We start from the raw sequence: 497,138 nt of genomic DNA on the forward strand, positions 1-497,138 counted from the left end.
AGCGGCTCAGTGGCTAGCACTGTTGCCTCACAGCAAAAGCATCACTGGTTCAAGTCCTTAATTGGCCAGTCAACGTTTTTGTGTGGAGTTTACATGTTCTCCCCATGCTCACTGGGTTTCCCTCGAGTTCTCTGGTTTCCTCCTACAGTCCAAGAAACATGCGCCATAGGTTAATCGACCAATACAAATTGAAACTAAGCTCTTAACCAACAGTTTGTCTCTCTATAGAGCAATAAGGGGAAGTTCTCGAGATCTACCTGAGCTCAAACTCCCTTCTCACCCTGCAAACGATCTAATGAGCTCAGGGCTCTCTCCCAGGACAGCATGCCAAACATGATTTATCATCAATCATCAGCTAAGTGTGAACTCTTAAAATAAATAAATTAATAAAAGAAAGTTGTCATATTGTATTTTGTCTTATTTTAAACATGTAAATGTAGCAGCTTGTAGTAACACTTAATGTATTGACGACAAATAGGTAAAACAGTGATTTAAATCATAATTTAAGTATAAAAATTATAAATGACAATTCATTTTAAAAGACAACTAATAAAATGTGATCCTTGAATACAGTATTTTAATGTTATCAGATGCTGTATAATTGTATATATAAACTTTTGTTACATTCAGTAATCTTTTTATGCTGTTTAGTCAATGTTAAAAAATTTATATGGGGGTAAAAACATATAGATATATTAAACTTATATTTTGATAATTAAAAAGCCTTTCTGTCATTGACCAGTAAAAATAACAATAATAATAATAATAATACAAAAAATAAATCTGTCAAAGCTAATATTTTCAGCAAAGCATGGGAATTTAACATATTGAGCAATTGCACTTAACTAGTATGCCACATATATGACAAACTGTGCTATATTTTACTATAACAATCAGTCTGCAATGTACTTACAAAAACAATCCATTGAGACGAAAAACAAACAACCTCCTCCTTTCCTGACAGAAGATTTCAACTCTCCAAATGATCAATTTTGACTCTCAAAGAGGGAACGGAAACTCAGCCTGGAGGTGCCACATATAAATATACATAAGAAATTAATCAAGCACCTGGGATTACTTTGATACAGTGGCCAAAGACCCTGATGAGAAGAAGCACTTAGTCACATTGAGGTCAGTGGCGGTAGCAAATGCTCAGGTTAGCAGACTCAAAGTCAGGCTTACATAATCTGAGCTCCGAAACTTCGATCACACTCTGATGATCCAATTAAAGGGAGGAGACTATGCAATCAGGCTGGCCGCGGGCTAGCTAACACACGCAGAGGCGCTAACATCAATTTCTTAAGTGCTTCTAAAGGATTACGAATGCCGGGCTCTGGCTTGGGGTGGAAACATCTAACCCGTTCCTCCACGCCACATTACTGTAATTGGGTAGTGAAATTACTGCAGGAGGAGCCTCAAAGGGAGATTTCTGCTGAGGGCAGATTGCGTGTGGTTTAGGGTTTGTCTCTAGGAAAACCTGGATGGTTTTGAGCACATGCCAGAAATTATGTTGGTGAGGATCCTAAATTGAGCATGTTGAACAGGAATTATGAGTCTATGATTAAGGGTAGAGGTTAAAATTGAATGACTGTGGCAAAAAATTATATTAAAATTAATGGAGAGAAATTGCAATGTCATTTTTAAACGCTAGTAAACTCAACATTTTGACATGATTCAAAAAAAAGTTTTTACAAATCAAAAATACACAAGTTTTCTCACCATTACCTTGGAATCAAAATGTTTTATCGTTTTGTTAATCAGACAATAACACTACAGGTTTCTGCAGGTTTAACCAAGTTAAAATTTAAGACTTTAAGACCCTTTTAAGACAATTATGAATTAAATTTTAGACTTATACAAGGCTAAATGCTAAGGATTTTTTCGAATATAGGAATATCTTTTCCAGGTTGGAAAAGATTTTCACTTGCCCTATAAAAAATTATTAGAATTCCCTACATTTAATAATACAATAACAATAATTTAACAATAAAAATATAGGTCAGGTCAGTATCCTCTGGAGTAAATAAATGGAGAACTTTTAAACAAATGTTACTGTAAAGAAAGTAATTAAAAAATTACGGTAAATAGAGTAAAAAATGCTATTTTTAAATACAGTTTTTATTTTTTATTTATTTTTTATTGAAATTGGGATTGTTGGTGATTGTATGAGCATACATTGTTTTTTGATTGTATGATAATGGCCCGATTGGGCAGCTATACATGAACTAAGAAAAATTCAACACACCATATTGGTAGATTTAAGACTTTTTAACGTCTAAAATTTTGCTTTTGAGATTTAAGACTTTAAAACCTTGCGGACACCCTGCTGTAAATTACAAATCCTGAATACGTCTTGAACAATAATTTTATTTAACCAAAATAAAATGGGTCCAAGAAAAATAATCCAAAAGGCATTATGTAAATGTCCTCTTCAGACTGCTGAGCAGTGGGGATTCTTCCCTTAACCAGGTTATGTACTCTTTCGTATTCGCTTAGAATAATATTGAGCCATTTCAACTGAGTGGTACGGTGCGGTTCAGTAAGCTTTTATGGCCGTTTGCACTGTCAAAGAGTACCAGAAAGTGAACCATACCGTACCACTTTTTGGGTACTCTTTCAAAAGGGTACCTAGCACAACAAAAGGGTACCAAAAGTAAAACAATGCATGCAGCCGAACGCTAATGCTCTACAGAGATACATCACTAGCTCGAGCTAGCTAGGTGAATGAAAACAAAGGAATCGCCATTTATAAATACACAGCCTAGACTTTACAGCGTAAAAATGTATACATATAATAACAAGCCATGGTCGACCCAAGCTTAAATAAACCTTGTTGTCTTCTTTATGAACAGCCACCAAGCCAAGAAAAAGAGCAGAATCTACCCTGCGCATTGTAGTTGTTTTCAAGACTGTATAAAGCGCGAACAGTTTTGCTTTCTCACGTGCACTTGCCGCGCATCTATATTTGAAATATGAACTTTTTGAGTTGATAAATATAACATGTGTGTGATTATTGAAGTGGTTCTGACATTCTTTCAGAAACACACAAACACAAGAGTGACGCGCGAAAAAATAAACAAAGGAGAAGCCACAAAAAAAAACTAAGGAGCAAATAATTCTTTCAGCAACTGATTAGAACTTTTGGACTATTATGAACTCGGAATGATGGAATAACAAGTCTAAAAAGAGGTTACATGTGCTGGTGAAGATTAAAGATACAGATGAGAGGTTTGCACTGACTGTAGGCTATATGTTGCGTGTTGTTTTTGAACCCAAATAAGGACTAAATGTATACTGTGTGTAGTTTTTCTGTAATTGGTGTTTACGTATGTTACATTTATTTGTTTATTTTAGATAATTGCAGATGTTACAGTAGGCTATTTTGCACTGTCATTGATCTGCAGATTTATCAAATCCTGTTTGAATGGATCGTAATACCATTGGTACCCTTTTGGCAGTGGGAATGCAACCCTGACAAAGGTGACCAGTACTGACCTGTACCGTACTGTACTGTACTGTACCAGTCAGTGGAAACCGGCCATAAAAAGTGCCAGCTGGTGACGCATTCAAAAAGGCAAAAAAAAGCTGCATAATATGTACTTCATAATGCATATTCACAAGAAAGTATTAGCATAAACTCAGCATGAAAATACAGTTAAATTGTACTAACTTCTCAATAATACAATTGCTTGTTCAGGCTGTTATAGTGAATGCTGTTAGGTTTTATTCACCCGCTACAATAGCTCTCAAACAGAGCATAATTATAAAATTGTCAATTTGACATATTCTTCCAAAAAGCCAATAAAGCTTATCTAAACAGTGAAATTGCCACTTCAGATGTAGTCAATTTATGCAGCCAAAGAACAGCACTGGAGAGTCGTTCTCCATATTCAGACAAGCCAAATCTGCGCGTGTTATTCTACTATCTCACTCTAATCTGCCGAACTGATAAAGGCCAGACACCTGACTCCATCAAGTGTGTGTTATCTGGAGTGTGAAAGGGCACACAAACACTCTCACGCAACAAAAAAGCATATTTGAATATTACAAAGGGCAGAAAACCCCTTGCTCTATCTATGTGTATCTACATTAATACACTGATTAAGAAGTGCCTGAAAGGAAAGACCCCACATTCTGGCCGCAAGCGCTCTCTTTATTCAGTCTGCCAATACTGGAAGTGTTTGTTTAAAAAAGCATATTATCTTCAATAAAGCATTAGGAAGGAACTAATATTTATGCCTTATCAGGGAGAATTTCCAGGGCTTTTAGCTTTAATTATCGGCAGATCTCGTACGCACAAAGGGCCGATAACTAAGGCGTTCCTTTGCCACATTGTTGTGGAATGGCAATTAGACTGGAAAGCCTCAGGCCACTCTTACTGTGAGTGTGTGTGCACGTGTGTCTAGGTGGGACGTCAGACTCGCGCAGGCTAACCCATGACCGGTGGAGCTGTTTTATAATTGAGGTCCCGTTGCCTAGAGCAGAGCGTTTGTTAGGACCGTATCTGATACCGGGCTTTGAATTAGGCTGACGGTGGAGATGATGAGCTGCAGAAAAAGGATGGAGCGCAAAAAAACTGAGGACATTTAAAAAAAGCAGACTGACTGAACGGAACATTATATTCCAGCTTTAGCATTGTGCCACGTTCTTTGCATTTCTATATCCAGACTAGAAAGTGGTTCACAAAATGTCACATGGCTTTGAAAGCAGAACAAGCGTACGACTGGCCTTCAAGTCCAAAGGCACACTATTTTGACTACTTTCAAATTGTACGTTCTACTTTTAAAAGAAGTTTTAAAATGCATTTTTTTTAAATAAAATTATTTATTTATTATTTTTTGGGAAGATTATTAAATAACAAAAACTATTATTATTGTGGTTGTTGTTGTATGATTGTTATAACTTGTATTACTTTACTAATATCATTATTATATATCACCCTGCAGCCCAAGACTGGTTACTCACAGAAGCTAAGCAGGTTTAAGCCTGGACAGTACCTGGATAGGAGACTACATAGGAAAACTAGTTTGGTGTTGGAAGTGGTGTTAGTGAGGCCAGCAGGGGACACTCAACCTGTGGTCTATGTGGGTCGTAATGCCCCAGTATAGTGAATGGGATGCAATACTCTCAGTAATGTCTTTCAGATAAGACATTAAACCGAGGTCCTGACTCTCTGTGGTCATTAAAAATCCCATCTTTCTCTTTTACGAGAAGTGGCATGTAGCCTTGGTGTCCTGACCAAAGACCCTCCATTGGCTCTTATCCATCATGGACTCCCAACCATCCCCATTCACCAAATTGGCTGTATCGCTGTCTCTCCACTCCACCAATGGACGGTGTGTGGAGAGCGCACTGGCGCCATTATCCCGTGGCTGCAGTCTCATCATCCAAGTGGATGCTGCACACTGGTGGTGGTGTAGAGAAACCCCTCTCATGATTGTGAAGTGCTTTGAGCGTATGGCCTTACACAATAACTGTGCTATATAGACCATTTTGTAGGATGTAAACAAAAGCAATGCTCCCCACGTATTTCCTGCTTTACATTTTTAATTTCTAAAGCTTCCGAGAATCCAAGAAGAGCCACATATTGATAAATTATGTTATGATGGCTGTTTTAACATTAGGTTATGATTGAATTGCCTCTTGTTACTGTTGTGAAATAGTTTAAAAGCAAGCAGGAAATGTTCATGGGCCGGTGACATGACTTCACTGAAATGGTCTATACATGTTACACATTACATAAAACAAAACAAACAAAAATGTAGTAAATAATTTTAGATATAAAATAAAAATGTGTCAACTTTCATTGAACCAAAACACTATCTGCATTGCATACTGACTTTAGGAACTCAGGAAGTTTTTTTAAGAAGTTTTTTTTTTAATTACATGTAAATGGTTTAATTTCCTAAATAAAGGCCTTTAACACATGCATTTACTATATTATCACAGAGGAAGATATCAAACTCTACATCTTCCCTGAGTGAGAGGGAAGCAGTGAGCATCTTTATAGCACAGAAACCAATGACATCATACGTACCACCAATAAACCAAACACAGAAAGCTGCGGAGAGTATTTCGACAATAAAGTGTCTGCAAATATATGTGAAGAGTCCTATGGGCTTTAAAATCTACTAAAGCACCACTGGCTATAAATTGCTGAGGTAAGCGCTAACCTGGCCAACCACCTAGACGAACTTTAAGTGTCCATTATTTGCAACTATGGTAACTCCAAAATGACTAAACCAAGATAAATCACTTTGGTGAAAATAAACTCTTTTTCTCTGCTCCAGCCCTAAGGCATAAAAGTGAAACTAAATGAACCTTTGAAACTGCATCTCAGGGGATCGTCACTATGAGGGAGAAAAAAAATCCCTCTATAAGATTTTTAAGTGCTGCAATTATTGACAAGGACTATATCGCCTACACTTCTTTTTCGTTTTTTTTTTCTTCAGCCCTTTCCTCTGATCAGGACGGGGAGAAAAAAAAAGCACGAAACCCCAAGAGACATCAGCAGCTGTCAGGTCCTTTAACAGCTGCTATGAAGTAGTTTACAGCAGAGCATTTGCCACTATCCCCAGACCCAGTTAAGCGGCCTTTTTAAAATCAGCTCAACAAAAAAAATAAAAACAGCACACACACACACACACGGACACACACTCATACATTAATCAAGCAGGGCCGCACTCGCCGCAATACATCAATTACCACGCTTTTTAAACAAATTCCGCCTCTACGACAGACACCTTATTAGGACTCGAACTGGAAGTGCAGGGGTACGAGTAAAAGTCTATTAACGCGGACTTCTCCGTCGCTATTGTTGGCAAGTCTACAAACAAATTCAAAGCCTGCATTACAATTAACAAGGACGGATTGAAAGAGGGGGGAAATAAAAGAGAGAGAGATGGCGGGCGGCAGAAAATCCTTGTAACGACTTCCAGCTTGCTAATTTCACAAGCTAATAATAAAAAAGGACATTGCTATGCACGGGCCGCCCTCCCTCTACCCCGCTCGCCGCGTCTCACCAGAGAGCTGCTGCCATTGTTCACATGAAAGACAATTAGACCTAGGAACATCAAACCTAAAAATGACAATCTGCTAACCAGCCCTGGGTATTGAAGGCATTCTCCTCTCCATTTTCTGGACTGATAGACAACAATCCTCTGAAGGCCTCTTTTTAGAGAGGAGGAAGAAAAGCAAAAGCTGGAAGGAAAAAAAAGAAGAAGAAAAACGACGGGCCTTCTCACTGATTTATGCATCTCTATTCAGAATTTATTAACCTGACTGCTGCCAATTGAAGCTCTGCCACTCTTATAGCCCCAAGCCTCGAATTCCTGACACGTCTAAAGAAATACACCAATAATGGCAGGCACGTATTTCCATACAGGACAAAAAAAGGAAAAGAAGAAGAAAGGAAGAAGGTGGGCATGACAGAAGGAGTGTGTTGGTGTGTGCGGTTGGGAATAGGGTTGAGCGATTGCAACAAGTCCCCTGATCATCCCTCCTCCTGTTCCGGTTGGACGGTGAGGGTCGGGTTTCCAGAGCTCTCAGCGAAGAACCCAAACCACACCGTTGGCTTTTTCCTCCCCTTCCTCTGGAGCATCAGTCATAATAGCTCCTCTACTCATGTCACCAGGGATGCCATAATATTGAACCAGCCACTTCTGCAAAACAAAGAACGCTCTTAACAGACAGCACTGAGACTGATCAGGGAGTTTGGCGATGAAATTTGGTGTCATTGTAAAAAAAAATGGTGGGGGTACAACAAGAGTCCCTCGTTTGCCAATGGGGCGATCCTGAGGCCGTCAGAGTTTATGTTCACAGAGGAACCAAACTGGGGCTGGGACGGGCTCGCTGGAGGTCCAGGAATAGAGGCGATCGATAGGTTTGACTGAAAGAATGCACATTCTCCAGGGTAAAGATTGAGTGGGGCTGAGATCTGATCCCCGGCTGCCGTGAATGGGGCTAGAAACTGGATTCCATCGCAGGGAGATGCTCGGGCTAAGCTAAGATAGTGAGGTAATGTGGCAAGAATAGACACATGGTGGGAAAAAAGAAAAGAAAACATGGGACTGAAAATACACACTATTACCATTTCCAGCATGGCATCTGCCATCTTCCCATTCATCATACTTATATGTAATACTTATATGACCTAATATGTTAGAATGCAGACAAAGTGAAGGTATAAAAATGAAGATTTTTGTTTTTAAATCAGAGCGTGATCAATGTTAGTCTCTGATAATAGATGAATAATGAAACTGTCTGCAGATGATGATTATTGATATCATCAATAGTGTCAGTACTTCACAATTATTGTATTTTTTTTCAGTTCGAAAATTAATTAAGAATTATTAAGAACACTTAAACACACACATACACACACACACACACACACACACACACACAAACACAAACACACACACACACACACACACACACACACACACACACACACACACACACACACACACACAATGATATGTAAAAGTAAATAACAATGCATCAACATTTTTTGCAAAAAAACAAGAATTATTTAGAAATATTTAATGGTTAAACAATAAAGCAACTTTTTCCACCGTGAAGAAAATGTAAGTAATGATGGCTTTTGATAAATAACCAGAGTTTTCCACTCCAGTCATCTTCATCTTGAAGAATCCCCCCTTCTACCCCTACTCCTCCCCTCTTCCTGATTGGGAGGCCCAGTGGTTAGCACTTTTGCCTCACAGCAAGAACGCCACCAGTTCGGCCCCTCACTGGGACGGTCTGCGTTTCTGTGTGAGGTTTGAATGTTCTCCCCGTGCTCGCGTGGGTTTTCTCCGCGTTTCCTGGTTTCCTTCCACCGTCTAAGGACATTCACCATTAGTAAATTGACTACTCTAAAGTAGCATTTTAAGACAAACTCTTAGCCAGCTATAACTCAGCACAATCACGAGCAGAGGAGTTCTCAATACCTACCTGATTTTTTTTTCTGTGAACTACAAATTACATTTCATCCTTATTTAAAATGAAAATGTTTTCATTTAGAGCATAAAAAATGATAACACTTTATTTGATGGTCTATTTGAGTATTAGTAGATACTGCTCCTTCAGCAGATATTTAACTGACTATAAGAAACTTTGCAAGTACATGTCAACTTACATTAACCCTAACCCCAACCTAACAATCTACTTATAATTAATAAAAATGAGTTGGTATGTAGATGCAATGTAACTTAAATAAAAAAAAACAGAACATCAAAAAAAGTGTGACCAAAAAACTTATAAATAAAATAACAAAAACATACCATGTAATGTGCCATCATGAAATATACTAATAATTCAACTTCAGAAGAGTTAAGAAACAATAATTTGGTGGAAAACAAATTATTTATTATTATTCTGATCATTTGTCAAAACAAAAAACAAACATTAACATTCTACTCAAGGTGTCTCTTAAATGATGACAACTGAACTCCACATGAAGAGTGGAATCATACAATCATTAATTTATTCATTTTCTTTTCGGATTAGTCCCTTTATTAATCTGGGGTCGCCACAGCGGAATGAACCGCCAACTTATTCAGCATATGTTTTTGCAGGAGATGCCCTTCCAGCTGCAACCCATCTCTGGGAAACATCCATACACAGACAATTTAGCCTACCCAATGAACCTGTACCGCATGTCTTTGGACTGTGGGGAAAACGGGAGCACCCGGAGGAAACCCACGCCAGAACAGGCAAACTCTACACAGAAACGCCAACTGACCCAGCCGAGGCACAAACCAGCGACCTTTTTGCTGTGTGGCAACAGCACTACCTACTGTGCCACTGCGTCACCATCATGAAATATCAGCACAGTAAAATATGGTGTAATACAGTGCTACTTTCAACAAATATTCTGTAGTAAATTTATACAGGTGATGTGTATTTTGAGTTGTGCATTTTAATGCATTCCACTTTGTAAAATAACTAAACTTTTAAATTCAAATGTAATATTTTACTATAGCCTACAATGTTTTGCTGTTGAACTACAGTATCAACTTTAGTTGAGTGGTGCAAAATGTCATGACAAATGTCATTACTTAAGCTAATTCAGGAGGGAGGGAAAACCCAAAATTAAAAGCTTGCACCACTGTGACCATTACATTCCAGAGAAAAACACAAACACCCTGAATGCGACCACCACTTGATAACTAATTCATTCACTTCCGGGGTTCGCTCATGCCGTTCGGCCTGCTTATTGGTTTTTGAGCATCCCGCTCGGATTCTGGATGGAAACCCATATTGATCAGGCCTACAGTCGATGCCCATCAGGAGGAAACAGACTAGGCCATTAGAGTAGCAGTCAATGGCCAAGGCCTGCGAGGGGTAACTTTAGCACAGCCTCAGAGGCACATTGACGAGAATCTAATCCCCCTCTAAGTGCCGCTATGATACTGCCATGCACTTTCTCAAACGCTTCCCATAGCATCGCGTCAGGGATTTTTCTTTTTTTTTTTTTGGCCGGCCACTGAGAACAGGCATGAAGGGAGTCAAATAAAGCCATCACGCAGCACTATAGGGCCTTCAGGTTGCTATCACCATTAATCACTAGCGTAGAGGCTAACTACATCATGTCATTCCATGTAAGTGTGATACAATACTATACCGGTGTATTACATATGTCAAGCAGCTTGAATCAATCGTGGTGAATGCTAAAGGAAGACATTGTTTAGCGTAGATAAATATAGATTGGAGCTTTTAGTTTCTCAAAATCAGTTTGCAGGAAAACAAAATCTCTGACAATATCTGCTTAAAAAGACTCATTAAAAGGGTTTTAGCTGGCTTAAAACAAGATATAGCTTAACATTTTTTTTTCAGAGATATTTCTATGAAATAATCAACTCTTCTTGCTGTTGAACAGTCAGAAAATTTACATTTATTACTATTCAGAAGCGTATAGATATAATGTGTTGTTTGCTTTGTTTTACATTTGAATTAACAAATCATTTAAATTTACATTTCATTTATTTCTATAATAGTAAAGCGGAATTGTCCACATATTCCAGTCTACGTTGTCACATGATCCTTATAAAATAATACTTATAGCCTGATTTGAGATTTTACAGTTATTATTTTGGTGATTTTATTATTTGCTATAATCAATTTTAAAATCCATTGTGCTGCTAAATATTTTTATAGATTATCTGATTAGTAGAAAGTTCAAAAGAACAATTGAACTATTGATAAAATTTGAAACAGAAAAATTGTTAAAAATAATTGACATAAATACAAACAATAATTAAACAAACTCTACTAAACATTATTTTGTAAAACCATTCACAAAAACTGCCATTTATTGTCTGTTTTTGCCAGGTTATTATACTACATTTCAGACAATCCCAGCTCGAAATGACACAAACAAACAAACAAAGCAAACTTATCATTAGGTATGGCAAAATTCTCAATATAATATTGAATTGTTCAGTACGACATCCATGGTTCGATACGCGCTTTTGAATTGCGGTTTTTATTTTTTCAGTTTTATGTTTAAATAATTAATGTGCGTTTTATTTCTCTCTGAATTGACTGTTTGTGTGTACCTGTATGTCTACGAGCTGAGATGAGGAAACTCCTCCCTGCGAGTTAATATTCAATCACTGTGCTTGGGGGGCGCTTAACCATCATTCCACAATTTACGCCCGATTCACACGGGGCTTCAGCGTCAACGATTGACAGAGGCCATGTCTGAAGTTGGGGCTGAGCCAATAAAATTAGTCCGCCACAGCCAGTTCGTCACAGCAAATGAAATTAATCCGCAATCAACTATTGTCTGAGCTTGTGTATTTACTTAAAGCGATCTGATTGGCTGACGCCTTTGTTGACGCCTCTTCTGCATTGAACAATGCCACTGAAGCGATGCCAATGGATCCACAATGCAGTTTGGCAACGCCTGACGTCACCTATTCAAAACGAATGGGAAGTGTTGATGCTGACGCCCCTTGTGAATGGTGTTCATTGCTAAAGATTTGCAGCTGTTTTTGGTGATTGGAGATGCGGGTTTTTGTCATCCTATAAAAGCACTCGATCCATGTTATAGACTAGCGTCTGGCACTTTTATCAGCATTGAGATAATTTCTGACCTCTTAGAAAAGACACGCAACAATATTGTGTATAAATTGGCTGAAGCACAGAGCCTTGCTCTGACCACAGCTGGTTGGCCCTTACGGCTGCACGCGAGTATTGCAATGCCCACAGTATTGCAATAAATAGTTTTTTTTTCTCCTTAACCGCTTACTGTTCATATTGCCCAAGCATAGAATAACAAAAAACACTTATTTGTCAAACTATCAGAACCGAACTGAACAGAACTGAAAACTGTAGTAAAAAAAAACCTAGGTATGTATTGAACTGTAGGCTAACTGTATTGTTGCATCCCTACTTATCATGTAAGTCAGACAACCTCTCCCTGTCCAAGTAGGCAGTTCTTTGCTGCAAGTCAAAGCAAGTTACCTATGTGCTGGAATTATAACAGGTTCCAAAATTTCTAACTGCACTAAAGTTGAAGGGTTGCTTTATTCACAACACTATCAACACAATCATTAGCAATCTATGTTTAGCACAAAGCTAATGTTAGCGAATGAGCAAACAAAAAAGAACAAAAGCGCGTAGTCAAGCAAGAGCCTGCCTAAGAGAGGCTGGTGGTACTCGAGTCACAGTGGCGGCGGGAAGCCTGCGGAGAAGCTGCTGGTCAACTGGTCTGAAGCTGAGCTGAGCATGCTAATTAGTGCTGAGCTGAGGAATGAGCGTGCATTAGCTATGCGACTAATCAATGGGAAAAATCACTGAGCAAACTCCTATACAGCCATTTATTTTTAGTCCTTCGTAACCTCCATTCCCTGCGCTCATTAGCGATTTGGTCTTAGAGGAGTGTCTGTCCAGAAGAGAGAGGAAAAAAGAGAAAACAACATGCTAATCCTGAATTGCCAACTACACAGCGAATTAGATAAATAATAATGATGCAGCTCCATATAGGAATCAATTAGGTGATGAATGGTGAAAGGGCATGATCTTATAGTATGCTGATTCATTGACCTTTCACGGTGTAAAAAACGCTCCCAAAAGATTGTTGAATCAACTGTTATAGAGTCCAACCGGCTTTTTTAAATCTCCCAGATGTCCCAAAACTGTCCTGATGGTTCTTTTTCTTTCAGTTTAATGATGCAATTGTCAAATCCCCAACCGCGACCTTCTAGGTTAAACATAAGAAGCGCCTCTTTTTCTCAACAAGAAGGCCTTGTGGCATGTTTGCCATTACAGGGGCCTATTAAATTGGAATAAAATCAATGATCAGTGAAAAACCATGGTGGACTTTAACAGCAAGTAAACAAATTTTCCTTTGTGTGATTTGTTTGTGGACTCTCTCACACAAACACTCTCTCTTTCTCTCCCTTCCTCCCTTATCTGCTTCACTTTTGGGAATAGCAGAGATTAAGCAAAGTAAACTTGGCTTTACTTATCGTATTGTGCTCAGGAAGCTCTGTAAGGAATAGGGGATAAAATAATTCGAATGCAAATGCTGAACTTTGAGCCACGAACATTGTTTGGCACAGTCAAGCCGCTGTCAGCAAAGGGAATATGATATTTGTTGGGATTTTCACAGCACAAACAGGGCAACCCGTTTCTCTATCCAACTAGCAGCACCGTTTAACTAGCTCTGCCTGAAAGAGAGATCACATGCCACCCTGTGGGATTTTGTTTACAATGCAATTCTCCTATTCCTTCCCGATTTCACAGACTGCAGAAACGGAGCAGTGACTGTGGGAAACAGACGTAAGCCTACGGAGGCCACAACCAGGGCTAAATGCTGTAATACGCTATTAAATGTTTAATCTCAACTGGGGCCGAGGAGACGCTCTCTGCGGAAGATACAGTGAGACATCAATGGCTTCCCACACAAACACACACATACTCCAACTCCTACTGCAAGCGGCAAAGACTGAATTCCATAAAAGACATAGGACTGTCACTTCACAACAGTCCCTGTGACTGCAGTACATCGGCAGTAACCAAAATTAAGGGATTACGTAGAGTATCAGTATAAGCCTACAGTGCACTGAAAGAAGTTCAGGGTTGCCACACCTTTTGATCATCAAATATAGACTGTGTTGCTTCTTATTATGAGAATTGTTTATTAGATTATAATTTTTTGTTGTTGTTGTTGTTGTTTAAACTGTTTTAAAGTTTATTTAAATGCTTTACCTTGCATTAAAAAAACTCATTGGATAAGCTCAAATTAACTGAGAGCAGGATTTCCCTCCAATACATTTGTTTAGCACTAACAAAAAAAACTGCTTACACAATTACATGCAATTAAGTTGGTACAAAATGATTTTGTCAAACAAAAGTTTAAATACATTTGTATTTTTATTTAACTTACCTTGGAAAACTTAATTGTTTCATGTTCAATCAACTTAAATTTATAAAAACTAATACGCGGACTTAATTCCTTCATATTGTATAAAACATATAAAAACTTTATCACTTATTCCAAGCTAGTATTTGGCGGCGTCATTTTAGTAGTAAACTGTACATTTAAGAATGCGATGACATGCCATTAGTGGCTTGGCACTCATATATTTGACTGTAATTTATTGTTTTGTGTAAGATTTGTTTTCACGTTTGGTTGTAATGTGAAGTAAATCCATATTTTACTGATAAAGCACTATAGAAGCACTTGAGCAACATCACTACCACGTACTCTGCCATTGTTCCATGAATTTGTTTGCGCTTGCACTTAATCAACACTGTGACACGGACATGACACCATCATTTTCAAAAACTTCTACTTTGAAACCCATTTTCAAATCTGTGTTTTCAGTCCCAAAATCGATGTTTTTGTGTAAACGAAAAGGCAAAAGGAATAAAAAGTTTCCTGGATTTTGGTCCTGTAAATGGCTCCTTAAACAAGGAAAGATTGAGATTTAGAAATGAAGCAATAAATACCATGTAAGTTACTTAGAATGAAACACACCTACTGAAATACATAATTTAAAAGGAAACCCAGAACAACTGAAACCCTAAAAATAAATCACTATATTGAGCAACCTTATTACACCACAAAACCAAGATAAACGGCAGCATATTTTCAATGAACAACGGCGCCAGTGAGACATTGAGCAAGTCTAAAAATCACAGACATTGTTGATCGGCCACCACGATATCAATACAGAAACCTTGAAAATCTCTGCACTGAAGCGGAGGAGACAAAAGCGTTTGTGCGAGTAGCTGGGGGAGGCAGGAAAGGAGGGAGGAAGGTGGAAGGTAAAGTAACTCAGAAAGGAAAATAAAGCCCCCCCTCCAGCACACAGCCCCCTCACTGGTGATTAATCAACCGACACACAGCCTGATGCACATTAACCAGATAATTAATAATTTCTTAGGGGATGCCAGCTTGGCAAGTGTTTTATCAACCTGCTGAAGGAGGGAGGGGGGTGGAGGGAGGGGCCTACAGAACCCTGGGATCATCATTATCATCTGGCATGAATATTCATTAGGATTTGAACCCACAACCCACTGGTAATGAGTCCAGAGGCGCACGCGCTAATCCTCACTTATGGGTGCCGAGGCACCATCACCTGTGCAGAGATGTCAGAGGACAGGGAAAGAGCAGGTGACACACACAGACATACAGCACAGAACACTACCTCTCACAAACTAGTTACTTTCTTAGAATAAACTAGAGATGTGCTGAATTTGATGTCAATTATAATGATTACTGTTTTGCTTTTTACCAATATGCAAGCCGACTCACTCACTTTGCACAAAATAAACAAAAACATATCTTAACATGCAAAAGCAGGGCTAACATTTGACTAACATCTGAGAGAACTGGCACCTAAAAAAGTTCTTCAGAGATGGTGGTGCAATACCTGATTTGGAGTGTGTAAAATTACAAGTTGTGTCTCTTAGAAGTGCACATTTGAATGGATCAAGGTATAAATGTATTTTTAATAACAATATCTATAACAGCCTCATGTGTTCCTCAGTACCTCAATGCCATAGTAAAAAGTAGGCTTACTTTATGCTTTGTTTATTTGTTTTGAAAAACAAAAACCCCAAAAGACATTTAGTACAGATACAAATGTTAAACTATGACTAAGCAGAAATTCAGTAGTTGATTTACATTACATTTTAATATGGATGTAACAATTCACAGTGAGTCGGTTAAAAATCGATTAAATATGTGACGATTTAAACAAGTTAAAATGTTGAATGAATTGCGATACACGTTTTGAAAAGAGGTGGCGCTGTGTTTACAGGCACAATATCGCTTTATCTGCACATAAGCAGTAAACAAGAGGTGCGCCGGCAGAGTAAAATAACAGAGGTGAGGGGTACCAGACACACAAACTGTGTGCAAATACTACAAAAAGACGTTTACTTACACAGAACAACAAAAATGATGCACATAAACCATCAGTACAGTGAAAAACTAGTTACCAACGTCTATACGAAAAAAAAAAACATATATATATATATATATATATATATATATATATATATATATGATGAGACTCGATATATATATGAGCAATATCACAATTGTAGCAGTGTGCTATGGCTGTATATTAGCACTGGTGGTGCCTTAGTACCCCACTAGTGCTGATATACAGCCATGGCACACTGCTACGAGTGTGATAATTCGTTTATACAACAGTCTGGTGGCACAATCTTGTACATAAAAAAGAAAATCAAACACAGAGAGTCTAAAACCCTTTTGTAGTAGGAACTACTTTCTTCCGCCATTCATGTGCAGCTGATGTCAGAACAGCAGAAGCCGTTACTAATTCACCAAAGTCACTTTAGAGCTAGTATTTGAATGATTTTCTATATCGTAATGTGAATCGGCGCTTCTGGTGTGTGACCCACTTAAGGTGATGACAAAACAGCAAATTTTGCTCACATTTTAAGATTATAAGGCTGAACGTGACATGAAATGCCATCCGTCTACAGAGATTTTTCACCAGACTGCTGCTGTGTTTGCGATAACGAGGGACAAGGCCGAATCCAACTTCTTATTCGCAGCTTCTTATTGACTCAATCGGTTGAACCTTAAAAACCACGAGGCTTCCGTTTTTCAGCTTTTCATTTGCGCTTAAGAAAACACACTTAGTAATGGCTTATTATGCGGTTCTGGCGCCATCTTGTGGATAGACAACATCAACCGTCTTTGGCCGCCGACGAGGTCTCAGAAATTGTAAATATTTTATAATAGGCACTATTCTTAATAGACTGCATAGTTGCAATCTAAAGTACATATGTACATATGTACAATCTAGTACATTCTTGACTAAAAAAGCCTCAAAAGTACATTTTGTTGTCTAACAACAGTAATATTTGTCAAACTGTAGCATCTCTGCTTGTTGCTTGCTGTATGTGGGTGGAGTAATACACAGAGGTGAAGGGTGAAGAGGCCTTTGAGTGATGTTACTGGCAAAACATCGCACGGCTATCAGCCAATCAGATTCAAGAACCAGACAGAACTGTTGTATATATATATATATATATATATATATATATATATATATATATATATATATATATATTAATAAGCCAAACCACACAGACCAGATGATTTGCAGCTTGTTTGCTCTGAAGAGTGCTAAGGAGATCACACTGTGCATTAGTTTTTTCGTAGCGAAAGTGTAAAGATGTTTTTCCAGAGAGTGAATGATTTAATGAATCACTCGTTAAGATACAGATTTGCCTCCACTTACTGGCAGTTTGAGTATTGTATGACTTTATTATTACAGGCCTAAACCCACCAATGCACATGCACAAAAAAACAAAAAAAAACAAATATTAATTAACTACTGCTATCAAAAACATTCCTCAAATATAAAGTCAACATTGCACACCTCAACTATATTAATGTTTCATAAAATACTCCAAAGTAAAAATGAAACATGTACTCACAGAAAGCATTAGATCCAAACTCCTTCCAAAGCAAAAGTATTTGTGCTCATCCAGTTTCGTTGCACATTTGCTGCTAGATGTGTGAAATTTTTATGCAAACGTCACACGAATGAAACGCAACACTGCAAAATTCCCCACAATGCACCCACTCAGCTCCAGCTGAAGTTTAAGTGTGAGACCAAACATGTGCCCTGTCCGCCTCTATTCTGTCTGACGGTCGAGTCTCAGGCTTCACACCCTCTGCATCAAGTGGTACATGTGATGTCATTCCCCTGGTACTGCGGTCCAAATCTAACTTGCCCCGCTAAACACCCTTCCTACCATCCATAACATTGTTTTGTTTGAAAAAGTCCGTTTTTAACTTTCTTTACAAGTTTCATTTGGCTGGGGTGTAAGCTGATTACAGCTGAAGTTTAATTCTTAAACCTAGTTAAAAAAAAAACACACACAGCAGTAGCACACACAGAGCGAGAGCTTTAAACAAGGGAATAACCTCTGTGGAGCTGATTTTCATCTGAATATATTCCAAGCAATCCACAGGAGTGGAGCAGGCAGCCCCAGACACATTTGGGTACCTGTTTCCCCTCACAGCCATCCTTAGAAGAAAACATCAAAAGGCTTTCAGGAAAATTGAGAGTGACAGCTCCTTCATTTGTATTCTCCATGACATTACAGATCTAAACTGTAGTCTTAAGGCTTTTTTAACTGTTTGTCAGGGGAGGCCCATTGTTCTTTGCCTCTTAGATCTCGGCTTCTGAGGCTCCTGACTTTCTGCATACTTGCCGTTAACTTTGATGGATCGTTTTGCTTCATGTCGCAGTGCAAACACAGGCACGGCCTGCTGTCAAAATTTTTCCAAATCCGGGAAAACAGAAATACGGCTTGCTTTCCCATCGAAGCGATGCATATTTAGAGATACGTGGAGAACAGGCTGCGCTAGCACCGACTGAAAGTTGCACAAGGCACAAACATTTCACTGGATAAACAAAAACGAGCAGAGTGTAGGAAAATACAGTGTTTACAGTTTTCTTTCATAGATTAGAATGTTCAATTTAAGGTAATGGGAATATCACACACTTTCAAAAGGATTAACCACTTAAAAGTGTCACAATAAAATAATTCTGACTGGCTGGAATTCATTCATTCATTCATTTTCTTTTCGGCTTAGTCCCTTTCTTAATCAGGGGTCGACACAGCGAAATGAGCCGCCAACTTATCCAGCATTTTTTATACCCGGATGCCCTTCCAGCTGCAAACCATCACTGGAAAACATCTACACACACATTCACTACGAATAATTTAGCCTACACAATTCACATGTACCACATTTTTGGACCTGTAGGGCAAACCGGATCACCCAGCGAAAACCAACGCGAACACAAGGAGAACATGCAAACTCCACACAGAAATGCCAACTGACCCAGCCAAGGCTCGAACCAGCAACCTTCTTGCTGTGAGGCTATGGTGCTACCCACTGCACCACCGTGCTGCCTGGCTGGAATTCATGTGTTCTTAAATCATTCAATCAAACTTAAGCACAATCTCACATCGATTCGTAACTTTCCGATTGAACTCAGATGAATTTGTACAATCTCATTCGTACAGTTTAGTACAATTTGCTTATCCCCCAATGACCGTTGGATTTAGGGGTGGGGTTTTGTGCCAAGCCTCCTTTTTAAAATGCAGTGGTCCTTGTTATTTGCAGAAGTTGCATTCTAAAAATAACCCGTAATAGGCGAAATCTGCAAAATAGTCAGCTTTATTATTTATTATTAATAAAGATGTTTTAGGACTGCAAACCCCCTCACTACACACTTCATACACTTTTCTCGGAGAGACATTAACATTTTTAGACTTTTCTCTCTTGTTTAAACACTCTCAACCTTTCGTAGAAAAACAAGTCCAGTATTAAAGAATGAAACCAAAGATCAAAACCATATGATCTTCATTTATTTATTCCGTAATGGTGGCCTACAGCCATTTAACTTCTACCTTCCTTTAGCATGTCCAGAAGTTCCACTTTTTGTGCGATGGTTAGCATCTTTCTCTGCCTTTTGGGTGCTACTGCAGGTGCCTTTGACGGTGCAGAACATTTCCTTGACATTATGGGGAAAAAAACTTGTGAACATACAGTAAAGCACTTCAGTGTCACAAGCTGAACGCATTCTCTACTATAGACCATTTTGAGGGATGTAAACAATAACAATTGTCCTAATGTATTTTCTGTTTCGCATTTTTTATTTCAATAGCTTCCGAGAATTCAAGAAGGTCCACATATTATTGACAAATAATGTTATGAAAGCTGTTTTAATGTTAAGTCATAACTGAATTGCCTCTTGGTAAAGTTATGAAATAGTTGTATAACAAGCAGGAAATGTTCATGGGCCAAGACATCGTCACATTGAAATGGTCTATACAGGTGACACGGCATGGAGGATATTGATTGATAATAATCTACAGCCAGTCAGGACACAGAACACAATGTGCTAAGCAGGCCAACACAATGTGCTGTAGAAAAAAAACATTTCAAATTGCACTAAAAATTTGCAAGGCCACGAAAAGTAAAGTGCGTTATAACGAGGGAGCATTGTAGTACATTTTTGTATGACTAAACTCATAAACATTTCCTCATGAGATCAAGCTGGTTTAACAGCTAAAATTTAAATATTTAAATTTTAATATTAAAGTCTATCTTAAGTCTGTGCTTATGATACGAGTGATTAAAAAGAGCTCATCAATATAGGACGATGATATCTTTGTTGAGAACATCAAATAAAATTAAAATTGTCTCTGAAATCTGCATTTCCATTTCACTTACTGCAATCCCTTATATTACAGTGGCCATACCAATGTAATCAGCAAATAATAGCCAATATCAGTGCTCAGGATTTATTCTTACAAGCTTTGGCACCCATGACTCAGTTTTAAGGTGCTAAAAATCATTGGATCTGATTTACTATCCACCACGAAATGGCTTCGAACTGCCAAAAAAGCAGCAAACATATCTAATTACCTCACAATAATAAGATCCTCTGGCTATCTCAATCTCTAAAACACGACAGAGGAGAGCAGCTCCTCCTGCATGCAGCTCAGCTAACAGGGTTACGGCTGCCCTGCTTATAAACCCTGCTGCTTTGAAGTCCAACCCAACATTATATAGGGTGTCACTGTTTATTACAGATAACTAATGCTCTAAGTCTTTATTTGCTGCTATTTATTGGCATTTTATTGAGGGGGGTCACTGGAGAGATGTTGGCCGGCTTGTCTGCCCGCTTCTTTAATCACCGTCAGTAGGTAAAATCGTCTGTGACAACTAATCCAAAAAGCAGATTATATTTATTTTGGCTACAGTGGCTAGTAATTCGTTAAAATCAACAAAGCCTTTTCATTAGCCCCCCGCTGTTGTCCTCAAAACAGACATTCTGCTGGTCCCAAAAGCACAGAGCAACGCACACACACAAACACACCGCTCACACAGATGAGGAGGGAATAGGGGGAAAAGAGGGAGAAATAGTGGAGGAAAAAGGATGAGAGACAGAGAGAATTTGTGAGGGTAAAACAGCAGAAAGACATCTATACTAATGGAGACAGGAAGCTGAGATAGAGAGAGGATGGGCAAAAACCAAGGGAGAGGAAGAGAGTGTTGCAGCCCAGACATTGCCCTTTCTGTTTATTCCTCTGTGTATCACGCTAAGCTCCCAGGACAGCACACATACAACTCAAACTGTCTCAGTGTTTGGCTTCCCTCTTCTCTTTTCCACTTCTATCTCGGATGATAGGGACAATATACTTTAAAGACTCTAAATTAATTGTGAGATTTTGTGCTAAATGCACATCCTGAAACCTAGCAGATGAAAATGAACAAACCAGCTTTTCTGTTATTACCACAGTTGCTATTTTGTCCACATCACATAATTGAGGTGGACACAATCAGCGGTAGGTTTGGGCTTATCCAGCAGTTCATGTAGGGATTTAAAGATTTCCACACAAAACACGATTAACGCTAGCATGTGACGCGAGGATCTCATGTCATACTTTTAGTCAGTGATGGTAGTGTATCATTATTTATTAGTGAGAAAATGTAAGCAACTATAAAAATGAAGTATAATGCAGGTATAAAAATAAGTATAGTAAGTATATCTTTTATATTTTAGTCATGTAATTTGTTAACATTTTAGAGAAATGTAATTACATTTTCTTTCAGTAATACTGTACAATGAGAACTCCTTTGTTAACATTATTGAAAACATTATCATGAACTAACAATAAAGTAAAGCACATGTCTTTACAGTTATGAAACTTTGTTATTGTCAGTTGTTTCCAAACACTATTCATTTTGTCTATTAGCTTGTTTAGTCACATATGAACATTTCAATCAAGCCCATAGTCAGGGTGGGTTTGGGTGGTTCGAAAGACCCACCCCTCACTGATAAAAGTCTAGAATTTGTCCCATACATTATCCGATTTGTCCTATTTTGACTGCTATGCCTATTATAAATTTACTACAATGTCATAAATAGTGAAAATAACCCATCGAAAAAGGTTTTAAGTGGAATCCTCTGTTGGCTGTTGCTTTAGTGTGACTTCAGCTAATCAGTTTTTGGCCAGTGCAGACAATTATTTTTTTTTTACATGAGTCCAACATCTAGCTGTGCAAGAAAACATACAATCTGATGAAGTAAAGTCATCTTTCGCCATAGATATATACACAAGATATCTCATACGAACCCTGAGCATGCGTCAATAGCGCTGCCACATTTGTACTGTGCTCCCAGGATAAATGTCATTTAACCGCACTAGTCAAGACCAAAGCCAGTCTGAAGATGCTGGACTTTAGTGCTGCGTACTGGTGTAGTAACAAGCAAACAAAGAAAACAAAGCACAAAGGCATCACATTTAGTTTTTTACCTTTGTGTATGTATTGATGATAATACAGCCTCTTACTGCACTGACCACAAAACAAAGTAGCACCAACCTGCACTAAATTCGAGGCTTATGCTAGTTTAAGCAAATAATGTAAATGAAATATGTCTCCAAGATGCTGCGGTGCCAGAAACGTGCATTTTTATTGGTTAAGCGAACGAATCATTCATAACGGAGATTCGGAGAATGAGAAGTGAAAGAAGGAGAGGGTGTGTGTTTCAGGACACAGATTAAATCAATTTTAACAGGTAGGGAGGATAATACATTTACATGTCCACAAACACATGCTCTTTGTCAGCAATGCCCATGTGGTCACTTATCCACTGATGTAGAAAAGTAATGTAAAATTATAATTTTCGTAATTTAAAAAAAAAAATTGCATACTAAAAACCGGGAACTCTCCTGATCATAGATATCTGTGTAGATGTGTATTTATCTCTGACTCTGAATAGCTAGTCCTTTACTGCATTCATTTCAAAGGAGTGCTACCCTGTACTAAAATGGCGGCTCTATTAACGCATTCCTTCCAATAGACAACAACAGTGTAGGCGACATCTAATGTAAATATCTATGATCTTTTGCTACTGTAGTGTTTTTAAATAGAGAAAATATTTTACAAGTAACTTTTATTCTAAATCTTGGAACAAAATATGACCAATGAACCAGAGTGAAGCACCAAATGTGACCGATATTAAAATTAATCTGAATACTATTTAGGCTATTGACGTTATCCATGAATTTTCGAATGTCCTTTTTTTGGTTATGATGACCATCCAACAATCTATTTCAGCTAAAATAGTGCTTAAAATGACATGAAAATGCAATATTTACATATCATAATTAAATAGTAGCCTAAATGAGGCCTATAACCACAGAAAGGTCCACTTTTTGAGAAAAAAAGAACCACCCATCACCAGGCTGGCTACGGGTCTGTCAATCATGGCCAAAACTGCCCCAAAACAATCAGGCTGACAATTAAACAGAAAACAGTCTGTTTTTTAGAATGTTTTAAGTTTGATTTGGAACATAGCAAGCAATCTACTAGTAAATATTTTAATTTGCTAATATTAAAAAAAATAAGTTTGATCTGACAAATTGTTATATAAAGAGTTATATAAACAAGTATAGAAACAACTATCACAAACAAATATATTCACAATCATTCTGTCTAAAAAAATGTTAAAATAATGAAAGTATCTTATAAGAGCACTACACATAATCCTTTAATCCACACACAAACCAATGCTCTGTTTAAATATGCTGACTTCTGTGTTAGTAGACAACAAGCAACAAACAGTATGCGAGCTAAATAGTCTGTCTGAATTAATTTACACATGATTCAGATACACTCACCAGATACTTTATTAGTTACATCTGTCCAAGTGCTCGTTAACACAAATTTCTAATCAGCCAATCACATGGCAGCAATTCCGAAGGATGCAGACTTCAATGGTGAGTCTTTCGAAGTCCACATAGGCTGAACCAAGCGTTTCGAAAAGAGATGATCTAGCCTACAGAGAGCGGATCTCGTCACCAGGCAACGGTAACAGCTGCTGTAAATAAGCGCTGATAAAATTTGAAATGACTTTTTTTCCAAAGTAATTTTAAAAGTTATTTTAAGAGAACTTAAGGCAAAACAAGGTTTACAGAAGCTGGAAATATATTTCCTTTGATCCATACATGTACACATAAAAAAACTGTCTATGTAAACTGTTACTATGTAATCTGTCTATAAAATCAGTCTTTAGTAAGACATGTCATACTCTTTTTTTTTTTATGTGTTTAGACATCTAAGTAAAATAAACTTAATTCATACATTTAAACCAGAGTTTTCTTTAAAAAAAAAATGTCCTGCCGTTATCAGCGCGCAATAAATCTTGGGACGAGGCTGCGAAGGATCCACCAGTTGAGTCCTTCATTACCTGGGAAACGAAGGACAGAATTTAAGGCTGCATTTGAAGGAGCCTTCGAATTTTTTTAAATGAGACAGCCTTCGCCGCACCGCGATGACGAAGCAAATTTCAAATGCATCCTTCAGATGATGCAGCCTCTGAAATGACACACAGCCATGGTCAAAATGATCCGATGCACTTCAAACTGAGCATCAGAATGGGGAAGAAAGGTGATTTAAGTGACTTTAAATACAACTGCTGATCTACTGGGATTTTCATGCACAACCATCTCTAGGGTTTACAGAGAATGGTTCAAAAAAGAGAAAATATCCAGTGAGTGGCAGTTCTGTGGGCACAAATGTCTTGTTGATACCAGAGGTCAGAGGAGAAATGCCAGACTGGATCGAGCTCATAGAAAGGCAACAGTAACACAAATAACCACTCGTTAAAACCGTGGTATGCAGAAGAGCATCTCTGAACGCACAACATGTCCAACCTTGAGGCACATGGGCTACAGCAGCAGAAGACTACACCGGGTGCCACTACGGTCAGCTAAGAACAGGAAACTGAGGCTTTAATTCGCACAGGCTCACCAAAATTGGACAGTAAAAGATTGGAAAAATGCTGATCGTGATTTCTGCTGCAACATTCGAATGGTAGGGTCATACAACAACATAAAAAGCATGAATGGGACATATGTTCTTGACACACTTTGGGCCCATTAGTGCCAATTGAGCATGTTGTTAACACCACAGCCTACCTGAGTATTGCTGCTGACCATGTCCATTCCTTTATGACCACAGTGTACCTATCTTCTGATGGCTACTTCCAGCAGGATAACACGCCATGTCATAAAGCATGAATCATCTTAGACTAATATCTTGAACATGACAATGAGTTTACTGTACCCAAATGGCCTCCACAGGCACCAGATGTTAATCCAATAGAGCACCTTTGGGATGTGGTATAATGAGGGATTCGCATCATGGATGTGCAGCTGACAAATCTGCAGCAACTGCGTGATGCCATCATCTCAATATGAAGGAATATTTCCAGTACGCTGTTGAATCTATGCCATGAAGGATTAGGCCGTTCTGAAGGCAAAGGGGGGTCCAATTCGGTACTAGTAAGGTGTACCTAATAAAGTGGCCAGTAAGTGTACATATTCATGTTGTATGAATTAATTCTGAATTCATTTACTGTATACAACAAATGCATTTTGAAAAGTACCCAGATGACAACTGCCTCCAGGCAAAGTGTGCATCAACTGGACACTTTACTGTCCCATAAAGGGATACACATTAATGCAACATACATTTAAAACACACTCTATGTTGTTTAATACAGCCAAGTAAGGGTAATGCAAATCTACTACCTAACTATAAGCAGTTTTGTAAGCAGCGCAACTGAAGCTTTCAATATTCCAGACATTGAAACCACAAATTAGCTTTTTTTTTTTTTTTTAATCTGGTGTTTTGTTTATGTCCCACATATCTAGCATCCCCTTATTGCTATAAAAAAGCCATGAATGCTGGACATGACAGCTGAACATGTGAGTGTATGTGTGTGGGAGCACGACGATGCCCCGGGGCTTTTGGGGGTAGAGCAGGGCAAGTAGAAGAGCTGCTGAGGCGTGATCAAACAGGGCCACCGAGTTAATTCTCCACCATGACTGCTGCGGAGACGGAGCCTGTGTGTGCTGAAGCAGATCCTACGCTGAAAACACACACACGCAGAAAAATCAAGTGCAAGCGCCAGACACAAACTATAGTGTTAGTGTCAAAGACTCTGTCACGCTTTCTCTGAACCACATCCAAAGCGTTGGCTCTGCAGTCTGTCAATCAATATGTATATTTTCGGAGGCCCTGAAATGGATTATACGACTGCATTTGGTACAGTGGCATGGTGTGTACGTAGTCCCATCAGGCATAACAAAAAGTCTTTAGAATCTATTAGAATTAATGTCAAAAACTGAACTTAAAATATATGCTCAAGCACAACACTTTGATTTGGGACTGCCGGCGATCAGCCAATCAGCACAATGTCAGTCAGCCAAGCACTTCTAACTAACCAGCCATTTTACATTTCATACTAACACAGGTTGAGAACCAAAACTGGAAAGTCATCATTTACTCACCCTTCATTTGTCAAAAATCGGATTGATTTTCATTCATTCATTCATTCATTCATTCATTCATTCATTCATTCATTCATTCATTCATATTCCTCCGGCTTAGAAACTTTATTCATCAGGGGTCGCCACAGCAGAATAACCTGCCAACTTATCCAGCATATGTTTTATGTACCCTTCCAGCTGCAACCCAGTACTGGGAAACATCCATACACACATATTCACACACATACACTACAGCCAATTTAGTTTATTTAATTCACCTATAGCAAATAAACCGGGGCACTCTGAGTAGACCCACGCCAACAAGGGGAGAACATGCAAACTCCACACAGAAATGCCAACTGACCCAGCCAGGACTTAAACCAGCGAGGTTTGCTGTGAGGCGACAGTGCTAACTACTGAGCCACTGTGTTGCCCTCTGATTAATTTTATTTTAAAAATGATTTATTGAGAAACCTGTCAGTAACCTGTAATTATTGACCTCCATAGTATTTGTTTTCCCTACTATGGAAAACAATGGTTACAGGTTCCTAACATTCTTTAAAATATCTTCCTATGTCTTTAAAAGAAATAGTAAAGAGTTAAGGTGTGAAACCACTTGAGGTTGAGTAAACGGCGAGAAAATGTGTATTTTTGGGCAAACTATCCCTTTAAGGCTTCATTAATGAGTAGTTTGCAATTGCAATACAAAAGAATAGAAATGCTAATGATTAACATTCTCCAGGTACACTGCTGATCAGGGAATGGGGGGGAGGGGGATCTAATTAGTCTTATCCAGTGTCAACAATATGTTACACAATGGGCTCTATTTTAACGATCTAGGCGCAAAGTCTAAACTGCATGGGGAAAAAGCATTAAGGGCATGTCTGAATTTACTTTTGCTATTTTAAGAACAGAAAAATACACTATGTGTCGCGGTGCACAGTTTAACAAGGTTGTGCTTATTTTCTTAATAAGTTAAGAGTGTGTTTTGACCATAACATACAATAAACCAGAGTCTCATCTCCTATTCCCTTTAAGATTCAATGAGGCTTGCCATCGAGCATTTGCTATTTACATGGAAAACAAAATGCTTCACTAGCGAGAAAACTGTTAAACAGACCATCTGCAGTGCGATGATAAAGATTGAGCTTCCTCCATTCGGCCTCTTTAGTTTCTCTTTCTCTTTCATATTACTCTTTACTCCTTTACTTTCGTGGATAAGGAAGCATTGTATGCACTCCACTGAAGACATCCATTCGCCTACATAATTAATTTTGTTTAAGCGCAAAGATGTTTCAAAACTATTTCTAAATTCAGTTCCGTTCCGTTCCGTTATTAAAACAAACCTAAATATGCAATATAAATATAATAAATTATACTGCTAATAATAATAAAAACATTATACAAACGCAAACTGTCAATATGCCAATAAAAAGCCCCCAAAATGAAAAAGGCATGGAGGCAGCGGTTTCTATATGTAGAAAATGAAATATTTAAGAATTTTGTAACAATTTAATCCTTTTTTTTTTAAATGGGAAAGATATTTGTTTATTGCTGTATATTCTGTGTGTATTATGAAGCCACAGAGGCGCATAACTAACATGATCTGAACTGGACTTCAGGCCTGCTTTTAGATGGTGAAAAGTGAGGTCTATTTCATTTCTTCAAAATAGCATAAGCCAACAATGCGCCTTACACCTCTATTTTATACCAGCACGCCCATGAGTCCACAAAGTGCCGCAAATAGATTTGCTATTTAAACAACGTGGCGCAAAAAGTGAAAATTAGGGTTGCGCTGGTCTGAAAATAGCAACAAATTGTGCCCAAACACATCTTGTAACTTATTTTGCCGGGTGTATGATATGGCTTAATATGTTAAAATTTTAACATACAAATTATTCTTATGTATTGTATACATTTCAGCACTTTTTTAAAAATTAATTTCATTATTTTTAAAATTTTTTGCACTGAAATAGCAATATTTCACAATATCTTGCTTAAATTAGCACACAGGGACAATATTTTTGCAAAACCATTCCTATACAACCTTCTGCATTGATATGAAACTGTATATTTATTGGTAATATGCTTAAATGATTACATTGCATGACCAGCCTCAATGTAAACAACCCCTACAATCTGATGTCATGGGGTCTTAAAAGGCAGCTGTAACAGTCAACCCAGTTTCCACAGGCTGAAGAGGAGCAAATCTCTAGAAAGGTGGTCTAACCTTTTGGCAATCAGCAAGGGACTCACAATGACGACGTTACAGAAGATTCCCATCTAGCCGGTTAGCCAATCAAGCAGGCTACTGGAGGCAAGCTTGGTGTGGGTGAGACGGGTGCAAGAAGACGCTAATTGGTAGCCAGGGTCAAAAAGGTTGAGACCCAGAGAGAGAAAGAGAGACAACACTGGGGCTGACAGGTCTCTTTAAAAGCTAATCTAGTGGGATTGCTGGGTGGGCGTTCGGGATGAGTGTGCGTGCGGGTCCGCAAGAAGCCCTGAAATGGGCTTAGACCCTGAGGGAGGGAAAATAAATAAATAAAAAGTGTGAGGAGAAGCGAGGGACAGTCACCTAAGCCTGTGCTCTTTAACGCTGCTTGTCTCCCTCCTCCATTAGGCTGCAACCGAGGCCCCTGTGGTAAAAGTACTCCCACACCACAATACCTTTATCTTCTGAAACGTTATCCCTGCATGTTAATCATTTAATATTGCATTCTTCATGCAGCCATAAACTGCAGATGCTGTTCCTTTAGGAAGTTGTGAAGGAGCTCGGTTTTCCTGTCCAGAGCATTTAGTACAAGAGCCGAGGTGAGCAGGTCATATATATTACACAGTTCACAGAGAAGAAAAACAGTCCACAACAGGCCTCTCTATTTAGGACAGAACAGTGTTAAAGTGTCCCTATTATGCTGTTTTAAAGGCTGTTTAGGCTTTGTCTCCAGGGCATCATCATCATCATCATCATCATTATCCAGGGCAAAGTTATTTGTAAATTGATTTTCTCATATTTTTTACCCATTTAACATCATCTCCTTTCTCAAAGTATTTAAAAAATATATATAAATGAAAAATTTGCTCTTTTTACAGCCTCATTTCCACAAGTTCTCACTTCTCTGATTGGTCAGATGGCTCTTTCTGTTGTGATTTCAACATGTTCAAAAATGAAACGTCCATTACTATATCTAAATTCTCAGTAACTGTACAGACTGTAAAATAATGATGGCATTGATTTTTTCATATCAGTTTAAGCCAAACATGATGAACCCAAACTACCATGTTCATTCATTTATTTATTTTCATTCAGCTTAGTCCCCATTCATATTTAGGTAAAATGTGACAAACTGAAGTCTTGGGTTAAAAAATAAAATATGAACAAAAATATGAACACAGCAATTAGGCTTGCCCATAGTTTACCCAAATATATGGTTAAAAACACAATAAACATTTTATGTCAACAATAACTGCTGCTTCCGAACATGACAACATGAACCAGTGCTTAGGAGTATACATAGATTACGTAGGGCAAACTGTGACATCTTATAACTTTTTTCTGCGTTTTTTTTTTTTGTTAAATATTATATATATATATATATATATATATATATATATATATATATATATATATATATATATATATATATATATATATATAGTCACGTTAGCGTGATCAAAACAGGAACAAAAGGGTGTGGATCCAAGTGCAGATTTAATATTAACTAAGTGCAGTAACAGTGAACAAAAATCCAAAGTACAAAGTAACAAAATGGCAAACAAACAAACAAAACAAGAAACTAAGACAGATTAAACACGAACTAGACTTTAACAAGATACAAGAGCGAGATCAGGAACAACACACCAAGACGACAAGATAGACAAAGACACGGTGACAAACAGTGGTGGATTGACAGAATATATAGTCCAGGAAATCATCAGTAAACAGACACAGCTGTGAATGCGAATCAGTGTACGTGAATTCCGGTGTGTGTGCGATGTATGCATGGATTTGTAGTTCTTGGGCCACTGTAGTTCGCAGGGAGTTGCAGGCGAACTACAGTGGTATCTAGTGTTCTTACAGTCATGACATTTATATATATATTATTAACACTTTATGATATTATTATATATTAATTAATGTTTCCATTAGAGCACAATAATAACAATTTATTACACGGCTATCTCACGGCATGTTATTCCAAGATAACTGCTGAAACTAATAACACAGTCTACTTCAAAAGTATCTTGACCATCAGTGACTGTTCACATGAATATTTACATGCTTGGCGCCATCTTGTGACTGAATAATACATAGGATAGTGTATGCTCCATTCAGCTGTTTTTGTTGGTCAGCTTGGTTTTTAATTACATAACTAAATGTCTAATTCTTTCTAAGTAGCCATGTAATATCCCATGTAAAGTGGGACAATGTACATTCATGTGCTTGTTTCACAGAGTAAAACCTTTTAGTCGTATAAACTTGCCGGGCTTTTTTCTGCGATAACAACCACCTGGATGTACGTTATCCCTTACTTCTCACACACTTTGATTTCTTTAAAACGTCATCATTAATCACTCTTATATAAATTGCTCCAGTGAATTTTTCCCCATAAAACTGTTCTTATTTAAATAGCAGCATTCTGACAGTTGTTTTTTTCCCCTTAAAAGCATTGCATTGCACTGCTGTGACAATTTGTTTGCATAAACATTGTTACATCAGTTGTTGCTAAAACGGTAAAGTAGTTTGTCTTGGGTTTCTTTTCACAAGACATCAGACTTCTAAACGTGAAGAAACTGGACTGATACACACACACACACACACACACACACACACACACACACACAGACACACACACACACACACACACACACACACCTATACACACAAAGACAAAAATTTACAGAAAATGCCAGCAATATTTGCCAACTGCTATTTTTACACTGTACAACATTTCTACCTCTATGACAGATATTTACATGTACAATATTTATATCTGCTCTAATATTTTCACAACATCCAGTGCACTGATCTGCATTACTGTTTCTTGTCCTGTCTTGTCTGTCCTGTCTCATTTGCACAAAAAGTTGCACAAACCGCACTTATTCTTGCGCTCTTATTCTTATTTTATTTATTTATTTTTTATTTTTATATAAGTGTGTACTCCTATGTTATGTTGGCAATTTATATAGTTTGATGTAGCACCTTGGTCCTGGAAGAGCATTGTTTCGTTTCACTGTATACTGCGCTGATATGTTGAAATAACAATAAAGCCAACTTGACTTGACTCGACTTAAAACAATGCTCCCAAACCTCAAACACACACTAATAATTCTTCCAAAATCCAATATTTACATTTAAAATATAATGCAGCAGTTTGCAGTGCATTATAATATTTGATCAAATAAACACATCATTGACAGTACCACATAATTTGACTTTTTATATTTTACAAACAGGAGAACTTTGTATCAAAACATCTACATCTAATTTATATTGCATGCATGCACATATTGTACAGTAGATTTGTTTTCTACCATGTTCTAATGTTTCCTAGTGAATTCAGGGTAATATGTGCACAAGGTTATTCTTAAAACAAAGTCCATTTAAGTAATTGCTTTTTTTTTAAGAATTTAAACAAAAGTTTAATGATTTTGGTAGATTATGACTTGTCAGTGAAAATGTTTGTGTGCATATTTCACAAACCAGTATTTGTGATATGAGCAATTCCTTGGAAATGTCAACCTTTTCATGAAATAAAATAACATCTTTAACAAAATAGCAAAACTCTTTCTACATATATATATTTTGTGTAAGCAAGTATTTTGGAGTACTTTAAAATACTCAAAAAAGTCTGTCTATGAGCACTTTAAAAATACTCAAAAAAGTCTGTCTATGAGCACTTTAAAAATACTCAAAAAAGTCTGTCTATGAGCACTTTAAAAATACTCAAAAAAGTCTGTCTATGTTTTTGAACAATTATTTTTAATTAATCAAAGTCACACAAATGCTAATTTTACATCTATCACATCTATAATGGAGAGATGTCACAAACATAATGAAGCTTTTCCTCATAAATACAAAAATGTCAAATAAAATAAAATAATAATTTTTGTTCTATAGTAAGCCAGCTCTTGTCATTTCGATTAGCATCGTTTCTTTTGAATCGTGCAGTTTGATTCACAGAATTTCTACAAAGTATGTTGTATACTGTAAAATTGCTTACTTTTTGGTCACATCCATAATGCATATTTATTTTTCTCATTTAAAATATAAGAAATGTTTACAGATTTATATTTTTCTGCTCCCATAACTCTGTGGTTAGTTGTTTTTGAAAATATAAACAGAGGTTTCAAAATAATGTTAACATATACTTTTTCTGTGAATTTATGTTTTGAGTTTTTACTGCAAATGTCACATCCATAACGCTGGAATTGCTCATATGCATACTTGATAAAACATTCTTACCATCACCTGACTGCCTTTACTTCTGATTTCTGCACTTGTCCCACAAACAGAGACACAATAATGATAGTAATAATCAAAACAAGAGTGAATGATGGTGGAGATGAGCAATGCAGACTGTGAGCATCAACAATGGAACGCCACGACATTTTACGCCATTAAGGCAAAAAAACACAGAATTGAAGAGTGCTGAGTAATTAGGTTTGCTTGACCACAGACACCTCATCATTCACGCTTTCTTAGCATTTGAGCCTTTTTCCCGCCATTTTCGAAGCAGCTACACAGAGGGTTGTAAGCTGGAACAATAGGTGAGGTGTAACGCATGCCCGTCTCCCGTGGCGTGGCACGAGTGCATGTATGTGTGTGAGCGACATTAGCACCATAAAGATGCAAAGCACTTAACCTCTGAATGGCCTGCGTGCACCTCTAACGTGGCGGAGAAAAGCACCATCACTTACACACACAAATGACATCGGCGTGCTTTAAAAAAACGATGTCAAAACCAGAGCGCAAGCCAGCTCACCCTCCACACACACACTCACACACATATAGTACACTCTATCTCTCTCTCTGAGGCAATCTTCATATTTAGTCAAGCCAGTGAATATTTTGAGATTTCGGCCATGTCTGGGAGAGAAGCAAGAAGCATCAATTATTTAGAGGAGGTAACCCGATGCTTCCTCTGTTGAGGCAAATCTGCAGGCCGGTCCCCTGAGACAATAAAAAATGAATTAGGGAGAATTTATTAGTGTGCGTCTGAGTAAAACACTGGGCCTCAATGCTACAGTCTACTGCTTGCCTGCATCTGCTGATATCAGTCAACACAAGCCACGTAGCTTGAGCATGAAAAAGCACGCACAGGATCAGAGTCTTTGGGGGTGCCTTAAAAAAGGCTCATCAATAAAACAGGCCTTTTTATATGTGCATTCTTTGCAGGCTGTTTCATGGCATGTTTGTTCACACTCCGGCTTCGATTTGTAGGGAGCACAGCTGTGCATTCATCCTAAAAACAATATTCCTCCTCAAAAGAGTTTATGCAGCATGGAGGAAAGAATGGGGGAATATGAAAAAAAAAATGAAAGCAGGCTGGTAGTCTTGCCCAGCTGTAAGATGACCCAAACGGCTGAGGGAAATAGAGAGGCTCCTTTGAAAGCTGCAGATAGACAAACTATAGAGAACGGCATATTTAAAAATAAACCAAAGCCTTTTAGCTCTGAATCATCTGAAATCTGATGAGGAAACGAAATTATATAAACCTCATTTTGTGGCAGTCTAGCGAATATATAGGTGAGATTTAGGCCCAATCCCAATTCTATTTTTTTACCCCAACCTCTTCCCCTTGGCCCTTGAAACAGAGTTTACCCCTAAGGAATGTGTCATCGTGATCACTCTTCAGTTGCATTATTTTTAGGTATTTATCTTCAGGAAATCAAAGAAAGCAAGGATATTATGTTGTCATAACAATATAATGTGACAATAATCTCATAACTGTATTGAGGATTTACACCGTGGCCATATTCATCTATGTAAACACACAAAAACTATATTAATATTATACCAGACACTGTAAAAAGGTCATTCCCAGCTACTAGACTTTTCTGACATGGTTTTCAAGTGTCATTGAGTGATGTGAAAGATGTGAAAGTATGTTGTGGGACTACTATACTAGAGTTATGGATTATAGATAAAGAAATTTAGCGAATTTTATTTTAGTGCTTTAAAAAAAAAAACATGACAGTAAAACACGAACGTTTATGACTTTTACATTTATGACGAAGGAATGATTATGAATGTATTAAATCATATGCTTGTTTGTTGTAAAAATTGCAATAATGACAAAAATACAAATTTGAGCATCTTCTTCCGTGTGCAGCCATTTTGCCATTGTAAAATTTTCGTACCCCTTGGTTTCGATTGTGGTCAAGAAAAATCTCTTGCTGAGAGAATTGGGACACCCCTTCCCCTTCACATGAACACACAAACAAAACAAGGTTTATGGGTAAGAGAAAGGGTTAAGGCGTAGAATTAGGATTGGGCCTTAGAGTTCAAGGTATGGAAAAGTAGTTTAGGCTTAACAGTTTTTTTTTTCCTACTTTCCAAAAAGGTAAAACTGAATGTGTACAGTACATGGTAAACCTTATTAGAAATTTGTGAAAATGGTTTTTAAGAAACTTCCTTAAAGAAAACGTTTCACATGGCAAGTAACACATTGAATAAAATGTGATTTTTTTTAAAAATAAAAACTAAACAACAAAATTCTCCTATAAAACATACAATATTTTTTTGCTTACGGTGATAACGTTTACATGGACATCAGTAATTTAATTATTTATCTTAATCTCACTAAGAAAATAATATGATTAAGGTGTTTACATGAGTTGTTTTTCATTATCCTGTTTTAGTGAATAGGCTATCCACATTTCCATCAGAGATTTATGTAGTTTTGGGTGTTTTATTTTTAATTTGTCAACTTTACTGCAGTTTGGCACTTTCACTTTCATTCAGAAACATTCCATGCCAGGCCCTTTCTCAAACAAGATATTGGACGCAACTTTAAACTGTTAGAAGACTGTGGTATTAATGGTATTAATAATTTCATACAGCACACCATATGAAAGAAAAAAAAAAAACACACGTGTGTGTGTGTGTGTGTGTGTGTGTGTGTGTGTGTGGACTATCCTGTCGCACAATGCAGCAAAAAGTCCTACATGATGGTAATAGTTTGATTAAGATGTTTACATGTCTGAGTTGCACTTCAATAATGCAACTAAAATCAGCATACTCTGTCTTAATTAGATTTCTCTTTAGTTTTAGTATGACCTTAATTGGATTAAAATAATCCTAAATCACGAAAAATTGTAAAAAATCTTTTTTTCTTTGCGAAAAAAAAATCGAGATCTCAAAAAGCATATACAGAGGCCTCTGGTAGATTTGCAAATAAAAAACTGCAAAAAATCTCCTGGTATGTATTTGGTGCTCTCCAGAAATATATATAGAGGTATGTTTTCAGAATGAGCCTGGGTTGGGAGTTTCAATACACCTTCGGATTTGTAAAATTGTACAGATTCTTCTACTTATTGCTGGAAATACAAATGCTACAAACAAATTAGCAAACAAGCAAAGGAGTGCACAGATTGAGGCTACAAGTCTAAAATATTTCCGATCCCACTTCAATCTACGCTTGACGAATGCTAAAGAGTGCAGTGTTCAGAGCCCACAAGTCGCAAAAACACTTTTCACTCATCTAACAAGTAAAACTCATCCCATTCCGGAGATAAATGAATCAATATATAAATAAATAAAGGGGATATTAAAAATGGCTGCTTGCTGACCCTCCGCCTGGCAATTGTATTCCAACTGCTGTAATCTAGAATGGGAAACTGGAGACATGTCTGGGATTGCAGCAGATATGCATATTTAACAGGGCAAGGCTTGATAAATAACCCACTTAGAAAACTCCTGACAGCCCGACTGAGACATTAGCAATGACCAGAGGAGACATGGCGCACAGGGACAGCGCTCTCGCATGTATTTGTGCATGCGCGCGCTTTCGGCAAGGGGAGGGGGGGGTTCCCCTTTTAGCTCTGTGACGAGGAGGGCAAAGCATTCGATGCACGTACCAATTACTCTTCCATCTCACCCTCGCTAAAGGCAAGGCAATGCAATCTTCACATTATAATCAAAACCATATGACAAAGCCGGGGCCATTAGAGAACAATTTCAAGTGTTTCGCAGCAAGACAGTGATTTTAGAATTGCACTTACATATGCTGAGTGCTTACCTCTGCGTGAATGCACCTGCTAGACGGCTTCAGCTTCCCTTCCCTACCAAGCGAACAAGTGAGCGAGAACCAAAAAAAAAAGAGAGAGAGGGAAAGAGAAGGCTGCGACAAAGAAAACAACTTAACAGCCGGGGATAGAGGTGTAATTTGAGTTTATCTTTGTGGACATATAATGACAGTTTGAACTCCATTTAGAGGTAGCGACGCTCCAAACCTGTACTTTAGTCTGCTTCAAACACAGTTCCCTTCACACCTCTTCTGCTGACGGCGGGAAAGGGAACCGAACATGAAAGTCTAATGTTTACAGATTACATCTGACCACTGGTGCGTGTAGTGATTCTGACCAGCTCCTTGCTAAAAAAGCAGGAATTTTGCGACAGATTGTTGGTAAGTGGCTGTATTTTGCCCAAGTATGTTCCAACAGCAATTTGAATGCTTTTATTTCAACCAAAACCTAAAATAAGGATTACGATGTAAACTACTAGGTTAAACAAAGTCCCATCATTCACATCAAAAACAAACAAAAAAAACTTTACTTTCAATAATATCTGCACCATACATCATGATATGTGTTTTTTAACTTTAATTTAATAATGCTAGTATTTTGACTACTAAGCATAAGAAATGTGGTATGAAACTTCAGTTTAATGTATCTAAACCATCACTACACCTCTTTGGGGAACCATTATCACAAATAGTTTAGCACACATTTGACAACAATGTAAAAACAATACCATTTGCACAAAACACATATTTATTTATTATGCTTTTATGCTTAATTATGCATGTCAGGTCAGTAGGCGACTATCTGTTTGCACACAATCTCTGAGCTTTCCATTTATTTTTATTTTTATTTACTGGGGTCAAACATAGTATGGATGCTTAATTATTGATTTCACAAAATTTACTTTTAACAGTTTATACTGAAATTATGAATGATAATGTTACCATTAAAAAAAAAAACATGAGCTTTGCAACTCTTGTATAAATGTCTGTGAAATTAAGCCCCAAAATATTGAGTCAATTAAAAGGTAATAACACATTCAATTATTTCTGTTTTTAAAGCTGCCATAGAATGAAAATATGGACATACCCAAAGCTCAACCATACCCGTTCAGTACAAGGAAATTACATATCATGAGTCTCAAACACATTGTAGAAATAAATTCTAAGTTTACTTAGTGCCACCCTGAAGAGGAATTGGTTCTCTTTAACGGTATATTTTGTTAGTTTAATGTGTATATTGTCAAATTTACAGTGTATGTTTGTAATGATTAAATTAGTGTTTAATTCAAGTTTATGCTTTTTTTTTTGAGTAAAAAAATGACCTCACACAATCTCATACTGAATGTAACCCCAAATCATGATTTTTCCTTTACTAATTTTGAGTGATTTTTGTGAGAATTTTGGGTTCCAATAGGTCCTCTGCAGTATTTGAGATGATTGGGATGCAGTTCAACAATAGGAAAAATCTACTGTGACTTCTGCACTTTTCCAAATGATCAACTGAAATTCAAGTTACTTTTTGTTGTTCTTACAACTGGGATGGATTACAAGACTTTTGTCAGATAGTGTACGCATAAAATCCAGTACATCTTTCAAAACATCTCTTTCTGTCCCTTTTGCAAATCAAAGTTTAGCCAACAATTTATTCACAAAACAAAACTTAGGAGAAGTAATAAAGGCGCAGACTTACTTACCTACAGACAGCTCACTCACTGCTAACATGAAGCAGTTAAAACAACTAGTAAAATTATTCTAAGGCATCTGGGATGAGAATCAAAACCTCCAAGTCCGAGGCCATGGTGCTCCACCGGAAAAAGGTGGTAAGGAAAGTCCTTACCCAAGATGGAGGAGTTCAAGTATATTGGGGTTTTGTTCACAGGTGAGGGAAGGATGGAATGTGAGGGAAAGATGGAACGTGAGAATGGCAGATGCATTGGTGCAGCGGTAGCAGTAATGGGTCGACGTACCAGTCCGTTGTGGTAGAGAAAGGGCTAAGCCGAAAGGCAAAACTCTCTATTTACCGGTCAATCTATGTTCCTACTCTCACCTATGGTCATGAGCTTTGGATCCTTATGAGTTTCCTTTGAAGGTTATCAGGGCACACCCTTAGGAGCCCTTAGGAGCTCTGTCACCCGGGAAGAGCTCGAAGTAGAGCCACTTCTCCTCCACATCGAGAGAAGTCAGCTGAGGTGGTTCGGGCATCTGTTTGGATGCCTTCTGAATGCCTACCTAGGGAGGTCTTCCAAGTATGTCCCACCAGGAGAAGGTCTTGGGGAAGACCCAGAACATGCTGGAGGGATTATGTTTCTCGGCTGGCCTGGGAACGCCTCGGGATCTCCCCGGGAAGAGCTGAAAGAAGAGTCTGGGGCAAGGGAAGTCTGGGGTTCTTTCCTAAGATTGCTGCCCCTACAACCTGGCCCCAGAAAAGTGGTTGAAAATGAATGCATGAATGAATGAATGAATGAATGAATGAATGAATAAATTAATCTATTCAGTTTGTTTAAATATTTTTGACAAATGAAGAACATTTATTTTACATGTATGTATTTCAAAGCACATTATGAGTTTTGAGCATCAGAGTTATGAACCAAGAAATAGCATGAAAGCAGAGCTTGTTAATATTCATAACCCTTCCAAATAAGGTAAAAACTGGCCTTTCATTCTAGGGCCAATTTCTAGGTTCCAAATGGGCTTTTTTCTTGGGCTAGATTTTTGCACCTACCTGAGCCTTATAACTTTTACAGTAAGTAAATTATTTGTCCAGCATGGTTCTATTTACAAAGTAGGGCTTAACCAAAACATCAAAGTTCACAGGTTTTGAGTCCAATAATAGAATGCAATTCTCCCTCCTGTACAGTATATAACCAAGATATGTGTGAACATGTCTGTGTAAATGACTCAAATACAGGAATGACAGTCACATGCTGGTGCTGCGTAAACGTGGCCTTACAGTAGAATTTGGCATTGTTGACATATCTGCTGATGCATTGTTACTGTACAATGGTGACATCACCACACAGGCCACAAGATGTGTTTAGTGGAATTAATTTATATCTAACTGTGCAATGTGAACTGAACTTCTATACTTGTATTTGGTGACTGACAGAGCTTTATTTGTTTTCTTTCTTTTATTATTCTTTATCTTTCCCCATCTGTGGCAGTTTCGGCACTCCGAGTCATTTTTCCACTTGAATGAGCTGGCTCATGACATTGTTTTATAAAACATGTCAGATCACTCCTCCAGTGGCCTTTTCTCATCTCTGAGAGGGGCCTTCCTCTGTTAGTGATTTCAACAAGAAATTCTGACCCCTGCCCATAACACTTACCATTAAAATAAGAGCAAAGGAAACCCTGTAATATCTGTGCGCCTCTAGTGCAGCTCTCCACAAAGAGAGTGAGAGAGAGAGGTGAGTTGTGTGACCTCACTATCTGATCCAGAGAGTATTCGCTCTCTTTCTCTCAATCAGTCAGGGGTTACATCACAGTAAGAGGCTCTTTAACAGAAGAACATCAGCTGGGGCTGGTCTCTGTGCCTCTTTTCTGTAGCGAGCACCATATCACTTAACAGGATACACAATTTACTCTCTTTACAGGCACGTCATTTGCACCCTGATGAGTGCAAAAATATGACTGAGGATGAGGTCTTTGGCACACTGGTCATCTCTTCAGCCAAAACGTCAGATTGACAGCTGCTAGTTTTACTTATATATATATATATATATATATATATATATATATATATATATATATATATATATATATATATATATATATATATATAAATATATATATATAAATATAAATATATATATATAAATATATATATATATATATATATATATATATATATATATATATATATATATATATATAAATATATATATATATATATATATATATATATATAAATATATATATATATATATATATATATATATATATATATATATATATATATATATATATATATATATATATATGTATATATACACACATACAATTTTTTTTACAATATTTTGCATGAATTTAATTGTATTATCCTTCCATTTCTAAAGATGTTCTGTGACTAAAATATTATTTTATAATAATAAATATATATGTTTAATAAATCTGTTTAGTCTGTTAATGCATCAATATATATTACCCATATTCACTGAGAAATGGATAAAAATATTAATTTTCAAAATGGGGTGTACTCCTATTTGCTGAGCACTGTACCTCTGTAAAGCCATTCAATGACTATATCGTGTTAAATGGCATGCATGATGAAAATTAAATCTAAGACGCTCAAAAAAGCAAAAGCAAAATGCAATATATAACCCTTCGAGTCAAAAATGTGGATGAAAGTAGAGAGGGACAGTAACCTCCACTAGTGTCTCATTGGATCCCTGATGCCTTTCCTTTTTGAAAGCATTTCAATAATATGTTTAAAACGCTAACACCTCAGGCTAAGGTAAAAAAAAAAAAATCTAATTGTTTGGATGGTTATGTAAGTGTCTTGAATAACAATAGCTGTATTCCTGTAGGAGTTCTGCAGTCTCGTATTCTACTTTCTTTCCATATTATTGTGTAACTTTGCATTTTGTAAGCCTAAGTTTAGAAACGGGTCCAAAATGCTGACTCTGGCTTCTGCAAGAAAAGCACCTTATCAGGGAGCGCTCTGACGTGAAGGTGCTATCTAGAATAGGAATCTTACAGACTCTACACTGAAAGAGGAAGGAAAAAAAATTATGAACAAGGCCATTTCAATTGTAAAATATACATATGCGAGGCCTGTATAAGCAAATATTCTAGGGTGTAAAACGCAGCATGAAAAGCTCAATAAGGTTAGCATGGCCTTAACATGTCAAGCTATGGCTTGTTTAAAGGGATCCCAAATAATATTTGCGACTATCCAGGGTGTTTAGACATAAGCACTTGACCTCATTCTTCATTACAGTGGAGACAGCAGCTATGAGGTCTCTGTCAAACCTACAGAAGTAAATACCAATGAGATCTCAACTCCTTCTCATTCCACTGATTTTCTTCGCTCTCCCTCTCTCGACAGAGCTCCGCAAACGGACCCTCGTGACCCCGAATTAATCCCAAAGTAATTGAACTTACTCAAATTCCCACAGGCATGCAGCCGCCGTGTGAAAGCACTTGATGTTTCTTTGTGGAGAGGCTTAATTGGGTTTTCATGACTCCGTCAGAAATTGAAACCTTTCTTGTCTTCATTTTTTACTTTCGCTCTTCACACCCGGACACGGTTTCTTGTCTCCAATTTGCATTCAGAATAAAGAGCAAGTTTAAATAAGAAGACAAAGAGGCAACAAACAAAGGTAGGCAGGTATCTGACATATGAATAGAGACATTGAGCATGTTTCTTAGTGATCAATAGCCATGAACTTGTACAGCAGGAATGTTGTGATCTTGCCAAGTGAAATCTCTGTGGTGAACTTTTCCACCCTTGTGCAAAATTCCCACTGGAATGGTTGGATTTGCCCACAAAACTTTTACAGAGCAATGGTAAAAGTGACTGCACCTTAACCATTCCCAGTAAATACTCATCATCATTTACGGCGCCAATTATAGGTTGGTGAGATGTTGTCATTAGCCCCTTTCACACAGTGATACCAGTAAATATCCGGAAAATTTCCTGAACGCCTTTACTGGTATATTCAAAAAAAGTGCTGTTCACACAGACAATGACGCTCCGATATTTTTCCGCAAAAGACCAATTCACAAATCCATTCAAAATACTTGGAAATTCTGGCATCATTAATCAGAAATTACCTCTTTATGACTGGTTGTAGCATTACAAACTCTGTGGTTGGATAAGTATTGTGAACAACTTTGATGAAAACAAATGAAGGAGCATTTTCACATGTCGAGGTGTACATAATATGTGTGTGTGTTGGCGCTACAGGAGCACTCCACTTCATGTGCACACGTGTCAAGCAACTGAAGCAGAGCTTGAAAGTAAACAAACAGCGATTTATCATAAGCATTAATATCCATGACTTTTTACACAGTTGTCATTAAAAAGGAAGATAGAAATGTTATCTGACTAACACTCATTCATTAATTCATTTTCTTGTCGGCTAAGTCCCTTTATTAATCTGGGGTCGCCACAGCGGAATGAACCGGCAACTTATCCATCACGTTTTTACACAGCGTTTTTACACCTCATTTTACCGATCCCCCTCCTCACACGCCCGCGACACCTCTTCCTCCTCTGGTAACATGCTGTATCCATTACCCCGTTCTGTTCCGGGACCTCAAAATTTACAAATTAAGCACTGGTTACAACTTCTCTTTTTTAAAAAATTGCCTGAATAAATTTACCAATATTTTTAAAAATGGCAAGTTCACACATAATCCCTTTCCAGAAAATTGGCGGTAATTTTCCAGAAAGGTCTGTATGTGTTAAAGGGGCGAATGCCAAAACCCCAATCTTAAGAGTAACTCAAAATTTAACCCTAAAGCCTGATTTTATGCCTAATGATCACCAACTTCTGTTGTGCTTTGAATGCTGGTTTTCAGGTGTCCCAACCAGGCTTTTTAGCTTCACTAGAAACACCAGATTCCAAAAAAAGGTCATGCTGGTTGGCAAGTTTCACCAAGCAAGCAAAACCAGCACCAATCCAGCATCAACCAGGAAATTCATGCTGGCCTAGTTGGGCTGTTCCAGGATCAACAACAGATCACAAACAGGCAAACCTACTTAACCCTTTCGCATACACATTAGCACTGGACATCTCAGCAGGCTTAATGACAGACAGGGCTCCTCGTGCACTCCGTATGTGCTGTCTAGTCCAAGACGCCACCATGTGCTCTTGAATGAACCTCTACAGAAGGCGAAACAAGACTCTGTGTCTGTCAACGACGGTCCATCTCTGACTCTGAGACGGCCACCAGGTAGAATGTGCAGCAATATGGTACTGATCCCAAGTCAACCTTTCAATTCATTGCAGAGTTCAGTGGCTACAAGAGAAACAACAAAACCTGGTTTCAGATCAGTGATACGAGGAACCACCCAGTCCCAACAGGGAGTTCATTTCACACACCAGACGGCCTCTCAACAGGTGAAGCCTGCACTCTCCGTGGCTAATTTACAAGTGTGCAGCAGGGCTGAAAGTGATGCGCCTTCACAGAGGAGGAAAACTTTGTTCATTAACTCAGCGTATGCAAATATTCAAAGAGTTATGTAGAGTGCACATCGGCAAACTCTTGAGAAGGAATTTCCTCAGGCTTAATGCTCTCTCAACTGAGCACCCAACAAATTACATTGTCTTTCCTAATTTTGTAATTAGTATTCATATTTTCATGTTGCCTATGTTTAAGAAATCACTGCATTTCAGCGGGGAAAAAAAGCCTGTTGTTCTTTGTACTGTGCCCTGTAGAGATAAACAGGGTACAGAAACTGTTAAAGAGGGTTTTGTAACTACACAAGGATACTAAATTTCACATGCAGAAACTTTCTTGCCTACACAAGTGGAAAATTTACATTTCTATTCATTTGAATTTTAGTCCTTTATACTAAATAACAAATACACGGTTTCTGTAGGAGTTGGCTGTGTTTGAGTGTTCAGGCTATCCAAAAAGACCAGAAGCCATGGAGATTGGATGACAGAGAGGCAGACAGTGGAGTGTGGCCTGGTTCCCCATGCTGATCTGAGAGTCATGGTGAGGTGTGAATGGGGTGCTCCCCTGTCTGTGCTGCTCCACTGCTGCAGGCGGATCTCAGCGGCCCCATCTGTCCCCCATTGCAACACTGAATCAGGGACACAGCCAGACACGCTGCCATGGGCCTCCACGTGACCCACCAGACATACACAAACTATGTCTCTGGTGAACACAGAAATGTTTACACAGGATTTCAACACTCTTCACAAGTGATGTGGCACTCTCAACATAGTGTTAACCAAAGAGATAATTCATGGAAGAATGATTTACACACTGAGATGTCATTCCAAATCCGTATGACATACTTTTTCATGGATCATGAAAGAGAAACTTTAAATAGTGCAGGGTGCAGTTTTTATAAAAGCACAATAAAAGCAAACGGGTATCTTCAAGCTTCAAAAAAGACTGTACAAAAGTAATACAACAGTATGATGCACATATGTCCATTTCCACTGTCAGCAGTACCAAAATAGCAAACTTCTTTATCAAATGAGAATGAAATTGATTGTTTTTTTTGTTTTTTGTTTTTTAAATCTGGCATACACCACGCCTATCAAGTAAAAGTATTATTGGCAGTGAAAATGCATTGGAGAATGCAGTAATGTAACAAATTATAAATTTAAATTAGTGTAATTTGATTACAGTTACTAAAGTCAATGTAATTGTGTTACTTATATTACAAATATAGTTTTTAAAAGAAAAAAAGTGCTTCTTTTAAATATTGTTTTCCACTGCAACGTCAGTTAATAAGCATGTGCGTTTAAACTGCTGGAAAATGTGAGCTGAAATGGTTGCTGACCAGAGTGTTTGCTTCCTTAAGTAGAAATATAGACATTACTTTGATTGCATTGAGCGTAAAAACTAAACAATTGCTGTGAAATGCAGTCTCTAATGAACTTTCGACTGCTTTTAACTCAACCAGCAACTTGTTCAAGCACTTAAATAGAAAGTATTTTATGACAATAATTGCACCAAGGAGGACACCGGTGCTCCAAAACACGATGGTCCTACACAGCCTAAACAGGCTAAAATGGATTTTTGTGCAGGATCGGTACCAAAGGTATCTTCTGAATGTAAAAAGAAGAGTAGCTGCTTTAGGGGCATTTCACATACTGCATCTTTTGTATGCACAACTTTGTTTTTTCCAATGGAGGTGCATGACTTATGAGCGTGAAATATGGTGTTGAAATTTCTTTGTTCATTTTTTTTGCAAAAGAATAAAAGTCACTTTATGGATTATTCCTGTAAAATGTTAATAGCGAATAATGCAAAAAGACAAAATGCAAGCACTGCATGTTCAGAAAAGCCTCCTAAACTGCTGGTAACATTACTCAATCAACAGAGGGCATAAAACTTAAACTATCTGCATGAACTTATAGGTATTCTCTGTAGTTCTGGAAAGTGTAATCAAAGTACACTAATGAAGACTGCAGCTCTGCTGAAAACATACAATTATCCTCTACCCGACCAGCAGATCGGTATACATGATTAAAATGGTTCAAAATTAGTCAAATCAGAAATGTGGGTCAGCACTGTAATTTTGGAACATGTTATAAGGAAATAACTCAAATCAAAATAAAGAGGAGCAAAAAAAGAAAGGCATATAAAAATGAACTCATTCAGACTAGGAGCCAAGAAATGTGTGTATAAAAGCTGTGCGTCCTCATCAGCAGGATTTAAATTCACTGATTTTTATGCTAAAGTAGGTTTTGCTTTTCCCTCTTTGGGCGCTTAGATTTTCTTTTTCTGCTAACGCTGAATGAAAGCCAACTGCTTTCTTGAAACTTCAAACATGGCAGCTTCCCCAAAAGACCAAAACGATGCATTAGAATAAGAAGTGTGTGGTTCTCTCTCACTCTTTCCATCTCTGTCTCTTTCTTTCTCTCTGCTTTACGACGAAGGAGAGAACACTGAATATTCATGACTGCAACTCAAAACACAGGTGACATGCTTGACTTCTGTTATTCGGCTAACCTAAACAAAAGAGAGCCTGCTGCGTTTTCTTTTGGAAGAGGTGGGTTTGTACGTGTGTGAACACTCCCGAGAGACAGCTTTGCTTTTTGTAGGGAGCGTTAAACCAACATGCTAATGATCCGAGAGGTGGGGAAAAACAAGAACGACGGCCATTCCATCACTTTTCAAAACAAGAGCGTTTAGTTTTTCCTTTCAACTACAGTTACAGCCTGTTTTTTCTTGGATTTTCATATCGACAAAAGTAAAGACATGAACCAGTAGTATATCATTTAAATAAAGCAATAAAAAAAAAACTGTTCAACCAAAAATTTCAATTTACTGCATTTATGTATTTTGCATGGTTCTATTTTTGTAGTTCACAGGAATCTGTTTTAGCTCCAATTTTTTTCACTTATAAATGATTTAGGGGCGAGGCAGTGGCGCAGTAGGTAGTGCTGTCACCTCACAGCAAGAAGGTCGCTGGTTTGAACCTCAGCTCAAGCTCAGCTCGTTTCTGTGTGGAGTTTGCATGTTCTCCCTGCCTTCGCGTGGGTTTCCTCCGGGTGCTCCGGTCCAAAGTCCAAAGACATGCGGTACAGGTGAATTGGGTAGGCTAAATTGTCCGTAGTGTATGAGTGTGTGTGTGTGAATGTGTGTGTGGATGTTTCCCAGAGATGGGTTGCGGCTGGAAGGGCATCCGCTGCGTAAAAACTTGCTGGATAAGTTGGCGGTTCATTCTGCTGTGGCGACCCCGAATTAATAAAGGGACTAAGCCGACAGGAAAATGAATGAATGAAAATGATTTAGGTCAAGAGATAAACACAGCTAAAGTCCATTTATATGCCGAAGACACTATTATTAATACACAATCTATGAATCAAGCCATAGACATATTAAAATAATGCTTTCGTTATTGCAACTTTAAATGCTGAAATTAAAGTTGGTTTTAAATGCAAAAAATAAATAAATACATGGTTTTTAAATTGCAGTCAAACAAAAATGAAGGTTTCACCAATCTTAACCCTGGAGGGGACTGTATTGAAAGAGTAAACCATTTTAAATATTCAGGCATATGGCTTGATGAACAGTTGAGTTTTAATATTCATATTGAAAATCTCGTAAAGAAGCTCAGGCCTAAATTGGGTTTTCTTTTTCGTATTAAGAAGTGCCTTCCTTTCGAAGCAAGAAAAAGAAGTACCCAAAGCTGTTTCCTTTCAGATGTAGTTTAAATGCATGCAAACCTTTCGTTAATAAAAAAGTTGCACAGTTTATATCATGCTGCAATACGATTTGTGACGAATTAATCTTCACATACTTTGTACAAAATGCTTGGATGGTTTACCCTGCACCAAAGGAGAAAATTGCATATGCTTCTATTCACTATGCTATGCATTACTGGGTAAATTGGCATCTTATATTTGTAACTTTATCATATTATACTTGTAGTTATAATACACAAAATTCTTATACATTACATTTAACTGTTCCTAGAGTGTGTACAGAGCTTGGTAATACAGCGTTTTCCTCTTTTGTCCCTACATTATAAAATTAAATGCAGTGTTATCATGTTAGAAACAATTCCACCACTAAATATTTTTTAAATTGTTTGAAATCTTGCCTGGAAGAATCATGCAAATGTTTTATGTAAATTTTAACTTGTGATATTTTATTTATGTGTATTTTTGTATCTGACACTTTTTGTGCTGCCATTTTGACCAAGACCCCCTGGTAAAAGAGATGATATCTCAACGGGAAATTCCTGGTAAAATAAAGAATACATAAATAAAATAAAAAATGGCATGGCACGACTGATGCCAAGGCTGTGGGTTTGATAGCCAGGGGAAAAAAACTGATCAAATGCATTCAAATGTAATCACTTTGTATATAAAAAAGTCAGCAAAATGCATATGTAAACCATATTGTGTTATTTCTTTAGCCAAATATAAAAAGGTTTGATTGATCATAACTTATCTTCACGTAATGGAAGTGAATGGGGGAGCACTGAACATTTTTGATTGTCAAAAATTTAGGAGAAAAAGTTTCAGAGTAATCCACAATACACTATTAGACAAATAAGGGTCTCTAAGACAACAACAAGTCATTTTTAAGAATAAGACTGCTATTTAAGGAGGGTGAACTTGATCAGAGGAGCTATGGGATAAGTGCCTGACTGCAGTACGGTCCTGTTTGGTAAAAAGTAGTCACCACTACAACAAAACCAAATTACACAAAACCTTTTTCTCTATTTCACCTACGTGTGACAAGTGTAAAATTACAGAGGACACCACAACTCATGCGTTTTGGTTTTGCCCCTCTTCGTTCAGTTTTTGGGCAAACATCTTTGATTTATACTCTAAAGTCTGCAACATTTCCCTCCAACTGGACACAGAGCTTGCTACTGCTCACCCTTCCAAAACATATCCAACAAGTCTTCACTCTAGGCATGAGTGTCCAAGTGGCTAATACTGAAAAACTGGAAATCTCCTTTACCCCCTTCATTTCGTTTATTAGATATGGCCTCCATTATTCATTTGGAAAGACTTTGAGGTCCAATTTTAACTGAAAATTATTTGCTACCTGGGAACCCTTTCTCGGATACTAAGACCTGATACATGCTTAATCCAAGTCCAGCATCCCTCATGAAAACTGACTGGCACACTACCATATAGAACTCTTTGATGACTACATACTCTGTAACTACATTTTGTATCTCCAACAGCTGAACCCACATGTAAAGCATATCATATAATATTTACCTGCTAAGTGTGTATATTCTGAGATTTTTGTTTGTGTTTTTCTGTTGTACTTAAAAAACCTTAAAATAAAAGTATATCAAAAAGAATAAGACTGCTTATTTATTGAATACTCACATGGTGTCCACCAATGGTAAGGAAAAAATATTGTAAACAATGATAATAATAAAAGACGGCGATCCTTTCCAGTGACTAGATAGTGAAAACATTTATAGGCAGGATTTTGTTGCTGTGAGAAACAGAAAAGTGATTTCAAGACAAAAAAGCAATGGGGTCTTGTCTCTCGGGTTGCGGTGAATGGAAAAGTGCACCTTATGGTATTTATTTGCAGGTGAAGAGGAGCCCAGCGTTTACCAAAGGGCCAGTGGGTCAAGAAGCAGGTCATGGGGGTGTGCAATCCAGGGAATGCTACTGGAGACCTGGGTCAGGCACTAAGAAGATGAGGGGTGATTAATGCAGAGAGACCAGACCTGAGTGTGACCCCAAGAGTGGATCCCCGACCTTAAGACTGCAGCTTTGTTCCACATATAGAAGAGTCTAAAGATTTGCAGACATACTCAAACCTGACGCAAAACTATGCCTTTCATTGAAACACGTCTTTTAATATGTGTTTCCACAGCACCGGAGATAGGGTATCTGAAAAAAAAGCTAAACATCAATTTAATTTAACTTTATTTTTTAATATAGTATTTTTCTATACTTTATTTTTCACATAGTGAAAAAGTATTGTAAATTGAACCCTAACTACATTCTGATGTGCTTTCACAACACATTTTACTGTCGCCTCACAGCAAGAAGGTCACTGGTTCGATTCCAGGCTGGATCAGTTGGCATTTCTGTGTGAAGTTTGCATGTTCTACCCTTATTGGCATGGGTTATCTCGAGGTGCATTTTATGGATCATATTATTTGGGATGGACCTCAGTGTTTAGGTTTGGGTATCAAAACTCGGTGCTCAATGTAAATGGTATGCACCGGACCAAATCAGCACATGAATTTCTGTGCCTAATTTCAGTTCCACTGGTGCTGCGGCAAAGCATCCAAGCACCCACAAGTACGCGTTGTCAAAACATTCATTCATTCATTCATTCATTTTCTTTTCGGTTTAGTCCCTTTATTAATCTGTGGTCGCCACAGCAGAATAAACTGCCAACTTATCCAGCATATGTTTTACGCAGTGGATAACCTTCCAGCTGCAACCCATCACTGGGAAACATTAATAAACACTTATTCAACCTTCCCAATTCACCTATAACACATGTCTTTGGACATGTGGGGTAAACCGGAGCACCCGGAGGAAACCCACGCAAACACAAGGAGAACATGCAAACTACACACAGAAATGCCAACTGAGCCAGCCGAGGCTCAAACCAGTGACCTTCTTGCTGTGAGGCGATTGTGCTACCCACTGTGCCACCGTGCAGCCCCTGATCTTTAAACATTTAATTCTAAACAACTTTGAGGGATACGGACACCATCAGCGATGTTAGGCGTTTGTTCTTGTTGCTTAGATAAAAAAGACAAAGTGCGAAGTACAGCACACCCAGTGAGCTACTCACTTCATAACACGCACAATCACGTTCACCAAATTTGCCTAAACTAAGCGATCTAAAGTGTGGTTATATTTTACAAGCAAGAATTCTGACACACCAACGTGAACCAGATGCTTGACAACAATTGTGCTTAAGGGAGAAGCACGTCAAACTTAATGAAACATTTAAGGGCACAACTTAAAGGCAAAGGAATGCACAGCTTGCGACATCCACTGGTACTTTCATTAACTACGTTTACATGGACAACAATGCTCCGATTTTAGTATGATTAAGACAAAACTCTGATTAGGAGTCTACCATGTAGTCTACCAGCTATTTTTAATGACCTTAAAGGGCCACAGAATTCCGCATCACCAAATGCGGAGGTTTTTTCTTTCTGTTTGGGGTTCACCAACCCTGAGTGAAATGTTCCTGAATAAAAGTGAACCTGCCGACTGCAGTTAAAGTCGAAAGATTAAAAATAAAACCAAAATTACATGAGGCTTCAGTGGAAACGCGGATAGCATGGTGACCCAATGATGTTAGTTGATCTACTGTATGTGCTATAACATGTAAAATGGGCTCATGAAAGGAGCATTAAAAAAGCAACTCAAGTAAACACATGAATCATATTATTGTCTAATTCAGATAAGGCAAATAATAAGATTATCCTAGAAAAAAAATGCTTTCACTGATTTTGATAATAGCCTTTCCAGGGTGGTAATAAGCTAATGTAATGGTAATTGTATAATGCAAATCTTGCATTCATGCTAACAATCAAATGATCAAAAGAAACATATTAATGCAATTACATGTAAAATATGAATCAAAAGAACTTTGAGTTGTTCAATTAATTTTTTTTTTTTTTGTCAAATAATTTTGTTGCTCAAAAGTATCAGATCTGGCACCGTTTTGGCATGGGTTGTGTTTTAAACGTATCGATTTAGCAGTAGTATCGAAATAAAACCAAATAAAACCCAACCTTATCAGTGTTACTCAATTATTAGCATTATTATTACTTTTAATATATAAACAATTATAAGTAGCTTGATTCTTTCTAAAAAGTGCCAACAATTTGACTCCTGGCAATTTCAAAATACTGTTTTGATAGCTTGAACATCCAGACATAGCAAACAATGAGCATGGGCCAAAACCGTTTTGTCTGAGCAATGTCAGACAGGAAGACTGTTTAGAAAACCTTCCTGAAAACTTCTCATTATTGTCACTAGTTCAGCAGAAATTCTACACATCTCTCTTTACGTTGACACAAGTTTTGCTTACAAGTTAAAAAAATGTCTTCCCTATTGTATGCCAAGACTGCTGGTAGTATAAGCTTGCTTGCTCTGATGAGACTTCTGATGACATTTCCACCTTTCGGCTCGGTGAGGGGGAAAGATAGGTATGACTACACCTCTCAGATAGAGAGAGAGAGAGAGAGAGAGAGAGAGGAGGCCAGGGGAAGCTTGCTGACCCAGAGGAGAGATTTACGACAGTAATCCTGTAGATACAGACGTCCCTCTGGCTCTCGGACCTTAGCCTGGTGAATAACATCAGCTCTGTGGACAACTTCATCACTGAGTGCAGTGCAGGTTAAAATCCTGTTATACAGCACTGAGAAACAACATCACTAAAGAAGTGACTACTACAGAGAATTAAATACAGCATGTCTGCAAAAAACAAGCAAGAAGGTGAAAATTTAATCATTAAAGGAATACTACACTTTACAACTGTCCTAGACTTTATGTACGTTCACAGCTTCACCAGCGAGAGTCAAAATTTACTATATTGATCTCATATTTAAAGGGGCCATTGCAGCATATAGAAAAATCAGTTACATTCCCGCATTAAACATGCTTTCTAGTGTAAAAATGTTGCACCTTTTTATCAAATGAATTTAACTGTGGAAGATCAAGTTGTTGCTTGTGTGGCTTTGCTCCACTTATCCAATATGTGCCCATATGTCTGAAACATTCTGGAGAAGCAATACTGTTTTATACTGTCGTTAAAGTTAGCATTAGATTTCTGCTATTTTTAAGAAAAAAGAAAAAAATAATTATATATATATATATATATATATATATATATATATATATATATATATATATATATATATATATATAAAATGCACATCATCTCGCCAGTACTTGCCTTTTTTATGCATGTATACTGTAATAAAACATTGTAAAAAAAAAAGGCAACGGCAATATTAAAATCCTTGATTTTTATGCGCATATCCAAAATGTGAATAAAAAATAGGTGGGTAGAAACGTAGCTACTGTTACAAATGATGAAATATCACATTCATGAAAAGATTTCTCAGACAAAAAAAAAGAAATTCAAAGATAAAAATGTTGGTAACACTTACCAATTCTCAGTTTTAACTAGCAGCTAATTACAAAATATTGGATGTTTATTTGTGCTTATAATGCATTCTGCATGATCTTATTCTACATCCCCAAATCTTACCCAATACCAAAGTATGTAGCTAATTATGAGCTTATAGAGCAAAATCCAAAGTTAATGGTTTGGTTTTAGTAAGACTTGTGCAATAGTGACCAATAATTTATAGAAATTGTCTAATTTTATAAATTACATATCTATTATGGTCACAATTAACAATAAGTTCCATTGGCTAAAGCTAGTTAATATATTTACTAACATGAGCTAATTATGAACAACACTTCACACAGCATATTATAATCAAAGTTCAATATTTACTAACGCATCATTAAAATTCTAAGTTGTGTTTATTCATTAATTTTCCTTCAGCTTAGTTTCTTTATTAAACATGGGTCGCCAAAGCGGAATGAACTGCCAACTTATCCAGCACATGTTTTACACACAGGTGTCCTTCCATCTGCAACGCAGTTCTGGAAAACAATCATACACACTTATTCACACACATACACTACAGCCAATTTAATTTATTTAATTCAACTATACCGCATGTCTTTGGACTGTGGGGGAAACCGAAGCACCAGGAGGAAACCCATGTGGACATGAAGAGAACATGGAAACTCCACACAGAAATGCCAACTGACTCAGCCAGGACTCAAACCAGCCACCTTCTTGCTTTGAAGTGACAGTGCTAACCACTAAGCCAATGTGTTGCAATTGGTGCTTGTTAACATTAGTTAAATTTACAGTATATACTGATGGCACATCTCGGTTAGATTATTTAAGAAAATATTTCAATTCGGTTAGTACTTGTATAGCGATTACATTCAAAAAGTCAAATACAAGCCCTTAATTTAAGTGAAGTTAAAACAGAGAGGGAGAAAAAAAGCATTCATCTCTATTAATCTGTGTGAGATGTACATCTCGTCTCTGTGGAGATGTCAGGCATCGTCGATACAGCTGAAAAATGAAATGAGCGATCTTACACTGACTTGGTCTCGTGGGTGCTGTTTACACGTTCCACTGCACTCCAATATTCATATCTTTCTTTTTACAGTTTTAACAAGAAGGCATTAGCTAACACTTATCAAAATAGATCAGTAAATAGGGTTACATTAATGAAATGACGTTATTTGATGTCACTGCTGTTGTAATGTGCTTGTTTGGAGGGAACACTTTTTTTCTGTTTACCGTTTATCTGTTGTAGCAGCACGCTGAAGCACTAATTAATTTCCTGAGACAGATATAGAAACACACCTAGCAAAGTAAATACATGCAGATTGATTAAATAGAACATAAATGACAGGTGTGCACAAACATAACAGACATGAGATTCTTCAGCAGGTGGAGGCAGGGGCGGAAAAACGGTGAAAAAAATGTTTACAGAAGAACACTCCCAATGGATTTTTTTTTACTGTAACCGCAATTGATGTTACATAACGTAAATAGATGTAAATCTCTGCATGGTCCTAATTTTAACAAGACTATCTACGTCCAAGTTTAAAACACCAGATTGATTTTTGCTTAAAAATAAAAAAAGAAAGTGTATAACATTCATCAGAAACATTATTGTTATCAAACAATCCTGAAAATATAACTGTGAATATAGTGCAATTAAGACAAAGACAACACTCTAAAAAATGCTTGGTTATTTCAACCCAATTCTGGGTGAAATAGAAACAACATTTGGTATTATTTTCTTTTAAATTAAATGAATATGACCAAATTTAACCCAATATTTGGATTAGTCAATATTTTATCCAATTTGGGTAAATACAAATTTGTTTAAATAACCCAAGATTTTATACTATTTTATATTAAAATATTATTGTAGATGATAAATATCACACACCCCTAGCTTTTAGCACATTTTTATACTGTTTATTGAAATGTAGTGATTTAAAAAATTTCAAAAGATTTATATTAAATTGTAAGGATGCACTGAACATTAGTCTAAAAAATTATTAGCTATAAATTGGCTTTTCTGTTTTTGGCTGAATAAAAAGGCTTTGCTGTGCTGCACTGCCCAGCATTGTTCAGCATACATGTTTCTCTCTCCCTCCAGCCATAGTTAATGCATGGTGTAAATTGGCTTTCACACCGGATGTGGAAATCGCTGTGCTATGAAACCCATTCATTTCAATGGCTTGTGCTGCAAATAGGACTTTTTTTTCTGCACAAATCAAAGCTTAGCAAAATTGCATAGAACTGACTAAAGAAGTGAATACAAAGAAGCGCAAACTAATAGATTTTAGTTTGCTGCAGGCCAAGCGTGTTATTGCATTAAAATGGAAAGAGACTCAAAGGCCCTCTTCTAATCAATGGATCAAGGAAATGTCCTGTAATCTTGCTCTGGAAAAACTAACGTACATTATCAAAGGGAAGTTAAAAGACTTTTATTGCATTTGGAACCCCTTTCTACACTTTTGCAACCAAGTGGACCTGACAGCAGAATAGAACTTAAAGCATCAAGGTCAAACAGTGAACTACTTTTGATGTTGTAGGCAAAAAAATACTCCTTATTAATTTTAATTTTTTTATTTTTATTTATTTATAATTTTTCTATTTTATTTATTTATTCATTTGTATTTTTTACTTTTTTACTGTTGCTATTTATTTATTTATTTTATTTATTTTTTAAGTTTTGTATATTATTCTGGAGTTGTTTTGTTGTAATGTGTTGTTCAGATGTCTTGTTTTAATGTTGTGAAAAACCCAATAAAAAAAAAGAAAAAAAAAAAAAAGAACTGACTAAAGATTATACAGACATATCTAAAAATATTGACCTTTCTTGCTGGATAAACATGATTTCATTTCAAAATGTTGATCTAATAGGCAAATGATGGCTCTGAGCACAAGATAAAGTGTGTCATACTGTTTTTAACCACTTTGAACTGTATTATTTGGTATGTCTACCATTTGAAGTAGTTACAACAGCAGATCTACTGGCTTAGTGTCAATATTTCCTGAGAATTTCAACCCTAATGTTCTCCCATGCCTGACAATGATCACACAAGTAATTTGGTTTCTTCTGCGAAAATTGGATTGTTTTTAGCATGGAAACTGACAATGTTCGTTTGAGGACTCTATTCTAAGGTTTATATTTCATAATGACAACTGTAATGATGGGTATTGTGAAGTCCAATTCAACAAAACAACTGAAAGCTTTAAAATTTTAGAATCAAGCATACTTTTAATTTATTTCCAATTTTATGTTACTCTCAGTGGTTAAAAAAGCGGTTATTTTATTGACTTGCATATTTTTAAAAATCAGTATCATTTAATTTATTTAAAATGGCAAAATACGCTTTATTATTTAATAAAATAATACATAATTAAAACAATTATTTTTTCAGTACATCCCTGATAAATTGTAAAACATATTATAATTATATATTAAAAATATATTTTTAAATGAAATGAAACAAATTATTTTCATTTATGAATGATGGAGACATATTACTTTGTAAGTGGAACAAACAACAATAATACCCACTCAAAATGAAAATAAGTAGTTTGAATGATAAAAGTGCTACGGATATACCATAATAACATATTACGATATAACATAATGATCCCAAAGAACACCAATAAATTTGCCATGGTCTATTATTGCTGTGTGACATATTTTTGATGTCCACAGCCACCAAAGTTTTACCTTCAGACAGTTTGCAAAGTATGCCTATTTTTTTAATTGCTCATTTGAGACTCAAATGAACACTCAGTTTACCAAATTAGACATGAAATGGACAGAATCAGCAAAATGACGTACTATGCTAGAGTTCTTCCATCCCGCTTTACTATCTATCTCTCAGATCATCTCAGGTGCAGACAGTCACTGGCCCTATTGTGTAGGGAAATGGCAAAGGGAAAGCAGCCAGAGAAAGCTGGACGTAAGCACTTCTGCTGTCCCTGCACTACTGCTGATGTGAGAGAGATATCAGCGGCCCAGAGACAGAGAGAAAGAGCTGGAGCGTCTCTTTTCAGGACAGTGGTGGCAGAAAATGACAGCGTTCCTCTGGGGCTCTAGGGTAATCTTTGCCTTATGTATCATCATGTTCCATCGCAAGAGACATCTGCCAAATGACTCACCGTTTGCAAAACTTACAACGTGTGCAAAAATACCCAAATCGTCTGCATTAGAGCAGTGCGGTATAAAAAGTAACGTTCCCCCAAGAGATTCGGAGAGCTAAATCCCGTCAATGGCAGACTATCACACAGAAAAGCAAAGCAGAGCCATGAGAATCTCTCCAGCCTTTCACATGGAATCAACACAGTCATCATAACTACAAGATAAGCATCTTCACAAGTGCACATTACTGACACCCTCATGCTGGCGGCTCCATCATGGGAATGGACAGATAATTCACACACATTTGTAACAGCAATAACAATACAATAGTGAGTACTGTAGGTGCTTGTAGTGGCTGTGCTTACTGGTTACATTACATTTAAAGAGAAAATGCTTTTTGTTGTTGTTTTATTTTATTATTTTTTTATTATTGATATTTAATCCCATCTCTTTGCATATCTAGAATGTAAGATAAGACAAAGTAAAACAAGAATGGGAAATACTTTTTGTTTTTCTAATTATACAGTTTGTTTAATTAAGTGTGAACTTCTATGCAATTAATTCTTGTTTAATCAATAATGCCAAGCAGCTTTCCAAAATAGCTATATTTTTTCTGTGTTTCGTAGCTACCACTTTATCATTTAGTTTTATGTAATACTTTTTTCCGGCCCCTGAAAAACCAAAAGGGATTTCTGTGCCTTACTGCACTGCCCAGCATTGTTCAGCATACATGTTTCACTCTTAATTTTAACCATATTCATTGCATGGTGTGAAGAGACTTTCACACCGGATGTGAAAAGCGCTGTGCTATGAAACTTATTATTTCAGTAACCTATGCTATGCAATGGCCGTTTGATGCTGCACAAGTCAAAGTGCAGCAAAATTGCATCAACCTGACTTAAGAATATATAGACAGATCTGAAAATATTGACTTTCTTGTCTGATAAACATGATTTCATTTTAAAATGTTGATAACACTTACTGGTTACATACCATTTAAAGAGAGACAAAGACTAGAAAATACTGTTTGTCTTTCTAATTATACAATTTGTTCAATTTAGTCTTTACGTCTATGCAACTAATTCTTGTTTATTCAAAACTGCCAAGTAGTTTTTCAAAATAGCATTTTTTTTTGCGTTTTAAGCTACATCTTTATCATTTAGTTTTATGTAATTATTTTGTTCTGGTCCTTGAAAAAACAAACAAATGTGTCCTACAGAAATAATTAAGTCACAAGAACATTATTTTATATCTATTTAAGAAAAATGTAAATACTCAGTGATTTAAACTATGCATTTCGTTTACCAACATAAAAAACATTCTCAATACAATCTTGAGGGCTTAATACATATTTAGGGGACATTTGCAGAGTTCATGTGGAGAAGGGTTCTCTATGAACAAACCACTTCAAAACACTAAAACACAGACACAGTCCTGCATATGAAATTACAAATGTATTTAATTACAACATAGTCTTTGGGATATGATGATTGTGCTAAGCTACAGAATTAATGAGAAAAGTTACAAGTCAACTTGAAAAGTAGCACCATTTTACTCACACACATTTCTACTCTCAATAGGTGCTTGGCTAAAGTTCATTTGAAAGAATTGGCTGATATATAGAGTAGTAACTATATGAGTTAAGATTAGGTTTAGAGCTAGATTTAGGGTTAGCATCTAGTTTTTATCCGGTTATTATAATTATTGTTATTAAAGTGCTATAAAAATAACCTTACCTTTATGTGGCTTGAAACATGTTTGATCTAGTAGGTCAAACATGTTTCAAGTGACATGAAGGTGAGGTCATTTTTGAATTTTAATTTCTGAATGAACTCTGCTTTACCATACCATTTTAATTGTTTTTGTTGCTGTTCTTATTCGAATGGATAATTCATTCTGTGTTATTTATTTACTTGATGAAGCAGCATGAATGCCAGGAATACCTGCGAGAGAGAGAGAGAGAGAGAGAGAGATAGAGAGAGAAAGAGAGAGAGAGAAATAAAGAAATGAAAAGTCAAAGAGCAAGGGAAAAATGGAGAGTCATACATCTCAGTGAAACAACATGATTCATGAAAATGTCATGCTGACAGGGCTCAAACTGAGAGCCAACAGTTTGCACTCCCAAAATACCTCTTCTGACTAATGCCACTGCAGGATGCGCACACACACACACACACACACACACACACACACACACACACACACACACACACACACACACACACATAAATGCATATACTGTATATAACGCAGGTGTACTTCCAACACACATTTGCTGTGAGGATTAGAAAAGTGTGACCTTCAAACCTTTAAATAGTACATTCTCGTTCTGAGCACTGGACACCTCACGCTGGAAAAAGAAGACTGTCACAATGGTAAACATTAATAATAGTGGTGTAAGAATGGGTTTTAACCACAGTGGTTCGAACTGTAGTTCAGTAGAGTGACAAAAAAGTTATCAGCATGATGGTAAAAAAAACTGTACATTTCTAGTCAAACCATTCTTCTGCAATCTCATACCAAAAACCGAAATAAGGGCAGTCTTAATAGCTATAAATGTGGGAGAGCACTGATATTATGTGATTGTATTGTATTGCAATATGGAACAATTAAATGTTGATGTTAAATCAAAAGTAATTCACAAATACTTGAAAATGAGATGATTTAATGACAATAGTTCTCTATGGTTACAATTTAATTAATTACAAAATAACTGTATAAAATGATAAAATATGAAATAATAAAACAATTGAAATAAATTGTACCCAGCTTAAATGTAAAATTAAAGTTATTAGAGGTAGAAGGAGAGACAAAGGGAGGGAATGACAAAGAGAGCAAGTAGGCCTCAAAGAGGCAGAGAAGATGCAGGAGCAGAGCAGGAGAGAAGCAGACCAGGAAAAGACAGGCCAGGAAAAAGACAGGGCAGGCAAAGAGACAGAGCGGAGTTTTACATCTATTTTGTATCTTTCTTGACCATGTGACTAAAGCCCAAATGCTGAGACATTCAAACTGACCAATCAACATGCCACATCATAAAACCCCCAAAGTCCACATATCAGGCCTCGATCTTATCAGTATCTGCCTTTGGAGTCAGTATGGACCTTCTTGAGTCAAAAATACATGTCTTGTCATATAAACAAATGCATATGATAATTTAGCCTCTTACAGTGGGATGCACTGCTGTTGTGGTTTCAGACTGACTGGATAATGTAAAAAAACAGGAGGATTGTAAGATAAAAATAAGATGATGTATTTAAAGACTTACATGCATTATTTGCTTAGTGAGCATTTTTTTATTCTGATTATCAAAGAATATACAAAAATAGTTCAGTACTTTCAACACTATTTTGAATATAAAAGCACTTTTTAATAAATAAATGTGTAATAAAGTTAATAGATAATATCTAAGAAATGTATCATATTTATTTTAAATTATAATCATATCATTTGACCATAATTTATTTGACTAGACATGTGCTGATATTCAATAACGCATGATATTGTGATAATGAACATGAGTGATATTGATATTATGGGCACTGTAAATGATTGTTTTTGGAACCTTTTAAGAATATTCAGACTGGTGTATTTGAAGTGGCTGTTCAATCACAGCAGCAAATGTTTATTTTCAAACCATTTTTAGATGTTAAATTGGCCTGCAACATGCAGGAGATGATGACAAAATGTTCAAACCATTTATATGTCTACTGTCTTTATCACTATACAATAAGGCCTGATTGTTAACATTAGTTAGTTTAACTAAACCCATGATGAAAATACAGAAGCATTTATTAATCTAAGTGATGTCAATTGCTTAGTTAATGTCTTTTAAGTTGTAATTGTTTTATTAAATTGAGTTAATAATGGGCTATATGCAGAGCTAGTGTTTTTCAGCCAATAGTAACCTTCCGGTGAAAGGTTAAATGTGACTATTTTAAAGTTTATAATGTTCCTTTTACAGCATCTGCATCGTAATGTTATTAAAATACAATCAGTTAAATAAACTTAAGCATTCCTTTAGTTGTTCAAGCTTAAAATGAGATGAAAAGACCATGTAAACTCTAGCACCGTCAGGTGAGTGCATAAACTCCATTCAAAATACAGAGGTAAAACAAATTTTCATATTTTAACTAGATGGTGGTGGGAATGGAATTTAAAGCAGTGTTCCTTGTCCGGTCTGAGACGCACTTTATATCGTATATCTATCAGGCAGTGAAAATCACTAACCTTTCAAGAAATCAGACCTTAAAAGTAGAAAGACAGTTCACCTAAAGCTCTCAGGCTGGCTGTCAGAAATTTAAATGTCTGTGTGCATATAACCCATTAGTAAAACGCAGTTGCATTTTTTAACCAACATTAACATAGTAACCGTAATAAACATGATTATTTATCAATCCTGATTTTAATGCATTAATTACCATTTACTAATGAGATCTTACAGTAACTGGTTATCTATTTTAGTTTCAAATGTATTTGCGACTGATTTTTGTTTTTATACATTTAATTTAAACATTTATTTACAATAAAGCAATTGTTTTTCTTTTTTTCTTTTTTTTGTTCTTTGTTCTTTTATTATTACACCTGTTAAAAGAAAGAAATTTTGGTCAGCTAAAGTCAGTATCGTAATACGGGCTTCAGCCATTAATTGCAACAAGAAAATCAGATACCAATGTAAGCCTATATTTAAGTCATTTTTTATTTAATTCATTATTATTTATTTCTTGTTGTGTATATATATTAGTGCTTCCCACACATAAACTTTACTTGGGCAGCCATCTTTGTATACTAACGGCAAGTATACTTGGTGACATTTATTTTTTAATAATTATCATCCTTTTACACTTTTTTTGTATCCGCCCCATAGACAAACATCCACGATCGATTAAACAGTGGAAAATCTCCTCTAGCCCTACACATTTCCTACTTTTCGTTGTGCATGCGCGACCTGTCAACACTCCCACAGACAATCTCACGTGCTCTGCAGACCCACAAAGACATGCCTTTTTAAAACTTAAAAATGCGTCTGTCTGGTGTTTCTAAATCTCCTAAAATGTCCAGGATCCGGCTTTTGTTTTCGCTTTCTAAACTGTTCTCATTTTTATTTTAAGCCTGATTTACTTTCGCTTGGCTTCGCAACTGACAGCGCATTCACAGCCGCAAGACAGAGAGAAACAATATATAGTTAATTCTTTGATCTAAACCACTCAGATAACGTTTTCTATTTACTCAGAGAGGACGAAATTTCATCTGAACTGGCTGCAAAATATTTGTACACCATTAGAAATGGTTAATTAACTCATTTGCCTTTGAATATTGAGCTATTTTGAATATTTGATTTAAATTATCCACACTTTTATTTCTTGTAATTATTCTAATTTTTAGAGATTTTTATTCCATAGATGTTTTCATTCCTTTATGTCATTTACTTCTCATTTGCTGTATATTTTTTTTATTTGATGATGTTGATATATTACGCATGTTATACATATCTAACATGCTTTGGCAATACTGTACAAAATGTCAGCATCAGATTTGACCTGTCAGTGGGTGCACATGGTCTCTGAATAGAATAAAAGTAAAATAATTAATGGATTTCTTTTTTTATTTAAAAAAAAACCTAAACTTAAACCCATTCTTCAACCCATTGAAAAGAAATGGTTTAATAAATACAAATATTATTAAAAATAATGTAGGTCACATGTAGGTAGACACAAGTATATTTTAAACCTATGGGAAGCACACTATATATTATTTACTGATTAAATATATTATCTGTTTAATTGTTAATTATTTATGATGATTCATGAAGTATTATAAAGAAAGACTTCAGCATTTTTTTCCCACACTACTTTTGTCTTTGCTAAAAAATAAGATGTATTGTCTAAATAATAAAATTATATTCAACCCATTAAAACAAAAATGTTCGTGCAAATAAATTACTCTGACTGCATAAGTAATTAAGCAGCACAATTCTACAATAAAACAAAATGAAATGAAATAAATATAAATAACACCAAAAATTATATTCATGAACAAAACGCTGCTCTTAATTACCACATCTACGAAAAATAGTGTATGGGTGCATTTTAGAATATTATATGTTATTAATTCTGGTCCAAACGATACATTTAAATACCTTAACTACAATGCTCTATTAGGCTATTGTTTCATTAGAAAACAATGACATTCACATAGCCTTTGAATGTACAATGAATGCTGTATTAAAAAGTGCTTCTAATTTGCCTTTAAAACAGAGACCAGGTTCTCTAAAACAGCATCGGAGTATGAATGAAGCAAACAAGGCTCATATGCTCTGCGCCACACCACCTGTTTCTCCAGAGCACCTTTGCACTGAAAGAGTCAGTTGCCGAATCCAGTGTCTTAAGTCTAGTTTGCATAGAGCTTTGCTGTATTTGCACCACAGAGCTGAAATATCACGGCCAGAGCTCGTTGTGCATTTGTGAGGCGAGTGATTCAGTTTGCTATAAATATGTCTGCCCTTTCCACTCGGCCAGCACGACGGATTAGCGGCTTTCCGTCTCCAACGCCACGTGCGTACACAAAAAAGTTTGGTCCCCAGCTTTCCTCTCTACTTTCTTTTTTCCATGGTATACCCTTGCTGTGAACTGAGAGTTATGGTGCGCTGTATATGTGAAAGATGAATAGTGAGAACGAGAGATAGTGAGAGAGATGCAGTTTAGGGACAGCCTGAAGCATGCAGAGCTCCAGTATCACTCTGATTCACTCGTTTCCCTCACCCTCTTTCTGCCTGATGGAAAGAGGGAGCGAGCGAGCGAGCGCTGCCGGAGTTGGGGCGCACCAAGAGGCTTTTTAATCTGTTACCGAATGAAAGTGTGCCAGATCACAGAGCGGCTGATGTCACCCGGGAAGCTGTGGTGCTCGCGCTGCACTCTGCTGTCTTATCTGTGGCACCGGGGCCACAGAAGCCTGTTTGGAGACTCATGCACATGTGTTCTACTTCTGTGGCGATGGCTAAAATCATTGCCTTTCCCTGATGTACATTTCAGTTTGACGTATTTGCTAATTAGATATAATGTGGATTACTTTATGGAGTTGAAAGTGGAAAATACTTAAATAGTCAAATCTATACAACAGTTACCACTATCAATAAGCTCCACACAAAATAAATATATGGTAATTGTAGTTTTTACCTTAATTACCATTCAGTTCTAATACCAATTATACATAACATTTTTGGTTAAAAATGAACAGAAAAGAAAAATAATGAAACTTACACAAAAAAAAAAAAAATGTTACCATTATATTCCTGTCAATACAAAATTGAACTTTCAGCAGTTTTCTGGTTCACATGATCCCTCAGAAATCATATTACCTTGGAATGCGATACATTTCTTCTTTTTTTCAGAATTATCTGATAAATGGAAACTGCAAAAGAACAGCATTTATTTGAAATAAAATAATTTAGCTAAATTAAAAGCTGATGTTACATTGCAGATTAAATGTATTGCATTTTATATAAAAAATAATATGATTATTTAAATACTGTATAAACTGTACTTTCTATGCATGTACCCCAGCCCTACCCTAAACACAACTCTCTCAATTTAACTTTTTCAAAATATTTCTTTCTGAGTGATGTTTTCCTCATGGGAAGCATAAAAATGGTCATACAATTACTGAAATCACTCAACCTATGGGATATTAGGTCTTCATAATGTAGGGAATATTAGGTACACACGCACAAACACATACACACATTAAAAAGTGTTATAAGATATGTATGCACAAAATGAGAAAAGGCTGTTTCATTGCCACCATACTAAGATCACATGATGAACATCCAATTACTACAGGAGAGTGTATGAAGCACATATATGCCCAATCCCAATTCTATTTTTGTACCCCTAGCACTCAAAATGTACTCCTAAGAAATGGGACAGCACTACAACACCTCCACACATCATCATGTCATCGCAATCTCTTACTTCATATGAAATCGATGACGTTAACTGCTGTAATTACTACAGTTGTGTTATTTTTTGGTAATTATCTTCAGAAAATCACTGAAGGCAACAATATCCTGTTATCATAATAATATAATGTGGCAATAAGATTGTAAGTGTATTGTGTACAGTATTTACACCCTGGCCTTATTCATTTATATAAACACACAAAAACAATATTTAAATTATAGCAGATGCTGTAAAAAGGTCATTTTCAGCCACTAGACTTTTCTGACAGGGTATTATAGTGTCATCGAGTATCAGATGAGTATGTTATGGGACTACTATACAGGTTATAGTTATTAGTAAGGAATATAGAGAGCAAAATTTGGCGTTTTTATTGTAACACTTTTTTTTTTTTTAAAGCATGGTGGTAAAACACAAACACCGTTATGAATGTATTAAATCATTTACTTGTTTGCCATCAAATAAATAAATAAATAAATGAAATAATGACAAAAAAATACTAATTTGTACAACTCCTTCCTTCGTTGTGCAGTCATGCTGCCATTGTAGATGGCGTATACTGGGAAATTTTCTCACCTCTTGGTTTCGAGTGTGGTCCTGAAATCTCTGTTTCAATGGCTATCTAGCCCTTTCCCTTAGCCCTAAGCCTTCAAGCAAAAGAGAATTGGGACACCCCTACCCCATCACGTAAGCATGCAAAACAAGGGGTATGGGTTAGGTGAAGGGCTAAGGGGTAGAATTGGGATTGGGCCATTGTATCTTTTGCCACTGCAGCAAATATTACTTTGACATTTTGGAGTCTTAACTACTGAAACAATGACATTTTTTTATGGTATTGTACTGATGGAGAAAAATAAGAAGTCATTACCACCCCCCTCTGACACAAAATAAAAAACAGAATTGTCCTGACATAACAACAAAGGAAAATAATGTAGGAGTGCACTGAAAAGCAGCCAAGCGCCTTCTGTCATTCTGTACACAAGCAAACGTCCTGTCAGTCCACTTCATCAATCTACACACAACTCGTGGTGAAGTCACCGCCATCCCTTGGCTCCAAATTCACCCCTGTGCCTATAGCCTTATTCATATTTCAGCATGAATCATGCTGGGATGTTGTGCTAGCATGAAAGGGTCATCTGACCCAGGGCTGTTATGAGCAAAAGAATTCAGGTCAGCTAGATGCTAACCGTTCTGGCAGGAGCCATCTACAAAAAAAAAAAAAAAAAAAAAAGACAGAGACAGAGACAAAAAAAAAAAAGCAAGACTTCTGTTAATCATCTATTTACCTTTCTTGCAGTAGCACTAGCGGCTACTGTCATTCATACTGTATACAAAGACTGAATTACCTTCTCTAGTTTGGGTCAAGCTAATCTAAGTCTCTGGCACAAGTAAACTGAAACGTTGACTTTCCATTGCAAAGCCCGAAGAGCATCGCAGGCACGTCGCAGCTTCCAAATGCGATAAGATGAGCGTATTAGCTATTATTGGATGTAAACATTAGTAACCTCAGAACGGACTGGAAAAAAGCATGACTCCCCCACCCCAGCGACTGTTTTTAGCTATCTGTCCATGCACTGTAAGCGTATATTTATATGTAAATACACGTGATGCGGGTGCTCTTGTTTCAATGAAAATACTCAAGTTGTGATGTGATCCAAAGACTTGCGGCCAGGAACAAATCAACAGCATGGAGCCTGGAACTGTCCTCGGCTGTACATAGCGAGAGGGCCAAAGGAAAATATGACACAGCAGAGCACAGCTGGGTCATTTAATGAATTAATAGAGGAATGTCTTTGCACTGCACCCGAGATTTAAAATAGGCCTTCGAGATGAAATCGGATGCTGAAGGATCAGGGTAAGAAGGTGCATTGCTCATATTTTTAGGGGGACAGATGATGAGGAAAGCCAGATTGAGGGACCTCTTGAGAACATTTCCTAAGCAGCTGATGGGCTCTTCAGGCCAGACTTCTTAAAACTGCGGCGGGTCAGGAGCACAGTGCTGTGGTCCACTTCACTGATGAGGAGCAAGGGGGTTGCTCTAACCTCAATGCAATCTGCTTCTCTTTAGATGCTTGATGGTGCAGAATCAGACGTGCAAATATTGAGCCAAAAACTGTGTAGGGCAGGGGTGTGTGATAATGCTTATTAAGGGCTACCATTCTTCGCATTTTTCCTACATGCATCTGCCTAGTAACTTCTAATCGGTGTGCAAAATTCCAAGCAGCTACAACATTTCATTAGGGAAAAAATACTTTGCAAATGTGCTACACTGTAAAAATCCCTGGTTGGATTAAATTTTTAAGCTGAAGCAAATTAACCCTGTGATTCCATTGAACCTATATTATGTTAAACTAACTTAAAACAGCCTGCATAACTTATAAAAGTTAGTTAGAACTTAGAATTTTTCTAGAATTTTGTAGAATTTTTACAGTGTATGTATGAAGAATGAATGCAATCTAGACATTCTAGATTTACATACTGTATACTGTCATTGTCATCAAACCTAAATTGTCTTTAACTTAATATTTACTACACCGAAGTATTGCTCTTCACCAAATATAAAGCAGACAGGAAGATTTGCAACAATAATATATATCTTAAAGATTTACTACTAACAATAATCAAACCAAATTTTGTTTTGTGTTGGTACCTTGGCCTGTTTAGGCCTGTCATAGCTAAATATGACACTAAAGCAGCCATTTGCTGGCAGCAAGATCTTATTTTAATGAGTGAGTCATTGAATCAGTCATTTAAATGATTCATTTCAAAATTGTGATCCTAATAACAATCACATTGCATTTGTGAAAATAGCAATGTTGCTTGATATTAACTATATTGTATAGGGGTTAAACGGATTGTCGTTGATCTGTGACCCACATGGCCCATAGCGCACAGATAAGAATAAAAGTGACCTGTGTTTTTTTCTTTTTTTTACTTGCACGTGATTTGCACGGTTTAACAAGCATAGACTGACGCACAGTTTTGCTGGCAACATACACTTTTTCAAGCCACTTAGTTCAATTTAAGCCATAGTAATTTAGTTTGTTAATAAGTTAAAAGTTACACTAAAAGTAGCTAATAAAAGTAGAAGTTGTGATCACATGGACACAAAATGTTAATTATTTAACAACAGATGAGCTGAAAAACTTTAAAAGCCTTTTAGCTCCCACATCATCTAAGTCACGAGCATAGGAGGATAAGATCTCAATGCATTACTTGCCCTGAGTAACAAACACCTCTCAGACAGTGTTTGATGCCTCAATCGGTTCTGTTTAGTGGCATATTGTGCTTTAATGGTCAAAAGGATTTCATCTGTATTAAAAAAAACCTGCTTAGTTATGTCTTAAGTGAGCATAAGCAGATGGGAGAAAAAATGATCATTACACTAGATTCATGTAAATAATTATGTAATTTAAAAAATAAACATGTTCATAATCACAGAGTAAATACACTGTAGAGTAAGTAAATTGACATGCAAATCACTCTCCGACTTAGTGCAAATATCAAATACTGAAGTATGAAAATTGAAATTACATTCTGTAAAATTTTATTAAAGTGAAGGATGATACTGTGTTCTGTGTTTACACATGATCAGCATCTCATCTTAGTTTAAGATACTTATAACTTGTATTTGAAAACAACTTCTGAAAGTTGTAATGAAAAGAGATTGACATCCCTGCAATTTAACACGACTCATAACAAAATAAAGTAACATTAGTAAATTAAATTTAGGAACTAGCATAAAATGATTTTCTATTACTTCTTATAAGGCACAGAATAGAGCATAAAATAAAATAAAAATAAAATAACTGTTTCATCCAACTAAACATTTTGGAAAAACACAGAATATTGACTATAAAATAAAATAAATAATAAAAAATAAATAAATAAATAAATAAATAAAAAAAAATAATAATAATAATAATAAATAAAATAAAAATAATAAAATAATTAAATAAATAAATAAAATTAAAAATCATAAATTAAAAATCATAAATTAAATTAAATTAAATTAAATTAAATTAAATTAAATTAAATTAAATTAAATTGACAGCATTTTGGGAAAATACAGAATATTGACTAATAAACAAAACAACACAAAATAAAATAATATAATATAAAATAAAATAAAATAAAATAAAATAAAATAAAAATAAAATAAAATAAAATAAAATAAAATAAAATAAAATAAAATAAAATAAATTCAATTCAATTCAATTAAACTAAATAAAATAAAATAAAATGTCACAGTGGTGCAGTGGGTAGCAAGACCCCCTCATAGCAAGAAGGTTGCTGGTTCGAGCCTCGGCTGGGTCAGTTGGCATTTCTGTGTTGAGTTTGCATGTTCTCCCCGTGTTTGCGTGGATTTCCTCCGGGTGCTTCGGTTCCCCCACAAGTCCAAAGACATGTGGTACAGGTGAATTGGGTAGGCTAAGTTGTCCATAGTGTATGTGTGTGAATGAGAGTGTATAGGGGTTTCCAGTGATGGGTTGCAGCTGGAAGGGCATCCGCAGCGTAAAACATATGCTGGATAAATTGTCAGTTCATTCCACTGTGGTGACCCCTGATTAACAAAGGGGTTAAGCCGAAAAAAAATGAATGAATAAATGAATGAATGAACTGAAAAGAAAATGAATTAATAAAAATAAAATAAGTTTATTATTTTATTTTCAGCCAACAAAACATTTTGGGAAAATACAGAATATTGACTACAACACCAACTGTGATCATCATTTAACTAGGTCAACAAAACATTAAAAGATGCACACCTCAGTCCAGAACACCTGCGAAATGGATCTGTTTCACCTCATCCCAAATAAAGCTCATATGAAGCCTCCTGGACTCCAACTAGCTTCGTCATACAGATTGTGAGACACTGTCACTCTGGGATTACATGGAGATAAAACACTGCTCTCTCAAATCTCTGGGGCTCTCCTGCGATTTTCACAAGTACTCTTTGCAGGAACAGCGAAATAGTGAATCACTTCAATGGAGCAACAAGAAACCACAGAAAGAACATGGACAAAGGTGTGGAGGCAGATAGGACAGGCGCTGGGTAGGAAACAGGCTTCCAAGATTTGAGCTCGTGGCTTCAAAGGACACGCAGTGCAGCACAGAAAGAACACAGCAGGACCAATCTGAGGCTAGAACAAAAAGAGCCGCACTCCTACAGTGCCAATTCATTTCTCCTTATGAAACTGTTTAAGTTGGAGGGCTTTTCTTCTGGGAGGCTCTCAGCTCAGCCTGGCGCTATATTAATTTCATCCCTTTACCTTTTGCAACCCGGAGACCTCTGACCTGCCTTACCTGTATAAATAGAAAGAACTAATTTACTAGCGAGAAAGCGCTAAGGGGCAAACATGTCCTGGGTAATGAAGTGTTCAGCTTGTGCATGATTAACCAGCTGGTGGGGGTGGGGCAGAAACCACAGGCCATGAAATAAGGGGTAAAATTGATTAGCAATTTTCATTTACACAGCTAAACAAAAGCTGCTTTGCATATCAGCCTGGTTGGTTTATGCTGAAAATGCCATACGTGTAGCTAAGCTAATGGACCTAACTTTTTAGGGTGATACCTCAGATCGCAAAAAAAAAGAAAAAAAAAAGAAACAGAGCTATTTTAAAAGAGGTGGTCATGCAGGCACACTGTACCAGGTGCAATGCTTTCTGTTAGTGGTCCAGTTCTAAATGTAGACTGGTGAACAACATGCCCAGAATGTTAAAGACACAATATCATTTGATCCTCTATTGTTGCACTGCAATTGTGCACCACTGTTCAAGAGATCTCTTGCTGCTATTTTGGTAATCGTCAAAATGTTTTTCTTTAATTACACAAATCTATACGGATCTATGCATTTAACAGCTCTACCAGGCAATATATTTATGATCCTTTGTTTAAAATGTAAAATACTACTATCAAAACTTGAATGTATGGTTTCGTGCAACCAATTATAAATCTATAAGGTTTGCAAAAAGATCAAGTGCACAACAAATAATGAACAGTTGAAACAAGTCATCAGCAACTGATGATGTATACATGTACTGTAACATTTAAAGATTTCAGCCTGGTCACAAACAATACATACTTTGACCCACCCTCACAGGCTTTAGTTAGAGTATCAACATTGTGTCAAGTAGCATTTATTGTTTCCACATAACATTTTTTTGTACACCAAAACCCCATACTAATCAATGTTTAAATGGATCTCATACACTGTAACTGCACTTTGTTTTGGCTAATAACAGAATTTATAAAGAATTTGTATATACAGTTGATATTAGCCCCCCTTTGAATTTATTATTTTTTTACATTTTACAAATGATGTTTAACAAACCATGTTCACAGCATGTCTGATAATATATTTGTCTTCTGGAGAAACTCTTATCTGTTGTATTTCAGCTTAAATAAAATAAGTTTTTAATTTTTAAGAATCCTATTAAAGTCAAAATTATTAGCCCCTTTAAACTATATTTTATTCAATACAGAACAAACCATACAGTAACTTGCCTTTAAGCTGTATAGAAGTGTCTTGAAAAATATCTAGTAAAATATTATTTACTGTTATCATGGCAAAGATAAAATGAATCAGTTATTAGAGATGAGTTATTAAAATTACTAAGTTTAGAAATGTTTTGAAAAAAATCTTCAGGGGTGCTAATAATTCAGGGGAGGGGGGGTTAATAATTTTGACTTTAACTGTATATATCAGTCACTGACCATATACACTAAACATAATGCCATTTTTATATTTTCAGCTACTGAATGACCAATCTAAATTCCTCTCATTGGTCATAAACTGACATTCAAGCCTTTGAAGCTTCCTGTGTGAAAAAGCAATTAATTGAACATTGCAACTGGATTATGATTATTGAATGATTATTTTATTATTTTACTGTTTTGCCTTCATAGTTCACTGACAAGTTTTGTACAGTTAATATGCTCACATTTTACAAGTGAGAGATTTTTGAATGACTTAAACATAATTAAAAAAGAGGCACACACTATCTATGATTATATATTGAACATCAACATCGAACAATTAAAATTAAAACACACACATTACCTAAAACCAACAGTCACTTTTTTCTTATAAAAAAAAAAAAGTTAAAATAATTCATACGATCATATTACATGAATGCGCTCACGACATTTGTCATGGAAATAGCACCATAGAGATTTGATTTGGCTGCAAAGTGATGAACATTGTTCAGTTCAGCAGGAAAGTAATAACAAATATATTTTTAAAAATCACCTGAAAAAATTAGAACGATTATAGTTTCTGAATGTCGATTACGATTACTTTTCAATTAATCGCACAGCCATAATGCAAATTTTATATTTATTTATTTTATAAAATTAAAATGATTTTGGCCTCGATTAAATACAAACATACTGTAAGAGACCTTAAATAAAGTCAGGAACACTTATTTAACTTAAGTTCCAATAATAAGTTTATGTGTGCAGAATAATTTGCATCAGTGCTTTTATTTTATGTTTTTTTTTTATTAAATAACCTTTTTACTGTATGCTAGATGGCTTGAGAGTATTTTTATTTTAAATGCCTAAACACTTAAATTTTTGGCTAGAGCTTTATTAATGTCAAACATTTTCCTTTTTCATTTTCAGTCATTTTGCCATCTAGAAGTATTGCATACACAGATATTTGACAAGAAACCACATTGCAAAGAATTGTCAAGTAATTAAAGCTCCACAGAAAATACTCTTGAGTTGCAAGTTTATCTCCATTTTTACCAAGTGTGAGTGTGTTTGCCTGAGGCACTGTCGTCTTCCCATAGAGAATCCACAGCAACAGCTTCATATTCAGGCACTTTACTGCCTTTAACTCCCTAACAGACCTCAATATATAAATCTCATACTGAATATATTCATGCTATGATGAGCAATGCAACTGTGCTATGACATAAACGAGCATGATTTGACTACTAGACCTTTGGTTAAAGTCAGTAACATAAGAATAGTCTGTCATCCAGACTACTGCTACAATATTTATACATCTAACATGCATATAAAATGCATGCAGTAATATGTACACTAGTGTTGGATAAAGTAATTAATACTACTATACAGCAAGAGTGTAAAAGCTCATTTTATGTTTATGTCATCTTTACTTTCTTTTGAATTTTGTGTTTGTCCTTTTTGTTTATAAAGCATAGTCCAAAAACAGCTTCTTCTTATTCTTTTTTCCTTATAAATGCAGTATATTATGCTAGAAAACTAAAGTTGCCTCTGCACATGAAAAAGTAGTGCTGTGCAGCGCTTGACAGATAGTAAATGCAGCAGGAAAAAAAAAACTTCCCTCCAATACACTGTACACAACTCCAAATTTAATTTTCTGCAAGATTACACACAATAATTACTAGCTTTATAAACCCCATAACTAATGGCTTCCAATTAGAGGATCTATAGGTATCGATCTGTCGAGAATTTGAGAGTAGCTTTAACACAAAGCTCTTAGTCTTAAAGAAAACACTGGAACCATCCACCAAAGATGAGGAAGAGAAGATATGGAAATGGGAGGACCGGACTGATGGGTCTTTTTTTTTTCTTTCTTTTTTTTTTCTTTTCTTCAGGTAATGTTAAGACTGCAGATGCCAAAAGCAACAACGCAATTAATTCATCTCATCTCACAGTTGTTTAGATGGCTTGAGACTCTTTATGAATGCTGGACCAGGAGTTTTCCTCCACGGCCTTCAGATTTATGGCATCTATCTACCACATTGTTTAGCTTGCTTGTTAATTATTCAAAAGGTGAAGGATACTTCAGAGTGTGGCCTCCACTAATAAACCATAGAAGATTAATTTCCTACAGGAAGCCACATTTCAAACTGGCCTCTCACAAGGCTGAAAGTTACAAACACCATCACACCTTAGCTGCACAACAAAGTCTGAGCACAAAAGCCCCTTTTTTCTGATGCTCTAGAGGCAAATGAAAGCATCTAAGAAACATCACATTTAAAATATATTAGAAAGAGGAAAATATATAAATACATAATTTTATTATTGCTGATAAAAAGGTCACCACATTTTAGCTGCATCTGTCATAAATGCTCACAATTCACACCAACTACAAACCATTAACTAAGACTAGCAGCTCAATAAACTACTAATCAGCTGCTTATTAACAGTAAGATAGAAGATGGGTTTTGGGTAGGATTAAGGATGTAGAATAGGATCATACCTTACCATTGCTAATAATCTGTTAGTATCTTAATAATAAGAAGGTAATAAGCCAGTAGTTAGCATCTAACGTATGGAAGCCCATTTACTTGAAAACTTATGACATGGACAAAATTATCTGGGCCACAGCATGTATGGTAGTGAGAGTGAGGTAATACACATTTCTTAATTCAGAGTGTTTAATCCTCAGGATTAACAAACTAAATAGGCCTTTTGGAGATAATGAATTGACGCATATGCGAACAAGTAATCGTATGTTATGTGGATCGCCAGCTTCACAGGGAATCAAAAGATCTCAGCGTTCAGAAATTAATGCATAGGCTACTTCGGCAACTCCAGAGTCAAATCCTGCTGAACTAAAGCGACACGCTGTGTACCATGCCCCAGAATACATTGGGAAGAGGGTGAGCTTGTAAACTTGACGGATACATTATGACAGTGGAATACTAATCAGGAGATCATCTTTGCTCAAAGTCTACAGGATTTTGGAGGCCTTTTGCACTGTAAAGCAAACCAGGGATTAGCAGTAAATAGATCTTTTATGAGAAGCGAATGGGGATTTTAGTATATAAACTGCAGAATTTATATTAATTACTAATTAAAACCATATTACTAGATATTAAAACCACATTAACATATAAGTATCACACATAAATAAAAAAATACTGTATATATTAATGTGTTTTAACATGCGAATACGTGTATATCAATATCTGTTTCTACACATATATAGATAAAGATATAGATGCACGCAACCTGTTTTTAACACTTGATCAACAATACATAAAAATGTAAAACTGTGACAATTTTTTCCAGTAATTTTAAACATTTTCAGCATCATTACTCCAGTTTCTGTGTCACATGATCTTTCGCACATTATACTATGCTGATTTGCTGTTTTACTTCATTACTATAATCTATTTTTTTCCTACTCAACCACCAATGTGATTAATATAAATTTAACGTGTGGTTGCCTGTACAGTATATCAACATCTGTACCTATAGATATATAGATAAATATAAATATGGATACAGATGTTTTTTTTTTCGTTTTTTTTTAATTGTGACAATTTTTTGTGACTAAAACTAAAACATTCAAAGAATTTTCTGCATCATTACTCCAGTTCTCATGTCATATGATCTTTCACACATCACTATAATCGCTGATTTGCTGTTCTACTGCATTATACTGATACACTATTATTGGAACTCAATCAAAAGCAATGACTCCTATAATGCTAAAAAATGTTTTGCTGCTAGTTGAGTGAAAATACAATTTGATAAAAAGATTTTTAAAGTATTTATAAAAAATAAACACATTTTTATCCTTATAAATGTATTTGCTTTCACTCTTGAAAAGTTTCATATGTCCTTAATGAAAAAAAGGTAACATATATTTTTATGTATTAATTTGAATGGTAACATTCATGGAAACAGTTTCCACAAAACATGAAGCAGTCCAACAGTTTTGAACAGGTATATAGCAATTACTATATTAATAATAATAATGATAATAATAATAATAAATGTCTCATGAGCAGCAGATAATCCTAATAAAATTATTTCAGAGATTGTGTCAAAACTGAAGTACCTAAATACGTAGCTTTAAATCAGATACAGTTGAAACCAGAAGTTTACATACACTCTAAAAAAAGGAACATAATCATTTTTTTTAAATGTCTGGAGTTAAATCATCCTAAACGTTTACTATTTTAGGTTAGTTAGGATTACCTAAATGATTTACATCTGCTAAATTCAGAATAATGAGAAAAAAAATAAAATTTTTTATTCTAATTTCTAGATAGTCAAAAGTTTAAATTTTCTTGGTATTTTTTAGCTTTGTTTTTAAACTGTATAACAAAACGGTCACACTTTACAATAAGGTTCATTAGTTAATGTTAATTAATGCATTTACTAACATGAACAAACAATGAACAATACATCTACTACTGTATTTGTTCATGTTAGTTAATGTTAGTTGATGAAAATACAGTAGTTCATTGTTAGATCATGTTAACTCATGGTACATTAACTAATGTTAACAAGCATGGACTTGGATGTTAATAATGCATTAGTAAATGTTCAATTATGAATAATAAATGCTGTACAAGTGTTGTTCCTGATTAGTTCATGTTAGTAAATGCATTAACTAATGAACCTTATTGTAAAGTGTTACCAACAAAACAAATGTTTTGGATATCTTTCCACAAGCTTCTCACAATAGTTTGAAGAAATTTTGGCCCATTACTCCTTACAGAATTGGTGTAACTAAGTCAGATTTGTTGGCTGTCTTGCTTGCACAAGCTTTTTCAACTCTGCCAACACATTTTCTATAGGATTGAGTCAGGGCTTTGTGATGGCCACTCCAAAATATTCACTCTGTTTTCCTTAAAGCACATTTTAACTAATTTGGCAATATGCTTAGGGTCATTTTAGGAAGACTCATTTGTGGCCAAGTTTTAATTTCCTGGCTGATGTCCTGAGACGTTGCTTCAGTATTTCTACACTATGTTCTTTCTTCATGATGCCATGTATGCTGTGAAGTGGACTAGTCCCACCTGCAGCAAAACAGCCCCACAACATGATGCTGCCGCCCCATACTTCACAGTTGGTATGGTGTTCCTAGGCTTGTACGCTTTCCTCTTTGTCCTCCAAATGTAACACTGTTCAGTATGGCCAAACAGTTCAGTCTTAGTTCCATCAGACCCCTCGACATATCTCCAAAAATTTGTCTTTTCCCCAGTGTAAATTAGCAAATTGTAATCTGGATTTTTTGTTGATTCTGGGTTGTTGATTTCCCCATGTTGTCACACAAGGAAGCAGCGTGTTTGAGATTTTCCTTAAATTCTATTCTACAATCTAATATTCTATACGACAATCAGAAACTTCCAAAACCTTAACATCATCATCTGAGCTTTTCAGAGGCATAATAATCTTATTGTATGTAAACTTGACTTTCGACAAAAACTATTTCTCAAAAAATATCTCTCATTATTCTGCTATTAACCATGACAGAAACAAATTTGATAATTTTAACTTACCTGAAAGAGAAAAGGTTTAGTCACATTAACATCTGGCTTTTTTTTTTAAATGGGTTTGTGCCTTTTTATACAGTGTATGTAAACTTCTGGTTTTAATTGTAATTACATTTAAAAATATACAGTAGGATGCAGTTATTTCAAATTGAAACAAAATTTTACAATTTTACAGTTTTGTATTTTTTATCAAAAAAAAGAAAGAAAAATATTTATTCTAACAAACCACAATTGATGAATTTACTATTTAAAAAATAATAATAGCACTCAAATTCTGAAAGTATAACTGCTTATGTACAGATATATTGTGGGTCCCGATAAATACTTGTGGATCTGCACAGTATTGTATTTGTGGTTGTTGTTGTTGTTCAATTTAGAGAAATGACCAGTTTACCAAAAAAAAAAAAACAGATCTGTAGTTTTTACTGCAAACAAGCAGCAGAGCTGTGGCAGGCATCAGTGCTGTGGGTATTAATAGACGATCCACATTCTGAAAGCTCCGGGTATCAATTAGGGAGTGATGCATACACAGCAAACAGGGTGCGAGTTTATTCACACACACACACACACACACACACACACACACACATCCACATGTACACCCACAAAATGTAGACATATTTTTATAAAAGGATTGCATCCAATCCTGTCTAGTTGCACGCTGTAAGTACTAACATGATCAGTAAAGCTTCTTTAGCTGGAGTCATACTTTCAGTATTGGTAAAGCATGTGGGAATTATTGACTGGCTGACCTGGATTGGCTAGCAGAGCAGTCACAGAGCTACAACCAGATCCCTCGTGCTCTACATAAATACAGCAGGATTGAAGCAAGCGCTCATTTGCATGTCCTGTATTGTGTCTGCAAACTCACTGCCATGATGTGTGCAAGACACATTATCGCAAGCAATACCTCATGCGCAGACAAATGCACTGTGGCCTACAAGCAGGTGGTCCTTGTACGAATGTAACCCGGTACTATTATAACACCAAATGAAATAACAAAATCAGCCTACAATGTTGTGACAATATGCTTCAGTTCACAGTGAAACAGAGATTACCCGGCTTTGAACTACAACAGCGCGTAAGCTTCACAGAACAAAGTTTGGCAGGCTTTTTCAGAGACATAAGGCATTTTATGTTTCACCTAATCCCCTGTCAAAAGCATTAAGCATTTAAAGAACCAAGCAGCACATATCCAGAACCACCGTGGCTCAGTCCAGCCTGGCGGGTCAACACAGAGCAGCAGGTCTCCCATGCACCCCGCTGTCCCTCCCCGTCAGAGGTGTGCCTTACTTACTCTGGATCCTGGCTTCCCTCAAAGAGTTCTCTGGTGCAGTTTTTCAAGGACAAGGACGTCCGCCCGCCGGCTGCCTCTCGCTTTCCTCCCCTTTCCCAGTGCAGCGACCACAAACACACACAAAAAAAGCCTGCTTGCTTTCCCTCAGCTAGCCTGAATCAGGGGCTGTGTGTTTCTCTCAAAATCATTAAGCAGGACCCTAGCTTGGCAAGTGAGGGTTAGAAAGAGGAGGGAGGAAGAGAGAGCGAGAGAAGGAGGGAGAAACAGAGAGAGAGGGAGAGAGAGAGAGAAAAGAGGCTGCTGGGCAAGCTGACCGGCTCGTTCCCTCTTGCTTGTGTACTAGTACACAGCGCCGGTTGATCTCCTATTGCATGCCGGCAGAAAAGAGCTGCTTTACTGAAAAGCAGAAGCATCACGTTTCAAGGAAGTGGGAGCCTGGATCTCCGGGCTAGTGGGCTAACTGTCACCAACCAAGAGCCTCTGGGATCTGTGGTCCCTGATGTATGCCTGTCTCATGTGAAAAATGTTGATTGTTCAACCCCCCCTCCAAAACCAGACTTCTAAAAACAAACAAACAAACAGCTATTTCAAGAGGGTTCACGTTTCGGGAAATGCTCTCCAGCACTTCCTACTCACTTCACAATGGAGGTTTGAGTGGAGTCAGCATAAACCATGAACAGCTCTCTAATGAAACAACAGACACCTGACTATAGAGCTTTTCACACATGAATTAGTTAATCATGGGTCATTCTAAACCCCCGGTGAATGGAATCTTCCTGCTTCACATTTAGCATTGCTCATTATTTACTCAAGGTTAAAATTAATCCTAGGTATTCAAACACTGATATTTCACATTGTACATTCAAACCTCATTTGAAGTATTAATGGCTGTTTACATGCGAACAAACAGACCATCAGTAATTGGATTGATGGTTCAGTTACACAAAAAATTCTTTATCCAAACACCTTTATTGATCTGACTGAACTCAATCAGAATGAAATATATTAGCTTGTTAGGGCTAGTTTAAACCTTTTCTAATCTGATCAAGAGGACATATAAATAAATTAACCCAGGCTTATTCTGATTATGCATCCCTATATACATTTCTGGAGTGTGCCAAATACATCCCAGGAGATACGTTTTTTGCAGTTTTTGTTTTCGTGAATCCACCAGAGGCCGGTGTGTATGCTTTTTAAGATCTCAAATTTTCTCTCGCAAGTGCCTTTTACGCCTGTTCTTCTGGCGTAAATCCACCAAAAGCCACTGACGACTGACTTACTGACTGACTGACTGACTGACCAATACACCAACCCACCCCCTTCCCTAAACCCAACCAAAAGTGTTCTAAAAAGCACTGATTGTCCAGCCCCCACCAACTTCCCTAAACCCAACCGACAGTGATTTGAAAAACAATCCAGAAAAAGAAAAGCTCTTGCGGCTGCCTGAAGCTTCATTCATGCTATGAGCGACTCACAGAGGCAAAGCGAGAAGCGACTGTTTATTTCAATGGATAGTAAACAACTTTCGCCAACCTCTGTGAAAGAAAGCGACAGCAACTATTGGCGACTAGGTGGGCATGTCAAGGGATGCGACAAAGTTGAGAATCCTTTAACTTTATGCAAATGAAAAGCTACTTTCTTGAGTGACAGCCAATAGGAGCACAAGTAGAGCTCACGTGATCCTCTCTCAGCTCGCTCTGAGGCTCATTGTATTCTCTGTGCTGTAGACCTACAACAGTCGCTGCTAGGGTGAATGAGGCAAGATTTTTACGACGTTTTCAGATTTTAACACATTCTCACCCTATTATTTACTTGTTTGTTGTATTTTTTGTCTTTTGTTTTGTTTTACCTGCTTTCTGGAACCGTTCTGTGCCGGACTCAAACCAGTCACCATGGTCAACTTTACTCTTTATTTCAAATCCTCACCTACACGATGAGCCACTGAACAAACTGGTAACAGCGTAAAAGTCATTTATACACAAGTAAGCGGTCAGCTGGTAAGCGTGACAAGAAACAGTCATACCGCCCCGTAGCGTTCGTTTTAAAGATGAAATGCAGCCATACATTCCTCTAGCTACATAATTCGTATTCGCCATAAATGTATATAGGGCTACGTTTTCAGAATGAGCCTATGTTGAAAAATTTGAATGGATTATATTGAAAATATAGGAACTGGAAAACTGTGCATATATACAATTGTATGAAACAGGCTGTCTTCTTTTGTTTGGAGGAGCAGGGCATTTTCACAGCTTAATAATTAAATGCTGTGGCTTTAAACTTAATGCCTATTATATATTTAGTATTCACTTAAATGCTATATTAGGATTCAAGAATCAGAATGATTTTATTCAACTGCTGATGCCACTGTCCCATATTTTCTTAAATGCAATCAATTAATCAGAGATTTTATTTCTGAACAATAAAAGTAAAGACTAAAACATTTCATTAGTTCAATTGAATGTCTTTTGTTTTATTTGATCTTTTCACCTTTAACAGCTAAAAAAACTTTTTATACAATCTTTTTTTTCTGTAATTGTTGAAACCTGAGAATCCAAGGCACATAACTGGCTGTTAGCTAGTAAACACATAGTAGTCCTAACATGCTAAGGTATTGGCCCCTTTTTTTAGAACAAGTTTTCATAACCTTTGATTAAAAACTGCTAAGGTCACTTCTAAATTCCTCAAGGTTGAATGCAATGTGAAGTCTTTGAGCAATATAATGTACTTCTGTTGCTAATGTGATGCTTTTATAACTTGATTTGCTTTAAATTAGTTATAATTCTGTAAAAATGTACTTACCCTGATGTCACCGCAAAACTGTAGGAGACAAAAGTAGACCTTCTGAGGCATGTTCATGCTGTTCTTTTCCATACACTGACAGATAGTTGACAGGGGCTGAAAAGCCTTGAAAAGAATAAAAAATACAATGTTACACACTGAAAATATTTACCAAAATTTGATGTGTGCATGTTTTCAAAAATAAAAATTACAATATAAAAATCTGACACAATCTTACCACACCCAGTTATATTTGAAGGCTAATGCAAAATATCATGGTCGATATCATGGTACATGAGTTGTATTTACTACAATAAAAAATAAATAAAAACATTACTGAAAGTTTGTTAAGTTAAACATAAGTAAAACATGTCATGACTAAAGATACAGACTAGTAGCTGCAAGCTAAAAATGGCATGGTGTCTTCGGCAAAAGCAGCTACATATGCATATCACATCGACTTTTGTTAGACCTAGAATTAGTTTGTAATCTACAACTATAAACCTTTCAGTGCCATTTTTAAGACACTTATGCTCTAAAATGTCTTGATATACCAAAAAACCTTCATAATTTTTTCCAGATTTATGCATTTATAGATTTTACATAAAACTGAATTCCATGTAGGCACTAATTACTCCACCTTTGCTAATGTGAAGTATTTTCCAAATGCAGCTAAAACATAAAAGACAAAAAACTCAAGCATACATTTAGTTGTCAAAGTTCTACATCATGGGTTAAAAAAACAACAGTATTACAGTATAATGTGCGAAAATTACTTTTGTTTTAAAAATTCCATAGTTTGTATGCAACATTCATAAGATTGTTTGTCATCTTAGGTGCAATCTAACACAAAGCAAGCTTTTGATGTCAAACCATCTGATTCTCCCCAATAAATAAATAAATTACATTTAAAAACCTACTAATTGTACAATTTAGCTTGCTGATCGCTTGCTGATTGTACCAAATGTAAAAGTAGTTTTTGCATCTTTTTTTAAACGAATATATCATTTAAAAATTTTACAGTAAGATCCTGCCCTGGAAAATGTGGGCTAAAATACCATTCTGGTTAAGTTATTTTTTATTTTTTATTTTTTGGAAAGTGCAGGCTATACATTTGATGTTTAGGTATTTCCTGGTCTTTCTGTCAATGGTCTTTCTGTCAATATTTTATCAAAAAATATTAGTTTACATGATTCTAAACTAAGTACGTGGATGCCATTTATAAAAATGGCAAAAATGAGTGAACACTTGCAACCTCCTTCTGTGGAGAACAGTCAAAAATAACTTCATAAATATTTCTGACTCTATAGAGAGGCTCTGATAAAGTAAAATACCTTAAGGCGAACTGACATCGCATATTTCGAGCTAGTTTGTGAATTGGGATCAACACTGCTGTTTACTGTAAATAAAACAGAACAAGAGTATCCGAGACATCAGAAAATCTAACGTTATAGATGTGTTGCTGATTCATATTGTCTAAAACTGCAGCTCTCAGCTCACGTTATCCTGGTGGGTGTCCCATCAAATACGATAACACATCCAGCGTGTCGTTCGCTTGACACGCTGCCATGTGCTCGGCAGAAACGTCGCTTTCTAACAGAATTGAGCAATTTCTCAAGCTTACGGAATGAATCGATCTGATGGCGGCCGCGTCGCTGTCTGTCTCCATCTCAATGTTACTAAACATTTCAAGGACAAGCGCTCCACTCGCTAAACAATGCGCATTATTTCCATCGACAGCGGCTAAAGTTACGAATACAGTGACGGTGGGACAATCTTTAGTCGTGTATATCTGATACACGCGCACTTTGTCCTCAACATCCCTCTGACTTTCTCGAGTTGATGATGTTTGTGGATAAATTCATTTCGGAATGTCGGTCGACACTGATATGAAACAAAAAGAGGGTGAAATTTGTCAAATGAATGAGTAACCTTTTTGACAGCAGCCTAAGGTTATTTTGAAGCAAAAGTGGGTGATTAAAAGCTTTATGTACATGAATGTAGTCGTGCTGAAGATATAAAGCGTAGGTTACCTTCTGTGGCGGCTGTCCAGGTAAGAACTGCTTCTTAAAGTGACAGTGCCTGCTTTTTAAACTCCTGTCCAATCAGCTGCGGCGTCCACTGCCTCTAACGGGACGTTTTCATTCTGCAAATAGGGGTTTTTATGCAAGTATCCTAATGAATACTTAGCTTTATACAAACACACACAAAGATGTAGAGCTAAAGTGCAATAGAAAAGGAATTATTCCAAAAAGTCTCTAAAGTCTTTTTATACAAATGTCATTAAACGTTTTTAATTTGGCATTTGGCTGTGTAAATATTCCTCCAGGGTTTAAAAAATCAGTCGATAATTGCTAGTGCTGTCTGATTAATGGTTTTATTTTATTTTGTATTTTTTTATTTAGCAACTGTCCTCTTTTTGTTCTGTTTAAAACTGTTTGGTTCCACAATTCTCATGCAACAGCCTGTATATACTGTAGCAAAGCAGGATATTATTGATAAAGTATCATTAAAACTGCATATTTAGGCATCCTACTAATTTGAAATACAGCATTTTGCATCAGTGACAATGGTGCATAAGGGTCAGGGTGGATCACGGTGCATCCGATCACATAAGACCTTTCTCTCTTTGTGTTGCTGGCGGAGGTGCGCTGATCTTTCAGTTGTGTATATGTATTCTATGGCAAATTGTAAATGCAACTCAAGCATGCTCCTTCTGTAAAACAAACCACAACTGCTCTATACTCGTCTTTAATCATGGCAATTGGATCCCAGATGTCTGATAGCTTTAGTGAAACATCATGTAATCCCAATCTTTAAGAAATCCTACTCTGTAAGAGATGTACAGGACATGTTGTTTTGTGTTTAGACTTGTGAACATCTGCTCTAGATAAATGTACACTCACCGGCCACTTTATTAGGTACACCTTACTAGTACCGGGTTTGGACTCCCCTTTGCCTTCAAAACTGCCTTAATCCTTTGTGTCATGAATTCAAAAAGGTACTGGAAATATTCCTCAGACATTTTAGTTCATATTGAGATGATGGCATCATGCAGTTGCTGCAGATTTGTCAGCTGCACATCCATGATGCGAATTTCCCATTCTACTACATCCCAAAGGTGCTCTGTTAGAGTGAGATATGGTGACTGTGGTGGCCATTTGAGTACAGTGAACTCATTGTCATATTTAAGAAATCAGTCTAAGATGATTCGTGCTTTATGACATGGCGTGTTATCCTGCTGGAAGTAGCCATCAAAAGATGGGTACACTGTGGTCATTAAGGGATAGACATGGTCAGTAACAATACTCAGGTAGGCTGTGGCGTTGACACAATGCTCAATTGGTACTAATGGACCCAAAGTGTGCCAAGAACATATCTCCCACACTATTACACCACCAGCAGCAGCCTGAACCATTAATACAAGGCAGGATGGATCCATGCTTTCATGTTGTTGACACCAATTTCTGACCCTATCGTCCAAATGTCACAGCAGAAATCAAGACTCATCAGACCAGGCATTGTTTTTCCGATCTTCTTTAGTCCAATTATGGTAAGCCTGTGCGAATTGTAGCCTCAGTTTCCTGTTCTCAGATGACAGGAGTGGTCTTCTGTTGCTGTAGCCCATCTGCCTCAAGGTTGGCATGTTGTGCATTCAGAGATGCTCTTCTGCATACCTCGGTTGTAACGAATGGTTATTTGAGTTACTGATGCTTTCTATCAGCTCGAACCAGTCTGGCTATTCTCCTTTCACGTCTTTCATCAACAAGGCATTTGCATCCACAGAACTGACACTCGCAGGATATTACCTCTTTTTCAGATCGTTCTCTATAAACCCTAGAGATTGTTGTGCATGAAAATTCCAGTAGATTAGCAGTTTCTGAAATATTCAGACCAGCCCGTCTGGCACCAACAACCACGCCATGTTAAGTCACTTAAATCATCTTTCTTCCCCATTCTAATGCTCAGTTTAAACTGCAGCAAATCGTCTTGACCATGTCTACATGCCTAAAAGCATTGAGTTGCTGCCATGTAACTGACTCATTAGAAATTTGCATTAACGTGCAGTTGGACAGGTGTAGTATCACTTGGTCTTTAACTGAATCGATTGTGTTCTGCTACAGTAGTTAAGCCATTTTAGTAATATTCTGTATCAAAAGACAATCTGATCTGTTATAGAATATATCAGAACAGATCACATTTTTTAAGTAAACCCACATTGTTATTTTCACTAAATTAATATATGTAATCTCTTTTTATTTATTTATTCTCGCTGTTTCTTTCAATCTTAAAACGATAATACAATTTTGCTTCTCAACATTTTCCTGGAAAAAGTAAACTGTACTTCAAAAAGCAGAGACTAATGTCCACTCTATTTCACCATGTTCCGCATGCTTTGAAAGTTCTGGCCTTGCCACTGTTTAGCACATTATACTGTACAATGTACAGTAGTGAAACATTCAGAGGCTGAGAAATGCAGATAGAAAGTTATAGATATGCCCAAAATAAAAATGTACTTGTGGAAAATCTGTAGATTATGTTATATTGATTTAATATTTAGCATTACTTCCTTTTTCTTAATCATCTCTTTCTCTCTCTCTCTCTCTCTCTCTCTCTCTCTCTCACACACACAAGCACTCACGCATACACACGCAAACACACACACACACACACACACATCTCACACACACACACACACACACACACACACGCACGCACACACGCACACACACACACACACACACACACACACACACACACACACAAACACTCTCTCTCTGTTCTGTGCGAGGAGTATTGTTCTGTTTATAGAGCATGTCTGTCTTGTATTTAATTATTTTATTTATTTATTCGTTTACTTATACATTTTTAATGGTTGTGGAGCATATTCAAATTGATTATGTTTTAGTGGCGTTTACTAATTTCCGATTTTAAAAAATCTGAAAAATTACATATTTATTTAAAAACAGGAAGAATCTAGCTTTCATTTTCGTATTTATTAATGTGTGATTGTGTAATGCAGGGATTCCCAACCTTGTTTGTCAGGCCGAACACCTCTAACCTAAAATATTTATTTTACCCTTGACGTTTTTAAATTAATATTTCAATAATTTAACATCACATTTGCATGCGCATGGTTATCTGATGGTCACGTGGTCACTTCTTTTGTTAAATTTTCATTGTATAACAATAGATTGTTCTCTAGCCAATCAAAAATATATACATTTCTTAAGAGGGGTTATAATACTGACCTTAAAATGGTTTAAACATTTTTAAATTAAAGAATGGAATGTATTTTGTTTGTATTTGTATTTTAAGATAAGTATGGGACAAAATAATCAAATCTGTATGATCAAAGTTACTGATTTAAGTAATCAAAATAGTCAGATAATTAAAATGTGTTATTAGATTATGTTACTAATCACAATTCTATGTTTTATGTAACTATTAACTTTACACTTTCTTAGTAATTTACACAGTGCTGTATGAAATTTCAAGTAACGTTATTTAACGTGTAACGTCTCTATATTCAGGGACATTGATCATAAAAGATGTCAGTCTTTGGAGTACAAAGTTTATATTGCATTTTTTGGACATTTACATTGCTGTCTTTAACTACAATGTACTAACATGTCAACTAATTACAAGATATAATCTGGAAATTGTGAGAGGCATGCATTGATCATTCATTCATATTTAAAAATATGAATTTCTATTAGACTTCATCTAATGTATGAATTTATTTGCTCACACTGTACAGTATAATACAGTCCTTAATTAATGCGTAATGTAAGTAACTACTAGTAAATGTTACTTACAGTATAAATGTACCAAATAAAGCACTGGGACATATAAAGTAACTATAGCATATGTAACCTTGAATCACAAAACCAGGTTTATGTTGCATGGATATATTTTAACAAGAGCCAAAAATACACTGTAGGCCAAAATTTCTTTTATGCCAAAACATATTAGGTAAAGACTACGATCCATTAAAATATCTGGTACATTTCCTACTGTAACTATATCACAACTTTGATTGGTATCAAGTATGGCCAAGAGCTTCATTTAAACAACTTTAGAGACAATTTACTGAAGTTTATTTTAACCCTCATTTTTCAGATTTGCATATCTTGTATCTCGGCTGAATATTGTCCTCTCGTAGCAAACCATGCATTACTAAAGAGCTGAATCATTCAGCTTGTAGATGAAGGATCTCAGTTACAAAAGAAATCTCAGATCTTTGTTACAAAACTCTATTCATGACTGATTTTATGGTCCAGTCTCACATATACTGATGGGAATCATAACCGCTTTTAAAATATACCATGGTTTGGAAAACAGAACTGCCAGAGTGTTCTGTTATACCATTCCTACGGTATATGAACGATTTTTGTGAGACAACAGTATCTCCAGCAGAAAAAAATATCCAAAGATGCTATTTTAAATTATAAAGAAATCTGTGTTTTTAAAACTAATGTAGAGAGCAGGTCAACGATTCAATTGAGTTATTAAGCCTGACATGTTTACTGCTCCAAAAAATATTAATCGTTTATCCATTCATTGATTTTCTTTTTAGCTTAGTCCTTTTATTAATCTGGAGTTGCCACAGCGGAATGAACCGCCAACTTATCCAGTTATTTTTTACGCAACAGATACCCTTCCAGCTGCAACCCATCTCTGGGAAACATCCATTCACACTCATACACTATGGACAATTTAGCCTACCCAATTCAACTGTACTGCATGTATTTGGGCTGTGGGGGAAACCGGAGCACCCTGAGAAAACCCAGGGGAACGCAGTGAGAACATACAAACTCCACACAAACACCAACTGACCCAGCCGAGGCTCGAACCAGCGACCTTTTTGCTGTGAGGTGACAGCACTACCTCCTGCAGCATTGCATCGCCTATTTTAAATGTTCTCAAAATAATTGTGTTCAAAGGGTTTTTTACCCAGACATTTAGAAAGAACATTTGCAGAGCAGTAATCACAATACTGTGAAATCTTGATATTTTTATCCAATCTTATCAAACCATCAGGCTCATATACCAGCCCATGCCTACTGATAGTACTAAATTCTACTTGTTAAATACTTTTTACCTGGTTTATATAAATACAGACAATCATTTACCCATAGCACTAAACCTGTCACTAACCTTACCCCTTTCCACCTTAACAGCAAACGTGTTTTGCAATACCGTAAACACTACACAATAAGTACATTGTACTTAAAAAATAAACTTTTTTGACTATTAGTAGACAAATACACCCCAGATAAAGTGGGCCTTGCAAACTTGTAGCCACCCTGAAAAACTGAATGACAAAAATGACAGACACAAAAACAGGATGTGCGAAGAGTTGAAGGAGATCGCTCCCAATTAAAGAGAGCAATCAATCAGCTCTAAGACACAAACAGAGGACTAACATGCAACCAAATCCCCAAATCCTGCTGACGCAGAGGAAAAGTTTCATATCTCAGATGCAGCCTGTCCCGTAACTTCCACCGCACTCTTCAAAAGAGAACAAGATGCCAAAGGTCACACCCCAAGCTCAGTCTCCAGTGCTCATTGGGACACTTGGGTAATAATAAGCAAGAGACATCGTGTAACAACGCTTGACTGCTGCCATTCTGGCTGTGCTGTTATTTGGACAGAAGAGAGGCGGGCGACAGCAGACTGACGCCAGCATGAGATGACGGATATAGCTCGGGTGTATTGTTTTGGATTGTTTGCGGGGCTGGAGGTGAGAGTAGCCCAAGTGTTACCGACTGTCCATCCCTCAAGTGTCCCGGCATGTATTTCTTCCCTGGGGGGAAACGCAAACCTCCCCCCAGAACCTCCAGGATTAGCAGCCCTCCTATTTTTTACCCCCTTCCACCTTGTCCCTCCAGTCACGCGTCGTCCATGTAGTTTTTGTTTATGCAGCAATGATACGGCTTGCGATATCATTTGTGTTAGACCAGGTTATTTATGTCTACGCACTAATAATTCAGTTGCCTGGAAATAAATGTATTTCAATGACCTAAACCATGAATCTTAATCCAATAATATCCCTCTGATTGAATTTATGACGTATTTATTAAACTTAAGACTAATTAGTTCTGGGCCATAAATTCTGTAAATCACTCAAGTGACTAGTCTTTAATGCTGACAGAGTCAATGTCTCCAAGTATCGTCCTTCTCTGAATTTAGAAATAATGGTGTCCTCACGCGTGCAAGGGAAAGTCATTTTGCTGTGCTGTTTTGTTTAGTAATAAGGTGAAACTTTACATTAAGGTCCACTGATTAATATAATGTACTTACTTATATTACCTAATCATTAAGCAATTCATTGCAGTTACAGTATATTCACTTTTACTGGTGTAAATTAATGCAACACAGGCTCTCTGAAAATATGTGCACAGGGGTATATTAACATAATAAAACATTATTATTTTTTTTATTTATGATAATACCATATTAAAGTTACTTTTAAAACTTTCGATACTGTTGTTACACTGTCATATTTTAGTATGTCTCAGTTAAACGATTGTTTTAAACCAAGATTATTAAATGCAAAAAAATTCAATTTTCAATGTAAAGTAGTGTAATTAACTGCAAAATGGGTGAATTGTGTTATTTCCACAATCACATTTACCCCTTTGAACACAACAGGACCTTCTCTCCTCTCCCCCACTGCACCACATGTCAGCCTCAAAATATTATGCAATTCTGAATGCGCCTCACACAGGTGAGTGGGGTTGACAAACCACCTGTAGAAAACACACTCTTTTCATCTCTCTGGTGCTTTAGCCGACATTTGCACCAGTTTTGGCACATTTGCACCAGACACTTTCTTATCACTCAATATATCTAAAAAAATAAATATGAAAGTGAGTGGTCTTGACCTCCTGAAAAAACACTCTTCTTTTTATAAAAAAATAAATGAATAAAATTAAAATAAAAAAACACTCCACCTCCTTATTCTACCACTTAATTATCCGAGCACAAACAGCTCCTTTGTATAATCATCACTTCTTGTGTGTATTGCCTCTTCTTATTGAATCGCTGAATGCCTCCTCAATTGTAAGTAATTTTGGATAAAAGTGTCTGCTAATTGACTAAATGTAAATGTACATTAACATCATTGTAGAGTGTTACCAATAATATATATTACCTGAAAAAAGGTACAAACTCTTATTTTAAACATTTACATACAACTGAATAGTCATACAACTGAATAGTCAAATAAATGTGTTTTAACATGTTTTCTGCAATTTTTTATTTATGTTACAGTAGAAACCATTCTGATTGATTGACTGATATCAAATAATATTTTGCTTGAATCCAGTGAAATACATTATTTTGGTTTAAATTGGAAGTCAAACATGTTACCACATAAATTAATATTTATTTTTGTTGTTTGTTTGTTTGTTTGTTGTCTTATTTTTTAGACTTTGAAAGTTAAAAAACAATAACCATATATTAAATACAAAGAAAAATTACAGATGTCTGTTCTGTACTATTTCTTTCTCTTTTAGCCTTAACATGCATGTTTGATAGCTAAAACATCCCCTTTTCAAAAACAACACTTGCGTTCACATGGATTATTTTGCTGAAAATCAACAGGTAAAACTCTGTTAGTACTTTAAAATCAACGTGTTAAAGTTTACCGTTTAAATGTATTGATATCATCTTACAGTACTCTTCTAGTCATACATTACTTTGCATCTTCAACAGAAACCGAGCAGAAAATTAGGGAATTCAGTAACACTTCAGCACTATGGACAGCGCCACACACAAAACACACTCTACAATAAACTAATTTATAAACAACACCAAATAAAAATAAATAAATAAATAAATAAATAAATAAATAAATAAATAAATAAATAAATAAATAAATAAATAAATAAATAAACACATCCTCAGCATTATAAAAAAAACTGTCTCAGTAAGATACAGATCTAACAACAATAAATTATCAGGCACATGTAAATGGCTGTTGCCTGGATATATACATACTGTATCACAAGTAGTCTTGTTATAAACTGTCTATTTGTATGGCCTTGTATAATAATAATAATAATAATAATAATAATAATAATAATAATAATAATAATAATACTTTTTCCCAATCATACACAATCACTTATCTCTTTATTAATAAATGCATTAGCAAAAAAATAAATAAAAAATCACAATAAAATAGTCAATAATCAAACTGAAAGTTAATAGTAATTTCAGTTTTAAATAATATGATGGCAAAGTCTCGATTTAAATGCATGGCAACAACTATGATTAATAAAACAGTAATAGCATAAAATAAATATGCATGCATTTCAGCCACATCTGTGCTATCTTTTCAAGTAACATATTAGACTATATTAGATAATACAGCCATACATATAGTCATACACAATACATGTCTGGTCATGTCTCAGATAAATAAAATTGATTACATTTGCAATAATAATAATAATAATAATAATAATGTTCATATTAATAATAATAATAATAGTTTTACAGTACATAAAGCTAAGTTTTTAATTAAAAACAAAAAGATATATATCATCATGAAATCGTAGCAATGTAGTTTTCAATTTAAATAGAATGAAATCGTATTTTCACTGAAATAAATTTTAAACTCTTGCCTTGCATCTTTTATATTTACACTTGTTTTGATTAATATTGCTTACAGCCTATATTACCTAGAAAGTACTCATCAAATATGCAGATTCACGTACATCTGTGCATTAAAAAAATGACATCCCTTTCTCTTAATATCCACCGCATAAAGTCACACTTGCCCCAGTGTTATGTCCTGTCCTCAAAAATAGTCTCTTTGCTGCCACCTAATGTATATATCCGTCCCAAAGCTTCTCGTGCTCCGAGCTTGAAAGCACATGCGACAGGCTTTAAACGCGCACTGGATTGTGGAGATCTGCTCATTTAATCTGCTGTCTATCAGTCTAATCATTTCATCAGCGTCCTCTCGTGCACAAATACTACAGCGCCCTTTGATCCGACGTGTCCCCTTTCTCTGATGCTTCACTTTAATGTTAATTAAATCAAGATTAAAGGCGCCTCCGTGATAATTCAGCAACGCCAATGTAAATCTATAAATCTTTAGAAACACTTGTCATGCTCGCGCTCCTTCGATTAATGCCACATTGCACAAAACTATTATCTTTTTTTTCTTCTTCTTCCTCTTTTAGACAAACTCAGTGATTTCACAGTTCGAAAAAGTTATAGGATGGATAAATAAAGCAACACTGTTTTTTGTTTGGTTAAAAATTCAGTGTGTAGTAGGCCTTCTGATGGTGTGTGAAGGGGGAGAGTTGCTCGCTTATGCGCATGTGCGACGAGTTGGCAACGTTGTAACATTTTCCTTTAAAACGTTATATGAGAATAATATAATATCATGTATTTTCCGCTTCAAATTCAAGAAGTTTAAAAATTGGGTTCAATTGCTACAAGATTTTTGTATGAATTTTTGTTGCACTATAATCAGTTTACTTAGGCCACGTCTTCTCTCACCACCTAAATTCTTATGTTTTGTTTATTCATTGAAAATGATGTACTCTATGATGATGCCCTATTTCAAAACAAGTAATGCAAAAAAATTAAGAGGATTATATTCAGAAGGTATCATGTAAATGTGGCCTTATGACACCACAAGGTCCATCAGAAGTGGCTTGGTAACCTTAATGTTCAGGCATGAAATACTGAAATGATTGTGGGGGTATTTATAGGTTAAGAAATAAGAGAACCTGCATATTCAAATGAAACCAGCTCTGCCATTAAGTTAAGTTGATTATGAAGTTATAGACTACCATATTAAAATATCGTGTCAATCTCTATTTCGTACAACTTCTAATGTGACCCTAATAGGATGGTGCTCGTGAATAGTTTAGATTTAACCCTCTGATGACGTTACAACTCAATCCGAGACTCTCGGTTTCCTGAAACGCATGATGCTTTTTAGCTTTTAATAAACTTGTTTTATTGTGTCTTTACATATAGCTATTTATAGTTCATTCATTTTTCTTCAGCTTAGTCCTTTTATTCATCAGGGGTTGCCACAGCGGAATGAACCGCCAACTTACCCAGCATATATGTTTTACACAGCGGATGCTCTTCAATCTGCAACCCAGTACTGGGAAACATCCATACACACTCATTCACACACATACACTACGGCCAATTTAGTTTATTTAATTCACCTATACCTCATTTCTTTGGACTGTCGGGGACCGGAGCACCCGGAGGAAACCCACGCCAACACGGGAAGAACATGCCAACAGACCCAGCCGGGACTCGAACGAGCGACCTTCTTGCTGTGAGGCGACAGTGCTAACCACTGAGCCACCGTGTCACCCTTCATTATGTCATTTTTATTTATATTTTTTTAAATGTGCTAGAATTGTGAGTCATCTAAATTCTTTATTTAATTCGATCATTTTGTTTAAACAAGATTGTATAAATTACTTTAACACCAATAATCCTGACTATTGCAGTCCTCATGTGTCACAATCGCGTTCTTCATCAGGTCGAGCTGCGCAGAGGCGCGCGATGGGGGTGGCTGTTTAACCTGGCATTGATATGCAAATATAATTAAGAGAAGTTACACAAAAAGATAAAAGTAACATTTGACGCTCGGTATCCTTGCAATCTATAAAGGTAATTATGTCGGTACTCACATGGTCAGTGGGTGTCACTTCTGCTGGAGTATAATTGGCTGGTGCGCGCGGTGTCTCCTCTCTCTCTCCTATAGCGTGCAGTCAGTGCAGGTGTCGATCACTGCTCAGCTTCAAACGCCACGCGCGGTTTACGATGCCTTCGGGTTGTTGTGTATACTTGGCTATAAATAGGTAACTTTTTAGATGAAAACGGCTAACAAATGAGAAGGGAAGGCGTAATTTTGCGCAGGAGCTCCCTCTCTCAGCAAGATCTGCCCCGGGAATCTGTCATGGAAATTTCTACAAATCATTATAGATGAATTATTGAAGTAAGAGAATTAAAGTTCAAAAGATCGCCGATGGACTTCAAAATATCAAGGAATCCAAATAAATTATTAAAACAGAGCTGACTTTCTTTTACCTTTTCTTCCTGAAAGGGAATACTAACTACAAATATGTTTTCTTTTTAATTAACTAATATTAAGACGCGTATAAAGTTTAGGCTTTTTCAAAATGTTCACATTTTAAAGCTTCACGAAACATTCAAATACATTTAAGACATATGCATACATCATTAGTGCGTATAAGGACAGAGTAAATGTTTCCTGCTGTTTTTAAACTGAATCAATGCACTGAAAATGAACTATTTTAGACAGAGCACGTGCACTTTTCCACAAGAAGGGTGGAAAAAAGAAAGCTAAACAAAGTTTTGAGGAAAAAAAGTCGGCTGCCGAAAAAAATTTTCTAGATTCGTGTGCAATTTGATTAAGCAATACTCTTTAACACTAACTTGTTAAAAACCTGTAAGCATAACATCGAAATGGTCAGCTTTCATGCACCTCTTTTTAAGTATTAACTCTTTTATACTGCCTTTGATATATTGTCGCAGTGCAGGTTGACTGTTTCATATTCATATCTAATCTCATGGCCCATAAACTAATAACATAAAGACGATTCGAATTAATCTGCGCCGTGACAAGAGACAGACAAAAGGCAAGCGGAGGTTTGAGTCTTGATTTATAGAGTTCAATCCTGTGCGTGAGTGCACGCACACGCCCCTTTACATAGTTTACATTTATGTAATACTTCTCTCAGATTTTGGTGAAGCGGTTCTCGTTCTGTGTACGTGTACTAGCTCACTGAACCTCGTGTAAAAGACAATGTTAAATTAATGTTAAACTTAATTAGGCGTCATTTTGTACAGTGAGTCTCACGCGCAGATGAAGACTTGAGCACGCGCCTGTTAGAAAAAGGGGACGCGCTCGGGATAGCGAAGAAGTTAATTTTCAGTGTTTTGGTATGCAGAAACTGGTATATAGTTTTTTTCTCCCCAAAACTTCATTTATTACAGCTTTAGAGGTAGGAAATGCCTGATTAATTTTATTTTTGTGTAAAAGACAATTTATTTCGCCATCATCTCATCGCTTTTGCTGAATGAACATTCTGCAAATTGCAAAAGTTTTTTTTTTTTGTCAGAATTGTTTAACTTTTTATTAATAGTAATGAATGTTTTGTTTCTTTGGAGGCCACACTTATGACTTTCACAATTAAGACATTAATTCAAGCAGCCCTTTTGTAATATTTAGATATTCAGTATAGGCCTCCACTAGACATGGCTGCTGTCCATGGTCCTGATCTGCTGACCTCAATAGTTATTTATGTCTCTATAGAAGAATACTTTCATACTGTTTGTGTAAGTTTGGTGAATGTCTATTTATGCTATTTGAATAGATGCATCTGCTGAGATAGTTAAACATGCAGTGCACATTACTAATCTTCAGATTAGTATTCTCAAACTTTTAAGTTTTAACAGCTGAACTCCAAGAAAGCTCCATGTGGTTAAGTTGAACCAATACACAAGTACATTTTGCAGTAGTTAATACATTGTGGGTCAATAAACATAGATAATTTGGTCACACTTTACAATAAGGTTCATTAGTTAATGTTAATTAATGCATTTACTAACATGAACAAATAATGAATACATATAATGAAAATCTTGTAGTTCATTGTTAGTTCATGTTAACTCATGGTACATTAACTAATGTTAACAAACATGGACTTGGATGGCAATAATGCATTAGTAAATGTTCAATTATGATTAATAAACGCTGTACATGTGTTGTTCATGATTAGTTCATGTTAGTAAATGCATTAACCAATGAACCTTATTGTAAAGTGTAACCGATCATTTGAATGCAGGGGCATAGCAACCGGGGAGGACAGGGGATATGTCACCCTCACTTTTAGAGACACACCATTTATAAACAGGTGATTAAGAATGTAAACTTTTGGATTTCATACAGCTGGATGTATTTTCATGCTAAAATATTTAAATAACAACTATTTATTTATTTATATTAATATTTAATATATTTAAAAAATATATAGCTATAAATGTAGATACATTTGCAACCTTCAGCAAACATTTGAAACTAACAGTTTTTCTTTTTTAAAAAAAGACATAAAATGTATATCTGGCATGCAGACATTAAAGCTATATTTCTGTGAAGCTCTACATGGTCTCATGAAGGAATGCTATTTCTATTTAAATATTTTGTAGCAGCAGAAAATGAAATGAAAGGTGTTAGATATCTAGCTCATCGTTGCGTAATATAAGACACTGCTGAAGCTCACAGCTTGAAAATGGATCAGATTGCTCCGCATTTAGGCATTAATTGATGTGTAACCTCAACCCTGTGGAAACCTGATAGGTTTCCTATTATTACGTAAAGGGAATGCCATTTGCTCTACTTAACATTTACGCTTGCCTTAGCACACCTTTTGTCATATTTATTAACACACCTTAGTTTCATTAAACATCTTATGTTGTAAAAGTACTGTGCATCTATAGGACACTAAACAACTTTGATATATTAGTTTTAATATTAAATAGTGAAAAAGGTACATACAATTTTAAAGAGCACCTATGACGAAAGTCATGTTTTGTAAGCTGTTGTGTAGCTATAGTGTGTCCACAGTCATTTCAGAGTGATATACAGTAAACACAATAAGTCATTTGTTTAAAATATCCTGACATTAAAATATGATTAAAACCCTCTCTTTTTGAGGCTGACCGCAACATGGAGTAGGAGTGTGGTTTCCCCTCCAACCAAATTGATTGACAGACACGTATAAACATGTCTCCATAGTAACGTGTGTAATCATGTCAACAAGACAAGACCTGTGCAAAGCAACTAGGATTAAAAGATCTATTCAGCTCGCTGTGATCATCAATCATCATCAAATGTGATCAAGAATGAGGTTTTTAAATTTAAATTATTTTAATTTTAAAACAGTGCATGTTGGTAATAAAATAAAGAGTAAAATCGTTACGTAATTCATCACCACAGGTGCATAATATCAGTACAATTATAAAAGAAGACGCTTCAATCCTGGGTTGTGGGCTTATTCTGTGCATTAACATAACTGATGTGCATACAGCAGTGGACATTAACATGTATCCTGTCACATAAAGCACACTTTATAACAACATTGTGTTTTACTCATTGTTGCAGAAAGGCTTGAATTAACTACACAACAAATATAACAAATAACCGTTGGGAAAGTTCTTACTGTAGTAAGGGAGATGTGTTTTATTTTTGGCTGACACTGTGCTGTTTATCCACATGAAGCCTACTGCTCTGACACACACACGTGGGAACCAGCTTTAAAGGCACAGGCAACAAAAACAACTACAATGCCATAACAGCTCAAATTTCCCAGATTTAAAAAGGGATAATAAATAATCTGATAGGTATTTTGACCTGAATGTTTACAGACCCATTCTGGAGAATCAAAAGATTGATAATAAATCTTGAAAAAGGGTTAAAATAGGTGCCCTTTAAGTATGCCACAGGTACAGTATAAAACATTTGTTTTTGTGTCACACACACACACACACACACACACACACACACACACACACACACACACACACACACACACACACACGCATATATATAATCAATGTGTTGTCAGCCATTTTGTAACTGTTTGTGAAATTTAAAATAATAAATAGACACAAAAAAAATGCTTAAATATGTCCCTATAATTCAACAAACATAATCTACTAGAATGAACAATCAAAATAAAATGTAAGTACAGTACAAAACACTTACTTTAACAACTAATAATTCTATGCTAGAGTAAAACCAAGAAACATTTTTTTTAATTATAGCAAAATGTATATATTTAATGATTCAAAAATGCCAACATAAGATGTGAATCTGTACTTTCTTAAAGATTAATAATCTTAAACAGTTTTTTCACCAACATGAAAACACACTTTTATTCTCCTTTTTTTTTTTTTTTTTTGCTAAATTTGAGAAGTTGCATATTTAGCTTATTTAAGAGACTACAAAACAATGTAATGCAATGCAAATGGAAAAGGCTTTGTGTGTGTGTGTGATGAACACAAGAACAACACGTTCAACATGTCCCCCGTCTCCTGTGCTTCATCTGAATGAGAAGTGAAGTTTCCTATCCCAGCAAACATGGCAGTACATGTCCTTTGAGCCCGAGAGAGACGCTCAACATTATCTCACCATCCAGATTTAAACAAATGAGTTCTGCCATCAGCATAAAGCATACAGTGATAGTCCTTCTGACCTGCTTTGACAAAAGAAAAAAAAACGAGTGTACCACGTGCGATCCTACGTCATAGCTGGCCTTCATGACAGCGTCAGTGCATCATCCTTTGAGGTCAGATTTGAGGCGCACATATCCGACATCACATCAACACTCTCGGCTATAAGACAATTTGCAAACGTGAGTCCAGATGCCGAAGTGTGTCTCCTCCTTCCTCCAGAGCCAGAGCTCTTCTCTCAGGTAATTGCGCTCTTCTGACACTGTCAAGAGAGCAGCAAAACGCCTCATCACAGGAACTATTTGCATTTTGTGCCGTGATCGTTTATGGCACGCGTCCTGGTGAACTTCGTCTCTCTCTTTGTTAGAAGACTTAGATGTGACACCTTCAACCCTCCTTCACTGCCGTTAACAAACCCGGCGAGGTGTCAAACAAGCTCCGAGAAATTAAAGAGACTGCCCTCTTTTTTGCTTAATAACCCTTAAATCTCCGCAAATGCCCCCGGATGCCTGAACACACCTCCAGCGATGCGGGGCGGGTTGTGTTCTCTATTTATTTACCATCCCGCAACCCGGCGCACAAAGACTAATGGATAAAAAGTGACAAGCTATCAGGAGAATCTGAATGCATAATTGATTCAGGGCATAAATTAATATGATTATGCAGCGGCAAGGGGCATGTCTGCCAAGCGCAGGGGGAGGGATGAAACATGGCTCCCATCTTCAGGGCTGATAGGCATCAATATGTAACAAACATCGTCTTCTCAGTTTCTTGCTCTTTATACAGGACATGCCTGGGTGATGAGAGGCGACTTCTTGCTCATTGGAGATGCCATAACAAGGTGCTGCAGGTGGAGGCTAGATCTTGTCGATCGGGATAGATTTAATGGTGTATTGTTCAATTGTGTACTCTCAAAGTTTGAGCTGTGCAGGCGAACTGCAGATAAGATTAAAAATGAGTCACACAGAAAAAAAGCATAAGATAAAGTAGATATATAAACAAATACATAATAGGAAAAACAAAACAAACAAAAATCTAATAATAAATGCTGTAATCGATCAAAAACAAAATTCTACCCAGTGTAAATAGTTTTTAATAAACCTCAAGAACAGAATACAGCAACAAATTCATCTTTGTTTTTGGTTGCAAACAATTTATTATGGCTGAATTTAAACAAACAAATTAAGTTGAATTTTATTCAATTAAATTTGTTTGTTTAAATTCAACCCATATAAATTGTTTGCATTTTTTCGGCGTATCAGTAGATGTAAATCACTAGCACTAAATACATTGTTTGCTACTAGTAAAACAAATATAATCAAGCAAAGAAATATCGAGCATTTGCCACTTATGCCAAGTAATGCGTTAAAACATTTACTAGTATGAATAAACATCAGCTACCTATAGTGACAAAAACAAACAAAATAATTCAGCTTTACACTATCAATAAAACATCTAAAGAACAAAAACCAAGCAAGCAAACAAACAAGTAAAACACTATTGTCAACAAAATCTATGCATAAGTGTAAATAAACATCAAACACAATCTTACACAACAAACAATCAAGAAACACACAAATCAGTGCAGTAAGAAATTGCTAACAACAAAAAAAAAAATCATCAAATATTAAAATAAATATATAATATTCCATTGTTGTGAATTTTTTTATTTATTTTCATTGCTTTGGTCTTTTTCTTTTCATGAAACAATTGTATTTGTATTGCTTAAGGAGGTATATTAACCAAACTTCTTGTCTGAGTGTGATACGCCTTGCATACCAATGAAGCATTTTTGCAGAAGTAGATGAAGCTGATAAAAATGCAAGGGCCTGAATGTCTAAAATTAGTACTAGATTAATTAGTAGAGTTCTGCAGCTAAACGTCCTGTGAGCAAAGATGGGTTGAAACTGAAGACAGAATATTTTCAGTTGAGAAGTCTTTTGCATTTATGGTTGTGCAGAAAATTTGTAAAGAAGACGTATGTATGGGTGTGACCAACGGAGTTCTGGAGAATGATTGACAAGTGACAAATTTCACTCAACTCCACCTTTTAATATCAGCTATAAATAAAAGCTGAAGTCAGAAAATGTAAATGGTTGCGCACCTCCTGAATGTAATTCTTGCATTGCATTGAGGATACCAGAATTCTGCAAATTGAATTATTCATTTGTATTCAATAAATTGCTAATATTATTGATATTGAAGAAAACCCTCTCCCAACCTGTTTTATTGAACACGCATGGAATTGATAAATATTCCAACACCAGCAACAAGTATCAGTTCTTCTTTATTTATTGTCTATTTATAAACAAAAAGTTCATAAACAACCATGTCAGTAAATGTAGTAACAAATGTCAAATATGAAAAAAGAACACTTTTACAAGTAAAATAAATAAACAAGCAACCAACTAAAATACTGAGGGCCAAAAAAAAATTCTAACATTGAAAACTGTATCTACACTTAGAACATGCACAGATACATAAAGAGTCATAAATTCCTAGCATCAAACAAACAGGAATGCAGTTATAAATGTCTCAAAACAAATGATATACAATATATTTTCAAGCAAAACAAGAAATATACAAATACTCATAAATAACAATAAAATAGTAGTAGTTGTGCAGATCTCCTCATCAGAAGCCCAAGTCTAAAACACAATCCCAAACATCTAGAATCTTGCCTTTTAAGAGTTTACCTTGAAAGCGGCCATGTTTTGAAGTCTTATCTCTTGTTTGCCGTTTTATGGGTATGGAACATGAAGGCTTTTAAGTGAGAGCAAACGTATTAGATTTTGTAATTACTAGGGCACCAAGCTGTGACTCAAATTATGATTCACGGCAACAGATGCATGTTGCATAAATGTATTCACAACGCATCTCAGACAGCGATATTCTGTAGCTATCATGTCCCTAAAATCTGCACGTAAGTCTGCTCTGCTTTCAAACATCTGTACTTTTTGCAAATATTGGGCATTCTTTAAAAGCACCATGAACAGAGAAATTAAAATCTGATCGATATACTAGACAAAAAACATACATTTTAGAGTTCTAAACTTTGTGTCAGTTAAAACAGCACATATTTATCTAAGTTCAAAGACTTTTAAATGAATCTCTTTATCAGGCCAAGCTTCGCCTCCGCTGAAGATCAACCCCTGCTTCTAGATCACTGCCTGTTTAACTCCACCCACAGACTCACGCTGTCGTAGTATAATAACCAGAGAGTCAAATGCAGGTCAATGCATAAAATTAACAACAAAGCTGCCTCTGATTAATACAACATGCTCTGCAGTGCCAAGATGCAGATAACCATTTATTTCTTTAAAATAAAAATGCCTTCTTTATGATCTCAACATTACACTCACAAAAAATTATACGTTGGCTTTCATTAACTTTTTTATGTCAACAGGCTCCACATAACCAAGTTAATTTACCTCAAAGAAAGAATACTTATTTGAAGCTAAGTTAGTTACATAAAGGTAATGTAATGTTGTTTAGTTCAACCACCATAACATTCAGAGTTTTAGCTTTAATAAATTTAGTTATTGAACTTAAATAACTAAATAGATTGCTTACATTAAATAGCTAGATGTCATCTTATTTACAGTAAGTGTTACACATGCTTCTTGTCAAGTGTTTTTGGAGTTAACAGGCTTGAATAATAACATTAAATAAATAACAATGTGCCAACACTACCTTTTAATAATAATCATGTAAGTTATACAAACTGGCATTAAAACTTGATATAACTGCTTGACATGCACTGAACACTCAGTTACAATGGGGAAACTATTCCTTAATACCAACCTTTGCAACTTTATTTGAGGGATTTAATATATATCAAAGTATAAAATTTCACAGGAATGCCAAAAACTATTTAAAAAAAAGTGTAACTATAATGTGTAAAAGACAAGAGTAACACAGCAATTTTATAGCACTACTATAATGTTAAACACAACATGGTATTACAAGGGAGTATGTTACATTAATGATTCAAATGTTGTCACAGCCTCAATATCAATGCATTGAAAAATGAAAAGCTGTTTAAATTTAAATTTGGTTTTAATAGACAAACAAACATCATATATTAATATTGCACCACACAGTAATTGTTTTTATTACAAGATCTCTATCGCTTTGTCTGTTTTTACAGATGGTTTGACGTATGAACTGATTATATATGCATTTTTTGACCTAAATCACAGTAATGTCCATTTAAGAAGAAGGCTGCAGGCTGTTTATATTGCTGGGCACACTGCTGTCCTTTTGACCTTTCGAAATATGTTTAAATATGCAAAACTGTCAGCCAATCACACCAGTGGGCAAACAAAAACTAGTGAATATTCTGATCGGTGAAAAATACAATAGTTAATGTGGATGCTTTAGATTGACATTGCTCCGGAGGAGGGGCTCGGTAGTGACACGTTCTTTATGAAAGTTTCTGCAGCTTCATAAACCCTATTTACATTTCTGGGTTTCTCTGCAGCAGAAGTTGTTATGTTGAGTTAACTAATTTACTCAAATAATAATAAAGAAGAGGTAACAATGCCAAATTTACTATCCTGCTGCATTGGAAACACCTCACATAAGAATTCCCTTCTTCACTATTCAAACGCAAATCACATAATAGCAGCCCCTTAAACGGCCACAAAGTTGTCAACAAAGAGGTCTCTGTCATTTTGAGAGATTTTTTTAGGAATAAGTTGAAATGACCTCAGAAGACCAGCACGATCGGACACGGCATTATTCAAAGGATGATATTGTCTAACACATAATATATTGATTATTACGGTAGTTGATGTTGTGAACTCGTTCCCTTTGAGTGCACATGTACATTAGCTTGAACAACCTGACAGTTTGTTTTATTGATTTAAATGTTTAGAGACAAAATTTCATAGCAAGTTGTTGTAAAAAAATGATAAATGTTGTTAAATAAGCTTGTCAAACTAAAGAGAGCTACACTTGCAGAGAGGAAGTTCAGTGAATGCTACAAACTGAAATGACTTGCCTTTAAGGGACTTTAACAATATACCACAAATATTCAAACCATGTGTTCCGATGGGGAGGGTCAAAAAAATAAAAAATAAAAACTGCCAAAAAACAGCCAATTACTTCTAAATCATGATGTTTTTTATGCAGTGGAACTCAACAAACAGTACAAATCAAGCAAATAAAGACAGTTAGTGACCCCTTTAAAACCAGTGACTGGGAAGATCAAGAGCTGCTGCCCAATGGTTTTTGAAGAGAGGCTCAATGCTGACAGTGTGGCTTACGCACCATTATGAGCGGTCATGCGATACCAGGAACCTGTTCAGACGGGGCGTGCACTAAGGTCAGGTCACAGATCTTCCCAATCTGAGAGTGTCAATGTAGAGCCATTGGCAAAGTGGCTGTTTGTTCTCAAGACCCAATTCGAGACGAAAATCCAACAATCTGAATGAAGAAGTCCATGTGCCAAAAGAAGAAGATGGTTGCCAAAAAGCACAGATGCTGTGAATGGCTGGTACTTAAATCAGTGCTATTTCTATGAGAGTGACATACGCAAGACAGCTAGCGGAGTGTGTCTGTTAAGTAGATGCAGTGTTGAGTGCCAGTTCTCCATCGTGTCTGCATGTGTTCTCACATGTTGACACTTGAAAAAAAAACAAGTGTTACTATGGTACATCTTTACTGTGCCTTCAGAATTACATGTGAATTACACATGCAGAAGTAATGTTATGATATTACTGCTTTAACAACACAAAACCTTCAAAATGATGAATGAAAATGAAACCTGAATGAAATATTTGCTCATCAACATGCCATCAAAGTTTAAGGCTGCTCCCAAACTACATTTCATTTACATAGAAGAAAAGCAGCATCAGAACTCTCTTGAATATTTTGAAAGCATTGGGAATAAATTAATTGCAGAACTAAATAGTATAATAATAGGCTTAATGTTTAAGTATAACTTTTTAAATGTACAAGTCTATATTGTAAATGTAAATCTATTGCCTAATAATTGGTAAAACTTTACTTTAGGTCACAATTCATGCTGTTGACTACTGGTTTATTACATGATTATAAATTAAATATTAACTGTTTATTAGTGTTTATAAAGTATGAGCTTATTCAGCATCCCTTATCCTTCCCAAAACCTAAACCCAACTTTTACCATGCTAACTATTAATAAACAGCTAATAAGTAGTTTATTAAGCTAGTGGTGTTAGTTAATTGTTTGTTAATACCAGGAATTGTGACCTAAAGTGTTACCTTTTGATTTTATATTAATGGTTGTTACATCATATTTTTACATATTGTTTGAAGTACTGTTTTACTTAAAAAATTTATTAAAATATTGTTAGATTATATATAATGTACATATACTGTATATTTTATTTTTATCGAGTGAATGGGGTCTCCTTCAGCATGCTGTTAGCAAGTAAATTAACATGGATGCATCACAAAAAAGTGCATATAACATTTATTGCAGATCTATCTATCTATCTATCTATCTATCTATCTATCTATCTATCTATCTATCTATCTATCTATCTATCTATCTATCTATCTATCTATCTATCTATCTATCTATCTATCTATCTATCTATCTATCTATCTATCTATGGTTAATTTACATTTAATATCATTCAATGCCACTGAATTAACCTGAACTCATTATCTCACCTCAACAAATGAATTTCTCCAGCCCAGATCGAGCTGAACTAACTAACCCTTCACTCTAGTGTATTTCTCTGCGCCGGATCACAGGAGCACAGCGTGGACTTAAAAATGTCCAGTAAAGGCCTGCGTGAGATGGTGAGCTGCAGGCCTGTAATGAGAAGCTCTGTCCTCTCGCTCATTCATATCCCTGGAGTTGACATGGCACAGTGTGCAGAGAGGTCTGAAACGCGACACCGGCGTCCCGCGGGAGCCCCTCATACAGACTTACTCAAGCTTCAGAGATGAAAATCAATAAACAATCTGAAGTTCTCACAAAACATTTGTTTCTGGACTTTAATGAATATACAAGCTCCGAGGATCCGAGGGTCTGAAAGTCGAAGCGTTTGAGCTCTCTCGTCTCTTGTTTACCTTTAAAAATATGTCCAGTTGTGATATCGAAGTGTTTATAAAAATATTGTAATGTCTGAAGTACAGTATATGTTGCACAAAATCAAGACAAAGGGGTTAAACAAAACTATTGCAGAAAATTAAATGTAAGATGTCACTTTGCAGCTTTACATTCAGATCTGTATACGTTTTTGTTTGTTTGTTTGTTTGCGTTGCTCGTTTATAACCAATCAAAGTCGTTTCTGTTGAGTTTAAACATCACAAGCATTAGAATAGTCTTGAGTGCTCATACTGATACTGACTAAAATCTGAAATATTATTTTCTCATAAAAACAAAGTGCTGAAACAATGTAAGAGATTCATTCGTTTTTAATAATGTGTTGGACTAATTTCAGTTCTGAGTTGTTCAAATCTCAGTGTAGCCAGGATATCATGTGGTTCCTTCAAACACAAACGCAGCACAAAAATATGATGAAACCATATATAATGTATTGCTTTGACACAAATACTCATGTGCTTCTTTATAACTAGCTGTTAAAAGTTTACTTAAATGTGTTACATGACATTTGATTATGACAAACTGTTTAGCATATTTACAGTTTGAACAAGTTGATTTGCTAAAAGTTTTATTAAATTGTGTAATAGTGATTGATAAGGGATTATATTATCAGATGCTTGTGTAACCTGTCTGTGTGAGGGAGTAAACAAAAAACAGACACCACTGTGTGTATCAGTATTAGAAGTTGTTAATAATAAAGAGACTTACAATTTAGTTCCAAAGAAAGCCACAACAGAAGAGCTGTCTTCAGTTCCATGGCTGTATTTGTGGGAATAGCCAGTCTGATATCACAAGGTAACTATTAGCGCTTTGGGTCTTAGATTAGCTAAGTTAGAAATAAAATGTTTTATTATTATTATTATTATTGTTATGCAACATAGGCTCATTCTGAAAATGTAGCTCTATATACATTTCTAGAGATCGTGAATTATGTAGCCAGAAGTATGTATGGCTGCATTTCATCCTTAAAACAAACACTGCTGGGCTATATAATGCCATTTATTTTTGTGCTTACGAGCTGACCGATTACCTCCTTATGGATGGCTTTCCCACTGTTACCAGTTTGTCTAGTTAACTCGCCATGTACGTCTGCAGACTTGAGAGACAGAGAGGAGTTGACCACAACGACAGGGTTTGAGTCCGGTGAAGAACTATTTCAGAAAGCAGGTAAGACAAAAACAAAAGCCAAAAAAATAGAATAAACAAGTAAATAACAAAGTGAGAATATGGTCAAATCTAAAAACATGGTAAAAGTCCAGCTAGGGCTTCTCTTTTTCTGGATTGCTTTTCAAAACTGTCGAACTGTCTGTTCAGAATGAGCCTGGGTTGATTTTACGTATTGTCAGAAAAGTGATTATTTAGTATGATTTTTAGAAGAAAACATGCCCCAAAACCCCACCCCTAACCCTACCCCCCATTAGGGGTGAACAAATCATACTTAAATAGATAAATGAGATTGTAAAAATGAAAATTAATTGTCCACTAAATCAAAAAGCTATAAATTGCTGTGAGATCGCGTTGCCAAGAATACATTATATGAGTTAAAATTTATATTTTAAAATCATTAGACTATTACAATCTACCATGAATACATTTTTTACATTTCTAACCAAAATATTATTAAAATATTTTTTTATTAGTAATATTCATTGCTTTATTGACTTTAAAGGCATTTTCATTGCTTTATTGACTTTAAAGGCACAATTCTCAATATTTAAGGTTTATTAAACCCTTAGATTCCAGATTTTCAACATGGAAATAAATAGAAAAATAATTCTTTCAGTTTTTAGATAATATTTAAATCTCAATTTCAAAAACTGATCCTTATATGATTGGTTTTGTAGTCTAGGGTCACAAATCTTCTGTTTTTGAACAAATCCACAAATAACTTTAACTCACACTGTAGAAACCATACTGATTTACCCAAGACTGTATTCAAATACACTTTTCTTGCTTTGTGTCTTTTTTTACTCAGCACAGAGATCTACGACACTCATTTTCTTCACACAAGCTTCTTAGTTTTTCTCTCAAAAGCAAGGCTTGTGTTTCTGAACAAGATTGTTGTGTTATAATCTGAACTTGAAAACGTAGTAGTATATCATCATCCAATGCTGCCTAGAGTTTAAAAAAATCTGTTCAGATCTTTACTAGAAACTATGTTTCTGTTAAAAACACATTTGACAAAGTTTACATTTCAACACAACATAAGTGAGAACTACATCTCGGCAGCTACAGTATTAAACCTCATTTGATCCTCAATGAACACAGCTGGCAGAGGTGTGCATTTCAGTCATGCAGTTAATCTTAGTAGCAGGCAATCAAATAAAATGTAAAATGACAGCAATCATTCTGATGTGACGGAAAAGAACAATATCACAGGATGCTTCGAGCATGAATCCGGCATTAAGAGAAGGTCACGGCAAAAACATAACCTCTTCCTTGAAAAACATAAAGGATAGCGGTGCATAATTGGCGCAGAAGATTGACAGACGCGGCTAGAGCGTATAGCTAAGAGGAGCATCTCATCAATGATTTAGAATTTGTGGCTTGTGGTCCACGGGTCATGTTTCCACTTGTTCAAAGTGTCTCCCGGTATTAGGCAACCAGAATGAGACGGAGCCTTATTTTCTCCCTTTTACATCTCATTTGAAAAGCTCCAGGAGAGACGCAAGCAGAGGTTCATGATAGACTCTTTGATCACCAGCTATAATCAACAACAGAGTCCAAACACTCAACTATGCTTGCATGGACAATCGTAATCTAATTATTTAACTTATTCTGACGATATTGTGATTACGATGACGATATAATGACATTCCCTACTCCAGGGGTGTCTAAACTCGGTCCTGGATGGCCGGTGTCCTAGTTTAGCTCCAACTTCCTTCAACACACCTGCCTAGAAGTTTCAAGTATGCCTAGAAATAGCTTGATTAGCTGGATTAGGTGTGTTTAATTGGGGTTAAAACTTAAATATGCAGGACACCGGCCCTCCGGGATCGAGTTTGGACAACCCTGCCCTATTTAATGCCATCAGATGTTCCCCTTACATTTTTACATATAAATATATATTTTTCTTTTTTATGTACTATACACTGTTTTGAGTAGCTTTAAGTTGTGCCAACTGAACAGTATTTGTTTGTAGAACTGGAATGCCTTAAGTTGAGTGAACAAAAAAAGCATAATTGCTTTCTTTTTCTTTGTTTTCTCAATTTTTGAAAACATCAGTTGCACTGACCTAAATTGTCTGAAGTTGAGTGAAAAAAAACCTCATTTGGAAATTGGTACTAAGGAATAATACTTTTTTTAGAACAAACAAACCTAGATCAATTGAGAAAAAAAACTGAAATTAAAACGGAGACAAATGTTAACCAAACATTTATTGGACACAGATGAATTACAAATGAATAATTTCAAATTACATTAGCATCATTGCAGTAGTATTTTGTTGTTGTGTTGTTGGTAATATTAATGACATTAATGTTATTATTGGTGTTACTATTATTTTTGCTGCTGTTGTTAGGGTTACAAATACTGCAACTTTAATTTTTTCAAGTGGGGAGGTCTGAGATTAACTCAACTTAAAGTAACAAGTTGGCAGAAGCGTTTTTTTTGGGTGAACTTGCAAAGTTTTTTCACAAAACTGATCTTTTGAACTTAAAGAAGAAAATTTAGATTTAGGTTAACTAAATGTGTAAATAGTGCATATAAAAAGTGTTATTTTTTGTTATTAAAATGATGACCACTTCAGAACCTGATTTTAGCAAGTGCAACATGTTCCAGCATTGACAACATTTTAATCACTCAGATTTAAAAGACAAGTTAAATGTTTATGTTAAGTTTAGACTTGAATAACTTAAAAGTTAAAATTAGTTTTAATTGAAAGAATTAGATTAGGATTACACAGTTAGACAGCAACGATGTTCAACAAAAAGATCAACAAAATATGACTGGAATGTGTTTAATTCTGCAAAATCAGAGTATGTTGTTAATCACTGTTGTGTGTATTCTGGTTATTAACCCTCAATTGAAATTTTTATTCTTTTTTAAATATTATATTATTACATTACATTATAATATTTAGTTTCAACACATATTTTAACAATAGTTTTAATAACTACTACTTTTAATAATGGATCAAACATTGGATAACGTCTGTGAATTATACAATTTCAGGATATGTTCTGCCTCACTTAAAACAAAATTAGCATCACCTGACATTTTATTTGTTTATTTTTTATTTTTTGCTTGGCTTGTTTGCTGTAACAAATAAATTTTTAAAACAAAGTTCTTAAAAGGAACAGCCACAATAAATAAATAAATAAATATATAAAAAGTTAAGAGTTAAGAGCCCAACTAATGCTAACACTGTTCTTCATGACGATTACTTTAAATGTAAAGTTCTATCTCAAGAAGAACTTTTGTGGATGTTAGACAAAATTTACCAGGCTAGTAATAAGCATAGCTGGTAATGCTGTTTGTTGAGTGCTTTGACTATCTGCTTATTTTTAGTGATTTAATCATTTTTAATTGATTTTTTAGTGATTTAATAATTTGTTGTACTTCAGTTGATTTCATTACAAAGCTTTGACTGAAGTCAGTTGTAGTTTTTGTTTCTTTTTATAAACAGTATTTGTTAATCACCAATCCTCAATTATTATATAATTAACTCATTATCTTCAGTTGTGTTTCACTGTATCTTGAGCACTCCGTAGTGTGAAGACATGGAAGCTTTCATTAAATCTGGGGATTTTCTTGTGGGGGTTTAAGCGGTAAAACTGTGTATAATTGTATTTTAACAGTAATATACTTTAAATGTAAACTACAGTAGTAGACTGTAAAAACACAATACATGGCTGACAACCCAGCTGACATTATTATTCTGTAAAATCAAGGAAAAACTGTATTTTTTCAGTAAAACTTGCATCAAATTGCCTCTGTCCCTTTTATGCGTCACCCTTGTGGAGGAGAGTAGAGCCAAAGTTTGAGTCAATTTATGTTTTTCTGCATGTTTCTTTATTCAAATACAGTAATGTGTAGATACTAATATAGTGAGAGTCTCTATGTTAATTATTAGGTATCAAAATAAAAATCTGCCCAAGCAATCGGAATTTAAATTGTGTTAATTTGAATTATTGACAATTGAGCAACAAGAGATTTGGGTTAAATTGAATGGTTACAAATAACAAAAATAAGTTACTGTTATAAATATGCTTGCGTTAATCATACAACTCATTAGAAATATTTTTTCAGAAACTTTAACAGCAGTTGGTCAAATTGAGGTAGTCTACTCTGTGAATGAAATGAGTTTACTTGAGTTTTAATTCAGTGCATGTATTTTTACAGCAACAGACTTTAAAATATCAGAACATTTCTGGCAACTGGAACTTCCAGTGTTTTACTGTTAATTTACAGAACACATTTTTACAGTGTAGAGAATTTACAGAAGTGGTGCAGTAAAAATCCAGTATGTGGCTGGCAACCCAGCAACCAGTATTATTCTGTAAATTTACAACGAAAAGTTTGACAGTGTACACTATAGTGAACTAATGTAAATATTTACCTGACACAACTCAGTCTGTTAACTTTGAGTATGATTTTCGACAGATTGAGTTGATCACAAATCTCTGTTTACTTAATAGATTTGTAATCAAAACCTCATGTTAATCATGTTAAAAGAGGAATATTGCTGTCCATGTAAACGTACTGATGGTAGATGTTTAATCAGAGTATTATCTTAATCATGTGAAAATATTGTTGTCCATATAAACATATTGAGTGACAGGCAATAAGCAGGATCTCTCGCCTCACTCGGGGAAATAGAAAAAACGCAGGCGAGGGGACTCACATTTGCAGGCCTCCCTGAGGGGTGTCATCTGTCTGAACTTCTTAGCTTTAAATACGAGGGGCTCCAACTGTCTGTCCACATTGGTCTCAGCTGTGGGGATGGAGAGAGGCCAGTGACCGGCCACACTGCTGATGGATGAACACTGACAGACCTAACTGCACACGTCATCATACCTCTCTGTGACATCAGCGCAAACAGTCTGCAGGCTGTTCCTCACCGGCATTTCACAGCCTGGTCCTGAAAACACCATAATACACACAGCCACGCACACACACACAAACATACGGACCACCCCCTGCCCATAACGGTAATGAACAGAGGCCCTCCAACAGGTCTAACGCCAGGCCACCGGGCACTTTCTAGGCCAAAAACTTTGTAAACTTAGCTTGAAGTCACAATTAATGTCATTAGGTCTTTAGCCCATGTACAATGTCTAAAAATAAGATGCCCAGGGAGAAAGACTTCGCTCTTGACTCATAGTACACCCACATGAAGCTTGAAAAAGTTACAGATGAACTTTAGGAGGATACTATTGAGGGTAAAGTTAAATAAATAACTGGAGTTTAATGACATGAAATCAAAGTCACATTCAATATCAATTATAATGCAATTTCTTTTGGTAAAAACTTATTGAACTCATTTTAAATAATAATAATAATGATAATAATAATAATAATAATAATCATTATTATTATTATTATTATTGTTGTTGTTGTTGTTGTAATTATTATTATTATTATTATTACTACTACTACTACTACTACTATATTGTTATTTATTATCATTAATCTTGTGTCTATGTGTGGCAGACCAACATTAATAAATATATACATTATAGAATTATTTCATAAACACTGTTAAATTATATCAGATACAATTTCAGGATGATTCTGAACATGTATTATCATTTATCCTTGACAATATCTGGTAAGATACTTAAAAAAGTAATGTAAATTACTAATAACATCATGAAAGTTGTTTTTAAATTACTTTTCTAATTACTTTGTCTAAAAAGTAACTTAAAAGTACATTTTAATGAGTAATTTATTTAACTGACTCCACACCAACAATTAAAATATCAACAAACAGATAATAGAATTTAAACTCAAATCTTTAAATTTGAGTCAAACAGGGCCTCTTAGTTTTGTTTTGAGGGAAAATAATGTAAACAATTAAATTTAAAAAGTTTTGTATAAAGGTGTATCAAACTAGTGATACCATATTTCATACATATACATTTGAAAAAAAAAACATTACAATGTTTTGAAAGCATAAAAAAACCTTATTTAGTAGAAAAATTGTAGTATATATATAAGTTCAATATTAATACTTTGCTTGTACCTTACAGCTTATATCGTCGTGAGCTATCTTCTGTGTATTTATTAAGCATACCGTATGCAATTTTCTTGACATTTTCTTCTTTCATATGGTTGACTGTCCATTTGCTTCCAGTTTGTCCAGTTAGCTCGCCATGTACATCGGCGGACTTTAGATGCAGCGAGGAGTTGACCACGACAATGGGGTTTAAGTCAGACAAAGAACAGTTCTAGAAAGCGGGTAATACAAAACCAGAAAATAAACAAGTGAATAACAGGGTTAGAATGTGGTCAAATCTGAAAACGTGGTAAAAATCAGGCCTTTTCTTTTTCTGGACTGCTATTAAAACTGTCGGTTAGGTTTAAAGAAGTGGGAGGGCGGGTCAATCGGTGCTTTTGAAAACACTATTGTTTGGGTTTAGGAAAGGAGAAGGTGGGTCAGTCGATCGGTCAGTTAGTCAATCTACAGCGATCTCTAGTGGATTTGCGTGAGAACAGCAGACGCGAATGGCACCCGCAAGAGAAGGATTTGCAAAAACAAAAACTGCAAAAGGACGTAGCTCCTGGGATGTATTTGGCGCTCTCCAGAATTGCAAATAGCAGCAATTTTTCAAATTGAGCCTGGGTTATATAAAACTGTAAATGTAATTGAATTACCTAAAATAAAGTCATCCCTAACCCTATTTTTTAAGCTGAAAAGTAATTTAATTACAGTCACTAATTACACCCAACATTGATGCTAATATTCTAAAATAATTAAGCTACATATTAGCATTTGGAAACAAACTGAAATGGTGAGAAAATTTACAGTTGAAGTCAGAATTTTGAAACCCCCTGAATTATTAGCCCCCCTGTCTATTTTTCCCCAATTTCTGTTTAACAGAGAAAAGATTTGTTCAACACATTTCTAAACATGATAGTTTTATAACTCATTTCTAATCACTGATTTATTTTATCTTTGCCATGATGACAGTAAATAATATTTGACTATATTTTTTTCAAGATACTTCTATATAGCTTAAAGTTACATTTAAAGGCTTAACTAGGTTAATTAGGTAAACTAGGCAAGTTAGGGTTATTAGGCAAGTTATTGTAAAATGATGGTTATAATAATTTTGACCTTAAAATGGTTTACAAAAATTTAAAAAACTGCTTTTACTCTAACCTAAATTAAACAAATAAGACTTTTTCTGGAAGAAATAAATACAGACATCAGTGTGAAAAAAAATCAGACATACTGTGAAAATTTCCTAGCTCTGTTAAACATCATTTGGGAAATATTTAAAAAAAGAAAAAAAATCAAAGAGGGTTTATTAATTCTGATTTCAACTGTAGGTTCAAATCCAAAAAAATATATCTGCCATTATTAAGTGAATAGAAAATTTGAGAAAGAGCAAAAGCTTAAATAAATTTCAAATGTCTTTAAAAATGTATTTCAGAGAAACTCAAATTTTGCATTTACTATAAACACCATTTTTTAATCTTGATGAGGTATTAATTGTAGAACTTAAAGCCTATAATATTTATATAAAATAGTCTGAGAATGAACTGAAGTTTATTATATTGTAAAAAACAATAATAATTAAAACAAACATGTAAAAACATTATTTATAATTTCACAATATTAAAGAAGAAATGAAACATTTAACATTACATTTAAAATTCACTTTGTTGTTTGTCTACTATTATTTTCAAATTTTTCATCCATTAAAGTGCAGAAGTTAAAAGTGCAGTGGAGGCTTTTATATCTTCTCATGTTGCATTTGTGTACAGAAAAATGGCAACATGAGTTTCATCAGTAAAACATATCCATTCTATTCAATTACACATGTTATGTTAATAAAATGGAAAGTATAGTCAGATGACCACAATGCAACCCCTCTCTAATGTCTATTTAACCCCACATGTACTTTAGAAGAAAATAAATACAATGTGGAGCAGCAACACTCTTAACACAATGCAGATGAGATTAATTGCGAGGCTATCGAGCCACCGTGATTCTTCGTCCATTATCACGTAATGAGAAAAAAAAAACAGGTAAAGTGGATTTCGACAACTGCTAAGTGCTAAGAGCAAATCCTGTTACATGCTGTGTTAATGAGTGGTTTCCTCCGAACAGAGAAACACTTACTGCACTACAACTAAATAGCTCATGGATCTAGCATAGATTAACAGCTCAGTTAGAACAATTTACCTCGTGTTGACAGACAGCCACTTAGCGGATTTGTAGAAGAATAAAGAGCGCACAGAAAGAAAAAAAAACATAAACAAACAATTAAGCCCGTCACTGAGCGTGTTATACACAAACACGTGATACAAAACAATATGTGCAATGCTCTGGTTTTTTGACCTCATGTGAGAGCATGTATCTTCATATGTTAGTGCAGCTGTTGGCAGTAGTTCTTCTGGAGGAGAGACTATTGATTTTGCGTATTGGCTTCAGGCAAGTCCGTGAGGAACAAATTAAAGAGTCAGAGGTGCGGAGTCAGTAATTGCTGGAGCGGTCATGCCTCTTCACTGCCACTGTGTGTATTTCAGTAAAGCGGAGACCTCGCCGTACAGGACAAACTCTACTTTATGTACATCAAGGACTGGATTTTTTCGTTGTTTGTGTTGTTGTGAGATTGTCATTTGGTACTCTAGGATGTTTGAATTTAGAGCAGTATTCGCAAAAGCCTAACCTTTCTTTTAAATAAATCTGTTGAACAGAGGGAGGGAGGGGAGGGGGGGTGTGAAATGTGTTCAATTTAGCACATTTTTATCCAATACACAATTATTGGCACCCCTAAAGAATATTTTTCATTCACATTTACATGTTTTTAGCACACCAGAGAGAGTCCAAACAAAAAAAAGAGGCCTGTGGCTCTCAATTTCATTCATAAATACGAAACAAAAAGGCAAAGACAAATACCATCATTCATCCATCAAAATGAGTAAAAGCAAAGTTCTATATTGAAATTGTTGATTCTCAGAAAATAGAAAGTGACTGTAAGAAAAGTATGTAATGCATTGAATAATGCCATTAGGTAATTAACTAAGAAGTTACAATCAAACTGAGATATTCTAAATCTGCCTGAAAGAGGACTTTTGTATTGTCTTAATGCACTATGAGGAGAATAGTTTAAGTGATGTGGAATGCTGTCACAAACATTCAGCATTTACTTGAAAACAAACTCCAGCATATTCAGTACAGTTATCAGACACTACTGGACCTTCAAAATAGGGCGTTCTAGTCAGATGATCTATGACGGGTGTCAAACTCAATTCCTGGAGGGCCGAAGCCCTGCACAGTTTAGTTCCAACTCTGCTTCAACACACTTACCTGTAGGTTTCAAACAAGCCTGAAGGACTAAATTAGTTTGATCAGGTGTGTTTAATTAGGGTTGGAACTAAACTGTGCAGAGCTGCGGCCCTTTTGGAACTGAGTTTGACACCTGTGATCTATGATTAGCAAACAAACAGGACGGGTTTTGTTTACAAATCTTATAGATCTTTGATGCGCAGAGTTATTTTTTATTTATATTTTCCCAGACAGCCTGCATGTTGTTTACATAGCATCTCAAAATCTTGCAAATACAAACAGTTTTAAAAAATGAAAAACGAACTGCTTATGCTATCAGTATTATACTAGGACATGACTGGATCTTCCCAAATAAGATTGATCCTAAACAAACTTAGAAAATATAAATAGACAAAACAAAACAAAATATATAAATATAGATCACTAAGAACAAAAAGTTCTGCAGTGGCCATGCCAATCCCCTGATCTGAACCTTATATAGAAAATGACAGATTATCTGAAGAGGAACGAGCACCAATATGGACCAAAGAACCTGGGGAATCTGGAAAGATCATGTATGGAAAAATGCTCTCTAATCTAAACACTCACAGCTGTTATCTGGGCAAGTGGGGGTTAAAAAAATCCAAACATGTAGAAACCATGCATAACGTGTATTCAATTTCCAGTTGTTTTGCTTCAATTAAAGATTTGGTTATTATTATTATTATTATTATTATTATTATTATTATTATTATCATTTTAAATAAAAGGATAAACAATACTAAATTGTTTTCATTGCCTTCTTTTCTCAGTCCCTCATCTTTAACTAACAACACATTGTCTGCATGCCTTTCGGATGTGACTGCACACCGTCTGGCCCGTTCTTCTCTTCCTTTTCTCCTCGTCTCTCTGGACCCTATTAATACAGCATTTGTCAACAGATTAAATTTTGAACATGCACAGGCAAACTGAAGCTGCTCACTATCTAATGACAGGCAGGGTTGGAAGAGCGCCTTTCAAAAATCCATACCTGCCTCACCTCCATCCACAAACTATTGACAGTTGTCACTCTGGATGCAATATCACATAAACATTTTCCGATTTCTATCTCTGGTTTCCATAGCGGGATGAAATCCTGTTAACTTCTGACACGGTCATCTCCCAAACAGCTGTACGAGTCTGTCTGGACTGATTGCCACGCCACTAACAAACTATGTGCAGGGGACAAGAGGCAATGAGGGACGACTGGGATGTTTAAAAAAAAATAGTTTTTAGGTCAAATACAGTCTTGATATAGACAGGAAATGATAGTAAAGGGAACAAAATACCGGAATGAAAAACACAAATCTTAAACATATACAGTATACTCATTCATTTTCTTTTCGGCTTAGTCCCTTTATTCATCAGGGATTGCCATAGCGGAATGAACCACCAACATATCCATGCATATGTTTTACCTAGCAGATGCCCTTCCAGCTGCAACCCATCACTGGGAAACACCCATACACTCTTGCATTCACACACATAAACTACGGACAATTTTGCTAATTCAATTCACCTATAGCGCATGTCTTTAGACTGTTGGGATACCGCAGCACCCAGAGGAAACCCATGTGAACACGGGCTCGAACCACTGACCTTTTTGCTGTGAGGCAATCATGCTACCCACTGAGCCACCGTGACACCCAAATTATATCATATCAACAACGAAAAAACAAACTAAAAAAAGGGTTCCACTTAAGAAAAATAAAATGTCATATATTCAAAAACTTATTAACAAAATACAACAAAAATATAATATAATATAATATAATATAATATAATATAATATAATATAATATAATATAATATAATATAATATAATAGAATATAATATAATAGAATAGAATAGAATAGAAAGTGGACTCTTTTTATAACAGATTCAGATTTCCACAGATTTTTTTATTTGTTTACTAATGTAAATGTGTGTAAATGAAGTTTTATTCAGATTTTATATTAAATATTAAATAATATTATTGATTAATATACAAATGTTTATATGATTTATTTACAATAGAATTTGTATGTAAATAAACGTTGTTGTCTTGTAGTATGTATAATCTATGAGAGACTTGCTTTTTTTAACCAAACAAGTGGATGTAATTGGATTTGCATTGTAAACCTGAAATAAAAGTTAAAAACTTATGTATTTTTTATTTCATGTTTGAAATTTTTTAGTTACTATACTGCCACAATCATTCGACATAGAGTAAATCTGCCGATTTTTATTTGATTATTTATCTATTTTTTTAATAACATTCTGCACAGATTCTGTTTGTCCCCACATTGGATTAAAGTTACAAATATTTGTTAACTAATTAGCAAACGTTCATTTCATTCCATATCATAAAATAAATCAAACAAACAAATAAATGAAAAAGTGGTCAAACAATCTCTCAAATCACCATCAATTATCAATGGGTCAAATCCTCATTTGTTATAAATACTGTATACAGTCAACCCCAATATTATTCATACCTCTACCAAATTCTGACTTAAACTTTACTTTTGTTCAGCCAGCAAGTTTTTATTTATTTTTTATTTTTTTAATCGTAAATGACCTAGGCTTCTCCCAAAAGATAAAATACAAAATATACATAATGTATCATTGTAAAAAATATATACAGTGTTTCTAAGCTTTTTTTTCACATTTGAAAAAAACTTTACGTCATAATCTGACAGGGGTATGAATAATTTATAAGGTTTGACTGTATATTATGCTCACTATCTATTAAGCCACGACTTACTATTTATTTAGCCGATTCGAATGTTATCACTCGATTGAATGAGCATTATCAGTGGTTATCAGCTCATAGATATGGGCCAGTAAGAGCCTTCTGCGCCCTCTAATAGGCTTAGAAGTTACCAAGAATAAGTTATATTATTCATAAATTTCCCATTATTTCTATTTTATTAACGTCTACCCCTAACCCAACCATCACAGTATAACTTAAAAACACATCTGGATCTGGAGTCTTCTCTATTAGTATTGCTGATTAACCATGTGGATAGATGATTGCAGCCTTTTGAGCCTTATAGAAGGCACAGAAGGCCTCTACTGGCTCATATCTATCAGCTGATAACCACTGATAATGCCCATTTAATCAAGTGATACTTGATACCATTCGAAACGGGTGATTTAACACTGAAAACTGTGGTTGGTGTGGATAAACATGAGTGAGAAGGTGCCACAAATAAAACAGCAACAGTTTGTCTGATAAAAAAATAAGAAAAGTCAAGCATTTCATTCAAAAGAACTTTCACCTTTTGTTGCTATACTCTTGATTCCTGTGCACATAAAAAGTCACATGGAGATCAAGCAGTGTGGCACACAAACACATACACACACAGCACACACACACAGGCCTCCCTCGTAGCCATGCTGGAGTGAAGCCCTGACCTGGCAGTGTGTTGAGTTGGGGCTGAAACAAAGCAGCTCCCCAAAAGCCTGACCTCTAATTAATACTCTTGGCAAAGTGGCCCTTCACAAGACATTACAGTGATACATGTGTTCAGTGCAGAGCTCCTCCGGCCAGTGGCGCGCGAGAGGCTGTGGGGCGATGGGGGTGGCGCAGGTCTGGGATCAGGCACTGCCCACCGCCTGCTGTCACAGTCCATCTCTGTCTGCACTGGTGGCAGCAGAAGTGTGGAATGACGGAGTGAAAAGGCAGACGGGCAGCCAGAGGAGAGGCAGGCAGTAACAAGCTGCTTCCTAAGGCTTCGAATGGGTTAAAACACTCAGGGGGGATTTTATTTGAACCCATAAGTCAATGTGGAAGAAAACAGAATGTGAATGTGAATCTTTTCCAGAATGTGCTGAGGGTTTTTTATGTTCACCTTTATGTGATGTGGTCAGACTAGAAGTGTGAAAAACAGCCCAAGAAAGACTGTTTAGCCACTTTTACACTCATGAGTACGTTTATGATTTGGCATCTTGTGTGGAACACCAAAGGAGTATAGCATTATCATCTAATAGCAGTATCTAATGAGTAAGTAGTAATATATTTTATAAAGAAAAGAGAAAGTAATAGAATTGCTTTTAAATTAAAACATTTGAACCTGTATTTTTAAATAATATTTATTTCATATTAATTATTTTATATCTTTGCCAGCTTGGCATGAAATGAAAAAAATAAAACTAATAAAAACAAGACAAAACAAAACACAACAAAACAAAACAAAAAACAAAACAAAAGCAAAAAAAAAAAAAAAAAGAAAGCAAAAAAAAAAAAAAGCAAAGCAAAAAAATAAATAAATAAATAAATGTAAAAAAATTTAAATAAATAAATAAAAGACCCTCAGAGGTTTGGACGATGCCTGAATGTTAAATCGCTGCAAATGTATTTACAGATAAGCAGGAGGTGTGAGCATTAGACATGAGAGCAGAACGCAGGACTCTTGACGCTGTCTGAAGCCATTGCTGCTACAGACTCCTAATTGCTCATGATGGAGATCAGTTGCTCAGACAGGGAAAACTGAGGCTTTTCTGCCCCTCCATATCTTTGTCATCTTTAAGATTTTGGGATGATGGCAGCTTTTGAGAGAGAAAGTGTGTATGAGTGGGCTGTACATGAATGACAAATTATGAAAACAATACGTGGTACATTTTGGTTTTTGTTTTGTTTTACAGTATATATACTGTATAACTTGGTTTAAATGTGTTATATAGGTTAATATTACATACCTAGGGTTTTAAAATGATAGAGATACAGATGTTTTAGATATTATCAGGGCATTGCTAGAATTCTAACAGAAATTAAAATAACTAGAGTAACAAGAACAACTTAAAATTAAAATAAAATACATTACAAACCAGTTGAAATGCATAAAAATAAAACAAAACTACTAAAGCAAATAAAATGGCCATAAAATAACTGTTTGCTTTATTTGCTACATATTTAAAGTCTATAGATATTAACAAACTGCAGATTAATTATTAAAGATTAATCAAATTTAAACATGAAAATAGTCACAATAGCATAGCAGAAATTAGAAGAAAATACGCAAAAATTCATAAAATGAACAAATGTATTATTACACAATGAACAAATTCTCTTATTTTATTATTATTATTATTATTATTATTATTTATTGAATAATAAATGAACAGATGAATGAAATGTTACAGAGAAACAAACAATCCAAATAAATGAATGTACTTTTTATTTCTATTTTATTTTATCTTAATACAAGTAAATAGAATAATTAGAATTATCGTGTGGGTTTGTCTATTCTACTCGAAAAAAAAAAAAAAAAACCTTGATAAGTTAAAAGTGGGAAAATTGAAAAAAAAAAAAAAACAGATAATAGTGAAAACGAAACAGCGCTGCTTGTCTTTTGGAAGCAGAGGGGAACGGGTTCATTAGAAAAGCACAAATGTCTGCCTCTTGCCTCTTTTGGCTGTGCGGGCGCTGGGACAGAGCCATCAAGGGAGACGGGCCTCTTTCCGCTCACTTATTGATTGTTTCCTGGTGATGCTCCTATGGAATCCAATCTGGGGAAGATTTTTCACTGGCGCAGTCCTGTGTCAAGAGCTCCTTTCCCAAAATAGGCCGGCTGAACTAAACTTAGTAGCAAACACAGGCTTACCACAGGCAAATGATCAGATATCAACACTGATTTGTGGCTAAGCAAATAAAAGGAAGCGCCATTATGAATACCAAAACAGTTCCGTTCAGTTACGCTAATTAAATTACACCTGACGTCCAGTTTGTTTTACTCTACTATCACTGAGAAAAATGCTTTATCCATTTGGCTTTGTGACAGGATTCACTGTCCAGCATGAAGACAGCTGTTTGATTGGCTGACCAGTCACCAAACTATGACACCTCCAAGCTTTTACTGATTTTGGGTTCAGACTTTGGGTTTAGTCTTTCCCTTGTTTTTTTGAATGAAGATACAATTGAAGAGGTCAGATGCAAAAACTGCAGATGCAGAACTCTTTTCTTGTAAATGAGCAATTTCTATCAGGCTTCTCTGATAAGGTTCAGAAGTTTCATTTTAAAGGTAATAATAGGGTTATTAGCTAGTAAATGTATTACTTTTTTTTTTCAGAAATGTCACTTTAGACAATTCTTTGTTTTATAACAAGGTTAATTTTCTCCTGCGTCAAAACCAGCTAAATCCAGTTCTGCGTTTTATGCAAAACCCTCTAAATCCACCTATACTGTAGAAACAAGACATTGTAATTAGTTAAAAAATGAAGATGCCATTAGAAATTATTTTACCAAACATAAAACACATTACACAAACCACCGGAAATGTAAAATATATAAATCTGCCAAGTAAGTGACAGTTAACCAGATAAACCAGGGACAAAGCAGAAGAAAAATGAATGAATGAAATCTGTAAAGTAAGTGCATTAATCAATAACAGTAAAACTGACATTAATTCAATCTTAACAATCTGTTGCCATTTCTGATATTTAGAATTTAGATTTAATGTTAGTTGAGCGATGTAAACATTGCATACATTGTAAGCTAAGCTTGGTAGATTCCAATAATGTAGTGTAAAAACATTGTGAAACATCAATATCTGTGCATTGTCCAATTATATAGAAAAACTTATCAGATTTATAGGTATTATGAAATAATATAAAAAATGTATTGTTTTATATATAATATTTATATTTAAAACAAACTAGCTTAAATTAGCAAATAAAACAGAAGGTAGACCCATTCACTGACAATCGGGCAGTCTCATCCAGTTCATCAAACTAAACTTAAAATCCAAAATCGAAAGCGGAATACTGTAGGTCTCATGATAGCCAGCGTATCAGCGTGCTGCTACATTGAAAACATATGATTCGATTTGTGGCTTCTGATTGGTCTTTAGCGGCTTTTGCATCTGAACTCTTCAATTATAAATTGCTTTCATCACTAAAGTGAACTTGCAGAAGTTCTCTGTCCACACACAATTTAAAATGTACAGATAATTATCCTGATCACTGCTGAACTATTGATTCAATGGCACTGCTGAACTGATTGACTATTATTAACATAATTAACTACTATTTGCTTTTATTAATCAATTTTCAATAATATTTTGCTTGGCAAAAGTCTTGTCGCTTGTGTACAAATTGACCTGAAATTGCTGCTAAATCTCTAATCAAAATCTTACAAGAAATGGCTCATTTTATTTCCAACAGCTTTTGTGATAATGTTTCAGTGGAAAACGAAACTGTCAAGAAGTGTTCTGATATTCTCAGCTTTGAAAAGCCCACTGAGTCAGTTTTTGCAAAGACATAAGTGCTGTCGCCTTGTCTTATGAGCTTCAACTGTGACTAATAATGAATCAATTAGGTCTCAGGTGAGTAAAAAAAAAGTACACGAGACCTTCACATCAACTGCAACTAGACATCTGCAAACATGCCTAAGATTCACCCTGTGACTAAAGTGTTGATTATCAAGAGGCTGAAGACCAGATTGACTGCTGATGTGGCAGACACCTTCAAAGTGTCTCAGCCTCATATACAGAGGATAAAAAAAAAAAGATTGGAGACACTCAAGACGTATTTGACAAACCTAGGTCGCTCGCGTTTGGATTTGCTAATGATGAAATGAACATGAGAATGTGCGTTGGTCCACGCCTGGCGTACGTGCATTTCATGTATTTGTTTTATTTCCATTGGCGATTCCTAGAGGCAGTTGTGTTAAATTGTACACTACAAAGTATTTTTGAGCCGTGCAATGGCAGCTGTATGAGACGGGATCATCTGTATGTCTAGCAAGTATATAAGGTTTCCATACCATGCAGTTAACCAGCCAAACATAAAAGCGCAATTTGCAGCGATCGCCTGTTTTCCCAATGTAATCAGAGCGAGCGACTGCATGCACATTGCTATAAAGGCGCCATCTGAAGACAAATTTGCATACGTGAATCGGAAACATTTCCATTCAATAAATGTGCAAATAATATGTGATGCTTAAATGCGCTTAACATAATACACACACTTATTAATGATTCTTGTCTTCCTCGAGATGAAAAGTAGGCAAAAACTGATATGTTTTGGGGGAAAGAAGAATAAATCCATCAGACACTATATTTGAACCGAGTTTATGATTGAACGTGTCAAAACATGTTGCCATGCGCTTTACAAAGCTACGCCACTCATGCTGCTGTCTACCATTTTAGTTCCGTTGTCTCTGTCAAACGGTGATGGTGGAAATCACTCAACTAGCTCATTCCAAGGAGGTGTGCTATTTGCACTTACCCTAAATAGACACTACAAAATTTTACACCTTTACTTTAGAACATTTCTTTTTTTAATTCACTCACAGTGCGAGTGAGTAGTGCACACTGTATACCATTTCATTTATTCATTCATTCATTTATTCCTTCATTCATTCATTCAATCATTTTCTTTTCAGCTTAGTGCCTTTATTAATCCGGAGTCACCATGGCACCATGAACCGCCAACTTATCCAGCACATGTTTTACGCAGTGGATGCCCTTCCAGCTGCAATCCATCTATGGGAAACATTTATACACACTCGTTTACACACATAAACTACGAACAATTTAGCCAACCCAATTTACCTGTACCGCATGTCTTTGGACTGTGGGGGAAACCGTAGCACCGAAGGAAACCCACGCGAACGTGGGGAGAACATGCAAACTCCACACAAAAACACCAACTGACCCAGCTGAGGCTCGAACCAGTGACCTTCTTGCTGTAAGGCGACAGCACTACCTACTGCGGCACCGTGTTGCCCTGTACATCATTTCCTTATAAATAAAGAGCTAAATAAATTACCAGCATTCAGCTTACTTTTAAACAACTGTAGTGGCTCATGCCACTTTATTATATCCATTTATTTTAACAAAATCTAGTTTTGAACTGCTTTTTAATGTTGATTCATCAGTATTAATACAGTACTAATCTTTATATGAATGTGTATGTTAAGTAAACTGGGTTGTGCTTGTGTTCATATTTCAATATGTTTATGGATTGATGGATGGATTGCTTCTAAATAACACTGAGAAATAATCTGTAATATATCACATTTTGGCAGAAATTTGCATATCACTGGACTTTAATGAATGACAAGTCTTTGTGTTTGCCTTGAATGGGTTAGTGACATTGTAAAGGTGCAATTTTCCAAATTTGGAACAAGCAGCTTTTCTTTCTATGGTTAAAAAGCTCATCCCGTGGGCCTTCATCTGGACACCCTGCTGTCAGATCAACACTGTTTCATATCAACAGTGATCTGTGGGTAAGCAAATAAAATAAAGCAGCATCATGAATATGAAAACATCTGTTCAGTTACACTGTATGTTAATTGAATTGTGCCTCACATTCAATTTGATTTGCTCTACTGTCACTGAGAGGAATACTATAGGAGAAACGGCAGATCTGTGATTCTTGTCTATCTAAGAATTCGCAGAAACAAATTTCATCTGTCCTGGTCATGTGGAGATAAATAAAGATAAATAAAGACTCAATAATGCTCTCTGCATGAGATTCATTTTTCCTCTTGGATTAAGCTCAGAAAACCTGAACTACATGATATCTCAATGACCAAAACACACCAGGCTAGAAATGCATATGACGATTCCTGTGGTGATGAGATGCAACATCTGCTTGGTCAAAGAAATGCTTTCTCTGCCAACCATTTTCTAAGCCTGGCAATTTTCTTCTCCCAACAAGATGGTTTTGTGAATTGGAAGGAGCAATGCACATGTCATATACATCGCCTCTCATATCTCTCAAAGGCACATTATCAGTAAACAAGGCAGGTTAGCTGAGCCATGCTCTCCCGCAGGTGAGACTCCCGCTGCGTTTGCCCACAGTCATTTTTTTTTCTGGGAACGATGAGGGCAGAGGACATTATGGGGGCTGGATAATCCCATAAAGAGCAGTGATTGGCCAGGACGAGGACTGAGACACAGCTGGATGGGAAACAGACAAGCCAGGGTCTAAATTGCCACTGGAATAGCAGGATTAGGGAGCCGGGAAGATTTTCCTAAGTGAGAATCATGAGGATCATGAGTCCTGTTTGCTCCACTTTGCAGCTTTTATATATATATATATATATATATATATATATATATATATATATATATATATATATATATATATATATATATATATATACATACATACACACACAGACAGTTAGAATCATTAGCATCAGAAATAGTCAGAATCATTAGCCCCCTAAATTATTAGCCCCCCTGTTTATTTTTCCCCCAATTTCTGTTTAACGTTGAGAGGATTTTTTCAACACATTTCTAAACATAATAGTTTTAATAACTCATTTCTAATAAATTATTTACTTTATCTTTGCCATGATGACAGTAAATAATATTTTACTAGATATTTTTCAAGACACTTCTATACAGCTTAAAGTGACATTTAAAGGCTTAACTATGTTAATTAGGTTAACTGTAGGCAGGTTAGGGTAATTAGGCAAGTTATTGTATAACAATGGATTGTTCTGTAGTCTATCGAAAAAAATAGCTTTAATGGGCTAATAATTTTGTCCTTAAAATGGTGTTAAAAAAATTAAAAACTATTAAAAACTGCCAAAATAAAACAAATAAGACTTTCTCTAGAAGAAAAAATATTATCAGACATACTTGCTCTGTTAAACATCATTTGGGAAATATTTAAAAAAGAAAATGAAATTCAAATTGGGGCTAATAATTCTGACTTCAACTGTATATACATACAGGGGGATTCAAAAAGAATACCACAATTTTGACATGAAAGTATGGTTTTATATTTGTGTAGGCTAGAAAATAATAATTTTTGTAAGATTTTAATCTTTTAATTCTTTTTCATTTGTAAAGATATTTGCAAATTGCTGTACACCCTGTATGTATTAAGCAATTTGTCAGCGAGGCGCACAAATAGCGCACTCTGCACTGGACTATAGACCTGCTTTAAACTGGTCTATTGTGCAGTCTATTTTTGCTCCTTAAAATAGCCTCCTTTTTTCAGACCGAAACACCTATGGGCGCTCATATGAATGCAAATGCATTTGCTAGTTAAACTGGGGAAAAACATCAAAATGACTCTTGCGCCAAGCTGAAACTAGCAAACAATATGGCCCATGATGTTTAAAATGAAACTGCTGTAAATAAAATTGACTTAACAAAACTGTTAAATAAAGCTAAAAAAAAACATTAATAAAATGAACTAAAACTAAACTGAAATGTACAGCAAATATAAAAACATTATTAAAAATATAAAAATTAAAATGTAAAACTATAATAACCTTGGAAGAGAGGTCGTATTTTTGGTGTCTGCAAGCAGAAACACCTTTGAAAAGGTTTACAGTTTTGCCATCAATAAGCACAGATTTGAGCAAAAATACAATGAATAAAAATAAGTTGTAAAGTAAGTTGTAAACACATCATTTTCTAAAGTAACTTGTGACTATATCCCTGTACAAGTGGTCAAAACCTGTGGACTTGGTATAGCCACAGTAGTAATATACCTACTCTCAGGACACAAGAGGCTTTTATAATTACGGATGTCTGTGCCCCCCCTCAGCACTCGTGAGTTCAGTGGTGACAGCAGCAGTGTCTCAACACTCGGCTGGCATCAGTATTCCTGACATGAATGTGGCTGCAACCCCAGCAAGCCCAGGCCTCCTAATTAGTGCCAATTGGTGTTGATGTCTGCGGGCTCTCCCTCTCTTCTCTGTGCTCGGCCTGCAAGCAGAAGCGCCCCAGTCTCCTCAAATCTCATGTGAAAGACAGAGCTGGAGGAGTCAGCGAGACCCCGCAGCCACACCGAGGCCATGGAAGAGCACGATAGCCAGGCCACAGCCTATTTTTAATTCTGTGAAAGAGATTTTTTTTTTTTTTGCTTGCCTGGTCACCTCGACTTCAGGTCAAGGTGAAATACTGCCCTCTGCTCAGATCTTCATGCTTAAGGGAGACATTGTAAACTGACCACATGAAAATGAGACTGAAACAGATGACTAGGAGAGTTATGCCAGTCATAATAAATTCTCTTAAGCCAGTTAATTGATCATTGACTAACCTAAGTATACCATTAATGGGTTAATTAGCCCCAAAGGTGTAAATATTGAGCATCCTGGGGACCATCAAAATGTTTGAAGTGTAAAATCCATAAGTATCTGCCAAGCTAAACCTAAAGTTAGGGGTATGGCTACTGTAATTTCAACAAATATGCCATTAATACAAATGCTGAACCCTTTGCATCCAACATAACTTTTTCACTGGCATAACCTAAACTCTGCAAATTAGGGATTAAAGAAAGTTCAGATGTTCTTACTGACACTGTAAATACTACATAGTGGACGGATTCATGTGTATTCATCATATAATTAATGGAAATCTTTTCAGTGATGAAGATAAAGTACAGTCAAAAAATATATTTGCTGTTTGTTTAAACTACTCATTTTAAATGAGCTAAAACAAAACAATTCTTGAGTTTTTTTGGGGACAACTTAATTGGTTTATGTTCAATACACTTACATTTTAAAAACTATTAAGCTAACTTAATTCCTTCATGTTGCCCCAACACAAAACCAACTGTGTGGAATTCAAATTTTTTTTTACATGTTATTGCAGAATAAAGACTGACAAGCTCATGGTGAAGCTGATTGTAGCTGTTGTAAAAAATAAATAAATGAATGAATGATTGAATGAATGAATGATTGAATGAATGAATGAATGAATGAATAAATGAATAAATGAATAAATGAATAAATAAATAAATAAATAAATTACATAAAACATTTTTCTAAGACAAAATAGTTTATTAATTATTTAAATAAAGACAAAGCTGACAGACAAGAAAATGGCTAAATGGAGCATACACTAACCTACGTAATATTCAGTTATAAGATGGTCCCAAACAATCAAAATCAGTGCAGTGATATATATATATATATATATATATATATATATATATATATATATATATATATATATACATACATATATATATATATATATATATATATATATATATATATATATATATATATATATATATATATATATATATATATATATATATATATATATATATGAGCAATTTCATGCAAATGTCAACCTTGCCATGAAAAAAAAAAAGTTTTCACCAAAATATGTAAACCATATCTGGGTTTTTTGGTTAAAGAAAGTATTTAACTGTACTTTCGAAATACTCAAAAATGTATCTGTCAATATTTTCAAACTATTATATTTGATTTACCAAAGTCAATCAAGTGGCAATTTCACATCTGTCACATCCATAACGGAGAGATGTCACATCCATAACAACACTTTTTCCTCATAAATGTGAAAATATCAAATTAAATAAAACCAATCATTTTCTTTTTATAGAGAGACAACTCTTATCCTTTTGATTAGCATTGTTTCTTTTGGGTTCTGCAGTGTAACTCACAGAATTTCTACCAAGTATGCTGTATACTGTAAACTCGCAGACTTTTTTTGTCACATCCATAACGCATATTTATTTTCTGCATTTAAAGTACAAAACATGTTTACAGATTGATATTTTTCAGGTCCCTAACTCTTAGGCGAATTGTTCTGGAAAATATAAACAAAAGTTTCAATTTAACGTTAACATATACTTTCTATGTAAATTTATGTTTTGAGGTTTTACTGCAAATGTCACATCCATAACGCTGGAATTGCTCATATATATATATATATATATATATATATATATATATATATATATATATATATATATATATATATATATATATATATATATATATATATATATATATATATATATATGTGAACGTATTCACATGATGTGAACTTTTAACATGAAGAAGTACCCATTTAACATTTAAAATACGTAGGTGAGCCTACGTTATTAGGCTCAGTTGTTGTTATCTCTGGTTAACATGAAATGTGAATGACCAATCAGAATCAATTATTGCAGACAGCCATGTCATAATGCCATAAAACAAACTAGCACTACTGTAAGAGAGGGTTATGACTAAGTCATGGGATGTTAAGACAGTGTGTGTGACGTAAGACAACATATTTTTATAAGCCTACTCAGAATTACAAAACATTTTCTCAGAAACATGGAGTGTTTATATGAAGTGTTTAGTACATATGGAGATGAAACAAGTGTGTCTCCTACAGGTGGCTCAAGCCAAAAATCCACTCAGACTTGTTGAAATAGAGAATAGAAAGATAGACAACATGGGCTTTTGAACAGGGGATAATAGGAGTTCATTTATAGGAACCAGAAGGGCACCCAAATAACTGCATTTGTAATATATGCATTTAGCCAATCAATATTCACTAACATCACTGGTAGTTCCTATTATGCTGGGTTATACCCTACTCTAAAGTACAAGCAAGTTGCAAAGGAGTCCCTAGTTACTGTGGTGCAAACAAGCCAAAAAGCAGGTACTTCTGAAAATGGTTCTAGGAACTACAAAACACTGAGTGCCCGAATAGTGGAAGAAAATGCCAAACATTGGGTATTCTATTTCAAGATGATGAAATGTTTTGGAGTATTTGAGCTTCAACTGAGTCGTAACAAATCTGCAGAGTTTCTGACACATACAGTGCACATAATACAAATTTCAACCCCATTTTTTTAACCACATGTACAATGTATGCATGCAGTTTGGACTACTAAGGTGCCATTTACACTAGTTCATTTTTGCTTTAAAATGCATATGATTTATGCCTGGCATCCACACTACTCTGAAATCTTTAACTCTTGAGTACTTTGAAAAAACTAAAGACAACATTTTTGATTGGAAAGACTTGATCTGTTTCAGTGTAGATGAACTGAAACACAAACCTTTGAAAATAAAGTTGTGGCTGTCTACATTCGCTCTCTGACTGGTCTTCTGGACTATTTCATTTCATTCCCTGATTCATCAATCCCCTCTCATAATATGCAACCATTAGACTGTAATTATGGATGCTGAAAAAATAGACACATACCCAGAGAGTGTGAATGGTCATTTATTCTGTTTTTTAGGCTGTTTAGTATGAACAGAGATTGCTTTTTCTGAAACGCAATAAAAATGCCAGTCTAAACATTCTAAAATTTTGTTTTGTAATGAAAATGCACTAGTGTAAATGCACCTTAGTTTGCCCACATACTTTTGCAACACTGGATCAGGTCATTGTTTCACAGTCAGGAAAGAAACCAAGAATGAAACAACATACTGATGAGCCCATGCATGAATGGATTAAAAGATAACTGCATCTGTATTTTAATATCCCACAAAGCAAATGCCAAGTGACAGAGAATAGCTATCGTGATGGCCAGTGAAAACGGCAGGCAAAGTTTAATACTGTCCAGACAAGGACAACTCGTACAGGCTATTTGAACACAGAGCCGCCACCATAACTCAAGATCCCCAAACTCATAGCTTGAGTTATAGCTGTGTCAACTAGTGAGAGGAGGAAATGTCTGTTTTAAAGTCATGCATGCTGTGAGGTGTTTATTTATAAAACTTTCCTCCATTTAAATCAGTATTGTCCTGAATGATATGGATGTATAAATGACACAATGATTTATAGGGAATAGAGCGAAATATTGTAGAAATGTTGGCAGGTGTGTGAAGGCCTTGTCCAGGGGCACTCGCTTCAACTCGTGATTTACATGTACAGCAACATATCGCTTGGCGACAAAAAGTAACTAATATAAAACTGCACAGTTAACAAGGTCGACTTTAACAGTAACAAGATGTCAGTTAAAATGGATGAATTCATTGCGTGTGAATAAATAAATAAATAAAAAGAATATACACTGTATTCATTTATTAAATATGACAATTAAACAAATCATCAATTTAAATATATTATTGAACATGAGAAAAATAATAGCAATAATATAGCATATAGCATATTTTAATTTTCATTTACTCAATCAAGCAATGCAATAAATTGAAAATGCTACATTTATGTTACTATTTAGATAACATCAAATACATACATGTTAAACTATAAAATTGGATTTACTATATGCAGCAAATCATATGCTTTAACGTAAATATATACTGTATATTTTTCTAAAAAGGAAAATGAAGCAATTTCTATATTTTTATACAACAGTTCTGTCTTTGTTCTCGAATCTGATTGACTGACAGCTGTGGGATAATAAAGTAAAATCAGCACTTGTACAGCCTCTTCACCCTTGTGCATTACTCCACCCACATGAGTGGCAAGCAGAGGAATACAGTTTGACAAATATTGCAGCTGTTGGACAACATAATTTACTTTAGAGGCTTTTTTAGACGAGAATGCACTTGTTTAGACTGCAACTACAGAGTTAATTTATAAGGATAGTGCCTATTTTAAATATTTATAATTACAGAGATTCAGCGTGTTGGCGGCCAGCCTGCCATACTAAGCAGAGCAAAGACAGTAGGCGTTCCACCACAAGATGGCGACAAAGACTGCATAATAAGTCTTTAGGGGAGAAAAACAACATTTTATCATTGCATGTTTCAAACTACATCTGAACAGATCATTACAGAACGGGTAAGTGACGTTCTAAGTCCAGCTCTCTCTTTTGTATTTTGTAGTGTTCTATTTATTCTATAATAACCTAGCAGTGCTTGCTCACACTTTTTCGAGGTTAATTATTGCAATCCCCTGATTGCAACAGAGAAATACTGGAAATCTTCATAGACTGATGGCATTTCATGCCGTTCAGCCTTAATATATTCTAAAATCTAGAATATAAATGCTAAATAATATAATATTAATTTATATTTACAGCAGTAAGCCAACAATTAAGTAAGTAATGTGTATCTATATAGCGCATTTATTGTGTATTGTCATACACCCAAACACATTTACATTACATGATGCGACAAAAGCCACAAAACAACAGAACAAGCACAGAACAAGCCATGCTCACCCCACACCAGCTACTGGTTAAGTGGAGAGACAGTGAAACAGCCAATTCTATGGATGGGGATGATTGGGAGCCCATGATATTAAGGGTCGATGAAGGAAATTTGGCCAGGACACCGGGGCTACATCCCTACTCTTTACAAGAAGTGCCATGAGATTTTTAATGACCACAGAGAGTAAGAACTTTGGTTTAATGTCTAATCTGAAAGATGATAAAAGTTTGAAAAAAAAAAAAAATATATATATATATATATATATATATATATATATATATATATATATATATATATATATATATATATATATTAATATATATATATTAATATATATATATATATATATATATATATATATATATATATATATATATATATATATATATATATATATTAATATATATATATATATATATATATATATATATATATATATATATATATATATATATATATATATATATATATATATTGATATAAATTGATTATACAATATACTGCAAATTCCATATGCTTAACTATTTAAAAGATAAATAAAATAATAAAAGAGAAAATTAAATACAAACAAAAATACAGTATATACAGTAATATAGGTCTTATATCTTTGTACTCAATATACAGCACCTATTGAATTGACCATCACCTTTGCCAGGATGGGTACCTTAAAACAGAGCAACTCACTGTGCTTGTTCTCTTAACTGTATTTGGTTCTCTGGGTGTCCATCTCCAGCCCTAAATCACAGCTACGCTCATTGTCTCCTGTCAGACACAACAATCTAGTAGTGTGTGATTTGTGAGCTTGAATCCGCACAAGCAGGTCAGGAGTAATTAAAGGAGTCTGCAGGTTCAAGGAGGAGAGGCTACGGCCATCTACTCTCAAGCTTTCCTGCCTGCATTAATATTCAGCTGATAAAGGACAGTAAACAGATCTAAAGTCTGCTGATTTATGTCCAATAACACACACGTCTCAGTCAAGAGTAGACAATTAAGCCTGCCTGACAACAGACAGCACAAGGTTTGCATGAACTTTTTTTTCTGTCGTTGCATTTACTCTACAGCAAAATTGTACAAAAAATCTATTTGATTTTTATTTGTCATATGTTTTTTTTTTTTGCAAATGTGTTCTATATATTTTAATAATAAAAAATGGTAACACTATAGTTTAAGTACCAATACTAATACAGTAACTAGTGGTTTACTACCATACCTATTATTATTATATTGGCTGGTTATTAGTACTTATAAAGCACATATTCTGGATGGTCATGTTATACATCCACAACCTAAACTAATACCTAAATAACTATTAATAAGCAGACAATTAGGAGTAATAGTAGTAAATGGTTGATTCTTGCTGAGAAATGTACCTTTGAATAAAGTGACAAAAAAAAAAGTTCTATCATTATTCAGTACAACAGATATGTTATGCTGACATTTTACTTATTTTTTACCTTATTAAAAACATGAATGATCCTACAGGGGCACCATAGTGCTTCAGTGGTTAGCACTATCGCCTCACAGCAAAAAGGTTACTGGTTCGAGTCTCGGCTGGGTCAGTTGGCATTTCTGTGTGGAGTTTGCATTTTCTCCCCGTGTTCGCGTGGGTTTCCTCCGGGTGCTCTAGTTTCTCTCACAATCCAAAGACAAGCACTATAGGTGTATTGAATAAACTAAAATTGCCATAGTGTATGTGTGTGAATGAGACTATATGGATGTTTCCCAGTACTGGGTTGCAGCTGGAAAGGGATCCACTGTGTAAAACATATGCTGGATAAGTTGGCAAGTCATTCAGCTGTGGCGACCCCTGATAAATAAAGAGACTAAGCTGAAGGGAAATGAACGAATAAAGTGATCCAACAAAATGTCAAGCATATTGCAAGAAAAAAAATGAATAGTGATTTAAAGGATAGTGACAAACTTTAGACATTTTAAATAACAACTAATTCATCTTTGAGGTAGGGATGATCCATAAACATTTTTTTTTTAATATTTCACAAAATTATTATTTTCATAATTTAGTCAAATAAATACATAACAGAACTGCATGATTATATTTCATATATTATTATTTTTTAATTATATTTAAGATATTTTTATTTAATTATAATAATTATCATTATTTATAAGCATATAAAAATCTTGGGAAATAGATGCTGTATATAAAAAAAAATAAAGGTGATTAATAATTTAATCCAACCATGCCGATAGGTGTCAGTGTAATATCCAATTTCTTTAGGATGTATATCAGAGGTCTAGTCAAAATTATATAAAAAAAACAATATTACAAATTAGAGTGAAGCAGCAATTGTAAATTTGTGCTTACAATTTATGATTTACATGAAAAGTCAAATTAACCCATTCACTGTAAAAGCCAACAGTCAACTTTATCAAATGAAATGAGTGTAGTTAACTCAAAATTTACTGAAAGTTAATTCTACTCATTTAAAAAGAGTTTTGAATTCAGTGTTGAAGGGAATGACTTAACTAAATACCTCATTACTTCAACTTAAATGAAGTGAGTTCACAGTACTCAAATAATTTGTAGCAATCGGTTTCCTCAAACGGTTTGAGTTGCCTTAATTTATTGGGTTTTACAGTACTTGGTTGGTCTGAGTTCTCTTCATTTATTGGGGGTCACTGTGCTCCAATTGCTCTGTTAACTCAAATGGATTAAGTTCACAGTACTCAGTTGGATTAGTTTTTGAACTTAAATGATTTGTTGCAATTAGTTTCCTCAAACGGTTTGAGTTACATTAACTTTTGGGGTTTTACAAAATAGGTATCTAAATAGGTTTTATATGTTTAGATTACTAGATTAGTGATGTACGCTGGATTTTCTGCATTTAAAGGAGAACACACAAAGAAAAATAAAGTAGCAAAGGACTGGGATGCCACATCTCAAAAGTGATTAATAGCTCAATGCATTCATGCCAATTGCCATCAGTGTAATATCCAAGACTTCTGACATGTATAATTGATCCAGTCAAAATAATAAAATGAATATTGCAAATCAGAGTAAAGCACCAATCTTTGCGCTTATATTTTATGAATCACATGAAAAATGAAATTAACTTATATTGCAGTTATAAAACTGTTTTACATCTTTAGTTTACTGGATTAGTGATGTACGCTGCATTTTCTGCATTTATAGAAGAACAGTGCATTCATAAAATATATATAAAAAATAAAAAAAACATTGTCCTGGAATGCCACATCACCAAACCTAGCAATATTCTGACCTGTCCTGAGCCCTCTTTCTTCCTCTCCAGAGGGGCTGCATTCATGAATGACCACACAGCATGTCCCCGGACCCCTAACTCTCCCAGTGCTTCATGTTTTGCCCCCTTCACTGCGAGCTGCACTGCAACATAAAACCACTACATTAATATCGCTTCTCCCACCGCAGCTTTACTGCTTGTCTAAAACCTGCTAATCTTTAAATGTGCGCACTGTTAACATCTGCTGCTGCTTTATGAGTCCCAGCACGCCACACAAAAAGAGGAGAAACGCAGCATAGGAATTGGATTTAATAGCGTAGTTAACAGTAATGGTGGTATCTGGTGACAAACACAGCAGAAAAAAAGCTTGCACGTACCATGTGTGTGTGTGTGTGTGTGTGAGTGTGCTCTCATTTATATCCCATTGTACTCCATGCGACAAGCGTTCAGAATGATAACTAACGCTCGGTGGAGGGATGTTAACATCTCAAACACGCAGCAGACATCACAAATGAGCTTGTTTGAATATTCAGAGAGCATTTTGAAGTAAGTGGCTGCCATAAGCAATGCCGGAGAACAGCATAGTGCGTTTCTCTTTAATTTACAAGTGCATTACATTCGCATATTTGCATCTGGAATCTAATTGCATTTCATTCACTTCCGTGTACAATGTGTTATAATTATTCAGCCATTGTAATGGAGGAGGAGTGACGGAAACGAAGGCCGTGAACTGGGTGGAGGAAGATGGACGATGGGCAGATAAACCAGGAACATCGGCCCCAAAATCGAGCTGCAGGGGTGGGGAAAAAAATCTGGCAGCACATTAGTGGTCATGTCAGTGCCATCAGGGACACCTGGCACGGGCCGGACCAATGCCAGGAGGGAAAAGCGTGGTGACGTTGTGACTGATAGGACGGGCGTGTTGGAAACAGCTGAGATCCAAAGACAAAGTCAAAACCCTCCCTGAGCCGCCCCCACTCCTGTCTGTGGGGAAACTGAAACAAAGCAGCCATACAATGACAGACAGATGGGAGTCTCGTAAGGCATGCTTGTGTGTTTTGATTGAGACGGTGCAAATGCTTATAATGGGGTATTTATAGCACAGCACAGTATACAGTACAAGCACTCCAATGTCTGATACTTTCGACCTTTGATATCTCCATATGGTTTGCTTCCATTCCAGGTGGAGCTTAATTTCAGTAATGTAAGCTTTGTTTTTTATCATCTGAAATGTGCTGCAATGTATATTCCAAAGCAACTTATAGACTATAGAAGTTGCTTGGAAAGTAGCCTTTTTAGTAGGTACACCTTTGTACCTTATTTATCTCTAAAAAAAAGTGTGCATACTGTATTAGTGTCTTATAATTAAATATTAGTCTGTGCTGTACACCATTTACACTGGGTTCCAATTAAATGCTATATAAATTAAAAAAAAATTTTTACATCATCTCATCTATTAGATCTGCTTCATGTACACTACCTGACAGAAGTCTTGTCGCCTATCCAACGTTTAGGAACAACTAATAATAACTTGACTTCTAGTTGATCATTTGGTATTAGAAGTGGTGTATATGAAAGACAAAGGCCTCTAGATTACGCTTATTTTACCAAAATAAAATTTGATCATGCCTTGATTTTTAAATATTTAATTAGGACAGTAAGGTCCGACTTTGCTAAGACAAAAGTCTTGACACTTAACAGAAATAATGTACAGTATAGAATATAAAGTCATGGTGCAGTGGAGAAAGAATTAACACTGAGCTTGGACAACTGCATGCATACATTTCTGCAATGACTCAAATAACGTATTAATAAAGTCTTCTGGAATGGCAAAGAAAGCGTTCTTGAGACTCTGAGATACCAGCAAGATTATTTGGCTTCATCTTCAATGCCTCTTCCTTCATCTTACCCCAGACATGCTCAATAATGTTCATATCTGGTGACTAGGCTGGCCAATCTCGGAGCCCCATGACCTCCTTTGCTTTCAGGAACTTTAATGCGGAGGTTTAAGTATAGGGAGTGTCATCCTGCTGAAAAACTCTTATATGGTTTGTAATGTAATGGGCAGCACAAATGTTTTGATACCTCAGGCTATTGATGTTGCCATCTACTCTGCAGATCTCTTGCATGCCTCCATACTGAATGTAACCCCAAACCATGATTTTACTTGCTGTTTAGGTTGCTGTTGGAAGTGGTGTTAGTGAGGCCAGCAAGGGGGGCTCAACCTGTGGTCTGCGTGAGTCCTAATGCCCCAGTAAAAAGTGAAGGGGACACTACACTGTCAATGGGTGCCGTCTTTCGGATGAGACGTTAAACCGAGGTCTTGACTCTCTGTGGTCATTAAAAATACCATGGCACTTCTCGTAAAGAGTAGGGTGTAACTCCGGTGTCCTGGCCAAAGTCCCTCTATCGGCCCTTACGATCATGGCCTCCCAATCATCCCCATCCACCAAATTGGCTCTATTACTGTCTCTCCACTTTACCAATAGCTGGTGTGTAGTGAGCACACTTGTCCTGTGGCAGCCATCGCATTATCCAAGTGGATGCTGGATGCTGATACAAAAAATGTTTGCCGTTTTTTTCTGAGAGTAAACCATATAATGCAATTAACGGCAAGCTAAAAACAATTGGACAAGTCTCTGGGCTCAGACTACAAAATATCAGCCCAATTGTGGTGTAGGGTGTCAAAGTCATTTGTAAATGACAATGAGCATCAGGACTCAAAAAGACAATAGTTTTATCAGGTTTAGGATCTCATAGTGGATGACTCTGCAGAAAGATTGACTTTTTTTTAAACATATATACAGCTTTTAAACATGATAGAGGGGTGATGGTATTGTGATTGAATTATCTAATTAATGAATTTTTATTATTATTATTTGTTTGGTGGGAGGGCTTTTCTAAAAGCCAGTTTATTAATACTTATATTTAGATGGTGCTCATGTTTACCCGAGTTTGATAACCGCCTCGATGTCCTTTGCTGACATGCAAATACTCTCTACTAGTCTGTCTAATTAAAGGTGAAAACCACTTAAAGAAATAATTTTTTAAAAATACATTCAACAAAATTAAGAACAATTCCACATCTCATGTGACTCTTTGATGCCTCAAACTCTTCTTATTTGCTTACAAAGCTCAGAGCCTTAATAATCTTTATACTTGTACAATTTGTGAATCTTAGCACAAACTTTCATGATGTTTCTGCAAAGACAAGGTCACCAATTGGATTCCCAGGAAACGCATTAGCTGATAAAATATAAAATGAAAAAAACTTGAACACAAGTACGTCATTCAGAAAAAGAAGCACGAATGTGAAGACAAATTTGATTGCCAAATTCAAGATTCCGGAACTATGGACGTGCGAGCTTTGAGGCATAGAATACCCCTTTTATTGTCCTTCTAATAATCAAAATATCTTTGCACAACATCTCCCAGATAGAATCTGCAAGATGGATTTAAAATATAAAAAATGTTAAATGGAGCTGAGAACAGTCTCATTGGTACATTTATGCGTTTGCCTGGACACTTTTTTCTAAATTATGACACACTCATTCAAGATATGCATTTATCGAACCCAAAACCGAGATCTTCTGCACCAATTCAAATGACTATTGAATATTCTCATTTCATATCAATTAAATCCATCCCAGATTAATAAAAGTGTTATATTATAATACCTTTATTTAAAATTTGAGCTATTTATAAGAGTTTTAATAAGTGTTTTTAGCTTAATTTAAGAAAACATCACACATACAATTTTAAGTGTTTCCTATATTGCACTATATTAATTTGTGGCTGTAGATTTAAATTCAAATATCTATTTATATATCTGAATAATCTCAGTATCTGTATCTGAATAATCTCAGTATCTGAAGAATCTCAGTATCCCAGTTTTTTTCCTGCATGAGCAACAATCTCCACTTCAGCAGGTTATATGTGTTCTTTCGTGAATATATAAATTCAACAAGATTTTATTCTAGAAAAATCTGTTTTGTCCCAGGCAGGTGGAGGTATTATAAGAATTATTGAATGTTAAAAATATAAAACAAGAAGACTTGTGAACCCAACAATTATTGTGCTATAAATGTTCCTAAATCGGTGTACATTCCTCAAAATGATGCTTTAATTTTAATTTAAAATTAATATGTTAAATTATTAATGTTTTCGATTAACTAGGGAAATATAGTGGAACTATTTGCCTTTTTTTTACTCTGTTAACTTCATATTGACGTCAAACTTTTGGACATCCGTACATCTGTACCCCAAAACATTAAGAAAGTGAGTCACTGTTCTTTAAGAAGCTATTTGATGCAGAAAATGCTGTCGTAATCTATAAATAAGAGGTGGGTATGGTGGTAGTCAGGAAGGGAGAAAGAAATCTCAAAGTGGTCATAAGGAAAAAAGCTGAGAATAACTTGACTATGTGTGTGTCATAAGGAGAAGCTGTAGCATAAGTCTAATGTACGATTGTGTGTGTGTGTGTGTGTGTGTGTGTGTGTGTGTGTGTGTGTGTGTGTGTGTGTGTGTGTGTGTGTGTGTGTGTGTGTGTGTCACATCTGGGTCTGCGCTCCTTCACTTCTTCAACCTGTCCTACTTTCTCCGACTCTAAGGATGGAGGTCTGGCCTCACACGTATAGAAGTGTGTGTTTCTGTGGGTGTGAGAATAAAAGGGGGGTTTGTCTGGCCTGATTCCTCATGTAGTCCCTGTGGTCTTCACCATATGGCAGGACGTGGAGCTCAGTGGAGGTATGAGCTCCTCAGCCTCCAGCCTGTGACTCCTATATCTGTTATATACAATCAAAGACCCAGAAGAATGCATGACTCATATGTGCAGACTGGAGAACTAGACGTTTGCCACCTACATGAGGCGTGAAGTTGGTAAAAAATGTGCATTAAATTTGCTGAGTGTTCTTACTTGGATAAAAGGTTTCACTTAAAACTCGTCCCTTTAACTATTACAATCTATTCAAATTTGTATTTTTGTGATGGTTTCTAAGATTAAAGCACTTTTGTCTGATGTTATGTATGTGTTGTCTAGAGATACATACATACACATATACATAATTTTGAAGCAGCTCCTATATGTCCTCTAAGTTCTTTCCCCAGCCTTAATGATCTTAGTTTAGTTTAGTTAAATTTAGTTCACTTATTTAAAAGCGCAATAAAACAACAATGGTTGACCACTGTGCTGTACAAACCTCAAAAAAAATTATCAAAAATAGACAGCAACAGGTATAACAACATATACTGTAATACATCCAACATACCACACAGCATCAATGATAAATAAGGTAGGTAGGTAAGATAGGATCAATTTTCTCAAATTTAAAAGCTCTTACTAGGAGGTGTAGTTTAAGTTTCTCGAACAAAGATTCATTGGTAACACTTTAGTTTCATACCATTAATTACCGGCTTATTACCTGCCTGTTATTAAGATATTAACAGTTTATTAATGTTTATAAACTATTATCTTATTCTATAGTTCTAATTCTACCCAATACCTAAAACACTATTACCTAACTAACTATTAATAAGCAGCTCATTAGTAGTTAATTCAGCTATGATAAAATAAGAATAATAATATTTAAATTAATTAAAAGTAATAATAATAAAAAATACTAAAATAAAAAAAATTTAATCTTAGGAAACAGTGCATTTACAGTACACCACTCAGGTGGGCCATAAACCATAAACTGGTAAGAACTGAGGAATATGGTTGGGGAGTGCGGAGAGGAAGAAAAAAAAAGAAAAAAAAGATGAATTAATCCAACACCCTTCAGCTCTTCACTCCTCAGACCTCAGAGTCCAGACTGAGCAATCAAAGCAAGATCAGACTCTCTCAGAGGAGCGACACCCCACTTTGGCCTTGAGGAAAACCACATCCTCTAATCCATCCATCCATCCAGCTCATATAGATCATTCCATCTACCTATCCATCTATTCACACACGGGTCGCACCAGACCAGGCCTCAGCCCTTGTGATCTGGGTGTCATATGTTTGTGTGGCTGATGGCAGCAGCAGCTGTGGCATTGAGCGGCTGGCGTCTGGGGCTCGGCTGCCAGCGCGGCGGGGACACTCGCTTCTGCCAAGGCTCCGCGCCACTCGCTGCCACCACCGGCCGCCATGATTAATGAAGAAATGTCAGCACTGTAATTTTTTCTAATGTGCTCCAGAAGGAAAAAAAAAGGAAAGGAAATCTTCACGATACTTGAGAGGTCTTGGGTATGTTTATATAGGAGTATGTGTTCTGGTTAAGAAAGAGTAAAGAAACTATTAAATAATTTATACTGTGCTTTATAAAATGTATATTAAAATGCCTTATATAAATATGAAATTTAAATATAACATGTTAACATTTAGTGTACATGTGTAGTAATAGCTAAAGACACATTGAACACATCTACAGTACTTTATCAGCACTGGATCATCTAATGGCCCTTTTCCACTGAATGGTATGGTATAGTATGGTATGGGTCGGTACAGGTCACCTTTATCAGGCTTGTGTTTAAAATGCCGAAAGGATACCAAAGGCATGGTGTACGACATCAGTCGACGACGATCTCACTTAAGAAAATATCAAAGTAAAGCTGTACAGGTCGTTCACATATCATATGAGAAGCACTTCTCACAAAACAGACGCTTTAAACTCATAACTACCGAATAAATGTTCATTAACCTTTCTATGATTTGATTTGATTATAACTGCAGATCAATGATGCAAAATAGCCTACTGTAACGTCTGCTATTATATAAAATAAATAAATAAATGCAACATATATGAACACATACAGACCCTTGCAGTCTCTGATATGTTACCAATAACAGAAAAACTACACACAACAAACATTTAGTCCTTATTTGGGTTTAAAAACAACACGCAACATATAGCCCAGTCAGTGCAAACCTCTCATCTGTATCTTTAATCTTCACCAGCACAACTAACCTCTGGTTAGAAAGTAATTCCATCATTTTGAGTTCATAATAGTCCAAAAGGCGATGCCATTAGTTAAGCATGGCAGTTTGTTCATCTTTTAGGTTGCTGAAACGATCGCTCCTTTGTTTTGCTAGGCTTTTCCTTAGTTTTTTTGCGCATCACTCTCGCGTTTGTCTATTTCTGAATAGATTGAGTGTCAGAAGCACTTTAATAATGACGCACACGTTATTATCATCAGCTTATTATATGTATATATTATTACAGTGTAATGTCTTGGCTGTGTTTTTAAAATTGGTGGTTCTTTTGTTTTCATTCTGCTGCTTATCCATGACCTAGTGACATATCTCTGTAAACCAATAGCATTATGCTGTGTGTCTTGCGCTGCCCTTTGGTACCCTTTTGTTGTGCTAGGTATCCAAAAAGTGGTACGGTACAGTACAGTTCGCTTTAAGGTACCCTTTGACAGTGGAAACGGCCATAAAAGTGTACCGAACTGTACCGTACCTTACCACTCAGTGGAAATGGGCCATAACACTAGCCCTTCCTATTCTCCTATATTCTATTCTAAATCGATGTATTAGTTAAAAATTTGTTCTTTGTTTAAAAAAAAAACACAATGTTAAATTAACTGAGAATGTCACTGCATTAACATACTGTTGCTTTTCTGATTATTTAACTAGCTTCTATTGCCCTCATTTGTGAGGTTTTTTTTAGATTAAAGCATTTACTAAAAAAATTACAAATAAATAAATAAAATAAAACAAGAGTAAGTAAAAATTTATATCAAACTATGCATCTTAGCTGGGTTGAAAACCAGGAATATAAAAAAAAAATTATTAGCTTACACAACACTCTTCAGCTCTTCAATCCTCAGACCTCGAAGCTCTGTACATTATATAGGCTTATATATGTGTTTAGGTGCCCTTTTTTTTTGTCCAGAGTTTTGCACACAAAAGGAAAAAAAAAAGGGAAACCTTTGTCACTTGAGAGGTCCTGGTTGCGTTCATGCTTAAATGTGTGTCAAATAAGAAAGAGGAAAGAAAGGATAAAAGCATTTGTATGCACGCTCTTTTTGCGATAATGTTTGACACAGACACAACACAATCAGAGGCCTCAAAATACAACACAGATGTTGACTGCGAAACTGCGTCTTAATTACCATACAAACTGCTCTACTTGAGCGAGGCGTTTAAAACACCCTCGTGAGGAAGTTCACTCAAGCAATTCCACAGATTACGCCTAATGAACAATATTTCTCTGCTCCTATTTAGCGCTCATTAAAATGTAAAAGGCTTTCATTCCCAAACATCCCTGCCATAAATATTACCCTCCACTGAGTGAGTCTGGCAAAGTGGGCCAAATAATAGGTCTGAGATGGGGGAGCGGGTTTATTAAATCACAGACTGTTGGATGAATTACCTTTGTTTTATATATATGTAAATATATAAATAAGATCCTACAGGACTCATTCATTCATTCATTTTCCTGTCGGCTTAGTCCCTTTATTAATCTGGGGTCACCACAGCGGAATGAACCGCCAACTTATCCAGCACGTTTTTAAGCAACGGATGCCCTTCCAGCTGCAACCCATCTTTGCGAAAATCCTACAGGACTACAGTTTTAAATTTTTAAAAACATTTTAAGGTAAAAATTATTAGCCCCCTTTAAGCTATATTTGTTTTCGATAGTCTACAGAACAAACTGTTATACAGTAACTTGCCTAATTACCCTAACCTGCCTCGTTAACTTAATTAACCTAGTTAAGCCTTTTAATGTCACTTTAAGCTGTATAGAAGTGTCTAAAAAATATCTAGTCAAATCTTATTTACTGTCACGACAAAGATAAAATAAATTATTAAATTAAGTTATTAGAAATTAGAAATTAAAACTATTATGTTTAGAAATGTGTTGGGGAAAAAATTAAACATGGGGCTTATAATTCAGGGGGGGCAAATAATTCTGACGTCAACTGTTTGTGCAGTTATAAAAATCAACAATGCACCCATTGCAGATAAACTATCTAGACTAGAGTGTTTTCATTCATTCTTTTTCCTTCGACTTAGTCCCTTATTTATCAGGGGTCGCTACAGCAGAATGAACCGCCATATATTCCAGCATATGTTTTATGCAGCAAACGCCCTTCCATCAGTAACCCAGTACTGGGAAACATCCATACACTTTCGCTTACACACATACTCATTACTGAGCTGCACGATATTGGAAAAATCTGATATTGCGACGTTGTCTTTTTCCGCGATATATATAAACGTAAAATAAACAGTTTTAATGGTTTTCAAAAGAATCTAACCATATTCAGATACAGAAATTCAACAATAAAACATAAAAAAACATGGTCATCATTGCATAAATAATTTTTAAAAAAATTATATCTTTACTTTTAATCTTTAATAGACAATCTAATCCTGCGATGTGACAATTGCGGATACTCACATTGTGATATTGATGCCAAGCGATATATTGTGCAGCATTATATTCATACACTACAGCCAATTTTGTTCACCCAATTCACTTATACCTTTTGGGAAAACCCACAGGAAGAACATGCAAACTCCACACAGAAATGCCAACTGGCCCAGTCAGGACTCGAACCAGCAGCCTTCTTGCTGTGAGATGACAGTGCTAACCACTGAGCCCCTGTGCCATCCCCTAGATGTATTTATGAATGTATTTTTATAGTTTACTTTATTTTCCACTTAAATGTATTTTGGTCCTCTTTGTCTTGGTATGTACCCTGAGCTCCTGTAAACCACAAATAATATACATATGGAAAATATGATTTTTGTTTTCTGCAAACAACTGATGACCTTTTTTTAGAGTTGGGTGTAATTTATGCTGAGATCAGATGCATTATTTTACCCCCGATTTTGACTCGCCGACAGATTTTAAGAAATCACAGACAAATGCATGAAATCCCAGGAAAAACAATGCTCCTTCGCGTGAGGAACAATCCCAGTGTGAACTATCAAAGACGCAATCTAAGAGAATCGACAACGAGTCGCCAACACCCGTGAGATATTTGGCAGGCTAAATATCTGGAGCTGTCGGCGATTTAAATCATGCTGTGTAAAATGTTTTCTGATTGAAATTAACATTGGTGATTACCTACAGCTAGGCCCACACGGAATCTGCACGAGCAGAAATCTGCAAATCTAACTGGATTTGCATTGTAAACATTCAATAAAAGTTAAAAAGGTATTATGTCATATATTACGTTTTTAGATACGATACTCCCAAAATCATTCTGCATAAATACGCAGACTTTTACTAAATTCTCCACAGAAATAGCAAAGATGTCATCAGATTCTGTCTGGCCCTACCTACAGCCAATGAAAGAGCAACATCCACTATGGGTACCTGCAGGCCAGGAGGAGGTTGAGGGAGAAGTTAAAAGCACTTATTTTCGGTCTATTTGGACTCAAGAAATGAAGGAAAAACTAGTGTAAATTTGTCAGGAGCACCCGTGTCTGTTTTACATGTCAATATCACAACTGGGTCAAAAAAGAAAAAAGGCTCTTTTAAGGCCAGGTGAGCAAAATAAGTACATTTTCTACTGCACTAAAGGCTTCTTTCTCATTGTGTTGTTAGATAAAAAAAGATATACTACGTGACCTCACAGTGTTTCCATGTTAAATCTCACATGCGTCTGGTTGTGAGACATAACGAGACAAGCAACTATCCTATTGTAATGTCATACAGTGTGAAAACCCCTGTCGCCGATCCATCTTGCAGTGTAAACAGCACCCACAAGTAGACTAGTTGTGCAGTGTGAAAACATCCGTATCACGACTACGGCATTAGTTACATAACTAGTTACAGTAATTAAATTACCTTCGATTTTTCGTTTTTAGGAAATTTAGTTACAGTTGCTTGTAATGCAAAAGGATAGTTCACCCAAAAAATATGTTGTTGTTTACTTACCCTGTAAACACAAAGGGTGATTAAGGCCCAATACCAATTCTACCCCATAGCCCTTCCCCTTACCCCTACCCCTCGTTTTGTGCATTCACGTGAAGGGGTATGGGTGTCCCAATTATCTTTAAGGGCTAGATACCACTTTAAACTGAGATTTTTCAGGACCACACTTGACACCAAGGAGTAAGAAAATTTCAACAACAGCATAGCTGCACCCGGAGGTAAGGAGATCCACAAATTAGTATTTTTTGTCATTATTAAAATTTTTTACAACAAACAAGCAAATGTTTTAATACATTCATAACCGCGTTTTTGTTTTACTGTCATGCTTTAAAAAAAAAAAACTCTGAAATAAATGTTGCTATCTATAATCCCTAATAATAACTCCTGTATAGCAGTCCAACAACATTCTGTCACTCGATGACACTCCAATACCCGGTCAGAAAAGTTTAGTGGCTGGGAATTACCTTTTTACAGTGTCTGCTATAATGTTATCGCTGTTTTTTTTTGTGTTTACAGATAAATATTGCAACTGTGTAAATGCACCGTCCAGTTATGATCTTATTGCCACATTATATTATCATGATAACATGATATATGCCTTCAGTGATTTCCTGAAGATTAATACCAAAAAATAACACAACTAGAATAACTACAGCAGTCGCGATCGTCGATTGTGATGACATATGATGACGTGTGCAGTTGCTGAAGTGCTGTCCCATTTCTTAGGGGTCAATTTTGAAGCCCTTCCCCTTCACGCTCTGTTTTAAGGGCAAAGGGGAAGGGGTCCAAAAAAAGAATTGGGATTGGGCCAAAGTGACACCTTATCGAAAGATCTAGCTGGTTTATTATGCAAACCTATTGGATGAATCATCTTTGTTTACCTAAAAATCACACAACAACAGAAAAACAGAGCTCAAAGCAGCCCACAGTTCTCCGCAGCCCATGAAAACAGGAAAGGATGGAGGTGGAGAAGAATCCACAAAAAGGATTACCTAAAGATTTTCCAGCCAAACAGCGATCTATATACAACTAAAAGACAATCAATCGCTCCTCCTACCCAGGCTTAAGTTAAAGGATTATCAATCTACTAATTACGTAAACAAGTCATCTGTGCTCTAATTTATACATCATCAATATCCCGGTTCTACAAGTTTTTACCATTAATTAAGTTAATTAACAGTTTGCGAATACAGATTTCTTTTTAAGCTCGATTTTATTATGTTAGGTGATTTAATGCAAGTAGAATGCATTGATCAAATGTAAAAATGTTTGATGATAATTTGTTGTAGATAACAGGTTCTTTTTTTGCATGTATCAAACGATCAATGCTATATCATTTCACAAAACAATTATAAGAGGAAATCCTTGACATACAGCTGTCACAGACGAGCTCGATGGGAAATTGTGATTACGTTGTCTCACACACAGGAAATGTGAGTTTATTGGCATTTGTGTAAGAGATCTCTCACCCCATGCTGTGACTGCCAGGCCAGTGCCATCTGCTCATCCCAGCCAGCCTCACAGAGGAAGCCCAAGACTATGCCACCATAGGTAATCCCACTACCCACAATTCCCAGCACCTCAGGGTCAGTCCCTGACAGCTTGCTGGGCCTCGTCGTAGAGGAGACAGTGGGAGACCGACACAGGAGAGCATCTTTCAGACATGACAGAAACATGATCGCATTGACATGATGAGAAATGGCACATCTCGGATTTCTGCTTAAATGTGTTGTTTACACCACATACAGCTCATCGTGTGTGACTTGAATAACTAATTATTGCCATAATTAACGTTACCGAAATAATTAGTCTCTGGAAATGTGGCTTATTTTGAACCAACATGATAAAAATGTCTATACAATGTCATCATTTTAATGATGTTCATTTTTATCAGATTCAATGTGGTAAAAAATTTTAAAGGGTTGTTCACAGAAACATTTATACTCTGATATTATTTACTCCAAATCAACTCATTTATTCATTCATTCGCTTTTCCACTTCAGCCCATTATTAATCGGGGTCGCCACAGCGAAATGAACCGCCAACTTAGGCAGCACCTGTTTTACGCAGTGGATGCTCTTGCAGCCGTAACCCAACACTGGGAAACACCCATACGCTTTTTCATTCACTCACATACACTACAGCCAATTTAGCTTATGCAGTTCACCCAATGCACATGTCTTTGGACTTGTGGGGGAAATCGGAGCACCCGGAGGAAACCCACACAAACAAGGGGAGAACATGCAAACTTCACAAAGAAATGTCAACTGACCCAGTGACCTTCTTGCTGTGAGGCGATCGTGCTACCCACTGTGACACCATGACACACGGATATATAACATGCAAAAAAAAAACATTAAATAAATAATACTATTTTAAAAACCAGGATTTATTGACTTCCAAAATATTCTTTTTCCTGCAATTGATGTCAATGGCTACAAGTTTCCAACAATCTTCTAAATACAGAGGTCAGAAACCTATTTTCAGCAGAGAGCCATTTATGATTTTTTTTTGCAAATGCATTTTTTAAATATATATTATACATATATACAGTTGAAGTCAGAATTATTAGCTCCCCTGTTAATTCTTTTCTTGAATTTCTGGAGAGATTTTTCAACAGAGAGATTTTTCAACACATTTCTAAACATAATAGTTTTAATAACTGTTTTTTTTTTTATCTTTGCCATGATGACAGAGCATAATATTTGATTAGATATTTTTCAAGACACTTCTATACAGCTTAATGTGACATTTAAGGCTTAACTAGGTTAATTAGGTTAACTAGGCAGTTTAGAGAAAATAGGCAAGTTATTGTATAATCAGAATAAAAATAGACAATCGGAAATATATATATATATATATATATATATATATATATATATATATATATATATATATATATATATATATATATATATATATATATATATATATATATATATTTATTTTTAAGAACTGCTTTTATTCTAGCTGAAATAAAAAAAAATAAAACTTTGTCCAAATGAAAAAATATTATCAGACATTCTGTGACAATTTCCGTGCTCTATTGCTCTACAAAAAAAATAAAAAAATAATAATAATAAATCAAAAATCAAAAGGGGCTAATAATTCTGACTTCAACTGCACACTGATCGAACCGTCCTTTTATTGTTAACCGAGTTCTTATTAATTTTTCTGTACAAAAATTACAACACAAAGGGATTGTAATTGTATTTTCAGTAGGACACCTTTGGATTTCTAGTGGCGGTTAAAACTTTTTTAAACCGCAAAATTGAACGGAGACAGTTAGAGAGCCATATATTTTTGGTCAAAGAGAGCCATAGGTTTTCTACCACTGTTCTAAATATATTAAAAGAAAGAAACCCAAAAAGGATTTAAATTCATAAACACTACAGACAGGCAGAATCCTAATTTAATCCATGTTATAGACTGACAGGAGTCAAATTGGATACCAATAAATTAAAAAAGCAGAACTTGACAAAAGAACATGGAGAGTGCTTGTCTGTACGATCACCGAGCTATGCATATGGATATGTTTGTATATGAATCAATCAGTATGAGTCAAATTAACTTTTATGACACCTTTATAATGTAATTTCATCATTATTCAATTATCCACAAATACTGAAAGTCACACAAGGTGTTTGAAATTTTATGCAGGTCATATAATAATTTTCATTTTTGAGTCGAACTACTGCTTATGCTATTAAATTAAGTATTCTGATTCACAAGCTTTTAAAAACATTTACCTTTCTGATATCACTGGCAGGCACAGCACTTTGGCTCCAGCGGGGAAATAATAAGATGAGGAAATCTGTCAGAAAGGATGACCAGTGAGTGAAATCCCATCTTGGTTGTTTTCCGTGTGCTATTTTTGATTTGTTTGTTTCACGGCATTGAATCAATGGTCCTGTCAAGAGTGGTCAGGCCATATTGCTGTGGATAAACACATGAGAGCGAGTACAAGGCCTGTGCCCACACACACACACACACACACACACACACACACACACACACAAACACACACACACATACACACACAAAAATCACAAACAACTTGAAAGCAGAACGCTCTAAAAACACTTTGCTTCACACATTGGGCTCTGCAGCAGACAAGCTGTCAAAAGAATAATGATAATTTACGGACAGGAGAACAAAGCAAATAATCATCGTCTTAAATGGAGCATGAGGAGTGCGTATGGTTGAGAGTAGCCCCCTCTCTCCATCTACACACACTCCTTTACACAGAGCAACCTTGACATGCACACAATTAACAGATGTGAATACATGCATGCTGAAGAGAAGCACATGCAATCATGTACAAAAGTTGCACGCTGCAGTGCTCCAAAAAAGCCTCAAACATGAATCACTTTAGCTCAATAGTTTTGTAGGAAAGTAAGCTAATTGGTTGCATAGCAATTAAATATTCACAAAATCCTTCTCTACAGAAAAAAACATGTGTATCACATGAGCTTCACGTTTAAATTCCATGCTGAACTGAAGCAAAACATAAATCTTGCAGGTTTGGAAGATTTTCACGCGGAAAAAAAGATCACCTTTGTCAATTTGGAACCAATATGTCCATGCTTGTTTCACATATGTTCAGAATATTACCAAGACATTTTAGCAAAACCTGAAAACCTTGCCCCAGGTAGTTTCGGGTTTCAGATGACAAATCCATTAGGGGGTGCTGTCTACATTTTTGCAAATCTTATGGCTCGTTTCCACTGAGTGGCATGGTACGGTATGGTTCGGTACACTTTTATTTCCACTGTCAAAAGGTACCTAAAAGCTAACCGAACCAAAACACTTTTGGGGTACCTTTTTGAAAGGGTACCTATAGCATGACAAAAGGGTACAAAAAGGCAGAGCCAGACATACAGCTGAATGCTATTGGTTTACAGAGATACGTCACACAAGCCAGGAGAATGAAAACAAAGGATGCGCCATTTTTTAATACACAGCCCGGGACATTACATCGCAATACTTTATACATATAATAACAAGCCATGTTCAACCCAAGCTCAAACAAACCTTGTCGTCATCTTAATGAACAGCCACAAAGCCAAGAAGAACAAAATCTGAAATCTGCTGTGTTGTTGTTTTACAATGGCATCTAAAAGTTTTATTTTCTTCAGAGAACTTGCATGCACTTGCGTGTGTCTTACATTATATTTGCAATAATAAACTTCTTGAGCTAATGATAATAACATGCGTGTAATTATCAAAGTGCTTCTGACATCCTTTCAGAAACAGACATACGCGAGAGTGACACAAGAAAAAACAAAGGAAAAGCCAGAAAAAAACAAAGGAGCAAAAGATTCTGTGAGCAACCTAAAACATGAACAAACTGCCATGTGTAATTGTTCTCATGACCTTTTGGACTATTATGAACTCGGAATGATGGAATTACTTTCTAACAAGAGGTTGCATGTGCTGGTGAAGATTAAAGATACAGATGAGAGGTTTGCACTGACTGTGGGCTATATGTTGCATGTTGTTTTTGAAGCCAAATAAGGACTAAATGTAAGCTTTGTGTAGTTTTTCTGTAATTGATAACATATCGGATCAATATAATCAAATCTTGTTCATAGGAACCATATAACATTGCTATCCTTTTGGCAGTGGAAATGCAAGCCTGATAGAGGAGACCCATACTGTACCGTACTGTACCACTCAGTGGAAACGGGCCATTAAATACCCTACTTATGCTATGTTATGTTGTATGTTTCAGATACATGTACTTCTTTAACAAAAAAGTTGGGACTTGTCATACAGATACCCTAGCAAGCCTCTGACATAAATCTTTCCCTAAACCCAACCTATGGTTCTGTTTTCACAAGCGAATGTAAAATAAATGTGCACTGCAACCATGTAGTTTTACATTGATTTCACATTGCTGGAACAGTGATTCACCAGACCCAAACCCAAACGCTCCAGCTTAGTCCCATTATTTATCAGGTGTCACCACAGAGGAATGAACCACCAACTTATCCAGCATATGTTTTATGCAGTGGATGCCCTTCTAGCCGCAACCCAACACTGCGAAACAGCCATCCACACACATACACTGCGGCCAATTTATCTTATTCAATTTACCTGTGCTGCATGCCTTTGGACTGGGGGGGAAAACGGAGCACCCGAAGGAAATCTACGCGAACACGAAAAGAGAACATGCAAACTCCAAACAATCTATGTGCCAACTGACCCAGTTGGAGCTTGAACCAGTGACTTTCTTGCTGTGAGGCGATTGTGCTACCTAATGTGCCACCGTGACATCATCATTTTTAAGGTGTCCTGTGATATTTATTTGGTGTTGTGCAAAGAACTGCACAAATAATCATTTATTTGTTGACAATATGTCCTTATAAATATATTTAGTGTGAAAATGAACAAAAGTTGTTAATGTCACACTGTCCTGTAGCATTCATTCAAACTAGAAACTGTAGTCAAATACATGTTTAAGTACAATTTTGTGGTTTTGCAAAAAATGTATTTCCAATATTCCTCTGTTGGATTTTAACGTGATGCTCATGGTTATTTATTGGCATTAAGGGTTTTAAGAAGATCTTTTTTCATTTATGGAAACTTTTCATTCTACAATGATGTTCTGTTCTTTTCTGAGAAAAAAATACACTTTAGGTTTTTTAAATATTCATCACAATGAAAAAATAAGGTATTTTAAGAATTCTTTAGGTTTTGTTATCAACCCAGGCTTATTCTGAGAACTTACCCGTATATACATTTCTGGAGATTGTCAAATACATCCCCACCCCTTAGGAGAATCCATCAGAGGCTGCTGTGTATGCTTTTTGAGATCTCAAATTCCTCTCGCAAGTGTCCAACAAAAAAAAAAAAAATCCAACAGAGGCCGCTGTCAACTGACTGCTTGACTGACTGCCAGACTGATCGATTGATACACCCTCTTCCTTTCCTAAACCAAACCAATAGTAAAAATCACTGACTGACCCGCCCACCCACTTTCCTTAAACCAACCGACAAATTTAAAAAGCAATTCAGAAAAAGAAAAGCCCATGTCAGATTTTTTACCACATTTTACCACATTCTCACCTTTTTATTCTATTGCTTTTTTTTTTGGCTTCTGTTTTTTTTTTACCCTTTCTGGAATTGTGGTCATCTCCTCTCAGTGTCTTAAGTCCACCGACTTACATGGTGAACTAACTGGACAAACTGGTAGCAGCCAAAAAGCCATCCATACGGACGTAAGTGGTCAGCTGGTGAGCGCGAAAAGAAATGGCGTCTTACCACCCCATAGTGTTTATTTAAAAAATAAAAAATGCTGCCATACGTTCCTCTAGCTATACACAATTCACAATCTCAAGAAATGTATATAGGGCTACTGTGCGTTTTCAGAATGAGCCTATGTTGTTTGTTCTGAACTCAAAATGGTTCTATTGTATGACTGTGAAAATCTTTTGTAATTAATGAGGGAATATTTAGTTTCATATTTAATTAGATGCAAATATGGGTTATACAAAAAGTTTGTAGAAAATAAAAATCCCCTGTGAAATTGTGGGATTTTGTGGCAAATGTTTATTTGTGAATGCTGGAGTGCACATTTATTCATGAAATCACTTGAATTTCAGATGGAAATGCTCCTAAATTGTGTTTTACATGCATTCCTCATACATCACAAGTGATTTTAATGTGAATGCACATGTGAAGATCTGCTTTTTTAGGTAAAGAACAGCACCGTCAAAACCAACAAACAAAGAAAGTAATATTCTTCATAAAATCACTAATAACTCATCAATCTAACAATCAAACTTGTCGAGTGTCCACTGACTCTGATTCTAATCCTGTTCAATGTCAAACGTCATCTCCTCTGAAAAGCCTATAGCATCCGCTTACAACACGCCAGCAGATCTCATTAGCATGCCAGACAACGAGACAGAGCGACAATAGATCACTTCTTCATTACAATGACTCTAATTAATGATGTTAAAAGCCTAAATTAAAAAAAGGGAAAAGGAAAATATCTACCTTTTCACTGACTGAAGCATACCCACAATGCCTGCACAGAGGGAGTTTAACAGTTTAAACTTTGAGCTAATAGTTCAAATTAATTTCCAGTGTTCCTGTCTGAATAGCGCAGGCCATGGCCAATACGTGAGCGTGATGAGAGCACAAGTCTGCTAACAGGATTTGGAGACGCGCTTTACACAGGCTCCATTCGGCTAAACTTTGGCTAATCTAGGTTCTAACATAGACACATTGTTTCTCTTATTGTAACAGAAAACGCTGGCAGCGGATTGAATGTAACAAGACCGATCATGTTGAGCTACTTTGAAAGCTCTGCCTTTTTGAGCTCGGCAGAACACACGAGAAGGGTGAAATTGTCTTTGCCGTGGCTAAGATGAAATTCATCGCAAGGCCATCAGCACTTAATACTCGTCTGCAACTTTTGGAACGCAGGCTTTCTGGGGAAATGATGAATCGGGCTGTTGTGCGCTTGTAATAACCCCCGTCGAATGCAAATGAGAGCTGAAGGAGCCGTAAGACAAAAGACACATTAGCAAAGAACTCTATCCCAATCCGACAAAGAGTTCTGGCTGGCACAATTCACACAATTCAAGTAAGATAAATCCACAGCATTTTCTCTCTGCTCTTTGGGAAAAAGTCTTGAATTCTGAAACGCACATTACCGCGACCTTCAAGCACCCTTCTGAGCTCTTCATGGATCAGACTTCAATACCCTACAGAATGTAAAGTGAATCCTGTGTTTTAGCAGTCTTAAGAGATGGTTTAAGAAAACCTTAAGTAGTATAATGTAAAGATTGTACATATACCATTATGACACGGCCTGATCTCATTTGTATTTATATGTCGTGCTAGCAATTCTACTTTGTTTGGATATTTTCTGTGAAACATAAAATGCACTGTTAAAAATAAAGATTCCAGGAAGAACCAATAAAGGGGTTTTCACCGTGATGCTATAGATGGATCTTTTTTCTACTGCACAGAAACTTTTTAGGTTTGATTTTCACGGTGTTTCATGGAACCAATGATGACAATAAAGAACCTTAATTTTATAAGTGTATCGACATACTGACTGCATGCACAATGTGGACGCATTAACAGTTGAAGTTGAATTATTAGCCATCTTTGCATTATTTCCCCCCAATTTCTGTTTAACAGAAAGAAGACACATTTCTAAACATAATAGTTTAGAATAGTTAGTTAGTAATTTATGATTTTTTTTTGCATTGATGACAGACAGTACCTTAAATTTTACTATATATTTTTCAGCTTAAAGTGCAATTTAAAGGCTTAACTAAGTTAATTAGAGTGATTAGGCAAGTTAGGGCAATTAGGCAGGTCATTGTATAACAATAGTTTGTTCTGTAGACAATCGAAAAAAAATATAGCTTAAGAGGGCTTTTAATATTGACCCTAAAATGGTTTTAAGCAAATTAAAAACTGCTTTTATTCTAGTTTAAATAAAACAAAAATATTATAGGAAGTACTATGAAAAATTCCTTTTAATCGATGTTTGGGAAATAGAAAAATATATATATATTTTTTTTTTATATTTATATAATATTTTTTATATATATTTTATATATATATATATATATATATATATATATATATATATATATATATATATATATATATATATATATATGTGTGTGTTCAATTGTATGTGTACAGTTTATTACTTAGAATAAATATACAATTCTAATATTTCTACAAACATTGTAAAAATGACACATATATTTCTTAGATTACATTATAATACATGTTTGACTAAAAACAGACCTAAGATTCAAAAGGTCATTAAGGTTGTCCTTTCATTATATTAAAAAATCTAAAAGCAAAAGCTGCAATCGGACACAAGTCATACAAGAGTCAATGAGAGAACAGATTTGAATAAGTTTTATCCCATGAAACTTCATATTGTGGTTTTGTTCTTAACCATAAACCAGCTGTCACATGGTTTAGGAGTTCAGAAATAAAAAAGACAAAATTTAGGGACAATTAATTATTTTTTTTCAGCTATTTTTAAAAAGTGTAATATATCTGTAAAAAAAATTATTTATTATAAATGAACAAATGAATGAATGAATGTAAGAATTTAATAATAATTCAAAAAATAATAATAAATGTAATAAAACATGGACAAAACAATAAAACAATGGACATTAATTATACAGAGGCAATTACGGTAACACTTTATAATAACCACATACTATGAACCATTTATTAAGCATTAGCAAATAGTGAACTCATTATCTGTTAAGCATTAACTCTACATTAATAAACGTTAGTAAGCAGTTTATAACTCCAGCTACAAATGCTGTATTCTTGATTTAAAACCACATTTATAATGTGCCTAATATCTGTACTTTCATACTTTGTTAATGATTTATTTTTCATTAATAAATTAATTACTACAACATTTACAAACCAGATAGCAAAGTTTGTTCCTTTTTAAGATTGCCCAAAATGAGTTAGTAAATGTTTAATAAACTATTCAAATTTACATACTAATGGTTAATTTGTATGTTAATAAATGCTTTATTAACTCAACTTCATCCAATTTTGTGACCTAATGTAAAGTGAGGACTATTTATGCTTTATAAATCCCTTCTAAATGACAATTAAAGGCTCAGTTATTCGTTTGAAGATACACAAATAAACTTGTACTTCAAATGAAAAATAAATCTTTGCAACCTTTTCTAGAATAAAATTACTGTACAGTTTAAACATTGCATCTTTTTATATTGTTAAATTATTATATTGTTGTTGTTTTGTGCAATTTTATGGTATATTATGACAATGTTAATCGGCAATGTTTAAACCTTACAGTCATTTTACTTCTTAGATAAGATTGCAAAGATTATTGTTCACTTGATACTGAGCTTTTAATTGTCATAAATAGTCCTCACTTTTTATAAGGTCACAAACTGCATGAAGTTGAGTTAATAAAGCATTTATTAGCATACAGTACATAGTAACCATTACTATATGCTTGAATAATAAGATATATAAATGTTGACTTTAATAGTTTATTAATCATTTACTAACTCATTCAGAATTAACTTAAAAACCAGCTACGACTTTTAAATACAAATGGTTTGTAGATAATGCAATGCTTAGTAAAGAAAAATAAATCATTAACAAAGTATGAACGTACAATTATTAGGCACATTATAAATGTGGTTGTAAGTCAAGAATACAGCATTTGTAGCTGCAGTTATAAACTGCTTACTAACGCTTTTTAAAGTAGAGGTAATACTTAACAAATAATGAATTCACCAGATGCTAATGCTTAGTAAAGGATTCATAGTGTGTAGTTTTTATAAAGTGTTACTGAAAATACATACAATTAAACAAGTAAATAAATAGTTCATAGAATTAAAAAATAGAATCAACGTATAAATAAATACATAAATTGAAAAAACTACTCAAATAAACTAAAGAAATAAAAATGAATGAATAACCGAATGAATGAATGAATGAACAATCAAGCAAATACATGGATTAAAATGGGTAAAAAAATTAATGTACTGTACTTAAATGCCAATTGACAGTACAAATGACAATATATGGAGTATGCGTTAAAACCACCCTTTGCACACAGATACCTATGCTTACTAATGAGTCGACAATCAAAGATAAGCTCAAGTAACAGCTAATTCAGTCCATGCCTTCATCACGTCGGCAAAGCATTACATGGCTCAGCGAGGCTAACAACTGATGAGCTAAACATGTCTCAAGAGCGCGTCTTTGTCCTTTGTATCGCTTCATAATGTGACAGTGCAATTTGAAGCTATAACCTCATGTTAATGCACTGCCCTCAGCATTTGAGTTTTATCTATAACATGTTACAGCGCATTCAACCCCAAGACAAACTGGGACATCAATAAGAGCTTCTGCCAAGGGCACGAACTCATGTGCTGTCCAATCGATACACTGGGAGACTGTAAATACTATTAGAGACAGTTTGCTCTTTTAGTACAACTCATTAGCCAATACGAATATTAAACCTTTAGGAAAAAATTAAGGTAATTATGTTTTTAAGGCAAGGAGATTTGTGAATTCTTGTTTTTCAGCCATTAAAATGACCCTTTTGGTAAAATAAAATAAAATAAAATAAAATAAAATAAAATAAAATAAAATAAAATAAAATAAAATAAAATAAAATAAAATAAAAATAAAATAAAATAAAAATAAAATAAAATAAAAATAAAATAAAATAAAAAAATAAATTCTTGCTTTTAAACCACAAAATTGACCCATTTGGCTTCACAAAAATAAAATAAAATAAAATTATATAAAACAAAATTGAATTAAATTTTTATTTTAATAAAATTGTAATTTACTATTAAATGTAATTTACTATTAAACATAACTCAAACTGTAGTAGATTTTTAAACTAAAAATTTTAAACTAAAAATATAAACAAACTAAATTATCAGAATAAAACAATGAATGAATGAACAAACTAATGAATGAATTATATACAATAAAAAATTAATTTGAATAAAATATATTACCATAATGAAATAAAATGAAAAACTAACTTAAATAAAACAATAGATAAACAAAATTATTGAATAAACTAATTCATAAATATATTTTTAGACAAACCAACTATTAAAAAGCTGAATAGAATACATCAGAATAGAATAATAGAATTGATACACAATGATAAACTATATTAAAGACATTTAGCTCTTTCACTAAAACTCATTGCCCCAATAAGCCTTTGTAAAATGAAGGCAGTTTTATTGTGTTAAACATAAATGCAGCATCTACACATCTCAAGCACAAGCAGTGTTTGTAAATTCATGTTTTTCAGCCAATAAGAATGACCCTTTTGGCTTCACATAATCAGACAGAGGGCAATAAATAAGCAAATTGTGATTTGCTTTTAAGATAATCATAATCTCTGGAATCCAATTCTGGATCCTATTTACTCCGAGTGTGGCTACTCAAAATTAAAATGAGTCTATCAGCCGGGAGTATCATAAATGGGTATTTATCAGGATTAGAGGATTTTGAAGCCCATCTGAACTCTCTCTCTCTCTTTCTCTCTCTCTCTCTTTTACTATGCCGCACACCCCCTACTTTTCTCTTTGGACGCTGCGCAATTACCATGCCACAGTACCAAAAGTGACATGTTTGAAGAACAGATAAAAAGACATAAATTGGCTGGTAATGGCGATATTTCCTCAGCTTTAGAAAAACCCATTTATTCTCTCTCTCAACAAATCAAGGCACTGTCATTCCCCCACTCATCTCAGCGGCCAGAGGGGCCTGCCACAATTTCTCTGCTGTAAGTGAATGGCTGAATGCAGATGAGGCCGTGTGCTAACTAGCGCTCTCGGGGCTCAACCGTATCTGCTTCACGCGCTTTCTCCATTTTTAAATCAGCCATAATGGGGGCAGGACCTCTGGAGCACTAAAAAGAGGGAACTGACATACTGGACAAACTGTGATTTTTTTTTTTCCTGAAGAGGTGGCGATATTACACATCTGTCACTGCTGTGTAGACAATTACCAACGGCAGGACAAAAAAAAGAGAGAGGGAAGTGTGGGAGAGAGAGACAGTACATAGGATAACTGAACTAAACAAGAAGGGCTGGCTCTCAGAGCTGGAGGCCTTTGTCACCGAGTATTGACTCCTGCGTCCCTAATTGTTCATTCATTTATCCAGTGGTGTTTGTGTCGGCGCAGTAATTAAAGGCAATCATGCCGTTTACCCCATACCTTTACTAATGAATAATCATGCGGTTTACCCTGTGTACCTGTGCTAATGAATAAATGAAGCACTGGGAGATTCAAGAGAACAAATGAAAGGCTTCCTATATGTCACTAATATGAACTCTAATAGGAATAATATTTCATATTTAAACCTTGTGATATATAGTTGCTTTATAACTGCGGGTTAACTAAATTAACTTTAACTGTTAAAAGCTATTAATTCAATTTAATTCAAGTTTATTTGTATAGCGCTTTTTACAATAATTATTGTTTCAGAGCTGCTTTACAAGGTGCACATTATTACATTACAATTAAAGTTACAATCAAGTATAATTTACTTTATACAGAATACATTAATCTGCAATTTTATAGCATATTGGTGACCTTTATAGCATATTAGTTACTAGTTAATAAGCCAATTAGAAACTAATAATGATATGGTAACTACTGTAATAACCTTAACTTTCCGAATTGATTGCCTTAACTTTTCCAATTGATTGTAATGCAATAATGTGCACTGAATTTAATGTTGAATTGCGAGTCAAAAATGACCTATGACCGTTTTAACAGCAGAAAAAACCCTCTGAATGATGTTTCGTTCATCTTGAAGCTATAGATAACTTTTTCTAACATTCTAAAACCACAGCATTAGAAAGAATGAACCAGTTTCTATTTTCGAATAGTCTGTACACATACAGTATAGGGCACAACAACTGTCTTAGGGGTCAATTTTGACCCGGCAGCAATTAAAGCAGCACAAAAGCTACAGGCACACACATACACACTCCAACACTGATTAAACATTCATGAAATGCAGCACACTGATGAGGGAAAAACTATAGTTTTTTTATGAATGACAAGGTTGTTTCTTCATGCAAAACACACTCAATTTTTTGTTTTTGTTGTTTTTACTTGTTTAAACTACTCAATTAAAATGGGCTGAAACAACACAATTCTTGAGATTTCATTGGGACAACTTCATTTTTTATGTTCAATCCACATAAATCTGTTAAAAGTGTGAAGTTAACTTAATCAATTTGTGTTGGGACAACATGAATGAATTGTGTGGGACTCTGCATTTTTTACAGTGTAGATTTGAGATTTTAAAATTAAATTCTTTTGGTTTATTTTAGAATTTGGGGAAGGTGGGTCATTTTTGACCCTCAGGACAAACGAAATATGCAAAATTCTAAGATCACACAAGTGTTAATTGACAGAAAAGAATGTTTTTTTAGGACCTCTTCCCCAGAAGATATTCCCAAGAACTTAAAAATCAATAATTTTGCAGAACCTATCTAAAACAGACATTACTGTATACAAATAAATATTCTGTATTATTTCTTCATGAAAACTGTAAATAAAAATGAATAAAATATAAAATTTGAAAAATAAGTAGGTAAAATAGTAAGTTAGTGTGTTTTTACTGACAATAATGTTGGTAACAATTTACAATAAAATTGTATTAACTAATGTTAGTTAATGCATTTAATACCATGTATTTGTTCATGTAAATACAGTTTGTTTCTGTTAGTTCATAAACTCGCAGTGCATTAGCTAATGTTAACAAGCAGGAATTTAGATGTTAATAATGCAATTATTAATACTGCGGTTAATTCTGTTAGTTCATAAACTCGCAGTGCATTAGCTAATGTTAACAAGCATGAATTTAGATGTTAACAATGCAATTATTAATACTGCGGTTAATAAATGCTGTACAAGTATTGTTAATACTTAGTTTGCATTAGTATATACATTAACTAATGACTCCTTATTGTAAAGTTTGAACATAATGTTTAACTGATATTATAATTATACATGCTATTGACTTGCTACAGCACATACTATTCAAATATTCACAAACAAACATACTCTTGTTTTTCTAAACCAACCCCTAACAAAAATAAATAAATAAAATAATAATACCTAACAAAAAACCTAGAATAATACAAATAAAACTTTTCCCCGTTATGGGTTGCAGCTGGAAGGGCATCCGTTGCGTAAAACATGCTGGATAAGTTGGCGGTTCATTCCGCTGTGGTGACCCCAGATTAATAAAGGGACTAAGCGGAAAAGAAAATGAATGAATGAATACAAATAAAACTCTAATATTAAATAAATGGAAATGATAGATGGGATGCAGAATAGGCATGTTGTAAATATGCTATTACATTAATAGAAAGAAAAAGAAATCACATACTATAAACTGCATTAATCTTCATTTGACATCACACACACATCCATATGCATAAGATTGTAGTCAAAATCAGTCTGTGGCCTCACTAAAAGGCCTTATACTTTAAATAAGGTTTACAACCAATTGAGTTATTTTCAAATATGACTTGGATGTAAGCCACAATATGCTACATTCGCATGGATTATAATTAGCTCTAATACTACAGTACACTCGTGTGATGCCAGTGTTGATTAAGTGAAAGCACAGAAATGTGTGTTAAGGTAGCGCTGGAGTGAGGTGAGAGGCGAGGGAAATCTGCTATTCTATATGTCAGGTGTGTGGAGTCAATGAGGCTTGACTGTGCTGGGCACCAGCAGGACTTTTCATGGTCCAGTTGTTAGTTGCATATCAGTTACAGCAAATCAGTAAAATAAATGAGTTGTTAAAAGCTCAAGTTACGCCAGAATGCCAAACCTCCCCAGGCTAGTTCTTACAGTTGTCCTTCTAACACCCTACGCATGTGCTTTTGTTTCTGTATGAACATTTCTTTTTAAAATATCACATTGCTCTGTGTTGCTCTGTGTTTTAATTATACTACAGATTTTGTTGTTGATTGTTTCATGCCAGATATTACTGCTACCAAGACTTGACATTATCTTTTTTAATCACCAGCCACTATGGCTAGTAGTTTTCCAATATTACTAGCCACTCACCATTTTCACTAGCCATAATTTTGTTGTTGGGAAAATATATTTTAAATGCATAAATTTGACTTTAACATACTCAAATTACTTGATTTAAATGTTGTGCTATGTCCACATGCCTCCTCTTTCGTTTAACTTTTTTGTGTTGTGTATGAGCCTGCTCAATGAGCATGAGCAAATAGGTTATGGTTTTATAGTGTCGCATTGCAATTAGTTTTTATTTCACATGACCTTTCAGGGCTCAACACTAAGGATTTAACAAATTTATCACTGACTAAATCAAAAATAAATAAATTATGATTTCTTAGCCACCATTTTTTAATAATGCATCTAAACAAGCAAAATATAGCTGTATACATATATTTTTATAAAAAAAATTTTAAAAAAAATTGACATTTAAAAAAATAATTATTGCTATGTATCTAAAACTATGAGCAGTAATCTGCTCTGGCTAAAGGTCTCATATCACCAGTTAACTACTCATAAATAGGGAGTCATGCTTTTAAAGCAATGTTATTGTAAAAAGTTATAATTAAAACATTAAAAAACAAAGCAGGTGAAAAACATACTGTTTGGGATGAACATATGATCGCTTACATACGGTTAACTTTAGGCCAATGAATAATCTTTTTAAAGAATAGTAAAAGTGAAAGTGGCAACTGCTATTGCTTACAAAAAGACATTTTTTAAGCAGCAGAACTGTGGGTGTGCGAGCATCGCTTTTTGTCCAGTCTATTTCAAAAAGAAACGATCACAGCAGTTGCGTTTCCAGGCACAGTTTCTTCGCGGCCGTAAACTCGTGCGCATTACATCACCTGTGTGCTCGAGTTATCATCCTCTCATTCGGTATTCACCTGCTCTCTATTGCTCGCCTAAACACTGTTTTTGTCAGTTGTGCTGCTTCTTGATTCTAAGATCAAATTTGCATGCATATTGAGCCATTCTTATTGTTGAACCCTGCTTTTAAGAAAACTACAATTTAAAAATAATTTTCAAAGAGCCAAAGTGGCTAGTGAGTGAGGCTGTCTAATCTACCACAGCTGAAATCTACCCGCATTTGGCGGGTGTTAATGTCAAGCCCTGACTGCCCTGACAGGCATTCATTTTGTAGTTTTCATCTGTCTGAAGTTGTATAAAAGTTATGTGCATTGATCATCACAGTTTAATAAAAAGGATAGCACCAATTCCCTGTTTACAATTTAACTCGTGCAATTAAATGTGCTCAAATTGCAGTTTTTCAACACTAAAACTGGCTGCCTATGTATGAAAGTAAAAAAAAAATCATATTATCGTGCTTAAATCATGGCAGTTTTGAAGTGAAATGTCCAGTAAGTGCTGATAACTTCAAATGAAATGGCTGATGAGTGGGGCAAAAAGTTTAATGCTTTATCACATACAGTATCACATACACTAAATCCCACACTAAACCTAACTGAGATTGTTAAGGTAAATGTGTGGCAATTTTACTATATTAGATACCCATAATCATAATTTACATGAAAAAAATTAAGGTTGTTGGAATTCCTGATTATTTATAACAATATTCATTAATATTTTACATAATATATTTCATTGGATTTTTAAAAAAATATTTTTAGCATTTTAACATTTTTATTTCAGCTAAGGCAAAAATTTGAATTGATCATAAACATCTTTAATCTGTCATCTAATACAGAGGTTTTAAAACTGGGTCCACAAATGAATGTTTATTCATTCATTAATTTTCCTTCGGCTTAGTGCTTTATTCATCAGGGGTCGCCACAGTGTAATGAACCATCAACTTCAACTTATCCAGCATATGTTTAACACAGCAGATGCCTTTCCAGCTGCAACTCACTAGTGGAAAACATCCATACACACTAATTTACACACATACACTACGGACAATTTAGATTATCTAATTCACCTATAGCACATGTCTTTGGACTTGTGGGGGAAACTGGAGGACCCGGAGGAAACCTACACGAACACGGGAGAACATGCAAACCCCACACAGAAATGCCAACTTACCCAGCCGGGACTCCAACCAGTGACCTCCTTGCTGTGAGGCGACGGTGCTAACAACAGATCCACCATGTCGCCCACAAGAATGTAAATTAAAATAAGAAATTATGAATTAAATAAATAAATAAATGATTAATCAAAATAAACAGATTAAATAATCTTAATATCATTAACACTTACATAAAAATAAAACATTCAAATAAAAAAATGGATTAAAACAATCTAGAATATAACATTTTCCAAATAATATTAATATCAATAATGTTATATTCATAATATTAATATTGTATACTGTATGCTATCCGCACTTTAGGTTTTATATTTAAGAGATGGTGGCATCTGAAATATTCAAACCCAGATTTAAAAATGACACAATTTTATTGTATAAAAATTAATGTTATTTTATTTTATACAAATAATCTCATATGTTTTTAAATCTGCATTTGCCAATTGCACCTAGAGTAACATGCACTGTAAAGGGGGATGGTGGGACAAGATAATAAAACAGATGACACAAGTGGACATTGTCATGGTTTTGGCACAGCTAATTAAAGCCTGTTTTTCCTGATCGGGCTCAGTGAGTGACACTGTGATTAATAGCGGTAAATAATGGGAGATGAGGCTGTGATTCTCCCTCCGCACACCTGTGTGCTGCATGCCATATTGCAAGACTGACTTTAGAAGGCCGACATCTGGTGCCTGCTCCTCTCGCTCCCAATATTTAAAGATGAGGCGCTGAAGCCAAGTCACACTTCAGCATCAACCAAGAATGTGTGTGTGTGTGTGTGTGTGTGTGTGTGTGTGTGTGTGTGTGTGTGTGTATGTGTGTGTCCACATTAGCCCTACTTTTTCAGTCATTATCACAAAATGAACATTGATAGAAATACTCTGAAATCAACATGTATGAGAGATTTTTGCATGCCATTTAAGGTCACTGCTATGAAATAATAAATGTTAAAGCAGGTTGGCAGGAGAAATAGAGACAGAACAGATTTCTAATCTCAAATGAAGCATGTAAATCCTTTAATTCATCTAATGGTGTTCGGTACAGGCTGTGATCACGTTTCAAATTCAGATCAGATCAGGCCAGATTGCATAACACCATCCACTATGGCAAATGTGACAGGCTTATAGCATTAAAAAAGTTTTACGGACTGTTTTTTATGTACATTATGAAAATGATTCTTTCTTGTTAATTAATTCTGGCATCATGCAGGTTTGCCATAATTTATTTAAAAATGAATTTTAACAGCTAACAGTAGTGGCCACAAATAATGTTTTGTTTACAAGCTAATTACCTAATCTTTACATCTAAAACAAAACTGCTGAACCTAATCACAGGAGCCTAATAGACAATGCCCATTTACAAATCATTTATTTGCACCCTTAGCATTCTGGTCTAAAAAAGAAGGCGTGTTAAGGCGCATTGCTGGCGCGTTGTTATTTTGAGGAACTAAAATACACTGTTCAATAGACTAGCTTAGAGGAGGTCTAAAGTCCAGCGCAGAGCACATTAGTTGTGTGCCTTGCGTACACATTGCTTAATACACACAGGATCTACAGCAATACGCAATTATCTTTACAAATGAAAAAGAATTAAAGGATTAAAATAATATGAAAAACTATTATCATTTCTAGCCTACATAAAAATAAAAACCCCTGCCTTCATGCCTTCTTCATCTCGGGGGGGCTTTTTCAGTTTATTCATGACAATTTGCTTTTGTATAATGTAATTATTATTAGCTGTATTATTTATTATATGCATAATTATATTTGTTTTATTAAAAACAAGTTTAGATTTGCCCACCTGTCAGATTTTAGACCATATGGGGCATAGCATTTTTATTTGGAAATAAGTGTGTTAAAGTTTTTTAACACACTTTGTTATTATTGTTCATTTATTCATTTGCTGGAAATTAAAACTGACTTGAGAAATAGTTTTGAAACAAATATTTGCGCTTAAACTAAATCAATTGTGTATAGGCGAATGGATGTCTGTGTGTACAACACGTTGCCCTATCCACAAGTGTGAAAGTGAAAGTAAACAATTAGGAGGCTCATCTCTAATTATTGCTGTAGATGCTGGGTTTACCTGTTTGCTCTCTAGTGAAGCGTTCAGTTTTTTAACTAAAAAGTTTGCCATGTAAATAGCAAATGCGCCATGGCACGATGCAACTGACTTTTCAAGGGAATGGGAGATGAGACTCTGATTGGTTTATTCACAAAACAAACCTATAACTCATTAAGAGAAAAAGCTCAACCCTGTTAGACCATGCGCCACGGCGCAAAGCGGATTTTTCCGTACTTAAAATAGCAAAAGTGGATGCTTAATGCTTTTGCGCCCTGGCCTTTGGACTTTGCACCTGGATAGTCAAAATAGAGCCCTTCATATATACTCCGGGCACATATTTCCAATGAGCCCATGTTGATGTATGAACTGTATAGTGAAGGCCCACAGGTATTGAATTTATTTAGCTGGTAGATATTATTTTAACTCAAAATGCCAGTAACTTTTAACATTAATTTAGTAAATAACATAAAAACATGAATTTAAAAGAATCTGCTTTAAACTTCTGCTGAAGAAAAAAGTCACCTACTGTTCGTCTTGAGTAATTTAACAGTCAGTGTGTACTGTCCCTTTAAGTTATTTAGTGCTTTGAGCCTACCAGAGGATTTTGACTGGTGCCATCCAACACTGCCCTGACATAGAGGAGGTTTGCCAAAAGACTGATGGGTTAATCACCATAAGGACTTTCTCCAGTTCTGGAAAAGACAAAAAAGGAACATGTAATTAATTGATTGAGCTTCACTGTGAGGAAGAATGTGGCTCTTTTTGAGAAAGCACAAAGACTGAAGATTGAAATGAATCATGGCCAGTTTGAAGAGACAAAGAAGCTCACTTTTGGGGGAATGATTCATTTATGTAATGCTATTATGAAGTCCACAGTTACATTTGATATGATTCGAGGTGAATCCTGACAGAAGCATTAAAATGGAACATCAGCCATAACATTTCTTTTTTATTTATTAACATTACATTTCCAATTTGTCTAGGGGGGAAGAGTTTTTTTTTTTTTTTTTTTTGCAATCTGCTGGCATCTTAAATGCTTTTCTTCTCCTTGGATCCCTCCAGGGCAAAACTTTTCTCTGACTTCCTGTTGTGTCTTCGCCTTGTTTTGCAGGGCACTTCCTGCCTGCAGAGGAAGTTAATCAGCTCTTTAGCCTCTCAGCAGCCATCCTGTATCTGCCCCTGAGCTCTGGAGAAGGGTCAGGCCATCCAGTCAAGACCCCCTTTGATAAAGCTTTGTATTCAGGGCGATTGGTGAAGATAACACAGCGTGCTAGAATATACCCTGGTGCTGGTAGGCGAAGAATGTCCTTGTCTGGTCAATCTCTGAGGGCAATCGCCAGAACTCATGGGGTCCAATCTGATCTTGATCTTTAGGGCTCGCTGTATGTCTGAAGCTTTGGGTATAACATTTGCACCATGTCTAAAAATGCTCCTGTATCTGCACCAGCTGAGCAGCAATCAGACATGGCCAAAGGTCACAGGGCCACACATGTTTGTGGTAATATCTAACAGTCCACTATAATCATCTAGATTCCAGCACACCATGCTACAGTATCAATGGATAAAGGAATCTAGATTTCATCTAAGAATGCACTACTATGAGTTTCTTTCTTCTGTTGAACACAAACAAATATATTCTGAAAAATGCTGGTAGCTGGCACCCACTGAATTCCATAGTATTTTTTCTAACTATTGAAGTCGATGGGTACCAGAAACCATTCTTCAGAATATCTTCTTTTGTGTTCAGCAGAAAAGTTTTGAACTATCCCTATAAATGTGCACCATTTAAAGTTTAAAATGTTTACACATTTAGCTAATCAAAATTAAATAAAACCACTCTGCTAAAACAGCTTTGGATTTTAGTTTACATCCATTACTGTTCAAAAAAATATGTTTTTTTTAAGGAAATTATTACTTTTCTATTGAAAAATCTAATGGCAGCAAAGTCAACGCGTCACAGCAAGAAGGTCGCTGGTTTAAGCCCTGACTGGGTCAGTTGTTGTTTCTGTGTGGAGTTTGCATGTTCTCCTACATGCAGTACAGGTGAACTGAATAAGCTAAATTGGTCATAATTTGTGCAAGAGTGTGTGGGTGTTTCCCAATGTTGGGTTGTGGCTGGAAGGGCATTTGCTGCTTAAAACATGTGCTGGATAAGCTGGGACTAATAAAGGGACTAAGCCAGAAAGAAAATGAATGAATAAATAAAAAATCTTAACTTTATATTTATTAATATAAAAAATATAAAGATTTTATTAATTATATTTAATCATATTTTTAAATGTATTTTATTTATCATATTTTTTAATATTTAGAATAAATTAAAAATCAAAACTTTATACTATATGTATTAATATTACGCTTCTTGAGCACCAACTCAACATAGTAAAGCCCCTAGAGTAATAGCTGCTGAAAAGTAATCGTTGTGTATTGTAGAGACAGTGTACAAGTTATCATACAACTATTTTCTTGAATTGCATATGCATATTATTTATTCATAAAATATTTATTTACTTATAATCTGAAGTAAAAGTAAGGATTAGTCAAACAAGTTGGATCCAACATAGGCTCATTTTGATGATAACCCGCGGCAAGATGGGCACGGGGGGAAATTGCCGAAGACGTCTGCAAGATGTATGTCTTGGCCTCGGCTTGAGAGGACAAATAGAAACATAGCCCTATATATGTTTCTAGAGATCGCAAATTATGTAGCAAGAAGTACGTATGGCTGTATTTAATTTTTAAAATGAATGCTATGGGGTGGTATGATGCCGTTCTTTTACGTGCTTACCGGGCTGACCGCTTACATCCATATTGATGGCTTTTCTGATGTTACCAGTTCGTTAGCTCGCCATGTAGATCGGCGGACTTGAGACGCAGAGAGGAGTTGGCCACGGCAACGGGGTGTGAGTCCGCTGAAGAACGATTTCAAAAAGCAGGGAAGACATAAACAGTCTCCAAAAAATAAAATAAACAAGTAAACATCAGGGTGAGAATATGGTAAAATCTGAAAATGTGGTACAATCAGGCGAAGGCTTCTCTTTTTCTGCACTGCTTTTGAAAATTTGAAAATTTGAAAATTGTTGGTTGGGTTTAGAGAAGTGGGTGGGCGGATCAATCAATACAATTGGATGGGTATAGGGAAGGAAGAGGGTGGGTCAATCAATCAATCGGTCAGTCAGTCAGTCAGTCAGTCAGTCAGTCAGTCAGTCAGTCAAACAGTCAGTCCCAATGGCCTCCGGGGGATTTTCGCAAGAACAGCAGGCGCAAATGTCACTCAGGAGAGAAATTTAAGATCTCATAAAGTGTACACAGCGGCCTCTGGTGAATTTACGAAAACAAAAACTGCAAAGAAAAACGTAGCTCCTGGAGGTATTTGACAGTCTCCGGATATGTGTATAGGGGTACATTTTCAGAATGAGCCTGGGATGGTTGGATTATTTAAATACGACACTCAAACCCTGCAACAAAAAAGTTCAGTAGGTTACTGAGTAGTTCAATGTTTTTATGCATATTAAACTCTTTAAATTTAAATTCACTACTTACTCCCTACCGAGTGCTTTTAAGGCTGGAATATAAAGGTTAAATCCATTCATTTACAACCACCGTACATTTACAAAGAAACATCTATGCTCTCTTAAAATGACAGGTACAGAGGTTAAAAGAACAACCTCGTAGTTTAAAAGTGAGATTTCAGCTTCAATATTTTGTACAAAAAGAGGGCATGTTTATAAACAACGGCGACATTTATTTTGAATGGGAAAGATTGCTAATTTCGAGACTGCCAGTAATAACAAACAAGTCAACCAAGACTGGAGCTCTCGTCTCGTACGCTGAGCCGTTCAGATGAGAGGGCAGAAAGGAGCAGCGATAGGATTTGAAAGGCGTTACACTTGAGTGCCTCCATGATTTGCATTTAGCGACTGAGACACATAAATGGCGCCGGGCTGTACATCCAATTGTTTGTGGTCAAGCGGCGCAGAGTCGGTAATTAGGATGCTTTCCAACACCTCAGGGTCAGACCAGACTTTCTGTGAGCGATCACAAACAATTCTGATTTTCAACCCTCAAAATACTGATAATTACTACAGCGGCGATAAGAAAATGGTGTAATTTGGAAATACGACTTATTTTATTGCAATGTAGTGAGGAAGGGATGGGGAGGAGTGAAGAACTCATCAATGGGTGATTTTTCTTTCTATTTTTTTATTTTACAACATTATAAATTTGACGGGGGAGAATATGGAAGGGAAAATGCTTTTAGTGTGTGATTTTTACGAGTGTGATGGGAGAATCATAGATCACCACAGCAAGTCGACAGGCGCTGATGGGCCATATGAAGAGCGCTAATGCCGTCAGAACAAAATGTAACCAATCTTTGGACGCTCTCAACCATGCAATATGCCTAATAGAAACTCCAAAACTATCAGGCTGTCAGAGGCTTGCTGCAGTAAGGGGCCCGGGTCGGGGAGATGTTAGATGGGAGACAAGTGGTATAAATTTACCTGTTGTGGACCCTCCACCCTCCACACACATACAGGTTAAAAAAATCCGAAAGGCTTCTTTTAATTTTGCCCTGGCAGATGTAATAGCAGTAAAAGCTTGTCTTCCTTGACATTAATTCATAAAAGATGCACTTAGCCTCGAGTGAAAAAGAAAATAAAATAACAGGCCATAAACGAGCAACAAAATAACACATAAACAATGCATGTAACAGTGAAGCAATGGACAAATCAAAGACACCAGTCAATCATGCTACATTTCTACACTTATGTTTAAACATCTGAGGCCTGACATACTAAACAAATCAACACTTTTATTTAGAAGCAACTAAACTGATTAAAATTACAGTAAACTTTTACACACAAAAAAAGTAAATTTTGCATTAAAACAATACAATGCATTAAATGTATTGACTTGTAAAAAATAAAAAGTAAATAAAGAAATAATTGGCCAGTGCTGGGTTGCAACTGGAAGGGCATCCGCTGTGTAAAACATGATGGATAAGTTAGCGAGTCATTCTGCTGCGGCGACCCCTGTTGAACAAAGGGACTAAATAAATAAAATAAATGTTCTCTATCAGTCATTTGCCTGTAATGAACATTTACTAGGAATGTAGGACTGACTGCCAAGTTTAAACTAGCAAGTATCTACTTTTAAGGTGAAGCTAAGCAGATATACTTCTATATATTCAGTGTTATCTACTGAAATGAAAACCAAAGATTTATTGTCATGATATTTGTATGTTTTTCTAAAAAAAAAAAGAGCATGAATAATCCAGGGTAATCTTAAAGGGCACCTATTTTACCCTTTTTTTAAGATTTAAGATAAAACTTTAGTGTCTCCAGAATGTGTCTGTAAATTTTCATCTCAAAATACCAATCAGATTCAAACACATTGTACACATTGCAGCTGTTTTTGTTGCCTGTGCCTTTAATTCAAATGAGCTAGTTCTCTCTGCACACTGTTCCTACGTGCCTGTCAGAGTGTGCTTCAATCTCTGGCTGCGTCAGATAAACAGCACAGTGACAGACATGAAGGAAGCTGATCTCACGTAACCTTTGTGAGAAATACTACAGTCAGAACTTCCCCAACGATTATTTGATGTATTTGTTTTGAAGTTAATTCAAGCCTTTCTGCAATGATGAGTCACACACAATGTTGTTAAAAAGTTCACACACACACACACTGCACTATTTTTGCATGGCAAATGTGACAAGATACACATTATTATCTACTGCTGTATGGATATCTGTTATGTTAATGTACAAAATAAACATGATTTAACGTCCACAAACCGAGATTAAAGCGTCTTCTTTTATAATTGTACTGACATGCGGCTGTGTTGATAAAGACGATAAATTGCTGTAATTCATGCACTGTTTTAAAACATTTTAAACTGGTAAAACTCATTCTTGATCACATTTGATGATGATTGATAAATCACAGTGAGCTGAACAGATCTTTTAATCTCGGTTGCTTTGTGCATGTCTTGTCTTGTTGATATGATTATACGCGTTACTCTGAAGACATGTTAATAGGCAGCTGTCAATAAATTTGTGGGTGAGGAAACTCCTTGTGGTGGGCCTCAAAATGGTGGGGATTTGGATCCTATTTTAATGTCAAGAAATTTAAAAAAGAAACTTATTGTCTTTATATCACCCCAACAGGACTCACTATACGTACACACAGTCCTGTCCAAACAGCTTCCAAAAGATGATTTTCATTATAGGTGCCCTTTAATAGGTACAAACAGCAGGATCTGTTTCCCTTCTATTATTTCTCACTTGTCTTTTCGCTATAGCTCAAATTGACTCTGAACCTACGGATGTGGCATCATGACAAACTCACTAAACCACACCCACACCCCCACACACACAAGGTGAGGCCTTTAATCACCTCTGTGCGCTCTGACTCTAATGTCCTAATGGAGAGTCACAGCGCACCTCAATGTATTTATCATAAAAGCCAGTGCTAGTGTGAAAACCTAAACAGTCTGACCTCCCTCTCTCTACCTCCATTCCTACACTCCCCTGGTGAAAACATGTAATTCTACTTCCATTAACCAGAATATGCAGTCCTTCACGTTAGGGAGCTAGTGGGGCACGAGTTCAGCTCCTCTGCATAGGTGCCGCTCACACGATTCATTTTAAAGCAACCCTGGAGGTAAGCTGCCACACCTTAGATTTTAGAACCTTAGATTCTTTTTTTTTTTTTTTTTTTTTGAAGGAGGGGAGGGTACATTGGCTAAAATATTTTTGTTTAACATTGCATATACACCACATGTGTCGAACTCAAATCCAGCTTGTCATATATTTTTACTTGGCCCACATGAGCATTAGATTCACACCTATAGACTGAAGATATACACTGTATATAGTTTTTATTTAAATAGACGGTTAATACATTCATACAGTTAAAGCATGTTGTATTCCTTTCATTTAAAGTGTGTGTGCACTATATTTTATTATGTATCACTTTTATTGTAATATTGAGCTGCTGTTAGTTAAATTAAATTAAAATTTAATAAAAACTGCAGCATATGTCAGAAAATTCACAATTTGATTCAACAGAGTCACAGGCAAGAACAGTTTGCATTCCTCTACTCTATATATGGACCTCTGTGATTGAGCTACTACCAACAGTTTGATTTGCATTCTAAAGTCTAAAGGTAAATGAGATTCAGAGCCCAGGTTTTAACCACTTGTGAACCACAAAGGCAACCTATATGGGATTGATAATGTTGCCCATGTCCAACTTGTCTTTCCCATGTGGGAACCTTTTGTGTCCATCTAGGTAGCCCACATGAGCCCTGCATGGTAGAACCATGTAAGCTCCACATATGTTTACACACTATGAAGCCATATAGAGACCACCTACTTGTGACCTACAGAGGACCCAGATAGGCAACTTATATGGGATTTTTTGTGTTATATGAGTCTACATGGCAACATCTACATGGGTTTGGCCACATGTGACCTTCATGGGTTTGCCCATTTGGGACCTACATTGGTTTGCCCATGTGAGACCTGCCTTGGTTTGCCCATCTGGGACCTATGTGGAATCACCCATGTAGGACCAACCTTGGTTTGCCCATGTGGGACCTATGTGGGATTGCCCATGTAGGACTTGCTTTGGTTCACCCATGTGGGAGCTATGTAAGTTTGCCCATGCGGGACCTCTGTGGGATTGCTCATGTGGGACCTACGTGGGTTTGCCCATGTGGGACCTGCCTTGGTTTGCCCATGTGGGACCCACATGGGGCCAATGTGGGTTTGCTCATGTGGGACCTACTTCAAATTTCCCATGTGGGACCTACCTTGGTTAGCCCATGTAGGACCTACAGTATGTGTGATTGCCCATGCAGTGGGACCTATGTAGAACTGCCCATGTGGGGCCTATGTAGGTTTGCCCATGTGGGACTTATCTGGGTTTGCTCATGTGGGACCTACCTTGGTTTGCCCATGTGAGACCTGTGTGGGCATCCCCATAAGACCTTCCTGGGTTTGCCCATGTTGGACCTATGTGGATTTGCTTACCAAACTTACCAATGTAAGTTTGCCCATACGGGACCAATGTTAGTTAGCCCATGTGGGACCTACACAAGTTTGCTGACGTGGAACCTAGATGGGCTTCCGATGTAGGACCTACATGGGTTTGTGTGGGATCTATATGGGATTGATTGTGTTTGCCCATGTTTAATCTGTATTTAAGCCATGTGAACTCTTGTGTCTTGCCAATATTGAGCCAATACTGAGATAGTTTGCAAAGTTTTCTGTGTTTCTCACATGAGGCTGCTTTTTTGACAAAACTGACATGATCATATCTATTATATTTTGCAAATTAATTAATTAAATTAAACATTAAAAGCAACATAAATAATTAAATTACACAAAATTTTGTAAAAGAGCTGAAATTACATAGTTTGACAGAAATAGTCAAGGTTGATGTTAATTTTTATTAGCAAATACATTACTGTACATAAAATGTATATTCAACATATTCAGCATATATATTTTTAGTTTATTCAATATGATTGGTCATTTAAAAACAATGAAGCAGAACATAAATGTATATGTTTGCTTTAATAAATTAATATTGACCTAAGCAATTTTAACACAAAGATGTCCATATATATTCTGTCAGCAATTAACCACAATACAGTCTGATTTTGTGGCCAATCAGAGAACTGTGGGTTTATCAAATTCCAGAAATAAAGAAAAGACGTGCATTTGCACACCCGCAAACACATCTGGCTCCTGGTAGCCTTTTCTCTCTGCATTTATTCCAGTTTGTTAACCTTGTGCTTCAAGCTAAAACATCTGAACAAGGCAGAGACACCTCACATGAGATATCTGCTCTTAAAAAAAAAACCTACATAGCCTGAGAGCCTGGCATCTGATGCAGTGGTGACAGCAAGATGTGTCAACAGCGATCAAGACTGAAGAGGAGACAACAGGTACTCTGTTTCTCCATTTCTCTTGTCAGTCAGTGGATCAGAAGCTGTGGCTGGTAAGATCCTCGCGGCCCGCGCCGGCCCGAAGGCGACCAGCCGCCACCAGGCCTCCCGAAACGGGCAGATGTGACTATGGTTCCTGGCATTTGGCAAGACGACTCAGCATCAAGCAGACGGCAATGGGGCCGGACAGAGCATCAGCTGTAGTGCCAGCACAGGGGGCCCTGGCACTGTCACAACATAACGGAGGCCGAGAACACTATCTCTCTTTGCCTCCTTTCTCAAATCTCCCTCCACAATCACCAGCAGCGCCACTGTCACAAACCATCACCGGCCCACAGGGGAAACTGCAAGTGCACAGCACAGAGGAAGAAGAGGAGAGCAGAGGATCGGACGCCCGCTCTAGCAAGCTAAGTGGCCGCAAAAGGCGCCGTCACATGCGATATAACATGCATCCTCTTGAGGTGTTTTGCAATTGCCAAGTCGGGCACAGTAGAGCTTGCCAAAGCCAGATAAACAAACAAACTTGCAGGGGAAGACAAAACAGCATTTAGAAAAAAAAAGAAAAAGGTTAAGAAGATGATAACCCGCGACCAGATGGGCACGGGGGGAAATTGCCAAAGACGTCTGCAAGATGTATGTCTTGGCCTCGGCTTGAGAGGACAAATAGAAAATAAAGCTGCATTGAAGCGCTGGCAAAACAGAAAAGCCATGCTGTGTGCGTGATGACAGAAGGAAAAAAAAAAAGCCACAATGCCGGAGTGTGTAAAAAAGCTGTCATGTGACAGTGAGCAGTGTGTGTCAGGAGTGTGACGTGTGGCGGTGTGACAGTTGTCTAGTTTCATCGGTGCGGCTGGTGGGGAGGAGGCAGCCCTGCGGATAAGCTCACACTAACAGAGCAAAGTTTCTTTCTTTCTTTGGCCTGTTGTCTGAGCTTCAGTGCATTAATCTTCATTAGGCTGCGACTGGCACCACACTGAAAGCATCGAAGCCTCGATTGTGTTACTCAAGCCCTTGTTGTGCGTAACACAACAAATGTCATGACGAATGATCCATTAGCGCACAACAGCTGCCAGTCATCACCACAAAATCACAACAATCTCCAACACTACACGTTTAGATACTGATTGATTATAGCTTGACAGTCATTAGTCTATGGGGTATAATAATATTTCCAATATGGTGGAATGAACCACCAACTTATCCAGCATATGTTTTACACAGCGGATGCCCTTCCAGCTGCAACTCATCACTGGGAAACACCCATACACTCTCATTCACTTACATACACTACAGGCGATTTAGCTTACCCAATTCACCTACAGTATAGCGCCTGTCTTTGGACTGTGGGGGAAACCAGAGCACCTGGATGACCCATGCGAACATGGGTAGAACATGCAAACTCTACACAAAAATGCCAACTAACCTAGCTGAGGCTCAAACCAGCAGCCTTTTTGAGGCGATCGTGCTACCCACTGCGCCGCCGTGCCACCTAGTTATTATTAATTGTTGTATTTTGTAATTGCTATTGCTATATTAAATTAATATTATTAAACTAATTACTGGCCTATTTTTGTTTTGTTTTTTTACATACTTCTTATTTTACTTACTGTTTTTTTTTTTCAAATATTTTACATTTGTATTTTTGGACTTTCTTGGAAAAAAATTAATAAACAATCCATCAAACCAATCCCAAATAAACATTAAACAATTAAAATGACTTCAAGATTATGTGGCAGAGCAAAATCTAAAATCTTTTTTCAAAAATGTAAGATTTCATTCTATCTGCCAAATGATGGAATCCAATGAATGGTCAAAGGTTAAATGCATGTAAGCCTTTTAGTGCTTCTGAAAGCAGGAATTTTGTCATGTAGTATTAGAATTTATTTATATTTCTTTAAACTCCGAATTCAATCTGACTCCAATTTCAAGTAAACGTCAATTTCAGACTGTACTTTTAAAAAGGAATGGGTCAGATTTGTTGTTCATGAATCAATTTAGTTTTGATTTATATCTGATCCTATACTCTTCAGTTATATGTTCATTAGGGACCCAATTCTGCACAGAGTTTTCACGCCCCAGGGGTTTACGTGTTTCTCACGGACAGGTTCTTGAGATTCTGAAGTTAGTCAGAGGATGAAAGGTTAAGTAGTACAGAATTAGTCTGGTTGCCTCCTGCTCACTCTTACTAAAAGTGTAATTTAGTTATTTCCATACAACTTTCTAAATCAGCGATAACCAGAAACTGAATAGTCTCCGAGCTGCTGACGGCTCCAAGTGCTGACGGCTCCAAACAGCCTTGTGCAATTCTTTGGTATATCATGAACACAGATCAAAGTAGCACCAGCCTCCACATAATCTACATAAGATTTCAGGAGAAGTCAGAATGCATCAAAACTTCACACTTTATTTTCCAGATGAAAGTGTGTTATGTCAATTACAGAATCATACAATTAAATGGCAATTTAGATAAATCAAGTAAAAAAAAGTGTATAGATGGAAGTCCAAATGATACAAAGTGTTGAGCTTGAGAGCTCTGCACTACGGGCCGGTTCGGATACAGACTTGCGACCCTGAGACATTTCATCCGTCTCTTTAAAAACTCAATGAGAGTAATGGAAGTTAAAGTTAGCTGACTTAAAGATTTACTCATTTGTTGGGATTATCAAAAGTTACCAAACACACAGAACAAAACATGCCCACGTATTTACTGTATCAATACCAGAGGGAAAGGAAAGTTTAGGAAAGAGGGCAAGAATACGTCAAAGTCTATCCTGGGCCTTTTTCTTCAGATTCCAGAGTTTTTGTTTATTAAATGACAGTTTTAGATTTGAGTAAAATCTCTCTTTACGAAATTATTTTGACTAACAGACATTTCCTGTCACAATTATATCTCTATAATCACCTAAATGAGTGCCAAAGGCCACCAAATGAAATAGCCCTTCATTAACAGATGATAAAGCTGTGATTCTGAAGGGTGAGGTATATCAGGTTGTTCTTGAAGATAAATAACAGCTGAATAATTTGCTTTGTTGGGCCAGAGTGATAAAGGGCAGTGATTTGTATCCACTGATGAACATCAGGAAAGACCTCAGAGTTGTAAATGAAACAATCCCTCAATGACCAGCACTTGTCTTACCTTTATATGAGCATAAGTCATGGAGTCCAAGGAAGTCAACACAATAGACCAATTTAGGATCAGTGTAGTTTCCTTCTCCGAAGCAAGCACACTGGTCACAGCGGAGTTCCTATCAATGCAAAATAGAAAGCTGAATGTTAGATGAAAGTTTAAAAACTGATTTAGGGTACATGATACATGTGATATTTGAATTTATTTGAATTCAATAACATGGAATGTCATGAAATTGGCAAATTTTTAAATCAAAAGAAGGTCCATTGAATTATTTAAATCACAACACAAAAATACATTTTAATAAGGAATTATGCATGTATGTGCAAATTAATAGTCTTGTTTACTACACACAACCCAAGTACATGTGATGCACAAAGTGCTTTTAGCATCTTTTTAGCACTATATGAATATATTAACTTCTTCAGAGACTCCTAATGAAAATGTGCATTTCATTTTAGAAAAACTAAATATAGTACACACGAAGTGTAAGTGTTTTCACAACAACATATTCATTATTACTTAAATGTGACATACATATATTATTTATTACTATTGTAAACGCTTGAAATGCTAAAATTTCTGGCATGATATAGCAGACTCCTAGCATGTTTTAACAAATTTCTACTGTTGGATGCTTCTACCATGCTTTGAACAATAAGTCAAAGTCAAGTCGAGCATTATTGTCATTCCACTACATGTGTGCACATACAGAGGAACACAATGTCGTGTCTCACAGGACAACGGTGCTACATAAATTAATCATAAATACAAACACAACACTGGACAAAAGAGCTAATAAAAAATACAAATAAATCTATGCATAACTAGGGTTACGCAGTGGCGCAGTAGGTAGTGCTGTCACCTCACAGCAAGAAGGTCACTGGTTTAAGCCTCGGCTGGGTCAGTTGGCATTTCTGTGTAGAGTTTGCATGTTCTCCCTGCATTTGCGTGGGTTTCCTCCAGGTGCTCCGGGTTTCCCCCACAGTCCAAAGACATGCGCTAAAGGTGAATTGGGTAAGCTAAATTGTCCATAGTGTATAAGTGTGAATGAGTGCGTATTTATGTTTTCCAGAGATGGGTTGCAGCTGGAAGGGCATCCGCTGCGTAAAAACATTTGCTGGATAAGTTGGCGGCTCATTCAGCTGTGGCGACCCCAGATTTATAAAGGGACTAAGCCGAAAAGAAAATGAATGAATAAATATGCATAACTAACATATACTATAAGATACTTAACAATACACATAAGATAAATGAATCTTGAAATTAAATTCCCACATTTCAGAACGACATAGAATTAGGTGTCTAGTTAGACAGAAGAGTCAGCGACAAGTTTAAATTTATGTTGCTAGAATATTTCTAACTTTAATTAATCGCACTGCTAGTATGCTAGCATGTTTCTAGCATAGGTGGCTCAGTGATTAACACTGTTGCCTCACATTTCTGTGTGGAGTTTGCATAGTTCCCCTTCGGTTGGGGAACTTCAGTGCCATGAATGGGAGGATTCGGATCAGAAGCCGCTTATCTGGAGAGTATTGAACGGGCCAATGAATGAAATTAATTGGCAGCGTAAGCTTGCGCAGGTGTGCGACATCTGCAATTATCTCAGCATATAAGCACACCTGAAGCCAGCAGACGCCATCCTTTTCGCTTCAGATCCTTTCTGAGTGAGTCGATGAGGGTTCCTCTTGCTGATCAGCACTTCAGAGCGAACGAGTGTGTCTCCCGGTCCAGAGTGGGTCTTCGCGGTGGCAGACGGTCGAGCTGGGTTACTCCCTTGCCTGCGGTTCTTTGGGTCCGGTCCTCCAGAGCGGTGCGTATAGTTGCAACTTTCCTAAAAGAGCAACACAGTCGTGCAGCACGTCCTTTTCAGGATGGCGCTCCGACTGTGCGTTTCTGGATGCGGGGGTTTCCTGTCTCCGGATGATGGACACGATCACTGCATTGCATGTTTGGGGGTCCAGCATGTTAATGCGGTGCTCGCGGGCGGTTCATGTCGTCATTGCGATGCCATGACCGTTGCACAGCTAAGATCGCGGCTAACTTTCGCAAGAGAGCGAGCCACCCCAGTTGCCTCCTGCTCTAAAAAAGCAGCGGGCGCTCGGGCAGATCTGAGGGTTTCAGCGGGAGCTAATCCGCCGCCCACGGGCTCGCGGACCTCTCGCTCCTCACGGCGCTCCATCCAAGCTTCGGGTGGTGAGAGTGATCCGTCTAACCAGATGGTAGCTCTCACACTCGCTGACACCGGAGATCAGATGTCCTCCGCGGCATCGGAGGGTGGGCTTTCACTGTCCGACGAAGATCCGGACCCGCTCGCCCCCTCCGGGCAGGTGAGCGCTGTCAAATCGGATCCTGAAGCGGACATGTTAGCCGTACTTTCCCGGGCTGCTTCGGCCGTGGGGTTGGAGATGGTTTATCCCCCAGCTCCGCGGCCGGACCGACTAGATGGGTGCTACGTAGAGGACCAGAAGGCGAAGCCTTCGAAGCCTCTCGTCCCCTTCTTCCCGGAAGTGCACAGTAGGCTCACGCAGTCCTGGAGGGCACCTTTCTCTGCCCGTGCTGCGAGTGCCTCCGCCCTCACCGCCCTTGACGGCGGAGCTGCCAGGGGGTATGAGGCGATCCCGTCAGTGGAGCGCGCTATCGCGGTCAATCTTTGTCCGCGCGGCGCCTCTACGTGGCGGGGTTTGCCCCGCCTCCCGTCCAAAGCCTGTAGGTTGTCTGCCTCCCTCGGAGCCAGAGCTTATAAGGCTGCGGGCCAGGCTGCTTCTGCTTTGCACGCGATGGCCACCTACCAGCGCTACCAAGCGCAGGCGCTGGCCGAGCTGCACGAGGGCGGGTCCAACCCAAGCTTATTACATGAGCTGCGCACCGCGACCGACTATGCTCTTCGGACTACTAAGTCCGCCGCGTGTGCGCTGGGGAGGACGATGTCCACACTTGTGGTTCAGGAACGCCACCTCTGGCTAAACCTGGCCGATATGCGCGACGTTGACAAAGTTCGCTTTCTTGACTCGCCCATATCCCAGGCTGGCCTGTTCGGCGACACCGTCGGTGAATTCACCCAGGAATTCAAGGCGGTGAAAGAGCAGTCGGATGCGATGGGCAATGTCATCTATCGGCGTGGCCGTAAGCCCGCTCCGCCCGCCGAGCCATCCACCTCCGCTGTTCCTCGCCGAGGGCGCCCGCCAACGAGTGCTGCCCCGCCCCCGTCTGCGCCTCCGGCCAAGCGGGCGCGGCGTTCACCTCGAAAGCAGGCAGCCCCTCCTGCCCAGGGCGCCGTCAAGTCCGGTAAACGGACCGCGAAGCGTCCCTGAGACAGGCCATCCGGAGAAGAGGAAACTTGCTCTTTCCCCGCTGGAGGGCGGGGCCCCGATAACAACGGTACTTTTCAGTGCCACCAAAACATCAGTAAAAGAGCACTTTTTCCCTTCCCCGGATGTGACTGCACGAGTTCTGCCAGTCCGGGACGCGCTGCCTTCCGGCTCGCAGACTCTACGTGCTTCGCCAGTGGCTCACGAGCGCTGGGGGGACGGTCTCCCTTTCCTCAGCCCTCCAGCCCCCTCTCCGGAGTCAGGGTGCGGAGCCAGAGCGAATCGCTCTCCTCCAGCTCTTCCGCGGGACCCTCGTGCTTCCCGGATCAGCACACCCACTCCGCGCTGCCCCACCGCTGGTACGTCAGCGATTGTAGCGATGACTCCATTAGCGAGGGCTCTGCCTGCCTGGTTAGCGCGGGCCAGCCCCTCGCGGTGGCTCATACGCACAATCAGACTCGGTTACGCGATTCAGTTCGCGAAACGGCCCCCCAAGTTTACGGGCGTGTATTTCTCCAGGGTCAACCCCCTGTCCGCCCCTGTCTTGCGAGAGGAGATTGCTGCCCTCCTGGCGAAGGGTGCAATCGAGCCGGTTCCTCCAGCCGAGATGGAGAGTGGGTTTTACAGCCCATACTTCATCGTACCCAAAAAGAGCGGTGGGTCACGGCCAATCCTAGATCTGCGCGTTTTGAACCGCTGTCTGCACAAGCTGCCGTTCAGAATGCTCACGCAGAGGCGCATTCTCCAATGCGTTCGTCCTCGGGATTGGTTTGCAGCCATAGACCTGAAGGACGCGTATTTCCATGTCTCCATTCTTCCACGCCACCGCCAATTTCTGCGGTTTGCGTTCGAGGGTCGAGCGTGGCAGTACAAGGTCCTCCCCTTCGGGCTCTCTCTGTCTCCGCGGGTCTTCACCAAACTCGCGGAGGGTGCCCTAGCGCCCCTTCGGCTCGCGGGCATTCGCATACTCAATTATCTCGACGACTGGCTGATTTTTGCCCACTCGCGGGAGCAATTGATTATGCACAGGGACAAGGTGCTTCGGCATCTCCGCCTACTGGGGCTTCAGGTCAACCGAGAAAAGAGCAAACTCGCCCCCGTGCAGAGGATTTCTTTTCTCGGGATGGAGCTGGACTCGATCACCATGGTAGCGCACCTCTCCGAGGAACGCGCTCGCCTGTTGCTGAACTGTCTGAGGGAGCTCGACAGCAAACTAGTGGTCCCACTGAAGTTCTTTCAGAGGCTCCTGGGGCATATGGCATCCGCAGCCGCCGTCACGCCGCTCGGGTTGCTCCATATGAGACCACTTCAGCACTGGCTTCACGATCGGGTCCCCAGACGCGCATGGCACGCGGGCACACACCGGGTCTCGGTTACTGCGCTGTGTCGCCGCGCCCTCAGCCCTTGGAACGACCCCTCGTTCCTACAGGCCGGTGTGCCTCTAGGACAGGCGTCCAGCCATGTTGTTGTTTCAACAGACGCTTCCAACACGGGTTGGGGGGCCGTGTGTCGCGGGCATGCGGCTGCGGGCCTCTGGAAGGGTGCCCAGCTGCATTGGCATATCAATCGCCTAGAGCTGTTGGCAGTGTTCCTCGCTCTCCACCGCTTTTTACCGGTGCTGGAGCGGCAACACGTGCTGGTCAGGACGGACAGTATGGCGGCGGCGGCGTATATCAACCGCATGGGGGGTATGCGCTCTCGCCGCATGTCTCAGCTCGCCCGCCGTCTGCTCCTCTGGAGTCACCCGCGGCTGAAATCGCTGCGCGCCATTCACGTCCCAGGCACGCTCAATCGTGCAGCCGATGCGCTCTCACGACAGCTGTTACGCCCTGGAGAATGGAGACTCCACCCCGAGTCTGTTCAGCTGATATGGGCGCGATTCGGGGAGGCCCAGATCGATCTGTTTGCTTCCCCCGAGAACGCTCACTGCCAGTTGTTTTTTTCCCTGACCGAGGGCTCTCTCGGCACGGATGCACTGGCCCACAGCTGGCCTCGGGGCATGCGCAAGTATGCGTTTCCCCCAGTGAGCCTGCTCGCGCAGTTTCTGTGCAAGGTCAGGGAGGACGAGGAACAGGTTCTGCTAGTTGCGCCCCTTTGGCCCAACCGAACCTGGATATCAGAGCTCTCACTCCTCGCGACGGCCCTCCCCTGGCGGATCCCTTTGAGAGAGGACCTACTCTCTCAGGGACAGGGCACCATCTGGCACCCTCGCCCCGATCTTTGGAACCTCCACGTGTGGTCCCTAGACGCGAGGAAGACTTAGGTAACCTACCGACTGCGGTGGTTAATACCATCACTCAGGCTAGAGCCCCCTCCACGAGGCGCGCCTACGCCCTGAAGTGGAGTCTATTCACTGAATGGTGCGTCTCTCGCAGAGAAGACCCCCGAAATTGCCAGATTAGTGTTGTGCTCTCTTTCCTTCAAGAGAAGTTGGACAGCAGGCTGTCGCCCTCCACTCTCAAGGTTTACGTGGCCGCCATCTCCGCTTATCATAGCGCGGTAGCTGGCGGCACCGTGGGAAAGCATAACCTGGTCATCCAGTTCCTTAGGGGTGCTAGGCGAATTAATCCATCTCGCCCCCCTCTCATGCCCTCTTGGGATCTCGCCCTCGTTCTCACTAGTCTGCGATCCGATCCCTTTGAGCCACTCGAATCAGTATCTCTAAGATTTCTGTCCCTGAAGACAGCTCTGCTGGTTGCGTTGGCCTCCATCAAGAGGGTCGGGGACCTGGAGGCATTTTCGGTCAGTGACTCGTGCCTGGAATTCGGGCCGGATTACTCTCACGTCATCCTGAGACCCCGCCCCGGTTATGTGCCCAAGGTTCCTACCACCCCCTTTAGAGATCAGGTAGTGAACCTGCAAGCGCTGCCCCCGGAGGAGGCAGACCCAGCCCTTTCTTTAATTTGTCCAGTTCGCGCTCTGCGCATTTATGTGGACCGTACTCAGAATTTTAGATCATCTGAGCAGCTCTTTGTCTGTTATGGCGGTCGGCAGCAGGGAAGTGCCGTATCAAAACAAAGATTATCCCACTGGATTGTGGATGCCATTTCACTCGCTTATTCGAGTCGAGGTCAGCCGTGTCCCCCGGGAGTTCGTGCACACTCCACTCGGAGCGTTGCATCCTCTTGGGCGCGTGCACGCGGCGCCTCTCTAACAGACATCTGTAGAGCTGCGGGCTGGGCGACACCCAACACATTTGCAAGGTTTTACAATCTGCGAGTGGAGCCGGTTTCCTCAAGGGTATTAGGTAACCCTTTGGTGATTGAGGAGACAACTCGGTAGGGTGTTGAAACACGCTTGCGGCGCCATTCTCCCTAACACGGAGGTACGTGCGCCTTTTTTATCTGTCAGTAAAGTTCACCGTCAGGTGAGCCCTGCAGATTCCTCCGTGGCCCCCAGCACTGACTCAGCGGAGGAGTCACTTGCTGGCCCACTACGTTGTAGGTCTGCCCGCTGGTCAGCCCGCGTTTTGGGTATAGGTGCCTGCTATGCGTGATCCCCACTAGGCGATCCCATATGCTTATTCCGCCACGGTTAAGTCCCCCCCCTGGGTGGACCCGTGTCTTCCCTCTCCGCTAACCACTCTTTTGCTATGCGTACTCCCCCTTTTTAGGGCTAGTCCATAGGTAAATTCTGCCATCTATCCCCCCCCTTGGGTAACGGATGGCCTCCGCAGCGTCCTCCCTATCGGGATTGCACGCTTCCCAACGTACTGTCGTATTTCCTAGAATTATCTAGATGCTCACGACTTCCCAAAAAATATATCTAAATCCGTAAAACTTCTGTTGAAGTAGGATAAATTAGGGCCAGGGACACGTTGGAGGACCGCGCCCCCCATGATGTGGGTGCGTCACGCTTGCTTGACTATCTCCTCATCGGGGGTGTTGGTAAGGTGCAGTCATTATGGCGCTTTCCATATTCTCCCATTCATGGCACTGAAGTTCCCCAACCGAAGGGGAACGTTCGAGGTTACAGAAGTAACCCTTCGTTCCCCGAGGAGGGGAACGGAAGTGCCATATTCCGTCGCCATAATGACTGTCCCTTAGCTGTTTGAAAGTCTCTTCAGCTTAAAAGGATGGCGTCTGCTGGCTTCAGGTGTGCTTATATGCTGAGATAATTGCAGATGTCGCACACCTGCGCAAGCTTACGCTGCCAATTAATTTCATTCATTGGCCCGTTCAATACTCTCCAGATAAGCGGCTTCTGATCCGAATCCTCCCATTCATGGCACTTCCGTTCCCCTCCTCGGGGAACGAAGGGTTACTTCTGTAACCTCGAACGTTCTCCCCATGCTCGCATAGGTTTCCTCTGGGTGCTCCAGTTCCATTAAATGAATTAATGAACTAATGAACTAATGTTAGCACACTCCTAGCATTGTTTTCTAGAATGAATTACCATACTGCTAGAGATGTTTTAGCACACTGTCAACAATGCTTTGAGCAGTAATTACAACACATGTTTTAACACACTGCTAGCTTTATAACCCTAAGGGTTATGGTTAGATGGATAAACCTTGATTTATTTACCATCTTACCTAGAAAGTTACCTAAAACTACAATTTAAAAAATGCTATTTTTAACAACAATCACATATTTCATAGGTGTATTAAAAGTGCAGCTGTATAAATTGTAAAAATGTATAAAGTCGTTGTATTTATAGAATGTTTAATTGTATATATATCCTAATTTTAGTTGTACTTTTTGATTACACTGATCCAGAAAAAAAGTCCAAAAATATTCAGAGGGCACTAATGAATTAAGTAATTCAATACTTTTAACTGATCGCTTTACCTGATGTGAGATTCCTCAACTCTAATCGCACCCCAAAGCCACATTATTATTATTTGCCACATACGAGCACCAACAGCGTTTTGCCCCAGTGCTGCTTTCATTGAGGACAGAATTTTTCATGATTGACAGCCACACAATGCAGTTCAAACACTGCTGAGCCAGGACAGGATCAACAAGGGTGACCAACTCTATAAGAAAAACAGAACAGACTATGATGCTAAAAGATAAAGGGAGTGAGTAATGAGAGAAGAACGGGAAAGAGAGTATACCTGCTGGCAGTTTTTAATGAGCACTTCATTTATGATGACCAACACACTCACACTCACACACATAAGAACACATGCCTATTTTATGTAGCTAATTGTATATGATGCAAAAGGCAGAAAAGGTATATGATGTGCTATTCAAATGGATTTATAATGAAATAGTATAGATGACAAAAGACAGATCAGGCTAGATGAATGTTCCTAAAGATTTTTTTTTATGTGATGTTTACTAATTTTGCTCAAAGATCCAGATTTCTTTAGAGAAACATATATTGTGGAAAAAATAAGTATTATATCACCATTTTTCTCAGAAAGTATGTTTTTAAAGGTGCCATTGACTTGAAATTTTCCCTGGAAGTTGGTAACTACCAAAGAAATTCATATATGCAAAGAAAACAAATATAATTTGTTTACAAACTAAGTTATGTGAAATAAAATGAAATAACACAGGAAAAAGTATTGAACACATGAAGAAAGGAAGGTGTAGAAAGGTAGTGAAAGTCCAGACAGCAGCTGAAATCTCTCAGTAGTGATTCAGCAACCCTCAGCCCTTTGCCATTGTAAATGAATATCAGCTGCTTCAATCCAACATCTACATTATCAGAAAGATGAAGATGAAACCAGGGTGGACATTTCAGCAAGACAATGATCCAAGAAACAGCCAAGAAAACTCTTAAATGCTCCCAGAGAAAGAAATTCAAACTGTAGAACGGTCCCGCTAATCACCTGACTTGAATCCAATAGTACATACAAATTAAAGATCAGATTTGATAGACAAGACCCACTGAACCATTTCGACTTTTACACTATGTTGAAGAGTCAACGACACCTTTAAAAATATGTTTTGCAAGAAAAATGGTGACATGTTTAATACTTATTTCTACCCACTATATTTGTTTCTCTGAAGAAATCAGAATGTGTGAAAAACTCACACGAGCAATTCATATGACTTTATTCTCCATACGAGAGGCGTCTTTAAGCTACCATCACCCAAAAAGCCTTTTATATAACGTATTAAATAGTTTTCAATCGTTCAGTACTTTCTACTTGTGTCATTTCATTGTTATTACACATAACTCTTTTTCAGTTTGCTTTTTGTCTGTTTTTTTGTTTGTATTGTTTGGGTTTTTACTAAAATTTGGTTCAATTCCAGATCAACGGTTCCTTTAAAAATATTATTTCCAGGAAAAAATAGGACATGTTCAATACTTATTTTCCCCGCTGCAAATAAAGTCAGTAAAGTCAGTGTCTTTTGATCCTCAAAATTGTATTTGCAATCTCCAGTAATACTCTATGAAAATGAATAGTCAAGTCAGCAAATTTTATCTAAAGCTTTTACAACATTTCTGGGTTCTAACTGTTTGCCCAGCATTAACAGTATGGTCAAAACTGAGCTTCAGCAACTGATAATTCATGTGTGTTTAACATACTGTAGCAAAATTAGAACTATAAAAAGTAGAACTATATCTCTACTTTTTCCTAATTTCAGTGATATATTCAAGGAAATCATGTTATTAAAACTTGTGGCTGACTCTTCTGTCTAACACCTAATTCTATCTCCTCCTGAAATGTGGGAATCTATTTTCAAGATTCATTTGTCTTTCTTTTGCTCTATTAATGATGGTGCCAGTGCATATCAAAGTGGCATAATGAAGATTCACAGCATTTTCTCTCTTATACTAATACCTTATCAAAGTTGAATATCTTTCTGGAAAATCAATTCTCTTTCATATCATTAAGTTCTTCTCTGGCATGATTGCATGCCTGCTGCTTCTGCTAAGCAAGAGGCAGAAGGAAAAAAAACAAAGCATGGTAATCTATGCATTCAGTGGGATACTGCTTCATAGTCTGGGAAATATCTGATATCAATATTTGCCATGATGGTATTGATTGCCTTGATGGTGTAACACATTAAGCAAAAATGAAAAAAAAAAAACAGAGGATAAAATGAAAGCAGAGGCTCTGATTTAACTTTAGGTTTAAGTGCTTTGGGCTGTGTCCACCAAAAAATGAACTCATCTAAGAAAAAGAGAGAAAGCAAACCACTGAATTTGATTAAATGAAGTGTAGGCGGGTAAGAAATGAACACTCAGTGAGCAATGACTTCATGTAAAATGAGAATTTGGAAAATAAATTGTAATGATTTTACGGGAAGCCTATCATGCAACATTGAACATAAGGTTTGTTATCAATACTTTGTGTTTTACCCACTTGAACTTTGCTCATTTAAAACATTATCAAAACTTTGATCTATTTTCATGACCATAGTTAAAATATTGATGTTTGTGAAAAATATCAGAAAACTGTTATTGGCTGAAATAAATTTAAATAATGTGCCTACCACAATTGATCTTCCAAAACATTACACTCTGAATGCTGCTGGTTTGTCCATACCTGACCCAACATTGAGTAACAACAACGCAGCATTTTTTAGAGTATAGTGTTCATTTGGGCTGAGGCAGAAGACTTAATGATCAAAACAAGGAACAGGTGAACCAAATCAATCAAACAATAAGCAACTATTATGACAAAGAAAAACATGCTTAAAGACTAAGTTGTCAGAAGGATAAAAACCTATTTTTAAAAGATAATGCCTTAGACAGAAATAATTTTTTGCTGTGGTTACTAACTCATAATTGTGGTCAATCATCATCGGGTGGTATTTTGAACAAATACAGAACAACTTCAAAATAATTTCCCTTTAAACAATGATTGCACATTGTTACACTGTAAAACTCAAAAAGTTAGGGTAACTCAAACCATTTGAGGAAACCGATTGCAACAAACCAATTAAGTTCAAAAACTAATCCTAATGAATTCTGTGAACTGAAGCAATTTGAGCACATTAAAACCCAATAAATGAAGAGAACTCAAACCAACTAAGTACTGTAAAACCCAATAAGTTAAAGCAACTCAAACTGTTTGAGGAAACCGATTGCTACAAACCATGAGTAAAAAAAAAAATAATAATCTATATGAGTACTGTGAACATACTACATTTAAGATGAAGAAATTATGTATTTAAGTTATGTATTACTTTAAATTATGTATTACTTTCAACACTGAGTTCAAAACTCTTTTCAAATAAGTAGAATTACCTTTCAGTCAATTTTAAGTGAACTACACTCATTTCATTTGATAAAGTTGACTGTTGGCTTTACAGTATACTTTTGACCCCATCAGTAGGGGCAAAAGTAAAACACGGGTGGGTCAAAAGTAATACAACAATATTTGCTTTATTCACTGGCTCAATTTTGTTTGTTTCAAATATATTTGACTTTGACCTTGTTAAATTTAACTGCAAACATATTTTGTCCTTAATTTTTTTAAATATTAAACTGTATTTTCATTTAAAATTTTAGTTCCATCAAATGTTTCAAAAAGCAACCCAACACTGCAAAATGTAATTTTTTAAAATATATATTTTTAATTATTATTAGCAATATACATACATTTTTATAAGACATCAGAATCAAAACACTGAAAACTCTAATGTAAAAATAAAAAAAAAATAGATAGGGCTGTTAGCAGTTAGACAAATAACAATGCTACTGTACTTGTGTCCTCATAGGAACTCTTGCCATTTAAACCTGATTTACTTTTAAACTGAAAAACTCAGAGTTTGTAAACTTAAGGATGTGTTACTGCACTAAATAACCTGTAGATTGATCATTACTGTAATTCATGAAAAGAGAAACACAACTTGTAATAAGGAAAAAAAATGCTCTAATAATTTATTTTCTGCACTTAAATACTGAAATTCAGACCTAAACTTGGGACACTGCCCCGAAATCAGGTGATATTTGGCAGCTCCATCAAAGGTTGGATGCTGAATGTGATGTTATACCCTGGAAAACAAATGTTGTCAGGGCTCAGAGAAAATTGATTTCACCTCTTTAGAAGAATAAGAGATTATGGGGAAAAAAAACAATAAGCAGGTTTTGCAAAAAGTTATTTTGGACTCATTTTAGAGTAAAAAAAATTCTCAAGGGAAACTTTAGAAATGTTTATTAATGATTAGCAATAAAAACGCAAATCAAGTAAAAAAAAAATCAAAGGGCTGACAAAAAGGGGGTGGATAACAGAAGGAGAGAGAGTAAGGAGAGAAAAGCAAAAAACACAGAAAGAGCAAGGGGAATAAACGGATAATAAAGGGAGAGTGCGGAGGGAGAAGTGCATCTGACTGGAAGGAGGGTGGTGATGTATGCGGGCCTGTCAGCGGGGCGAAGATGCAGTGCGCTCTTCCTCAGGGAGGCGATCTCCCTCCCACCGCGAACCGACTCTACACACACCAGTAATGAAGTGCTCCACTGGCAGACAGCATAAACACACACGTGCACACAAATTCTTATCATGTTGGCCTCCCACAACCTCCTGCTAGGCCCAAATTACACACCAGCAACCAGATGCCATTCGTATTTAATCATGCTGTAACCTAATTGCACCCGAGACTGACTTCATATTCATTTATTATTGTTGTCATGTGCGACTCTGCTCTGAGTGAGCAGTTACAGTACATTGGTGTTTGTTACCATGGTAATGCATTGTGTCCTCCTGTTCTTTGGTAAAGTCCTCAGTTTAATGTTGTGTATTTTAACCAATTGCTGTGTTTCTATTCACACTAAATAGTATTTGAAAATAGAATCAGTATATCCTAAATTACAGCACGGTGGCTCAGTGGTAACCACTGTCGCCTCACAGCAAGAAGGTCACTGGTTCGAATCTCAGTTGGGCCAGTTGGCGTCTCTGTGTGGAGTTTGCATGATCTCCCCATGTTCATGTGGGTTTCTTCTGGCTACTCCAGTTTTGCCCCTAGTCCAAAGACATGCACTACAGGTAAATTTAATAAACTAAATTGCCCGTAGTGTGAATGTGAGAGTGTATGGGTGTTTCCCAGTACTGGGTTGCAGCTGGAAGAGCATCAGCTGCGTAAAACATATGCTGGAATAGTTGGTGGTTCATACCACTGTGGCGACCTTTGATAAATCAGAGACTAAGCCGAAGAAAAATAAATGAATCAAATAATGTCCCAATTCAATCATAGGATATTGAAATGAGTGTTCCAAATTGTCTAATATTTCAGGCAGATCTGCTCAATTCAGCTCAATTGACTAATGCCATAATACCTAATACTAATACCAAAGTCTACTCAAATGACTAATACTCACAATACATGCACACTGGACATGAATTTAATTAGTATAAACACAGGCAAAGAGTGTTAACAAACTACAAACATGGCTGATCTTTGAGACTGACAGTTAAGTGGAGAGGCATAAATAAAGATGTCAGAATGGTTCGTAAATAATAAACTGTAAATTCATTGATTTTGTTCCAGCACAAATAGATTAAAATTGGAACATTGTACAAGAACATTTTGAACAGGATTGAACTTAAAACAATTAAGTTGTAACAAAAAAAGCTCATGAATTGTGTTTATTTAGCTTATTTTAAACAAATGTTTTGAACAAGCAGCAAAAATTGTTTTATTTAAATAATTAAAAAATATATTTATTTCAAGTTTTACACATATTCATCAGCAAAAACAATGTGAACTTTTGTAAAGACATGTTTATAAAGACATGTCACTTAAGGTCACTTCTTTGCATTAAAGGTCTCTGTATGGTAAATGAAACTGTTGCTGAATCTTCAATATGAAAGGATATTAAAAATAAAAGAAATGTTATTGACATTTAAGTAGTATGTCTTCAGATAAATATAATCTTCAGTTAATTTCTTGGTTGGCAATCGTCTGCTGTGGTGCTCTAATTTTGTGTTCTTTTAGAACCTTTGCATTGTAATAACAAACTTAGTTAACAAAGAATAAATGCTGTTATAAATTTTCTAAGGCTTTGTACTCTTTATGCCAGCATACTGTCAGAGTCAGACTTAAATTTAATTACAGAGTTTTGATGAATTTAAAACCATTAGCTATCCAACAAAGTACAGCAACAAACAAACACATGCATGCACACAAACTCTTGTAAACTTGGACTCCCACAACCTCCTGTTAGGGCCAAATTACACACCAGCAACCAGACAGCATTCATATTTAATCATACTGTAACCTAACTGCACCAGAGACCAACTGTTTAGCAATTTGTTATTGTTTTTATGTGCCATTCTGCTCTCAGTGATTTAAAAAAGGGCTTTAAACTCACAACTTATTGAAATTGGTGCCAAGCACCGGGAGGCAACTCAAGGCGGAGATAAAGAGCGAGTGAGCCCTGTGAGAACGAGAGAGGAGGCCAATGTGTGTAATCCGTGAGGCGAGAGTGTGGAAAGGCAAATGATTCATGGAATAAGCATTAAAAAGTGAGAAAAAATGAGGGAGGAAGAGAAATCAATGTAAATGGGTCCCCTGGGACTATGGGTAATAAGGATTACTTCTGTGAATATACCAATCCATACAACAGGCCAATGAAAACTTGTCAGATGAAGTCTTTGGGATTGTGTGATTGTTTCTCACACTGTGGGCTGTGTGTATGCAGCCCGTGGCCTGAGGAGTATTGAAATGTACAGGCATGCAAGAGCGGAGGTTGGATTCATTGGGAAATTGCATTCTTATATGCAGTATGTGCATAGATATATGTCTTTTTGTTTGTTTGTTTGTTTGTTTGTTTGTTTGTTTGTTTGTTTGTTTGTTTGTTTGTTTGTTTGTTTGTTTGTTTGTTTGTTAAACAATGTTTGACAATGTTTGACCATCGATTAGCTTTGAGGGTCTCGAAACTACGATTCAAAAGAGATTTCTTAAATTAATTACAACTTTTTTTTCAGTAGACTATTACACACATATTTTGAGTCCTGATCTGAGACCCTCCTCTTCAGAAACTGTTTAAAGTTAAAACATTCTTTCTAGTACTCATCAGACTAACGGTTATAAATAAAAGAACAAGTTAGAATTTTTTATAAATTAATGTTTTTGTATTATTCATTTTAAATATGTATCGGGTCAATAGGAACCCCAGGTACGTAATAATGCAATTACATTTCTACTGTGCAACAATAAATAAAAATAATAATATTAATAATGTAGATCCAATAATGATAAAATATAAATTATATTTAAAATTTAATTTGAACTTTTAATGAAAAAAATATTTCCGGTCTGATACAAAATGATTTAGCTAAATTTTAAATAGCTTGAATGTTTTTGAGTAGTTATTGTTTGCAAACATATATAATTGTCATTGTCATTATAAGCTGATATAAGATGTCAGTAATAAAAATATGTTTTAATATTTTAAATTTTTCTACAATTTAAAAGTTTTATTTATATTTTCTTGAAGTTGTTGGAAATTATGTTTTTGAGAATAAGTTGAGAACATGAAATGAGCCAGAAAATGAATGTACTCGGGATGAGCGCTCTCGGGATGTAGATTGTTACAGTGATGGTAAAACCATGTGCTTAGACTGAACTTTCCAACTCCCAAAAGGTAATGAAATATACTTTGTGTTATTAAAACAACAGACAAGGCTAATGTTATAATGTTATTAGAACAACAGGAGAGTTTTATGGTATTGTAGCAGTTACAGATCTATTTGTGTTACATATGGTCTGGGTCCCAAAAAATGCATTTAAGAGCTACATTGATACAAAATGAGATACGAATTGTATATTATAAAATATCTGCATTTAGTATCACTTTATGTTGATGGTCTCGATTGCACATTTTGTGAACTACAAAAACCATTGCAATGAGCAAACTAATTCACATTAGAGTATCAGTAGACTGTCTGCTTAAAATCTGTTAACACTACCACACTAAAATAAACCAAACTGATTACACACAGGAGCTGTCACTGGGGCAATACCTTTTCAAAAGGTACGTATTTGTAACTGAAGGGTCCATAATGGTACCTCAGAGGTACTTTTTAGTTACATTTGGGCACTAATATGCACCTTTGAGGTACCACTGTGGACTATTTGGGTACAAATATGTATCTTTTGAAAAGGTACTGCCCCGGTGACAGCTCCTGTACCTTTATTTCTGAAAGTGTAAGAATCTTTGCAAGTACATTCCCACTCACACTAACCCTAATCCCCAGTTTACCTTAACTCTAAAGATAATTAGTTGGCATGTAACTTAAATTCATCAAAATTTGTTAAAGCAGGGGTGTCAAGCTCAATTCCTGGAGGGCCGAAGCCCTGCACAGTTTAGTTCCAACCCTGCTCCAACACACTTACCTGTAGGTTTCAAACAAGCCTGAAGGACTCAATTAGTTTGATCAGGTGTGTTTAATTAGGGTTGGAACTAAACTGTGCAGAGCTGCGGCCCTTTTGGAAGTGAGTTTGACACCTGTGTGTTAAAGGGACCATCAAAATGAGTTGATACCCAGATAAATAAATGTTTTTTTTTTCAAGTTTTAGCAATCAAATAATATATTAGGCTTTCTGCAAAAATTGCACGCAACATAAAACATTTCAACATTGATAACACTAAGAAATGATTCTTGAATTGATAATCCAAATGAAAGCATTGCACTCACTCACAGGTTTAGTTTGATAGGGATATCCAATCCGGATGGTGTTTCATATCTGTGATGTGGATGTAATAAGGACTTTTTATACAAAAAAAGACAAGTACTTTTTATGAGGGCCCACCCAAACTTTGTTTTGAAAGTTGCTAAGCACTTCATAATGTTTTAAACCGCCAGGTATGCTCACTTTATGCATGCTTTTTGCACTGAATGCACTGTGTTTTTCTGGAGCATATGGACACATGTCCACATTACTGTTGACGTCTGGTTCTGTTCTGGCTGGCCTCATATGTGTGTGTACGCGTGCGTGTGAGGACTTTAATCTGGCTGCTATCTCAGTGGCAGGTTGAAAATGGGTCTACAGCGTGCCACTGGAGCTCTGTAATCCATTCTCAACAGTGAAGCATGGAGGCAGAGAAGCCTGCGCCCATTGTCATGCTGAGTTACATGGACTCATGATCACATTATCTGGCACTGGACCCCACTGATTCATTCAGTTTACAGTATTCTCTGTTCACAGCCAACTTATTTCCTTTAGCCCGGCCCGCCGACAACCTCCTCTACGCCGTATTAATCTTATTTATGGACTTATCGTAGCGCAAATATCACAATACCACTCTGCGCTGGGCTCTCTCCCCTTGCACTGCTAGAAAATAAACATGAGGTTGATGGAAGCTGAGGCTATTCTTGAGAATAAAATTGGTTGTTTACTACCTGTGGGTTTAAGAAAGTAGTCTTTTGAGAAGTGGGAGTAACTGGGTGAGAAAGGTGTGTGTGCTGGCTAAAGCTGTGTGGGCCACACACCAGAAATGCACACAAATTAAGGCTTAATTCTAGCAAGTAGAGTTTTCCTGTTTGTTTCAAATTGATTTGAATTTTTGAATCGTAAAATACCTTCTAGGATCTCATGGGGATGTGCGAAGTTTGACATTTTCATGCATTTATTATTTTTTTTTCCCAGAAAGAGTAAGAAAGTTGGTCTTTGTTCTTTTTTTTTTTTTTTTAAGTTAAAGGACCAGTTTGTATGATTGACACCCAGTGGTTAAACAAGGTATAGCATTCCTGGATCAAAACAAACGCAAGTGCTGGTTGTCAGATTTAGGACCAAAAGGAGTGAGTCTAATGATCGAGCCTAAAAGCTGATTGAAACGTGTTCAAAATGAAAGCAAAGGCACACGATAGAAGAAATATTCTCCATAATAAAAGCAGTTTTTGTTCTAACCAACTCCTCGAATTGATATATTAGAAACGGCTTCTATTTCTTGTAACTGACCAACAGGATACACTGACAATGATCACCTCAGGTACACCTCATGTGCTTTATTCAGTGTTGAATGCTAACAGTGAGAGTTTGAATGCAATTTTACATGACATTTATTGCCATATACTGAAAGCAGCAGCAGATAGTTCACTCAGATCTTGAAAATAAAATAAACCGTTTAAAATTGAAATTTAGAGCTTTGAAATAATGCAAACCAACACATAGTGATTCAGCATGTATATTTAATAATGTTAAAGAGGTTTAATATGTATTAATTAGATTTTAAACTATACCCATGGTTTGCGCTACATTCATTCTTCCATGTCGGGGCACCACACCAAAAATCATCCCGCCACGGCTTCATTACAGCTTTTCATTAAAACATTCAGTCGTGAATTTTTTTTTTTTTTTTTAGCGGTTTAATTTCACACCAAAACATATTAAAATTATAACAGCGTAAACTTTTCTGTAATTGTAATAGTGCTGTGTGTTATTTCTTTAACCCTTTAAGGCGACATGCTGACTGACTGACAGACAGACAAGTGCGTGGTGCGTGAAGCTAGCAAACAGGCATAGCTTTCAGTTAAGATGAACGTTTCCATAATTATACTTTATAGATAAATGTCTGTGGTTCTGCATAAAATGAATTTATCTTGCTGGAGTTTATAGTCATTTCACCTTACTTCAGGACGCATTAATGCCTCTCTGTAGGTCTATTGGACATTCATAAATATTCCTAGCGAATCTTATAAATATTGGAGACATACATGTTACATAAACGCACTAAATCGCACTTCAGCAGCGTTTATTTCAGAACGCACAATAAAATCTGCACTTGATCAGCATTTATTTGAGGGCATGCAAGAAGTTTTGTGCACAAACAGAGGAGATTTGCATGCTCGTATTACATAAATGCGAACTCGACTTGTAATATTGCTCTTGCAACATTTGTCATTGAAATAACGCCATAGGTAGTTGGTAGGTCTGCCACCACAGCTGGAAAAAATCCTGGAGGAAACACTGCCTTACCATTTTGTGAGTGAGTGCATATTCTATGCTTCTAATTGGCTGTATTTATATTTCTATCATGTTTTATCTGATACAGAAGCCAAATTGCTTATGACTGCGTATCTCATCACGAAGCGTGTTGTTAGGACACGGGGCTACAATGTAACCTGCTCACCTAATGTTTACATTCGTAATATTTATATTATTTGCTAGCTGATAACCACCTCATGAGGAACTCTGAATCTGCGCATCATTTCAGAGTCTGCTACTGTCCATCAGAGGTCGCATTTCGGTCATGAGCGCATGCTTTGAGAGCCTTTCTGAATGAATGAATGAAATACGTGGTTTTCCATTAAGGTAACCTGAGGTGCTGAAATATAATTGGCTAAACTAGCATTGTCTGTCTGAATTGTTTTTCAGATAAACAAGAATGTTCACTTGGCATGTTTCTTAAATATCTACAAACATATTATGGTATTTTTATGCTTTAGAAGAGTCCAAAACTTACATGCAGCACCTTTAATAAAACATGTGTTAGGCACTATTTGCAAGTTTGGCTATCCAAAGCCACAGTGTTTGGATTACCTATTTAATTAATAAGGTACTTGCTTATTATTCTGATTTGTTTTTATATAATTCGTTAATATTAAATTGGAATTAAACGACCGTAAATACTCTGAAAACATTATTACAGTCTAATGAAACCAATATTTACGAAGAAAAACTGTATGTCCAATTTGCATTTATGTACACTGAGCAAGTATTTTGTGTTTGATTTTGAATTTGCTCAGTTTTTGTTTTTTGAATGAGATTATATATTAGTTCAACTTTACTATATTTATTTAATTTATTCTTTAATTTATTTTATTAGTACTAAATTACATGAAATGGTCTGAAAGCATTATTAAATTTGAACGAAACCCGTATTCGCTCTGGGATTATGGCCAATCACATCACTGTTACAATACAGGTCAGGCGCGTGACACCCAGCGTCTGATCGTTCTCACTCTGCGAACCCGAGAGCCTGGGTTTATGATGCGTATGATTATTGGAATGTCATTATCATGATACTGTATACAGAATTATGACACAGCCTCAGGGACCGATTACAGGAAAAGATTCATTCTGAAGGCTGGAATTTCCTCAACCTTCAGGGACAGCAGGAAAGAGAGAGGGAGAGAGCGAAGACGGAAAGAAAAAAGGCTGAAGACTGATTAGGTTTATTCCCTTATATGCCTTCATCAGCGAGATATTTCCTTCACTCACCGCCAATTGAATAAAGCATGCAGAATGAGACAGCGCAATGCACAAAACCAGCGCATATGTCTTCATTTCAGAGGCTTTATTTCCTGACGGTTTTTCAAAGCTGTAGACTATATTGATTCGGCTTCCCTTTCCCCTGGTAAAGATAGAATAGTGAATGAATGTGCATTAGGAGGGTGAGGGGAGGTGGAAGGATTAGGATGATTTCATTAGTCCTCCGTGGTGGATTGGGTCGTGAATCCTGGGCTTAGGCTGACAGAAACACTTCCCTTTTTTAATTTCTCAAGCGGATCACGGTGTGCCGCATGCTTCTGTATGACAGGATGAGCCGCTGAGTTGATCGGGGAGACGAGACCGGCACTGCGTTTTAAGCCACAGCTGTTTATAAAGCATAAATGCATACAGTTGGAAGTATAGTTTAAAGCGTAAAACAAAGGCTACAAATCATACTATTCTAAACGCAAGAGCATAAATAAATATAAAATGTTTGTCAACTTAGGACGTTTTAATTATTCAAACCATCATAGACTTTACACTCAAATTATTTTTGCTGCTGGTTCAAACTGCTTGTTTGAAATGAGCTGAATCAACACACATCTTGAGTTTTTTGGAGGACAAATTTTTAAAAACAATAAAGATAACTTCTTGATAACGATTTGTGTGGAACCCAGCATTTTTATAGTATATGTTTAGCATTCACAGGACCACAATTTTACAAAAAGACAAGGATAAAAAGCCATATGTGAGTTTGATGAATCTATGGATGACACTCTTGGTGATTTTAGAGCTCTGTGATGGCAGCGTAACATGGCGCTCTTCAGCAAAATGACATCTGTATTTACTGCCTTTCGGCTCTCCCCTGTAATCCACATGCCTCGCATTCATCATCAGCCAATCAATTGTCCAGACTCCAGTTAATATTTTTTCATGGATAAATCATTTATCAGCTTTTACGAGCATCTGGCTGATGATTTTTCTACATCAGATCAGCTCAGAAAGTAGCAAAAATAATAGCGAAATACTATATGCATACATAGCTAAATATATAACATCTTAGAGTTGAAAAGATATGTGTGCTGACTGAAGCTGTGTGAGCTACACAGTGTAAGTAAATAGAAATTAAGACTTATTAATGTGGTGATTGACATATTAAGATTTTTAAAAAATGTTTAAAACATTTGCACATTTATTTATTTTTTCCCATTAAACATAAGCAAGTTGCTTTTTGTAATTTATAATTTTATTATCAATTTTAATTTAAATTATTAAATATTTTCAGATTTTTGTATATTATATTATAATTTTATCAATTTTAAAAGATATTTCAATTGTTTTTATTTTCAATTTTAGTTTTAATTTAAATTTAAATTATTAAATAATTTTAGACTGCTTGAAAAATTGTATTATAATTTTATTATCAAATTTAGGTTTAAAGTAAATTTAAATTATTAAATAATTTAAGATTTTTAAATATATTTTTATGATAATCTTATTATAAATTTTAGTTGTAATTTAAATTTAAATTATAAAATTTATTTCGGATTGCGTAACATTTTTATTATAATTTTATTGTCAATTTTAGTTTTAATGTAAATTTTAATTATTAAATAATTACAGATTTGTTATATTTTATTATAATTTTATTAACAATTTTTGTTTTAATTTTCATTAAAATTATTAAATTATTTCAAGTTTTTAAATATATATTTTTATTATAATTCTATTATCAGTTTTAGTTTTAATTTAAATTATTAAATAATTTTAAAATCTTTTAATCTATATATTTTTTATTAATAGTGCAACAATGACTTAACCAATACGTCTTCAACATTAACAGACATTACCAGAAATGGTCTGAAATCACTATTAAAATGATACTAAATATAATTATAATTGCTAAATATAATATATACTAAATTGTATATAAATAAATGTATACGCTATTTACCAGCTATTAAAAAAACTAAGAAAAAATAATAAAACAATACATAAACTACACTTAAATGCTCAAATATATATCATAAAAAATGTGCAGATTTAAGAATAAATTAAATCAAGTGCAACTGAAATGACAGTGCAAGAGAGCTTGTTTAACAGAAATGCTTTATATCCACACAGTTTGAGTGTGGGAATGTGTGTGTGTTCTGGTGAAGGCAGGCAGATCTGTGCGTGCAGCGTCTGACTGTCAGCTGTATGATATGCTGTGAGTGGCCTCTGCTGGCTAACTGAGGGCAACATGAGTCACAGAGCATCAACCCTGCAATCACACACACACACACACGCACATGCACACACACGCACATGCACACACACACACGCTCAGCACTGCTGCACAACATCTAGGAAAGACTACTGTTGTATTCAACTTCACTGAAACAATAGACTGTGGTGGGGGGTTCAGGGGCCCACTATATAACATCTAACATTCACCTCCGAATGTTGCCCCAGGCCTTCAAATTCTATTACACTCACACCACCAATCCACATACATTCCTCTTAATATACTTAGCAAAAGGTAAAGTACCAATCTGACACAACTTATTAAACCCCCCGCTGCTAGATCTGAATGAGTGCTGCTGCTGTTTGAAGCGATCTGAAGTTCAGTTTCTGCAAGACTTACAGGAGTGGCTGTGATTCAGAAGATAGATGGATATATGCGATTCAAAGATAGATATATTGACGTGAACGAATGGTGGAATAAACTCAGAAAGGGGTCCTCGGGGGAGCTTTTTGGCAGAAATAATCAATATCAATGCGCGGTAGGGAGATTTATCAGAGGCTTGGGTTTTGACTCTTCCGCTTTTAGCGAGGCAGTACAAAAATGTACTGCTTTCAGTGTTTTAATGGGGACTGAGTTCATTCCGTAGAGGACTTTAAACAGTCGTAGTCATCTCAATGTCAAAGTGAGAAAATTGGTCCTCAGCAGCAAAAGGAAACGTAAACGGAATGTGTAGAAATTACAGTAACACTTTTTTGTCATTAATAGTCATAAATTTATATATTGACAGTCAGGTTCAATCAAATAAAAAGCTGAATTAAAAAAATATACATTTTTAGAAAGATGTTTTATTATTTAGGACTGAACATCAAAACTGTAAAAATGCAAGGTTGGGGGTACAATCAATTTGTGTTGGGGCAACATGAAGCCATGAAGTCATTTACATGTTTTTACAAATTTAAGTGGATTGAAAAAAAACTATTAAGTTGTTCCCCCTAAAAACTCAAATATTTTGCTTTCTCAGCTCGATTTAAATAAGTAGATTGAACAAACAGATACATCATTTTTTGAGTGTATAATAAACGTACATTTATACATCCAATATTTCTAATAAACATAAAGATTAATAAAACAACTATGAAACATACACATAACTAATTTGATTGTAATGTAACCATAATGTATTGTTAATACTGTAAATATTTGATGTATTTAAAATTGAAAGATAAAAAGCATCTCACTAAAACAAAGCAAAGAATCTCTTGGTTTTATTTATTCTCTTTATTGCAATTAAAATTAATTTAGCTACTACAACTAAAATTCTGTATTTTCCAAAATTCAAACTTACTAGGGACTAACACTTGATCTAAAAATGTTTGTTTTTAATTAATATATAGGGAAAAAAATGCAATAAATCTCACATTTTTTTTTAAATATTATTAATAGTCAGGAAATTAATGTTATGAAGTTAAAACAGAATCAGATAAAAAGCACAAAGACAACCAAGTGCTGAGGTGACAGTGTCGTGACCTTATATGAACGCAGTCACGTGATAGAAACAGACATCCACGTCAGTGTATGTCTATGGGGAGGGGATTTCCAGTTTCATTTAAAAAGCAAAGCTTTGATTCTGATGCTTATAAATGTGGGAAGGCTGAGTCGGAAACACACTGCTATGCTCTCTGTGAAGGTTACGAGAAAGGGAGACATCAGTAACACCTTTCATCCATTAACAAAACATAGCCAGACTGGTGCTAAACGCCACTGAATATCTCTCAAACACTCTTATGATAAATTGCAGGACTGACACATCGAATATGATAATTATAAAATAATTATTCTCCACTAATAGAATTCTATGTACAATAGTGTATTTTTCATAGCTTTAATTTTATATTAATCCAGCGATTTTTTTTCACAAGTATTTGAATTTTTCACAGTATTTCTTATAATTTTTTTTCTTATTATTTGTTTATCTTATTTGTTTTATTTTTGCTAGAATATTATTAGCCCACTTAAGCAATTTTTTTAGATTGTCTACAGAATAAACCACTGTTACAATGACTTGCCTAATTATCCTAACCTGCCTAGTTAAGATAATTAATTAAACCTTTAAATTGCACTTGAAGCTGACGACTAGTATCTTGAAAAATATTATGTATTGTGATCATGGCAAAGATAAAGAAAACAGCTATTAGAAATTAGCTATTAAATCTATTATGTTTAGAAATGTGTTGAAAAAAAGCATCTCCCTGTTAAACAGAAACTGGAGAGGAAATATAATAAATATAAAAGAATTAATGTGTGTGTATGTGTATGTATGTATGTATATATATATATATATATATATATATATATATATATATATATATATATATATATATATATATATATACATACAGCAATATTACCTATGATGCTAATTTATAGAGTTGTTATTTATATTTATTAAAACAATTTGTATGATACAATTATAACTAATAATAACAACTATATAAATGTGCAACACAGCTAATATTGCAAATTATATAAATACATAACTACACATTTTAAATTAAGATTCTTTTTTTTCTCTCATTTACTTTTTAATGTAGTTCCCAAATTTACAGATGTATTGTATATAGGGTTTTCCACAATGGGTAGAAAACAACCAAACATCGGACTTTAGAAATTGCAGTAATAACGTAAATTATAAAATACAAAATAAATATGGAAGTTACATTAATGATTTAAGGATATTATCAAAATATTACACACATAATTAATTTGTATAGCGTCAAAAAGAAAACAGATCAAATTGATTTGTTGTTTTTAATTTCAATTGTGTACTTTTTTAACCCATGTTGTGGCACCCAGTTTACCCTTTTCTTATTACCTATACATACATATGAAACAGTGAGGATTATACATTGAGGATCTTAAATGTTAGTTTCTATTTATTTGTTAAATTTGTTTAAATAGGTATTGTTCTTTTCACTATCTTTCTTTTATGTTTTCTCCCATTAATATATAATATAATATATATATATATATATATATATATATATATATATATATATATATATATATATATATATATATATATATATATATATAAAATATAAAACTTCGCATCTTTCTGACTATACATTCTATAATATTTCTACTCATTTTCTCCATGTCTCATTAAACTCCACTGTCTGTAAATGACGATTCATTGTTAGCCTCTCCATCTTATAGATTTTATAAATTATGTCAAATCAGTCACTAATTTGAGGTATTTTGAGCTGTAACCATATTTTGGTTATGGCTTTTTTACAGGCTATCAGCAACATTTTCAGCAGTTTTGTCAGATTTTTCTTCTAACATAGGATTTTTAGGCCATAAGTATTGAGTTGAGAAAGAAAGAAATGCTGTGAATATGGAATATATTTTCTAAACATTTATGAAATTCTTGTCAAAATGCCTGAGTTTTTAAACATTTCCAGAATATATGTGAATAATTCACTTCATTTGAGCCACACAGTCTCCAGCAGACTGCATTTTTGTTTAAGGACCTCTTCTGCTCAGGAAAAAAAAAACAAAAGATATTTATCCAACCAATTAAGTTAATTCTAATATAAATGCAGTTTTACTTTTAAATAAATGAAGTAAGAAAAGCAGGCTATCAAAACAACCATATAAGAGCTTCATTAAAATAAAATAAATACATCATTTACAAATAAATGTTTTGCTCAGATTCTTTTTAGTGATGACTGCAGTGACTAGCAATGAGCGATTATTTACGTTCAGTGTGTTGAGGCTTCAGTAATGGCAGGAAATGCTGTGATAACACATAAACATGTCAGAGACGTGAGTCAGTATGAAGCTAGTTTCTATTCAACATACACAGAACATGCAGTCCTTGAAACGGTTAGTGTCCAGTCACGCATCAATCACTCGTCTCTCAGACCATCGGCAGAGCTCTTAGACACATCAGCCATGTAAACGACGGCAAATTACCAGTCAGCCTTTCCGTCATAAATCTAAGGCTCAAGCTTAATTAGCACCGTGTGTTAACACATGCTATACTAGGTTTTTTACTGTTTCCTATTTTAATATATGTATGTAATTTAAAGCAACATTAAAATTATTTTAAAATGATTCAAAATGCACTTGCTAAATTAACATTGCATTCAAGTGAAAATACATCATTTTACAGACTCAACCTACACAGCAAAATATGGGGACCCAAAACAACTCTTTGGGTGTTAATTTCAACACTTTGAAAGTGTCTCATGGGGTCCACTCAAAACAGACTTAAATCAACACTTTCAAAAGGGTTGGCACATTGACACCGAAGTAAGGGTTAATTTTAACTCAGGGCAGAGTTAAAAAATGTAACTATATTTAACACCACCTGGTGTAATATATTGTTATTTTATTCAACTCTCTTGAGTGTAAATATGGTAAAAAGGTCAAATAGACTGTAAATTACAAAAGAAAAAACATTTTATTTGAAAACATTCACAACTTCAACAATTCATTCAATTTTTAAAATGCAACAATGTCAAATATGCTTTAAATGTTTTATTAGTACAGACAGTATCAACAAAATATGATGTCCAAACTTGATGTTTCATCAGAGCAATTTGAAAGTTCAAAATATCGTCACTCATAGTTTTCTTCTGAACGCATAGTTTTTTTTCTGAAATTACATTTTAAACAACTTGGCGTGCAAATCTTTCACTTCTGGTGTTTCCTTGGTCCTCCATATCAAACACAGCAGTTTAAATGAAGGTATAAATGCTGTAAACTTGTGTGAAAACAAACTGGAGCTAGGAAATCTCATCAAGCATGTCCTGTGAAAGATGTGCTTCCCAGCCACAGGATGACCTTTTTATCCATGACGATGTACAGTAGTAGCTGCTGATCGCTCGTCTGGTGGTTCCTGATGCACGGATATACTGTAGGGTGATGCTCATCTAAGAACTCTTCAAGACTCCAGCATGACTAAGAAAAATGTTTGAAAACAAATTGCAATCAAATTCTATGATATATTTAAAAGAACATTTAAAGTAAATAAAACATTCAAGAAATCTAAACTTACCTTTTGAAAATCTACATGATGATCCACAACTTGACTCTCCCAGCTGGTTGAGGTGACAGGATATGAAAAAGTAGAAAAACACATACATCACTGTTGGATCTCCAAAAACAATTAGGTTAACCACTATGACTAGAACTGGAAAAACAGGCAGCTGTCTGTCCAGAATCCAGAATTTAACACAACACTTGGAGCAAAATTTAGAGGAGCTTAAAATCTTTTATATCATTTAGTGATGCTGACTTCCCCAAAATATTGGCCACAGTGTAAAAATTATTCATAAACTTACAGTTTTCTGTAAGCGTGTGCGTGTGTGTGTGTGTGTTTGTGTGTGTGTGTGTGTGTGTGTGTTTCTTTACCAGATTCAACTTGTTGGGCCCTTTCAGGTCCAGTATTGACGCCACCTTTCCTGGAGTCTAGCAGATGTTTCAGGTCCAAATATAATCTAAAATATTAGGATAAGCAGAAGAGGAAAAGTGCAAAGCAAAGAGCAAAACATTATTTAAGTAACAGTTCACCCACAATACAAAACTTATCACCTTCGTGTCATTCGTTATTCTCTAATGCTCTAATACCCTCTCAGCTTATTGTGAAACAAATACAGAACTTTATCAAACATACCTTCATTATTATCACCACATATGACCAAGAAGGTGTGCTTGGTCATTTCACCAACTCTGGAAATACACCATCCGTCTCTAATCAGCCACCGTCACAGGGTCTTGTGTTATTGTACAGAGAACTGTGGCTGTTAAAAAACAACACACTAGTATCTAACACATAAGCATAACCTTCAGATAAAAAAAGAGAGATGAACATCACAAAGTATGCCTCACACATTTTCACATATCTTTTGATTCAGATGTTGATTATTGATAATAAATCTACAAATCAAACCTGTATCATCATTAGGCTGCTCAAATATGAATCAGTTGATTAATTTTACAGACAGGTGGCTGTTTACAACGCACTAATAAAACGGAAATGTTGTGTACAGTACATGCTAAGTTTAGCCTATAGTTTTAAGCACAATATCATGCGGGAGAAAAAGCTTGACTAAGATGTTCCTGACAACAGAAATAGCCTTACTTACTAACGTCAGACATCCCGAGTTGGGAAAAGTCATTTTCGGGGAATACAGAGTTGATTTGCGGGAGGTAGCGGGAGAGATGAGTACCTAAAGAGCAATGGGATGAGTTGTGCGCGACGTAACAGTTACCTAAAGAGCGGTGGGGGTGACTTGCGCGCGACGTACCTGAAGAGCTGGGAGGGATGCGGTGGAGAGGGGCGTGCAAAGTGTTTAATGACCGGGCGGGAGACGCGCGATTTCCGGGAGATTATCATTCATTTGCGGGCATCTACTTGGGCATCTGGGAGTCTTTGTGCATTTGCGGGATAACGTTAACGTTAGTCCCGCAACTTCCGGGAGACTTCTGTAACGTTAAATGTGATAAAGTGCAAACGCGGTCATTTAAAGACATTAATGTTAACATTCCGACTTTAATGGTTGTCAACACTTAACATAATTCAAGCGTACGTTATCACACGAGTCTAAGTTATGGACTAACTTAACGGTATATGGACGGCCACGAATGAACCAGTTTAAAAGGGCCGCGGTGTTTAAAATAACCAAATTAACGTACACGAATAACAAACAATCATTTGTTTTAGTCAGGAAGCGTTTTACAAGTAAGCATATGTTCATTTACTCACCAGATATGTTTTAAAAACTCTCCAGAGCTTATGGAAGCCGTCCTGTGTTGCCGTTAGCATCCGGGCAGAGTAGGCTAACGTTAGGCGGCTCCGGGGATTCCCTCGCTAGTTTGCTTGGAATTAAAGGAGAAGTGTCGATTTTATTTTACAGATGGGTAACAACGCACAAAATGGCATTAAGCGTGACAGAAATGTGTTGAACATGTACATTTGATGTTTTTATGCACTATGCGTGAGCATATATAAAAACATTCTTGAAAAGAAGTCAATAGTAATGCAGTTTACCTCAAGCTAGATACACAAACGACCATGAATGAACCGCAGAAGTTTAAAATTGTCACTCCATTCTAAAGTTATTAACTTAACAACATGTTTACAACTGTATTTCCTTAAAGAAAGTCAGTAAAATACAAACATTTAGGTAGTTTGACTCACCAGTTGCTGTTCTAAACCTCAGATGGAAAATGGCATCTGGAAAATTCTTCAGTGACTGGGGCTGCATGAATTCCCGGATGTTGGAAATAACACCTCCAAGTGTTGAAAAGATAACTCCTTGATTTCGTACTGAATAAAATCAATTCTAACTTTTATTATATTCATTTATCAAAATCTAACTCTTTAACGTCAACACTTTACTCTCAAATGCTTCAACACCGAGAATTTAACTCTGATGAATTTGCTGTGTAGCTAGCTTAAAGTCATAACTAAAGTTTAAATAGAATTTTATTAGGAAACCACTGCATAAATGTAGCGTTCCTCCAAAATAATCTTTACCTACTTTTTAATTATTTCTCCTTTTCTATCACTTTCTCTATATGTACTGTATATGCATGTTTCTCAGTCTTAGTCAATATATCATGATATGTTTTACATCACTTTTTGTTTCGAGCACAGAGGTGTTTATCTGTACTTTAAAAACCAATACATCACAACATTTTTAATTTGGCCAAAAATATTTCAACCAATGTTTTTTCTAATTATAGAGGGTACAAATTAATATTTAAGTCAGTTTTATAACACTCTATTCAAGGTTGACAGTGCAGCCCCTTCAATTGTTTACCATGTAACTCATTACTTTATGACTATTCTTTAAACCACTATAGGTTTTACAGATCTATCAACAGGAAGCTGTAATAAAGATCAACTTATTTTCATAGTGTAAGGGTGACTTGTTATTTTAGGTACTGTATTTAAATAAGTACAAAACAGATTAAGTAAGTATTTCACTTTAAATAAATATATCTGTTTTATGAGTTATTTAAATCAATAAAGTACACACTTTTACTCATCACCCCTGTAAATTTCATTTGATGCGGACAAAGGTTTTGGCTATTTTATGTAGGTTGTTACAATGGAAAAAACAATGATAATTACTGTATATTAAAAAAAAAAGAAAAATAATGCAGCAGAAATAATGTAAAAAGTAACTCACTAAAATGTCCTTACTTCAATTAATAAACTGTGATAAAAAAAAAAACTCTGCATTTTTTATTTACAGTGAAAACCATTCAATATTTTAGGCTAATATCTACCTTTACTTTATATTTAAGTCTGAATGTATGCCATGTTCATGTAATAAACAATTATATAAGACTAATTTAGCTTATAGAAAAAAAATATTTAAATTACAGAAATTACTAAAATAAGAGATCTCATTTTTGGAATCTAGGTTACTGAATTAAGCAACTTAATTGTTATATTTATGTCAAATCCACATAAATTTAAAAAAAAAATACAATACAGTTAACAACGTGAAGAGCTTGCAGAACCAAGCTTTTTTTTTTACAGTGTAAAAAACTACCACTGTATAAATGGCACATATTGTTGTATTGTGTAAAATTGTGAAATACTGACTACAATAGTACAGCCATGCTCATTGATTTTGTTTGCTATTCAAACTCTGTTGAAAAATGTGTAAATGACACTGAACTACATCTACCCATTTATAAAGAATAAAACAGAAAATACTGTAATATTTGAACAATAATAAAGATTAAGTAACTTTGAGAAGAAAAAGAAAAGAAAATTGTAAAGTTGAAACACTGATTCAGAAAGTGTGTGCACATGTGCTTAGGTTGGTGTGTGAGTGAGAGGGCGAGAAAGTGAGTGTGCGAGAGAAAGAGAGAGAGAGAGAAAGAGCGAGAGAGAGAGAGCAACAATACTGAGAACATAACATTCAAGGGGGATTTTGGGGCCGGACAGTGATGAAAAGTCCATATGTTACAGTGCCACCATAAATTATGTGGAAACGTATGGTAAGGCCACCAAAGGGGCCTCCAAAAATAGGCCACAGAACAGCCTTTGACTGGGTGGAAACAAATTGCCTAAATTTCACTTCGTGATATCAGCAGCTCCTGACACCCCTGTTTATACAGCAATCAGAGTCCAGAGAGAGAGAGAGAGAGAGAGAGAGAGAGAGAGAGAGAGAGAGAAGGGCCATGGTTCGGTCCTGCTTCATCACCCTTTTGCCCATCTGCATCAGTCCAGCACCTCTCAGGGAGCCAAAGATTTATCACCGCACACAATACAAAGAGGAGAGGGGCTCCGCGGGGTCTGGGGCCCGGACTCACAGGTCACTGATGAGCCTTGTACAGGAGCGGTACGGCAAGCTGCTCTGGCTCACAGTGACTTTATTACTCACAGGAAGTATTGACTCCAGGCATTTGTGATCGGTTAGTGGAAAGTGTATCAACGCTTAATTAAAAATATGTTTGCATAAACTGCTGGCTGGTCAAAAACAATTATTTAAGTGATAAAAATGAACTAAATAAATGATATTTCTTATTTTATGTTTTAATTCTTAATAAAGCATTACAATAAGGTTTCACTTGTTAATATTAGTTAACATGAACTGTATAAAAACACTTCCAAAGCATGCATTAATTGTCAGCTGATGTCAAAGGCACAATTTGCTTATACTAAAATCAAATGTAGCAACTTTAATTTAAATAAGTAAACTTTTAAAAGCAAATTAACAAATGAGGTTGTCAGTGCCATCACTGTAAAACCCAATAAGTTAAGGTAACTCAAACTGTTTGAGGAAACCGATTGCAACAAACCCTTTCAGTTCAAAAACTAATTCTTATGAGTACTGTGAACTTACTCCATTTAAGTTGAAGTAATGAGGTAATTACTTAACTCATTACCTTCAACACTGACTTCAGAACTCCTGTCAAATGAGTAGAATTACTACACTCATTTTATTTGATGAAGTTGACTGCTGGGTTTTACAGTGCATGAAATACAAGTTTCATACAAAGTAACAAATGCATCGCTCAATGTGAATTTTGGTCAATGCATTAAGAAACATTAACTTATAATAATAATAATTATAATAATAATAATAATAATAATAATTATTATTATTATTATTATTATATTAATAATAATAATAATATTAATAATAATACATTTTATTTAAAGCGCCTTTTAAGAAACCCAAGGTTACTGTACAACATATATATATATATATATATATATATACACACACACACACACACACACACACACACACAAATACACAATTCAGTACTAAAAAAATAAACCGACAGTATAAAAATAGAGAAGATGATAAAATACACAAAATGATACAAAACGTAGTATGCAGTTATAAAGAGTAAGTTATTTTGAATAGATACGTTTTAAATCTTTTAAAACAGAATAAAACATAATTTAAACAGAATAAAAACTAATGGAAAATAAATGTAAACTGTTGCCACCGTATTTTACATATTTAACTCATACATTAACATATATTTAATTAAAGTATTTAAAATAAATGCAAAAATTGTTGCTTATTAAAATATGTTTGGATAAAAAGTATATACTGAAATGTTAATATACTAATTTATGTTAAAAAAGAATTCAGCATCCGCAGCCCTTTAATAAATTACATAAGAAACATCTTAAAAGTTGAGTTACTATGTTGAAATATTACATTGCATTAAAAAAGAATTTTGCAGGAATTACATGCAACTTTGAGGTGCATAATATCATGAAACACACACACGGCCAGAGACAAAGAGCTACCAACCCCAAACATTTAAACTTTAAACATATTGTATTTTTCTAGTTTATAAAAACATTATAATGAGATCTAAATATCAAGACACGCTGTTTCAAAGGCATGTGTGCTCAGATCAGACTGGCTTGTTTCCTGCATTCTTGTCATCAGTTCCAGTCCTTCCCTTATTCATTAATCAAATATCCAAAAACACATAATCCTAAAATAAGCGATTAAAGAAAAGGAAAGCTCAATCCACTTAGGAGGACAAACCTCTCCTATGTTGCTCTCGAATGACATCACTGCACCAATATGCTAAAAATAACCAGCAAACACAACCTGCTTTTGCAGAGACTGTATGTCCGAAACCTACCTGAGGTGACAGACAGCTTCAGTCAGGCCAGTCTGAGAAGGGGGTAGAAAGAAAGCAAAAAAAAAAAAATCCCATTTGCAGCATGCCAGATGGGACTGGCTGGATGCTCCACTGCAAACAACACATCTTTCTTTTGGGCCTGCATGTCCGGCTCACCTTAGCGTGGGGCCTGGCAGGTAATGATGGATCTTGAAAGCCTGGCGTAAGTGGGTGACACTGGCTGCCTTGTTATAGCTGCCAGTCTTCTCCCTGCTCCTGTCATTATTACACGCTGAAGATTTATTTGAGTTTGGAGTTGTGCGCTGGGTGCCAGCCATTTGCAATTCATCACGGGCCCTGCAGAAGCAGCCGGACGCGGCCAGTAGTCGAGGCTGTAATTGCCAGCGTCACCTGCCGGCGGAAATGATGAGGGGTCGGGGGAAGGGTCAAGCCCCTGTCCCGACCGGCCCTGCTCACCGGGGGGAAACGGCTCTCGCCTCATGCATCCACGCACTTCTGAACACACACGCACACATACACGGACAAATGTGCACAACCAAGGTCTCAAAATATTTTTCAAAAAAGAGACACAAGCATTGCCACCTACATACAGTGGAAGTCAGAATTATTAGCCCCCCTGATAATTAGCCCCCCTGTTTATTTTTTTCACCAATTTCTGTTTGACGGCGAGATTTTTTCAACACATTTCTAAACATAATAGTTTTAATAACTCATCTCTAAAAACTAATTTATTATATCTTTGCCATGATGACAGTAAACAATATTTGACTAGATATTTTTCAAGACACTTCTATACAGCTTAAGGTGACATTTAAAGGCTTAACTAGGTTAATTAGGCAGGTTAGGGTAATTAGGCAAGTTATTGTATAACGATGGTTTGTTCTGTAGACTATCGAAAATAAAAATAGCTTAAAGGGGCTAATAATTTTGACCTTAAAATGGCTTTTTAAAAAAACTAAAAACTGCTTTTATTTTAGCCAAAATAAAGCAAATAAGACTTTCTCCAGAAGAAAAAAATATTATCAGACATACTGTGAACATTTCCTTGCTCTGTTAAACATCATTTGGGGAATATTTAAAAAAAAAACTAAACTCAAGGATGGGCTAATAATTCCAACTTCAACTGTACATTATCTACCATAAAGAGTGTCATATGTTCAGAAAAAAAAAGAGTTTAAGGGAACACTATGATTTAATCATTATTTTATAGTTGTCGTTTTTGAAGTTAAACAATGTTTTAATAAATATACTATTAGACTGTATTGAAAAAGATTTTTTTAACCCTCAGTTTAACCTGTTTAATGTTATCAATTTAAGAGAAAAAAGTAAAAATTTTAAAATAAAACATGGAAGAACCATGTCAACATGAATTCATTTTTCATTTGTGTGCTTCATGCCAAATTGTTATTTTCATTTAGTCTTCATTTGACTAAAAGTAAAAAATATGAAAACAAAAGAATGTAACACATTTATTTAGCACATATAGATTAAAGTGGCTGTAAAGGCATTTATATCTTAGGATTTCATTATATAGTTTATGAAGTTTATCTACAGGTGTAAACTAATATGCAATATTTATAGTCATTTTGATTTTGATTGGTCTTTTTCTATACAATTGTGACACCTAATAATTCAATTAAATTTTCAATTCAGCTTTATTTGTATAGCGCTTTTACAATGTAGATTGTGTCAAAGCAGCTTCACATAAATGGTCATAGTAACTGGATCAGGGTAGTTCAGTTTTTAGTGTTTAAGTTCAGTTCAGTTTAGCTCAGTTCAGTGTGGTTTGAAGTCATTATTGAGAGTTCAAACACAGAAGCAAAATTCATCGATGAGTAGCTATTCAGATCCTGAACCATGCAAGCAAGTGGCGACAGCGGAGAGGGAAAAAAAAAACTTCACCAATAGGAGAATGAAGAAAAAAAACCTTGAGAGAACGAGACTCAGTTCGGCACGACGATTTTAATTTCTCCGCTGGCCAAAAGTCTTGTGCTGATAATCTTCAATGACTTATTTTCTTTGTTCAACAAATCTTAAGGTGGTAGCTAAAAGTTGATAAATATTCAAAAAAGTTTATAAATAATAATTAGAATAATAATAATAATTATTATATATATATATATATATATATATATATATATATATATATATATATATATATATATATATATATATATATATATATATATATATATATAACTAATAACTAATAAATAAATAAATTCACTTAAAATATTGGCACAATCATTGGCATCAATCATTTAAACATCAAAGTTAATGTTAATATGCATATTTTCAGCTTGTTTTCATTTAGAGTTGAATTTATTTAGCTTAACTTTTAATAATTTAAAGTAAACATTTAATAATTTATATATATATATATATATATATATATATATAGATATAGATATATAGATAGATAGATAGATAGATAGATAGATAGATAGATAGATAGATAGATAGATAGATAGATAGATAGATAGATAGATAGATAGATAGATAGATAGATAGATAGATAGATAGATAGATAGATAGATACATTTTAATAACTTAAATAATTTTAATAACTTTTAATAACTTAAATAGCTTTCTTTTTTTTTCTAGCTTCAATCTAAATTATTACCCCAGTCAGTATTGCTTTTATTACTATTACCATTAATAATAATAATAATAATAATAATAATAATAATAATAATAATAATAATAATATTATTAACATCAGAGTGATTTCTGAAAGATCATGTGACTGCAGTATTGAAGCTGAAAATTCATCTTTAAAATCACTGGAATAAATATTAGATTAAATGATAAACAACTTTTGAACAGGCATTTTATAGTGCAGTAACATTTCACAATTTTACTATTTGTACTGTATTTTTGATTAAATAAATGTAGCCTTGGTGAGCAGGATAAGCTTATTTTAAAACATTTGAAAATTGTACTGACCCTAAACATTTGACTGGTACAATATATTTTTATATAATTAATTTAATTGTATATATGATAACGTTTTATTTAGAAATGTCATCCGCCCTCACTTCGCAACCTATAATTAGCACACTGTTTTATTTCCTTCATGTCCTATTTTCTGAGAAATAAACAAAGCAAAAACTATGACAACGGAAAATAAAGCGGCACCTTTTTATCCCGACAGACCAGATGCTGTCCTCGCAAATATATTTATTTACTCTATAAATCATCACAATTAAACATCATAAGTAGGCCATCATAATTAATTGGTCTAGTGAGAGTTGGCGTGACAGGCAGGCACCGGCGGTGGGGAAACTGAAGCGGCTTCACCCACACAGCTCCATCCATCTCCACACACAGCCGCAGCTATAGACAATGACACAGAACACAGCCTACAGACCGCCTGTCATCACAAACACCAAACCATCAGCTCTAAAACAGCGCAATCCATATTGTCATACTCAAACGTCTAGTTACATAACAGGACGATCTAAACAGAGAACAACTAATTCTGCTTTGATTAGTATAAACAATTATGCTCACTCACTGAACAGCTTTACGTTTTTTGCCAAAATATTCTGAAATTATAGAACGTTCACTGATGTTATCATATGTTTCATGTTTTTAAAATTTATTTTTAGTTTTAATATTTTTTTAAGTTTTAAAAAGAGCTAAGAACGACATTTTCTGTAGAATAATCCTGATGTTTTTTACAACTTTAAAATGTAATACATTTTTGTCATTTAAAAAAAAAATGACAAAACTTACATTTGAAATTTTATCAGACCTATTTTTTTAAATCAAACCCATAATAATTAATTATATAACTAATAAATTCAGGAAACCCAGTGATAGGTTGCGATAGGAAGGGTATCCGCTGCATAAAACATGCTGAAAAAGTTGTCGGTTCATTCTGCTGAGGTGACCCCTGATAAGTAAGAGGGCTAAGCCGAAAATAAAAGAAATGAATGAATAAATACAGGACAATCTAGAATTTTCAAACGCTGTCCTAACTATTTCCCCCATATATTTATATGTAAGATAAACTAAATATTGTCAAAGAAAAAAATAAAAAGAAGTATATGAATATAAAACAATGCGCTGTCTTAATCATATATTTAAATACAAAAGATATACAATTTGTCCTGTTCAAACACTTACTGTAGGTATATATACATATCATTCATTAATTTTCTTTTCGGCTTAATCGCTTTAATAATTTGGGGTCGTCACACCGGAATGAACCGCCAACTTATCAAGCATGTTTCATGCATGCCCTTCCTTCTGCAACCATTCACCGGGAAACACCCATACACACTCATTCACACACATACACTACAGACAATTTAGCTTATTCAATTCACCTATAGCCCATGTCTTTGGGTTTGTGTGGGGAATCCAAAGCACCCGGAGGAAACCAACACAAACACGGGGAGAACATGCAAACTACACATACAAATGCCAACTGACCCAGCTAAGGTTCGACCTTCTTGCTTAAGGCGACAGCGTAACACACTGCACCACCCAACCATATAAATCATTGTTTATTAAAAATAGATTTTGTCTCATCAATAATGTATTTACAGTATTATTTTTTAAGAAGTATTTTAATATAGCAATGAGGGATTAAGAGTAACAATAATGACATATGTCTATGATTCAAGACTACTATAAATAAATAAATAAATACACAAAACTATTGCAAAACCATTGAAAAGTTTCTTAAGCACCAGATCAACGTTATTGTTGATTGGTGCATCAGAATATTTTAATTTCTAATAATATTTCACAATGTCTCTGTTTTAACCTCCAATTTAAATAAAGGTGTAAATCTCACATTTCTGAATGTTAGTCTATGTATCAGTAACCACAGAATAACTATAGGAAAAACTGGAACCCAGAAACCAGGAACTCAACTACCACAAAAGACTAAACAGGCACTGACTTTAGAACTACATACTAAAAGCACGATGGTATTGAGCATACAATAATTATTTTTGTCTTATTCTTAATTCTTATTTTTTTATACTTTATTTTTTATTTCTCTTTTTTTAAGGAAGAAAAAGGGAAAAATACAAATAATAAATAATAAACTAAAAAAATAAATAATTAAAAATTCAATATAACACCAGAACTTAAATGAACAGTTCACAAATTTCCATACACGTCACATAACCAAATACATATAAAGATCAGTTTACACTGTGTAAAGGCATAAGTACAGTCCATTTCTCCCAATATTGCAGGTATTTGTCCAATTGAAGTTTTAAAGAAAAAGTCATCCTCTCCATATTTTGAAAGTTATATAAAATATCCAACCGTTAAAATTTTGTAGGGGTTTCGAGTTGTATCCACTTTCGATTAACAGTTTTCTTACTGGTTGCTAGAAGTTTTTTTAATAAATACTCGTCTTTTACCATTAAGTTGGCTGCAATATTTCTTATTCTTAATATTTTGCCTGAAAAAGCAGTCTGAAATAATACAGTCAACACAGGAGCCTTTCCCAACTTCATACACACAGACACAAACAGATCGCGGCTGTCCTTCAAAGCCTTCTATCTTGCCTTTCCCTGTTAATGAATTCTCTGTGCTCTGTCTCTGTGTCACACACACATACACACACACACATTGAAACACACACGCCGGAATACTCCATGCTACTTTCAATCTCTGGCATCTCATTGTGCCCTTATCCCTTAGATGTCCTCTCCTTCTTTCCGTCTCCTCATTGTGTCTCTGATTAAATCCTATACCTCGACACCACACACACACACACACACCTTCCACACACTCCTCCTTTTCTCTTTCTCCTAATGACATGGGCAGCACATTGTTTCCCCATGCTTAGAAGAAGTTGCGTTTCAAGCAATAAATCTCTCCCGCTCAGTTAGCAGAAGGTCACCAAGGGCCTCGATGCAAAACATAATGAGAGTGAGCACAAGGCAAAAGTTGTCTTCTCCTAAGAGCAAAGGTGCTTTCGGCAAAAACGCCAAAGTGAGACGGTCTTTTAAAAGGAGAAAGGAGAGGTCACCTTTATCTGGAAGAATGGATGACCTGCGATATCCATCTTTTGATCGGGGAGGGAAACAGGTGTGATTGTGTTGTGAATTATTTAAAAGACATTCCGGCAAGGATCTGTTTCTTAATGCAAACAAGACACGAGCTTTAGAAAGCCATTTTCATTCCGCTTCGATCTAAAAACTGTTTGTACTGCATGTGCAAAACACCGTTTGCCTGCACGCATGGACTATGCATGAACAATGTCCTCGAAAAATGACACCGCAGTACAGCCACTTGCGCTTTAAAGTTAGCGTAACAGTGCATGTGAGCGTTCAGGAAACTCCGGGCTGCATTTACATTTAGACAAGAGTCAAAATTTGCAAATGTCCCGTTTTAATGTAAGTGATGTCTACAGCTGAGGAGAGGCGGAGAGATTTATTGGCTTAATTTGCTGACCTCTAGCACGTGGATCTTGAGGGCAGCGCGAGTGTGAATCGGCAGCCGCCGGTGCAAGTGGGTCTGCGAGAAGCGCCGGAAAGGGGGAAGGGGGTTCAAGGTCAGCCTGTTTTAGCTAGGTCAAGTTCAGCCTGCCTCCCTTATGCATTCAATTACACAGTCACCTGACACTAAATTAGCATGACAACCTAATTTACCTTTTCACCCCGTTTGAGTGTATGTTCTTCCCTCGCTCTTCTTCAGACCACCGAAAAACACTGACTAACAGACGGAGAAAGCGATCGCTTGGTCAGCACAAGCCCACTGACTCAAGACCAATAATATTTTCAAAATGTCTGACTATATTAATTATTGAGGAATTGGAAAATGGCCTCAATCAGGTCCTTAAGTCCATACTCAATCCCATTAAGCTCCATCAGTGCAGGGGCGCTGGAGGTGCGGCGTTTGGTAATGAGTGGAACCTTCACGCCTGCAGGCTGACCTAATGAAGTGCTGCCTACTTAGACCAGCTCCGCACCGCCAGAGCACATGAAACAAAAGACAGGCAACCATAAAAAGCAACTGTAAAAAGGGAAATTAATCCCAGTCTGTGGAGCCTGTTCTCATTGCTGACCTTGTTACCGTACATGGTTAGATGTGGCCTTGTGTTGAGGTGGTGGGCCCGAGTGGGGAGTAGATGTATCATAATATGAGATGAAGGCAGTTGGACATGAAGCGCTGAGTTGCTAGGCGTGGAAAATCGGGGAAACATTGAAAGTATGGAAATCAGTGAATTGTAGTACTTTTCTGAGGAAAAAAAACACAAGGGAGATTATTTTAATCTTCGGTGCACCGCGATGCAGACACAGACAATTCGGTATCGGTTCAGTAATAATCATAACCAGTAATTGTGTACTGACCTCATTTATCTCATATGTGCTATGTTGTGGTAGCTTATTATGGCGAGAGAGGCGAGTGCGAGTATTCGAAACACTCCAACTACTTAAAAACGCAGAAAATGTGCACAATTTCACAGCTTGTGTTTGATGGACAGTCTTTTACTGACACAGCAGTAGCCCTTGTTTCACTGTTATGGAGAAACTCAAAGTAAACTCCATTTCTCTCTCTCTTGCTGTAAACCTTTGACCTGCTGTCGTGAGAAAAAGTTTCCTCTCTTCTCAGCTGCTATAACGATACTTGTGGATCCAGACACGAGTGTGTCTGAGTTTAATCCTCCGTGTCTGTCATGGATCAGCTGTGATCACCGCTGTCGTTTATCAGTTTCATTCATCGGTGAACAGCGCCAGCACGTCAGAGCCAGTTGCAGGCCTTTCTGTTGAGCGCATGACCAATCATAGGGGTGTAAGAAAGAACTCGCTAGACCAGGCTCAGAAAGCCAGCGGGATATTTACATTTGTTTATTAGGTATAAATGCTCATGTTGTTCTGTGCAGGTACTTGAGACAAAATTGTATTACAAATAATATCTAATTATATTTAAACATTTTAAAACAAGAAATGCTGTGCAGTGAGGAAAACATAAAACTGTGTATGAAAAGCATTGTCAATGCACAGTGATGAAGCGAAATATCGAATTGAACAAATCGATGGCATGATAATCGTAACCGAACCAAACGGTGAGACCAGTGTAGGTTGCCACCTCTGTTTAATTGTGTCTTCTAGTTCAAGTTTTCAAACTTTTTTGTTGCCAAATGCTCAAGTATTAATCTTCTATCCTAGAGTAAATAATAATAAAAAAACTTTTGCTGTGGTCTTTGCTTCACATATTAAATGTCTTTTCTAATAATATCAAGAGTGCCACAATCTACATTATCTGCAAAAATCCAACAACAACAACAACAAAAAATAAATCACCAAGTACCAGTTTACTGTAAATATGTAAACAGTGCTGAGTAAACAGATTACTTACAAATTGTGGTCTTTTAATAACAGAAAACCAGACACTGACGCTTTGCAGGTACAGTGAGACTATACCCACTGCTGCACGACCCAAAATGTGCAGAGCACCAAGTGCGCAGTACGATTTTAACGAATTAAAACTGAAAATAATCTGCTGCAATACTTTTTAAATATAGCTCATGTTAATATTACATTTTCTCATTTTCGTTGCTGCCATGTCTGCATATTTCACACGCACATGCCCAAAAAAAAAAAAAAAAAAAAAAAAAACGACACGACACGAAATGAAATTAAAACACAAGAAATACACTTAAACTGGGCAGTTAATGTTTAAACATGACTGAAATGAAATTGCATTACTGTATGAAGAATAAAGTTGCAGGAGTTAATTTGCGGCCGGTGAGATAATTTTTATTATATTATTATTTAGGCATTTATTTTTATGTTGCTGATGAAATAACATTCAAAACCCTAGCATCATTCAAGTTGGAGGCTAGTCAGAGCTATGTTTTTAGATCATGATCGTTAGCTGATCCACAACATTTAGAAAAAAAATTTTCAGAGAACAAACCATAAAAAAACTCATGATACTATTGATGAGACAATCATGATCAGCCTGTTTAATTTCCTTTGCTTCTCCGTCTGTGCGCTGCTACAGTACATGAGCTCAGTATGTTCACTATGTTACATAACTGCTCCCTGCTGGTCATGTCTTTCTTGTGTTAGATAATTTTGTGCTGTACCACGCAGTACTGCAGCACTCCATGTGGTCATGTTCATTCACTTGTGCATTCTCAATAGCCACATCTATGGTCAGTATCATAATCTAGATCAGGGGTGCCCACACTTTTTCAGCCTGTGAGCTACTTATAAAATTACCAAGCCAAAATGATTTACACTGTAAAAAATGCAGGGTTCCACACAATTCATTTATGTTGTCCCAACACAAATCGATTAAGTTAACCTAACAATTTTAACAAATGTATGTGGATTGAACATAAAAAATTGTTGTCTCAATGAAGTCTCAAGAATTGTGTTGCTTCAGCTCATTTTAATTAAGTACTGTAGTTTGAACAAGTAAAAAAAAATTTTTTTGAGTGTACCTAATATAGAAATTCAAAACATATATTTATGTATAAACATATTGAGTATTCTGTTTTTGTACAATATATATTGATGTACCTTCCAAAACTGCAGGAACCCATATTATGCAATAACATAACAACTCTGTACATATTTTTGTCATTGCCTTACTCTGATGACTAGCACTGAATGGAATCAGCCAGGGAAGCATAGTCCAGACAATAGCTGCTGATAGCCAGTACACTAGTAGTACACTACAAAATGATCATCAGTCATGGTGGAACAATATCTGAATGATAGTTTTGTAGCACTTTGCGAAGTTGGCATGGTTACCCATGTGTCAGAAAAGGTCAGATATCAGACTGGCTCCCTTCTATGTCAATCAAACAACAAATTTTAGCGAGGACGGATAATAGGCTAACATAGTGCTGTGCAAATAATTAAATTCGATTTTGATTTCTAATGATTATGGAAAAAACATTAATTGCGATAAAACAACTATTCCATCATATACCGCCACTTTTCCAGTTGTACACATTTGTTGCTCTGTAAAGCTCAGTTTCACGTAAAAATTACTAAAAATATGTACTGTAATGTAACTTTTGCAGCACAGGATGTGCACCATTCGTTGATGTACATTTGAATCATTAATTTTTTTCAAAGCATGAAAGAGATCGCATGCTGCTGTGTGTGTGAGTTCAGCGTCAGAGACGAGCAGAGCACACACTAAAGTCATCTTAATGTGATTGTTTTAATGGTCAAATACATGCAAATTTGTGTCAAAATGCGGTGTTTAGTGATTATTCATATTAACTCTCAGTTATGTAATAAACAAATGCGTTGAGAATCAAAAGACGTGTAAGTGAAACCATAAATCAAAACTATACTACTCTTAAAGTGACAGCGCGCAATATTCCTACTGCCAACAGTTTTTATCATTATTAATCAAACAACAAAAGGACAAAATTACTCACTGCTCTTGACTGAAGGAATTTTGTAGCTATAATTAAAGTTTTTTTCTTACAGTGAAAATGTTTAAAGCACAGTTTGTTTCATATTTTTATCTATTTCCCTTTATATTAAGGGAGAAAAATACTTGTATATATAAAGTTGATGTCAGAATTATTAGCGTCCCTTTATATTTTTCTGTTTAACAGAAAGAAGTTTTTTTCAACACATTATTTTACTACATATTTTCAAGACACTTCTATACAGCTTAAAGTGCAACTCAATGGCTTAATTAGGCAAGTATAACAGTAATTATTTCAACAGACAATCAAAAAAAATTATTGCTTAAACGGGCTAATAATATTGCTATAAAAATAGGTTTCCAAAAATTTAAACCTGCTTTTATTCTAGCCAAAATAAAACAAATAAGACTTTATCTAGAATAAATTTTTTTAAAGGAAATACTGTAAAAAAAATGTTTGCTCTGTTAAACATCATTCAGGAAATATTTATTTGAAAAAAAATTGCAGGAGGACGAATAACTTTGACTTCAACTGTATATCGTTTGGAATAATCGTAATTACAATTATGACTAAAATATTCGTGATTATGATTTATCCCATAATCAAGGAGCCATAGGCTGTGTCTATTTTTTTAATGCGATGCAATCTACCCACGCTTCCTTCAAGAAGGGGGTTCTAAGCTGGGGTTATCATCTGTGAATATAGCAGACTATTTATTCAAAAATACTACTGTTGAAGTGATAAACACAGAAGTAAAGGAGCTGAGCAAATACTTAGGGTTTAAGTGACTTGTTAAGTTAGACTTTATTCTGTTAAGAACTCTGGATTTTGCATCCCCTAGGACAGTGTTTCTGTACACAATGTGAATCATTTCCAGTTCCAAACAGACAAGCTCTTGCCCTTCACAAGGTACAGTAACTTCACTCTCATGAACCTATAGCCGTGGCTCTGCTATATCGGGACGGTACAGCGTACCTCATTCTCAGAAACCTAGCCTCACACCAAGACACAATCAATGCTGTGTTCCTCTGAGTTCTCTCCAGCGCTCTTTGTTTCAGTTGAAACTTAGTGTGCGAGCACAAACCGTCCTCCCTCATTGATCAGAAATTCAATTCAAAAGTCTATAAATAAAAATAAATGAGCAGTAGTCGCCCGGTCCCTCCCAGAAGGTGCCAGCTGTATGGAAATCAAATCTATAATCCTTCAACTGCCGACAGGAACGCATCCAATAATGGCCCAAGCCAAATAATTCACATGCAAGAATTGAATGTCGCAGAATTAAATGAATTCTGTAATAATGGAACGAGCGCCTTAGCTTGAAAGTGCAGCTCGCAATTTCTCATACATGACTAGTTTAAGAAGAAAGATGGAACGAGAGAGGGATCGTGGAGAGAGGGGGGAAAAGATGGCTAAATCTAAATTAAGATGTTAGATGTGTAGTTTCCAATAGGACCTTGACATAACTGTTGACCTACTCATGACACGATCACAGTGCCGAGGATTTGGAATTCTATTAGTATTACCAATGGAAAAAAAAAGTCAAGGAGTCATCAGGAAAGCAAATCTATAGCCTCTACTCTAGCAGACAATTACTGTTGTTAAAGTAGAATTAGATGGGTATTGACAATGAGAGGAGGAATGGGATTAGGCTGACAGGGCCACTGCACTGAGGTGAGAGAGAGCGAGAGAGAGAGAGAGGAAGAGGCATTTCATAAACTTCAACTTGCTTGTTCATGTTTTTATTTTGATTATGTCTGTTTAAATATATTGAACTTCTTGTTGATTATAATCATTAAATAATTCCTAAATAAGATTATATTGATTTTATTATATTATATTATATTATATTATATTATATTATATTATATTATATTATATTATATTATATTATATTATATTATATTATATTATTCATTCATTCATTCATTTTCTTTTTAGCTTAGTCTCTTTATTAATCCGGCGTCGCCACAGCAGAATGAACTGCCAATTTATCCAGCACGTTTTTACGCAGTGGATGCCCTTCCAGCCACAACCTATCTCCGGGAATATAGAATTTTACATTATATTATATTATATTATATTATATTATATTATATTATATTATATTATATTATATTATATTATATTATATTATTTTGAAAACAGCATCTGAAGTAGAAGTCAAACTTTCAGTTTCAAAAAAACTTTCAGAAATATGTAAATCAACCTCAGTCCTGATTAAAACTACTAAATTGTTTAGAAAATACAGTATCTTACCTCTTTACTTGCCAAATTCATAAATCATGTCACTGATTTGGTGAAAAAAAAAAACACAAAATTATGTATTTTCAATATAAAAGAAATTGTAGACTGAATTTTTTTAACCTATAATCACAGTCTTGGACATGTGAAACAACATTGCCTTTGATGGAATGTTTTTGATTGATTAATTTTGTCTCCTTAACTTCCATTAAAACCAAATTTGATTACAAAACCTCAACACCGTTTAATCATGCATTTTTGAGTGTTGGTTAAATAGGTTTTTAAAAAAAGGTTAAAAAATCCAGTCCACAATTACTTGTTATATTTAGTGTTTTTTCACTAAATCAGTGACATTATTTGTGAACTTGGCAATTAAAGAGTAAAAATCCTGTAATGTTTTTTTTTTTTTTTTTTTTAATATATGAAATAGTTTGATCAGGACAGCGGTTGATTAACAGATTTCTGCAAAAAATAATAATAATAATAATAAATAAAAAATACATCTGGTGCATTTTTACAACAGTTTAATTCAGTGGATGTTTTCATCCCTAACATAACAAAAGGACAGTAAACTTGAACAGTGTACAAGGGTTAATGTATCCCAATAAAACACCTTTTTTGAAGCTGTTAACTAACATAAATAAATATATGCTGTTAGTTCATGCAAAATCAAGTTGTTAACATGACATGTTAGTTAATAAATGAGACATTTTTGTAATGTGGGTATGAATTTAATAGTGACTGTAAAGATTTATAACAAATAAATTAATAAAAATAAATTATGAAAACAGTATAATTATTATTAAAATATAATCATATTTAGATAGAATAATTATGATTAATGTATAATAATAAGTATTTAAAAAGTATAATTATTATTAAAGTATATAATTATAATAACTGTTTCTAAAACAACAACAATGAATTAACAAATTAATGAAAACAAAAATAGTAAGATTTTTTACCACCAATATATAGACCTCACATGATGATATGCTATTGCATTTTAAAGTGTTGTAGAAAAACTTGTGACTTGTTAACTCGCATCTAATAGAGAGAATGAACAACAGTGAGAGTGAAAGAGAGAGAGGGAGTCACTCTGGCCGTCCCGCAGATCTTTACTTCTTATTGGAAAACTAGCTGCAGTTAATATTGACACAGCAAGGTGTGAATCAATACATTGAGAATGAGCAATACATTTTAATTTCAAACTGCTCAAACTTCAGCAGCAAATCCATGCAGTTAAGCTGTTGTGGGAGTGGGTGAGAGGGGGGGGCAAGCGAGGGCTGGATGAGATAGAAATTTGCTGTAGATCAGATCCTGGATCAGCCTCCTCCAGCGTGACATTTCCTGTCAGCTGATATAGACTGGCTGAAGTGACTTTTTAACCTGCGGTTCAACTCTGAGTCACACAAGCCAGTTTAGCGCATCGCTCTGTGCTGGCTCACTTCAAGGAGTTCATTAAATTCAATACATTTTCAGATGAAGATCTACGACCTCATTTTCTATTTTTTTTTTTTTTTGTATCAATAAATTTGAATGTAACGTATTGACACGACTGTATTCAAACACACACAAAAAAAGTTACAAATGTTACAATTTAATGATAACAATTTAATGATAACAGTTAAATGGGAACTATTATGCCCTTGTTGACAAGATCTAAAACAAGTCTCTGATGTCCCTAGTGTATGTGTGTGTGGGTGTTTTGGGGACATATCATGACACAAATGTGTATAATGACATAGGTGACACAGGTATTACATGAATGTGGTGAATAATAAAAACATTGCTGACGTCCTCATTTCTCAAAAAGCTTAGAAATCACACAGAATGATTTTTTTTTTTTTAAATAAAACTGTCAACAGTTTCCTGTGAGGGGTGGATTTAGGGGTAGGGTGGGGTTAGGCCAATACAAAATACAGTTTGTACAGTATAAAAACAATGGAAACCGATATAATGTCCCCACAATTCACAAAAAAAAAATTGTGTGTTTTAGCTCAAAATACCACACAAATAATGTTTTATAAAGTTATTTATACCCTTGCGTCCTTATACCCTTTGATGCAAATAGTGCTGTTTTGGTGACTGTCTCTTTAAATTTAAATAAGATTGTGCTCGTTTCAAAAGAGGGCGGGGCTACAGGGGCTATAAATACTTATGCATCTGCACAGTGGCAGATTCAAAACAAGAATAATGCTATCTCTTTGAAAAACTGAAAATGTGAAAAGAAGTGTGAAAAGAAAGTAGTCTATGGAGACTACAGTGTTCATTTGTGCATCCTAAAATCCTCTCAGTCACTAGCTATGTTTCCATTCAAAAATGTGAATTAAATGTATGCGCAAAACTGGAATATCACATAAAAGATATGCGAATAAAGTCATGTTTCTATGTAACGAGTCAAAGAGAACAAATTTGCCACTTTCTGATTAACTGGTGCCAAAAATCAAGAAAGAATTGTTGATTTGACTTGTTGATAAATGACTTGCACCTCAGAAGACAATGCGGACATTCAGTGACACTCTTGACACTCTTGGCAGGTCTGGAGGTCATTAATAATATAACACTAATACTGAAACTAATACTAATACTGAAAATTTTTTTAAAATGACCAAAACAACATTTTAGATATTTTACAATGTGCTCAGCCTGCTGGTTTGTCCATTCACACACACACTTTTATCATCACATGATCTCTTATAACAAAATCACATGACTTCTTTAATACTCATACTGGAATTTGTTTGGTAAAAGTGTTTCCATCGTAGTCTTATCGAATAAAAGCTTATTCTACTCAGTTATGCGCATACATTTTTTTAAGCGCACTTTCAAAATGTATGTGCATCTTGCCATTTTCATCAACTATTTTTATGCACATGTCCAAAATATGCATAAAAATAGGTAGGTGGAAATGTAGCTACTGACATTATCTCTAGCTGGTGAAAATTCTAAGAATGAATGGCTGCTTTTCACTCAGGGTGAAAAGCAGCCATTTATGCTAATTAGGGAGAGATTATCACTAATGGGCAGAGCTTTCCCCCTGTGATGACACATACGTAGTTTTTTTCAGACTGTTTTTATAAAGTATAATTATATAAAAAAATACTAATTTTTACCATTAGAGGGTGGCTATATTCACACATTGTTGCCACACAACTGTTTAAACCCTTATAAAAGTGATTTTTTCGTAATAGGTCCCCTTTAAGAGAAAATAATGATCTGACCACATGACAAACAACTAACATGTCACACACTCTCTGAGGACAAATCATGTAAAACATAATCGTATAAAGCCTATTTGCATACAATGTGTTTTTGCATTGAAAAATTAGACAAATAGGCAGTGTAATGAGAAAATTCCACTAAGCACTGTATTTTCAGAATTGTGTTTAATAGAAGACATACAGTACTGAAAGGCTAACGTCGAAATCTACAAAATGAATGTAGTAAAGTTTATACAGAAAATATTTTTATACACTCTAAAAACATAGCTTCGAATCATTAACCCAACTTTGGGTTAAATATGAACAAACACAAACTTTTTTTTTTTTTTACAGTAATGTTGGGTTTGTCCATCTTTGACCCAACATTTTTTAGAATGTATGTTCACAAGTTTACATAGGTCAAACAATAGAAAAGATCAGCACAATTTTATTTAAAAAAGAAGTGAAAGAAGTCTTGTTTGCATAATGATGAAGGGTATTTGAAGATGTTTCTTTTGTTTTGTATTTTACAAAGCGTATTACGTCTCAAGGTTCAAATTGTTACAGTTTAAATCTGGATTGCTTTTTGCTTTGATTATGCATTTTTATTATACTGTATTATTTCTAAATGTATAGGATATGTACAGTTGAAGTAAGAATTATTAGCCCCCTTTTTAATTTTTTTTTCTTTTTTAAATATTTCCCAAATTATGCTTTACAGAGCAAGGAAATTTTCACAGTATGTCTAATAATAATTTTTCTTCTGCAGAAAGTCTTATTTGTTTTATTTTTACCATTTTAGGGACAAAATTATTAGCCCATTTAAGCTAATTTTTTTCTGATAGTCTACAGAACAATTTATCATTATACAATAACTTGTCTAATTACCTTAACCTGCCTAGTTAACCTAATTAACATAGTTAAGCCTTTAAATGTCACTTTAAGCTGTATAGAAGTGTCTTGAAAATGATATAGCAAAATGTTATTTATTGTCATCATGGCAAAGATAAAATAAATCAGTTATTAGAAATGAATTAGTAAAACTGTTATTTTTAGAAATGTGCTGGAAAAAAATCTTCTCTCCGTTAAACAGAAATTGGGGAAAAATTTAAACGGGGTCAAATAATTCAAGGGGGCTAATAATTCTGACTTCAACTGTATGTGGAAGATATTGCAAATATCTGATGCGATATGCAAAGATATTTAACAAAGATTTTTTGTTTTACATTTGACCACTTTATGAGTAAAGTGTAAAAAATAAAATAAAATAAAAACATAAAATAAGGTAAAGAATAAATCATGTGGCAGTTCCAATTTCATTAAACTGAAAGCTAGGACCCTATACAATTGCAATAATTGTAAAATCAAATGAGTTTGTTCAACTTATTTTATTTGGTACTGTATATCTCTCAGTCACACTGGAAATCCTTGAGTTTAAATACACAGATATGCTCTGATCATCGCAGGTGTAAAGCATGAACATTAATACGGTAAACATCTTGAAGTTAGTGCCCGCAGTCACACCTCTACGCCACTGAAGCTAAATGACATTGAAGCTGAGCAATGTGAAGAATGGCCTCACGCTCACAAGTGTACACGGGCATGCGCAAAAATACACTCCAGAATGATCTATGCCTCCTCCTTGCTATCGATAACAGTTTAACTACATCACAGCGGACAGCTTGTGTCTCTTTATCAGCAGTTCCTCTCTCTCTCACGCGCTCCGCATGCACAACGTCACTGATTCTGAGTTTCAAATTCAACCTCTATATCATTATATTCCTGAAATGAGATGTTAAATGTAACATTAAAGTGCCTCTATGCCAATATTAATGATTAAAATGTAAAAAATTGCATTAAAGTAAATAGAATAAAATAAAATAAGTATACAAGTATTTTCTGTTACTATGTTTTGTATTTTTAAAACAGCCAAATGCAGACTGCCTTAAAGCACCCTCCTCTCATGTATTATACTAATAGCCATGCTAATATGCAGCTTTGGATAATGAAACGCAGTCATTATGTGCATTATTCACAAGCAATTAGCGATGTTTATGTATCATTTATGAGCATGTCATGAGCAACATGAAAGCAATTAAGACTTATTAGGATTGTGTATACTGTAATTTGTTTAAGGCTCTTCTGTATTATATATTAAAGGCAGCTGTGTATGCAAAGAAAGGGGCGCAGCCTGTACCGACAAATCAAGTATATTTTAAAAGTGCTCTGATTTTATTCACCTTTTACCCATGTCCCATTATAATTTGCATAAATAATGGATTATTTAATTATTATTATTACAAAGGGACCAAGCCAAAAAGAAAATGAATGAATTTATTATTACTACAAACATTATTATTTAATTATGACTTATTCACTTTTGATAAACAGTAAACAACAAATGATGTGGTTTTAAAATGTGCTATTAAAAAAGTAGAATTCACAAATGACTTTAAGCAAACAATGAATAACCCTAAAATAAAAAATAAAAAAAGTCGTTTCACAGCAATATGACAAATGTATTGTAAAAATTATGTGGAGAAATGTTTCCAGCCACATATTTTTAAGCCCATTTTCAAAAATGCTTTCAAAAACACTTGAATGGAAACGTCAACGTTAAAAAAACTGTGCATAAAAAACTAAGTAGAATAAACTTTTTATCTGAAAAGTGTGCATAAACTGCAATGCAAACATATTTACTGAATAAAATCCAGCATGCACGTCAAAAAAAACTATTAAAATTTGTTTTAACAGATCATGTGATAACAAAATGGGTGCATCTTTCCTTTTGTATAAAGGCTTGATGGCTTCTCCTATCAGCGTGACCCATGCTGCATACCTTACGTGTTGCCGTGCATTTACTTCTGCGCGCTACTTGTGTTGCTCTGCAATAGCACTTCAGAAACGCTAGCTGGCAGTGAGGTTTTTATGTTCCTCTGTGTTGAGTTTCTTCGCTGGTGTTTTGTTATTACTTAACCCTATCTTACTGTACAAGTATCTAAAACCTGCTCATTTTGAGGCAGGAACCGGCAGACGCGCAACAACTTTAATCATAAGGTAAACACAAAACAAAACTTTCCATCTGGAGCTCCTTCACAGGACTCGACACTTGTAAACACTCTCTCCAACAGGCTCTCGGCCCCGCCCACACTTGTCAGCTCTACCAAGCTGACCAATCACAGAGCTTGCTCTACGTGTTGTTGCAACGTGTAGTTACATCTTTTGAGAGGTGCACGACTGCGCAAAGGTTGCGCCGGAGAAGTATAAATCAGCCTTAATGCAGCAAATTCCATTTATTGTTTTGATATTTGGTACCAGCTTATTTGTGATGATTTTGTTCTCTTTAACTCACTGGACAGAAACTGTGCTTTTTTTCGCAAATTTTTAATGCAATGTTCCAGTTTTCCACATAAATCCAATTTGCATCTTTCCATGGAAACATAGTCAGTGAATACATAGCTAGAGTTATAAATCCTAGATATGCTTATGACATATATCTGATTAAAATATTGTACTAAGTATAGTGTTATTTTCATGATAGATAAATATAATACACAAAGCCAAATGTACCTTTAACTCAGTTTTTACTATGCATATGGATTATATTAAATGCAACGTCATTATTTAAAATTATTATTAATAATATTTATAATTATTAACTCATAATTTCCTATTACCCTTAGTCACACCCAGCACACTGTCTCTTTAACCTTCTGGTCGACGCTACAGAGCACTGTGCACCAGAACAGCCCAACACAGAAACAGTTTCTTCCCTCAGGCAATACATCTCATGAAGACATGAACACTTGACAAAAGAAGTTGTGAAACCAACATCAATACTCGCAACACACTTCTTAAACACATATGCACTTTTTTAACAAAATACTTAACATGTCAATTTGCACATAACAGCTGCGCATACAACGTTGTGTTTAGTAATATATCTGTACATTCACTTGTCAATTTGTACATTTGCATTCACTACTACTAAAATATATTTAATATCTGTTTTTTGTTCTGTCTCTGTAATTCTGTTGCACTGTAGAAGCTCTGTCACAAAATCAAATTCCTTGTATGTGTGAAAATACCTGGCAATAAAGGTCTTTAATTCTGATTCTGATTTTTAATTTGAAAAACAGTACTCAAATAAAGAAACCAATGTTTAAGTGCAATGTTGAAGTAGAGTGTGTTAATATTGAGGCCGAGACTGACAGTAGGGGCCTCCAGGCAGTCAAGCAGGGGTCAGTGTGTGGCTCTCTGTGGTTTAGCGGGGCCAGGCAGAAGAGCTATGCACTTAATCACACCCAGAAGACTGGTCATTATTGCAGTCAGTCAGGGTGAATTACCATATCAAAGGCTGACAGACAAGAGAACAGAATGATTGGCACGGTATGATGACAGCTCCTGTTGAAGGGACAGGACAGCCCTATCACACATATACGACACCAAAGGATTGGGGACAATCCAAAACCATGCAGTTTGTGTAGGTTGGCAGCACTACTGATCAAAGCAAGAATATTTTTTAAATTGTTGATTTCTTCTTAATATGTATGCAGAAGTGAGATTTACTAAATAATGTACAATTAATTGTTTTCATATTATAATCATAAAATCACCATATTAGGGCCATCTTCGAAGATAAAGTTTGCAATGATATAAATAAATACAACACTACAAATTAAGATCAACTGTTTTTAATCAACAAATTAATTTAATAGAATTACAAAGCGTTATACTTGTTTAATGTTTTTTTATATATATTTTAATTACAAAATAGGGAAAATGTGCATGCCAAAAAATATCAGGTGTTGAATAACAAAAAATAAATAAAGAAAAATAATAATAAATGTTTGCTCCTCAGCACCAACAGCCCAGTGGTTAAGTGCACCGGCATAGGGCTCATGGCGACCCGAGTTTGATTTCCGGCTTGGGGTCCTTTGCCGACCCTCCCCCCGTCTCTGCTCCGAATACTTTCCTGTCTGTAACCTCCACTATTTTATCCAAATTAAAACCCCTTAAAATAGTTATATAAAAATAAATACATTTTTGTTCAAACTAATCTAATACTATATTAATAAATATTTAAATTAGCATCCCTGTTTATACCAACGTCTACAAGCAACGCAAATTCATTCTTAAATAACAGGTTTACTCAGAGAACCCTTTAAGATTTTAAAACTGCTCTAAACTTTAAATGCTGTTTTCTAGGTAAAGCAAGAGCTTGTAATTAAAGTCTTAGAAGGGGAAACATCTGTTTTGGGCTCATATAATTAGCATAATTAATTAACGTTAATCAATCCAAACAAATTATTTTTTAACACCCGGAATAAATCACAAAGCCCTGCTTCTCTCGACTGACCCTGTCGGTGTAGAATGGGTAATTGATCAAGAGTAAATTGGACAATGTGCAGCAATGAGGCGTATTGTATCCTCATATTTGAAGCACACCCAAATCATTAGTCTGGGAGCACAGATGGATTGAGGACCATTTCTTTGCAATATAAAATCTTGGCATGCCAACTGCCGAAAATCTTAACTGAATGTTGACAGCATCTGATGATTTTAAATGGCATCGGTGCACAACTTACTCCTAACGTGCCCAATCAATTCATAGCCTCAGGTAAAGATCTGGCAACAAGGAATGGTGTAAATGATTTCTAAATATACTGTTATTAGGCCTGAAAAATAGTCTCTCTAGCCCACCCTTGTAGCAAAAAAAACCCTGTGCGCAAAAAAAACATGATCAGGCTCACATGTGCACACGCGCACACACACACACACACACAAAGGCCAATAAAAACTCTTTCAAACATGTCTAGAACGGTTATGAAAAGACAAAAAGAGGGCCTCGGGGAATACCTCCCAAGCACAGCGCCGGTATATTGCTGTCAGGTTCGCTGTCGGATGGGTTAATCAAAAACTCAAGGGGAAAGGTGCTATCTTCACCGCACACTGCCATCTTTATCGATTCTATTTACAGCACCTCACCGGGATCGTACTTCTTTAACTATTCAATTGGTCCGAAATAGATTTTTCCATTTTACGCAGGAGCGACAGGGAAAACATTAGACCAGAACAAACGTGATAGAAATGTATCACAAAAGCAGATGAACAAACATTGTGGAAGATTTATGGCTGGGATTTTAATAAATTCGAGGGAGATGAATTGATTTTGGTTAGGGGTGTAAGCAACAATTTATTGGGTGGGAAAAATGCATTATTTTCCAATTGTTATCAAGCTACAGTAAAACTGATTTGTGTCCTATTGCGTTTTATGGATAAAAGGAGGAGGAACCTTCACATGATTTAGATTAAATGTATTAATCAAAACCAGCCGGTGTGAACAATATATCTACAACTTGAGAAGATTTCTGACATTTAATTCTGTCGCAACATTTTGGCTCTGCACCTCTTCCTCCAAATTCAATGGCCGGCCACAGCTGAGGGAACGCTCCGTTTTAATTTTATGAGGCTTAAAGTAGCTTTTAACCAGCCAAGCGGCAAATAACATAGGATTAGAAATATTTAGTGTTTTCCGACTTCTTAACAAGGATAATCCTTTAGAAACAAGTCTGACCTTTGCAGCTTAATAACTTGCCAGTAGTTAACTCTTTAAATGATAGCCGGGTAATTTAAAGAATGATTTTGTAGCAATAATGATTGGGAAAGAGATCAAGTGAGACAGAGAGAGAGAAAGAGAGAGAGAGAGAGGAGAGAGAGAGAGAGAGAGAGAGAGAGAGAGAGAGAGAGAGAGAGAGAGAGAGAGAGAGAAATTTATCTGGTGCAGTTATCCATTAATAGCAAGGTAAATATAAACGTGCACTGCGCAACTTCAGAAAACATCAGTCTAGATTATACTAAACGGAAACAATTTACAATACAAGCTTATATTCAATTATCTATATACACAAATGTTTTTACTTTTTGTGCTTTGAACCAACCAATATGCTAAGAACTGACCACAACAACCCACTCTATTAGTTTGGTCCGTAATAATGATAAAATACCCACCAGGTCTCTTTGAACAGAAATCTATTTTGTTCCCAGACTGCCTGTGTCCAGCCACTGTGCTCCACTTACTCTCTTGATTTGATAGTGAAAGTAGAAAACTTTTTAGTGTCAAATAGTATTTTAAGCCAACAACTTACTAAAGTCCCATGTCATCAGACCCATGAAAACTAATCTTTCAGTAGTAATAGCCCCTATAAAAGTGGACAGAGCCATTGAAATAGAGGCGAGTAAATAGGCAACAAATCCTTTGCCTGGCTCAGGTGGGCAATGAAGCAAACTAAAAGCTAGAAATGGGATCGGGCCCTGGATGGAGCATGCTGGACCATGACTAAAATAGGCCAGGGTTCAGAGGTCAAGGTCTTTACGAGAGCTGCCTCCCTCCCATCCATAAGATGGATCACTTTGTATACTACTTTGGTGCTAGATTCAATTCATTTCCCAGCAATTACAAACTGTTTTACACTTGTCTGCAATCATTTTTTGATGTGTGTATATATATATATATATATATATATATATATATATATATATATATATATATATATATATATATATATATATATATATATATGTATATATATATATATATATATATATATATATATATGTATATATATATATATATATATATATATATATATATATATATATATATATATATTTATAAATCATACTTTAAAGAGACAAAAAGCTAACAATTTTAATTTTAAATCAATTAATATAATGTATAAAAATAAATAAATATCTCTCACTGTGAAGAGGATCAAATAAGTTTTTAAAAATTGTTCTAAGACAAGAATAGGTGTTCAATAATTATAGGACAACTTCAGAGTATATACAAGAATCAGAGAGTGAAATGTAATACCTTTTAAGTCATTTTTAGGACTCTTTCCATACATTTTAAAACCTTATATCCACTTTATCCACTTTTCAACCAGAAACATAGCAAGATTTTAACTTACAGTATATTTACTAAATATTAATGTAAGAAACTTATACAAAACTAAAACATTATTCATATACTGAATAAAAATATATTAAATCTAGTTTATTCGCAGGTTGATGCCTATAGACCTGCAGAATTAACAGTGCTGCCTTGGTTACTGTAATAAACAAAGCAGCATGATGTCGAATGTATCCAGGATTTTATTGACTGATGTTCACAAATTTAATTCAGGCAAGCTTTAGCATACAATTATACATTGCATAATCAAAAAGAATATACAATTTAATACCTTGCAAAATAGCATTTAAGACTTTTAATACTTTAAGGGTCTTCAATTTCTCTACATTGATTTATCAACTTTTAATACTTTTTAAGACCCCATGGACACCCTGAACTTTAATGAAAGGTTTTGAACAACTTCAAATGTTGACTACTAAATAAATATATTAACCTATGAATTAGACATTTTTAGAAGGAAAAGAAGACAATAAAAAAATAATTCATAACTTCAAAGTCATCACACTTCAATGATGCAGATCACACCACAAAAATGTTTGTATGACAGCGCTGTCTGTTTTTATCAACTGCAACAAACCAAAAATGTATGCTATTATTGTATAATCATAAAATGCCAAAACAAGACAACACAGCTAGTCTTGCTAGTCAGACTTTGAATAAATCACGGATTTAACTCAGACAGCAGATTGTTGCCTCAGACATCCTTTTAGCCCTGCAGAATAGGAAATAATCAAAACCAAAGTCACAACTAAAGTTATCACATTTGATTACCGATCACACTACGGAGCAATGTTTGAATAGATGCACTGTCATGTTTTTATCATCAAAAGATGCTCCCCGCAGGAAGGAAATGTCATTTTATGTTTCAGCGAGTGTAAATACAGTACACGGCAGACAAAAGAAAAGCGCATGCAAGAGGATTTGTATGACAATAAAATTCACAAACCCAAACAACACTGTGACAAGTACATCCCAGGAGACTTGTAGTCTTATTTACTCTCAAAACGCCATTATTAACAACAGCGTAATAATTCTGCCACCGGTGAGCTCCAGAAATCAAAGTCTCGCTTAATCTTGGCAATGCAGAGCTGTTCTACTTTTTGCAAATGTTTCAAGTGCTACGCTACGTTCCTCTCATACGAAACGAATTTTAGAGTGGAAGTAAACACCACAGAAATGCGACTACGGTGTAACATTGCCCAAGAGGATTTAAATTGGGTTTTTTCATGGCCTCTAGGCAATTCCTATATGACAACAACACAACAGCCGCAAAACAAAAACAGTCCAACTCAATAGAGAGATGAAGGGCTAACCGACAGATGAATGGTAAAGCGATAAAAAGAAGCAAGTTTGTGCTTACGGTGAATGTTCACAGCCAAAGCCAGATAACAGAAAGGAACATGGCTTGATTTATTTTCTCTTCAAAATTGGATGGCAAACACTCCCTATTCCATTAACTACAGTCCATATGATTTTTGGCAAATAAAACTGCGCCGCAGCATCTGTGCGCCTGATACAGTGGAGGAGAAACTGCAAACGCAAATGATACGTTTTATTATTTGCTGCCATCAAATAGGCCCTTGCATCTGCTTCTCTGGCACCGTATCCACAAACACGGCGCCTGTGTGAGATGGAAGAGACCTCAATCAAACGTGAGCTAAGCCTTTCTTCGGGACATGAAACAGTGCACTCCTCTAGCTGATATTACGTCTGCCAGAGAGAACGGTAGAAGATGAAGAGGGAAGAAAGGAAATGCAAAACAGAAGGAGGATGGAAAATAACATGAATTACCTGATGATGAATAATAAGCAGCAGGCATAGATGCTGTACTTATAGCTTGCACGATATAATTCCATCGTGCATGCTAGTGCACGCTTTTAATGAAGTCATATAGAGTGGAAACTTAATGAGTTTTTAGCTGTTCGCCATGCATAATAGAGTCTTCTTTATTGTGTTTTAAGACAAAAAGAAAAAAAGAGTTTGCCTTGCTATTGGTCACTCAGTCGGATACGCTAAGGATTGTTTGGTGAGCAGAGAAAGAGAGAGCGATGATGAAACAGTGAGTACGCAGGTGATATATCCCTGCACACTAGCTGTGGGGCCGGCAGCACTAAACGCCCTTCTGCATGGGGCAGAGGAGCCTCAACTTCATCAAACCCCTCGCAGGATCAGCCCCCTTCTTAATGGATTACCGCTGTCTCAGTGGAACCACACTGCAAATAATGATAGAACACCTGCAGATTAAACCATCTTACACAATACTCAATTCATTACCTTTTTCCCCAGATAAAGGCCAGCTAATAAAAATATGATTTTCTCTTGCACCGGAACAGTCACACCTTTATCCTTTAAGGGAAACAAAGGGAGAGGGGGGAAGGTGATATCATCCAGAAGCAGTAACGGCCATCATTGCAATTACATGGTCGCAGCATTGTGAGGATAAAGAAAAATGTGTGGTGGATTTTCAATCAAATTACAGTATTTGATTTTGAATGAGGCATTTCACTATTTTGCTTAGCAGAAGCATATTAATAGGATTTATGCTGAAAGTCACATGTAGAAAACTGGTATCATCCTACATGATTCATTAACTGCGATATGTTTGGACTTTTAATAAAAACTTTAGCCAAATGTGAGTGTGAGAAGAAGAAAAAACTATCTGCATACACTTTGCACATCTTATTTAAGTTATGCTTGTTCGGGTGCTTCTTTGAATGCATCTTAAGCAAGATGTCCTATAAGGTGCTATATAAATTTTGATGTACTAATCTCTTATTTGACAATGTTTAAACAGCTAGAAAGGACAATCAATATGGTCAATAATAATCAAAATATCATGACAGTAATTTGAATTATCCAGCATTATCCAGTGTTTACATGATGCTGGCGAATTGCTTGTATGCATGGGACGTTAACTGGTTTCAAGGATTATTGAAGATTGGAAAAGTCGAGGTTTAAAAAAACTTTAAAAAGGAATGTGTAAAAGTTTTCTGTTTTTTTTGTGTTGTAAAGAAATCAATGTTTTTGAAACTAATGAAGAGAGCAGAAGTCAATGATTTATGTTCATTATTTAGCCTGACATGTTTCCTGTTCCAAAATATTAGAAATGTTTCCTAAAATAAAATTTATTTTGTTCAATGGGGGAAAAAGTTTTTTGTTTTTTTTAACCCAGACCACTGGTGCCAAATCTAGTTCCTTGAGGGCCACAGCTCTGCACACTTTAGTTCCGACCCAGCATCAATACACTTACCAGTAGGTTTCAAACAAAACTGAAAAACTCAGTTAGTTTGATAAGGTGTGTTTAATTGTGGTTGGAACTAAACTGCACAGAGCTGCAGCCCTCTAGGAACTGGATTTGACACCTTTGACTTAGACTTTTAAAAAGAACATATTTTAGAGCAGTGATCACAATACCGTGAAACTGTGATATTTTATCTAAAAAAATTTATGCTGTCAGCTACTTGCTTGTGCAAATATATTCTCATCATTATGATCAAATGCTTTCTTTACTGCTATTTTTTCACCACTGTCATCTTGACATTGTCCAGAAAAGGCTCAGCACATACTAATCAAAACAATGCTTTCATCAGCATCTAGATTATACTAAATGAAATCGTGTTCGTTATTAGAATATCACTGCAAAGAAATGTCCTACTTTTTTCACTCTTTTTAAGCAATGAAGAGCAACTGCTATAAGAATATAAGGTTACACATGAGTGCAAACAAGAGCAATGAATCGCCGGCCGCAGTGCACTTCTTTGTCTTATTTATCGATTAAAAAAAGTGTTTCTGAATTATACATATTCTACCTTTAAAGTTAAGGTAGGTGATTTGGGAGAGGCTAGTAATAGCAAGCTAGCTTTAAAAAGCCAAACACCCTGCCCTCCCTGGACAATGACTGTCCACAACTCCTCTAAAAGATAAAATTGGGCACAAGTAGACCAAATACTCAAACAACAGGATGAGAAGAGTGGGATTTCCTCACGTCTCATTCACCATTCAGAAAACGTTACGATGCAAGGGGATAACCCCTAAACAGGGTGCGCAGAGGTATGCAAGTACAAATGTTTATAGCCAGGCAAGGCTTTCGGTCACAATGAATGGACTGAACTATTTAATTGATGAAGATTTTTTTAGGCATGCGACAGATGATATAAATACAATATATATAAATAACTTTAAACCACTGAACTTCAAGAGTGCTATCACTTTTATCCAACATAAAAAGTGACTTTTAACCGAATCAAAGCACATACAAAAACCTTACCTGAAATCACCTGTTTAACACAATACACAAGTCTGTGGCGTAAAATCCCTATTAGCACTCTGAATAGTTTGTTTGTTTGTTTTTTATCTTTGGGTAATCTTTCATGAGTCTCAAGATTAGGTATTAAAGCAAATCAAATTATAAAGAGCTTTATAGTATAGACTATGAATCTCCCCTAGAACCTGCCTTCAGCACTGACAAACAAAATCAGTAAAGTGTGATTCAGAGAATTGAAACCAAAGTGAAGAATGCAGTGGTGGTCTGATGCAGGGCAAAACTGGGTCACCTGGCTGCATGTAAACATGTGGGCTCTCAACAGCTCTCTCCAGGTGACACCTCATCACCGTGCTGCTAGAATGATGGCTTACACCCGTCTGGCTTGTCAAAACACTGTTTCGCAGGCAATTACCACGGTGGCCAGCCCACCACCAGGTTCGGATGGATGGGCGACACAGCCAAAGGGTCACTCCTCAGCCCATATTTCTAGTGCCTTGCTCTGGTGCGGCGGGACAGCAAATTGGCTGGCGTCTGTCAGCGGTTATCTGTATTGCCGGGAACTCGCAGGACGTCTTGTATCTTGCCTGTATCACATCCAGACAGAATATCTGAGAACAGAGAGAAGTAGTGAAAAGATGATATTGTCTTTATCTCAAAAGATCTGTTAGGAATCATGTTTCAAAGTAGTAAAGAAAAAAACAGGATCTCCTTCGCAGGACACATTTATGAAGTGGTTATTTATTTACAGAACTGAACACTATAATTTTCAAATATATTACGGACAAAAATAAATAATAATAAAAACATTAATAAACCAACAAACAAATGAAATAAACACAAATTAAAAGCCTGTACATTTTATGGAAAAGTTAAATACTATAAAACATAACCATAAGTAAAGCACTTAATTACAAAGTAAATGTATATTATAAGCTAAAACAATTTATTCGGATGTCTGACAGGAAATAAACAAAAACAGGAAGAACATGTAGCACAAGTTTGTTATTTAAGACCAAACGTATTAACATTTTGTATCTTTGGTTAAACTTAAAAACGCTGTTGAGGAAAAGTATGTTTACCAAACATCGAACAGAGCTGAGTTTCGCATGTGATCGCTGATTTGAACAGACGCGTGCACTACACTTCCTCAACTGCGCAAGCCGGTGCCTAGCTCTCCCCTCGCGCACACGAGAGTTTCTGTTGTCATGGACACCTTCAAACTTCCGGAATGATGGCGAGACTTGTGAAACTTTACCGTCAGGTTGATCTCATCAAAGAGCAACATTTCATCAGAAACAGGTAATGAAATAATGCGAAGTATTCTTAAGCTATAATGTTTTAACGTTATATAAGTAAAAATAACCCATATCTCAACGTTTATTCTCTACAAGTTCGTTCTTCACTATACTGTTTTCAACAAGAATAGCAAAACACATATACAATATATGTATATGATTATATGATGATAAGAATAACACTGTAATAACTCGGTAAACTCAGTGAAAGCATATCATGATACAGGATTGCGGAGGAAAACCGACAGAAAGAGAATGAGGCAGCGGTCAGGATTCAGAGCTGGTTCAGGGGCTGTCAGGTGAGAGCGTACCTCAGGTAAGACAAAACTTTTGAGATCTCTTTTTCCATCTGTCAATACATCTTAAGTTAAACTATCAATTTGGCAAGTTTCAGCATTAATATTTAAACTTTTTTTGTATTGAAATAAGTGACAGTCCTGTTTTAGAATTAGTCTTGGTAATAACCTCTGTAGTGTTGCATACTTTTCACATATAATCAAGGCCTCCTGTTTTAATTAATTATTTGAATGCATTTCATTTTGTTTTGATTATATTTTTTAAGTTGTTTCAATCATGTACTTAATTTTTGAAAATACTGTAACCTAACTGTTAAAAGACAGACTTGCTGTACCGGCAGCAACGTTTACCAGCAGCATTCAAAAAGAAACATTGCTCATTTCTGAAAAAAAAAAAAAAAAAAAAACTTTGTTGCCTTAGAATTACAAGGTTCTATCTTGTCATTTTTGTATTATTGACGCAGATAGAACCTTATAATTCCAAGGTAACGACTTGTCAAATACAAATAAATAAATAACTGCCATAAAAAGTAATGTGTGTGCATATTTGCAATAAATGCAATACTGCATCATTATAAATATTTATATCAATAATGTTATATTTATAAATATTTTTTATTTAAAAAAAATCTGTTATTAGACATTTAATGGGATAGTTCAGTCAAACATGTAAAATTGCTGTTAATGTATGACCATCCAGTCAAAAACTACTAGCACTGAGAGTCAAAAAAATTAAATAAACATACAGGGAGAACAGAATGAATTCCACTAGCTCCTAACAATGCATTTAAGTTAAAGAAAACATTCAATGTGTTAAGAAACTGAATTTTATAAAATAATGTACGTTATTTACTGTCTGTTTACAATGGAGTGATTGAGAGTCCACCTGCTGTATTATACATAAGAATGTACTTTATGTTGACGCCAATGGCCTAGTGGTTAGTGGGTCGACATACAATCCAGGTGCTTGCGGCAACCTGAGTTCGTTTCCTAGCTCAGGGTCCTTTGCTGATCCTTCCCCTATCTCTGCTCCCCATACTTTCCTGTCTGTCAATCTCCACTGTCCTGTCAATGAAGGGAAAAAAATAATGTACCTTATCCTGGATGCTACACTGTACATTAAGAAGTTGCAACCAAATGTTATCAGCCAATGATTCATACTTACCATCCTCTGGAACACTGGCAAAGGCAGTTTATAAAATTGTTTTAAATTATTTTGTTTATATCAGATGCCAGTAGAAAAAAAGTCAACTCTTGAATGGCCTGAACAATCTCTTTAAAGTAGTCTTTTACGTTATGTATTTTTGTCAAATTTAATAATGTTTAGATTGTTATAATTCACTTCTTAAAGCAATAAAAGCCCATCTACATGACTTTTTTTTAAAAAGCCTTTGGGAAAACAATGTCATGAACTAAAGCCACTGAAGCAATGAGTGACCACAGCTTCACTCCATACCACTTATATATTATATAGGGTAGACGGATGTGTTAATTCTATATTCTCAGCATTTACCTGTAAGTGGTCACTAAAGCCTAAATCAAATGCATTTGGTCTTTAAATGCAAGAAATAGCCAGTGCGCAGGGCGCTACAGTGTGTAACCTCAACATATTTCTGTGCAGTGAGCAGACAAACTCCCAGACAGTAGGTTAATTTAGATTACTTTAGTTAATTGATCAATGTGTTAAGTGGCTAATTAAGCTCAATCTAGGCTTCTTGAGTGCAGCTCCAGGGTTGCCACCGTCCCTATACGCATTGATTTTTTGGAGTTATAAATGGCCTTTTGGAAATTGATGGCCATGTTGAGTTCAGAGTTGCTATAGACATGCATTTAGAGGGTGGTTAATGATGAATGCAAATGTACAGTTGTCTGAGGAAAACTTACCACGGATTGGTAGGATAAAAAAAGCTTTTTTTTTGAGGAAGGATGTTAAACGTTTGAAAGTGTAGAGGTATAATCACAGAGTGTTCTTTTATTTTTTTCAGACATCTGCATAAAAACGCAATTTTAATACAAAAAACATGGCGTGGTTTCACTGCTCGGGCACTTTTCAGACAAAGGGTAAAGGTAAGTTGTGGATACATGTAATATTGATTATGTTATGATAACCCTCATTAACATGTAGCAGTTAACAAGCATGCCGTGTCTTACATGCATCTACGTAAAGTAGTAATTAAGTTGTAATTTAACAACTGTTATTGATTTCCAATGGAATGCTTTTATCTTGTCTACGATGCTGTTAATTTGACTTATTTTAATATTTATCGTATCTTAAATTTTATATTTACAATTAACCATAATAGATTTCATGGTGATAGATTTTACATTAGAAGTTTTGTTTGTTTGTTTTGTCGTATTTTCATTCATTTTAATAATGTTTTATCTCTTCCTCTTTCTATTTCTATAGCACTTAGATTGTAGATTGTGTCAAAGCCACTAAACATAGATGAAGTTCTAGTAAATTGGAACTGCTTCAGTGCAGCTTTCACAGTTAAAAGGTGCGCCCCACTATACACTACTTATGCACTTACACTAGGGGTGGCCAACCCTGTTCCTGGAGAGCCACCTTCCTGCAGATTTTAGTTGCAACCCATATCAAACACACCTGCCTGTAATTATGACGTGGTGTTCAGGTCCTAATTAATTGGTTCAGGTGTGTTTGATATGGGTTGCAACTGAAATCGGCTGGAAGGTGGCTCTCCAGGAACAGGGTTGGCCACCCCTGACTTACACACTCAACAGCATATATGTCTGCAGTGTTGTCCCAAATGGAACACTACAGTTTTTTTTACTAAGCGGAAATTCAAATGGTTTCCCTGATGATGTTTGACAGTTGCCAAATTAGTAAGATAAATGACCAAAGTACCAAATAATACAGGGGTGTCCAAACACTGGAGGGCCGGTGTCCTGCAAAGTTTAGCTACAACTTGCCTCAACACACCTGCTAGGAGGTTTCTAGTATATCTAGTAAGAGTTTGATTAGCTGGTTCAGGTGGGTTTGATTAGGGTTGGAGATAAACTCTTCAGGACACTGGCCCTCCAGGTCTGAGTTTGGACACCCCTGAAATAATACCTGCCATAAGTATAACCGCATTCACCATCGGGAGGTGGTATAATACCCAAAAGCTCTGCCCCTTCCGCTGCGTGAGCAAAGCTGCGGCCATTGAGTGTGTGAAGTGTCCATCATTCCACACTTCATTTTACCGGTTGAATAAGTGCATCATTCGGGTAATTAAAGTGCACTTATTATTTTAGACTTTTCAGTTTGAATACATTATTTACACTATTTATACTACAAAATGGCATAAAATAGTACATAAGTATGTAATTTGGGACACACCTAAAGTTTAGTTCAGTTCCTTTGGGAAATTCTTTCTTCCTAAAATGATTTATCATTCATTTTTTATATTTTTCAAGATTTCCAGTTAAGATTAATGTGGAAAGTCTGAGTAATTTAAATGATAATTGAATTTAAAAGAGAACTTAAATCCAGTACTAATATAAAATTTGTTCTCTACACTTCAAAAATACTTTTCGTACTCAGATTTTTTGTCTTTTTTTTAGTCCAAATATCTAAAATAATTCTTATATCAAGAAGCATTTTCTAGGCAAGCAAAACATATTGTCTTGTTTTAGTGGACGAGAAAAAAATTGGCTGGGTGAAAAAAAATGGGTGAAAGAAAAAAAAATGGGTGGGAGGAAAATATGTATTTCTAAGTTTTTGCGTTCTCTCGCAAAGTTTTGCGTTCCCTCGCAAAGATGTTTTGCGTTCCCTCGCAAAGTTTTGCGTTATCTCGCAAAGATGTTTTGCGTTCTCTCGCAAAACTGTTTCTCTACAAACACTTCCTGTTCACTTCACTCATGTAAACACGTTTTTGCTGAAATTCTCCCATATTTTACCATTCTACCCCACTTTCTTCTCATTACTGTGCGCTGATCGTCGCCTTTCACTTTGCAACCTCTGAACCAGTGAATGCATGTTTAAGCGCTGACTGACAGACGCGCTCGACAATAAACTGATCCCAGATCAGCGTCTGTACGCACCATTTTGGGACACTTCTGTTATCAAACAAGTGAGCAGCAAATGAATCTCATGTTTTGTTTTGTTTTGTTTGATAACAGAGGTGGCTCTGTAAAAATGCACAGATCTATAATGAAAGCATTCCATTACTTTAGAAAATGTTTGTGCTCATTTAAGAGAAAATAAGCTACTTAAAATAAAACATGCAGGACGGAGATGTTTCATATTATTAGTGTATTTGTCTGTTTAAACATACACCCGCTCCTCTGTAAATGGCGTGTACAGACGCTGATCTGGGATCAGTTTATTGTATGGACCGCGTCTGTCAGTCAGCGCTTACATGCATTCACTGGTTCAGAGGTAGCATATGAAAGTCGACGATCGACGCACAGTAATGTAAAGAAAGTGGGGGTAGAATGGTAAAATACGGGAGGATTTCGGCAACAACGAGAGGGTTTACGTGAGTGCAGTGAACAGGAAGTGTTTGTGGAGAAACAGTTTTGCAAGAGAACGCAAAACATCTTTGCGAGGGAACGCAAAACTTTGCGAGGGAACGCAAAACATCTTTGCGAGGGAACGCAAAACTTTGCGAGAGAACGCAAAAACTTAGAAATATATATTTTCCTCCCACCCATTTTTTTCTTTCACCCATTATTTTTTTTTCACCAAGCCAATTTTTTTCTCCTCCACTACGTCCCTTCCGGGGTTCCGTAGGTTTTTCACTAAAACAAGCTAAATAATTTGCCAGTGGGGTATAAGCAAAACAATCTTGTTTTTCCTTTTGACATAAGATTATTTTGCTTACCCCATTGGCAGATTATTTTACTTGTTTTAAGGAAAAACTTACTTTATTTTGTAATATTATTTCTTAAAACAAGACAATATGTTTTGCTTGTCTAGAAAATTCTTCTTGATTTAAGGGTTTTTAGATATTTGTACTAAAATCAAGACAACAAATCTAGGTAAGAAAAGCATTTTTTGAAGTGGATTAAACAAAGGAAGCTGTACATGGTCTTTATTTTAATTCTTGTTACTAACAATTGAAAATTGTGCATGTCTTTATTATCAAGTAGAGCAGCAATATCATGTTTTTTTTAACTTAAGCTCCCAGTGAGTGAATCAATTGTCTTGTGAATATTCCTCACCATGTTTAGTCGGCCCATCCTCAGCGGCGTTCCATTGATTATCAAACTCAGCGAAGAGCATTTTACCTTCATACATCTCCATTAGTTACCAGTGTGACTTCCATAGATTTTCCCTGCCACGTCTGCATTATGTATTAAGAACAGGCACTTCCCTTCGATACAAAGTATGACTTGCCACTCCACCCTCTTATCTGCTGCTGCGTCTCCATGACTTTTATGTATTATGTATAAAGAGGATTTTATTCCTCGCATGTTGGGAAAACATCAGAGGGCCCAGTCACAATGTAATGCTATCTCCCTCTCTTCACAGACAGCATATTTTATCATGAAGATGAATTTCTACAATAAGATGGCTGTCAAGGTAAATATTTCTCTTGCTGTTTGGAGAGGGAAAAGTCAGTGGGTCACACATTTGATTTGGATGAAATCTGTAAACAGATATTGCTGGTGTGTGAGATAACCATGCCGAAATGTGAAAGGGACCATGGTGCATAAACATTTAAATATGACTAAATTTAAATATATAGTTGAAGTCAGAATTATTAATAATTAGCTTCCTGAATTATTAGCCCCCCTGTTTATTTTTTCCCCTAATTTCCCCAAAAGGTTGTCAAAATGTGTTTCTCAACACATTTCTAAACATAATAGTTTTAATAACTCACTTTCTAATAACTGATTTCTTTTATCTTTGCCATGATGACAGTAAATAATATTTCACTTGATAATTTTTCAAAGCATTTTTATACAGCTTAAAGTGACATTTAATGGCTTAACTAGGTTAATTAGGTTAACTATCCAGGATATGGTAATGAGGTAGTTATTGTAAAACAGTGGTTTGTTCTGTAGACAAAAAATAAATTAATTAAAAAAATGCTTAAAGGAGCTAATAATGTTGACCTTAAAATGTTTTTTTTTTAATTAAAAACTGCTTTTATTCTAGCCAAAATAAAACAAATAAGACTTTCTCCATTAGAAAAAATACTACAAGACATGAAAATTTTCTTGCTCTGTTAAACATCATTTAGGAAATATTTTAAAAAGAAAAGAAAATTCTAAGGGTGGCTAATAATTCTGACTTTAACTATATACATATATAACTAATGTATTTATATGTTATTTAATATTTAAGGCATTTTGAAATTTATATAAAAATATTTTTTGACTTAATATAAAAATATATTATTTTTGAGGGCAAAATTATAAGCCCACTGTGAAATATTATAATAATGATTGTTTATTATAGAAAATATATTTAAAAAAAATTTTAAGCAAAATATTTTTAATAACAAATTTAGGTATCACTTTATTTTGATGGTCTCTTTAAACCATTTTGTTGAATTAAAATTGCAATGCATCTACATGCCAACTAATTCTCAATAGATTATACTGTAAGTAGACTGTAAGGTTGAGGTTAGGTTTAGTTTAAGTTGACATGTAGTTGCAAAGTTTTTTAAGTATCCGTAAAATGTTTAAGGAGCAGTATCAGCAGATATTAAGCAGAAATTCTACTAATACTTAAATGAGAAGTAATTGGCATGTAGATGCGAAGCAAATTTTAGTCAAACAAATGTGCAATAGGGACCATCAAAATAAAGTCTTTTGCAAATTTTTACTTTAATATTTGTCATTGCCATGTTGACAGTACATCATATTTTAGTAGTTTCAGAATACGAGTAGAGTATTAAATGAAAGAAGAAATAAGAGTTTCTCCAGAGGAAAAAAAATAATTATATATATATATATATATATATATATATATATATATATATATATATATATATATATATATATATATATATAAAGAAATTCTGTGAAAATGTGCTTGTTCTGTTAGTCATAACTTGGTCACTAATAAATTTGCTTTATTGTATGAAGATCTTTACTTGCATTGAAGTTGCATCGCATATGTAAAAAGTAAAGAATACTTCATTCTGTAAAATGCATGGTAACACTTGAGTATTAGTAGAGTTTCTGCTTAATATCTGTTGATACTGCTCCTTTAACAGATATTTAACTCACTATAAGAAACTTTGCATGAACATGTCAACTTACCCTAACCCCAACCTTACAGTCTACTTTTAATCTAATGAGAATTAGTTGGCATGTAGATGCAATGTAACTTAAATTCAACATACAGACCATTAAAATAAAGTGTGACCAAATGCATTAGAATTATTTGAATTAAAAATCGTTTCACAGTGCTTCTGTTTTTATTGTTAATAAATTAAAGACATCTCATAAAACATTGAAAAACACTTTTGAACCATGGTATATTTATTTATTTACTTTAAATATTATGTTTATTCATTCGTTCATTTATTCATTCATTCATTCATTCATTCATTCATTCATTCATTCATTCATTCATTTTTCTTCGGCGTAGTCCCTTTATTCATCTGGGGAATAAACTGCCAACTTATCCAGCATATGTTGTACACAGCGGATGCCTTCCAGTGGCAACCCAGCCCTGGCAAACACCCATAAACTCTTGCATTCACACACATACACTACAGCGAATTTAGTTCATTCAATTCACCTATAGCACATGTCTGGGAAAAATAACCAGAGCACCTGGAGGAAACCCACGTCAACATGGGGAGTACATGCAAACTCCACACAGAAATGACAACTGACCCAGCCAGGAACCAGCGACTTTCTTGCTGTGAGGTGACAGTGCTAACCACTAAGCCACCATGTCGCCCCTTTTTTATTTACAATGGCATATAAAATCAAGTTAAATATTTGGTCAAATATTAAAGAATTTACCATGATATTTTCTCATCTTTTATGAGGCATAACGTTGTAAACATAAAGCTAGCAATATCCATCCAGCCTGCTCTTTCACAGCCTATAAATCAAACACGTTTCTATTTGAGTGATACATTGGCACTTTTATAGAGCTATTGCTATGCATAGAAACTTTAGTTTTACAGATGTTTTTCCCTGAGGTGAAACTTTTAAAGAATTTTATAACTCGTACAAAATTTCATAGCATATTAAAGAATGCTGCATTTCTACGGAGGGTTGCATATTTGTACTGTGATGATTGGACATCACACGAAATGTGAACTGAGGAAGGGATTTATAAGCAAATCTTCTGTGTTAAATCTCAGGCCCACCCTGTATTCTTTGCTCCCACTTCTGTTATGAGAGTCTAATTTGAAACATGAAGCTTGACCTCTTCTCTAGGGTCACAAAATATGAGACTAAAGGTCCTGTCACCACTTAGAACCAAACAGAAGCTGCTCAACAGGACAGGCAGCTTTTATAGGTCTTGTAAAAAATAGAGTGCTATGTCCGGGAAGCACCGGTAATGTAAAAATCTGGCGAAGGGGGGAAAAAAGAAAGACAGACTGTGAAAACATTCTCTGAAGGATCTGTTTCAAGCACAGACTGGGTGTGTTGAATAAAGAAATGGACTAGCAATAGTTCTTTTTGAGTTTAGAAAGCTCTATGGGAAAGTATGCATGATGATTGTTTACTAATAAATGTCACTTGAGTTCTTATAAACTGTAAAAAAAAAAAATTTAGTCAGTACAAAAAAAAAAAACATTGATCTTATTTCCTTTCACTTTTTCTTGTTCACTCAACTTTTGAAAACATCAGTTGCACGGACCTAAAATTATTTGTCAGTAATACAAAAAACATTTAGTTGGGTTAACATAAGATTATTCGTTTTCTGGAGAGGTGAACTACTTGTAACAAAAAAAAGTGTAACAAAACTGGAATGCCTAAAGTTGAGTGAGCAAAAAAACTTATTTACTTTCGTTTCTCTCATGTACTCAACATTTTTTATTTGACCTTTAATGAATACGACTGTATGGTAGAGAATATAGATAATACATTATCAGAACAAACAAACATAGTTCCATTGAGTAAAAAAACTAAAACAGAGACAAATGATAACAAAACATTTATTAGACAGAATAAAAACAGGACAGGTGGTAAAACAACAATAACAGTAAACAAGACAAGGATCAAAACATGGCTGGACGAACAGGGAAAAATGCTTTTTATTGCTTCACATGTGAAGCAGCCTTCCTGTTTGTTTTTTTCAATCAAACTATATTTGTTTGTTCTAATAATGTATTATTTCTTAGTACCTATTTCCAAAAGAGTTTTTTGTTCACAAAACTTCAGATATTTTTGGTCAGTGTAACTGATGTTTTCAAATGTTGAGCATGTCAGCAGCAATGGTGTAATGGTTAGTGCGTTGACACTTGGCACTCTGGTGTTCATGGTGACCCGAGTTCAATTCCCGCCTCAAAGCCCTATGCCGATCCTTCCCCTCTCTTCACACTTCCCTGTCTATACTCTCTACTGTCCCTTTTTTTACTCAACTTCAGGCATTCCAGTTCTGCAGATAAAGGGCCCTATCATACACCCGGCGCAGTGTGGCGCAAGGTGCGGCGCAAGGTGCGGCGCAGTAGTCTTTTGGTAGTTTCAGTTTGGCGCAAGAGTCGTTTTGAGGCGTTGCGTTACGCTGTTTAAATTGCAAATGCATTAGCGCTCATTTGTGCGCCCATAGGCGTTCTGTTCTAAAAAGGAAGGCGTTCTGAGGCGGACCGCTGGCGCGTTGCTATTTTGAGAAACTATAATAGGTTTTTCATTAGACCAAAACTAACCCGGTCCAAACTCCGGCGCAGAGTTGCGCCTCGCTTACGCACTGCTTAATGTGCACAAGAGAGCAATAGGCAAATATCTTTACATATGAAAAAATGTAAATATTAAGGATATATAAAGGATATAATAAGAATAGATATAGGATATAAATATAAAGGATTTAAATATTACAAAACATATTGTTTTCTAGCCTACATAAATATGAAAAATCACTGCTTTTATGTTTTCTTCATCTCGGGAGGCTTTTTCAGTTCATTCATAACAATTTGCTTTTGTATAATGTTATTATTATTAGCAGTATTATTTATTATATCCATATTTATATTTGTTTTATTAAAAACAATCTTAGATTTTCCCACCTGTCAGGTTTTAGACCATATGGGGCACAGCATGTGTTTTAGGATTTAACTCAGGTTTTTGAGCACATTTTGTTATTATTATTTGTTTATTCGTTTGCTGGAAATTAGAACTGAATTTAGAAATAGTTTTGAAACGAATATTTGCGCTTAACAAACAAAAGTATTTATTTATAGACTAATTGATGTCTGTGCGTAAAGGTTTCCTTATCCTAGAGCGAATGTGAAAGTGATCCATTATCTCTCATTCTCACGCAGTAGATGCTCTGTTTAACAGTTTTCTGTTAAAAAACTGTTAACTGTTAACTGTTTGCTTGTGAAATGCTCATTTTTTTTCACTTAGACTTACTTTGCGTCCTGTAAATAGCGAGTGCGCTCTTGGCGCGACGCAGCTGACTCTTAAAGGGAATGGGAGATGAGACTCTAATTGGTTTATTCTCAAAACACACCTATAACTCATTAAGAAAATAAACTCAACCCTTTTAGACCATGCGCCGCAGCGCAAGGCAGATTTCCCGTCCTTAAATTATTCCCGTCAAAATAAAGAATGTTCAGTTGGCAAAACTTAAAAAGTTTTGTTACAAGTAGTTCACATATCTCCAGAAAACTAATAATCTTATGTTAACCCAACTAAATGTTTTTTGAATTACTGACAAATAATTTTAGGTCAGTGCAGCTGACTTTTTCAAAAACTAAGTGAACAAGAAAAAGCGAAAGGAAATAAGGATTGTTTTTTTTTGTTGTTGTTGTTGTTGTTGTACTGACTGGCTTTCTAAGATGAGGTGATTTTTGTCTTCAGTATACAAAATGGCCCCAGTTAATGTATGGTCCCCCGTAATTATTTTTAGTTAATAGCATTTGATTCTGCAAGTTGTATGTACTAAGACTGATAGATAAAGACAGGGATGTTCATTCTGCTGTGGTGACCCTTAATAAATAAGGGACTAAGCCAAAGGAAAATGAATAGATAGATAGACAGACAGACAGACAGACAGACAGACAGACAGACAGACAGACAGACAGACAGACAGACAGACAGACAGACAGACAGACAGACAGACAGACAGACAGACAGACAGATAGATAGATAGATAGATAGATAGATAGATAGATAGATAGATAGATAGATAGATAGATAGATAGATAGATAGATACCGCATTGAATAGTTTTCTGTACTAAATATGTTCTGCTGTTAAGTTTTGTACTTTTTTCTGAAATCCAATATTTATAAAAAATATTCAAAAATAGAGAGACTTCACACAGAGTATGATAAGAGAATAAAATAAGGTTTTTGTTCCTCATAACCCTTGTCCATTAACACTGAAAACAAACAGTATTGAAGCTTTAGTGTTGCACTTCTTTTTAGTCATTTCCTTTATCCTATAAATTGTTTATCACACTCTTTTACCAAAAGCCGATGTGTTCGCCATTTAATAGAAATCAGTGTTTACAAGGGAGGCCTGATTTGTATTAGACCTAATTGAGCAATATGCATCATTGATTTTACTAGTCTAGGAGGTCACAAAGAACTCAGAATCCAAGCTTGCAATTACTTTATTTAAAATTATCTATTGACTACTGATCAATGGCAATTCTTGTTTTGTTTAGTTTTTGGCGTATTATTTTTTTAAACCTGCTATTGTTTTAAGCACCTAATTAGCCTGAAGGACATCTGTCCTTTTTGTTTTGGGCCCTTAGTGGTGCTGTCATGGTGGCACTAGCTAACACTCTCATTCTTCATGGCCTGACAATGACTGCAAGCTCTACAGTGAAAGGGACATCTTTAATTTTCTCTGACTTTGAGTTGTCTTTTTGCAAATGTAACTTCTAAGTATTTTTTCCTAGTCTTTATTAGCCATAGAGTGTAATAATAAGGCAAAAACACAATAATAAAAATAATTATGCGGCAAAAAAGTGCACGAAAAAATAATAATAAAAAACAACAATAATAATAATCAGGTACATGTATGGCTAATCAAAAGCCCTCTTTCGTTTGCAGATCCAGCAGAGATGGCGGGGCTTTTATGTGAGGAAGTATGTACACAATTATTATGCACGCAAAAGGTATTTGGAGGGACTGACAAGGAAGAATGAGCACATCAGGTGAGAGTTAAAATTATTAATTTTTATAAATCAAATCTCTGCAAAATAAAGTAATCCTTTTTTAGATGATGTGCATTACATTATACTGTGTTCACAAATGACCACTGTCTAAAATTCTTGCAAAGACAAAGGAATGTCATGCCTTAAACGGCATGTTTGAGACATATATATTAGCAGCATGTCATGCATAAATTGCCTCTGGTAACCTGAAAATGAATAACTTTATGAAATTCAAAATTAGCCTCTGATTTGTGCGTGCCCCCACATTTATATTAAAAAAATCCTTCAGGGGCAGAAAGAAGATGCCATCTTTTACTTTTGATAAAACCGAAGTCACTTTTTTAATGTGACCAATACATTTTGTGGGAAAATATCTTAAGGGTCTTGCTAAAATTAAATGTAAATCTGTTAAGTGCTCCTTGGATCAGTGACTCCCAACACCCCGCACACTCCCTCAATCACCCTGCTCCAGCCTCTCTTTAAGTGGGAACGTTCTCTTTTAATGGGGTTTCTCACCTATGAATCACGTTAACACATTGCATTTCTCCATAAAACACTGGGCCATCATCTACAGTATTGCATTGATGGAAACTTTATTTTTTTTAATGTATTTATTTATTTTTCAGTTAAATCCAAAGATTTAATGCATGATAGAAGTGCTTAAGCAATGTAGATATAAGCAATGTAGGACATGCAAATGCTGTTATCTAACAGTGTGTAAAAATGTCAATACAATTTCTATATTGAAGAGTTTTAAAAGAATGCATATTTAGCTTAAAAACATGGTGCAAAAATGGGGATAACATCAGTTATTCAGCATATATAGGGCTGCACAATATATGGTTTCAGCATCGATATCACAATGTGCACATTCGCATTAGTCACATCACAAAGATATTCAATGTTAAGTCTGGATTATAATTGACCAGGAGCTACAGAATTGTATTTAATCACTGCATTTATATGGAATTTATTTTTTACTTTTGAAAAAATAAAGCAAGATTATTTCATTTAACAAACTGACAGATATTTTGGTTGTTTTAAGAAAAAAAAAAAACTAAACAATATTTTTACTTGAGTTAAGTTATTTGATATTTGGATATAAATACTTGGACTAGAAATGAGTTAAAGCAAACTAAGTAAAGCATTTTTTACTTTGTGATTTATTCAATTACTGTACCTGAATACTGTTAGACTCCTCAGAAAACCGTCAAATAGTGCTATCCAACTATCTTGTGACACTGTATTTATATTGCAGTATTTTAGTACTAATCTTGGCCAGGATGATCTTGTAAAAGAGTGTCTTTCCTGGTAAAATAAAGGGTATATTATTATTATTATCATAGAAAAATAAAATATCGCAATATCAGATTTTTCCAATATCGTGCAGCCCAAGCATATACCCTACTTAATGTGATTATTGATTGACAATCTTAATATAAAGAGAGTAACACAGTCTACCATTAACCCTATCCCTAAATTAAAAAATAAAACAAAAAAAGGAATTCTAGGTGATTTTAAGTGTTTTGAAAGTGGGGACATGGACACAAGTCATCTTTTAATAGTTGTGTCATCATACCCATGTCTGTGGGCAAATTTGTGTCCTGATATTTCAAAGACACACACATGTACTGTATGCGTGCACACACAGAGATTATGAAATAAGAAAAAAAAAAAAAGATTTTGCTGAATTACACTGTTAACATCTTACAAGATGAATTTACTGCTTTATTTATCATTCCAAGTTTAATTGTTAGAATGTTTTAAAGGATTAGGGCATAGTGGGGATAACTGGGAAAAGAACAAAGCCAGGAACTATGACTACAGCTCTAGAGGTGTAGTTGTAATCGTATAAGTTTGCAATGTAGTTTGCGAATGTTCATTGGAATGACAGATTTTGGAAATGCCAAATTAACAAACTATGTTTGTAACGATGCAACTTACGACCTTAGTTGACTAAAGATGGTTTTCGGAAACGTACCCCAGGTTAGTGTTGAACTGTCAAGTACGATTTGCTTAAAATTTTCAGTGATATCTGTCCAGCAGTGTTTTCCACTTTTTTTTTTTTTTGTTTGTCTGTCCTTTTCCTTTGACTCTCACTGTCTTTCCATCAGTAGATGCTGTGGGTTAGTGCATTAATTAGTTGTTTGTGTTACGCTTCTGAGGTCATGATGAATCAGTCAAAGATGTGAAGTGAAAGATCACCGCACTGATTCTGACAATCTGTTCCACGTTGGGCTCGGGATCACCCACTGACTGATTAGTCACCCCTCAAAGGTCTCAGTGCCAGGATTTTAATCCGAACAGCTTCAGCGCCTGAATAAATTATTCAAAATTTTCCTAATGGTTCCCATTTAGCACAAGCAGTCCAGCACGGCATGCCAATGATAGAAGGCCAGCGATACCGGTGTCAGAACAGCCCTCAAATCCCATTCTCTCTCCCTGCCAGCGGTGAAGGATCCCTCCCCTCCTCCCCATGCAAAACCATCCGTGTCGTTTCATTAGCTCTAGCTTGACGGCGAGGCACGGTATGTTCCGGTGTCCATCTTCATTCAGTTGTCCTTCTCTGCATACCTTAATGAAGTCAAGACCCGGGTTCAGCGCAGCAATTCCAAAGCAAGAGTTTGTGCAATGTAACAATTTATCACTTGTCAAGAAGACACTTAAAGTTCCAGCACTTAATAAGGGCTTCCTCTGGGCTTGAGTAATTAGAACTGAGCGGCTTGCATATTTACTAAATGTGGAGTGTCATTGCCACCATGGCCTATTGCCTGCATGAATTATTTCTCTATCTGTAATAAACAGCTGGGTAATTATTACTGCCATAATCAGATAAATTTCTCTCTGTAATGTTTGAGCATGGCAAATCTTTAACTCTTTGGAAGCGCAGGGGGAATTTATGGACTCCCATTGCTCAGGCTACTTTTTTCCCTGCTCTCGTGTCCCTTTCAAGGACATCTGTGAAACTCACTCCTTAACTGCAGGCCTTATTAATTTTTTTTTCTTTATAAACATTTCATATTATTTAGGGCAGGTCTTTTATCAAAGCAAAACTCCAAAAAACACAGCCCACGCTATGCATATGCTTAATCACACAAATTACTGCATTCATTACAGAGAAGTGTACCAAATCCCATTTAATGGGCAAATTGATCTTGATGTTTTCCACCTTAAAAGCATTTAACTTTTGCTAATTAATCATATGCTGTTTACTTTTTTGACAATTTTAGTAGGTGGCTTTTTGCTGGTCCGGCGGCTTTTTTTAAACTACAGTAATTTGAGAATGTATACATAAAACTACAAACCACAAAATTTAAATTCTGCCATCATTTATACTCACCTTTATGTTGTTGTAAACATACGCCCTTTTTTCATCTTGGGAACACAAGTCTAATTAAATGTGACCTTTTTTCATCCCTCTATTGAAAATCTATTCAGCCAAAATGTTCAAATCATTGTTAAAATCCATTTGAATCCATAAGAATCAAGTGGTTTAAGTCTTCTGACGAAAAAAAATGTCTAGATATACTATACTATTATACTAGATATAATTCTGTCTTGTATTTATTTTTATTTATATTGATCGGTTAACACATATTGAGCTCAACCATACCAGCTTGATTCATGTGGCGACTAAAACACATTGCAGCAAACATTTGTTTGTTTTAAAAAGAAGTCTAATAGACAAATAAAAATAGACAGCTTGGCTAAGACAAGGCTACATTTGGGCTGTCAGCTAAAATCTAATATGCCTAAAAATAGTCTAAAATTGGACTAGTCCACAAACACACAGTAATCAATTACTACACATGTGAGGTCTGTCCACACTGTAAAAAAAATATTATATAAAGTAGCAGTTTCCTGTATTTTGTGATTCATAATTTTACTATTTCTTAGAAAAAAATCCCATTTATTTATACATTTTAATTGCATTATGGGACCTTGATCATTCTTTCAACAATGTCTTAAACTCTGCATAGAGTTTGGGTGGGCAAAATTCAGGTGGGTACCCCAAAATAGCACTTGACTTTAAATGAAAAGTTTAAAAAAGTGACTTTTAATATATAGTTCAAAATGATATATTGTCTGGGTTGGTGTTGTATATTATGGTAAAAATAAAACCTTTTAATAAACTGCCAGTACTTTTTCTTTTATTTTACAGATATATTTCTCTAAATTATATTATTTCATTTGACTATAATGTCAATAAAAGTGACTTCATTAAACTGTAGATTTCAGAGCAGATATCAAGATCCATTGATGCAATTCACAACCGTTAATAAACTGAAAACACCTATGAATCATAAAATACAGAAATTGTTGTGTCTGCATATTTGAGCATTAGTTTAAGAGTTTTGAACTCAGTGTTGAAGGTATTGAGTTAATTAAATACCTCATTGCTTTAACTTAAATGGAATAAATTCACAGTACTCGAATAGATTAGTTTTTAACTCAAATGGTTCAATCGGTTTCCTCAAATGGTTTGAGTTGCCTTAACTTAATGGGTTTTACAGTACTCGATTGTTTTGAGTTCTCTTCATTTATTGGGTTTTACAGTGCTAAAATTGCTTTGTTTACTGAAATCTATTAAGTAGTGGTGGGCCGTTATCGGAGTTAACGTGCTGCGTTATCGTGCGATAATAAAAAATATTGCAGTTAATCTATTCTCAAAGTTGGTTGGGAAGCTGGGTCTGTTCTATTCAAGCTATGATAACTTTCACCTTGATATTTTAGCACGGATGTATACCTGACCGGTGAGCCGTCTGACAAAAAACCACCCTTCTGAATCAAATCAACAGTATGCCTGACTTTAACTGCAGTTCGGCAGTTTTACTTTAACTCATGAACATTTCATTCATGCCTTTGTGACAAACTAGGGTATTAGACGCAAATAAGGAGTAAGGACTGGTGAGAGTGTTAGCACACGCTAAATAGAAAGAAAAAAAAATTCTGCATTTTGCGATGTGTGTGTGTGTGTTTGTGTGTGTGTGTGTGTGTGTGTGTGCGGTTCTTTACTGACAGCTGTGTGTGTGGATCTTGTCAGAAAATATGGCAAAAAGTCCTACATGATGGTGTTCTGTCGATTTGTACTACCTTGTCAGATTGTACCTCCCATTTAAAAAGTATGTAGCACATTTTGATGATGCAATTTGCTACCCCTCAGAATTTGCTACAAGTGTAAATTTTAATGTGGGTTAGTGTGATAAGAAGCTGTAATAATGACCTAACCTACCTAATCCCTGACCAGAATCATTCAAATACAGTGTTGGTAGCATAATGATGGGTTGCATAAAATGTCTGGACAACGGTAATTGTTTGATCGCGTTGTTTACTTCAATAATGCCAATGTATGCATACTCCACATCTCTTAATTCTATCTCTGTTTAGTTCAGTTATAACTTTAGTCAGACTGAGGTGATCAAAAATCGCTGTTTTGTAAGCCTACTGTTCAAAATTCATGTTTAACTAAATAAAGTACATCTTTTTGAACATCATTTATTTTCATCCCTAATTATCATAGTAGATCAGTTTCTCAAGCAGTTTGTGATGCATTTTGGAAACAGGAGATGAGTCCCTGGTCTAATGCACCACCTATTCTGGATGTCTTCGGCAGAATGCAAATGAGCCATTTTAATCTTGATTAATCTAGATTAAATCCAAGAATAATAGTATTAAATTCACAGTATTCATTGGGATTAGTTTTTGAACTTAAATGGTTTGTTGCAATCAGTTTCCTCAAATTGTTTAAGTTACCGTAACTTTTGGGGTTTTACAGTGTATATGCATATTAGATATTCATTCAGATTCAATTTTTTTAGTCAAGCTGTCAAGTTTTAGTGTCTATTAGAAGTCTTTTAATTGCTATATTGCTTGGTGTGATAAAAGTAATATGTATTCCATTTAAGTTAAAGTAATGAGTCATTTAATTTACTCAATAGCTTCAAGTCTGAGTTCAAAACTTTTTTTAAATAAGTAGAATTAACTTTCAGCCAATTTTGAGTTAACTACACTCATGTTATTTGATAAAGTTGGCTACTGCGTTTTACAGTGTATATTAAATGTTTTACACTTTCAATGAGGGGAAATAAATGTCTTATATTAGATCAAAAAATATTTTCATTTGTTCAGAAGATAAATTCTATGTGTCTGGAATGACACAAGTAAATGATGAACTAGCCCTTTAATGTACTGTAACTAACAGGCTAGACTAAAGTCACCTGTAAATGACTTGTGTTTTTGAATGGATGCCTTGCTGTTGATAGGTAAGGGTGATTAGCACCTGGTGGATTCTACAATAAGAGGATGCAATTCAATGGGCGCAGGGTGCTGTGTGTTGTGTGAGGACACACAAAGGTCATCTGTGTTAGCTGCTCCCGTGTCTCCCCACTGGCCCATCAACACTAATGAGGTTTGTGTGTTACCCAAGCCTTCTCTTAGACACAGATCGAGATCCCCTTCCACGGTTACAAATCTATTTGGCTTTTGTCCACTACAGTGCAATTAATAATAAGCGAGAGATATAGGTTAGCAAAGGTCACACAGACAATGTGATGCCAAGCGAAAGAAAATGGTGTTTGGTCAGAAAGCGTTTGAACATTGCAAACTCGGGCCACAACAGAAAACACACTCACAACCAAGAGGACTCTGCATTTTTATTTATCTCTCAACGTTTGCAGTGAGAATGATGTGAGGTGTTTTTTAAAGTTCAGCATACAGAGCAAGATAACTATGCTCTAAGCCAGTGGTTCTCAAACTTTTTTCACCAAGTACCACCTTAGAAAAAAATTGTCTCTCCAAGTACCACCTTACGACGCTATTTTTTAACCAGTATTAAAAAATAGCGTCGTAGGCCTAATTAAGCAGCTACAGGTGTGCAGAGTTTAAAAATGATGCAAATTAATTCCTATTATTAAGAATATGTATTATTATCAATCACTTTAAACATTTTTAATAGTCTGAACATTAACTGTGCTTGCAGATAAAAAAAAAAGTTTTAGTTAAAATGTGCTTTTAAAAGTTCATTAAAAATTACCTGTTCTTAAAAAGTAAAAAGAAAACTGCTGTACTTAAATCTCAAGTATTCATAGTAGCCTATTCATCAAAAGCTGGAGTTGTTGCTTGGACCTTATGAATATAGGCTATATGTCATATTCCTACACTTTCAGACAAATCTTGAAATATATGTTAAATGTACATATGACAGGGTTCATACAGGCACAGCCTAATGAAAATCAAGGAATTTTAAGCACTTTTTCCAGCACCTATAAAAACCATTAATAATAGTATGTATTAATCATATATTATTAATATAATAAACCTGCACTAAATGCTTGTGATATCTTTTTTGTACTCAAGTAAAAATACTATTACACTGCTAAAATAACACAAATTTTAGTAAATAATACTAATATTAGGTAAAAGTACAAAGTACTCTTTTAAAAAGTAATAGTTGGTTACTTTTGAAAAAAAATCAGATTTTCATTTGGAAATCGCTTTTTTTAAGTTTAAACCTGATTGAATGGATTAATTGCTTAAATTGTAATAAATATTTACATTTGTTACACTATTTTTCTTTACAATATGGCAAATTTGTTTCTTAAATAGCTGTACATCACATGTAGATTTTATTTTACACTTGATCTTAATCTAAAATAGAAACTTAAAAAAATACAAGTACACTGTCAGTAAAAAAATAAAACAAATGACTTCATTTTACTTGAGGTATTTAAAATGTGACAACAATACATTTCCTAAGCAGTGCTTTAAGAGTCTTATTGTTAATTTTGATAAATAAACAAGTAACAATGGATTGCTTTGACCTGTAATGCTTTAAGACAGATCAGAATACAGCTAAATGTATAAATCACACAAATACCTCATCCCGAAACATTTCCAGCATAATTATTTTGTCGTAAAGAAACAAAAAAAATTCCACCTTTGCTAAAAGTAAGTTTAACTTCACAACACAGCCAAATAGGAAGACCATTAGCATTGTCATCGATCATGCATCAATCTAATTCTAAATACTTGATAACTGAATACTTTTGACTAAATTTAGTCAAGGAGCAAAGATAAATAATGTCTACTTTAATAGTGGAAAGATCGCGATTGTATTCAATCTGAGCACACAGGCGATCATGAGAGGTCTTGCAGTTCATTTGAAAAAAGCATATTTAAGAGCTCGCATATCTGTTTTAGCGATTTGCGTGCATGACTGCGCTGTCGTGTTAAAATAAAGCACTCGCAACATTTGTAGAAATGAGTAATTGCGCAATACCTCCATTCCCGCGCCGGCGCCGCCATTCAGAATGCATTTAGAGGAGTGACAGGTCAGAGGCGAGTCGACTGGCTGTCGGAGAGCGAAACCGAAACGTGTATGTAGATCATCAAAAACGCAGGAAATATGTCCGCGGTTTAATTACTCTGTTAGACATCTTTATAGTGAAAACATCCGTGAAGCATTATTCCAACAAAACATTTGTTTTTAAGTAGTTTTTTTCTGTCTCTGCAACACAGAAAGCATTTGTCCCGCCCTTACGTTTCACGCAACTAGACAAGGTCGACTGTGATTGGCTACTTTTCATGTCAGTCAAATCACGCTTCAGACTCAATTCTTAAACTTCGGAAAATGATTTTCAGCAGCTTATGACACAATGCTCTAAAATAAACATTCTAAGCACAGCGCTGTGATCGTACGCTTCACAAAACAGCCAATGCTGATCACATCGATGTTATATTACGCATTAAAGGATTAAAAATGTGTTAATTGTTTCTTTCATTATTCAGCGGTTCCTCCGCGTACCACTAGGAGGAAGCCCGCGTACCACTAGTGGTACGCGTACCACAGTTTGAGAACCACTGCTCTAAGCTAATGCTAAACTAAGCTCATGATAACTTTTGCCATTTACAAATAGTATGGAAGTCTGTGGTTTGCAGGTTTCTATTGTGTTCAACAGAAAACACTCAAACTCATTGGGAAGAAGTAAATCGCGATTAAATGATGACAGAATTTGGTCCCACTGCATATTAAGTAGCCTTAATATGTACTTTCACTGGAATTAATCACTTGTTACAATGTATTTATTGTGTAAATACATATTTTTACATTGTAGTAAGGGCTGCAAGATATTGGAAAATTTTCACATTGCGATATTATTTTATACTGCAATTCAAATTGTCTTATGGATACAATTTCACTAGATGTCCTGAATAACTGTCTGGGAAGAATTGATCATTTTAGATTTATTGGGAAGATTCTTTAGGGGAGTTCATAAAATATAACAAACAATCTACAAGCATAGATGGCTTCAATAAAGAAAAGTGTACAAATTAAATAAACAACATTTGATTGTTTTGATTTCAATTGAAAAATCAAATGGAAAATAATACTGCACAGTCTTTGTTTTATAAACAATTCAATAAAATTAATCATTATTCATTTTTCAAAGTTACTATTGGTATACTTTCTTAGGCCTGAATGCTTTTAGAATCCTCACACAGTCACAGGCCTCAAAAAACACTTGCAAAATAAAAATTATATGCCAACACATTCTGAAAACGTAGCCCTAAATAGGTTTCTGATCGCAAATTATGTAGCCAAAGCTATTTATGGCTGCATTTCGTCTTTAAAATGAATATTAGGGTTGACCAGCCCAGCTGACTGCTTACCTGCATGTGGTCGGCTTTTCTGCTGTTACCAGTTTATCTGGTAGCTTGACCTGCTGTCGGCATACTTGAGATGCAGAGCATAGTTGACAGTGACGATGAGGTTCAAGTCTGGTTAAGAGCGGTTCTAGAAAGCAGGTAAGACAACAACAGAAGGCAAAAAATAAAATAAACAAGTAAATAACAGGGTGAGAAAGTGGTAAATTCTGAAAATGTGGTAAAAAATCAGACGAGGATTTTTTATTTTTTTTTGGATTGCTTTTCAAAACACTGCAGTTGGGTTTAGGGAAGGGGGTAGACAGGTCAATCGGTGCTTTTTAAAAGACTATTAGTTGGGTTTTAGGGATGGGGGAGGTTGGGGGGATCATTCGGTTGGTCAGTCAGTCAGCCAGTCGACAGAAGAGCAGGCACGAATGGTACTCATGAGAGAAAACTGAGATAAAAAAAAAAGTGTACACAGCGGCATCTGGTGGATTCGCGAAAACAAAAACAAAAAAAAAAACGTTGCTCCTGGGATGTATTTTGCTTTCTTCACAAATGTATATAGGGGTACATAATCAGAATGAGCCTGGGTTGTATAATCCAGACTGAACATTGCTTATACCCCCGATGTGAATATTGCGAATGATCACATTGCTATATCAATGCTGAAATAATATACTTTGCAGCCCTAATTGTAGTTATGCTTGATTAAATACATCCGTGTTATTGTAATCAGGGCTTTACATTAACATCCGCCAACCCGCCAAATGCGGGTAGATTTCACCGGTGGCGGGTTAGACAGCTGCTCATACTAGCCACTTTGGCTGGCTGAAAATAATTTTGAAATCCTAGTTTTCTTAAAAGCAGGATTAGACATTAAAAGATGGCCCAACATGCATGCAAATACTATCTTAGAATCGAGAAGCAGCATGACTGACGAAAATAGTTGTGTTCGTGAGAGAAAGCATATGAATACCGAGTGAGAGAAATTATCATTCATGCCAACAGCTGATGTGATGCGCGGGTGTTTAAAGCACCTGCGCTCGACTGTTTAAAACGCGTGCGCGCTCCTGTTTCCCTGTGTGAAGTAACTGTGCCTGGAAAGGCAACTGGTGTGATCGGTTCTCTTTCAAATAGACAAGACTAAAGTTATGCTCATGCACCCAACAGTCTTGCTGCTTTCAAGAGCTCCAGCTCCGGTTGCTTTCGCTTTGACCCTTCTTTGAACAGATTATAAAATGGCCTAACGTGTGCGTGATGATCAACGGTATTTTTTTTTTGTTAATATGGTTTAATTATAATTTTTTTTACAATAACATCGCTTTAATATATTTACTTCCCATCTATGTGTAGGTAACTGGTGATCTGGGACCTTTAGCCAGGACAGATTTCTGTGAACTGTTTTTATTTTTTTTTTAAAGAAATGTTTTGTTAAATAAAAGGTATTAGTACAGAGCTATATTTGCTTGTTTTGACACATTAAAATGTGTGGCTAAGAAATAATTATGTATTTATTTTTAGAGTGGTTAGAGACAAATTTGGTAAATCCTTATTTTGAGCTCTGAAAAGTGATGTGAAATAAAAACTAATTGTAATGCGACACTATGAAACCATAATCCATTTGCTCATGCTCATTGAGTAAACTTATATAACACACAAAAAGTTAAATGAATGAGGAGGCATGTGGACAAAACACAAAATCTAAATCAAGTAAATTTTGCATGTCAAAGTCAAATTCACGCATATAAAATATATTTTTGCAACAACAAAACTGTGGCTAGTGAAAATAGCGAGTGGCAAGTAAAGTTGGATAACTACTAGTCACAGTGGCTGGTGATCAAATAAATTACCGTCAAGCCCTGATTGTAATTATTGATTATTTTAATTTCTGTAATTGCATTTACAATTACAACTTAACCCACACTTAAACTTATTCATACTACCAAACCTGTCCCTAACCCTACCCTCAATAACACTACAAGTGTTCTACAATACATTATGAACACAGTAAGCATTTTGTATTCATTTGAATGTAAGTACATGTAGTTAAGGCCACTTAATATAAAGTAAGACCCGGAATTTTTATTTTTCGGTTACTATCCTCTTAATAAATTTTTTTGTGTTTATTGTTTAACTTAAATAAGCATTTTACATTTAATTATTTGAAGTTGTTTATTTCAGATCAGTATAGATTATGGGCGGGCCGAAAAACGATTTACATCAAAACACAATAAAATTTATGTCAATAACAATGATAAGCTCTGGACTTTTTTTTACTCCATATTAATCTGAGCCAATCACACAGCAGAAATGTGTAATAATAGGAATCTAAAAGTGTGATGATACTAGAGATGTATAACATTTTCAGCCACTGAAAATCTATCGGCCGAAAATATGTTATGCTATTTATGGACGTTCTAATTTTGTGGCTTCAGTCATTGTTGGGATACTCTTTTAAATCTGGAAGCATCAGCAACTTATATCGAAATATATATCATTATCGTTCAAATTGGAAAATAATTATTGAGGGTGCATTTTTGCCATATCGCCCAGCCCTAGTATAAATATCTATATTTTTGGTTTTAATATTTGTATTATGTTTATAAAGACACTAAGCTACTTAATCTACTTGATTGTGAATATCTATTGTGCTACTGTTTATTTATTTTTGCCACATAGAATCATGAAATAAAATTAACTCAATGCCTATTAAAATATTTTAAACCATAGACATACCATAAAACAAGACCCCTTTGACTTCACATGCACATCACTCTGGCCTGTCATGCCTTATTCTTAGTATAAACACCTAAGTAAAGCATAAACTCAATAGCACTTAAGTACTATTGCATCACCATACACAAAACAGTTAGTAATGATCACAAGAATTCAGACTATATCATCCTTCAGTCATATTTTTATTCTGTCTGTAAAGCTGTTCTTTTGCACAATCCACAAGAGCACTGAAAGCTGTCTGATGTCTTGGGACTTGAGAAGAGTTTACAGAAGTGCGACTTGAAAAAAACTGTAGGGTTTATGTGTACTGTTCTCTCCATCCCAGGAGAGACCTGGAGGAATTTGCAGAGTTCCAGAGGAGAGAGAGAAAGCGAATCGCACTGGAAAAAGAGGAACAAGAGAAAAAAATCCAAGCTCAGAGACTCCACTTTCTCCTGAGTACTAAACAGGTGAGATGCATGTATATCTTCTACATATAAGCATGTTCATTTGAGGTCACAGAATCAATAGGAACGCTGGCGGTGTGGAATATGAAGACCTGCGTTTATTCCTACACCAGGGCTTCTAACCTGTGCAATCATCTGCTGATATATATATATATATATATATATATATATATATATATATATATATATATATATATATATATATATATATATATATATATATATATATATATATATATATATATATAAATCTTCTTTTGAGAAATCCCTCTGGCTATAATGTGTCTTGATAATTATGATGAAGTGCTCTGGCCGTTGTTGATTCAGCAGCAGGAGCAGGGTGAGCAGATATTTCTTTTTGTGGTCTCTCCTTTACCACCGCAACCTCATGTGACTGCAGCTCTCTTGCACAACTTACTGCTCTGATCGCTGGACGCTTAGTGCCAGCCTACACTGTGAACAGGGCAAGAGGACATTCTGGCCAGCTGCCTGCAGTCTGAAGAAGGAAATCAAGAAATAATACACATCAGCTAATGGCTAATGGACAACAGATGCGAGAGACCACATGCTAGTTAAAGGATGCTTTAGACTAGGGAGAAAGCTGTGTGTGGGATGGGGTTACTGTGGCTAGACTAGTTTACTAATCACTTTTTTGTCTACTGTGTACCTGACATTTTAGTTTGAGACTTTTTTCCTGCCATTTTCCCCATGTCCCATTGATTGCATTATATTTAGAGTCTACAATTCTGATTAATAACAACATGTATAAGTATTATATTTTAGTTTAAATGTTCAAGGTTGAAAAAGAAATAAGCATTCCCTCAGTCTTCAGCCTCACTTGATTCTTACTAAATTAATATTTCTGTGAATAGTAATTCTGTGAAACTATGAATAGTATGTTCAACAGCAATAGATTTGTTTATATAACAAATTTAATAGTTTTGAAAAAGTAACAAAAAATATTAATTAAAAAACAGACAATGTAAAAAAATATATGTTTCCAGTTTCCTTTATTTATGTCATTCAAATCATCACAATAGAATTGTAATGCAGAACGAAATTACGTTGCAACAGACCCAACAAGAACAGAAAAAACATCACTATAAAAACACTATAAAATCCTAACATGATAAATAAGCTTTTATAATTCCATAAAATATAAAAAATATAATTATATAAGATAACCCATTTTTTAAAAATCTCTGAAGAGAATAATTTAATACTTAAATACCTATTTCACCATTTGTTGTAATATTAACAATTTATGCTAGTTTAACAAATTTATTTATTATTTAACACTAGCTTTCAACAATGCTTAAGAAATGGTATTATTTAAAAGTCTTATAATGACAGGATAAAAACTATCTCGAAACCGCACTGATTTGCTCCTCAGACTTCTGTAACGCCTGCCTGATGGCATGAGTGAGAGCAGGCTATGACCAGGGTGGGTTGGATCCCCAAAAATGTTATTTGCCCTAGACAGACAACGGCGTTGGTAAAGTTCCTCGATAGATGTCATTTTGACTCCAACAGACCTTTCAGCTGACTTTATGATCCTCTTAATGGTGTTCTTATCAGACACACTGCTATTCTCATACCAAAGGGAGATGCCATTTGTAAGAACACTCTCAACAGCTCCTCTGTAAAAAGTTGTGAGGATTGATTGGCTGAGATGTGCTCTTTTCAACCTTCTCAGAAAGTGCAGTCGCTGGTGCGCTTTCTTCGCAAGACAAGTGGTATGGAGAGACCAAGTCAGGTTATTAGTAACATGGACCCCCAGGAATTGATATTGGAATTGATATGTTTTCGTATTTTGTGTTTATTTACGGTTGTGAATTGCATTATGGGAGTTTTATCTTTGCTCTGTCAACTTTTGATGTTGAAATTCAACTCTACAGTTTAACAAAGTGACTTTTATTGACGCTTATATCCAGGTTTTGTACCATAATAAACAACACCAACCCAGACAATATATCACTTTAAACTAATAAAAATGTCAACAAAAGTCACTTTTACAAACTTTTCAACTACGTAAACCTTTGGGGGAACAATCAAGGTTCCATAATGCAATTTAAAAGCATAATTAAGTGGAAAAAACAGTCCATTTACAGATATTTTTTTACAGTGGACTTTCAACTTACAATTTTGAATTGTATATAACATTACCAGATTGGATTCGAGTCTACTAGAAAAACAAATACTTGAAATTATATATTTATTTATATTATATATTTATCTTGTCAACCACAGTGCTTGTTAGAATGCAGTAAGCAATTTATTATATTTTATTATATTATATTATATTATATTATATTATATTATATTATATTATATTATATTATATTATATTATATTATATTATATTATATATATTATATTATATTATATTATATTATATTATATTATATTATATTATATTATATTCGCTGCATAAAGCCTGAATATATATTGAATATGACAAGAAAATCATTGATCGATTAAAGAAAACATCCAAAAAACAAACATCATTTAAAAGCTCAAACCCGGGCTTAAGTGCTTGTCAGTGCAGGAAGGGTTTAACTCTCCTCCGAGTTTTCTGACTCTCAGCTTTCCCCCTCCCTGTTTTTCTCATTCTCACTCTCTGTGTCTCTACGCTGGGCAACTTATGTTCCCACAGTCTGACCTTGTCTCAGTGAAATGGATGGGTCTCCCATGGTTCATCGTTAACCAGAGAAAATTTCGCTGGACAAAAGTGGCTGTGCTGACATAGATGTAGTTCCTCGGTACGAGGGTCAACATCATTGCTCTTTTCCTGTAAGTCCGAGGCAAGTTGAGAGTTTGCGCTGTACCTCCCACCATGTGACACCCAAAGCTATACTATACAAACCTACGCAGGAGCTTTACCAACATGTGTCTGCTAGTTCATATGTGACGTATGTAATACTGTTTCTGAGTGCGAGCTTCTATTCATTTCAGTTGAGAAATTCAATATACGTTTATGACCACTGTTTAGTCATATATTACACTAAATTGAATACTTCACAAACATTTTGGCTGTTGATAGAGCATTCTGACTTGGAAAGCTTTAAGTGTGAAGTTAGACTTTGCAAGCGAATTACCTCTGCAAGTTATTAACAAATACAATATAAAAACAAAGCTTCTAATTAAGGAAGCGTCTGATTAGAGACTAATTATTCTAGCTGATATACCGCAGGCCAAGCATCACCAAAGTGCTTTGGTAAGATGAGACGGCTCGTAGTTAGCTAGCAGACATTTACGCTAGCAGACATGACACATGCCAGAGTGATGGATTTGTGTCCATTCAGGGGAGGTGACAAGTATAATTGTTTTGCTGTGGTCGACCGATTAAAGTGGGTTTCTTTTTCTGAGAGCTAAATGTGTTTTGCTGTGAGTTTTGCATGGATACCTGTGATGAGAGGTACAATGGAAGCTGTTAGCAGTCAATTGCTAGCAAATGGGTTAGGTTTGAAGGTTTCTCTACAGGGTTTAAGGGCAGTCATTTACATAGACACACATTCTCTTCATTATGTTAATGGAAGCATAACATTGTTTGTTCTCCTTTTTTGTGTGTCTGTGTTTGTGTGCTCATCTTAGTGCCCAGGTGTTTTCAATTCACCATTCAGAGCAGAGCCCGATGAGATGGAGCTGAGATTGAGAACAGTGAAACCGCTTTTGGTGCGGTCGGCTCCTAAAGAGAGGAAAACCCCTAATATAACCCCTGATCTCTCCAGTGTTATGCCGAACAGAGAGCGATTGCCGCCTATTCATAAAAAGACACAGGTAAGACCTACCCCAATACTTCCTTAAAGGAGGAGTTTGTACAAAAACTTAAATTATGGTTTTATTCACTGACTTGTTGTTCCAATAATACCAACATGATTGATCTCCTTACTTCAGTGCAACGTAAAAAGACAGAAATCAGAAGGGATTCCAAAAATATTTCCACATGACTTGTGTGATTCTTAACTCATTTGAGAACTCCTAAACGGATAGAATTAGTTGTTATTTAATCAAAATCTTGATTTACAAACTTGCCATTCTTGTCGTTTTGAGTAGTGTTGTCTAATTAGCAAACGATTAGATCTTATGAGCAAGACCTTATCTAGATCTAATAATGTAATCCAGTGTTTCGTATTATGTTGCTAACTGTACATGTAAATGGTTTCGCACAAATATTTAGTCTAAATACGTGAAAAATTTATATGAATAATTTCTGCAAATATATGGTTTAAATGTTTATATTATTATTATTTGAAGTTTTGAAGACACATTGACAGTACTGAAACATTCTTATTTTAAATATACCAACTAAAGCTCAATTATTAAGCCGACTTTGCAGTGGTCTCTTAATTATATTATATTATATTATATTATATTATATTATATTATATTATATTATATTATATTATATTATATTATATTATATTATATTATATTACCAAGGCAGCATTTATTTTTGTACAAAAACATTACAATTACAAAAAATTTACAGAATATTTTAGCCATTTTTTTAGTCTTGATTGAAAACTGAAGCTCCTTTTAAGAATCATTTGCATAGAAAAGAGCAACCAGAAGATACTTCAATACCTTTATGCTGCATTCACACCAGATGCAGCACGCGCAAATAAATTGTGATATTCACAAATAAATAGACGCGTGAACATTTTGTGTTTACTTGTTCATTTGCGCATCAAATACGCTTCATTTGCACGTCAAATTCACTTTACATTAGTCACGGATTCACGTCATGGGCAAGGCTATTGTCTGCTCGGTGACTTTAGGTTTGTTGCTAAATGACCAACATGGATTTTATTGAGAGAGTAGCTGTTTTTTATTTGCTTAAGGAAGGCTGAAAAACAGTGTATATTCGTTTGACGCTGTGTCTGAGTCCACAAGATACTATCAGAGGTTCACCCAGCTCTGTGAGTTCATCAGATCCTCCAGAAACTATTCCTGGATGATGGAGGCTTTCGGTGGTGCTTCAGACTGAGCCGAGCCCAGTTTGATGAATTGTTGTCCAGTCGGCAAAAGGATTTTCCCTCATAATCATTCCCCTACAAGAGCAGCGCAAATGTCCACTGAAGTTCAGCTTTTCCAAGTCGAGTGATTCGCGCATTAAGCACAACAAACAAACATACAAAACGATCACTTGTGGCGCTTCATTCACCCCATAGGATGTCTATTCGCGTCTTTGCATTGGCTTCACATGTAAATAACTTGTGTTTGACGCTTCATCCGCATCTGGTGAGAACGCAGCATTACAAGATTGGAACAGCAATAGAGTAAATAATGACAGAACTATTACCCAATTGTTATGAAATGCAGCAAGCGGTAAATGAGATTAATGCAATACTGTTATACAGGTACATTTATTTGCCTTTAAACACTGAAAATCCTTTATATTAAATTTATATGTATGTTCATAACTAATATTGACATTCCTCTCAACCAAACCAATGAAATGTCCTCAAAACGAAGACACAGTGTGGTGACAATTAACAAAAGAGATCTTAAGATAACTATGATTAAAGCCAGGATTTATTGCCTCCGTAAGATCATTTCTGAATACTTGCTGTAAAACTGGAATAATATCATTAAACGTGTCTCCCTTCTCGCCTGGATACCGTCAAAGCATTTAGACAGCCAGATAACCGGTGATAAGCACGCCTGTCAACCCAAGCCTCTTTATTCCATGGATCCCATTACAGGACTCTCAGCAAGGGAATACTGCAACATGTAAAGGTGCCCCGATAAAGAATATCTTTAAGTACTTCCAAATCTAGCATGTCATCTTGTCCAGCTGTGAGAGAGATTTGATGATACGTATTTGCCATTTGTGTTATTTACGGTCCATGACTTTTATGGTAACTGGTTCTTATTATTGGTTTCTATTAATGTAAAACATAAGTGAGCAGAAATGAAGCGTGAGTCATTTCTTTTTATTAGAGCCCCAGTTCTTCTCCCTGGGCTGGCTTTTCACTCCAGCTGGGCCCAGTTAGTGGGAATTCATTAAAAGAAAAACTGCCACATCTTTCACAAAATGTGCAATAGATGAAGATGCATTATTTATCTACATTTTGCCCTTACAAAGACCCCAGAATAAGCACCCCTTCCCTCATGCCATCTCTCTCTCTCTCCCAATTATTAGTGGTCTGAGGTGGAGCCCCCTCCATAAGCATCTCTCCCTGTGTGATAAGCATCTGCGAGTGATAGATTGATTATGTGTATTGTTAGGGGAAGTAAGGGGATTGGTCAGTGCCAGGTGCTGATCTGGTCTTGATAGTATCAAGGGCAGAGAGTGTTGCGCCAGCATGAATTAAAAGCAGCAATGTCTGAAGGTCACATTTAAACTAAGAGCAACCAAAACATTAGGTTATGCGCAGAGCTGTGCCACAAGTGTGTCTGCAACAGTTAAAAAGGATAGTGCATGAAAACTTCTGTTTTGGCCTACTTGGAAGCTTTTGTGCTGCAATAGCTGTTTCCATCCATGTATTTCTATGTGCATTTTGGGATATCACATTAAACATTATTTCAGCAAGATAACATAAAAACACTTTATTTGGGTATTTTGGGAAGCTTACATTAAAATCTGTCATCCAAGTGATTTAGTTAAATTATCACACAGAACATCAGATGACATTTGTTATCGCATTTGTTATCGATGCAAACATAAATTTAAATGAAAAAAAGCTACAGTGGTTTCCCTGGTTGAAGCAACTTTTATTTTTCCATTACATTCTAGAACTAGATTAGTCTAAATTATGAGACTCTTATAAATTATTTAAAAATCTTAATTAACGGTACTTTAAACATTAACAAATACACATTTTTACTGTGTATTTACAAGTGTAATTTAATGGAACTGAGCTAACATGAGCTAATAATGCTTATTAAACAGCATGAAAACAGATTAATAAACAGTGATTCTGCTCATTGTTAGTTAATGGTAACTAACAAACCTTAGTGTAAAAATATTAACAATAAAAGATCATTTTCATCTGTCTCCCAGTTAGTCGGAAGTGCCGATTTATTACTCTTAAAGCACTTGAAAATGAAAAAATTTTTAGTTTAGATTTGTATGCACTAATCCAGTTTTTCATGTCAGAAATTTGTGTTAAAATTAACTGACGTGTGTAAGTAAAATTCAGCTCTAATTTTGTCAATAAAAATAAGGGTGAAAATGTTTGTTGCCTATATCTTGACGAACATAAACTTGACATGTCATACGCAACAGGCAATGTGACTGAAAACTATGAATGCCTACACTCTGATCTGCTCATCTAATGAATGAACAGTACATTATTGCTGACGAGAAAAGACAAGACTCAAATTAAGCCAAAGAGATAAAAACTAACCAACATTAATTTTTATTATAATCCACTTCATGATGAGCAGAACGGAGTGCACACATTCCGTCACATTACTGTCACAGACCTGTCCAGTTTCTGTTTGTGTCAAGCCTTTTTTGTAGACAAAATGAACACTGGTTTTATTGCTAAATTCATATGCCAATGTAGCATATTGCACTAGGTATAATGTACTTTTTATCAGCACTATTGCAGTTAAAACAGTTTAAAACAGTTTCTGTTATTAGCCAACAAAGACAAAATGCCTAAAAAGCTTGGGTAGTACCTTTACAAAAGGTAAGGTTATGTAATGTAATGTAATGTGGGTATTTATATAGCGCATTTATCATGTATGGCCATACACTCAAAGTGATCCATGAGGAGGGGTCTCTCCACACAACCACCAGTGTGCAACATCCACTTGGATGATGTGACGGCAGCCACAGGACAACAACGCCAGTGTGCTCACTACATCTATTGGTGGAGTGGAGAGACAGTCATAGAGCCAATTCAGTGGATAGGGATGATTGGTAGGTCATGATTGGTAAGGGCCAGTGGAGGGAATTTTGCCAGGACACCGGGGCTACATCACTATTCTTATGAGAAGTGCCATGGGATTTTTAATGACCACAAAGAATTAGGACCTCAGTTTAAAGTCGCATCCGAAAGATGGTACACTTTTGCACTTTTTAGTAATACTAAAATGAACTGATTTTACTATACTAATATGCACAGTATATCTAAGGTACCAATGTGGACCCTAAAAGTAAAAATGTGTATGTTTTTATATCATCCCAGTGACAGTTTGTGTAACTTTTTATCTTTCCGAGTATGAAATCTTGTTCTTTTACTTAAAGTTTCCACCACCTCGCCCTCTTCTGGGCCTTTACTATATGGTCATCCTATCATTATCAGCACTGGTCAGGGTTTGTTAATGTCTTGGATGAAAAGGCTGGGGCTTTGGAGGGTCCAGCTGGCCGTCCACAGGGGCCTCATCAATAACGAGGCAGGCGGGTCTGGGCAATAAAACATTTACCTTATCCCCCGTACCTGTCAGGGGCCCTTTCGCCCAGCTCTGGAGGTGCAGCAGCAGCGCTATCGGCCCCTGGAGCCAAGCCTGCGCGTGGCCACATCCATCACTGCCCTGGAGGAGGCCAGAGAGGAGCTCAAACTGCACGAGTGGAGGACTCGCGTCATCGACCAGACGTAAGTCACACACACAAGTGCTAGCATGCACACATGCCTGCGCTAGAGATTGTGCGAAACGCATGTATGTATTGATCTGGAGCTAGATACAGTCAATGGAATACATTCTGTAGCCGTACTTGATAATGGGGTGAAATTCCACTGTACAAGATCTTGAATGACCAATCTCTAATGACATAAATGTATAAAATTCACGCACCCTATTGTCAACTTATACAAAATATCCTTTCTTTTCTATATAAGAAAGTCTTAGAGATTTGAAACAATGAGAAGGCAGATAAAAATAATTGCATTTTCATTTTTGGTTATAGTTAGTATGGCTTCAAGTCGCATGCAAAAATGTTCAAATATTCTTTGAGGCCACCGTAAATGTTAATATGAACACATATTTCCAAGTATAGTAGTGTAAATTGAGTGCTGAGACCCCTACATGTGACATTGTGTAGATGCACATTAATCACACAACAAGAAAAGCCCTGAACTTTAAGTCCGGAGCAGATGGTTTAATCTCAAGTGGGGTTAGTTGCTAAATAAGTTAACAAACAACCGCAACGCTGGACAAAAATACAGCCTTATTTGACTATTATTAGCCCTATACTGCGTTTCATCCTTGCTGGGACATTATTAGTGGTCCTCTCTGCTGTCTAATTATTGCAGCGGATTACCATAATAACATTTTTTTCACAGCATTACTTCAGCAGTACCATCTCTGTTTTAAAACCCTTCTGTTTTATTTTAATTACAAGCTCAATGTGCACTGTTTTTTAATCACGTTTAATTTTTTTCTCCCCTTCTTGCTCTGACTTTAAACAGTAAATTAGCTAACCCCATTAACACAGAATACCCCAAACAGGCTGTAATAGGAGAGGTGGTTACTGTGTAAATCGTATTATACATGTGGTGTCTGCAGGGCATGGCGAAGCATGATTAGAGTCTTTTTGATCCAGTATGCCACTTTCGTTTCCTGCTAATTTCCTCCGGAATGTTTCAAAGAGCCACCAAAATGTTGCCTCTCTCTTTCTTTTTCATAGCCAGCTTAATTTCAGTCCTAGTGATGTGTCTCTTCAGCAGTGTAGATAATGCTGGGGTGGATTACCATGATTTAGAGAAACAAACAGCTCCATTGTGGACTAGTCGGCTTATAGTTTGACAGGGAAGTACTTGGACTGTGAAGTATTTGAGCACTGTTGTTCAACACTGTAAATATTTTGTGAGGCAATTTATTAATTTGATTATTAAATTATACAAATATGTCAAATATTAATTATACAAATATGTCAAATATTATTTAATATTGGTCAATAAAAAAATATTACATTAAGTAGCACAAACAAAAATGTTTATTATCTTTAAATGTGATTTAATTTGGACATTTTTAAATTTATTTTCAGATGAATTGGTTTATAGTCTAAACTATTATTTAAAATGTGCAAAATAATATGTAGAAATTAATAATAAAAATGAGAAAATAATAGAATTCCAGCAAAGACATGAGGATGAACAAACCAAAAATAATTTTTAAAATGTATTTATTTAATATTTCTTTCTTTTGTTCATTTATTTATTATTTATTTAGTGTTTTGTGATAAATTAATTTCTTTTTTGCTTGTATATTTTATCTTAATTTCCTTTTCCTTTTTAATGACTTATACATTTAATTTTAATTTTTTAAAGCCAGTGTCATCCTTTAAGTTGCTTTACAGGCGCACAAGAAGACTGAATAGATGCATCCATACATATTTCTCTCTTTTTTTTCTCCCTCTACATCCTCTTCCACTCCCCCTTTCTCTGTTTTGGTGGCCTCCTAGGGTGTTGTCACTGGGCATTGGTCTGCACTGCCAAAAGATCCCCTGCGAGAAGTCAAACTTTCCTTAATGGCTTTCAATGAATAAAAACTACCCTATTAAAATGCAATTCAGTGGCAATGAAAGCAGTAAGTGAAACAGCCGGCAAGCAGCAGAAGCGTTGTGTATTCTGGGACATTGGGGCCACATTAATTTTTGCTCTGTGATGTCCGTCCCATGTGCACATTAGCATGGGTTGCACTGTAATCTGTCTTGTAGGGAGGCTGGTGTCTCTAGTGGATAAGGATGTCTGTGGGAGATTGGGCCATTATTTAAAGGGCCAGCTTGGTGTTTGATGTCACCCCCTTTTTTTTTTTTTTTGCATTGCGCCAGCAAAGCTTTACCAGGCATTATTGCTTATGTGGTCCATACGCGTCAGGAGAAGACCTCTAATAAATAATGATCTTGTTCAGAATGGTTCTTTAAGAAAATGACTAAAGAGAGTGTCAAGCAAACTCCAGTTCTGCAAGAAAGTTACACTTTAATTGGTGCAGCAAGTACACTTTTAAAAAAATAAAAAAATGTAAAATTATTTCAATGTACATTACATTAAACTGACTTAAACAACAAGTTCAAACTTTTATAACTTTTTAAAATATATATTTTTATTGTTTTTAGCATAAGACAATAAACAACAACATAAACAGAACAAACAAACAATCAAAAAACGGGAACAACGTCCATTTCACAGTACACAAAGAGTCGGACACAACAAAATACAATATTCTCCAGAAAGCATAAGAGAAAAATATTGAATTAAATATAAAAAAAATAAACAATTTACAGAGAAATGTGGAGGCTCCACAACTCCACATTTGCCAAACCAAACTCAAAGTCAGCATTACTGATGTAAAACATAATTGGCTTTATGATTTTAAAAACAATGTTGTTTAGTTTGTTTGCCATCCCATATCGCATTTCTTCCATGGGCAACACATAACTTAAACTTCTAATCCAGGTTCCAAAGACAGGCATGTGATCTGACTTCCAATTTTTGTAAATTTATTTTCTTTGCTAATATTATACACAAAGATACTGCATGTGTGATATATTTGTCTCCTAAATCTGAGGTGTCTCCAAAAATAGCTAATTTTGGCTCTGGTGACCTTATTCTGCAATGTTCAAGTGTGCTCGTTTTTGCAATTGTTTTAGACCTTTCGATTCCCTTGCCTATGGGAGAAATGATAAGGAAAAAATAAATGGGAGAAAACAATCAAACTACTGGCTCTACAAACAAGTGTTTGCATGACTATATATAATAAGAAAATATCAGTTTGCAACATCAAGCAGCATTACAAGCTGTTTTTAACCTCCAAAAATGAATGGAAGTGAATGAGACCAGAAGTCTTGAGCCAAAAAGATTCAAATGGCTGCGCCCACTCGTATGCTGAGAACAAAGTAAATACTTTTTTTATGGCATGACCAGAATCAGTCTATATGCCTTTAAAGTTTTTACATTTATTGCACAATAAGCATACAATTGGGAAAATCTTATTTAATTGTACTTTTGAATAATGAAGACTGTAGATAATTTTAAACTGGATCAGTCTGTGTCTCGCATTGATAGAACAATCATGAATTTCGGAAAGATAATCTTCCCGTGACTCATCTGATATTTCTGTATTAAGCTCCTCCCACTCTTTCCTAATTTTGTCAGTGTAAACTTATATAACTTAAAAAAATATACATTAATTGTATAATAGCAATTAGCAATTTTTAAAGAGTAAAGGTAACACAGAAAAATGACTTAATTAAAATTAATTGCCTCATTTATACATGAAATATATGTAATGTGAATGAAATATAAATAAGTTAACGTGACTTGTAAAACTAATTTGATTCAACCTAAAAATTTAAACTAACAATTTCTTTGTGTATTACTTTAGACCCCCCCCCTCTCTCTCTCTCTGTTTCAGAAAGCAACCATGCAAAAATCTGAGACAAAATCTTTCAAATGTCTCTTTAGACGATCCCGTCTGTTTTGTTTTACCCTGAATGTGTGCCAGTATTTGTTATATTTTACCAGATGGAGTGATTACGGTTACATTTTCCATTATTTGCCTGTTTTGATTTCATTAAAGAGGACAGGGCTTCACCTGCACTTCTGGTTTCATCATCATAAAAGAGAAAGAACACAACCAAAGCACTGGGAATTAAAACCAATCTTTCTTTGCAGATTGTGTTCACAGAAAATGCCAAGGTTGTTTGGTTGTTTGTTTGTTTTGTGACAAGCCAAGCCAATGCCCAGCGGACGTTTACCCAGCCTCGTGCAGACACCTCTTGTACCGCACTGGATAAATCTTCCTCCAGGCAAAGTGTCTTGGGTACAATTTACAAAATCAACCTCGCTGTAATTAACATCTGGCATTTTTCCTAAGTAACTGCTATTTGCACTGAACGTGTGCCCAGCAAACACGCAGCATGTGCAGAAACGACCACAAGACATCACAACGATTAAGAAGCGATTTGGGTTTGGAAATGATCTGGACTAGAATGAGAAGTGCCTGTGAGGGAGGAATGAGGCGATGTGCTGATGTATAAGTAACATGTGCTTTGCTGTGAATAGAGCAGAGCTTTAGCTCATAGCAGGAGCGTCAGCCAAGACCAGAGGCCAGAAATGAGGCAGACACTGAGATTATACTTATTCATTTACTTTTCGGCTAAGTCCCTTTATTAATCAGGGTTCGCCACAGTGGAATGAACCGCCAACTTTCCAACATATGTTTTACGCAGCGGATGTCCTTGCAGCTGCAACCCATCACTGGCAAATCAACAACACATTCTCATTCGCAACAATTTAGCCTACCCAATTTACCTATACCACATGTCTTTGGACTTGTGGTGGAAACCGCAGCACCCGGAGGAAACCCATGCAAACACAGGGAGAACATGCAAACTCCACACAGAAATGCCAACTGGCCCATTCGAAGCTCTATTTTCACAATTTAATCTCAAAGTTTAAAACGCATGGCACAAAAGCATCAAGGGCATGTCTGAATCCACTTTTGCTATTTTAAAGGTGCAATAAGTGATTGTCTTCAGAAGCATTTGTTGTTGTGCTGGTTGAAAGTCTCTTCACAGTCTAATAGTAATGATTAAAGTAAATGATCTAAATGTATTTATATGTATTTTAATAGTTTGGGTAAGGCATAAAACAAAAAAAAATGTATATCCAATTTAATAGAGTCGGACCGACATATCTCATAATTCCGATGAGTAGCCCAATCTGTCTGTCAGCAAATGCAGATTTGAACAACTGCGCAGCCGTTTGTACGCATCTCCGCCGACCACCGCGCGTTCACGAGAGAGAGCACGTGCGCACGATCGGTAAAAACATGCTGAATCAAAACTTTTTAAAAACCTGAATCAATATTGGAGTTACCTTTACACGCTGGAGAAAGGATGACACCATGTCTGAAGGATTTCTCTGAGACAGGTAGTGTTGTGTTTTAAAACTGTTTTAGCTTTACGCAAAGCTGATGTTACGTTAGATGTTGTGGTTACAAATGGGTTATATCTAACAGAAGTATTGTTCAGCTACTAAAATCTTTCGATAAAAGATTGATAAGACTATTTTCAGTTTCATACGGGACCTTTTACAGCATTGATGATGTAGATTTTAATTAGTTTAAAAACAAAACACATGGAATCCCCGCTATTATGCCTAGTCTCTCCGTATATTGTTTACCATGCAACTCTAAATATTTGCTCAGAAATAGCATGTCAGTTTGGCTTGCACGCCGTCGGACAAGCACTAGTCACTTTTAACACATTAGAGAGGTTTCTTTTGCGGTGCTTGTGTTTTAGGAGGCGTGGCTCTAGACGGCAGGGGAGGGACTGTGATTCAGAGATTTATGCTAAGCTGTTAGCATTGTGGAAGATCACCTACTTCACTTTTAAGGCTGAAAAAAATATGATTTGCGCCCTGGCACATGGTCTAACAGGCTTATTCTCTTTATGAGTTATGGGTGTCTTTTGAGCATAACAAGCATCAAACCAATCAGAGTCTCATCTCCCATTCTCTTTAAGAGTCAGTTGCATCATGCTACGGCGCATTTGTATGGAGCTAATAATATGCCAAAACAATCTGAATTTGAATTGTGTTAATATGAATTATTGACTAAATTTGAATTTTTATATGCTGTTAAAAATTGTTTTCAACTTGAATTTCTTAATTTGAATTTCTTAATTTGAATATCCTTATTTGAATTTCATAACTTGAATATTGAACATCTAAAATTTAAGACAATCAAATTTTTCAACGCTGATTTTTTTAAAGACCTATTTTTAAACTTCAAATATTTTGTGTTCTGAATTTATAGACTGCAAAAATCCAGTTTTATAAATACAGTTTCAAATTTTCAAGATGTAGAAACTCAGAACATAAAATTCAGTATTTTAAAATTCAAAACCAGAAATTCATATTGCGAAATTTAGATTCAGAAAAAAATAGGTCAGAGGTGATAAAAGGGAAGAGCAGTCGAACACAAAAATCTGAAGTGTGAAAAAACTGCTTGAAAAATTCAGTTGTCTCACATTTCAGATGTTCAATATTTAAGGTATGAAATTCAAATGAAGAAATTCAAAATCAAAACAATCTTTAAGAAATTACAATTGTCAATAATTAAAAATGAACACAATTCGAATTCAGCTTGTTTTGGCATATTATTAGCTCCACAGATTTGGTATTTACACAGCGGACTTCGTAAGTGAAAAAACTGAATGCTTTACTAGGTAGAAAACAGTTAAACAAACCATCTGCTGCACGAGGATAAAGAATGAATGAGCCGTCTCTATTTAGCCTCTTTTTCTTTACTTTTTCTCTTTACTTTACTACTTAACTTTCGTGGATAAGGAAACAGTGTTGTGGTAATAAATTATATCCAAACACACGTGGCACACCAGACAGCTGGACAAATCTAAACTTGTTTTTATTAAAACAAATATAAATATGAATTTAATAAATAATACGATTAATAATAACATTACACAAATGCAAATTGTCACGAATGAAACTGAACAATGGAGTTTGTTCTATTATTAAAACCTAAAATGAAAAATGTTTAAAAACAGTTTTAAATAAAATGTTAATTGTTTGATAAAACGTTTTCCTCTGTAGCTAGTAATGCATAGCCATGATTTTACAGTTTAAAAGCTTGCTTTTAAATCACATGGACACCTTATCCATCTTATTAAAGTTGCTCAATCTAAAAGGGTATTTAACAGCTATCAACTATAAATGCTACACAAATGAGTAGTCTAAATTGATTTACCCTACACGTTTCTTATTACTCTTGTGTGCACCACTTACGTGCATCATTGCATATATTACCTAAGAGTTAAGAATGAAACCCTAATTCCCATTTCATTGTATTCCTTACCACACAGTTTCCTTCCATTCTCAAACCCAAGCCGAAATAAGCGGTACGAGGGCCTGATGCACACCTCCACACCCTTTGAGCAGGTGGCATATGGGACCAAGCACTTCCGAGACGAACACAAGGAGCTCCTCCAGGGGAAAAAGGTACACGTCTCGCTAGCATGCACATGTAGAACTGCCAAAACCCATTCAGTGTGCTGGCATGAATTGGGAAAGGGGTCTATGATGGTGGTGGGAGGGAGGGCTGGTGTTCTTTCTGAACCCATGCACCCCCTCCAAAACAACCTCCATGTTGAGCATCGCAAATTTGTCAAATTTGACAGCAATTTAATAAATACCCACAAGTAAATGAGGAGAAAAGGCTTTCTCCCCCCCTCAAAGTCCTCACATTAGGTAATTGACTGTGTCTCTGCTGAAGGCCGTTCATGGATGAGAGTTCTTTATTGGCTCTTACCAGCAGGCACTACCCTCTGCATCCAGCGCAATTGCCCGGAAATACCTCCTCCGGAATGAAATAAATAAGAGAGCCCTACTGCTGACACCGCTCATGTATGCTTGGCTGATACTAGATGTGGCGACTCCGTTCCGCTCTGCCTTTTAATTGTTCTCTCTATGGCATACAATTTTGGATCTCTCCCTCTGTCTCTTTTTTAAGTTAACATTTAAAGTCGGAATTTTCAATCAAAGTATTAAGTCATGAGTTTGACTTTTTGTCATAATTACGATAGGTATGTAGTCGTATTAGTACAGTATGTCATAATTTTGACTTTTAAATCAGATTTTTGATTTGTCATCGTTTCAATGTTTAGTAATAGTTTTTAGTTTTTCAATAGTTTTAAATGTTACATTAAAGTCATTTAATTAAAAACTGTACAGTAACTTAATATAAGTCATTGTTTTGACAGTCATACTTGATTTTGTTTGTCAATTTTAACATTACCTATATCTTGCATCACTTATCGAGTCACCATTTTGAATTATTGAGATTTTTGTCATTATGCATTGTGTCATACTTTAGTCAATATCAAATGCTTGTCCTGCAGTTTTGCCTTTTAAATGATAATTTCAGCATCATCATTTTGACAGAATGACGTTTTTTTCTCATAATGAGTTTTGATTGATGATTTAAGACTTTTTATGATTTTTTTTTTTTATGTACCAAATTCGGTTATACTATTATTTGGGGCTGTGCGATTAATCGAAATCGAATCGCAATTTGAAACACTGCGATTAGCTAATGAAATGTATTTCTATAATTTATTTCCTCTGCCCAGAGCAAATACGTGACCGCCGTCTGTGTGTGATAATCTTACTAGCAATTGAGAGAGCACAACTGAGTGATGAGTGTCTTGTTAAAAAGTCAAGCAACAGCAAACTACAATTTCAGCCAGTGGTTTCAGCCATGTTACTTTGCTGAGTGTTCTGTATATTAATATAATTATAATTTTTTTATATATAATAATAAGCTATTATTTCCCTCATTTGAGTTTAACTTGTTTACAGAAATGTAGAGTCATTTTATTTGTGTTTACTGTTTATAGGGGGTCTCATAGAGTGTCTCATTTCTGAATATTTAAAATGTTTAAGTAAGTTAATATCTTTAAGTTCTTTTGTTAACCAACACTCGCTGCATTTTTGCAGTAAGAAGGTATGATACAGATTATTGAGCTAAAGCTTGACTGCAAAATTAAATCGCAAATCAAGATCGCAATATTTAATATTTTCCCCCAATCGTACAGCCCTACTATTAGTAGTATTTTTAATAATAATAATAAAAATAATTCCTTACATATATTTAGTGCTTTTCTGGACACTCAAAGTGCATTACGCTAATGTAATGCGCTCCTCTTCCACCACCAGTGTGCATCCACCTGGATGATGCGACAGCCGCCATATTGCGCTAGACCGCACACCACACACCAGCTGATTGGTGGAGAGGAGACAAAGTGATGAAGCCGATTATGATATGGGGATGATTAGGAGGCCATGATGGACAGAGGCCAGTGGGCAAATTTGGATAGGATGCCAGGGTTTAACCCCTGCTCTTTTTCGAAGGACATCCTTGGATTTTTACCGACCACAGAGAGTCGGTTTAACAGACCTTGGTTTAACGTCTCATCCAAAAGATGGCACTCACTGAGCAGTCCCCTTGACTATACTGGGGCGTTAGGACTCACACAGACCACAGGTTGAGCGCCCCCTGCTGGTCTCATTAACACCACTGCCGGCAGCAACCTAGTTTTCCCATGTTGTCTCCCTTCCAGGTACTGACTGGGCACAGCCCTGCTTAGCGGGCGACCATGTGAGTGTTGCAGAGAGCTAGCTGCCTACATTTTTTTTATTTTCCATTTAAATGCAATTTTAATTTGAAAGATTTAGTAGATGTGGCAGGGACATCTGAAAGGGAACGGACCCTTTTCACATTTCTGGCTTTCTCAGAAGTGGAAGTCATCATAGTTGTGTAAACTTAGAGCACGGTGAATGGGAGAGTACAACAAATATTTTTATTTACAATTCTATTAACAAAAAAAATAAAAGAAAAACTCCACGATGGTGTTATCAAGACTTTCAGAAAAAGGAAAAAAACTGTGCGAGACTGATAACGATAACCAGAAGAGAGAAAAACATCAAATTTACTCTCAGCCCCACACACTCTGCAGTTCAAATGCCTCACTCAAGCGGGAATTTGTTTTTTGTAATTTGATTCAAAGATGATATAATAGATACAAATGGATATAAATAATCATACACTTTTTAAAAATCTAAATATTTAAAACAATTTATTTAACTACTTATTTTGTACTAAAAAAAGTATTTAAGATGATGATGACCATTAAACGAGTCATAACAGTCTTGTGAAAACCGTCTATAGAAATCATCAGGTCATGGCATGAAATAAAAAAATCAAGTTTCACACCTCGTTTCACCATTTATTCCATCTCTTAATACATCTCAGGTTAAAGATGTGTACTGTACGCTTCTGTTGGATTCTTTTGGAAAGTAGCCCAGCAGGTCTTGATTTATACATGATGGTTTGAGGCTGGTGCTCGTGGCGTCTGACAGTAATGAAGACTCAGCATAACGAGCGTGTCTATGATCAACATAATTGATGTGGCAGAGGACACCATATTAGGGATTATCACTGATCCATAGCTAAACAGGAGGCAAACCCTAAACCCCAGGGGTGATTCCCCTTCCACAAGAGCTTTACCATATACACTACTGTTTAAAAGTTTGTGGTCAGTAACATTTACTTTACTTGTCTATTGAAAAAAATGTAATAAGTAAAAGGTTGTACTGATATGTACATATAAGAGGATGTTCTGATGTTTTATCTTACTTAGCAACCTGTTTTAAATCACATAAAGAAGTTGGCACTTCAGTTATTTTAGAAAAGTAGAACCTTCCCTTTTTTCTTTCTTTTTTTAAAAATATCGCAATTAGATATTTTCCCCATATTGCGCAATCCTACTATTAGTATTTTTCTATTTTCCATTTAAATGCAATTTTGATTTGAAAGATGTAGTAGATGTGGCAGCGACATCTGAAAGAGAATGGACCTTTTCACATTTCTGGTTTTCTCAGTAGCGGAAGTCATCATAGTTGTGTAAAATTAGAGCGCAGTGAATGGGAGAGTACAACAAATATTTTTATTTACAATACTATTTGCTGAAATAATAAAAGAAAAACTCCAAGATGGTGTTATCAAGACTTTCAGTAAAAGGGAAAAAAAAAATGTGAGATTAATTACATTTATCCTATTTGTCTATTGAAAACAAAAATTAAATAAGTAAAAGGATGTACTGATATGTTTTATCTGTTTTAGATCACATAAAGATCAGTTATTTTGGAAGGGTAGAATTTTCTCTTATTTCTTTCTTTCCTTTTCTTAATTCCTTTATATTATTTAATATGAATATTTATATATTCTATTTTAATATTATACATGTAGTTTATAGAACCTAAATGTTTATACATGTGATGGGTTATGTTTGTTTGTTAATAAAAAAGAAAAGGTTCAAATCTATCTGTACAGCACACTCAAAAAAGGACTTTTGCTGCTTATTTAAGCTACTTATTTAATAGTTGAAATAACACAATTCAAGCTTTTTTGGGGACAACTTAATTGCTTTTTGTTCAGTCTACTTAAATTTGTAAAAACCATCAAAGTTGATTTAATTGATTTGTGTTGGGACGTAATGAAGAAACTTTGTGGAACCCAGCATTTTTATTTTATTTTTATTTTTTAGTGAATGTTTCATACACTGTAAAAAAATACAGGGTTTTACTCAACAATTCATTCATGTTGTCCCAACACAAATCGATTAAGTTAACTTAACAAATTGTCAAAAAGTGTTTTGAACATAAAACAATTAAGTTGTCTCAAAAAATCTCAAGAATTGTGTTGTTTCAGCTCATTTTAAATTAGTTTGAACAAACTGCAAAAAAAATGTGTGTGTGTGTGTGTATCTACAGTAACATGTTCAATAAAAACACTCTTGAGAAAAAAAAATAAAGAATCAAGCTGCTTTAGATTTGTTTTTGATCATTTGTAATGTTTACTGAATTGCTAGAATGATTAAAACACGATCATTTGACTAAAAATATATTAAAAAAGAAACAATTTTCTTTAAAAACAATATTTATGTTTAACTAGTATTCAGAAATATAAAAAAACACCTTTCACACTAATGTTATTACTGTCATATTACTTTGGTGAAATATAAGAACACATTGAGATTGATATATTCACATAAAATATGTACGTTTTAGTCATTTGAATGCTCTTTTCCTTTTGCCCTAATATTTATTTAATTTCAAATTACAAAAAATGATGTTAGTTCATTACAACAACCCTGGTTCCCATAATTTTTTTAAACTTAAGCTATCATATGAAAAGGCTTGAAGCTGCAACCAAATACAATTTTGTTCATGCCATTCTTTCATTTGATCTGTTGGCACACGGCAGGCTCATTAACCCTTAACAAAGCTGCCTCGGTGTCTGTAATTAATGCAAGCGGCTCATGTAACGTACGAGCAGCATTTTTGCTTTGAATGGATTATTTTGATGAGTTATCTGGAAGAACCCGCTCATTCTCTTCCACCTCATCATCAAGGAACTCGTCCGCTCCTCTATCGCTGGGTGCGTTTTGCTCATCTAATTTTTTTGTTTGCTTATTTATTAACATGCTTCTCTGAAGAGTACTGTTTGATTAATCAAAATGCATTAGACTTGTAAGAGAGTAATGTACTCCAAAAGATGCCCTCCATTTAACCCGGGTCAGCCAGAGACCCAGACGCCAGAGGCACTGATGTCCCCCTGAGAATTGCAGGCGTTTAAATGATGCCACTCTCCATGGGTTTGATTCAGGTGTTAGATTTATGCAAACTACAGTGAGAATATGAATCGTTGTCTTATACACTGAAAAAAAAAATTCTTTGGATTTACAACATTTTTTAAGGTAAGTGGTGGCAAACTTTTTATGCGCTGGTTTAAAACAAACTAATTAAATTTTGTAATGTTCAACTTAATTTTTTGTTTAAATTGAACCCATATGAATTGCTTGCAACCACTTACCTTAAAGAAAATCCAGTAGTAAATCCAATGAATTATTTTTTTCAGTGTTTAACAAAACACTAGTCATATTTATGTATATATAAATGTTATGTTATTATATTATTTATTATTTTATTTTGTTATGTAATTATTTATCATATTATGAAGTATTTTGAAATTTTCCACAAGTCAATATTGATATTGAAATATTGAAAAAAAAATCATATTAATTAATAATAGATTAATAAAAAGATTGTCACATGAACCTGTGTCTTAAAAAAATGTCTGCCATGGAGTATTTTTAAAATATTTTAATGTTTATTTTTTATGTAAATATGCATTCATTTTATGTAAATATAATTTGATGCAAATATAACAATATTAATAATTAATTTATTGTATTTATAAATAAAAAATGTCAATGAAATCGTTTAATAAGGTTGAAAATATAAATCGCAGTCTCATATAAAAAACACACTGTCTGCCAATGAGTACATTTTACATAGAGGAATTTTCGGATTCATTGTAAGTAAATATTATGAATTGTAGATTACAGATTATCAATAATAAAAATATTATTATGTTTAGGTTATTAAAATCTTCCTGTAAAAGAGAAAACATGCATTTCGTGCTAGATATGATACAGATATGTTATGTGGAGAAGATCTCTAATTTCTCTCCGGAAAAGCTTGGTCCCTTGATGACGGTCCTGCGCTTTGAAATATAAATTGATTCTAAAGAGGAAATTAGATGGCACTTATTACACTGTCTAACTAGTAACCCAGTGTCATTTGTCTGTGGTTTGATAAATGTTTCACATTTGCCTACCTCTGACGCTCACCGATGAGAAATACGTTGCATGCGACTCTTTTTTTTTTTTTTTCAAAAAAATAAATCTCCTAAGCTGCTCACTTTTTTCCCTTGCATTGACTCGCATGAAGATAATGATGGATATGGTAATTTCCAAGTGCATCTCTGATTTAATTATAGCCATTCTCTTTTTCCTTTCTTTTCTATTCATTTGTTCACCCCACACCTTGAGATGTGTTATTTCTCAGATTAACATGTCTTAACCTGAAAGCAGTGCTTGGTGATTTATCTCAATTGTGGAGATAAAAGGAAGTGATGCAGGAAGGATTACAGAGGCTTCAGACACGCTTAGATACATAACTAATGAACTTTGCCTCTGATATTTGAATCTAGGCTCTTCTTTTATAAAGGCCTTTTGAGGTCCTTTTTCTCCCCTTTAAGCACAGAAGCCAATTTAAAACTAAACTTTTGTCCCCTAACTAGGCAAACTTAAAAATTATGCCATGTGTCCACCAAAGCATTTTATCCTGAGGCAAGTTGTTTTGAACATACACTCACCGGCCACTTTAATAGGTATACAAAATTTCTAATAAGCCAATCACATGAATGCAACTCAATGCATTTTGGCATGTAGACATGATCAAGTCGATCATGAGGCGATCTTGAGGCGGATGGGCTACAGCAGCAGTAGACCACACCGGGTGCCACTCCTGTCAGCTAAGAACAGGAAACTGAGGCTACAATTTGCACAGGCTCACCAAAATTGGACAATAGAAGATTGAAAAAACGTTGCCTGGTCTGATGAGTTTCCATTTCTGCTGCGACATTCAGATGGTAGGATCAGAATTTTGCGTCAACAACTTGAAAGCATGGATCCATCCTGCCTTGCATCAATGGTTCAGGCTACTGGTGGTGGTGTAATGGTGAGGGGGGTATTATTTTGGCACACTTTGAGCCTGTTAGTACCAATTGAGCATTGTGTTAACACAGCCAACCTGAGTATTGTTGCTGCCCATGTCCATCCCTTTATGACCACATCTTCTGATGGGTACTTACAGCAGGATGACGCACCAAGTCATAAAGCGCGAATCCTTTCAGACTGGTTTCTTGAACATGACAATGAGTTCACTGTACTTAAATGGCCTCTACAGTCACCAGATCTCAATTCAATAGAGCACCTCTGGGATGTGGTGTAACGGGAAATTCACATCATGGAAATCATCTTGTCAATATAGACCAAAATCTCTGAGGACTATTTCCAGTGCCTTGTTAAATCTATACCACAAATGATTAAGGCAGTTCTGTAGGCAAAAGTGGTACCTGGTACTAGTAACGTGTACCTAATAAAGTGGCCGGTGAGTGTATATATAGTTAAAAAAATGTTCCAATTTACATTTGAATGTGATTTCATCACTGTCATGATTGAGCCTGCTGTCTAATCACAGTGGAGGAGGGATGTGACAAACGCTACTCTAAAAGACGTGATATTGAAATGATTTTGCTTTATACTGTGCTGGTGTTTTTTTAGTCGAAGATGAACTGGTATCTGCTCTGTGAACTGGTATGTTATTGCAGGTATTCTGTGTCATAAACTAAAGCTATATTCTAACAAGAAAATACACTCTAAAAACTGTAAAATTCAATCAATGTGTTCAAAAAAATGTTTTATATCAGGGGATTTCAAAGTCTCAATTCAAAGGTCCAAATCAGAATTTTCATCAATGTCAAAAGTGTGGAAAAATTTGTTTAAAACAAAATCTGTTTTTAATAAAGATGCAAATACATAAATGAGCTGTTTAAAAAATGATGTGTCTTTTGCATTTACAAAAACATTGAGAATAAATGCAAAACACAATGACAAGGAACACTTAACTTTCTTTTAAAAACTTGAATTTTTAAAAATAAAATTAATACAGTCGATTCATTCTGCTGTGGTGACTAAGCCGAAGGAAAATTAATGAATTATTAATGAATAAAAACATACATTTTTATGACAATAACACAACCACAGGAAGGCAAACGTAACATGGTGCAAAATACAGAATTTCACATTAATGTGAAAAATGGCACTGTCTGTATTCCATCAGTCTCATTACAAATCAAACAAAAAAGGTTTTTGCTGAATTGGAGAAAAAGTGAATGCATACATCTCTGTTCAATCATCTTTGAAAACTATTTTCTTCATCAACTTTTCTTTCCTGAAAACTGACATCCTTACCCATTCAAATGTTTACTGCGATGAGGAGTGTCACCTGGTCACTACAAACATAATACGCTGACTGTATGTGATGACAAATACGTCACACAAAAAAAGCCACACTTTATTTTGATGGTCCGTTTGTTGAATTTAAGTTTCACTGCATCTACATGCCAACTAATTCTCATTAGATTATAAGTAGACTGTTCGGTTGGGATTAGGGTTGGGGTTAGTGTAAGTTAACATGTACTTGCAAAGTTTCTTATAGTCAGTTAAATGCCAATTGATATAAAGCAGATACTCTACTAATAATCAAATGGACCATCAAAATAAAGTGTTACCAGATAAACTTTAAATATCGCCTTTAGTTTAATTTCAGACCATTGTCTCAAAAACATTAAAAACTAATACAAGGTGTTACTAAGATGACAATTTAAAATGCATTTATCAAAGCCAAACATGTGATCCCTAACACAATTACTGCATTTAGAAGTATTACATTTTAAAATCATAAATTTTTTTAAAATGTTACCATTTAAATTGAAGAAGTGGCATTTACTTTGAACATTTTAATTGGTATTGTTCTTTTATCCTTTTCACTGACCAAACTGAAATTCTCAGTTTAAAGTTTTAAATATAAATAGATTCATTACAAATACACAGGAGCAGAATATGTTTGGCATTTCCAAGCTATGCAGAATGTATGGAAGCACTATTTAATTCAGTACATATAAAATGCCTGCTATTTAAGGCAGTGAGCTCATTTGATTAAAGATATTCTTAAAATATAATGTGCATTTTAAAACAAATAAATAAATAAAAAAAGAACAAATTGAGGTTAAAATAACATTAGTCCATGATTCTCTGAAATAAATATCAGAATTTACACTGTTGGTCAGTTTTAGTTAACTGAAATCTACAAGTGAGTGTAAAAAATGTGCTTTAAATTTCTGATTCTAATTCTCGTAGCTGAAGCAGCTTCTTTAAATAGAATGAATAAAAACAAGCATTGCATTGATGTGAGATTTTTCAGATGTGAAGTGACGATTCTCAGCGGTGTGTTATCAGGCAAGTTGTGGATCAGAAGTGATGCGGACAGACAGAAAGGCACAGGGTCTGTGCTTTTCCCTCTCCTCTGTAATTAGTGAATTAGTTAATCGCCCCTTGACAAGGATGACCCTTCATCAGGCTGTTCGCCGGCCACTGACTAGCCGGCCCAGCCATCTGATTTTGCATCATCACCAGCGATTCGAACAAATTGAAGCACCCGGGCTAATTACAGCGGCTAATAAAGTGCAGGCAGTGCCATTGCCTCGGTGCAAAAGCCTCTCCTTCGCCTTGCATTAGACTTTCATCAATCATGTTTTCAAACTGATAGATCTTAGTGCCCGAATACCAGCACACAGCTTACATTTATTTTCTCTCTCTTCTATTTTAATGTTGGCTCAGTAATTGCTTTTCCAAAAGACCCCCATCTCTATTGTCCCCCCCAACCTAGAAATATTGCCTTTAAGCATAACTAGAGCAGAATTTTTTTTTTTTTTTAATTATTGTTGTAGGCAACTGGAATATTTAGCCTAAAATGATGCTTTGTTAGCGGCTGCTCTTGTTAATCACTGGCAGAATAATGCATCACCGTGATGTGTGTGATATATGAGGTGTGTTTAAATGCGAATGATATTCATAATGAGCAATAAATAAGTGATATAAAAGTAGGACAACCTGCTTTTGACTCCAGGATAGGAAATGGCATGTGAGTGTTTCTATTACACATGCACACACAAATACACGGACACACATACTCATATCCCAGACCGGACTACATTAGTGACCAGGAGCCTCTGGGTGATTCACTATATCCCATTTTATAGGGATATAAAATCCCTCGGCCCCTTCATTTGCTACGCAATAAACAATTCGTCTGACAAGGCTCTCACTTTCTTTCTTACATATGTATCAATTAACTTCACTTCTACTATTATGTCAGTATTTCCATTTTTATCATCATTCATGTTATAAGGTAAACAAATGTAATGTGTTGCAATTGATTTAATGGCCTTTGCTTTAAATGTTTAGAGAAAATCATTCAGCAGCAAATGAATTTGATTGAACATTTGAGTTATGGATGGTTCTCAAAGGATTGTGTGCTGTAATGAAAATATTATTTGATTAATATACATTTGATTTTAATTGATATTTCATTCATGTTTTAATTATTTTTCAAATTGTCTCAGCAATTTGTTTCTAAATGATTTGTTATAGTAGTTTTTGCACATACAGAATATACAGTACAGATATATATATATATATATAATTAAGCTCTCAGAAATTTCGTTTTTCGACTGAAGACAGAACCACTGTTGTCCAATGACTTGCCTTATTAACGGAAATTACCAAGTTAACCTAATTAACCAGAAAACCAGCATCTTGCTGAATAACTAGTAAAATATTATGTACTCTTATCATGTCAAAGACAAAATAAATGAGTTATTATAAAAATGCTGTTAAATATCACCTGGGAAATAGTTGTACAAGGGCCAATAATGTTGTCTTCGTAAATTTATATATATATATATATATATATATATATATATATATATATATATATATATATATATATATATATATATATATATATATATATATATATATATTATTTATTATATTATTTGTTTTTATTTATTTATTTATTTACTCAACAAAAACATAAAATCTGAAGAAGAAAAAACTACTTTTAATAATGAAAAATTAACTGCAGTATCTATTCAGTAGTTTGAAATGATATATATCAGGTTAACACTACTCCAAACATGGAAGCAAATAATGAGACTTTTGTTGAAGATTATCAAAACAAAACAAACAAAAAGATTGTGTGCAATAACTTGCACAGATTATTCACCTTAAGAAAAGCATTGTGTGCCAATAAAATAAAGACAAAATTTTGATTTCAAGTGGACTTCACTTGACACATAATTTCAAAACATTTAAATAGAATAATAATAATAACAATGATAACATTAATAATAATGGCAACCTATTTTTTTTTTAAAAAACAATCCCCACTATTATCAACTGGCTTATTACCTAGTTATTATTAAAATGTTGGCTGTTTGGCTAAGAGATCTTATTCTACATCCCAGTCCTACACTGTAAAAAAAAATCAGCTGGGATGCAGGAAAAAAAAAACAACTAAAATAACGGCCGTTAAATTACAGAAATTTGCCGTAAAATAACAGACGTTAAATTAGAGACATTTACAAATATTACAGAAATATCCGGTAAATTTCTGTCATTTAACATCTGTAATTTTTTTTTTTTTCGTAAAATAAGATTTTATTTAGTGTGCCAAATAACTAAATCCAACTACATTCCTAACCATCAATACGCAGAAAACTTTTACCAGCAAAAAGGTTTATTAAACTAAGTCTTATGGCTACTTGATAGCCAGAATTGTAACATATCTCTCAAAAAATATATATAAACCATAATAATGGAATGTATTATAAAACGAATAGAACGAAATATAAAAAAATAGTATATACTCAGTGCTGTTAAAATACTGAGTATAACATCACTTTTATGCAAATAAAGGAATACACGTCTCATCTGAAAAGAAATAATAATAACATACATTAGAAACTGAAATTGATATGATTTCCAAGCTCAGCTGTAATTTCCTCTATATGTTTATTCAGATAAGAGCCATATTCCTCTGACAATCTGAAAACAGACTCTTGTGAATTTGATCTGTGCTTTGGCTCATGCAGCTACTTGAAAGCTATTGGAGTTTTTGCATAGCATGAACCAAACTTATTTTTCCCTTCACAGTGTGATTGAATTAATGAAAGCAGAATTACTGTACGTTAGCTTCCAAGGACAGGGATTTGTGTTCACGTCCCAATTATATGAGACTGTTACAGGTAATAACGTGCTTCCGTCCACAGAAATCTCATTTAGATGACATGCTCTGAATCTCTTCAATAGAGACTGAAGGATTACTTTAGCCACACAACATTACATAATTACTAGAAACCTGCATGATTCTGGTATTGTCAGTTAATCTTGTTGAAATTGGCTGTGTGTGTTTGTGTGTGCTTGCCGATTAAGAGTCGTATTGGGGTCATGTAACTTGAAATAACTTGATTGTATCAAGTTTATGATTTGCAGTGACTTAATTGTCAGATTTACAGATTTCGGAACAGTGTGAAATCACATTAGGGGTTTAAATAATGCATTCTTTTGATAAAGTGTAGATCTTAAGGTTGTTTATTAAAGTGTGTTGATTTGATTAAATGCTTCATGGCTTAAAATAATAAGATAAAGCTTATATTCTCTCTGAAAGACTGGATTGAAATCCAAAAAAATATAAATATTAAAGATATACACGTAAATATGCTGTACATATAATACATGTATGTGTACGTGGTTATGGGGAAAATTAAGAAACTACTTAGAAGGCATCCCTTTTTCTGCATTTACGATTAATAGTTATGTGTTTGAATATAACATATTTTTTGGTATATTCTGTACAAAAGTGGTTCCTAAAAGTGGGGGTCGCAGGACAATGACAAGGGGTTGCTTAGTGATTTCCAAAAGTCAAATAAATTTTATTAAACTAATTACCATATTTTATCCATAACCCACAAGATAAAAATAGTAGTTAATAGTTACATAAAAACAACATGCACATGTACAGCTTTTTTTTCATAGAATTGGTAGATTAGCAACACAGCAAAAGCATCAGATCAGTTGATTTTATAGCACCAGATTAAACTTTCTGACAAATTTATGGCAATCAAATACATAAAAAAATAAAGAAATAAATACAGGCCACAACTAAATATTGAGAATGATTTCTGAGTGGCGGCCTCTAAAATTAAACCAACAATAGGCTTGTGCTGAAAACATTGTGCCCACCAGTATCTTTAGGTGAGGTTAATATTAAATTAAACAAATTAATAAATTACTATTAAAATGATATGGTTGTTAGACTGTTTTTTTTTTTGTGTTGTCAATATGTTTGTGTTTATATAGGCATATTGTTGTGTGCACTGCGTTTATATATTTATATTTTACACAGAAATTTAGTGGTCGAGATTCAATGACTGTTATTTTGGGGGTCGTGGGCTGAAAGTTTTGTAACACCTACTGTAAACAGCTGATGATAATTTTACAAATTTATTATGAAATGATTATGAGAAGTTTTGGCCTAAAAAAACTATATATATATAAAAACTATATATATATATATTTATTTGACATGTTTACATATAATTTTAGACCACACTATATCAATGTTTTAACTTAAGAAGACTCAAAAATGCATCATTCGGTGCAATAACACAGATTTTTGACCGAATATCATTTTCTGTGGACAAAAAAATAAATAATTAATAATAATAATAATAATAATAATAATAATAATAATAATAATAATAATGCACTCACAATTTTTAGTTGTTTACAAATTTGGAATATATGTTAACAAAGCTTCCTAGAATAAAACAAATATTACATTTTACACATACAGTGCTCAGTATATATAATTACACCCCTCACAAATGTGTCTATTAAATTCATATTTTTAATAGGAAGCTATGCAATATTAAATTTGTGCATATACATTAGATTAGTCAGTGCTGAAGCCAAATTTGAAGCTTATCTAACAAAATAACGTATGATATTGGTCCAAAAACTAGTATACTCAAATGTATATGTTATAGAAAAATATTAAATACAAATTTAAAGAGCACTGTACCTAATAAATATATTATATTTAATAACATGCATGTAGATTTTTTTTCCTTTTACGCAAGTTAGAAACCTTTTCCTTTTGGAAAAAAAGGAATTGCATGTTATTCAAGAAATAAAATTAAATATTTCAGTTTAATTAGGCTGATTCCAAAATAGCTGACTTAGATCCTGATCAATGTTGTTGTGAACAGTTTTTAGCATATAAATAAATCTGTTTTTGAGAAGAAAAGCTTTTTAATAGTATGCTAGCCTACCGCTACATTTTGTTTTCTGTTTGTACCACTCGTTAAAATCAAATAACATTACAAAGGTAAACTAAAATGTTGTCAGTCAACAAAAACTTCAAATAAATCAGTCAAAAGCACAAAAAAGGGTACGATTAATGCCCCTACGAATGAATCAGGCCTAACCACGTATGAAAAAGTCCTCTGCCATTTCCCTCCCGGCCTGTATAGAGCTGTGCAGTGGGAATTACGCCGTCAACTTCTCACTAGCTAAAATAATGTAAACTCATTCCGGCTGAGGCCCAGCTAAGATGTCAGCGTGTATGAATGCGAAAAGTGCATTGGACGCATTAGGACTTGACAGGGGCCCTTCTTGAAATAAGTGAAATTAATGGAGCTCTTTTCATGTACGACAAGGCCGCGGCACCCCTTTCAGCCTGCTTACAGTCAGAGAAAAGTCAATACTTTTTTATTACTCCACGCTGACCTACCTTCTGCACTACAAGAGCTAGCTGTGCTAATTGGTTTCAGTTGTGAGAGGATAAAAAAAAATAGAAAAGCTTCATTCCGAAGAACATTGGAGCAAATAAATCAATCTCATATTTTTTTTATTTTACTTTTTTTTTTATCCCTTGTCTGTTTTTATTGGGTAATGTTGGCGAGAGAGGCAACAAATGCTTGGTTAAAATATGGGTTCCATGGGCTAAAAAGTGTGTAAGTGGCCTGAGTGCTTATCTGAAGTCTGCTGCTGTTATGTACTGTAGCTGTTAAATGAAACACAGGCTGGGGTGAAAGATAAAGAACACGGACTACAGCTATTTTAAGAGAACAGGTTGACGTGACAAATAAGAGCATCTGGTAGAGGAGAGATTCATTTCATACATTCAAAAGGACTTGAGGGCACTTTAGAAATGCGTACAGATGACTGCAATTAAGGCCTTTTGTTCATGTTTGAACGTAAAGGTCGCTTTATGCAGAAATGTAAGAATTACAAATGCATGATCAATTAAAGCTAGAATAAATATTATAAATGCAATAAATAACAGCATTCAGATTAATAGCATTAAATAGCTTTTTTTGCAGAATGATTATAGTTACTTCACATTTGAATCTTTTAGTTACTTCACATTTGAATCTTTTAGTAATTACTTTGGTTTTTATCTTGGAATTTAGCTTTATTTCCTTTTTTGTTGTATGTGTTTTAAACTTAATATGAAATTTATGCTGTTTTGGCATATATAAAATAATTGTGTGTATAATTGTATTACATTTTAATGTTAGTTTTACATTAAATGAAAAACTAATCGAAATGAATAGGAGAAATATGTCATTATAGAAACCCACAGACTTTTTTTTCTCTTGCACTCCTCACTGTTTACAGTACTTCAATTGGCAACAATTAAATATGATTTATGGCTTTTGTTTTAGTTAACATGTCACTGATAACAATGGGGTATATCCACACACACACAGACTTTTAAATTCAGTCCGCCAGCCCCAGGGCTTCCGGTTAATTGTCATCCGGTACAAAATCGGCGTGTTTAAGATCTGATTTATTTTTTTTAAACCTGCGATCTTTACTGCCTGGCTAAGATACGATATAAAGTGGGTATCAGACCAAACAAGAAGAACTGCATTAAATTATATTTTTTTGCGTCAAGTGATTAAATTATGGAAATTAGTTTTACTCCAGTATTTTTAGTGGATTTTCTGCACTAGCCTGTCGCTAATGATGGCGCCTGCGTTTAAACTGTCGTGTATCTCTTTTTTACGTTTTTACAACTAAATGGATGCTTGAGTCTATTTAACTGATTATATTTGAATTACATTTCGAAATCGATTCTGTATAAGGAACCTCATGAAATAAAAAAATAGTCATATAAAGCTCTAACTGGGAGTTCATCATTGGCTGAAAAACACTAGCTGTGTGTATACCCTATTTACATTGTATTTCTGATTGCCTGAAACTATCTGCTATTAGTTATAGATCTAATTGATCTAATTTTTAATAATACTGTTTTTTTTTTTGTTTTTTGCTTTTTTATGATAATGCATGCAGACTGTAGTTTTTTCCATGAGGGACTAATTTGTTTGTTTAAAATATGGTTTAGTAATGTGTGCATTCACTATTTGTTTACTTTATTTACATTTTGTTTTGGCTGTTTTTTCTTTGGTCAGAATTTAATTGATTCTATTAATGTGTTTATTAACGTAAACTAAGATTGAGCATTAATTGTACAGCATCTGTTAATCATATTTGCCTTGCCTTGCCCTGCCTTCAACATTACTAATGCATTAATAATGTAACATTGTTAACATTAGTTCATGTACTGTGAAATAACAAGAACTTAGAAGAAGTCTTATTTGTTTTATTTTGGCCAGAATAAAAGCAGTTTCAATTATTATTATTATTATTTTCATTTTAGGTCAAAATTAATAGCCCCTTTAAGCTACTTTTTTCCCGATATCTACAGAACAAACCATCGTTATACAATGACTTGCCTAATTACCCTAACCTGCCTAGTTAACCTAATTAATCTAGTTAAGCCTTTAAACGTCACTCTAAGCTGTATAGAAGTGTCTTGAAAAATATCTAGTCAAATATTATTTACTGTCATCATGGAAAAGATAAAATAAATCAGTTATCAGAAATTACAGTAGTTTTATTACCATTATGTTTAGAAATCTGTTGAAAAAATCTCTCTGTTAAACAGAAATTGTGGAAAAAAATAAACAGGGGTGCTAATAATTCTGACTTCAACTGTATGTAGACAGACATTCTTTCATTTAAATAATATTGTCTTATTATACTGTGCTTAATAGTAATATCTGTTTATAAAAAAATGTATCACACAGTCAAACCAATTCACATCAATTCACATATTATTTTTCTTCTGTAACATGAACCCTATGAGAAATTCCAGCGTGATGGATGTGACATTTGGAGTAAAATCTCAAAAGATAAACTCACAAAGAAAGTATATTTTAACAATATATTGAAACATCTGCTTATATTTTCCAAAACAACTAAGCACAGAGTTATGGGAGCAAAAAAAATGACAATCTGTAAACATTTCTTTTATTTTAAATAAGGAAAATAAACATGCTTTATGGATGTGACCAAAAAAGTTTGCGAGTTTACAGGATACAACATATTTTGTAGAAATTCTGTGAGTTAAACTGCACAACCCAAAAGAAACAATGCTAATCAAAAAAATAAGAGTTGGCTTACTTAAGAACAAACATGATTAGTTTGAATTTGTTTAACATTTTTTTGCATTTATGAGGAAAAAAGCTCAGTAATGTTTGTGACATCTCTCCATTATGGATGTGACGTCTTTCCATTATGGAAAGACATGTGTAATGGGCACTTGGTATATAAAATTTAATAGTTTTAAAACATTAATTGAGATATTTTTGAGTATTTTTAAAGCACTGTAAAGTACTTGGTTACACAAAAAATGCAGAAACGGTTTCAATATTTTGGCAAAAACATACTTTTTCCATGGCAAGGTTGACATTTGCATGGAATTGCTCCTATAATTAAATCCAGTAATAATTGTATTTAAATTGTGGGTTTATGGACTGATTCTGCAACCCGGATTTCCTTTCCATGAGTTCCTTTCCATTCTATGAAATCTGTCGTTTAAACATCTCCTTCCTCATGTTCATGGTTTTGATTGACTCTTTCTTGCTAGCTCAACTAATCTCACCTCACCTTTTACTGCTAGTTTAACTAATCTCAAACAAGTTCCAGCTCTTCTCATTCTCAACCATCTCCACTCCAATAGTCACCTTATTTACTGTCCACGACTGAGCCTTATGGAAAAAACACGAATCAGAGTTTTAGCCAGAAATCAGAATTTCTGCCATCTACCCAGAATGTTGTGAATGAACATGTTTTCCACTTTGGAGACGGTGTCCTTTTTGCATTTCTTGCGTGGCTGTTGGAGTTAGTGCTGTTTACAAGGACAGCTCGCTGCAGCGTTTCCCCAGGCCAAGACACACAGATGATTGTCATGATGGCGGACGCTGACTGACAGAGAGATCACATGCATGCCTGCCGGAGGGAAACACTCAGCGCCCCAGTCTGTGACATTAGTTTGTCCTTGCTCAACTTCAGCTTTTTTTAGTCTTACAAAAATGAAATATATAATTAAATCGCCTTCCTTTCCCTCTCCCTATTCTTACTTCAGCCCGTTATTTCCATCTTGTATTAGACATTGGTGGCGTGTTTTGGACCAGGTCAGCCTCTAGGGGGGGTCACTGAGAGCCAGTGTGCTTTTAGAGTTGCTTCAAGACACCGTGTGGCTGCTGCAGCATCTAGGCCACTAGCAAAAGCTGAAACCAGTCCAACTAAAAATATCTGACGCAGATATTTTGTGCAGTGCTGCAAAAAAAGAGGGCAGGATTTGTTGTGGCTCGTGTATTCATCATTAACTGGCTGACTGGGAGAATGTATTATAGCAGTGATGAAAAGCCAATGCTAGTCACAGCAGGTACTGGGAGGTTAGCGTGGTCGGTCAGGTATTGTGGATGAGAGTTTTTGTGTGGCTGAGAGTGTGTGTGTGTAGTCATATTAATCACCTTTTAAACTTGAATTGAAGTGGAGAATGAATGATATTAGCTTGCAATAATGTTGGCAATATAATTGAAGTAAAACACTGTACATTTGGTAAACCGTATGACCGCTTAGTATATACTGTAAAACTTAACGGTACTTTTACGGTACTTGATAAATGTGTTTGGAAATAAAATGACTTTGTTATGTTACGTTATGGACTGGCCATCTGTCCACACTTTAGCATTCCTGTGACCCTGTGTTGGTTTTATTATTGTGTTTTAAATTGTGCTTAGCTTTGCAAAGATTCTACATATAAAGTATGATTTCAATATGACAACATCTAACTCTGATAAACCGATTTTCCCCTAATGCAATCTATTATTCTCTCTCTCTTTCTGTATATATATATATATATATATATATATATATATATATATATATATATATATATATATATATATATATATATATAAATAAATAATCGCACCAAAACGTATTAAAGGGTAAGTGAATTATAACAGAGTGAACTTTTCTGTAACCGTAGTAGTGATGTGCGCTGTTTATTTAACTCTTTAAGGTTACATGCTGACTGACTAACGTGATGCGTGAGGCCAGCAAACACGACGTATAGCCGTTTCACTTTACTTCAGGACACATTAACACTGTGTATGTCTATTGAAGACATTCATATATATTCCTAGCAAATCTAATAAATGTTGAAGACATAGTCATTACATAAACGCACTAAATCGCACTTCAGTAGTGTTTTTTTGAGAGCGCACAAGAAGATCTGCGCTTGAGTGGCGTATATTTGAGAGGGCGTTCAAAAATTTTTGTGCACGAGCAGAAAAATTGGTGCGTAAGCAGAGATTCGCATGCTGTGGGCTATTACATAAATGTGATCTCAAATTGTAATACTGCGCTCACGACATTAGTTAATATAAAATAACGCTGATCTGGTCAATCTGAGTAAAAAAGGCCTGCCGCCACAGCTGTAAAAAATCCTAGAAGAAACACTGTATATACAGTATATATATATATATATATATATATATATATATATATATATATATATATATATATATATATATATTAGTGCTGTCAAAATTAGTGCGTTAATGGATGCGATTAATTTGAAATAATTAACGTGTTAAAAAAATTAACGCAGTTGTAGTTTTTCTTTTGTTTTTTTGTTTTTACTTCCTGTTGTGGTCGACGTGTGTTTAACTTGCAAAGAAATATGGATAAGACCAAGGAAGCACTTTTTGAAGGCAAGATTCAGTATAAAACAATTAATGTTGCTTCACCAGGCTCTCCAGAGTTTCATGCAATTTCGGGTTTCATTTTTAACTTTCGACTTCTGTTTAAATGAAATTTGATACCGCATGGCGAACGGAAAGAAAAACCATCGCAATTCGTGACAAAAATCAAAAATCACTGCTTACATGGTAAACTCTTAATAAGAGTATTATCTTAATTATATTAAAATTGGAGTATTAGTGTCTTATGTACATGTACTCAGAAAGTGTAAGATGAAGTCGCGAGCTGTCAAAGACAGCCCATTCCAATGCCTTTCTGCATGCGCCCTCCAATCTGTCATTAAGTTTGACGTGTTTCCTCCTTAAACGCAACTTTTGCATGGTGTGTGCTTCGCGTTGTTGTGTCAGAATCCTTGTGAAATACAGCCATACTTCAGAACGCTTAGTTTAAGCAAATTTGATGAACGAGATCATGCGTGTTGAATATGATGGGAGTCGCACCGGCTGCCCTGTCTTACCTGCGTGCGTTTTATGTGTGTGTGTGTGTGTCTGTCTGTATGTGTGTCTGTCAGGCCCGTGCACATAGCACAGACCCTTAAAGAGCAGGTGCTCAACGCGATCGCAAAGTGAAAAGCAAGTGGCTCCTGAGAGGGGCACCTCAGTCAATGAGGGCAGAGGGGCAGTGGATCTAGCCACCGGGCCATCCCCCTATGCATGGCCCTGGTCTGTGTCTTAATTTACATTTGAATAGCCAAAATTACAAGTTTCAGTCTTTTAAAAATGATTAATCGCAATTAATCGTAATTAATTTTCCCCCAAAAAAGTGTAATTATTTAAGTAATATTTATACTATATATACTAAGGCCCCGTTTACACTAATGCGTTTTAGTTTGAAAACGCATAAGTTTTGCTACGGTTACGCCATCTGCCCACACACTTTGCTGGAGTTTTCAAATCCTGAAAATGGAGCGTTTTGGAAACGGTGGAGAGGCCGTTTTCAATCTAAAATGCTGCTGCTTCGTCTCAGTGTGGAAAACAGATAGATCTGAAAATGGAGGCAGGGCTGCAAACATTCACCTCTCTGATTGGCGCTTCTCCTCAATATTAAGTAGCCTACTACATACTCAGACATACATAAGTTCAGACTTCGCAAGTTTGATATGGAAAACAGACTCCAGAGGACGTGTCGGTAAATCTTCAAAGGGAACAGTGTACTTTATGACCTTATTCACATCCCCCTGGCTACATTGTTTCATTATCTTAAAAATAAAATAAAAACTTGATATAAGGAACTGCTATTTTCATTTCGATATTATAAAAAAAAACAGAGCCTATAACATATCTGCCTCCTTTCATTTTCAATGCAAAATACGAAAAACCCTTTCTTTTGCTGAATATCAGTTTTAATAATCAATAATGGCAATTCTAAAAGTATAACAAACAATAAGTTTATACATTATAGGAAATAAAGGCAAGCGATCAAGTAATAAGATTCAAAAGACCAAAGTCGGGGAATATGTCATTAGCAATAGACAACAAGATGAATTAAATATCACGTTTAGCAAATATAGTGAGATTAGGTCCAGCGGTAGATCCCTGATGAACACTCCGACGAGCACAGCTCTCATCTGACTAGATAGGCTGCAGCGCATGCCAGAGTGTGTGTATGTGTGTGTGGTCAGGTGATGTGCGTTTTCAGTGGTTTGGTGTAGATGGAGAGCTGTTCAGAAACGCTGAATGAAACAATAGTGTGGACGTGAATCTTTTTCATTCTAAAACGCTGTTTAGTGGCGAGGCAAACGGGCCCGCAGGGCATGCACCGCAGGGGGGCCCCGCGTGATTAGGGGGCCCCACGTCGTCACGATTTTCAATAATTGAAAATCCAAAAACCGCAATAATCAAACTCTTGGAAACAACTGTGGTTGGAAAGTTCACAGGTCTGTGTTCTCTGAACTCCTCTCAAGTGGTGGACTACTTCATTCTGATTGCTTGCCGCCGAACTGCGTCAAAGCCAATGAAGACGCGCCGCTGTTTCTCGCCGCCGGTTCTCGTTAAAAATATGAATGACTTCTGGCTACTTTGATGCTCTTGCCGCTTTCGGTTTGTGATTGCTCCTCAGTTTGTGAAGGATTCCCAGCGTTGTCGCTCCACCCCGCCTCCTTTCCCCGCTCCTCAATTTGTGATATAGATATAAACACTAGATATCGCATAGGGACCCTGAGCATGCGTCTATAGCGCCGACACATTGGCACAGTGCTCCCAGGACAAATGTCATTCAACCGCACTAGACAAGACAGTATTATTACGTGAAGATGCAGGACTTTAGCGCTGTCTACGGGTGTAGTAATGAGCAAACAAAGAAAACAAAGCACAAAGGCAGAACATTTCATAGGTAAGATTAAGTTTTTTACGTTTTTGTATGTTCTGAAATTTGTGCCAAACAGGTAACATTATTGATGATAATACAGTCACTTACTGCATTTACCATAAGGCAAAGTAGCTCCAATTCGCACTTAACACTCGGCTTATGCTAGTTTTGTTGAATAAAATCAGCAAACAATGCAAAAGAAATATGACAACGAGATGCTGCGATGCCAGAAACTTGTATTATTGTCGGCTAGTGAACGAGTCGTTCTGAGATTCATTCACAAACAAATTGCTCCCTCCGTCAGTATGAGAAGTGAAAGCAGGAGAGGAGGTGTGTTTCAGGACATGATTATATTAAATTTAACAGGGAGGGTGAATAGTACATTTCTGTACACACAAACACAAGCTTTTTGTCAGGAATGCCCATGCGGTCACTGATCCATCAATGTAGAAAAGTGATGTAAAATTATAATTTTCATAATTAAAAAAACTATTTGCATACTAACATCCAGGAAAACTCCCAATCATAGATATATGATTCTCCCACCAATGTGAGACATGCGTTGGCTTGAGTCCCTTAGTGTCCCACCAGTAAAACCAATTCACAAATGTCACTTTAGAGCTAGTATTTGAATTATTCTCTAGCATAATATCTAAATTAATAACAAAACAGGTGATTTTGATGACATTTTAAGATTATAAGACTTAACGGCATGAAATGCCAACAGTCTACCAATATTTTGAGGTATTTCTTAGTTGCAATAGGGAGATCACAATAATTAACCACAAAAAGCAAAAAGCAAAGCAAACACTACCAGATTACCATGGTATAAATACAGCACTAAAACATACAAAAGAGAGTCATCGATTTAGAATGTCACTTACTTGTCCTGTAATGATTTGATCAGTTGTAGTTTAAATTTAAGCCTAGTTATTCTCCCCTAAGGACTTATTATGTGGTCTCTGTCGCCATCTTGTGGCGGAACATCAATTGTCTTTGCTCTGCTCAGTATTACGGGCTGATGTATGCCAACAAGCAGCTAACAACTACAATCTTGTCTAAAAAGCCCCAACAGTACATTATGTTGTCCAACAGCTGCAATATTTGTCCAATTGTAGTGAGTCTATTGATCTGCTGTCACTCTATGTGGGCGGAGTAATACACTAAGGTTAAGAGGCTGTACGAGTGTCGTTATTGCAAAATATCGCACTGCTATCAGCCAATCAGATTCGAGAACTAATTTGTCATTTTTCATCAAATACTTAAGTTCTTAAATCAGGAAACATTGAATTAGCAAGCAACATCACTTTTAGGATATTAACTAAAGGATATTAACTCTTGTTTCATTACAGGAGGGAAAAAGACAATTAAGTTAGTAATCATTAAATAAAATAGTTTTGCTATATGCACAAAGAATTAATATTTTAATTCATTGTAAACAAGATTATTACCATCAAATCATAGATTTAAGAATATTTAGAGATGTATAGTGGAAAACAAGTACAACTCAACTAAAGAAAAAGTATTTAAAAAAAGGTTTTTGCAAGTGTAATATTTAAACCATTTTTGTTTGATTTTGTCTTTTTTGTTTCTAAAAATATATTTTGCTCTCTGCTGGTAAAATAAGAATACTATTTTGAACTTATTACCATTTACAATAACAGCAAAATATTATAATATATTTGAACATTCTTGAAAATGCAAAGTCACATTTACATTTGCATTTAGTCATTTAGCAGATGCTTTTATCCATAGCGACTTACAAATGAGGACAAGGAAGCAATTTACACAACTATAAGAGCAACAATGAATAAGTGCTGTAGGCAAGTTTCAGATGTGTAAAGACAGTGTAAGAAGCAAAACATTAGTCCAAGATTTTTTTTTTCTTTCTTTTTTTTTGTAGTTAGTGGAGGAGTCAGAGAGGGAATTGCATATTAGTAAGGAAAGTAAGGACATATTTTAGCAGTCATTGCTCCAGACTTATTTAAGAGCTCCCACTTAGATATGCTTAGCGTTTATACCAGGTTTGGCATGCTGTCCCGGGAGGGAACCCTGAGCTTAGAGATACTTGGGCCCAAGGCTCCCGCCCGGTCAATAAGCACATAAGGGGATCCGAGATCAGGAAGGTCTCGAGAGCTCCCCCTTAGAAAAGAGAGGAAAAGGAGGAGATGGGGTGGTAGGGGGGATTCTTCCAAAACGAAGATAAAGCAGTAGGTAAAAAACGATCCATTTATAGTAAGCTTGGATCACTCTGATTGGATTATTACTGATTACAGAGGAGAAGGCAGTCATGCTCAATCATTTTGTTTCATCAGTTTGTGAAGCTTCACTTCTAATATGCTGATCTGTTGATAAAGTTGGAAATGTTGATCTGTTCATAAATTTCTTTATAGAAACCATAATTTTTATATATATATATATATATATATATAAATATATATATAGAAAGCTCACAAAACAGCCTTTATTTGAAATATCAACAATATCATTTTGTAATGTTTTTACATATCCGGTTTTTTGGTTTTTAATTATTCCTTGTTGAAAAAAATTGTAATTTTTTACAAGAAAAACAAAATGTCACTGACCCCTAAAGTTTATCCTAAAGAGTGTGTGCTTAAACTGTATTACTTAAACTGACAACTCTATTTATTTTTCTGAGATGTAGAAGTGCAAGCACTGAATACTAATGTTTCCCTTTGAAAGCATGTGTATTTTTATTTGTGTGTGTGTGAGGAAAGTAAATGGGGGGGAAACCTGTAATAACTGCATCATCTCTGCTGAGTGTATAACTTTTTTTTAAATAGCTGACATCCAATCAATGTGCTTATCATTTCAGCCCTTCAAGACGGTCTTCACCACCTGCCACGTCTTTGACAAGTTTGGACGACTGTACTCCGATGCCGGCAATATTGTATGAGATAGCCGAACGGAAAACAGACAGAATCAATAAATAAATGAAATTAAAAATCCAATTATGCATCATTTGTTTGTCTGGTTCAGCAAAGTGCGAAGGTGAGATGAGGTGAAGAAAACATTCAGACTAAAAACATCTCGTCCTCTTAGCATAATTACATGCTATTTGTATAACGCACAATTGCTTTTTGCACTCAATATCCGCCACGCTGATGAAAGAATTCTTTAACAGCGGCGATTCTTGATCCTGGAAAAGAGACTAATGAAATTCCTCCATTAGTTTGCGCACTTACAGATGTCACACGCAGATTCTTACATCACTTCCATCAATCAACGCATACATAGCACAGCTCCCGGAATCAGTTGTTTTGAATCATTCCCCATGCATTGTTGCCACAGAAAATAAATGTGGTTTAATTCCAGTGAGTGGGAAAAGGTGAAGGCACTGATCCAGTCTCCTGCTACAGAGGTTTCATTTCCACAAATAATTTTGAGTGCTTCTTCTATTGTGTGTGTGTGTGTTTGTGTGTGTGTGTGGGCCTACAACCATACAAAGCCTCCTGGCCGGCATCGTCACTAGCACCCTGTTGATGAATCTGAGACATGGGCAGCAGTAATTTGGAGATGCAAGGGCTATCTCTTTGATTGCTCCTGGTCTGAGGTAGTCCATCACTTCACAATAACTCACCCTGCTGAAGAAAAAACGACACTTTTCCATCAGGCCGATTAGAAAAAGCCCTAGTTGGCTGATCTGATTGTGCTCTGTTTTAACACTAAAGTTGACCCCACAGTGGGAAAGCAACTTCCTGCTTATGGCTTCCAGACATGCAGCAATATCCCGGAGCTAACATGCTTTTGGAGACACACAAATATGGACTTTGTGATGGTTCATGGAAACGCTTTCTAAAAAAAAAGAGTTTCAAAGCCATTTGTTTTTCTTTCCACATTATTATGTAAATACAACCCCCAAAAAATTGAACATTTGGTAAAAGTCCAATAAGAAAGAAGAATATTTGATCTGTTTCATCTTTTTTAAATCCATGAACATTTAACTGCAGTATGGCACTTTCACTTTTATTCAGGAACATTTCATGCATGCCCCCGTGACAAATAAGATATTGGATGTGAGGTTCTGCTGGAAGAGTGTAGTTTCAATGGAATGTTTAATACCTGTTTGCCGTATGGGAGAAAAAAAACCTCTGCATTTCTTTGTAACTTTTATGCAATCGATAGGTGGCATCAGAAAGCTGTGTGTGTATAGACTATCCTAACACAAAATGCAGTGACAATCCTACACAAAGGTAATAGTTTGATTAAGGTGTTTACATGTTTACATTCGGAGAGCAGCATTTAAAGCGGATCGTTCAGTCCATAAAATTGTAGTGATATTAACGAACTGTAAACTTAATAACTAAATCATTTTGACTAAGGTATGTCTTTAAAAACTGAAAGAGGACTGCTGACGAATCGAACTGACTTTGCCTCTGAATAAACATAAACAAAGAATCTGTAGAGACAGGACAATCAACATGAACTGGAACTGCATCTTTTTTTAAAAGGAGGCGAGCGGCAAATCTGGATTTCACCATTTCCAGATGCGAAAAGCTCTCGGGTAAAAAAAGTTCCTTACCAACGTATTTTTGTTGCGTGTTAGCAGACCACTGTAATCCACAAGTGAGCCCAGCTGCGCAGGGAATTGAAAGCAAAACCTTCGTTGCTGCACATTTATAAACGCAGCACTGACGACTCATATCTGTAAACAATTCTTCTTCCACTTGTTTTAATTACAATTGGCAACACAACGTGGCGTCTCTTTGCCATCTGAACATTGTAAAGGGAAAAAAACAGTTTTCAAAGCTATATCATGCATAATAATGACGTTGCACCTCATTCACAACAGAGCGCGCTGATTGGTTTGAACCAAGTCTATCTCTTAAATTAATGATGAAAGCTCAAAGACGTAATGTTGCACCCACCGGTACAAACATCAGGTCTACATGCTGGAATTGACACAAAGATCTCAACGGCGTGACGTAGCTTCAAAAAATTTTTTCAAACCATAAGAACAAATTTGCCTGAAATAACACAAAAACAACAAATTTTCACTTTTTGTGAAATATACAGTTGAAGTCAGAAGTATTAGCCCCCTGAATTATTAGCCCCCCTGTTTATTTTTTCCCCAATTTCTGTTTAACGGAGAGCAGATTTTTTTCAACACATTTATAATCAAATGTTTTAATAACTCATTTCTAATAACTGATTTATTTTATCTTTGCTATGATGACAGTAAATAATATTTTACTAGATGTTTTTAAGACACTTCTATACAGCTTAAAGTGACATTTAAAGGCATAACCAAGTTAATTATGTTAACTAGGTAGGTTAGGGTAATTAGGGAAGTTATTGAATAACAGTGGTTCGTTCTGTAGATTATCGGGAAAAATATAGCTTAAAGGGGCTAATAATTTTGTCCCTAAAAGGGTGTTTAAAAATTAAAAACCTTATTTTCTAGCGGAAATAAAACAAATAAGACTTTCTCCAGAATAAAAAAATATCATCAGACATTAAGTGAAAATTTCCTTGCTCTGTTAAACATTATATGGAAAATATTTCAAAAAGAAAAAAAATTCGAAGGGGATTAATAATTCTGACTATAACTGTATGTGTCCTAATAGTGTTTTTAGCAACACTATATATATGATCTCAAAAAACTGTGTTTTGGTGTTTCCTGACCCTTTAACATTTAACCCTTTCACGCGTGAGTTTTAAATACTCTAGCTGACCATCCTGCATTAGTTTGTTTGTGACCATTACTTAGAATCCATCCTAAAGTTTGAAGCATTGAGTTTATCACATGACCCACCAGCCCCATTGATCTATACTGTATATAAGTCGCATTTAGTTTCTTTTTGCTCTTTTCTGTAAATATTGACAAATGTTCTAATTATATTGTGAAATTTCTGATACTCCGATTCTCAAATATGTCATTGAACATATATCTTGTCTTTTAAACAGCTTAATAATGATCGTTTAATTTGTTACATGATGGGTAATGGGCATCGTCGTTGTTCCTAGAAGGGATACAGCTGTGATCTGAAGTTCATTTATTCATTTATTTTTTTTGAAACGTGGTCTTTATATTAATCAGCGGTTGCCACAGCGGAATGAACCTCCAACTTATTCAGCATAAGTTTTATGCAGTGGATGCCCTTTCAGCTGCAACCCAACACTGGGAAACACCCATACTCTCTCTTGCATTCACACACATACATTATGGCCAATTTAGCTTATTTAATTCACCTATAACACGTCTTTGGACATGTGGGAGAAATCAGAGCCACGCCAACACAGGGAGAACATGCAAACTCCACACAGAAATGCCAACTAACCCAGCCAGGGTTTAAACCAGCAACCTTCTTGCTGTGAGGCAATCGTGCTACCCACTGCTAGATGGTATACAGCTGAGAATACTCACGTCGAAAAAGCATAATTTTTGTGGAACTGTACAACAAATAATATTTTTACATTACCACGAGGGTTGGATTTAGGGTTTAGGTTGGGGTAGACACTAATAAAATACAATTAATGCGTAATTTAATAAATAATATTATTACTTCCCAATCTCAGCTGTATCCCTTCTAGCAGTCAATCCCATCAACCACAGGAGAGATCCGAGCTGTTGGATTTACATCATAATGTTCTTCCGAAATACGTAAAGGTATAAGCAACTGTTTATCTTGGAGAGCAATAGAGAAAATATTCTAGTAACAAACAGTATGTATCTTTTGCATCCTTCAAGTCTCTATGGAAACCATTTGTCATAGAAACAGGTTGAAATGTGGACTCATCTAAAGACAGTACACATTTGCATTGTCTTTTGCTCTGACCCACACAGCAGACAAATAGTTTTATTTTGTGTTACAAACATTCAAGTCGCATTTCTTGATGCTGCGGCAGATTGTGTGCAGTGACAGCGAGTTTCTGAGGAAAATCTAAGTCCATCTGACATTTAACGTAACCTAACGTTGAATATAGATGTTCTATAAACTGTTCATTTTTTATTTTGCCTGTTTCAACTTTTGATTGTGTGAAATCAATACAATTCTAAATGTATTCATTTTTACAGAATACATTGAAGTGGTCGATTGAAAACACTGCAGATCTTTGTACTTTTGTCAATGAAATAAAAGTGGAAGAAAATAACAAAAAAAAGAATCTTGATTTCAATTAATTTGAGTAAAACATCCCATACTTTCAGAATTGTGGTTATATGAGCTATTCCTCTAATCTGTTGTTCTTTTTAATGCAATAATGAGACTTACAGTAATGAAGAACTCTAGAGAAGCAGCAGATCTCCGAGTGTGGCCTCTCAGAGAGTGCTTTTTGATGGGCTCTCTAGACAGGTCTTGGCTTCAGCTCTGCCGTGGATCTCAGCCAACACGAAGAGAAGAGAATGAGGCACGCTGACGGCGGGACGTCCTCTTCACAGAGTGAAGCCATATGCAGAAGAGAGGAGAAGTCACTGAGGAGGGAGAGAATGAAGAAGAGCCATGTAGTCTACTAATGAGTAGAGACAGCGAAAATATGAAAAAAAAGCCTTGTCTTCATTCTTCTGTCTCTGGGAAAACTTCTTCCCTGACCAAAAGTGTGTATATGGAATATCAGGGGGATATACAAATACCCAAATAGTATTTGACCATCAATAAACAGTTAACTCTCAAAGTAACTCTTAAAGTTGACATTAAATGAATACCTACTCAATGTAATCACCGTGTATTTTTATTCATGTATTTTCATTTTTTCAAATTACATTTATTTTCTGTTCCAACAATGTATGGGACATCTTTTTGTACTTTTTAATGCAATTTACACATACGATTACTAACATGACTAATCTATACTGAGTATACTGAGCAATGCATTAAATTTTCATTCTTTCATTCTCCTTAGGCTTAGTCCTTTTATTCATCAGAGGTCACCACAGCGGAATGAACCGCCAACTTATCCAGCATATGTTTTACACAGCGGATGCCCTTCCAGCTGCAACCCAGTACTGGGAAACACCCATACACTCTCATTCACACACATACACTAGGGCCAATTTAGCTTTTCCAATTCACTTATAGAGCATGTCTTTGGATTTGTGGAGGAAACCAACTGGTCCAGCCGGGACTCGAACAGGCGACCTTCCTGCTGTGAGGCGACAGTGCTAACCACTGAGCCACCATGTCACCATTAAAATTTTTAATATAAAATTCGTATATATTAAGTATAAAGTATAAAATTTGAAGCAGCAATTTAAAATAACATACTACATTCATAAATTGTACATACTAAAAACAAATAGCAACCAAAAACTGTCAATTACCTGCATTAGATGAAAATTCACCCTAAATATTATAACAATGCAAGTTTATTTTATTTACCTCATCATTTAATCTGGTGAATGATGTAAATTCTCCAAAACGTCACCCTCACAAGAACCCCTTTTCTTTTCCAAGACCTCTTTTCCGCTCAAATGTTAACCCTTGTAACCATGTACTGTTGAGGATGTTTTCATCCACTCTGGGGTAATTTTGAGTCTCAATTTGGCTATAACTTTTCAGGTAGAGGAATGATTTTGTTGCCAAATCTTATTTTGACACATAATTTGGGAAAATGCTTTGAAATTAAAAAAAAAAAAACTCAACAATACACTCTGAGCAAATGTACTACTCTTTTGTTGTGTTAGGGATGGAAACATCCACTAAATTAAACTGCTATTAAACTGCATCAGATAAATATTTTTTTGCGGAAATCTGTTAATCAAACTGATCAAAACAACTAAATGTTTTAAAAAAAACTACAGGATTTTAACTCTATTTTACAAATTCATAAATGATGTAACTGATTTGGTGAAAAAAACAAATCAACATATTTTCAATATAAAAAATAATTGTGGACTGGATTTTTTTTTTTTTTTTTTACTTTTTATCACAGTCTTGGACGTAAAAGATTAGTAAGAACATTGACTTTGATGCATTGTTTGATTAAGATTAAGATTGTTTGATTGAGAATTTTTTCTCCCTAATTTATTGTTGGTGGCAGTTTTTGCCACATTGACTTCTATTGTAACCACAATTTTTGATTGCAAAGCCATGACACCATGTAATAATCATGCATTTTTGATTGTTGATGGTTTTTCCTTTTGTAAAGATGTAAAATTTGTCATTTTTATTGTTGATCATCAGTTGGCACCATTAACTCTTTAGATAGGTCTGTGCAAAAAAACATTAGTTTCTGAATTTTATATGGAGTTAACATAAGTAAAAGGTAGTAAATTTGAACAGTGCACAAGGGTTAATGACGATATGGAAGATATTGCAGCATTAAAATATGATTTAAGTCAAGTTTAGTTTAAGTGTAAAATATTCATCTGATTGGTTTACCATCTACTGTATGATGTTGGGCGACAGGGTGACAGAGTAGGTAGTTCTGTCGCCTCACAGCAAGAAGGCCTCGGGGTCAGTTGGCATTTCTGTTTGCATGTTCTCCCCGGGTTCGAGTGGGTTTCCTCCGAGTGCTCTGGTTTCCCCTATAAGTCCAAAGACATGCAGTACAGTTGAATTGGGTAAACTAAAATTGTCCATAGTGTATGTGTGTGAACGAGAGTGTGTGGGTGTTTCCCAGTAATGGGTTGCAGCTGGAAGGGCATCCACTGTGTAAAACATGCACTCGATAAGTTCATTCCGCTTTGGCGAGCCCGGATTGATAAAGTGACTAAGCCGAAAAGAAAATAAATGAATGTATGATGTTGTGGTTTTAGCTTGAATTTGAATTCATGAAGAACTCTTGTCAGTAGAAATTTGTCAAGAATTTTGAATTTGATTTGTTCATCTAAATCAAACAAATAGTTCAGAGTGAACTGCTCCAACAGAAAATCATCCTGTTTGTGAAAGACTTGTGATATTCATCATAACTGTGAGCTGTAAACCTGGCTGAAGTTCTTGGTGAAGCAAACGAGCGATCATTCATTCATTGTTTCTGGCTGTGAGAGAATGACGGTGTGAGGCTGCTGAGGCTCCGGGTCGGTCTGGGGTTTGGGGTCAGACTCATCATTCAGGCCATCAGTCATAGACAAGAGAGGGGGTCCCGGCGTGGAGGGTGGGGTGTGTGTGAGGGGGTCAGAGTGCTGACAGTGAAGTGATGGGCTGTCTTAGTTCACTGCTGAGCCGCAGCAGGACGTGTCAGAGTTGTAGGCTCACTGCCCGCGCTGCTCGCCTCCTGCCTGCCTGTCCGACCAGCCAAAACAGGCTCACTTAACTCACTGCAACAAGCACATCTCTGATTAGCTTGGGGAGTGTGTAAAGATTTTTAAGTATAGTAAATATAATATGAAACTCAAAAGCAAAGTGCATGAGAGAAAGTTGCTTAGTAAGAAAGTCCATCTTAGTAAAAAAAATTCTAGAATAAAACACATTTTAAAAAGTGATAATCATTATATAAAACAATATAAGGTTGCGATTCAATATGAAAATGCAATAAAAAGCATATTTTCAATTGTTTTATAAATTTATTTATTTCAAGATATTTGTTTAAATGTTAGGTATAATTATAATTTAGATATGATAAATAATTTAAAAAGTAATAAATGAAACAATGAAACTATAATAATAAATACTGAGTAAAATGTATCAGAATAATAGTTTATTATTATTGTTATTATTATCATTATTATTATTATTATTATTAAGATGATTTACATTGATTCAGTGTGTATACACAATGATAATCCTGGATTCTTTTAATTATTATTTAAAACATAACATTCATTAATTTTAGTCCCTTTATTCATCAGAGGTCACCATAGCGAAAAGAACAGCCAACTTAACCAGCATATGTTTTACACAGTTAAAGACCTTCTAGCTGCAACTCAGTACTGGGAAACATCCATAAACACTTGCAATTACTCTCATACACTACGGACAATTAGTTTATTCAATACACCTATAGCGCATTTCTTTGGACTGTGGAGGAAACCGGAGAAACCAAATGCCAGCTGGCCCAGCCGAGACTCAAACTCAAAAAGACATTGAAACATAACTGTTACAAAAATATATTCAACAAGCTATTTATTAGATTTTGAGCTGAAATGGGATGTGGACATGTCTTTACACATTTGATTATACATAATATTTGTAATAAATAATAATAATAATAAATATAGCTGCAAGCAGCAATTATAGGGACCAAGCAGCCCAGCGGTCACATCATAAACAAGCACAGTAACAAGCTACAGAGCAAAGAGAAAATTCTATAACTTTTTGGCAGGATGGTCTGAGCCAAACTTGGTGGAAATGGGACTAACAATCTATGGGGAGTTTAAAACAACTGATTTTTAAACTAACTCAAGATGGTGGACAGAAAGTGTGTTTAAACTGGCCTACGCCAAAGTGACAAAGTTTGCACAAATTCTGCAAACGGTTCAAAGAGCTGCCATAGACTCCCTTAGCAGAAGAAGAAGAAGAAAAAGAAGAAGAACAAGAAGAAGAAGAAGATGAAAGAGAAGAAGATGATGAAAATGAAGAAGAAGAAGAAGAATATGTAGAAAGAGAAGAAGAAGATGAAGAAGAAGGAGAAAAGAAGGAATAATAATAATAATAACTATAATAATAACAATAATAATAATAATAATAAGACATGAACGTATACAATAGGTGCCTACACGGTGCTTAGCCCCTAATAAAATGTTGATAAGCGGCTTAAAAGAGGAAAAAGTTCACTGTAAAAAAAGATGACCAAGTCATTTCAACTAAAAAGAATTTCAGATTTCATTTATTTATTTTTTGTTACACAAAGTTTAACTCAATATGTTATTCAGTTTGACTGATGAAAGTTATATAGGTAGCTTTAATTTAACAACAACAAAAAAAGTCAGCAATAATTTTTACAGTGCTTTATCTCTACTAAAAAGCTAATGATCTCATTACCTTAAAAGCTTAAACTAATGATCAACAATCAACCAAATTTTTATTTAATTCAGATTCAGACAAAAGTTTGTCTGCTTCAATACACAGCTAAACACCAGCATCAGCTTTTGCCATCTACAGTTGCACATCAGCTTTCATCCATCTTTTAAACCTGGAATCTGTTTGCAGCCTTTCATGCAAATGCATCTCATTTGAGACTAACGCACGGCAATCTGCAAAATTAAAAGACACAAATCTCCTCTATCTTCCCCTGAGCGGAGAATGAACCTTAAGTAGAGACTGAGCGCTTTGTAATCTGCGTTAATGTGCTTGTAGGCATGGATTTGAATAGCGGCGAATGGAGCGGGCGACTGGAGATGAGATGCCCGCCAGATGCTGTGGCAGATGTGTGGCACAGCTCACTTGGGTGATTCCATAATTACATTTCGCATGCAGATACGAGCAGGCATTTCATGCTGCTTCAACGCAAGCCTCGGCCCCTCTGACTTCCCTCAGACTAATGCATAATATTGTGACAGAACCGAGTGTGATTTACTGATCATCCTATTGATTTATATTCCTCCAAACATCAGCTGCAGGCGGCAACAGATGTTTGTGGTCTGTTATCAATCCATGTTTTGATTGTGCGCTGTTTTTACTTGGATAAGATGTTTGGCTGGGTCAATCAGAGCTCGAGAGCGCGGTTAAGCTTGATTTGTGGTATGGAAATGTTGAATCTTAGGGTTAATGATGATTTGTGGTCGGATATGTGGCCTAGCAGATACAAACACTTTGAGTGATCAGTTTGAATTGGGCCTGCATCAATTTCTGATAACCTCATCCTTCTGTATATTTCCAAATATTTGTCCATCTTCCATAATAAAAGATTAAAGTTTTTGGTTATAATAATGATCAAAACCTGCGCCCCATTGAAAACAAAAGAAGTTGCTCTGTTCCATACAAGAAAGTGATGCCTGATTTTCATCATGATTTCCACAATGTAACAACACAAGTTTTGCAGATTTTAGAAATCTATTTTTATTCAACTAATAAAAATATAATTGAGAGTGTGTCACATCTGTGGTTCGGTTTATTTGGTCTGCACCAAGTGCAACACATGATACATTGTAGCATTTTTTCGCTGCTTTGGGGTCCTTTTTACACCACACTTATTGCATTAGTCCGAACCAAATGAAAAAAACCAAAATGCAATCATGCGACAAAATCCACATCACTTATTGGCCAAATGTTATTGAACATATTTCCTAAAATGCATTTCGATTGGTCAGAATTAACGCACGTAAACAAGTAAACAAACTGGCAGACACAAAATGTCGCTATTTACTATGGAAGGATGGCTGCGCTGGCTGATTGTATCCCTGGTCATATACTATATAGTTTGTATACATCACTTGAAGTGCGGCTGCTGCTGGTAAACAATGTTTTAATGCATTGCAAACGGTGAAGGCACATCGCAAGTCGCTTTAGGAGGCGGCGTGAATTAATTTATTTAATTAATTAATCATCCGGAAATATTATCAGGTAATGTTTTTCCCTCTCCCTCTCTGTTTAAAATGGTTGGTAAAGCACTGTCAACAAATATGTTTCCTCCACACCCCATAAGCATCGGACTACGGCAGCTGGATTAGTCCAAAAAGGTGCAGCACTTTTTGAGGTTGTGTCTCTTTTAGTTCAGATCGTGTTCTCACCACAAATGAACTGTTTTAAGGTTCGCTTTAAAGCATATCGAGACCACCTCTTTTTTGGTCTGCTTTTTGTGCGCACTCGAGTGCGATTGCTACATTCACACCTGCCTAAACGAACTGCACCAAAAGAAAAAACTAAATTTAGTGCAATTCAACCAAACTAAATAAGGCAGGTGTGAATACACCCAAATTGTAAATGTATCATAAATTAAATGCAAAAAGGTAAATATAAAAAAAAGTTAAAGGTAACTGGCTTATTTTTAAAAACTAACTAACTTATTATTTCATTGATTGAATTTGATTGACTTATTTGGATTGAACTGTAATCACCAAAAAACTTGCTGTTTGTAGCAAGTTAATTAGTGTTAACTAGTATTTACCATAATGTGCAGAACTTTTTTTCTGTCTTGGTCATGTATTGTCTTTCTAAACTCTATGGCACTAAAGTAATCTTAACACAAACCCAAACTGCTTAATGAAAAACAGTGGAGGAAAGAGTACAAAAAAGACAATACTCAGGTAAATGTACCATTATCTCTTGTAAACATTACTCAAAGTATGAGTAAAAAGTAGCACTTTTAGAAGACCCTTACTCAAGAGTATTGAGTAGTGAGTATTATGTTGTAAAAGGCTGAAGCATATACATGTATTTTGTACAGGGATGAGTAAACGTAACATTCTGTAGTGCAATTTGTTATTGTTTAAGGCCATTTGGCGATTTCAGTCATCCGGTAAATAATCTTCATCGTCTCTGGGTCAGTACGTGTAAAGATTTTGGATATCTTCTTATTTTGGAACACTTTTAATGATCCAGACAGTTTATAAAGTGCCCATGTCTTGAGGTTTTTAATTTCTTTGTGTGATTTAATTGGACAGGAATCACAGGAAACAGAATTTTTTATACTCAGCCAATCCCCATAGACAAGAAAAAATAAAGTAGTGACTGCCGGTTGAAGGAAAATAGTGAAGTAAAAGTACAGATACAGAACAAAAAAAGACTCCTGGGAAAGTAAAAGTACATTTTTAAAACTTCTTAATAAATTATAATTCCTGAGAAATCTGCTTTATTACAGTAATTGGAGTATTTGTGATTTGTTACTTTACACTACAGCTGCCATTTCTTGAAGCTGCATATCATGGTCTTCCAAAACACACAGACTAAGATAAACTACATAACATTGCAATCAGTGATGTTATCGTGCATAAATTAGCTGGCCCATTTCTGTTTCTGTAGGGCACTTACAAAAAGCCCTTTTGTTTTCACTTTGAAGTCCAAACACACAGGAATCTCCACAAACCAATCCAAATAGACTCCAGCAGCCGAGGCGATGATGAATACCGATCACAAGAGGTATTGACAAGCATTTGTTCTGCCTGCTACATCACAAAAAGACAGGTGTCTGTCTTAAACAGGCCTATTGACAGCTTTGTACCTCTGGCGATTGTCAGCCGTCTGAGTGACAAGGCATTATTGATAGATAGGATGTGCTGACGTGCCTTTAAGAAGCGGTTGAGAGATAAAACAAAGAAAGAATTTTAAACTAGAATGATCACCTGTATAGTATATGAGTAGCTTAGAACTATGGCACTTTCTTTTCTCTGGTATTTACTATAATAACAATATTGACAATATTCAAAAGTATCCACTGAGTGACAAAATAAATCCTGTATCTTTAGGAAAGCAACTTTTTTTTTTAATAAACACATTTAAAAAGGGCGTAATGTCTGTTTCATAGTTAGAGAGAGAGCCCTCACACATAAACTCCACATATGCATCACAGAAGTGAGTAGAAGTGAGTAGAAAGATGATAGAAACTCTTAAACTGACCAAATATGAAGGCAGTAAGCAGATTGTTGGTTCTTTAAGCCATCCTGGGTATTTTTATAAGAAAGTTACATAATGCAATGCTAATCAACATAGCATAATTTCAATGTTCATTCATTCATTCATTCATTCATTTTCTTTTCGGCTTAGTTCCTTTATCAATCTGGGGTCGCCACAGCGGAATGAACCACCAACTTATCCAGCACATGTTTTACGCAATGGATGCCCTTCCAACTGTAAGCAGGCAAAACTTTATCACATATGTGCTGCTATAACACATTTATTAATTGCACAGACCATATTTGTTATACAGCCCCCATAATACCACAGCTTGATTAAAGTGGCAGATTCCAGATTGTAGCCTTTATTTTTAATACTGCAGAATGACTAATTCATATTATGAAGAGAATTTTTATCAATATAGGGCTGCACGATTATTCGAATAAAGAGTATGATCCCTATCAGACCCCAATCTGAATGTCATTTCCGTCTAAATGTAATGATGTATTCGCAGCCGTGAAATGACACATAAGGTGACGCACTGTTTGTTTACTACTGAAAGGACACGTGTGCCCAGAAATGTCTACTTTAGTGATTAGAACCTGCATAGGCTGTAAATAACAGGTAATAAAGTTGCAATTAACGTTCAGTTTGTTGCACAGAGTGATTGTTTTAGAGCAGCGCGTGAACTATGATTTGCATCTATGTTTTTTTTTTTTTTTCTCAGAGTGACAGCAGCCATGACATGAACCGCACTCGGCAGTGAAAATAAAACCCGTGCACACATCATTCAATTGATCCTATCACATTTTACAGTTAAGATTATGACTAAACTTAGATTTGGTTTATTTTTAATAGTGAACGCAAAATGTTGTGCATGAAAATAAATGTTTAACAGTGTCAAAATAACTACTCTAACCTATATAATGTTGAACATAATGCAAGAGGGAATCTGATGACAAATGTCTGATTTTACCAGTAGAAAAAAAACGGTCTAATACTGTTGTCAATGACAGATTGCAAGAATATGTCTCAAACACAATAACTCAACTTTTGAATTGTGAATAGTTGTATTCTGGTGCATCACTTTACTGTACATTAACAACCAGGGGTCCGTTCTTCATGAGTGGATTACTCAGTTAGCTGGATTTGGTTATTGACGATTTGACACGATCCAGGATCGTTTCTTTCTTTAAAACTGATCCCAGAGTTGTTTTCATAGCAACAGTTCAGGTAGCTCAAACCTGCTAGGGAGCAGGTTCATTTCATATAAACAGGATTAGATCGGGTCAGTTCAAGCAATGATAATAATGAATGTATCAAATTCTTATAAGTAGTTATATACACTTGGGATAATAGTTAATATATTTTACACACACACACACATATATATAAATATATATATATATATATATATATATATATATATATATATATATATATATATATATATATATATGTGTGTGTGTGTGTGTGTGTGTGTGTGTGTGTGTGTGTGTGTGTGTGTGTGTGTGTGTGTGTGTGTGTAAAGTTAATAAAACTTATGCAATCTAAACTCCAGAATAAAAGTACAAAGACTGCCACCTGGTTGTTCAAAGAGAACATCTATTGATATGAACTTTTTAGATCGCTTTAGTACAATTTGTGTCTAATAGACATACACAATATGTGTCATGAACATGTTTTGACAGCTAATATGACGGTGATTTGATGCTTCACAAAAGTTGCATACACCTTTACCAATATCAAAGTGCTTTTGTAAACATCCAGTTAATCTTTACACTGATTAAGAAACTACTAAAAAACTACTAAAAAGCTACTAAAATACTACTATGGCTATATAGTAAAGAAAATCTGCTCTAACTGTAAAACTAAATAATTTGCCAAATACTCCTGACACATGAACGTGTAAAGCCTGCAGCCCACAACACAGGGTGAAAAGTTATTGAGTATTATATTTAACAAACCGTTACCTATGAACTTTATGTAATTTTGCTCACATGGAAAATTGAATATTAATCAGATGACGTCATTATGCTGCTGTGCCGACAGACAATTGTTGCATTGCTGATCATGATTTCAGGGATCGACAGATCTGTACTTCACAACACACGCAGCGATCTCAGATCAGTTCATTCAGACATTTTAATCTGATTCGCGAATTTGTTTGAAGAACCAAGTTAGCTAGAGATCAGTTATCAAGATTAAAAGATCCAGGATCTGCCAAATTATCCTAGAACATTTAAGCGAGGTACGAAGAACGAACTCCAGGACAAATTTAAAGTCTATTCAAGTCCATCATTCAAAGTCTGTACAAAACATAGCATTTTAACCAACAGTAGACCTACACATAGGCCTAATATTATTATTGTTGTTTTACCATGTTTGGAAAATAAAAATAACAATATCCTGCTCATATTAACATTTATTTTCTTTATTTTACATCTACAGAATCATGAGAAACCGTGATCTTGAGATTAAGCAAAAAATAAATAAAATATCGTGATTTTCATTTTAGCCAGAATCGTGCAGCCTTAATACATCACAAACTTTGGACCCATTCCTAACACAGAGTAGCAGACTTCAGAAAGTGACCATCTATTGACCTGTGTGTCTGCCTGGTCATGACACCAGTGGATTACTAATGGTCAGGATACATGAGTTGGCTGAGGTGTTTGCCCTGACATAACAAGAAATAAAGATGATGCTAATGGGTGGTGGAGGGATGTGTCAGCTGTGGCCCACACAGAGTGACCCCAGGGCCCAACGTTGACCCCGGGCTCTGGCAGGGTAGACAGGTACAGCTCACCGTGAGGCTGTGCCCCTGCCTGGCTCTGCTCAGAGAATCAATCAGGCCAGCTGTCAGAGACTAACCTAAGCAGACAGCACGGCTATGGAATGCTGGAGAGGGACGCTCCCATCGGGACACCACACGCATTACTACCAATACTGAGAACCAGCCTAACTTAAAAAAAAAAAAAAAACTATAATACATATCTCCATTTTCTGGGTAAAAATGCCATTTGAATGTCAAAGTAGTGAAAATGAATCTATATAAGTTTTTCTCTGCTGGTGAAAACAATAGATGCCCACTTCACATTACTAGTTATTGCTGTTTATACAAAAAGTTGAAGGTATGACTTTAGTACTTAAAAGCTGATTCTGTGCATTGTCATACTGGTGTGCATCTCTTGAACATTAAAATTTGCTGTTTAATTGATAACTAGTTAGCATAACTATGACCCACATCTTTCAATTGAACTACACTGGTTAAAACTTTCTTTAGTGGCATCATTTAAGCAGTGGTGTGAAAGCTTCTGATTATAAAGTTTGACATTTAAATTATGTCAGATTATTGTTGTCAAAAATTAGCACCTAATATACCTTTTGAGTAAAAGATTCAAGGACTCTTCAAAGAGTCACTTCTGGTGACACAGTGGCTCAGTAGTTAGCACTGCCACCTCACAGCAAGAAGATCGCTGGTTTTAGTCCCGACTGAGCCAGTTGGCATTTTTGTGTGGAGTTTACATGTTCTCCCAATGTTTGGTAGGTTTCCTCAGGGTGTTCCAGTTTCCACCACAGTCCAAAGACATGGTACAGGTAAATTGAAAAAACTAAATTGGCCGTAGTGTATGTGTGTGAATGAGTGTGTATAGATGTTTCTCAGTACTGGGTTGCAGCTGGAAGATCCTCTGCTGTGTAAAACATACACTGAAATAAATTATTCAGAGATGATTCCTTGGATTTTGCTTTTTTTTTTTTTTTTTGTTAAATGGTTGTAAACAATTTATTTGTGTTGAATTTCAAAAAACAAATTAAGTTGAACATTAATAAACTTTATTTGTTTGTTTAAATTCAACACAAACAAATTGTTTGCAACAGTTCTGCATGCAACACTTTTTTCAGTGAAGCTGGCAGTTCATTCGGCTGAGACGACCCCTGATGAATAAAGAGACTAAGCCATAGGAAAATTAATGGAAGAGTACCTTCTCATTGTATTATGTATAAATGTACTGTTTAACAAGCGATATTGCATCTTTGTGTTATCATACAATGTCATTAACAATCATCAAAGTTCAATTCCAATACTCAAGAACTCTAATATTAAGAATGCATGAAAGAACCTGAAGGTGCTTTTGATATTAAGGGTGCATCGAGTCAATTGTGGCTAATTAAAGAAGAGGGAAGCACAGCACTTTCACTATTTACAATTATTTATAGTTCAGATATATCGCAAGAGTTTCCCATTTCAACCACATAAAAATAAGACAATATTAAAGTTAGTTTTATTTGTATTGCGTAAAGTAACAATATTTTCATATGTATTATATAGATTGAAACAGGAAAAAATATGTTTTTAAATGTTGTAATGTAATTTTTTTTTTTGCAGTTGTTAAAATGTGTGAAGGTCATGTGACCAACAGAAAGATCGTAAAATCTAATTTCTCATATGATGCTTTCTGTGTTCTCGCATCGTCTAAAGTTCATTCTTCCAAAGTACCATGGCAAGGTAACCTCTATGAGAATGCAGCTTTTCTTGGAATTGAGTTACAACTGTTCACTTGAACAATGCCATTGTAAATCAGCCATTTTAAACAAATTATTTTAATCTCTGAAAGGCCCGTCCTCAAGAGGTTCTGATTGGTCAGCTAACATAATGTGCTGTGATTTATTGCTCCACGTCACCAGGAAAAGCGCCACGCCCCTACGAGCATGCGATTTTGTCAGAATAGCTGTTAGCCCTATCAGTGTGTGCCTGAATCAGAAAGAAAATGACACTGAGGATACAGCTGAACCTCATGCCTGCTCTCTAAAATTACATTTGACAAGTGTCTTTCACATATATTCGGAATGAGCATGTGTAAGTAATATAAAACGTTCACATACTGTATCTTTTGAGAGTTTGTTATTTGAGAACTGAGATACTGTAGCTCTGGTGAAGATTGAGGGTGTTTACAGCAGTTTGGAAGCCCAAATACAGAAAAAAGTAGAAGCTCTGTGGAAATAGCAGCGTTTGGAAGCCATTTAAGCAATCTGCTACATTACAACGCCTCTGGCCACACCTCTTTGCTGCGCAGGGTGTGTGCGTGTGGTGGATGCAAGTTACTTGAATCATTTGTGATCTCACTAAGCTGGATGAATTTTTTGTAGTGCCCAAAGTTCGTTCGCTGTAGGCTTTGCCAAGCTCACTCTGTAAAAGCCAATGTCTCCCTTTGCATTGAACTTTGAGTGTATTACATTCAGAAATGTTGTTCATGTTCACACAGCTACATTACACATCAACTATGATATGATATCGTAGTGGACCACCCCTTTAAATTATAAATTAAATACCAAAATATATTTTTGTCAATAAAGCACAGCCCTTTTTATAATTTTAATGTTTTTTTTGCAACATTTTTTTAGGTCAAACAAAATAAAAAACAAGTTAAAAGCTAAAAATCATTAGACATTATACATTTAACAGCCAAACAATACATACATATGCTTATCTGTCAGTCCGCTGTTCTTGACTGTTTGGTACTATTTTGTTATTAAGCAGTAACTAGGATATTATTGGCTGCATCCAGCCGTTTTTCTTTCTGCAAGTTTTACATATAAAGAGTCAGTTTCATCAATAATTATTAATAAAAAAAAATCAATGTTTTGTGTCTTACAGTATAATATGGTTTTGTCGCAAGCTGCCATGTAATAAGCGAGATAATGTACATTCAGCCAGTTGTTTTTCCACAAAAAAAACCTTCAGTTTTATACAACAGCCTTCTGCTTTGTGTCAGGTTGCTGATAAGCCTGTCTAAAAAGTTTGTGCATGAAGCTAATATAAAATAATTTTACATCTTTAAACCAGCTGTTCTAGCAATGTGATTGTTGATATAAATTTGGTTAAAATACAAATAATAAATGGTCTATACATTTCTTTACAGAGAATGTCAAAAAAGCACCTCGGCTAATCCATTGGACCACACTAGCATGTATGTTTTCCCTTCCTCTCTGTCTTTAGCATCGAAGGCTCTATGACCTTCTCTTCTCTGGCTCATGAAGCACACACACGCGCACATACACAAACACTGACACGTCCTGCCTAAGTCCGTGTCTTGCATCACCTCAGGAAACTTGTGGCTAATTTCATTATTTTTGGGGGGGGGGAAGCAAAGAGAGAATGCAAATGAATGCAGACAGCTGGTGCCTTCCTGGTGGCGAGGAGTGATGGAGGGCCCCAAGGCCTCGCTCATCAGCCCCTCGTCCTGCTTCCTCTTTTCAGACAGAAGCCCACCGGGGAGAAGGCGGGGAGGCCGCTCCGACAGCGGGACCAGATGGTCCGAGAGGTAAAATGCACGGCTCATTCAGTTAGCGCGACGCTATCGGTCACCTGGGCGACGGTGCTAATGCCTGCGCAGCCTACGGGCGTCCAATGAGCTTGAGGTGCGCTGTTTCTCTGCCGGAACCCCTTGTGAGGAGAGATGGGCCTTCCAGTCAATCACACACACTCTCTCACATACATGTACAGAGAGCACGAGTTTATCGTGGCTGCTGCCTTCTGGTCTTTGACCTGGCTCCATTTGTTTAGAAAGCTCAAGCAGCTGTGCAGGGTTACTGGGTATAAAGATAAATGTAGATCTTTATGCATATGCACATTTATGTATTAATGTCCAGTGCTTGCAAACTGCCCAACTCAGCTTTAGAGGTTTCACTTTGAAGTAAAAAAGGGAAATATTACAATTTAAATGTGTTTTAAATAAGACATTTTCCTAGAGATGGGTTGCAGCTGGAAGGGCATCCGCTGCATAAAACATATGCTGAATGAGTTGGCGGTTCATTCTGCTGTGACAACATCGGATTAATAAAGGGTCTAAGCCGAAAATAAAATGAATGAATGAATAAGACATATTTAAATATTTTTGAATTTATGTAAAAAATTTAAGTTATTTTATTTATGCTGCCAATTTACGCTTGATAAGAAAATTGTAAGAATACTTGAATAAAAAATAATATACAAATAAGCAATGAATAAACAAGTATTATTATATTATATCATATTATATTATGTTACTATATTTATTATATTAATATATTATATTTTCATTCATTCATTTTCTTTTCGGCTTAGTCCCATTATTAATCTGGGGTCATTATCAAGCATGATTTTACACAGTGGATGCCCTTCCAGCTGCATCCCATCTCTGGGAAAAATCCACACACACTCATTCACTACGGACAATTTCGCCTACTCAATTCACCTGTACCGCATGTTTTTGGACTGTGGGGTAAACCAAATCACCCGGAGGAAATCCCATGTGAACGCGGGGAGAACATGCAAACTCCACACAGAACTGACCCAGCCGAGGCTCGAACCAGCGACTTTCTTGCTGTGAGGCGACAGCACTACCTACTGCGTACCGCGTCGCCTATATTATATTATATTATATTATATTATATTATATTATATTATATTATATTATATTATATTATATTATTATATATATATATAGCCTCCCTTTGATTTTTTTTCTTCTTTTTTAAATATTTCCCAAATGATGTTTAACAGAGCAAAGAATTTTTCACAGTATGTCGGATAACATTTTTCACTGTCTAATAACACCACCGTTATACAATAGCTTGCCTAATTACCCTAATTAGCCTAGTTAAACCTTTAAATGTCACTTTAAGCTTTATAGAAGTGTCTTGAAAAATATCTTGCCAAATATTATTTACTGTCATCATGGCAAAGATAAAATAAATCAGTTATTAGAAATTTTGAAATGAGTTATTAAAATTATTATGTTTAGAAATATGTTTAGAAACATACATACATACTTGATCCTTGAACAATAGCTTTGCAATAACAAAAGCAAATGTACTTAATTAAAAATACATTAACAGAACAGTTGAATGTTTACATAAAAGATTACTAATAACTTAATTATCTCTGTATCGCTCACTGGTGACTGTATCTCTCACTGCTGACTACTAACAAAAAAACAACCCAAAATAATATAACCAGCCTGATCTCACAAGGAAACTTAACTATTTTATGTTTTGTCAGTTTATTGGCTAATTCGTACGAATTTGTACAAGTTCAGTTGTACAAAACTGTATGATTTTAGAAAGGAGACGTTGCACCCAACCCCTAAACCCCACTGTCATTAATGAGCAAATCATACTAAATAACATGAGTGAGATTGTTAGAAATCATATGAATTAGCCACTAAATCAAAAAGTTATGAATAGCCATGAGATCGTGTTGAATAACGCTTTAAAGAACTATGGTATTATCATGCTTTTTAGAAATACACCTTGGTAACAACATTGTATCTGTGAAGTACTGGAGCACTTGAGTACCAAATAAATATGACAAATATAGCAAACGATTAGAGTAATTTTGTTCCAAGCTATTACTGATTGATCACTGCATGTATCATGGTTCTTGGATACTTTCAGTGCTATTCTACAAACAAAAAACTAACTTTGTCAAATAAATGTACTGATCAGATTCCAGCTTGATGACCTTGTCTTAAAAAGCTTTGACCAGCAGTCTATATAATCATCCTGCTACCCCAGAGACATGAGCTGTGTCTTCATCTATTTGACCCTTGACCGCTGATTAATTAACATATTCCTATTCCCCACCTTATTTTAGACATGAGCATAAGTGATGTCTCCAGGCTGTCCGTGCAGCGATATGAGATGGGACTCGGCTGTCAGGTGTCACACAGCGAAGGGCTAAAAGGCCGCTTCCTCGGTGCCCGTCTACCGGCCTGCCACTGAGAGAGTTGTCAAGTCGTCTCCCTCTCGCTCCGCTGTTTGACATCTGCCAGCCAGAACCAAACTCCCCAGCCTCCCCATCCAAACAACACTCCATTTACAAACACATCTCTCATCAACATTTAGATATAGCCATCATGTACTGGTCCAGGTCTGTCAGGCAACATATGGGCATGAAAACATCGCCTATGTGAGCGAGATGGAGAGAAATGAAGAAAGGAGGGGTTGTCTGAGTCAGATGTAGGGGTCAGGTGGATTGGATAAAAAAAGTGGGGGTGGGTTGATGGGTTGTGCTAGAAGAAATCATGATATTTAAAGCTGAAAGTGAGGATGAAGTGAATTCAACTCTTTAAGAGCTGCTTCTCTGTTGTTGAAATCAATCAACATTTCTCTCATTTCACTTGAAGTAGTTTCTGAAATCAGTTTATTTTAACAATGAAAACATGCCTATGACATATAAGAGATAGTTATTTAAATTTTAGTTTAAGTTCAACTAAAATAAAAACTCAGTTCTGATCATACCTTCACTATATGAGACTTAGTGCTTAAATCATTTTCATGTGAAACTTAAAATAAGTAACCAATTGTAATTGAAAACACTGATCATTTGTGATTTATGACAACAGCGGTGTGTGTCGTTCTGACCACCGGTGTAGTGAACTCATCAAGTGTTAATAAACAGCCACAGACTGAACTGTGAAGGCGGAGTTGGTTTATCTCTGTTTTCAGAGTTATTTCATTTTACTTTGTTATAAACAACAGGTATGTGCAGGGGGGGGGGGGGGGGGGGGGGTTTGGGTGCTTGAGCACCTGCCCTTTATTTCTCTCAGAGAGAAAGTTCATCCTTAAAATGAAAGTGCCCTCTACTTTGTGCACCGATGCCCTATTGACAACACCCCCCGAGGTTCTTCAGCTTCGGATCAACCCGTGCCCCAATCATGAACCAGGTTGGTTAACTAGCACCAGTTTTGCCTTTAAAATTTGCCTTTCTGTGGTAAAGTATTTGCCCTGTATGCATTTCCACTATGCTGCTGAGGAGTAGTTGAGGTTTTGCAGCACAGAATGATGACGCATGTCACTCAAAGGTTATGTAAAAGACACATGAAATCCTACAACACCGTTTACACTGCGGTCGCATTGCAAAACATCAGATCTGTGTCCGATGGATGTATTACTACATATGACAGTGGCACAATACTGAATTAAAAGATCAGATCGTATGCGGTTTGGCATCTGAGTCACATGTGGGCAAAAAAATATCTCACCCTCATGTTGTTCCAAACTTTCAAGGCTTTTGTTCATCTTCTAAACACAATTGAAAATATTTTGTTAAAATGTAAGAGATTTCTGTCCTTCTATTTTGATGCTTTAAAATGTTCGTAAATTTTTTTTTTAAATGGATCAATTTAAATCAAGCTGTTTAATCCAGTTGGTTTGATTGCTTTATCAGAGTAAAATATTTTACAATGGAACTGCAATTTCATAGATGTTTTAAAAGATCTTCTTCTGTGTTTCAAAGAATGTTTATAAAAAAATTTGGTATAAGTTTGGGTGCAAGTGAGAAAATTATGACAGAATTTTCATTTTGGAACGTACCATGTATGAAATCAATATTTAATTCTGAACCAATTGTTGGTTATGCTTTTAATATAATGAATTTCAAAATTTAGAATAGGTTATCTATTCCAAATCTTCTCAAGTCATACAATAGAAATGTTTGTGAAACGTAATTAAATGTGACTAATATGACACTGTACTGTATAACTTGACAAATGTTTGTTTCGGTATGTTTTTGGGTATATATAAAAAAAGCAACTTCTGAATCAATACATCTTTGTTTATAATCAGGTTTTGGCAATTATCAATTTCATTCAGTTCACAAAACAGGTCTAAATAACGTTAGGGGTCAGAGGAATTTGGTTCACAATGCCACGTATATGTATAGGTTAAGGCATTTTATCTTTCCATCTAAAATTGTGAAATAAATTTGCACCATTTACATACAGCATGAAAGTAAAAGGAACAGGAGTAAATGATACAGCTTTATTTCTTTACTAACAGATGAAAACCAAGTAAATGCTGTGGTTTTATATTAGAATCAGGACTGTTCAAGAAAACACTGACCAAACGTGTCATTCCAAACACAAACGTTTACTTTCTGTCTGAATAGTGCGCTATAACGACACATCCCATTCAGTTCAAGAATTATGTGACAGTAGGCATGGAAAAGGCTGTCTGTTTACACCTGTATTTAGTTTTGACCCCCAGTTATCATTCATTCATTCATTTTCTTGTCAGCTTAGTCCCTTTATTAATCCGGAGTTGGCACAGCGGAATGAACCGCCAACATATCGAGCACATTTTATTACCATTCCAGCCGCAACCCATCTCTGGAAAAACATCCACACACACACTTATTCATACACACATTCATACACTATGGACAATTTAGCATACCCAATTCACCTGTACCACATGTCTTTGGACTGTGGGGGAAACCGGAGCACCCGGAGGAAACCCACGCAAGCACAGGGAGAACATGCAAACTCCACACAGAAACGCCAACTGAGCTGAGCGGAGGTTCAAACCAGTGACCCAGCGACCTTCTTGCTGTGTGGCGACAGCACTACCTACTGCGCCACTGCGTCGCCCCCCCATATCAGATTAAAAAAAATGTATCTTAACAGCAAGAGTAAACAGACCCAATAATTTTTTCATATGGTTGAACAGCTAAGTGAATTCAAACCGAATCTCAATTTCTTAGTTTTTTCTGAAACAAAGATACTATATGAACAATTCATTTGTTAAATTTTCTTTTATTAACTTTTGCATTGTTTTAGATGTTTGTAATCATCATTCTACATGGCTTCTTTTGATATTCACGGAAGAAAAAAGCTTTGTAACAACATGAAAATGGCTGAATTCATTTTTTAAAATGCAGTCTAGGTAGGGAGCTCACTAGGTGCAGAAAGAAAGTGCATGCATTCCTTGGGAGTTTTCAGGAGTGAGAGAGGGAGAATAGAGTGGATTAGCTCTGAGATTCACTCGAGTACTGCCGCAGGACCTCCGGCAGCCTTCTGATCTATCAAAAACTGATGGAAAGACACAGTTCAATTTGTCCCACTTTCATAAAAGATAATTAACCTGTCAGTCTTCGCACCATAACAGCTTCATTAGATTGGCAGTGGGGCACAGAGCAGTTCAGGTGGAGCTGAAAAGGATGTGTCCCAATCTGAGCCCCCTCTTCCCCTCGCTAAGTATGTGTCAAAATATCAATGTAACACAGACATGTGTTGGAAATAAACACAAGTGACACCGTACAGTAATGGCTTATGTAAAACAGCGAGCGTGTATTGAAGCAAGAGCTTGACGCAGGGTAATGCAACATGGAAATGCATGAATGGCATGAGGAGAAATCAATTTTGTACCGCTGGAGAGTGAAGTAGTTTTGAAAGGCCTTATGGTGCGAATAATGCAACGCTGTCTAAAATGAGGGTCAAGGGTTCAGTCTATTGTCGTTGCTCCATAATCATATAAATGATGAGACTTCAAATAGTGATGTTCCGGAAGGGCTGATCATAAAGAGTCAGTCATCCTTTCAGAAATCCTCACAGGACCGTGCCATTGAGCCTATTGGCCCACTCATATTCCTGACCACACTTTTGAACTACTAATCTGTAACACACAATTTCAGTATTCTTTGCATAGGTTAACCTCTTTTTAAAAGAGATATGGTTTACACAACACCACATCTATGCATAAATGTAACTACACTACAGTTTAAGTAGTCAGTTCTTTCCCAGGTTGAGCAGAAGGCTTTAGTTATTCTGATTTTGCAGTTGGCTAAAATGCTGAGTTATACAAATGCTAACTTACACAAAAATTGATAATGACTTCAATTGTTTTACTTTTAATTGTTTGAATTGAGTATACAGTAGCAGGCATTACCATGAAAGCTTTTGTGGTCATGATCATCTACTGCTTTCATTTGATTTCCACTCCTAGAAGTGTTCTCTAATCATTGTTTATATTGTCAACTAAATCTTAATTATCCCATCTCAGAAAAGTCAATTTTTCCATTCAAAATTTCAGTATCAAGATGACATACATTTGCACTCTTTAAGGCATAACTTAAACACACACAAAAAACACACATACAGTAGCTGCTTACGAATAAAGATTACAAGCCAAGACTCAAACAAACCCCTGTATGTAATTTAAAGATTTAATGACACAAATCTTTTATCACATAGCACGTTCAGTCAGTATTGAAGCAATACCTCCACAGCAAATTCATCAGTGTTAAACTCTCTGTGTTAAAGCGTTTCAGAGTAAAGTGCTGACATTATAGAGATATAATTTGAGAGTTATATTTTGATAACACAATCAGAGTTCGAAGCTACAACTAACCAACACTTAATGGTGTTATTTTCAACATCTGGGAATACATTTGATCAAAAATCTAAATGGAAAATGAAAGTCATGCCATTTTTAAAGTTCTTTTACGTCTTTAAAAGTGTTCATTTGTAAAAAGTGTAAATGTTCTAGTGCTGGCTGTCATGTGTTAACATGTTCCGATGATAAAAAAGATAAATAACAATCGTTTTTGTTTATTTTTTCTATCATTCTTCTGTAGGTTGTTTTAACATCAACCACGCGCATTGTAATTTTTGCGAGGTAGACAAGAGTTCAGAGTTAAATTGTCCCTGTTAAGATGTTGAACTTTCATTCTTTACACTACACTGCAAAACCTAAAAAGGTTAGGTAACTCAAACCGTTTGAGGAAACCGATTGCAACAAAACATTTAAGTTCAAAGACTAATCCTAATGAGTACTGTGAAATTACTCCATTTAAGTTCAAGTAATGAGGTATTTAAGTAATTCATTACCTTCAACACTGAGTTCAAAACTCCTTTCAAACAAGTAGAATTAAGAACTTTGAGCACAGTAAAAGCCAATAAATGAAGAGAACCTAAACCAACTGGGTATTGTAAAACTCAACAAATCAACTCCGTAAAAACCATTTGAGGAAACCGATTGCAACGAACAATTTAAGTTAAAAAACTAGTCTATATGAGTACTGTGAACTTACTCCATTTAAGTTCAAGTAATGAGGCATAGTGTAGATCAGAGTTATTTTTTAACTCGATACAGTGTAAATATATAACTTGTGTATAGTGTTGTACAGGTAACTCTCTTAAGAGTGTTGTTTTAACTCTGAAAATATTGGGACAATATGTTCACTCATTCTGGGTGGATTTTTTGCAGTGTATCTGCATTCATTAAATATAAAATATATCGCATATATTTACATTCTAACTTTCAAACAAGTGAAGAGTTAATGCGTTAAGCTGAGGCCACAAGTTAAGCAAAGTCTTTGTGTATGAAATATGCCCCCCTGGACCAGATACTTCTAATGAACTATTCAAAATAGCACACAATTAATGAGCACATTAAGCTGTGATGTTTTAACAGATGCAGCCTCCTTAATTACCAGGGGACCCGATGGTTCCTGCTCCTTTCTCTTTTTAATACACCCACGTCCACATGTTCATCTGTTCCCCCATAAACACAAACAGTGTTTATATGTGCAGCCAGAAGACCAGGTGCGAGACCCCTCACTCAGCGTCCAAAATGTAGTGACCCGAGGTGACCAAAAAAAAAGGACCACATCACTGACCCCAGTCCCAACAGGCAGCTCTTCTGATGGAATGAATATTCAAACATCTTCGGTTGAAGGTGAAGGGGGCTTGTTGAAGACATCTCTTCCAACAGATGGACCACAAGGACCCATCTGCTGGTGAGGCAAGTAAATGCTCAATGATGCATCGCAAAACGATTTAGCTTTCAAGGATCCGCGGCAAGTAGTTAGTAATGATGGCATCTGCACCAAGTGCAAACACTCTATTTTAGATATGATCTATCGCCTCGTCGAACTAGAAGCCTTGTCTTAAAGAGACAGCATCTCATTTGCAGGGCTTCATTTTCACGCCACAGCACGAGTCAAAAGCTCGGTTCTCCTTTATAAACGCCTTCAAAGTTATCAGCGCCGCCACATGAGTGTGCCTTCATCCCACAATGAGCAGAGCATGATGCATTTAACATTTGTCATATGATCACGCTCATTTGCTTCCATTGATTCTTATCTGCCAGTGGCTCAAAGAGCGCAATAATTGTATCTTTGAAAATTTCCCACTTTAGTTTCCTATTCCAGGGGCTAAAGATGTTTCCACCTAATATATTCAGATTGGCTCCCATCCAGGCGGTTTATTATCATGATAATTTGCTTATTAAGTGCAATCTTGTTTTGTTCAAATAAAGTGATAATTAGATATTCAGCATTAATTCCATGAAATATTATCTCTGATATGATGTTTGAGGGATTTATTTTTATCTCTTTCCCACTGAGTAGACTTAGATAAATGTATTAGTAAACTCTCCACTTCAGGCTGAGATTGTTTGATGCTTATGGGAGTTGTTAGAAAAGCTCAACACAAATTATGTCTTAAACACCTGTGACCATTATTACACAACAGATAAATAGGCAATAATTGATCACAGGCTACTGAATAAATAGAAAATATTTCACACACATGCTAGTGACGAGCATAATGTGATGTGGAGAATTATTTTCTAATAATTATTCATTATTCTAATGAGAGTAGTTTAATAGTTATTAATTATTCCAGTCATAGTATGATTACACAGGGCTGGGTGATTGGGCTTAAAATCAAAAATTAATTGCACATTTTAACTTGATTACAATTTATTGAACGATTATTTTATATATTTATTTTATGGTTTTGCAATAGTTCACTGACAAGTTTTGTACAATAAATATGCTCACATATTACAAGTGAGAGATTTGTGAATGTAAGGTGCAATACTTGATTTTAAAATAATTGAAGTAAACACATACTATCCACTATCTATCAATATTTACAGATCATCAAGACTGAACAACTGAAATTACACCATCATCACTGCTACCAAACCAACCAATCACAAATCTTGTGCTACACGTAGATGTCACATGTAAGTCATTTTTTAAGAGGTGTGTGGGTATGCGAAGGCTGCACCGAACTGTACACGTGCCCTTGGCAGAAGTATAATATTATAATAATAAGTATAAATCATAATATGTTAAGTATAATTCAGCCTTAATAAAAGCGGTGACCAAACACTGTGAGGAAAGTAATTGACTAGCAAATATTTGATTAATTATGGGTTCTGAAAGATAAGGATTACTTTTTCAATTAATCGCACATCCCTGATAACAACATCTAAAGATATAGCTGTTTCAATTCAAGACATTCACTAGTCTCACTTTTATAATACAATTTTTTTACGCATCTAATTTCTCTTACCATTACAGGTATGAAGAAAAACTGTTTTAAAAAATGAGAGCTAAGTCTCTTAACAAGAGTAACAACAATAAAATAAAATATTTGTCAGCTGTCAAAAAAATTCTATAAATAAACACAGACAACACTAAACATTCAGTCCTTTTAACTCTTACTGTTAAATTGACCAAAACATGGCCCTTAGCTTTGTTTGTATTTTTATGATACTTGAGCATTTAATAAACAACAGTAAACAAACAGAATTACACTGCGAAAAAGAGTAAAGATATGCATCATTATATATCAAAACATGAAACTTTTCAAAGTAGTGACAATGCATATAATATATTGTCATTGACTAATTTCTGAATTAATTCTTATGCAAGTGCAATTGTCTGGCAAATGTCACTTTTTTTCAGTGCCACAGCCATTGAGCACATGACATCCAGTTAATTTCCCCACACTATTAACATACTTAAATATTTTTAAGCAGATTTCACGATTAACTTTAAGAACAACTGATTTCTATAGCTGCATCCCAGTTGCATAACAACAGGGCGAGTCAGAAACAATATAATATAATATAATATAATATAATATAATATAATATAATATAAAAAATATATTATATAATATAATAAAATAAAATATTATATATATATATATATATATATATATATATATATATATATATATATATATATATATATATATATATATATATATATATATATATATATATATATATATATATATATATATAATCCTTACTGCTGAGCCCTGAATAGCACAGCAAGGTCCCCCTTGCACCATATCTAGGCTGGCTGCATATAGTCTAGTTATGTAAGCGTCAGAAGATTGAGATATGCTCCGTCCTCAAGTTGTGCTTTTCATATCCTGTCCGATGAGTGCGTCCCACCGGAGTGCATATCTCTGTCTCTGTGCCTGTGTGTGGGCTTACATTACATTACGCCGTCTCTGTAGAACAGCGCACTACAGCTTGTTTGCCCTTGTCTTTTTCGTCCTGCTTACCTATCCCTCCCAAAAGAAAGAGGTCTCAGTGTGTGTATGTATGTGTGTGTAAGGAAAGAGGCAGCGATGATCATTTGCTGCCAAAGTAAAGTGTTTGCAAACGAGCGTGGTGCAGAGGTGCGGCGCGCTCAAGGGCACATTTGTATAAAACTAATGATAGCATGTAAATGGACAAAATTTCTATCTGAGGAAAGAGGCATCCACCCCCTTGGCGCACCATCGTGTTGATGGAGTGCAGAATCTCATTACGGATCTAATACAATAACTGCCGTGTCGATCCGGAGAGGCGACAGAGAAACAAGATTAGCCTTATTACTTTATTATGTGCTGTGCGGCATGGCTCAGAGTGGACAATTGCATTAAAGCACAGATGAGATCACGTAGAGGGAATTGCTCCCCCTCCGCTCCGCCCCCTGAAACGATTTAATTGATTCCACATAAAATTAGCGGGGACAGATTTGGAATTCCTGCTGTTGCCACTTAGTAAACTCGCGACTTCTTTGGCCGTGTCTGGCCAAGTGTTGTTTTGCTGTTCTGGGCAGTGGTGAGGACAAAGGGGAGGGCGTTTGTCACTGTCTGAGAGGTCTCAGGGTGGAAGGGTTAATGACTCTAACCCCTGTTGTGCCGTTTATTTTGTGTCGTGCTACTTGGCGATCTACTCCAATACTCATTATGGTGTATCTAAGTTGGCATGAAATGAAAATTTGCCTTATCTAGTTTCTAAGTGCTTGTATAAAACTTATTGTGAACAAATAAGTTTTTTAACCTCATTTAGTTGTCATAACTTGATCTTGTGGGTGACGCAATGGTGCAGTGGATAGCGATGTCGCCTCACAGCAAGAAGGTCGCTGGTTCGAGTCTCGCCTGGGTCAGTTCTGTTCGCGTTCCCTCTGGGTGCTTCGGTTTCCCCCACAGACCAAAGACATGCAGTACAGGTGAATTGCGTAGGCTAAATTGTCCGTAGTGTATGAGAGGGTATGGGTATTTCCCAGTGATGGGTTGTGGCTGAAAGGGCATCTGCTGTGTAAAACATGAGCTGAATAAGTTGGCGATTTATTTCCCTATGGCGACCTCTGATTAGAGAATAAGTCAAAAAGAAAATAAATTAATGAACTTGATCTTTTAGTGTGAACTTTCCTCTAATGATATGGCAGTGTCGAATTCAACCACTAAATCATTCGAGTAGGCCTGAGCTGAACTCGACACATAATGTATAGCAATTGCACTTGAAGACACCTCAAGTGATCAGAGTACAGGTCCTGTCTCAGGCACCTATTACAATTCAGCATCCCTCTCTTTTCCAGTTTTTACGTGGATGCAAACATGATTTTCTACATCCATTTCATTGTGGCTTTAAAAACTCTAAGTAAAGTGTCACTGGCTCTTCGTCTTTTCATTCTGTATAATGACAAGTATATGTTTGGATGATGCTTAATGGTTTTCAAACCAATAGTTTTGTATGCATTCTAATTTACCCATTATCAAGTTGTCGACCTTGGTAGTTATTCTTTCCATTTCATTTACTAGCAAGTGTTAGAAAAATGACAATACACAAGTAATCTTTAAAAGATTAGTATTCCAAATGGAAATCCTTGAATTTCATAATCCTTAATAAAAATACAGCTGTTGATTGCAACATAGGTTCATTCAGAAAACATAGCCCTATATACGTTTCTGGCTGCATTTCATTTTTTTTAAACGAACGCTACAGGGCGGTATAACGTTGTTCCTTTTTCCTGCTTAACAGCTGACCCCTTACCTCGGTATGAAAGCAGGTGAGACAAAAACAGATTCCAAAAAAATAAATAAGTAAATAACAGGGTGAGGCATCACAGTGGCACAGCGGGTAGCTTGTTCGCCTCACAGCAAGAAGGTCGCTGGTTTGAGCCTCAGCTGGGTCAGTTGGTGTTTCTGTGTGAAGTTTGCATGTTCTCCCTGTGTTTACGTGGGTTTCCTTCGGGTGCTCCAGTTTCCCCCATAGTCCAAACACATGCAGTACAGGTGAATTGGGTAAGCTAAATTGTCCATAGTGTATGTGTGTGAATTAGTGTGTATGGATGTTTCCCAGAGATGGGTTGCAGCTGGAAGGGCATTTGCTTTGTAAAAAAATGCTGGATGAGTTGGCGGTTCATTCCACTGTGGCGACCCTGGATTAATAAGGGGACTAAGCCGAAAAGAAAAATAATGAATGAATGAATGAATAACAGGGTAAGAATGTGGTAAAATGTAAAAACGTGGTAAAAATCAGACAAGGGCTTTTCTTTTTCTGGATTGCTTTTGAAAATTGTTGGTTGGGTTTAGGGAAGTGGGTGGGTGGATCAATCAATAAAATTGGTTGGGTTTAGCAAATAAGGAGGGTGGTCATGCGATTGGTCAGTTAGTCAGTCAAACAGTCAGTCAACAGCGGCCTCTGGTGGGTCTATGCGAGAACAGCATGGCACTTGTGCAAAAAAAATTGAGATTTCAAAAAGCGTACACAGCACCCTCGCGTGAATTCGCAAAAACAAAAATTGCAACAAAAAAAAAAAAATGTACCCCCTGAGATGTATTTTGCAGTGTCCAGAAATGTATGTAGATGTACGTTTTCAGAATGAGCCTGGGTTGTGTTTTGTGTTTGTTGTTAGCTCATATCAGCTTAAATATATTTAATACTATTATAAGTATTAACTTTTCCAACTTTTATATACAACTTTTAATAAAGTATTAGTAAATGTAGACATTAACCATGACGTAACATTAACTGTGATGTTTATTGCTACCAAACTTTCTGTATATCAAAGAAACTTGGCAAAAATTAAACATTTTCACAAACATATTATTTTGTATAGTAACATACAAATGTTAAAAGTCAGCACATTAGATCATTGGAGGAGCCTGTTACATTGAATATCAAAGTAAAGATTTAGAAAATCCAGAATATTAAAAAAAACTGAATTTAAAAATGGTTTTAAATTGTAATGGTTTCACAGTGTTTTTTATAGTATTTTGATCAAATAAATGTCAGTATTGTGCACCATTCAGAACTGAACTGAAACTGACTTTTAAAACCCAATTCATTTCAGATAAAAAGTTGAAAAACAGGATTGCAGACAGCAGATAGAATTTTCTTTACATTACTTTGACCGAACAAAGCCTTAGTTGTATGAAAAAACTAGAAAAGTTTGACAAGTAATGAAGGTGTAATAAATGTTTGCCTCATGGACAGAGGAAGATCAAAAGAATGAAATAACCAATTTTACACTTACGAAAAGACGAAAAGAACCAAGTCATCAAATTGAAATGGTTTTGCCTGTAAACTCTGCCTTAAACCAATTAACAACTGCTCGCTGTGAGAAAGGATTTCCCCACACCAGCTCCTAATCAACACAGGCCTCAGCGATTTGAACTGAGGAAAATGGGACAGACACACACACACACACACAAACAAATAAGGCAAGAACTGGGGGTTTCTTTCATGGCTCATTTATCTGTCAGCGGTTCATCAGCTGTCAAGACCTGTGATGATATCATGTGTGACATCTCACCTTGACCGCTGCTACCTCAGTGTTCATTTCCAGCCCAGACTCAAACCTCCTCCCTCCCGGCACAACGGCATCCGAACTTATCACGACCTTCCTCCACAATCTCACCCTCTTCCAAAGTGTTCCTCGGGGAGGCCGGCTCGGGGTGCAGGAATGGCCATATGTGTCGGCCCAGTGGCCATGCACAAGCGCTGGCGGCTTCAGGATGCTGCCTGTCACGCTGACATCTCATGGCCACTCACAACGTTCTGACACTATCCAAAGAGCCAGACAAGACTACAGAAAATCAGTCATGTCACTTACTCCTTTGCATCAGGTTTCTATTACTAAATCCCACTTTATTAGGGTTAAAATTTTTCATTTCAAGTATTAGATGTATAGAAATTTTGTTAAATGCAAACTACAAGGTTTCTACAGGTCCAAAGTCAAATGTAAAAGTTTTTAAAGACTTTTAAGACCTTTAAAAATGGTATTGTTTGTAGTTGTAGCATAGCTAATTATATTTGGACAATTTTGTCACTCAGTCCAAGGCATTTTCTGTTAAATATGTTTATTTTTAATTAGAAACCAACTTTTGAGATAACCACCCAATTTGTTTGGCAATATAAAATGTAGCCTAAATTATTCATTTAAATTTTAAGATGAGCCTTCAACGGCAGAAACAAGCATGTTAAAATAAGGTCCCATATTAAGAAAATATTCATTTAATTAAAATTTATTCAAAAGAAATTATATTGTTATTCAGTTTCTTCATTATATCCAAATAGCTTGTTCTTATGTCACAATTATTCATTTTATTACTGGGTATTATGTGATATTTTGATTCCTGTGTAGTGTAGTGTTGTGAAAAAAGAATGTTTTTTTTTGTCTCTTTTTCTTTTCATAAAACAACTGTATTTGTATTGCTCAAGGGTGATAAATCAACTAAACTTCTCCTCTTGAGTGCAATATGCCTTGCACACTAATGAAGCAATTTTGCAGAAGTAGATGAAGCTCATAGAAATGCAACAGCCTGATTGTCTAAAATTAACTAGCTCTGCAGTGAAACGTCCTGTGAGCAGAGATGGGTTGAAAATTAACAGAATATTTGCAGTGAAGAAGTCTTATGGTTTTAATGTTGTGCATAGAATTCGTAGAAAAGGAGGATGTATGTATGGGTGCGGCCAATGAAGTACTTGAGAATGATTAACAAGTGACAAATTTCACTAAACTCCATCTGTTAATATCAGCTGCCTATAAAAGTTGGGGTCAGGACATTAAAATGGTTGCGCACCTCCTGAATGTAACTTTTGCATTGCATTCAGGGTTCCAGAATTCAGTGAATCAAATTATTCTTTTGTATCCAATAAATTACTAATATTTTTGACACTGAAGAAAACCCTCTCCCGACCTTTTTTACTGAACACGCATGGAATTGATTAATTATTCCAACAGTAAATAGTGTTCTAGAATCTGCAACCTTTTTAGTTTATACATATTAAATTGAACATTCAGTAATTTCACATGCAAGCTACTGCTGGACTGATATTTCTTCATGATAATTACTCAAGGTTGGACCTTGTTGTTTCAAATAATGGTACAATGATAAGTGCATCAAAAATAATAATAGTCAAGTCCATTTGTAAAGACAAAAGTATAAATCAAGTTTAAGAGGTACTGTTACATGAACATAGCAAAATTAAGACCTGTTCAAAATCATTTAAGACACAGAACAGTATATTTAAGACTTTCTGGAAACCCTGGCTGTAAAAGGTTTCATTTGTGATTTATTTTTGATAGTTTTACTGTTCTCCAGGTAAAAAAAATTACACACACACACACACACACACACACACACACACACACACACACACACACACACACACACACACACACAAGTCTGATCACTTAAAAACAAGTCATAGATCCTGAATTTCTATTCCTTTACCGTATTTGACAATCTCTCAGAGTAAGCTACTGAAATTCATGAGACTTTATGGGCAGAAGCTCCTTATTCCCATGCGAGGGTGGTCCATCATGGGAAAGGTCAGTGGTGTAATGCTGTTAGTCTCTGTGTTCTGTGCTCAAAGGCTTCTCTCAGCCCAAGACCTGTCACTTTTCAGTCCGCTGCTCAAAGCCATTTTCTTTAATTGAGCTCTTGTCAGTTGCTTCCTCTCAACACAAACTCCATCTCTGCATCTTCTTGCTACAAGACCCCAGTTCATCCACAGTCACTTATTTAATCATGATTATGCTGACTTGACATTTTTTCTGATATATAGATTTATTGGCCTGAACACAAGTCAAGATGTCAAGAAAGGGTCTATATTCCAAGAAATGTTGGAGCTGAAAATGACATTTGCTTTCCATCTCATAGAATCACTAAACAGAAATAAACTGATTTTTTTAAATTCTGCAAGACAGTGATAACATAAAATCTAAATAAAATCTATTTTGGCAAGGCATTTCCAGTTTGAAGTGAAAGTCCTTTATTTTGTGCATGCATATTATTATTTTGAATGTCCACTTTCAAGAGTTCACACTTAGGTAATGCTTGATACTCATTGCAGGTTTGACGTGCTGTCCTGGGTGAGAACCCTGAGCTCGGAGATACTTGAGCCCAGGGCTACCGCCTGGTCATTTAGCATAGAAGGGGGTCCAAGATCAGGAGGTATGAAAAGGGGAATGGGGGGATTCTTCAAAAATTAAGATATGAGAGCGGGCTTATTATGAATTTAAATTTGTCTGATTGGTTTATCAATGATTGTTGATGTGAGTGAGACCAACCGCATTCATTCATAGCACGTGACCCTCTCAAAATTAGTTGGTAAAACTTCACTTAAGGTAGTAGGTAGTGCTGTCGCCTCACAGCAAAAAGGTCACTGGTTCGAGCCTCTGCTCAGTTGGTGTTTCTGTGTGGAGTTTGCATGTTCTCCATGCGTTCGCGTGGGTTTGCTCCGGATGCTTTGGTTTCCCCCACAGTCCAAAGACATGCGGTAAAGGTGAATTGGGTAGGCTGAATTGTCTGTAGTGTATGAGTGTGTGTGAATGTGTGTGTGGATGTTTCCCAGAGATGGGTTGCGGCGTAAAAACTTGCTGGATAAGTTGGCGATTAATTCCGCTGTGGCGACTCTGGATAAATAAAGGGATTTACTGACAAGAAAATGAATGAATGAATTTTATATAATAGTAATTACTGTTATCATTATTATAATCTATTAATTACTAGTAATATGTAAACGAAAAATGTAACTATTTATTGTAAATTAATGTTGTATAATAATAATAATAATAATAAACAATTTATAATAAATCAATGTTATATAATAATAATAATAATAATAATACTTACTGTTATTATTATTATTATTATTATACTAATTAATTACTAGTAGTAAAATGGATAGTACATGAAATAATAATTCTATATAAACCATTGGTATATAAAAGTAATAATAATGATAATATTTATAATATTTACAAGTAATATTTACAAGTAATTTACTATTTATTACATTTAATAATAATTTGTTTAAAAAATTTTATACAACATTTTTATACAATAATAAAAATAATTACTGTAATCATTATTATAATCTATTAATTACTAATATCTTCATTACATTTTTTATTATAAATTAATGCTATACAATAATAATAATTTCTGTTGTTGTTATTATTATTTTTATCATTATTATATATTAATTACTAGTAATGTCTACATGAAATAATAATTAATTGTAAATCATTGTTATATAATAATAATGATAATAATAATAATAATAATAAAACAAATATTGACCTGCAAGACATGCTTTTAAACCTCTAAACTTATGCCTCCACTGCACAGAGAACAGTCTCTCAGCTTCTAAAAACAACACAAGAATACAACGACCGAGAGTGTGAAGCAAGAAGGATGATGGCTCTTTAAAAATAAAGTTGGAAGCAGTTTTGGACAAGGCAGAGGGAGGAAGAGTAATTTGAATGGTTGTGCTAATGACCTGAGGAGGAGCAGCACAGCAGTTGTTTCGCTGATTCGATGGCAGGTCATCGCGACAGATGTTCCCAACATATGTGGAGAATTAATTACCCACTAGTAAACAAAATCTGTGATGCAGAGAGTCGTTTTGTCCAAATTTCTTTCGTTTCGCTGTTATTAGGGGCATAATTTTTCTTGATCAGCCGGGCCCACTCCAACGCGAGAGCTCAGTAATGGGCCGCGCGCGAGGACCGCTTGCCGCACAGACGGCTCTTTAATTGGCAGAGTTGATTGTCAGCCTGCACAATGTGAAAGCCCTTGATTATCTAATTGGTTGATTGAAGCACAGCGCGCCTGCCAGGCCACTTCACCTACTTTTTCTCCCAGCGGCTGGAATGTCGACGTTGTTTTCATTGAGAAGAAACAACTTGGCAGGAGGAGAACACACACTGGTGAGCTTTGGGTTGCCAGTGCTGAAAGACAAGCACATCGTGGTGCCCAGAAAGGAGAGGAAACGCTGGATAAGTAACAGGAAGAGAAGCCGCACCGATGACTTAACGACCTGAATAAAGCAGCACTTAGAAGCGAGGACAATTAAGTCTTTCTTTATGCCATTATATTGGCTGGCGCGACACACACTCACACGCAAAAAGTTCCAGCCTAATTGAAAGATGGAGACGTGCATTAACCAGGCACACTGTCTCTCAGGAAGCTAAAATGAAAATCAATTCATAAATAAGGAATGACATTGTCCTCACAAACAAGGCGGAAAATTGCAGGAGGTAGTTAGAAGTCTCTCAACATCAGATAATATTGATTTTTCCACCTCCTTGTTCACACCTTCAGTTTAATATTAGATTACTTAAAGAGCCAACCCTTCAAGGTGAATTATGCATTTCTATATGAAGCGCAGTCGGGTTAAGGACAGCAGTCAATTCATATGACAGACGTCTCTGAATGCTACTGTAGCATCAAAATAAGGGATTATAATGTCTAATTAATATTAATTATCATCATAATTATCATAATTTAGAATCCATTCTTAATCATTATCTAGAAATGAAATAATTAATTACTAAAATAAGTAATGAATATTGATTGATTGATTTTTGTGTGGATAAATTGGATTAATAGTATCAGCATTACTTGATTGGTTGGTTATTTTTCTCATGTTATTCAGCTTAAACATTTCTATAGAGCGCTTCATCATTAACTGATGTGCAACAAAGTTTTGTAATTAAATTTAATGTAGCACAAATTTGACTGTTGACCATTTTTTTACAGTTTTAAATAATGGCTATTAAAGTAATTTAAAGAATGATTTAAATAACTGTTTACATACACAGCATTGTTGGTTTACAAAAAAAAAAATCAAACAAATATAATCCTATTGCTGTACTACACTTGATTTTCGTTTTATTAAAAAAAAGAAAACATACAAGAAAACATGTTAAATGAGAATCTGAAATAGTTATGGAATACTTCAAAAATAAAAATAAAAAAATTATATATATATATATATATATATATATATATATATATATATATATATATATATATATATATATATATATATATATATATATATTATTAGGTGATTTCATATTCAAAATTTTTTTATTTTGAATATTTTGGAAAATGAATAGGTCTAACACTTCATATTTTCAGATTTTTCATAGTATATATTTATATATTAAGTCCGATACTTTTACCATAAACCGGCAGATTAACCATTTGGTCGAAGTTGATATTTTAGAAATGATGGGGTGTGTCGAATAAAATGCATTGTGGGTGTTACCTCGAGACATTAGGAGTTAAGAAATGAAATCCAAACATGTTTTTTTACTCTTAGTGGGGTAGTTAAAGGGTTCAAACAAATGCCCCTCTATTGATGATTTTATCAGCAAAGTCCTCAATGATTTGTCATTTTAATTGAAGAACTCCACTCAAGACCTGGAAACTAGCAAAGTGACCAAAATGATCTATATATTGCTCTGGCACACCTAATTAATGCCTTACTCAATCATATGGAGTAGGAGATTGATGTATTTAATGCAGCATGGCAGTGTGATTAGTTAAGGTTTAGCTTTAGGATCCAGATAGAATGATCCCTGACGTGTGCCTGGTGTTCCTCACAGACACACATTCACTTATCAGATGGAGATACAGTCAAGCGCAACAATTGGTTGGCTTGAGTGACTAAAGTTATGTCTGAACCTAAATATCTGTCTTTGTTACAATCTAACTCCTGCCACAGTTCAAATAAATACCGTCTCGATATACAAGTTTTAACGAAAATTGTGATTAAAATAAAACAAATATATATCATTTTCGTGTTGTTTAAGGGTCTCGCCATGTGTATCTGCACTGATAACAATGACTATGTTTACATGGACATCATTAATCAAATTATTTGCCTTAATCTAAATAAGACAATAATATGATTAAGGTGTTTACATGAGTTGCTTTTTGAATGTTCCTTTCATAATCTAGTTTTACATGTTATAGCACATAGATCCATGAACATCATTGCGTCAAAGCTATCCACATTTCCTCCAGAGTTTCATGTTTTATTTCGAGTGTTTTCAGTTCGGCAGTTACACTTTCATTCATGCCTCCTGATAAACTGAGGCATTGGATGTGAGTATGAAGTACAGACTCATTTAAGAGTGTTGTTTTATTGAAATTTGATACTGCACACCAAACGTGGAAAAAATATCTGTGACTTGTGTGTGCCTGGTCCTACTGACGAGGTAGTTGCAGAGAATAGTGTCACAAAATGCGGTTAAAAATTCAACAGGATGGTAATAGTTTGAGTAAGGTGTTTACATGTTGGTACTGCACTACAATAATGCAACTTAAATACTGTAGGAATACTCCACATGTCTTTATCCGATTTCTGTTCAGTTCGATTATGACTTAAGTCAGATTAACGTAATCACTGTTTACATGGTAGACTCTTAATCAGAGTATTGTCTTAATTGGATTATTTGGATCAATGATATTTAAAAATAAACAGTAAAAAAAAAGAAATTCTGCACTAAAGTCCACATACAAGACAAAGAGTGTTAAAACTGAAAACATATCTCTTCATGTGATTTTTATAAGCATCTCTGTAACTGTGTGCTTACCATTATCCCTACAGGCACAGGACGTGAATATGACGTTATATTGACAATATACCCCAACATAATGGGGGTAATGAATTTTGCTTGGAAATGAAAATCGAGTTGACGTCAGAACGATGTCAAAGTCCAATGTCCAACCCTAAATCAACCAAATATCAACGTCTAATTATGTTACACCTTGACGTTGTTTGTACACTACCACTATGATATCTATCAGACGTTGGATTTTGGTCACTTTCCAACACAACATAAAATCAACCAAACATCAATGTAATTTGACGTTATTGGACGTCAAAATTACGTTGTCCTTAGACACTGGCTAGACGTTGAATTTTGGTCACCTGATGTCATGATCTAATATTACCATCTTATAATGTTGTGTGCCTGCTGGGCTGCTATAGCATGTATCAAAAAAATTGTATAATTTTTGATAACTAATAAAATTGTACATTGTCCAAGGTGTCAAGATTAAACCTGGTTATTGTTTTGGTTATTGTATGGTTATTGTATTACAGATTGTTTTGACAGAGAGAAAAAAAAATCAGGAGACAAGATCACAACAAACAACTTAAGATAGCAAAAACAATAGATGACCATGGTGAAAAGTGCTTGCGTGATAAGATTAAAAGATATCAGTGGATATTAGCTAATTAAAAGTGAAACTAAATTTAAACTAAACTAACTGAAAGATTGAATGAATGAATGAATGAAATATTAATACGTAAAAAATTAATAAAGAGATTACATAAGCAGTGCTTAGAAAAAATGAAAGTACTTGGAAAAATAGCCAATAATCTGATTTACTTGATGCTGAAATAACCCTTTATGTTTGCCTGGGAAAAAAAGGTGGACCAACTGTACTGTACAGTAATAAAAGAGAACATGCTTGCATTATGTTTGGGGCATCATGATAAATTTAAGCCTGTGTTTTCCCTCTTTTTTTCTTTCCTCTGGTCTCCAACGTCCTACACAATCAATCAACACCCCCCCTCCCTTATTTCCCTGTCTGCTGGATTTCGGATCACTGAATGTAAATCCTTGACAAGGGTATCTATATATAATATTAATGTGCGCTGCGGAGGGTTCCCTGTGAACAGAGAGCTGACTGCCAAATAAAGAGTGATCAGAGGCAGGTTACCCATCCTCCCTGGTCCCTCTCACCCCGAGGATGGATGGGGCATCATTAGGCAAAGGAGCTCGGCCATTCTCCACAGAAACGGCCAAGTCGGAGGTACACATCAATCTAAAGGCGCCCGCGTTCCCTCAGATACTGTCAGAGTGTTAGGTGCTGGTGTTTGGAGGACCCTCGGAGTCACCCGTAGCCCAGTTCATCTACAGGCGTCCGGGGTGGCCGGCGTTCGGCGCTCACTCCCCCTTCTAATTTATTTACTGTAGGAAATGGCCACCAAGGAGAAAATAGGCAGGGAAGGAGAAAACTAAAATGTTGCCATCTACCCACTAGCTCTATGGCCTACGGCACAGGCTTCGCTGTAGGGGGACAAATGAATCCCAAGGAGGGTTGAAGTAACCTTTGCTAAACCAGCAGAATAGTTGTTACTTAAGCCAAATTCTTATGGGCGTATAAATCCACATCACATTTTTGCACAGACTTACACAAATGCATGCTGGGAACGCTCAGAAGCTGACATTTAATGATGACAATTGTTTTTTATTATCATACTCTGATTTAAAATATCCTTCACAATTCATTATTTGTTCGGTTGTAAAAAGAAAACTTTAAACTGCTAAAGCAATTGCTATGTAAATTATTGATTCAATTTGAATTATTAAGAAATGCAACTTCATTTGTACATGAGCTTTTCTGTACATCATTGATGACATTTCTTACAAATGTAAAGTAAAAATGTTGATATTTACAACTTTTTTCATAAAAACAAAATATTGTTTTTATATTAAACATTTCATCCTAGGGTGGATGGGGCATCATTAGGCAAAGGAGCTCAGCCATTCTCCACAGAAACAGCCAAGTCCACTTAATTTAGATAAAACATAATAATAAAATTGGTGACAAAAATTTTAACAGTTGAAACTCTTAATAAACATTAATTTAAATAAAATTATTAAGGCGATGCAGTAGCGCAGTAGGTAGTGCTGTCGCCTCACAGCAAGAAGGTCGCTGGTTCGAGCCTTGGCTCAGTTGGTGTTTCTGTGTGGAGTTTGCATGTTCTCCCTGAGTTCGTGTGGGTTTCCTCCGGGTGCTCCGGTTTCCCCCACAGTCCAAAGTCATGCGGTACAGGTGAATTTTGTAGGCTAAATAGTCCGTAGTGTATGAGTGTGTGTGTGTAAATGTGTGTGTGGATGTTTCCCAGAGATGGGTTGTGGCTGGAAGGGCATCCGCTGCGTAAAAACTTGCTGGATAAGCTGGCTGTTCATTCCGCTGTGGCGACCCTGGACTAAAAAAGGGACTAAGCTGACAAGAAAATGAATGAATAAAATGATTAAGAAATGCAACTTAATTTATGTTCTATTGTGTACAATATTAATGACATTTCTTCCAAATGTAAAGTAAAAATGTTGATATTTACAATTTTTTGTCAATAATAACCAAAAATGCAATGCTTTTAAATGTTTTTATGTAAATTTTTCATCCTAGGATGGATGTTTATTTTTAAATTCAAGGAATTAATATCTGGTCCAAATTTCAATCACAACAAATACAAACATATCTTACACTATCTAATTGTCAGTTTAACAGATTAAATTAATTTGAAACAAAACAACATTGTTATCAATCAAACGTAAAAAGACAAAACGTCCTTCCAAAATATTTTGAATGCTCTCTAGCAGAAAGACAGATAATATCACATACAACAATGAAGACTATTAGGATTGTATCTAATTGATTTCACTGTTTGTTACGTTAATCAAATCCGAAAAACAGTGGGATATTTAAATCAAAAGGGAGAACTGTCAGGCCGAGTCCAAAGAGGAGACAGCAATGATACTGAATTCGGTGTCAGGCTATTGGTAATCAATCGGAATGGAGCGAGCATTGAAAAACTGTCTGCTTTGCAATTGTGCTCGGTTTGAGCAACAATTTGAAAATAACAGTGAGGAAAAAAAGAGATTGTGACAAAGTCAATATGGTGAGCCACTTGAAGGACAAATGAGAGAATTGCAAAGTACCCGGGTCTTTGTTACCTTGTCTGGCTGGATGTAGGTGGCAGCGGCATTGAGAAGGGCTGAATGGAGCTTTCAAACAGCAACACAATCAAAAGCCAATAATGCAACAGCTGAACGGAGACGCATGAATATTCTAATGCAACTGCTGTGTTGTACTGCAGTAAATCAAATGCCAGAGGGCACGAGCTAAGTGAATATTTCTCACACATTTTCAATATTGCTGAAATATTAATGAGAGGACTTAAATAAGAGAATCCCTCCCTGGACCTGCTTGACAATTGAATTTCAAAGAGGAGCCCTGTGTCAGCTGTAGTAACATCATTAATATTATGGATGTTTCGGTAATCATTCCATCACAGCACACAATCTCTGCATTTCTCCTCGCACCGCAACACTGCATCAAACCCAAAAATGACAAATGATTCATCACATTTTGTACATTTTGCAAATTCATCACACCGATATGGTGTCACATTGATGCGACTATGTTCTGCATTATTTAAAGCAAATGCATGGGTAACTTTCTCAGAGGAATGCAATAAAAGTGAACTAGATTAATTCTTAAACATTATCAAATTTTGTTTACAGCAAGTCACTGGAGATACAGGGTTCATATTGATGGAAAATAGGAGTATTTTTGTTCAACCAAAAATGTCAAATCTGCCATCATTTACTCCTGTTGCTCTAATAGGCATGGGCTAGTATGAGGTTCTGACGTTATGAAAACCTTGAATACAAATATCACAGTTTCACAGTATGATGGTATTGTAATTACTGCTCTAAAACATGTTCTTCTGAGTAAAAAAAAATAAATTAAACTATTTATTTTATTTTAGGAAACATATAATACATTTTGAAACAGTAAACATGTCTGGCTAAATAATTAAAATAAATCATTGACTTCTGCTATCTTCATTAGTTTACAAAACACAGATTTCTTAACCGCTTGAAAAGGCATCTTTGGACATTTACACTGCACTGTTCAAGTGCATAGTACATAGGATGCACATAGCAGCATGGGATGTTGGTTTATAAGCGATTTGTTTCTCAAATGTTTGGTCAATCATGTGCTGACCAGGAGCTTTTTATATGGAAGGTCCTTTTCTGCTGGAGATTCTGTTGGTCTAAAAAATAAATCAAATAATTGTAAAAAAAAAAAACAAAAAAAACAGTAATCGTCCCTTATGTTCTAAACAAGACGTTGTTACTTGTGATGTTCAGCAAGAAGTTCATAGGGTTCATATATAGTTTATGTAAGTTTTATTTTAAATGTTTTTGCAAAAAAAAATAAAAGCAATGATACAAAATTAATTTAAAATTTTTTTTAAATCTGAATAAGGTGAGTGCATTAAAACCATTCATTCACTTTATTTTTTATCTTATGTTGAAAATATTATTTCAAATTAGTACAAATGTTGTGATATTTTGTTGTGAACATTAATTTTACACAAATTAACTTATTTTAGTTATATCTTAATGCCTAAAAAATAAAAGAAGGTTAAACTAAATGAAAATAAAAATATCTTTCAGGCAACTAGCTGAAATAAAGATTAGTCAAAGACTATAATCAAATCGTAGTAGTCAAAGAACTTGTCAAAGACATTGTCAAAGAAATGAAATGTAGTAATGTTCAACTTTGTTTAAATCCAGCCCAAATAAATTGTTTACAACCACTTAATGTTAAAAAATGTGGTAAATCCATGGAATCATCTTTGAATATTTTTTTCATGGTAGAAACTATTTTTGCGTTAATATTTTATTTATTTTTAAGAAGCTATAATGATTTTAGCATTTTATTAGACCCCCTGGCAATATTAGTTCTAGTGATCTATCATAAACCATTCTAAAGTAAAATATTTTTTAAAAACTGATAACGTTTATAGTAGAGTGAATAAAAAAAGTAGGGGAAAAGCTACATTATTCATTAACTGGTACATGCTAGAAATAGTTAATTTAATTAATCTCAGTTAATTTATTAAACGTTCATTCAAGTAGAACGTTTAGTATATCAACATATACTCTTTTTGAATTCAGCACAAAATTACAATATGCATAATATTTTCAGTTCACACCAGAGGTCATATTAATTGCAGAAATTGATATTTTCTACTGTATTTTGGAACTAACGTAACAAAAAACCCATTCACCTTAAATATGTTTTAAAAAATTCCCAAAGTGTTTCAAAGATTTATTTTTTACAAATTGTTTAATATACTTAAATGTTAGACCTTTTAATAAAATAATAATAATAAGATCATTTAAAAAAATCTATTTGACCAATTATGCAAAGAAGAAAGACAATTAATAAAAAATTACAGAATGTTTATTTTTAATATGCCACCACAACGCCTTCAGTACGGTTAAGTCTTACAGTAATCCTCTTCCCCGTTCTCTTGCTGCCATCTTTTGTCTTGTTCTATAGCTTACTCATGTTTTCCCCTCTCTCATCGTCCTGCCTGCCAAAGGAGTTTTTCCAAGGAGAACTTTTAGGGAGGGGAAGAGCAGAAGCAGGAGTCTTAGTATCTGACTTGTTAGTCCACCACTGTCCAATTTGTTGAGGATGGTGGGTTTGATTAAAGTAGGGGTCCCTCCTGCTGCTCGCCCCTCCCATCAATCACATTGATAAGTCCCAGAAAGGCAACATATTGCCTGGGAAGAGGACGGGGAGGGATATCAATTTCACTGTCGTGCCGTTCGCTCCCCAACCTGAACATCTCGCGCCGTTTTGGTGGAAGTGCAGACTGCCGAGGAGGAGGTGAAGGGGAGAGAGGATGTAGCAGTTCTGCTGGGGTTTGAAGGGCCAGCCGGGGCTCGGGGGATTGGGAAGGGGGCAGCTTTGCTGTTAGAAAGGCTGGTCAGGGTCAGTCGAAGTTTGTTAATGTCTTTTTCCTTTTTTTCCCTTTTCAGGTTAAATATGGTAGGATCTAATAGTGGAGTATAGTTTGTGCTGACGCTGTTGAGCACCATGTGAGGCTGAATAGGTTACTTTTCCCCCCACTGTGGTACAATGCATATGAATTGCTTTGCTTGTCTTGTTAGCTACATATATGACATTAGCAGCTGCCAATCAATTGCTGTACAGAGGTGTGGATGGAAGGCCAAGGTGAAGGTCATGGTGACGGAATCAACTTTAAACAGAAAAACAAATGCATGGTCACAATGATCATAATAGTCTACTGAATGTAGGCCATATTGTCACAAAGAGATTTGTAGATTAGATTTGCATTTTTGTATTGTTGAGTAACTATTGTAGTTTTGATTAATGGTTGGATTTTTAACATTACTTTAGTTAAAGTTGCAGTTATTTAGTACTGTTGTCATTTAAACAACTTTAAATAAATATTATATTTAGTATATTGTTTTTAAAATAAGTTAATTCACAACAAGCAACAAGCTCTTTTTTTTCAGTTGACATTCATTAATTTATATTATATAATTTATATCAAGGTATAAAAGTCTATGCTTTAGTTTTGCTGAAGTCAAGTTTTACGTATACACGCTATACAAGGGGAGAATGGATCAATTTTGATTTCATACCTCATTAGTTAATATTACAAAGCAATATCTAACAAACAACAATAATAATTATCATCAAATCTCAGTCTCAATCTCAGTCTATATTATACTGACCATTTCAAATAATCATTACCATCATAATCCTAATTATAATCAAACAAAATAAATTCAAATTATAAATTAAAATAAATTGTTAATTAATTAAATATAATATTATATGCTTATTTAATATGGATGGATGGGTAGATGGATAGGTAGGTAGGTAGGTAGGTAGGTAGGTAGGTAGGTAGGTAGGTAGGTAGGTAGGTAGATAGATAGATAGATAGATAGATAGATAGATGATAGATAGATAGATAGATAGATAGATAGATAGATAGATAGATAGATAGATAGATAGATAGATAGATAGATAGATAGATAGATAGATAGATAGATAGATAGATAGATATACACGTTTAAATCTGCCAATTGTTTTTTTTTTTGTAAATAAACTTTTGTTTAAATTGTGTAAATAAACAGATTAGTTTTTGATAGAACATGGTGAGAGAGCTTATGCATGAATGTATTGTTCAGTCATTTATTCATTTACTTATTTATAATGACATTTCTTTTGATTTAATCCTGCGTAAGCTGCAAATGGCATTTTCTGTGAAGTGACAACATCTGTCTTTTTTTTCTCCACTAATCTTTTTATATCTCAATTAGACTTTGCTAAAAGTGCACTCGACTCTGCGTGGACCTCAATCAATTCTTTTTCATCTCCCCGAGCTGTCGTCAAACATAACAAGATCACAGCAGGAAGTTCATGTCACCAACTTCCCCTCCCGAACATGATAACTTCATCTGCCGCTAGATCTCCTCCGCCAAACCTCCCGTCCCGTCACATTCACACACTCAGTCACGTACAACCGCTACCAGCGTTTGCTTTCCACCTAATGGAATCAAATACTGCAAAAAGCCCAAACGTCAGCGCTTTTCATCACTTTGCATGGCCATTTTATTGTCCTTCTCTGTGCCTTTTGAATGATAATGATACAAATTACAGTTTTGCTATATTAATAGTCAAAGCCCGAATGGAGAGAAAGAGAGAAGAGAGGAAGGGGGAAAAAAGGTGTCTGGCTTTTCACCGTTGCTAAGTGCTAACGTGGGATTTCCTGGGCCCATTGTCATGTCAACTGGACCGGCAGCTATTCCATTGTGATGATAATGGATTCGGTGTTGTTGGCTCAGAGGTCACCAGGTCAACATAAGCTCCTTAATGGACTGTGAAATAACTCTAACTGCATTAACCTCCCCAGATCACATGGTGGGGAAAACGCTGTCTCTCCTCAAATCAGAGGCCTTTATAGGCGCCAACGCGATTGGATTGAATTTTAATTGGCGAGGCGTACACCTGGCAGCAGTGCGGAGAAGATTTTAATCTTTCAGAAAGGTGAGATAGGGAAAGATATGGTAAACAGACGGCTGACGGGGTCGTGAGGGTTACAGCTAGAATACGGAAGGGCAGTTTGACTCGCCTTTAACAGAAATTGCTTTTCTCTTGTGCATGTTTGCATTTTCATTGCTTCATTGTGTTTGCATGCTTGAACCATTGGGCATCTGTGCTCACATCCCAGAGCGGGCTTTCCCCGGAGACGCCGGTGAGGAGAGGCAGCACGGCCTTATGTTTGGCACTAGCAAATATTTAAATCACTGTGATTAGAACTGGAATTTGGTAGGTTGACATTAACATATTTGGGACTGTTAGTGAAAGAATAATGTGTCTGTAGCCTATATTAGAGGAAAAAGAACACATTTTAGACAGATAGACAGAGTTTATACAAGTTAAAGAGGCCAATAAAATTAAAATAATTACTAGCCATCTCACCCTGTCGCACTGTTCATGGTCATTTATCTTAGTGGTCCTCAAACTCACCGGTATAGATCCGTGGATCAATTGGTAACAGGCCGTACAAGAAATCATTAATTATTTCAGTTTTATTTATTATCATAGTCTAAACAATCTTTTATTTTGAAAAATAACTGTATTCTCTGGCTTACATCTTGGTCACTTCAGCACCAAAATTTAACCCATTTTAAAAAGAAGATGAGTTACTAGAGATCGCAAATGACGGCGGCCTTTTATCGGCCGTTCACATATGGTATCTTTTCTAGTGTTCCCACAAGTTTGTTGTTTCCAATAAAGGAGCATGGCTTGCGCGCACAAGCGGCGACATGCTCACGCCTTCCACGAGACTAATTATCTCATACAGACACAAAACACCCAAACACTGCAGTGCTTTGCAATATTTTCCATGAATAAAATTTGTATCAGAGTAATAGCAATGTCTTGTCAGCTTGATATCTTTTGAGAAAACAGTTGATGGTCACCTAGCAAGCTACAACCTATGAACACCCCCCTCCCCCCATATATGGCTTTAATTATCTAGCAGTTTCAAATTAAAACATGTTTGTCCAAAATATCTTTTCAAAAGATCCAATTTGCGAATAGTATTTGTGTATTTTTCATTAAAAACTTTTTCAGCAATAATCTGCTAAAATTTAATTTGTGCTCCAAATTATTTTCAAGTTTAAACTGTCATTAATGCTAACAATCTGATTTTAATGTGATTAAGACAGTACTCTGATAAAAGGTCTATCATGTAAACAGTGATTTTTAATTAATCTGATTAAGGTCATAATCAAACTGAACAGAAATCGAATTAAGACATGTGGAGTATGCCAATTTTAGTCGCCTTATTGAAGTGCAGTACAGACATGTAAACACCTTAATCAAACTTTTACCACCGTGTCAGATTTTCACAGCTTTTTGTGACAGGATAGTCTATACACACACGGCTAACACTATTATCTGCACCTACCAAGTCAGTGAAGGTCCACAGACACCTGCATAACAAATGGCGGAGGTTTGTTTTTCCATACGCATGTGGTATCAAATTCCATTAAAACAACACTCTTCCAACAGTTCAAACTCGCATATAATATTTCATGTCACGAGAGGCATGCATGGAATGTTCATAATTGAAAGTGAAAGAGCCAAACTGCAGTTTAAAGTCGACAAACTAAAAATGAAACGCCCGAAATTACATGAAACTCTGGAGGAAATGTGAATAGCGAGGTGACGCAATGACGTTAATCGATATATGTGCTATAACATGTAAAATGAGATCATGAAAGGAACATTCAAAAAAACTACTTATGTAAAAACCTTAATCATATTATTGTCTTATTCAAGGCAAATAATTTGATTATCAAAGTCCAATATAAACGCAGTAATTTTATGACAATTTTTACTGCAGCACAAACAGCACAAGAGGGTTAAACAAGCTTAAACAAACATGTTATTGATTAAGGTCATTTGATCTAACAGTACTGCTCTAAATTAACATGTATGCAACAATAGACTGCATCAGTTTTAAGACTGACTCAAGTGTGCGTTTCAAATATGTGGGCAGGAAAAACATTTTGGTAACACTTTACAATAAGGTTCATCAGTTAATGCATTTACTAACATGAACTAATCATACACAACACATGTACAGCATTTATTTATCATAATTGAATATTTACTAATGCATTATTATCATCCAAGTCCATGCTTGTTAACATTAGTTAATGCACCATGAGTTAACATGAACTAACAATGAACTACTGTTTCGTTAACTAACGTTATCTAGCATGAACAATTACAGTAGTAAATGTATTGTTCATTGTTTGTTCATGTTAGTAAATGCATTAACATTAACTAATGAACCTTATTATAAAGTGTGACCAAATTTTTTTGTTTCCTTTGTGTATTCATATGAGAAAAAAACCTTTTCATTACTGTATTTAGTTTTTATTCCATTTTACATTTATGTCAATGAACTAAAAATGACTTTATTAAATGACAATTGTTCTTTTTTTCTGTGATTTTTATGTGCGAATGTGAAAACTGCTTTAAGATTTTGTTTAAAAAAATAATAATTCACAGTGCCAAATAGCAATATAGCCTACTCGAAGAACCCAAACCAAATATAAAGTCTTAAGCAAAGACACAGCCTTGGAAAGACGCAAGAGACTCGGCACTTTACGGCACATCTTTACGGTCAGTATGAAGCTGCTTCAGCCAGGAAATGAGGATGCTTGAGGAGAAGTCGCCATGCCTCCACCCTTCTCCAAAGCAAATCGCAGGTAGAGAAATGAGGTGCTGAAGTTCATAACGCTGATGGAGCATGTTCCGTGTGAATACAGGATAAACATCAATTAATTTCAGTCAATAAATAACGCTTTGAGGTCTTGCGTCAAAAAAGCCGAACAATTACTTTTCCATTTTTCTTGCCAAATGGGCTGATGAGGGAAAACAGGGGATCCGGCCGCGTAAATCAGTCTTAATTTTGCCTTCCCCATTAAAAAGCCGCCATTAAGACCCTCCTCGCCTCATTTCATCTTCTTCTTGTTTCACTTTTTCAATTTGTGCGAAAGGGGGAGTTCACTCATCATAAAATTTCACTTTGGCTGGCCTATCATTTGCATCTGAGCCAATAAATAGCAATTAGCATTAACAATTAAACCAGAGAGTGGAACCAATGCCCGCTCCCTTGGAAAGCTGATGAATGGCTACGGGGAGGCTTTTTTCAAAGAGAGCTGGGGGACATTAGCAGCCGTGGCCTTGCCGTAAAAGCGCGCGCTCCAGGAAAGGAGTACATCCTGGGCTAAACGCTGATTTATTTGGCTCTACGAGAGCCCGACATGTCTCTCATGGGGGGGCGGGTGGCGTGTGTGTCTGCGGGTGGCATATTTGTGTGAAGGAAAGATTACGAGGAATTTCAATCCAATCTGCCGCCGTGACTTCTCGCTAAAGTACATAAGTGTTATGTGGCGCGTTTGGTTGTAGAGAAATCGCATTTTATCCTCACATCTGAGCGAGACCGCGTTTTGCCCTTGCACATCGCAAGAATAAGTTTCCTACCAATCCGGTCTCTTTTCTCAGTAATATCCGGAGCGTGGCGTATTATCTGCGGGTGGCATATGGGTCTGTTTAGCCTGCTGTAATACGAAAGCACATTTTTAATGTTTCATTTTAGTGACCCATTTTATTCCCCCTCAGCAGGATGTGAAGGTAAAGTGCAGGTTTGAGTGAGATTGAGAATAACCTCTAACAATAAGACTCAGACAGCTCTGAGACGACAAATCGCGGCGGTTAATGACGTGATGACTTACTGCACGAGACCCCTCCTCTCCAGTATCGTATGCCTGGATGCTCGGCTTTATGTACACAGTGGGTACGCTGTTCAACTCGGCTGAAAAGGAGATCATATTGTCCGTGCCTTATGATTGCTTTCGCTTGCATTAATCATCCAGTAAAGCACTGACACAGCAGTATGAGCGCCCTGCCTAACAAACCATAGACTAAGGACAGTGACACCCAAAAGAGAAAAAGGGGTTCTGGTGAAATTGGAGGAGAGTGGCAGTCATTCTTTTTTTTTTCTTTTTTATTAACATCACAGGCCCATTAGAAAGCTCCTTGTTCACCTTCATTGGAGCAGCAAATGAAGAGGCTCCAGAGCACAGGACTCCTACCGTCTCCACGCGGCCACGGCACAGGCCAGCGCCAGTCATGTTGTAACGCTTGTAAGAAACAGATGTTCCTTCCCTGACAAATCTCCCCCTTTGATTTATTATTCATTTGCTCAGATCACAATGGAGAAGTCTTTGGCTCATTAATTAAATCCCACGCAAAAATAAAAAAGGATAGAAGGAAAAAAAAACCTGACCCTCACAAACTTATTACTGACAAAATGACTTTGACACATCACACCTGAGATCAAACTTTCATCTATAAAGAGACGATGAAAAAACATTTGCGTAAACTCTTATTAACGGGATATATTGCAGAAAATTGCATCACATTTTATTTGTTTTTAAGGCTAACATGATAATGAGGCTTCATTTGTTAACATCAGTACATTAGTTAGCATGAAGTAGCATCGCATAATACATTAATAAATCCTAATTTCTATATTTACTTAAAATCTGCTAAAACAAAAGTTGCATGCATCGTGAACTAAGAACATGAACAAGCAATTTTTATTAACTAATGTGTTAGTAACAAATGGTGTGAAATATACTGTATATAGAGGTCAGAATATTGATCAAAATGTTTATGTCTGGCGTCACGGTGGCACAGTGGGCAGCACGTTCACCTCACAGCTTGAAGGTCGCTGGTTTAAGCCTCGAATTTATTAATTTTGTATCATTGCTTTTAGTTTTTTTTAAAAGGTCAGTTGGCATTTCTGTGTCGAGTTTGCATGTTCTCCCTGTGTTCGAGTGGGTTTCTGCAGGGTGCTCCAGTTTCCCCCACAGTCCAAATACATGCGGTATAGTTGAATTGGGTAAGCTAAATTGTCTGTAGTGTATGTGTGTGAATAAGAGTATGGGTGTTTCTCAGTGATGGGTTGCAGCTGGAAGGGCATCCGCTGCGTAAAACATATACTGGATAAGTTGCCGGTTCATTCTGCTTTGGCGACCCCAGATTAATAAAGGGATTAAGTCAATAAGAAACAGAATGAATGAATGAATGAATGAATGGTAATGGAAATGCCCAACATATAAATTAACAAATTGCTTAACAATTTAATCCTTAAGAAATCTAATTAAAATGTTTTTTCAATAAACCTTTTGTTGTTCTCTTATAAACACTGAATGTGGTGGTGTTGCTGGATGATTTAATAGAAACCTTGATTTTTTTTGCAGATATTTGACTGATTCCAGCATTATGGATGTGGCATTTGCAGTAAAAAAAAATTAAACGTATAAACTTAGAGAATGTACAGTTAAAGTCAAAATTATTTTTTTTTATTTTATTTTTATATTTCCCAAATGATGTTTAACAAAACAAAGATATTTTATGATTTCTGATAATATTTTTTTCTTCTGGAGAAAGTCTTATTCGTTTTATTTCGTCTAGAATAAAAGCAGCTTTTAATAAAAAAAAAATTTAAATAAAAAAAAAAAAACATTTTTTGGTCAAAATTATTAGCCCCTTTAAGCTATTTTTTTTTTTCGATAGTCAACAGAACAAACCATCATTATACAATAGCTTGCCTAATTACCCTAACCTGCCTAGTTAACCTAATTAACCTATTTAGGCCTTTACATATCACTTTAAGCTGTATAGAAGTGCCTTGAATAATATCTAGTCAAATATTATTTACTGTCATCATGGCAAAGATAAAATAAATCCGTTATTAGAAATGAGTTAATAAAACTATTATGTTTAGAAATGTGTTGAAAATATTGTATCTCCGTTAAACAGAAATTGGGGGAAAAATAAACAGGGGGGCTAATAATTCAGGGGGTTTAATAATTCTGACTTCAACTGAATATGTTAAAACCAATATATTAAAACATGTTTATATTTTTCTTACCCCTTAACCATGGAGTTCAGCCATTGAAAAATATCAGTCTATACATGTGTTTTAGATTTAAATTAACGGCAATATTAATGCGTTACAAACATTACAAAAAGACATCGGTTTTTGTAAGTTGACATATTTTGTGGAAATTCTGTGAATAAAAATGCAGAAGCCAAGAAATATATAACAGTCAAAGGATAAGGGTTGGCTCTGCATGGAACATACATAATGATTATTTTGTTGTTCTATAATAAACATTGAATATGGTTATTTTGCTTGATGATAATAGAAAGTGTGATTTTTCTCAAGACTCTAAAAGCGTTAATATGAAAATCATTTAAATGCGTTAATTACAAATGTCCTTCACTGTTACTTTTTATCCGTTTTTATCTCATTTTAACTCAGAGCTGTCTATAAAAATTATCATTTATTTTGTTTATTTTTTTTAATCTAACTGACCACAAACTTTTGAACTGTATACTGAACATTTATAAATAATACAACATTTCATTAAAGAAATCCAACTTATGCGACATGTCAGACAAAAAAAAAAATGTAAATAAAAAGCTCTTTAAATCTGCTTTGTATAAACTGTTATATAAAAAAAATTGGCAAAATGTGCATGGAGTGCCAACTAGTGCAAACATCTATATACAATAGCCATGATCAAATTACTTCTTTACTGCTGTTATCTCAGTGCTGTCTTTTTATTGTGCGTTTATCTTGTCACTGAAAGCAAAACATAGCACATATCTATATTCTAAACACCATAATAATCTAAACACCACTCTCAGATCAGATTCAAGTTTGCTAACTATTACAGAAATCCTAGCCTCAACCCCCATTAAAAAAAAAAACTTTGCTGTAGGAACACGGAAGTCTACTCCAACCAAATATCAGTCAGTCGTAACAGCCTGCTGTGCTTGTTATTAAAAATCACACAACTTGCGAAACACAAGTACATTGTGTGCAATAGCTGCCAATTCCAGTGTGTCAAACGATCTTTTAATTAGTCCTTTTGCATCACTTGTTGAGAGCAATTAAAAATGAGGAAGCCGTCCCACCGGTCAATCTCCAAACTCTCACCAAACACAGTGGCGCTCTGGGGGAAGTCATCGCACAGTTGGATAATGCAGATGTCTGTGTCACACCCCAATTAGAGAGCTCTCACACTCCTGAAGGGTGACAGTCTCATAGCGACTGCGTGCCAATCATATTTGATCATTTCTATGACATCATTTCGCAATCTACATTGTAACACATGCCAAGTCATCGGCTGAAGACTAATCTGCATCCCGCTCATAAACAAACCACGTCAAGCCAAATTTTATAGCAAGTTGAGATTGATTGTGTTGTTTGACTACAGAATATGATTTGAGCTGTAATCCCTATAAACTCCACTAGGACACAAATAAGCCCAGTGCTTTTTATACAGGCGTTTGCCCAGAGCTCTATACGAGTGCAGCACGAAATGAATCTGACGTACAGGAATTTTTAGGAGAACTTTAACAAGTGCGATCTCATATCCCAAGGACTGTCAGGCTAGATCCAGTAGGTGAAGGTCAAGACTTGCCCATGAGCAGGGTCACTTCACAGTGGACTTTTATTCATTACATGTTGTGAAGAAGATTAAATACTTATTGACTAGAATCTCAACGAACAAAGGTTTGATCTTAATGTTGTCCCCCATGCGACTGCTTTGTTTGATGAAACCATGTAAAAATACCCCTTAAGTCCCGACGTACGAGGCCGCTCCTGATGCAAAAGCGCTTTGGGAGCTGCTAAAATTAAGCGATGTCACTTCTCAATGACACTTTAATGATACTGGAGTTCAATGAAAGAGTTGGGATGCTTTGGAGCATCTGCTGGAGATAGTCAAACACACACACACGCTCATCCAAATGACAGAAACTTCCTTTGTCCCTGCTGCCACAAGGACCGTGGGGGACGAGGCCGGTCTAATTAAGTCAATCCGTGGGGAGAGCCGGTGTCATTTCTACTTGGCATCAGCACTCTGGCACTGGCAGCATGGTTGGCATTGAGCATCTCGGAGGAGAGATGGAGAGACAGATTTGAGGAGAGAGATAAGTAGGAGACATGTAACTGATTTGGCACGCGCAGAGTGCTTTGGCATGTCTGTGGTTCAACAGCTCCTGTCTCTCTCCGTCTCCCCGGGCTCCTCAGTGTGTTTGAGTAAGCACTCTGTGTTTCGACAGCAAATGCCAACAGAGCAGGTACAACATGTCTTAATAGAGTCAACAGAAACGACAACGGGAAGCCTGATGATCAGTCAACTATAGAGCATTAATTTCTAGTGTCAATAGACTCAAATAAAAATTCACAGACTTTTAAGTGTAGCAATGCAACTCAGTATGCAACAAATTTCACCGTTTTAGGGCAACTTCCATTTACTCACAAAGTTTGCGAATTTCCTTTCTATATCTCAGGTATAAAAAATGTATTGCCATGGCAAATATTTATTAAAAATGTAATACTATAGCATTGGCAAACGTAGCATACAACTATGAGAGAGAACTATTTGAGGCTATTTATTTTCAGCTGCAGGTGAGAAAGGTTTCTTTATTTAAAGTCATATAAAAAATAAAAAAGATCTACAGGGTAAAGAACCACTTTGACATTGTCTGTCTGGTTTAAAATGTTTTTATGAATATTTTTCATATAGCAGCTGTGGCCTAATGGTCAGAAAGATATTGGAAAAATCTGATATTGCGATATTTTATTTTCCTCCGATAGTTGATAGTTAACAAGATAGTTAAATAGTACTATTTGACTGTTTTCTGAGGAGTCTACAGAAATTGAGTAATCGCAAGGGGAAAAAAATTCTTACTTTGCTTTGTCTCATTTCTATAACAAATATCTAAAAGATTTCTTAGATCATGTAAAATATTGTTTGTTTTAAAATTTAGATAAAATAAGGCAAAATAATTTTTTTCCATAAAATAAGCTAATTATCTGCATTTTCTGGGGTAAGTAAAATAATTAAACTTTTATCAGATATGTGCACTAGAAACAAAAACAAAAATTCGAAGTAAGTTTTACATTTTTTTATTTTTTTTTAATAAATTGTATAAATTCCATTTAAATACAATTCTGTAGCTGCTGGTCAACTATAATCTAGACTTAAAATTGCATATCTATATGATGTGACTTGTGGATATGCACACTGCGATATCGTTGCTAAAACGATATATTGTGCAGCCTTACATCAAACACATCAATCATAAAAACTAGCAGTTCATTCCACTGTGGCAACACCTGATAAAGAAGGGAATAACCTGAAGGAAATTGGTTTAATCAATATAACTTAGTTTCTATGGAATAAGTAAATATTTAAAGTGCTTAAGGGTAATAAGTGATACGTTTGCTAAAATACAATATAGAAAATATTAAAACAGCACATTTTTGCCAGAAACATTATCATCGTCATCACTTTGAAGTTAATGAGAGATTGGAGACAGTTAACAAAAACAGCATGCATTATTTGATTACAAGGATCTCAGTAAATAGAAGTATACTTAAGAATTCACATTTTAAACTTCTTATAAGAATCCATCTGTTTGTTTGTTTTTTGGTGTTGTGTGGTAAACCAAGCAGTTTACCATGGGACAGAATTAAATTTGCATGATCTATCATATTTATTATACACCTACTGCCACAGTACACACGACATCCAATGCAAGAAGTCAGGATGATGCATATTCCCTCTGAAAGAGTATTAATAAGGGTGCAAGTAGGCTTGACCCCAGAGTCCACTCATATGGTCCGTAGCTGCTGCTGTATGAAGTGGTAAGCGGAGGGACAGCTCCTGCCAGCCTGATAACATGAGGGTGTCGGGCAGGGTGAGCGGGGCGAAGGGCTCAAGGGCTCCAGCAGGCCAGCAGCCTGGTGGATAGCACTAGCCCGGGGAAACAGGGTGGCACGGCCGAGGTGGCGTCCGGTGGGAGATGACAGGAGCGGACAGGATGTCACCACGCTCCTCCTCAGTCTGGCAGCTCGCTGCGCTCAGACACAATGTGAAGAGACAAGCCAGAGATGTTCTCTTTTTCTAAATGTCACATGAACTCTCACAAACACATCAAATAGAGAAAATCATGAATTCTGAGTCCTCATGTCACATTTTATGAGTTCACGCATTCACAAGTGCTTCTGTTTTCAGCGTTTTGTGGCCTGTCATCTTGTTTTTTTTTCTTCCATGTCTAGGCTATAGTCTCTACAGGTGGAATCTTGCCCACGAGCAGTTTTCAAGGTTTCCTCCACAGTGGGATTGGATGATGGCTTAAACTGTTGTAAAACTGAGGGTTCAGATGAGATAAAGGTGAGGTTGAACTAAGCTAAGTGGACAAGTAGGTCTTGAGCATCATTGCAGAATCCAAGATAACAGAAAAATGTAAAAGCTCTATTCTGTCACTGAAAATAAAGTCTACTTTTTTATCTCAATTCTGACTTATCTCTGCCAGTTCTTAGTTGTTGCAGAACTGAAAAATTTAGTTTTTACAATTTTCGAGTTTATATCTCAAACTTGAGAATTCTAGGCTTATATGCGGCAATTAAGTTTATATCTTACAATTTGAATCTTTTGATTCCTAGTTTGTGCCTCGTAATTCACAGTTTATATCTAACAATTCTGAATTGTCTCTTACAATTCCCAGTTTGTCTTGCAATTCCTATTTTTTTTCTCTCTCAATTCATTATCAATTTTCAGTTTATATCTCACAACTGTTTACACTGTATCTATTTTTTTTCCTCAAAATTTGCCCTTTGTTTACAGTGGGAAGAAAAGTATTTAACATGTCATGTTTTTTTCAAGGAAAAATATTCTAAAGAAGCTGTTGGCATAGAATTGAACCAGATTTTGGTAAAAAAAATAATAAAATACAAACATAAAAACATGATAACGTACTGAACTACTGAAACGTATTTAAAACTTTAAATAAAAGGCTTTTTTGGTGATGGTAGCTTATAGACACCTCTCATATGGAAAATGAATTCACATGAATGTGTGAGTTTTTTTTTTTCAGACTTCAGCAGTGCAAACATTTTGATGGTTCTGTTGATCTCGTCTATCAAATCTGATCTTTATTTTGTACTTTCTATTAAAGTCAAGTCAGGGGATTGGTTGGGCCATGCTACAGCTTAATTTTCTTTCTCTGAGAGCATTTAAGAGTTTTCTTGGCTGTGTTTTGCATTTTTGTCATGCTGAAGAGTCCACCTTGGTTTCATCTTCATCATCCTGCTAATGTAGATGTTGGACTGAAGCAGCTGATATTAATTTACAATAAGGCATGGCATAGTGTTGCTGAAGAAATACTCAGAGATTTCAGCTGCTGTCTGGGCTTTCACTGCCTTTCTACACCTCCCTTCATTTTTTTAATCATAACTTAATTTGTAAACTAATTAATAGTGGGTTTTTTGCATATATGAATTTCTTTGGTTGTTACCAACATCTGGTGAAAATCCTAAAGTCAACAGCACCTTTAGAAATATGTTTTCAGAGAAAATAGTGAGGTGTTGAATATTTATTTCCCTCACTGTATGTATAACATAAATGCAAATCAGTCTTGCAATTTGGGCTTCTGAAGTGAAAAAATACAACAAAAAAAGACCTTTTTCCTCTGAAACAAAATTCCATAAAAATCACAATAAAGTTAGAAAAATCATAGCCTGATGTTCAATGGGAATATGCATTAGGCTTGAAACTAAAGCTGTGCTCGCGCCGCCCGGCTGCTAACATGACAATGTCTGCAGGTTTATACGCTCTCATAAAGCATGTGAAATTTTCTCAGGATCCCTAAGGCTTTCCCTGCCAGTGGCATGAGGTTACACATTTTAATGGAAATGTTTTCCTTGGGTACCACTCTATCCTCATTTCTATTGCAAAGAAATTTGTCTTTGCATCCCAGCACGTATAAAGTAGTCAATCACTGAGGTAAGGAATGATTAATTTATGGCTCCTTCCTGCCTGCCTTATATAGCTTCCAGGGGAGCTATATGAGAGTTTCTGGCAGGACGTACCACTGACCTGGATCTGTTGCCTGCTAAAAGTGCTCAACAGGTCTATGGAAAACTGTAATATAAACTGAGTTAATATATTGCACTATATCACATAAATATGAACTATTTATTTAACTTTTAATTTTAATATTATTATTATAAGTATTATGATTTTTTGTGAATCATATTTAAAAAGCAAACAAATCTCGGATACATCTGGTATGTATACTGCATATTAAATGTTACTATTGCAAAGTGTCAACCTTTAAAAAATGTAATGACAAAATTCAGAAAATAAATGAATTACAGTACCATTGTAGTCAAAAATGTTTCCTGTTACTTTTTCTCCTGCTGGGTGATTCCTCCCTCTCCTTATCCCTTAAACTAAAACAGATTCTGTCAATTGTTCTGACTGCTGCGGGAAAAAAAACAATCCTGAAATTATGGCTGGATCCATACTCCTGTTTCTTGGAAACTCTACCTACTGGATTTGTTTTTAGTTTGGAATATACCCCAGTCAAAATAAATGGCGCCAGTAAGAAAACTGTACAATTCTGGTGAAATATAAGAGAGAGATTGTATCAGATGCAGTATGTTTCATTACTGATTTTATACCTGTCATTGCAGTATTACCGTTTTTATTACATTTTACTTTTGTGTTGGGTGGATCTCAAACTTTGTTGTATATAGTTCAAAATCTAAAATGATCAATAAAAAAATGTTTTAATTGCTCACAAATTTGACATTCAACTTTCAATCTAAGCCATTCAAAAAGAACTCAACAATATTAAAAGAATGTCATGACAATACCGTCTCACCTCACAGTTTTATCAACAGTTTAGTATCTTGATCAATAAAAGAGTGCAATGCCATAATTTTAATACAAATGTACTTGTGTTTGTTTGTATATATGCTCTAACATTAAAAAAAGTTTACAAATAGTCTAAAATGAAAGACAATCAACTTGTATAATAGTTTGTTCACCCGATCAACATATCCTGAAGTCCTTCCTTTCATAATAATATACTTAATAAAAAAATATAAAAAAAACACAAATCATTTAGATCCTCTCCTATTAATTAATGTATATCCACCACTACCTGTATTCAGCATATAATAAAGCCTCAGATCAGCAGTTTGAAACAGAATCATATTTCTGGGTTTGTGTATAATAACCTGTGATATGAGATTGCGGGGTATTTGTGGGTAAGTGCGTGACGCCTTTCTTTTTAGAGACTGCAGTTTGAGTGACAGTGTAAAGGACTGTTCATTAAACCATTGTGATCATTCTGCTTGCTACAACTCCCAGCGCTTCATCTTTACCTGGAGCCTTCAAGGACACAGCAGTGACACAGACGCTCCAACTACAAGTTACATGGCTTTAGGCCAGATATCTGCTGTGTTCTGTTTCTGTTTGTGTAGATTCAATTTGACGTCTCACTCCATTTTTCACGCATTTTCTGTCTCGCTCTCTCGCTGCTCTTTGCACTCTGCCATATTTTAAAGTTTCCACTTGTCAAAAAGTAGCCACAGAAAGAGTTCTTTTTTTCCTTTGATGTCTTTTAACGGAGAAACTTTTACTTGTATTGTTTATATATATAGACTGCTCTGTGCTTCTTGATAGAATACATGATAGACCATTGTTTTTAATTATGAAAATATTATTTATTTGATTGTGTTTTTGTGAGATGAACCATCTCATTTTCGAGGGGGTCCCAAATATAGAAGGTATATTAAAATAAGGCTTGTCACTTCTGGTCAGAATAACAACACACTTAAAAATGAGTGATGTATAGCAGTGAGTATATTGTAAATATAAAGGGATGTAAGGATATCACCAGAGTGGCTTTTTGGTTTCTTTTCTTGTGCATCCCAGCCACTAGCACCCCATCTGAATGATTTTTAGCATAGCGGGTAATATAGTTATTCAACGTCCCAATTTGTAATGTTGCAATATGTATTGAAATAATGATGTTTAGTTCCTTTACTTGAAAGTTTAGATTTGATTATCATAATGTTTTGTTTACAGAATTTGAGGTTTACTGTATCATTATTATTCACACCTTACAAATGTTCATCTACCTTAAAGTTTGCTTTGATTGTTCAGTATTTATGCTTTACCATTGCACACACTTTGTAACATTTTATTTACCAAGTTTAGGGGTATCTTCAACACTTGTTTAAGTTATTGTAAAGAGAGCAGATATATTGTTTTTTTAATTATTTTAGTTTTTGACTATTAAAACTATTTGTCTTAGCAATGTTGGTAAATTAAAATAAAGTGGTTTAAAAAATCCTAATATTCCTAAATGTTTTGTTATTATATTTAAAAATTGAATAAAATTTTTTTTATTATAAAATATTTAATAATTATTAGTATCGAATTATATGTAAAATGATATTGTGATCTTTTTTTTTTTGCAATACCGCCCAGCCCTATATTAAAATATTATTATTTGTATAAACATTTGAGAACTATTCTTCCTAATTTCATATGACGAGAATTTCTGCACTCAACAATTTATTAAAAGAACAGGGGAAAAGACGTTTTAGCCAATGTTCCTGTTTCTCCTGAAATTTGGCAACAGCAAACAACTATACAGCATTTGGTTGAGCGCAGTGATTTACATTTAACTCCAAACTTCCAATGTAAAAAAATAGGTAAAAATATATCAAATTAAAGGATTTTTTTAATATGACAATTTTTTGAAATAACAAATGTTTTCATTTGCTCCAAACGATCAGATATAAGGTATATTAATGTATATATGAATGTATATTCTAGTTACTTCCTCACTTTCCTTCAGCTTACTCCCTTCTTTTAACATTTTGGTCATTTTATGTACAGAAAATCCTTAAAATTTAGAAAAAATGTCATCACTAGCTCTGAGAATCAACATCCAACTTCATACATTATAATAAATCATAAATCCAGAGAAACTGACAATTATCAAGTGGTCTCTTCATTCTTCATTGAATGTAAACAATTCACTAATAATACTAAACAATACATTCTATAGCAAACTATAATTATATTTAAAAAAACAAATTTATTGTTGCAAATTTTTACTTTACGCATATGCAATTGTGTAAATGATAATTTGCATAAATAAAAAATCGCTGGAATTGAATTTCTTTCAAGCCTTTTTGCCCCTTACTCTTCAACAACAGTCCAAACTGAAACAGGCTCTATACTCCACACAAGGGCGGCTGAAAGTCAGCGAGAGTGCGCTGGAGTCGAGTGTCACATGAAGTCTACATTGTGGCAGCTACGTGCAGCGGCCTGTGGCTCTGGCTGGAAGAACAGGCAAAAATAGATTGAACATGCCGGTGCTGCGCTCGTTCCATTGCTGTGTTTGTTACTTTTTTCCTGCAGTGTTCGACTGAGCTGGGACAAAAGGAGACGCAGACTACAAAAAGGTGCGATTTTGACAGATGAATCGGGCTGGCCAAAAGGGAGCCCAAACGAGAGACTAAACCAGGACAGAGGGAAATGCAGAAGAGGGTGTTTTCGGCTCTCTTCATACCTGAACTCATCAGGGAGTCTATGTGTGCGATTATAGGAGGATCATTTTTATGGTTGCCATCAGGGGTGCCTTTTGAAATAAACTTATGCCCTTCAAGACTTCACTACTTTAATAATACAATTATAGCACAGCATAACTGTATTGTCTGGAATAATAATGGCATAAATTTGTTTAATGAATAAATGTCAAGTTCTACATTAATATTTTAAAGAGAATTTTATCAAAGCTGCACTAAATGCATTATGCAGTTATATATCAAAACGACTGATTTCATCAAGTCAAAAAATATTTTACTGCTAAAACAACTTTTATTATTATTTATTATTAATTTTTATATTAAAAACGTGCTAGCTTTAGATGGTTTTACCTTAAGCTTTTCATAGAGTGATAGTCATAATCTAAATATAGGTTTCATTTACAATAACAAAACCTAAAATTTGCCATTGATAACTTACTTTTCCTGCCATTAGTCAAGCACTCAAGCTCAGACACTGTCTGTTTGTTTGTTTTTCTCCTCATTCCACTACCAGTTATTTGTCAACTGGTGATTTCTTCAACAAAGATCCAATCATCTGAATCAGTCAATCCCATAAGTTGCTGTCTAAAAAACAAATGCCATAATTTCATTAGTGAATTGGTCCAATGAATTTGGGAACCAGTTAAACAGATTTATTAGATTTATTAGTTTGCAATGTCATTTTGGGAAAATCATGGCAACATGAAGATACAATACACTGCTGCCATTGAAAATTACTATTCTGTAAATGTCATAACAAGGGCTGACAACTATGACCTTAAGACTTGTTTTTCCACAAATGTTTAAATTAATATAAAATGTATCAATAAATGTATTTCTAACAAACTATCAAACTGCAAAAGTACCAAGTTTTCTAAAACAATTAGTCATAGCACCTTTTGACTGCTCAAGCAAGAGCTAAAGAGAGTTTAAATCATGTCCTAATTACTGCCCAGCTATAGAAAGTAGAGCGCTCTGATTTGAATTTGCCCTGTTTCTGAAATAGCTCCCTAGGTCCAATTCAACATTTCACCAGAACTGATGTACTGTTTGCAATATTTAAGGCCCAGGTCATGTAAGGCGGAGTTGGAGAGTAAAATGAAAAAGTTAGGGAAAAAAAGTGGAACACACAAAAGCAACTACATATACAAAAAATTTATATTAATATTATTATTAGAGACGTTCTGATACATCAGTGAAAATCGTTATCAGCCGATAATAGCATTTGGCTGATCTCACGAAACAATCACAAGTGTTTGTGTTAGTTGGAGATGAGCAAAATATTTTAATGACCTTGCATGTATTAAGGCTTTTTTAAATATAAGAACTTAATAAATTTCTGTTTCTCTGACAATATTGTTGACTAAAATCTGGCTGGAAAATAACAAATGAAACATGAAAATATATTTTTTTCATGAAGAGTTAATATTAAAATGTAACGTAATGTACTTATTGCAGTAAACAGTAGTTTATAGGTCTGCTTCCTTTTAGTAAAGTAACGGATTTATAGGTGTGCATTTTAACTTCCTTCATCAAATATGAGCTCTAAATTTTTTCTTTATTAAGACATGTTGAATTCTTCTGCCATCATTTGCAATGTTTCCAAATTACATTGTGATTTTTTTTACTACTTATTATATTTCTTTTTTTATATCTATTTTCTGTAATGCAGCTTCTGACCATGACATCTAAACAGCCACAAGAGACATACTTAAAGGATTAAATGCAGCATCCTTAATTTGTTGTCTTAGGTAAGGAGAGATCTCTACTTAAGTATCACACATAGAGGGAAAATATGCTTTGTGCATTATAGAGCTTGTAGCATCAGAATCGGTTCTCATAGTCAGTATTGGTCGATCACCATGACAAGGAATCGGTACTCTTTATCAGCTGCAAAAATCCTGATCAAAGCATCCCTAATTATTTTTATTAATTATTATTATTATTGTTATTATTATCATGGGCTAGGTAATTTTATACAAATTGTTAAAGAGTATTTCAATTTTTTATTTACCTTCATCCATTTGCCTAATTGCTTCACGGATCATCGGCTATGTTTTAATTGTGTAATGGGAAAACCTCCACAATGTAATATTAAAGACATTTCTGTGATTGAACAATATCTTTTCAGCTGTTTGCAATAAATAAAGCAACAGGAAAATGAACCTCAAGCCTGGCTGGTTTTCAAAACATGGGGGATCTGTACTTGGACTTTTTTATTAGTAGCAGCAGAAATAAAAATGACATTATTCTGTGAATGACTTTTTCAAATCCTCAACTTTATAAAGATGTTGGTCCATTAAACTACTGCAATTAAGTTGCTCAAAACTCCCCCCACATGCCATTAACTGCAATATCTAATTAAAACTAAAAAAGGGAGTCGTCTTTGATTGATAGGATCTCTTTTCACTAGTTTGCATTTTAATGTTCATTAATAAACTTTTATTGTTTGGCTAATTATAATACCCCCTTTAGATAATGACTTTTTGCCTTTTGTTGTAAAGTGCACTCAGCTACATATGGAGAGGCTGAAGATGATGATGCTTTATTTTCCATTCAAAATATTCAAAATAAACAGTTGTTTAGGGCTTCATAGTGGTTTCATTTGCATGAGAAGCCAGAGCTTTCCTTTGAAACTGATATAAATCCAATTTCACTTTTTAGTGGGCTTTCTTCAGTGTATTATTTTTTCTGATGCTTCATTCAGCCCAAAGAACAAAGAGAGCTATTCAAAGCCTGTATTAACTCAGTCAATGACTATAAACATTTATCAGTAAGAGTAAATTGTACAGATTAAGACTAAATGGTCTCTGAACAAACATGAGTCATTGTTTGGCATTTACAAAAAAAGTGTGAAAAATTGTCTTATTTGTATTATAAATGATTCAAATGAAATATCCACCTAATTCACACTCCGCGTTAATTTGTTTTACATCCTAATATGAACAAACTGTATATAAAATTTGTCCAAACTATGTCCATTTAAACTTTCTTTACAAATGACGCTCTGTGAAAATGTCATTGTTAAAACTAGTTCTAACACAATAAACACATTCATTACAGACAAATTTCAAAGCTCCCATTACCTGTACATACAATACAGCTACCTGTTCAAAAGTTTGAGGTCAGTGAGATTTTTAAATGTTTTAATATAAGCTTATCCTGCGAACCAATGCTGCATTTATTTGATCAAAAATACAGTATAAATTGTGAAATGTTGTTGCACTAATATGACCCATTCAAAAGTAGTTTATCATTTAATTCAATAATTTATTTCATTGCTTTTAAAGATGAATTTTCAGCTTCATTACTCCAGGCTTCAGTCACATGATCTTTCATAAATCACTCTAATATTAATTATTATTGTTATTATTAGTATTATTGTTATTAATGGTAATAGTAATAAAAGCAATAATAATAATAATAATAATAATAAAAAACATGAAAAAAAAAAAGATCCCAAACTTTTGTCTGGCTTTCTGCCTTGAACAAGAAAAAAAAAAAAACTCACAGCTCAATAACTGAGAACTAAACAAAATATTGTAATTTACTAGATGGAAAAATTTAAAGGTTTATGAATATCTGAAAGAGTGAGATTCATGTTGCATAATGTTGTATACACTGTAAAAAATTGCTGTTAAAATGATCCGATTCTACTGCAAAATAAAGTTTTTTTTCTTTAAAACAGAAATAGTTAAAACAGTGAATTCTGGGTAATATTTTGTTTTCGAGAAAGTGACCAACAGTAGAAAACTGTCGACATTTGAAGTCTGTGTTTGAAATCCCACTTTACGCCCTTGTTCACTATTATGTACACTAGTTCACTAATATAGTTCACTAGAGTTTGAGTGTGCAAAATTCTGTAGTACGGCGCTGCAAAAAGAGGCGGGATTAAACAAGATAATTAGACATATAAAAAGCGAGAAATTGGTCCATATTTTGAATTTGTGTCCAGAGAGGTCATGTTTTGATCCTCAATTGGTCTCACTCAGTCAAGTGATGTGATTTCGCCAGTTACAGCCTTAAAAATTAACTCAATTTTTAAAACCACCTTCAGTCTCAGCAGAGGATCTTTAAACAACTCCACAAACAGCATCAGCTGATTCACTTATTACTGACCGATATTGAGAATTAACAGTGTATGTGAGTGTGTGTGTGTGTCACCGTTATGGTCTCTTCACCCTTGAGTTCATAAGTTTAGTTTCTCCAGCTGCTGTAACACAGAGTTTATAAAACTTTTTTGTTATAGCAAACAGTCAAAGTTTAACAAATAAACTCAACAAAATAAACTGTTATTCTGCATGTTTCTTCATTTATAGACAGTTGCTGTTTAGTTGCCGATGCAATAAGCAATTAGAAATTTTTTAATTACCTAAAATAGTTATCATTATAAATATGCTTATAAGCATATACTGTATAGCACATCATAAATTCATACTGCAGTTGGCCAATTTGAGACAGTCGGTTTCAATGAACAAAATTCACTTGAGAGTTCACTTGAGTAGTGTTAATGTAGTTTGTGTTTTTTTATAGCAACATACAGTAAAACACTGTAAAATAAACACTGCAGAATTTAACAGTAACTTGCTGGCAACTGTGCTGCCAGTTACTTGCTGTTTTTAACACGACCATTTTTAACAGCAGCTTATCAAAAAGTGGAAAACCATTACACCTACACCTTAGTAGAGATAAGTAATAAATGCAATATTTATGAACAATACAAGATATGTGTTCTCTCTTTTGAATCTACTCAAACAGTGTCAGCTCACGTATGAGTATGATAATGCAACAAAACCCTCACACTTCAGACTTGAACATGCTCAGGACAGTTTGCAGAGAAAAATTCTTCAAAATTCCACAATTGTGTTGGTGTTTGAATTAGCGCTGCACGATATTGGAAAAGTTTTGCGATATTTTGTATTTCTGATATATACTGTATATTATAATGAATGCAATTTCACCAGATAAACAGCTTTAGATAGAATTCTTCATTTTAGATTGATTGGGGTGATGTTTTTGGAGTCTCGAATAATATAGAACAAACAAATTACAAGTATGGATAAATACAATAAAGCAAAAAAAAAGTGATGATAGTTTTCTGGAGAGTCAAACAGTATTCAGGTTACAGATATTGAATAATCAACACCGCATAGTCTTCACTGTATATAAAGTAATCTTTATTAAAGTTACAAACATTAGAATTATTACAAACATTTTTAAATTGTGGCCGAATGTTTTAAAATGTTCACACAGTCACAGGCCTTAAAGGGATAGTTGACCCAAAAATGAGAAGTACTCATTATTTAGTGACCCTTCACTTGTTTTAAAGTTTATGAGTTTATAAAATATCTTCTTCTTTTTGTTCAACATAAAAAAAATCCTCATAAATGTTTGAAACAAGTGAAAATTTAAATTAAAATAGTCAGTACATTTTTGGGTTTAAAAATGCATGAAATGTATATACTTTTACTCAATTATGACTAAACTCTGCACTGAGTATAATCAATTATATAATCAACTATGATACCAACATTGCATATCCTGGGATGTGACTATTGCAGATGCACACATTGTGATATCAATGCTGAAACATAAATTGTGCAGCCCTAGTTTGAATCAAGACTGTGATCTTTTAAGAAATGATCATGCAGCTTTTTCACCTAGGATATTATTTATGCATATGGTTCCAATTAGGGTTAAAGTCTTAAAGGTAAAATCTTGGTGAATAATGATTTACTGATGAAAATGTTTACAATCAGTTAAATTGTATGCATTCACACACTGTCAAGGTTTAAAAACTCAAGCCTATTGACCTTATTCTAAAATGCGGAAGTGCACCTGTTTTTACGATTGTCTTAGAACTTCCGATTCAGTCGCCTATGGGAGAAATGACTAGGAATAATAAACGGCAGAAAACGGTCAAACTACTTGCTCTACAAACAAATGTTTGCATGATTATACAGACCAAGTAGAATAATATAATAAGAAAATATCAAATTGCAACATCAAGCAGCGTAACGAGCAGTTTTTAACGTCAAAAAATGAATGGAAGTCAATGAGACCGGAAGTCTCAAGCCAAAAGAATTCAAATGGCAGCGCCCGCTCGTCAGCGGAGAATACGGTGAATAAAAAAAGCTTGCAAAATATTTCTCGTCTAGGATGGGTAGTGGCAAAGGCTAGGCAAGTAATAAACTCCTTACTTCATTTTCTAATATGAATGAAAAGGGGAGAAAACAAGAGAACAGAGGGCCCAGTGCAAGAGTAGATTGATCAGAGCTTGTAATGGGGCAGTGATAACCTTGTGTAATGATATGTTGCTGTGCTTGTGATTCCTGTGCTGGCCATGGTGGCCGTGCATGATGGATCACAACGGCAAGCTGATAGTGCCATTACTCACTGACACGCGCACCTGCCTGACACCCATCCCCTCTGGACACAGCAGCCCCCCAGAACCCGCTCCACCGAGACTCTCCACTGGAAATTCTGCAGTCCAGCAAATCCCACAAAGTTCCTCCCTGTGCCTCTTTTGTAGGACGTTTCCCTTTTTCACTCCCTCTACCTGACGCTTCCTCGAGTTATACTTGCTCTTTGTCTCTCTCTAGTGAGAGTTTGGGTATTTGACCTTTGGATTTTCAAAGTATATATTTATTGATTCATTTTCCTTCGGCTTAATCCCTTATTTGTCAGGGGTCGCCACAGCAGAATGAACCGCCAACTATTACAGAATATGTTTTACGCTGCAAATGCCCTTCCAGCTGCAACCCAATACTGGGAAACACCCCTACACATTTACATTCACACACACTCATACACTAGTGTCTATTTAGTTTATTCAATTCACTTATAGAGCATGTCTTTGGGCTGTAAGGAAAACCAGAGCACCCGGAGGAACCGGGAGAACATGCAAACTCGCGAATTAGCGACCTTCTTGCTGAGGTGACAGTGTTAACCACTGAGCCACCCAAACGAAACATTAATGTGTTTATTTTACAGCCTGTATTACAATAAATAAATAAATAAATACATCACAAATATTTGAATTTTCAGTGACTTGATGAATAAGCACTTTGCTGTTGTGAATTACTTTACAGTTCAGTAAAACAAGTAGCGTTAGGTAAACGCTCCGATCTGAACCTGGTGTCTCCAGAGAATGTCACTACATCTTCTTGAATTCGCTGATTAAATTTCACCATCATCTTACAAACATGTATGTGCAAAACCGCAAAAAAGGTCATCACTAACTACCACTTTAACTCACACCCTGCTTTAAACAGATATTTCAGGCATATTGTCTTGCTTTGCAGTTGCTTGCGCAAAATTAAAAAATATCCTTTTAGGTTAATATTGCCATCATTTGTTGTTCAACATCACTCAAAAAACCCATTTGGTTTAGTACACTGATGCTAGACTTGCTAACATCAAAGCAATCACCAGTGAATCTCATCCACATGTTGTGGGATTGCCCTAAATTATTTGATTATTGGACTAAAAGACATAAAACTCTAAAAGATGCCTTTGGCATAGATCTGAATACAAATCCACTTCAGGGCATTTTTGGGTCGGCAGTAGATGCTAACCTTTCAGTAAGGGTTCAAAAGGTAGTAGCTGTTACTACTTTACTAGCAAGACGTCTCATCCTGTTAAAGTGAAAACACCAAAACACCTTTTACTGCATGGATGAAAGAAGTGTTTACTTGCATTGAATTGAAAAAAAATTAGACTATCGCTTACTGGTTCTTTAAAGACCTTTGACAAGTTGTGGCACCCCTTTTTAGATTACCTGCTGGCTGACTCTCTTGATTATTAAACTGAGCAATAATGTATGAATACATATTTATTATTCTTTTTTTAAGTTATTTATCTTTACTATTATTATTATTTATTTATATATATTTTTTTTTACTTAATTATGTTAATTTAGTTTTTTCAATGGGAAGTTAGAGGCTGTTGAGGAGTATTTATTTGAGGTAGTGTTAACAACAACATGGAAGGATAATTTTAAAATGAATGTTGTGATTTATATTCCATGTAAAAAACCTAATAAAAAATTAAAATTAAAAGCTCATCAGCTAATTTAATAGCAGTATATGTGACGAGAAATATTATGTTGATGCTCAATATAATGTACATGTATTTATGAATTTTGTGATGCCTACATTGACATTAATATTAAAATAATTAAAATAAATTTAATATTAAAATAAAAAAAAAATTCTCATTTACCTGGTGTCAGTAAGGAATTAATAATTATTGACTCAAACATTAAGAAAATCAAACAAAAAAAAGCTATTTTTTTAATATAATAATTTTGTATAAGAACATGCTTATGACATCTTTTCAATTTTACATAAATTTTAAACATTGAACAATGATCAATTACTGATTTTTATTTCTCTCATACATTGACTTTTTCACAAATGTTATTTAAAACATATCACACACACACTAACAATATTTTACACAATCTTTGCACAAAAAAATCTATTTTTGGAAAATTAATCTGATGCAGACACCAACTGCTCTTTAACCCTCACCAATTAATAATTCCTCGATAATTAAAAATGATCTCAAAGCTAAATGAGAAAAGCGTGATGCCCAGGTCTCTCTCCGTGGCCTGCAGTACAGAAGACCATCATAACAGAATCCCAGCGAGGGGCCTTTTACAGTCACAAAACGCAGCACACCAGAGCACCAGTGTCGGGCAAGCAAACGTGTCAACCCTCCTGATAACTGCACCCTACTAGCCACCCAAACCGCAGCGGCCTCTAGCCTATCAATCACGGTAGACCAGCACAGAGAGCCTGCCTCCCCTGCCACTGGATGATGGAGGACAGGGGAACTGAGCTCCATGCATATCAGCTGCTGCATTTTGTAGCCCTCCAGGAGAAGAGCAGGTGAAGGGCTGAGAGCAAGAGTGAGGGTGCGCATGAGAGTGATAAAACACTTGCCTCTGCTCCATCCTTCCATGCAGTTGTTGCGTTAATTGTTTTGTTAGTCTGTTAATGAAATCACATCACACTTAAAATTATTTTGTATATTATATAGAAAATATTGTATTTAAAAATATTATATTTACAAGAAATTTTGAAATATTGCATGGCAAAGGGCTGAAGTCAGAGTCGCATTCATATATTAAGACAGCTGAGATCTATTGGTGTGTGTCAGACACTGTAAAAGACCCTCCTGTATGATTCTGAGGTGTCTTCTGTGATTCTATATTTGACTTGCTGGAAAAGGAGAAAACCCAATTAAATAAGCAGAAGGGCAGGTTCGATTGTGGGGGGGTGTACAACCCAACCCACCAGAATTTAGCAGAATTGTAATAGCATTAATACTGTAGATATGGACTAGTGTCTACTCGTTGTTTGAAACTAAGGTGTGCAGTATGAATGTAATTTTATTAATATTATTGTCTTCTTATTTATGTAATTCATTTTATTTTATTTATCCTATTATATAGAGAGCTCTGCTGTGACATGAATTTACCTTTGGGATTAATAAAGTCTAAACAAACAAAGAAGTAATTTTAATAATATTAATCATCATAATTATTATTATAAACAGATGTATAGATGTATTTACCCTGTTTATTGCACACATATTTTTATGAACAAAGAAATTCTGATCATACATTGGTACCATAATTTACAGTGTAACAATAGTACATTTGTATACTTTGTCACTATTCATCAAACCACTAGGTTTTACCCATTTTTTCAGCAAGAAGTATTTATTTCTTCAAAATATAATAACATTTAGTATGATATTTTTTCTTTAGTTTTAGATCTTAATAAGTACAGATCATAAGTGTATTGTGCTGATGCAGAATGACAATGGAACATTAAATACGTTTACATTTCATTCTCACAAAAGTTATTTCAAAAGATTAGACGTGCAGACGCTTTCTATTTATATTTTTACATGTGCAAATTTCATTTCATGCAGAAACCCGATTGTATGGGTCAAATGAATAAATTATATACTTCTATTGAGGAAAACAAGCTTGCGTGGTTAAATGAGGTTTAGCATAGATTTTATTAACCATTAATAAATTTACATGAAAAGGTAGTCAATTTAATTAAGAGTAATTAATTGCTTTTTATGTACTCTTTAATCAATTCCTTCATACTTAAAAGGAAACTGTAATCATAGCTGACAATTTAATTTAATACCCACATTCTCCACCAAAAGAGTTTCACTTAACAAGACGTCTCTTCTCCAATTCACAGCATTTATAAATGTCAAAATATTGTGCACATCCCTCTTGCTTTCTCTCTGGCAGTATAAAGCTCGCAGCAAGCCAGACGAAAGGAGGATTACACTTTATTGAGGGAAAGCTGGGAAAATTACTCAGCGGAAAAGAAAACCGTTGGCATACCATCAAAATCTCATCCAGAAGAATTACCATATGACTCTTTACCACTGACTGCCAAGAGAGGGGAAAAAAAGGCTTGACTTGAAAACCGTAGGAGTGTTTTGCGAGTCTAAAGGAGCTCGCTACAACCGCGCAGCTACATCAAACACTTGAATAAGCATGCATTAGTATGCTTGTTTTAATCCTGGATGGCTCTGTGCTATATCCAGCACCCATTGTGAAAATGTCAAGTGGTGAAATTGAACCGGTTTGCAGATATCTGTGGCTGTCACAAATCTGTCTAAACAGGTTCGGACTGTTTAAAGAGATTCCAGTGAGAGCCGTTTACCATACTGCCTATTGACTGCTCAAATTACAACTGTCAGTTTAACTAAAATATTATTTGACTTCTTTTGATGACATTGAAAGTGTGCGCCAGCGTTGACGCTGGACTTAACATCAAAATAATATCTGTTTACAGCAGGACACGGCGCTAAGAGGAAAAGACAGTTTTCAAGGTACCTGAAAATGCAATTCTGGAAATGCACTTTGATGTGAGAGACTGTCAGCTTTCGCTAAACACGCATTTCATGCTTGCACAGTTTTGTTAGACTACCAGCTCCTGTAGTTTCAGGAGTGCTTTCTGTTTATGAGAAGTAAAACAGTTTTGAAACAGATGTCTGATGATTGGATTTGCTGCAGAAACTAGCGTATGACTGCAGAGTGATTCAGAAAGAGTGAATAGCATGACACAAATTGAAGTTTAGTGGCTAATTAGCTTTAAATGGGCCACTTAATTGGTCTCGAATGCAATGAGAAAAACATCCATATTTCACTTTGTCTTCATTAACGCACTGGAAAGTGCTCATTTGATTTATAATAATGAAGTTAAATAGCAGATATTTATTTCTTGGCCTAAACCATTTTACTGAATCATTTAACAAGATAAACTGAGGAAACAAACATGTAAATATTGGAATAAAATGTTGCCATGTTGAGCACACGGCTCGCTGATGAGACTCTACATTCTCATTAAGCCATTAAAATACTTAGAGAATGTGCAACTTATCAGTTGTCATATATCTGTAACTTGATGCAAGACTAAAAATGCAATTATATTCAGCCAGGAACACACAAAAAAAAAAAAAAAACGGTTATGATTCAGAGATCCAGGAATGCTGCATGCTCAAGGCGAAAGAGTTTGAGTCAGAGAACAGAATTGAGCTGTGGAAGGATCACAGAAGACGGCACCTGGGGGATTCTGGCCATATGTTTAAGCTTTGTCTTGTCCTACAAAGTTAGTGCGCCCTTCATCATGCTTCGTCAAAGAGGAGCTTGGCTGTGACATAGAGAATATGGGCTACCACAGCGAGAGGAGGTATCAGTAAGGTATCGCTCCTGGCTGCTTTTTAACAGGGCCAACCACTGCACTGATTATGGCATAATTACAGCAGTAAAGCCAGGAGATTATCCACCTGGTTATGGGCTCAAGTCTCTTCACTAATAGGGCAAATGAGCAGCTCCAGCTTGTAGGTTCGGGCCAGCCGAGCAGCCGATTAATGCAGTTTATTGGGATCTGTTAAAAACATTAACTGAAGACAAGCACAGCAATTCGTCATGTTTAAAGGCAGGGAAATTAAATCATAGCAGAGGGAAATGAGCATAGATAAAGCAAAAATGCTCTTTTAGAGGTTACCTGTTTGCAAGCGGTGTACTTTTGCACACCACACCTCTCCCCTCCCCTCACTAGTCTCCTGGTGGACCACTTTCATTCTCCTTTAAGTGGGTAAATTGGAAATAATTGCCTCAACCGTAAACAGAATTTGATTAAAGGACAAAAGATACCTGTGAGAGCATATGAGAGGGAATTAAATTGGATTTGCGTAACTGCTAAGTGTGGCAGGAGCCGCAAACCCACTTTCTCATTTACCCTCACTGGCAGCTGCGCTCAGCACTGCTGGATGCTGCACATATTCACATTCACGGGACAGTTTGAAACTATTTTCACTAACTTTACTTTGTTTTAATCGTTTCAAATAGTTTACAGCATTCACAATATTTCATGTAGACAATTTTGAGGGATGTAAACAAAAACCAACATATCCCAACGTATTTCCTGTTTTACATTTTTAATTTCTACAATTTCCAAAAATGCAAATATAGCCATACATTGATAAATGATGTTATGATAGCTGTTTTAACATTAAATTAGGATTTAATTGCCCTTTTGTTATAATTACGAAATAGTTTGATAACAAGCAGGAAATGTTCTTGGGCAAATGACATGACCACATTGAAATAGTCTATATCATTGTGTCAATTTACAATTTTTATATCTCTTTTAATATTAAAGCAAACCCATACTTTCACACACCTAAAGAGCAGACAAAATTTCAAGTTCATTGTCATTTACCACATGCCCCTGTCATTTAAATAATCCAAACACCAACAACAATTCTTCTTCAGTCAAGTGCCATTGGAACCTTGCTGAATTAGCAAAATATGCTAATGCAGGTAACTGGCAGCTAAAAACTGGAAATCCACAAAACTACAATGGAAACCATTTACAAGCTTTGCATTTACATAAACATGCAGCCTTGTCAAACAAACATGCTTCACTTGGAAATAACGCTTCAGTTTTCATGAGAAAACATTTTTCAACATAATAGTAAAATTCAAAAAGATTGCCCTGTCATAACTCGTATAACAGACATGCATTTCAAATGCATATAATCTTGCAAGTCAGCATTATTGCAACTTTGGCAACTTTGAAAAATAAAATTGGATCTCGCAGTCAAACAAAAATAGTATTGTACGACTACTGTAGTCAATATAACAATGTTTTGAAAGTGTTTTGAATAGCAGAAGGACAAAACTAAGGCACATGCAGCGTATCTTTGTGGAAGCTTGCATATTTTCCACTTTAATTAATTTTCCAAGGACAAAAGACAGGAGTTTTGCTAGACTCCATAAATTATTACAAAAGACAAGAGCGTGTGACTCTCCATTTAAAGAACAGTTTCTGCTTTTTCTAAATTGTGTGGAGTTCTTTTGCAGATGTGCTTTGGAGGAAATGTACCATTTCATGGTAGGGGGGGCCATCTGCTGGTCATATTAAACAACAGAGCTTTTGTACGCTTTTCATCTTTATCCAATATTTTATGTTTACTTCAATTGCAAGTTAACTGCATATTAAATGCCTACAAAACAAAAAGATTATATATAAATAAATGTGTAAAAACATACATACAAATATACACTGTCATTCAGTGGTTTAATGGCCACCTAGAAACGTATAGGTCTACGGTAATATCTATAAAGAAGATTCAAATTAACTGTATAGAAGCCTTTCAGCTTGAGTGTTTGAGCTAAAAATTTTGCATTAAATGAATGTGCGTTTCTTGCTTTTGTTTCTTTCCACCTACATTTGTGAACTAAAACAAAGAGCAGGTAACTTAGTGGAAAGTGATGAATAGGTTTGCTGGCGCCATCACTCGTACAATGAAGGTGCCAGGGCCGGGTGCAGAAATGTTCAAAGTCATTGTTCCCCTGGAGACGGGTCAGCGTATTGGTCAAAGCCTGATGCGACTGTACTGTGCTTTATCCTCATGTGCACCTAACCACCTCCACCCAGAGCCAAGCACTGAGGATTCTCACATTTATTTCCAGTAAAATCTCCCTCCCAACTGCAGAGTATGCACAAACATCTCCTTGATGTTTGCTATGCGTCCTCTGATGTTTACCTGCATAAATAATGTCTTTGGTGTGCCTTTGCAAAAGTGATCATGTGTGTAATGTTACTCGAAATGTATCAGTAGAGCGATGCCATATCTGGGCTTGACCTCATGCGTTCTGTATGTTTAACTTGGTTTGTCATGTAAAAGTACTGGACTGGATAGAAGTTAACTTTTACGTATACAAATCTATTTTTATTTTAAGCATTTAAATTGATGAAGAGCACACACCATGATGAACTGATGTGCTGTTTTTGACTCTTAATATGTACAGGCTGAATTAGACCATTGAATTTGAATAAGCGGTATTTGATCTGAGCATGCGATCTGATGTACTTGCTAATAATTTGAGATTATAACTGTGATAATTGAGCAATTTTAGAAAATGTAAAACCATAAACAAGTGCAAATAGAAGATCAACATGTAATTGGACATGTTTTTTTTGTTAACGTTCATTTGATGTCAAATATACTTACACTGTAAGAAACTCTAGGTTTCACACAATCAATTTGCGATGGGACAACATGAGGTAATGAAGTTGTCTTAAAATTAAATTAATCCCAATTATGTATTAACTGGTAATATCGGCACAAAATATACAAACTTATCAGCCCCAGTATTTATCTATTTGTTTAATCATGAACATTTATGATTTGTTTGTGACAATTTATACTTATATATGCCATAAACAATAACCTTATATTATCTGAATAATTAAAATTAACTGTAAAACCTGCATAAAAATATGTAATATGACTTAGTAGATTTTTACAATTTATTCATATTATAAATTTAAAGTGATGTGAGTGGTCTACTTATTGATAACATTTCTAAGTCCTTATACTAATCTTCACGTATTTTGTTTTACTTCAAAAGTTGAAATTGAGGAACAGAGAGCAAGGGTGTGCGCGCGCGCGCGTGTGCGAAACCGTCAAAGACACGCCGGGCGCCCTGAGATTCCCCACGCAAGGCACACCTTATTAAACACTGCCTGATAGGGTCAATAGCCCGCTCTCCCAACACCACCCTAGAACAATTTCAATTTTAATAGCTTTTACTATGTATTTCACAGGCAAGCCCCCATTGAAATAGAGCCATCAAAAAATCCCGCCGACAGATTCAAGCCCGGGAGCTTGGCGTAATTATCCCAGCGGACGCGCGCCTGTGTAAGGTAGTTCAACCTCGTTCATCATCTCCAGCAGGCCCCGGACTCTGCCTGCTAATTTCATCCCCAGGATTAGCTTTGCTCACTTGTCTATCTTGTTATATTTCTTGAGGGTGAAATATCGCCTTCCACTTTTAATAAGGCTGAGCGGGGCCACGCACCGTTGCCTGCGCGCGGCGTACGCGCGGAAAAAGGGGCAGAAGGGGAGCAAAACTTTGCCGCGCGCTCTTCTGGGGAGTGACCGGAGAGAAAGAGTGAAGGTGAAAGCGTATGCCTGTGATACCTGCAAGGCAATGCAAGCTGTTTGCTCTCTGAATAGAAAAGAAAAGAGGTGTGGAGGAGCTCTGGGCCGTGCGCGCTGATACACCTCCAGAGGATACTCGTGCGCGCCGAAATTAGCAGACACTCGCAAGGAGGAGAACGAGCATGACATCTTATTAAACTTGTGGATCAAATCCGCGTATCCTCAGATCATTTGCCATCCGTTTGTCACCTTCACCCTCCACCCCGCGCGCCCCGCACTTAATTACAATGTATTGTGTTTAAAAGGGCAATTAAAGCCATCACACCAATGGCGTGTTGGACTTTAATTACCCATTGACAATAAGGGTGAATGCTGCTGTGTACTTGTAATAGCTTATGCCTCATTTGTGCAGGGCACCAGTTTGCAAGTTTTCTAAAACAAAACTATAAACACATACAAATAACACTAACAAATAACACTTAACTTGCATTAAAAACTGTTCTTTTTGCACTATGTTGTTTTGCACTCCTTGCCCTGACCCCTTACGAGTAATTGTAGTGTTTACAAGTTTTTATTTTTACTTATATTTTTACATATTATATTTGTAATTGTATTTATTGCAATTTCCTTTCTTTTTTGTATTAATATTATATGGTAGGCACCTAGGGTCTGAGAGCGTTTTGATTATCCGTATGTCCTGTACCTGTGGTTGAATTGACAATAAAGCTGACTTTGTCTTTGATAATATAGTAATAATTTTATAATAAAATAATATATAAATAGTATACAATGGATACTGCACATTAAATCTGTTGTATTATTATTTATCTGCAGAGCAGTGGTTATAAAATAATACTTTTTCTATAATTTATAACATGGTTCATGCACATTTTTACTACAAAAATTTCATGACTTTTCCATGATTTTTCCAAAACTTTCAATTAAATTTTTATGACCTAATGATTCATGCAATGTCTACATATGCATGGTAAAAATCAACAAATGTTAAAATTTATTAAAGCATATCGTAAAACAATCTATTTAGTTTCAATTTATATTTATTCATTCATTTATTCATTCATTTTCTTATCAGCTATAAGCCTCTTTATTAATCCGGGGTAGACACAGCGGAATGAACCGCCAACTTATCAAGCATATGTTTTACGCAGCGGATGCCCTTCCAGCTGCAACCCATTACTGGGAATCATTCATGCACACTTATTCACACACTATGGCCAATTCATCTATAGCGCATGTCTTTGGACGGTGGGGGAAACCCACACAAACACGGGGAGAACATGCAAACTCCACACAGAAATGCCAACTGACCCAGCTGAGGCTCGAACCAGCGACCATCTTGCTGTGAGGCGATTGTGCTACCCACTTCGCCACCGTGACACCAAATTTATATTTATATCTTTAAAAAAAGAAATACACCACACAAATAATGTGAGAGTATGTGATTGGGAAGGACAGAAAAAAAGTACAGACAACTAACTAACTACAACTATAATTGTATCAGATATCTTTTTTAAATAACTTTTCCTAAACTTTTTGGGTTTTTCTGTTTTTCCAAAACTTTTCCAGGCCTGGAAAAAAATTCCATGACTGTATGAACCCAGAAATAAGTTTTAATTAGCAGGATGTTTTTATTCACTTAAAATATAACAAAATGTATAATGTGTTATCCAATTGCACCATTTATTAAGTACTGATCAGAATTGTTTTCTTTCATTTCTTTCATATTTAAATAAATATATCTGGTTTGCAGACTGACATTATTTCAGTAATTGGCATTTCATTTACATAAACGTCACTTTTAATCACCTTTGTTAATTATATTTGATGTGGACACCAAAATGTACAATCCTAAAACAAAATAAAATAAACATAGTGGAACATAATGATATTAAACCAACCCTAACATATTAAAGTTAAAATACTGGGCCCCTTGAAAGTTCACTGAGGCCCCCTAGTGGGTCTAGGTCTAATAGATAAGAATCTGCAATCTAGTGTTTTGCTTTGGGTCCTCTTATTATTCAATTTTGTTGTGGCAATGACCAGTCATCACAATAAATTGTAAAAAGTTAACTTAGTTTAACCTTAAAAAAGTGGACCATGTTATCACAAATGTGCCTGACAGCCCAGGATTGAAAAAAGAAAGAAAAAAAACTAGACCTAATTACATTCAGATCACAGTGACATGAAGTATTTCAAAACACTGCTAGCTATTATTCTGTTTCTACTCACCTTGAAATATTCAAGAGCTCACATATCACTCATTCATCGAGCAGAAAAATTGAAAAGAGAGACGGCAAAATATAATTAACCTTGTTACAGCCAGGTCAAGCAACCGATTGTTATTCGTTTCATATGACAGCGCTTTGAGGCAATATTTTCCCAGGGAGACTCATGGCATACGACATAAATTGAGATAAAAATGAAAACAAGAAACCTGAATTAATACTACTGTACTGTATCAAATAAAAAGCTTCTTGGCACCTGTGAGATACCCTTAAGCAGTTTAGAGGTAAATCGCTATTGAACCAGATCCTTTTAGCTACTGGAGCTTATTGCTTCAGACTTTCATCACAGAGGCCGGCTAACATTTGATACTTCATCATCTACCCGTGGCCTCACCGGAGCCACTGAGTCAACCTGACACACACACACACACACATATATATATACAGCGCTCAGCATATATAAGTACACCCCTCACAAATCTATCTTTTGAATTTATATTTTTAATAGAAAGCTATACAATAATATATTTTTGCATATACATTAGAAAAATTCTGTTGAAAAGTTTTTGTTTGTAATTTATTTTTGCAATATTTTGCTTGAATTTAATTGTATTGTCTTTGAAATTCTAAATATGTTTGGTAACTAAAATATTATTTTAATAAATATATCTGTTTAATAAATCATAAATTAATATATAAATTAATAAATAAATGTTTTTTTTAAATGCACCAAAATACATTGATCATATTCACTAAGAAATGGATACAAATATTCATTTTCAAAATGCGGTGTCCTCCATTATGCTGCATTATGCTGAGCACTGTATATATATATATATATATATATATATATATATATATATATATATATATATATATATGAATGAATAACTCATTAAGATACAGCCTTAACCAGCCTTGGCAGTAGCAAAACAAATTGTAAATATGCACTTACTGAATTGCTTTAAAAATAAATAAGTTTCAAATGTGATGAAAATACATTGTTTAGAATCATAATGCACCCAATTTAGCCCATTTGTTGATTCCCTTTTGTTATGTCATTCATTTAAATTGATTACCATATTTGAAATAAATGAATGAGCAAGCTGAAATTAGACGGTGTTATTGAACTGTCTCTCTGATGGTCCAGACCTGATCTGGTCTAGGTTTTTCCTGCTTAATTAAGACTCAGCTGACACACTGTTCATTACTTTTGCAACCCTCTTGTGAGTGAATTGCCTCCTTCCATTAATATTTACAGCCTAATATCTGCAACCCCGAGAAGCCACAGCACTCAAATTATATGTCAGATAATTAAAAGAATAATTATGAATGGTCAGCAAGGTAAGAGCCATATTTCATCGATGATTGTGTATTTATTTTCCATTTTTCATGGCTTAAATGTATTTTGTATGCAAATAAGCACCGGACAGTTTTTAATTAACCGTGAGGGGCATTATGAGCAACTTGGTAATAAAATATGTTTACCATGCATGTGCACAAAACAATAATTGTATACCATATTTAACAGCACTCTCCTAATTTAACTCACATTATTTAATATAATTATTCATCAATAATAATTACATGCCTTTTATGTTATTACATGCATATTTTGTTATGATGCTCTTGATGACACATCAGAGCAGGAATATGAGGTCATCATCATCATATATATTCTTATATTATACAAATGTAATCCATCCTACAGATGTATGAGCAAAAAGTCAGTACAACAGCTGACCCACCATCCCCCCCACTTGCACCCGGCATACTATACTATACAATGTGCCACACTTCACCTCTCACATAAAGATGGTCATTAACTGAATCCCATAATTTTCTTCCCTGCCTCCCACGAAAGGCCATTTGCAACTTTAGGTGTGGCGGGATAATGGAGGATGATATTTCTATCCAACAATGCCAGGGGCAGACTCTGATCATTTTCTCTTCTGAAGGTTAAACTTAGATAACCTGCCTTTGGCATTTAATCAGCTACTTGTTAAATACTCTTTTGGTAATAAAATAATTTAAAATTTTATTGCTTCTCAAATAAGGCTCTTTTTAAATGGATTTAATGACTTTGTTAAGGCTTTGCTGAACGCATCCCTAGTTAGGCTAGTGTGTAAAAGCCTAATGGTAATGATATGCTTTACAGCTTGCAAAATCGCAATGATATTCATTAAAATGACTTTGGTAATCACTGTGTGTAAATTAGAAATACCTGTCCTGTTGGCAGACATTTAAAGGGATAGTGCTCCACAGTACAGCATTCAGCACTATGGTTTCTGCAAAAAGAATAGATATAAATATATGTGAGATATATCAGTGCCTGCACTTTAATAGACAATCCACACATAATTTAGAGGTATCATTTATTAATATGTTTATAATGGCTAATAGCATTTATTCATTTTGGTTAATGTGAATGGAGGTGGCACTGTGGTTCAGTGGTTAGCACTGTCACCTCACAGCAAGTAGGTCACTGGTTTGAGTCCCGGCTGGGCCAGGGGGCATTTCAGTGTGAAGATTGCATGTTCTACATGTGTTTGCGTGGGTTTCCTCTGGGTGCTCTGGTTTTGCCAAGAGTAAAAAAAGACATGAATAAACAGAATATGTGAATTGGATAAACAAAATTGGCCGTAGTATTTGAGTTTGTGTGTGAATGCAAGAGTGTATGTGTTTTTCCTATTAATGTGTTGCTGCTGGAAGGGCATCCGCAGCAAAAAAACCTATATGCCAGCAACTAGTTCTTTGCAACACTCACATGGTCGCCCAGTGAAGTTAAGCAGGGCTGCGCCCACCCAGATGGGAGACCACATGGGAAAGCTAGGTTGCTGCCGAAAGTGGTTAGTGCTGCCAGCAGGGGGGCTCAATCTGTCTGTGTGGGTCCTCCTAACGACCCAATATATTGATGGGGACTCTATACTGTTCAGGGAGCACCGTCTTTCAGATGAGACGTTAAACAGTGTTCCTGACTCTATGATTGTTACAAATCCCAGGACGTCCTTTAAAAACGATGTTTAACCCTGGCATCCTGGCCAAATTTGCCTACTGCCTTCTGCCCATCATGGCCTCCTAATCATCACTATGTCATAATTGGCTTTATGACTGTCTCCTATCCACCAATAAGCAGGTGTGTGGTGTGTGGTCTGGCACAATATGGCTGCTTTCGCATCATCCAGGTGGATGCTACCCACTAGTATAAAGTGTAAAGAGCTTTGGAGGCAAGGAAAAAAATATATTTATATGCTAGTAATTGGCAGTTAATTTCACAGTGACAACCCCAGATAGGTCAGGGACTTAGCTAAAGGATAGTGAGTGTGTTAATGTGAATTTTATACATACATTTTTTCTACATTTTAGTCAATTAGCAGACTTTTTTTTTTCAAAGTGACTTACAATTGAGGAGGTATTCAGCAATTCAACAAGAGGCAATACACACATACAAATACAGGCAACTGTACTTTAACATTTCATGGTTTTGATGTATGTCTGATTATGTGCACTAAATCAGTAAAAGCTAAATAATTGTTATTCACTAGTTCACTCACTCACTGACATTCCTTAGGCTTATTTCCTACTTTATCAGAGGACACCAAAACAGAATGAACCGCCAATTAAACCATTAATTAAGTTTATAACACCTAATTCTTAAAAAAAACCTGATAGTACAAATATATTGGTATGTGTAAAACTAATAGTAATTAATGCATTAGGTGAGTATTAGATGAACTAATAAAATGTGCCAAATTATATCAATTAAATTAATAAAATTAATGAATGAAAGAATTAAAATAAATTAATTTATTATTTATTCAATTATAATACTTAAATTATGAGACACATAAATGAGCAATATATATTGTTTCTTGAATGTATATTATTAAATGCTTAAAACAAATTCAAAATCAAGAATTCTGATTATAGATGTATGTAATTTAATAGATTTTGTCATAACATATAAATTTTAATTTATATAAACTGAAATGTAACATACTAACATAAATTGAATCATAGTATACATGGTAAAGTATACACATATTATGTCTATTCTAAAAAAATATGTTTTACAACATTGATGACATTCTTGGTTAATAAGAGGCCACCAAATAAAACATACAAAACTATAAAAAAGAATAACCTTGCAGCATTTCCTTATGAGGACCTGGTGGTCTGTCCTTCAGAGTCCGGATATGGTCATGCTTCCTGTCCACTGACATCCATATAAATGGCCTTATTATCTCCCATTGCAGTGGAGAACCTGGTCTGGTCTAGTCCAATGAATCACCAGCAAGTTCTCCTTTTCTGGCCAGGCTCCAGCTCTTGTTTTCTCATTAGGTTCCGGTGCCTGTTAATGACAAAGTAACAATAACTCACATGGATTAAAAGCCCAAATCTGCAGTTGAGAGACAGCATGAGCAACTAATGAGGTGCATTTGGGTAAGTTGTTGACACTGTTTTTCACAGCAAAGGAGGGATATCTTTAATTTACTAAAGCTATGACAACAGCCGAAAGAGCAAAGTCAAGCAGATGAAGATGAATACACCGCTTGGGTCCCCAGGAACTTCTGCATTAGTGCATGACAACCTAAAATGCTCTTGTCACCAATGAGCGTCACATTCGCCTGTGGGCACTTAGTGGGGGAATAAGAAGCCGTCAGGATGACAGATTGCCAGAGACCGGGACTTGTTGGGGAAAAATGAGAAATGAACATTTGGTGGCGGCAGCGCTGCACACGATGGGTGACAGTTATGTGATATGCTCATGTCAATTTAATAATTCTGTCACCGGACGAGAGGAAAAGAGAGAACGTATGAGAGAAGCCATTAACTTCATACATACTGGCCTCCATAGTGTGTGAATGGCTGTGTTAGATCAGGTCTTTGGAGATTTAAAAATAAAAAATAACACTGTTTTGGCTTAGGTTTGTGTGTCAGCCTTTAAAGAATGAACCACCATTCTGAGAATTTCCACAGGGATGTGACATGGAAGCTTCAATTTAATAGTCTCTACACCGGCCTCACAATATCTTCATTTAATTTTAATAAGCCACATAGTTTTTAAATTTCTCACAAAAAAAGTAAAAAAAGGAGACCAGAAAAATTAAAGGAACAAAAAAAAATAGTAGAAGAAAGTAAAAAGTGGGGAAAAAAATAATGGGAAAGGATAAAAATAAGAAAAGTTGAGGAAAAGATTGACTCTAAAAAATAATGAACAATGACAGGCCAGGAGCCAGCCTTGTGAAATAGGTGCTTCTTTTTTCTCAAAAAGTGGACCTTTTTGCCTCATTTAGGCTACTATGTAATTGTTGGATAATCAAAACAAACAAAAAAGTTTATTTAAAAATTAATGGATAACAACTATAGCCAAAATAGTATTTAAATTTATTTTAATATCGCGTTTGGTGCTTCATACCTTTTCATTGGTCATTTTTGTTTAAAGAATAAGGTCCAAGATTTAGAATAAAAGTTACTTGTAAAATATTTTCTCTATTTAAAAACAATACAGTAGCGAAAAATGACTTTGCTCATGTCAGATTTTATGCTTGCTTGCACAGCTGGATGTTAACTCATGAAAAAAACTATGCGTGCACTGGCCAAAACTGATTAGATGAAGTCACACTGAAGCAACAGCCAACAGAGGATTTCACTTGGTCTTTTTCGATGGGTTATTTTCACTATTTATGAGGGCATAGCAGTCAAAATAGGACAAATGAGCTTATAGGACAAATTCTGGACTTAAGTCAGTGAGAGGTGGGTCTTTCGTACCCCACTGTCTACGAGCCTGATTTATATGTATTTTCGTAATTCACGAAATAGCTTATAATAACATTTCTTATGGTTTTTGTTCAATATATGTTTAGGGAGATATTAAGACTTAAAAAGAAACAAGGAAAACCTCCTGAATAGCGAAAAAAAACATTGCAAAAGAAAAAATTGTACTTTTAATGTCTTGACTTAAAAATTGCATTTTCAAACTACCATTATTACCTTTCCACAATAAAAATGGTTTCTACAGCTTTGATCATGTCAAATTTAAAACTTTTTAAGACCTTTTAGAGACAATTATGAATAAAATTTCAGACTTACACAAGGCTAAACCCCAAGGATTTTTATAATGGCCCAATTAAAACATTAAAAAACATAAAAAAACAAATGTTATCGTAAGAAAGAGAATCAAGATATATCTGTAAATAGAGTTTGTAAATAAACTTTTGTTAAAACCTTTATTGAGATGGAATGTTTGGATAGGTCAGTGGATTTAAGACTTTTTAAGGCCTAAAAGTTTGTTTAGGACTTTTTAAGACCCCGCGAAAACCCTGCATAAAAGAAAAGCTTCAACCCGTTCTAACTCAGTTTGTCCAGCAGATGGACACAAAGAGCTGGCAGATAAACTCAGGTTTGTACTTCAGTCGAACTCAATGTATGATGCTCATTATAACACTAATTAAGTCACATCAATCTTCTGATAAATTACATAATCTATCATATATCTATCATAATCCTCATAAATTAATAAGACCCCACAATATAGGAAACAAAAAGAGAAAAATGTAGTTTGAAATAAAAAAAGACACAGAAAACACAACACAACCAAAAACCGAGTGTATGATTGCTGCTAAATTAGCTTTTTGTTATGCCATAATTAATATAGGCTTGCTCACTAAAAATACCCTTCGTTTTACCATAGTCACCATACTCATGAAGCACATTTGAGTATGTTATACAGAAATTATTAAAACAACTTACCTGAAGTTTTAAACACCTGACTGTTTTCAGCACTTATGTCCTAAATCCCGCTCAACAAGCGGTGACGTTGGGCGATACCATCTCCACAGGGACTTGAGGGAGAGAATGAAGGGTCGACACCATCACAGAGAGAGGAAGGGGTGACCAGATCGCAGTAAGAAATTATGGCATGCGGCCAGCGGCATTTTTACGGAGTCTGACCGCCAGTGACCAGCGGAGACGCGGCTCAATCGCGCATCTCGGAGATATGTACATGAACAGTGCGATCCTTGCCGAATTCCCTTGGAATATCTGAGTGATTTCACAATTAACTAACGGTGAGTTTGTTCTCGTCTTAAATGTGTTTATTGCATTGCCCGATTTATAATCAATGGATAGGGAAGATACATTTGCCATCCTTGGTACATCCGTTCTGAAACTACCGCTAGATACGCTATGATCGAGTAAAATTAAATAATGATTATAATAAGGAATATATGGAGAATATTATATTTAAAGACTAAAAAGACTTTTTAATAAAAATAATTTAGTATCATGTATGCTATAGTCTAACTTTTAGTTACTAATGTAACTTTTTAATTGCAAATTCAGTAATCTCATTCATTCAAATTTTAGTGAAATGCAAAGAAACACGTTATCATCGCATCATTTTATCGTCTATAATGTAATTAAAAGGCATCATTAATGCTTCAGAGAATGCATATTGTATCTGTTTTGAAGTTGGTTTTATTAAATATTGCTTGCTCACAGTGCTAACTCGTCGCACCGAATAATGCCTTGTAGAGTTTTACATCGATCAAAATGTGATTCAATTTATTGTTCATAGGAAACTTTGTGTTTACCCTGCTTATAATGTTATTGCAATGTTACTCTAACATATTGTCTAATACAAATGACAGTGGCTACTTGTTGCTGTTCATATCTTGTACAAGTAATATGCTCTCTTTTATTGCGAAAGAGTGTAAGCTTGTTTTAAAGTATACTCTGATTTGTCGCATTTCCCACCATTTCCCACAACAGACAACACAAACACACAGTTTATCTCTTCTTTTCTCTCAAGGACAAACGTTATCTATTGCTTTTGCTGTGAGTTTTCCTAAAATCTTTGTTAGTTTAGCCATAAATTATCCAACCGGGGAAAAACTATGGTGCACTTTTTTTTTTTACTAAAAAACACAGCATTTTACTGATACTAAATGCAAAACTAGGACTGCACATACTGGAAAAAATACACATTGCATATTATTTTTTATTCTGCGAAATGAATACAATATTACTAGATGAGTTGAATAAATGTTTGTAAAGAATCTATAATTTTAGGTTGATTGGTAAGATTATGTAGGGGAGTGCATAAAATATAACAAACAATCTACAAGCATAGATAAATTCAACAAAGGAAAATATGCTAATTAAATAAACAGCGTTTTACTGTTTTTCAAAGAGTCGAAATGTACTCAGGTATACAGTGATTGAATAATCAAATGAAAAATAATACTGCATTTAATCTTTGTTTTATAAACCTTTCCTTAAAATGAATCGTTATTTACTTTTCAAAGTTACAAAATGTACATTTTATTATGTCTGAATGCTTTTAAAACCCTCACACACTCACAGGCCTTAAAAAAAACACTTCCAAAATGATCAGTTATAATCCAGACTTAACATTGCTTATACTCGCAATGCGATTATTGTGAATGATCACATTGTGATATTGATGCTGAATCGAAATATTGTGCAGCCCTAATGCAAACATTTGAAAGCAAATCCACATAATACATACTACATTCACATACTGCAAACACTCCATGCTACAAGGACTCAATAATATAATAGTTACATCTATACACAGTTGAATTCAGAATTATTAGCCCCCCTGAATTATTAGACCCCCTGTTTATTTTTCCCCAATGTCTGTTTAACGGAGAGAAGATTTTTTTCAACACATTTCTAAATATAATAGTTTTAGTAACTCATATTTTTTAAGACATTTCTATACAGCTTAAAGTGACATTTAAAGGCTTAACTATGTTAATTAAGTTAACTAGGCACTAGTTGGCAGGTTAGAGTAATTAGGCAAGTTATTGTATAACGATGGATTGTTCTGTAGACTATCAAAATAAATAAAGCTTAAAGGGGCTAATAATTTTGACCTTAAAAATGGTGTTTAAAAGAATTAAAAGCTGCTTTTATTCTAGTCGAAATAAAGCAAATAAGACTTTATCCAGAAGAAAAAATATTATCAGACATACTGTGAAAATTTTCTTGCTCTGTTAAACATTATTTGGGAAATATATTCAAAAAAGAAAAGAAAAATTCAAAAGGGGGCTAATAATTCTTACTTCAACTGTAACTGTTTACTTGTTCACTACAATTGATTTTGCACTATACACACTGCTAACCCCAAAATTCTCTCTTCTGCACAATCTAATATTCAAACAATATATTTTGAACAATTTCATGTACAAATATATCTACTTTATTGTAGTTATGTACAGTTTTTTGTGCAGTCTCTGTTTAAGTTTGTGTAGTCAATTCTTTATGGTGATGATGATAGTATATTATAATCAGACATGGTTAACTTGTATAATCAATAGTTGTTTTTTCTTATACTGTATTGTTGTTGTATGTTTATGTTTAACTAGCATGTAGCACCGTGGTCCTGCAAGACACATTTCTTTCAGTTAAATGTCCACATAAGTAGCATGACAACAAAGCTTGGTTTGACTTGACTTATAAGTAAATTTGCTTTAGTACAGGCTAGCTAGCTATATTTCTGTTGGAAAATTGACAATTTTTTTCGGGGTTGAGGGCTTAAGCAGTAAAAAAGAAATATGTCATTCGTCACTGCCTCATATGTGTCTAATCAATTTGACATTATGAATTTAAATGACCTTTTAATAATTATGCAAGAATTATGCATTCGGTCAAGCAGAAAAGACTTTCTAAAGTAGACATGCTACATCATCTACACAAATGACAATTGATTTGAGTAGATGATTGAGTAGCATGTCTAAATTAGATTGCTTGTGTTTCTCTTTATTGAATGCACCATTTTTTTCAGATTGTCATTATTGCATTTGAAAGAAATGAAGGTTTCTTACGTTTGATTGGTGGACTGATTGAGCATTCAATCAATATCAATATATATAGTTGGGATTTCATATGATTTTGTAAGGAAACATATAACTTTTTAGGACAACCAGGCTGTACAAATCATACAAACGACATTTTTCTATTTAAAACAAATTAGCCATCTTTTCTCCAAGACATGCAATAACTGCCATGAGTATTGGAAAAGCCACTAATGAATCATCAATCCCTTCCTCTATCACAATACAAAAGGCCTTTCAGCCTGCAAAAGAGCAAACTGAAGTAGTAATTATAGAGATTGCCAATAGCCTCAGGTGTTGATCTCAACAAGGGGCATCTTGAAACTCAGGATTTACTACTTACTTTAGCTGTCAGAAGATGACAGAGATTTGTTTTTAAGGCCACGTGTTATAGATATGTCAGTGGGTTTTAAAATGTGTTTTTCAATTTAAAATTCAAGATAAACTTTGTGGTAACTTGATAAAAATTTGAATTTTGTTGTTAAACTAAACGGCAACTTCTCACACCCCAAACATTCTTATCTAGTATCTTTTTATAACTGCTACACTAATCCCAATTCATGTTGCAAAGCAAGAGCAAAATACCTTGTTTTACTCTTGCATTTAAAAAAAACATTACTAAAATCTATTAGGAAAATCGTAAGGACACTACCTGCAAGTTAAGTCCTGTTCAGGTTTTCTGTCTGTCTGATAACAATTGCAGAGGTAGTCAAAATACATTTAACTGGGTTGCTTCTATAGTCTAGATTTTCATATGACCATATTCCAGTAGGCACATGACGTCAGATTGACGTCGTACCCCAACATGGTGGGACATTGCATTTTGATTGCTAATGAAAATCGGGTTGACGTCAGAACTCAACGTCAGACATTGCATTTCGGTTACTTTCCAATGCAACCTAAAAACAACTAAATATCAGCAACTAATGATGTGACAGCTTGACGTTGTGTGGATGTTACCAATATAACATCTATCAGAAGTTGGATTTTGGTTACCAGATCTGACGAAGAAATGTCAGGATTTGACGTCAATGTAACCTTGGTTTAAGATGTTGGCTCAATGTTGGATTTTGATCACTTTCCAACACACCTAAAATCAACCAAATATCAACATTATTTCACGTTGTTATTGGACGTCAAAATAACATTGATGCTGGTAACCTAAATCTAACCTAATATTAACGTCTTATGATGTTGTGTGTCTGCTGGGATGTGTCTATCCACAAAAGATCACCTGCTCTTTATTTGTATTCATTAATTTATTAATTTTATTTTTGGCTTAGTCCCTTTATTAAACCGGGGTCGCCACAGCAGAATGAACTGCCAACTTATCCAACACATGTTTAACGCAGTTGATGGCCTTCGAGCTGCAACCCATCTCTGGGAAACATCCATGCACACTCATTCACACTCATACACTAAAAATAATTTAGCTTACCAAATTTACCTTTACAGCATGTCTTTGTACTGTGGGGGAAACCGGAGCACCCGGAGGAAACCCACGCGAACATGGGGGGAAAATGCAAACTCTACACAGAAACGCCAACTGACCCAACCAAGGCTCGAACCAGCGACCTTCTTGCTATGACGCGACAGCACTACCTACTCCACCACTGTGTCACCGAGTTTCTTTTCTTTAGTTGTTATTTATTTTATAGAAGTGTTGTTGAAGCACGCTAGCCAGATAAAATTCAAGCTTTGCCATCGGAAAAGATTTGTCTGGTTTGAATAATTTAAACGTATGTTAAAAACACAATTTTCTCTTCCTAGTGCTGATTTTAACACAATCCCAAACTTCAAGTTTTGCAGCTATCAGGCAAAATATGTTAGCTGCTGCTCTCCATATATTCTCGCAATGATATGCAAGTATTACAAGTTCATTTAACAATAGATGGAGATGCGTTTTCCTCATCTACTTGTCATTTTATTGCCAAAGCACATCTTTATTACCGGCTGTAAACAGGGCCTTCCTGGATTTTTACACTATACGGCTGCAGCACTTAAGATTTTGGCGGGAACAGTTGGTGTTTTGGGCTGTGTGAGGAAACTGACAACATTCAGAGCCAGAAGGATATTTTTTCGAAGGACAGATGCCATTGGTAAATGTTTATGATAGCTTAATTAAGACCGGCCGTCTGTTTACAGACCCTGTGAATACTCATCAGTTTACTCATCAAGTTCATCAATTTAAGATGATAGTGTATACCAACCAGACATCTTTGTTTTTATTTACAATTTTATGCTCTCTCTTTCTTCTCTCTTTCTCTTTCTCTCTTGCCAAAAATAAGAACAAATTATTCTCGCAGTATGCAACACGTCTTAAGATTGGACAAAAAGACCTGTCTGAATGCAACTGGCCATCCTTGAAATGTGATCTCTCGAAGGGGTGCAGGGGTCAGAGGCTAAAGGTGATGAGAAGAATGGAGCGGTGCTATCTGACTGCCCTTCTCAGCCTCTTTGTGTCCATTGAGCCTCTGGCTGGACCATGCCTGAGCACATCAAAGCACTGCCCAAACATTGTTTGCCAGCCCTGACCTTTGGCCTGTTGCTATGCTGCGGGTTTCACGCAGAAGTGTGTGTGCGTGCTGGTAGAGACCGAGACGGTGGGCAGAGGCGAAGCAGAAACCTGCTGTGTCACCCACTCTCTGCTTAACAATTACATTCAATAAGTTTCCACTCTCTGTTTGGGGGCTCTTCTGCTGGTCGTCTGCTCAGTTTTATTGTATATGTGGAGCATGGAATGACCCCAGCCCCCACTTACACACACACACACAAACACCCAAGGCTAAAAGTCTTAAAAGCCTTCCACCCCCTTCTTTCAGACTCTTTGGAGGAGAAAAATGTAGTGAAAGTATCAGTTTTAACTATTCAGATAGAGATTTTAGACAGAGCATGGATGACTTGAATGGTAAACAGAAGTTTGTCTAACTGTAAGAGTTTTAAAACAACAGTGTATACCGTGTATATCATTTTATATATACCTTTGTGTATACAAGAGTAGTATACTCTTGTTTTCCATCATGATTTTTTCAGGATTATAGTCTTGATTTACGTATTCATGATTCTGTAATAGTACACAACAACAGTTGAAGTTTATAATTCTTTGAAAAGTATGTGAAATGATAAAAAATTAAAATAATAAATCAAACCTGTATATTTGCTGCATTTACACTGCAAAAAATGCTTTTCTTACTTAGATTTTTTGTCTTGTTTCTAGTCCAAATATCTAAAAATTCCTAAATCAAGAAGAGTTTTCTAGACAAGCAAAACATATTGTCTTGTTTTGAGAAATAATATGCCAATATTAAGTGAGTTTTTCCTTAAAACAAGCAAAATAATCTGCCAATGGGGTAAGCAAAATAATCTTGCGTCAAAAGAAAAACAAGATTATTTTGCTTACCACATTGCCAGATTATTTTGCTTGTTTTAAGGAAAAACTCACTTGGTATTGGCATATTATTTCTCAAAACAAGACAATATGTTTTGCTTGTTTAGAAAATGCTTCTTGATATAAGAAATTTTAGATATTTAGACTAGAAACAAGACAAAAAATCTATGCAAGAAAAGCATTTTTTGCAGTGTAAAAAATGTGGGTTCGGCAAAATTTTCTTTCCAAAATGATTAATAATGATAATATTGTGAAAAATATATCACATTGACATTTTAGTTTGTTTGTTTTAATTGTGAGTTTTGTGAGGGTAGGGCTGAATGTTCAGCAACCATTTATTCTTTAGTGTAACATTGTTTATATGCTTATTTTGATGTTGATTTACTTTGTTCCTTTTTAAAATGTATATTTTTTTAAGTATATGTTATATTTATATATGTATATTTATATATGTATGTGTATGTGTGTGTGTGTGTGTGTGGGTATAGGGCTGCACAAAATATTGTTTTAGCATCGATATTGCAATGCTGCAATAGTCAAATCGCAAAGGTATGCAATGTTGAGTGAATTATAGTTGATCAGGAGCTACATATTTGTATTTAATCACTGTATTTGTACTGAATTTATATGATTTATGCTAAACAAAATCTTACTTAGAATTTGTGTCTCGTTACTAGTTCAAATATCTACATTTCAAAACAAAAATATATATATATATATATATATATATATATATATATATATATATATTTCAATTACCCCACAGATAATTTAGCTTGTTTTAAGAACAATCTCTTAATAGTGTATTATTTCTTCTGACGGTGAAAACTAAACAATATTTTTACTTGCTCTAAGATTTGTTTGATATTTGGACTGGAAACAAGACAAAACAAAGTAAGAAAAGCATTTCTGTTCTATTGTGGTTATTCAATTTGTGTACCTGCAAAGTGTTAGACATGTGCATATACTGTTAGACCTAGAAAACTATCAAACAGTGCTATTCAAACTATCTTGTGAAATGATATTTATATCACAATATGTAATGCAGAAAAATAAAATGTTGCAATATCAGATTTTTCCAATATTGTGCAGTATAAACATTTTTGGTTTTCAATATGGTTTTACATTAGGTTAGGCCCTCTCTAGAAGGTCCTGACTTTTCCCGTCTGCTTATTTATTACAAATCCTGGGCCATTATCTGACAACATCCAGCTACAATCATCATTGTCAAATGATTGTCTTTTTGTTGTTGTTGTTGTTGGTGGTGGTGGTGGTGGTGTTGGTTTTGGGTCGGTGTGGGCCAGCTTTCAACATGAAATTGAGGAGACGATGTGTCTCAACTGTGGCATTTTCTAGCTAATTCTGCCTCATTTGAAGTGTAGCGTAAAGAGTGTCTGAAAGATCAGTAGACAGAGAAGGACAGGACTGTCTGTAAAGAGAGAAGGCCATAAACAGAGTCGCAATAGTCGGGTGATGTTGTCCCAGTGGGGGGGTCCGGGAAAGATGAAAGCTCTCGTCACCTCCCCGTTAGGAAGCTCAGTGCTGGAGGATGGGGCTGTTGAACATCCTTGCTGCTATCACGTCTTGCTCTTTTATCTCCTTTACTACCTGCAGACTCAAAGCCTGTCTGAGCATTTGCATTTGTTTTCTCCTCCTCTTCACAAAAAAAAAAATACTAATATGTTTTGGGTTCATTTTGCCATTATCCTCTGATTTGCTCCAAAAAAAAAAACGAGTTAAAGCAGATTGGTGTTTTGTCATGAGATCCCAAAGATTCTGGCCAGCAATATAATGGATTTCACTTTCTAGCTATAAAGGTTTTATTGGTGGTACTGGTTGATGTTTATATGACATGTTGCTGGTCTTCATTGTTTTAGGGTGTTAGTATGTTGTGAATTCCTAATGTGTGTTGGGGCAGAGAGAAGGAACATATGGCAGAGAGCATTTAAAGGAAAGGGGATTATGTCCAAGGGGCTTTTTTTCTGCCCCAGAGCTTTTTTCATTAGTTGTTTCATTCCCCTGCCATTCACACGGTTGGGCAAAAAGCACTCACTGCTATTTTGAACATTTAAAAAAAATAAACGAAAATATGCTTTTGGTACATGTAAAGAAAAAGCAAATGGAAAAGGAGTATATTTTTTTTCAATGTGAAAATGTACTCACCCTCATGTTGTTCCAAACCTGTAAAACTGTTTCCTTTTTGGAGCACAAAACAGATAGGGTGAAGAAGGGTTCTTCTTTTCCATGCTGATGCAGGTCTGTGAATCAGGTCTGAAGCTACAATATCAGAAAAGAAAAAAAGAGCAATAAAAGTTGTCCATATGACATATCTTTTTGCATAGTTTACACCTCTGCTAGAAGTGATTCTACTTTTTAAGAAGAAAAAATAGGATTTCTTCATTCATTTAGTTCACACAATAATAAAACAAAACATATGTTATTACTCATTTGTGGGAATTAAGAAAGCTTGAACGGATATAGGTATATTTTACTTGGAATTGTTCATGTTTACAATGATTCTTCAAGGAAACCAAAAACAATTAGGTAAAATTAACCTTTCTTGTGTTCCCAGCATCCAATTTGATGTTTTCAGTTGGATTATCACTATTTTATTTTTTTTATTAAGTTGTATGTTGTTCTGTATGATATATAATAATTTTTATAACAAAACTTACAAACACAGTAAAAAATACTTGAAACTTGAAGAACTTCAAACTGAACATCTAACTATCAAATAAAAAAAATCAACATTTCTTTTATTTAACTTAAGCAAATGTGAGTTACATGGGAGTGACTTTAAAAACTTCAGTCCTACAAATCAAAAGTGTAATTATCCTTTCTCCATTGTTATTAAGTTTTATCTTCTTCAACCCAATCACCAGTGGACAAGGGATGTAAATGGGATCTAAGCTTAGAAATAAATGAGATTTTAAGCTCCCAGAGGAAGTACTGACAACCTATTGACCCAACACATGATTGTTATAGGGCCTATAGTGTGAAAGCACATCAAAACAAGCAATAGACCATCTCAATGTGGTCATGAACATTTATTCATCAAATTGTGGCTCTTTTTGGATTCTCAAAAGTTGTAGAATTAAAACATGTAAAACAGGAAATACGTTGGGACTTGCCACCATTGTTTTTGTTTACATCCCTCAAATGGTCTATTCATTCATACTTTGCTACATGATTCAAAGGTTGAAATGGGAATGCAGTAATCCATTAGATCATGGAAAATCTCGGTGCACATGACTTTTAAAGTCTTACAATAGCATTGTATGATTAACCGGATGTGAGTGGTGTGACACAACAAAAGACAATAGAACCCATCATTATTAGTTATACTAGTAAACTGTATCTGTAATTGGTATTCTCCAGTCGGTATCTGGTGTACTTCAACCACTTTTTCTGCTTCCTATGTAAATGACAAATGGATTTGCAATGGTCACTTTGTCATGTCCACAGTATTCACAGACAATAGAACCCATCATTATTAGTTATACTAGTAAACTGTATCTGTAATTGGTATTCTCCAGTCGGTATCTGGTGTACTTCAACCACTTTTTCTGCTTCCTATGTAAATGACAAATGGATTTGCAATGGTCACTTTGTCATGTCCACAGTATTCACTAATCCTCTGAGCTGTCAACCATTGTGACTAAATCAAGTCTATAGTTGAATGGTTTAAAATCAGGGCTTATGTTTGGCAAAAGGTTGAGGGTGAAATAACTTAGTATTCAGGGTGGTCATGAAAAATTGCCATACTGAACAACAACAAAAAAAAGGTTCTTGGTTTGAAGGTTACATTTGCACTACAATTTTGCCCACATAATCTTAACCAAAATTCCACTTAAGTGGACCTTCAGTTAATAATTGTCATCAGTTGTCTCTACATTTTGCTTTGGTTTAATATTGTTTTGCTATATCATAGGCTATAGATTAGTGAAATGGATAGATTAAGTCATTCACTGAACAGGTGAATAAAATAATGATGTGTTTATGTTAAACAGAAGCTAGGGCATGTAGCAAGATTTTCCGAAACTCTCAGGCTGTTATTCACAGAATGTTCTCATAAAAATATATATTATTCATCCTGTGAGCACAGTCTTTCCCAGTTTCTAGCTTTTTGTTTATTGTTGGAGGTAGGTCATTCTCCCTCTCTCTCTCAATCTCTCGTGCTCTCTCTCTCACACAGTCTGGGTCAGAACGCCCTGACATTGGTTCATGGTGACTTTATGAGGTTGCAAATTGGACACTCTACAAAAATCCACTATTTCTATTTCCTCTGAGGAAACTGGCTCTCCGCACACCCAGCTGTATATGCTTTGAGTTCAGTCTTGTTCTGTGATAATCATATTTACTGACCACAGAGAGAGGTTGATTGCCTGATGAGTCACTGACATTAAATCAGCTTATTCCAGCCAACATCAGGCTCCATAACCAGAGCTCTGTGTTTGTGTGCAGTCACAATCACATGTCCTCAAATGACCTCAGTGTTACAGCTGTTTGTTTTCTTACAGAGTTCTCAGATTAAACTATAGTTATTATAGCTATGGTGTGATATTATAGGTGGGATGTTTACTGGGGAAACAGATATTGGCACAATAAATAATCGTGTTTGTCAAAATGGTATATATTAATTTAAGATTTTATGTGTTGGGTTTTTATACATTTTATTTTTAGATATATTTCTCTTTCAAAATTTATATTACTATGATAAAAATATTCTATAATGAATTTGAATTGAACACTAATTACAGAAAATGATGCTGTACAGTGCAAAACATTCATTATTTTCCTTTGACTTAATCTCAGAATTTGTTTCACGCAGCGGATGCCCTTTCAGCCGCAACCCAGTCCTGGGAAACACCCATACACCCTTGTATTTACACACAATCATACAATACAGTCAATTACAAGAGTTCACACTTAGCTGATGATTAATTATAAAGCTTGTTTGGCATGCTGACCCAGGAGAGAGCCCTGAGCTCATAAGATCCTTGAGCCCGGGCTCCCTCCTGTTTGCAAGGCGAGAGAAGAGTTTGACCTATGGTAGATCTCGAAAACTCCCCTGCTGTAGTAGCTAATAATCAGATAGTGATTGCTCTTAAGATATAACTACACATTGGTTGCATGTCTATGGTGCCGATTTGTATTAGTCATTTAACGTAAGTTGCATGTTTTTGGATAGTGGGAGAAAACTGGGGAACCCGGGGGAACTGTGCACAGAAATGCCGGCTAGCTTGGTAAGGACTAGAACCAGTGGAGTTCTTGCTGTGAGGCAACAGTGCTAGCTACTGGGCCACCATGCCACCCTTTTAGGAAAGGAGGAGGAGTAGGAGGAAAGGATTGGGGGGATTCTTCAAAACAAAGATAGCTGTGATATGGAACTTAGGGTATTTATAGGGACTTAGGAATCGTCTGGTTGGTGAATCATGAATTGGATAATGCGGGACCAGCCGCAAGCAATCATAACCACGTGATCCTCTCGAAATTAGTTATAACTAAACTTCACTTAGTTTATTCAATTCACCTATAATGCATGTCTTTGGACTGTGTGGATAACCGGAGCACTCGGAGAAAACCCACACAAGCAGGGAGAACGTGCAAACTCCACACAGAAATGCCAACTGGCCCAGCCGGGACTCAAACTAGCAACCTTCTTGCTGTTGTCGACAGTGCTAACCACTGAGTCACCATGCCGCCTGCAAAAAAATAATGATTTGTTAGAATTTTTCATGCCATTGCTGTTCAATTGAACACTTTTTCTGAAGTAGCCATATTATTTCTTTCTCTCCATTCTATTAAAGGTCATGGGGAATTCCTATACAGGACACCTTCAGAGTACTCGGTTTGAGGAAGTGTTGCACAACTCCATAGAGGCGTCGCTGCGCTCCAACACAGTGGTTCCCCGACCAGTGTTCTCTCAGCTGTACCTGGAGGCAGAGCAAAGACCTTATTCTCATGAGGGTGAGCTTTTACAGTCTTCCATGATAGTCTTCCACACTCTTTCAAACACATCTATTCATTTGTTATAAGGATTTGAGTACTGATCTGACAATGGACCCTTTTCACATTTCCGGGTTTCCCATTAGCTGAAGTTGTCATAACAGGGCAAAACTTGAGCTTAGTGAATTGGAGAGTACAACAAATAATTTTTTACTATCCTTTTTGATGAAATAATAAACTAAAAACTCCATGATGGTGTTTTTGAGACTGCTAACGACAGCCATAAATACATACATATACAGTTGAAGTCAAAATTATTGGCCCCCTTTTGATTTTTTTTTTCATATTTCCCAAATGATGTTTGACAGAGCAAGGAAATTTTCACAGTATGTCTGATAATATTTTTTCTTCTAGAAAAAGTCTTTATTTGTTTTAAATCGGTTAGAATAAAAGCAGTTTTGAATTTTTTAAAAACTATTTTTGGGACAAAATTATTAGCCCCTTTAAGCTAATTTTTTTTTTCGATAAGTCTACAGAACAAACCATCATTATAGAATAACTTGCCTAATATATATATATATATATATATATATATATATATATATATATATATATATATATATATATATATATATATATATATATATATATATGTATATATATATATATATATATATATATATATATATATATATATATATATATATATGTATATATATATATATATAATATATATATATATATATATATATATATATATATATATATATAAAGAAAATATAAATATCAAAACTTTCAAGGATTTAAGATGCTGATGATGATGTCTTGTGAAAAGGGTCCATAAAGCATGGTGCGGAGAGAGAAGAGAAGGGAACTGGAATAAAACATGTATTTCTATATGTGCAATTGTGCATTATAAGACTTCTAGTGCCAACTTACTTATGTTCATTACATTTTTATTTCCAACAGGTCGAGTAGATGAGGATGAAGATGAAGAGGAAGGCTCAGATTCAAACAGCCCTCCAATCCCATATCAGATGAAATCTCCACCAGAGGGTTCATGTACTACAGATGGTGAGAGGCTATATATCGCATGAGAAACATGACTATTTTAAGCCATAATTCATCACATCTTTAAAGCATTTATATATGATTGGGATTTATTAAATGTTCACACTCAATGATCTGGCCTACTTGATGCTTGAAAATAGTTTTGTCATCTCTCTGGAAATTTCACTATAGTTATAAGCTTTTCGGGCACTTTGTAATATCAATGCACCTTATTACACCAGAGTAAGAGTATAGTTCATAGCCAATTTGGCCTAGAAAAGAGGATATTTTCATTTTCCGTCGATCTTAGTGCACAATGTAACTACAAAAGTGTCAAGCTTTAAATAGCTAAATGGTCTACTCCAATTCAATGATCTATGCTAAGCTAAGCTTAAAATGCACTAACCATACACAGAGATTGCCTGAATGGATTGCCAAAAACGGTTAAACTCAGCTGTTTAGTTTTAGGGGGGTTATGAAATTAGACTATTTTCAAAAAAGGAGAGTGGAATGCTTGTTTCTGTGCCATTTGGGTATTTCATTATTTTAAGAGCTGAAACAGGCACATTTTTCAGAGATATGTCACCAGCTGCATCTGATTCAGAAGTCATAGGCTTGTTAGCTTTTGTAGTTCTGCCAGACATTAGTTTTTGGCTAATCAATTTGGTTTTCAAATCCTCAATAATGTCCATGTATTTTTCACACCTTTTAGCCAAGGCTAATTGATCATCAAGTAATTTGTCTAGCTGTGATTAGAGAAGTTCCATTTTTGTCTGTGACTTTTGTGCTTCACAATGTGCTGTGAGCAGTTGTTCGGTTTTATCCTTTAAATACCTTTTTAGGCTATTGTGTAGGCTAGAGGCATTCAGGATATTTACAGCCTCAATGATTTCTTTATGTTTACATTTCTTTTGTTTAATACTCACTGTTTACCACCATATGGAAATTTCCTCATTAGTAGCGTCCAGATTAAGGACGTTTCAAGTAAGTTTGTACTAGGTACTTTTTTTAGGACAACAGTATCTCCAGCAGAAAAATATCCAAAGATGCCATTTTTAATTGTAAAGAAATCAGTGTTTTCGAAACAAATGAAGACAGCAGAAGTCAATGATTCATTTGAATTACTTAGCCTGACATGTTTACTGTTTCATCTTTCAAAAAGTAAAATATATTGTTTACAAAGGGGGAAAAAGTTTTTTTTTTTTATCCAAACATTTAAAAAGACTATGTTTTAGAGCAATGAGCACAATACTGTGATATTGTGAAACTGTGATGTTTTTATCCAAGGTTATCATATTATATTTTAACCAATCTTATACCAGCCCATCCCTAGTTTGTACAGTACAGGCTCAATATTTTCTGTCCACAATGTAAACAGCTCATGATCGTTATAAATATTTCACCCCATATTGGAGGACATTTACTTGAATTTCACAGTGAAATGATTACTACGATTATTCTGATACTTTTAATTCCTGTTTCCTACAGTCATGCAAATGGAGAGTTTTCCCACCATGCACTGAAGCAATGAAAAAAGACTTACCCACTTTTCAAAGTTCAGCTTTAATCCACTCAGAAGATTCTCATTCTGGTGACCATCGTGTGTCCAATAGAAAAATAATTGATTTCTAGGATAAGCAAAGTAGATGTTTAGTAGATGTTAAACTCACCAAAATTTTATCACGTCAGGTTTACCAAACTGTAAAGCTTGAAGCTTACATTCCTTTAACAAAACAAATGCAGATTAGTGTCTGATGATTTAACTTGAATACGAGTGTAGTGAATAGCTCACTTTTTGCTTTCTCCTCAAAAAAGGTTCATTTGCAAACATGCATGCAGTGCACACACAATAAACACAAAAGTTGATCACGTTGCTGCATACAACATCATCAAATTAATTTAAAGAACATGGAATATATTCGCTCATCTTCAAATTCCCAGAGGTTCAGTGAAGTCTCAGGACAAGCAAAAGTTTTTGAAAGTGTTATGTAATTGATCATAAGTGTGGAGGTTAGGTTATTCGCTTATACAATTGGTGACCAGACTTGCTTTTCAGGGTTCTGTCAGGCGGGTAAAGACCTTCGGCTGTCATCCATGGCCACAGAGAGTTTGGAGGTTCCGCCTGGGTTTCTGCTCGTCGGAGCCAAATCTCCCAGCGTGCCTGATCACATTCTGGTGTGTGCGGTGGACTTGCGCTTTCTCCCCGATGAATGTGGACGTAATGCACTTTTAGGTAAGATACACTGAACCTGATGCACCAGAATCTGAATAACCTGCATTTAAAAAAAGAGGGTGCGAAAGAGAGTTAGATAATAGAAAAGCCCAGGCTTATGTCAGGGTACCCCAACCTCATTCAACTACATTTTCAGTTGTCAAAAAGGCATCTTGAAAGTAGGGGCTGTGCAATTATTCAAAGGTGATTTTTCATGTGCATTTTGTGAGTAAAGCCAATTCTAGTAAATCTCCAGCACGTGCTTTCAAGTCTAGTAGCATTTTATTACAGAGTCATAGTTCACTGACAAGCTTTTCAAAATCACCAAACCACATATAATACTTTTTTTTTACTCTGAACTCACTTTATTTCAGTCAAGGGTTTGAAATAAACCTTTCTATGGGATGATTTTGTAGTTGTTTGATTATTAGTCAAACTGAACCAATGAATGCAGTTAAATCTTCCTTTTATAATGGGGATTTTTTGGGTTTCTTCTTTGTGGGTGTTTGGACTTTCCACACGAGAGCACCATCCTGCCTAATTTGCAAGTATTTAATTTAATACATAGAATGATCGATAGATAAATAGGCATTTCATAGGCATTGCATTGCTAGACGGCTGCAAAACCAGCTGTTCTGGCATTGTTGCTAGGTGGTTGATAGGGTGTTTTGGGACAATAGCCGCATTTCCACTATCAGGCCAGTGCGAGCCAGGGCTTATATCGGGCCAGGCCGGGCCAATCGCCCGGGAGGTTGAGCAGTGAGGCCGAAATCATGTCGCGTTTCTACTGTGGGGCTAGTAGCTCGCAGCGCGTCACGTAAACCCCGCCCCCAGAACATCCCCCGAATCGAACGTCACTCAAACCGCCCACTTCAGCGAGAATCATGCAGATAAAGCACATCATCACGAAACTATTAAAATTAGGACAACCAAAACAAACAAATGACACGTTACTGTACAGCAGTACAACGCATGTCTATACCCACATGCCTGTGTGTTTTCATTCATCATATTCATTTACTCGCCGACCGACTGGCATCGAAATCCAGTGGTCTTGCCACCAACGGAGGGACCCGGAGCGCAGGGAGCGCACACATCCATATAATACCACATATATAAAATTCTCCGTTAATAACTCGATATAAAATGTTTTTTATAACATCCTCTAGACAGAATCTGTCCAACATTCATCCCAAATGCTCCGGAGAGAACTGAAACATGATTTTTTCCCCCTATAGGCTTTATGACACTTAATAGGTGATTCCCTTTATTTAAAGATGTTGCTTATTATATCTAAAGTAAAGGAAAGTGTTCAGTGTTTCAGCACATAAGAGCAGCACGTAATAAAATATAGCCTATATTTCGTTGCGCTCAGCAGCTATGCACTAATAAAGCTCTTTATGTATTTAAAATGTCCTTTTTTAATTTTACCACGTCATATAAAAACACACACACTTGTTTGAGGACACAGAACACATTTTGAACTTGCAGTTTTCCCCGTCAAAAAAGTGCTGCGCGGCTGCAGACAGAAAAAAAGGTCGCCTAGTTTCTGCGTTCACTCACCCCGAAAATGCTCAGTTTGCATGATTTGATTAATTTCATCGTATCCAAATACTTTATAAATAATATTTAAAACATTTTCCGGTGTTTTTTTTTTTAGAAAATATCTAAAATCTTTTTTTCAAAGAGGCTTTTGAAAAATGAAAGTTTAATATAAATTTGAAACAGTTTGATATAGTACCTAATTGTTATAGCTATAGCTTTAGTTAGTTTTATATTGGTTTATTTATTTAATGTGATTTTATTATAGGCCTATCTAATATTTGTAATTCTTTAAATTATTTCAATATAGGGCTATTTTATCTAGATATGACACTATTGTTTTGAGCCTACAAAAGTGGGCATGAAATTTGTAAAGTTTAATGTCTTACTGTTGTATTCATATAGTGTATTATCTCCAAAATAAATTAAAACAATAAAAATAAAAGAAAAAAGCCGCTCGCGGCATCAACAGAGCTATGAATGGAGCGCTTTTTTCGGTCTCACACACATACACAGGCATCTAAACGCGCAAAAACACACACAGTATTAAACTTGACAAAACCTCTTGAAAACTACTGTCTGCTGTGTCTTTAATATGGTGTAAAGATTATTATCCGTTATTGAAACATCAAAGATGCAGCAAAGAAAGATCATTTTATGCAACAGCCTTACATTTAAAAGAGAAACTTAAGGGCGATCATATGCAAAAAAAGACCCCAGCCTATAATTTGTTCCAGATGTTTTCTTTCCCTTATTTATTTATTTGTTTGGCGCATGTACTCGAGTGCGATCGGAAAACTGTGCCCGCCTCTCCTTTCACTCCGCCCCGAAGCCCCGGCTGGCCCTCCTTGGCCCAAGGTATTCGGCGGGCCGAAAAAGGCTGGCCGTTGGCCCCGAGAAAGCCCCGCTTTGGCCCGATTAGGCCCCGGAAGTGACAGTGGAAACGCCACTGGCCTTGGCTCGCCCTGGCTCACTCGCTTTAGGCGCGATAGTGGAAACGCGGCTATTGGTACACATTTGATAGGATGTTGCTATTGGTTTGCTAGAAACACAAGTTGGATGGTAGGTTGCTATTAATTAGAAAGACAGTCAGAATGAGGTACAAACAGACATACTGGTTGCTAAGTAGTCCATAGATCATCCGAGGTGATTTGGTAGGTGGCTGTTCTGAGTGGATGTTAGGGCACTGAAATACTTCAACCATAATCAAAGAACACAAAACAGCTTGCCCAAATGAACTCTATGGCTTTTGATCTGTGGCTATTAAATGCAAAGTAAAGGTTTATGCTAAAGTGCTGAGACTCTGCCTTCATTCACTTGGAAATCTGCTCCGGGTCATATCCTGTTTTCATTTCCTCAAGGTCAATTTGTTTTAGTTTATTGTAGAAAGTAAAGAGTTATTCTAATTAAAAGCGACACTGACACAGTTTTTCATCTTTAATACCACTAAGCTGCTTGATTTAAAGAAATCTACCACATGAAGTGCTACTTATAAAATCTCTCAAATGTGATTTTCCTTGATTGGAGTGCAGAATTTCAATGCTCATGCAAATATCCAGTCATTTTATATTGTATATTTTTATATCATAAGGAAAGCCTACATATTATATAATATGAACATAGATTAATGTTTTTATTGTACAACGTTGGGGAGGGCAGAATGTAAAAATGCAAAACAAGTATATTTTGTAATCCAAAAAATAGTAAATAGATTCACTAAAATAAAGAATCATTACATATCAAGTCAAAAAAAAAGTCTTAAATGCCAACAAGAAAAAAATATGTATTACGAATAGATTTTAAAAAGATGATTTAGAAGCAGTTCTGATGTGCACTGGAAGACTAATCCACAAATTGGAACAACAGAGAATGCACAATCACCCCAATTTTTGACACAGGACCTGGGAACTTGTAATAAACCAAAATCTGCAGATCTGAGCACTCCTGACTGAGTGTATGGTTGTAACAGATCAGATAGATATTGTGGTGCCAAATTATGAAGCGACTTATAAACAAACAGTAACACTTTCAAATCAAGTCTATATTTGATTGGGAACCAATGAAATGAGATCAAAAATAGACTCATATTTGTGCTTCCCACAAAGAACTCAAGCTGCAGTATTTTGCACCAACTGCCAAGTCCCGACAAGAAACACATGACTGAGAAGCCCCGATATACATTGAGTTGCAATAATCCAATCGAGATGTTACAAAAGCGTGCATAACATTTCAAATTTCTTCCAAGAAAAAAAATTGCTTCACCTTCACCTAAAGCCGTAATAAAAACTACTTGACAACAGCTCTTATCTGCTTATTAAATATAGACAATACTGATTACCATACTGACACCATATCCCCATACCTAACAGATAGCCATACAGACAGATGAGTGGATAGATAGGAGGGCAGAAATATTATTAATAAATACACTGTAGTTACCATACAGCAACAGCCCCTGGCAACATATCAGCCAGAGAGACAGAGAGAGAGAGAAAATGGGAAAGCCCTAAGCAAAGAGACTGCTCCTGGGTCAGGGTACCCCAACCTTGTGGGACCACGTTTTCAATTGTCAGAGAGACATATTTAGATCTTTAATTTGGGTTTCTATTGCCTTCAGCTCAGCATCTGACGGTTTGTGACTATGGAAACTGGGTGCTCAGCTGGGTACCATCTACACTACGCCTCTATTTTAGATAACTGATCTTGGTCTTCAAGGAATGTAGACAGAATCTGTGCACTCAAAGACAGCAGATATTTACCAGATGTCTTGCCTGTTCTAGGTTTCTCAGGGAACTGCATGGGCTGTGGAGAGAAGGGCTTCCGCTACTTCACAGAGTTTGCCAACCACATCAACCTGAAGCTCAGCACACAGCCTAAGAAGCAGAAGCACTTAAAGTACCACCTGCTCCGAAATGCACAGGGCATTCTGGTCAAGGGACCACCAATCTGCTGGAAAGGAATAGGTAAAGCTGAGCGGAACATTCTACACTGCTAATCGTCATGAATGGGCATCTTATTATAGCAGCGGGTAGCATCAGACACACATCTCTGGTGGATTATTGACAGCTAGAGACTAGGAGGAGGGTTAATTTGACCCTGTTCAGCATCCTGGGTCAGCCTGACCCATTCACAAGTGCTTCCCTTCTGAGACTGACAGTCCAGATGGCCGGCACACCTAGTTAAGCTCACTGCTGCCATGGTGACATGTCAACAGTGGACCAAACAGCTTTAGGAGTGTGTGCATATATTCAAAGAGTATTACATGCTTTACAAAAAAATAGGTCTTTAAAGGCCCTTTCACACCATTGAACGAGACTATTGTGGTGCAGTTTTAGGGTGCTTTCACACCTGTGAATCGATTCATTTGTTCCGAAACAGGGATTAAAATTGTTACATTGTTGCTCTTTGTTCTTGGTGCGGTTCGCTTTCACATGGCAAAGTTTCTAAATGGAACAAAATAGCTAAAACAAGTCATGTGTGAGCAAACTCTCCTCACATTGGTCAGAGTTTCATGGTTTATTTTGCAGAGTCCCGCTCAGCTGTCATGCGTCCTTATTTAAGTTGTGACGATAAGCAATAAGACAATATAAGCGATGTGAAGAACAGGGGGGTGACTTATGGGCGTAGGGGCGGGGTGTTTGTATGTGTGTGTGTGTGTGTGTGTGTGGGGGGGGGGGGGGGGGGGTGGGTGTATTCACGTAAAGGCTGATTTTTTTCTTCTGCGTCAAACACCGGCGTATGCTACGGCGTTGACGCATAGCCCTTCGCCGTGGCCGTCGCTGTCACTGACGTGCACCTCTCAAAAATGTAACTACACGTCGCAACAACGCGTAGCGCAAGTTCTGGGATTGGTCGGCTTGGTAGCGCTGACGAGTCGGGGCGGGACCGAGAGACGTGCGAATGGCGCGAGCCCGATGTAATGATTGTTTACAAGTGTGGAGTCCCGTGAAGGAGCTCCGGATGGAAAGTTTTGTTTTGTGTTTACCTCATAGTTAAAGTTGCTGCACGTCCGCCGGTTCCTGCCTCAAAATGAGCGAGTTTGAGTCACTTGTCCAACCAGGAAGTGTTCAGGAAACGCAAAACAGAAACGAAGAAACTCGACACAGAGGAACATTTACACCTCACTGCCAACTAGCGTTTCGGAAGTGTTAATGCAGACCAACAGAGACCGCGCAGAAGTATAAATGCACAGCCACGCGCGTTGCATGCGCCGTGGGTTACGCCGGTCACTTGACGCAGAAGTATAAACCAGGCTTTAGTCACACCGCGGTCTTCACATAGCTTTTTAGTTTATCGCACACTGACAAACTGCATAAAAAATTAGCAAGACTTGTTAAAGGATTTTACAATGAGGTCTTCATTATCTTAATTAGGTACTAATTACTCTTTTTAGTAGTAACTTAAGATAAATAAATAAAATTAAGTACTCAATAAAAAGTCAATATAAAAAAGCCCATAACACAGCTATAAAAATGAAAACACAGACTCTAATATAGTCATAATTATATGCATTATATTCATATTAGAACACTACACCTTGCTTGAATAGGATTTGATTAATCATAATTAAAATGAACATTGACAGACTCATTTATAGTTATTGCTTTTGATGGGAATTCAGAAGGCCTTCTGAAGCAGTTGTTAATTTTCCTAATGCAAAGGCGAACGGTGGAAAGATCCTTACTAGCCACCAAATGTCAGACGAAAATGTCTTGCTATGCATTGTTTCACTGTTGCTTTTCCCTCGTTTTATGTACAGACAGCCGAATGAGAAATACAGTCAGTAATATAACTGCTGGACCAGAGGAGCAATCAGCACATGGACCCAATGACCTGCTCTCCAATTCAGGGCACATGCCTTTAAACACAATTAACCACACAGGTATAAAATAAATCAGGCTTGTGTACACAATATTTAAGCATCTGTTTTTCTTCAGAATGTATAACGACTGCATTGACTTCCAATAATCTCTTTTATCTTTAAGTTAATAGATTTTATGCTATCCCAATCACTCAGATCTGAACACCCAACACCACACATCTGACGGTTCCCCTCCCATTACTAATGGCAGTCATGTTCCAGCTCAACCTCTACCACAGCCTGGAATAGTTGCCACTGGCCCTGGAAGGCCCACAGTAATAGGTAATCCTGCCCTCCAGCACTCACTATTCACTCAGTGGTTTAACTTCAAGCTCAGATTTGAGAAAGGGAAACCTCAATTTTACAGAGGCGGTCCCTAAAACTAATCCCCCCTCTAGACTTCACACCTCCAGTGAAAGCGAGCCCCCCTTTGGAAAAGTCAAAATGCTTTAAAAAGAGGCAGCTGTATTGTCTTGCCTTTTCCTCCTCCTCTTTTGTAGTTGGTGTCTGTCATTATTCAGCATTTGGGGCTGTAAAAGATCCCTCTCTTTTCTTTCAACACTCTCTGCCTATCACCTCCATTAAGTGCCGCTGTAAAGTCTCTTCCCATCTCTCCCCGGCTCTCTGTCTGCATTGTAAAATGTGAGACTTCCTTCCTGATGCTTTGGTTTTCATTAGGATTCAACACATTTCCCCTTTTTCTTCGGCTTCACTTTGCATATAAAGGGACACATGCACTCGCTTTTACAGTCTGGTTAATGTGTAACATAATAATCACCTCCTGCTTTGAAAGTGAATTTGCATACATCGTTTTAGAGTGCCAAATAGAATATTAATACAAAAAGAAAATCGTCAAATTAAGCTTTAACACAAGCTTATCAAAAATTGTATGATTTAGTAAAAAGAGATACGAAATCTGTTATATATACAGTTCTCAGCAGTACACCCCTCACAGATCTCTCTTTTAAATTCATATTTTCTACTACAGGATGCTTTATTATAATATTTTTTTTTATATACTTTACATTAGTTATTACCATAGTTAAAATAAAACTCAAGATCAGGGTAAAAGATTAGTACATCTAAATAGGAAAATATAAAAAAATATCAAATTTGATTGAGGTTTTTGTGGTTGAAGTAATTTTTTTGCAACTTGTTTGAATATATATGTATATGTTTCGATCTCTAAAGATTTTCATTGATTGTTATTGGCTATATTTACTGACAAATGGTAAACATTATTCATTTTCAAAAAGGGGTGTACTTATTTATGCTGAGCACTGTATTTATACGTGTATGTGTATGCACATGGATGGATGGAAAGACGGATGGATGGATGGAAAGATGGATGGATGGATGGATGGATAAATGGATGGATGGATAAATGGATGGACGGATGAATGAATAAACGGACGGACGGACGGACGGACATACAGACAGACAGACAGACAGACAGACAGACAGACAGACAGACAGACAGACAGACAGACAGACAGACAGACAGACAGACAGACAGATAGATAGATAGATAGATAGATAGATAGATAGATAGATAGATAGATAGATAGATAGATAGATAGATAGATAGATAGATAGATAGAAAAATGCATGGATAAATGTGTACACAGAATGATGAATATATAAATTCATTCAGTCCCTTATTTATCAGGGGTCACCACAGTCGAATGAACCGCTGAATATTTAGATTTTTTTTATTGGATGGGTCGATAAATAATGAAAATATCATATTGACCAGTTGTGATGCTTTAAAAGGTTCCATGGCAAATTCTGGGCCCCCCAAGAAGAGACACAAGGGATGGTCTCCAGAATCGTCTGCTCCTACAGAAGTGACCTCCAGACCTGCTCCCAACAGCACAAGCAATGGCACTAAATCAGGTAGACACACTCAAATCTCTGTAGTGCCCTTATTTACCACTCAGACTGTGCAGTGAGTCAGTCTGTCCCTCTGAATAAGAGCACATATACAGGATTTAGGGACAATAGCCGCATTTCCACTATCGGGCCAGTGCGAGCCAGGGCTTTAATCGGGCCGGGCCGGGCCAATAGCCCGGGAGGTTGAGAAATGAGGCCGAAATCATGTCGCGTTTCCACTGACGGGCTAATAGCTCACAGCGCGTCACGCAAACACCGCCCACAGAACGTCCCCGAATCAAACGTCACACAACCCGCCCACTTCAGATAAAGCACACCATATAATCATCACGAAACGAAACCATTAAAATGAAGACAACCGAAACAAACAAATGACACGTTACTGTACAGCAGCACATGAAATGTCTATACGCACAGACCTGTGTATTTCCATTCATTACATTTGTTTACTCGCCGAACTCGCGACTGCTCTCGCCGAACGCAGGGACCCATCACAGAGAGCACACACATCCATAATATAAAGCCACAGAAATTCTCCTTTATAACTCGATATTGCATGTATTTTATAACATCCTCGTTTTGATAGAAGTCGTGTTAAGTGTTTCAGCATAAGAGCGAGTAGCCTTATAAAATATAGCCATATTTTTGCGCTCGGCAGCTATTCACTAAAGCTCTTCATTTAAAGTTTCATTTATAAATTTAACCACGTCATATAAAAACATAAACAGTTGTTTGAGTAGGCCTATATAGAACCCATTTTGTGTTTGGACTTTCCCCCATATGCGTTTAAAGCAGCGAGCGCTGCGCAGGACTGGGTGACAGAAAAAAAAGGTATAGGAGATTCTGCTTTCACTCACCCAAATAATGCTCTGTTTGCGCGATTTGAATAATATCGTATCCAAATACTTTATAAATAATATTTCAAACCTTCTCCGGTGTTAATTGTTTTTATAAAATATCGAAAATCTTTTTTTTTTCAGACAGGTCTTTGTAAAATGAAAGTTATAGGCTATATGTGTGGCTTTAAAACGGTTCGATTTATGTGTTGTATATAGGCTACCTACATATAGCTAGCTTTTGTTTATTTTATATTGGTTTATTTATTTAATGTGATTTTATATTTATCCGATATTTGTAATTCTTTAAATTATATTTCATTAAAGCTTAGGCTATTTTATCAGGATATGAAACTATATTGTTTAAAGTCTACGAAAGTGGGCACGTATTTTGTTAAGTTTTATGTCCTTCTGTTTTATTTTTATTGTGTATTATCTCCAAAATAAATAAAGAAAAAAGCCGCTCGCGGCATAACGGAGCTGTGAAGGAGCGCTTTAGCCCGGTCTCACACACACATACAGGCATCTAAACGCGCACAAACACACCTTTTAAACTTGACAAAAACTCTCGAATACCTTTACTGTCTGCTGTGTTTTTAATATGGTGTAAAGATTATTATGCGTATTGAAACATAAAGGAGGACGCAGCAAAGAACGTCACTATAAATTAAAACTACTTTATTATTTTATGCAGCAGCCTTACATTTAAAAGCGAAACATAAGGGTGATCCTACGCAAAAAGACCCCAGACTATAAGGCTAGATGTTTTCTTTCCCTTATTTCTTTATTTGTTTGGCGCGTGTACTCATGTGCGATCAGAAAACTGCCCGCCTCTCCTTTCACTCCGCCCCGAAGCCCCAGCTGGCCCTCCTTGGCCCAAGGTATTCGGCGGGCCGAAAAAGGCCGGCCGCTGGCCCCAAGAAAGCCCCGCTTTGGCCCGATCAGGCCCCGGAAGTGACAATGGAAACCCCACTGACATTGGCTCGCCCTGGCTCGCTCGCTTTAGGCGCGATAGTGGAAACGCGGCTAATGGAGGCTTAGCCCAGAATGATGGGGGAGGTGGGGGATGGAAATTTTCCAAAGTGCTCAGTAAGAATATTAAAAGATCTGTGAACAGCACAATTTGGGTTTCATTCCGACACTATTTCAGCCTCTAGATTTGTGATGTATTATTCACCCTTGAAGCAAAAATCTAAGCGATCAGGATTTGTGTTCTTGTTGAAGCCCTATTTGATTTTGTAATGACATTAGATATTGTAATAAAAATAAATAATAGTTAGTGTAACTGGCCTTATGGTTAGGAGGTTGTTACAACTTAATTTGTTTCAACTCAAAAACCTCAGTAAACTACACCCTGTCTCTGAGTGCAAAAATGTGATGTGATCTGACTGCAGCACAGACTCTGCCAAATGGCCATTATAATTGTTATATATATTTGCTTTTCAGCAAGCCTGAACAAAGTGTTCTTCAAATGCTTTTCACAGGAGAGCACTGAGAGCAAGCATACAAAATAAGAAACAATATCAGAAAAAATATAATGGATTGGTAATTTGATAATTTCAGGTGGTACCAGAGACAGTGGTTTCCAACATTTTGTCTTTTAGGTCCACGACACACCAAGCTGACTTCAAAGAACTAGTGCTGATGAAAGTCTACCTTGTTGTCACCTCAATTAGTCTGTGTCGCAGTCATAAAAAGTCATATTGTCAACATTGCTAACTGTATATTGTTTTATTTATTTATTTATTTTGGAGTATGCTGCTGTATTTTGCACTGTTGTTGTATTTTGTCTGAAACCAGCATCTAGGCTTTCCACTCATCACCGTACACTTGCTGCTGATGATGTGACAATAAAAGTGATTTGATTTGATTTGAGGAGATGAACACAGCACGTCCACTATGAAATAGCATTTTGCTGCACTTTATATAGGGAATAAACAGTCTATATCCGCAGGTATAAAAAAAATAAATTTGTAAAATAAGAAATTAAAATTGTGATTGCTTTCCTTTCTTTCATCACTTTTTTGGTGTTTTTCTTTTGCATTGACATGTTCACTAAACTTAAATCAGAGCAATCACTCACCTATTGAAACTGATTCAATCTAATGCTTTTGTGCACAGGACTTTCTACAAAACACTTTCCACGTATTTTTCCTAAAAACTGTCCACTGACAGGCCAACAGTCTCCTTGGTTTTCTCTTAAATCTTTTTTTTTTTCAGTAATTTTTTTTGTCCTAATTCTCTTTGCATTCACTTTAATTGTTAAGACTGAACCTGTGATAACATTACATGTATAAAGGCTTTTATGACATAATATACCGTTGTGTGTATAGCTAAATGCACTCGTATGGTGGTGTATTGATGCAGATTTACATCATGTGCATTATCTGTGGATGTGTTTGTTCTCAGCTGACACTGGGGCATCTGGGTGTTTATCTGTGGGGTCCTCTCCGCCCCTTGCTATGGGTGAGTCTGTCACAGTGCCTGATCACCTGCTTCAGACTTGTGGACTACGGCCGGTCATTTTTAAAGGTAAATTTTTAACATTATTTGATTTTTGCATCCTATATTTGCCCATCAACCCAATTATTGTACATTATTGGACAAATGTTAAGCGTTACAGGTGAGTGGGCCTGACAAACCACCTGTAGAAAACACATTCTTTCATCTCTCTGACACTTTAACCGACCCTTGAACCAGTTTTGCACATTTGCACCAGATACTTTCTTACAATTACTCCATATCACAATTATGAAGTGTGCTTCACATAGGTGAGTGGGCTTGACAAACCACATGTAGAAAAATTCTTCTCTCTATAAAAAAAACACTCCCCCTCCTTACTCTGAGCACTAACAGTTCCTTTGTATAATTAGCACTTCTTGTGTGTATTGCCTCTTCTCGTTGAAGTTGCTTTGAACAAAATTCAATGTAAATGTGTTTAACAACTTGTATATATAGAAATGCATATATACCCAAGCAACCTGGACACGTAGAGGGGAAAAAGTGGCTCTGTTATTGGGAGGTTGGTGGTTGTTTAGTCTACTGAGCGACATGAGCAGTATCCAATAGCAGTTCCCACGTCTTTATCGTGGGCCAGCTGTTCATTTCTGCTGTGTTTGTGGTTGCGTTTTTGTCTGTAGGGCACGGGACACTGCCTCATCTGTCTGGGAACCTTGAGGATGTGCTGGTGAGTGGCCTGCTTGAGAAATGCTATCGCAGTTCCCAGAACCTCCCACGTGTCTATGAGCAGTATGGCACCGCTCCTATCCAGCCCATCTCCACTGAGATGCTGATCCTGCTCACTGTCTACTATCTAGTGCAGCTTGGTGAGAACAACAGTATTCATGCAACTTGCACACAGTCTTTTTATGCTCAGCAGTAAATGTTTTGATACTGGAAATGCCAAGTATGACAAGTATCCATTGAAAAACATCAGCTGTATTTATATTAGTGTTCCTTACAGTCTTTACAGCTTTATCAGTCACAATAATTCAAATGAAAAACTGAATAAAATTAGGGCAACACGGTGGCTCAGTGATTAGCACTGCCTCACAGCAAGAAGCTCACTGGTTTGAGTCCCAGCTGGGTCAGTTGGCTTTTCTGTGTGGAGTTTGCATGTTCTCCCCGTGTTTACATGGGATTCCTTTGGGTGCTCCTTAGGCTTGGGCGGTGTCCAAATTTTGAGACCGTCAAACCGCCTCCATATTTTACCCCGGTATCCGGTATTACCGGCGTAATAAAAAAAATTATGACGTAAGGCTCAGACAGCGTCACCAAACTGTTGGCTTGAGCCTAAACCATTCAGAAACTGAATACATTCTATGCGACCTTAGGCAGAGAGAGAGAGAGAGAGAGACTTTCTCTGTCTTACACAAACACACACACATCTCTCCCGCGATTTATTCAGAAATTTACTCCCACACCGTAAGAAATCTGGCCGGCTCCCGCGGGAATGCAGAGAGCTGTAATCGGGCCATAAAAATTATACCCGATAGGTCCCGAGTCCGACACGTACATTTTGATTGACAGCTTTATAAAGCCCGAGCCCTCACAGCTCTAATGCATTTTTTCAAGAATGAGTCATTTATATGTTTTAACAGCATTTATTCGTAACAAACGTAGACTATATCCCACTTGAAAGTTGGAACAAAGAAATAAAATAAGTCCTCTGTAACATCGTAACATCTCAGCACTCTATAGGTCTACATGCACTTAGCCTTTAAATTGGCCAACACACCAATGAAAAGAAATCTTGCTTAACAAATCAAATAAACTCTAAATGATGACGGGTATTTTGGCAGTAACTAAATTGAAGCTGAATATTAAAAGAATAATGCCACCATTAGTCTGTATACTCTGTCTACATTATGATTATATGGTTTAATTAATATTTATTTATAATTTAAAATCCTTTACTCACCAAGATTAGGCTACGTGTGTTTGTGGAGGAACATTATTAAATCCACTGGCTTTAGCGCAGTCTTGCGCTCATGTGCGTCCAGCAGCACTGAACACCGTTTCACTGCTACTGCTACAGGCCGAGATGCAGAGTTCTGATCTGGCTGATTTTGCAAGTTTTAGGTAGGATTGTTTATTCATCTTATACCAGTCAGGAACATCCATTTAATTTTCCATGACCGTAGTTTCAGGGTAGCGAGTGGCCTCGTCATTTTACCTGTCAGCTTGCGGTTTAGGGCTCTACCGTAATACGCAGTGTATGAGCGACCGCTAAATACCTGCGGCTGGAATAACCGCTCTTTCTGACTGGCTTGACCGCCGTCAAAATTCTCTTTTTTTACTACTTCGTCATAATTTGCTTCACCTTTGCAGGGATGGATTTTAATGCAGGGATTTGGATTTTTTCGGGTCTCGCAGGGTTCGGGCAAAGATCTTCAGCTCTAATGCAGACCTCTCGTTCATATTAACCACGTCTCCCTTCTGTTCAGTCGAAACTGCCAAACTGCAGGACACTTTGAAGCGCGACTCGTCACGTCACGTGACGTCTCACTGTCCCTCTTTCCCTCTCCCTCTCACCCTCTCCCCCTCCCTCTCCCTCTATCTCTCTCCTCCACACTGTCCCGTGATGACAACCACACACACGTTTTTTAGGCATTAAATAAAGGATATTTAATACTTTATGACGGTATAACGGTATTGAAACTGACACCGTTGCTATTTTTAGATCCCGCGGTATACCATAATACCGTAATATCGCCCAAGCCTAGTGCTCCTGTTTCCAAAGACATGTGGTACAGGTGAATTGAATAAATTAAATTGACCATAGTGAGTGTGTGTGAATGTGAGATGAGTGTATTTGGGTCTTTCCCAGTATTGAGTTGCAGCTGAAAGGGCATCCGCTGTGTGAAAGATATGCTAGATAATTTAGTGGTTCATTCCGCTGTGGCAACCCCTACTGAATAAAGGGACTAAGCTGAAGGAAAATGAATGAATAAATGCAATTAAATGACTAAAAAAAACCTGAGACAAAACTAAAAATATAAGCTAATTTAAAATATTAAGTAGTATATATTATAAATTATACTTAAATTAGAGTTTAAAAAACTAATTTACAGTTCTAATTGTTGGCTAAAACAATATTAACTTACTGTTATTAAAAAGAAATGTTAAGTAAGGCATAATGTACATGTAGCTAGTTATTCTGTGAGAATTAAGTCAGACAGGTTTATCAGCTTATCAGGTTTATACGATTGAAGAACTTTACACTGCTAACTAATACTAAAATGACACTGGATTACAACTAAATAAAAACTTAATCAAAATATGAATAAACAATGTCACTACAAATAGTCTTAAACACTGGTTTACAGTTAAACAAAAGCCCATTCAAAATATGAATAGATAGTATATAAATACTTAAATCACTGCTCATGTTTTGAACAAAAGATCATTTGAAATATATAAATGCTGGTATTATAATAGCATATACATTCACCGGTCACTTTATTAGGTACACCTTACTAGTACCGGGTTGGACCCCTTTTTGCCTTCAGAATTGACTTATTCCTTCATGGTTCCAATCTTCAATTGTGCAGTTTTGGTGAGCCTGTGTGAATTATAGCCTCAGTTTCTTGTTCTTAGCTGAGCAGAGTGGCACCTGGTTTGGTCTTCTGCTGCTGTAGCCTATCTGCCTCAAGATTGGGCATGTTGTGCATTTAGAGATGCTCTTCTGGATACTTCAGTTTTAACGAGTGGTTATTTGAGTTACTGTTGCCGCTCTCTGAATAATTTCTCTTTTTCGGACCATTCTCTGTAAACCATAGAGACGGTTGTGCATGAAAATCCTAGTAGATCAGCAGTTTCTAAAATACTCAGATCAGCCCCACCAACAACCATGCCACGTTCAGTCACTTAAATCACCTTTCTTCCCCATTCTGATGCTCGGTTTGAACTGCAGCAGATCCTCTTGACTATGGCTGCGTCAGAAACCGCCTACTACTCAGTTGGTACTGCATTTGAATTTAAACGTACTACTTGACCATTAGAAAAGTACGTTCTATACAGTATGAATTTGAAAAGTATGAATGGAATTCGTACGTACTACATGCGCCATTTTGACATAGTCAAGTGACCTACCTGTGTAGCATGCATGGGATGTGCACTCCAGAATCTCGCTGGAAGTAGTAAATCATCCGCGTACTTCTCGCATACTGTTTTTCCAATTCTGTGAATTCGGACATATTACTCGGCTCACATACTGATTTTAGCATACTATATAGTATGGAAGTATGCGGTTTCGGACACAGCCTATGTCTACATGCCTAAAAGCATTGAGTTGCTGCCATGTTATTGGCTAGTTAGACATTTGCGTTAACAAGCAGTTAGAGTGGCCGGTGAGTGTAAATGATAACAAAATAAAACATTTAAAAACTATGGCTTTATTCATATAATCAGTATAATAAAGTAGGCATGATTATGTTCTTGATTTTGTGTTAATAATGCTTTTTATCGATAAACATATTTTTCAGTAAATTCAACATTTTAGACACTTTAAAACTCTTAAGGGTTTCATCTTAGCACCCTTTTCATGTTAAAACATAATATTAAAAAAAATCATACTTATTCACATGAATGAAAATGAACTCACTTTCCTTTGCCTTACACCCCTCTTCATGAATGAAAATGATATAATTTATTAGTGAATTATCAGCATGCATTAGTATATTTATATGTCACAACAGCACCTGACCAGGCTCCTGTGATGGAAGACTTGGAGCAGATCTTCATGCGCTCCTGGCGTGAGTCTCACCTGACAGAGATCCGGCAGTACCAGCAAACACATACACAGTTTCCACCTCCTCTGCCCTGCCTCGCGCAGCCCCTCACTCCCTCTCAGCTGCCCTGGCTTGCCAAACTGGCCACCAGCTCATGTGGAGAAGGAGTTCTGGTGCTGGACACTGCACTCTCTCTGGCAGAGGCGCTGGAGGACACCTTTCACAGGCTGGTGGAGGGAAGATTGAGCCACACCAACTATGTGGTGATCATCTGCATGAACAGGAGCCAGGAAATAGAGTCATGTGTGGTAGTGACAGGTGAGTGGGTTACACATTTTCAAACAATCAGGGTTCCCACACTTTTCGACAATACTTGAATTTCAAACATACAGATTCAAGGCCTGGAGTAGTTAAGAACAAACAAAGGTCTTTGAAAGTCCTTGAATTAAATTTTAAATTATATTTGTTTTGGTTTTATTTCAACAATTGTTATGCAGCTAATTACATTAAAACTTGTATATGTACTATGACAAATAATGCACATTTTATAAATATTTCAGAAAACACTTTTATATTTGTTGGCAGCTAGCACTCGGCAAATCTAACATAGTCCCCCATTGAAGCTAAATAACGGATGCACCTGGTCAGGACCAGGTAGACCACATGGGAAAGCTAGGTTGCTGTCAGAAGCGGTGTGAGGCCAGTGGGGGGCGCTCAACCTGCGGCCTGTGTGGGTCCTAACGCCCCAGTATATTGATGGGGACTCTATACTGCTCAGTCAACATCAGCTTTTGGAAGCGATGTCCCGACTCTCTGTGGTCGTTAAACATCCCAGGATCTCCTTTGAAAAAGAGTAGGGGTTTAAGCCCAGCATCCAGGCCAAATTTGCCCACTGGCCTCTGTCCATTATGGCCGCCTCACCATCCCCATATAATAATTGGCTTCATCACCCTGTCTCCTCTTCACCAATCAGCTGGTGTGTGGTCTAGTGCAATATAACTGCAGTCATCCAGGTGGATGCTGCACACTGGTGGTGGATGAGGAGATTCCCCCCAATAATGTATAAAGCTCTTTGAGTGTCCAAAAAAGCACTATATAAATGCAAGGACTTGTTATCATTATTATTACTATACATTAATAGTATATTGCCCGAATAGTACCCGTTTTGAATTCAACAGCTTTTAATAAAGTTCTGTAAACATGACTATTTAAAACAGTCTAAACCTTTTGAAAATGACACATTCAAAACATCATCACAGACATTTTAATGTAAATAATAAGTGTAAGTGAAATGTTAAGTACAGTAAGGACTTTCATGGCACTACATATGCTGGGGGGGGGGTGACTTACAAAGATACTTGTACTGAAATTAATTCATTAATGCATTTTCTTTTCGGCTTAATTCCTTTATTAATCTGGGGTCGCCACAGTGGAATGAACCGCCAACTTATCCAGCACATGTTTCCAGCCGCAAACCATTTCTGGGAAAATATTGAAATGAATAGTGCTTCAAAAAGTTCTTGAAATTCCTTAAAAATTGTTTATAAAAGAGTGGGAACTAAATTATAAAGGAATATATATTTTTAAATGTTTTTAGACATTTGGATTAGATTTTTTTGCATCTCTGTAAAGGAATTGAATTCAAATTTGATTATAAATGTATACACTATGTTTACATTTTCTCACAGGAAAGCACCAGACTCGTGCTCTAGCCGAGAGTCTTCTTTCTCCCAGTGATTGTTTGAGAGAGATTGTTCATGAACTGTCTTCTGGGATGGCAGCAGAGCTGGGGTCTTATTTCAGTTCTTTAGGTCCAGGTATGACCTCTGCTTCACTTTGTGAATCTTCCTTCTGCTATTTTAGCAATTCAGTGTTTAAAAGCATGTTATACCACTTTTCAGACGGAGATGTGGAAGCTTTGCTGGAGAAAGCCAGCCCTGAACACACCTCACAGTATTCTGCTATAGAACCATCTGGAGACAGTCCTAAACCTAAGTGCACTGGTGAGACTAACAACGTGTCTGTTTAAAGGAACAGTTCACACAAAAATAAAACTGAGTGGTTCCAAACCTTTGTAATTTTCTTTCTTCTGCTGAACCTAAAAAATATAGTTCCTATTATGGAAGTCAATAACTATTGACTTCCATAGAAGGAAAAAACAAACACTATGAAAGTCAAATGGATACAGGTTTCCAGATTTCTTCAGAATATCTTCTTTTTTGTTGAACTGAAAAAAGAAAGTCATACAGGTTTTGTGACAAGTGAAGAGTGAGTAAGTGATGACCAATATTTCAGTTTTGGGTGAACTATTCCTTTAGGTATTCAACTATGATGTTAATCTGGTGAATACCTTCAGGAAATGTGTGTTGACCCTTCAGTGTTAACTGTTTTGACAGAATACTTTGTAGAGTGGCATGAGATTCGGCCCATTCAACTCGCCTTGGCACGGAAGCTGCTCTCACATGTTTGTGCCATCGCTGATTCCAGCACACAGAACCTGGACCTCGGTTCCTTTGACAAGGTTGACTTTTTAATCTGCGTTCCACCCTCAGAGGTCACCTTTCATCAAGTCGTCCTTCACCTGTGGAACTCAGGTAAACAAGCTATTTATTACCCATAAGCCTCATTCACCCTTACTAAAAGAGAAGTATATTTCAACCTTAGTTTATCAAGTCAACTTTTTCTTGCATACTACATTTGGGAAGTTGTACTTTTGAAGGGTATCATTTATATATATATATATATATATATATATATATATATATATATATATATATATATATATATATATATATATATATATATATACACATACATACATACAGACAGACTACAGACTAAGTTCTGTGGGTTTTATTTCTCCATTGCTTACTCTCACCTTCTTCTGTTATCTTTTTAGGAGTGTTTAGAGAGTTAGGACTCGACCAAGACTGCTTGTCTCTGAAGGAGGCTGAGCAGTATGTGGTACAGCTGAACCAGAGTGCAGTGGGAAAGATCAACAACCTCATTCAGAAGTCAAAGATGAACCCCTACACACTCTTTATACTGGTGCATGATCACGCACACTGGGATGTCAGCAGGTAATCTAACCTCTCATGCTTCTCCTTTAACCATAGACTCCAGTTTGCTTGGCTTTTGCTGGAACGGTCTCTTGCATATTCATTCTTCTGGCAGTGGGCAGTGCAGTGGAGGAGACTCTAGTGTAGGACTAGTGGACAGTCTGCTGAACTGCAGGCAGATTCGAGACGCTGCCAATATCCTGACGCTCCATGTGACTTCATTCCCCTTCACCCTGCAGACTCAGTACACCCGCATCAGCCCATACAACGAGATCCACTGGCCATCAGGATTCAATAATGTAAGCATATCATGTAAATGTTAAAATCTCTCGTTGCAGTTGATTACAAACACATTTTTTCTAGCGATTTTATTCATTGTTCATGTGTTTTTGCTCACCAAGGATGTAGATCTTTATCATGAGAAGACAAAGTACTTTGGTGTGTCCGAGTTGCTAGAAACGACCCGCTCTGGAAGTGGCCTTCCTCTGCTACGATATGACAGTTCCTTTGAGAGTATGGCTGCTGCTCTGGAGGAGAGGTGTGATTTCAGTATTAATGAAATTAAATGTTTATTTTGAATTTATTAATTAATCTATAGTTAATATACTTTACATAAAAATGTTTTTAAGCATCAAAACCAAAACAATAAATCAGTAATATCCTGTTTATTTTTATCATTATTCACAGATTCAAACCCAATTGATGTAATCCAGTGCATCAATTGCTAAAATATCAAAATAACACAAATTTGTCAGGTATTTTAAAACAAGAGTCTTTTAATGACATAAAAAAGACATGTGTGAATATTTACATATATACAGTTGTCAGCATAATTGAGTAAACCCCATTTTAAAAATGAATATTTATTAAACTAATATTATAGTCACCAAACATATTTAGAAACTGAAAGATAATGCAATTAAATTCAAGCAAACTATTGCAAAAAAAAAAAAAAATTTTTTTGGCTTCTCTTGATTTTTTGTCCTTTTTTTTTATTTGTATTTAATATTTTTTTGTAATATATTCATTTGTGTGTAAAAGTTTTTGGAACGTTATTGTTATATTGTTATATTATGTTAAGTTATATTGTTAGACAAGCTCCAGATTTAGCTTTAATACTGACTTGTCTAATGTATATGCACAAACATAATATTGTATAGCTTCCTATTAAAAATATGAATTTAAAAGATAGTTTTGTGAGGAGTGTACATATATATGCTGAGCACTGTATATATGTAATACTGAATGACGATGGAATGCTATTTCACCATTTTTTTGCAGTTTTTTTTTATGAATAACATCTGAAACACGACATTTTTACTTATATAATATCTTTTATATGTGCATAAAACCATGTTTGTAAATATTATTTGATGTTGACACCAAACTGGAACAGCTGGTCTTATAAAGTTTGGGGTCAGTAAAATTTCCTTGTAAATTAAATAAATACTTTTAATCATCAAGGACCAATTACACTGATAAAAACGTATCAGTAAATACATGTATTATGTTACAAGACATTTCAGCTTTTTTTTTAAATGCAGTTCTTTTGAAAATAGGAAAGGCACACTTGTTTATACATCTTTGGTGATATGAAGAAATGTTTCTGGAGTAATACATTTGCATTATAGAATGTTTTCTGAATTATTATGAAACACATGTTTACACACATGATTAATGATGCTGAAAATCAAAAGATTAAACTATAATAAAGAAGAAAACCTTTACAATAATTTAGGAGATGCTTTTATCCAAAGCAAATTTCAATTGAGGATATATATATATATATATATATATATATATATATATATATATATATATATATATATATATATATATATATATATATATATATATATATATATATATCCATCCCCCACCCATACCCCCCTCCAACCCCCCCGGAAACATGGATTGTTAAAAAAGTGTCTGGTGTATTATTATTATTATAAAAATTCACAAATAAAATATATTTTACTCTATTTATAATGAAAAAAGCATAAGAGACTTATAAAACATATAACCAACCTCAAACCTTTTCCTCTCTTTTCATTGAATGCAATGTTTTACTAGCATGTATAAACTCCCACTTCTTTCCTTCAGGTTCCCAAAACTACACAGCGCTGTGATTCGCACTCATGTCCTAATCCAGCATTACTCTCTGGCCCTAATGGCAACAGCAGGCGGCCAGGCTTTACAGGCTCTGCAGAAGCACATCTCAGTGGAGACGCTGGAGATGGTGCAGTGTCTCCTCAACACCTCTCAGCACTGTCCTAGCCGTCATGGTCACATGCTGCTCCTGAGGATCCCGTCACCGGCTCTTGCGGCCTTAGCACATCAGCGCCTCTGCCATGTGCGCAACAGACTCGGCCTTCACAAGCAGTTTGAGGTCATACTGGGGGATCCATGCTCCACTCTTACCGTAGGAAAACACTTCCTGGATCAACTGAGGGTAATAACTTTTCATTTGTTTGATGGATATTCTGCCTGGTCAATAAAATATAAACTTAATATGACCTGTAGTGCAGTGATTGTTATCTTTCGGGGTTATGTTAAAATAGAAAACATAATATTGAAAAAGACTTTTTCAATAAATAAAATTTATAAACAAATTTCCAGAGGATCATGTGCTTATGATTGATCACAGTTGGTCCCTCATCAGCTTATGATTGATTCACCAATCAGAGGATTCCTAACTCAATATAAACAACCAGAGTTTTCTTATCTCAGTATCTTCGTCTTGAAGAATCTCCCCCTACCCACCCCTACAGCCCAGTGATTAGCACTGTTGCCTCATAGCAAGAATGTCTTTGGTTAAAGTCCCTTCTAAACCAGTAGACATTTCTGTGCATTTACTTGTTTTCTCCATGCCTGCATGGGTTTTTCCAGGTCCTCCAGTTTCCTCCTAAAGTCCAAAAACACGCAACCCAAGCAAATTGAACACAACAAATTGATACCATAGCCAAGCTCTTAGCAAGTGTACATCTCTCCTTAGCCATCCTATATCTGTCATTAGCCAGAAATAATTTGGGGGAGTTCATTGAGATCTACATGAGCTCAAACTCCCTTCTCGCCCTGCAAACGGGAGGGAGCACAGGGCTCGAGGATCTTATAAGCTCAGGGCTCTCTACTGGGTCAGCATGCCAAACAAGCTTTATTATCAATCATCAGCTAAGTGTGAACTCTTGAAAATATTTAAAAACACTTCACACTTTACATCATTTACTGTACATATTGTTGTTCTTCTGGTGATGTGACTTGCTTTTCTTCTCATTTGCATCTCACTTCGGATTAAAAACATCTGCTATGTGAATACATTTTTAATTATTGGCAACAAATCTATTTAACCTAACTGAAGGCCCAGGAATACTTCAAACAAAATCAAAGAACAAACTGAAATGACGCCGCATTGAACATTAACCAACCGAAATTAGGCTTTTTATAGAGTTAATTTCGGCAGATCTAAACAACTCACCAAAGCAAACTTGTTGGAGAGTCGGTTTTAAACTGCCTGAAATGAACTAAATGAACTTCATTGCGGTCACATTTCATTCGAAATGACATTATTTCAGTTTGTTAAATTTTGTCTGGAAACTGGAACTTGATTTCTTCTCCCACATCGTTTTTCATTCTATGAAGGTCAAAAAGGAAAATGACATCCAAAACAACACTAGCCACATAAATGCACTGGAGAGTCGAGTAGCAGAGCTGGTACAGATGTATCTACACCCGTATGATTGCTTGCCGAGAAACTTTGAAGACTCACAGGGCATCACACACTGGATAAAAAGCCTACTTTGTTTTTACTTCTTAAACAACTACAATAAATGCATTTCCAGGGTAATCCGGTTTCAATAGTGAAAGAAGGATTTATTGACCACCAACGGACCTGAACCTTACTGAACATCTGGAGATCTGGTGGCCCCAAATAAATGACCATTTCACTGATTTACAGTTGGGCTTAGGTCAATTGGTGATAAAATTATGTGAGAAAATTAAACCTTTATCCACAGCTTGAGCCAAAAAAATTGTCCTCCTTCAGTTTGGTTATTAGAATTAAAAACACTGCATCATTTAATTTTAAAATTCATTTATTCATTGATTTTCTTTTCGGCTTAGTGGCTATATTAAACTGGGGTTGCCACAGCGGAATGAACCGCTAACTTGTCCAGCATGGGTTTTACGCAGCAGCTGCCCTTTCAGCTGCAACACTACGGACAATTTAGCTTACCCAATTCATCTATACCACATATCTTTACACTGTGGGGGAAACCAGGGTGAAACAGTAAACCCACACAAACACAGGGAGAACATGCAAACTCCACACAGAAACACCTACTGACCCAGCTGAGGCTTCTTGCTGTGAGGCGAACTTGCTACCCACTGCACCACTGTGCACCCCAATGTTAAAATTGTAATTTCTAAATATATAATGTGCTAAAAACATTAAATATTTGATTGTTTAAATCTGAAATAGATACTTTCACCCTTAATTATTCTTTTTATTCTTTTTACCCATTGTATTATTACTGATATCCATCATTAATGTGTGGATCCATTTGCTCTTAATGTGTCTCCAGGTATGGCTAAAGATCTTGGATCCAGACTGGGCTCCTCGCACGTATCTAGAGCTGGAGGCTTTACCCTGTATTCTCATCTTAACTGGCATGGATCCACAGGGAGAATCTTTACCTAGGTTAAACACTGATAGCAACTTGTTTATTTCTTACAGTATGGATTATTAAAGAATGACATATGTAAATGTTTAGACACCATTAGAGTGATGAAGCTGATAAATATCTACTTATTATTTGATTTAATTTAATAATTAAAAAACTGCTTTTGTTTCTGCAAAATGTTTAATTATTTACCTAGAACTGTTTACCCAGAAATGGGCCTTTTAAAGCTTGCTAATCTATTTTGTTTGTTTACTTAGAAAATGGTTGGTAAATCTGTACAGAGGTCAGCAAGACCTCAGAAAAATAATTACCTGAGGCAATTTAAGGTCTTTTAAAAAATTATTTTATGTTGTCACATTTGTTTAGTTTTCTTTCAAATGGTGAGTGAGTTGTTTGTTTTTTAATGACAGATTGTATTATCACTTTAATCACAATACTACATTATATAATATTCTATATTGATCATGTGTTGAATTGTAAATGTCATGTTTTAAGCTACATACTGCTTTTATGAGATCATGAAGAGAAAAACATGCCTACAAGATTTGATTTGAAAGCACAAAGAGAGCTGTTTCATTCAGTGGTTATTAATCAAGTCTTGGAAATTCATTAGTAATTCATAGGAAATAGCACCTAAAATTATAACACAATAGCTTTACTTTCATGGTTTGTACTTGACGAGTTGCACACCACATCTTTAAAAACATGAATACTCTATTTTATATGAATGTACAATGCTAATCTTGTATTGTTGAATTTTGCCATATTTGATGATTGGAGAGATTGTTTTGGACTGTTTGTTTGGTGCCTTGTTGGCCTGTCAGAATAATCAATTTATCGACTTATCGTGCAATACTTGGAGATGAGCTCAATATTTTTTTGCCATTGCAATATATATTTACAAATAAGGTTAAAGCTATTTTACAATGACATTTACTTTCAACCTTACCAGTGTCAAAGTTTATAATTGGACAATTACCTAATAGAACGTTAAGTAGTATATATAATGAGACATTTACCTTTTTACATCAGATTATAGAATTTAAATAACCTTAAGAATGTTAAGTATTTTAAAAGGTTTGGCTATTTGCATTATTATGCTTTTATATAATCAGTGGCATAAACTGTTAAAATCACGATTAAAATCAACAATAATATGATAATAATTTCGCTTATCACATCATTTTCTGTGACAATATATCGCACAACAAAAGTTCCTTATCATGACAGGCCTTGCACCTTGACATGAACATATCTAATCCATACGTTTGGATTTTCATTCGATGTATGACCACATTTAGGCTTACCTCACACCCATGTTGTTCCTCTGTCCTCAGATCTCTGAAGTATTGTGACCTGCGTGTTATCAGCTGCTGGTCTCTGCAGCGCACCACCCTGGAGCAGGAGCTGGGACTAGCTGCCTACATACTCAAGACAAAACAAGATGGCCAGCATGGGCCGAACGCACCCAGTGACCTCTCTGAGAGTGACCCTGAAAAACTCAGCAGCACTGACAACGAGGAGGAAGAGGTTGTGGTGGATGGTCAGTATTGCAAAGCTAGAATACATAAGCATAAACCATTTACTGTGAAATGCTTGGGAAAATATTACAGCATAAAGATAATTTTTACACTAAATTAAATAGACATTGTCATGGTCAAAGCACACCACCCCTGCCCTAAACTTTGAGGTAATAAAGGAGGAAGAAAATCAAGATGTTAGTCAGCTCAACCTTATATCATCTTCAGTCTTCAGCACAGCTTTGGGGAGGAAGAGGATTTTTTCCCAAGAAAGAGGAAATGGAGACTATCCACCTCAAATGACTGCATGTGCACATGGGTAGAACAGTTTCTTCCTTTGGGGATATTTCTAATAAACAGAAACAATCACTCAATCAATCAAAATCTATATTGATTTAAAATGAAATGGTGACTTTTAACTGATTTTTTATTATCTTTGTATCATTACAGTTAGAAATGCACTGGTCTACTGACAATAAATCAAGTACCTTTTTCGTTTCTTTCGTCCAGTCTTCGTTTCAGACTTTTCCCAAATGTGTGTAAACATCAATCTGAAAGCATTGCAATCTGTAAACAGGATGTCAACAGAGGCCTAAAGGCTGAGCACAGTCACAACAGCAGGCAAACTACTATAAAGGGCAGAGCAGCACAATATTTACAAGCATTTCACTGAAATATAATACTGGAAAAAATCTCAGAATACTGAATCGAGGGAGGATTTATATGAAAGGTACTGATCATCTTCAGAAAGGTGTGATTGTATTTTATTTTTGTACAATGCATATTTAAAATCTCATTTAAAAATGCCAAGGTCCTTTGTGTAAAGTTATTTCACATGCTGGCAGTGAGTGGATTTGCATTTTCATTTCAATCGTTTCACTGAACTTATTGTTTTTGTTTTGTGCAGGAAAGTTTTATGTAGCATCATTTGGAGTTTTAGAGGCAGGATTTTGAAATTATAGTTTCTAAGTTATATTTGAAACTTCCCATGCTACATGTACAATATGTAGCATCTTTCTTCAATTAAAATGCAGTGGTTGCCTTAATTTTAAATGGTTCAGTCTGTTAAAGAGCAAATAAATAAATCCAATTGTACATGTACTGATATTTTTATTCTTTCTTGTTTCTTGCTTACAAAAAAACTAAAATAAATTATTTTTAAAAACTCTGCAAATGGAATCGGCCCCTTTTTGTTTTGTTTTTAAAAAATATATTAATCAATAAATCAGAAATAAGCAATCGGAATCGTCCCATTTGTTTGCAAAATATGGCAACCAACAATCAGATATAAAAAATAATGCTGCATCACTAATTATAGTGTATGAATATAGAATAAGTGCACTTTCTCCATGGATATCCTTGCTTATTCATTGGCAAAAGTTGTCCTTTAATTGTACCTTTGCCCTAAAAGGAAAATCCTGTCATCAATTACTCACCCTTCACTTTCTGTCTTCTGTTGAAAGCAATATAACTTTTTTTAATGCTGGGACCCATTGACCTCTTTAGTATTTTTTTCTATTATGGAAGTCTGTGTGCCACCATCAGCATTCTTTAAAAAATCTTCCTTTGTGTTCAACAGAAGAAAGAAACTTATAAAGGTTTATAAACAAATTTATACTTATAAACAAATGAGGGAAAGTAAATGTTGAGGTCGTTTAAATTTTCGAGGTGAAACAACTCTTTAAAACTGTTAATGATTTTAGCATTTTTTTTTTTTTGTCATTTAAAATAATATATGTTATTGCTTTTGCCAATTTAACTCCATAAACACCTTGCAATGGCATGGAATGCATAACCTATGAATGAACTATCACTTCAAAGTGACAATTCACCCAAAAGGGAAAATTCTGTCATCATCATTCACTAACCCATGACTTGTTGCAAACCGGTTTGAGTTTTTTTTGTTTTGTTGAACACAACAAAATATATTAAAAATAATTTTGGAGACTGCTAACTATTGACTTGAATATCAGAAAGAAAAAAAATACTATGGAAGTCAGTGGTTACCGGTTTCCAACATTCTTCAATATATCCTTGTTTGTGTTGATCAGAACAAATACAAAACAAGTAGAGAGTAAATAAATGATAGAATTTTTTCATTTTTTGGTGCATCTTTAACAATAATAAAAGCATAGAAAAAAATATCAAGCAAAGTGGGCTTTGCTTTTTAGAAAGAAAACTGGTCAATTCAAAGGTTGCAGTATGTATTTTAAGGAATCATCTAAAACTGACCTTGCCTCTCTCTGGTGGTCTATAGTAAACAGCGATCTTCCTAAGCTGGGTAACCAGGCCTCCCCAGCTGCCTCTCAGCGCCCACAGCCTGACTGTAATCCTCTGGATTCAGAAAAGCAGCCCAAGCAGAGGCGACAGTCCAAATCCACCTCGTCTGGCTCTTCGTCCACACGAGCCTCTCCTCTTCGGCAGAGCTGCTCCTGGGCACGTAATCTCAGCCGTCCGCCTGTGGTGCTGCTTCCTAAAACCGTCTACGACCTTATCACCACTGTGGATTCCAGTGGTCTGCCCAAGTCTACTTCTTTCCTCCCTCACCCTTCAGTGGAGTGGGTCAGCTCCTTTAGACCCCTGCTCAGCAAGATGATGACCTGCACTGAACAGTCACTGTACTATCGCCAATGGACGATCCCCAAACCCCATCACATGGACAGCACTAACCGAGCTGAAGGACGAACTGATAACTTCCACCCACGAAAGTTGTTGCTGAGTGGGCCCCCACAGGTAAATGAGGATCTAAAAGACTAAAAAATGATTGGCCGTGACTACGTTTGGATGATGGGTTACAATGGAATGTGTTGTGTGTACAGGTGGGGAAGACAGGGGCATATCTGCAGTTCCTGGGGATTCTGTCCCGCATGCTGATTAGGCTGATGGAGGTGGACATCTATGATGAAGAAGACATCAACTGCAGTAAGTATCGTGGTAGGAATCAAAGGGGTCATTGGACCACAAATGAAGATTTTTTTACCTCTTTTAAGTACATCATGGCCACATTGTATGAATTTATTGTCTTAATTTCATTATGATTAAAATGAGGGAGCTTTTTAGTACATAGATACCATTTAAGCTACTATAATGGAGAACAAATTAAGTCATGCAGATGAAACTTAGTATGTAGCCACAATATATATCAGGAATAGGGCAGCATCTGTCCTTGAGGGCCACTGTCCTATAGAGATTTCCTTAAACCCAAATGAAATACAACTGCCTTTAGCTATCTAGTGATCTTGAACACATTCTGTGCAGTCCGAATAGGATTTACCACCCTCCAAAGAGCAATTCAGAGTACTTTTCCAAACCAGAGTGCTCAGACTGGCCATTTTGAAGGACCCTTCGGAATGAAGCATTTTGTTGGGTATAACTGGTGGACATGTCAGGCCTCTATGATCCTTTTTGGAGGGAAGTTGTTTGGTGTTTCCATTTGGAAGGACTAATCTCTATTCCCTAATCCCGTCGAAGCTGTCAATCCAGAGGGTAGGGATCCCCCCGAAGGGACTAGGGCATGGGGATGAGTCATCAGGAATAGAATGCAGTAATTAATTACCATGTTTAGTTATATTTAGTAAAATTAACCCAATCAGTTAAGTTGGAGATAAACTGCGCAGAACAGTGGACCTCCAGAACCAAAGTTACACGTATCTGATATATATGTAAATACATTTTCACACACTTATTCCCCCAACCACCCATATTCAAAAACATTTAGTGATCTAACTTAAAATTGGCAAAAACGATTTCCAACTTTACCAAAATAACTAAAAATCAACATTTAAAATCTATTGAATCGAAAATAAAAGGGATCATGAAACCTTTTGTTGTATTTCCCATGAGAAAGAATGGGAAAAAAGCATGCACATCAATCTAAGTGCCCAGCCATCTGTCTGATAAAGAGTCGGTGTACTTAAACCATCACACGGTTTGTGTAAGCCTTTTTAATGTAATAAATTTTACCTTTTTTTTATTAGAATCATTTACAAATCTTAATCTGGTATTGCAAAATATATATATGTTTTTTTTGTTTCAGTCCCTGTCAGATCATTCGCCCCATTCATATCATCACATCCTATACAGTATGTATCAGTGAAATGACTTGTATTTTTTCTTCTCCAGACTGTGAGACAGATTTGGTGCGATATCATCAACCTGTTGCATCATGCCCCAACACCGAAATTGTAAGAGGGATGCCTTTCGATTACACCATCCATGACCCTAAATACGAGGATATTAGCACTATATACTCACCAGACTTCACTCCGAATTCAGATGGTGAGACCATCAAGACAATCGTGCAGTAATTTTAAGTTGAATGTTATGGTATACATTTAAGTAGCTAAGTATTATTCAAATCATCTTTACCTCTTTAGATGGAAACTCCAGGCGGCAGGAAGATGTTTATTTACGCAGACGAACAACACGGATCAAACTTTCTAAATATGCAGCATACAACACATATCATCATTGTGAACAGTGTCACCAGTATATGGGTTTCAATCCACAGTATCAGGTGAGTCCTTTTATCTAACAGCTCTCTTCAGTACTTCATTCTGATTGGCCAAAGACAGTTTGATGGTAGATTATCATTTACTGTTTGGCTATAAACAGAAAAACCTTATTTTTATGCATATAATTTGTTCAGACTTCATTTTGGGGTGTTCATTTTCTGTTTGCAGCTGTACGAGTCCACCCTTCATGCCTTTACCTTCTCTCACCTTCTACTGGGAGAGGAAATCCAGCTCTACTTTATCATCCCCAAATCTAAAGAGCACCACTTCTCTTTCAGCCAATCAGGAGGCCAGTTAGAGAGCATGAGACTGCCACTTACTTCTGACTGGGTAATGACCAGCCTTGAACTAATAAAAACCAAATGTGCCGTAAGTGTATGATTAAAATGGCCTCAAAGAGCTTAGCTGACTAAGCTTGACTAGTCCCAGACATTTAGTGACTAAAATCAAATTTTAATGCTTGCAGAGTCCAGATGCTATCAAAAGTCCAATTTTCACACCTACAACTGGTCGGCACGAACACGGCCTGTTTAATCTTTATCATGCCATGGAAGGAGCCACCCATCTGCACATTCTAGTGATTAAAGAGTATGAGATGGCCGTATACAAGAAATACTGGCCCAACCATATAATGCTTGTCCTGCCCACTGTCTTCAATGGAGCAGGAATAGGTAACCATCAGTAGATTATACTGGTCATGCTGTGGTCATTGCGAGGTCTAATAAATTTGCCTTCTCTCCCACATTCTCAGGAGCAGCTCACTTTCTGATTAAAGAGCTCTCCTATCATAACCTGGAATTAGAGCGAAGTAGGCGAGTAGAGCATGGCAATCGACCACAAGACGTCTGGCCCTTCATCATCCTCGCAGATGATTCCTGTGTCATGTGGAACAGTGTTGATGTTGATCCAAAAAGGTGCTAAATTTTGTGGTTTGTTATTATTATAATATTATATATGTTTATTTCTAATAAATGTAACAAATGTTTTATCTTATTGTGTTATTAGAGAGAGAGAGATTTGACTTTTGTGTGTGTGTGTGCGTATGTATATATATATATATATATATATATATATATATATATAAATTGTAATATTATTTTATATATATAATTATTGTAAAAATTATTAGTTTTTATTTAAACCTTATTTGTTTTTTGTTTTTTAAAGATTTGCTTTTGGCCTTTATTAAGTTGATAGCACAGTATTTCAGACAGGAAGCAAAGTGGGAGAGAGAGAGAGGGGTGGAGATGGGAAATGTCCTTGAGCCAGGATTTGAACTCAGGGTGCCCTGAAGTGCTACTGCACCATATGTCAGCGCGCCAACCACTAGGCTATTGCACTGACAATTAAACCTTGTTTGTGAACTACACTAGTGGTCTCAGCCGGTCAAAAAGGGATAACCGCCTGTAAAATACTTACTTTTTTCTAGTACAATCAAATATGTTTTTCTTTAAAAATATTTTTTCAGGGCGTCACTGTGGCACAGTGGGTAGCACGATTGCCTCACAGCAAGAAGGTCACTAGTTTGAGCCTTGGCTGGGTCAGTTGCGTTTCTGTGTGGAGCATGTTCTCCCCATATTCGTATGGGTTTCCTCCGGGTGCTCAGGTTTCTCCCACATGTCCAAAGACATGTAGTATAAGTTAATTTGATAAGCTAAAATTGGCTGTAGTGTGCAAGTATGAATGAGTGTGTATGGATGTTTTCCAGGGTTGTGGCTGGAAGGGCATCCACAGCGTAAAACATGTACTGAATAAGTTGGTGGTTCATTCCACTTTAGTCTATTTTACATTCTTGTTACTTTAGTGTGTCCCCATTGAGTTTTAAATGGTGGATTTGTATTTTTGCAGACATAATATTCTCTGAATGTTGATATTTTATTTATTATTTCCCATTCATGCCATATGGCAGTCATTTGACTGCTAAGACCACAACTGTTACTATTTTTTTTTTTTCTAGAACCACTTAGCAAGCTCGAATCATTGGAATGGGGACCATTCCAATGATTCTGTCATTTTTTAAATTCAAAAACCAGTATTTTTCGGTCTAAAATAACCAACCAGAAGGTTAAACTATTTGTATTAGCTAGAAATTTGTTTTTGTACATGGATAAAAGCGTCTGCTAAATGACTAAATGTAAATGTAATCTCTATTATTGTTATTATTATTATTATTATTAATATGTAAAAAAGATTAAATAAACATTTTTAAAATTCCAGTTTTAAGATAACAGACCAGACTTTATCAAACTAAATATTGATCCATCCTTATCATTTATCCGTAATCCTGTGTCTGTATGTTTTCAGCGGCACCACCGAGACCGAAAGAAATGTGTCCTTGAAACAGGTTCTTCAGCACATGGAGTCTTCTCCAGATATCACTCAGTATGGTTTATGCGGCATGAGGAAGTGGTCCAGTCGTGGAGGAGTTGCTGGATGCCAAAAAGAGCCCTTCTCACGTGGACACCTCCACGACTTCCTCTTACTGAACGTGGACCTCACACAGAATGTACAGTACAACCAGAACCGGTTAGTCCTAAGAACTAATTTCATTAGTTCATCCAGCATTATTGTATAACTATTGACATGTTCCATTCAACTCTGTCTACAATAGTTTCACATGTGATGATGTGGACTTCAACCTGCGAGTACACAGTGCGGGACTCCTCATCTGCAGGTTCAACAACTTCAGTGTGATGAAGAAGCAGATTGCCATTGGTGGATATGGCACCTTCATCATCAAGACCAAGGTAAGTTCTAGCCAACATCCAAATCCATTTTACTGTAGAGATCTATTTCGTATGATTTCATCCAATTAAATGATTTTTCTGAATCCTCCACAGATGACAGACGTCCCCACCACAATCCAGCCATCTCAATACATCTGTGCTCCAGACAGCAAGCATGTGTTTTTGGCCACACCAGCTCAACTACTGCTGGAGAAATACCTTCAGCACACCAGCCATCGCCTCTTCCCCCTTAGCGCCCAGAACTACAGCCACCCCATCCTCTCTGTGGACTGCTACTTAAACCTTGGACCAGAGGTACTTTACTATACTATTTAAAAAGAAAAACAATGTAGACCTGTGTGAAATAAAACTGAAATCACAATATGGCTTAGTATAATTAGCAAACATGAAATCCTGCACTGCCTGTTTAAGAGTGAACCTTGGCAATGTGTTCTTTTAACCCTAGCAGCTCATGATTTAGCAATTTTAGCGCCTTGTTTTACAGTTAATAGTGCTCTACAACAAATCACTGCATTTGAGTGTGGGTTGCTTTTAATGTGTATTTTGGGAATGCAACACGCACCAAACATCTACCAAAATCAACTTCCAAAAAAAGCAAATACACTCACCGGCCACTTTATTAGGTACACCATACTAGTACTGGGTTGGACCCACTTTTGCCTTCAGAGCTGGCGTAATCCTTCTTGGCATAGATTCAACAAGGTACTGAAAGTATTCCTCAGAGATTTTGGTCCATATTGACAAGATAGCATTATGCAGTTGCTGCAGATTTGTCAGCTGCACATCTATAATGCGAATCTCCTGTTCCACCTCTCTATTGGATTGAGATCTGGTGACTCTAGGGGCCATTTAAGTACAGTGAACTCATTGTCATGATCAAGAAACCAGCCTGAGATGATTTGTGCTTTATGACATGGTGTGTTATCCTGCTGGAAGTAGCCTTTAGAAGATAGGTACACCGTGGTCATTAAGGCATAGACAAGGTCAGCAACGATACTCCGTTATAAGGTACTCAAGGGGTCCTCTGGCATCAACAAGGCATTTGCGCCAACAGAACTGCCACTTACTGAATATCTTCTGTTTCTTAGACCATTCTCAAAGTGACTTAAATCATCTTTCTTCCCCATTCTGATGCTCTATTTGAACTGCAGCAGATCGTCTTGACCAGGTCTATATGCCTAAATGCATTGAGTTGCTGCCATGTGATTGGCTGATAAGAAATTTGTGTTACCAAGCAATTGTACCTAATAAAGTGGCTGGTGAGTGTATATAGAGGTGTTCACTGGATGGATGACAAATAAATAAAACAGTTTTTAAAATTATTGTAAATATAGAACAATGGGAGAGTTTGCAACATAACTATAAATTATTCAGCACTACAGTATCTTTTGAATCACTTTCAGGATTTAGTTTCCCGCTGATAGACAAAAAAAACATGCAACCAACCAAAATGCTCCCTGCTTTAAAGAGTTGAAGCATTTAAAGCAGAAAATGATACAGAATAAAGCCATTATACAGCATGGAAAACAAGCACATCTGTTCGCTTATTATCACATGATTGTAAATAAATGTTTTGTGTGTTTGCGTGTGTGTGTGCGCGTGCGTGCGTGCCTGTTTCCAGGTGACAGTTTGCTTTGTCAGCTCCAGACCTCACTCCATCAACTTTAGCACTACCGGACTGCTCTTTAGTGGCCTTCTCTTATACTTCTGTGACTCCTTTGTGACTCCTGGATTCCTTAAAAAGTTCCAGTTCCTGAAAGGTAAAGACACAGGAGATAAACTAAAGCTCCGACTTTCTGCTTGCCTGTGTAACACTGTGATAAACACTGGAAAACCCTCTGTTTATTTGCTCTTTGCTACTGTAGGAGCGACTCTGTGTGTGATCTGTCCTAACCGGAGCTCACTGCGCCAGACTGTGGTGCGGCTGGAACTGGAGGACGAATGGCGGTTTCGTCTAAGCGATGAGTTTCAGACCGCAAATGCCAAAGAGGACCATCCTCTCTTTTTCCTCACAGGAAAACACATATGACCGTCAAAGCTCAAAGACTCCATCACTTTGGTCTAATCAAGTGTGCTGTCTGTATATAACATTATCTCTGTACATAATGCACAGGAAGTGCTGTAAATATTCTGCTTGCTTGGTGTTGTTTTTTTAAGCTCATACAGGAAAACCTGCATATTAACACACTCAAAACAGGATTAACTCCAATTATTTTATTATTGTTTAAAATGTATTTATTTACTGTGTCCTTTCTATGTTTTTATCTTTCTATGTTTTATTGTTTGACGTTTTAATTGTTTTTCTGTCACAGTCGGATCTTTTAACGTCAGCTCGATGCAGCTATGAAGTGTTTAAAAACTGATTGAAGTATTTTGTAGAAAAGAGTATTTTTGTAGCAGTATTTGGCGTGTTCTGTGATGCGTGTGGAGAGCGTAATGTTATTAAAGTACTTACACATTTCAGATCTCTGCTTGTTATTGATTTTGTTTTGCTGTACCCCTCTATGAACACTAGAGGGCGAAATAATATCTATTTCTCTTTCTAACCCTCACACACTCACTGTTTTTGAGAGTTAATATATGATGCAAACTATAAAGGCCTAAAGATATTTCTTCCAAATAAATATTTTGTAATTTAGAAGGTTTTTTTTCTGACAATAAATACAAAAAATGTGATAATGCACCCTCATTTTTTTGTGTGTACATGTTTTTGTGACATCTCAGTTCAAAAATCTGTATAACTACATGTGTATGACACATATTAAAAGAAGGTGGTGGATTATGAGGACATTGCTGATGTTCTCATTTCTCAAAGAGCTTATAAATTATACAGAATGACTTCAGAAAGTAAAACAGTTCCTGTAAGAGTTGAGTTTAGGGATAGGGTTGGGTGTAGGGCAATAGAAAATGCAGCTTGTACACTAAACTCACCGGCCACTTTATTAGGTACACCTTACTTGTACTAGGTACATTCTGAGTAGCATTAGAACTGCACATTTATGATGTGAATCTCCCATTCACCACATACCAAAGGTGCTCTACTGAGTTGGGATCTGGTGACTGTGGAGGCCATTTGAGTACAGTAAACTCTTTGTCATGTTCAAAAATATCCCCCCCACCATTACACCACCACCACCAGCCTGAACCATTTTGATCACGTCTACTTGCCTAAACACATTGAGTTGCTGCCATGTGATCAGAAAGGGGATTTAAAATTTGCATTATCGAGCAGTTGGACAGGTGTACCTAATAAAATGGCCGGTAAGCGTCTCCACAATTCTCAAAAGCAAACCTGTGTGTGAGCACGTGTGAGCTTAAAAAATGTACTGATACAATTATTAACAGAATAAATGTTCATTTTGACGTGAACATTTTGCATTATTTTACATTAATAATGCATTCAGGTTACTGTAAAATATGCATTTGTTGTATATCATTCCAGTTTAAGAAACAATAAAAAGTGTTATAAACAAGACTTTCAATCTGTCATCTTTATAATGTTTCTAATTCTTTTTATATCAATAGATTTTTAAAACATCCCTATATACTTTACATTATAAGTAAATAACAGCAGAAGACAAAAAACAGGTTTTCTTTCACACAAAACTGAAAATCCTTCCGTAATTTACGCTCCCTTCCTTTATTCTTATTTAAATAAATTTTTTTTAAAGAAAGCTGGAAACCTGTAACCATTGACTTCCATAGTATTTGTTTTTCCTACTATGGAAATAAATGGTTACAGGTTTCACCTTTTTTTTTTTTAAATATGGCATTTAGTGTTCAACAGAAGACAGAAACTTACAAAAGTTTGAAACCACATGTGCCTGAGTGAACTAGTACAATTTGATTTGGGGGTGAACTGTACCTTTAAGAACAACTCCAAATCAATGTTTAATATTTTCAAGTTGAAATCAATAAGGCAGGCTTGTGTTTTACATAATATTTTGTTTTATAGAAAATAAATAAGGCTACAGTAGAACTGACAACCGGTAACATATAACTAGCCAGAGCAATGTCTGTAATTAACGTTAACGTGTTGTGTACAACATTATGACGGAGCGGCAGGCTAACGTAATACCCATGCTTTTCGTTTTATGTCAGGAATTACTGACACTTGCATTTGGCTAAACTTAAAAACGATTCAATACATACAGAATTCACTACTCACCATATCTTTGATGAAGGAAATCGCCTGAATATGATGTTTCGGAGGAGCTCTGCCATTGCTGCGCTGGAATTTAAACCCTATCCAACAAACGACTCTCACGCGCATGCGTACACGCGCTTTTGCTGCAAGGTTTGTTCGCCAAACACAAATACTATTTTCACTTCTGTTTGATAAATTTCCAAAGCACAGTTTTATGTTTGGTGAATGAATATTTGTAATTTTTACTTCAGACCAACAGCTAAAATTAATTATGTGGATTTTTTTTTTCGTTTGGGGCTTATTATTGTGAAGTCATTTGTTGAGTCAATATTTAATTGTCAGCGTCAACAATTATTTTATTTACAGTGTAATTTTGTTTTATAGAATCTAATAATGAAATAATTCATGCAAAAATATGATCAGATAAAAAAACGTAATTGAAATTTGGTTAAATAAAGTTTAATTGCAACAAAATTTGATAAAAATTGATTATGAAAATAAATAAATAAATAAATAAATAAGTAAATAAGTAAATAATTAAATAAAAGACAAAACTGTATGTATGTTTTCGTTTTTTTATTGTTTTGGGATCTAGATCTGATTATGATAAAAAATAATAATAATTATCAGGATATCTGCTTACCCCCAACTGATTTTAATGAAATTTAACTGAAAGTGTTCATGTTTCTGTATTACACATTTTGTTTAGTTCACACTATATTTACTTATTTATAATGTAAAAATGACACAACGTGTAATAGAGAAGCAATAGAGAAGAACTCCTCTACTGCTCTGATTGACTTTCTGCTGATCAAGTGTTGTTTACATTTAATTGACTCCAATATTCTGTCACCACGGCAACCAGAGTTTACACTGAAATCAACACATCTCTCTGAATCTGATCACTTGAGCTCTTTCAACTCTTCACTTTGACAAGTTTCACCAGATTGTCTGATTTGGAAAGTTGATAATCATGGAGCAGCGGTGCCTCAGACGAACCAGGAGTCTTCCAGCACACCTGAAGGACTTCCTGCTGGAGGGTGTCCCGTCGGTTCAGGATCCTGCAGCTGTGATCAGGTTGGATCATACTTACAGCTGTATCGCTTCCCCAGGTCTGAAGGAGCATCACCTGAAGAACGCAGCTGTCCTGCCCCAAATCCGTCCAGCATCCTCAGTGCCTTCAGTGGACGTGGGACAGCAGGAGGAGCCACTCTCGATCCATGGCTACAGCGTTCAGGCCTACCAGGACATCTACCGCTCTGTGGTCGAGCCCATGCTCAAGAGTCGTCCCTACAGCCTTCAGCTGGGCCTGGAGATCAAGCAGCGGCTGTGGGAGGCGCTCAGGTGTCCTGTGATGGAGGAGACGGTGCTGGCTGATGGACGAATCCTCATTACAGAACGCAGATGTGGGTCCAGACCAAACATCATGGCTCCTCGAGTCCATGTGGACATCAGTGGAGAGCCACTGCCTGAGAAGCCCAGCAGAAAGAGGGCCAGACGCTGAGTCTCCACAGTGTCCCAAACCACACTGCAGGCCTGCGTATGTATATAGTGTACATAGTTGTAGAGCAAGTTCACAGTAAGTTTCCTTTTGCATGTTTTGTTTCATCAATTGGTTGTTTTTATTGATTCTTGGTGTTGGTGACTTGAAGTTCTTGGTTTGCTCGGTGGTCTTCAGGATGTTTCAGGTGGTTTTCTGCACGGTTGTCGAGGTTTTCTGAGCGGTTGTTCTCGTGTTGCTGGTCGGTCGCTGGACTCTTCTGAGAGTTTCGATGCGTTTAGTGGTTTGCGGTGTCTGTTAGGTTAGGGTAGGTTAGGTTAGGGTCCCTCACGTGGTTTGCAGCTTGACGTGCTGTGAGGGCTTGTGTGCATCAGTGATGCTGAGAGCTTCGCCACTGGTACTTCACAGATACCGGCAGGGTCACCCATAGTGGACTGGTCTCAGCGGAGATGCCCGACTAAGACAAACCAGCTGATTCTGGACAGCAGATTTACATCAGAATCACCTGAAGATGTGGAAGTCGCAGGATTCGTGGAAGCAACCATTCTAAATAAATGAATCAATTAATAAATTTGTCATTTAATACATATAAAAGAGGCTGCGATTCTTTTCTTTTTCCTCTATTCTGTTGATTTTTATCAAGTTATAATTAACAAATAAAAGTAACAATTCTGGAATTATTATTACCCTTTTAACCTGATTTTCAAAACAACCCACCACTAATTGCACTATTAAAACTATAATAAAACTATAATAAAATAAGCCATAATAATAATAATCATAATAATAAAACATACACCAAATAAAACAAATGTTTAAATAATTTATTAAATTTTTTGATTGAATAATATTTACAATTATGTTATAAATATAAATTCTAATTATTTATACGCTGTAAAAAATGAATCAATATAATATTTATTTAAATAAATTTAAATATAATTTACTCCCCAAACTTCATTTCCTAGTGACTGGTCACATCTAAATTCAATTGTGGCAACAGCCTGTCAACATTGGCTCAATGAGAAATAATGTGTTGAGCCAATAAAAAAACCATCAAGTCTGCTCAATCATGTTTTTGGCCCAATTGAATGTTTTAGATTGTGTGCAACAAGCTTTTTTGGTTTCACCTAATTAAAAAATGTATATTGGTTAATTGTATATTGGTAAACAATGCTAAAGCAACTTTACTGAATTGTTTATTCCTCGTTGTCCTAAAAGAAAATGAATAATAGAATAATCAAAATCAAAATACACTAAACACTGCCACATTTATTTATTTATTTTCATTAAAGAGACGCTATTGTAAAAGTACTTTAGAATAACAAATACATTACACATTTCAACAAAGTATACCCTATAAATTCCAGCATTTTATTTCTCCTATTATTGACCTCATTCTTTAAGGCGGAAGTTTTTCCGATTTGTTTCAGAACATCTGATTCAGTGCCCTGTGGGAGAAATGACTAGGAATATTAAACAGCAGAAAACAGACAAACTACTTGCTCTACAAACTAGTGTGTTTATGACTCTACAGACAAAGCAGAATAATATATTAAGAAAATATCAGTTTGCAACATCAAGCATCATAACAAACAGTTTTTAACGTCTAAAAATCAATGGAAGTGAATGAGAGCGGAAATCTCCAGCCAAAAAAGAAGTGAGGAATAAGGTCAATACCTAGAGCTAAAGTGTACTTAATATATATCCCAAATATCTGCAAAAATATATAAAATAAAAAAATAAAAACAGCATAAAATGTGAGTATTTTTGTGCGGTTACTTTAACCATTGTTTAGTGTTGTCACCTGGATACTTTCATTCTACAAAAGATAATCTGAACTTATGAAATCACATTTTTAATGGTTAAACCCATTCATTAACATTAAACATCTAATATATTTGCATATAAACAATGAACGGTTCATTCCGCTGTGGCTCCCCCTGATAAACAGGGGACTGAGCTGAAGGAAAATTAATAAATGAATATTAAAATCGTCAAAAGCACCATCAAATCTAAACAATGGGTTCCTTTACCCAGTTGACACAGATGATTCCAGAACAGAAAAAAAACTCACAAAAGTTTCAAGAAAAGTAAAAAAAAATCTTCAAGAGGAACTTCAAGCACATAAAGCTGCATCTGTTTCAAATATTTACCATGTAAACCTATTTAGTCATCGTATTCCAGGTTGAGTAGATACTATAATCCAAAAGCACAGAAGATGCATTGATAAAGTCTCCTATTGTCGAGCACCATCATCTCCTCTTCCAGGACAGCAGACATTCAGCACAGTTGACAGGGCTCTTAAACTTCATCATGCTCCTGATGCTAACAAGGATTCCCATCTTCATTGCATCTCTGTGGTTTTCCAATGGCCCTGTATGTTAGAAATATAAAACGGCAATGTCAATATTAAGCCTATATCAAATACATATTCAAATGTCACCATAATACTGTGTCATTTTCAAAAACACTATTCCTGTTGGATCACAAATGTAATTTTACAATAACAGAATGTGGATGTTCACATAGTTATTAGCATAGTAACCCTATAGTAATTAATACTTTCCATACTGTGAGAATGCTATGTGGTAAATTGCGCATTTATATGTAAAATGTCACTTTGGCCAGGCACCTGTTTGTTTACCGCAATGCTTCTAAATATCATTTACAGTGAGTAAATAACAGCAGAAGACAAAAAACAGGTTTTCTTTCACACAGAACTGAAAATCCTGCCGTAATTTACGCTCCCTTCATTTATTCCAAACCTGTTTTTCTTTCAATCTTCTGTAAAGAAAATATTTTAAAGAAAGCTGGAAACCTGTAACCATTGACTTCCATAGTATTTGTTTTTCCTACTATGGAAATAAATGGTTACAGGTTTCAGCTTTTTTCTAAATATGGCATTTAGTGTTCAACAGAAGACAGAAACTTACAAAAGTTTGAAACCACATGTGCCTGAGTGAACTAGTACAATTTGATTTGGGGGTGAACTGTACCTTTAAGAACAACTCCAAATCAATGTTTAATATTTTCAAGTTGAAATCAATAAGGGAGGCTTGTGTTTTACATAATATTTTGTTTTATAGAAAATAAATAAGGCTACAGTAGAACTGACAACCGGTAACATATAACTAGCCAGAGCAATGTCTGTAATTAACGTTAACGTGTTGTGTACAACATTATGACGGAGCGGCAGGCTAACGTAATACCCATGCTTTTCGTTTTATGTCAGGAATTACTGACACTTGCATTTGGCTAAACTTAAAAACGATTCAATACATACAGAATTCACTACTCACCATATCTTTGATGAAGGAAATCGCCTGAATATGATGTTTCGGAGGAGCTCTGCCATTGCTGCGCTGGAATTTAAACCCTATCCAACAAACGACTCTCACGCGCATGCGTACACGCGCTTTTGCTGCAAGGTTTGTTCGCCAAACACAAATACTATTTTCACTTCTGTTTGATAAATTTCCAAAGCACAGTTTTATGTTTGGTGAATGAATATTTGTAATTTTTACTTCAGACCAACAGCTAAAATTAATAATGTGGATTTTTTTTTTTTTTTTTCGTTTGGGGCTTATTATGGTGAAGTCGTTTGTTGAGTCAACATTTAATTGTCAGCGTCAACAATTATTTTATTTACAGTGTAATTTTGTTTTATAGAATCTAATAATGAAATAATTAATGCAAAAATATGATCAGATAAAAAAAACGTATTTGAAATTTGGTAAAATAAAGTTTGATTGCGACAAAATTTGATTAAAGTTGATTATGAAAATAAATAAATAAGTAAATAATTAAATAAAAGACAAAACTGTATGTATGTTTTCGTTTTTATTATTGTTTTGGGATCTAGATCTGATTATGATAAAAAATAATAATAATTATAATTATCAGGATATCTGCTTACCCCCAACTGATTTTAATGAAATTTAACTGAAAGTGTTCATGTTTCTGTATTACACATTTTGTTTAGTTCACACTATATTTACTTATTTATAATGTAAAAATGACACAACGTGTAATAGAGAAGCAATAGAGAAGAACTCCTCTACTGCTCTGATTGACTTTCTGCTGATCAAGTGTTGTTTACATTTAATTGACTCCAATATTCTGTCACCACGGCAACCAGAGTTTACACTGAAATCAACACATCTCTCTGAATCTGATCACTTGAGCTCTTTCAACTCTTCACTTTGACAAGTTTCACCAGATTGTCTGATTTGGAAAGTTGATAATCATGGAGCAGCGGCGCCTCAGACGAACCAGGAGTCTTCCAGCACACCTGAAGGACTTCCTGCTGGAGGGTGTCCCGTCGGTTCAGGATCCTGCAGCTGTGATCAGGTTGGATCATACTTACAGCTGTATCTCTTCCCCAGGTCTGAAGGAGCATCACCTGAAGAACGCAGCTGTCCTGCCCCAAATCCGTCCAGCATCCTCAGTGCCTTCAGTGGACGTGGGACAGCAGGAGGAGCCACTCTCGATCCATGGCTACAGCGTTCAGGCCTACCAGGACATCTACCGCTCTGTGGTCGAGCCCATGCTCAAGAGTCGTCCCTACAGCCTTCAGCTGGGCCTGGAGATCAAGCAGCGGCTGTGGGAGGCGCTCAGGTGTCCTGTGATGGAGGAGACGGTGCTGGCTGATGGACGAATCCTCATTACAGAACGCAGATGTGGGTCCAGACCAAACATCATGGCTCCTCGAGTCCATGTGGACATCAGTGGAGAGCCACTGCCTGAGAAGCCCAGCAGAAAGAGGGCCAGACGCTGAGTCTCCACAGTGTCCCAAACCACACTGCAGGCCTGCGTATGTATATAGTGTACATAGTTGTAGAGCAAGTTCACAGTAAGTTTCCTTTTGCATGTTTTGTTTCATCAATTGGTTGTTTTTATTGATTCTTGGTGTTGGTGACTTGAAGTTCTTGGTTTGCTCGGTGGTCTTCAGGATGTTTCAGGTGGTTTTCTGCACGGTTGTCGAGGTTTTCTGAGCGGTTGTTCTCGTGTTGCTGGTCGGTCGCTGGACTCTTCTGAGAGTTTCGATGCGTTTAGTGGTTTGCGGTGTCTGTTAGGTTAGGGTAGGTTAGGTTAGGGTCCCTCACGTGGTTTGCAGCTTGACGTGCTGTGAGGGCTTGTGTGCATCAGTGATGCTGAGAGCTTCGCCACTGGTACTTCACAGATACCGGCAGGGTCACCCATAGTGGACTGGTCTCAGCGGAGATGCCCGACTAAGACAAACCAGCTGATTCTGGACAGCAGATTTACATCAGAATCACCTGAAGATGTGGAAGTCGCAGGATTCGTGGAAGCAACCATTCTAAATAAATGAATCAATTAATAAATTTGTCATTTAATACATATAAAAGAGGCTGCGATTCTTTTCTTTTTCCTCTATTCTGTTGATTTTTATCAAGTTATAATTAACAAATAAAAGTAACAATTCTGGAATTATTATTACCCTTTTAACCTGATTTTCAAAACAACCCACCACTAATTGCACTATTAAAACTATAATAAAACTATAATAAAATAAGCCATAATAATAATAATCATAATAATAAAACATACACCAAATAAAACAAATGTTTAAATAATTTATTAAATTTTTTGATTGAATAATATTTACAATTATGTTATAAATATAAATTCTAATTATTTATACGCTGTAAAAAATGAATCAATATAATATTTATTTAAATAAATTTAAATATAATTTACTCCCCAAACTTCATTTCCTAGTGACTGGTCACATCTAAATTCAATTGTGGCAACAGCCTGTCAACATTGGCTCAATGAGAAATAATGTGTTGAGCCAATAAAAAAACCATCAAGTCTGCTCAATCATGTTTTTGGCCCAATTGAATGTTTTAGATTGTGTGCAACAAGCTTTTTTGGTTTCACCTAATTAAAAAATGTATATTGGTTAATTGTATATTGGTAAACAATGCTAAAGCAACTTTACTGAATTGTTTATTCCTCGTTGTCCTAAAAGAAAATGAATAATAGAATAATCAAAATCAAAATACACTAAACACTGCCACATTTATTTATTTATTTTCATTAAAGAGACGCTATTGTAAAAGTACTTTAGAATAACAAATACATTACACATTTCAACAAAGTATACCCTATAAATTCCAGCATTTTATTTCTCCTATTATTGACCTCATTCTTTAAGGCGGAAGTTTTTCCGATTTGTTTCAGAACATCTGATTCAGTGCCCTGTGGGAGAAATGACTAGGAATATTAAACAGCAGAAAACAGACAAACTACTTGCTCTACAAACTAGTGTGTTTATGACTCTACAGACAAAGCAGAATAATATATTAAGAAAATATCAGTTTGCAACATCAAGCATCATAACAAACAGTTTTTAACGTCTAAAAATCAATGGAAGTGAATGAGAGCGGAAATCTCCAGCCAAAAAAGAAGTGAGGAATAAGGTCAATACCTAGAGCTAAAGTGTACTTAATATATATCCCAAATATCTGCAAAAATATATAAAATAAAAAAATAAAAACAGCATAAAATGTGAGTATTTTTGTGCGGTTACTTTAACCATTGTTTAGTGTTGTCACCTGGATACTTTCATTCTACAAAAGATAATCTGAACTTATGAAATCACATTTTTAATGGTTAAACCCATTCATTAACATTAAACATCTAATATATTTGCATATAAACAATGAACGGTTCATTCCGCTGTGGCTCCCCCTGATAAACAGGGGACTGAGCTGAAGGAAAATTAATAAATGAATATTAAAATCGTCAAAAGCACCATCAAATCTAAACAATGGGTTCCTTTACCCAGTTGACACAGATGATTCCAGAACAGAAAAAAAACTCACAAAAGTTTCAAGAAAAGTAAAAAAAAATCTTCAAGAGGAACTTCAAGCACATAAAGCTGCATCTGTTTCAAATATTTACCATGTAAACCTATTTAGTCATCGTATTCCAGGTTGAGTAGATACTATAATCCAAAAGCACAGAAGATGCATTGATAAAGTCTCCTATTGTCGAGCACCATCATCTCCTCTTCCAGGACAGCAGACATTCAGCACAGTTGACAGGGCTCTTAAACTTCATCATGCTCCTGATGCTAACAAGGATTCCCATCTTCATTGCATCTCTGTGGTTTTCCAATGGCCCTGTATGTTAGAAATATAAAACGGCAATGTCAATATTAAGCCTATATCAAATACATATTCAAATGTCACCATAATACTGTGTCATTTTCAAAAACACTATTCCTGTTGGATCACAAATGTAATTTTACAATAACAGAATGTGGATGTTCACATAGTTATTAGCATAGTAACCCTATAGTAATTAATACTTTCCATACTGTGAGAATGCTATGTGGTAAATTGCGCATTTATATGTAAAATGTCACTTTGGCCAGGCACCTGTTTGTTTACCGCAATGCTTCTAAATATCATTTACAGTGAGTAAATAACAGCAGAAGACAAAAAACAGGTTTTCTTTCACACAGAACTGAAAATCCTGCCGTAATTTACGCTCCCTTCATTTATTCCAAACCTGTTTTTCTTTCAATCTTCTGTAAAGAAAATATTTTAAAGAAAGCTGGAAACCTGTAACCATTGACTTCCATAGTATTTGTTTTTCCTACTATGGAAATAAATGGTTACAGGTTTCAGCTTTTTTCTAAATATGGCATTTAGTGTTCAACAGAAGACAGAAACTTACAAAAGTTTGAAACCACATGTGCCTGAGTGAACTAGTACAATTTGATTTGGGGGTGAACTGTACCTTTAAGAACAACTCCAAATCAATGTTTAATATTTTCAAGTTGAAATCAATAAGGGAGGCTTGTGTTTTACATAATATTTTGTTTTATAGAAAATAAATAAGGCTACAGTAGAACTGACAACCGGTAACATATAACTAGCCAGAGCAATGTCTGTAATTAACGTTAACGTGTTGTGTACAACATTATGACGGAGCGGCAGGCTAACGTAATACCCATGCTTTTCGTTTTATGTCAGGAATTACTGACACTTGCATTTGGCTAAACTTAAAAACGATTCAATACATACAGAATTCACTACTCACCATATCTTTGATGAAGGAAATCGCCTGAATATGATGTTTCGGAGGAGCTCTGCCATTGCTGCGCTGGAATTTAAACCCTATCCAACAAACGACTCTCACGCGCATGCGTACACGCGCTTTTGCTGCAAGGTTTGTTCGCCAAACACAAATACTATTTTCACTTCTGTTTGATAAATTTCCAAAGCACAGTTTTATGTTTGGTGAATGAATATTTGTAATTTTTACTTCAGACCAACAGCTAAAATTAATAATGTGGATTTTTTTTTTTTTTTTCGTTTGGGGCTTATTATGGTGAAGTCGTTTGTTGAGTCAACATTTAATTGTCAGCGTCAACAATTATTTTATTTACAGTGTAATTTTGTTTTATAGAATCTAATAATGAAATAATTAATGCAAAAATATGATCAGATAAAAAAAACGTATTTGAAATTTGGTAAAATAAAGTTTGATTGCGACAAAATTTGATTAAAGTTGATTATGAAAATAAATAAATAAGTAAATAATTAAATAAAAGACAAAACTGTATGTATGTTTTCGTTTTTATTATTGTTTTGGGATCTAGATCTGATTATGATAAAAAATAATAATAATTATAATTATCAGGATATCTGCTTACCCCCAACTGATTTTAATGAAATTTAACTGAAAGTGTTCATGTTTCTGTATTACACATTTTGTTTAGTTCACACTATATTTACTTATTTATAATGTAAAAATGACACAACGTGTAATAGAGAAGCAATAGAGAAGAACTCCTCTACTGCTCTGATTGACTTTCTGCTGATCAAGTGTTGTTTACATTTAATTGACTCCAATATTCTGTCACCACGGCAACCAGAGTTTACACTGAAATCAACACATCTCTCTGAATCTGATCACTTGAGCTCTTTCAACTCTTCACTTTGACAAGTTTCACCAGATTGTCTGATTTGGAAAGTTGATAATCATGGAGCAGCGGCGCCTCAGACGAACCAGGAGTCTTCCAGCACACCTGAAGGACTTCCTGCTGGAGGGTGTCCCGTCGGTTCAGGATCCTGCAGCTGTGATCAGGTTGGATCATACTTACAGCTGTATCTCTTCCCCAGGTCTGAAGGAGCATCACCTGAAGAACGCAGCTGTCCTGCCCCAAATCCGTCCAGCATCCTCAGTGCCTTCAGTGGACGTGGGACAGCAGGAGGAGCCACTCTCGATCCATGGCTACAGCGTTCAGGCCTACCAGGACATCTACCGCTCTGTGGTCGAGCCCATGCTCAAGAGTCGTCCCTACAGCCTTCAGCTGGGCCTGGAGATCAAGCAGCGGCTGTGGGAGGCGCTCAGGTGTCCTGTGATGGAGGAGACGGTGCTGGCTGATGGACGAATCCTCATTACAGAACGCAGATGTGGGTCCAGACCAAACATCATGGCTCCTCGAGTCCATGTGGACATCAGTGGAGAGCCACTGCCTGAGAAGCCCAGCAGAAAGAGGGCCAGACGCTGAGTCTCCACAGTGTCCCAAACCACACTGCAGGCCTGCGTATGTATATAGTGTACATAGTTGTAGAGCAAGTTCACAGTAAGTTTCCTTTTGCATGTTTTGTTTCATCAATTGGTTGTTTTTATTGATTCTTGGTGTTGGTGACTTGAAGTTCTTGGTTTGCTCGGTGGTCTTCAGGATGTTTCAGGTGGTTTTCTGCACGGTTGTCGAGGTTTTCTGAGCGGTTGTTCTCGTGTTGCTGGTCGGTCGCTGGACTCTTCTGAGAGTTTCGATGCGTTTAGTGGTTTGCGGTGTCTGTTAGGTTAGGGTAGGTTAGGTTAGGGTCCCTCACGTGGTTTGCAGCTTGACGTGCTGTGAGGGCTTGTGTGCATCAGTGATGCTGAGAGCTTCGCCACTGGTACTTCACAGATACCGGCAGGGTCACCCATAGTGGACTGGTCTCAGCGGAGATGCCCGACTAAGACAAACCAGCTGATTCTGGACAGCAGATTTACATCAGAATCACCTGAAGATGTGGAAGTCGCAGGATTCGTGGAAGCAACCATTCTAAATAAATGAATCAATTAATAAATTTGTCATTTAATACATATAAAAGAGGCTGCGATTCTTTTCTTTTTCCTCTATTCTGTTGATTTTTATCAAGTTATAATTAACAAATAAAAGTAACAATTCTGGAATTATTATTACCCTTTTAACCTGATTTTCAAAACAACCCACCACTAATTGCACTATTAAAACTATAATAAAACTATAATAAAATAAGCCATAATAATAATAATCATAATAATAAAACATACACCAAATAAAACAAATGTTTAAATAATTTATTAAATTTTTTGATTGAATAATATTTACAATTATGTTATAAATATAAATTCTAATTATTTATACGCTGTAAAAAATGAATCAATATAATATTTATTTAAATAAATTTAAATATAATTTACTCCCCAAACTTCATTTCCTAGTGACTGGTCACATCTAAATTCAATTGTGGCAACAGCCTGTCAACATTGGCTCAATGAGAAATAATGTGTTGAGCCAATAAAAAAACCATCAAGTCTGCTCAATCATGTTTTTGGCCCAATTGAATGTTTTAGATTGTGTGCAACAAGCTTTTTTGGTTTCACCTAATTAAAAAATGTATATTGGTTAATTGTATATTGGTAAACAATGCTAAAGCAACTTTACTGAATTGTTTATTCCTCGTTGTCCTAAAAGAAAATGAATAATAGAATAATCAAAATCAAAATACACTAAACACTGCCACATTTATTTATTTATTTTCATTAAAGAGACGCTATTGTAAAAGTACTTTAGAATAACAAATACATTACACATTTCAACAAAGTATACCCTATAAATTCCAGCATTTTATTTCTCCTATTATTGACCTCATTCTTTAAGGCGGAAGTTTTTCCGATTTGTTTCAGAACATCTGATTCAGTGCCCTGTGGGAGAAATGACTAGGAATATTAAACAGCAGAAAACAGACAAACTACTTGCTCTACAAACTAGTGTGTTTATGACTCTACAGACAAAGCAGAATAATATATTAAGAAAATATCAGTTTGCAACATCAAGCATCATAACAAACAGTTTTTAACGTCTAAAAATCAATGGAAGTGAATGAGAGCGGAAATCTCCAGCCAAAAAAGAAGTGAGGAATAAGGTCAATACCTAGAGCTAAAGTGTACTTAATATATATCCCAAATATCTGCAAAAATATATAAAATAAAAAAATAAAAACAGCATAAAATGTGAGTATTTTTGTGCGGTTACTTTAACCATTGTTTAGTGTTGTCACCTGGATACTTTCATTCTACAAAAGATAATCTGAACTTATGAAATCACATTTTTAATGGTTAAACCCATTCATTAACATTAAACATCTAATATATTTGCATATAAACAATGAACGGTTCATTCCGCTGTGGCTCCCCCTGATAAACAGGGGACTGAGCTGAAGGAAAATTAATAAATGAATATTAAAATCGTCAAAAGCACCATCAAATCTAAACAATGGGTTCCTTTACCCAGTTGACACAGATGATTCCAGAACAGAAAAAAAACTCACAAAAGTTTCAAGAAAAGTAAAAAAAAAATCTTCAAGAGGAACTTCAAGCACATAAAGCTGCATCTGTTTCAAATATTTACCATGTAAACCTATTTAGTCATCGTATTCCAGGTTGAGTAGATACTATAATCCAAAAGCACAGAAGATGCATTGATAAAGTCTCCTATTGTCGAGCACCATCATCTCCTCTTCCAGGACAGCAGACATTCAGCACAGTTGACAGGGCTCTTAAACTTCATCATGCTCCTGATGCTAACAAGGATTCCCATCTTCATTGCATCTCTGTGGTTTTCCAATGGCCCTGTATGTTAGAAATATAAAACGGCAATGTCAATATTAAGCCTATATCAAATACATATTCAAATGTCACCATAATACTGTGTCATTTTCAAAAACACTATTCCTGTTGGATCACAAATGTAATTTTACAATAACAGAATGTGGATGTTCACATAGTTATTAGCATAGTAACCCTATAGTAATTAATACTTTCCATACTGTGAGAATGCTATGTGGTAAATTGCGCATTTATATGTAAAATGTCACTTTGGCCAGGCACCTGTTTGTTTACCGCAATGCTTCTAAATATCATTTACAGTGAGTAAATAACAGCAGAAGACAAAAAACAGGTTTTCTTTCACACAGAACTGAAAATCCTGCCGTAATTTACGCTCCCTTCATTTATTCCAAACCTGTTTTTCTTTCAATCTTCTGTAAAGAAAATATTTTAAAGAAAGCTGGAAACCTGTAACCATTGACTTCCATAGTATTTGTTTTTCCTACTATGGAAATAAATGGTTACAGGTTTCAGCTTTTTTCTAAATATGGCATTTAGTGTTCAACAGAAGACAGAAACTTACAAAAGTTTGAAACCACATGTGCCTGAGTGAACTAGTACAATTTGATTTGGGGGTGAACTGTACCTTTAAGAACAACTCCAAATCAATGTTTAATATTTTCAAGTTGAAATCAATAAGGGAGGCTTGTGTTTTACATAATATTTTGTTTTATAGAAAATAAATAAGGCTACAGTAGAACTGACAACCGGTAACATATAACTAGCCAGAGCAATGTCTGTAATTAACGTTAACGTGTTGTGTACAACATTATGACGGAGCGGCAGGCTAACGTAATACCCATGCTTTTCGTTTTATGTCAGGAATTACTGACACTTGCATTTGGCTAAACTTAAAAACGATTCAATACATACAGAATTCACTACTCACCATATCTTTGATGAAGGAAATCGCCTGAATATGATGTTTCGGAGGAGCTCTGCCATTGCTGCGCTGGAATTTAAACCCTATCCAACAAACGACTCTCACGCGCATGCGTACACGCGCTTTTGCTGCAAGGTTTGTTCGCCAAACACAAATACTATTTTCACTTCTGTTTGATAAATTTCCAAAGCACAGTTTTATGTTTGGTGAATGAATATTTGTAATTTTTACTTCAGACCAACAGCTAAAATTAATAATGTGGATTTTTTTTTTTTTTTTTCGTTTGGGGCTTATTATGGTGAAGTCGTTTGTTGAGTCAACATTTAATTGTCAGCGTCAACAATTATTTTATTTACAGTGTAATTTTGTTTTATAGAATCTAATAATGAAATAATTAATGCAAAAATATGATCAGATAAAAAAAACGTATTTGAAATTTGGTAAAATAAAGTTTGATTGCGACAAAATTTGATTAAAGTTGATTATGAAAATAAATAAATAAGTAAATAATTAAATAAAAGACAAAACTGTATGTATGTTTTCGTTTTTATTATTGTTTTGGGATCTAGATCTGATTATGATAAAAAATAATAATAATTATAATTATCAGGATATCTGCTTACCCCCAACTGATTTTAATGAAATTTAACTGAAAGTGTTCATGTTTCTGTATTACACATTTTGTTTAGTTCACACTATATTTACTTATTTATAATGTAAAAATGACACAACGTGTAATAGAGAAGCAATAGAGAAGAACTCCTCTACTGCTCTGATTGACTTTCTGCTGATCAAGTGTTGTTTACATTTAATTGACTCCAATATTCTGTCACCACGGCAACCAGAGTTTACACTGAAATCAACACATCTCTCTGAATCTGATCACTTGAGCTCTTTCAACTCTTCACTTTGACAAGTTTCACCAGATTGTCTGATTTGGAAAGTTGATAATCATGGAGCAGCGGCGCCTCAGACGAACCAGGAGTCTTCCAGCACACCTGAAGGACTTCCTGCTGGAGGGTGTCCCGTCGGTTCAGGATCCTGCAGCTGTGATCAGGTTGGATCATACTTACAGCTGTATCTCTTCCCCAGGTCTGAAGGAGCATCACCTGAAGAACGCAGCTGTCCTGCCCCAAATCCGTCCAGCATCCTCAGTGCCTTCAGTGGACGTGGGACAGCAGGAGGAGCCACTCTCGATCCATGGCTACAGCGTTCAGGCCTACCAGGACATCTACCGCTCTGTGGTCGAGCCCATGCTCAAGAGTCGTCCCTACAGCCTTCAGCTGGGCCTGGAGATCAAGCAGCGGCTGTGGGAGGCGCTCAGGTGTCCTGTGATGGAGGAGACGGTGCTGGCTGATGGACGAATCCTCATTACAGAACGCAGATGTGGGTCCAGACCAAACATCATGGCTCCTCGAGTCCATGTGGACATCAGTGGAGAGCCACTGCCTGAGAAGCCCAGCAGAAAGAGGGCCAGACGCTGAGTCTCCACAGTGTCCCAAACCACACTGCAGGCCTGCGTATGTATATAGTGTACATAGTTGTAGAGCAAGTTCACAGTAAGTTTCCTTTTGCATGTTTTGTTTCATCAATTGGTTGTTTTTATTGATTCTTGGTGTTGGTGACTTGAAGTTCTTGGTTTGCTCGGTGGTCTTCAGGATGTTTCAGGTGGTTTTCTGCACGGTTGTCGAGGTTTTCTGAGCGGTTGTTCTCGTGTTGCTGGTCGGTCGCTGGACTCTTCTGAGAGTTTCGATGCGTTTAGTGGTTTGCGGTGTCTGTTAGGTTAGGGTAGGTTAGGTTAGGGTCCCTCACGTGGTTTGCAGCTTGACGTGCTGTGAGGGCTTGTGTGCATCAGTGATGCTGAGAGCTTCGCCACTGGTACTTCACAGATACCGGCAGGGTCACCCATAGTGGACTGGTCTCAGCGGAGATGCCCGACTAAGACAAACCAGCTGATTCTGGACAGCAGATTTACATCAGAATCACCTGAAGATGTGGAAGTCGCAGGATTCGTGGAAGCAACCATTCTAAATAAATGAATCAATTAATAAATTTGTCATTTAATACATATAAAAGAGGCTGCGATTCTTTTCTTTTTCCTCTATTCTGTTGATTTTTATCAAGTTATAATTAACAAATAAAAGTAACAATTCTGGAATTATTATTACCCTTTTAACCTGATTTTCAAAACAACCCACCACTAATTGCACTATTAAAACTATAATAAAACTATAATAAAATAAGCCATAATAATAATAATCATAATAATAAAACATACACCAAATAAAACAAATGTTTAAATAATTTATTAAATTTTTTGATTGAATAATATTTACAATTATGTTATAAATATAAATTCTAATTATTTATACGCTGTAAAAAATGAATCAATATAATATTTATTTAAATAAATTTAAATATAATTTACTCCCCAAACTTCATTTCCTAGTGACTGGTCACATCTAAATTCAATTGTGGCAACAGCCTGTCAACATTGGCTCAATGAGAAATAATGTGTTGAGCCAATAAAAAAACCATCAAGTCTGCTCAATCATGTTTTTGGCCCAATTGAATGTTTTAGATTGTGTGCAACAAGCTTTTTTGGTTTCACCTAATTAAAAAATGTATATTGGTTAATTGTATATTGGTAAACAATGCTAAAGCAACTTTACTGAATTGTTTATTCCTCGTTGTCCTAAAAGAAAATGAATAATAGAATAATCAAAATCAAAATACACTAAACACTGCCACATTTATTTATTTATTTTCATTAAAGAGACGCTATTGTAAAAGTACTTTAGAATAACAAATACATTACACATTTCAACAAAGTATACCCTATAAATTCCAGCATTTTATTTCTCCTATTATTGACCTCATTCTTTAAGGCGGAAGTTTTTCCGATTTGTTTCAGAACATCTGATTCAGTGCCCTGTGGGAGAAATGACTAGGAATATTAAACAGCAGAAAACAGACAAACTACTTGCTCTACAAACTAGTGTGTTTATGACTCTACAGACAAAGCAGAATAATATATTAAGAAAATATCAGTTTGCAACATCAAGCATCATAACAAACAGTTTTTAACGTCTAAAAATCAATGGAAGTGAATGAGAGCGGAAATCTCCAGCCAAAAAAGAAGTGAGGAATAAGGTCAATACCTAGAGCTAAAGTGTACTTAATATATATCCCAAATATCTGCAAAAATATATAAAATAAAAAAATAAAAACAGCATAAAATGTGAGTATTTTTGTGCGGTTACTTTAACCATTGTTTAGTGTTGTCACCTGGATACTTTCATTCTACAAAAGATAATCTGAACTTATGAAATCACATTTTTAATGGTTAAACCCATTCATTAACATTAAACATCTAATATATTTGCATATAAACAATGAACGGTTCATTCCGCTGTGGCTCCCCCTGATAAACAGGGGACTGAGCTGAAGGAAAATTAATAAATGAATATTAAAATCGTCAAAAGCACCATCAAATCTAAACAATGGGTTCCTTTACCCAGTTGACACAGATGATTCCAGAACAGAAAAAAAACTCACAAAAGTTTCAAGAAAAGTAAAAAAAAATCTTCAAGAGGAACTTCAAGCACATAAAGCTGCATCTGTTTCAAATATTTACCATGTAAACCTATTTAGTCATCGTATTCCAGGTTGAGTAGATACTATAATCCAAAAGCACAGAAGATGCATTGATAAAGTCTCCTATTGTCGAGCACCATCATCTCCTCTTCCAGGACAGCAGACATTCAGCACAGTTGACAGGGCTCTTAAACTTCATCATGCTCCTGATGCTAACAAGGATTCCCATCTTCATTGCATCTCTGTGGTTTTCCAATGGCCCTGTATGTTAGAAATATAAAACGGCAATGTCAATATTAAGCCTATATCAAATACATATTCAAATGTCACCATAATACTGTGTCATTTTCAAAAACACTATTCCTGTTGGATCACAAATGTAATTTTACAATAACAGAATGTGGATGTTCACATAGTTATTAGCATAGTAACCCTATAGTAATTAATACTTTCCATACTGTGAGAATGCTATGTGGTAAATTGCGCATTTATATGTAAAATGTCACTTTGGCCAGGCACCTGTTTGTTTACCGCAATGCTTCTAAATATCATTTACAGTGAGTAAATAACAGCAGAAGACAAAAAACAGGTTTTCTTTCACACAGAACTGAAAATCCTGCCGTAATTTACGCTCCCTTCATTTATTCCAAACCTGTTTTTCTTTCAATCTTCTGTAAAGAAAATATTTTAAAGAAAGCTGGAAACCTGTAACCATCGACTTCCATAGTATTTGTTTTTCCTACTATGGAAATAAATGGTTACAGGTTTCAGCTTTTTTCTAAATATGGCATTTAGTGTTCAACAGAAGACAGAAACTTACAAAAGTTTGAAACCACATGTGCCTGAGTGAACTAGTACAATTTGATTTGGGGGTGAACTGTACCTTTAAGAACAACTCCAAATCAATGTTTAATATTTTCAAGTTGAAATCAATAAGGCAGGCTTGTGTTTTACATAATATTTTGTTTTATAGAAAATAAATAAGGCTACAGTAGAACTGACAACCGGTAACATATAACTAGCCAGAGCAATGTCTGTAATTAACGTTAACGTGTTGTGTACAACATTATGACGGAGCGGCAGGCTAACGTAATACCCATGCTTTTCGTTTTATGTCAGGAATTACTGACACTTGCATTTGGCTAAACTTAAAAACGATTCAATACATACAGAATTCACTACTCACCATATCTTTGATGAAGGAAATCGCCTGAATATGATGTTTCGGAGGAGCTCTGCCATTGCTGCGCTGGAATTTAAACCCTATCCAACAAACGACTCTCACGCGCATGCGTACACGCGCTTTTGCTGCAAGGTTTGTTCGCCAAACACAAATACTATTTTCACTTCTGTTTGATAAATTTCCAAAGCACAGTTTTATGTTTGGTGAATGAATATTTGTAATTTTTACTTCAGACCATCAGCTAAAATTAATAATGTGGATTTTTTTTTTTTTTTTCGTTTGGGGCTTATTATGGTGAAGTCATTTGTTGAGTCAACATTTAATTGTCAGCGTCAACAATTATTTTATTTACAGTGTAATTTTGTTTTATAGAATCTAATAATGAAATAATTAATGCAAAAATATGATCAGATAAAAAAAACGTATTTGAAATTTGGTAAAATAAAGTTTGATTGCGACAAAATTTGATTAAAGTTGATTATGAAAATAAATAAATAAGTAAATAATTAAATAAAAGACAAAACTGTATGTATGTTTTCGTTTTTATTATTGTTTTGGGATCTAGATCTGATTATGATAAAAAATAATAATAATTATAATTATCAGGATATCTGCTTACCCCCAACTGATTTTAATGAAATTTAACTGAAAGTGTTCATGTTTCTGTATTACACATTTTGTTTAGTTCACACTATATTTACTTATTTATAATGTAAAAATGACACAACGTGTAATAGAGAAGCAATAGAGAAGAACTCCTCTACTGCTCTGATTGACTTTCTGCTGATCAAGTGTTGTTTACATTTAATTGACTCCAATATTCTGTCACCACGGCAACCAGAGTTTACACTGAAATCAACACATCTCTCTGAATCTGATCACTTGAGCTCTTTCAACTCTTCACTTTGACAAGTTTCACCAGATTGTCTGATTTGGAAAGTTGATAATCATGGAGCAGCGGCGCCTCAGACGAACCAGGAGTCTTCCAGCACACCTGAAGGACTTCCTGCTGGAGGGTGTCCCGTCGGTTCAGGATCCTGCAGCTGTGATCAGGTTGGATCATACTTACAGCTGTATCTCTTCCCCAGGTCTGAAGGAGCATCACCTGAAGAACGCAGCTGTCCTGCCCCAAATCCGTCCAGCATCCTCAGTGCCTTCAGTGGACGTGGGACAGCAGGAGGAGCCACTCTCGATCCATGGCTACAGCGTTCAGGCCTACCAGGACATCTACCGCTCTGTGGTCGAGCCCATGCTCAAGAGTCGTCCCTACAGCCTTCAGCTGGGCCTGGAGATCAAGCAGCGGCTGTGGGAGGCGCTCAGGTGTCCTGTGATGGAGGAGACGGTGCTGGCTGATGGACGAATCCTCATTACAGAACGCAGATGTGGGTCCAGACCAAACATCATGGCTCCTCGAGTCCATGTGGACATCAGTGGAGAGCCACTGCCTGAGAAGCCCAGCAGAAAGAGGGCCAGACGCTGAGTCTCCACAGTGTCCCAAACCACACTGCAGGCCTGCGTATGTATATAGTGTACATAGTTGTAGAGCAAGTTCACAGTAAGTTTCCTTTTGCATGTTTTGTTTCATCAATTGGTTGTTTTTATTGATTCTTGGTGTTGGTGACTTGAAGTTCTTGGTTTGCTCGGTGGTCTTCAGGATGTTTCAGGTGGTTTTCTGCACGGTTGTCGAGGTTTTCTGAGCGGTTGTTCTCGTGTTGCTGGTCGGTCGCTGGACTCTTCTGAGAGTTTCGATGCGTTTAGTGGTTTGCGGTGTCTGTTAGGTTAGGGTAGGTTAGGTTAGGGTCCCTCACGTGGTTTGCAGCTTGACGTGCTGTGAGGGCTTGTGTGCATCAGTGATGCTGAGAGCTTCGCCACTGGTACTTCACAGATACCGGCAGGGTCACCCATAGTGGACTGGTCTCAGCGGAGATGCCCGACTAAGACAAACCAGCTGATTCTGGACAGCAGATTTACATCAGAATCACCTGAAGATGTGGAAGTCGCAGGATTCGTGGAAGCAACCATTCTAAATAAATGAATCAATTAATAAATTTGTCATTTAATACATATAAAAGAGGCTGCGATTCTTTTCTTTTTCCTCTATTCTGTTGATTTTTATCAAGTTATAATTAACAAATAAAAGTAACAATTCTGGAATTATTATTACCCTTTTAACCTGATTTTCAAAACAACCCACCACTAATTGCACTATTAAAACTATAATAAAACTATAATAAAATAAGCCATAATAATAATAATCATAATAATAAAACATACACCAAATAAAACAAATGTTTAAATAATTTATTAAATTTTTTGATTGAATAATATTTACAATTATGTTATAAATATAAATTCTAATTATTTATACGCTGTAAAAAATGAATCAATATAATATTTATTTAAATAAATTTAAATATAATTTACTCCCCAAACTTCATTTCCTAGTGACTGGTCACATCTAAATTCAATTGTGGCAACAGCCTGTCAACATTGGCTCAATGAGAAATAATGTGTTGAGCCAATAAAAAAACCATCAAGTCTGCTCAATCATGTTTTTGGCCCAATTGAATGTTTTAGATTGTGTGCAACAAGCTTTTTTGGTTTCACCTAATTAAAAAATGTATATTGGTTAATTGTATATTGGTAAACAATGCTAAAGCAACTTTACTGAATTGTTTATTCCTCGTTGTCCTAAAAGAAAATGAATAATAGAATAATCAAAATCAAAATACACTAAACACTGCCACATTTATTTATTTATTTTCATTAAAGAGACGCTATTGTAAAAGTACTTTAGAATAACAAATACATTACACATTTCAACAAAGTATACCCTATAAATTCCAGCATTTTATTTCTCCTATTATTGACCTCATTCTTTAAGGCGGAAGTTTTTCCGATTTGTTTCAGAACATCTGATTCAGTGCCCTGTGGGAGAAATGACTAGGAATATTAAACAGCAGAAAACAGACAAACTACTTGCTCTACAAACTAGTGTGTTTATGACTCTACAGACAAAGCAGAATAATATATTAAGAAAATATCAGTTTGCAACATCAAGCATCATAACAAACAGTTTTTAACGTCTAAAAATCAATGGAAGTGAATGAGAGCGGAAATCTCCAGCCAAAAAAGAAGTGAGGAATAAGGTCAATACCTAGAGCTAAAGTGTACTTAATATATATCCCAAATATCTGCAAAAATATATAAAATAAAAAAATAAAAACAGCATAAAATGTGAGTATTTTTGTGCGGTTACTTTAACCATTGTTTAGTGTTGTCACCTGGATACTTTCATTCTACAAAAGATAATCTGAACTTATGAAATCACATTTTTAATGGTTAAACCCATTCATTAACATTAAACATCTAATATATTTGCATATAAACAATGAACGGTTCATTCCGCTGTGGCTCCCCCTGATAAACAGGGGACTGAGCTGAAGGAAAATTAATAAATGAATATTAAAATCGTCAAAAGCACCATCAAATCTAAACAATGGGTTCCTTTACCCAGTTGACACAGATGATTCCAGAACAGAAAAAAAACTCACAAAAGTTTCAAGAAAAGTAAAAAAAAATCTTCAAGAGGAACTTCAAGCACATAAAGCTGCATCTGTTTCAAATATTTACCATGTAAACCTATTTAGTCATCGTATTCCAGGTTGAGTAGATACTATAATCCAAAAGCACAGAAGATGCATTGATAAAGTCTCCTATTGTCGAGCACCATCATCTCCTCTTCCAGGACAGCAGACATTCAGCACAGTTGACAGGGCTCTTAAACTTCATCATGCTCCTGATGCTAACAAGGATTCCCATCTTCATTGCATCTCTGTGGTTTTCCAATGGCCCTGTATGTTAGAAATATAAAACGGCAATGTCAATATTAAGCCTATATCAAATACATATTCAAATGTCACCATAATACTGTGTCATTTTCAAAAACACTATTCCTGTTGGATCACAAATGTAATTTTACAATAACAGAATGTGGATGTTCACATAGTTATTAGCATAGTAACCCTATAGTAATTAATACTTTCCATACTGTGAGAATGCTATGTGGTAAATTGCGCATTTATATGTAAAATGTCACTTTGGCCAGGCACCTGTTTGTTTACCGCAATGCTTCTAAATATCATTTACAGTGAGTAAATAACAGCAGAAGACAAAAAACAGGTTTTCTTTCACACAGAACTGAAAATCCTGCCGTAATTTACGCTCCCTTCATTTATTCCAAACCTGTTTTTCTTTCAATCTTCTGTAAAGAAAATATTTTAAAGAAAGCTGGAAACCTGTAACCATTGACTTCCATAGTATTTGTTTTTCCTACTATGGAAATAAATGGTTACAGGTTTCAGCTTTTTTCTAAATATGGCATTTAGTGTTCAACAGAAGACAGAAACTTACAAAAGTTTGAAACCACATGTGCCTGAGTGAACTAGTACAATTTGATTTGGGGGTGAACTGTACCTTTAAGAACAACTCCAAATCAATGTTTAATATTTTCAAGTTGAAATCAATAAGGGAGGCTTGGGTTTTACATAATATTTTGTTTTATAGAAAATAAATAAGGCTACAGTAGAACTGACAACCGGTAACATATAACTAGCCAGAGCAATGTCTGTAATTAACGTTAACGTGTTGTGTACAACATTATGACGGAGCGGCAGGCTAACGTAATACCCATGCTTTTCGTTTTATGTCAGGAATTACTGACACTTGCATTTGGCTAAACTTAAAAACGATTCAATACATACAGAATTCACTACTCACCATATCTTTGATGAAGGAAATCGCCTGAATATGATGTTTCGGAGGAGCTCTGCCATTGCTGCGCTGGAATTTAAACCCTATCCAACAAACGACTCTCACGCGCATGCGTACACGCGCTTTTGCTGCAAGGTTTGTTCGCCAAACACAAATACTATTTTCACTTCTGTTTGATAAATTTCCAAAGCACAGTTTTATGTTTGGTGAATGAATATTTGTAATTTTTACTTCAGACCAACAGCTAAAATTAATAATGTGGATTTTTTTTTTTTTTTTTCGTTTGGGGCTTATTATGGTGAAGTCGTTTGTTGAGTCAACATTTAATTGTCAGCGTCAACAATTATTTTATTTACAGTGTAATTTTGTTTTATAGAATCTAATAATGAAATAATTAATGCAAAAATATGATCAGATAAAAAAAACGTATTTGAAATTTGGTAAAATAAAGTTTGATTGCGACAAAATTTGATTAAAGTTGATTATGAAAATAAATAAATAAGTAAATAATTAAATAAAAGACAAAACTGTATGTATGTTTTCGTTTTTATTATTGTTTTGGGATCTAGATCTGATTATGATAAAAAATAATAATAATTATAATTATCAGGATATCTGCTTACCCCCAACTGATTTTAATGAAATTTAACTGAAAGTGTTCATGTTTCTGTATTACACATTTTGTTTAGTTCACACTATATTTACTTATTTATAATGTAAAAATGACACAACGTGTAATAGAGAAGCAATAGAGAAGAACTCCTCTACTGCTCTGATTGACTTTCTGCTGATCAAGTGTTGTTTACATTTAATTGACTCCAATATTCTGTCACCACGGCAACCAGAGTTTACACTGAAATCAACACATCTCTCTGAATCTGATCACTTGAGCTCTTTCAACTCTTCACTTTGACAAGTTTCACCAGATTGTCTGATTTGGAAAGTTGATAATCATGGAGCAGCGGCGCCTCAGACGAACCAGGAGTCTTCCAGCACACCTGAAGGACTTCCTGCTGGAGGGTGTCCCGTCGGTTCAGGATCCTGCAGCTGTGATCAGGTTGGATCATACTTACAGCTGTATCTCTTCCCCAGGTCTGAAGGAGCATCACCTGAAGAACGCAGCTGTCCTGCCCCAAATCCGTCCAGCATCCTCAGTGCCTTCAGTGGACGTGGGACAGCAGGAGGAGCCACTCTCGATCCATGGCTACAGCGTTCAGGCCTACCAGGACATCTACCGCTCTGTGGTCGAGCCCATGCTCAAGAGTCGTCCCTACAGCCTTCAGCTGGGCCTGGAGATCAAGCAGCGGCTGTGGGAGGCGCTCAGGTGTCCTGTGATGGAGGAGACGGTGCTGGCTGATGGACGAATCCTCATTACAGAACGCAGATGTGGGTCCAGACCAAACATCATGGCTCCTCGAGTCCATGTGGACATCAGTGGAGAGCCACTGCCTGAGAAGCCCAGCAGAAAGAGGGCCAGACGCTGAGTCTCCACAGTGTCCCAAACCACACTGCAGGCCTGCGTATGTATATAGTGTACATAGTTGTAGAGCAAGTTCACAGTAAGTTTCCTTTTGCATGTTTTGTTTCATCAATTGGTTGTTTTTATTGATTCTTGGTGTTGGTGACTTGAAGTTCTTGGTTTGCTCGGTGGTCTTCAGGATGTTTCAGGTGGTTTTCTGCACGGTTGTCGAGGTTTTCTGAGCGGTTGTTCTCGTGTTGCTGGTCGGTCGCTGGACTCTTCTGAGAGTTTCGATGCGTTTAGTGGTTTGCGGTGTCTGTTAGGTTAGGGTAGGTTAGGTTAGGGTCCCTCACGTGGTTTGCAGCTTGACGTGCTGTGAGGGCTTGTGTGCATCAGTGATGCTGAGAGCTTCGCCACTGGTACTTCACAGATACCGGCAGGGTCACCCATAGTGGACTGGTCTCAGCGGAGATGCCCGACTAAGACAAACCAGCTGATTCTGGACAGCAGATTTACATCAGAATCACCTGAAGATGTGGAAGTCGCAGGATTCGTGGAAGCAACCATTCTAAATAAATGAATCAATTAATAAATTTGTCATTTAATACATATAAAAGAGGCTGCGATTCTTTTCTTTTTCCTCTATTCTGTTGATTTTTATCAAGTTATAATTAACAAATAAAAGTAACAATTCTGGAATTATTATTACCCTTTTAACCTGATTTTCAAAACAACCCACCACTAATTGCACTATTAAAACTATAATAAAACTATAATAAAATAAGCCATAATAATAATAATCATAATAATAAAACATACACCAAATAAAACAAATGTTTAAATAATTTATTAAATTTTTTGATTGAATAATATTTACAATTATGTTATAAATATAAATTCTAATTATTTATACGCTGTAAAAAATGAATCAATATAATATTTATTTAAATAAATTTAAATATAATTTACTCCCCAAACTTCATTTCCTAGTGACTGGTCACATCTAAATTCAATTGTGGCAACAGCCTGTCAACATTGGCTCAATGAGAAATAATGTGTTGAGCCAATAAAAAAACCATCAAGTCTGCTCAATCATGTTTTTGGCCCAATTGAATGTTTTAGATTGTGTGCAACAAGCTTTTTTGGTTTCACCTAATTAAAAAATGTATATTGGTTAATTGTATATTGGTAAACAATGCTAAAGCAACTTTACTGAATTGTTTATTCCTCGTTGTCCTAAAAGAAAATGAATAATAGAATAATCAAAATCAAAATACACTAAACACTGCCACATTTATTTATTTATTTTCATTAAAGAGACGCTATTGTAAAAGTACTTTAGAATAACAAATACATTACACGTTTCAACAAAGTATACCCTATAAATTCCAGCATTTTATTTCTCCTATTATTGACCTCATTCTTTAAGGCGGAAGTTTTTCCGATTTGTTTCAGAACATCTGATTCAGTGCCCTGTGGGAGAAATGACTAGGAATATTAAACAGCAGAAAACAGACAAACTACTTGCTCTACAAACTAGTGTGTTTATGACTCTACAGACAAAGCAGAATAATATATTAAGAAAATATCAGTTTGCAACATCAAGCATCATAACAAACAGTTTTTAACGTCTAAAAATCAATGGAAGTGAATGAGAGCGGAAATCTCCAGCCAAAAAAGAAGTGAGGAATAAGGTCAATACCTAGAGCTAAAGTGTACTTAATATATATCCCAAATATCTGCAAAAATATATAAAATAAAAAAATAAAAACAGCATAAAATGTGAGTATTTTTGTGCGGTTACTTTAACCATTGTTTAGTGTTGTCACCTGGATACTTTCATTCTACAAAAGATAATCTGAACTTATGAAATCACATTTTTAATGGTTAAACCCATTCATTAACATTAAACATCTAATATATTTGCATATAAACAATGAACGGTTCATTCCGCTGTGGCTCCCCCTGATAAACAGGGGACTGAGCTGAAGGAAAATTAATAAATGAATATTAAAATCGTCAAAAGCACCATCAAATCTAAACAATGGGTTCCTTTACCCAGTTGACACAGATGATTCCAGAACAGAAAAAAAACTCACAAAAGTTTCAAGAAAAGTAAAAAAAAATCTTCAAGAGGAACTTCAAGCACATAAAGCTGCATCTGTTTCAAATATTTACCATGTAAACCTATTTAGTCATCGTATTCCAGGTTGAGTAGATACTATAATCCAAAAGCACAGAAGATGCATTGATAAAGTCTCCTATTGTCGAGCACCATCATCTCCTCTTCCAGGACAGCAGACATTCAGCACAGTTGACAGGGCTCTTAAACTTCATCATGCTCCTGATGCTAACAAGGATTCCCATCTTCATTGCATCTCTGTGGTTTTCCAATGGCCCTGTATGTTAGAAATATAAAACGGCAATGTCAATATTAAGCCTATATCAAATACATATTCAAATGTCACCATAATACTGTGTCATTTTCAAAAACACTATTCCTGTTGGATCACAAATGTAATTTTACAATAACAGAATGTGGATGTTCACATAGTTATTAGCATAGTAACCCTATAGTAATTAATACTTTCCATACTGTGAGAATGCTATGTGGTAAATTGCGCATTTATATGTAAAATGTCACTTTGGCCAGGCACCTGTTTGTTTACCGCAATGCTTCTAAATATCATTTACAGTGAGTAAATAACAGCAGAAGACAAAAAACAGGTTTTCTTTCACACAGAACTGAAAATCCTGCCGTAATTTACGCTCCCTTCATTTATTCCAAACCTGTTTTTCTTTCAATCTTCTGTAAAGAAAATATTTTAAAGAAAGCTGGAAACCTGTAACCATCGACTTCCATAGTATTTGTTTTTCCTACTATGGAAATAAATGGTTACAGGTTTCAGCTTTTTTCTAAATATGGCATTTAGTGTTCAACAGAAGACAGAAACTTACAAAAGTTTGAAACCACATGTGCCTGAGTGAACTAGTACAATTTGATTTGGGGGTGAACTGTACCTTTAAGAACAACTCCAAATCAATGTTTAATATTTTCAAGTTGAAATCAATAAGGCAGGCTTGTGTTTTACATAATATTTTGTTTTATAGAAAATAAATAAGGCTACAGTAGAACTGACAACCGGTAACATATAACTAGCCAGAGCAATGTCTGTAATTAACGTTAACGTGTTGTGTACAACATTATGACGGAGCGGCAGGCTAACGTAATACCCATGCTTTTCGTTTTATGTCAGGAATTACTGACACTTGCATTTGGCTAAACTTAAAAACGATTCAATACATACAGAATTCACTACTCACCATATCTTTGATGAAGGAAATCGCCTGAATATGATGTTTCGGAGGAGCTCTGCCATTGCTGCGCTGGAATTTAAACCCTATCCAACAAACGACTCTCACGCGCATGCGTACACGCGCTTTTGCTGCAAGGTTTGTTCGCCAAACACAAATACTATTTTCACTTCTGTTTGATAAATTTCCAAAGCACAGTTTTATGTTTGGTGAATGAATATTTGTAATTTTTACTTCAGACCATCAGCTAAAATTAATAATGTGGATTTTTTTTTTTTTTTTTCGTTTGGGGCTTATTATGGTGAAGTCATTTGTTGAGTCAACATTTAATTGTCAGCGTCAACAATTATTTTATTTACAGTGTAATTTTGTTTTATAGAATCTAATAATGAAATAATTAATGCAAAAATATGATCAGATAAAAAAAACGTATTTGAAATTTGGTAAAATAAAGTTTGATTGCGACAAAATTTGATTAAAGTTGATTATGAAAATAAATAAATAAGTAAATAATTAAATAAAAGACAAAACTGTATGTATGTTTTCGTTTTTATTATTGTTTTGGGATCTAGATCTGATTATGATAAAAAATAATAATAATTATAATTATCAGGATATCTGCTTACCCCCAACTGATTTTAATGAAATTTAACTGAAAGTGTTCATGTTTCTGTATTACACATTTTGTTTAGTTCACACTATATTTACTTATTTATAATGTAAAAATGACACAACGTGTAATAGAGAAGCAATAGAGAAGAACTCCTCTACTGCTCTGATTGACTTTCTGCTGATCAAGTGTTGTTTACATTTAATTGACTCCAATATTCTGTCACCACGGCAACCAGAGTTTACACTGAAATCAACACATCTCTCTGAATCTGATCACTTGAGCTCTTTCAACTCTTCACTTTGACAAGTTTCACCAGATTGTCTGATTTGGAAAGTTGATAATCATGGAGCAGCGGCGCCTCAGACGAACCAGGAGTCTTCCAGCACACCTGAAGGACTTCCTGCTGGAGGGTGTCCCGTCGGTTCAGGATCCTGCAGCTGTGATCAGGTTGGATCATACTTACAGCTGTATCTCTTCCCCAGGTCTGAAGGAGCATCACCTGAAGAACGCAGCTGTCCTGCCCCAAATCCGTCCAGCATCCTCAGTGCCTTCAGTGGACGTGGGACAGCAGGAGGAGCCACTCTCGATCCATGGCTACAGCGTTCAGGCCTACCAGGACATCTACCGCTCTGTGGTCGAGCCCATGCTCAAGAGTCGTCCCTACAGCCTTCAGCTGGGCCTGGAGATCAAGCAGCGGCTGTGGGAGGCGCTCAGGTGTCCTGTGATGGAGGAGACGGTGCTGGCTGATGGACGAATCCTCATTACAGAACGCAGATGTGGGTCCAGACCAAACATCATGGCTCCTCGAGTCCATGTGGACATCAGTGGAGAGCCACTGCCTGAGAAGCCCAGCAGAAAGAGGGCCAGACGCTGAGTCTCCACAGTGTCCCAAACCACACTGCAGGCCTGCGTATGTATATAGTGTACATAGTTGTAGAGCAAGTTCACAGTAAGTTTCCTTTTGCATGTTTTGTTTCATCAATTGGTTGTTTTTATTGATTCTTGGTGTTGGTGACTTGAAGTTCTTGGTTTGCTCGGTGGTCTTCAGGATGTTTCAGGTGGTTTTCTGCACGGTTGTCGAGGTTTTCTGAGCGGTTGTTCTCGTGTTGCTGGTCGGTCGCTGGACTCTTCTGAGAGTTTCGATGCGTTTAGTGGTTTGCGGTGTCTGTTAGGTTAGGGTAGGTTAGGTTAGGGTCCCTCACGTGGTTTGCAGCTTGACGTGCTGTGAGGGCTTGTGTGCATCAGTGATGCTGAGAGCTTCGCCACTGGTACTTCACAGATACCGGCAGGGTCACCCATAGTGGACTGGTCTCAGCGGAGATGCCCGACTAAGACAAACCAGCTGATTCTGGACAGCAGATTTACATCAGAATCACCTGAAGATGTGGAAGTCGCAGGATTCGTGGAAGCAACCATTCTAAATAAATGAATCAATTAATAAATTTGTCATTTAATACATATAAAAGAGGCTGCGATTCTTTTCTTTTTCCTCTATTCTGTTGATTTTTATCAAGTTATAATTAACAAATAAAAGTAACAATTCTGGAATTATTATTACCCTTTTAACCTGATTTTCAAAACAACCCACCACTAATTGCACTATTAAAACTATAATAAAACTATAATAAAATAAGCCATAATAATAATAATCATAATAATAAAACATACACCAAATAAAACAAATGTTTAAATAATTTATTAAATTTTTTGATTGAATAATATTTACAATTATGTTATAAATATAAATTCTAATTATTTATACGCTGTAAAAAATGAATCAATATAATATTTATTTAAATAAATTTAAATATAATTTACTCCCCAAACTTCATTTCCTAGTGACTGGTCACATCTAAATTCAATTGTGGCAACAGCCTGTCAACATTGGCTCAATGAGAAATAATGTGTTGAGCCAATAAAAAAACCATCAAGTCTGCTCAATCATGTTTTTGGCCCAATTGAATGTTTTAGATTGTGTGCAACAAGCTTTTTTGGTTTCACCTAATTAAAAAATGTATATTGGTTAATTGTATATTGGTAAACAATGCTAAAGCAACTTTACTGAATTGTTTATTCCTCGTTGTCCTAAAAGAAAATGAATAATAGAATAATCAAAATCAAAATACACTAAACACTGCCACATTTATTTATTTATTTTCATTAAAGAGACGCTATTGTAAAAGTACTTTAGAATAACAAATACATTACACATTTCAACAAAGTATACCCTATAAATTCCAGCATTTTATTTCTCCTATTATTGACCTCATTCTTTAAGGCGGAAGTTTTTCCGATTTGTTTCAGAACATCTGATTCAGTGCCCTGTGGGAGAAATGACTAGGAATATTAAACAGCAGAAAACAGACAAACTACTTGCTCTACAAACTAGTGTGTTTATGACTCTACAGACAAAGCAGAATAATATATTAAGAAAATATCAGTTTGCAACATCAAGCATCATAACAAACAGTTTTTAACGTCTAAAAATCAATGGAAGTGAATGAGAGCGGAAATCTCCAGCCAAAAAAGAAGTGAGGAATAAGGTCAATACCTAGAGCTAAAGTGTACTTAATATATATCCCAAATATCTGCAAAAATATATAAAATAAAAAAATAAAAACAGCATAAAATGTGAGTATTTTTGTGCGGTTACTTTAACCATTGTTTAGTGTTGTCACCTGGATACTTTCATTCTACAAAAGATAATCTGAACTTATGAAATCACATTTTTAATGGTTAAACCCATTCATTAACATTAAACATCTAATATATTTGCATATAAACAATGAACGGTTCATTCCGCTGTGGCTCCCCCTGATAAACAGGGGACTGAGCTGAAGGAAAATTAATAAATGAATATTAAAATCGTCAAAAGCACCATCAAATCTAAACAATGGGTTCCTTTACCCAGCTGACACAGATGATTCCAGAACAGAAAAAAAACTCACAAAAGTTTCAAGAAAAGTAAAAAAAAATCTTCAAGAGGAACTTCAAGCACATAAAGCTGCATCTGTTTCAAATATTTACCATGTAAACCTATTTAGTCATCGTATTCCAGGTTGAGTAGATACTATAATCCAAAAGCACAGAAGATGCATTGATAAAGTCTCCTATTGTCGAGCACCATCATCTCCTCTTCCAGGACAGCAGACATTCAGCACAGTTGACAGGGCTCTTAAACTTCATCATGCTCCTGATGCTAACAAGGATTCCCATCTTCATTGCATCTCTGTGGTTTTCCAATGGCCCTGTATGTTAGAAATATAAAACGGCAATGTCAATATTAAGCCTATATCAAATACATATTCAAATGTCACCATAATACTGTGTCATTTTCAAAAACACTATTCCTGTTGGATCACAAATGTAATTTTACAATAACAGAATGTGGATGTTCACATAGTTATTAGCATAGTAACCCTATAGTAATTAATACTTTCCATACTGTGAGAATGCTATGTGGTAAATTGCGCATTTATATGTAAAATGTCACTTTGGCCAGGCACCTGTTTGTTTACCGCAATGCTTCTAAATATCATTTACAGTGAGTAAATAACAGCAGAAGACAAAAAACAGGTTTTCTTTCACACAGAACTGAAAATCCTGCCGTAATTTACGCTCCCTTCATTTATTCCAAACCTGTTTTTCTTTCAATCTTCTGTAAAGAAAATATTTTAAAGAAAGCTGGAAACCTGTAACCATTGACTTCCATAGTATTTGTTTTTCCTACTATGGAAATAAATGGTTACAGGTTTCAGCTTTTTTCTAAATATGGCATTTAGTGTTCAACAGAAGACAGAAACTTACAAAAGTTTGAAACCACATGTGCCTGAGTGAACTAGTACAATTTGATTTGGGGGTGAACTGTACCTTTAAGAACAACTCCAAATCAATGTTTAATATTTTCAAGTTGAAATCAATAAGGGAGGCTTGGGTTTTACATAATATTTTGTTTTATAGAAAATAAATAAGGCTACAGTAGAACTGACAACCGGTAACATATAACTAGCCAGAGCAATGTCTGTAATTAACGTTAACGTGTTGTGTACAACATTATGACGGAGCGGCAGGCTAACGTAATACCCATGCTTTTCGTTTTATGTCAGGAATTACTGACACTTGCATTTGGCTAAACTTAAAAACGATTCAATACATACAGAATTCACTACTCACCATATCTTTGATGAAGGAAATCGCCTGAATATGATGTTTCGGAGGAGCTCTGCCATTGCTGCGCTGGAATTTAAACCCTATCCAACAAACGACTCTCACGCGCATGCGTACACGCGCTTTTGCTGCAAGGTTTGTTCGCCAAACACAAATACTATTTTCACTTCTGTTTGATAAATTTCCAAAGCACAGTTTTATGTTTGGTGAATGAATATTTGTAATTTTTACTTCAGACCAACAGCTAAAATTAATAATGTGGATTTTTTTTTTTTTTTTCGTTTGGGGCTTATTATGGTGAAGTCGTTTGTTGAGTCAACATTTAATTGTCAGCGTCAACAATTATTTTATTTACAGTGTAATTTTGTTTTATAGAATCTAATAATGAAATAATTAATGCAAAAATATGATCAGATAAAAAAAAACGTATTTGAAATTTGGTAAAATAAAGTTTGATTGCGACAAAATTTGATTAAAGTTGATTATGAAAATAAATAAATAAGTAAATAATTAAATAAAAGACAAAACTGTATGTATGTTTTCGTTTTTATTATTGTTTTGGGATCTAGATCTGATTATGATAAAAAATAATAATAATTATAATTATCAGGATATCTGCTTACCCCCAACTGATTTTAATGAAATTTAACTGAAAGTGTTCATGTTTCTGTATTACACATTTTGTTTAGTTCACACTATATTTACTTATTTATAATGTAAAAATGACACAACGTGTAATAGAGAAGCAATAGAGAAGAACTCCTCTACTGCTCTGATTGACTTTCTGCTGATCAAGTGTTGTTTACATTTAATTGACTCCAATATTCTGTCACCACGGCAACCAGAGTTTACACTGAAATCAACACATCTCTCTGAATCTGATCACTTGAGCTCTTTCAACTCTTCACTTTGACAAGTTTCACCAGATTGTCTGATTTGGAAAGTTGATAATCATGGAGCAGCGGCGCCTCAGACGAACCAGGAGTCTTCCAGCACACCTGAAGGACTTCCTGCTGGAGGGTGTCCCGTCGGTTCAGGATCCTGCAGCTGTGATCAGGTTGGATCATACTTACAGCTGTATCTCTTCCCCAGGTCTGAAGGAGCATCACCTGAAGAACGCAGCTGTCCTGCCCCAAATCCGTCCAGCATCCTCAGTGCCTTCAGTGGACGTGGGACAGCAGGAGGAGCCACTCTCGATCCATGGCTACAGCGTTCAGGCCTACCAGGACATCTACCGCTCTGTGGTCGAGCCCATGCTCAAGAGTCGTCCCTACAGCCTTCAGCTGGGCCTGGAGATCAAGCAGCGGCTGTGGGAGGCGCTCAGGTGTCCTGTGATGGAGGAGACGGTGCTGGCTGATGGACGAATCCTCATTACAGAACGCAGATGTGGGTCCAGACCAAACATCATGGCTCCTCGAGTCCATGTGGACATCAGTGGAGAGCCACTGCCTGAGAAGCCCAGCAGAAAGAGGGCCAGACGCTGAGTCTCCACAGTGTCCCAAACCACACTGCAGGCCTGCGTATGTATATAGTGTACATAGTTGTAGAGCAAGTTCACAGTAAGTTTCCTTTTGCATGTTTTGTTTCATCAATTGGTTGTTTTTATTGATTCTTGGTGTTGGTGACTTGAAGTTCTTGGTTTGCTCGGTGGTCTTCAGGATGTTTCAGGTGGTTTTCTGCACGGTTGTCGAGGTTTTCTGAGCGGTTGTTCTCGTGTTGCTGGTCGGTCGCTGGACTCTTCTGAGAGTTTCGATGCGTTTAGTGGTTTGCGGTGTCTGTTAGGTTAGGGTAGGTTAGGTTAGGGTCCCTCACGTGGTTTGCAGCTTGACGTGCTGTGAGGGCTTGTGTGCATCAGTGATGCTGAGAGCTTCGCCACTGGTACTTCACAGATACCGGCAGGGTCACCCATAGTGGACTGGTCTCAGCGGAGATGCCCGACTAAGACAAACCAGCTGATTCTGGACAGCAGATTTACATCAGAATCACCTGAAGATGTGGAAGTCGCAGGATTCGTGGAAGCAACCATTCTAAATAAATGAATCAATTAATAAATTTGTCATTTAATACATATAAAAGAGGCTGCGATTCTTTTCTTTTTCCTCTATTCTGTTGATTTTTATCAAGTTATAATTAACAAATAAAAGTAACAATTCTGGAATTATTATTACCCTTTTAACCTGATTTTCAAAACAACCCACCACTAATTGCACTATTAAAACTATAATAAAACTATAATAAAATAAGCCATAATAATAATAATCATAATAATAAAACATACACCAAATAAAACAAATGTTTAAATAATTTATTAAATTTTTTGATTGAATAATATTTACAATTATGTTATAAATATAAATTCTAATTATTTATACGCTGTAAAAAATGAATCAATATAATATTTATTTAAATAAATTTAAATATAATTTACTCCCCAAACTTCATTTCCTAGTGACTGGTCACATCTAAATTCAATTGTGGCAACAGCCTGTCAACATTGGCTCAATGAGAAATAATGTGTTGAGCCAATAAAAAAACCATCAAGTCTGCTCAATCATGTTTTTGGCCCAATTGAATGTTTTAGATTGTGTGCAACAAGCTTTTTTGGTTTCACCTAATTAAAAAATGTATATTGGTTAATTGTATATTGGTAAACAATGCTAAAGCAACTTTACTGAATTGTTTATTCCTCGTTGTCCTAAAAGAAAATGAATAATAGAATAATCAAAATCAAAATACACTAAACACTGCCACATTTATTTATTTATTTTCATTAAAGAGACGCTATTGTAAAAGTACTTTAGAATAACAAATACATTACACGTTTCAACAAAGTATACCCTATAAATTCCAGCATTTTATTTCTCCTATTATTGACCTCATTCTTTAAGGCGGAAGTTTTTCCGATTTGTTTCAGAACATCTGATTCAGTGCCCTGTGGGAGAAATGACTAGGAATATTAAACAGCAGAAAACAGACAAACTACTTGCTCTACAAACTAGTGTGTTTATGACTCTACAGACAAAGCAGAATAATATATTAAGAAAATATCAGTTTGCAACATCAAGCATCATAACAAACAGTTTTTAACGTCTAAAATCAATGGAAGTGAATGAGAGCGGAAATCTCCAGCCAAAAAAGAAGTGAGGAATAAGGTCAATACCTAGAGCTAAAGTGTACTTAATATATATCCCAAATATCTGCAAAAATATATAAAATAAAAAAATAAAAACAGCATAAAATGTGAGTATTTTTGTGCGGTTACTTTAACCATTGTTTAGTGTTGTCACCTGGATACTTTCATTCTACAAAAGATAATCTGAACTTATGAAATCACATTTTTAATGGTTAAACCCATTCATTAACATTAAACATCTAATATATTTGCATATAAACAATGAACGGTTCATTCCGCTGTGGCTCCCCCTGATAAACAGGGGACTGAGCTGAAGGAAAATTAATAAATGAATATTAAAATCGTCAAAAGCACCATCAAATCTAAACAATGGGTTCCTTTACCCAGTTGACACAGATGATTCCAGAACAGAAAAAAAACTCACAAAAGTTTCAAGAAAAGTAAAAAAAAATCTTCAAGAGGAACTTCAAGCACATAAAGCTGCATCTGTTTCAAATATTTACCATGTAAACCTATTTAGTCATCGTATTCCAGGTTGAGTAGATACTATAATCCAAAAGCACAGAAGATGCATTGATAAAGTCTCCTATTGTCGAGCACCATCATCTCCTCTTCCAGGACAGCAGACATTCAGCACAGTTGACAGGGCTCTTAAACTTCATCATGCTCCTGATGCTAACAAGGATTCCCATCTTCATTGCATCTCTGTGGTTTTCCAATGGCCCTGTATGTTAGAAATATAAAACGGCAATGTCAATATTAAGCCTATATCAAATACATATTCAAATGTCACCATAATACTGTGTCATTTTCAAAAACACTATTCCTGTTGGATCACAAATGTAATTTTACAATAACAGAATGTGGATGTTCACATAGTTATTAGCATAGTAACCCTATAGTAATTAATACTTTCCATACTGTGAGAATGCTATGTGGTAAATTGCGCATTTATATGTAAAATGTCACTTTGGCCAGGCACCTGTTTGTTTACCGCAATGCTTCTAAATATCATTTACAGTGAGTAAATAACAGCAGAAGACAAAAAACAGGTTTTCTTTCACACAGAACTGAAAATCCTGCCGTAATTTACGCTCCCTTCATTTATTCCAAACCTGTTTTTCTTTCAATCTTCTGTAAAGAAAATATTTTAAAGAAAGCTGGAAACCTGTAACCATTGACTTCCATAGTATTTGTTTTTCCTACTATGGAAATAAATGGTTACAGGTTTCAGCTTTTTTCTAAATATGGCATTTAGTGTTCAACAGAAGACAGAAACTTACAAAAGTTTGAAACCACATGTGCCTGAGTGAACTAGTACAATTTGATTTGGGGGTGAACTGTACCTTTAAGAACAACTCCAAATCAATGTTTAATATTTTCAAGTTGAAATCAATAAGGGAGGCTTGTGTTTTACATAATATTTTGTTTTATAGAAAATAAATAAGGCTACAGTAGAACTGACAACCGGTAACATATAACTAGCCAGAGCAATGTCTGTAATTAACGTTAACGTGTTGTGTACAACATTATGACGGAGCGGCAGGCTAACGTAATACCCATGCTTTTCGTTTTATGTCAGGAATTACTGACACTTGCATTTGGCTAAACTTAAAAACGATTCAATACATACAGAATTCACTACTCACCATATCTTTGATGAAGGAAATCGCCTGAATATGATGTTTCGGAGGAGCTCTGCCATTGCTGCGCTGGAATTTAAACCCTATCCAACAAACGACTCTCACGCGCATGCGTACACGCGCTTTTGCTGCAAGGTTTGTTCGCCAAACACAAATACTATTTTCACTTCTGTTTGATAAATTTCCAAAGCACAGTTTTATGTTTGGTGAATGAATATTTGTAATTTTTACTTCAGACCAACAGCTAAAATTAATAATGTGGATTTTTTTTTTTTTTTTTCGTTTGGGGCTTATTATGGTGAAGTCGTTTGTTGAGTCAACATTTAATTGTCAGCGTCAACAATTATTTTATTTACAGTGTAATTTTGTTTTATAGAATCTAATAATGAAATAATTAATGCAAAAATATGATCAGATAAAAAAAAACGTATTTGAAATTTGGTAAAATAAAGTTTGATTGCGACAAAATTTGATTAAAGTTGATTATGAAAATAAATAAATAAGTAAATAATTAAATAAAAGACAAAACTGTATGTATGTTTTCGTTTTTATTATTGTTTTGGGATCTAGATCTGATTATGATAAAAAATAATAATAATTATAATTATCAGGATATCTGCTTACCCCCAACTGATTTTAATGAAATTTAACTGAAAGTGTTCATGTTTCTGTATTACACATTTTGTTTAGTTCACACTATATTTACTTATTTATAATGTAAAAATGACACAACGTGTAATAGAGAAGCAATAGAGAAGAACTCCTCTACTGCTCTGATTGACTTTCTGCTGATCAAGTGTTGTTTACATTTAATTGACTCCAATATTCTGTCACCACGGCAACCAGAGTTTACACTGAAATCAACACATCTCTCTGAATCTGATCACTTGAGCTCTTTCAACTCTTCACTTTGACAAGTTTCACCAGATTGTCTGATTTGGAAAGTTGATAATCATGGAGCAGCGGCGCCTCAGACGAACCAGGAGTCTTCCAGCACACCTGAAGGACTTCCTGCTGGAGGGTGTCCCGTCGGTTCAGGATCCTGCAGCTGTGATCAGGTTGGATCATACTTACAGCTGTATCTCTTCCCCAGGTCTGAAGGAGCATCACCTGAAGAACGCAGCTGTCCTGCCCCAAATCCGTCCAGCATCCTCAGTGCCTTCAGTGGACGTGGGACAGCAGGAGGAGCCACTCTCGATCCATGGCTACAGCGTTCAGGCCTACCAGGACATCTACCGCTCTGTGGTCGAGCCCATGCTCAAGAGTCGTCCCTACAGCCTTCAGCTGGGCCTGGAGATCAAGCAGCGGCTGTGGGAGGCGCTCAGGTGTCCTGTGATGGAGGAGACGGTGCTGGCTGATGGACGAATCCTCATTACAGAACGCAGATGTGGGTCCAGACCAAACATCATGGCTCCTCGAGTCCATGTGGACATCAGTGGAGAGCCACTGCCTGAGAAGCCCAGCAGAAAGAGGGCCAGACGCTGAGTCTCCACAGTGTCCCAAACCACACTGCAGGCCTGCGTATGTATATAGTGTACATAGTTGTAGAGCAAGTTCACAGTAAGTTTCCTTTTGCATGTTTTGTTTCATCAATTGGTTGTTTTTATTGATTCTTGGTGTTGGTGACTTGAAGTTCTTGGTTTGCTCGGTGGTCTTCAGGATGTTTCAGGTGGTTTTCTGCACGGTTGTCGAGGTTTTCTGAGCGGTTGTTCTCGTGTTGCTGGTCGGTCGCTGGACTCTTCTGAGAGTTTCGATGCGTTTAGTGGTTTGCGGTGTCTGTTAGGTTAGGGTAGGTTAGGTTAGGGTCCCTCACGTGGTTTGCAGCTTGACGTGCTGTGAGGGCTTGTGTGCATCAGTGATGCTGAGAGCTTCGCCACTGGTACTTCACAGATACCGGCAGGGTCACCCATAGTGGACTGGTCTCAGCGGAGATGCCCGACTAAGACAAACCAGCTGATTCTGGACAGCAGATTTACATCAGAATCACCTGAAGATGTGGAAGTCGCAGGATTCGTGGAAGCAACCATTCTAAATAAATGAATCAATTAATAAATTTGTCATTTAATACATATAAAAGAGGCTGCGATTCTTTTCTTTTTCCTCTATTCTGTTGATTTTTATCAAGTTATAATTAACAAATAAAAGTAACAATTCTGGAATTATTATTACCCTTTTAACCTGATTTTCAAAACAACCCACCACTAATTGCACTATTAAAACTATAATAAAACTATAATAAAATAAGCCATAATAATAATAATCATAATAATAAAACATACACCAAATAAAACAAATGTTTAAATAATTTATTAAATTTTTTGATTGAATAATATTTACAATTATGTTATAAATATAAATTCTAATTATTTATACGCTGTAAAAAATGAATCAATATAATATTTATTTAAATAAATTTAAATATAATTTACTCCCCAAACTTCATTTCCTAGTGACTGGTCACATCTAAATTCAATTGTGGCAACAGCCTGTCAACATTGGCTCAATGAGAAATAATGTGTTGAGCCAATAAAAAAACCATCAAGTCTGCTCAATCATGTTTTTGGCCCAATTGAATGTTTTAGATTGTGTGCAACAAGCTTTTTTGGTTTCACCTAATTAAAAAATGTATATTGGTTAATTGTATATTGGTAAACAATGCTAAAGCAACTTTACTGAATTGTTTATTCCTCGTTGTCCTAAAAGAAAATGAATAATAGAATAATCAAAATCAAAATACACTAAACACTGCCACATTTATTTATTTATTTTCATTAAAGAGACGCTATTGTAAAAGTACTTTAGAATAACAAATACATTACACATTTCAACAAAGTATACCCTATAAATTCCAGCATTTTATTTCTCCTATTATTGACCTCATTCTTTAAGGCGGAAGTTTTTCCGATTTGTTTCAGAACATCTGATTCAGTGCCCTGTGGGAGAAATGACTAGGAATATTAAACAGCAGAAAACAGACAAACTACTTGCTCTACAAACTAGTGTGTTTATGACTCTACAGACAAAGCAGAATAATATATTAAGAAAATATCAGTTTGCAACATCAAGCATCATAACAAACAGTTTTTAACGTCTAAAAATCAATGGAAGTGAATGAGAGCGGAAATCTCCAGCCAAAAAAGAAGTGAGGAATAAGGTCAATACCTAGAGCTAAAGTGTACTTAATATATATCCCAAATATCTGCAAAAATATATAAAATAAAAAAATAAAAACAGCATAAAATGTGAGTATTTTTGTGCGGTTACTTTAACCATTGTTTAGTGTTGTCACCTGGATACTTTCATTCTACAAAAGATAATCTGAACTTATGAAATCACATTTTTAATGGTTAAACCCATTCATTAACATTAAACATCTAATATATTTGCATATAAACAATGAACGGTTCATTCCGCTGTGGCTCCCCCTGATAAACAGGGGACTGAGCTGAAGGAAAATTAATAAATGAATATTAAAATCGTCAAAAGCACCATCAAATCTAAACAATGGGTTCCTTTACCCAGCTGACACAGATGATTCCAGAACAGAAAAAAAACTCACAAAAGTTTCAAGAAAAGTAAAAAAAAATCTTCAAGAGGAACTTCAAGCACATAAAGCTGCATCTGTTTCAAATATTTACCATGTAAACCTATTTAGTCATCGTATTCCAGGTTGAGTAGATACTATAATCCAAAAGCACAGAAGATGCATTGATAAAGTCTCCTATTGTCGAGCACCATCATCTCCTCTTCCAGGACAGCAGACATTCAGCACAGTTGACAGGGCTCTTAAACTTCATCATGCTCCTGATGCTAACAAGGATTCCCATCTTCATTGCATCTCTGTGGTTTTCCAATGGCCCTGTATGTTAGAAATATAAAACGGCAATGTCAATATTAAGCCTATATCAAATACATATTCAAATGTCACCATAATACTGTGTCATTTTCAAAAACACTATTCCTGTTGGATCACAAATGTAATTTTACAATAACAGAATGTGGATGTTCACATAGTTATTAGCATAGTAACCCTATAGTAATTAATACTTTCCATACTGTGAGAATGCTATGTGGTAAATTGCGCATTTATATGTAAAATGTCACTTTGGCCAGGCACCTGTTTGTTTACCGCAATGCTTCTAAATATCATTTACAGTGAGTAAATAACAGCAGAAGACAAAAAACAGGTTTTCTTTCACACAGAACTGAAAATCCTGCCGTAATTTACGCTCCCTTCATTTATTCCAAACCTGTTTTTCTTTCAATCTTCTGTAAAGAAAATATTTTAAAGAAAGCTGGAAACCTGTAACCATTGACTTCCATAGTATTTGTTTTTCCTACTATGGAAATAAATGGTTACAGGTTTCAGCTTTTTTCTAAATATGGCATTTAGTGTTCAACAGAAGACAGAAACTTACAAAAGTTTGAAACCACATGTGCCTGAGTGAACTAGTACAATTTGATTTGGGGGTGAACTGTACCTTTAAGAACAACTCCAAATCAATGTTTAATATTTTCAAGTTGAAATCAATAAGGGAGGCTTGTGTTTTACATAATATTTTGTTTTATAGAAAATAAATAAGGCTACAGTAGAACTGACAACCGGTAACATATAACTAGCCAGAGCAATGTCTGTAATTAACGTTAACGTGTTGTGTACAACATTATGACGGAGCGGCAGGCTAACGTAATACCCATGCTTTTCGTTTTATGTCAGGAATTACTGACACTTGCATTTGGCTAAACTTAAAAACGATTCAATACATACAGAATTCACTACTCACCATATCTTTGATGAAGGAAATCGCCTGAATATGATGTTTCGGAGGAGCTCTGCCATTGCTGCGCTGGAATTTAAACCCTATCCAACAAACGACTCTCACGCGCATGCGTACACGCGCTTTTGCTGCAAGGTTTGTTCGCCAAACACAAATACTATTTTCACTTCTGTTTGATAAATTTCCAAAGCACAGTTTTATGTTTGGTGAATGAATATTTGTAATTTTTACTTCAGACCAACAGCTAAAATTAATAATGTGGATTTTTTTTTTTTTTTTCGTTTGGGGCTTATTATGGTGAAGTCGTTTGTTGAGTCAACATTTAATTGTCAGCGTCAACAATTATTTTATTTACAGTGTAATTTTGTTTTATAGAATCTAATAATGAAATAATTAATGCAAAAATATGATCAGATAAAAAAAAACGTATTTGAAATTTGGTAAAATAAAGTTTGATTGCGACAAAATTTGATTAAAGTTGATTATGAAAATAAATAAATAAGTAAATAATTAAATAAAAGACAAAACTGTATGTATGTTTTCGTTTTTATTATTGTTTTGGGATCTAGATCTGATTATGATAAAAAATAATAATAATTATAATTATCAGGATATCTGCTTACCCCCAACTGATTTTAATGAAATTTAACTGAAAGTGTTCATGTTTCTGTATTACACATTTTGTTTAGTTCACACTATATTTACTTATTTATAATGTAAAAATGACACAACGTGTAATAGAGAAGCAATAGAGAAGAACTCCTCTACTGCTCTGATTGACTTTCTGCTGATCAAGTGTTGTTTACATTTAATTGACTCCAATATTCTGTCACCACGGCAACCAGAGTTTACACTGAAATCAACACATCTCTCTGAATCTGATCACTTGAGCTCTTTCAACTCTTCACTTTGACAAGTTTCACCAGATTGTCTGATTTGGAAAGTTGATAATCATGGAGCAGCGGCGCCTCAGACGAACCAGGAGTCTTCCAGCACACCTGAAGGACTTCCTGCTGGAGGGTGTCCCGTCGGTTCAGGATCCTGCAGCTGTGATCAGGTTGGATCATACTTACAGCTGTATCTCTTCCCCAGGTCTGAAGGAGCATCACCTGAAGAACGCAGCTGTCCTGCCCCAAATCCGTCCAGCATCCTCAGTGCCTTCAGTGGACGTGGGACAGCAGGAGGAGCCACTCTCGATCCATGGCTACAGCGTTCAGGCCTACCAGGACATCTACCGCTCTGTGGTCGAGCCCATGCTCAAGAGTCGTCCCTACAGCCTTCAGCTGGGCCTGGAGATCAAGCAGCGGCTGTGGGAGGCGCTCAGGTGTCCTGTGATGGAGGAGACGGTGCTGGCTGATGGACGAATCCTCATTACAGAACGCAGATGTGGGTCCAGACCAAACATCATGGCTCCTCGAGTCCATGTGGACATCAGTGGAGAGCCACTGCCTGAGAAGCCCAGCAGAAAGAGGGCCAGACGCTGAGTCTCCACAGTGTCCCAAACCACACTGCAGGCCTGCGTATGTATATAGTGTACATAGTTGTAGAGCAAGTTCACAGTAAGTTTCCTTTTGCATGTTTTGTTTCATCAATTGGTTGTTTTTATTGATTCTTGGTGTTGGTGACTTGAAGTTCTTGGTTTGCTCGGTGGTCTTCAGGATGTTTCAGGTGGTTTTCTGCACGGTTGTCGAGGTTTTCTGAGCGGTTGTTCTCGTGTTGCTGGTCGGTCGCTGGACTCTTCTGAGAGTTTCGATGCGTTTAGTGGTTTGCGGTGTCTGTTAGGTTAGGGTAGGTTAGGTTAGGGTCCCTCACGTGGTTTGCAGCTTGACGTGCTGTGAGGGCTTGTGTGCATCAGTGATGCTGAGAGCTTCGCCACTGGTACTTCACAGATACCGGCAGGGTCACCCATAGTGGACTGGTCTCAGCGGAGATGCCCGACTAAGACAAACCAGCTGATTCTGGACAGCAGATTTACATCAGAATCACCTGAAGATGTGGAAGTCGCAGGATTCGTGGAAGCAACCATTCTAAATAAATGAATCAATTAATAAATTTGTCATTTAATACATATAAAAGAGGCTGCGATTCTTTTCTTTTTCCTCTATTCTGTTGATTTTTATCAAGTTATAATTAACAAATAAAAGTAACAATTCTGGAATTATTATTACCCTTTTAACCTGATTTTCAAAACAACCCACCACTAATTGCACTATTAAAACTATAATAAAACTATAATAAAATAAGCCATAATAATAATAATCATAATAATAAAACATACACCAAATAAAACAAATGTTTAAATAATTTATTAAATTTTTTGATTGAATAATATTTACAATTATGTTATAAATATAAATTCTAATTATTTATACGCTGTAAAAAATGAATCAATATAATATTTATTTAAATAAATTTAAATATAATTTACTCCCCAAACTTCATTTCCTAGTGACTGGTCACATCTAAATTCAATTGTGGCAACAGCCTGTCAACATTGGCTCAATGAGAAATAATGTGTTGAGCCAATAAAAAAACCATCAAGTCTGCTCAATCATGTTTTTGGCCCAATTGAATGTTTTAGATTGTGTGCAACAAGCTTTTTTGGTTTCACCTAATTAAAAAATGTATATTGGTTAATTGTATATTGGTAAACAATGCTAAAGCAACTTTACTGAATTGTTTATTCCTCGTTGTCCTAAAAGAAAATGAATAATAGAATAATCAAAATCAAAATACACTAAACACTGCCACATTTATTTATTTATTTTCATTAAAGAGACGCTATTGTAAAAGTACTTTAGAATAACAAATACATTACACGTTTCAACAAAGTATACCCTATAAATTCCAGCATTTTATTTCTCCTATTATT

General features: G+C 35.8%; 3 protein-coding genes and 9 long non-coding RNA genes across 55 annotated transcripts in view; 2 read left to right on the top strand and 10 right to left on the bottom strand.

Moving 5' to 3' along the window:
• esrrga (estrogen-related receptor gamma a) overlaps positions 1 to 83,817 on the bottom strand; it is a 254,433-nt gene extending 170,616 nt beyond the window's left edge. For 4 of the 15 annotated variants that reach the window (XM_087288851.1, XM_087288846.1, XM_087288840.1 and 1 more), the window contains exons 1-2: positions 83,682 to 83,817; positions 81,771 to 81,875 (exon numbers count right to left, since the gene is read on the bottom strand). The gene's annotated coding sequence lies outside the window, so the exon portion shown is untranslated. Of the gene's footprint in view, positions 1 to 78,971; positions 79,357 to 81,770; positions 81,876 to 83,373; positions 83,641 to 83,681 lie in introns of those variants that run through there. The other 11 variants (XM_087288849.1, XM_087288844.1, XM_087288837.1 and 8 more) reach the window with 7 other exon arrangements.
• Positions 83,818 to 106,402: 22,585 nt separating this feature from the next.
• On the bottom strand, positions 106,403 to 243,243 carry LOC147839960 (uncharacterized). 3 transcript variants are annotated; one of them, XR_015513511.1, is made up of 9 exons: positions 243,170 to 243,243; positions 242,380 to 242,698; positions 180,287 to 180,395; positions 168,790 to 168,886; positions 112,126 to 113,498; positions 111,953 to 112,042; positions 107,138 to 107,258; positions 106,816 to 106,889; positions 106,403 to 106,490 (listed from the first exon to the last, which is right to left on the bottom strand). It is a non-coding gene; the product is annotated as an uncharacterized LOC147839960 (long non-coding RNA). The 3 variants fall into 3 exon arrangements; XR_015513510.1 differs by lacking the exons at positions 106,403 to 106,490; positions 106,816 to 106,889; positions 107,138 to 107,258; positions 111,953 to 112,042; positions 112,126 to 113,498 and adding an exon at positions 151,258 to 151,444; XR_015513512.1 differs by lacking the exons at positions 106,403 to 106,490; positions 106,816 to 106,889; positions 107,138 to 107,258; ... (2 more) ...; positions 168,790 to 168,886; positions 180,287 to 180,395 and adding exons at positions 240,828 to 241,021; positions 241,189 to 241,462 and having other exon boundaries at positions 241,547 to 242,698.
• LOC147839961 (uncharacterized) lies at positions 207,409 to 210,148 on the bottom strand. 2 transcript variants are annotated; one of them, XR_015514000.1, is made up of 6 exons: positions 210,089 to 210,148; positions 209,654 to 209,766; positions 208,562 to 208,688; positions 208,300 to 208,385; positions 207,944 to 207,986; positions 207,409 to 207,846 (listed from the first exon to the last, which is right to left on the bottom strand). It is a non-coding gene; the product is annotated as an uncharacterized LOC147839961 (long non-coding RNA). The 2 variants fall into 2 exon arrangements; XR_015514001.1 differs by having other exon boundaries at positions 208,562 to 208,731.
• spata17 (spermatogenesis associated 17) lies at positions 243,198 to 310,799 on the top strand. Of its 10 annotated transcripts, XR_015512840.1 has the most exons (12): positions 243,290 to 243,389; positions 243,612 to 243,701; positions 245,667 to 245,748; positions 246,089 to 246,179; positions 249,158 to 249,208; positions 255,827 to 255,930; positions 268,640 to 268,763; positions 272,355 to 272,540; positions 277,164 to 277,312; positions 284,545 to 284,680; positions 286,397 to 287,124; positions 287,197 to 287,450. XR_015512840.1 is itself a non-coding variant. In XM_087289675.1 (11 exons), exons 1-11 carry the CDS (start codon positions 243,319 to 243,321, stop codon positions 310,797 to 310,799), a joined length of 1,140 nt encoding a protein of 379 aa, XP_087145801.1. In that variant the 5' UTR covers positions 243,290 to 243,318.
• Positions 256,509 to 398,581, bottom strand: LOC147833110 (uncharacterized). Of its 18 annotated transcripts, none has more exons than XR_015513526.1 (8): positions 398,516 to 398,581; positions 395,907 to 396,113; positions 393,987 to 394,050; positions 316,611 to 316,756; positions 314,505 to 314,704; positions 312,159 to 312,257; positions 265,600 to 265,723; positions 256,554 to 258,504 (listed from the first exon to the last, which is right to left on the bottom strand). It is a non-coding gene; the product is annotated as an uncharacterized LOC147833110 (long non-coding RNA). The 18 variants fall into 18 exon arrangements; XR_015513523.1 differs by lacking the exons at positions 256,554 to 258,504; positions 265,600 to 265,723; positions 312,159 to 312,257; positions 316,611 to 316,756 and adding exons at positions 309,714 to 310,874; positions 317,156 to 317,488; positions 343,045 to 343,184; positions 343,324 to 343,574; XR_015513524.1 differs by lacking the exons at positions 256,554 to 258,504; positions 265,600 to 265,723 and adding exons at positions 309,721 to 310,874; positions 343,324 to 343,574.
• Positions 398,582 to 398,706: 125 nt separating this feature from the next.
• greb1 (growth regulating estrogen receptor binding 1) lies at positions 398,707 to 449,570 on the top strand. The gene is made up of 32 exons (XM_087290680.1): positions 398,707 to 398,832; positions 410,824 to 410,983; positions 411,932 to 412,036; positions 414,069 to 414,245; positions 418,547 to 418,729; positions 420,526 to 420,648; positions 420,784 to 420,909; positions 422,401 to 422,523; positions 425,766 to 425,888; positions 426,497 to 426,682; positions 430,556 to 430,906; positions 432,277 to 432,405; positions 432,490 to 432,591; positions 432,985 to 433,182; positions 433,488 to 433,668; positions 433,763 to 433,946; positions 434,049 to 434,185; positions 435,751 to 436,099; positions 438,228 to 438,343; positions 439,664 to 439,869; positions 442,104 to 442,579; positions 442,666 to 442,768; positions 443,969 to 444,124; positions 444,223 to 444,362; positions 444,529 to 444,690; positions 444,827 to 445,031; positions 445,112 to 445,274; positions 446,665 to 446,886; positions 446,972 to 447,107; positions 447,201 to 447,401; positions 448,729 to 448,867; positions 448,973 to 449,570. Exons 2-32 carry the CDS (start codon positions 410,827 to 410,829, stop codon positions 449,134 to 449,136), a joined length of 5,523 nt encoding a protein of 1,840 aa, XP_087146806.1. The 5' UTR covers positions 398,707 to 398,832; positions 410,824 to 410,826; the 3' UTR covers positions 449,137 to 449,570.
• Positions 437,760 to 444,073, bottom strand: LOC141378599 (uncharacterized). The gene is made up of 3 exons (XR_015513544.1): positions 442,079 to 444,073; positions 440,335 to 440,397; positions 437,760 to 440,195 (listed from the first exon to the last, which is right to left on the bottom strand). It is a non-coding gene; the product is annotated as an uncharacterized LOC141378599 (long non-coding RNA).
• A 4,455-nt stretch (positions 449,571 to 454,025) lies between the features above and the next one.
• On the bottom strand, positions 454,026 to 456,162 carry LOC147833112 (uncharacterized). The gene is made up of 2 exons (XR_015513542.1): positions 456,058 to 456,162; positions 454,026 to 455,132 (listed from the first exon to the last, which is right to left on the bottom strand). It is a non-coding gene; the product is annotated as an uncharacterized LOC147833112 (long non-coding RNA).
• A 2,640-nt stretch (positions 456,163 to 458,802) lies between these two features.
• Positions 458,803 to 460,939, bottom strand: LOC147839962 (uncharacterized). Its single transcript, XR_015513539.1, has 2 exons — positions 460,835 to 460,939; positions 458,803 to 459,909 (listed from the first exon to the last, which is right to left on the bottom strand). It is a non-coding gene; the product is annotated as an uncharacterized LOC147839962 (long non-coding RNA).
• Positions 460,940 to 463,578: 2,639 nt separating this feature from the next.
• Positions 463,579 to 465,716, bottom strand: LOC141378597 (uncharacterized). Its single transcript, XR_015513541.1, has 2 exons — positions 465,612 to 465,716; positions 463,579 to 464,686 (listed from the first exon to the last, which is right to left on the bottom strand). It is a non-coding gene; the product is annotated as an uncharacterized LOC141378597 (long non-coding RNA).
• A 2,640-nt stretch (positions 465,717 to 468,356) lies between these two features.
• Positions 468,357 to 470,493, bottom strand: LOC141378598 (uncharacterized). The gene is made up of 2 exons (XR_015513536.1): positions 470,389 to 470,493; positions 468,357 to 469,463 (listed from the first exon to the last, which is right to left on the bottom strand). It is a non-coding gene; the product is annotated as an uncharacterized LOC141378598 (long non-coding RNA).
• Positions 470,494 to 473,132: 2,639 nt separating this feature from the next.
• LOC147839963 (uncharacterized) lies at positions 473,133 to 475,269 on the bottom strand. Its single transcript, XR_015513537.1, has 2 exons — positions 475,165 to 475,269; positions 473,133 to 474,239 (listed from the first exon to the last, which is right to left on the bottom strand). It is a non-coding gene; the product is annotated as an uncharacterized LOC147839963 (long non-coding RNA).
• Between the last annotated feature and the right edge of the window lie 21,869 nt (positions 475,270 to 497,138).

This window comes from Danio rerio, chromosome 17 (genome assembly GCF_052040795.2).
Source record: "Danio rerio strain M-AB ecotype USA chromosome 17, GRCz13ab, whole genome shotgun sequence".
NCBI lineage: Eukaryota > Metazoa > Chordata > Actinopteri > Cypriniformes > Danionidae > Danio > Danio rerio.

Coding starts and splice junctions, on each gene's coding strand:
- greb1 (XM_087290680.1), top strand. CDS start 410,827: ATGGGGAATTCCTATACAGGACACCTTCAGAGTACTCGGTTTGAGGAA. Junction 433,947..434,048: donor GGCCATCAGGATTCAATAAT/GTAAGCATATCA, acceptor TTGCTCACCAAG/GATGTAGATCTTTATCATGA. Junction 445,032..445,111: donor CTTCAATGGAGCAGGAATAG/GTAACCATCAGT, acceptor CCACATTCTCAG/GAGCAGCTCACTTTCTGATT.
- spata17 (XM_087289675.1), top strand. CDS start 243,319: ATGATGGCGAGACTTGTGAAACTTTACCGTCAGGTTGATCTCATCAAA. Junction 245,749..249,157: donor TTTTCAGACAAAGGGTAAAG/GTAAGTTGTGGA, acceptor CTCTCTTCACAG/ACAGCATATTTTATCATGAA. Junction 277,313..284,544: donor ACTCGCGTCATCGACCAGAC/GTAAGTCACACA, acceptor CTTACCACACAG/TTTCCTTCCATTCTCAAACC.